The sequence below is a fragment of the Loxodonta africana genome, chromosome 9, assembly GCF_030014295.1.
Source record: "Loxodonta africana isolate mLoxAfr1 chromosome 9, mLoxAfr1.hap2, whole genome shotgun sequence".
NCBI classification, from domain to species: domain Eukaryota; kingdom Metazoa; phylum Chordata; class Mammalia; order Proboscidea; family Elephantidae; genus Loxodonta; species Loxodonta africana.
The window spans coordinates 77,971,570-78,464,988 of NC_087350.1; the positions used below are offsets into that span (position 1 = coordinate 77,971,570).

Sequence of the window (493,419 nt, forward strand, 5' to 3'; positions counted from 1 at the left end):
AGCCTACGGAAGTCACTTAATCTCTCTGAACCTCAGTTTTCTGCTCTATAAACTCGGGATAATAAATCTCTCCTCCTGTGGTTGTTGTAAGGATTATGTTTTGAGGATATGTGCCTAGCACATAGTAGGTGCTTTAAAAATCTATGAAGTTTGCAAACATTTCCACTTCCCCTTTCCTACTGAAGCTGCTGAGGAAAGGTATATGTGGTAAATCCCACTTTCCAAGCAAGGGTGAACTACAGCTCAAAGAGGTGGGGTGACTTGTTAAAGATCACAGATCATCTGTATGTTAGACTAGGGTCTGACATCAGAGTCCAAGGCTCTTTCTGTCTCTCTGCAACCAGGAGATGTGTCACTTTCTGAATCCTTTAAAGAAATTATGGGAATTAAAAATGAACTATATTCTCTTGAGATATGACAAGGAGAGGAAAGTGAGAACTGAGAAATGCTAACTTTCAACTATTTACTCCTGCTCTTGCAGGTTTTTTTGAGAAGGACTGGTTTAGAAACCAGTTTTGTTACATTCATCTTTCCTTCATGTTCTACCTTGCTATTTCCAACTGTGATATTGTTTGTGGTTACAATGTCTAGTATGTTCTCTGGGAAGTTAACACCCCAGAAAAGAAATCCTTCCCATGATGAATACTCAGCCTGGAAATCAGAGGCAGAGAACATCTACCCCCTCAGACAATAGCCTGAAATTGAACCATGTAGGTAATCTGGAGAAAAGACCAAGGTTCTTTCTCCCTCTCTACAGTTACAAGCTTAGAGAATTGCAATACAGGAAACCTACGGGATGTGACCCCCCCAAGATCAAAGAACTGGTAAATAGGGACAGATTTATTAAACAAGATTCAGAAAGTGCAAAGTCCTGAGGTGAAAAATTGATAGGTTTGATTACATAGAAATTAAAGATGTCTTTTTTAATGAAGGCCACAAAGTTAATGGATAAGGAGAAGATATTTGCAATATCTAAACTTGACAAGGGATTTATAAGGAATTAATAGCTAGATTACACAAGAAATATTTGCAGACCAGGAAGACATAGTTCATAGAAGAAGAAACTTGAATGGTTGACAAGCATGTGAAGAGATGCTCAACCTCAGCCAGTTCAGAGAAATGCAAATTACAGTCATGTTACTCCATTCTCTACCCATCAGAATCTCATAAATTAGAAGGGTGGATCATGCTAAGTGTTGGCAAGGTTGTGGGTCATTCTAACTGGCACAGCCATTCTGGAAAGCCATTCAACAGATGTTTGTGAAATATACCTGCTGAAGTGCCAGCCCCTGGCTTGTGTGCCTTCAGATCTGTTTCTAGTCATTCTAGTCTACTCTGTATGACAGGAGTCTGGCCCCTGCAGGCCCCATTGCCTAGGCTTCTTGTCAGCTGACTTCTAGCTGGGTTCAACCACTGAGAGGCACTGGCAGGAGGTGGGAGGGCAGAGGAAGGGATAAGCCAGAGTGTTTCTCACCCTTTCTCTGAGCCTAAGGTGGCATCTCCAAGCACCAGCTACATGTCCTTCAGGGGGCCAGCTCTTGCTGGACAAACCAACCATGATTCCAGCTTCTACCACGTAGCCTTCCTCCCTCCGCCCCTCCAGACTAGGGATGGTCGCTGTTTCCTGCTGCTGCTAATTTCTGGACTGCCTCATTGTCCCCATGTTGCTTCTCAACTCTTTCACCCCCTTAGTAACTGATTCTCTGCATTCAAATCCCTCCATTTCAAGTACTCAAGGAGTTTCTGTTTTCTGGTTAGACTGATGGATACGCCTGTGATCCAGAAGTCCCAGTCCTAGGCATATACCTTAGAAAAGCCTTCCCTGCAAGTCCCTAAGGAAAGCTGTACAAGGGCGTTGTTGTTTGTGAAAGTGGAGAGTTGGAGGTAGCACAGGTACCCAGTGCTAGAGGGATAGATGAACACAGGGCATGTGTCCCCACATTGGAGGAGTCACCATATTGGGGGCAGGTGGACCAGTGGAAATGGGAATTGGGAATGAAGGGGAAAACAAAATGAGAGAAGGGCCTTGCACAGAATGGATGATTAGATTGGCAATACACTAGGATATACCTTAGGCAGGGGAATTGGGGGAGGACGGTCATGCCCCTGAGGTTGTGTGTATGCACCTGCATCTGCAAAGGAGATCTGTAGCTTCCCCCAGATCCTCTAAAGGGCCCTTAAAAAAAAAAAAAAAAAAAAAAAACCATTGCCATTGAGTCATGTGTTACAGAGTAGAACTGCTCCGTGGAGTTTTCTTGGCTGTAATCTTTACAGAAGCAGATCACCAGGCCTTTCTTCGGTGGTACCACTAGGTGTGTTCGAACCACCAACCTTTCAGTATGTAGTCAAGTGTGAGCCGTTTGCGCCACACAGGGACCTCAAAGGGCCCCTAGTCCCCCCAAAAAGTGTAGAGACACTGACAAAAGGATTTTTATTTCATTTCTATTATAAGGTTAAATCTAATATTTAAAAAAATCAGAGCAGTAATGAAGAAAAGTGAAATGGGAAAAGCAGCAGTAAACAGTAGAAACCAAATGTAGTATTTTTTGTTTATTTGGTTTTTAATCATTTCACTGTGTCGCTGCTGTTGTTTTTGGAGTTTTGTTTTAATGAACAGAGCCATCCTCTAGCCAAACTTGCCAAAAGGAAAACATAAGCGGAGAAAAATAGAACCCAAAGCAATAACAAAACACAGCTGAGTGATAAACAAGAAAAAAAAAATTATTATTATTATTTTTTTTAAATAAAAGGGATACATGCTTATGGTAAAAATTCAAACAGTACAGAAGGGTATAGGTGAAAAACAAAATCTGTTTCACCCCTCCAATTGTCCCTCACCTCTGGCCCTACTAGCCAGAGGTAACTGCTCTTAACAGCAGGAAACTCTATTTGTTGCTTTAACATTTCAAGCGATTGTGTCCATTTGTTGAAGGCGAGAATAGAATTTAGAAAATTCCCAGAGGCATCTAATTTACTAAAAGATAATGATGGTAAAGAATTGAGTGCTTTCCTAGATCCTGACCAGATAAAGATATCAATCAAAGAATCTCCCCAAAGGAAGTCCAGATGGCCGCGCAATTGAACTTTATCAGGCTCATCGGCCTGGCCACCCTCATGCCCTTAAAATACCCGGGAAAGCCATCCAATAGAAAGCAACACCTGATGTTATTGTTCTGTACCTTCAAGACAACGCCGACTCAGAGCGACTGTACAGGACAGAGCAGAACTACCCCGTAGGGTTTCCTAGGCTGTAATCATTCCAGGAACAGATCGCCAGGTCTTTTCTCCTGCAGAACAGCTGATGAGTTGGAGCCCACTAACTTTTTGGTTAGCAGTCGAGTGCTTAACCACTGCACCACTGGGGCTCCTTCAACATCTGATACATGCAGTGATTTCTTTATAAAATCCACCTAAAACTGGAGAAAACCCTGTAAAATTGTCACTTTGTTCAGTATACCTAATGAACACAGGAGCAAACATCCTTCCAAGCCAATCCTTTAAACAAAGCCACCTGAATTCAACAGGTCTTATGCCCACTGTCCCTGGGTAGTGCAGACAGTTAAAGTGCTTGGCTGCTGATCAAAAGATTGGAGGTTTAAGTCCACCCAGAGGTGCCTCAGAAGAAAGGCCTGGAGATGTACTTCCGAAAAATCTGCCATTGAAAACCCTAGGGAGCACAGTTCTGCTTTGGCACGTGTGGGGCACCGTAAGTCAGAGCTGACTTAACAAGAATTGACTTTTTACACCCGTCGTGCAGGTAGTCCAGTATCAGGGACAGAGGAAGTAAAATTAATTACATAAAGAGTAAGAAAAAAAATCAACCCTTAAAGTGGACCATCCCAAAGCATTTGACAGTGTACACTGTACATTCAAATTTTAGGAGCAGGTGAGAAACAATGTAACATTCTGGATTTTATTAAAATCATCTATGAAATTTGAATGGCTAGAATATTAAGAAATGGGCAAAGAGTAACTGAAATATCACTAAGTTCAGAAGCCAGCCTCACTCTATCCTTTGTTATTTAATACAATGTAAAGCCAGGGGTGGGGAGAATAACTAATTTCATTAGGAAAAAGCAAATTAAAAGACTCACTGTGGGTATTCAAAGAGGGAGGCATGGAACAAGATTGGCACGATAGGACGCAACTGCTTCCTGTCACAGTGTGTTCCTAAAAACAGGCCATAAATCAGATCCTTGAAAAGCAAATCATATTTACCCAATAGGAAGGATGTTATAATTGAAGGTTGCTCTGCTGATGAAGGACTCAGCATTAAATTAATCCTATGGAACTGTTAATCCCCCGAGCCATGCCAGCCACAGGGAATGAAGACTGTGGCTGACTCCAGACCCCTCCACTGACACCTTGCCTTCAGCACCCCATGTTGTTATTGTTCTTAGTTGCTGACGAGCTGGCTCTGACTCATGGGAACCCCATGTGCAATAGAACAAAACATTACCCAGTCCTGCGTCATCTTCACGATCATTGGTATGCCCAGATTCATTATTTCAGCCATGGTGTATTTTGAGTGCCTTCCAACCTAGAAGGTTCATCTTCCAGTTCTATACTGGACAGTCTTCTGTTGCGATCCATAGGATCTTCACTGACTAATTTTCAGAACAGGCTTTTCTTCCTAGTCTTAGTCTGGAAGCTCTGCTGAAACCTGTCCACCAAACCTGCCCACCTGCTGGTATTTGAAATACCAATGGCATAGCTTCCAGCTTCACAGCAACATGCAAGCCACAGCAACATGCAGTGTAATAGACAGGTAGTGGCAGCGCCCAAGGAGGGAAGGGTAATTTTCTCCCCCTAGTGAGGAACCTCATGAAGAACCACATTCAGGGGGCTGCCCTGCTGCCCCCCACCCCACTGTAGAAACATGTATAGAAGGTGTCCAGGCAGTAATGCATACCCCTTCTTTTGACAAACGTGTGTGTGCTTTGTGTGTGACTATCTATGGCTCACACATGGAGAGGGACCCAGAGATGTTAATGACTAGGTTTTGCCGGTGGGAGTAAGAGTGGGAAGAGCGTTCCAGGTTGGACGAATAGCATAAGCATAGGTATGGAGGCAGAAAGGAACCCCTGGTGGCGTAGTGGTTAAAAGCCACAGCTGCTAACAAAAAGGTTGGCAGTTCGAATCCACCAGGCGCTCCTTGGAAACCCTATGGAGCAGTTCTACTCTGACCTATAGGGTTACTATGAGTTGGAATTGACTCAATGGCAATGGGTTTGGTCTTTTTGGTTTTGGAGGCAGGAAAGGGAGGAGTGTGTTTATGGATCAGCTAATAGTGGGAAGTTGTTAAATGGCATAGAGGGCGTGGGGAGGGAAGGCTGGTTGCTAAACCTGGAAATATTGATGCCAGATTGTAAATAGTCTATAATACCGGGCTTGGGAGTTTATACCCTATAGATAATAGGGAGCCAAAGAATGTTTTGAGCTGGGGAGTGGCATGAATGAAGCTAAGCTTGGGAAGGTAAATGAAGAATAGGTTGGAGAAGAGTAAGAATGGACGCAGGGATACAAGTTAGACCGTTGCACTCAGGTTAGGGCCGATGGAGCGAAAGCAAAGGGGCCGCACACAGATCTTAACTTTACAGTCAGATTTTAATTGTACAGCTACAAGAATGAAAATCTACGACCACGTACAACAGCATGAATGCATCTCACAAACATAATGTTGTGTGAAAGAAGCCAGACCCAAAAGAGAACACACAGTGAGTTCATTTATATCAAGCCCCCCAAAAGGCAAAAGCCAACTCATCACATTAGCAGTCAAGATGGTGGTGACCCTTGGGGGTGGGGGGGGTGATCAGTAGGGCCATCTGGGCGCTGGCAACATTCTGGTTCTTGATCTGGGCTCTGGTTACGTGACTGTGTCCATTTTGTGAAAATTCGTTGAGCTGTCCACTTATGATTTGAGCACTTTTTTCTATATTTCAATAAACTTGACAAAAAACAAACAAAAGAAAAAAAAAAAAAAACCCAGGGCCATGTAGAGACAGGGTCCAGATTGCAGGGGCATCAGGAATCTGCTGTGACTTGCTGACACTCAATTTCAGAATAAGCTGAGGCTTTGAGAGAATGTCACGGGACCACCAAAGGGGCTCCAGATGGTGCCTTTGGAGCCGGCATGGGTGGCTGACGAAGAGAATGAAGAACATTCTCATTTCTAGACTTCTGACAGACACAGCAGACGTTCTAACAGGAAGTGATGGACTGAGTATGATTGAGGAACTTGAGAGATGAAGAGAATCTCAGAGGCCGCTTAGGTGCTTTCAGTGAGTCCGGAGTCCAGAGGAAGTACATGTCAGGACAGGCAGGCAATTGTGGATGGAATCCAGAGAAAGCATCCAGGGATCCTTGGGAGAGGAGGCAAAGGAAGGGCTTGGTGGTAGGGGGAGACAGCAGGGTTCTTCGGTTTTTCTGAGAGACTAAAAGGCTGAATTCCGCAACAGGAGATTTTGGTGTTGACCCTCGGCAGTGTTCTAAAGAAGAACTGATTATATAAATGCTGCATGATCACACAGAGATGAGAAGGGTGGTTCCTAGGAGCAGGTTCACCAAAAACCAGCCAAGCTGCAGTCACCTTTATTTGTGGAGTCATTGGTCTGGCAGGTCAGAGACGCTGGGGGGATGGTGTGTCTCAGGGTTTCAGGTAGGGGTTTAGCAAGAGTCCTCATCTGATTCTGGAGTGCAAGATGGAGAAACGCAGGCTGCATCATGCAGAAGTTGGGGAAATTTTCAGGGAATTTAATCACGGGAGCAGAGGAGGCAGATGACCACAGAGTGGGCAGTGACAGGGCTGTGTCCCCAACACTGTCCAATTTGACATTTTGACCAATGCTTTAGGTTAAGGAGGAAAACCAGATTTTCAAAACACAATGACACCACCAGAAAGATGGTACATATGAGAGATGAGAGATCCGAGATGCAGAATGCCCTTGATAGGCTGGAATGTCAGGACACAATCACAGATGAAATGTTTCAGTCCTGTTCACCCAGTTGCCGTTGAGTCGTCGACTCTGACTCATGGTGACCCCACGCGTGTCAGAGTAGAACTGTGCTCCATACGGTTTTCAATGACTGATTTTTGGAAAATAGATCACCAAGGCTTTCTTCCACAGCACTGTTGAATGGACTTGAACCACCAACTTTTCAGATAGTAGCCAAGCGCTTAACTGTTTGTGCCCCCGAGGGACTATCCTGTTCATAACCCCCCACATTAAATTGCTGATGAATAGGATCAAGGAGACCTGGCTTGCTGTTCATTTGAAACAACCACCAGCAACAACCCCAGAAAACAAACCTATGAACCAAGGAGTTGATGTGGCTGCTAGCAAAATGCAGGCAACTCTGGGCTGCAAGGGCCGCAGGGGCCGGAGTCCAGGAGCCTGAGTACAGAGGCACAGCCCCGTTATTCTACATGCTTATTGGCGTACATGGGTGGTTTTCTGGTCAGTTTTGTGGTCACCCTTGAAGAGAGCCTTGTACAGACTCTAGATTGGTGGCCAGGGAAGGCTGAGGGATCTGGGACATCTCTTCTGAGTAAGAAAAAGCTTGGCTAGGCGAGGACGGAAGGGGTGCCTGTGAGCTGTCTTTGGTGAAGGGCCACCATGAGTGGAGAGGAGCAGATGATGTGTGGACCCCTGCAGCACATGAGGACCCAGGGTGAACGCTGGGAAGGCTGACTTTGGTGGATCCTAAAAAAAAATGTATGAAAACCCCATCAACCAAATAATGCAGTGGGAAGCCTCAGGGAGGCACTGATCTTGCCAATGAAAACAATCATTATTATTATTATTTCTATTTTATTATTATTTATTGCATATGTAATAGGTGCCTGTGTTAAGCCCAGGTGGTGCAAACAGTTAATGTGCTCGGCTACTAACTAAAAGGTTGGAGGTTCAAGTCCACCCAGAAATGCCTTTGAAGAAAGGCCTGGTAATCTACTTCCAAAAAATCAGCCATTGAAAACCCTGTGGAGTACAGTTCTACTCTGACACAATGGGGTTGCCATGAGTTGGAATTTACTCAACAGCAACTGGTAAGTTCTAACTGTGATTAAGTAGTTTACATGTATTATATTACTGAACAAGGGAGTTAATTACATGTAAAGTGCTTGAAACAGTGCCTGTCACATGTGCTCAACACATAATTGATATTATTGTTATTATTATTTAATCTTCATAATAGCCTTATAAAAGAGGAACCATTATTACACCCATTTTACAGATAAGGAAACTGAAGTTCAGGGAGGTTAAGTGATTTACCCAAAGTTGCACCACGAATATGTAGCAAGTCAGAATTTGAACCCAGTACCACCTGACTCCAAAACTCATCATTGCCCCTAAAGGCCAAAAGAGGATCTCATATGTTGGGTAGGTGTTTGGAACACAGACGTCATAGGCCTCGTCACCATCTAAAGTTCTGTTCCACGGCTATGCCTGTTGTCCATCTATGATCCCCGTTTTCAGAGATCACACTGTTTTGGAAACCTCTAACAGAGAGGGGCTTTCAGCCCCTTTGCCAGTCGGTGTCCTTCTGGAGACTACCCAGTGGTGAGCTGAATTTGCCCCCTATGTCCACTCTGGACCTGTCCAGCAGGCGTGGAGTGAGGTGATTCCCCCAACCTCCCACGGTTCTCAAACCAGACAGAAAGTAACAGTGGAAGGAGGCGCTTCAGGCCCTTCTGACCTGCCCCAGGCTTGGCGTTGACTCTCGGCCAGATGCTCTCCTCCCCAGCAACCCTGAAGGAGACCCAGCTTCATCTCTAATTCAGCGGGGACCCTGGCCAAGGCATTTTACCTCTTTTTGGTGCTGACCTTCAGCAGTGTTCTTTGTCTCCTTAAGACTATTTCCTCATCAGTCACGAGAGGACTTCTTCAAGGAGAGGCACGTGAATGCAGGAGTTTGGGGTCAGACAGGTTGGGTTTGTACCCGTCACTGTCTCTGCCTGGTTACCTGTCATTAAGGACATCACGTAATGAATCTGGACCTCAGTCTCCTAATTTGCAAAACTGGGAGGCTAGCACCTATTTTCAGGCAGCCGTGAAGATTCAGATGATGCATACCAAGGTGTCTGGCACAGAGTAGGTAGGTGTTTAATAAATGGTAGCTATTATCATTACCCAAACTGTGTCACCAGACCACATTTGATGCCTGAAACCCAATTCTACGGTTTAAAAAACATGCCTTGTGAAAAGAGAAAAGCAACTGAGATTCATTCAGTTAGTCTTTTTTGGAGCCATCATTCATAACTTTTCCATTAAAAAAAAAACAGTAAAACTAACAATGTACTTAAAAAAAAAAGCCGAACTACTTGGTTGAAAGAAACATTTTAATGTAAACATGAATAAGAAATACATAGAAAGTATTTGCAAGATGGCCCTTTTTTTAAGAAAAAAAGTAAAAGAAGACCTCCCTGATGTTGGGAGTTAGAGTCGAGGCAGGCATGGTTGACAAGTTAAACTGGTAAACTGAACCAGGTTTCTGGGAGGAGGCAGCTGCAGGAGGGCAGATCGGAGCAGTCAGCACAGGGAAAGGGATGTCCGGCCCAATATGGAAGGAGGGCAGGTATCGGGGGAGGTCTGGAAAACGCCCCAGTGTCAGGATCCTGCTCAAAAGAACTGGGTGTCCTAGCAGGCAGTCAGATGGACCATGGAGCCTCAAAATCCCAAGAAGGAAGCGGGCATCATCTCTCAACACAGCCCCAACCTCTGAGTTTGGAGATTGGCTTCTGGTTCTCGGCCCATGGAGAGGGCATGGAGAAAAGGATTGCCTAAAGAGATGGGGCTATGGAGAGAAGGCAAGAATTTAAACCACACGGTTCTGGGTAGACATTCATGTTTTATTGTGTTCTAGGGGGACAGCCCTGAGCAGTTGCTTTTTAAGTCTCCACTATGTCTCTTGTAAGGTAGGTAAGCTCTTGGGAATCAAGTGTTTACCACAGTCCTGGGACTTGGTATCTGCCAATACACTGTATTTCCATTAATAAGAAGACAGATTATTAATCTAGCCCATTCTCACCATCTCCACTGCTTACGCCTTGGTTCTTCCCACCATCCGTGGCTGATTATAATAGCCTCCTAACTGGTCTCCTGCTCCTGCCCTTTCGTCCTACCAACGGTTCTCCACCCAGTGATCCTGTTAAAAAATATCAGATCGTGTCATGGCTCTGCTCGTAACCCTCCAATCATTCCCCATTTTGTGGCATACAATCCAAAGACCTCCCAGTGCTGAGGCCCTATATGATTGGGTCCGCCTTTGACCTGGGGTCCTACTACTTTTCCCCTGAACAACTCAAACATAACACAATCATGAAGATGGCGCAGGACCAGGCAACATTTCTTTCTGTTACACACGAGGTCGCCATGAGTTGGAGCCAACTAGACAGCAACTACCAGCCACAATTCTTCCCCTTGCTCACTCTGCTTCAGCCACACCAGCTTCCTGATGGTTCCTTGAACACACCAGGCACACTCCGGTCTCTGCCCTTGCTGTTCCTCTGCAGGGGACACTGCATGTCTAGCGTACTGACTTCCGTTAGGGTTTTGTTCAAAAGCCACCTCAGTGTGTCCTTCCCTGACCTCCCTATTGCAAAACGCAGCCCCACCCTGCCAGCCTCTAAATTCTTCCCTGGTTTATTGTTCACCCAGCACTTTTCCTAAACTGACAAACTAAAAATTTTACTTATTATTCTTTTTATTTATTGTTTCTCTTCTCCCACTGGAATGTCAGTTCTACCAGGGCAAGGATGTGGGTCTGGTTTGTTCACTCCTGTGCCCCAACTCTGAGAACAGTGCTCAGCACGTAGGAGGCCCTTGAAAACATCAGTTGGAGGAATGATTATTAGAAAGCATGAAGCTGGACTCAAGCTCTAGAGGAGCAGGGATTCTAGGCCGATGACAGAGGCAAGAACTCAGACCTAGGGAGCACACCAGGAACTCAGTTACCAACACTGGAATGCAAGGTAGGATCCTGGAACCAGAGGGATGCCTGGGCACCAGAAGTGGGGTGTGAGATCAGAGGTTGGCCTGGAGACAGATGGATGGAGATGAGGCATGCTTCAGGTCAGGGCTGGTCCAGGCCACATGGCTCGGGGTCGGGACAACCCATGATGGGACAGAGGGGCTGAAGCTATCAGGCAGAGCCCTCGGCCTCTTTGTAAATGTTAGGCAAAGTTATCCCAACTTTCAATTCATTCCCAGACATAGGCATCAGTGGATACTCCATATTGGCACAGCCTATAAGGAAAACACAAATGATTAAGGGAAAAAAAGAAGAAGAAAAAAAAAAAGTGAAAATGCTCACTCAGTAACCTGAGCCGAGGAGTTAAGGAATGGCACTTGCCAGGAGCATATGACTAGGGGATAGCTGTGATGGCAAGTGAGACACCAGGTGAGCGTCTGGGGATTACACTGTCCTTTGGATGGTTTTTTTGACAGAAATGCTTAGGTGAGTTCTGCTCAAGCAATCCCTCCAGCTTGGGGGCTAGGAAGTGCTAAGTGCAGCCTGCGAGGTGGTATCTGCAGAAACCCAAAGAGCGGAGCTGGGAGAATTTGGCCTGGTTTTCCAGGCACTGTCCAAGGTACTCTCCAGGAGTTGGGCTCAGCCTCTGCTGCTTTTACACTTTCTGATAACTCAGCCTGCGATTCAGGGCTGCCCCTGTCCCACCCCAGGTCTGCCTTGGGTTCTCCCCAGGGGCGAGCCACATGACAGGAAGGTTACAGCAGAGATTCTGTGTTGGGGGGATGGGGAAATAGCCTGCTCAGGTCCTTGAGAAGGGATGCATGCATACCTAGGCTGCAAGCCTGGCTTCCCCACTTGACCTATGTGTCCTTGGGCAATCACATAGCTTCCCTGAGTCTCAATATTCTCATCTGTAAAGTGGGCATAATATTACCTTCTGCATAGGAATGATGTCAAGATTAAGTGAAATTAGGTGAGTAAATGTGTGTATAGCATCTGGCACAATGTCTGGCTTTCAGTGGACCCTAAAAAAAAAAAAAAAAAGACTAGCCGTTGTTATTATTTTTTAAAATCAGTAATTACAGTCACTAAAACATTTAACAGTAACAATTCCACAAAGGAGCTCAAAATAGGTTTACAGATAAAGAATGGCAATTCCCCTTGTCTCTGATTAATAAACATTTATAATTACAAAAATATATATTACATAATAATAATTTAGAATTACTTCCTACTTCCCAAAATGGGGGTGCTAAAACAGATATGTGCTCAAAACCCCACTGCAAGTTACCAGGGGAAGTAGAGAGACACATGGGCAGCTCCTCCTGTCTTCCTGAAAGTGAAGCCTCCTCCTTCAGTAATCTACTAAAGCAATGAAGGTAAAGACCTGATTAAATGTGCTCATTAACACTCCAGTGAGCCATGGTGGTGCAATGGTTAAGCGCATAGCTGGTAACCAAAAGGTTGGCTGTTCGAACTCACCCAGCAGCTCTGAGGGGGAAAGACCTGGTGATCTGCTCATGTAAAGACTACAGCCTAGAAAACCCTATGCGGCAGTTGTACTCTGTCACTATGAGTTGGCAGCTAACAACAACACTTCAGTAAAGAAAAGAATAAATGAACGTTATTTGGAAATGCTTGAGTAGTACTGGTAGGACTCATACCATCTTTGTTTTTATTATACACCAAAGGTGTGTTTGGAGGTGCTGTGTCCTTGAGTAAGTGAGGGCTGTTCTAGAATCAGAGTCAGAATTGCCGTTCCTCCCATTTTATGGATGGGAAAGTTGAGGCCCAAAGTAGCCAAGCTTGGATTTGAGCTCATGTTATCTGCCTCAAGTGAGAAGTTCTTTCTACTGTATGTAGGTTGCCTCTTGGGCGCCTATGCTCAAAAGATTTCCCCAAAGAGAAGGAACTGCCCTTATGAGTAAGTATGATCCTCACCCCATCCATACCTTCTCTCTCCAAAACTGGCTTCGTCAGGACTGCAAAAGAGCAGAGGTGAGTGAGTCTGTGGACACCATCTGGTCCAACTCCCTCACCACATATCGGAGGGAATGAAGGTGCAGAGCAATGGAGAGTCAAGGCAGTGCCCCTCATCAGGGGAAACTCCATGCACCCCATTGGGGCTCACACTGCACTCTGTATGGTGCAGCTGCTGGCTCTGGGTCCAGTCCTCCCTCAGTAGCTCTGTGTACTTTGGCAAGTTAAGACGCCTCTCTGAGCTTCACTTTATTCGCCTGTAAACTAAGGGTGATAAACGCAGTGCTTACTTCACAGGGTGGCTGTGAGGACTACATTAGGAGGCCAGTAAAGCACTAAAACCAGTGTTGGCATACAGTAAGTGCTCAGTGAAGGTTAAATTCTTACCATTACAAGGTCACGGATATGGCCCACAATGCTTGCCTCAGGCTCCAGGATGTTTTCTGATTTAATGTCCTCGTGTGTCCCCCTCAATAATCATCCCTTGGGATTTTATATTTTAATGACCACGACTGCCATTCTCCAAGTACTGAAAGGCACAAAGACACACATCTGGTCAGGATTGCTCTGACTACAGTTAGCCAGGGCATTCAGTGTGACCTGGCAGAAAGAGTGCCAAGGCCGGGGGCTCTCGGACCCCGCTCTAGCCTGAGGACAATGCTTCCACCCGAGGGAGAATTCTAGGGCGGGGTTCTGTGAGAGTGGGTACCAGGGAAGGTCATATGCCTGGAGGGGGCGGTAGCGCACACAGGTGCGGACCTCCGCCTCGCCCGGGTTGGCAGAGAGAGGCTGCTCTGTCCAGTGGGGGTCCCAGCCAGGCCCCAAAGGCCCGCCAGCCTAGCGCTGTGCGGCGTTCGAACGCTGGCGGCGGTCTTCGGCGGCCGTTCATATGAGCTCAGTCCGGGCGCCCTTGCAGGGAAGGAGAGCGTAGGTTGCAGGTATTTCTAGGACGCCTCCGTGGCGCACTCTCCAGCCCAGACCTTTCCGGCTAGACCTCTGAGAACCAGCCCCAAACCACCTTGCAGGTGCCACAGGAAGAGCTCGGTGAAGCGGTGGCAGCCACTGCGTGTGCCACAGCGCGGTTCTCGTCCCGGCTCTCCGTCCCCGGGCACTCAGGTTCCTGGCGGTCGGTGGGCAGCGGCAGCCAGCGCAGCTGAGGGCCGGGGCGCTAGTGTGCGTGTGCGGGGAAGGCGGCCCTCCCCGCGGTCGCCGCAGAGCCAGCGCCGGCGCCTCCCCCTCCCCTGGCGCGCACGGCCCATCCCTGTCCCCCGAGGCGGCCCGAGCCGCCGCTGAGCAGCCGCGCCTTCGCCTCCCGCGTTTCCTGCCGCTCGCCCTCCCCCGGCCGGGCTCCAGGGGCGGCCGCCGAGCAGCTCCGGGCGGGAGAGCAGCGCAGAGCGCGCACGGGGGCGGGCGGAGGCGGCCCGGTGCGGGGCGGCCGCGCCGGAGAGAGGCGCGCGGAGACGCCGGCCCCCCTTTCCGCGTTTGCTCGTTCGCTCCCCGCCTCCCGCACTCCGCTCGCTCCCACCCCTTCCCGGCGTGATTGATCCGTCACCGGCGCTGCTGCCGCCGCCGCCGCCGCCGCTGCCGCGGCCGTTCTGAGCCGAGCGGGAGCCCGAGCCAGAGCCCGGGCCGGGCCGGCGCCATTGCGCGGGCGCCGCGGGGAGAGCTTGGCGCGGGGCGGCGGGCCAGGGCAGGCCATGCGGGCCGAGTGAGCTGGCGTCCGCAGCCCGCGGCGCGGCATGGCTTCTCCGAGGAGCTCCGGGCAGCCCGGGCCGCCGCCGTCGCCGCCACCGCCGCCCGCACGCCTCCTGCTGCTCCTGCTGTTGCCCTTGCTGCTGCCTCTGGCACCTGGGGCCTGGGGCTGGGCGCGGGGCGCCCCCCGGCCGCCGCCCAGCAGCCCGCCGCTCTCCATCATGGGCCTCATGCCGCTCACCAAGGAGGTGGCCAAGGGCAGCATCGGGCGCGGCGTGCTCCCTGCCGTGGAACTGGCCATCGAGCAGATCCGCAATGAGTCGCTCCTGCGCCCCTACTTTCTCGACCTGCGTCTCTACGACACGGAGGTGAGTGTCCGGCCGTCCGCGCCGTCGGGGATCCGGAGGACAGTGGAATGGGGTGTGGGGTGGGGACAGAGTCAGGCGCCCGGCCCTTGACCAAAGCCCGGATTGACCCGCGGCTGCTGAGGACACGACGGGCTGGTGCTCAGTGCTCATCCCGCCGGGGTCCTCCTGGGCCAGGTACCCCTTGGCACAGCTGGTACCAAAGCTTGCCCAATATTCTCCTCAGGGATCGTGTGTGTATGTGTGTGGGGTTGTTGAATAAAAGACTAGAGTCTCCTTTACCACAGAAGAAGGAGTGGAGTAGGCTGGGGCTGGACCCCCAAAGGCCTGCATTGGTTGCCCCTGCCCAAGTTCCATTCGCTCGTGGGGCTTTGGGGTGGCGGGTGGGAAGAATAGGTGGGTGCACTGACTGCAAACTGGGCCACCCCGGGCTGGAGGGGCCGCGAGCTTGCCCGCGGGCGATTGTGAGAGCCGAGCTGCGCTAAGAGGTCTGGAGAGCTCCCGCACTCCAGGGGCCCGAGCGCGCAGCAGGGCTGGGAGCGTGGTGCGCGCCAGCAGCTCGGAGCCCTTACAGCGCCGGCAGGTGAGGGGCCGCCGGCTCTGCAGTGCTACCCCCTGGATGTGCCCGGCTGCCTGTAGGCCGAGCGGTTTTATGAAGAGACGCCCCCTTGGGTTAGTTGGTCAGGGAGTGTCCCAAGCAGGTCTCGCCCGGAGGCGCGAGGTGTCCCGCCGCGCCGCTGCTGTTGGTCCGGCGGCTGAAGGCGCAGTTTCTCCGGGCGCAGACTTGTGCAGCGTCCTACTAGCTAGAGCACGGACTTGGAGCGCAGCAGTGGCTTCCTCTCCCGGCCTCCTTTTCTAAGCCGAGCTGGAGAGCCGAGAACTTCCCATCCCAAGCCCTCTCCTTACGCCCTTGGCTTGGGTTCCGCCGCAGCCCCAGCGCGGACCTTTACCGCTAGCCAGGGGAATGGGATGCGCTGAGGGGGCTGTGAGGAGCGGTCGCCGGCCGCGCGAGGTCGGGTTTGCGAGTTTTTCCGGACAGGGGGAGCCCCTATGCTTCCAGTACGGGGTCTGAGACGCGGCCTGAAGGGGGCAGTGATTTCCTGTGCAGTACGTTTGGTTGGCGCCTCTTCCACCGCGCCAAGCCGGGCCAAGGCGCTGGGCTTGACCCCAGCTTCCCAGGGCTCTCCGGGCATTAATGCTCAAGCTAAGGGGCAGACCCTTTTGAGGAGGAGGGTCGTGTTACCGCGCTGATCGCGCAGCCCTCCTCTTTTTATGTCTCCGGAGAAAGAGCAGAAATCTGAATTGCATCTTATTCCCCCTCCTCCCCCCTCCACTGATGAACCAGCCTGCTCTGCGCTGTAAATAAAAGGTGAAGGAATGGGTGGCATTTGGTGGCGGGCGTGCAGGCTGCTGCAGGCAGAGAGGTGTCCTCTGCCCTGGGAGAATGCAGGCTGGGTGCTGTGCAGGGCATACCCGGGTGTGGAATCATTTGAGTGACATGCATATTGTCCTCATCTCTACCCAACGTTTCATGTTCTCTGGTGTGCTTGTCCTGCAGACGTAAGTGGAGTGAGCAGTGCAGACACAGGGAGGCATGTCTTCTGGGTACTGTTTCTCTGTTGCTTCCACTTGTATTCTTCTGAAAGGGACACTGAAGAGCCAGTTCTTGGGAGACAAAAACATGTAGACGGGGCAGCCCCGCTGGCATCATCACCACATACTGTCAACTGCATACTGTTTTCATCATCAGTTTATTGGGTGTTAGAAAGCTTCCCTGAGAGAGATTTCATATTATGCATCCTGTTTGTGTTAGCAAGGAGATGTATGGTTGGTTTCAGGGTGTGGGTGGAAGCTTTTACGTTTTATTTTTCAAGTGTGTCTGGATGACTTTCTGAGTGAGAGGGCCTCAAATCAAGAGGATGAGGCACTCAGAAGGCGCTTCATTCCATCGGGATATGTAAGAAACAGTAGGAAGGAGTGCAGAGGATAATCTCAGCTCCGTGCAAACAGAAAAACGCCTCTAGTCTTCTGAAGGCCAGGAAGGGTCACAGAGCTTGGGCTTTGGCATAGGTGGTACCTGGGTTCTAGTCAGGAACTGGCTACTTTCCCAGTGGGCGACACTGGGCTAGGTGTTTAATCTCCCTAAGCCTATATTTCCGCAGCTGAAAAAATGGGACTATTACATGTACTCTGCCGAGTAGCAACGGGAGGCTTAAGGGAGATAACGGGGGAGAATGGAGAATGGGTTGTGTTGCCAAGCTCAGCAGCCGGTGCCCTGTCTGGCATGCAGTAAGCACTAAATAAATGTGTCCTGCCTCCCTTCCTTCATTTTCTTCTGGCATGGATTCACAAGTAAGACATTGTAGTTTAAGATGTGATAAAATGGTCAAGCCAAAACACGAGGACTATTTATTTGTTTTTCCAGCCTTTGAAATCTTACGAAGTCAGTGAAGTTATCAGAAAAAAAGTGAATTCTTTTACAATTAAGTATGTTGTCTTCTGTCAGGAGGTGTCACATTTAGGAGAATGTCCAGGTGATATAATTATTTAATTTTTTCCCAAGTGGCTTCGCCTTTACGGGAGAGACGCACTCTCTGAGCCGGAAGGAGAGAAGGAGCAGCCTGGGATATTTGCAGCAAGATCCACAGCAATCCAAGGAGTGCTGGGGGCCTGTTTTTTGTTTGTTTTTCAGATCAGGTATCTTTGTGGATGGTGTGTACCACCTAACGACTTGCTGGCTGTGTCACTTGTCCATAGACTTGAACACAGGATGGATGTGGTGAGCAGGTTTTGGCTGGCTTTGCTGACATTTGCTGCCAGTCAATGACCAGTGACTGTTGACAGCCAGAATGGACCTTTGTCCACACAGCCTGCAAGGAGATGGTGATTTAGCAAGGAATGAATTAATCTTTTCACTGGGGACACTCTGCCTCAATAAAGGAGCTTCCTCCATGCATTTATTTATCCAGGTCAATCCTCTACTGTAATTAGAATAGCTCTAGAACTTTCAAAGGCTCACTTAGTACCATGTGCTTGTAAAAATGAAAACACCCCAACAGAACACCTGCCAATCAGAACCTCTGCTTCTTTGGTATACCTTTAAATTACTTCAGCAAAAACTTGTTTGTGTATCCCAACCGAAAAACTAAACCTGTTGCCATGGAATTGATTCCAGCTCATAGTGTATCCCATGGAGGATCTGAATATATAAAAACACAAGCAAGACAAGTGAAAATACAAATAAAAGGAGGTATCAGAAACCATATAGAAGAAGCATGCAAGTTACTCTGCCAAGACCTTGGACTAAGATGGTTATTGCATTTTGAGCATTAAATTTAGCTCTGAGCTTCCTGGCAGTCAGGGTAAAAAGGTAAACATGGTGGATTATATTACTTACATGTTTTATTTAAAGAATCTGAAGGGCAGCATATTTTAAAATAGTTTCGATGAAGAAATTTTCATTGTATGGTTGTTTCTCATCCTTTGGTAGCCAAATTCATAAAATTAAATAATGACCAAGCAAATAATGTCAGGTTTTTTTTATTTGATCCGAATAATGTTGTAGGAAAGTTGAAAATTACAGAGAAGCATGAAGAAAAATAATTTCCCATATCCATCTACATAAAATAATTACTATTATTAATTAGCATTGTTCCCTTTTGGTTGCCAGTGTTTATTATTTTATGTATGAGCTCTTACTATATGTGCTATTATATTTTATTTAGTTAATATTATATCATAAATATTTTCCCATGTCTTCAAATATTTTTTTGTAACGAAGACTTTTAGTGACTGCCTACTATTCTACCCTGTAGATGTACCGTAAGTATTTAATCATGCATCTATTGTTGGATTTATATGTTTTCCCACTCGTTACTATTATAAATCTTTCTGTAATAAACTTAGGGAAAGTTCAGGGAGCCAGGAGCACAATCCAGGTATGTAGCTCTCAGAAGTCCACCCTGATGCTGGGATCCAGCTTTGAAATCCCAGAGGAGTGACTAGCAAGCATGTGCTTTTCTTTTCTTTTTTATTTATTGCACTTTAAGTGAGAGTTTATAAATCAAGTCAGTGTCTCATACAAAAATTTATATACACCTTGCTATGTACTCCTAGCTGCTCCCCCCCCTAATAAGACAGCACACTCCTTCTCTCCACCCTGTATTCCCACTGTCCATTCAGCCAGCTTCTGTCCATCTCTGCCTTCTCATCTGGCCTCCAGACAGGAGCAGCCCACATAGTCTCATATGTCTACTTGAGCCAAGAAGCTCACTCCTCACCAGTATCATTTTCTGTCTTATAGTCCAGTCCAATCCCTGTCTGAAAAGCTGGCCTCGGGAATGATTCCATTTTGGGCTAACAGAGGGTCCAGGGACCATGACCTCTGGGGTCCCTCCAGTCTCATTCATCCAGTTAAGTCTGGTCTTTTTACAAGAATTTGAGGTCTGCATCCAACTGTTCTCCTGCTCCATCAGGGTTTCACTGTTATGTTCCCTTTCAGGGGCATGCCCTTTTCTTGAGTGGCTTTGCCAAATATCTGACCTCTCCTTTGTCCAGCTTCAGAAACGACCCAAACAACTGTTAGATTGAGGTCTTACTTCCTCAGAAGGTTGTCAGTACAGCTCAGCAGACGTTTATTGAGCTTCTACTGGAGTTGCTGGTGCTACAAAATGGAATAAAACAGCCCTGAGCTTGAGAGAGGGAAGCAATGAACAGGAGAGATCAAGACAAGAACATTTGTGATTTCCTGTTTAAAAATTTTATTTTATTGTGGTTGAGAATATATACAGCAAGACATACACCAGTCCAACCATTTCTACACATACAATTCAGTGGCATGGATTACATTCTTTGAGTTGTGCAACCATTCTCACCCTCCTTTTCTGAGTTGTTCCTCCCCCATTAACATACGTTCACTGCCCCCTAAAGTTCCTATCTAATCTTTTGAGTTGCTGTTGTCAATTTGATCCCATATAGATAGATCTTAAAAGAGCACAGGGCTCAAGGCAGACATTTTTTACTAGTTAAGCTAGACTATTGTTTGGTTTTAAGAAGACTTCAGGGGTTATTTTTGATTTAAGGTTTAAAGATGATCTCAGGGCAGTAGTTTCAGGGGTTCATCCACCCTTCATGACTCCAGAAAATCTGAATCCCATGAGAATTTGAAATTCTGGTGGGCATTTTCTCCCTTTTGACAGGATTCTTCTATAGAATCTTTGATTAAAATGTTCAGTAATTGTAGCTGGGCACCATACAGTTTTTCTGGTCTCATGGCCTTTGTTCATGGAGGGAACACTTGCGATTTTCAGTATAAGATAGAACATGATAGTGGTGACGGTTGCACAGTTCTGTGGATATGCTAAAAACCACAGAATTGTACATTTAAAAAGTTGAGATATCTCTCAAGAAAACTGTTATAAAAAAAAAGATAGAAAATGAAGTCTTTTAGGATCAGACTCATGTCTTCTTTCTGGGTATAGCCCCATATCCCAGCATAGTACCTAGTTCTCAGTAGGTATATTGCTTAGGACCCTTGTTGCAGGTGATAGAAATGCAACTTTGAGTGGTTTAAACAAAAGAAGGGCTATATTGCTTCATGTGACTGAAAAAACGTGGGGTATGCTATATTCAGGCATGGCTGGATCCAGAGGCTCACGTGATATCTTTAAAACTCTCTCTCTCTCTGATTACCTTTGTGCTGGTTTCACTCTTGGCAAGCTCTTCCCACGTGGTGGTACAGATGGCCCCTAACAGCTGCAGGCTTCCACACTCTAGTTTAGAAACACCACTAGGAAGAGTGTCTCTTTCCCAACTGTTCCAGCGAAAGCCTCAAGCTCAGCTCTTATTGGCTTGAATCGGGTCTTGTGTCCATCCCTGAACCAGTCACATGACTCTGGTGAACCAGGCCTGGGACATCTGCCTGCCTTTAACGGTGGGAAGGGGAGGTGAGGTCAGGCCCACACCATGTAAGTACAGGGTGGAGAAGAGGTGATTCCTCAAAGGAAATTCAGGGGTGTTAAAGGTGTAGGTGCCAGGTGGATCGATCACGGGTATCTACTGAGACAGGCATGTGGGAAATGCTAAATTGAAGAAAGAAACCACAGATGCCAGGGACATTCAGAGAGGAGGATCATATCTAGGTCAAGAGAGGTCCCTGGAGGAGGGAAAGTCAAGATGGGCCTTGATGGGTGATGGAATGTTGACAGAGAGGCAGGGGCTCTGGGAAATGGGGATTGGGCCCCGAAGGGTCCTCAGGATCAAAGGATGGAGCCAACAAAGTGTGAGGTGTGTTTGGGGAGCACCTACTTGTTCTGTTTTCACCTGGGCACAGGATTTGTGGAGGGAAAGGCAGGCTGGTGTGGAATGTGGAAGACCCGGAATGTTGGACTTTGTTCTGGAGCTGTGAGGAGCCAGGGGAGGTTTTTGAGCATGAGTGGTGACCTGCTCGGGGCTGGTAGGAATTCAGAGGTTGGATTGTAGACCAAATGAGCCTGGAGAATGGGAAGCCAGGAAACGATTGCGGTAGTTTAAGGGAGAGAGGATGAGGCTTACACCGGGATGGAGAGATGGTGAGGGGGCGGGGCTGTGGGGGAAAATGAGCTGCCCTGGGCCTGGCAGGGCAGGAAGAACAGCAGAGAGGAATCCTGAAGGGGAATCTGGCAGGCAGGGCAGTCCCTGGAGTTGGGGCACTGCGGGGGAACAAGGAAGAAGTGTCCCTGCTGGAATGAGGCTTCAAACTCTCTCAAGACCCTTCAGCCTTTCTCTCTTCAAACACATACTCACCTAGCACCTGCCGATGAGCCCTGGGCTCAGGATCAGGAGACCTGGTTTGTATCCCCGTTTGGGTACCACTTACCTGCTTGGTGACCTTGGGGAAGTCACTTCGCTTCAGCTTCTTCATCTGTAAAATGGGATTAACATACTAACCGCCTTAGAGGGTGTGTGAGGAACAAATGAGACGATCCAGGGAAAGTCTTCAGATCAATACTTGCCGTATTGTGAGTGCTCAGTAAATACTCACTGCTCTGTTGTACCATTGTTATTATTCCTGTGCAATAGGAGGCTAATTATGCTGACATCATAATTAGGAATAAATAATGGATGTAAAACCTCACAATATGATGTAAACGTAAAGAAGAATTCTCTGTGAAATTGTTTTCCGGATGCCACGTTGCTGAGAAGGGGTGTTGGAGAACAAGCATGCCAGCACTGAGGTCTTTATCAATGTGTACCTCCCAGCACATCTTTCATTCTGCTGTGTAGTCATACTGGGTTTGTATCTTTCTCCCCCTCTGGACTGTAGCTCTGTGAGGCCAGGACCATGACTAATTCCTCTCTGGATTTCCCGGTGTCTTACAGGGCCTGACACGCAGCGGGAACCAGTCAGTGTTTGTTAACTGAATTATAAGTAGATATATTAGAGTGAGTCTCTGGGTAGTGCAAACGGTCAAGTGCGAGGCAACTGACTGATAGATTGGCAGTTGGAGCCTACCCAGAGGCATCTTGGAAGAAAGACTTGGTGATCTGCTTCTAAAAGGTCACAGCCATGAAGAACCTCTAGAGCACAGTTTTACTCTGAAGCACATAGGGTTGCCCTTGGTCTGAATTGACTCAGTGGGCATTGGAACTGGAAACTAGAGGATGGTTTCTGAGCTTGCATCCTGTAGAATGGTTTATCTGGATCACTCCCTTAGGGTCTTCATTTTCCTTAACATAGCGCTTAGGTGACCCCACATGTCAAGATTTAGTTGACTGCCAAGTTGCAGCTGCCTTGTGCATATTGTCCAGCCAACACCAACCTTTGAACTTCCTCAATATGAGGGCAATGTCCGTGGCCATTCCAGCTTCCCACCAATTACTCAGACCTAGCCAGGCACCCACGGGCACGCCTTCTCTGTTCCCAAACTCCTTTAAAAAGGGATGAGTGGGAGGGAGTGGAACAAATTCAATAAGCGTTTGTTTAATGTTTGGTTTTGGGCTGAGTGTTTTACCATGCTAGCATTATCTTTAAAGGGACCTTCTTCATGTGTTTGGTCTACCCTCCTTGTGAACACGTAGTAACATCAACTTCTTCATACAGAGATCTAAGATCTCAGAAGGGATATTAGCAACCTGGAAGTGCAAGATAGTGGTTCAAACAGAGGTGTTAAAGAAACACATGTATAGGATATATGTCTTTCATTAGTGAAGGTGGATTGGGCTATGCTGCACTAATGAATAAATCCTGAACTCTTAATTGCTTAACAGAGTGAAATTTATATATCACTCACACAAAGTCCAGTGTATGCTGGAGGTCCTCCTGTATGATTTTCCTCCAAGCAGTAACACAAGGATCTGGGCTGCTTTAGTCTTGTGACTCCCCCACCTTATGTCTTCAAGAAGATGGAGTTGGAAAGGAATCTATGGATTCTTAACCACCTCAACTTGGAAGTGACACATATAGGTGCTGCATGGATTGAATTATGTCCCCCCAAAAATGTGTGTATCAATTTGGCTGGGCCATGATTCCCCGTATTGTATAATTTTCCTATAGGATGTAAATACTGCCTTTATGATGTTAATGAGGGAGGATGGGTGGCAGTTGTGTTAGTGACGCAGGACTCAATCTACAAGATTGGATTGTGTCTTGAGGCAATCTCTTGAGATATATAAGAGGGAAGCGAGCAGAGAGACGGAAACCTCACATCACCAAGAAAGAAGCACTGGGAGCAGAGCGTGTCCTTTGGACCTGGGGTTCCTGTGCAGAGAAGCTCCTAGTCCAGGGGAAGACTGCCAGAGGAACCTTTCTCTAGAGCTGACAGAGAGAGAAAGCCTTCCTCTGGAGCTGACTCCCTGAATTTGGACTTCCAGGTTACTAGACTGTGAGAAAATAAGTTTCTTTTTGTTAAAGCCATACACTTGTGGTATTTCTGTCATAGCAACACTAGATAACCAAGACAGATGCCATGGACACTTTCATTTTTGGTTCTTCAGGAAGTGGATGCCAAGACAGAGTTAGAGTGCAAGAGATCCTGAGAGTAATACCTGTGAAAGATAAAGGAGAAAGTAGCAAAACCCTCAGATCACAATGCAGGCCTAACACTTGTGAAAGGAGAGGGGAAAGGAAGGAGGGTTGGGTAGGAAGAGTTTCAGACGGAGGTGCAGATCTCAGAAAGTCTTGGACAGCCTAATGGGGAACTCTAGAACAAAGATTGCCCATTAGTGGAATTTTATGTTGAACCAAAATACCAGGCTCTAGAATGGCGCAAACAGTTAACAGGCTGGACTACTAACTAAAAAGTTGGTGGTTTGAATCCACCCAGAGGTGCCTTAGAAGAAAGGCCTGACGATCTACTTCTAAAAGATCATAGCCATTGAAAACCCTGTGGAGTGCATGGGGTCGCCATGAGTCAGAATCAACTCAACAGCAACTGGTTTGAGTTTTTTTGTTTTGTTAAGAACCCCCACCAGCCCAGTCACTGGCTGAGGGCTGGCCAGGGAGATTGTGTCTTCAACTTGGATGCTGTGGCAGACCTGAAGATGCTGTAGCTGGAGGCTGACTGTACTTCTCCTGGCAGGTTGCCTCTTAGAAGATCTGAGTGACCCACCTCAATGGCTCTGCAGACATTTCTCTCATAGTGCCCTAATACTGCAAGCATTCATTGAGAGAACTTTCTGCCAGGCCCTCTTCTAGGCTGTGGGATACAGAGATGGGTGAGACGCAGACCCTGCTCTTGAAGAGCTCACTGTCTCACAGGTGGCTGACACACACAGAAACAATTATACAGAGTGGGATCCAACTGTGATACTGTAAAACCTATGAAACCCAAAACCTGTGTAAGGCAGAAACCTGTCAGAGAAGGAAAGCCCAAATATTTTCCAGTAATAGAGAGCAATAGAAAAGTGGTAAAACTGCACCCTGACAAAGGCAGAAAACTTGTGAGACCTGGAAAAACAAGGGAGTGCCGTTGAGTTCCAGCTGTCACGGGTTTCACTGTATTTTGGTTCTGAGGAGGTGAGAAAATGAAATGGCATCATTTGCCCAATGAGCATCTGTGTTCATCTGCAACTTTATTATTATCCTATGTGGTTATGTAACAATGTGCAGTGATGTTGATGAAATGCCTTCCTCTCTATATGTGGCTTTCCAAGAACAAGCAGGTGTACCAGGCTGAAACCTTGGGAGTGCAAGCCCAGATGGGGTCGGCGCTCTGGATGCTGGGGCCAGTTTGGTCGTTAGGGCCGTGGGCAAGTCTTTGCTTCTCTTTGCAAATGGTGGCCTGGATAAAGGATGTCTGCCTGGTTGTAAGCACTAGGAGGGCAGGCATTGGGCATGTCTGGCTCACCTGTGGCATCCCCAGGCACTATCTCAGGGCCAATAAATATTGAGCAGGAGCTCAATAAATATTTACTGAACTAACGAATAGATCTAAAAGCCTGGACTCCAGCTCTTCAGTTCTAGGATTAATGGGCATAGTTTTAACAAACTGAGGAAGTGCTGTGTATGCCAAGCCGTGTGGGGAGAGCTTCCTGCTTGCCCTTTATCCATTCTTTGGGGTTCTTGTTATTCAGTGCTTCCTGGGTCCCTATAGTTGTGGAGTGCAAAGGGGAAAGGGTACTTGTTGGATGTGCCAATAGAACATTATGTACAAAGCTGATGTCAGTCTCCTCTTCCTTGACAAACACAAGGAACATCCTCCAGGGGCTGGGAAATCTTACGGCTGTAAAAGGTCAGTTTATTGGAACTATACTCTGACCAGTATAGGAAGCAGGGGTGCATAGGAACCAGGTTCTGAAACCCTGCTCCTATCCCCAGGGAGTGTGGGAGCCGACAAAGGCTGGACTGGGCTCTGGTCCTAGTAGAAATTGTAAGAATGAAGCCCAGGCATTAGCCCTGGTGAGCCAAGGGGTCTAGTGGCAGACTTGGGTGTAATGAGTAAAGAGGTACCCTGAATTCCCTGAACGCTCTTGCCTATAGCTGCAAAACTTATCCTAGGCTCCCTGCTCCTGGCCTGGAATCTTTTGCTCTTTGTCCTTCCAGGGTCAAGAATGACTCAGAAACTGGGTAAGCCAAGCCTATAGGTGACCATCTCCCTGATGGTGACAGAAGAGGTCTAGACCCCAAGCCAGATAATCACATTTGTTAAAATCATGTGTAAAGTAAGAGTAAATTGCTTATGAGCTAGAGCCTGAGGGTCTAAGAATTTTTGCCTGAGTAAAGGGCAAGAACATTGTGACACCTCTTTGGGCTGATTGGGGTGTTCTATTTTTTTTTTTTATTGTGCTTTAAGTGCAAGTTTACAAATCAAGTCAATCTCTCACACAAAAGCCCATATACACCTTGCTGCACACTCCCAGTTACTCTCCCCCTAATGAGACAGCCCGCTGTCTGCCTCCACTCTCTCTTTTCGTGTCTATTTCGCCAGCTTCTAACCCCTTCTACCCTCTTATCTCCCCTCTGGGCAGGAGATGGCAACATAGTCTCAAGTGTCCACCTGATCTAAGAAGCTCACTCCTCACCAGCATCCCCCTCCAACCCATTGTCCAGTCCAATCCATGTTTGAAGAAGTTGGCTTCGGGAATGGTTCCTGTCCTGGAGCAACAGAAGGTCTGGGGGCCATGACCACCAGGGTCCTTCTAGTCTCAGCCAGACCATTAAGTCTGGTCTTTTTATGAGAATTTGGGGTCTGCATCCCACTGCTCTCCCCTTCCCTCAGGGCTTCTCTGTTGTGTTCCCTGTCAGGGCAGTAATTGGTTGTAGCCAGGCACCATCTAGTTCTTCTGGTCTCAGGCTGATGTAGTCTCTGGTTCATGTGGCCCTTTCTGTCTCTTGGGCTCGTAATCGCCTTTGTCCTTGGTGTTCTTCATTCTCCTTTGATCGAGGTGGGTTGAGACCAATTGATGCATCTTAGATGGCTGCTTGCTAGCGTTTAAGACCCCAGATGCCACTCTTCAAAGTGGGATGCAGAATGTTTTCTTAATAGATTTTATTATGCCAATTGACTTAGATGTTCTGATTGGGACGTTCTTTGCCAGTTTTCTATTTTTCCCAGTCTTTTTTGAACAGTCTACTTGGCTGGAAGGATGAAGTGTCATTGTCATCTAGAAAATTAGTGGTAGTTTCAAAGTATTGAGTAAATGGACCCATCTGTCTTCATCAGGCCCACGTTCCACAGCTGCTAGCTGAAGCAGACCCCTTCTCCTGCCATTTGGCAAGGACATCATCAGTCACCACTCAGATAAAATCTAGCCAAAGGAGGACTCTGTGGAGTGATGCATTATTGCAGCTCTCATGGTGCAGGGTCATGAGGTGGCAGAGAGAAAATGATATTTTCACACTCTGCCCATGATCCACTTGACTTTGTTCAGAGGGAACTGATTTTGAAAGCAGTAGTCATCCTTATAATAATCATCACTATATTATCCAAAGCAGTTCGTGTCTAGAACTACCCATTCGCTGAAGCTTTCCGGAAAATGCCCAGAATTGTTTCAGGGGTATTACTGGCAGGCAGGGACCCGGATGCCCTCCCTGGGGCTCGCTATCAGAGCTCATGTGATTGGCCCCACCCAGCCTGAATCACACAATGCTTTGATTTTGATGGAAGGGAGAATTGGCTGACCCATCAGCCCACAAGCATCTTCTGGGGTCTGACTGACCCTTCCCTACTCCTTGCTGGACCCTGGGGTTCTAGAAACTTTGGGGAAAGCCTTGGGGAGCTTCTAATCTTGTCATAAAGGAAAAGCGGATGGAAACAGTTAGTTGCAAGTGTATAGATGAAGGAAAAGAGAATATAATAATAGTACAGTAGGACATTAGTAGTAATAATAAGGAGTCGTGGGATGGTGCAAACAGTTAAGCACTTGGCTACTAACTGAAAGGTTGGCGGTTCAAATCCACCCAGAGTGTCCCCACAAGAAATCCCAGGTGATCTACTTCCGAAAGATCACAGCCATTGAGAACTCTATGGAGGAGTTCTACTCTGTCACACATGGGGTCGCTATGAGTTGGAATAGACTCCGTGGCAACTGGTTTGTTTTATGGTTTAGTAATAACAATAATGACAACTACTAATCTTTATCCAGTGCTTGTCATGTGTCATTTAATCCTCAGAACAGTCCGCTGAGGTAGGTACTTTTATCGTTTGCATTTTACAGATGAGGCTTAGAGAGGTTAAGTGCCTTAATGTCACAGCCAACCACATAGTGGGGCTTGGATTTGGATCTGGGTGATCTGACCCTGATCCCTGTGTTTACTTGCCAAGTGAAAGGGCACCTTTATGTACCTATTTAGTTACTCTTCTCCCAGAAAGGTGAGTGGCAAGTTTGTTAGTAGCTGAAGCTTTTCTTTTTTTTTTTTTTCCTGCTAATTTCACCCAACTGCCTCCTCTCCCTCTATTGTGGTCCCATTCTCTCCCATTTCCGTGCCCTCCCACTCAGTCACCTACAGATGGCTCTGTACTGTACTCACTTGAAGGGTGTCTGTCTGCACACCTGGCAGGCACAGCCACCCTCCGTTCCCCTTGCACCTGGCAGGCCTGGCTCCTGCAGAACTTGTCCTCTCCTGTAGTGCTTACTCAGGTGTCAGTGTTTGTGTCTGTGTGTCTCTCCCTTAGACTCTCAAGGGCAGCAATGGGGCTTCCTTGGTACATTTATCCAGTGTTTGTGATGCATCTGCTCTGTGCTTATGGGACATACGGCACACACCACCTGTAGGGAGGTGACCGGGGATCATGACTGTGCAACATGAGAAGCCTGAATATGTGGGTGGGCCTGGGGTGGGTACAGGGGCTGTCCGTAGCTGTCCTCCACACCCCTGGAACCCTGAAGGGACTCGCCATTGTTCTGATGGTGGGAACAAAACTCCCCAGAGCCTTCAAGGCCCTGTGGCTTCTGCCATGCCCACTCTCCAGCTTCGTCCTGAGCAATCTTCCCTCCCCCTCTGGGCTCAGCATCATGGTCCTTTCAGTCTCTTGAGTGAGCCATGCCCTCTCGATGCACAGGGCCTTTGCACAAGCTGTTTCTGCTGCCTAGGACCCTTTTATCACCTCTCTTCATCCTTTAGATACCAGCTTAAGTGTGCTTTCTCTGTCCTCCTTGATTAGGAAATAGCCTGTGTTACATTCTAAGAACCATGAGCCTTTCCTTCCTAGCATTTGTCAGAGCTGCAATTTTACATTTGTTTGCTTATTTGATCAATATTGGTCTTCTCCAGTTCTCCCAGGGGACTGTGAGCCCTGTGAGAGCAGGAACAGGTCTCTTTTGGCTTACTCTGATGTCCAGCACCACAGTTTCTAGCACATGGTAGGTGTTGAATAAATATTTGTAGAATGAATGTTGAATGATTTGTGTGGCCGATCTGGATGTTTTTGACTTGCTAGTGTGTTTTCCAGTGGCTGGGACCAGGGGAGACAGTTGGGACCTATAGAAAGACCAGCACATTTGGAGTCAGACCACCTGTGTGTGCATGCCGGCACTGCACACTCCCTGAGCCTCAGCGTCCTCATCTGTGAAATGGGGACAATACCTCTCTCAGAGGGTTATCTTGAGGGTTGACATAGAACATACATGTAAAGCGTTGAGCACAAAGGCTGCTTTGAGTGGGCACCCTCTAAAGTTTACTGTTATTTTATTACGTTGGTGTTGGGCATCATCGAGTTGATTTTGACCAATAGTGACTCCATGTGATAGAGTAAAACTGCCTCATAGGGTTTTCTAGGCTTTAATCTTTACAGGAGCAGGTTGCTGGGTCTTTCTCCTGTGGACCGCTGGGTGGGTCCAAACGGACAACCTTTCAGTTAGCAGCCCTGTGTGCTTAACTGTTGTGCCACCAGGGCTCCTTTGCACGTGAAAATGTAAAATGCTATTTTGTTGCATAAAAACTGGTTGTTATTTCAGCAGAAGTTTGGGGACTGTGTGTTTCAGCTAGTGAAGAAGTGTGTCATCTGTGTCTGCTTTTCATTGAGTGGGTTTTCTAAGTTAAATGGCTGTTTTTAAGTCCCATCTCTTTCTGGAAGGATTTGAGGTGCAGCAAGAGCTCAGGGGTAAACCTCTCCTGGCCCTTGCGGCTGGGCTTGTTGTCCCTAATGAAGTCCTTAGAGCTCTGTATTGTCACTGCCTGGGTGTTGTCTGCCACCTCCCCTGGCTGTGAGCTGGGCCAGCCACCGAGGACAGGCACATCATCTGTTTTACACCTGCTGTGTCCCCAATGCCCAGGACAGTGTCTGCAGGTACTCGGTCATAGTTGCTGAGTGAATGAGTGCCTCTGTGTCCAGAGCACCTAGCACGGGCCCTGGTACAGTGCAAGGGCTTAGCAAACACTTCTTGGATCAGTGGCGCTAAACACAATGCAAAATGTACCAATTTTGGATAAAGTCAGAATGAGCCTCTAAATGGAGCAGAGGGAGTAGATGCTATCAGGCATCTGTGATGAGCAGACTGCTCCAATTCAGCACTGAATTTGAAGGCAGTAGAGAAATGTTCTGGTGTGAAGAGAGCACTTTTCCCTTTAGGCTTCAGAGACAGGTCTTTTAGCTTAGAGGGCAGGGTGGTTCAGTGGAAAGACCTCTGGATTTGACACTAGTCAAGGTAGTCATTCAACTTCTCTGTGCCTCAGTGTTTTTATCTATATGATAAGACTAATAATGCCTGTACTACTTTTTATGGAGTTGTTGTGAAGATTGAGAAAAAGAGATTAATATGAAAGGGCTTTAAAAAGCTGTAAAGAGGCACAAATATAAGGCATGCCTGAAACTAAACACAAAGTGTAATTAATTCTGGGTCGTCTTCTCAGGGGTGTTGGGTATTTCCAATAACAGCTTTATAAAAGACACAGAGATGCCATTCATGTGGGTGACTCATTCAACCTCCTGCTAAAAAATGAGGGCTCAGTGTTAGATTATAACATTATGAAAGCAATTCTGCAGGGTCTGAGGTTATGTGACCCTGGCAGGCTGTCTCACTGAAGCATCTAGAACAGGAGGCAGCTAACATATCTTCCTCTCAACTGTCAGATGCCATCGTTTTGGGCAGGAGTAAGGCCCAAGACCATCCACAGCCAAACTAGTGAACAAGTGTCCAAGGGCAGAAACTCGAGGGTGTGGGAGTTAGTGAGACCTGTCTGCTGTAAGCAGAGATTTGGGGGCCCGGCCAACAGTGGGGATCCAGCCCTCAAATTATGGGAGGCTGCTGGGTTTGGTAGCTGGAACAAAGCCTGATACACCAGCTTGGAATATGAGATGTCCAGACCAGACCAGCCCACTGCAGCACAGGAGTGGGTGTCTGGGCTGCCTGTGTGCTGAGCTAATAGTTTTTATTTTCTCCAGAAAGAGCTTTGGCACTCCCCAAGCAGATGTACAAGTATTTGGTTGAGACCTCAGAGTTCTGGGCCAGGCAGCATCGAAATGACAAGCGTGGCTTGAGAGGTTTGGGGGCACAGTTGCCATCTGGCTACCGCATCCCCGGAAGAATTTCAGCTGGGCTCCTGGGGAATGCTGGGCTTTAAGCCCATCAGATTGGATTTACCTTGGCTGCTCAGATTCTGTGATCTGTGGCAGTGGCAGGCCCCAATTCCATCTTTGTGGCTGCACAGTCAGGTCCCCGAGTGGTACAAATGGTTAACGTGCTTGGGTCCTAACCCAAAGACTGGAGGTTTGAGGCACCTGAGAAGAAAGACCTGGCGATCTGCTTCTGAAAGAGCAGCCATCAGAAGTCCTATGGAGCACCTCTGGGTAGAATAGAATTTCCAGCCTTTCCATTAGCAGTCTAACACATTAAGTGTTTGCACCACCAAGATCTCCTAACTTTATTTAGTAGATATTAATTCAACAGTTAAACCGCAAGAATTACAACTTCTTGTGCAGTGCCAGCGTTTACTTTTTCTTCCAAATGTGTCACTCAGGAACAGCCAGATAAGAGAGGAATTCTTGCTGTTAGCGTCGTTTACAGAGGGAGAAACTGAGGCTCAGCGTTGTGAGCCCAGGGGAGGCAGGAAGCCGAGACTTAGTAAGTTGACCTGACTCTATGCCCAGTGCCCTTTGCACTACGCACAGCTGCCAGTCACGCTCTGGTGTAGGCAGGTAGAGTCTGGGGTCCTGCCTTCCTGGGTTCACAGGGATCTGCCTTGAGCCCTGGGAGCCATCTGTCATGCCTGTTCCCGAAGGCCCTTCGGCCAAGCTCCGAAACAGGGTTGAGTGTTATAAATGGCCAGGTGTGTGTCTAGGTGGTGTCTTTACCTCACTCCGGAACAGGGTGGAGTGTTGCAAATGGCCAGGTGTGTGTCTCGGTGGTGTCTTTACCTCACTCCGGAACGGGATGGAATGTTATAAATGGCCAGGTGTGTGTCTAGGTGGTGTCTTTACCTCACTCCGGAACAGGGTGGAGTGTTATAAATGGCCAGGTGTGTGTCTAGGTGGTGTCTTTACCTCACTCCGGAACAGGGTGGAGTGTTATAAATGGCCAGGTGTGTGTCTAGGTGGTGTCTTTACCTCAGGATGAATATCGGCTTCATGGACGATAAAGCGCTTCCTGTTTCATCCTTCTAAGCACCTCAGGAAGGACCGCCAAGGCAGATGTCCATAGGAGGGAAGCAGGTGTTCAGGCAGCCAGAAGTTTGGTGGGCCAGTATCTGTCCTGATGGCAACTGTTGGGATACACTGGGAGGTGACCTCATGCTGGCCTTAGAGCTCCATTCAGGAACAAGCCGTCACACCTGCCCCGTAGTGGGCACTGGGAATCTGAACATGACCTGGACATGACCCCTGTCCTTAGGGAGTTCACAGGACAATGTGGGCAGCCTGCTTGTGAGCAAGCGACCTTTGCGGACTGTTTAAGAGCGTGGGCTGTAGAGCGGGACTGCCTGGGTATGAGTCCTGCTGCCACCACTTACTGGCTGTGCTGATTTGGGGCAGCCCACTTCACCTCCCTGGCTCCAGTATTCTCGTCTGTAGAATAAGTTGATAATACCACATCCAAAACCAAACCCGTTGCCCTTGAGTCAATTCCAACTCGTAGCGACCCTATAAAGGTGATAATAATACTCCTTAATGCATAGCATAGCTATACAAATTAAATCAGTTAGTGTTTGCTGAAGACTTAGACCACTGCCTGATACGTAAGTGCTAAGTAAGTGCTTATCAGATAAAGTGCATGATACAGTGCAGGTTGAAATAGACTCTAAGCAGAGACACAAGGAGGAGCCCTGGTGGCATCGTGCTTAAGTGCTCGGCTACTAAGTGAAAGGTTAGTGGTTGAAACCCACCAGCCGCTCCCCGGGAGAAAGATGTGGCAGTCTGCTTCCGTAAAGATTTACAGCCTTGGAAACCCTGTGGGGGAGCTCTGCTCTGTCCCATAGGGTTGCTATGGGTTGAAATTGACCTTAAGGCAACAAGTTTGGTTTTGATTTTAGAGGCACAAGCAAGGGCTGTAGGAGCACAAAGGGGGAGGTGATCAGCTGCCACTGGGGGAACCTGGGAAGGCTTCCCAGAGCAGGTGGCCTTTGCATTGGCCTTGAAGGACAGAAGATGTGGGAGGAGCCAGGGAGGAGCAAAGGTGGGAGTGGGAGTGGCTAATATTGAGCATTTCAGATGTGGCTGGCACGGAGGGAACCACAGAGATATTGTGGAGAGACAGCTGAAAGCAGCTGGGGAAAGAACCGTCTTCCAGGCTGCAGTGTCTGAAGGCACATTAGTTTTTTAATTTAATTTTTTAAACTTTATTATGTTTTAGGTGACAGTTTACAGCGCAAATTAGTTTATTATTCAAAAAATTTATGCACAAATTGTTTTGTGACATTGGTTGCAATCCCCGCAAGGTGTCAGCATTTTCCCCCTTTCCCTTTACACCACCGGTTCCCCATGTCCATTCGTCTAGGTTTCCTGTCCCTTCCTGACTTCTTGTCTTTGCTTTTGGGCAGGTGTTGCCCATTTGGTCTCATATACTTGATTGAACTAAGAAGCATTTTCCTCACGTATGTTATTGTTTGTTTTGTAGACCTGTCTAATCTTTAGCTGAGTTAGCAGCGTGTCCAGGGACTGTATTCTCAGGGGGTTCCTCCAGTCACTTGTCAGACCAGTAAGTCTGGTCTTTGTTTGTGAATTTGAATTTTGTTCTACATTTTTCTTCTGCTCTGTCCGGGACCCTCTATTGTGACGATGTGGTCCATTAGTTCTTTGGATTAATATTTTCTTGTGTCTTTCGTTTTCTTCACTGTCTTTTGCTCTGAATGTGATGGGACCAGTAGATGAATTTTAGATGGCTGCACCCAAACATTTGAGACCCCAAATGCTACTCACTAAAGTGGGATGGAGAACATTTTCCTTAAGAACTGTTATGCCAACTGACCTAGATGTCCCCTGAGACCATGGTACCCAGCACTCAGCCCCAGTAACTCAGTCCCTCAAGGTGTTTGAATGTGTTTAGGAAGCTTCTATGACTTTGCCTTGTTTAAGTAATGCTGACTTCCCTTGTATTGTGCGTTGTCTTTCCCTTCACCAAAGGAAACGCTTGTCTGCTTCTAATTAGTGATTTTCCCTCCCCACTTCTCCCCTTCCTTGTAACCATTACAGATTGTTTTTTTTTTTTCCTGTGTGTAGACCTTTTCTTGGGTGTTTATAGTAACGGTTTCATGCAATATTTGTCCTTTGGTGACTGACTTATTTCACTCAGCATAATGTCCTCCAGATTCATCCGTGTTGTGAGATGTTTGGCTGATTCATCATTGTTCTTTATCATTGCACAGAATTCCATTGTGTGTATCATAATTTGTTTATCCATGCATCTGTTGATGGACACTTAGCTTGTTTCCATCTTTTTGCTATTGTGAATAGTGGTGTAGTGAACATGGGCATGCGTATGTATATTTGTGAAAAGGCCCTTATTTCTCTAGGGTATATTCCTAGGAGTGGGATTGCTGGATCATATGGTTTTTCTGTTTCTAGCTTTTTAAGGAGATGCCATATTGTTTTCCAAAATGGTTGTACCATTTTACATTCCCACCAGCAGTTCATAAGAGTTCCAGTCTCTCCGCAACCTCTCCAGCATTTGTTATTTTTTGTTTTTTTGATTCGTGCCAGTAACGTTGGGGTGAGATGGTATCTCATTGTAGTTTTAATGTGCATTTCTCTAGTGGCTAATGATGGCAAGCATTTCCTCACGTGTCTGTTAGCTGCCTGAATGTCTTCTTTGGTGAAGTCTCTTTTCATATCTTTTTGCCCATTTTTTAATTGGATTATTTGTCTTTTTGTAATTGAGGTGTTGAAGTATTCAATAAATTTTAAAGATTAGACCCTTGTCAGATATGTCATAGCCCAAATGTTTTTGCCAGCCTGTAGGTTCTCTTTTTACTCTTTTGGTGAAGTCTGTTGATGAGTTTAAGTGTTTAATTTTTAGGAGCTCCCAGTTATCTAGTTTCTCTTCTGGTGTATATGCATTGTTAGTTATGGTTTGTGTTATATTTGTGCCATGTATTAGGGCTCCTAGTATTGTCCCTATGAGTTGGAATCGACTCAGTGGCAATGGGTATGGGTAGTGTTGTACCTATTTTTTATTCGATGGTCTTTATCATTTTAGGTTTTTGATCCATTTTGAGTTAGTTTTTGTGTATGGCGTGAGGTATGGGTCCTGTTTCATTTTTTTTTACAGATGGCCATCCAGTTTTGCCAGCACAATTTGTTAAAAAGACTGTCCTTTCCCCATTTAATGGTCATTACTCCATTGTCAAAGATCAGCTGACCATAGGTGGATGGATTTACATATGGGTTCTCAATTCTGTACTGGTGGTCTATGTGTTTGTCTTGTACTAGTACCAGGCTGTTTTGACTGTTGTGGCTGTATAGTGGGTTCTGAGATCAGGTAGTGTGAGGCCTCCTACTGTGTTCTTTTTCTTCGACAATGCTTTGCTTATCTGGGGCCTCTTTCCTTTCCATATAAAGTTGATGATTAGTTTTTTCATCTTATTAAAGAATGCTGTTGGTATTTGGATCAAGATTGCGTTATATTGGGGCCCTGATGGCACAGTGGTTAAGAGCTAGGCTGCCAACCAAAAGATGTCAGTTGGAATCCACCAGCCGCTCCTTGGAAACTCTATGGGACAGTTCTACTCTGTCCTGTAGGGTTTCTATGAGTCGGAATCGACTCGACAGCAACAGGTTTGATTTGGTTTGCGCTGTATCTGTAGATCACTTTGGGTAGAATGAACATTTTCACAATATTGAGTCTTCCTATGCATGAACATGGTATGTTGTTCCATTTATGTAGGTCTCTTAGTTTTGTGCAACAGTGTTTTGTAGTTTTCTTTGTGTATGTCTTTTATGTCCCTGGTTAGATTCATTCCTAAGTATTTTATCTTTTTAGGAGCTGTTATAAATGGTATTGTTTTCCTTTTTAAAGTTTTTTTTGTTGGTGCATAGGTATCCAGGAAACCCTGGTGGCGTAGTGGTTAAGTGCTACAGCTGCTAACCAAAAGGTCAGCAGTTCGAATCCGCCAGGTGCTCCTTGGAAACTCTATGGGACAGTTCTACTCTGTCCTATAGGGTTGCTAGGAGTCGGAATCGACTCGTCGGCAGTGGGTTTATAGGTATCCAATTGATTTTTGCATGTTGATCTCGTATCCTGCAACTCTGCTGAATCTTTCTGTTAGTTCCGGTAGTTTTCTTGTGGAATCTTTGGGGTTTTCTATGTAAAGGATCATATCTGTGAGTAGGGGTAGCTTTACTTCTTCCTTCCAATCTGGATGCCATTCATTTCTTTTTCTTGCTTTATTGCTTTAGCTATGACTTCCATCACAATGTTAAATAGGAGTGGTGATAAAGGATATCCTTATCTAGTTTCCATTATCAGGGGTAATGTTTTCAGCCTCTGTCCATTGAGAATGATGTTGGCTGTTGGTTTTGTATCAATACCCTTTATTATGTGGAAGAATTTCCCTTGCATTCCTATTTTCCTGAAATTTTTTATTAGGAATGGATATTGGACTTTGTCAAATGCCTTTTCTGCATCGATTGAGATGATAATGTGATTCTTTTGTTTTATTTAAGTGGTAGATTACGTCAATTTATTTTCTAGTGTTGAACCATCCTTGTATACCTGGTCATGGTGTATTATTGTTTTGATATGATGTTGAATCTATTGGTTAGAATTTTGTTAAGAATTTTTGTGTCTATGTCCATGAGACATTGATCTGTAGCTTTCTTTTTTTTGTGGTGTCTTTGCCTGGCTTTGGTATCAAGGTTATGCTGGCTTCATAGAATGAATTTGGGAGTATTCCTTCCTTTTCTATGCTCTGAAATATTTTGAAAAGGACTGGTATGAACTCTTCTCCAAAGGTTTGGTGGAGTTCTCTAGCGAAGCTGTCTGGGCCAAGTCTTTTTTGTTGTTGTTGGAGTTTTTTTTTGTTTTTGTTTTTCTTCAGTGTCTTCTCTTGTTATGGGTCTGTCAGATCACCTATCTCAGCGTGTGTTAGTTTAGCTAGGTGGCGTGTTTCTAGAAATTTGTTCATTTCCCCTAGATTCTCAAATTTGTTGGGGTATAATTTTTCATAGTATTCTGTTATGATCCTTTTTATTTCAGTTGGGTATGTTGTAATGTCCCCCATCTCATTTCTTACTTGGGCTATTTGCTTCCTCTCGTGTTTTTCTTTTGTCAGTTTGGCCGTTTGTTTGCCAGTTTTGTTGATCTTTTCAAAAATCAACTTGTGGTCTTGTTGATTCTTTCTATTGTTTTTCTGTTCTCTATTTCGTTTATTTCTGTTCTAAGTTTTTATATTTCCTGAAAGCACATTTTTTAATCAGTAAGTGCTCACCCAAAGCCTGCCACAAGGTCCTGGTCTCTAGGGCTTGCTGTCAGCAAAGATGCTCCTGTTGCCAAAACTTTGGACACACCCCCAAGTCACCTCAGAGCTGGGCAGGGTCACTTGCAGGGATACCACAAAGACTAGGACACAGAGAAAAGAAAGGGAATTAGGATTTGGAGTTAAATCCTGCTTTTGTCACTCTTAGGAATATGGCCTAGGCAAGAACCATAACCTGGTTTTCCATCTGCAGAGAGGGCTGTGGGTTTTTCTGCCTTGCAGCTGGCCCTGAGCATATGCTGAGAATAAGTACCCGAAGTACCCCTGCTGGGGCCAGGCGCACTAGGGATGCCTGAAAACGTTGACTTGGAATAGGACCCAGCCTCCTTTGGTGCCACTGGAATTCAGGAGTGACTCTGCCCTGAGGCTATTCTAATTTTAACAATTGCAAAATGACTCAGGGTCTGAAGAAGGCCTGAGAGTGATTTTAAAGCTTACTCCATTTGGTCTGTAGGTGGACAGAATAGACGCAGTCAGCTTTGCATTTCTCTTAATGGCTTTGTTGATGAAGGGAAGCAGAGTCAGGGTGATCTGTGGTGGAGGAACTGTCTTAGAACCTCGCTAGTTAGAAGGCAGCTTGGTAGGCCCAGCAGTGTGGTCGAGGGCAGAAGGCTGGCGCTGCCTCCCCAGGCCTGTCTGTCAGGCTGATAGGCTGCCTGTCTGGCTCAAGTGGTTTCCCTTTTTGACTTGGGGTGAGCCACACACTGTGCTGTTGCCGGAGGACCTGTCTCTGCTTGAATGTGGCAGGATATCTGGCAAGGATCGGGTTCCCTCGCCCCCGCCGCAACCCCAAGAGGGAAGGTTCTGGGTTTGGAGGCAGGAAAGTTCCTGCGGGCCGCTGTCATTTTGGATCCTAGTGATCGATCAGGCTATCTTGCGAGGATCAAGTTCTTGGCTCCCAGCTGGGATGTTGAATGGCTTTCTTTTCCAGACCTGCCAGGTTTCAGCCCTTTGCAGCCTGCCACAGATCACTTCTCTCAGAGGTAACGGGCCATTCCTAAAATGCATTTGGATGGAAGAGATTCTCAACAGAGCAACACAGTGGTTTTCTCACAACCCCTGATAAAGAAGTTGATGTATAAAGACTAAACTGGATTTTTACTGAAAGACTTAGGGCTGGGTGTTTAGAGAAAGAGGGTTGTAATAGCTTTGGGGAAGCTGGAGGGAAGGAAAATGAAGGATGTGTTTGGAATACAGGTTTGGATCGTGGAAGACCCTGGTCTTTCCATGGGAATTTGAGCTCTCTGAGCCTTGGTTTTTGAGCCTTGGTTTCTTTACCTGTAAAATTGGAAGAGGCATCTGCTCTGAGGATCCTCCCAGGACAATTTTGTGCTTAAGCCAGATAATGGCACTGAAAAGCCCTTGACAAGAGTCAAGATAGGAACGTATGGGATGGTTAAGTATTTCTGTGAGGGAGGTCTGTGGTGGCAGCTGTCTGAGCTTGTCAAAAAGGAAATCATGAAAGTCACAGAAGAAACTGTGCTATGAAAGTAATGGGCACTGAAGTAAATCTCGTTTAGGCTTTAGGAAGAAACAAAGCAGTGGATGTAAGGTTTTTAAGTCAGAATTTACTTTTCAGGGAAGAAAATGGACAGATAGATCCTCTCATCCTGTATAAGTTAGAAGCCAGAGTGTCAGAGGAGATTTAAGATCCACTGGGGCAAACGAAAAAATATGTCCTGAAAAGATTTTCTTTCGTGGTTGGGTGTACGTAAGAAGCCAGTTTAAAAGCCTTTAGATCTTTGCATGATTTATAATTGTGATTGACATAATAACGTTAGGAAGATCACAATGGCATCTCCCATTTTGACTCCCTTGGAGAAAAGTCCGACTATAGGAGACATCTGGAATATAGAGTTGCTTTCCCCCAGTCCAGCTCTTTTCATTAGGAGCTGTCCAAAGATACTCCAGAAACCTGGTGTGATGGTTAAGGTTGTGTGTCAACTTGGCTGGCACGTGATTCTCAGTGGTTTGGCAATTATATAATGATGTAATTTGGCAGTTATGTAATGATGCAGTCATCCTCTATGATGTGATCTGATGTGATCAGCCAATCAGTTGTAAGGGTAGTTTCATCCAGGGTGTGCCCTGCATCCTATGTGCATGTGTGTGTATATATATATATATAAACACACATACACGTCTGGCAAAGCTCGCTTGCTTGCTGTGAATCCATATGTGTGTGTATGTGTATATATATATGTGTGTACACACACACACATCTGGCAAAGCTCGCTTGCTGTAGATCCTGCGTTGGATTCATCATCACATGATCTCCAGTTCTTGGGACTTGAGCCAGCGGCCTGCCGTATTGCCTACTGATTTTAGAATTTGTCAGCCTCCACAGCCTGTGAGCCAGCAGCCTGCTGTCATACCTGCTGATTTTGGATTCATTAGCTTCTGTAGCTCACAAGCCCATGGCCTCCCTTCTGACCCGCCAACCTTGGGTGTGTCAGCCCCTGCAGCTACGTACCCTGGTGGCATAGGGGTTAAGTGCTACAGCTGCTAACCAAAAGTTTGGCAGTTTGAATCCACCATCTGCTCCTTGGAAACCCTATGGGGCAGTTGTACTCTGTCCTTAGAGTGTCACTATGAGTCGGAATCAACTCGTCGGCAGTGGGTTTGGGTTTGGTTTTTTGGCAGCTGCGTGAGTGAGGAAAAGCCTCTAGCCTGACACCTGACTCACGGACTTGGGACTTGTCAGCCTCTATAGCTGCGTGAGCCATTTGCTTGCGATAAGTCTTCCTCTCTCTCTGTATAAATACACTTCACTGGTTTTGCTTCTCTAGAAAACCCAGCCTAAGATGCCTGGGATGTGGGGGTCCTGGTTTATTGTCTTCATGCCCTGGGAGCAGACATGAGCTCACCTGAGTGAAATCACAGCATTATTCCATCGTCAGCACCACCAGTGTGGTCAGAGTGAACACATTGTGAGGTACTACAGTATACATGTAGTACATCATTTAATTCTCACCAACACCCTATGAGGGAAGTATTTTATGTCCCCATTTTTCACATGAGAAAACTAAGGCATGGAGAGGTTAAATAACCTGCCTAAAGTCACAAGGCTTGTAAGTGATGAAGCTGGGATTCAAACCCAGGCTTTCTGATTCCAGGGCCACATTGCTAACCATTATGTGTCATTGCTTCTGCTGGCTTTCAGAGGAACCTCAAGAGATCAACTGATCCAGCTGTTAGCCGTTCCACAGGTAGTCTTATATTTCTCCCCATTTTACGTATGAGAAAACCAAGGCCCAGAAATGGAGGATGACTTGCTAAAGCCACACGATGGGATTGCGGGAGAGCTGGGACTAGAACTCAGGCTTTTATTACAACAGTGACCTCCTCCAGAAGTTTGTGGCTTTTGTCTGTCTGTCCTGAACCTGCTTTCCCTTTCTGAGAGAGTGAGGGCTGCATCAGCCTCTGGCCCAAATCGGGTTCTTCCTTCTCATCCCAGTCACACTCTGCACTCTCACCTAGAACAGGCAGGTGCTTCTCCTGTTACCTGGCCACCTCCTCTGATGTGCCCCTCGCAGCCTCCACAGAGTGCTGCACAGGTGTTACTTTTAGTTGGACAGTTGTGAGTGCTCAGAGGTGGTTTGAGCAGTGAGAAAAAAAGATGGTGATCCCTGGGGGTTCACCAAGAGCACGTCATACCTGACTAGCCTCTCCTTGCTTGGACTGGACTGGTTAGATCAGGGGAGCTAGGAACCTAGAAAATGTGAATTCTTTGAAGGTCTTTGACATCTCTTGTAACTTTTCAGCCAGGTAGAGAAGGTGGTCCATTTAAGTACATCTGAATCTCACACCCCAAAGATGTGCATCAGCAAGTAGTCTACAGTGGTGATCCACAGGACTCTGCTCTCTTCCTGAGCCTTAAAAATATATATATATATTTACTGAATATCTGAATATAGATATATACACATACACACTCCTCACTTATCAACATGGCTATGTTCTAAAGACCAGGTCGTAATACGAAAATTAGCATTATGCAAAAAAGGGGGATTTTTTTTTTCTGTTTTCAGACCATGCATTTGTCTGATATTTTTTATCCAGAAAATATGATTATAGAAATAATAACAGCTAAGATTTACTGATGTGCTCATCACTGTGATGAGTCTAGTCTAGTTATGGATTATTCCTCTGCAGAGAAGGAGGCTTGGAGGATATAGCTGGGTTTTGTGACTGGAGGGCCCACGGCTTAACCACTTCACCTTCCTCCTGTGCTGGCCCAGAGCTTCCCTCGTGGAGCCGCCTCCAGGGTTCCACTCCCACCCATGTAAGTCCTGTGTTCATGATCCCGGAGCCTGCTCTGCCCTCACAGCCTGGTGAGTCACCGAGGCTCGGGGCTTCCTGCAAGGGCCTGGGTGCCTGGCCACATACCTGGCTCCACTGAGGCAGAGGCTTTAGGCCTAGTTCGTCTCACTTAGGGATGTCGTTAACCTCACATGTGTTTCTTCCAAACACCCTCTCCAATGCCTTGTTCTTTTCTCCCTTCCCACCAATTTTCAGCTGCAGGGCTGAAACCCAGAACAGGTGCCCGCTGGCTCAGTGGTACCTGCGTGTCCTTCCAGAGGCCATGCCACAGAGGAGGCTGGCTTTGCACAGCAGCTAGATGTGGAGCTCCTGCCAGCAGGAAGGAGTGGAGGGCGCAGGGCAGCTTGGCCCAGCTTCCCGGAGGCTGCCTGGAGACTCTCCTCGGGGGGGGGGGGGGATGCTCCACAGCCATTGCCATCATACCCACTGCCTCGTTAATGCACGAAATAGTAGGATAGTAAGTTTTTTACTGTAGCCATAAATGCGAAATGTCGCATAATGAGATAGTCCATAAGTGAGGAGTAGATGTGTATATATATCTTTAAAAGAATATACATATCCTTTCTTTAATCAGGGGTTTGAATAAGGTCATAGAAGTCATAATGGTGAAATGTTGCGGATGATGTCAAGTAGGAGGATTAGCAAATACTTCAGATGACAGAACCAGGAAATTTCTCTTGTTACATTCGTCCCATTGCTCCAGAATTCTAGGATCCTTTTACCAGGATTCCCTGTCTCATCCTGCACTTAGGAAACGAACTGCTTAAGGACAGGACAAAGTCAATGAGGCTTAAAGGGAGCAGGTGTGAAAAAAGTCTGAGGCTCTTGTTGACCATGACTTATGCTCTCTGGGTTGGTGTGTGTTGACGTAAATTCAGGTCACCCAGGTAGGCTGGAGTCCTGTGGGTCTGCTGAGAATAGGGCCTCCTTCAGGGCATGTGCTAGCATGGTGATCCCAGTGAGACCATCGAAGACAGGCACGGACTTGGAGAAAACGGTTCCGTCTGTGACTTTGGATTCATCAGGTTATCCTCTCCCTCTCCTCCTTCTACAAATGCTTATTAAGGGACCACTGTGTGCCAGGCTCTGCTGTGGGCATTGGTAGGCTGTACCAAACATGATCCCTTCCTTAAAGAGCTTACAAACATTGTTTTTCTGCAGCATGTGTGCAGTTGGTGCTAGGGACCTATGGGATGGTGTGATCAGACTGGACGGAAGAGAATGTCCAGTCATCTTGGGGTAGGCAGCCATGGGGTCGGGAGCTGGAGAACACACAGGTGAGACCCAGTGGGGGTCCAGAAATGGTGGCAGAGGGCCACAGAGTAGACTCTGTAGTGAGCATGGTGAGAGCCAGTCCCTGGACCTCAGCGGGGGAGGAGTGAGAGGATGAGGACATCTTTGAGTTGAGGCAGGAGAGGAAATCATATTAAAACATAGGGAGAGGATGAGTTTAGGTGTGGTGCAGCAAGATCTTTCTCTTATTATTTGGAGGCAGTGGTCCAGATGAGGGAAGGTGGGCCTGAACTTGCTGGACACAGAGGAGTGGGGAGAGGCAATGGCTTTGAGACCTGCTGTAGAAGCACCAGAGTTTGGGTGATGAGTTGTAAGAGTGAGGGAGACAGAGAAGCCAAGGAGCCAGAGCTCTTGGGTGGCCAGTGGACCCTTAATTGAGCTGGGAGCCTTGGAGGAGGGGCGGGTTTATTGGGACAGATCCAAGAATCCCAGACTGCAGAAGAATGGTCCCTGCCCTCAAGGAATTCATATTCTAGTGGAGGAGACAGACACATAAAAGAAATTATTATAATTCAGGTTGGAAGATAAGCACCAAGGGCTTGAAGCATCATTTATCCCTTTATTCATTCAACAAATATTTGCCAAGTGACTACTCTGGGTCAGGAACTACCATTCTGTGGAATATTTCATTCTGCCACCCATGAGGCAGTTAGGGGAGGGAGTGGTGATACAGAGCTGGCCTCGAGGACAGCACGGACTTTCATCCTAAGGGCAGAGCATTCAGCAGTGGCCACCGTAGGGACAACGTATAGGTTTGTAACGCGAGATGCTTTAAATAGGGGCAAGGTTCACCTCTGCCATAGACATTGCTTCACTGCGATTTTAGAAATGTTGTTGTAGATATCACAAAAATATTTAGTTTTGTTCTTTTGAGATAACTACTTTACCTTGGAATCACAGGCCTCTTTTTTCAGAATGAGGGCCAGTGTTCTGAGGAATTGGGTGATATTATTGAGTTCCATGAGCAGTTTCTGTCTGGGGACTTTTGTCAATATCATGTGATGGAGTCAGTCTCCACTGTTGGATCTTTCCCAGGTGAGAAGGGAGATGCATACTTAGAAGATCATTTGCCTCTTGGGAAAAGCCATCCTAATAACAAAACTGGATTTTCACAATTGGAGTGTTTGTATTAAAAAAAGATGATAACTTTTGTAGTATTTTCATCTTATAATTTATGTTTATTGTAGGAAATTTGGAAAATGCAGATGAACAAAAAGAGAAAAACTAAAATCACTAATAACCCCATTAAAAGGAGCCCTGGTGGTGCAATGGTTAGGCACTTGGCTGCTAACCGTAAGGTTAGTTGGTGGTTCCGTGGACCACCACAGTGGCTCTGTGGGAGAAGGACCTGGCAATCTGTTCCTATAAAGATTACAGCCTAGAAAACCCTGTGGGGCAGCTCTACTCTGTCACGTGGGGTCGATACGAGTCGGAATTGACTTGATGGCACCTAACAGCAACAACAACCTCATTATTGAACACAGTCACTGTTGATATCATGGAGTGTATCATCATGCTTTTTTTAAAGAACAAAATTGTGATTATCTATCCGCTCTATTTTCTTTAACTCTGTATCATGCAGAGTTTTTCAGGCCCTTTCGGAATGTCTACTACATATTTTAAATGGTTTCCCAGTATTCCACTAGGCCATAGTTATTTGGATAATCTGTGTTAAACACACGGATTGTCTCCAGTTTTATGTGGTTCTAAACAAATGCCGCAGCATACAACCTTGACACAAGATGTGTGTACTTCTCCACGATTAGTTTCATAGAATCTAGCATTGGGAGGGTCAGGTATACAATACTCAAGTACTTTAATACTTAGATAAATATATTTGTCATGGGCCAGGCCTCTGGGTGGCACGAACGGTTTGATCTTGATTACTAATCTAAAGGTTGGTGGTTCAAACCCACCCAGTGGTGCCGTAGAAGAAAGGCCTGGCGATCTGCTTCCATAAAGGTTACAGCCAAGAAGGCCTTATGGAGCCAGTTCTACCCTGTAACACGTGGGGTCACCATGAGTTGGAATCGACTCGATGGCAATGGGTTTGTTTGTTTTTTGGTACCATGGTCCAGTCATTTTTTTTTATATGCATCGCCTTGATTAATTTCCCTAACAACTCCGTGAGGTAGACACTGTTATTGTTCCTCTTTCAAGACAGAACATCTGAAGTTTTTAGTAACCTGCCCCAGGCCATAAAGCCAGGGAGTAGCATAGAGGGGAGTGAACCCCTGGCAGCCTGCCTGACCCACGCTGGGCAGCTGTACAGCACACACTGCCGACTTGTCCTCAGACAGCAGGGTATGGGTGGGCCCATTCCTGGAGCACGCAGGGAAGTTATCTCTAAATAAAAAACAAAGCAAAAAATGCTGCCAACTGGCAGTTGGTAAGCTTTTATTTTGCGTTTTTTGTTTATCTGAAAGGTTGAGTGTACTTCAGTGTTTACTGAGCTCTCCGTTTGAATTAACTTGTCATATTGCCTGTTTTTACTAATCTGGGTAGCTCTTTCCTACTGAATTGTAAAACTGCTTTATATATGAAGGGTGGTAAAATTCTTTCCCCCATGATTGTGGTAAATATTTTTTCCCCGCTTGCTGTTTAATTTTATGTTCTTTCTTAGTAATGTAGGAAGTTTCTAATTTCACCTAACTAGGTTTACATCTTTATGGTTTTTGCTTTTGCTGTAATGCTTAGGAAGTCCTTCAACACTCCATGGCCAGATAAATAACCCACTTAGATTGTCTTTTGGTTATACTAATGGTTTTATTTTTTAATATTTAACTCTTTAATACATTTAGTATTTATTTTTCATCAAGCGAACCTCTACTGGTATTTTTTTCCCCCAAAATAGTTAATGCATTGTCCCAATACCATTTTTTGAATAACCCATTTCTCCACTTACTTAAAATGACACCTTACATATAGTTGGTTGGTCTGTTTCTGAACTTTCTGTCCTGTTCCATTGGTATGTCTGACATTTTCTGGGGCAGTGCCTCACTATTTAAATCATGGTAGCCTTATGTTACACTTTAATATCTAATTAGGCAAGTCTTCTCCCCACTCCAAAAAAAAAAAAAACTTGCCGTCTAGTTGATTCCAACTCACAGTGACCCTACAGGACAGAGTAGAACTGCTCCACAGGGTTTCCAAGGCTGTAAATCTTTATAGAAGCAGATTGCCACATCTTTCTCCTGCGGAACAGTTTGAACCACGGACTTTGGTTAGCAGCCGAGCACTTTAACCACTATGCCACCAGGGCCCTTCCTCCCCTCCACAGTATTCCTTTTTTCAAAGATTTTCTTAGCTATCCTCACCTGTTTATTTTTACACTAGAACCTGAGAATCATTTTGTTGAGTTTTAAAAAAGAACAGTCATAATAAAACTGATAATTTTGGTTGGAATTCGATTGTTTGGGAACAATCAATACTTTCACAGTCTTGAGTCTCCACATTCAGGAACAGAGTACAATTTTTCCTTTATTCTCATCTCTTTTATGTCTCTCTGGGAAAATGTGTAGTTATTCATTCATTCGACAGACACTGTAGCCCTTCTCATATAAATCCCACTCATTTCATCAAAGTAATTACTCAGTGTTTTATATTTTATATCTTTGTTTCTATGGTGAATGACATCCTTTTACCATTATAGTGGCTTCCCCTTCACCGTTTTTTCTATTTCTGATATGTAAAAAACGATTGATTTATGAATATTACTTTTGTAACCAGCTACCCAACTGAGCATTCTTATTGGTCCTAGTAGTTTTCTGTGGGTTTTCCAGGTAGACAGTCATAGTATTTGCAAACACTGGCAGTTCTGTTCCTCTTCTCCAGGATTTTTGTCTCACGGTTTGCTTTGTTGCCAGGTTTGAGAACAGGTCGAGCTTCAGCTTTCTCATCTGCCTCCTGAGCTCGATGGGTGTGACTGCCGTTTCACCGTCACCGTTGTTTGTGACAGATTTTGCTGTGTCCTGGAGGTATTCTCTTTCTCCTGTACTAAGAGAGTTTTGTTTTATAAAATCAGGAATGAGTGCTGAATTTTATAAAATGATTTTTCAGCATCTCCCATATGACTGTGTACCTTTCAGAAAGGGTTACTTTGGCAGGTGGATTTCATATCTTCGGCTAGATTGAAAACACCTTGAAGGCGGGGACTGTCTTCAAGATCACTCCTGTCATTCATTCCCAAAAGTATCACTTATTGTTGTTATTAGTGGCCGTGGTGTCCGTTCCAACTCATGGAGACCTCATGCGTGCAGAGTAGAACTGCCCCGTAGGGTTTTCAAGGGTATCATCTTTCAGAGGCAGGTCACCAGGCCTGTTTTCTGAGGGACCTCTGAGTGGGTTTGGGCCATCAACCTTTTGGCTAGTAGTTGAGTGCTTAACTGTCTGTGCCACTCAGGGACTCCTACCATATCTCCAGCCCCTAGAAAAATAACAACCAGAAACTGTCCTAGGGGTTCACCTGGAGTAGATGCTCACTCAGCAGGTGTCTGAGTCAACAGATGCCCAGGAAATCATTGGCATGAATTTTATTGTTGTTGTTGCTAGTTGTCTTCGAGTTGGCTCTGACTCATGGCTACCTTACGTTTAACAGAATGAAACATTGCCTGATCCTGTGCCATCTTCTTGATCATTGGTATGTTTGAGCCCATTGTTGATATTTCAAATACCAGCAGGTCACCCATGGTGGACAGGTTTAAATGGAGCTTCTACACTAAGACAGACTAGGAAGAAAGGCCTGGAGGTCTAGTTCTGAAAATTAGCTAAGGAAAATGCCAGGAGCTCTGCTTCTGAAAATTAGCTGAGGAAAATGCTATGGATCCCAACAGAATATTTTCTGATATAGTACTGGCATGAATTTTAAGAGGATGTGAACTAAAGAGAAAAAAATAAATAAATAAAATAAAGAGAAAGCACTATCAAAATTTGGAGGTGGGGTGGTGGTGGGGGGGTGGGCTTCACCTCCCCACGTGCACTCATTAGCAAACCACAAGTGAGAGGAGGCATTTCATATTTTGCAGATGAGTTTAGTACCTCGTTTGCCTCATCAAGAAACTGAATTACAATGCCATAGACATTTAAATTGCGGGCCATAAAGTGCTTGTCAAGTGCAAATTGCAGCCTTCTAAGTTCACTATTACCAACCTCATGATTATGCCAGCTGCCAGAATGGCAGGCTCAGTCTTCCTAGCAAGGCCCCTCGCGGTAAAGGTGCGGCTGTGATTGGGATGAATTTTATTCGTTTTGGGAATTAGACCTGCTTTCTTAATAAATAAGCAGTTACGGTGTCAGGTGACGAGCTAGGCAGTGGTTGGAAGCGCCCATAGGATGGTACCGGTTAATTTGTCTGAAAACAAGTTGTTCTAAAACAATTTGATTGAACACAATATGATCAAGGTGAAAATTAGGTTCAACATGATGAGCTGGCAATCACAAGTGATCCCAGTTACTTGATTTTCTCATAATTTGGGTACACTATCTATTTAGCCAACAAATATCAACCATCTACCGTGTGCCAGGTACTTTTGTAGCCAGTGGGGGTATAGTAGTGAACAAATATTCTTTTCCCAGAGAGCATTCTGTTGGGGAGGACAGACACACAGTGCATAAACCAACACTGCATCTAGCTAGCTATAAAACATACCAGGTAGTGATACATGCTATAAAAGAAAAATAAAGCAGTGTGAGGGAATGAGTGGTAATGATTTAGGGGGTGGACGAGTTCTATTTGAAACTGGTGTCCTGAGAAGGCGTTTGTGCAGAGATTAATGGGGTGAGAGAGCCCCTGTGAAGGTTAAGGCCAATGGGACAGCACCAGCGGGGGCCCTGAGGCTAGCTTGCTTGGGCCTCTGAGAACTGCAGCAGAAACTATTGGGGCAGAAGCAGTGATGGAAGGGAGAGTGGTGCGGGATCCACTTGGTGAAGGGGAGGGACTCTGTCCCATGAGACTTTATGGCCCTGGGACAGTCGAGGATTTTGAATAGGGAAAGAGTGTGACTTGACTTGAGTTTTAGGGCTGTTTTCCAAATCTGTGTCTTTAGGTATTTTTGGTTCATTTCTCAAAAAAAATTTCCTTGGCAAAGCAGGCATAATTGGCAGAAAATGGAAGAGATAACAAATAGAAAAAGTAGCCAACGACAACCACAAAACCCAGGAAAAATTCTGAAAAACTGGCAAAAATACTTGAACACCTACTGAGATATTGTAAACCTGTCTCAGGTGCCCCCGAATTATTAATATGTGAAAAGGCAGTGCCAGGACTCTTCAGTTTTGACCAGACTGTTGCTTGGATCAAGCCTTCAGCTGTCCCAGGGTGAGGTCAGGAGCCAGGGTTTGGAGGCGTACAAGTAGCTCAGACCACCTTCCTGTGGTTGAAATAACCACCACAGATGGCAAGACCTGGGCAGTGGAAGCACAAACGGGCTTCAAAACGTGCATTATTCCTCCAGACCTCTTGAAAAGACCATTTCATCTTTAGTGCTCCCCTTGTTTTATAGGTTAAGAGCCGTGGCTACTAACCAAAAAGTCAGCAGTTTGAATCCACCAGCTGTTCCTTGGAAACCCTGTGGGGCAGTTCTGCTCTGTCCCGTAGGGTCACTATGAGTTGGAATTGACTTGACGGCAACAGGTTTTTTTTTTTTTGGTAAGCAAGGGAAGGAGTCCTGGTTGCACAGTGGTTAGAGTACTCAGCTGCTAACCAAAAGGCCAACAGTTTGAACCCACCAGCTGCTCTGTGGGAGAAAGATGTGGCAGTCTGCTTTTGTAAAGATTTACAGCCTTGGAAACCCTATGAGGTTGCTATGATTTGTAATCAAATCAAGGGCAGTGGGTTTGGTTTGGTGGGTAAGGCAGGGGAGGTTGGGACTGAGAGCATTTGTTGAGTGAATGACCATCTGAGGCCCTGGGTCCCAATCTGGTAATCTTTCTTTTGCACTATGGGGAACTTCTGTGTTCCCAGGGCACTGTGTGCACCTCTGTATCAGAGCATCCATCATGTAATAGTGTAAAGATCAAAGTGATTAGGTTTAGGACCCACCCTACTCTGGTATGACCTTACTAACGTAACGGAAGAAACCCCTGATTCCAAACAGGAACCTATTTACAGGTACAGAGATTAGGTCTTCCACTATCTTTTTGGGGAGGACACAATTCACAATCCCCTAACAAGTACCCAGCCCTTAGTGCCCCTAGACAAGGAGCAAGCACTGAGTAACAGAAAATGTAAATGAAGGAAGTTGAAGCATTATATGATACTCCCCAAAAGTAAATGTGGCTTTCATGCTTGAGTGTGCTCTTTCCTCTTAGAAGAATGTCAAGGAAATCACCATGATTTAGTATCTACTGCGTTGACAGGGTTAAGCAAATTTGTAGGAACAGGAGACTTAACTGAACCTGGGCTTAGGAATGCCTGTGGTGAGTTGGCTCTACATTCTACTCACTAGCAATTTATTAGGCCCCTTTTGTGTCCTGGACACATCTGGGGTGCTGGAGGGGAGAACTGTTAAGCCAAGTTTATAAAGCCTCCCTGTTCCCTCCCCGGAGTCCCTGGGTGGCACACACAGTTAACATGCTCTGCTGCTAACTGAAAGGTTAGAGGGTTAAGTCCACCCAGAGGCACCTCTGAAGAAAGCCTGGCAATCTCCTTCTGGAACACAGTTCTACTCTGACACACGTGGGGTCACCACGAGTCGGAATCTATTTGATGGCAACTGGTTTGGTTGGTTCCCTCCCTAGAGGAATGATAGAGACAGAAATGACCAAACAGCTTGAAACGTGCAAGGCCCAAGACCGAGCCCCGCTATGCCCAGGGAAGGAGGGTCTGACTGTTAAGTTTAGAAGCCTTTACTCCTTCTCTGGAGGATTGGTGAGGGGTATATAGATGGGATCTGCAGTGACTGATGGGCCCCAAACCCCAAGAGAGGCTGCATCCTTACACAAGCCATTACCATTTATCTCCTCCTCAGCAGGGCTCCTCGTGACCTTCAGAGATAGCGGCTGAAGTATTAGCAGAGTGTAGGTCAGACAAGGGCTTGTTCGTTGAGCAGTGCTTTATAGCAAAACCAAAGTGATATTGGCGATTACACAAGGTTTTCCATGTTCAGTTATGCCTCGTTTAGTCTGGATCTTCAGGGCACAAATTGAACTAAGGCACTTGTTTTCAGGGAATGAAGGTTTCCACATCTGAACACCAAAAACGGTTTTCTTTTTTAAATATTGTCCCTTTTGCATTTCTTTCTAAAATATTTTTTATTCCTTGGTTTTTAACTTGAAAAAAATTTTTTATTTATATGTTCATTGCAGAAAAAACGACCAAAGACAATACATAAAAGCCATAATAACTTTCTCCCTTAACCTGCTCCTCTCAGAAGTAAGCGCTGTTAACATCCCACCTTTTAAGATATGGTGTTCTTAATCTTTTATTGATGGTTCAAGATCTTCACCTCAGTCTTCATTAGTTGTCCTGTACTTTACTCTTGGGAATTATGTGAGGCATGTAAGATTATTTGCCTCTGTATTAGTAGCCTACTAGTTTATGATTTTTTTCTTTTTTTTTAGTGTATGATTTTGGGGTATATTTTTAAAAAAATGCCGTTTGTGGTCATTATCTATTTTTTGTTTGTTTTCATTTTCACAGTGCCTGCTGGCACTTGCTGCTGCTGCAAGTAAACCTTTTCTATATTCCTTCTTGGAACTCCTGCGTGGTGCAAATGGTGAAGCACTCGGCTACTAACTGAAAGGTTGGTGGTTCAAATCCACCCAGAGGTGCCCTGGGAAGAAAGACCTGGTGATCTACTTCTAAAACCCTATGGAGCACAGTTCCGCTCTGACACACACGGAGTACTCTGACACACATGGGGTCACCACTAGTTAGAATTGACTCAACAGCAACTGGTTTGGTTTTTTATTTTCCTTCTCGCCTCACTACATGAACTGTGTTTTCTTGATTCTAAGATGTAGACCGTCCCTCTACATTTTATTGTTTCCAAAACTGGGATGTGTCTTGTTAGCAAAGGAGTGAGTTCTGGTGGAGATTATCACCATTTGTGTGTAGATAAGGTTTCGTCCATTTTCCATCTCGGTTGCTTTGGTCACTTATTTTGTTGGAGATCTTAAAACTGAATTGGGTTTTAGCTTAAATTTGGATTCCCAAACTATTGCTTATTATGTATTCTAAAAGGTGACACTATAATGAAGTAATAAAAATTATTGCGAGTGCAGAATTGCACATCACGTGCCAGGCAAGACGGTTAAAGGCAGTAGATATCGACACGTCTCTCAGAATAGATCACAGAATTTTCACAGTCAGGGAGGTAGACATGACTCACTTCTGTGTAATGAAGGAGTATCCGGTGTCCAAAATTATTACAAGCTTTGGGCTGACTTTCAAGAGAAAAAGTTTAGTTTCCATCAATATATAATTCAATTAAAGAAAAATGAAACCGCAAATAACCAAACAGGAAATTCAGTTTTCCCTAGAATTTCAATTCTTCATTTGCACTAGCCACATTTCAGTGGTCAGTAGCCACATGTGGCTAAAACCCCACTGCCGTCGAGTTGATTCCAACTCATAGTGACCCTATTAGACAGAGTGGAAGTGCCCCATAGGGTTTCCAAGGAGCGCCTGGTAGATTTGAACTGCCGACCTTCTGGTTAGCAGCCATGGCTCTTAACCACTATGCCACCAGGGTTTCCACATGTGGCTAGTCGCTACTATATTGGACAGTGCAGGAATAGAACATTTCCATTATCACTGTAAATTCTGTTGGGACAGAAATGCTCTAGATCCACAATTTGTACCTAAAGTCATCAGTATGGGGAGCATACATTGTCCAAATGGGTCACTAGGACTGATGCAGAGTGGGACCATTCTACTTCTAGCCCTTGGTTTCCAGACCTATGTGTTCTACCTGTTGGGGACATAGCATCATAAAATGGTAGTTCATTTAGGTTCATTAGGTTCCATCCTGGGGCTCCCCACCTGAGAGTTCAAAAGAACATCCCATTGCTCTGTCAGGCGGGTAGCTTCTGGCTGGTTCAGTAAGCGATAGGACCAGGGGATGCCCTAGTCACGTGGCCACTGCCACATAATGCAAGTGCCTTGGTCCGAGGCGATATTATGTAGGATGGCATGCCAGTGAATCAAATACTCTGTAGGCCTGCGGATAGTGGGGCTGGCCATGGCTCTGAGGCAGGAAAGGTAAACCCATAACCAGAATGTATTGATTCCAATTAAGATGTATTGCTCCACCTTCCAGGGTTGAAAATGTTCAGTGTAACCAGCTTGTCTCCAAGTGGCTAGTTGGACTCCTCAGGGGTTGGTGCCATGTGGGGACTCAGCCTGGGTCTCTGTTGCTGGCATGTTGGACAATGTGAGAAGCTAGATCAGTTTTGGTGAGTGGGAGCACACACTGTCTCCACCAGGGCCCAGTAGCATACCAAGGGCTGCTTTTGTATGACTTTTTAGTTCTCTGCTGCAGATGGTACGACCTTGCTCCAGAACCTTAGGGCCTATGTTGTGATTATCCTATTTCGGCTTCCCACAAACTCCACATGGTGCTTTTTTTTACCCTCACCAGATGCCTGCAGTACTATAGGGTGTGCTGGTTCATACAATGAGGTGTCAGAACTACTTATGCTATAGTCCAGACGTGCTGCAGAGACCTTTTCTGCCCTGGGATCTGCTCAAAGCTAGCAGCATTCTCTGTCAGTCAGTAAATGGGTCAGATCAGTAATATGCTGCTTCTAGAACCCAAAGTGGCCCTCTTAGTGTTGGAAGGTACAAGATGCAATAATTAGTTCTTTAAAAAAAAAAAAAAATTTTTTTTTTTTTTTTTTACTCTGGAGGAAATGTCTGAGCATGTATCAGACCACTGGATCCCTAAAAACTTCACTGATATGGGGGGTCCCTGAACCTTTGGAGGGTTTGCCCTCTGGAGTACACGTATCTTACCAAGGCTTCCAGTGTACTAGTCACTTCTTGCTCTACTGACTCAATTAGCATGATGTCATTGAGATAAAAGACCAGTGTGTTCCAAACTCCCTGAGGGACTGAATTACCGGGCTCAGGGCCATGGGACCATGGTCTCGGGGAACATCTAGCTCAATTGGCATAACATAGTTTATAAAGAAAGTGTTCTACATCCTACTTGGGTTAGTAGCATCTGGGGTCTTAAAAGCTTGTGAGCAGCCATCTAAGATACTCCACCGGTCTCACCCTCTCTGGAGCAAGGGAGAATGAAGAAAACCAAAGACACAAGGGAAAGATGAGTCCAAAGAACTAATGGACCACAAGTACCACAGCCCCCACCAGGCTGAGTCCAGCACAACTAGATGGTGCCCGGCCACCACTACTAACTGCTCTGACATGGGTCACAATAGAGGGTCCCTGACAGAGCTGGAGAAAAATGTAGAACAAAATTCTAACTCATGGAAAAAAAAAAAAAAGAGACCATACTTATTGGTCTGACAGAGGCTAGAGAAACCCCGAGAGTATAGCCCCTGGACGCCCTTATAGCTCAGTAATGAAGTCACTCCTGAGGTTCATCCTTCAACCAAAGATTAGACAGGCCCATAAAACAAAACGAAACTAAAGGGGCACACCAGGCCAGGGCCAAGGATGAGAAGACAGGTGGGGACCGGAAAGCTGGTAATGGGGAACTCAAGAACAAGAAGGGAAGAGTGTTGACATGTCGTGGGGTTGGCAACCAGTGTCACAAAACAATGTGTGTATTAATTGTTTAATGAGAAACTAATTTGATCTGTAAACCTTCGTCTAAAGTACAATTAAAAAAAGAAAATCACCAATGTGATATTCTGCACAAAGTCCCAGATAATCCCTTCAGACTGTAAGAGAAGGTAGGAGAATTAACATAGCCCTGGGTAGAAACCGTAAATGTATATGGTATACATTCTATGTGAATGCAAGCAGCTTCTGAACCTCCTACATCATGGGGATGGAAAAGAATGCATTTGCCAGCTTGGTGGCCACATACCATGTACCTGAGGCTGTGTTAATCTGCTTTAGCGGAGGTAGCACTTTGGCATAGTATGCAGTTGGGACCCTACTTGGATGAGTTTGCAGGAGTTCACTGTGATCTGCCAGGATCCACCTGGTTTTTGTAGGGGCCAGACTGATGAATTAAATGGGAATATGATAAGGGTCACTACCTTTTTATCCTTTGGGTCTTTAAGGGTGGCACTAATTTCTGCCATTCTCTCCCCTCCCCCCCAGCGGGGTGCCATCTTGTTTTTGATTTACTATCTTGACTAGGGACATGGAGGGAGCAGTTTCAGAGGCTTCCACTTGGCCCTCCTCACTAGGATAACTCTTATCCCATAGACCAAGGACCAGTGTGGGGGTTCTGCCAACTGCCAGGTGTGGCCTTTCGTATTACACATTTGAAACCCTGGGACATAGCCACCAAATGAGTCCGTGGACCCAGAAGACTCGTTATGACCTGGGCCTGGGCCAGGACACCCTTTATTAACTATCCTCTATATATTTCCATTCTACTGGAGGGGGGAGGGGTGGTAGGCCATGGCATGACGATGCTTTGCATCCCTGGTATCAGTATCACCTCAGACCCTGTGTTTAACAATACTCAAAATGTCTGGATCTTTCCCTCCCCCAAGTGTCATGGATTGAATTATGTCCCCCCAAAAATGTGTATATCAACTTGGTTAGGCCATGGTTCCCAGTATTGTGTGGTTGTCCTCCATTTTGTGATTGTAATTTTATGTCAAGAGGATTAGGGTGGGATTGTAACACCACCCTAAATCAGGTCACCTCCCTGATCCAAGGTAAAGGGAGTTTCCCTGGGGGGTGGCCCTGCACCACCTTTTATCTCTCAAGAGATTAAAGGAATGGGAAGCAAGCAGAGAGCTGAGGACCTCATACCACCAAGAAAGCAGCACCAGGAGCAGAGCACATTCTTTGGAACTGGGGTCCCTGCCTAAGAAGCTCCTGACCATGGGAAGCTTGAGGACAAAGACCTTCTTCCAGAGCTAACAGAGAGAGAAAGCCTTCCCCTGGAGCTGAGGCCTTGAATTTGGACTTTTAGCCTACTTTACTTGAGGAAATAAATTTCTCTTTGTTAAAGCCATCTACTTGTGGTATTTCTGTTATAGCAGCACTAGATGACTAAGACACCAAGTTTATGGTTAACCTGAATAAATTCTGTAGGTCCCTCTGGGGAAAGACTGAGGGAATCATTATTATATAAACTTGCTGTGGTGTTACAGGGTCCCTCATCGTGGGAACTCAGCCTCTCTTTCATGCAGAGATTTTCAGGTCTGTAAAATGTCTCAGGTTGACAAACTAGGTAAGAGATCATGATTTTTTTTTTTTTTATTGATGCAGCTGCCTTCAGCCTCTTGATTATCCATTCTTGATTTTTTATTTTTTGATTATATAAGTTAAGTAATACTCGTGTTGGCTGCCCATCCATTTTCATAGACGAGCAGGAACACTGTGTTCTGTTAACCATCTTCATAGGTCTCTATGGATTAGGCCCCTCTGACCAGCCCTCTGACCTCACCACTCATTATAATGGTACCCGACTTTCTTCTGACAGTTAAGTGCTGTTGCCTGACCTCTTATTACTTTGGGTTCCTGTTGTTCCCATTGCTGTAACAGCGTCTTCTGCCATCAGGTCTGGCCCACAGAGGAGAGCCACCACTGAGCTTCTCACTGGTCTGTTACCCCTCCTCCAGGGACCCCCTCCTCACACACACAGAGCAAAGTCTCCTCGTGGGTGTCCTAGCCTTGGTAGTATATCCATCCTGTTCTCACTTCCCTGAGCTTTTTGTTTCTTTCCTCCACTGTCTTTATGACAGTTCTGTCATTTTGACTTCACTTAGCGTGAGCCAGTCTTCTAAGAGCCATCATGTTAACACCCTGTCTCAGAGTACTTGCCCTGATATTAAATCTTGTATTGTTGGAGAGTCCTCCCATATCAATAAACCAATTAATGTTCCACTCCGCTTGATCTGCCACCCTCAGAGTCCAGTCTGATATCTAACCTCCTGGATCCTGTGGAACATGTTGGCTGGTGTATATGACCTGTTTGTCCTTAGCAAGCCCAGTCCTTCCCTGCCTGGGCTGTGTTGTCATTTGACTCTAGTTTTCGGTGTGGTACCAGGAGGGGGTTAAGGGGATAAGTCCTAAGGAGATACAGGTAATGCTGTCTTTGCATCATCTTTTTTTTTTTTTTTTGGCTTAAAACAACCGTTTTATTATTTTGCACATCGCCATAGATCAAGGATTTGGGCAAGACACAGCAGAGATGGCTTATCTCATGTCTGTTTCACATGTCATCGGTGGGACTAGAACGTCGAAAGTGGCTTCCTCACTCAGATGTCTTCTGCCTTAGCTAGGATAGTACAAAGAGCTGGAGCGGGCTGGAGCAGCTTAACTTGGGTCATGTCTGCAAAGTAAGTGCCAGTTGTCAGCAGACTACTTGGTTTTCTTCCACGCAGTCTTTTTTTTTTTGTGCTTTAAGTGAAAGTTTACAAATCAAGTCAGTCTCTCACACAAAAACTTACATATACCTTGCTACATATTCCCAATTGTTCTCCCCCTAATGAGACAGTGCACTACCTCCCTCCACTCTCTTTTCGTGTCCATTTCGCCAGCTTCTAACCCCCTCTACTCTCTCACCTCCCCTCCAGGGAGGAGATGCCAACATAGTCTCAAGTGTCCACCTGATCCAAGAAGCTCACCCCTCAACAGCATCCCTCTCCAACCGATTGTCCTGTCCAATCCCTGTCTGAAGAGTTGGCTTTGGGAATGGTTCCTATCCTGGAGCAACAGAAGGTCTGGGGGCCATGACTGCTGGGGTCCTTCTAGCCTCAGTCAGACCATTAAGTCTGGTCTTTCTATGAGAATTTGGGGTCTGCATCCCACTGCTCTCCTGCTCCCTCGGTTTCTCTGTTGCGTTCCCTGTCAGGGCAGTCATCGGTTGTAGCCAGGCACCATCTAGTTCTTCTGGTCTCAGGGTGATGTAGTCTCTGGTTTATGTGGCCCTTTCTGTCTCTTGGGTTCGTAATCACCTTGTGTCCTTGGTGTTCTTCATTCTCCTTTATTCCAGGTGGGTTGAGACCAATTGATGCATCTTAGATGGCCGCTTGCTAGTGTTTGAGACCCCAGGTGCCTCTCTCCAAGGGGGGATCTGCATCATCTTTAAGTGAGGGGATACCACAAGTTTATACTAGAGAGGTGTGGGCCACTACTGCAGGCCCAGAGGGCTCAGGAAAACCTGGGGATTCAAAACTTGTGAATACATAAACCTGACGTCTCCATTCCTAGTCCTGTGGTCCCATTCCCCAATCAGACTTAGGCACAGCGGCTTTGTCAGGGTCGAGAATTCAGCCTTCTCTGGACCGCTACTCCATTTTAAATAAGCCTTGGGTCTGATGCTCAACTCTTTCTGCCCTTCACCTATGGGAGATGCAGGTCTCTTTATATAATCCAAGGAGGTTCTTGGACTTCCACGCTTCGTCTAAATTGGTGATTAATTACCCTCAGCCTCTCTTTGTCTTTCTCCAGCACATCGATAGCTCCCAGCAACAGCCATCTGATTCAAAGTTCCTTATAATTACTGCTTCCCTCGAACCTCTCAAGTGCCTCAGATAGCGCCCCTGCCAATATCCCATTCCAGCTCATGTTGGTGAAAGTGTTAAAAAAAAATCACTGCTTCAGCGTGCCAGGGGCTCTGAGAACACTCCACCTACCACAGCGCCAGCTCCAAAACCTCATATTAGATTCTGCTGCTAGGACTACTTCTGATGCCACCTTCTTAGGTTGGGTTCCCTGGGAAATGAGACTCTAAGATTTGTGTGCAGGAATTTTGGCGGGGGGAAGTCCTCTCAGGAACAACACCTATAAGAGAGTGAGGATAGCAGGATTGGGCAGAGGGACAAGTTGAATTGCAATGCAACTTCAGTCAAGGCCTCAACTTAGTTCCATGGCCACCAGACCAACACTCCTAGTAGCTTGGAGAATAAGTGCCTTTTTTTTTTCTTTAAATTTTTTAGGTAATATATGGACTTCTTTATTAGTACATCAAATAATATCTACCGTGATTCAAAGTAGTAATGCATGTGAAGAACATTGCAAGATACCAGCAACAATTGTAATGTAACATAAAAAATAAATGATTTGTATTGGTAAGAAAGTTACAGGTATCGCTTTTACTATTGTGATTTATTGCCAGTATTAATTGTGAGTGAAATGAAATTTCAGTTACATTAATGAAAATAAAGATGTAGTATTTCCCTCATCAAGTTCATGGATACCCTTCACTTTTCTCCAGGTTAAGAACTTCTGCTTTGGGGGTAAATTCTGGGCATAATTAGGACACCCCTGGAAAGCTTTACCTAGAAAAGAGGCAAGACCTCACTCTAGAATTCCCAGTGCAGTATAGACAGACATTCTGCAATGTCTCTTTTGTTGTTTATGTGTTTGTTGCAGATTCTGCTCAGGGCTTGCATGTTCAGGCCCTTAATGTCTTAAAGTGAACAATTCACATCACTATCTCCCAACTCAGAGGCCAGCAGGGTTGGAGTGGTGGGATGGCCAGGGGTTGGAGGCAGCACATCCACTGTGCTGATGGGGTCTCCTGGGGTGAATCTCCTTGGCCAGATGCCCCATCTTCTTCAGTGTGTAGGCTGTTGGTATGATGGACAGATGGGGGCTGTGTGGGAAGAGTGTAATTGTGCTCAGAGCCTGGGTACCTGTGGTCAGAATCATGGGCACTCAGGACTCCACAAGTCACAAACAGCTCAAGGATGCCAGTGGGCCATCCAGCTGGTTGAAATCTGGGTGGTAAGAGCGGTCCAGCAGGTGTTTGGTCAGGTCTGGTTCGAAGCTCTCAGAAGGGCCATAACCCTGATGAACAGCAACAGCCTCAATGCTGGAGCTTCATCTGCTTCTGGGCTTGGCACACACCACATTGGAGAAGACGACAGGCGACTGGCTGTAGATTAGCATCACATCATGGCCTCAGAATATCTTGGCCATAAAGCAGCCCACTGGTTTCAAAACGAGTGGCAATGTTCAGAGCAGCTAGGAGGGGCTGGGCCTGCATGCACTCACCCACTTCATGAAGGCCAGTTACATCGGAGCCCATCACACACCACTAGGTCTGCAGGGCAGTGCTCAAAGTGCTGAATGATCTCCTTGGCAGTGGATAGCTAGGTGATGTCCCCCTGGATCTGTAACACACCTGGCAGCCAGAGCCATAGCCGGTAGGTCCATGGGCACCACATGTCCACCCCCAATCTTCTGACTCAGCATCTGGCTTCAGCTGCCCACGGCTGTGCATAGGTCAGCAGCTCACATCACGCCTTGGAAGAGTTGGAATCCCTTATCGAGTTGTAGTAACTTGAAAGCACTGCGGGCATGCCAGCCATTCTCCTTGGCCAGGCGATAGTAGACATCCTGCTTGTCTTTTGATGTCCATTCCATCTCATGCAGTCTGTTTGCCCAGGGATCTGCCAACAGTAAACTAGAGTCTGGAGCCCACCCAGTGCCAACTGCCAGGACTTGCTGCCGCCAATGCCCAGGTCTGACCTCGTTCCTTCCTCCGCTGGCAGGACAGCACGGGCACGCCCCCACAGAGCCTAGGCCTGGATCCACAGCCTCAGTGCCCAAGGGCCTACCTTAGCTTTCAGAGTGGAGGGAAGGAGGCTCCCATGAGAAGCCAGAGTCTTGTCAAGCGTGCAAAAGGGAGAGAAATCCCTAGAGCTTCAGTTTGTGCCCTTAGCTGACCCAAATCCTGCTGTGCAATGCAGCCCAGTTGGCAGGTTGTTCCAGGAGGCTCCGGTGTGGCCTGCACCTGCCGCGAACCTACGACGTGACTTTCATCATCTTGTGTTCTAAGTGTCTTGGCTTTGAGGGGATATCTGGGCAGTACACTATAACATCCACTACAATATAATAAACCTATCTTTAATGTACAAAAGGAAAAATAAAGAAAGAGATGAGCACTCTTAGGAACAATGGCCAAAGGGCCTGCTGTGGTAGACAGAATAACGGCCCTCCAAAGATGTCTATACCCTAACCCCTGGAGTTTGTGCATGTTACCTTATATGGCAGAACGGGCTTTGCAGATGTGATTAAGTTAAGGGTCTTTTTTTTTTTTTTTAATTGTGCTTTAGGTGAAAGTTTACAGCTCAAGTTAATTTCTTATACAAAAATTTATACACACAATGTTATGTGACCCTAGTTGCAATCCCTATAATGTGACAGCACATTCCCCTTTCCACCTTGGGTTTCCTGTGTCCGTTCAGCCAGCTCCTGTGGCTTTCCGACTTTTCATCCCGCCTCCAGACAGGAGCTGCCCATTTAGTCTGTGTATGCACTTGAACTAAGGAGGACAGTCTTCACAAGTATTATTTTATGTTTTACAGTCCAGTCTAATCTTTGTCAGAAGAGCTGGCTTTGGGGATGGTTTTAGTTTTGAGTTAACAGAGAGTCCGGGAGCCATGTCTTCTGGGGTTCCTCTTGTCTCAGTCAGAGCATTGACTCTGGTCTTTTTACGTGAATTTGAGTTGTGCACCCCACTATTCTCCTAATCCTTCAGGGACTCTCTGTTGTGTTTCCCGTCAGGGTGGTCATTGGTGGTAGCCAGGTACCATCTAGTTCTTCTGGTCTCAGGCTGATGGAGTCCTGGTTTATGTGGTTCTTTTGTCTCTTGGGGTAACATTTTCCTTGTATCTTTGGTGTTCTTCATTCTCCTTTGCTCCAGGTGGGTTGGGACCAGTGGACGCATCTTAGATGACCATTCGCAAGCTTTTAAGACCCCAGATTCCGCTCACAAAAGTGGGATGCAGAATATTTTCTTAATAAACTTTGTTATGCCAGTTGACCTAGATGTCCCCCGAAACCATGTCCCCAGACCTCCGCCCCTGCTACTCTGTCCCTTGGAGGATTTGGTTGTGTTCGGGAAACTTCTTAGCTTTTGGTTTAGTCCAGTTGTGCTGACTTCCCTAATTCTTGTCTACTATCTAGTTTTTTTTATCTAGTTAGTGAATTCCCCATCCTCTCCCTCCCCACACTCGTAACTATCAAAGAATGTTTTCTTCTGTGTTTAAACCTTTTCTTGAGTTCTTATAATAGTGGTCTCATACAATATTTTGTCCTTTTGTGACTGTCTAATTTCACTCAGCATAATGCCTTCCAGATTCATCCATGTCATGAGATGTTTTGCTGATTCATCATTGTTCTTTATCGTTGTGTAGTATTCCATTGTATGTATATACCATAATTTGTTTATCCATTTGTCTGTTGCTGGGCACCTAGGTTGTTTCCATCTTTTTGTGATTGTGAACAGTGCTGCCATGAACATGGATGTACATATATCTGTGTGACGGCTCTTATTTCTCTAGGATATATTCCAAGGAGTGGGATTCCTGGACCGTATGGTACTTCTGTTTCTAGCTTTTTAAGGAAGCACCAAATTGATTTCCAAAGTGGTTGTACCATTTTACATTCCCACTGGCAGTGTGTAAGTGTTCTAGCCTCTCCACAACCTCTCTAACATTTATTATTTTGTGTTTTTTGGATTAATGAGAGTTTTTACCATGAATGAGTGCTGGACTTTGTCAAATGCTTTTCTGTATCAATTGGTAAGATCATGTGGTTCTTATCTTTTGTTTTATTTATGTAGTGGATTACATTGATTGTTTTTCTAATATTGAACCATCCCTGCATATCTCGTATGAATCCTACTTGGTCATGATGAATTACATTTTGATATGTTGTTGACTTCTATTGGCTAGAATTTTGTTGAGGATTTTTGCATCTATGTTCATGAGGGCTATTGGTCTATAATTTTCTTTTTTGTGGTGTCTTTGCCTGATTTTGGTATCAAGATTATGCCGGCTTCATAGAATGAGTTTGGGAGCATTCCGTCTTTTTCTGTGCTCTGAAATACCTTTAGTAGTATTGGTGTTAATGCTTCTCTGAAAGTTTGGTAGAATTCTCCAGTGAATCTGTCAGGGCCAGGGTTTTTTTTGGGGGGGGGGTAGTTTCTAAATTACCTCTCCAATCTCTTCTTTTGTTGTAGGTTTATTTAGTTGTTCTACCTCTGTTTGTATTAGTTTAGGTAGGTAGTGTGTTTCTAGAAATTTGTCTATTTTCTCTAGGTTTTCAAATTTGTTAGAGTGTAATTTTTTGTAGTATTATGTTATGATTCTTTTAATTTCAGTTGGGTCTGTTGTGATATCCCCCAACTCACTTCTTGTTGGGGTTATTTGCTTCCTCTCCTGTTTCTCTTTTGTCAGTTTGGTCAATGGTTTATTGATTTTGTTGATCTTTTCAAAGAACCAGCTTTTGGTCTTGTTAACACTTTTAGTTGTTTTTCTATTTCATTTATTTCTCCTCTTACTTTTATTCCTTTCTTCTGGTGCCTGAGGGCTTCTTTTGCTGTTCTCTATTTGTTCGAGATGTAGGGTTAATGTTTTGATTTTAGCTCTTTCGTCCTTTTGGATGTGTGCATTTATTGCTATATTCTGACCTCTGAGCACTGCTTTTGCTGTGTCCCAAAAGTTCTGATAGGTTGTGTTTCCATTCTCATTTGATTTCTGTGAATTTCTTTATATTATTCTTGATTTCTTCTATAACCCAGTAGTTTTTGAGCAAGGTGTTGTTCAGTTTCCATGTATTTGATTTTTTTCCTTGGTTTTTCTGTTATTGTTTTCTACTTTTATAACTTTATGGTCAGAAAAGATGCTTTGTAATATTTCAATGTTTTTGGATTCTGTTAAGGCTTGTTTTGTGGCCTAATATGTGTTCTATTCTGGAGAATGTTACATGTGCATCGGAAAAGAAAGTATACTTGGCTGCTTTTGGGTGGAGTGTTCTGTATGTGTGTATGAGGTCAAGTTGGTTGTTTGTGGCATATAGATCTTCCATGTCTTTATTGGTCTTCTTTCTGGTTGTTCTGTCCTTCACCAAAAGTGGTGTGCTGAAGTCTCTTACTATTATTGTGGAGCTTTCTTTCTTTTCAGTGCTGTTAGAGTTTATGTATTTTGGAGCCCTGTCATTGGGTGCGTAAATATTTATTATGGTTATGTCCTCCTTTAATCATTATATAGTGTTCTTCCTTATCCTTTGTGGTGGATTTTGCTTTAAAGTCTATTTTGTCAGAGATTAATATTGCCGCTCCTGCTCAGTTTTGATTGCTGTTTGTTTGATATATTTTTTCCATCCTTTGAGTTTAGTTTGTTTGTGTCTTTAAGTCTAAGGTGTGTCTTTGTAGGCAGCATATAGACGGATCATGTTTTTTAATCCATTCTGCCTCTCTCTGTGTCTTTATTGATGTGTTTAGTCCATTTACATTCAGCATAATTATTGATAGGTATTAGTTTAGTGCTGTCGTTTTGAGGTATTTTTTTTGTGTGTGTGTTGTTGACAGTTTCTTTGCTCTACTTAATCTTTGTACTGTCATTTTTCTTTATATATTATCTTTTCCTCTTTTTCATTGTTGTTGCTTGTGTATTTGCTGAGTCCATGTTTTACTTCTGTTTTATTTTGACGTGTAGGATTGTTAGTTTTCTTTGTGGTTACCTTAATATCTGTCTCTATTTTTCAATGTTTAAACCAATCTTTTATTTCTTAATATCGTCTTGACTTCCTTTCCATATGAAAGATCTATGACTACATTATTTAGTCCCTCTTTTTTGTTTTAATGTTTTCATCTTTTGCATGTTGATGTCTCTGTTTTCCTAGTTTCAGTGTTTTAGCTTTTATTTATTTTTGTGACTTCCCTATCTTGGTTGATACTTGGTTGTTCTGTCCTATTCACTAGTCTTGGGTTGTTATCTGACTCCCTTTAGTATTTCTTGTAATTTTTATTTCATTTTTACAAATTCCCTTAACTTCTGTTTATTTGGAAATACCCTAATTTCACTGTCATATTTGAGAGACAGTTTTCTTGGATATATAATTCCTGGCTGACAATTTTTTTTTTTCCCTTCAAAGCTTTATATATGTCTTCCCATTACCTTCTTGCCTACATGGTTTCTGCTGAGTAGTCAGAGTTTAGTCTTATTGACTCTCATTTGTAGATGACTTTTTGTTTATCCCTGGCTCCTCTCTAAAAATTCTCTCTTTATCTTTGGTTTTGGGAAGTTTAATTGTAATATGTCTTGGTGATTTTCTTTTGTTATCTACCTTGTGTGGCTTCAATGAGCTTTTTGGATAGATATTTTCTCATCTTTCATGATATCAGAGAAGTTTTATGCCAGCAACTCTTCAACAATTCTCTCTGTATTTTCCGTTATCCACCCCCCCCCCCCATTCTGGTACTCCAATCACTTGCAGGTTATTCCTCTTGATGGAGTCCCACATAATTCTTAAGATTTATTCATTTTTTAAAATTCTTTTATCTGATTTTTCCTCAAATAAGTTGGTGTCAAGTGCTTTGTCTTCAGCCTCACTAATTCTGACTTCCATTGCCTCAATTCTGCTCCTGTAACTTTCTATTGAGTTGTCTAATTCTGAAACCTGATTGTTAATCTTTTAGATTTCTGTTTGTGGTCTCTTTATGGATTCTTGCAGCCTGTTAAATTTGTCATTATGCTCTTGTATAACCTTCTTTTTTTCTCTTTTGCTTTGTCTGTGTGTTCCTTGGCTTGGTTTGCATTTTGCCTGATCTCCTTCCTGATCTCTTGAAGAGCTCAGTATGTTAGTATTTTGAATTCTACCTCCAAGATTTTATCTTCCTCCAGGAGGTTTCTTGGTTCTTTGTTTTGGTCTCTTACTGAAGCCATCATGATCTGCCTCTTTATGTGATTTGATATTGACTGTTGTCTCTGAGCCATCAATAAGTTATTGTATTTATTTACTTTATGTTTGCTTACTGTATCCTAGCCTCTTGTTTTGATATGCCAAAATAGGGTGGTCCTGGGAGCTACTTTGATTATTGGCATTTTTGAAGCCCTCACCAGGTAGTTAGAGCTATTACTAGGTATGTGAGCCCAGGAGTCATTTGTTTTTCTTGTGTGAATTCAGCTCAGGTGTTTAGGTTGCCAGTCACCGAGTGTGTGGTGCGGGCTCTCACCTACAGTCCTAGGTGGGCAGGGCTACGTAGGGGTGATTGGAGTAGGCACACGTATCTGGATACAGTTAGGGGTTTTGTGCTGAGCAAGGTAGAAAGTTACGGGTCTTGAGATGAAGAGAGTAGCGGAGATTATCCAAAAAAAAAAAAAGAGCCAAACTCACTGCCATCAAGTCAATTGCAACTCATAATGACCCTATAGGACAGAGTAGAACTATCCCATAGGGTTTCGAAGAAGCAGCTGGTAGATTTGAACTGCTGACCGTTTGGCTAGCAGCCATTGCTCTTAATCATTCTGCCACCAGGTGAATCCAATATAATCATAAGGGTCCTTACAAGAGGGAGGCAGGAGTCAGAGTAAGTAGTAGGAGATGTGATGACGGAGTCAAAAAATTTGCGTGATGCAAGGAAATGGCCAGCAGCCAAGAAACGCAGGTGGCCTCAATAAGCGGAAAAAGATAGGAAAAGAGATTCTCATTTCAGAGCCTCCAGCAGGAACCAGACCTACCAACACCTTGACTTTAGCCCCATAAGATTCACGTTGGACGTCTGACCTCCTGAACTTATGATAATAAATTTGTGTTGTTTTAAGTCACTAACTTTATGGTTATTTGGTACAGCAACAATAGGAAACTAATACATACCCAAGCAGGATATTAACAACAAAACAAAAAAGGATAAATACAATTGGTAAATAAATGCAGTTAAAAAAATATAACCTGGTTATAAATATAAAAATATAGATACTCATTATTAAAGAAATTCAAATTAAAGCATTAAGATGACATTTTTACCTATCAGATTGCTGAAGATAAAAAAAGGTGATACCTATTTTTGGTGATTAGAGAAATGTATGTTCTCATACTGCTTGTGGGAGCGTTGTATAAACTGGTATAACTTTTCTGGAGAGCGATCTAAGAATATTTATCAAACAAGTTTAAAATATGTATATCTTTCATCTAAAAATTAATTTCTAGAATTTATCTTAAGGTAAAATTGGAGTGTGGGTCGCTATGAGTCAGAATTGACTCGACAGCACTGGGTTCTAGGAGCTATAATAGTGAAAAATGGAAACAAGCTAAGTGTTCAAGGAGAGGGGGATTGGTTGAATAAATTTTGTTAGATCTATGCAATATCTATACAATATTTCTGTATCCAGTTTTGACATAGAAAGATATTAATGATTTATTGTTAAATGAAAAAGTAGGTTACAAAATAGTATGTGTAATATAATCCAGATTTCATCAAAACAAGCATGTAAAAATGTCTTAAAGGATATATGCCATAATTTTAGTGGTATTATTTTGAGTAAATTACAGTATAATTAAAAAATATATATCTATAGCAGGAGTCAGCAAACTATACCACCTGTTTTTTTATGAGCTGCAAACTGGGAGTGGTTTTTACATTTTTGAAGTGTTTTAAAAAAAACCCAAATGAAGAATATGTGAGAGATATATGGCCGCAAAGCCTAAAATATTTACTATCTGGGCCTTTACAAAAAAAGTTTGCTGACCTCTGATCTAAATCTTGTCATTTTCTTCAGTGAATAAGACAGTGTTACAAATATAAACCAAACAAACAAATAAATAAATAAAAAGAAAAACATAATTAAAAATTTTTCCATAATGTAGTGGTTTAAAATAAATAGATCAATTGAAGAATTAAGAAAAAAAGATGCTAAAACAAGAATTGTAAAATGAAGAGAGGAATTTAGGGTAAAAGTGAATTAGAAACTTGGCCCTGAGCTTCCTAGTGGCCAAAGCAAGAAGGTATACATGATCCATTACATGATTCACAGTATCTAAAACACCCCAACTGCTTTAGAGAAGTGTGGTAGTTTTTTTGGTCTGAGATAACACCAGCTCTTCAGCTTCATAAAGTGAATCTTCCATGTGATCAGACTTATGAGTATTTTGCCCAAGAGAGAATAAATCAGCTTTAGCTATGTGGAAGAACAGCTGTTGTGAAGGAAAGCTTTTAATTTCAGGGTATGATCTGCCTGTGGCTTTCCAGGGCGCTTGTCTGCTTCCTTTCTGTTTTTTGTTGCTTTCAGATCAGGGTCTTTTGGGTATGTGAGTTGGGGGTCCCATAACATGTACATATGTAGCTGTGATCACTATAAGCCGCAACTGTTAGCATATGACATTAGTAAGGTCACATGTTACCCTCCAAAGCCAGGGCTTTCTCCCTTCTGCGTTACCTGAACAAAGTGCCCTGCACCTATAGCTGTAGGAAGAAAGTCCACTCCTGAAGGATACTGTCACTGGTTCCTTGGAAGAGCCATTTTTTTAGATGCCACATTGAGGAAGGAAATGACTCTTGATGGGACAGATGCTGTTTTTGCCTTTGGAGGGTTGACAGAGTGATGGATTGGAGCAGACAACTGTCTGCACTGTGGGATGACTGCTGAAAGGCAGGTCCTGGTGGCACTATCTAATGGGAAAAGTTACCCAGTTTTACTTGTGTTAGCAAGTACATTCCAGCATTCATTCATTGAACAACGAGGTGTAATGCAGTAGTTCTCCATTGAGGCTGTGCATATGGAGCACCCAAGGAGCTCTTTCAAAAATAGAGATGACCAGACTCCCTCCAGACTTGCTGAATCAGAATCTTCTGAAGGAGAAACCCCAGGCGTATGTATTTCTAAACATCCCCCTTGGTGATTCAGATGTGCATACCTAGTGGAAGACTCATTGGTGGTAGACTTTTGGTGTTTGAATTCTGACTTTCCTGTTTATTAGTCACATGACCTTGGGTGAATAGCTTAACTTTTCTGAGCCTCAGATTTCTCATCTGTAAAATAGGTTAGAAGAGTATACATAAAGTACCTAGCATAGTGCTTAGCACACAGTTGGTGCTTAGTAAAGGCTGTCGTCATCAAAATCAACTGAATTGTCCTCTACCCTGGATCCTGGTTCTAATGAGTGAACGCTGGTCTTTTTTATGGCCCTATCTTTTTCTAACCCTTTTCCCCTGTGCCTGGGTCCCTTTATATCTGAGTCCCTGACCTGGGAATCTGCAATGCTGTAGCGCGCCTGAGAGGTTGCAAACTCAAGTGCGTACGTGGGCCAAGAGAGGCTGGGCGGATAATGTAAACGAACAAAGACAGCAGGGGTAAGGACAGTGGACAGGGACACACTTTGCATATTCAACCTGTAGAAATAGTCTTTAATTCCTTTGAGAACTCTCTCTCCAGTTTTCTTGCAAACACAGTCCTCATGGTTTATATTTTGTTTTCCCACTTTTAATAGAGCCATGGGTAAAGATAAATATTTCCTCGCCATAAGAAAAACAACTTTGCAAGTGCAAGGATGTATCTCAGCTGACGTTGCTGGGTAACGATGGGGTGTCAAGGAGCCCGTGGAGGGCGGGGGCGCCCTATCCATCTAAGGGCCGGTGGCTCTTTGGCTTCAGCTGGGAAGGTGGCCCAGTTTGGCCCGATCTTATGATTTTTTAAGAGAAGCCAGAAATTTGGATTTTTTAAGCGTTGGCTCTGTTTTTAAAAATAACACCTTGTGGGTCAAGCAAAACATATATTAAGGTTGAATGTGGCCCAAGAGCCCCAGTTTACAACCTTTGATCCAGAATCGAGGAGCTACTTTGTGCTTGCCAGTAACTCCTACTGAAGCCCAGCTGCCTGTTAACAGACCCCCGACTGTCGACCTCTTCTTCTCTGGATCTCCCCATTTTTTATGTTTCAGTAAGCCTTCACACTGCTTTGTCGTCTTGCTGGGACACCCTCGTTCCTAAATGCGCTCTTGGGAACGTTTCGCCTCTGATAGGTTTTCTTAAGAAGCGAAATGAGTTAAGGTATAACTGGTAATTGGCTCACTGTTCTTTGGCAATGGAAAAATCTTCCCTGCCAATAATTTATCTCAACATTTTTCAGGCAAAGCAACATGCAGGATGATTATTTTTAGATCAGAAATAATTTGGGCGTTATAATGTCAGTGTACGTAAACCTGGTAAGATTATATAGGAAGGTTTAAAATCAAGTTTTGAAACTAGTGACATATAAATTAAATGTTGAAATACTTGCCCACTTATTACACAAAATATCAGCTCAACTGTTGTTTTCTCTTGGTAATAAGACAGCAACACAGGGCTGGGCTTACCCCAGGGAGGAAGCTTCTCGGATGTGCTGACACCTGCTCTGCTCATTGGTCCTGCATTTCCTTCAGGGTCTCCTCTCCTGTATACGGCTGAACTCTCCATCCATTTCTGCAGGCCAGAGGCCTAGGGGTCACCCTTGACACCTCTTCTTCCTCTTTACCACTGTTGTTGTTGTTAGTTGCTGTCAAATTGGCTCTGATTCCTGGTAACCCCACGTACGACAGAACAAACCATGTGGTTCTGTGCCATCTTCGTGATCGTTGGTATGCTTGAGTTCATTGTTGTGGTCATGGTGTATTTTGAGTGCCTTCCAACCTAGGGGACTCCTTTTCCAGCAATATATCAGATAATCTTCTACTGGGACCGTAAGGTTTTCACTGGCTAATTTTTAGAAGTAGGTCATCAGGCCTTTTTTCCTGGTCTGTCTTATTCTGGAATCTCTGCTGAATCCTGTCTACCACGAGTGACCCTGTTGGCTGTCTACCATGAGTGACCCTGTTGGTATTTGAAATATTGGTGGCATAACTTTCAGCCTCATAGAAACATGTAAGCCATCACAGTATAGCAAACTGACAGATAGGTGGTGGCCTCTTCACCATACCCATCCTAAATAGCTCCTGGATCCATTGACTTCTCATTTCTGCCATGGTCTTAGTCTAGGCCACCATCTCCTGGCTCTCTGACAACTGCAGTGGCCTTCTAACTGTTGCCCCGTATCCATTTTGACCCCTTTTCAGTTCATTCCCTACACTGCAGCCAGGTAAGCTTTTCAAAACTGAACCTTCATCTCACTCCCTTGCTTAGGACTCCCAGTGGCTTCTCATTGTCCTTAACATAACTTTTAAGGTCGTGCAGAGACTGACCCCCACCTACATCACCACTCTCACCTCTCATGTTGGCACCCCATGATCTCAGGGCTCCAGCCTCTGCCCTTTCTTCATTTCTTCATTAAAACAAACAAAAAAACCATTACGATTGAGTCGATTCTGACTCGTAGTGACCCTATAGGACGGAGTAGAACTGCCTGTAGGGTTTCCAAGGCTGTAAATCTTTATGGAAGCAGACTGCGACATCTCTCTCCCATGGAGCCGCTGGTGGGTTCAAACTGCTGACCTTTCAGTTAGCAGCCGAACGTTCTAACTACTGCACCAACACACTATGTATTTCTCTCTTCATGGACTACTCCCCATGTCCTGCCACCATTTCTCTAGTTAACCCCAACACGCCCTTCAGAGCTCAGCTCTGATGTCCCTTTCTCAAGGATACGTCCATAGCCTCTCAGATCAGGTCCTTTTCCTTTATTATATGTCCTCTAACCCCTGTGCTTTGCCATAGCACTCATCAGCTTGTAATTACAGGTATAGCTGGGAAACTGACTAGTATTCTTTTTTACCACTAGTCTGTAACTCCATATTAGAACACTATGAAATCCCTACTGTCTGCATAGAAAGCACTCGATAAACATATGTTGAGAGGGTGAATGATGATGAAGAAAATACTTATTCTTTCTCCCCATCATGGGACCACAAAGGAGCTTGCACTGTGGCGCTTGGGTATAAGACAGATGTTTAAACAGACTACCAGAATGGAGGTGAGAAGGACGTGATGGAACCGTGCACCAGGTGCACCAGAACGAGGGCTCAGCTCCACTGCCCCAGGGTCCACCCTGGTGCCTGGCACAAAGTGGGCACCAATAATCACTTGTTGGTATTAGGAGTCCCCTTACGAGTGTGCGGCAGGTCTGCATTTCCCAGAGTATAGAGCTCTCTGTCTGTACCTGTTTTATCTGGGCATGTGAGAGAGATTGTTAGGGCGATAAGATGGAAAGACCATTGAATTGAGAGCCTGAAAACCAGAATTTAAATCCCAGGACAGTCACTGATGAGCTTTGTGACCTTGAGAAAGTCACTTAAATGCTCCGAGCCTTGGTTTCCTCATGGGTGAAAGGGGAATAAAGATATTGACTCACTGTGTTGTTGGAAGGCGGGGCAGTAAAGCCTGTAAAGTGCTTAGGCAGGCTCTGGCTTACCACGTGCATTCAGTAAGTGTCAAATCCCAGTGTCTGCAGTCTGCATCCGCTAAAGGACATCTTTGTGTGCAGATTCCCCTCCCTCTTGATTATGAAAAAAAATCATTTTAGCTATTTTATGATTCTAAAGACTTATGTTTTCCGTGGCCTCAGCCAAGGTATTGAGAAGAGCAAGTAGAGCTTTGGGGGGTGCTGTGTGTGTGTGTGTGTGTGTGTGTGTGTGTGTGTGTGTGTGAGAGAGAGAGAGAGAGAGAGAGAGAGAGAGAATCTTTGGGGAGTGCCTTTAGGCACGAAAGGGAGAGGCTGTGCTAACATCTACCAGGGGCAGAGGGAGGCTATCATATCCTGGTGACTTTTGAATTCATCTCCAGAAAGAGAAGACTTGAGAAGTCTCATTTTAGATTTGGGTGAGAAAAAGGAGGAAACAGTTGAGGATACTTTATTCTATCAAAGAACCTTGGGGGTGGCATTTCTGTAAATCTTGCTCTGATTTACCCTGTCTTTTCAAACAATATCTATTCTGTATTCTATCTGTGTGTGATGTTTGTGACAGTGTTAGTTTCCTTGGAGCTGTTTATTTAAAAGAAGAGTTACGTTTTGTAGGTAAAGGAGGCTAACTTAGAGACAAGGGTCCTGTTGTCTGTGAGGCAGTGGTTTGAAATCCTGGCTGTATTGTACTTCAGAAATAGCTCAGGAGCTTAAAAAACAAAAATAAAAACAAAAAACCATGGATATTTGGGGCCACCCCTGACCAATCAGATCGGTATCTCTGGAGGTGGGGCCCTGACACTATATTATGAATTTAATTTTGTCCCCCCCAAATATGTGTTCTAAATCCTAACTGCTGTGCTTGTGGTTATAATCCATTTGGGAATGGGTTGTCTTTGTTATGCTAATGAGACAGATTAGTGTAGGGTGTGTTTTGAGTCAAACCCAGTGCCGTGGAGTTGATTCCGACTCATAGCGACCCTATAGCACAGAGTAGAACTGCCCCCATAGAGTTTCCAAGGAGCGCCTGGTGGATTCGAACTGCCGACCCTTTGGTTTTGAGTCAGTTTCTTACAAAATATAAAAGGGAGAGATTAAGGAAGCAGAGATGGGAAAAAGAGATGCCAAGTCACCTGAAGACTGCCCAGGAGCAGAAGCTCAAAGAGACAAGAATCTTCCTCCAGAGCAGACAGAAAGAGGAAGCCTTCCCTTAGAGCTGGCGCCCTGATTTTGGGCTTCTAGCCTCCTAAACAGTAAAAAAAATAAATTTCTCTTTGTTAAAGCCACCCATTTATGGTATTTTTTGTTACAACAACACTAGATAACCAAGACACAATAATTTGGTACTGGGAGTAGGGTGCTGCTCTAACAGATACCTAAAATGTGTAAGTTTTTTGGATTTGGGCAATGGGTAGAGACTGGAAGAGTTTTAAGGTGCCTAATAGTAAAAGCCTAGATTGCCTTGAAGAGACTGTTAGTAGAATTATGGACGTCAAAGGCAATTCTGGTGAGGGTCAGAAGGAAGTAAGGAGAGCTATAGAGAAAGCCTGTCATCCTAGAGAATAGATATGGAACCAGCAGCAGAATGTTGCCCGAAATGTGCATGTTAAATGTGCTTCTGGTGAGGCTTTAAAAGAAAATGATAAACATGGGATTGGACAATTGAGGAAGGGTGATGCTTTTTATGCAGTGGCAAAGAACTTGTCTGAATTACGTTCTAATGTTGGTGGAAAGGAGGACTTGTAAGTGATGAACTTGGGTATCTGGCTGATAGTATTTCTGAGCAAGATCTTAAAGAGGCCACGAGGTTTCTCCTTGCCACTTACAGTGAAATGCAAGGGGAAAGAGTTGGACTTAAAAATGAACTGTGCAATGTATTTCTTTCTCCTTTTTAAAAACCTCCTTGCAATTTATTTGTTTATGAAACTGGGTCATTTGTCCTGTAGTGTTCCCACAGTCTGGGATTTTGCTGATGACCTCATTAACTTTTGAGTTGGCAAAGGTATTTTAAAAATTTATCAATTATATTGTACTTATTCTGTGCCAGGCGCAGTTCTAACCACTTAAAACTAAGTTAACCCTATGAGGTAGGTACTATTCTTTTAACCCTATTTTAAAGAGAGGGAAACTGAGGTTAAGTAACATAGTTGTCATCGAGTCAACTCCAAATCATGGCACGTCCATGTGTGTCAGAGTTGAACTATGCTCCATAGAGTTTTCAAGGGCTGATTTTTTTGAAAGTAGATTGCCAGGCCTTTCTTTCAAGGCACCTCTGGGTGGTCTTGAGCCTCCAACCTTTCGGTTAGCAGTTGAGCGCATTAACCATTTTCACCAACTAGGGACTCTGAGGTTAAGCAGAGGATAAATGCCTGACCCTTGGTCCCCCAGCCAACAAGTGGCAGAACCAGGATCCAGTCCTAGGTAGTCTGGCTCCATTATGCTGTACTGCTACTCAAGCTAGGGGGTTAGTCAGTGAAAAGGAGATCATGATTTTGATTCCTGGGGAGACAGGACCTAAATGTGGGAAAAATAAATAAATAAATAACAGAGATGGGAAACAAGTCAATAGAAGAAATGTTACAAGACCACACCTGGTTATCTTCCAAATGAGTAACCAATACAGTGAATGTCAGGGGCAAGTCACTGGAGGAGAAACCTCTTCATGGCTCTCACTGAAGCCAGTATAAATCCAGACACATGATTCACCTCAGGGTATTTTTGTTAACATACCTTTGAGTATTTATTGTTGGGGAAAATATCCAAAATAGATGGTCGTGTTTTTTAGAGGGAATAAAGCAAGGAAAACGGCTACCTCTGTCTTCCTGATAGCTGCCCCAGCCCCATGGCCCTTTCCAAGAGCTTCATACATTTTTGTGGTTGTAAAGTTTATGCTTATTTTTGAAACAAACACAGTGCTCTTTTGGAAAGTGGAGAAGAAAAACATTAATCTCGCCACTCCATCATGTTTATTTTTCTCAGTCAGTTTTTCCTGAAGCATGAATATATACAATTTTTTAGTTGTTGCAGTGTTTTAAAACCAAGAGTCTTTTTTCTAAGTGACTACAGCCTTTTTTTTTCTACAGCCTTAGTCTCCGGGTGTGTGAATTGAGGAGGAGGGCATTTTCCTTCTTTTGCCACTGTAAGGAATCAGTTGCAATCGGTTATCAGTTCACCTCTAATTCAACTATGGTACTTAATTTCTCTGATCCAAACCACCAGAGCTAGGTCGGGTCTCAAGTTCAAGGGCACAGTTTTCCAGACTTTCAGCTCTGCCTAAGGTTTTAGACACCAGCTGCCAGCTTGGGGGTCCCCATGACACCCTCACTTCTGTTAAAACAAAAATTATATTAAGCCAATAATAGAAATTGATTGAAGTTTATTTTATATACTATTTGCAAATTGGAGTAACATTTCAGCTAGGGAGTCGGAAATGTTCTGAAGATGAGAAAACTTCCCAAAATCCTTATACCCCATCTTGTTGACATTGCTATGGAAAAGGGCAGGAACAAAACTGATAAAACAGTTTGTGGTCAGGAAGGATTTCAGATAACATTGTCTTGGAAAATAATTGACACAATTACTGATTTACCCTAAAACAGCTCTAGTTGGACTTTTGGAGCCTCTGTTTCTCAGAACAGACTGAACCTGGATAATTCTTCAAGAACGCTTCATGCTTTTACTAATTTATCTAGACCATTGTTTGACTCCAAGGGGACTTTTAGAAAGCAGCTTTCTCAAGGCTCAAATTTCTAAAAGAGATCTCAGGGCAGTGGCCTGGCTGGATCACCCCAACTCTATGGACCCCAGAAATCTAGATTCCAGGAGAATTAAAACTGTTTCTTACTTCTGACCTACTGCCTACAAATTTGGAGTTTTCCCACTACCCACTCAGGGTGCCAGCCCAAGGCCCCCCACAGTTCTGACTGCTGGCCACTACTCCCTTTTGTTTGGTAATTCACTAAAGTGGCTCACAGAAACTCAGGAAAACAATACTTATGATCATAGTTTTATTATAGCAAAAGGGATACAAATGAAGAGACACATAGGGCGAGGTCTGGGAGGATCCCAATGTGGTGCTCCCATGTTCCAAAAAAGGGACATGCTGCCCTCCCACGTGCATCTATGTCTATGGCCAACCTGGAAACCCATGGAGCTTCCATGTCCAGAGCCTTTATTGGGGTCTCATTACGTAGGCATGATTGACTGGATCAGTAGTCCTCCTCCCTCCCCTTCCACCTCCCCTGAAGTTAGCTAATATCACTTGTTGGTTGGGTCTTTCTGGCCTGGCCAGCCCCTACCTGAGTTACCTCGTTAGCATAAACCCTCAGGTTTGGTCCAGAGGCCTCGTCAAAGACACTTCAACCACTGGAGAAATTCTAAGGTTTTAGAAGTTATCACTCAGTAACCAAGGGCAAAGACTGAATTCTTTGGGTAAAGTTAAATTCTTTACCCCACAGCCACTGTTTATATTCCACTGCTCCAGTTTTGGGTAAAAGGAAAACCAAGTCATTGTTGAGGGTTCGTTTGTAGCCATGGGGTTCCTGGGAAGGACTGTGAATCAGTCAGGAGGCTGTGGGGTGTGGTGTACTGCCCTGCCACAAACTCTCTGTGCATCCTTGGAAGGTCGGAAGGTCACTACTTCTTTGGGGCCTCAGGGATCAAACTGGATGACCACTAAGAACATTCCAGCTTTGACATTCTAGGATACTTGGATTTTAATGAAACCACTATTTTTTAACAAAGAGGAAAGTTACATTTGTCTCTGAGCTGTAAAGAGGTTTTAAGGTTACATTTCTGAAAAAGGAACCTATCTTTTGTGGGAGAAAAATTGACGAAATTGAGTGCTCCTGACTGGGGAGCTAAATCAGGTAGGTTTAAATCAAACCCACCCAGCCCTGCCCTGTCGTCACCGAGAGATGAATCAGGAGAAATCTACCTTTGAAACTGACCTGGATTCTGAGACATCCATCTTTTTTTAATGGACCTTTAGGATGTGGACTTCCCTTTGGACTCTGTGTTTTCTGTTGGTGCCTGTGAATGAACAAAAATGATAGCCAGCATGACCCATTTAAAAAGAGACATATTTAAGAACACAGAAAATAGCCCAGATGCCTAGAAAGTGGGCAATGATTAAAATTATCACTGCGTGTTAGTTCTCTGGGATCATCCAAAAGGTGGGATATCAACTCTGGAAGGAACTTAAAGAGTCTAGTCTAGCTGTCCTGTGGCCAGATGCTGGACTGGCTGCATCTGAGTCCCCTGGGAGCTTAATAAAAACTCAGACTCCCAGGCCTCGCTCTCCAGAGGTTCATTCTATGGGTTGGGGTGAGACCTGGGAATCTGGATAGTCAAAAGCTCCCCTAAGTGATTATGATGCTAACGGAGCTTGGTCCCTATTCTAGCCCTAACCCATGACATTGCAGAAGAGGCAACTGAGATGCAGGGGGGGCAGGGGAGGAGTTACCAAGTGGCAGAATGGGACTGAAGAGGTGCTCTCGAGCACTGGCCGTGTCACACTTCTTGTACTGGGTTAAATAATTGTTATTGTTAGGTGATATTGAGTTGATTCTGACTCATAGTGACCCCAGGTGATCGAGTAGAACTGCTCCATAGGGTTTTCTAGGCTGTAATCTTTTCAGAAGCAAATCCCCAGGACTTTTCTCTCACAGAGCAGCTGAGTGGGTTCGAACCACCAATTTTTCACTCAGTAGCCAAGCGCTTAACCTGTTGTGCTACTAGGGCTCCTTGGAGTGAATAGAGTCCCCCTCCCCCAAACTGATGTCCGCCTGGAACCTGTGAATATGACCTTATTTGGAAATAGGGTCTTTGCAGATGTAATCAAGTTAAAGATAAGGTTATACTAGATTAGAACCGAAAACTAAACCCATTATTGTCGAGTCAGTTCTGACTCATAGCAGCCCTACAGGACAGAGTAAACTGCTCCATAGGATTTCCGAGGAGTGGCTGGTGGATTAGAACTGCCAGCCTTTTTGATCAGCAGCCAAACTCTTAACCACTCTGCCACCAGGGCTCCATACTAGATTAGGGTGGGCCCTAAATCCAATGACTGGTGTTCTTGTAAGGAGAGAGAGATGTGGAGACACAGAGACACAGAGACGTACAGGGAGGAAGGCCCTGTGAGGACAGAGGCAGAGAGTGGAGCTCTGGCGCCACAAGCCAAGGAATGCCAAGGATTACAGCAGGAGCTAGGCAGAAGTAAGGATGAGCTCTTCCCTAGAGCCTTTGGAGGGAGCAAGACTTGGCCAACACCTTGATTTTGAACTTCTAGCTGCCAGAACTGTTAGAGAATAAATATTTGTTGTTTTAAACCACCTAGTTTGTGGTAATTTGTTCCAGCAGTCCTCTCTCCCCCTTAAAAGTAGCAAATATTAAGATGATATAGAAACATGCACTACATTTTAAAAATGCTCTTAAGTCATAGCAGTATACCCTCCATGCTTATAAACCTGTAAATAAGTATACTTCATGGTAGAGTGGGGAAGGAGACCTAGAGAAATAATCCTTGGCCTGGGCACCACACCTGGTAGTTTTTGTCCATGGTCTTATGCAGTTAACAAACATTTAAAATATCATTCTTTTCCATTGCCAATGTAAGAATGATATTAACTCTTACATAAAAGCAGTCACACTTGACTATCTAAGGTCTCCTTGTAAGTGACTAACCCCATACCTCTGCCAGCACTCCGGGTAATGAGGCCAAATATTCTGACATCATCTGGGTAAGAACTTTACATTTATTTAACTTGTGAACAAAAGATGTGATTGGAGACCTTATTACCCTCTTGTATTTCTTCTCAGTGTAATTAACCTAATTCTCCCTCCTGTTGGTGGAGTGAAGAAGGGAAACTAGGTGGCCTATTCATAAAACTGGCACATCCAGCACTCTGGCACCGCGTGGGGTAGGGCACAACTTTTATTGAGCTCCAGCCGAGTAACAGGCCCCGTGCCAGGTGCACATCTCATGCCATCTCTCAGGCCTCTGTTATTCACAGATGAGGAAGCTGAGGGTCAGAGGGCTACAGGACTTGCCAGAATCCCAGGGCTAGGGCAGTGTCGGGCTGAGATCACACATGGGGCCATGTCTTTCCAAAGCCCACTTCATCCTCTCTGCTGGCCTCCTGCTAAAATCTTGGGCTGGGCTTTCTCTGGACAATGGTTGAGCAGAGAGGAAGAGCTGGAAAAAGAATATTACAGGCCTTGGATGATTCTCTTCTACCATTATCAGGAAAACATGGAATTAATGAATCCCAGTGTTAGATCCTAGAAGGCAGGAATCCCCAGCAGGCAGTCACCCAGCTCTACTTGTATATTCCTAGTGATGGGGAGCTCAGTCCCTTAAAGAAAGCCTGTTTCTTGGAGGCACAATGGTGAAGTGCTCAGCTGGTAATTGAAAGGTTGGCAATTCGAACTCACCCAGTGGCTCCATGGGAGAAAGACCTGGTGGTGGGGTTCTATAAAAAGTACAGCCAAGAAACCCCTATGGGACAGCTCTGCTGTGTCACATGGGGTCACTATTAGTTGGAAACAACCTGACAGCACCTAACAACAACCTGAATGTTGAGTCCCTAGGACAGGGGTTGGGTCTGATTCTTCTAGTATCCCCAGAATAGTACCTGTGTTTGTTCATTTAATTTGGGAGCATTCCTGATTATAGGAAGGCTATTATTCCTTAGATTGCAACAGAAGTGCCCTTCCTGCCACTTCTACTCATTGTGCCTGTCACTGCCTTCTGGGACAGATGATGGGTGATCCCTGGACAGGAAGTCAAGAGACCTAGCTTCTAGTCCTTGAGGTTGTCACGCACCATTCTCAGGCCTCAGCTTCCCTGAAAGTAGAACAACATTTCTGGTATTACTGATCCCTGAGGGCCGAGCTCTGGCTCCAGGAGGCTGGGGTGACTGTGGGAGGTCTATCTTGAAGACAGTCCACTGAGAATCCTGCCAACTGCGGGACCCTGTGCCAGCCCAGTGCTGGAGCAGCTCACTTTGCAATACCAGGGAAACAGTCTTATTTAATATGTAGGGGACTGGGGAGAATGCCATCCAAGACCAGCTGAGCCAAGACTTTCTATGACTTTTCTTTTGGCTTTTGAGGAGGTGTCGTGGGTCTCCAAGGCCACCCCCAGGTTCGATGATCCACTAGGGGTACTCACAGAACTCAGCCTGTAGTCATATTCATGGCTAAGATTTATTACAAGGAATGGATGGATACAAAGCACAGTCGGCAAAGGGGAAAAAGGTGCATGGGGCAAGGTCTGGAGGAAACTAGGTGCAAGCTTCCAAGAGTCCTCTCCCAGTGGAGTTGCAGAGGATACATTTAATTCTTCCAGCAATGAGTTGTGAAAATACCTGTGAAATGTTGTCCACAATGGAAGCTCATTAGAAACTCAGTGCCCAGGGTTTTACTGGGGGCTGGTCATGTAGACACCTTTTGCCTGTTGTTCGCTGTTGAGTTGATTGACTCATAGCAACCCTATAGGGCAGAGTAAAACTTCCCCACAGGGTTTACTAGGCTGCGAGCAGATCGCAAGGCCTTTTCTCCCACGGAAGTACTGGTGGGTTTGAACCACAGACCTTTCGGCTAGCAGCCAAGCTCTTGACCATTGTGCCATCAGGGTTCCTTACCCTTTGCCTACCATCTTCCAAAATTTCAGACTCTGAGAAGGAAAGGAAGTATTTAGCATAAACCACATGTTTGCATAGACAATTTAGGCATAGTGAGCCACTCTCATCAGGGAATGGTGAGGACCCTCCAGAAATCCAAGTTCCCAGATGCCAGCCAAGGGCCGACCTTGCAAGCTGGCTTTTCTAAGGAGGACAGCTTCAGGCTGCTTCGTTAACTCTTCTCTGCCCACAGCACGTATTCCATAGTGGACCTGGGAACCCTATACCTGAGTTCACATCCTGGCCTGCTATTTGCTAGACAGGTAATCTCGGGCATGTGATTTAACTTTTCTGTGCCTCCATCTCCTGTCTGTAAAATGTGGACAATAATAGTACCCGTCTCATAGAGTTGGTATGAGGATTGAAGGAGCTAGTCTGTGTAAAGCACTTCAGCAGCACCTAGCACATAGGAAGTGCTGAGTATCGCCAGCTTAGCTGCTTTTACTATTATTGTCGTGGCTATTGTTGTTATTTAAGGTGCTTGTTTGCAGTAAAGGAAATGTACTCACGTGAACTGAAAATGTCCTGCCCACAGGTCCAAGGCAGGCACTGGGAACATGGCTTTTACGTGCAGTGGGGGCATTTAGAACCTGGAGCTGGACTGGGGACTCAGTTACTGATGGACTGCTGAGCATCGGAGAATTCACACGGGAAAAATCCTGATGAGCGTAGTTGAGGGAGGCGGAAAGGCTCAAGATGCCAGACAACAGTAACAGAATGAACTAGACCACCTTCTTTTAGCCTCTTCCTTGTTCAGTGGGAACAGGGCCCAGCTTCTAGTTGCAGTGCTGGTACCAGCTTGCTGAGTGACCTTGGGCCAACCCCTGTCGCTTACTACGGCCTCAGCTGGACAGATGTCCCTAAGTCTTCCAGCTTTGACACACTGTGCTTCTAGGAGTCTCTCTGGAGCTGAATCTGGGTTAATATATGGTCAATTTCCAAGGTCCCAGTGTTAGTCCAGGGTTCCTTTTATATTGACCTAGGTTCCTGCTACACTCACCTAGCAAACCCAGATACTCAATTCGTGGCCTCCTTTTCTATAGCCTTCTCCTTTCTGCCCTTTCCTGCCCAGGCTCTGTAACAGTCACTACATCTGCTTTGGACGTCATAGGTGTGATGGGGGCGGTGGCCAGGAGCTGCAGCGGCCTGGGAAATGTGTTTGGCTGGCATTCCCCATTCCTATTTTCTCTCTCTAAGTAAATTTTTTTTTTCTTATTTTAACAAATCATATGGGATATTTGATGAAATTCTTCAATTTTTTTTATAGTAGCTTTATTAAGATATAATTCACATACCATATAATTCATTCGTTTATAGCACACAGTTCCATGTTTTTTTTTTTTTTTTTTGGTGGTAAAATATATGAATTTGACATTTTAACCACTTTTAAGCATATAATTCAGTGAGGTTAATTACATTCACCATGTTACTCAACATCACCACTATTTATTTCCAAATCTTTTTTGTCACCCCTTAAGCAATAGCTCCCCACTTTCTTTCCCAGCCTCTGGTAACCGTCAATCTCCTTATGTCTCTATGCATTTGCCTATTCTCACTATCTCTTTCCCTCTTGTTTTTCCTTCTGAGTTCCAGGCAATGTAGAGGAGGCACAGATGAGTCATGCAGGCTGTCCACCAGGTGACAGTGCAGCGGGGGCGATAAGGCAGGCTGTATTGGTTGGGAGTCTTGGTTGCAAGTGACAGAAACTCCTTTCAAGCTGACGTCAGGGTTAAAAAAAGAATCAGTGAGGTCATTCAGAGGAGTTAGGCGAAGCTGGCTCCAGAGGCATAAGCAAGGTCCCAGGACTTGGTTCCCCTCTTCTCCGTTCCTTTCCTCTGTGTTGACTATATTCTCTTGCAGGTTTTCTCCCCTTGGTGGCAAGATAGCAACCAGCAGCTAACAGAGCAAACAGAAGTCCCAGATGGAGCCTCACTGGACCAACTTGGGTCAGTGCCCATCTCTGCCACCACCACTGTGGCCACAGGGGATATAGTTGGCTCACAGGGACTGAGAGTTGGAGGAAGGATTGCTCCCCAAGGAAAATATGGGTTCTGTTGCCAGGAAGAAGCGGGTGTGGATATTGAGCTGGAAAAAACAGCAGATGTCCACTACACAAGTAGAACTGTGACTCCAATGTGTGGGATGTGTGTGTGTGTGTTAAGGATAGGCAGGTTTCATGTAAGAAATTTGTCCAGAGCCTGCATAGCAGCCTCTGCCTGTGTCCCACTCATATCCCTTGGGCTCTCACTATTCCTGTACATGCTATTTTGACAACTTCCATCTGCCAGGACCTTGCAACCACTGACAGGAGTTGGTGAGTGACTATCCCATCTCCTCACCTTTGGGCAGGATAACTGAGGTGAGTTCTACACTGTCTCCTAGAGTTCCCCAGTGAGGCTGAGCTCCAGTTGCCTACAACAGGGACTGTTGATTGACTCCGTTTCCTTTTCTGTTTTACTTCCCCATTTCCTTGCCAGTGCTATTTCAGATCACCTCCCGAATAAAGATCCTTGTTTCAGGTTCTGCTTCTAGGGAAAACCAGTATAAGACAGCCTGGAAGAATGGCTAAGATTTGGGTGAATGGAGCTGGCTAGGATAGAGAGGAGACAGAAGAAAAAGTGGCTGGACAAAGGAAGCATGTGAGGAAAAGCCTGGAGATGGAACAGTGAGCACAGAACATAGGAGAGAAACAGTGAATTCAGTTTGGTCAGAAAATGGCTGTTCAAATCTTGTTGACTAAGAGCCATAGCAAGATGTACATTTTACAGAGTGTCACAGTACACTCACACCTATAAACACACACACACACACACACACACACATCTGAAGCAAAGTTTTGATGAAGTGGAAATTTCCCATGTTTGATGCACCCTGGTATTTCATATTCTATTCTATTTCATTAAAAATTTCTGGCCAGGATCCACTAAATGGATTTGGTGATTTACTGATAGGGCAGCACTTACAGTTCCAAACCACTGGGCTGGAGGGAAGTATGTGGGAGTCAGAGTAGTGGGAGAGGAGGGAGAAAATGCGGTTAGACCAGACCTCAGAGGGGCATGAATGCCAGGCTGAAATATTGGTACTGTATTCTGGGGCCGTGGGGAGCCATTGCAGGCTTCAGAGTCAGGGCATGATAAGCTCCTGGAGGATTAGTATGACAAGTGTGGGTATGGAATGGAAGAGGCAAGGACGCCAGGGAGGAGGCTGCTACCCTGGACCAGCTGAGCAACTTGTTATTAGGTGCCATCGAGTTCATTTCAACTCATAGTGACCCATGTGCAGAGTAGAACTGCTCTATAGGGTTTCCTAGGCTGTAATCTTTACAGCGGAGCCCTAGGGGTGCAGTGGTTAAGAGCTTGGCTGCTAACCAAAAGATTGGCAGTTCAAATCCACCAGCTGCTCCTCGGAAACCCTGTGGGGCAGTTCTACTTTGTCCTGTAGGGTCGCTATGAACTGGAATCGACTCGACAGCAGCGGGTTGGTTTATAATCTTTGCAAAAGCAGATCACCAGGCTTTTTTCTCCTGCAGAGCCGCTAGGTGGGTTTGAACCGCCAACCTTTTGGTTAGCAGCTGAGCTCTTAACTGTTGTACCACCAGGATTTCTTTTACAGGGTATGAATTAGGGCAAGGGAGGTGGATGCAGAGGCTGGAACACCCGGTAGAAACCGTAGGCCTTGGTGGCTAATTGACATGAAAACTGAAGGAAGCAAGAAAGAGGCATTGGGCTTTCAGGCTAGCTGACTTAGGGGAAGGTGGGGCCATCCACCTTTTTTTGGTTCCTGATGAACTATTTATCAGGGCATGAAACTTTCATTAATATTATCTCGGTCTGAGAGTCTGAAATGTCATAAAGAACTTGTTGAGTGGTCAAGCCGCTTGTCCTTAATGCACCTAAAAAGCAAAACTGTTCCCAGGGCTGCCGTAAGTGGGAGGCATCCGTGCTGGACGAGGCTTGCTTCTTGATGGATTTCATTCTTACGACTCCCCACAGTGTCCTGTTCTCCCCTTGGGTGAGGCCATCGGTGTCCCGCCAGCCCATCGACCTACTTACTGCATGATTAACACTGAGCCAGGTCGCAGGGCTGTGGAGTGCTGCTGCCTTCTTCACTGATTCACAAAACACTTACCTGGCAGGGGACTCCCCGGGTACCAAGGATGCCAGTTCCCTCCCCTTAAGAAGCTCACGATCTTGGGTGAAGCAGGCATATAAATAGACATATAGACATATAAAAGTGGCTCCAACTAAAATCAAGGCAGAATGGATTCGCTGCTGTATTAAAATCTGGGCAATTAGTTTCAGAAACAGAGAGAGGACAGAAGAGGAAATAACTTGTTGAGCACCAACTGTGTGTCAAGTGCCTTGCTGGTTGCTTTTTGTACACTGAATAGTTTAAGCCTTACAATAATACAGCTGGAGTTTCAGAGCTCTCTGCTCCACCCCACAATCAGAATGAACTGTGTGTGGGCAGTGTGCGTGCATGTTAAAACCAGATTCCTGTACCTGGTCCCAGACCTACTGAATCAGACTCTGTATGTGTTTGTGTGGGGTCTGGATGGGTTGGGTAGCCCAGTGAATCTGTGCTGAAGTATGAGAATCATTGAGGAGGTAGACCTTCTTATTCCCATTTTACAGATGAGGAAACTGAAGCTCCAAAAGTTTTAGGAACTCGGGCAAGTTCAGTCTGGTAATATCTTACTCCAAATCCCATGCTCACACCTACTGAACTGCTAGTGGTTCCCTGGGGCACCCTACTCTCTCTCAGAACCACTGCACCTCATCAGTGTAGCTCCTTCGACCTTGCATAGCCTGTATATCTCCCAGTCTGCTCAGATGCAGTCTCCTCCAAGAAGTCTTCCAGGATGCCTTGCCTACACCCCCTCCTCCAGCGGGTTACATTTCTCTCTGCTCTGGCTCCCAAAAAACAGCTTGTCTAAAGCTTAGGATGATCATGGTCTGTTTGTGGCCCTTCTTTCCCCCAAGAGAGTCTCTTATATGCCCTTAATCTCCGGCATCTGGGTCATGGTAGAAGTGTTCTGCCTGTGGTACCTCAGCATCGCTCCAGGAGTGATGGGTTCTGATCTGCAGTCAGGTGTCAGCAGGGCTGTTTCATGGAGGAGGGGCATGAGCTGCGGCTGACGTGGATGAGAGGAGGAGAGAACGTGGTAACCTGCCCCTCTGTGCTGCCAGCAGGTTTCACCCTATCTGCGGTAGTCAGCAGCTAAGTGCAGAGAGCAGGGTGAGATTCATTGTGCTCATGATTAGCAGCGCTTGGGATTCTGGCCCTATGCTCAGAAGAGGGTGGGGGGTTAAATGCAGCTCAGCATGCATTCATTGAGCACCTGCTGGGTGCCAGAGGCACAGCACATCCAGAGATGGACAAGGCTCTGCACCTGCCCTTAGCAAAGGCACTTGTAGCTGTTTTGAAGAAATTACTATAAAATTCAAATGCATGTACTTGGTTGTATTTTCAAAGGTTCAAAACTTTAAGAATTATTCAAGTAAAATGTTGAAATTAGTGGAATTTAGCTACAAATCCCTTTTAAATGCAAATGACATGATCACAAGGGAGAGAGGTAATAAGTAAGAGTCAGAGTCCATTCATTCCAGGTGAGCCCTCCCATGGAAGGAGGCTTGTCCTGGCTGCAGCCCCATCCTGCGAGGGCCTCCAGACACCAGTTGCCTTTGACTCTGACTCATGGCAACCTATGTGTATCAGGGTAGAAGTGTGCTCCATAGGGTTTTCAATGGCTGATTTTTCTGAAGTAGATCGCCAGACCTTTCTTCCGAGGTGCCTGTAAAAACATCATGGGAGTGGAGCATGACCTCCTCTAACTTCACAAGGGGGAAGGAGAACCAAGATCAACAGTGCAAGGCTTACTCCCATGAGGCAGAGGCCAGACAAGCCTCCTTTCTGTACCGTCTTTACTAATTCTGACACAAGCTGTCCCTCGCACAGCACTGTCTACTTCTTTGCTGGGTTTGATAATTCCTTGCAATGGCCACACAGAACTCACAGACAATACTCATGATTATGGGGTTTATTAGGGAAGTAACAGTTACAATTCAGGCTCAGGAACACTCAGGATACATTTCTTCCATCAGGATAGCCTCTTCCCAGCCGTGCTCCTGCTCACAGGCCTCTACCCAAAGACGCTCAGTTTTCTCTCTCCATAGGCTGAGAAGCCCACCACGCCATCTCCTACTGCTGGGTGTCTGCTATTGGGTCTCTCCTGCCACCACTTCTCACCATCTTCAAGGCTACAGCTCTCTTTCTCTCTCTGTCTCCTGCTTCCAGGAGCTTCTCTGTGCAGGGATCCCGGGACCAAAGAACACACTCTCTGCTCCTGGCTATTCTTCCTTGGTGGTGGTAGGATCCTCCTCTCTGCTCTGGAATTGGCTCTCTTTTAAGGCAAAACTGATCGATCCCCTTGGTGGGTCACAATTATTCTATCACTCAATCACCTGGGTGGGAATTACAAGACCATGGCTAGAAAGGTCACACAAAACTAATCAACCGCACCGAAATGCCTCTGAAAGAACTTGAACCTCCAACCTTTGTGTAAGCAGCCAAGCATGTTACCTGTTTGCAGCACCCAAGGCAAGGCTCCGGGGGACTCTTCTTCTGGCTAAACAAACAAACAAACAAAAAGCCCAAACCTGTGCTGTCAAGTTGATTCCAACTCATAGAAACCCTATAGGACAGAGTAGAACTGCCCCATAGTTTCCAAGGAGTGGCTGGTGGATTTGAATTCCTGACCTTTTGGTTAGCAGCCAAACTCTTAACCACTATGCCACCTGGGCTCTAATTGTGTGGCTGGAAGAGCCTTGTATTTTTCCAGGCGGAGCAAGGCAGGTCCTGGAATCAGCAGACCACCTTCCAGGCAAGGCTGTTCTTGAAGCACCACCAAGTTGGCAGCTGGATCTCTGGGACAGGCTCCTCGGGGGCACAATTGTGTGGTTCTCTCCAGAGCAGAGGGTGGGAAACCAGGATTTTCTGGCACCATCATAAGTGGGTCTTACATTTGAAAAAAATTTGCTCTCTGTATGCATGTATGTGTGAGAAGAAGGGCTGATGATTAGATATGGGGCTGAAATTGATGCCAGGTTAATTAAGGTGTATTTGTAGGAAAAGTGTGTCGTTCCAAGGTGTGCTGTTTCTCCTCTCCCCGTAGAGGGGTGGGGCATGAAGCTCGGGACCCTGAAGTCCATTTCCAGGGCAGGGCCAGTCCCCTGGTGGCTGCCATCTTTGTGACTGTGATATGGCAGGTTAGCCCAACACGTAGGGTGGTGATGGGCATCAGCACTCACAATGGATGATTTGGTTGAATCCGGCCTCTTTCTGCTGAGATTGCTGGACTGTGTAGGAGCAAGAGTCCCTGGTGGTGAGGACACTGTTTTGAGACTTTATGGACACAGGGTCCCAGCGATCCCCATTGCCGTGCCCTGGACCCACTCAGCTCAGCTACCCGTGGGCCATCATGAACTCTTCTGGAAGGAGGCAAGGAAGAGCAGGGTCGGGGGTAGTTTCTGATAAATTCTTAGCCTTTCGTTTTCACCACCAGTACCTTTGCCGTGTAATGTGACCTTCACAGGTTCTGGGGACACAGATGTAGACATCTTTGCGGGGCCATTATTCTGCCTACCTCAGTAAACGGTTAATAAGCTTTTATTAAAATCACTACTGTCTCCTTTCCCTTAGGAAACAGGAGTGAGGGAACACAAGAAAGGTGGCGGGGGGGCGGGGGTCAAGGTTCTCAAATGACATCTTTCCTTTTCAACATTCAGTCTGTGCAGAGCCAGTAGGTAATTGCTGTGGGCAGATTGCGTTTTCCTACCAGGCTGCCTGCAGCAGGAGGATTTGATTTAGTCTGAGTCAGTGAAGAGGCTGGCAGCTTGGAGCATTGGGCATAGGAGGAGATGTCTGGTTCAGTGTCAGATGGAAGTTTTTAAGGGTTATGGCTCTTCAAAGTTGGAATGAGTCTCCCGTGAAGGAAGGAGCTCCCTGTCCTTGGGGGTATGTAAGCAGAGGCTAGCGGAGCTAGATCACCGTTTTCAAACTCCCCAGGCCCCACCCCAGAACCACAGAAGTAGAGTCTCTGTGGGGTGCCTGAGACTCTGTATTCATGGGTAACTCAGAGCTGTGTATCTCAAGGAGACATTTTAGCATCAGATGGAGGATTGGGCCAATGCACTGTCCACCTTTCAGGTGTTTTGCTCCAGAAATTATTTTTTGCTTTGCAAAACTAAAATGAAATGTCTTTTTAAACCTCTGTAGTTCTGTTGTGCACTTCAACTTTGTGCGAGATCTTGGGGTGGAAGCCTGTGGTCATCCTGAAATGCCCCGAAGCAAAGTATAGGTGGGCTCCAAGGCTAGTTCAAAGTATAGGTAGCTCTGAGGAGGCTGGACAGCCCCAGAAATCATTGCTCTGCCCACAGAGGTAATTTCTGATAAATTCTCAGCCTTTCGTTTTCACCACCAGTACCTTGATGGAGAATCGAAATTGGTTTTCTTTCCCCAGTGCATCTTTTCATATGAACCTAAATTGTCAGTATTAGTTAGGAACCTAACGGGTTGTCATGCCACCCACATTGTTTTTCATAATGAAGAAAGGTGAGAAGCACAGGACTGCTTCTTAAGTGTGGACTGTGACCACCTGCCTCAGAGCTGGTGGCGGGAGTGTGTTTATGATGAAGAGACCAGGCTCCACTTAGGCACAGGGAATACAAATGGAAATGTGGTGGGGTGTGAGAGGGAGTTGGGGTGCCAGGGACACAGGGTGAAAAGGCAGGTCTGCCGGTTAGGCTCACTCTACAGGTGATTTCTAATGCACAGTACAGTCTGAGAACCACCATAAATATTCACTTTCATGGGGAGGGTGGAGTGGGAACAACAAACCATCTTTTGTTGTTGTTATTAAGAATTAAACATATATCAAATTTTTTGTTGAACTTACTAATTAGTGAGGGAACTAATAATATGTTAAGGCTGGTTCAAGATGCATTTTTAGGAACAGAGGAAAGACATAAGTAAGTTTGCTCAGTTAGAAACAAAACTGGTAAATGACCTACAGGACAACAACCATTTTGAGGGGTTTATTTTCAAGTGTTTTTTCCCTCTTCATTTGCACGTCTATCCTCTGTTTATCTCCATTCAGCAGAGGGGTAACTGAGGTTCAGAGGTTAAATACCTGGTCCAAAGTCAGGTAGTGGTGCTGAAATCCAAACCCAGTGTGAACAGCTCCAGTGTCCAACTTCAGCCACCGCCTTTGCAGGGGAAAAAATGTACGATGCTAAGAGAAAGCTACACACAGACACATAGACACACACACACACACACACAGATTTCAGGAAAAGTAGGTATCTGTCAGTCAAGGTTCTTAAGTACAAATAACAATTTCTCTCAGAAAATTACCCTTCTTGTAGAATCATAGCATATCAGACCAGCATATGAGAAACACCTCCTAGTTCACCTCTGACCCTTCTCCCTTCCACTCGCAAATACACACGTGCCCACTTACTGCATCTCCTCTAGACTCCTCCTCATTCCCTGAACATGCCCTGAGAGTTCACACCTCCTTGCCTTTGCTCAGGCAGTTCCTTCTGCCTGCTCTGTCCCTTTTCTGACTGTCTTGTCGGGTGGTGTTGAGTTGATTTTTGACTGATAGCGACCCCATGTGACAGAGTAGAACTGCCGCATGGGATTTTCTAGTGTGCGATCTTTATGGGAGCAGATTGCCAGGTCTTTGTCCCACAAAACTCCTGGTTCGGTTCGAACCACCAACCTTTTGGTTAGCAGCTGAGTGCTTAATCATTGTGTCACCAGGGCTCCTTTTTGACTGTCATATCTGACTCAAGGAGCCCTTGTGGCACGGTGGTTAAGACCTCGGCTGCTAACCAAAAGGTGAGCAGTTTGAGTCTACCAGCTGCTCCTTGGGAACCCTATGGGGCAGTTGTACTCTGCCCTATAGGATCCCTATGAGTCTGAAGCGACTCAATGGCAACAGATTTTTCAACAGGGTTTGACTTAAAGATCCAACCTACAGATGCTTCCTTCTGGAAGCCTGCCTTGATTTCACCTAAGGAGGCACTCACACCTCTTCCCTCTGTTGCTTCATTCCCTTTGTTTAAGCTAGGGTATGACAGTTAATTGAGTTATATGGAGAATTCTAGGTGTTTCTGGCTCTGTCTCTCTCACTGTGCTTGGAGGAACTTGAGGGCAGTTACTCCCATTCTTTCTCTACAGCTCTGGCCTTAGCCCAGTAACTGGCCAAGACTCTGGCACAAAGAGGTTAGTCTCCAGATGCCTGTGCAGTGAAGGGACCATTCTATGGTTCTCACACTGTAAGCTGTGCAATGAAGACCACTCTTCCCGTTCTGACCTCCTTAGCTTGGACCTGGTGTGCCTGCCCAGCCTCAATGGTGTGTCCCAAAATGCCCTGTGGTTGCTAGAAACTCTGCCTATGCCAGCTTTGTGAATCCCTGATGAAAATAGAGACAGAAAAGTACGCTAATCAGGGAAAGATTGTCCTTATAGAGTACAGCTGATAAGATAATTTGCATATTCTGGTTCATTGTTGTATTTCGAGTAAGTTACGTTATATCTTAAAGGCATTGGGGCCACTGAGCTGCAGGAATGAGGTTTAGCAGTAGATGTATTGTCAAGAGTAGGCTGGACCACAGAGATCAGAGCTAGCCCTGAAGCTAGGAGATCACAGGCAGGCAGATATTTCAGGTCAGAGTAAGGAAAAGGCCCCAGGAATTGGAATTGACTTGACAGCAACTGGCTTGTTTTTTTGTTTTTGGTTTTATAAGGAAAAGAAAACGTTGAATGTTGGAGCTGGTAGGAACGGAAGGCGCTTCTCCTGTAGGTGGTGAGTTTCCCTTCACCGGAGGTGTGCAAGTAGAAGCCTGCAGGTGTGATACAGGGGAAAGGTGTGGCTCTCATGCACCCCAATTCCAAGACCCACTTGTTCTCCTCCCCCCAACGCTGTGGTGCCTGTACTATTGATGGGCACAGAATAGGTGCAGAAAATTCCACGGGGGCAGAGTGCTCCTATTCTCCTGCTCTGCCCCAGCAATTGCTGCATTCTTGTTGGTCAGGCCTGAAGACTGTTTCTATCCAGAGCCAAAGCAGGGGCCCACTTGGAAGGTGAGCAGATGTCCACCCCAGACCCTCTGAGATCACCTAAAGTCTCATGTGTGCTAACGGGGCCACTGCGAACCCTACCGCACTTCTCTGGATCTCTGCCTTGGGTCCCTTGTGGCAGCCAGGAAGATGAGCCTGTGTGATCTCTCAGGAGTGGTGAGCGTAATTGGCCACTGCCTTAGCTGCTGCATTCTGAAATCCGTCACCGCTTTTGTGCCAAGGCGACGTCTTCTGAGAATGTCTCCCAGCTGGGCAGATTACCCAGTAAGCCAGGTAAGCACGGGCTTACTTGTGTTTATTTACTAATCTGTAGTGAACAATTTCACATGGGTTTCACCATGTCTGTGAAATTGCTCACTATAGCTTAGTAAGAAATCACAAGTAAGCCCGTGCTTACCTTGCTTACTAGGTAATCAGTCTGTCCTTGTCAGGGATTGTACATTTGAAAAGAGGCTTTGATTCTGTAGGAAGGTGCTGTGAGGTTGGGAGAGAGACATGCCAGCCATACCTGGAAGCAGAATCTTTGATGCAGTAAAAATTGTGAAGTTGTTCACCACAGATGATCTTACCTTGCCTTTTGGATAATCCGCCCATGGCCCCTATCCTACTGAGCTGAGCGGGGACACTGAGGCAGGCCCATTCCTGGAAGACACAAGACTCTTCTGACCGGTGACTTTGGCTCGAGGACTCCTCCTTGGGAGTTGCCAAATGCTCCCAGAATTTCACTGAAGCTAAGACTTTTCCACCTACCTATCCTTCCCGCCTGCTCGCACTCTGGCACTCGGGGTCAGACCTTCACTGCAGTCAGATCCTCTCCCAGCCTCTCCCGGCACCCTGCCTTTTCCATATTGAACCACTTGCGATGTAATCTGGTCCTGGCACCTGCTTCTCTGAGGAACCAGACTAATATGGAGGTAAATGCCTTAGCCATCCATCCTCTTGAGGGGCAGTTCCGAGAAGCATTCCAGATAGTCCTCACTGCCCACAGTAGTAACCACTTCAACAACACACACTTCATTCACTTTTTCTTCTTCCCTCACTCTCCCTGCTCCACACTGCCGCTCCCTGGATCACCTACCTGCCTTCAAGTTCTTATTTCAAGCTCTGTTTTTAGGGGAACCCAAATGAACACGGAAAGCTACATATTTGTTGGGCCCCTGGTTTTCCTTGTAAGTTATGCTGTATTTAAAATATGGAATCACAGAAGTTTAGCCTCAGAGGTTACATCACATAGCCCCCTTTTACAGATGGGGTAGCATCAGCCCTGAGTAGACTCAGGCACTGTTTCCTGGCATTTTTTCTTTTGAGAAGAACTGAGGTGAGAGGTTGTGTGCCCTTCAATTTTTCAATTATCTTTCATCTTGCAGAATTCTAGATTTCCCCTTTTCTTATCTCCTTTACCGTGTGGTTTCCAAAGGGTATCTCTCCCTTCATTTTAACCTTTTCTTCTCACCTCAAGCATTCTTTTACTAAGACTGCCTTCCTGCAACCCTTAAACCAGTTGCCATAGAGTTGACTCCAACTCATGATCACCCCGTGTGTGTCAGAGTAGAACTTAGCTCCACAGGTCTTCAGTAGCTGATTTTTCAGAAGTAGATTGCCAGGCCTTTCTTCTGAGGCACCTCTGGGTGGACTGAAACCTCCAACCTATGAGTTAGCACCTGAGCTTGTTAACTGTTTGTACCACTTAAGGATTCCACTGTGGAGTCATAAGGATGGAATTGGGGCCTGCCAGTGCCGCAGCTCACAGAGAGTTTGAGCAGCCAGGGCAAATCCAATCTGATGGACTTAAACCCCAGCACCCCCCAGGAGCCCAGCTAATGTTCTTCTGAGGACGCAGTAGCCAGATGGCAACTGTGCCCCCAAACCTCTCAAGCCACTCCTTGAGGTTGTCCAATGCTCACTGTATTACCTTGCACATAGAAGGCCCCAGAGAATGTTGAGTGAATGAATGGTACCTACCAAGTGTTCTAGTTACCTATGGCTGTGTAACAAACATCCCAAGCTTAGTGGAGAAAAACAACCATTATTTTATTATGTTCTGGGATTCTGTGGAGTGGGAATTCAGACCGACCATGGCAGGAATGCCTTGTCCTACTCCGCAATAACTGGGGCCTCAGCTGGGAAGCCATGAAAGACTGGATGTCTCAAATGGCTGGGGACTGGAATCATCTAGAAGCTTCTTTACTCGCATGTCTGGCTCCTGGGCTAGGTTGCCTCAAAGGCTCAGCTAAGACTGTTTACCTGAAAGACATATGCCTAGCCTCTCCATATGGTCTTGGCTTCTCAAGACATGGAAGCTGGGTTCTGAGAGGGAGTGTCCCATCCTGAGAGTGCATCTTCCAAGAGAGCTGGGTAGAAGCTGCATAACCATATGACTTAGTCTTAGAGGTCCATAGATTGCTCCCACCATACTGTATAAATCAAAACAGTCACAAGCCTGCTCCCATCCAAGGGGAGGGGGCATGGACTCCAGCTCTCAGTGGGAGCAGTGTCTAAGAGTTTTGGTGCCATGTTTTAAAACAGCCACAGAGTAGAACAGGGAGCCACCATTTACTGAGCACCAGCTATGTGCCAGATGCTTTACATACGCTTTCTCTATTTCCTCACAAGTACCTTAAAGGTATTGTTATTATTTCCATTTTGCAGATGAGAAAACTGATGTTCAGAGAGGACACCCAACCGTAGGTCATTGGGACTCTTCAAATATATGTGACTCTCCCAGTAGGACTTACTTCATTCATTTATGGAGGATGCTGTGACCTTTGTTAGACTTCAGGAGACAAAGAAATATAAGACCCAGCCTTGCTTCTGAGAACACAAAACAAACTCAGCCTGATATTTGTGCAGCTCTGGGGCATCTTAGCGTCCAGCCAACCGGGGCTAAGTGTGAGTAGTCACTTCAGGGTTCCTAAAAGTCAGCCAAGGCCATTTGGGCTAAAAGTGCTGAGTAATTGCTCCTGTCTAGGCTCATTCAGCTTCCTAACCTCAAGGCTGGAGTCACTAGTGTGGAGTACTTTTAAATTCGCTGTAAAATTTCAGTCCAATTGCTAAACTGCCTAAATTATCAAGTTTGCTCATTGCTAGTTGAATGCATGCATAATTAATTCTTTCTAAAGTCTGGACTAAAAGCTGCTGAAATCAGATCTTTTTCTTGAATTAGATTCAAATGTCACAGGGAAGTCTTTGGTTTTATGATGTAACCCAAAGCAGTGCACAAGTTTAAAGACTTCTTAGTTGACATCTGTGTTGCAGGGGAGGGCCCAATTGCATTGAAATTAAACTTGCATTTTTACTAATTGAGAGATGGACCCAGTCTCTATTAATGACAAATATGAATCATAGTATTGCTATGACTATTAATATTTATTATCAGGATTGCTAGCCAACATTTGTTAAAACCTTTACGTGTATAAAGTGTTTTAGAATGGAAGCTCCATGAAGGCAGGGCTATCTATCTGTTTCATTAGCTGTTTTATCCTCAATAAGTAAAATAAATAGTTCCTGGCATGGCAGATTCCCACATATTAGTTGAATTAACTTGTTAGCTAATTTGATCATAATTTGGTTGTATAGGATAGGAACTTTTATTATTCCCATTTTATAGACAAGGAAACTGAAGCCTAGAGAGGTTAGTGGACTTTTCTAGGACCATACAGTCAGAAGTGTGGGAGTCAAGGCTCAAATTCATATTTGTAGACTCCTTGTCCTGTGTGTCTTCTTTTCTTAAGTGTGCAGGCACACCACAGAGGTTCATGAGGTATTTCTGAATTGAGATTTCACTCTTTCTGCTTTTAAAAGGTGTCACTGATAGGTAATTTTTATGTTAAAAAAAAAACCAAACCAAACCCAGTGCCGTCGAGTCGATTCTGAGTCATAGCGACCCTATGATGAATTTTTATGTTAGTATAGCATTTTATGCTGTTCTGTTTACTCCAGAGTAGGGGTGGTACAATGCTTAAGCTCTTAGATGCTAACCAAAAGGCTGACAGTTCGAACCTACCCATTACTCCACAGGAGAAAGACTGGCAATCTGCTTCTGAAAAGATTACAGTTAAGAAAATGGCTTTGCCACATGGAATCACTATGAGTCAGTATTGACTTGACAGCACACAACAGCAGCAGCAGCAACAGTGCTGTACAATAGAACTTTCTGTGATAATGGAACTGTTCTGTATCTACACTGTCTGAAAGGTTAGCCACTAATGATAGGTCACTAGTAAGCACTTGAAATGGGACTAGGGCAACTGAAGAACTTTAATTTAATTTGAATTAATTTAAATTTAAATAATAGCCACATGTGGCTAATGGCTACCACAACACAGCTCTATAGTTTAAAAGTATTAGTGGATTGGTGGAATCCCTGTGAGGTGCAGTGGTTAATGTGCTCAGCTGTGAACCAAAAGGTTGGAAGGTTGAGTCCACCTAGAGGCATCTCAAAAGAAAGGCCTTGTGATGTACTTCTGAAAAATGAGCCATTGTAACCCACTGGAGCACAGTTCTGCTCTCACATACTTGGGGTTGCCTTGAGTCAGAATCGACTGTCTGGCAACTGGGATGGGGTGGATGGATGGGTCCTTAAAGTCATCTTACTCAATTCTTTTTTGTTTGTTTTACAGACTCAGATCTGAAACCCCAAGAGGAACAGACTTCCCAGGGGCTCAATGTGAATTAATAGTAGAGATGGGCCAGGACCCCAGGTCCTTACTCCCACACTGGCTGTTTTCCTTTTATTGTGTGGTCATTGGTGGCTGAAAATTCAGTTTCCCAATTCCCAATAGTCTTCCAATTTCCCAAACAAATTCTTTTTATTTCCCTTTCTCCTTTGGCTATCTGTGTTTTGATCATGTCACTGACACCCTTGCTGCTGAATCAAAGAAATAAAATACACAAGGAAATGAAAATTAACTCTGTCCTGCCTTGTTGGGTCTTTGGGCCACTACTCAAGCTCCTGCAGCTCCACAATGCCTTGTACCTGCTACCTGTTGCCAGGCACCTGAAGCCAAACCTCAGCTGTGACAAAGTTGGGGTTGTTATAGTAAGTACTGCCGTGGGGTGATTTCCAACTCCATCCCAGCAGCATCCCTCAGTGAGTGCCCTTGTCTATTAGGTGCTTTTATCCCCATTGGTGTTGTTGTTAGGTATTGTCAGGCTGGTTCCAACTCATAGTGACCCTGTGTGCAACAAAATGCAGCAATGCTTGGTCCTGCCCATCCTCAAAATCTTCGTTGTGCTTGAGCCCATTGTTGCAGTGACTATGTCAATCCATCTTGTTGAGGATCTTCTTCCTCTTTTTCACTGACCCTCTACTTTACCAAGGATGATGTTCTTCTCCATGGACTGGTCCCTCATAATAACATGTCCAAAGTATGTGAGATGAAGTCTCACCATCCAAGCCTCTGAGGAGCGTTCTGGCTGCACTTCTTCCAAGACAGATTTGTTTGTTCTTTTGGCAGTCCATGGTATATCCAATATTCTTTGCCAACACCATAATTCAAAATTATCAACACTTCTTTGGCCTTTCTTATTCATTGTCCAGCTTTTGCATGTGCATATGAAGCAATTGAACATACCATCGCTTGGTCAGGCACACCTTAGTCCTCAAGGTGACATCTTTGCTTTTTTTTTTTTTTTATTGTGCTTTAGATGAAGGTTTATGGAGCAAATTAGTTTCTCATTAAACAATTAATACACATATTGTTTTGTGACATTGGTTGCCAACCCCATGACATGTCAATGCTCTCTCCTTCTCGACCTTGGGTTCTCCATTACCAGCTTTCCTGTCTCTCCTGCCTTCTCGTCCTTACCTGTGGGCTGGTATGCCCATTTAGTCTCATTTTGTTTTCTGAGCTTATCTAATCCTTGGCTAAAGGTTGAACCCCAAGAGTGACTTCAGTACTGAGTTAAAAGGGTGTGCAGGGGCTATATTCTTCAGGTTTCTCCAGTCTCTGTCAGACCAGTAAGTCTGGTCTTTTTGTGTGTGTGTGAGTTAGAATTTTGTTCTACATTTTCTCCAGCTCTATCCAGGACCCTCTATTGTGATCACTATGAGAGCAGTTGATGGTGGTAGCCGGGCACCAACTAGCTGTGTTGGACTCAGTCTAGTAGAGGCTGTGGTAGTTGTGGTCCGTTAGTCCTTTGGACGAATCTTTCCCTTGTGTCTTTGGTTTTCTTCATTCTTCCTTGCTCCAGATGGATGGGCCCAATGGAGTAGCTTAGATGGCTCCTAACAAGCTTTTAAGATCCCAGACACTACTCACCAAAGTAGGATGTAGAACATTTTCTTTATAAACTACTTTATGCCCATTGACCTAGATGTCCCCTGAGAGACATCTTTGGTTTTTAACACTTTAAAGAGGTCTTTTGCAGTACACTTGCCCAGTGCAATATGTCATTTGATTTGTTGACTGCTGCTTCCATGAGCGTTGATTGTGGATCCAGGTAAAATGAAATCCTTGGCAACTTCAAATCCTTGACAATGTTTCTTCCATTTATTATGATGTTGCTTATTGGTTCAGTTTTGAGGATTTTTGTTTTCTTTATGTTGAGGTGTAATCCATACCGAAAACTATAGTCTTTGATCTTCATCAGTAAGTGCTTCAAGTTTTCTTTGCTTTCAGCAAGCAAAGTTGTGTCATCTTTGTATCTCAGGTTGTAATGAGTTTTCCTCCAATCCTGATGCCACATTCTTCTTTATATAGTCCAGCTTCTCCGATTATTTGATCAGCATACATATTGAATAAGTATGGTGAAAGGATACAATCTTGACACACACCTTTCCTGACTTTAAACCATGTAGTATCCCCTTGTTCTTTTTGAATGACTGCCTCTTGGGCTATGTACAGGTTCACGTGTGAAAACTGAGACCCAGTAAGGTTAGTATTATGGGGAATTAAACCAAAGTTTGACTGAGTTCAGATCTGAGCTCATCTACCTTCTCTGGATGCTTTGTCCCCAGTGATCCTTCATGTCAGTTGTTCTGGGGTATCTGCATACTCTTGACTGCAAGTAATTGAATAGCCACTCAGAATGGAAATTTATGGGCTTACAGTGGAAAGTGCAGAGGTAGGGTGGGATTCAGGGTCAACTCAGTCCTGTAATACCCAACTTATCCAGGAGGCACAGTAAGCACTGTACCTAAGGCCCACCATATGTTTAGAAGCCCACAAAAATGTGTAAATTTATTTTAAAAGAAGAAGGAAAAAAGAAATTTTAAGTCAAAGAAAATGTTTTAGTACATAATAATATATATTTATATATATAAATATATATTTATACCAATGTAGTCTTAAAATATGTTTACTTATTTTTTTTTAAAGGAGGAAGAGGCCAAGAAGGCAAGAGTACTTAGGCCCTTAAAAATTATAGTGTGGCCCTGTCCAGTAACTTCAGTGAACTTTTCTTCATAGCTCATTGGCCCAAATTTTCCAAGTACACTCCTTCAGGGAGTGTATTCTAATTGGCTTACTCCTGAACCTGTCATGATCAAGGAGAATGGACTTAACTGTGATTGGCTTAGATGAATCCCTCAGTATTGCATGTGGCAAGGCTGCTATACAGTGGGGAGGGCTGAGCCCAAAGGAAAATCAGGGCTCTACCAGGGGGAGAGGAGTGTCTGAGTGGTGCAAACGGTTCATGTGCTCAGCTGCTAACTGAAAGGTTGGAGGTTTGAGTCCACCCAGAGGCACTTCCAAAGAAAAGTCCAGCAACCTACTTCTGGAAAATCAGTCACTGAAAACCCTATGGAGCACAGTTCTACTCTGAAACACATGGGGCCGCCATGAGTTGGAGTCAACTGAATGGCAACTGGTTTATCAGGGGTAGAGGAAGATGAATGCTGGGTAGAAGGCCACCAATGTCCACTATATACAGGTTAAAAAAAAAAAAAAACTGTTGGGCAGAGGATGTTGAAGCTCTTTAGGGTATAAGCAAAAGAGTGGTCAGCTCTTCTAAGTTTGGTTTTGTAATCTAAACTTAAGGAAAAGAAAATTGCCTGGTATTCAACGAGCTCACAGCAGTGAATGTGCTTGCTTGGGCTAAATGATTAGAATTGATCTAGGGATGAATAACAAAGAGTAGGAAGAATTTAGGCTCATAACCTTGTCACTTGTGTTTTTTTACTGTGAAAATTCAAGTTTAACTCTTTATTAAAAATAATAGTATAAACATGAATAATGTCTATTTTCTGTCTATAAATAACCACCACCAGTTGCCCTTGAGTTGACCCTGACTCATGGTGACCCCATGTGTGTCAGAGTAGCATTGTGCTCCATAGGGTTTTCAATGGCTGATTTTTTGGAAGTAGATTGCCAGGCCTTTTTTCCAAAGTACCTCCAGGGGGAACTTGAACCTCCAGTCTTTCAGTTAGCAATGAACCTGTTAACCATTTGCACCACCCCAGGACTCCATTTATAAATAAAGGAGTACATAATTTGAAAATATATAAATATTAAGTACAAGTGAGTTGCCTTGCTCATTAAACCTCAACTCTAAAAGCACTGTTTAGAAGAACTCTAGTGTTTAGCACCAGGGGTGCATAGGAATTATCCATTTCCTTACCCAGAATGATTGCTTGGCGTCTGAAGCCTTAGGGATTTTACCCTTGGTATGACTCAGACTCAGTTTCAAATTTGGCAGCAAATTTCAGATTGATTTGAGAGGCGCTGACCCAGCTCTTACAAGAGCAGGCCTATAAGCACACGGTTAGGGGTAAAAGCAAAGAGGTTGGGGAGCTACAACAGCTGCAGATATTAGTGTGTGTGTGTGTTTGTGTGTGTGTGTGTGTCCACTCATGTGTGTTGTTCAGAGTTGCACAGGAGGAAGCTAGGCAACCTGCAGGTAAGAGAAGTTGGCAGGTGGGGGACCCACACTTCTGTCAAGCAGCAAACCCTTGTCTTTTCCTCTAAGGAAAAACTGTCTGCGGAATTAACTGGCAGGAGGTGGTGAGGCCAGCAGTGAGTGAAGAGCAAGAGGAAAGTTCCATTTTCAGGTGTGACTTAGATCACATACAGAGCAGAGCGCGAGGTGAGATCGCTTGGAGGAAAAGTCAAGTACAGCAACGTAGCTAATAGAAAAGCTTGGAAAAAGTGATAAGTGTACTTTTTATATAAAGGAGAAAGAAATAAAGGTGTTGCCACCTAAAGTGGGCAATTTCATACCAAGCCCAAGTGTCTTGCAGCCAAGTGGTGTCCGGGAACTGGTGAACCCCAGGAAGTGATGATCATAGGAAGTGACATTCAGAGGTTAGATAGTTAGATGCTCTTCCTTTTTAAATATATTTATGTATTTACTTATAATGTGGCTTTACGACACCTGGGGGAGTCGTAAAAGCCCTGATTCAGGGTCAGGCCAGGGTTCTAGTTTTGCCTCTTGCCTTTTCTGTTTTCTTGTCTTCTCTTATGCCTCCCTTCCCTTCTCCTTCCCTTCCCTTCCCTCCTCTGGGAGCTTCCTTGGTCTTCATCCTTCTCATCTGTAAAATAGGACCAAAATTAAAACAGTTTATTGTTGGGGCCAAGTGGAATGATTTTAAACACATGTAAGTAATTATTGTTGTACTTTATGTCTTAGAACTTTTCAGAGTCTATTCTGATTGATAGCTGTAATGGTGCTTAGTGGAAAGCTACATTTTTCTAAAATTCTCTGTGTTCGAGGACCATCTTTATTTTTGATTGAAAGTTATTTGGCTACAATTCATGGAAACAAAAATCTGGAAACATTTTATTCAGCTGAAAGTCTGGCTGTAAATGTCCAACTTCAGGCCCAATTGAACACATCAGTCCAAGACTCCAGGCTCTGCCCTAAATAGCCCCGTGACCTTGGGCAAGTTGCTTAACTTCTCATTTATAAAATAACTTTTTCCTTGGTAAAACAGAGGGGCTGGACTAAATGGTCTCTGAGGTTCTTTCTAGCTCATTCACTTTGTGATTTTCGTAGTTGACTGAGCTTTGGGTTGGAGGGTGGGTACTGCGGAGAGTCCCAGAAACCAAGGAGAGTGGCTGTAGGACTTCACACATCATCAGCGGGCGCGTAAATCCCCTTCAGAGCACGCCTGACAATGTTCATCTGTCACTTACCCTGGGTGGACACTTCCTCACGACAAGGAAGTCACTACTTCATGAAACAGCCTTTCCCTTTTCAGCTGCTCCCACTGTTGATTCATTATAAGCACAACAGACCTGCAGGTGGGTACAGCTTACAAAGCCCTATGGAATGCAGTATTTCACATGATTTTTCCAGATGATTCCTCAGTTGGCCAGAAGAGTAAGAGGTTGGGGAATAGCTAATCCCAGCGCTCTCTATCTCATTCATAGAACCCAAACCCTTGAAGTGATGGCCTGTTTCTTGGGTTGCATCATGACTCTCACCCCCAGTTCCCCACCCTGGCTCCCCAAGGCAGAGTTCTCATGGTCCAAGCATCCTTCATTGGCGGGGAAATGGCTATTGAGGGAGATGATGTGAGCGGACCACAGCTGTTCAACTGCTTGGCCTCCAATCTCAGTAGCTTATTCAAGGAGGAAGCTCAGGAGTCAAGATCAGCTCAGAGCACCACATGAGCATCTGAAATTGGGGTCACCCATTCAAACTGGCCTGTCAGTAACTGAGGCTAATTTACCTGAAGCTGGCTTCAATGTCCTTTTGGTTTGGCTACCTTGTCTTGTGTAGTGAAGCAAAACTCAGAGACCATGAAACAAAGGAAGCATGTGATAAGGGTTCAGGGTTCTCCTCACAGTCTCCACTCAAAAAAAGGGAATTTCAAACCTAGACATTTTAAAGTTCTCACATTCTCCTTATTTCCAAGGCAAGATGATCTCAGTAGTATCTTAGGATTCATTTCTTTATAATTTCTCTTCTGGTTCAGCTCTCCAGAGGATTCCAGAAGAGAAGTTCAAGGCAGAGGCAATACTGAATGCTTGTTGACTGACAGAATGGATCTTTCTCCAAGGGGGAAACATTTTAGGCTACTTTAGGATGGAGCAAAGTATGCAACTTCATACAAACAGCATGCAAACTGGACTCAAGACCCTCATGCTTGGTGTTTCTTCACATAATAAAAATAATAGTAGGTACCTGTAGAGAAAGAATAACAGAAAGATGTTTACCTGTGTTTTATTGACTGTACAAAGGCATTCAACTGTGTGGATCATAACAAGTTATGGATAACATTGGGAAGAATGGGAATTCCAGAACACTTAATTGTTCTCATGAGGAACCTGTACATAGACCAAGAGGCAGTCTATCGAACTCATTAACAACCTGTGATAATGCAGATGATACAACCTTGCTTACTGAAAGCAAAGAGGACTTGAAGCACTTACTGATGAAGATCAAAGAATAGAGCCTTCAGTATGGATGGCACCTCAACATAAAGAAAACAAAAATCCTCACAACTGGACCAATAAGCATCACGATAAATGGAAAAAATACTAAAGTTGTCAAGGATTTCATTTTACTTGGATCCACAATCAATGCTCATGGAAGCAGCAGTAAAGAAATCAAACGATGTATTGCATTGGGCAAGTGTACTGCAAAAGACCTCCTTAAAGTGTTGAAAAACAAAGAGGTCGCCTTGAGGACTAAGGTGAGCCTGAATCAAGCAGTGGTATTTTCATTTGCCTCATATTCATGTGAAAGCTGGACAATGAATAAGGAAAACCAAAGAAAAATTGATGCCTTTGAACTACAGTGTTGGCAAAGATTATTGAATATACCATGGACTTTCAGAAGAATGAACAAATCTGACTTGGAAGAAGTACATTCTAAGAATGCTTCTTAGAAGGGAGGATGGCAAGACTTTGTCTTACGTACTATGGACATGATATCAGGAGGGACCAGTCCCTGGAGAAGGACATCATGCTGCGTAAAGTAGAGAGTCAGCAAAAAACAAGACGACCCTGGGTGAGATGGATTGACACAGTGGCTGCAACAGTGGGCTCAAACATAGCAACAATTGTGAGGATGGCGCAGGACTAGGCAATGTTTTGTTCTGTTGTACACAGGGTTGCTCTGAGTCAGAATCGACTTGACAGCACCTAACAATAACCTAACAACTTGTAGAGAACTTAAAATGAACCAGTCTTTTTTAAGTACAGGTATTTGCATATTTTAACTGAAACCTCATAATCCTAAAACATGAGTGTTATCATCCCCACTGTACATATAGGGAAATAGGTATAGAGAGATTAAGTAATTTGACCAAGGTCACACAGATAACAAGTGAAAGACCCAGTGATCTGTTTCTGTAAAGATTATAGCCAAGAAAACCCGGTAGACTCTACTCTGTACCACATGGGGTGGCTATGAGTTGAAATGGACTCGATGGCACCCAGCAACCACCACAACAAGGCATGATCTAAACCCAGGCTCTCAACCACCTCTCTGAGTGGTGAGGCAGATCTTTCTCGAGCCGGTGTTCTTTCTTTCCTACTATCTCCAGCACAGTGGGGATGGGGGTGGGGCACACTGGGTCTGAGGACAGGGAGTGTTTGGCAGAAAGAAGAGTATCCACGGAGTTCAGTGTGGGAAGTGGGGTCTCTGGGCAGTCTTGGCTGGGAGCTAGGATTGACGGTCTAGTTCCCTTGCCCTGAGTACCTGAGTGGGGATACATGTGGGGGTGGCACGGGGGAGGAGGCGAGATGGAGAGGGCACAGGCATCTGTTTGGGCCAGCATGCAGCATGGTAGCTGGGGGGCGGCTAGATCCCAGCCCTGTCTTCTGGGGGCCTTTGTATGGTGCCCAGCAGTATGTGCTGGCCTGGTCCCAGGTGCTCAGAGCATGTCCTGGATTGACACAAGGCATTGCTTCCTGGGTACAGGCAATAAGTGAAGTCTCAAGAGGCTGGGAGAAGAGCGTACTGGGTGTTGTGCCAAGCCAGTGATGAAGGAGAGGCTCAGTGTTACAGAACACCGGGGCTGGAGGCCCTGCCAGAGCATCAGGCCGACCCCTCTTCTTTCTTTCCCAACAATACACATGGGGAAACTGAGGCCCAGAGAGAGGGAGGCCCTTGCTCAAGTTCCCCAGTAAATCAGTAAGGCCTGCCTTCCTGTTTGCTCTTGGTTTGGGGCCCCTTACCTGGCCTACCATTCAGCCTTGGCATTCTGGGGCTTCTACCTGTGTCTGCTGCTGCCCAGAGACTCCTCACGGCCTCCTCTTCCTCCCACTCCCCTGCCACACTCTTCCTCGATACCCTGCCTCCTATCCCCAACTCTCGAAGTCTTTGTTACACCCACCCACCTGCCCACCTTTTGTGTAATGTTTCATCTCTTGCCTACTAGAAAACAGTAGTATTTGAACGATTAGGATAACTGAAATTTGTCTCACCCGTAATTCTGGCCAAAATATATCAACTTGTCCTGAAATTGAGGTGGGTCGCCAGTGTTCCTGTTGGGACCAAGTTCTGTAGGTTGGCCCAAGGTGAGAGCACAGGCTGTGAGGGTCAAAGGTCTTTACTTCTCTTGCTCTGCACATGCTCTATGGGTGAGCCTACGCCCCTGTATCTGTGGATACCTAGCCTTGCACTGCCTTTACACACTGCCTGGAATATTTGAAAGTGAGGCAGCCCCCCCCTTGCCCTTAGGCTCTTGGGTCTCCTGCCAGATGGAGCAACTCGTAGCCCTGCCCGCCTGCCATGCTGTCTCTCAGGGAGAGGAAGGCTTGGCCTCTGCAGTCTGACTGTGCATTTGAATCTGGCTCAGCCATTTTCCTGCTTTAAGGCCTGGAACATCACAGAGCTGCCCCTTCTGTGCCTTGGATACTTCCTCTTCACTATGGATAAGAAGAGGACTGTGGTGGCAGAGCAGCAGCCCCCAGAGATGTCCACATCCTAATCTCTGGAACCTCTGGGTATGATTTGTTACATGACAAAAGGGACTTTGCAGATGTGATTAAGTTAGTAGTTTTGAGATGGGAGATTTTCCTGGATTATCTGGGTGGGCCTGGCAGAATCACAAAGGTCCTGTAGGGAAAGAAGGAGGCAGGCGAGTGACACTCAGAGAAGGAGATGTGATGATGGAAGCAAGGATCAGAGTCAGAGATTTGAAGATGCTACACTGCTGACTTTGAAGATGGAGGAAGGGGCCATGGGCCAAGGAGTGCAGGTAGCCACTAGAAGCTGGAAAAGACAAAGAACAGATTCTCCCCTAGAGCCTTCACAATTCAATAACAGGAGGTAATATCAGGCCGTTCCTAACCAGGGGCTAGATTGCATGAGGCTTTAGGAGCCGCTGTAAGGACTTTGGCCTTGACTCCTGGTGAGACGGAGCACGTGGAGGATTTTGAGCCGAGAAATGCCGTGGTCTAACATATGATCTAATTCTGAGCCTCCTGAGGACAGGGGTTGGTCTTAGTTATCTTCAGTTCTGTAGCAGCTTGCCCAGACCCTAGCATGTAGCTGCATCCAGCAAACATTTATTGCTGTCTTTCCTCCCCATTAGGGCCAGGGATTCTGGTTTGGTGGTTATAAAATAGGCGAGTTGTAGATGTGGTAAAGGAAAAGTGGTCAGCTTCTTGGAATATGGAGAATGTGCTGATAATTATAATATTTGGGTCATTAAAAAAGACATTTTCTACTTGGAGTGTCTGCAGACTTTTTTTGTGTGGCAAGACAGTTTTTGTCTTAAAACCTTATAGTCAGTTGTTTTATATTCTGATTTTTAAAAAGTGTACATTTTTAATGCATGTCCATACAGTATTGATTTTCAGATTCCTGATGTGGTTGATATATAGCATAGATAAGCACCATTCCTTCTCCGTGAGGCTTTCAGCCCCGGATATCTGTAGCACGTTATTATGGGGAAGCATTGATTTTTGCCTGGTACAGTATGCCTTCTCTTTGAGGAAATGAAAATCATCACAAATGAAAAGTCATTTTTCAAAGTGACTTTGATTCTTGCAGTTTATGATTCCAAAATAAGGCCTGGGAAAAGCACAGTTCTCCTGAAGGAGCCCTTAGTAGGCCCATAGAGTCTGATGAGAACGAGGGTTGCTTTCATCCTGCAAAAAGCACTTGGCAGTTCATAAGGTGCTTCTCTGCTTCTCGGAAGCCTGTTGATGGGGAGGGTCCACTTTCCATTGCTCAGCCTAGGGATAGAGGCTCAGAGAAGCAGTGTCTCCTTCCTGTAGTCACACAGTAGGATGCAAAGTCTGTCCAGATTTGATCGTACCCTCGATTGGCTGAAATAAGACCAGTGCTCTTAAGGCAGAAATGGGTGGAGGACCACACAATTCCTTGGTAGTCAAACCAGAACTCAGAACTGGGGGAAGGACGGGGGTGGGAGCCCTCTGAGTTGTGATTCCCTCTGTAACCAGCTGGGTAACCTCATCCAGCCAGCTCAACCTCTCTGAGCCTCAGGTCCCCTCTCTAAAGTGGGAATAATTGTTCCCATGCTGCCCACTTCTCTGGATTGTTGTGAGTTCCACAGGAGATAATGGAGGAGAAAGTGCTTAATAAATTGTGAAGGGCTCTTCATAAGTCAAGGGTAATTGCTAAACAGATCAGAGCTTTGATTGTAGAGTCCATAATTTCTGGAACGATAATAACCATGATAGCTTCCTCCCCACCCCCCCCCCCCCCCCCACTGAGCTGTTACTGTATGCTACCCACTGTGCCTAGTGGTTTGCATGGATTGTCACATTTAATTCTAATTAACAGCCCTTTCACAAGGCACTAATGTTAGCACACTCATTTTTCAGATGAGGAAACTGGGCCTCAGAGATGTAAAGTAATTTGCTGAGGGTCACACAGCTAGTGAAGTGGAATTCAAAGGAGGCTCTGCATGACTTTCTAAAGCCTATGAGTCTCCATGCCCTCCATTAGAGTGATAGTGTGTCCCCAGACAGGATAGTGCAAGCCCTGGTTTTACTAATGAAAGGATGTAGGGAGGTGGGAAGTATCAGGCTTAAGGCCACCCAGAACTAGCAGCCCAGAAGGATTCAAACTCAATTCTGAGGGTTCTCTCTCACCTCTTCTGATATCAAATTATCATCTGTTCTTGCTCCCCTCAAGAATATCTTTCTTTTTTTCCCCATGTGATTTAAAAATCAAGTGGTTGGCAAAGAGACATTGACAACCAAATGAAAAATGCATTTGAAAAATTCTGAGATTAAAAACCCATAAACAACAATTTTGGGACAATTGGGAAACTTTAAACATGGATTTTATTTTAAATAATATTATTTTAGTAGCTTTACTTTTTAAAAATTTTTGTGCTTTAAGTGAAAATTTACAAACCAAGTCAGTCTCTCATACAAAAACTTCTATACGCCTTGCTATATACTCCTAGTTGCTCTCCTTCTAATGAGACAGCACACTGCTTCCCTCCACTCTCTCTTTTTGTGTCCATTTGGCCAGCTTCTGCCTCGCCTCTGCCCTCTCATCTCTTCTCCAAACAGGAGCTGCCCACATAGTCTTATGTGTCTACTTGATCCAAGGAGCTCGCTCTTCAACAGTATCATTTTCTCTCCCATAGTCCAGTCCAATCCCTGTCTGAAGAGTTGGCTTTGGGAATGGTTCCTGTCTTAGCCTAAAAGAAGGTCTGGGGACCATGACCTCTGGGGTCCTTCTAGTCTCAGCCAGACCATTAAGTCTGGTCTTTTTATGAGAATTTGGGGTCTGCATCCCACTGCTGTCCTGCTCCCTCAGGGGTTCTCTGTTGTGTTCCCTGTCAGGGCAGTCATTGGTTGTAGCCAGGCACCATGTAGTTCTTCTGGTCTCAGGCTGATGTAATCTCTGGTTTATGTGGCCCTTTCTGTCTCCTGGGCTTGTAACTACCTTGTGTCTTTGGTGTTCTTCATTCTTCTTTGCTCCAGGTGAGTTGAGACCAATTGATGCATCTTAGATGGCCACTTGCTAGCATTTAAGAGCCCAGATGCCACTCTCCAAAGTGGGATATAGAATGTTTTCTTAAAAGATTTTATTATGCCAGTTGACTTAGATGTCTTCTGAAACCATGATCCCCAAACCCCACCCCAGTAGCATTACTTTTTAAAGAAATGTGTAGTAGGGATGTTGTTGTTTAGGAAAGTGTCCTTCATCTTAGGAGATGCAACCCAAAGTATTAGGGCAGAAGTGGTCTTATGTCAAAAAATTACACTCAAGTAATTCGGGGGAAAAAAAAACAGAAATAAAGATATAAATTAGGAAAATATTATTAAGCGGTAAATACATAAAGTGTATATGGGCATTATTGAACAGTATTATTAATATCACACACAAGTAAATTTTAATTAAGATCACTCGAAAGCAGTTGCAGCAATACATCAACAGGAACTGCCAGAAATTCAAGCCAGTTTCAGAAGAGGACATGGAACAAGGAATATCGTTGCCGATGTCAGATGGATCTTGGCTGAAAGCAGAGAATACCTGAAAGATGTTTTCCTGTGTTTTATTGACTATGCAAAGGCATTCAACCATGTGAATCATAACAGCTTATGGATAACCTTGAGAAGACTGGGTATTCCAGAACTCTTAATTGTGCTTGTGAGGATCTTGTGCATAGACCAAGAAGCAGTTGTTCAAACAGAACAGGGAATTCTGCATGGTTTAAAATCAGGAAAGGTATGTGTCAGGGTTTTGTCCTTTCACCATACTTATTCAATCTGTATGCTGGGCAAGTAATCCAAGAAGCTGGACTATATGAAGAAGAACACGGCATCAGGATTGGAGGAAGACTCATTAACAATCTGAGATACACAGATGACACAACCTTGGTTACCAAAAGTAAAGAGGACTTGAAGGACTTACTGATGAAGATGAAAGACTACAGCCTTCAGTATGGATTGCACCTCAACATAAAGAAAACAAAAATCCTCACAACTGGACCAATAAGCAACATCATGATAAACAGAGAAAATATTGAAGTAGTCAAGGATTTCATTTTACTTGGATCCGTAGTCAACACCCATGGAAGCAGCAGTCTAGAAATGAAATGACGTGTTGGGCAGATCTGCTGCAAAGGACCTCTTTAAAGTGTTAAAAAGCAAAGATGTCACTTTGAGGGCTAAGGTGTGCCTGACCCAAGCCATGATGTTTTCAGGTGCTTCCTGTGCATATGAAAGCTGGACAGTGAAAAAGGAAGACCAAAGAAAAATTGATGCCATTGAATCATGGTGTTACAAAGAATCTTGAGTATACAATGAACTACCAGAAGGATGGAGCCCTGGTGGTACAGTGGTTAAGAGCTATGGCTGCTAACCAGAAGGTCAGCAGTTCGAATCCACCAGCAGCTCCTTGGAAACTTTATGGGGCAGTTCTACTCTGTCCTATAGGGTTGCTATGAGTTGGAATCTGGTCAATGGCAATGGGTTTGTTTTTTTTTTTTGCACCAGAAGAATGAACACATCTGTTTTGGAAGAAGTACAGCTAGAATGCTCCTTGGAAGCAAGGGTGGTTAGACTTTGTCTCACATACTTTGGACATGTTATCAGAAGGGACCAATTCTTAGAGAAGGACATCATGCTTGGCAAGGTAGATGGTCAGCAAAAAAGAGGAAGACCCTGTATGAGATGGATTGACACAGTGGCTGCAACGATGGGCTCAAACACAGCAGTAATTGTGAAGATGGGGCAGGACTGGGCAGTGTTTCATTCTGTTGTACATAGGGTTGCTCTGAGTCAGAACTGACTCGATAGCACATAACAACAATATGGGCTATAGCTGTTCTCTCAATTTTTCTGTAGATTTGAAATTTCAAAATATAAGTAGCAATGGAGGGAAAAATAATTAAGGGTTTTGGGGAGGACTGTCATTTTCTGAACCGCTTCCATGGCAGGCCCTGTGCCAGGCACTTACTATGCTATCAGGTTTGTTTCTCACAGCCTATCTCTATAAGGTAGGTTTTAGTTGTCCCTGTTTTGCAAACGACCTAAGGAAGCACAGAGAGAAGTGACCTGCATAAGGTCACACAGCAGGTGAGTGGAAAAGCTGGGGCAGGCCCTTCATGAAGCTTTCAGCTAGACCACAAATACACCGGGGCTTCGAACCTGTTTGCTCTGGTCAACTCCCTGCCGAGAATTTGGATTTCCACCCTACATACACTGAATCAGAATCTACATTTTAACAAGATCCCCAGGTGATTCTTGTGTTTATGTAGGAATCACTTGGGAATATGTAAGAATCACCTGGGAACCTTGTTAAAATATAGACTCTGATTCAGTATATTTCAGATGGAAATATAAAGTCTCAGTAGAGGGTTGGTCAAATCCCTGAAATAAACCCTCCTTCCTCCACTTCCTTTAACCCTTTGCCTCTTGGCTTTTTCATGATGGCAGTGCATACAGAAATTACTTTTTTTTTTTTTTTTTAACATCCTAACAGGAACCCTAAAGGCTGAGTAAAAAACACTCAACACTGTTAATCAGAGGCAGGAAAAACAGGAACTCTATCAAACAAGAGCTTCCTTCACTGACCAGAGTTCCCATAGGAAGGAGAATTCTGGAAAAATAAATGTTGACACTTGACACCATACAAGCACCAATTTAAAAAAGCACTTTAAACCAAAATTGACTCCACAAAAATCAATATTGAAAAATCAGACTTGGATTCTGATGAAATATCAGCCTCTTGATGTTTATTGACTTGGGTAAATGTTGGCATTTTACAGCACAGAATTAAAATAATAGAATTTTAGAGCTAGACAAGACCTCCGAGATCATCTTGTTACCTGCTAATATCTCTTTCTGGGCTCCACTTAGCTAGACATTGTTTTTATTATGTTTAATTATCCCATCTTAAACTGTGTTTAATTTTATAAATCTCCCTCAAATCTCAATCCCATGGGCACAAGGCCTAATAAATATTTTATTTTTAAAAAGAAGAGCCAGGCTAGGCTTAAACCTATGCTGTAATTTTATAGAGGAGGAAACTGCCAGAAAGAGGGGAGTGACTTGCCCAGATCACAAGGTTGGGGGCCAAGTTGTCTGGAAGCCTGGGGTGCTCCCCACTTCATCACACTTCCTCCTCCGTCCTTTCCTTTCTGGAGGTCATCAGTGACGTTTGTGTCTAGGAGACCCTGGTGGTACAAATGGTTAACACACTGCTGCTAACAGAAAGGCTGGAGATTCAAGTCTACCCAGGGGTGCCTCGGAAGAAAGGCCTGGCAGTCTACTTCCAGAAAGTCAGTCATTGAAAACTCCACGGAGCACAGTTCTACTCTGACACACACGGGGTCACTATGAGTCAGAGTCAATTTCACAGCAACTGGTTGGTTGGTTGGTTTTGCGTCTAAAGGAACAAGGAGTGGTTACTGATAGCTTGTTCACCAGAAGGTGGTGGTGAGAGGTGTGAGAGGTAGGCATCACGTGGAGTCGATGTCAACAGAGATTCTTTTGAGTAGCCTTGAGAGAAGGGGAGGGGGTAGGTAGTCTCAGTCATCTAGTGCTGCTATGACAGAAATACCACAGGTGGATGGCTTGAACAAAGAGAAGTTTATTCTCTCACAGTCTAGGAGGCTAGAAGTCTGAATTCAGGTCATCGGCTTCAGGGGAAGGCTTTCTCTCTCTGCTGGCTCTGGAGGAAAGTCCTTGTCCTCAGTCTTCCCGTGGTCTGGGAGCACCTCAGCGCAGGAACCTCAGGTCCAAAGGACGTGCTCTGCTCCTGGCCCTGATTTCTTGGTGGTGTGAGGTCCCCATGTCTCTCTGCTCACTTCTCTCTTTTATGTCTCAAAAGAGATTGACTTAAGACACTACCTGTTCTTGTAGACCTCATCAATATAATTGCTACTAATCCATGTTATTACATCATAGTGATAGGATTTACAACATTTAGGAAACTCACATCAGAAGATAAAATGGTAGACAATCATACAAGGGATTCGTGACCTATGCAAATTGACATATTTTGGGGGGAAACAGTTCAAGCCATGACAGAGAGGCACAACAGACATTTTTTGCCTTTGGAAGGAAGCATCTTTCGTCATGGTTTTAGGGTAAGATGCAGAGCACACCATTAAATTAGAGATACTATTGTTTCATTCTAACATGCTTTCATCTGCCTAATTAAATACTGCACACAAACCCCCAACTATTGTGATCAAACAATCCCTGCAAAGTCAAGATTACAAAAAGGGCCCAAGACTAGTAATTATGCCGAGTCTGGCTCCCCTTCCAAGGGCCTCTATTATTAAGCCGTTTAGCAGAATCTTGTGGAATACAGGTGGATGCCCTTCCTGAGGACTGAAACTGGAGAACCAGGGGTTGCAGGATCAGTTAGCCTTGCCTGACTGCCGGGAGGATGTGCACGAGTCACATTTCTTAATGATGGCAAGGAGAAGGATAAGAACAGCTGCTCTGTTTTGAGCACTTCCTATGTACCGGGTGCTGGGCTACATTTTCTGTGTATGTTTTCGCTTTTAGTTCTCATGACAACCTAGTAGGGGGGATGTCATCCTCATTTTACAGGAAACTGAGGCTCAGACAGGTAAGAGGGCTTGCTCAAGGTCACACAGCAGCAGGTAGTGGAGCCAAGACTGGACCCAGGTCTCTATGGCTGTAAGTCCAGGTCTAGGATAGCACTCAAGCCTTTTGGGAGGTGGTCCCAATGCCTCTCTGGCTGCACCGCCCTTCCCTTGTTGGCTTGCTGTTTGCCAAGTGTGTTCAGCCCTTCCCTGCCTTCCTGCCTGTAACACCTTTACCAGGTCACATCCTTGATCTAATGTAAAGGGAGTTTCCCTGGGGTGTGGCCTGCACCACTTTTTATCTCTTAAGAGATGAAAGGAAAGGGAAGCAAGCAGAGAGTTAGGGACCTCATACCACTAAGAAAGCAGCTCCAGGAGCAGAGAGCATCCTTTGGGCCCAGAGTCCCTGCGCCTGAGAAGCTCTTCAACTATGGGAAAATTGAAGACAGGGACCTTCTTCCAGAGCTGACAGAGAGAGAAAGCCTTCACCTGGAGCTGACACCTTGAATTTGGACTTTTAGCCTACTTTACTGTGAGGAAATAAATTTCTCTTTGTTAAAGCCATCCGCTTGTGGTATTTCTGTTATGGCAGCACTGGATGACCAAGACATTGCCCTTCCTGAGCCTGTTCCTTCAGCCTGGAATCCAAAGCAACCCCTCACCTCAGCAGCCCACTCAAGATTGAGGCAGGACTCAGATCCTGTCGATATGATACTGAGCCTGACTCCTGCTGTGACTTTCAGTTCACTGCAGCTTTTTTGAGTAACAAACAGCCCAGGTCTTCCATAGTCACCGGAGGAGAGGTGAGGATTTCAATGATATTGGCTCGAGATGATCTAATCAGGGAATCAAAGCCAAAGAAATTCATTTAGGAATCTGAGTTATCTGATTGTGCAAATCAACCAGAAAATTCCATCTCCCTTGTAGCTCCCTGCACTGAATCTTGGTATTTTTGTATGAGCCACAGCAGTGTGCCTAATGCACATGTTTCATTATGATTTCAACAACCATGAGAATGTAGCCATGAGACAAAAATCAGAACACATTGAGGTTCTTGGGGTCTTAAATAAAACAGCCTCAGCTCTCCCCAAGCCGTTTGTACCCCTTCTCCGAATGCGCTTAACTCCTTTATGACTCTCTCATGGAACGTCTCACGTTTTCCTTATGTTTCTCTGTGTCCTGATTCTCTTCCCTCTCTGCACCCCTCACCTCCTTCAGGTGCAGCCTGAGTCTCCCTTACCTTGGTCCCCCAAGGTCCCAGCCCAGAGCTATCACCTGTACATGTTTGGCTTGCTGCCTAGTTTAGCATTCAGACACACTCGCGACTGACAGACTTGTGATCATCCATCATAAGGAGGATTTATTGTGGTGAGTTGGGAAGCTGTTGAAATGCAGCCTGGCACCTCACGATGATGGTTTAGGTCTCGTTTGAACCTTCGGGATGTGCGTCGAGAGGCTCTGCTGACGTGGCAGTACCTGGGGAAGGCTGAACTGTGACTGTGTAAAGGGAAACAGGCTGTCACGGCAACTGTGACAGACGGCGGTTCTGCGTTTTGAGTGCAAGGAAATTAAAAATGCCTAAAAAATGTGACTTTCATTTAAAAATTTGGAAAATAGATTCAGACAGTGATATTTCGCTCATCCAGAGGGTATGGACCCAGCTGCCTCATCTTTCCAGAACCCAGCCTGGAATCTGTGGGTCTCTGAACAGCTGAAATAGAAGACTTGTATTCAGAGTCATTGAATTTATATGTAGATGTTCTGCTTAGGGCTTCACTCAGTGCCTAGTTGTACTTGTTTTATACATTATTCTAACCAGCAGAGCAAATCAACCAATTATGAGCAGGTGTATGGTAGATATGAGTCCCTGGGTGGCGCAAATGGTTAAGCACTCGGCTACTTAGCTGAAAGGTGGATGGTTTGAATTCACCCAGAGGTGCCTTAGAATAAAGGCCTGGTGATCTACTTCTGAAAGATTGTAGCCATTGAAAACCCTATAGAGTGCAGTTCTACTCTGAAACGCATGGGATTACCATGAGTTGGAACTGACTCAATAGCAACAGGTTTTCGTTTTTGTTTTTTGGTAGGGTTGATGGAGGCAGGTAGCTAGCTAGCAGAAAGAAGTGACAACTTACCACCCAACCCAGAGAGTGAGAAAGAAAAAACCTGTCAAACAAAGACCCAAAGACTTCAAACAGCCTTTTGGGAGATAAGGATGTAAGACAGAATAGCACCCTACCACCTTGTACCTTTCAGAGGGCTTCATGTGTTCCGGCAGGTACATGGCTTGGTTTTCATTATCATCTGCTGGGTTTGGTGAAGCACTTAACCTACCTGAGCCTCAGTTTCCTTATCTATAAAATGGAAATTATTGAGTTTCTATGTGTCAGGCACTGTTCTTAGCTCTTTACATGTGCTGATTTAATTCTCACAATTTACTATGAAAAAAGCAAAAAACCAAACCCATTGCCATTGAGTCAATTCCAACTCATAGCGACCCTATGGGACAGAGTAGTACTGCCCCATAGGGTATCCAAGGGGCAGCTGATGAATTAGAACTGCTGAACTTTTGGTTAGCAACGGTAGAACATAACCACTGTGCCACCAGGTGCTATTTATTAGCCCATTTTGCATATGAAGAAACTGAGGCACGGAACAGCTGCAAACCTGCCACAGCCCACATAGCTCATAGATGGCAGAACGGGGATTCAAAGCCAAGCAGCCAGGTAGGCTCCTGAGTCCCATTCCTGACCCGGGCTGTTATTCAGCAAGTATTGAGCATCCCTTCCAAACAGGGCTGCTTAGAAGGTTTAATTAAATACGCGTGAAGGCGCCAGCACAGTTGCTGGCACACACCGAGTGTCTTTAAATGTCTAAATGAAAAGACTTGGGTTGTGTGTAGTGTCATTTGTTTAGGAAAGCAGGGAGTTGACAGTGAATATTCCTGGAGGGTAAGATTGGGAGGGAGGCAAGGGGAAAGAGGAATTTTCGCTCCCTACTTTATATGTAACTGCAGCGTTAGAATTGCCTACAAGTATGTGTTGTTTTAGCAATTTAAAAAATGTTCTTTGGGGGAAAGAAAGAATTGTAAACAATAAAAAGCAATAAAAACCTGTAGGCAGGTCTAGATGTGTATTACATTTTAAAAACGAATCTTTCAAAAAACACTTGAAAGGAAAATTTGGAAATTTTAAGATAAAAACTATAATCCAGGAATTCACTTCCGCGGAACAGTGGATGCGGTTCGCCGGTTCTGCTGTGGATGTTGCCTGTGACTGTGCTGAGATGGGCTTGCAGCCTCTTCTCGTTTTCTCTAATTCTCACTCCCACACCGGAGGACTCTCTGTGACCTCTGAGGTCCATCAGAGGTCCGGTTTGTCTCCATGGACGTTAACGGTGTACTTCTGGTTGGCCCACAGCCTGCTAGGCATTGTTGGCCCAGAACCGCCCTCAAGGAGGGAGACAGGGGTGGATGAGCTACCCTAGGGCTGAACTGAGGGACAAGCCTAGGGCAGCTGTGGATTCTAATGGAGGCATCAGGGAAGTGGTGCTGCAGGGCCTAGAAGGAAGAGAAGGGCTTTGATAGAAAAGGCTGCAGGGTAGGGAGACTGTTCTAGGCTGATGGAACAACATACTCCAAGGCAGATGGAGAAGGTTTATTTATCCTGAAAGTCTGCTTTTGACCAGTGAAACTACTGAGACCTGTATTAAAAAGAGCCAGCCCCTGGGTGAATTGGTCTCAATTCCTAACCAAGTTCTGTTGGGCTGTTATTTCCCTTCCCTCCCCTCTCCTCCTCTCCCTCCCCTCTCCTCCTCTCCCTCCCCTCCCCTTCCCTCCCCTCCCTCCCCTTCCCTCCTGTCCCCCTCCCCCTGCTGAAAAAAAACCTGCATAAACAAACTCCCTTATAATGACAACTTAGATTTGAAAAATATGAACATCTTTCCTCCAGATCTAATTTTTAAAGAACTAACAACACATTGCAGATGCAGCCCAAACCACCTTTTCACCCATTCTCAATCCCATTTCCCTCCCTCCTTCCCTCCACAGAGACAAACACTGTCTGGAGGAGCTGGTGGATTTGAACTGCTGACCTTTTCTTTAGCAGCCCAGCTCTTAACCACTGCGCCGCCATCATAGATGCAGGAAGGGGTGAATAATTAGGGCCATGTTTGCAATCAGTCTATCATGCTGTTTTACCTCCTCTTGCCACTCTGAGCATTCAACTTTGTGGGGGCTGCTGTGCCAGACAACAGCTGGTAGAACTTTGTTCCAGCCTTTTCTTTTTGGTAAATGAGGCTGTTCTCTACCTGCTCTGCTCCAGCTTCTGGCTTCAAATAGTGAGCCTGGCTCTACTCCCCCCTTGCACTGAATGTGGCTCTGGCCCCCTTCCTTTCCTGGGGCCACTATGAGTCTTTGTTACCCTCCAGATTCTCACTCCCAGGTGCCTTTGGCTGTTCTGCACCCTGAGCCTATCTGGCCCACAGCTTCGTCTCCACTTAACGTGTTGTGGGTTTTTTCCCCACTAGCACTTTCTCTTATTTTTGCATAATGTTATGTCTTTAAATTTTCTGCTTTTGTATTTCAGCTATCATTGCTATGTGTTTGGTATGATGAGCGGGAGGGGGCCTCAAAATGTGAATTTAATTTGCAGTACCACCCTGGCTGGGATTCCAGTGTTTACCTTCTACGTAAAACTGTCTGCTTGTCACATTCTCCAGGAAGCAGATGAGGTCATGACAGCCACATTAGAGTATATGCACTTGTGATAGTAAGAACAAAAGCTCAACTCTCAAGGTTAGAAGGGGCCTTCCAGTACTTGAGCCCCTCCAGCACCTGTGCCACAGGTAGGCATCCAACCCCTGCCTCAACACCTGCAAGGATGGCTGGCCCACCAGCTCTCCATCCTGTCTCTGAACCTGGTTTCTAAAAAGTTCTTCTTCGGTTGAAATCTGCCTCCCTATAGCTTCTCTGCCTCAGTGCTTCCATCCTAGTTCTGGTTCGTTCCCTTGGAACTAGACAGATGAATCTGTGCTCTCACGTACTGTGGACATGTTATCAGGAGGGACCAGTCCCTGGAGAAGGACATCGTGCTTGGTAGAGAGTCATCAAAAGAGAGGAAGACCCTCAGTGAGATGGACTGACACTGGCTGCAACAGTAGGTTCAAACAGCAATGATTGTGAAGATGGTACAGGACCAGGCAGTGTTTCATTCTGTTGTACGTGGAGTCACTATAAGTCGGACTCAATGGCACCTAACAACAACAATAACAAAGGGAAGGGCATTCCAGCTGCAATAAATTTATTTGGTGAAGGCACAGGAGTAGGAAAATATGTGTTATGTTGGAAAATGAAAGCTGCAAGATGACTGTGCTGCCGGTGACTAAAGGGGATGCCGGACAGGCTGGAAGGGGACATGGGAGCCACATTCCAGGGGGTATTATGGGATGCCAGTCTGGAAGGGACAGAACAATGATTTTGTAAGAAGCAATTCTGTTTCAACAGCAGAGATTCTCTGTGATGCATGTTGTTTGTACTTTTTTTTTTTTCATAAGAAAAGTGGCAATAAGAAAAACAATGATAGCAGGTGTATGATGCTTACAATATGCTGGGCATTGCTCTGAGCAGCTTGTATGTGTTTACTCATTTGCCCCTTGAATCAGTTCTTGGAGGATAAGTCCCATTATCCCCACTTTACAGGTGAAGAAACGGAGCATTGGGAGGTTAAGTTCCCCCCACCCCAAGTCTCTTGGCTAGTAGACTAACGTCACATTGTTTGAAGCCTAACTTAAAAGGAAGACGTGATAGTGGCGGCGCATCCTAGAGACACTCCTCACCATAGTCCCACATGGCAGCAGAAATCTTTTTCTGACCCCTAGAAGATAAGGAGCCCTGGTGGTGCAGTGGTTAAATGCTTGGCTGCTATCCAAGAGCTTGGTGGCTCAAATCCACCCAGCATCTCCTGGTCTCCTTGGGAGAAAGACCAGCGATCTGCTCTCATAAAGATTGTTGTTGTTGTTGTTAGGTGCCATCAAGTCGGTTCCAATTTATAGTGACTCTGTGTACAACAGAACAACACCCTGCCTGGGCTTGTGCCATCCTGTTAATCATTATGTTTGAGCCCATTGTTGCAGCCACTGTGTCAATCTATCTCTTCAAGAGTCTTCCTCTTTTTCGCTGACCCTCTAGCTTACCAAGCATGATGTCCTTCCTCAGGGATTGGTCCCTCCTGATAACATGTCCAAAGTATGTGAGGCAAAGTCCGGCAATCCTCACTTCCAAGGAGCACTCTGCGTGTATTTCTTCTAAGACAGACTTGTTCATTCTTCTGGCAGTTCACGGTATATTCAATATTCTTCACCAACGCCATAATTCGAAGGCATCAATTCTTCTTTGGTCTTCCATTTTCATTGTCCAGCTTTCGCATACATATGATGTGATTAAAAATATCATGTTTTGGGTCAGGTGCGCCTTAGTCTTCAAAGTGACATCTTTGCTTTTCAACACTTTAAAGAGGTCTTTTACAGCAGATTTGCCCAATGCAATATGTTGATTGACTTCATGACTGTTGCTTCCATGGGTGTTGATTGTGGATCCAGGCAAAATGAAATCCCTGGCACTTCAATATTTTCGCTGTATATTATGATGTTGCTTATTGGTCCAGTTGTGAGGATTTTTGTTTTCTTTAGGTTGAGGTGTAATCTATACTGTAGGCTGTATGTAGTCTTTAATTTTCATCAGTAAGTGCTTCAAATCCTTTTCACTTTCCACAAGCAAGGTTCTGTCATCTGCCTAGTGCAGGCTCTTAATGAGTCTACCACCAATCCTGATGCTGCGTTCTTCTTCATATACTCTGGTTTCTTGGATTATTTGCTCAGCATACAAATTGAATAAGTATGGTGGAGGAATACAGCCCTGATACACCTTTCCTGATTTAAACCATGCAGAATCCCCTTGTTCTAACAATTGCCTCTTGGTCCACGTACAGATTACACATGAGCACAATTAAGTGTTCTGGAATTCCCATTCTTCCCAATGTTACCCACAGTTTCTCATGATCTACACAGTCAAATGCCTTTAATAATCAATAAAACATAGGTAAACATCTTTCTGGTAGTGTCTGCTTTCAGCCAAGATCCATCTGACATCAGCAATGACATTCCTCCTTCCACATCCTCTTCTGAATCTGGCTTGAATTTCCGGCAATTCCTTGTCGATGAACTGCTGCAACTGCTTTTGAGTGGTCTTCAGCAAAATTTTACTTGCATGTGATATTAATGATATTATTCAATAATCTCCACTTTCCATTGGATCACCTTTCTTTGGAGTGGGCACAAATATGGATGTCCTCTACTTGGTTGGGCAGGTAGCTGTCTTCCAAATTTCTTGGCATAGACAAGGAGCATCTCCAATGCTGCATCCGTTTGTTGAAACATCTCAGTTGGTAGTCCGTCAATTCCTGGAGCCTTGTTTTTCGCCAGTGCTTTCAGCGCAACTTGAACTCCTTCCTTCAGTACCATTGGTCTCTTGATCATATGCTGCCTCCTGGAATGAGTGAACATCGACCATTTCTTTTTGGTACAGTGACTGTGTATTCCTTTCATCTTCTTTTGGCGCTTCCTGCGTCGTTTAGTATTTTGCCCATAGAATCCTTCAATATTGCAACTCAAGGCTTGAATTTTCTCTTCAGTTCTTTCAACTTGAGAAATGCCAAGTGTGTTCTTGCCTTTTGGTCTTCTGACTCCAGGTTTGCACACTTAATTATAATACTTTACTTTTTTCTTCTTGAGCCATCCTTTGAAATCTTCTGTTCAGCCCTTTTACTTCATTCATTTCTTCCATTTGTTTTAGTGACTCTGCATTCAAGGGCATGTTCCAGAGTCTCTTCTGACATCCATTTTGTTTTTTTCTTTCTTTCCTGTCTTTTTAATGACCTTTTGCTCTCTTCATATGTGATGTCCTTGATGTCATTCCACAACTCATCTCATCGTACAACCACGAAAACCCTATGGAGAAATTCGACCGTGTCACATGGGATTGCTCTGAATCAAAATCAACTCAACCAGCACCTGACAATAACAACAGAAGATAAATGAAGAAAAGTAGACCACAACTTAGATATCACAGCGATTGCTGACCCTCAGGCAGTGTTGCGAGTTCACTGGTCATGTTCGTGTTGGCACCAGAACCTTTTTGTAAGGCGTTTGTAATGCTGAGACACAGACGGAAGCTGAGGCTCAGAGTAGTGACTGGCCTCTGGAGATCTGCCCTGGACAGGGCAGCTTGCACCAGGACCTCCTTGCTCCATGTCCCAGCCCCTTCTAGAAAATCCCTCTGTTCACTCTCAGAGCTGGGCTCCCCCTTCTCGGCCTCAAGGCCACTGAGGCCGGCAGGGTGTGTGCAATTAGATGCCTGGCCTGGGCACGGTGGTTTGGTCACTGCATTACATCGAATATCCCCGCACAGGCTCTGGACAGGAGGAGAGGATGCTGTTTTGTCTTGTCAGCACCCCTTCCTCCTTCTCTTGTTCCTTGTCACCTTCCCGTGTACTTGTCTCTTCAGCTGCATCATAAGCATGTTGACAATTGCTCCTTTGTTGTTCAGGACAATGAGTGTCGGAGCCCAGGAGGGCAGAGACCTTGTCTGTCTCGGCCCTTCCATCCCCAGTGCCAGTGTGGCGAATGGCACGAAGTAGGTGCCTGATCATTATCTATTGGATCAATGAACGATTGGAGCAGTAGCTGCGCAACCAACTACCTGTAGGTCCTCAGGGAAGTCACTTAACCTCTCTGAGGCACAGTTTCCCCATTCGCAAAGTAGATGTGATAATGTCTGTTCCGTTAGTGTTATAGGTGATTGTGCCAGTCAAAGGGAGGATGAAACCTGAAAGGGCTCTAAGGAATCTTTATCGCCAGCATTGTTGTTATAATTGTTGTTGTTAGTACCAGCATCCAGTTAGCATCCAATAAATGCACATTTAAGGGACCAGTCTTCCAGCGGGTGATTCCAACCCATGAGGGGGTTACCAGGGGTTGCTCAATCAATAAGCAATTTGTGAAGATCCGCCAGGCACTCCTCGGAAGCTCTGTTGGGCAGTTCTACTCTGTCCTATAGGGTCGCTATGAGTCAGAATGGACTTGACGGCCCTGGGTTTTTTTACCCTGTGCCCCAGGACGTTGGTGGTTCAGTGGCAGGTTCTCACCTTTCGTGCGGGTGACCCGGGCTTGATTCTTGGCCAGTGCATCTCACGTGCAGCAGCCACCCATCTGTCAGTGGGGGCTTGTGTGTTGCTGTGATGCTGAACAGTTTTCAGTGAAGCTTCCAGACTGACTAAGAAGAAAGGCCTGGTGATCTGCTTCCAAAAATTAGCCAATGAAAACCTTGTGTATCACAACTGTTCAATTCTCAATTGGTCGTGGGGATGGTGCAGGACTGGGCAGCATTTCATTCTGTTATGCATGGGATCGCCATGAGTTGGGGGCCAACTCAGAGCAGCTAACAGCAACACCCTACGCCCAGCCCTTTTCACATTGTGGGTGAAGGAGGGAAGCTTGGAAAACACCATCGTTAGGAACCTAAAGGGTGGGTAGTGGCCATTGCAGCAAGGGTGAGGGGAATGTTGGGCACAGACCAAGACCCTGAGAACTTTGCAGAGCCTGCCATCTTTGGGATCCCATAGAGCCCCACTGGTGTCCTGTTCTGCAGAACCCAATTTCTCAGTAAAGTCCGTGGAATAAATGTGTGTGTGTCATGGGAAGTAGGGAGAGGGGGGATTGAGCAAAGCTTCTTGGCAGAAAAAGGAGTTGGTGTGTCAGTCCTTTAATGTACACTGGGAGCACCTGGGGTGCTTATTAAAAATGGACCAGCCCTAGAGATTCTGATTTGGTAGGTCTGGAAGGGGTTTGGGGAAGCTGCATTTTAACAAGCTGCCCAGGTGGTTCTGACGCATTGTCCACAGATGTCTTAGAAAAACACCACCCTGTGCCTGGGGCGGGAGTCCATGCCCCAGCTTCCTGTTCTCAAAACCCAACCAAACAGTGTCTTCAGAATGCAGAGGACACAATGGGAGAGCACACATCTAAATTCTGGCCGATATTTTCAAACAGAACAGGGCGTTATTTTTGTACACGTTGGTAGGAAGGTTCTTGGGGTTTAGTGAACCAGAGTTGAGTCTATTGCTCCACGCTGCTCTAATTACGGTCCCTGAAGCTCTCAGTGGGAAACAAAACCCAGAATATTCTTTCTGAAGATCTTGTGTGCTGCCCTGGAAGGTCTGTTTTGCAAAATTAATCAGCTTTGGGCCAGTTTCTTATCCTGAACCGTTCGGGATTTCTGAGCTGCAGCAAGAGAATGCATACGTGGGGAAAATAATTTCTTCTCATTTCTGTTCCCAGTGCACTGGCTCAGCACCTCTGGTGTGTCAAGCACAGACAGAAAAATCAGAGACTGCTCTTTGCCCTTGAAGGAGGACCCTCACCCCCAAAATCCCAAATCACGAAAGCATGTACAGCTATGGTAGGAAGAAGAGTAAAATGTTTTTGGAAGCAGAGCTTTGAACCGATTTGTTCCCCTAGGAACCCCTGCTGAGAATTTGCATTTCCACCTCAGATATACTGAATCAGAATCTACATTTCAGTAAGATCTCCAGGGGATTCTTATGTATAATAACATTTGAGAACCACTGTTCTGCTAGTGGTTCTCAGCATTGGTCCCTAACCAGCAGCATTAGCATCGCCTGGGAACTTGTTAGAAATGCAAAGTTTCAACAGGGGTTCGAAACGGAACAAACCTGTTCGAAACCCTGATTGGAAGTCTCAGTGATGATCTATAGAGAATTATATCAACCATGGGGAAACTGGATGCAAAATAAATTACAAAATTTCCAGGAATAAGCTGCTCCCTAAAAAGTAAGTAGAAATATTAATTTCCTCCTCTCTCCATCGCGAATGAATGTTGAGTATTGAGGAAACAGTGTGGAAAAGTTGTTCCAGACTAAATCCTTAGCCTGAGAACGTCCATCCAGATCTTACATGCAGCAGCCAATGAAGAAGTTGCTGGAAGAATTATTTGCAGTATTTGGGGGATCTTGTTTATTTCTCCCAAACAAGAAGTGCCTTGGCAAGTGAAATGAGGTGCTGTGCATGAGTCAGAGCAGATAGAGTGGGACACACCTCTTCCTTACTTATTGACCTATCTTGTTATCTGACATTTCACATTTATGACAATAGTCAAAAAAACTCCTGTCCAACTATTTTGCACATTAATGATGTACATCTGGCAGTAATGAACACTGAGGTATGAGGTGAGAGAGTAATGCTGCTTTGATCATTAAGGTTATGTGTCAACTTGGCTAGGCCATGACTCAGTGGTTTGGTGGTTATGTAATGATGTAATTTGGCAGTTATGTAATGATGTAGTCATCCTCCATTTTGTGATCTGATGTGGTCATCCTCCATTTTCACATAATACTGGTTTTCATATAACGACATTGTCTTTGGAACCTAACCATGTTGCTAAGTGGGGAGTGGGTATATTTATTTACATCTAACTCATTTCTTTCTTAGTTCAAACTTGCTGAGCTTCCAGTATTATTAGCAAAACGATAGTGATAATACTGGCACGTTTCCTTGTGTTTGCTTAGTACTCACGGTTCCAGAGCCTGTGTTGCCTGTATCTTTGTTTTCCCTCCATATAGCTCTGTAAGGTAGGTAGAAAAGGAATCACTTCCCTTTATAGATGAGGATGCTGGGGTGCAGCGAAGCAAGATAACTTCCTCAAGGCTGCCCAGCTGCACCCAGGGCTGTACCTGTTCCTGACTCTAGCAGACTAGACCCTCCACTACAGACTGTGGGCACCGTGTTGGAATCCAGGTGGATGTCTGGGGGAGTTTAAGGAAGGTAGAAGAGCACTGCAAATACAATGGTTAAGCACTCAGCTGCTAACCAAAAGGTTGGTGGTTCAAACCCACCAATGGCTCTGCAGCAGAAAGACTTAGCAGTCTGCTCCCATAAAGATTACAGCCTAGGAAACCTTACGGGGCAGTTTTACTCTGTTGCACGGGGTTGCTATGAGTCAGAATAGACTTGATGGCACCCAACAACAACAAGAAGGAAGGTAGAAATTATGAAGGTCTTAGTCACCTAGTGCTGCTATAACAGAAATAACACCAGTGAATGGCTTTAACAAAGAGAAGTTTATTTTCTCACAGTAAAGTAGGCTAAAAGTCCAAATTCAGGGTGTCAGTTCCAGGGGAAGGCTTTCTCTCTCTGTCAGCCTTCTCATCAATATTTCCCCAGATTAGGATCTTTTCCACGCAGGGACCCTGGGTCCAAAGGACCCTCTGCTCCCAGCACTGCTTGGTGGTATGAGAACCCCAACTCTCTGCTTGCTTCCCTTTCCTTTTATCTCTTGTAAGATAAAAGGTGGTGCAGGCCACACCCCAGGGAAACTCCCTTTACACTAGATCAGGGATGTGACCTTATTAAGGGTGTTACAATCCCGCCCTAATCCTCTTTAACATAAAATTACAATCACAAAACGGAGGACAACCACACAGTACTGGGAATCATGGTCAGCCAAATCGATACACACATTCTTGGGGGGACATAATTCAATCCATGGCATCCCACACTTTGGCCCCCAAAAAATCACATCCTTGCAACATGCAAAACATATTCATCCCATCATATCATAGCAAAAGTCTTAAATCAACTCCAAGTCCAAAATCCAAAAATTCCTCTTCATCTGTGAAATCCAGAATACAAGTTATCTGCTTCCAAAGGTACAGTGGCAGAACAAGCACAAGCTGGTCATTTCCATTACAAATGGGAGAAATTAGAGGGAAAGAAGGTATAACAGGCACCAGGCAAGTCAGCAGAACACATTACATTAGCCCTCAAGCATAAAAATACTCCTCTGTTCTCTGAGACAATTTACATAATGGGCCTGCCCTGCAGACTGTAGGTTTGGCCACACTCTCCGGTTCTGAGTGGAGGCCCCTTGGCCCTGAACTTCAGCTCTACCTTCCAGGCCCACTGGGACGGCAACTCTGTTCCCTTGGCTTTAGGCACAGCATTCTCCTAGGCCATCTGAGTGGCTACTCCGCCCTTGGACACAGCAGAGGCCGTGGCTCCACTCTTTGAAACCTCTGAGGTCATGGCACCTAGGCTTCTTGTGTTTCTTGTCTCTTCAGTTTCTGCTTCCTAGTTTCTTGGCCTCTCGGCTCTTCAGGCCTCATGTCCATATCTGCCCTGCTGGGGCAAGTGTTCCAAAGCTCAGTAGCTCCACGGATAAGTGCCTGGAAGCACCCAACTCTGCCAGGAAGCCTCCTGTGCACAGGCACTCAGCTCTCTTACTCCATGTGTCGGCAAGCGTAGCTCTACTAATAAGTGCCCAGAGGTACCCTACTCCACCAGGAAGCCTCCTGTGTACAGGCACTCAGATCTCTTGCTCCATGGGTCAGCTCCAGCGTTGTCTGGCGCTGGTCTCCTGGTTCTGCTGCTGCCAGTCCTCTGCTGCTGTTTCTTACCATCTGTACCTTCTCCAGTGTTCAGTTCTCCTCACTTCCTTCTGAGCCTTCTATCCATTCACGGTTCCAAAACCGCTTCCAGATTTTAGATATCCGTTAGAGCAGCACCCTACTCTCTCGATAACAAATTTCTGTCTTAGTCATCTAGTGCTGCTATAACAGAAATACCACAAGTAGATGGCTTTAACAAAGAAAAGTTTATTTTCTCACAGTAAAGTGGGCTAAAAGTCCAAATTCAGGGCATCAGCTCCAGGAGAAGGCTTTCTCTCTCTGTCGGCCTTCTCACCAGTATTTCCCCGGACTAGGAGCTTCTCTGCGCAGGGACCCCAGGTCCAAAGGACGCGCTCTGCTCCGAGCACTGCTTTCTTGGTGGTATGAGGTCCTCAAACCTCTGCCTACTTCCCTTTCCTTTTATCTCTTGTAAGATAAAAGGTGGTGCACCCCAGGAAAACTCCCTTTACACTGACTGGATCAGGAATGTGACCTTAGTAAGAGTGTTATAACCCCACCCTAATCCCCTTTAACGCAAAATTACAATCACAAAATGGAGGATAACTACACGATACTGGGAATCATGGCCCAGCCAAACTGATGCACACATTTCTGGGGGGACATAATTCAATCCATGACAGAAGGTAAAATGTACTTTGCTAAATAAAGAAACCGAGCATCTCCGTGAGTGGTTTAGCTCCCTTTCCCCCAGTTTTTTCCTCTCCCACTGAATTAATTAACAATGTGAATTGTTCCCTAGTGGCTGGGCAGGTTTGGTAATTATTATTATTATTGTTAGTGTAGGAAGAGTTTACTTGTGGGATGATTAGAAAGAGCAGTTAGTTGTTCAAATAGAATCTTTCTAAAATCAGCTCAGCAGCCCAGCCAAGTGCCTTTCCTGTAGTTGAATTTTACGATAGTAAAAACCAGTTGCCATCAAGCTGAATCTGACTCACGGTGACCCTCTGTGTGTCAGAGTACAACTGTGCTCCGTATCTGTAGAGTTTTCAGTGGCTGGGTTTTTGGATGTAGATTTGCAGGTCTCTCTTCCAAGGTGCCTCTGGGTAAACTTGAACCGCCGACCTTTAGGTAGCTGCTGAGCGTGTTAAGCAGTTGTTACCACCCTCTTGTGTTATTGGAAATCACATTCCTGAGCAGCTGGCATGAGGGGAAGCAGATGACTCCCACTGCCCCGGGCAGCCACGTGGGCGTGATCATCTGTGAGCCCCAATGAGCGCCCCCAGCTCAGCCCGTAGGCATGGCAGTGCTCACCCTCAGGGAACTCATAGTCTCCCATGGGAGACAGGGACATCCTGGGAAACATCCACAACGACCAGCCCTTGGCCCACGCTGTCCTTGACAATGCTTTGCAAACCATGGCAACATGAGAAAAACAATGAGTTTTTCATAGGGCTAAATTTGTTATTTTAAAGAACATTCTTCATTTTGAGACACTCCCTTCCATTTCTTCTCTTTCTCCTCTTCTTCTTTGTTATTATAGTATCCCTTTAAAAAATAAATAAATTTCAATGATAGAAGATGCTAATGTTTATTTTGTTGTTTTGTTTTTTAATGTGCTTCCTTGAAACAATAAAATGTGGCAACCATTTATTGATGATGATATATGTTGTTGTTAGGTGCCCTCGAGTCAATTTTGACTCATATCGACCCCACATGACAGAGTAGACCACCCCATAGGGTTTCTTAGGCTGTAATGTATATGGGCGCAGATTGCCAGGTTTTTTTCTCCCAAGGAGCCACTGGGTGGGTTCAAACCACCAACCTTTTGGTTAGCAGCTCAGTGCTTGCTTAATCATTGCACCACCAGGGCTCCTTGATATTGAGATATGTATTATAAAACCAAAACCAAACCCATCGCCATCAGGTCCATTCAGATTCATAGCAGCCCTGTAGGACAGACTAGAACTTCTCCATAGAGTTTCCAAGTCTGTAGTCTTTACAAGAAAGGAACCCAGGTGGTGCAGTGGTTGGTTATGTGCTCAGCTGCTAACCAAAAGGCCGTCAGTTCGAACTCACCAGCCGTTCCACTGGGGAAAGATGTGGCAGTCTGCTTCTGTAAAGTTTAAACCAAAAAACCAAACCCGTTGCTGTCAAGTCCAACTCATAGTGACCCTATAAGACAGAGTAGAACTGCCCCACAGGGTTTCTAAGGAGCACCTGGTGAATTAGAAATGCCGACCTTTTGGTTAGCAGCTGAGCTCTTAACCACTGCGCCACCGACCAGGGTTTCCTCCATAAAGATTACAGCCTTGGAAATGCTATTGGGCAGTTCTACTCTGTCCTTTAGGGTTGCTATAAGTCTGAATCAAATTGACGGCAATGAGTTTGGTCAATGGAGATCTTTACGTATATATATATATATAATTGTTTTTTTTGAAATTGTGTTTTATCACATCCAGGAGTCTGGGACTATTGTTAGGGGTGATGCCGTAGAAGTGTGTGTGAGGTCAGAGGGGCACAGGGAGGGCATAGTCAGTCCTGTTGACTGCGGTCTCGGCGAGGTATTAGAGGAGGAAGTGACCTCATATCAGGTAGGGAGGGTGGGTTGCTTGGCTGGAACACTGCCTGTGAGCCAGAGGAAGAGTTCAGGCAATGAGGAGTGAGACGAGTTTAGGGGCCAAACTGGGAGGCCCTTGCGGAGCAGGCAAAGGAGCTTGAACCCTGGAGAGCCATGAAAGCTTTTGAGTGGGAGTGACATGATCAGCTCTTCATTTTAGGAGATCACTCTGGAGGAAAGGTGGGCAGCAGAGGGGAGGTAGCAGGCCTGGAGGCAGAGGGACCTGTCCTCTGTCTAGATGAGAGGTGATGAAGTCAGACAGGCATGTGGCTGTGAGGGTGTTAGGCTGACATGGTTATGTATACGCTAAGTAAGCAGAACCTTGGGATTTGAGACCTGCTGGGTGCAAGGAAGCCCTGGTGGCGTCGTGGTTAAGTGCTACAGCTGCTAAGCAAAGGGTTGGCAGTTTGAATCCACCAGGTGCTCCTTGGAAACTCTATGGGGCAGTTCTACTCTGTCCTATAGGGTTGCTAAGAGTTGGAATCGACTCGACGGCATTGGCTTTGGTTTTGGTTTGGGTGCAAGGGATCATACAAAGCTCCCGAACTTCTGCCTTGGGCGACCTGCTGAGGAAAACACTAATACTAATCATAACAATAATGATAATCGTGACAGCTGACATTTACTGAGCTCTTACCATTTGTACTGAGCACTTGCTGAGCATCTTACCTGTGTGGAAGGTATTGCTAAGGACCATCCTTGTTCTACAGAGGACACTGAAGCTCACAGAGAGAAAGCAGTTGACCAGGGTCTGACTCTGTAGCCCCTCTCTCAGCCTGTCACATGCATATTCTGCCTTCTGGGACATTGAGCAGGCTTTAGGGAAAGGTGCAAGTCTAGGTTTGGACCAGTGGGGCTGGAGGTGCCTGTGGGTGACCCAGGTGGAGATGTATAGTCTGGAGCTGAGAGGAGACAGCAGGGACAGAGGTTGAAGTTCGGGGTCATCAGCTGGTAGGTGGTGGTTGATGCTGTAGGAGGGGTGAGATTGCCCAGATATACTGCTGGGAAAAAGTGCTTTGCAGCAGAGAGAGATGAGCTGTCCTTGTTCCATCCCTCCAAGCCTCTCTTCCCAGCTCTGATTTGGGCCTTTGGTTGTGTATTTCCTGCAGGAGTCTCAGGAATAACTGAAATGAGGAAAGGGGAAATTATGGGGTCCACCTGGCCTTTTCTTTTTGCTTTCACTTTTTATGATGGATGACTTTAAATACATACCGCAGTAGAGAGAGGGGAATAAGCCAGCTCCATGAACCCATCGCCCAGCTTCAGCAATTATCCAGCATGTGCCTGTCTCCTTCTTCATCGACCTCCTAAAGTTCAAAGCCCCCACGTCCAAGCATTTTCTACTTTGGGGACCCATCTCTGGCCATTTCTCCTACTATCTGCTTCAACAGTTTCTACATGTGCAATTCAGTGACATGCTTTCAACATGCCTCACGCTCACCTCGTCTCTTGCCTCATCTAACCCTTCTTCTTCCCTTGGGAAAATCTTCCTGGTGCTACTTGGGATGGGGTCACAAGGTCTAGTTGGTGTCCTGGGTTTACACTTGAGCGTCCTTGGCCCTGTCATGGTATGTCTGTGTACCCTGTGCAGAATTGGTCAGCGCTCACTGTGTACTGTGGGCTAGGGGCCTGTGGGCTCTTGCACCATGGAACAGAGGTGGAAATTTCAGCCTGGCGTTTAAGGCTATTTGTAATTCAACCCCAGTCAGGTCAAGAGAGAATACTGGCCCCCTCACCTTGTGTTGAAACTCCAGGATTATACTTGTTTCCTGGGAGATTTTGTTCTGTTTTTTTCTATTGTCACTTTTGCCAACCTAACTGGACCTCTTTTAGGACAGAGCTTTTCTGTCACCAATGCCTAGCGCATCAGTTACGGGTTCTGGATTGAGAAAACTCAAGCTGATGGAGAGAGGCACCTTTGCCTGCTGTGGCCAGACTACCATGCTCCAGAATTAGTCTTCAGTGTGGGCTGCCCTAGTCTCCTGGCTTCCACTCTTCCAGTTAGCTCTCTTTTCAAACAAAATTTTCTAGGAGCCCGATGTATACACTCAGCAGAAGGGATCTCTTCTGGTTAAATGGAGATGGACACCCAGAGTACCACCCACTAGGGGCACGCCATGCTGGTCTTCCTTTGAGGGGTCTCCTGAGGAACCAACTTTGAAATCCCCAGGTGGGAGTCCTCTCCCTCAAGGCCACCAAAGACCTAACCCAGGAGCAAGATCCTCTACATCTCTCACCAGTGATCCAGCAGCTGAGGGTGCCTTGCCTGTCTTATGTTCAGTTTGGTAAAATGGCACAGAGCCCTAGTTCAGGGCCAGGCCCAAAAGAGGCAGCTCAGGCATGGTTCTTGCCCTTAGGCACTCCCGCTTGGGGTGGGAGTGGGGATGAAGAGAAGCCATTCACATCAACAATGCAGTCCTTAACAGAAGATCACATAGAAGCCCATGTAGAGGACACAGGTGATGTGCTGTGATGGAACCAAGAAAGTCCTGTTCCATCCCACCTGAGGGACTTGGGGAAGGTCTCACGGAGGGCGTGGCATGTGGGTGGTCTCTGAAGGTTAAGGAGGAATGTGACACTGTCCCATGGGTTAACTGCAGTTAGGATCACTGAGTTTTCAGATCCATGCATCAGCCCGCCATGGGGAAATACATTCAAGAGGCCCTTGATGAATATCTGCTATGTCCATGCACCTGGCTGGACCCTGACATGACAGTGGTAAACGAAGTTCCACCCCATCTGCCCTGAGTTAGATCTATTAGAGACTGATTCTGTACAAGTTTGGGTATTATTTTTTTCTTCTTTCTCATGTGAAGTTCTAGTTTTTCAGTAAACAATAATTAAAACTAACATACACAAAGAGGCAACAATGTCCCATTTTAATTTCTTCATTTTAGCTGACTGCATCAGCCAGCCTCCTAGTGAAGTTCCTTTGTTTTCTTGTGTTATACACCATGTTAACAATATATCTCTCTGTGTGGTCTTAGGTTCATTATCTTTGTAGAGAATGCGGAGAATTTAGTGTGGGTGTCATATCAGGGCTTTGTACCTATAAAGTAGGTGATGCGTTTTCTCAGCTTTGGAAAATTAAGAGTCTTCTCTTCCTTCCAACTCAAGGAGCCTTTGCTGGCCTCCTCAGTCCTACTCACTGACCCCTTCTGAGAAACCCTGAAGCAAGATGGACGGTGTAATCGAAAGGGCTTTCCTGGTTCAGTGTATGCCCCTTAGCACTACTTTTTTCTTTCAATTGTGGTAAAAATATAAAGAAGAAAACATTTGCCAATTCAACAAATTTTATATGTACAACTCAGTAGCGTTGATTATGTGCAACCGTCACCACTCCTGTTTTCCAAATCATTCCACCACCAGTAATAGAAACCCGGCGCCCCCTAAGGAACGTCTTAGCACTAAATTAAACATTGATTCTGTTTCCTGCTTTCCCCCAATTGTGTGCCCTCCCCACCTCGGGTGGTTTCAGCGTCACTTCTCTGAGCACTTGCTGCCTCATGTTTCTGGAAGTTTCCTTTGTCTGTGCCATCACCTCGGTGGCTTTGGGGATTCCAGGGAGGGCAGGGATAGATACTTGCTGCCACTTCATCCTTGATCCCCCGCCAGAAGCCTTATGAGGTCATGGGCAAATGCACAGACAGCCTGGCTCCAAGCGTCACTCCTCTTTTGCTGTCTGTGTGTCCTTGAGCTAGTTATGCAAATTCTCTGAGCTCCCCTTTCCAAATCTATAAAATGGGAGGTGCTGTGGACATTCAGTGGCATGAGATGATGATGTTTGTAAAGCGTCTTAGCATTTTGTCTAGCGCACAGCAAGCCTCATGGATTGAGAGCTATTATGGTTATTTATTGTTATTGTCACTGTTGCAGACACTCAGTACATATGTGTTGTCCCTCGTGCGATTATGATTGCAAAGTTGCCATTATAAAAAAAAAGAAAAAACTCTGTGTGCTCCGTTGTTAGGCAGAAGTATCCAGCACATTCATTAGCATCTATTTCAGAGCAGCACAGGTGGACCTTGGGGGAGTAGCCAGTCCTGGGCTGGCAGGTGTGGGCTTCTGTGTGAGCTCAGACAAGCTGCCCAGCTTGAGTTCTCCAACAGTACCAGGCGACCTCTGTGACCTCTTCCTGACCTGACATCTCCTAAAATATGAGCTCATGGAAGCTGACCACAGCGTGCTGGCAGACCCTCGTCAGTTCTTTGCTGGGGTTTGGTGGAAGGCCTCGAGATGGGGATCTTGCCTCCGTCTGTGCCTGCGTAGGCCCCGCTATCAGGCTTTGGGGAGCACAGCTGCCTGCTCCCATGCATGTCACAACCAGGAACACCTGGCGTGACGTCCCTGTCAGCTGTTTGCTCTGCTTGTTAAGGGGAGGGGGCCTTGACAGACTCTTGACAGTGCCTTACCGCCGTGGAGGAGGCTGGTCGAGGATGCGCCTCACAGAACACAGCGCGAGGATGAGATACTGGGCTGCAGGGTCAGGACAGCCTGGTTGCCATGTCAACAGATTGGCCCAAAATAGTGAGGGGCAGGTCCCCATATGGTGTCTGTCGTGACCACTTCACCCCTCCTATTGTGTCAGGGCTGAGACTGGACCAGCTTTTATAGGAATAAAAGTGGTGAAGTAGGAGGGGGGGACTTGTGAGGATATACCCCTCACATTTCCTCATTAGAGACCGGACAGTGTGGACACTGCCCTGGGGTCTCACTGCTGTATAAACATGAAGCCTGAGAAGGGAACTCGTAAGCAGTACCCACCACCCACCACCACCCAGGCTTTGCTGCAACTCCTTTCATTGCCCCATTGGGCTTATCCTGCAAACATTTCCTGAGCTCCTAGCTCTACGTGCCAGGTGCAGTGGGGTTCTGAGGACAGTGAACAGAATAGCTAACATTTATCAAGCATTTACTAGGTGCCAGTTACTCTTCCTAGTGGTTTGAGTGAATTCACTCACTCAACCCTCGAAACTGTATGAGGTAGACACTATTATTGTTACATCTATGGGGGAGGAAAGGAGCCCTGGTGGTACAATGGTTAAGTGCTCAACTGCTATCCGAAAAGTTGATGGTTCAAATCCAGCCGGCAGCTCCATAGGAGAAAGACCTGACCACCTGCTCCCATAAAGATTACAGCCTAGAAAACCCATGAGGCAGTTCTGCTCTGCCACATGGCGTTACTATGAGTCGAAATTGACTTGACGGCACCTAGCAACAACAACATGGGGGAGGAAACCATTAAAGTGCCCAGCTGCTAGCTAAAACGTTGGAGGTTTCAGTCTACTCAGAGGTGCCTTGGAAGACAGCCCTGGCAATCTGCTTCTGAAAAATCAGCCATTGAAAACCCTGTGGAGCACAGTGCTACTCTGATGCACATGGGTCACCATGAGTCGGAGTCAACTTGACAGCAGCTGGTTTAGTTTGGATGGGGAGGAAACGGAGGCACAGAGGCTAACGACTCTGCCCAAGGTCATTCGGCCAGTAAGAGGGAGATCTGAACCCAGATTTCTGGCTCTAGAGTGGACCCTTGACCACGATGCTCCAGAGATAGCGGAAATAGCCCCGCACTTGACAAGCTTACCCTGGCAGGTAACCAGAGTGGTCCATCCCAGTGTGGGCAGTTAGCAGAGTGTGCTGGGTTGGCCCACAGAAAGGGCATCTCGCTCAGTGGAAGGAGGAAGCTGGTTACTGTAAGGTGTGCTGGACTTGGCCAGGCAAAGAGGGTGGGGACCACGGTTGTCATGGCAGAAGCTCTGTGTGGTGTGAGGAGTTTGGGGATCCACCTGCTGCTGGATGAGGCGAGCATGGGGTCTGTTGGAGTCAGGAGACACAATCTTCCCTGTTTGCTCACTACAGTGCTGTTTGCCCTGGGCACTCCCTTCTCTTCTCTCGACTCCAGTTTTCCCAGGAATAAATAGAGGGCAGAGGGGAGCTGCACATGGAGGCTCCAGCCTCTTACCTGCCCAGGAATCTGCCCTCCGGATATAAAGCCGATCTTGTGCTTCCATGTATTCATCATTTAGTTCCATTTTGATTTCTCTTTAGTTTCTTTGTAAAGTGTCATTTGAAAAATGCCTTCTTGACCCGTCAGATAGTAAAGGTATTGGCTCTGTCTCCACACCCAGGCTCAAGGAGTTGGGGGAATTTCTCCCCCATTTTACAGATTAGGAAACTGAGGCCCAGGGAGGCCATGAGACCTGTCCTGGGGAAGGTATTATTACTTTCCTGCTTGTCTTTTTTAATTTATTTTTATTTTTTTAATGTGCTTTAGGTGAAAGCTTATAGCTCAAGTTAATTTCTCATACACAGATTTGTACACATATTGATATGTGATCCTAGTTGCAATCCCTATAATATGACAACACACTCTCCCTTTCTACCCTTCAATTCCTGTGTCCATTCAACCAGCTCCTATTCCTTTCTGCCTTCTCATCCTGCCTCCAGACAGGAGCTGCCCATTTAGTCTCGTGTATCTACTTGAGCTAAGAAGCACACTCTTCACAAGTAGTATTTTATGGTTTTATAGTCCAGTCTAATCTTTGTCTGAAGAGTTGGCTCTGGGAATGGTTCTAGTTCTGGGTTAACAGAGAGTCCGGGGGCCATGTTTTCTGGGGTTCCTCTAGTCTCAGTCAGACCATTAAGTCTGGTCTTTTACATGAATTTGAGTTGTGCACCCCACTTTCCTCTTGCATCATCAGGGACTGTCTGTTGTGTTCCCATTAGGGTGGTCATTGGTGTTAGCTGGGCACCATCTAGTTCTTCTGGTCTCAGGCTGATGGAGTTTCTGGTTTATGTGGCCCTTTTGTCTCTTGGGCTAACATTTTCCCTCTATCTTTGGTGTTCTTCATTCTCCCTTGCTCCAGGTGGGTTGGGGCCGATAGATGCATCTTAGATGGCTACCTGCTTGTTTTTTTAAATTGTGAGAAAAACTGTGTTCGAATAAATTTTCAAGGCTCAGGAAGGATCTGTTAAACAGAAAACAAAGTAACAATTTCACAGCAAGGTTGCTGCTCCAGGAAAAAAATGGTTCTATTTTCTTCTACATGAAAACGAATAACTCTGGGAAAATCCTCCCATCCTGTTTGCAGGATTTATGGTGGTGATGTTTTCTTCGTCCTCAGACATGGAGCAGAGGCCTGGGGAGGTGCCACATGTAGCAAACCTCCTGGAATCCTTGGAGCGCCAGGAGTCTGGAGGCTGTCCCAAGATAAGAGTCCTGAGGCCAGAGATGGAAGGGACCCGCCCAGGTCACTCAGCAAATGGTAAAGAAATGGAGCTGGGTCATGCGGCTCCAGGGTGGACTCTGCCCTTAGGTCTGTGTGTCAGTAGCACGAAGGTCCCTCAGTGGGTCCATCAAATGTGCAGTCCTGTCTCTCCTGATCTGCTGCCTGTCCTGTGAGGAAGGAGGGCCATTAGATCTATTTTACAAGAGACATAGGGGCCACCAGCTAGGAGTTGGCCAAACTTCTGGTCTAGGCAGAGGTGCTGTTTCTGGTTCCCTGGGCCTGGAGCTCAAAGACCCCTTCCACCAGCTCAGCAGCCCACCCACCTGAGCTCACGTGGCCACCTGTGCTGCTCTGCACCTTTCAGGTCACCTCAGCATGGGATAAGGCCATCTAAGGGTTAGCAGCTCCCCCAGGTTCTGTGGTTCTGAGTGGCTGTTTTCATTGGCAAGACTTGTATGCTCCCGGAGGTGGAAGGGAGTTTTCCCCAAAACCTTACGGTTCTTAGTTGTTTGACCTACAGTGGACTATTAGGAGCAATAACAGTAGTAGTGGTTTAATGATAATTGTGATTACTAGTACCCATTCCCCATGCTGCCCTCGGGGGTCTGCCCTCCATGATCTCCTTCCCCGTGGCTGCCCTCGCATGTATCCCCTCACACTCCTGTCCTGCATACCCTCCTGCCGTTCTCATACTCTGTGCTCTCTCCTGAGTGTCAGTCAAAGCTGACAGGGAATTTAGAGCATCTGCTTCAACCCCTAAGGAGCCCTGGTGGTGCAACAGTTAAGCTCTTGGCTGCTGACTGAACGGAACCCACCCACTGGCTCTGTGGGAGAAAGACCTGGTGATCTGCCCCCGTACAGATTACAGCCAAGAAAATCCTGTGGGGCAGTTCTACTCTGTCACATGGGATTGCTGTGAGTCGGAATCAGCCTGACAGCACCTAACAACAAGGCCTAATAACAACAACAGATCAACCCCCCCCATAACCTGGCCCCCCACTTTATTTTTCCTGCTACCACTCATCAGCATTACTTATTACTCTACTAATGTTTACTAACATTTTACTTAACCTACTTATTTATTCTCACTCCCCAACTGGAGTGGAAGCTCCCCTGGGGTGGAGATAATTGTTCACTGCCTTGTCCCTGGCACCTAGTAGGTGCTCAGTAAATTCTTGTAGGATGAGTGAATGGATGGATGGATGCTTTTCTCACTGTTGGGCCACCCTCTTCCACCCTCTCCATCTGGCTGACTTGTCTTTATGCATCAAGGCTCGATATAAGTGCCTCTTCCTATTTTTTTTTTTCCTACATGAAGCCTCTCCTGATTCCTGGTGTTGGGTCAGGAGGCCTCCTCTGGGCCCAGTCACTTGCTGCCCCTTGAATGGCATGCTTCCCTGTCCTGTGCTGGGTTCACTTGTTGCCCTGTGAGCTCATTGAGGATGGGGGTGACCTGTTTCTTCCTGTTTCTCTGGCACCTGGCAGAGAGCTCAGCTCCCAGGAGATGCTTAGTAAATGCCTGACACAGGGTTAGGGCTTCCCAGCTCATGTCCCTGTTTTATAGAGAACAGAGGCCCAGGAACATGAGTTCCCCTCCTTTGGGGGTAGGCTGCCCTCTGAGGGTCTGGGCCTTCTCCTGGCTTCCAGGGGCTGCAGTTCTTGGAGCTTTGCCGGCGACCTGATCAAGCGGTCCTGAAAAGGGGCTTCCAGGAGCAGGTCACACTCCTGAATGCTCTCACTTGTCCCAAACTGCTGCCTCAGGAAGGACCACTTGAGGCCTTCCCTGGTCCCTCCACTAAAATGAACTCCTCTTACTTGAGGCCCCTCACCGGCACTTGGTGTGGGGTCTGTCTATCCCCACATTCTTCAGAGAGTCCACAGGGCCAGCCCCAAGTGCCACAGTCTGGGCAGGCAGTGCCATGGTGGACTTGGGGAGCACCTAGCAGGATCTCAGCCACGGAGTAGGGGTTGGGCCAAAATTGGGTCCTGAGGATAGGGGTCTGGGGAGATGCATTAGGATGTCAGACTTGAAGAACTGGGGTATGGGGAGGAAGGCATTGACGTGGGAACCCAGCTACCAGAAACCAGTCGCTGTTGAGTCGATTCTGACTTAGGGTGACTCCATGTGTGTCAGAGTAGAACTATGCTCCATAGAGTTTTTAGTGACTGATTTTTGTGAAGAGATCACCAGGCCTTTCTCCTGAGCACCCCTGGGTGGACTTAAATCTCCAACCTTTTGGTTAGCACCACCCAGGGACTCCCAGGACCCCTAAACCCCTTAAAATCCCCAAGTGAAGTCAGCATTATGCCTGTGGGGTCAGGTGATGGCAGCTGGGGGCCCGAGAGCTATGGAAGCAGGCCCAGGGTGTTGGGGAAATAGCCTCCTGGAAGGGCCTCTGAAAACAGGTGCCTGCAGCAGCTCCTGCTGTAGAAGAGGAAAGGGTTTGTGATAGGAGTGAGGAACTGGAAGGTCCCTCGAGGAGAGTCCCCTGGTCGTGGTGATGTGTGACATCAGCCCAGCCCACATCCATCAGGCGGGAGAGTGACCGCCGTGTCCCCAGCTGATGGACAAGAGAGGCACATAATTAACTCCAGCTGAGACGCTGCTGACGGAGGGTGGGCCGGCTGAGTAATGAGTGTGGCTGCGGCCCAGTAGGGGTGATGATTCGCCTGCAATTACCACTAGTCTCCAAGCAGGAGCTGGGTGAGTGTTCAGTGCAGGCAGGATCTGTGTCAGCGGCAGACCTCGGGGTGAGTGATGGGTCCAGCGCTGGCCTGCATCCCAGGAGGGACTGTCAGGGACTTGGAGATGTGGCTCCCCCGGGACAGTCACTGGAATGGGCAGCCTGCCAGTGCCTCACCTGCCTGGCACCCAGTGCTGGACTCAGCAGTGTCCCCAGGGCCCAGCATACCCTTGTGGCTACTCCATCTCAGTTCTTGGTGGCCCAGGACTCACAGGGCCCATGGAAGAAGCTAGGTTGGCCCTCCTTCTCTGACCACTGCCCTTTGCTCCTCTCTACTGCCCTGCTCCTGTGATGGCTCCTACCACCCGCCGCCTGGACCTCTGCACTAGTCCCATATGTGATCTCCTTGCCTGCTCTCTCTTCTGTCCAATAATGCCCTTCAAGTGGCTGCCAGAGCTGTGTTCCCAACCCTCAACTCTGGTGATGTCACAGTCAGGTTTCGGCACTTCTGAGAACTCTCCAGGGCCTTCAGAACAGGTGCAAACCCCTTCTACTGACACTAAGGCTGCCCTGACCTCCCTTGCCAATCACGTCTCTCGTCTCTCCCATCTAGTGCTTCAGCCAAGTGAGCCACTTGCTGTTCCCAAGACTTAGCCCACTCTTCCTGTCTCCTTGCCTCTCCTCACGGAATTTCAGGATGGAGTCTCTCCCTTTACTCAGTGAAATAATCGTTTCTACAACATCCTACTGTAGGCTTCTGCTGACCCCCTCCAGTGACGGGGGCTCACTGCTTTACTAGGTGCCTTGCCCCATCTCTGGACAGCTCTCACTGAAAGATACGGAACGATTCCTAAGCGCATAAGGCTTGGAGTGTGATGGCCTATGTTTGAGCCTGAACTCCTTACTTATTAGTTGTGTGACCCTGGGCTTGTCAGTTAATCTCTCTGAACCTCTGCTTCCTTCTCTGTAAAGTGAGGGATAATAACAGTACTCACCTCACAGAGTCATTGTGGATATTCAATGAGACGCATTACGAAGAGTAAATGAGATAACACATGTAAAGTGCCTGGCATGTAGGTCAGCACTAAGTAAATGAGAGTTAGACATGTATAAGTTGAACCAAAGTCTGGCCTTGAGCACGAATAGAAACACAGACTTAGGGCAGGAAGGGCACTGAGATATCAGTGGTGGCAGTCATTAGATGTTATGGATTGAATTGTGTCCCTCCAAAATATGTGTTGCAGTCCTAACCCCTGTACCACTGAAGGTGATCCCAGTTGGGAATAGGTTTTCTTTGTTGTGTTAATGGGGTCATATTGGTGTAGGGTGTATCCTAAATCTAATCGCTTCTAAACTATAAAAAGAGGAGATGAGACACAGAAGTAAGCACATACTGGGGAAGACAGATGCCGTGTGAGGATCTCCAAGGAACCAAAGAACCAAGAAGTGCCTGGGCTACTGACAAGGAAAAGATCAACACAACCGAGACTCTGATTTAGACTTTTAGCTTCCAGAACCGTGAGAAAATAAAATTCTGTTATTTAAAACTACCTGCTTAGGGTATTTCTGTTACAGCAACACCAGCTAACTAAGGCGGTAGGTTTGCTGTCACCTAATTCTCCTCTTCGCTGAGCACATAGTACCTTGTACTTTGTGTTCCCCTTGTACTTGGATGCAACCCTGTGACTAGTCTGTCCAGTCAGTTCCAGAATTTCCTTCTTCCTTCTCCTTTGGCCACTGGCAGTATTCAGAATGGTGATTGTTCGTCAGCTTGGGTCCATGAGTCACTATGATTCATCAAGCCCTCCTTGCTGAGAGAGAAATACACTTTTTCTGAGGTGATCCATTGATATTTGGGGATTGTATTTGTTACCACTGCCTAGCCTCATCTCTCCTGACTGACTAATTTGTTAATTCAGCCTTCTCATTCTTTAAGGGAAGTCCAGATGCAGGGGAGGCCACAGAGCATAGCAGTGACAGGGGTGGGGCCCATGTCCAGGCCCACATCCTCTGACATGATGAGTTTACTCTCTGGTCTCTTTCCTCATTGGTCCTCTCCATCACTTACCTCCCATTAAGGAGGCTCCTTAAGATGACCCATTTGAATGGGCCCCATTGATGTTATGATCTGTCAGACCCAAGCCTCAGAGCCTCTCAGTTAATGGGCCATGAGAGACGAGTTTCATTGTGGACATATGTCCTTCCCAGGGGTGTGGTCCAGTGAGCTCATCAAGCATTATGGCACCTCACACTGGACCATTGCACCCATCTCCCAGCGGGCCTCCTTTTTGCCCATCGGGGACTCCTCCTGTACACTAGCTTCCAGAGGCATCTGTCCAAATGGCCCATCTTGATACTCCCTGATTCAAGTTGCACAGCGACTCCTCTCTAAGAGAATGAAACAATACCCACCTGGTACTCAAGGTTCCCAGGTGCCGGCTTAAGCAGCTTGACGCCACATCCCTTCTCTACTCCCTACTCCTGCCACAGTAGCGTGCACTCCATGTCCCCTGTCTGCCCTGCACTTCCCCATCTCCCAGACTTTGCCTGTGCTGAGGTCTCAGGCTGGCAAGCTGTCCCACCACCTCGCTCTCTGTCTCATCTTTCCCGGCTCAGCTCGAGTGCCACCTCTGCCAAGAAGTCTCTACAGAATATCTCAGCTTATCTTCCTTTAGCGTGACTTGTGTCTCAACCTTAGTCCCGCTTTTATCCTGGTTTGTGTTATGGACTTTTTTTTTTAATTGTGGAAATATACACATGACATAAAATTCACCGTTTTAACTCTTTTAAAATGGACAGTTCAGGGTTAGTACATTCACAACATTGTGCAACCATCACCAGTACTGTATGGTTCCCAAACTTCTATCGCCCCGAAAGGAAAGCCTATGGCCAATAAGCAGTCACTCCCCATTCCCTGCTCTCTGCAGCCCCTGCCACCCACTAATCTGCTTTCTGTCTTTATGGATTTGCCTGTTCTGGATATTTCCATAGTGGAATCATAAAACATGTGATCTTTGTGTCTGACTTCTTTCACTTAGCCTAGTGTTTCCAAGCATAAGTCAGCACTTCATTCCTGTTTTTATGGCTTAGTAATAGTCCCTCGTATGGATATAACCCAAACCAGACCTGTTGTCATCGAGCTGATTCCAACTCATAGGACCCTCCAGGACAGAGTAGAACTGCCCCATAGAGTTTCCAAGGAGCACCTGGTAGATTCGAACTGCCTACCCTTTGCTTAGCAGCCGTGGCACTTACCCGTTACACCACCAGGGTTTCCTGTATGGATACACCACATTGTATTTATCCGTTCATCAGTTGATGGACATTCAGGTTATATGTTATAGCTTTTTGTTTGACTCTTCTCTCTACCACTGGACTGAGAGTTCTCTGATGACTGAGACCCTGTGCAACCTTTTCTGTGTCCTCAGCACCTGCCACAGGATCTGGCTCTTATTCATTATTATGGAATGAATGAATGTTCTGTAGTTCCTGATTCAACCCTTCATTACACCATGTATCAGGTTTTATTAAATTATTTCTCTCTTTCATCCCCTCTAGCCTAGGAGTCCTCTGAGGGCAGGGACCATGTCTTACCTATCCCATAGCCCCTGAGCCTCGTCCAGACCCTTTTGTTGTTTAGCGCAGACTGAATGAATGTGCCACTCAGAAGAGCAAACGTGGAGTGGAGAGGAGTGGAGCCAGCTCGGTTGAGGCACAGAGCTGGCGCGGTTCCTCTTCAGCAGGTGACCCAAGCCCGCATCCTCAGAGAAAGCGCCGACACCTTGTGATATTTGTGCAAACCTGTGGAAAGGAACCCCCCCCCAGCCGACAGGCAGACTGCATATGCTTTGCATTTGTGACCCTGACTTTTAAAAATGTCACATCTGCAAACGTAGGGAGGCTTATTGACAGCTAATTAGGAAACGCAGTTTGTATCTACCAGTCTTTGAAAAACATTTTGTAAATTGGGTAATTGGCTTTAACAGTGCAGAGGAGAGCTGTGTGCGATGGCTCTATCATCCTCAGACAACACCGCCTGCAGCCGCCCAAGAATTCAGAGTGACAGCTTCAGGGAGAACACAGAAATGCCAGTTTTCCTCAGCACTCAGGATGGACAGCCTGGCTCTCGGGAGACTTTTAGAAGCAGATGGTCTGTCCATCACCCCAGGGAAGGGATATGGAAAACTCAAGACGGCTGCAGTTAATAAACTATTTGGGACAGCACACTACAGCTATGGCTACTTTTTTTTTTCCCTAAATTTTATTGCTATGACTACTTTTATTTCAGGTTGCATCCACTAGCAGGTATTGGATCCTCTGTGCAGCAGTAATTGAGTACATCCAACATATATTAAGTCTTTTTGGGGCCAGGCCCTTTGCTCAAGACAGGGCCAGGGGGAATAAAACCCTCGTCCAGTGCAACAAACCTTAGGTATATCAAATTATGTCCCTTAAATTCTGGGGTGATGCCAGCATGCTGAACGGCAGGAGGGAAAACGTAAAAATGTAAGATATACTGTCTTTCTATCCTTTTTCCATAATGATCTTTCCATCTTTCTTTAAACTGCTTTTACCCTTCTCTAGTAGCTTCCTTCCCCATGCATCTGTCAGTTTGTCGTCCTGTGGGTGCTTGTGTGTTGCTATGATGCTAGAAGCTAAGCCACTGGTATTCAAATACCAGCAGGGTCACCCATGGTGGACAGGTTTCAGCAGAGCTTCTAGACTAAGACAGACTAGGAAGAAGGATCTGGCAGTTTTCTTCTGAAAAAAATTAGCCAGTGAAAACCTTATGAATAGCAGCAGTACATTGTCTGATGTAGTGCAGGAAGATGAGCCCCTAGAATTGGAAGGCACTCAAAATATGACTTGGGAAGAGCTTCCTCCTCAAAGGAGAGTTGACCTTAATGAGGTAGATGGAGTCAAGCTTTTAGGACTTTCCTTAGCTGATGTGACACGACTCAAAATGAGAAGAAACAGCTGAAAACATCCATTAGTCATAGGAACGTGAAATGCACAAAGTAAGACTCTAGGAAAACTGGAAATAGTAAAAAATGAAATAGAATGCATAAACATTGATATCCTAGGCATTAGTGAGCTGAAATGGACTGGTATTGGCCATTTTGAATCAGAAAATCATATGGTCTACTGTGCCAGGAATGACAAACTGAAGAGGAATGGTTTTGCATTTATCATCAAAAAGAACATTTTAAGATCTTTCCTGGAGTACAACGCTATCAGTGATAGGATAACATCCATATGCCTACAAGTAAGACCAGTTAATATGACTATTATTCAAATTTATCCAATAACCACTAATGCCAAAGATGAGGAAATAGAAGGTTTTTTACCAACTTCTGCAGTCTGAAATTGATCAAGCATACAATCAAGGTGCATTGATAATTACTGGTGGTTGAAATGCAAAAGTTGAAAACAAAGAAGGATTGATAGTTGGAAAATATGGCCTTGGTGATAGAAAGGACACCAGAGATCACATGATAGAATTTTGCAAGACCAACGACTTCTTCATTGAAAATACCTTTTTTCAGCAACATAAATGGCAACTGTACAAGTGGGCCTTGCCAGATGGAGTACACAGGAATCAAATTGCTTACATCTGTGGAAAGAGTTGATGAAAAAGCTCAATATCACCAGTCAGAACAAGGCCTGGGGCCGACTGTGGAACAGACTATCAGTTGCTCCTATGCAAGGTCAAGTTGAAGCTGAAGAAAATTAGAACAATATGAGAGCCAAAGTACAACCTTGACTATACTGAAAAAAAAAAAACCAAACCCAGTGCTGTTGAGTCGATTCCGACTCATAGCGACCCTGTAGGGGCCACTATATATACCTTGAGTATATCCTGCCTGAATTTAGAGACCATCTCAAGAATAGATTTGACACATTGAACACTAATGACCGAAGACCAGACGAGTTGTGGAATGACATCAAGAACATCATACACGAAGAAAGCAAGAGGTCATTAAAAAGACAGGAAAGAAAGAAAAGACAAAAATGGGTGTCAGAAGAGACTCTGAAACTTGCCCTTGAACATAGAGTAGCTAAAGTGAGAGGAAGAAATAATGAAGTGAAAGAGCTAAACAGAAGTTTTCAAAGGACGGCTGGAGAAGGCAGTAAAGTATTATAATGACATGTGCAAAGATGTGGAGTTAGAAAACCAAAAGGGAAGAGCATGCTCGGCATTTCTCAAGCTTAAAGAACTGAAGAAAAAATTCAAGCCTCAAGTTGCAACAGTGAAGGATTCTGTGGGCAAAATACTGAGTGACGCAGAAAATATTGAAAGAAGATGGAAGGAATAAACAGAGTCACTGTACCAAAAAGAATTGGTTGACATTCAGTCATTTCAGGAGGCAGCATATGATCAAGAACCAATGGTACTGAAGGAAGAAGTCCAAGCTGCACTGAAGACACTGGCGAAAAGCAAGACTCCAGGAATTGGCAGCATACCAACTGAGATGTTTCAACAAACGGATGTAGCACTGGAGATGCTCAATCCTCTATGACAAGAAATTTGGAAGACAGCTACATGGGCCACCAATTGGAAGAGATCCATATTTACGCCTATTCCAAAGAAAGGTGATCCAACAGAATGTGGAAATTATTGAGCGATATCATTAATATCAAACACAATTAAAATTTTGCCAAAGAACATTCAAAAGTGATTGCAGCAGTATATCCACAGGGAACTGCCAGAAATTCAAGCCGGATTCAGAAGAGGATGTAGAACCAGGGATACCATTGCTGATGTCAGATGGATCCTGGCTGAAAGCAGAGAATACTAGAAAGATGTTTACCTGTGTTTTATTGACTATGCAAAGGCATTCGACTGTGTGGATCATAACAAATTATGGATAACGCTGAGAAAACTGGGAATTCCAGAACACTTAATTGTGGTCGTGAGGAACCTGTACATAGACCAAGAGGCAGTTGTTCCAACAGAACAAGGGGATTCTGCGTAAAGTCAGGAAAGGTGTGCATCAGGGTTGTATCCTTTTACCATACCTTTCGATCTGTATGCTGAGCAAATAATCTGAAAAGCTGGGCTATATGAAGAAGAATGGGGCGTAGGGTTTAGAGGAAGACTCATTAACAACCTGTGTTATGCAGATAACACAACCTTGCTTGCTGGAAGTGAGGAGGACTTAAAGCACTTAATGAGGAAGATCAAGGATTACAGCCTTCAGTATGAATTGCACCTCAACATAAAGAAAACAAAAATCCTCACAACTGGACCAATAAATGGCATCATGATAAACAGGGAAAAGATTGAAGTTGTCAAGGATTTCGTTTTGCTTGGATCTGTAGTCAACACCCATGGAAGCAATAGTCAGGAAATCAAATGACATATTGCATTGGGAAAATCTACTGAAAAAAACCTTTTTAAAGTGTTAAAAATAAAGATGTCACTTTAAGGACCAAGGTGCACCTGACCCAAGCCATGGTGTTTTCATTGGCTTCATATGCATGCAAAAGCTGGACAATGAATGAGGAAGACGGAAGAAGAATTAATGCCTTTGAATTATGGTGTTGGAGAAGAATATTGAATATACCATGGACTGCCAAAAGAACAAACAATTCTGCCTTGGAAGAAGTACAACCAGAATGCTCCTTGAAAGCAGGGAGACTTGGTCTTACATACTTCGATCGTGTTATTAGGAGGGACCAGTCACTGGAAAAGGACATCATGCTTGGTAAACCAGAAGGTCAGTGAAAGAGAGCAAAATCTTCAACCAGAAGGATTGACACAGTGGCTGCAACAGTGGGTTCAAACATAACAACGATTGTGAGGATGGCACAGGTCTGGACAGTGTTTCATTCTGTTGTACATAGGATCACTGTGAGTCGGAATCGACTCAGCAGCACCCAACAACAACAGTAGGTTACTAAATGTGTTGTGTCATGGGTTGAATTGAATTGTGTCCCTCAAAAATATCTGTCAACTTGGGTAGGCTGTGATTCCCGATATTGTGTGATTGTCCATGATTTTCCCATGTGTTGTAAATCCTACCTCTGTGAGTCAGAATCAACTCAACAGCAATGAGTTTGGTGTTTTGGTATGACGGTAATGAAGCAAGATTAGAGGCAGTTATGTTAATGAGGCAGGACTCAATCTTTAAGATTGGTTTGTGTCTTGTCAATCTCTTTTGAGATATAAGAAAGAGAAATGAGCAGAGAGACATGGGACCTCATACCACCAAGAAAGTAGTGCCAGGAGAAAAGTGTGTCCTTTGGACCCAGGGGCTCTGCGCTGAGAATCTCCTCAATCAGAGAAGATTGAAGACAAGACCTTCCCTCAGAGTCAACAGAGAGAGAAAGCTTCCACTGGAGCCACCTAGTCAATTCCAACTTATAGTGACCCCATAGGACAGAGTGGAACTGCCCCATAGGGTTTCTAAGGAGCAGCTTATGGATTCGAGCTGCCACCCTTTTGGTTAGCAGCCTAGGTTTTAACTACTGTGTCACCAGGGCTCCTTGGTTTTGTATAGATGTCCTTTATTATATTGTGGAATTTCCCCTCTCTTCCAATTTATTGAGAGTTTTTATCAGAAATGGGTGTTGGACTTTATCAAATGCCTTTCTTTGTCTATCGAGACGATCGTGATTCTTTTCTTTTACTCTGTTTATGTGGTGGATTATGTAGATTGATTTTCTAATGTTAAACCATCTTTGCATACCTGGTAAGAATTCCACTTGGTCGTGGTGTATTATTTTTTGATATGATGATGAATTATATTGCTCCACAGAATTTTCAATGTCTGTGACCTCTCAGAGGAGATTTCCAGGCTTTTCTCCTTAGATACCTCTGGGTAGATTTAAACTGCCAACCTTTCAGATGGTAGCCAGGTGTGTAACCGTTTGCACCCCTAAATTCCAGTGAGTTCATATATAAAGGCTTCTTACTCCCGTCATAGTCAAGTGCAGGTCAGAGGGATGTGTTGCTTGGATCCTCTGGGAAAGAGATGCCCAGACAGAGTTGTTATAGGTGCAAGAGATGTATTGGAAAAAATGCCTATGAAAAAAAAAAAGGAGAGAAGAAGCAGAGATAAGCAGAGAAAGCTTTTTTTTCCTGACACTGTGAAAGGAGAAGGGGCAGGAAGGAGGATTGAGCAGGAAAAGCCTCAGGTAGCAGTGCAGCTCTGATGAAGTCTCAGCCAACCCAGTGGAAGCTCAAGTTTAAAGACTGTCCAATGGGGAGTCTCATGGCCAAATATGGTGAGCCATTGTCCTGTCACCATGCTCAGTCTATGGTTGGGATTGCCTGGGAGGACTGTGGCTTCATCTCAAAGGCGCCGAGGCAGATCCTAAAGGTGCCTGAGCCTGGAGGTTATCAGTAAGCTGTCTGTTAAGATTGAGTTGTATCCCCCAAAAGATACCTTTGGTACCTGTGAACATGACCGTGTTTGGAAATAGGGTCTTTGAAGATGTTATCAGTTAACATGAGTCATACTGGAGTAGGGTGGGTCCTAATCCGATCTGAGTGGTGTCCTTATATAGGAGGAGAAGAAACACAGAGACAGAGGGAAGCGGCCATGTGATGCGTTATGCTGCAGCTGTAAGCCAAGGAATGTCTGGGGCTATCAGAAGCTGGGAGATGCAAAAGAGGATCTTCCCTTAGAGACTTTATCGAGAACATGCCCTGCTCACACATTGATTTGGACTTAAAGCCTCCAAAACGGTGAGAAAACACGATTCTGTTGTTTAAAGCCACCTACTTCATGGCTTTGTTATGGCAGCCTAGGAAGCTAAGACACTGGCCTCCTTGAAGTGCTGAGGTACCTCTGTGACTGGCAGAGGAGCTTGAGGGCTCCATCATCTTCTAATCCTTGGTGTACTCCCCACTCAGACTATGGATGGAAGAGAAAGCCCAGAGCACCAATGGAATGGTTTCATGGGACAATGCTGGATATGGCGTACATCACTTTTGCTCATATTCCATTGCCCAAAACTCAGTGGCCACACCTAGCGGCAAGGAGGCTGGAAAATGTGATCTGGTCATGTGCCCAGGGAGAAGAAGAGAACAGAATATTGGGAGGCATGAACTCTGGAACCTGAGTACCAGAGTTCCAGCTGTTTCTTATTCACTGTGTAAAACTGGGCAAATTACTCACCTCTGTGAGCCTTAATTTCATCAGCCATTAAAATATGAATGATAGATAGATAATAGATAGCTGCTGTCGAGTCAGTTTTGTACCCTAAGTACAATAGAACAAATGTTGCCTGGTCCTGCTTCATCCTCATGATTGCTAGCTTGTTTGAGTCCATCGTTGCAGCTACCGTGCCAGTCCATCTCACCGAGGGTATAAAAGTGACGTGGTGGCATCAGACCTCTTCATTTGACACCAGAAGGAGAAAGAAGAATCGAGATCATCACCAGGCCAAAACTGATCCCTATGAGGTGGAGATCATACGTACCTCCACCCTCCAATCTTTTTACTGTTTTTTACACCATCCATCCCTCCCACAGCACTCTCTACTTCTCTGCTGGGTTCAATAATTTGTCACAATGGCCACACAGAACTCACATACAATACTCATGATTATGGTGTTTATTAGGGAAGTAACAGGTTACCACTGAGGATCAGGATCAGGAAGCATATAGACAAAGTCTCCCTTCTTCAGTGGAGGACAGCTCTCTCAGCTCCTCTAGGCCATGCAGGGCTCCTTTCGGCCCCTTGAGGACAGGCTCTTCTCGGCCCCCTCAGGATAGGCTTCTCTCTTGGCCCTTGGCCTGGCTTCTGCTCTGCACGGGCAAGTGTTACAAAGCTCTTTTAGCCCTACTGATAAATGCCTGGAGGCACCTTACTCCACCAGCAAGTTTCCTGCCGGGAGGTGCTCAGCTCTCTCCCTCTGTGGGTCCGTGAGCCTCGCTCCACCAAGTGCCTGGAGGCACCCCACTCCACAAGGAAGCCTCTTGCCTGAAAGTGCTCAGCTCTCTTGTTCCATGGCTCAGCACAGTCGCTGTAGCCGCTTTGCTATGTAGGCTAGGAAGCCCGCTGCGCCATCTTGCGCTGGTCTCCTGGCTCTGCTGCTGCCTTTTCTCTGCTGCTGCCTCTCACAGTTTCCAGTATTACACCTCTCTCTGTCTTCTGGGATCTAGGAGGCTCTCAGTGCAGGGACCCTGGGTCCAAAGGACACTCTTCACTCCTGGTTCTTCTTTCTTGGTGGTAGCGAGATCCCCTCTTCCTGCCTCTGGAATGCTCATTTTAAGCCTAGCAGGATGGCAGAACTGACCAGTCCCTTGTTAGGGTTCCATGTACCTTATTTGCATGATCCTGCTGTTGAAAGTGTTCCATGCATCTTATCTGCATTATGAGCAGGCTGTCCAATCCCCTTGGTGGGCCACAAGCATCTTATTTGCATAGTTCCATTCAATCATTTTGTAGGAGTTACAAGACCGCATGGCTAAAAAGGCCATATTAAGTAATTCACTGCACCACAGAGGGTCTCCCTTGCCTTTGCTGGCCTTCTGCTTCATCCAATATGATGCCCTTCTCCAGCAATTGATACTTCTTGATGACATGTCCAAACCAGTTAGGCAGTGTTCTGTTGTGATCTATAAGGTTTTCATAGAATTTTCAGAAGGATCCCTGGGTGGCAGTGGCTAGGCACTTGGCTGCTTACTGAAAGAAGGGTCAGCAGTTCAAACCCATCAAGCTGCTCCATGGGAGAAAGGTGTGGCAGCCTGCTTCCTTAAAGATTACAGCCTTGGAAACCCTATGGGGCAGTTCTACCCTGTCCTATAGGGCTGCTAGGAGTTGGAATCATCTCATCAGCGACAGGTTAAATTTTCAGAAGTAGATCGCCAAGCCTTTATTTCTAGTCTGTCTTAGTCTGGAAGCTCTGCTGAGACCTGTGTACCATGAGTAGCCTGCTGATATTTGAAATACTGGTGGCATAGCTTCCAGGATTATAGCAACATGCAAGCCACCATAGTATGACAAACTGACAGATGGGTGGTGGTGGATAGTAATAACCAAAAAAAAAAAAAACTTGTTGTCTTCGAACCAATTCCGACCCAATAGGACAGAGTAGAACTGCTCCATGGGGTTTCTGAGGTTGTAAATCTTTATGGAAGCAGGCTGCCACATCTTTCTGCTGCAGAGTGGCTGTTGGGTTCAAACTGTCGACCTTTTGGTTAGCAGCCAAGCACTTTAACCACTGTGCCACCAGGGCCTGTGTGTATTACAACGGGACCTGTTTTATAGGCTTGTCAGGGGGATTAAGTGAGTTAACATACATAAAGCTATTGGAATGGTGCCTGGAACACATAAATTCTAGATGGAGGTTTGCTGTTACTGCTCATTATTGCCAAATTTAACGTCTCCATCAGTGTTTCTTGACTACCTACTTTGATCAAGAAGTTTTTGTAGGTCACATGGATTTATTGTTTCTTGGATAGCTCCCGGTACTTAGTGAATGTTCAGAAAATGTTGGGGTGAATTAATCGCAATGGAAAAACAATATACTATATGTTTAATTCTGCTGCAAAAGTCCTCTTTAAAGTGTTAAAAACAAAGATGTCACCTTGAAGACTAAGGTGCACCTGACCCAAGCCATGGTCTTTTCAATCCCCTCATACGCATGCGAAAGCTAGACAATGAATAAGGAACCTGAAGAAAAATTGGTGCCTTTGAATTATGGTGTTGGCGAAGAATATTGAATATGAACTGCCAGAAGAAGGAACAAGTCTGTCTTGGAAGAAGTAAAGCCAGAACTCTCCTTAGAAGCAAGGATGGCAAGATTTCGTCTCACATACTTTGAATGTTATCAGGAGAGATCAGTCCCTGGAGAAGGGCATCGTGCTTGGTAAAGTAGAGGGTCAGCAAAAAAAAGGAAGACCCTCAATGAGATGGATTGACACAGTGGTTGCAACAACGGGCTCAAGCATAACAAAGTTTGTGAGGATGGCGCAGGACAGGGCAGTGTTTCGTTCTGTTGTACACAGGATCGCTATGAGTTGGAACTGACTCAACGGCACCTAACAACGAAACAACAACAACAACACGTTTAATTCAGTTAGGAACCCTGGTGGTGCAGTGGTTAAGTGCTCAGTTGCTTATTGAAAGGTTGGCGGTTTGAACCTACCAGCTCCTCCGTAGGATAAAGATGTGGTAGTCTGCTTCCGTAAAGATTATAGCCTTGAAAACCCTATGGGGTAGGTCTACTCTGTCCTACAGGACTGCTAGGAGTTGGAATTGACACTATGGCAGTGGGTTTGGTTTGGTTTGGTTTTAACTCAGCTGGGCATGGTGCTGAGTTGATTTTAACATGGCGCTGGATTGATTTTAACATGATTTAACAACAATAGTCTAAGGTCTTGTTCTTGAGCTCAGAAAATCACAGAAGAACAGAAAGAGGGAAAGTTAAATGGTTGAGAAAGCATCCTAGTGTGAAAAGCTTGCTGGTTTAAAAATGACTTTTTGTCTTTATAAAAGTAATATGTGTTTACTTATCTTTTTTTTATTCAAGTAAAACAAAAAAGATACAAACAACAGGGTAAAAAAAAATCACGGAGACTCTCACCATCTTTAACATTAGATAACTCTCATTCCAGACATCTCTCTATGCATATAAATATAGAAGTGGGCAGAACTAATTTTATAAAATGAGATCATTATTATGTATTATTTAAAATTAATGTTTAATTTATGTGACTGTAACAAGAAAATAAGGCAACATAAAATAGAAGAAATTGCTCAATGTTAAACAGTTTTGCCTTCACTACAGAAAATATTTGTTTCTAAAATATCTCTCTCAGAGTAATAAAAAATTATCAAAAGCAGTGAGGTTAGAGTCTTGGCTTTTAAACTCCAGTTTTCAATTTTAGATGATATCGATTAAAGCCCTTCTGTGGAAGAGGAGGAAATTAGCAATCTTAGAATTCCTTTTCCCTCCTCCACTTTCTAAATTTTATGTTACATTATTATCTTCACACTGCAAATTGTTTCATGTTAAATGGGTCCGGGTCTCACAATCACTCTTTTTTATCACAAGCACTTATTCCTGAGATCTATATTTTGATTCATTTTTTGATTGGCTGAATTTTATCATCAAGTACTGCAGTAGTCAGGGTTCTCTAGAGGAACAGAACCAACAAGAGTGTGCATATATGTATATGGAAACCCTGGTGGCGTAGTGGTTAAGAGCTACGGCTGCTAACCAAAAGGTCAGCAGTTCCGATCCACTAGACGCTCCTTGGAAACTCCATGGGGCAGTTCTACTCTGTCCTGTAGGGTCGCTATGAGTCAGAATTGAACTGCCAATATTTTGGTTAGCAGCCTTAGCCCTTAACCACTTCGTCACCAGGGCTCCAATATATATCTACATATGTATACCCAAACCCACTGCTGTTGAGTCAATTCTGACTTATACGACTTATACCGACCCTATAGGACAGAGTAGAACTGCCCCGCAGGGTTTCCAAGGAGCGCCTGGTGGATTTGAACTGCTGACCTTTTGGTTGGCAGCCATAGCTCTTAACCACTACACCACCAGGGTTACTTGATATATACATATAACCAAACCCATTGCCTTTGAGTCAGTTCTGACTCAGCAACCCTATAGGACAGAGTAGAACTCCCCCATAGCGTTTCCAAGGAGTGTCTGGTGGATCCAAACTACTGATCTTTTGGTAAGCAGTTATAGCACTTAACCACTATGCCACCAGGGTTCCCATATATACATGTACATATACATATACAGGAACCCTGGTGGCACAGCGGTTAAGTGCTTGGCTGCTAACCAAAAGGTCAGCGATTTGAATCCACCAGCTGCTCCCTGGAAGAAAGATGTGGCAGTCTGCTTTTGTAAAGATTACAGCCTTGGAAACCCTATGGGGGCAGCTCTCCTCTGTCCTATAGGGTTGCTATGAGTTGGAATCGACTTGATGGCAATGAGTTTGGTTTATACACACGCACATGCTTATACACACACACCTCTGTCCCTATCTACCTATCTATCTATCTGAGAGATTGATTTATTTTAATGAATTAGCTCATGAGATACTGTGGGGACTGGTAAGTCAGGTGATAAGCTGGAAACAACGGCAGTCTTGTGTTTTAAATTGGTAGGTCAGGAGTGGGATGGAAACTCTGGCAGGATATCTAAGTTACAGTCTGGAGGTAGAATTCCTTCTCTTCTTGGAAACCTCAGTTTTGCTCTTAAGGTCTTCAACTGATTCGACGAGGCCTATCCACCTTATTGAGGGCAATCTCCTTTACTTAGACTCAACAGTTTGTAAATACTAACCACATCAACAAAATACCTTCACAGTAACACCTAAATTAGTGTTCGACCAAACAACTGGGCACCATAATCTAACCAAATTGACATACAAAATCAACCATCACCTGTGGGTTTTTGTTGGTTTGTTTGTTTTCCCCAAGAAAGGCTCATAGGTGTTTCGTTAGTAAAATCATGCATGCTGGTTTAGTAGTTTTACCGACAGTAAGCTCTGTACGACGTAGTTGCCTAATAGAGGGACTACATTGTGCAGCTGCATGAACAGAAGTCTGGACTCAGAATGAAGGAGGTGATCATTTCATCCGGTCTGGTATTCTGTCTAGGAGTGCTCTGAACAAATCAATACGAAAAAGACAAACAGCCTAATAGAAAAATGGACAAAGTCTCCATTCTAAAAAAGGAGGTCCAAATGGCCTGTAAACATATGAAAAGATGGGTTAGCCTCTTGAGTAATCAGGAACATAGAAATTGAAACGAGAACTCAAATATCCACAAGACTCACAAAAATTAAAGTTGGCAAAGGTGTGGAACACTGGAATCTGTCCAGCACTGCCGATGGGAGTGTAAATGGATAAAACCACGTCGAGAAAACATGGCAAGTCTTGTGACTCAGCAGTATCGTTTCCTGGTTATACCCTGGAGAAACTGCACGTATGTGCCAAGGGGCACATGCAGAAATGTCTAGCAGTCTTGCTTACAACAGCAACCAAACAAAACACTGGGAACAACCCACGTGTCCATCGGCAGGGGAATGAGTGCATAAACCATGGTATGTTCGTACAATGGAATACTGCACAGCTATGAAAATGAATGAACTACAGCTACATTCAACAACAACAGTCTCACAAACATAATGTTGACCCATAAAGACAAGTTTCAGGAGAAAGATACAGTATGATTCCACTTATATATATTCAAAAACAAGTAAAATTAAGTGATATAGTGTTTAGTAAACATATGCCTGTGATGATACTATAAAGAAAAACAAACAGGGATGAACACAAAGTTTAGAATAGGGGTAACCCCCAGTTAAGGAGGGGTATATGCCACAGTGGGCATGCAGGGGCTTCAGCAATGTTCTGAAGTTGGGTGTTGGGTATATTATATGTTCAGTTTACTATTTTTCATATTTTAGTAGTTTTGTATATAGGTGTATCCTTTCCCAGGATTGCAGTATTTCATAACAAATCCTTATTTAAAATAAGACAGTGCTCTGAAGTTATACTGCCCGGGATTGAATTCATACCATTTATGTGACCTTGGGTTAGTTTTTTAACATCTCTGAGCTTCAAGTTCCTTTACCCATAAAATGGAAATAATAAAAGTACTTCTAGTCCAGTGCCTAGTAAATAGTGCACAGTGTATGGTAGCCCGTGTTACTTTTCTATGCAGGGCAGATGGAAGTACTTGGGGGTCCATGCTAGCTAGGTGCTGCATCCTAAAAAAAAAATCTATCCTCTCAAGCCTTTCTAGAGAATGGTCCACAGACAAGAAGGGCATGAAAACATACCATATGGGGATGATTAGAGATGGAAAACATCTCTAGGAGTCACTGTGGCTGAATTTAGATATCTGAAGGGCTCTCATGGGGAGTGGGGTATACTTGTTCTATGAGGCTTTAGAGCAGGATTGGCAAACGATGCCCATGTGCCAAATCCGACTGCCACTTGTTTTTGTGAATAAAGTTTTATTGGAACACAGCTATGCTCATTCATTTACGTACTATCTGCGGCTGCTTTTGGAGCCCTGGTGGTGCAGTGGTTAAGGCGTTAGCTCCCTGGTGAGGGAGTGAAAACTCTGTCAGTGGATGTATGTGAGCACATGCCGACTGCTCCATGTGCAGCATGCTTAGAGGGGGGCATTGTATGGGAGCACGTTGGACACGTTAGCTTTTCAATTCCACTTCATTCTGAAATTCTCTATGGAATAATTCCCAGATTCAAATGAGTTGTTATTAACTGACATTTTCTTGGCATTTTTACATTTTAACTCTCAGCAACATTTTTTTAAAATTTTAAAGTCAAAACAGTATTTTAATTCTTTAAAAATGAGATTTAAATGAAAATGGGTTTTATTCTAAAGTCCCGGTTTTTCATTAAAGAATCGATTTTCATGACTTTTGGATCTATTCCCATTTATAGGTGCTAGATTTTAAAAGTGTATGTTTGCCAACTATGATTTCTCTATGACAAGTCTATCCTTACTGTGAAGGAGAAGCCACTAGAAATGAAACAGTGGAAGGGAACTTGGAGGTAGTGACCGTAAGCTACAGTACGTGTGGAGTCAAAGAAAGGCAGTGGGAAGAAAGGAAGGAGGGAAAGCTACACTTACTGAGGGCCTACTGTGTGCCAGGGGGCAGTGATGGTTCAGTGGTAGAATTCATGCCTTCCATGCAGGAGACCCGGGTTCGATTTCCAGCTCATGGACCTCATTTGCAGCCACTACCCATCCGACAGTAGAGGCTTGCATGATGTCTGTCTTAGTCATCTAGTGCTGCTGTAACAAAAATGCAACAAGTGGATGGCTTCAACAAAAAAAAAATTTATTCTTTCCCAGTCTAGGAAGCTAGAAGTCTAAATTCAGGGTGCCAGCTCCAGGGGAAGGCTTTCTCTCTCTGTCACCTCTGAGGGAAGGTCCTTGTCACCTATCTTCTCCTGGTCTAGGGGGCACTCAGCACAGGGACCCATGTCCAAAGCACACACTCTGCTCCTGGCTTTTCTTGCTTGGTGGCATGAGGTCCCTTTCTTTCTGCTTGCTTCTTTCTCCTTTTATCACTTGTAAGATAAAAGGTGATGCAGACCATACCCAAGAGAAACTTCCCTTACGTTGGATGTGGGCTGTGACCTGAGTAAGGGTGTTGCACCCCACCCTAATCCTCTTTAACATAATCTAATCTTGCCTCCACCCACGTGTTTGTCAGTTTGTCATACTGCGGGGGTTTGTGTGTTGCTGTGATGCTGGAAGCTGTGCCACTGGTATTCAAATACCAGCAGGGTATTTGACAGGTTTCAGCTGCACTCCCAGGCGAAGACTAGGAAGAAAGATCTGACAGTCTGCTTCTGGAAAGAATTAGCCAATGAAAACCTTATGAATAGCAGCAGGACATTGTCTGGTGTAGTGCTGGAAGATGAGCCCCCAGGTTGGAAGGCACTCAAAAGACAACTGGGGAAGAGCTGCCTCCTCAAAGTAGAGTCAACCTTAATGACATGGATGAAGTCAAGCTTTTGGGACCTTCATTTGCTGTTGTGGCACGACTCAAAATGAGAAGAAACAGCTGAAAACATCCATTAATAATTGAAACATGAAATGTATGAAGTATGAACCTAGGAAAATTGGATACTGTCAAAAATGAAATGGAATGCATAAACATCAATATCCTAGGCATTGGTGAGCTGAAATGGACTGGTATTGGCCATTTTGAATCAGACAATCGTGTGGTCTACTACGCCAGGAACGACAGCTTGAAGAGGAATAGCATGCATGCATCATCAAAAAAGAACATTTCAAGATCTATCCTGAAGTACAACGCTGTCAGTGATAGGATAATATCCATATGCCTACAAGGAATATGACTAGTTACTATGACTGTTATTCAGATTTATGCACCAACCACTAAGGCCAAAGATGAAGAAATTGAAGATTTTTACCAACTTCTGCTGTCTGAAATTGATCAAACATGCAATCGAGATGCATTGATAATTACTGGAGATTGGAATCTGAAAGTTGGAAACAAAGAAGAAGGATTGGTAGTTGGAAAATATGGCCTTGGTGATAGAAACAATGCCAGAGATCCCATGATAGAATTTTGCAAGACCAAGAACTTCATTGCAAATACCTTTTTCACCAACATAAACGGCAGCTGTACACGTGGACCTCCCGAGATGGAATACGCAGGAATCAAATCGACTACATCTGTGGGAAGAGACAATGGAAAAGCTCAATATCATCGGTCAAAACAAGGCTGGGGCCAACTGTGGAACAGACCATCATTGCTCATATGCAAGTTCAAGTTGAAACCGAAGAAAATTAGAACAAGTCGATGAGAGCCAAAGTATGACCTTGAGCATATCCCACCTGAATTTAGAGACCATCTCAAGAATAGATTTGACGCACTGAACACTAATGACTGAAAACCAGATGAGTTGTGGAATGACATCAAGGACATCATACATGAAGAAAGCAAGAAGTCATTAAAAAGACAGGAAAGAAAGAAAAGTCCAAAATGGGTGTCAGAAGAGACTCTGAAACTTGCTCTTGAACATAGAGTAGCTGAAGCGAAGGGAAGAAACGATGAAGTAAAGGAGTTGAACAGAAGATTCAAAGGGCGGCTCAAGAAGACAAAGTATTATAGTGACATGTGCAAAAACCTGGAAATGGAAAACCAAAAAGGAAGAACACGCTCGGCATTTCTCAAACTGAAAGAACTGAAGAAAAAATTCAAACTCAAGTTGCAATAGTGAAGGACTCTGGGGGGAAAATATTAAACAACTTAGGAGGCTTCAAAAGAAGTTGGAAGGAATACACAGAGTCATTATACCAAAAAGAACTGCTCAATGTTCAACCTTTTCAGAAGGTACCATATGATCAGGAATCCTTGGTACTGAAGGAAGAAGTCCAGGCTGCACCGAAGGCATTAGCGAAAAACAAGCCTCCAGGAATTGAAGATGTCAACTGAGATGTTTCAACAAATGATGCAGTGCTGGAAGTACTCACTTATCTATGCCAAGAAATTTGGAAGACAGCTACCTGGCCAACCAGCTGGAAGACATCCATATTTATGCCAATTCTCAAGAAAGGTGATCCAACCAAATGTAAAAATTATCAAAAAATATCATTAATCTCACATGCAAGTAAAATTTTGTTGAAGATCATTCAAAAGTGGCTGCAGCAGTGTATCAACAGGGAACTGCCAGAAATTCAGGCCGGATTCAGAAGAGGATGTGGAACCAGGGATATCATTGCTGATGTCAGATGGATCCTGGCTGAAAGCAGAGAATACCAGAAAGATGTTTACCTGTGTTTTATTGACTATGCAAAGGCGTTTCACTGTGTGGATCATAACAAATTATGGATAACTTTGCAAAGAATGGGAATTCCAAAACACTTAATTGTGCTCATGAGGAACCTACACATGGATCAAGAGGCAGTCGTTCAAACAGAACGAGGGGATACTGTGTGGTTTAAAGTCAGGAAAGCTGTGCGTCTGTGTTGTATCCTTTCACCATACCTATTCAATCTGTATGCTGAGCAAATAAACTGAGAAGCTGGACTATATGAAGAAGAATGGGGCATCAGGATTAGAGGAAGACTCATTAACAAACTGCGTTATGCAGATGACACAACCTTGCTTGCTGAAAGTGGAGAAGACTTGAAGCACTTACTGATGAAGATCGAAGACCACACCCTTCCGTATGGATTACCCTTCAACATAAAGAAAACATATCCTCACAACTGGACCAATAAACAACATCATGATAAACAGGGAAAAGATCGAAGTTGTCGAGGATTTCATTTTGCTTGGATCCATAGTCAACATCTATGAACATCTCAAGAAATCAAAAGACGCATTGCATTGGTCAAACCACCTTCAAAAGACCTCTTTAAAGTGTTGAAAAGCAAAGATGTTACCTTGAAGAATAAGGTGTGCCTGATCCAAGCCATGGTGTTTTCAGTCGCCTCCTATGCATCGGAAGGCTGGAAGATGAATAAAGAAGAATTGATGCCTTTGAATTGTGGTGTTGGAGAAGAATATTGAAAATACCATGGACTGTCAAAAGAACAGACAAATCTGTCTTGGAAGATGTACAGGCAGAACGCTCCTTAGAAGCAAGGATGGCGAGACTTATGTCTAACATACTTTGGTCAGGAGGGATTAGTTCCTGGAGAAGGACATCACGCTTGGTAGATTAGAAGATCATCAGAAATGAGGGAGACACAGTGGCTGCAACAATGGGCTTAAGCATAACAATTGTGAGGATGGCGCAGGACCGGGCAGTGTTTCATTCTGTTATACACAGGGTCACTATGAGTCAGTTTCAACTCGATGGCACCTAACAGTAATCTGGCCTCATTAACCACAGGCAGAGACTAGGATTTATAACACATAGGAAAATCACATCAGATCACAAAATGGTGGACAACTCCACAATATTGAGAATCATGGCCTAGCCAAGTTGATACACGTTTTTCGGGAGGACACAATTTAGTCCACAATAATACTGTAGGTGGAACAGTTTCGGTGGGAGCTTCCAGACTAACACAGACTGGGAAGAAAGGCTTGACAATCTACTTCTGAAAAAAAAAAAAATAAGCCAGTGAAAACCCCGTGGATCACAATGATCCAATCCATAATCGATAATGGGGATGAAGCAGGACTGGGCAGTGTTTTGTTCCATTGTACGTGGGCTAACTATGAGTTGGGGGCCGCTAACAACAACCATGTGCCAGAGCCAGTGTCCGTGTGGCAAGACTGCAGCTGAGAAGCTGTGGCCAGTCATTAAACTTTGAGCTGTTGCATGAGAATATGAATTGTAGTGGAACTACTCGTTCCTGTCTGCTGGTTGAGTTTTGGCCACATCAACCCTCTAGAAGTGAGTAGGAACAGTTTCTAGAGTCAGGGGGAGACCATCATTGAACCTACCACTTTCTTCTGGGACATAGAGCCCCTGTTAGGGGGCTCCGAGGGCAAGCTGTCAGAAGCCAAATCGCTGAAAAACAGCTTCCCATAAGTAATTTTTCAGAATGATCCTTTGCCCAATGGCCAGCTCACTAAAAGCCACGAGACAGACACCTTAAGTGGGTATAGAAAACCTCCCGGCATTTCCCTGGCTTCTGCAGGGGTGGGGCTGACTGACGTCCGCCAGAAAGGGATGATAATCAACGGCCTTTAGGGCAGCATCTCCAAGAGCAGCATTTAGGAGGGATTGAAACATGAAGTACATGTGAAATTGACTTTCACCTGAGCAGGAAGGACAAATCTTATGAAACGGCCTTGAAGAATGTCTGCCAGGAATCCCTCAGGAGACTAAAACTTAAAAATTGCCCAGTGATTATGTACATCAATCAGGAGGCAAACCGGTTTGCAGTGAGTTGAGTTTGAGTGAGTAGCCTATAGTGTGTGTGTCCCAGGGCTGGCTTCGCTGAGCCTGGCCTGTGGGACACTCACTTATCAGCCCTTCCCGAGGCCAAAGGCAAAAGTCACATACTGGCAAAGACCTCAGGGGGCATCTCCTTCAGGGGGTTTCAAATATTTTTCGTTTTTAACAGTGAGATCCCCTTTTCCAATAAAGTAATATGTGGAACACTGATGCTGTATAGGAACCCTGGGTGGTGCAAATGGTGAGCATACTCAACTGCTGACTGAAAGGTTGGAGGTTTGAGTCTACCCAGAGGTACTTTGGAAGAAAGGCCTGTGATCTAATTCTGAAAGGTCAGCCATTGAAAACCCTATGAAGTTCTGCTCTGGTATTCTGACACTTATGGGGTCACCATGAGTCTGAATCAACTCCATGGCAACTGTTCTTTTTTTTTTTTTTTTTTGATGTTGTATAAACCAGATACGAGGGGAGTTCCTGGTTGAAGTGAAGGTGAGGAGCTTGGAGCTCCACTTGCTGGCTCCGAAACCTCTCTGCCAGTCCCTAGGCCCCTGAGGGACAAAGACTCAGCTTTGGTCAGCAGAAAAGGCCATTTATTTGGGACACTGATCATGTCAGGTGAGAAGAGAGAGTATTAGACATGCGGATGAGGGAGAGTAGCATCTAAAATATTCCCATGTGATTTTTAGTTTGTTATTCATTACAAAGCTGCTCCCTTTAGGTGCTGCAATTGGCTGCTAACCAAAAGCTTGGCAGTTTAAACCCACCCAGCAGCTGTATGGGAGAAAGGCCTAGTAATTTGCTGCCTTAAGATTACAGCCAAGAAAACCCTATGAAGCAGTTCCACTCTGTAACACATAGAGTTGCCATGAGTTGGAATCAACTTGATGGCAGCATATTTGGTTTTTGGTTTAGGTGCCCAGTAGGTTGTTTCTCCTGCTGTAGGCCAAATGTATTGATCAAGAGGAAGCTAGGGCCCACAGCATTTTCCTGGGGGAAATGGTCCTTTCTAGAATGTTACTAGCTTTAGCCTTCCTTTTGCCTGAAGAGCAGAGCTCTCTAGATTATTGAGAAAGTGATAAATGGGAATCCAGAAACCTCTGCCCTAATCCTGGGAGGACAATGGGAAAGTTCCTTCCCCTCTCATCCTCATTCTCTAATCTGGAAAATGAGGGTGTAGGGTTACGTCAGCAATGCCCAGATGTTCAGATTTCGTACACCAGAAGAGGTAGGGTGGGTACATGGAAATTTATGTATTTTTCTATTTTGTCATGTCAGGACATTAAAAACAAAAATATCCTATAATTTTACAAAAGAAACAGCATTCCAACACCATGTTGTTGTTGTCGTTAGCTGTCGTCGAGTTGGCCCCCGACTCATGGCAAACCCATGCCCAACAAAATGAGTTGCTGCTCACTATTGCATCATGGGTGTGGATTGGACGGTTGTCATCCATAATGTTTCCATTGGCTTATATTTTTGAAAGTAGATCACCAGGCCTTTCTTTCTAGTCCATCTAAGTCTAGAAGCTCCCCCTGAAACCTGCTCAGCATCACAGCAACATGCAAGCCTACCCTGACAGATGGGTGGTAGCGCAATGGCTGTACGTGAGGTGTACTGGATAGTTCTTTCAAATGAATACGTTTAACTGTAAGGAAAACCTCACTGTATTATCCTTATTGTTTTCATTTTACCCCAGTGGGGTTTTTTTTTTTTTTTTTGCTTTTTGCTTTCCTTTGCTGTCATAACAGATTACCAGAAATTCATTGTTGTTGTTAGGTGTGGTCAGGTCGGTTCAAATTCATAATGACCCTATGTACAACAGAATGAAACACTGCCGAGTCCTGCACCATCCTCGCAATTGTTGTTATACCTAAGCCCATTGTTGCAGCCACTGTGTCAGTACATCTCATCCAGGGTCTTCCTCTTTTCTGCTGACTCTCTGCTTTACCAAGCATGATGTCCTTCTCCAGAGACTGGTCTCTCCTAATAACATGTCCAAAGTAAGTAAGACAAAGCCTCACTATCCTTGCTACTAAGGAGCATTCTGGCTGTATTTCTTCCAACACAGATTTGTTCGTTCTTTTGTCAGTCCATGGTATATTCAATATTCTTCACCAACACCATAATTTAAAGACATCATTTCTTCCTCAGTCTTCCTGATTCATTGTCTAGCTTTTGCATGCATGTAAGGTGATTGAAATTTAGTGGCTTAAAACAACACCCATTTATCATCTCACAGACCTGTGAGTCAGAAGTCTGGGCACAGTGGGACTCAGCTGGGTGCTCTGCTCAAGGCCTCACAAGGCTGAAATCAAGATGTCGGCTGGGCTGGGCTCTTACCTGGAAGCTCTGGGGAAGATTCCAATTCCAAATTCATTCAGGAGATTGGAAAAATTCAGTTCCTTTCTGTTGTAGGACTGGAGTTCCCATTGTCTTGACACATGACCCCCTTCATCTTGAAGCCAGCAAAGGCACATCCAATCTTTCTCATGCTCCACATTTCTGACTTCCCCTTCTGCTACCAGCTGAAGAAAGATCTCTGCTTTTAGGGGCTTTCGCTATTACTTTGGGGCTGCTGGGATAGCGCAGGATTAACTCCATATTTGGAGGTCAGGTGATTAGTAACCTTAATTACACTGCAAAGTCTGTTTTGCCATGTATCATAACATATTCTTGGGGGCCAAAATTCTGCCTACCACACCCAGCCTGTTGAAAACTAAGTCAGATAAACATTTGGGAATATTAGAATGGCTGATTTCCAAGATTCCTCCAGCTCAAATATTGGGTGTCAAATATTCACATTTCTGAGTTGATATATTCAAAAATTCTACTTTTGTAAGAAGCCAAGCCGTCATTACTAATACAGAATCTTGCACATCCTAGAGACTTGAGACATGTTGGGTGAGCAAACAGGCATTAGGAAGTTCATTGTTGTTAAAATTATTTTAATGAAACTTTGCTTCTAAATCTTGTGATACTGTATTATCGTTGTCATTAGCTCCACATTAGAAAACAAGGTAACGTCATTATAGAAATGTATTAAGACAGGAAATGATTCAGTAAGTCATGGTAGAAACAATTAAAACATGAACTGTTCTGTTATATCTGCTCTGCTCCACTGAGGGTAGGAAGTATTGCTTTCTATCAAGGCACAGGAATAATTAATAGTGTCCCAGGAAGCAATAAGAACTTAACCTTTCCTGCCCTCTCCTCCCTTCCCTTCCATTTTCTTTCTTTCCTTCCTTCCTTCCCTCCCTCCCTCCTTTCCTTTCTTTACTCCTTCCTTCACTCCTTCCTTCTTCCTTCCTCCCTCCCTCCTTTTCTCCTTCCTTCCTTCCTTCCTTCCTTCCTTCCTTCCTTCCTTCCTTCCTTCCTTCCTTCCTTCCTTCCTTCCTTCCTTCCTTCCTTCCCTCCCTCCCTCCCTCCCTCCCTCCCTCCTTCCCTTCTTCCTTCCCCCTCCCTCTCTTCCTACTTCTCTCCCTTCCTCCCTCCCTCCCTTCCTTCTGTGGCAAAAAATAAACTTAGCCAATTTCTAAATTTAGTTAAAAACTTAAATTATTTCCCAAACATCTACAAGCTACAACACAAACTCCTTGGCCTGGTGTTTGAAGCCCCCCTTGACCTTAGCCCAGGCCACCTTGCCCTCATCCCTCACTGGTGGTATGAGCTGAGCGGTTTCTGTTGCCCTCCCACTTTCCCACCCATTTGCCTTAATTCATGCTGTTCCTCCACCAGCAATCCCCGCCTCAGATGCCCCACGCTGGAGACCTCCCCGGCTCTCCCTCTGGGTGCCCCACAGCCTGAATCTACCTCTTTCCTGCAGCTCTGAACACTGCCCTCCATGTAGTGGGGCCACCCGTGTTCACACACCATTGCCTCTATCAGACGGTGAGTTCACTGAGGCCTGGAACTGCCTCGCACTCATTTTTCTATCCCTGTCAGCACCCTCCCACCATGGGCCGCAGCCCAAAGAAGCTTCTCAAATAAACAAGGAAAGAGCAACAAATACTGATCAACTGTGATCCACATTATGGTCACTTAGGGAACAGGTGGCAAGGAGCTGAAAGAAAGAAGATAAACAGGATGGAGAGACTAAATAAGGAGAGAGACATGGAAGTAGAGGAGAGAAAGCAGTGAAGGAAGTGCTTCAGAAGGCTCCTTCAGGTGCTCAGCAGACAGTTCTCACTGAGGCCCTGGGCTAGGCTCTGGGGAGACAGCCAGGAAAAAACTAACACAAATCGTTGCCCTCATGGAGCTTGCATTCGAGTTAAAGAAGTCAGTCAATGTTCAGGCAAATAAAAAATAGACAAGATGATTTCAGGTGATTTTAGAAACTGTGTTAAGACATTAAGCAGGCTGACATGTTTCAGAGTGACTGGAGTGGGAACCATTTTGGTTAGAGGGTCAGTGAAGTCTGAGTGGTGAGAAGAAGTGAGCCATGCCAAGAACAAAGGGGAAAGAAAACAGCAAGTGCAAAGGTCCAGAAGAACAGAGAGGAGGCTGGTGATGCCGTGCTCGGTGAGCAAGGAGAGAGTAGAGGGAATTGGGTCAGAGTGGTAGGCAGGGGCTGGACCGTGTGGCATCTTACATCCATCATGATAAGGACTGTTAAGAAAATTAGCCCATGCTTGTAAATAATAGAAAGCAATGATTACGTGACCATTTAGCCCAACACTTAGAGCATTTACCTGACTCTAGGGGAATGGAACATTGAACGATTAAGTACCAGACATTTTGCAATTCTGTAAAGCTAATAAGATGTGATGATTTTCAGTGATTTTCTTTTCTATCCTTAAAGGTTATGGTTCTATTGCCCTGTAGAACATTAACCAGTCCAAATAATTCAGCAATCCTGTCTTATTTTTTTCATTCACAGTAAAAACCTGTTTCTCAAATTCTTTTTTGAATCCACTTTGTCGTGCTACAGATCCCTTTAGTAGTGAGTTAAATAAAACTTTGACATGTGCTCACTATCTATTTTTATTGTGTTTTTAACCTTTTGAGAATTATACTGTGATAGAAGTTTGGATTATATATAAGTGCATGGAAAGCAGGAGAGTGAGAAGAACTAATTTCTGTTTTACGAAGGACTCAGACTGCTGGGTGGCGCCCAAGTAGGAGCCCGTGTCACTGTCCAGGGGAGAGATGACCAGGTGGCTTGAATGAGAGAGGTAGACTGGAGAGGCGGGAAGTGAGCTATAGCTGATTCCCAACATGCCAAGGGCGTTTGTTCTCTTTCCATTTTCATGCCAGATGGTCATGATCTGTCTTGGTCAGTTTTCTTCCCTAAAATGTGAGCTCCTTGACAGGGACTTTGTCCTCCTCTTGTGTCTCCTCAGCATCTAGCCCTGGGCACAGAGCAGTGCTGGACGAGTGTTCGCCGAATGAATTCTTCCCTTTGGATTCATTATATTTTAAAATAGAAATGCCTATGGAGACCCCAGGATGAGATATTTTGGGGCCTGTTTCTCCGTGTGCTTTGGAGGGAGATAGCTGGGGAGCTGGAAGTTCTACATTTGGAGGGCGCTTTGAGGGAGGATGGAGTTTCTGGGTGGCGCAACAGTAAAGCACCCAGAGGCACCTTGGAAGAAAGGCCTGGAGATCTGCTTCTGAAAGGTCACAGCCTTGAAAATCCTATGGAACAGTTCTACTGTGTACACATGGGGTCACCATGAGTCAGAATTGACTGGATGGCAACTGGTTTGTCTTCTGTTTTGTTTTGTTTTGTTTTTTTGGCATTAGAGGGAGGAGAGTGGGATGGGGTGCCAAGGCCACACTTCACTGAATTCAGAGCATGGAGCCCCACCATGGGAGAAGTGAAACCCAGAAGGTTTCCCATGAGGAAAGATTTGTTTGTGTAAATCCACTGCTGGGCTTTTGCCCCTGGAGAAAGCTGTTTCTAATTTGGGCTTCTCTTTCTGTTGTTGCTCCACAGTGTGATAATGCAAAAGGGCTGAAAGCCTTCTACGATGCGATAAAATATGGGCCAAACCACTTGATGGTGTTTGGAGGCGTCTGTCCTTCCGTCACGTCCATCATCGCAGAGTCCCTCCAAGGCTGGAATCTGGTGCAGGTAAGGTCTGACCACTTTCCGATTGGGGACCGCCTCTGATTGGCCACAAGTCTTTTGCAGGAGTGGTTCTCCAGCATGGTTCCTGAGTTGATGGCTCAGGCCTCTTGGGTTCTTCCTGGATGATTGCACAGACTTCTGCTGCCCCCGCCTCCAGGGCTGCCCCTTCTGGCCTGACCTTGCCTGGCCACCAGGGTGAGTTTCTGAAGGGCAGCCGTGATTCCACCCTGTGTCTGAAAACCTTCAGTGGCCCACCACAGACTCCCTAACCTGACTTTCAGGGCCTTCAATGTCTGGCCAGCCTGCCTGCCCAGTGTCATCTCTTGCCTATGCCTTTCACACCACACCATGACCCCTCCAGGCAACCTACATCTCCCCAAATGAACCCTGGGCCTTCGGGCCTCAGAGCCCTGCTCTTGCTGTTCGCTTAGCCAGATAACCCTTTATCCACTCCCTGCTGAACCCCTCTGCCACATTGAAATTCCTTTCGGTCCACTAAGACTATCTCAAGGCCTTTCTTTGTAGTTAAGCCTTTCCTGGCACTCCTGGACAATTATTTACCCTTGAATGTCCTGCTCATAAGTGTGTGGTCTGGTATAGGTGGAACTCACCAGCGTCAGCTGTAAATCAAAGTCAGAGAGAGAAGAATGTAGAAAGATATGACTGCTGGACTGAGTGGTGTTATTTCTTTGCTTTATCTATCCATGCATCTATCCATCTGTTCATCCATTCATACAACAAATATTTATTGACAACCTACTATGTGCCTGGAATATTGGTAGGCACTGGGGATAGAGTGCTGAATAATTCAGACTTGGTCCTTACCCTTTAGGACCTTCCATTCTAATGGAGGGAGATGAGCAGTAAGTAAGTAAACAAGTAACAATAATACTAAGAACTAATACTTGTATAATACTCATGTAGGGCTTACTAGCAGCAAATGGTTAATGCACTCAACTGCTGACTGAAAGGTTGATGGTTTGAGTCCACCCAGAGGTACCTTGGAAGAAAGGCCTGTTGATCTACTTAAAAGAAATGGAAAACTCTGTGGAGCACAGTTCTACTCTGCCACACATGGGGTCACCACGAGTAGAAATCAACTTGATGTCAACTGGCTAGGGCTTACTATGTACCAGAGCTGTTCTGAACGCTTCTATGCCTTAACTCATTTAATCCTTTCACCTTCTCTATGCAGTAGGCACTTTTATCATTTCCATTTATAGATAAGAAAACTGAGGCACAGAAAGAACCCACAGCTAATAAGTAATAGAGCAAGGTTCAAACTCAGGCAGCCTGACTCTTAAGATAAGACTGTGATAAGGGCTATGTTAGAAATAAACAGTGCAATGGGATACATAGTGGAATACAGGGAGGGCCCCTTTGAAGAGGTAACACTTGTGCTGAGACTTGAAGGATGAGAAGGGACTGGCTGGGTGGAGAGCTTCCACATTGGTGGATGGATAGCAGATACAAACAGCCTGTGATGGGAAAGAACCTGGTGTATTCATGGAACAGAAAAGGGGCAGTGGAGCTGGAACACGGTGGATGATGAGTCGGGATGATGAGAGTAAGACTGAAGAGGCAGACAGGGGCCAGACCATGCAGGGGCATCTGTTTTCACTTGTGAGAAGGTCAACTGAGGACCTTCTCTGAGTCAGGCTCTGCATGCATTGGGTGCTGGGGAGAAAGGCCCACGCTCATCGCCTAGAGGGTTGGTAGAAGCAAGCCTTGGAGGAGGTGTGGTGAGGGAGGGGAGAGGCCCAGCTTAGCCCGGGGCCCAGGAAGGCTTCTCAGCGGAGGTGATGTTGAACTGCTGACGGAGGAGAGGGCGTTGGACAGCTGGAGTTGTGGAGAAGACTGGGTGTACAAGAGCGGGAGGTGAGAAAGTGTGTGGGCTTGGGGAGCAATGAGTCATTCATTGTGGCCAGAGCAGGCCATGCTGAATGTGGGCAGATGCAACAGGAGATGAGGCCAGGAAAGCAGCTCAACGTGCTACGGTGCAAACCTAGCAGTGTAGCTGGGAGCTGCATGGCTCAGTGTGCAAGGAGCCTGGCCTCAAGCCCTCAAGGTGCCCACAGATGGTGGTGAGGCCCAGGTCAGGTAACTGACCTTCTCTGACTTGAGCTTCCTTTTCTGGGTACTGAGAAGCACACCCTTCTCCGTCAGAGCCCTGTGCTGCCACTGGGCAGGTTACCTGCCTCTCTGAGACTCAGTCCCCTCATCTGTGAAATCGAGGTAACAATAATACCAATTTCATAGGGTTTTATATGGATTAGGAGTCCCTCTGGTGAAAACAGTTAAGGATTCAGCTGCTACAGAAAGATTGGAGGTTTTAGCCCACCCAGAGGCACTTTAGACAAAAGGCCTGGCAACCTCTGTCTGAAAAATCAGCCATTGAAAACCCCATGGAGTACAGTGCTACTCTGACACACAGGGGATCGCCATGAGTCAGAGTTGACCTGATGGCAACTGGTTGTTTTTTGTGTGTGTGTATGGATTAAATGATTTACAAGTGACTAGAATGGGGCCGGACACATAGTAAGCACTATGGATGACTTGTTTTGCTAAGTATTACTTGCATTGTTGTCATTATTGTTCTTCCCTCCCGCCCCTCCCCTTGTGTACCCCAACTACTTAGCATTCCTGCTCTTTGCCGTGTTACTGCCATTGCCTGCACCGTAGCCGCCACCTGAAACACCCCTCTTCCCTATCTCTAGCATATCAAGGCCTACCCATTCTTAGACACTCAGCTGAAATGCTGCCTCCCCAGAAAGCCTTTCCTGATTGCACTGTGTCAAGTAGACCCCTCCAGAAATCTCTTCATGACATCACCGTGTTTATTTCTAGCAGAGAATGTATACAGCCCAAGACCCCACGCCCACCTGCCTGTCCCTCTCTTAGGGTTTTGCAAGTGTGATGGCATGTTCACAAGTGTTTATCTTCCCAGCTGAGTGATGAGCAACTCAAGGACAGAACCTGGGCTTGAGTTTCTCCTGTTTTTTCCTGGTGTCTAATACTCCACAGACTTTATTAGATTTTGCTGAATAATCAGAGGGTAGAAGGGAGGGATGGAGGGGTGGAAAGATCTGTGAATGGAAATTTTGCCCAAACATGAGAGACCAAGCTCCCTCGGAACTCTTCTACCCAGAGAGCAGTCCAGGGGGCTTCCTGACCCTCTGTTGGCCTCAGTTGGAACTGACTGCCCTCCAGAATTCTCTGAGGAGCTAGCTGCAGGACTAAGCACACCCTTGGAAACTCCTGGCTTGCCAACCAGAGCTACCTGGCCTCAGCATGAGCAAGACAGGTCTCCAGCCTGTGGTCTAAAATGCTAGGTATTGACAAGGCAGGGAACTGGTCTGTGAGATGAGCGCTGTATTAGTTACCTAGTGCTGTGTAACAAATCATCCCAACACTTAGTGGGTTATAACAACAATTGTTCCTATTTCATTATTTCCATGGGTCAGGAATTCAGACAGGGCACAGTGGGAATGGCTTGTATCTGCTCCATGATGTCTGGAGCAGCTGGAAGATTTGAAGGCTGGGGGCTGGAGTCATCTGAAGGTTTGACTGAGGCTGGAAGACCTGCTTCCAGGGTGGCTCACTTGACTGGCAAGTTGGTGTGGACAAGTTGGTTCCTCTCCTTGTAGGCCTTACCATAGGGCTGCTGAGTGTCCTCATGATTTGGCCACTGGCTTGCCCCAAAGTAAGTGACCCAAAAGACCAAGGTAGAGGTGGCAATGTCTTTTAGGAATTGGCCTTGGGAGTCATATACCATCTTCTGTATCGTATTCTATTGGTCACACAAATTAGCTCTTATTTAGGGGAGAGGACTACACAAGGGCACAACAGGAGGTAAATGTCACTGGGGGCTGCCATCTTGCAGGCTGGCTACCACAGTGTGACTAATGTCTGTGAGGAAGATAGGAGCTAAAGCACCTGGCAAAGGAGACTTGATGCTGGGCCCATCCGTTTCCTGTTTTGCAGAACTCCTGCTCATCCTTCAAAACCCTGATTAGGTACTACTTTCTCCGTGAAGCCTTCTCTGATCACTCCCTTCAAACCCTTCCTTCTGAGCACCCTAATCTCTAGACCAAAAAGTAAATGAATTGTTCCTTCTTTTATATCATGCATTCTCAATGAGGGTGATATCTCCCCCAAGGGGGTTGTCTTACTTATCTAGTGCTGCTATAACAGAAATACTGCAAGTGGATGGCTTTAACAAAGAGAAATTTATTCTCTCACAGTTTAGGAGGGTAGAAGACCAAATTTGGGGTGCTGGCTCTAGGGGAAGGCTTTCTCTCTCTGTCAGTTCTAGGGGAAGATCATTGTCATCAATCTTCCCCTGGTCTAGGAGCTTCTCAGTGCAGGAACCTTGGGTCTAAATGATGCACTCTGCTCCTGGTGTTGCTTTCTTGGTGGTATGAGGTCCCCCTGTCTCTCTGCTTGATTCTCTTTTCTATGTCTCAAGAGATTGACTCAAGATACCTAATCTTGTAGATTGAAGCCTGCCTCATTAAAGTAACTGCCTCTAATCCTGCCTCATTAACATCATAGAGGTAGGATTTACAAGACACAGGTAAATTACATCAGATGACAAAATGGTGGACAGTCACACAATACTGGGAATCATGGCCTAGCCAACTTGTTACATTTTAGGGGGACATAATTCAACCTATAATAGGTATGAAAATTGGTTCTTCACTAAGATGGGGGAGGGACTATTACTCTTTTATGTATAAAGCACAGATATATATACTGTATATGAACAGATATATAGTATATCTGTGGCTTAAAATTTCATAGGGGAGAAAATTAGGGAAAAAGGGCTAAAGAGGTTTCTTAAGCAAAAACTCGTTACTGTTGAGTGGATTTCGACTCACAGCGACCCTACAGGACAGAGTAGAACTGCCCCATAGGGTTTACAAGGGGCCCCTGGTGGATTCAAACTGCCGACCTTTTGGTTAGCAGCTGTAGTTCTTAACCACTACACCACCAGGGTTTCCAGAGGCTTCTTAAAAAAAAAAAAAAAAATTTTTTTTCCAGGGTTTCCAGAGGCTTCTTAGGAGCACAATAATGAAAAAAAATTGAGTAACACTGTTCTACGTCACATTGATATTGCATAAAAAATCTGTTGCTGTAGAGACGACTGACTCATGGGACCTCAAGTGTGTCAGAGTAGAACCGTGCCCCATAGGGTTTTCCACGATGACTATTTCAGAAGTAGATCACCAGGCCTTTCTTACAAGGCCCCTCTGGGTGGACTTGAACTACCAACCTTTTGGTTAGCAGCCAAGTGTGTTAACTGTTTGTACCACCCAGGGACTCCTTGATAATGGCATACCATGTTCTATTATTAAATGAATTGTATTTTGTGGAAAATAGTTTGTTCTGCGTATGTTACATACATGTTCTATATGTAGTCTTTTCCACTAGACTGAAAGCTTCTTGAAAGCCGGGCCATTTTCTTCAGCTCCCCTTCCCAGTGCCCAGGACAGCGCCCGGCACACAGTATGTCCTCACTCTGTGCCAGCCTGAATTGAACTCAGTGGAGAGCGTAGGCTGGGGAGTGTAAAACCCTCCACAGCAGTCTCTCAACTGTGAACTTGGCCGTGGAGAGAGAGGGGAGAGGGCTGTGGGAAAGGCAGATTCTTGGCCTCCAGCATCTTGGCTACCAGCATTGCTCTGCATGGTAATAGGTGAGTCTTATGCACAGAAACCAGGGTTTAGAACCTGACTCATTCAGGTTCGAACCCCTCCTGAGAATTTCCATTTCTAACAAGTTCCCAGGCGATGCTAATGCTGTTGGTTAGGGACCAATTCTGAGAGCCACCAGTAGAGCCAACCAAAAAGACCAAACCATTGCCGTGGAGTCGATTCCAACTCCTAGTGACGCTATAGGGCAGCGTAGAACTTCCCTATAGGGTTTCCAAGGAACGACTGGTGGATTGAAACTGCCAACCTTTTGGTTAGCAGCCGAGTTCTTAACCACCATGCCACCAGAGCTCCACTAGTAGAGCAGTGGTTTTCAAAATTGTTTATACAGAAGAATCACCTGGGAATCAAAAACGTAGATTCTGATTCAGTATAATTCAGGTAAAAATGCAAATTCTCAGCTAGGGTTCAAACCAGAATGAACCAATTAGAAGCTCTGACAAATCGTGCCCTGGGCATTTGCTACTGGACACTGGGGCCAGATCAAAGGGCTCAGCTGTGTGTGGATGGGGGCACTGAGTGGCTGAGAACTGGCCGGAGAATTCCAAGAGCCTGGAGGACAAAGTTGTGGGGTGAACCTGAGCGAATAGACCCCTCCCCACTTATGGAGCTGGGCAGGGAGAAGGAGGGACAAAAACCTGCATCCTATGGGGAGGTAGCTCTGGGGGCCTGGATTTCTCCCCTACCCCTCTCAGGGAACACAGTCCCTTCCTTATGGACCAGACGCTGAGGACCTCCCACCCCACTCCCCAACTCTGGGAGGCAGAGCTTGCTTCTAGAGATGGTGGAGTGTTGCTGAGTGGTCTGCAGTAACTCTAAAGATTTGATGACTAACTTATTCAGAGCCCTGGTGGTGCAGTGCTTAAGAGCTCGGCTGCTAACCAAAAGCCTGGCAGTTTAAATCTACCAGCTGCTCCTTGAAAACCGTATGGGGTAGTTCCACTCTGTCCTATAGTGTCCCTATAGGGTTGCTATGAGTTGGAATCTACTTCATGGCAATGGCTTTTTTTTTTTTTTTTTTTTAAGTTATTCAAAACTGGGCTCCGAGACTGCATTTTGCAAGTGGGGAAATTATGTGATTCGTATAATTGAAAAGACACTTTGCCTGCCCTTTGGGGTTGCAGCGCTGGCTGGACAGAGAGGGCCTGGAATGTGTATTCAGTTGTTCCTGTCTCCCGGTGCCACAAAAATAGGATGTGCACGCCCGAGGGGTGAAGACTCGCCTGGGTGCTGAGGCGGTTAAATTTAACTTTTGCCTTTTGTTGGGCTTCTTTTTTTGTGGTTGCTGCATAGAGAAGCTAATATTGTTTAAGTTGTGATGCAAGTCATTTAGCTCCTGGGAGCCTCAGTTCTACCACTGAGCTGCAAGGACCTTCATAGAGCCCAGGTCTGATTGGCAAGCAGTGGGGCTCTGCCCCTCTCTGACCTGGTCAGACCTGCAGGGCTCAGGTCTGGACCTTGCTCTGTGTGGGGGACCGGGGCATGGTCTAAGAAGGCATTTGGGAGAGGTTGGGGCCCCAACCTTGGAGAACTAAGCATGTTCAGGCCGGAGAGGATGTAGGGGCTGGGGAGCAGGGAGGAGTGTTGGCCTCTAGAGCTGCATGGCTGTCTCTGAGAGGTGTCGCTGGCTCCCTTGATGTCAGTGGAGAGAAGCAGGAGCAAGGGCTGAGGCTACAGGGGAGCAGGGTTTCAGCTGCTTCTGAGCAGATATATAGTATGGACACATGCTTATGTTAACAGCACAGATTCCCAGGCTCCCCTCGGAGCAGGTCTAGGTGAAGGGACTCACTAGATCCCTTAAGGACTGCAGACCCCACTCATCCCCCTCCCCTATTTCAGCACCGGCAGGTCAGGAGATTTGGATGCAACATTCCTGGAGACTGGCTGGGCAAGGTGATCACTAAGGCCCCATTCATGTCCCAGATGCCCGGATTCTCTCAGAGCTCCTGGTCCACAGAACAGAATTCCATTCACGGTGCCTGTGTGAGACAGAGGACATGGGGGAGATGGCAGGTATCCCAGGGTCACACAGTTTTTTGTTTTTTTTTTTAATTTTTATTGTGCTTTAAGTGAAAGTTTACAAACCAAGTCAGCCTCTCATACAAAAATTTATATACACCTTGCTATATACTCCTAGTTGCTCTCCCTCTAATGACACAGCACACTCCTTCCCTCCACTCTCTATTTTCATGCCCATTGGCCAGCTTCTGACCCCCTCTGCCCTCTCATCTCCTCTCCAGACAGGAGCTGCCCACACAGTGTCATGTGTCTACTTGACTCAAGAAGCTCACTCTTCAACAGTATCATTTTCTATCCCTTAGTCCAGTCCAATTCCTGTCTGAAGAGTTGGCTTTGGGAATGGTTCCTGTCTTGGCCTAAAAGAAGGTCTGGGGACCATGACCTATAGGGTCCCTCTAGTCTCAGTCAGACCATTAAGTCTGGTCTTTTTATGAGAATTTGAGGTCTGCATCCCACTGCTTTCCTGCTCCCTGAGCAATTCTCTGTCGTGTTCCCTGTCAGGGCAGTCATCGGTTGTAGCCAGGCACCATCTAGTTCTTCTGGTCTCAAGCTGATGTAATCTCTGGTTTATGTGGCCCTTTCTATCTCTTGGGCTTATAATTACCTTGTGTCTTTGGTATTCTTCATTCTCCTTTGGTCCAGGTGGGTTGAGACCAGGTGATGCATCTTAAATGGCCGCTTGCTAACGTTTAAGACCCCAGATGCCACTCTCCAAAGTGGGATGCAGAATGTTTTCTTAATAGTTTTATTATGCTAGTTGACTTAGGTGTCCCCTGAAACCATGGTCCCCAAACCCCCGCCCCTGCTACGCTGGACTTTGAAGCATTCAGTTTACTCAGGAAACTTCTTTGCTTTTGGTTTAGTCCAGTTGTGCAGACCTCTCCTGTATTGTGTTGTCTTTCCCTTCACCTAAAGTAGTTCTTATCTACTATCTAATTACTGAAAACCCCTCACGCTCCCTCCCTCCCTGCTCTTGTAACCATAAAAGAATATTTTCTTCTCTGTTTAAACTACTTCTGGAGTTCTTACAATAGTGGTCTCATACAATATTTGTCCTTTTGCAACTGACTAATTTCACTCAGCATAATGCCTTCCAGATTCCTCCATGTTATGAAATGTTTTACGGATTCATCATTGTTTTTTATCCATGCTTAAAATTCCATCATGTGAATATACCATAATTTATCCATTCATCCGTTGATGGGCACTTTGGTTGTTTCCATCTTTTTGCTATTGTAAACAGTGCTGCAGCGAACATGGATGTGCATATATCTGTTCGTGTAAAGGCTCTTATTTCTCTAGGATATATTCCCAGGGATGGGATTGCTGTATCCTATGGTAGTTCTATTCCTAGCTTTTTACGGAAGCTCCAAATCGATTTCCAAAGTAGTTGTACCATTTTACATTCCCACCAGCAGTATATAAGTGTTCCAGTCTCTCCACAGCCTCTGTAACACTTATTATTTTGGATTAATGCCAGCCTTGTCGGACTGAGATGAAATCTCATTGTAGTTTTGATTTGCATTTCTCCAGTGGCTAATGATCGTGAGCATTTCCTCATGTATCTGTTAGCTACCTGAGTGTCTTCTTTAGTGGAGTGTCTGTTCGTATCTTTTGCCCATCTTTTAATTGGGTTATTTGTCTTTTTGTAGTTGAGTTTTTGCAGTATGATGTAGGTTTTAGAGATCAGGCACTGATTGGAAATTCATAGCTAAAAATGTTTTCCCAGTCTGTAGGTAATCCTTTTACCCTTTTGGTGAAGTCTTTGGATGAGTGTGTTTGATTTTTAGGAGCTCCCAGTTATCTAGTTTTTCTTCTGCATTGTTAGTAATGTTTTGTATACTGTTTACACCATGTATTAGGGCTCCTAACATTGTCCCTATTTTTTCTTCCATGATCTTTATTGTTTTAGGTTTTATATTTAGGTGTTTGATCCATTTTAAGTTCGTTTTTGTGCATGGTGTGAGGTGTGGGTCTTGTTTCATTTTTTTGCAGATGGATATCCAGTTATGCCAGCACCATTTGTTAAAAAGACTGTCTTTTCCCCATTTAACTGATTTGGGGCCTTTGTCAAATATCAGCTGTTCATATGTGGATGGATTTATGTCTGGATTCTCAATTCTATTCCATTGATCTATGTATCTGTTGTTGTACCAGTACCACGATGTTTTGACTACTGTTTGACAGTATAATAGGTTCTAAAATAAGGTAGAGTGAGCCCTCCCACTTTGTTCTTCTTTTTCAGTTATGCTTTACTTATCCAGGGCCTCTTTACCTTCCATATGAAGTTGGTGATTTATTTCTCCATCTCATTAAAAAATGTCGTTGGAATTTGGATCAGAATTGGTTGTCTCTGTAAATGGCTTTTGGTAGAATAGACATTTTTACAATGTTAAGTCTTCTATCTATGAGCAAGGTATGTTTTTCCACTTATGTAGGTGTCTTTTGGTTTCTTGCAAAAGTGTTTTGTAGTTTTCTTTGTAAAAGCCTTTTACATCTCTGGTAATATTTATTCCTAAGTATTTTATCTTCTTGAGGGCTACTGTAAATGGCATTGATTTGGTGATTTCCTCTTCAATGTTCTTTTTGTTGGTGTAGAGGAATCCGACTGATTTTTGTACACTTATCTTGTATCCTGATACTCTGCTGAACTCTTGTATTACTTTCAGTAGTTTTCTGGAGGATTTCTTAGGGTTTTCTGTGTATAAGGTCTGCAAATACTTCTTCCTTGCCAATCTGGATGCCCTTTATTTCTTTTCCTAGCCTAATTACTCTGGCTAGGACCGCCAGCACACTGTTGAATAAGAGTGGTGATAAAGGGCATCCTTGTGTGGTTCCCAGTCTCATGGGGAATGCCTTCAGGCTCTCTCCATTTTGGATGATGTTGGCTGTTGGCTTTGTATAAATGCCCTTTATTATGCTGACGAATTTTCCTTTTATTCCTATTTTGCTGAGGGCTTTTATCATGAATAGGTGTTGAACTTTGTCAAATGCCTTTTCTGCATCAATTGATAAAATCATGTGATTCTTCCCTTTTGTTTTATTTATATGGTGGGTTACATCAATTGTTTTTCTAATGTTGAGCCATCCCTGCATACCTGGTATGAATCCCACTTAGTCATGGTGAATTATTTTTTTGGTATGTTGTTGAATTCTATTGGCTAGAATTTTGTTGAGGATTTTTGCATCTGAGTTCATGAGGGATATAGGTCTGTAATTTTCTTTTTTTTGTGTGGTGTCTTCACCTGGTTTTGCTATGATAGATATGCTGGCTTCATAGAATGAGTTTGGGGGTATTCCATCCTTTTCTGTGCTCTGAAATACCTTTAGTAGTAGTGGTGTTAACTCTTCTCTGAAAGTGTGGTAGAACTCTGCAGTGAAGCCCTCCGGCCAGGGCATTTTTTTTGGTGGGAGTTTTTTTGATTACCTTTTGAATCTCTTCTTTTGTTATGGGTCTATTTAGTTGGTCTACCTCTGTGTTAGTTTAGGTCGTTAGTGTGTTTCTAGGAATTCAACCATTTCTTCTAGGTTTTCAAATTCGTTTGAGTACAATTTTTCATAGTAATCTTATATGGTTCTTTTAATTTCAGTTAGGTCTGTTGTAATATTGCCCATCTCATTTCTTATTCGAGTTATTTGCTTCCTTTCCTGTTTTTCTTTTGTCACTTTGGCCAATGGTAAATCAATTTTGTTGATTTTTTGAAGAAACAGGTTTTGGTCTTGTTAATTCTTTCATTTGTTTTTCTGTTTTCTATTTCATTTGGATCTGCTCTTATTTTTATTATTTGTTTCCTTCTGGTGCCTGAGGGTTTCTTTGTTGCTCTCTTTCTATTTGTTCCAGTTGTAGGGATAGTTCTTAGATTTTGGCCCTTTCTTCTTTTTGGATGTGTCCATTTATTGATATAAATTGACCGCTGAGCACTGCTTTCGCTGTGTCCAAATGTTCTGATAGGAAATGCTTTCAATCTCATGGGATTCTGTGAATTTCTTTATTCCATCCTTAATGTCTTCTATAATTCAGTCTTTTTTGAGCACGGTATTGTTCAGTTTCCAAGAATTTCGTTTCTTTTCCCTGCTTTTTCTGTTATTGATTTCTACTTTTATGGCCTTATGGTCACAGAAGATGCTTTGTTATATTTCAGTGCTTTGGATTCTGCTAAGACTTGCCTTGTGACCTAATATGTGGTCTATTTTAGAGAATGTTGCATGTGCGGTAGAAAAGAAAGTATACTTGGCTGCTGTTGGTTGGAGTGTTCTGTATATGTCTATGAGGTGAAGTTGGTTGATTGTGGCATTTAGATCTTTCGTGTCTTTATTGAGCTTCTTTCTGAATGTCCTGTCCTTAACCGAAAGTGGTGTGTTGAAGTCTCGACTATTATTGTGGAGCTGTCTATCTCACCTTTCAATGTTGATAGAGTTTGTTTTATGTATCTTGCAGCCCTGTCATTGGGTGCATAAATATTTAATATTTATATCTTCTTGGTGTATTGTCTCTTTAATCATTATATAGTGTCCTTCCTTATCCTTTATGATGCATTTAACTTTAAAGTCTATTTTGTCAGAAGTTAATATTCTCACTCCTGCTCTTTTTTGATTGTTGTTTGCTTGATATATTTTTTTCCATCCTTTGAGTTTTAGTTTGTTTGTGACTCTAAGTCTAAGGTGTGTCTCTTGTAGGCAGCATATGGGTGGATCGTGTATTTTAATCCATTCTGCCACTCTCTGTCTCTTTATTGATGCATTTAGTCCATTTACATTCAGCATAATTATGGCTAGGTATGAATTTAGTGCTATCATTTTGGTGTCTTTTTTTGTGTGTTGTTGACAGTTTCTTTTTCCCACTTAAGTTTTTTGTGCTGAGTAGATTACCTTTATATATTGTCCTTTCCTCATATTTTTTGTTGCTGATTTTGTTTCTGCTGAGTCTGTATTTTTTTCTTTTATTTTATTTTGATGTGTAGGATAGTTTGTCTCCTTTGTGGTGACCTTATTATTTACCCCTATTTTTCTAAATTTAAACGTAACTTTTATTTCTTTGTATTGCATTGTCTTTCTCACCATATGAAAGATCTATGACTGCATTTCTTAGTCCTCTTTATTGTTTTTTCATGTTGTCTTTTTTTACATAATAACATCGCTGTTTCCCTGTTTTGAGCGTTTTTTTTTAGCTTGATTTATTTTTGTGATTTCCTTGTCTGGGTTGACATCTGATTGCTCTGCCCAGTGTTCTAGTCTTGGGCTGATACCTGATAATACTGATTTTCTAACCAAAGAACTCCCTTTAGTATTTCTTGTACTTTTGGTTTGGTTTTTACAAATTCCCTAAACTTCTGTTTATCTGGAAATGTCCTAATTTCACCTTCATATTTGAGGGACAGTTTTGCTGGTTATATGATTCTTGGCCGGCAATTTCTTTCCTTCAATTTTTTATGTAAGTCATCCCATTGCCTTCTTGCCTGCATGGTTTCTGCTGAGTAGTCCGAGCCTATTCTTTTTTTTTTTTTTTTTTAATAATTTTTATTGTGCTTTAAGTTTACAAATCAAGTCAGTCTGTCACATATAAACTTATATACACCTTACTACATACTCCCACTTACTCTCCCCCTAATAAGTCAGCCCACTCCCTCCTTCCAGTCTCTCCTTTCGTGACTGTTTTGCCAGTTTCTAACCCCCTCTACTCTCCCATCTCCCCTCCAGACAGGAGATGCCAACATAGGCTCAGGTGTCCACCTAATGCAAGTAGCTCACTCCTCATCAGCATCTCTCTCCAACCCATCGCCCAGTCCAATCCAATGTCTGCTGAGTTTCCGAGCCTATTCTTATTGACTCTACTTTGTAGGTTACTTTTCATTTATTATTTTTGTTATTTATTATTATTATTTATTTATTATTTTAAGCTGCTCTTAAAATTCTCTCTTTATCTCTGGTTTTGGCAACTTTGATTATAATATGTCTTGGTGACTTTCTTTTAAGATCTACCTTATGTGGAGTTCGATGAGCATCTTGGATAGATATCTTCTCATCTTTCACGATGTCAGGGAAGTTTTCTGCCAACAAATCTTCAACAATTCTCTCTGTATTTTCTGTTATCCCTCCCTGTTCTGGTACTCTAATAACTTGTAGGTTATTTCTCTTGATAGAGTCCCACATGATTCTTAAGTTTTCTTCATTTTTTAAATTCTTTTATCTGATTTTTCTTCAAAGATATTGGTGCCAAGTGCTTTATCTTCAGTCTCACCAGTTCTGCCTTCCACTTGCTCAGTTCTGCTCCTCTGACTTTCTGTTGAGTTGTGTAATTCTGTAATTTCATTGTTAATCTTCTGAATTTCTGATTGCTGTCTCTCTACGGGTTTTTGTAGCTTATTAAATTTTTCATTATGTTCTTGAATAGCCTTTTTAATTTCTTCAACTGCTTTATCTGTGTTTTCCTGGCTTGTTCTGTGTATTGCCTTAACTTTTTCCTGCCTTATGCCTTTGCTGATCTTGTTCCTGATGTCTTGAAGAGTTCTGTAAATTAATCTTTTGTATTGTGCATCCTGTGATTCCAGGAAGGCACCTACATCCAGAAGATCCCTCGATTCTTTGTTTTGAGAGCTTGTTGAAGCGATCCTGTTCTGCTTCGTTATATGGTTTTATATTGACTGTTGTCTCTGAGCCATCTATAAGTTATTGTATTTATTTTATGTTTGCTTACTGTACTTAGCTTCTTGCTTTGTTTCACTTTGATATACCCAAATAGGTTGCTTGAGTAAGCTAGCTTGATTATTTTTGCCTTTGAAGCTCTAACTTCCTGTTACCAGATGGCTAGAGATGTTATCAGGTATATGAGCCTAGGAGTCCATTCATTTTTCTTGTAGGTATTCAGCTCAGGTGTCAGGTAGTTGGTCATCAAGTATATGATACACGCTCTATCCTACAGTCTTAGAGAGGCAGAGGTGATTGGTGTAGGTACTGGTACCTGGTTGCAGCAGGGAGTCACGCTCTGAACAAGGCAGGGGGCTGAACGCATCCACTATCTGTGAGGAAAGCACGTCCCTGTTCCCTAGAGCACACAGGGGGTGTGTTCTGCAGATGAACCATGGGCACCCAATGCTTTTGGTTGTAACGACTGGGAGGTACCAGTTATCCTTGGACCCCTGTCGCAGGTGTCTGGGTGAACTGAGTGAAGCCACCAGTCCTTTGGCCCCTGATGTGGGTAGGTGAGGACCCTGTTTAATAGGCAAAGTGGTGTCAAACATCAAATACCCTCCTCTGCACTGCACAGCTGAAACAGTTTAGTCTGCCAACAAGGGTTTATTCTCCTGAAATAGGCCCACACAGGCCCATGGGGCGGGGGGAAGTATGTAAAGCCCACGGACCATTTATGCTCGGACAGGAGCCACTTCTGTCCTGAGCTCCCCTGGTTAGTGGAACTGGCAAATTATCTTTTCCCCCAATTGCAAATTTATTCCTTCTCCAGGAATGTTACATAAATAAATAAACAGCCACTGAAGCCGGCTTGGGGGTTGGGGACATGGTAAAATATACGCGAGTACTTAGCTTTTGCCAAGAGCGCTGTTCTTCTCTGGTTCCGGAGGTGTTAGTAGGCTGTGTGGCTGGCTGCTTGTCCCTGAGGAAACTGCAGCCGAAGGCTAGTACCAGCCCACTGCAGCCATTCCCGGGAATGGTGCCTGAAGGCTCCTGGTGATTCAGGTCCAGCAACTCCTCTCTGCTTCTGAACTGTCTCTCCCTCCCCCTGCTGCTCAGTCTGTTTTCTAACTTTGCCTTCGATGTTCAGGGTTCCTAGCTTGTCATAAATACAATTGTTTCACTTGATTTTTCGGGTCCTTGTTGTAAGAGGGTTCACCAGAAGCGTCCGACTACTCTGCCATCTTGGTCCTACCTCCCAGGGTCACACAATTCTTGGTGTGGTGACAACATGCTCTGTCACCTTGTCATGCCCTTCGTGTGCCCTCAAGGTCATGCTACCTGGCCGGCTATGCTCATCCTTCAGGGTTCAGTTTGGATGCCCCTTCTCCTGTGAAACTCCTTCCCAGTGCTCTCTTACTTGCATACCCCTCCCCACAGGCTGGCCCCCCCTTGTCCGTGCCCACACGCTCTGCCCTCTCTGAGGGCAGGGCCTTGTCTTGTCCACCTCTGCACCCCAGCTGAGTGCAGGCTGGATGTAAGTGCTGAGCAGTGCGTGGGGAGTGTGTGCTGACTGAGAACAGATGCCTGCCTTCCAGGCGTGGTCTTCCCCTAAGATATGAAGGCAGATCATTAGAGCCAGCCACCTGTGGGAGGTACCAAGGACAGATCCCAGTGCAGCCCCTTGTTAAAGGAAAGCGAAGGGAGACCTGAAGTGGCCTTTTTGGTTCAGCCTCAGCCCATCCTTGGACCCATTGTTTTTTGTTTTTATTTCCTTAATTTATAAAAATTTTATTGTGGTGAAATATTATATGTAAGAAGACATTTCAACCACTTTTGTGTACAATTCAGTGACATTAATGACATTCACCGTAGTGTGCAACTATCACCACTCTCTGTTTCCAAATTTTTTCCTCACCCTTAATAAAAACTGTGTACCGCTTAAACACTGCCCCCATTGCCCCCTCCACCCACTCTGGGTCATGAACTCTGATCTCTATGCATTTGCCTATTCTGGGTAGTTCATAGAAATGTGGACCCAATTTTTTAAAACTAATATGCTCCCTTTGACATTTTCCTCAGACCCCCTCCAGGTCTTATTCCCAGCAATCTGATGGCGGCTTGCGTCTGACCCCTACCCTGCACTCTTTGAGCACTTCTGCAGATCCCCCAGCAGCCTCATCTGTCCTTCTGAAAGCGTGGGGCCTGGGGAATAAGCAGGAGAACATAGAGCTGGATGAGGAAGACCGACCCAGGGCGACTCCAACAGAAGATGGAGGCAGACTCAGTGAAAGTGCAAGAGATACTGGCCAGAGGGAGTTGGGCATTCGCAGAGACCCAGAAAAAACTCCTTCTTTCTCGGGAATGAGATGATAGCTGCCCCAGCCTGCAGACAGAAATAGTCTAGCTGATGAAAATAAGGTCAGACTCCTGAAGGGATAAAGAGCTGCTCGTAGGAGAACACAAACACTGTTTCGTCAAGAACTCTGTCCCGCAGAGCCTGTCCTTTAGAAGGCAGCCACAGCAGATTATTAAATTGTAGGCGCGTTTCTCCTGGTGCCATCCCAGCCCTCCCCGCGGCGGCGCACTCTGTCTTCCGGCCTGCCTTGGTGCTTCCCCAGGACCTTTCTGGGAAGGTAACATTTCACGCTGTGGAATGGGGCTGTCTCTTTGGAAAAGCTCAGTGAGGGAGCAGCAGTAAGGACAGGGAGGTTGACGCTGCGTTTGTACACGCGTTCGCAGCTGAGTCCCAGTCCGTGTGGGACTTGCCTTCTGAAAACTCTAGATCGTGTTTGGCCTTGGCATTTCAAAAGACAGAAAAGTGAAAGAAAAAAAAAAAAACCAAATCAGGCATACTAAATTGCAGCATAGAATGAGGAATTCGGTTTGCTTCATAGGGTTGGAACTTTTGAGATCCAGCTTGGTTTTCCCAAATGGTGATCTTATGAAAGCTGTAGATTGTCTGAGGAATCTAAAGAATGTTTCTTACTTAGCTGCAGGTTGTGGAATTTGCGGCAGATTCATAGAATGGCAGAGCTGGTAGGGTCTTAGCAATCATGGGACCCAGTCACCCCCTTGTACAGAATGGAAAACTGAGGCTCACGAGAGGTAGGACCTTGCCTAAGTTCTGTCTCACGGCAGCAGTGCCCGTGGGTTCCTTGACTCATAATCCTGTGCTTTGTAATACAGACCATGGTCTTGCTTTATCGCTCTTAGCCTCACTTTTTTTGTATGTAAAATGGGCATAGAAAACCTTATGTGTTTCGTGTGGTTGTGAGAATCACTGAAGACTTATGTTTTTTAAGTGAAAATACTTTATAAACTATAAAGCAGCAGCTGCTGTTATGCTGATTCAGACTCTTCTGCGAGGACAGACCTCTGACTACGGGGGGCTTAAATATCACCTTCTCTTTGCATTGATGACAAGGGTTGTCTACTCAGGCAGTGCAGACTCTGAAACTAAGGTGTCAGAGGCGGAATGAGGGGTCTTCAGCAAGACACTCAAAGTGCATTTGATGTCTGTGTGTCAGCCCCCATTAGTTAGACTGTGCCATGCCAGAATCCTGTCCCAGCCCAGAACACGTGGCTGCCACGCCCTTGCCTCGGAGTGGGAAATGGAGCCTGTGGACTTGATTGGAAACCATTTAGGAGCGGCAGTGCGATTAGGCACACTTGGAAACCTTGCTGCTGCTCTCTAAGAATGAAAATGGAGGGCAGGTTGGAGCCATCTCTTGGCGCTGGTCTCCAGAGGATCCATTTAGCACATTAATAATCTATGAGATGCCTCTACCTTCTGGATTCATTAAAATAAAAAAAATAAAAAAAGGAGAAGAAGAAGTGATATTAAGGGAATACACTATGGGCCAAGGGGAGGGGATGGGAGAGACCCCATGGCCCCGGAGACCTTGGAGGGCTTTCCTGCTGTGTCATTGGATTGATTGCCTGGTGCAGGAAAGCTGGGTTATGAGAGCAGGAGGCATGTTATGATGAGATAAGGAAAAGGTTGGGAACTTTTTATTTGGATATGAATGGGTAGGAGGAAGTACAAGTCCTCAGAGGGTCTGAGAGTTGGCTTGAGGCGGACCAGTGGTGGCCATGGCAACAGAGGTGGTTGCAGAAGTTGGTTCTGAGTCCATGCGACACATGGCAGGCCAGATGCAGAGGGCAGAAGGGATGGAGAGAGATGCTTGTGGAAGGCTCCATGGTGAAATGCAACAGCCACCCAGGATTCCTGGGGCTGCTAAGGTGCTCCTTTGAGCCTCCAACCTTTGCCCAGACTGTTCTCTGGGCCTGGCAGGACCTGACCTCTCCTCTTCACCTTAGAAGCAAAGCCCAGCCCTTAAGAGCTGGCCTCGGGCATCATTCCTTCTGTGGAGCCATTCCTGATTTCTGCAAGTTAGCTGGTGAGTGAGCTGCTGACTGCTCTGAACTCCTAGGCATGTTACCCCTCTTATAGCCCCTTCCACAGCAGACACCATTAATTATCTCTATTTCTGCCTCCCCATTAGACTGTGGCACCCTGAGGACAGTGGCCATGTCTAATTTGCCTCTGCAGCCTGGTCCCATCTCAGGGCCTGACACAGGACAGGGACCTAGTAATATGTGCTTATTGCACAGGGAGCGAATTCACTCCACAGCTCCGAATCAGCCTGCGGGATCCCCACCCTTCATGGTCTGAGGCCTCTATTCCTCCAGAGGAAGTGGCGGACGCCTGGAGTCCCACATCCAACCTGACTTCCATAACTCCTGGCAGTACCCATTGACTTTGGGGGGTGGGGAAGAGAGGAGTTCTGTTCTCATTCATTCATTCAGAGACCCATGATCATAATCATTCATTCAGTCATCCAGTTATCCACTCACTCACTTATTAACTCATTTAGTCAGTGTTTTACTTAAACATTCATTCCCTCACTCAACCTGCTGCACACCAGGCTCTCCCAGACCGGCGCAGTTCCCACCACCCAGCACTGCCACAAACTGCTTTCGTCACCCAGGCTCTTTAGTAGCCAGAACCAAAACCCATTGCCATCAAGTTGATTCCGACTCACAATGACCCTATAGGACAGAGTAGAACTGCCCCATAGGGTTTCTAAGGCTGTAAATGTTTATGAATGCAGACTGCCACCTCTTCCTCCTTCAGAGTGGCTGGTGGATTCAAACCCCCAACCTTCCAGTTAGCAGCCTATCACAGACTGCTTTTGCCACCCAGACTCCGTAGTCGCCAGAACAGAGGACTAGAATTCAGAGGCTCTGGGCAATTGCCCCTCCTGTGTCTCTTACTGACAGAGTGGACATGGGCAAATCAGCAACCCCTTAGAGCTTCATGAACTCATCTGTGAAATGAAGCTAATCATGTCTGCGTTGGGGCCATTGAGAGGGCCAGATGGGACAGGGAAGGTGGAGCAGGTGGGAGCACTTGGCAGACTATAAGAGCCCCTACCAGTGTGCAGTGGCAACATTATCATTATTGATACTTTTATGATCTGAGAGCCAGTCAGGTCCTGGACAGGGAATCCCTTGAAGATTTATAGGTCGCCGTTTGTCTCCAGATTCAAAGTTGTGTGTATGAAATTAACTGTCGCAGACCATGAAGATGATTCAGAACAGTAAAATTAAGACAGAGAACCTGCAGGAGAGGTGGAGTAGGCCCAAGGCTTTGTAAGAGGGCACATTTGCTATTTTTCTGGTTGAGGTTTCACCGAAGCCAAGGCAGGCTAAAGAAGGGCAGGATGCTCTCAAGTGCGTGGCTGTTCCCGATCTATATCTGCCAAGGACCCAACCTATCTCTTTACTGTCGCTCTGGTAAAAGATTCAATCCAAGGTTCTGACCCCCATTTTTAATTCAAGACCATGGTATCTAAAGTAATATCAGTTCCCAGCGTGTAACTCCAGTGGCCTCATTGTTTATGCCTGTCTCATCATCCGCCACCTCAGCCCTTTCTGCAAGTACATGGGGGTGTAAATAATTCATTCTAAGTAAATCAATCACTCGCGCTACTTACGGTACAGCTGATGCCGCTAGTAAGTGGTACAGCTGCAGACGCTTCCAAGTTGAGTCTGGAAATGACTGGAGAAGGGGACTAGGACACTGACTCCCTCCAGCCAGGACAGATGTAAAATGGGGATGATAATACTAACCTGTTGCGAGGGATAGAACCAACCTGATACCCACCTGTTGTGAGGGATAGAAATAATAAATGTGGAACGTGCTGCCAGGCACCCAGCAGGCATTCAATGTTACTTTTAAACAGTTATTATTCCTCTAAGACATGAGGAAGGGTTACAAACTTCTTAAGGAAAGTTGTGTGAATTGGACTTCCTTTAGAGCGGTGGTTCTCAAACTTTGGTGGATATCAGAATCACCTGGTACCTTGAAGAACTAGCTAATTCCAGGTATGAGTTAAGGAGTGTAGGTGAGCCTGGAACCTCTTGCCCCAGAAACTACGATGGTGTTCAAAAATGAATGAAGACGTGTCAGAAGAACACAGAGGCTAGCTTGAGGAAGCTTCCACTGGATAAATTTGGGACAACTTATAAGTTAAAAAGTATAATGGCTATAATTGATTAAAACACATTGAATATTTAAAAAAAGTAAATAACCTGTTGCATTTTACCAAGTTCCCAGGTTATTTCTTGCCTGGGACTGCAGGTTTCCTGGGACATAGCGTTTCCAGTTTTAAAACCAGAGGATTCTCCAGCAAACCAGGACTAGCTGGTCACCCTAACCAGGCCCTATCTGACTCCTAAGAGCCTGGGTCTCTGTGTGCTTTACTAGGATTCTAGGTGATTTCTGATGCACGCCAGCACATGGGAACCACTGCTTTAGTGAGGAGCCACCCTCAGATGGAGACTGGGGGCTCATAGTGGGGATGCTAAGGAGGGGGTGGGACTAGGCCCTGTTCCCCAAATGTATCTGACAGTAGGAATCATCTGGATGTGGTAGAGGGGGAGGTACTAGTTTCCTAGTTAAAAGTCAGACTCTTAGGTCCACTGACCAGCCTGTCCAGGGAAGGGGCTGGGAGGCTGATTTTTAACAAGCGCTCTGGATGGTTCTTGTCATCAGGGCAGTTTGGAAAGCACTGTTCTGGAGGTCCCCTAAAGCATCAATCCAAGGTGCCCCTGCATGAAGGTACCTGGATTACCTGGGGTCTCCAAAGGGAGGCCAGGTGTGGCAGTTGAGGGAGAAGGGTTTTGAGGGCTGGTGTTCAGACTCTGGCCTTGGGTCAAGGGAAATACTTACTGATTCAGCCTCAAGGACCACTTTATTTTTTATTTTTTTAATAATTTTATTGTGCTTTAAGTGAAAGTTTACAAATCAAGTCAGTCTGTCACATACAAGCTTATATATACCTTACTCCATACTCCCACTTACTCTCCCCCTAATGAGTCAGCCCACTCCCTCCTTCCAGTCTCTCCTTTCGTGCTGGTTTTGCCAGTTTCTAACCCTCTCTACCCTCCTATCTCCCCTCCAGACAGGAGATGCCAACACAGTCTCAAGTGTCCACCTGATACAAGTAGCTCACTCTTCATCAGCATCTCTCTCCAACCCATTGTCCAGTCCCTTCCATGTCTGATGAGTTGTCTTCGGGAATGGTTCCTGTCCTGGGCCAACAGAAGGTTTGGGGACCATGACCGCCGGGATTCCTCTAGTCTCAGTCAGACCATTAAGTCTGGTCTTTTTATGAGAATTTGGGGTCTGTATCCCACTGATCTCCTGCTCCCTCAGGGGTTCTCTCTTGTGCTCCCTGTCAGGGCAGTCACCGGTTGTGGCCTGTCACCATCTAGTTCTTCTGGTCTCAGGATGAAGTAAGTCTCTGGTTCATGTGGCCCTTTCTGTCTCTTGGGCTCATAGTTATCGTGTAACCTTGGTGATCTTCATTCTCCTTTGATCCAGGTGGGTTGAGACCAATTGATGCATCTTAGATGGCCACTTGTTAGCATTTAAGACCCCAGACGCCACACTTCAAAGTGGGGTGCAGAATGATTTCATAATAGAATTATTTTGCCAATTGACTTAGAAGTCAAGGACCACTTTTGAAATGTCAGAATGAAGCTGCAGGTGCGGTGTTGTCACTGCCTGCAGACCTCCAGCATCATGGACCACAAGGACTCTTATAAACTGCAGTATGTGGACTTCGTCCTGCTCTAGCCTTGGTCTGACTTACTGACAGACCAGCCAGACCTTGGACCAGACCGCATGTTGGCCAAGAACACACAGAGGGGACCTGTGGCTTCCAATATGGAAACAAAGGAAAGAGTGAGGAGACCTGGCTTCTGCTTCTGATTCTGTCATTTGCTGGCTGGGTGACCTTACACAAACCACTTACCTTGGCTGGCGCCCAAGCGATTTCCCTTAGAGCTTGAGTGAGGTAACCCCTGCCTGGCCTCCCTCCCAGGACTATTGTGAGGCTGCCGTGAGGTAGGGCCCACGAAGATGCTTGCTGATTTGATAAAGTGGTTGCCTTGGTTTCTTAGTGCAGCTGTTACAGAAGTACCACAAGTAGGTGGCTTTAGAGAAGAAGAATTTATTTTCTCACAGTTCAAGAGAGTAGATGTTCAAATTCAGGCTGCCGGCTCTTTGGGAAGGCTCTCTCTGTTGGCTTCTGTTGGAATATCCCTGTCTCTTTCAACATCTGTGTCCCCAGTGTTTTTCGGTTTCTTGGAGATCGTCACGTAACGTCTCATCTGTCTTCCCTGATGGTGCTTGCTTCTGTGTCTAACCCGCTCTTTTTATAACTCAGTAGTGATCAGGTTTAAAACATACCCTACACTGATACGGACTCATTAACATAACAAAGAAAACCGTATTCCCAAATGGGATTACACCCATAGGTATAGGAATTAGAATTCCAACACGTATTCTGGGGGGACACAATTTAATCCCTAACAATGGTGTTGTGTCCATTTGTAAAGGTGAGGGAACAGAGGCCCAGAGAGGCCAGTGTGCTTGGTCAACTTGTAATATCCGTAATACTGGATGCATTGGCTTGGACTTGGAGTTCACTTTCAGATTCTGGTACTTGTTAACTGGTGACCATGGACAGGTGACTAAACCTCTCTGAGTCTGGTCTGTGAGATTCAGTGACCTTGTACTGACCCCCAGGCTGGTTATGAGGATGACCCAAGATGAAGCCCCAGACTTCTGCAGAGTTCCCTGAACTGTGCATGCCACTCCTGTTCCTTCCTGCGGGCTCTCATTCACAGACTGAAGAACTCAGGTGGCCTGATGGTCTACCTCCCCAGGGAGAGGTGGGCTCCTGGGATCTGGGATCAGTTCTGTGAGATTAGCTGTGTGGCTTCTGGCATACCTCTTGCCCTGAGTCTCAGCTCCTATGATAAAGGGTGAGGTCTGGGCCAGTTGTTGGGCCTCGATAACTTGATAATGTTGTGCCATTATCCCCTGAGGGTCAGAGCCATCAGTGCCTACTTCAAACCTGTCATCTTCCTTCATGGGTACCTGTGTGTAATTTCACCTGGTTTGGAGTCAGGGCTCGTGGGTGCCTGGTTCTCCTTCCATTCCTATGCTGTATGTTAGACATGAGAGAGGAAGACAGGAACTAAGCAGGTAGCCAAGGCCACTTACATATACTCTGTATGCAATTGTGGTAACAGTCTTGCACCTATGCCAGGTCCTCAGCTTTGATGTCTCCCTTACTCCCCACACCAGTTCTCCAATGTCAGGAATGTCTCCATTCTACCAGTGAGGAAACTGAGGCCCAGAAAGGTTAAGCCGTCTACTTAAGGTCAACAGCAAGTAGTGGCAGAGCTAAAGGCCAGCATTTCTGTTAGGCCCCCCTCTAGGCCTTTGCCATTGTGCTGTCTGCAGCTCTGGAACCTTTAGCTACGCTGTTCCCACTGCTGGAATGTTTTCTCTGCTACCTCTCCCCATCTGGCTGCGTCTTCTGTATTTTCTGGTATTTACCACAAGTGTTATCTCCTCTAGGAAGCCTCCCTAATTTTCCCCAATCTTGCTGTCCACCTAAATGAGGTACCCACTGCCTCCCTATGCATTTTCTTTACTTCCTTCATCTTTGCGCTTTCTTCATTTTATTACAACTCTCTGATAGGGTTTTGATCTTAACCACCAAACTATGGTCCTTCAGGACAAGGACTGCATGAGCAGTGGCTGGAGCCCCAGGTCCTAGCATGGGACCTGGCACTGAGCAGGTGCTCAGAAACTGTGAATGGTCAAAGTGGATTCCTCACACCTGGGTGGCTTGTTACAAAACCAATTTATAACACTATTGGCTTACATTTCTGCGGCCCTTGCTGAGTGTCAGGCACAGTTGTAATCACTGTGCATGACCATCCCGGTGACACGTAAGCATTGTCATTATTCTCATTTTACAGATGAAGAAGCTGAGGCACAGAGAGGTTGAGTATCTTGCAAAGGGATTGCCAGTACCAAGTGACTCCAGAGTCCATGTGCACAGCCACTAGGTGACTCTGCCTCTCACATGATCTCATTTAATCTCACAGCAACACCATGCAGAAGGAAAAGCAGACATCATCTTCATTATGCCCATTTTCAGGATTGAGAAACTAAGGTTCAAAGAGAGCTGGGACTTGCCCAGCTTCTTGCTGTGAGCAGAATGCAGGGCGAGGTCATTCGAAGGCCTCTGGGAGCGGGATCTTTCAGGGAGATGGAGGCTCCAGAACCCAGTCTCTCCCATTCCTCCCGATTCCACCTAAGCAAGCACTTCCTATCTGTCTGCAGAGGCCAACCCTTGCTGCCACCCGCCTCTCAACAAGGGTATGTTCTCCCTGTAAATCATTCAAGACCCGCACACCAACACTACTTTTAAAGTTCTTACTCATCCAATAACTTGTTGTGTATACAAAATAGATGGCTACTTTGAACTCTGAAAATGGAGGGACTGGTTGTTGGTGAAAATCAATAACCTGCTAAGTAATTCAAGCACATAGTACTTAGAGTTCTACTCTGGGTGATTTTATAATGAATGAGTTGATTTTTTTTTTTTTTTTAATAGAGCATAGGCTACTTTAGTTTTGAATTATACAGAAGACTTCTGCTTGGAATCCGTTTACTAAAAAGATTAAATAATTTACTATTTCCATGATGCAGAGATTGAGCCTTGTACAGTAGGAAGGCCTGTACTTGAGAAAAATGCTCCTCGGTTAGACAACTATTTAGACATTATGCCCAAATGCCAGTATAAGCATAATTTTCTTAGTTTTCCCCAAATGCCCATCAAAAACTATTACATAGCACTGTCCTGGTTACTTCTAAGATGGCATGTTGGCTTCGCATGGATCAGGAGGTGGGCTCCTTCTGTCCTGGGTGTCTTCGGAAACTCTGGGTCCATTCCTAGAATCCTGGTACATGGCCCTTCAGCACAGCAAAGCATCTCGGTCCAACCTGCCAGCTCACACTAATAAAGAGATTTTTACCCAATTCTCAGCTTAAACACACTTCTTCTGAAACGCCTTTCCAGACCACGCCCAGCCAGATTGCTGCCTCCAGTAGGCACATCCAGGTCACCTGGCTGCCCCCTCCTCACAACATCGTCGCATCTTAATTCTTTGTTCACTGTGCATCTTGCCTGCTGCTCATTGGCTCTGTCCACAAGGGTATGGACAGCATCTGCCTCATTTGCCTGGTGAACCCTAAGCCCAGTGTGGCCTGGAATCTAGGACACCTCCAGGAATCTTCATTTTGTTTGGGGTTCTTTCTCTCAATCTCTCCTTTTTATGCAAGTATGTTATGAATTCATGGATTTTTTTTTTTTTTTTTTGCATCTCTGGGTGGGCATGAACCATGAATTCATGGATTTTTAAGATATGTTAAATGTAGTGTGTTTCAGTCAGTTGCAGATGTTATTTTAAAGGCAAACAGTATTTTTGTGGCTCTCTTTATGTTTCTGCCTTTCCACCAGTTTTTCCTCCAACTTTTTATTCTGAAAAATTTCAAACCTGCAAAAAGATTAAAGGAAAGTCCAACAAAAATCATAGACCCTTCACCGAGATTCAGCAATTATTTACCTCTTGCCATGTTTGCTTTCTCTCTTCCCCTCCGCTCCTGCGTTCTCTCTCTCTCTCTCACATGCAATTTGGTTCAACCACTTGGCGTAGTTTGCAGCCGTGATGACACATCACCTCTAAATACTTTAGCATGAATTTCCTGACGACAACAATATTCACTTACATAATTATAATTATCATGTCTAAAATTTTTTACATTGACACAATATGTTCCATATTCAGATTTCTTTAGTTGCCCCCAAAACATCTTAAACCAAAAAACCAAACCTGTTGCCATCGAGTTGATCCGACTGTTTGCTGTTTATTTGAGGGGAGGAGTCAAGGACCCAATAAAGGAGTGTACATAGCATTTGGGGTCATGTCTTCTGTCTCCTTTAATCTAGAACAGTTCTCCAACTTTTTTTTGGCTTTCGTGACATTGGTTTTTTTTTTTAAGTCCAAGCCAGTTGTTTTATAAAATGTGCCACAATCTGTACTTGTTTTATTCTTTCTTTGTGATTAGATTCAGATTAAACCATTAGGGCAAGAATGCTACATGTTTTATATTGTGTTCTTCTCAATACATCCTGTCAGGAGGCCCACGATGCCAGTTTAGACCGTTATGGTTGTTGCTAACTTTGATCACTTGGTTAAGGCGGCATCTGCTGGATTTATGGCAAAGATTTTTTTTTTCTTTTGTAATCAATAAGCAGTCTCTGAGTGTGATTTGAGATCAGTTGAATATCCTGTTCCCTCACAACCTTTTACCCAATGGCTTTGGCAGCCACTGATGATCCTTGCCTGAATCAGGTATATATTACATAAGGGTTGCAAAATGGCCATTTTTTAGTTTTACTCTTCCTTGTGCATTTAATCTGGCTTTCCTTTTTTTGGCCCTTTCTTTCCCTCCTTCTCTCCTCTACTCTTCCTCTCGCCCACCTCATCCCATTAGTTTGAGCACTTCATATTTTACCCACCCTCGACTTGGAATCAATCATCTCTTCAAGGAGTCCTGGTTCTTTCTGGTAGGGGATCATATTTAGACACTAAGATCTGCTCATTGCTACTAGGGTATCATTGGGCTTTTTCAGTGAACAGAGCTAGAAAATATAATTTTTTTTTTTTTTACTTTAAATAAAAATGCTTAAACATTAATCTGACCGTGAGGAGACAACCAGACATATATGGGCCATTTTTCTACAAGTCACCTGGCCTGGATTCTTCAACGAAGTCAGTGTCCTGAACAGCAAACAGTAAAAAGCCAGGGGATTATTCTAGATTAAGAGCCTGAAATAATATAACAGTCAAACACAAGGCATAAATGCTAATTGGATTCTGAATTTTAAAAATGTAAAGAATGTTTTGGGGAAATTGAAGAAATTTTTGAAGATGGACTATATAACAGATGATATTGAATTATTGTTCATGTTTATAAGCATAATAATGACATTGTGATGATACAGGAGAATGTCCTTATTCTTAGGAGATGTATCCTGAACTATCTAGGAGTGTCATGGTATCTTTAAGTTAATTTCAAATGGTTCAAAAGCAAAAAAGCGTGTGTGTACATGTGCATGTGTGTGTAGATGTGTGTGTATAACTATGCATATCCAGAGAGAGAGAGAGACAAAGAAAAGCAGATGTGGAAAATGGTGAATATAAGTGGAAGGTATATGGTGTTCTTTGTAGTTTCTTTCAAGTTTGCTATACACATTGCTGTCAAGTCCATTCTGACTCATAGCCGCCCTATAGGACAGAGTAGAAGTGCCCCATACAGTTTCCAAGGAGTGCCTAGTAGATTCGAACTAATGACCTTTTGGTTAGCAGCTATAGCACTTAACCACTGTGCCACCAGGGTTTCCATGTAGGCTTAAATATTTTCACGATAAAAATCTGTGAACGTGTGTGTGTGAGTATGTGTTATATACCTCCTTAGGTGGACACTAAAGATGTGTCCAAAAATCCCTTAACAGTTTTTCTCCATATGATGATATTGGCAACTAGGTGTATTCATAGGTTCTTTTGTTTTAGTTTGTTTTCAATTTTTAGGGATTGATTTTTTTTTTTTTCCTTTCGTACTTTAGATGAAGGTTTATAGAGCAAAGTGGTTTCCCATTAAACATTTAATACACATATTGTTTTGTGACATTGGTTGCCAACCCTATAACATGGCACCACTCTCCCTTCTCTACCTTGGGTTCCCCATTTCCAGCTTTCCTGTCCCCTCCTGCCTTCTTTTCCTTGCCCCTGGGCTGGTGTGCCCATTTAGTTTCATTTTGTTTTATGGGCCAGTCTAATCTTTGGCTGAAGGGTGAACCCCAGGAGTGACTTTATTACTGAGCTGTAAGAGTGTCCAGGGGCCATGCTTTCGAAGTTTCTCCAGTCTCTGTCAGGTCAGTAAGTCTGTCTTTTTTCGATATTTTGTGAGTTAGAATTTTGTTGTACATTTTTCTCCGGCTCTGTCTGGGACCCTCTATTGGGATCCCTGTCAGAGCAGTTGGTGGTGGTGGCCAGGCACCATCTAGTTGTACTGGACTTAGTCTGGTGGATGCTGTGGTAGTTGTGGTCCATTAGTCCTCTGGACTTACCTTTCCCTTGTGTCTTTGATTTTCTTCATCCTCCCTTGCTCCAGACAGGGTAAGACCAGTAGAGCATCTTAGATGGCCACTCACAAGCTTGTAAGACTTCAGATACTGCTCACCAAAGTAGAAGTAGAATATTTTCTTTATAAACTATGTTATGCCAATTGAGCTAGATGTCCCCTGAGACCATGGTCCCCCCAGTCCTCAGCCCAGTAATTTGGTCCCTCAGGGAGTTTGGATATGTCTGTCTATGGAGCCTCCATGACCTTACCTTGGCCAAATTGTACTGGCTTCCCCAGTATTGTGTACTGTCTTATCCTTCACCAGAGTCACAACTTACCTGTTGTCTAGTTAGAGTTTTTTCCTCCCACCCCTTCCCTCCCCCTGTAACCATAAAAGATTGTTTCTTTTTGCGAAATAACCTTTTCATGAGTTTTTGTAATAGTGGTCTCATACAATATTAGTCCTTTTTGTGATTGACTTATTTCACTCAGCATAATGCCTTCTAAATTCATCCATGTGACATGCTTAGCAGATTGATCGTTATTCTTTATCATTTCACAGTATTCCATTGTGTGTACGTACCACAACAAGCTAGGTTGTTTCCATCTTTTTGCTATGTGAACAACACTGCGGTGAACATAAGTGTGCATATGTCTATTCATGTGATGGCTCTTATTTTTCTAGGATATATTCCTAGGAGTGGGATTGCTGGATCATATGGCATTTCTATTTCTAGCTTTTTAAGGAAGCGCTGTATCATTTTCCAAAATGGTTATACCATTTTACATTCCCACCAGCAGTGCATAAAAGTTCCAATCTCCCTGCAACCTCTCCAACATTTGTTATTTTCTGTTTTTTTTGATTTGTGCCAGTAATGTTGGAGTGAGATGGTATCTCATTGTAGTTTTGATTTGCATTTCTCTAATGGCTAGTGATGGCGAGAATTTCCTCATGTACCAGTTAGCCACTTGAATGTCTTCTTTGTTGAAGTGTCTGTTCATATCCTTTGCTCGTTTTTTAGTTGAATTATTTGTCTTTTTGTTGTAGAGGTATTGGATTTTCCTGTAGATTTTAGAGATTAGGACTTGTTATAGCCCCAATTTTTTTCCAGTCTGTAGTCATAGCCCAAAATTTTCTCCCAGTCTGTAGGCTCACTTTTTACTCTTGTGGTGAAGTCTTTGGATGAGCATAAGTGTTTAATTTTTAGAAGATCACAGTTTTCTAGTTTATCTTCTGGTATTTGTATATTGTTAGTTATGGTTTGTATCCCGTTAATGCTGTGTATTAGGTCCTCTAGAGTTGAACCTATTTTTTCTTCTGTAACATTTATAGGAATTTTGGTTTTATATTTTGGTCTTTGATCCATTTAGAATTACTTTTTATGGGATTTTTTTCTTATTGATTAGTTTTTATCTTTAAATATATGCAACTTTATATGATTTCATAGTTAAAACTATACGACAAAGGTAGAGTCAAGAATTCATGGGTCCAGTTCACCAGGGTCCCACCATCCTGTTCCATGCTACCCCCATATGTAACCATTTTTATTAATTTTTTTGATCCTTCCAGTGTTTCTTATCACAAGATGAGCAAATGTGTGTGGGTGTATTCCTCCTCTTCCTTCTTACACCAAAGGGAACATACTACGTATACTGTTCTGTGTCTTGCTTGTTTCACTTAGCTTTCCTGGCACTCACTTATTCTCTTATTCTCTTCATAGCTGCCTAGCATTTCACTGTGAGGCCATGCCGTTGTTTGGACAGCCAGTGCCCTACTGATGGGCATTTGGGCTGTTCCCAATTTTTTGGAACAACCTTGGCCACGTGCCATATTTGTGCCAGTATGGATGGAGAATGAATTCCTAGAAGTGGGATTTCTGGGTCAAAGGGTAAATGCATCTGTAATTTTTCTAGAAAATAAATCTTTGTTGAATGAATGAGAAAATTAATGAATGAACTTGATTAAGAAGAGCAGAAAGTAAAAGGCTAATATCTAAATGGAGACATAAAACAATTACACTGAACAAATCTCTTCGTGGAGGAGGCTGGTTTAAAACCCTCTGGCATTGTTGTCTTTAGTCTAGAGCAATTTTCATTGCCTTGCCTTAAGAGAGAAGAGTTTCTCCTTAGTTTGTAAATTAGACGTAAAATTACAAAATCATAAAATTTTAGAGTTGCAATAAAAACCCACCTAGTGCAGGCTCCTTATTTTACCCATGAGGGACCCAGGCCCAGAGAGAGGAGGGTAACAGCATAAAGATTAAGGAAAAGACCAAATTCAGTTCAATCCCATCCAATTTAATAAGCAGTAAGTGAAATATCTGCTTTGCAATAAAGCGTGATACTTATTTTTAGTTTCTACCAAGAGCCAAATGTAAAATTGTAGTACCAAGATCCCCAAAGATATTACGTAAACAGTGCTTTGCTGTGACAGTGACATCTCCTTCAACAAAGCGTTCTTAGTATAAATGGATTTTGTTTCATATCTTTTGTGTTATTCTAGGGCATTCAAAGGTAGTCATGATGATAAACTGGATCAGGTAGAGGGTTTGACTTGCTGTGTGCGTTCTGGCTGATGATATGGGCGGTCATGTTTGCTGAGGATAGTCGGAAATTACATAATAAATGACGTTGGTAGGGTTCTCTTTTGATTCCGAGCAGGCAGCATGGAGCAGCAAATGGGTTTAGTCCCAGACTGGCTGTGGACTTGGAATAGGAACCTGGACAAGTCCCTTCTCTTCCCAGCTTGTAAAATAAGAAGTTAGACTAGCTCAGGATGTCAGATAAATGAGTGGCGTTGGTGCCATTACTCCCCTCCTCCTGTGCTAATTGCAGACATAACTAATTGATCACCACATGCTCTTCACATACTTCTCTTGGCAGCCCCTGGCACCCCATTGGTGATGCTGCTTAGGTTTAAGGCTATTAAAGCTATTTACCATCCCTGGCTTCGATGGCTACTTAGTGTTACCAGATAAAATATAGGACACTCAGTTAAATTTGAATTTCAGATGAATAATCATTTACTAGGTCATAGAGGGGATTCCCAAACCGACAGAGAGTTTATATTAGTCAGTGTCGTGTTTTCTGGGTACCTCTGGTGGTACCCCCAATGATTTTAGGTGAACCCCCAGATTAATATTTAGTAACTTAATAGGTACGCTTTCCTTTCATTTACTTTTACATTATTTTCTTTTCTAAGCAAATGATACTAATTTTCCATTCATAGTATTCAAATAAAAGAATAAGTCAATTTAAAGAAAAATACTAAATAAATTAATAACACAAGTGGTATATGGATTTGACAAAATCAGGACAGTGATGAGCCACATATGAGGAACCTGAGTTGCAGGTTCATTAACGAATTTTACAAGAATATATGCTCCTCACAAATCAGAATCTCCATCACTTTCAATTAAATTAAGTCCTAATATGGATTTAAACGGCACAGAATGAGGTACACTGTTGTCTGGGCACCAGAGAGCGGGCACTATCAGAAGTACAAAAAAGAGAGGCTTGGTCTCTTTAAAAAAAGAAAGAAACTACATAGTAAAAAAAAGAGAATGAACTCTGGCAGCGGAAGCAGCCTAAGCGATAGGGTTGCCAGGTTTAATAATACTTGGGACATACTCGTACTAAAAAATATTCTATTCCATGGTGTCATGGATTGAATTGTGTCCCTCCAAACATATGTTATCAACTCGGTTAGGCCATGATTCCCAGTATTGTGTGGTTGTCCTCCATTTGGTGATTGCAACTTTATGCTAAAGAGGATTAGGGTGGGATTGTAACACGCTTTCGTGGTCACCTCCCTGATCCAATGTTAAGGGAGTTTCCCTGGGGCGTGGCCTGCACCACCTTTAATCTCTAAAGAGATAAAAGGAAAAGGAAGCAAGCAGAGAGTTGGGGACCTCATACCACCAAGAAAGCAGCACCAGGAGCAGAGCGCATCCTTTGGACACGGGGTCCCTGCGCCTGAGAAGCTCCTCAGCCAGGCGAAGTTTGAGGACAAGGACCTTCCTCCAGAGCCAACAGAGAAAGAAATCCTTCCCCTGGAGCCGACGCCCTGAATTCACACTTCTAGCTTCCTAAACCATGAGAAAATAAATTTCTCTTTGTTAAAGCCATCCCCTTGTGGTATTTGTTATGGCAGCACTAGATAACTAAGACACATGCCATGAGTCTGCTTCCCAGAACTTGGCCTAGACTCTCTGTAGATGCTTCAAGGGGATTGTTGTTGTTGTTAGATGCTGTCAAGTCACCTCTGACTCATGGAGACTTTATTTATAACAGAAAAAACATGGCCCAGTCATGTGCCATCTTCACCATCATTGGTACGTTTGAATCCATTGTTGTGGCTATTACGTCAGTCCATCTCATTGAGGGCTTCCCTGGTTTTCACTGACCCTCTCCTTTACCAAGCATGATGTCCTTTTCTAGTGATTGGTCTTACCTGATGATGTGTCCAAAGTAAGCAAGCCAAAGTCGTTCCATCCTTGCTTCTAAGGAGCGTTCTGGCTGTATTTCATCATATGGAATGGGTTCGGCTAAAACCCTGTCTTCCTCAACCAGAAAAACCAAAAGTTACCTTTTTTCCCAGCCCAGTTCTTTGTGAGAACTGCAGTGACTTCTTGTGTGGAGGACAAAGCCATGGAGGCATTTTATGGCCCTGCTGTCCCCCTTCCCCACTACTCCCTCTTATCCTATGGCTACAGAGATGGCTTGGAGATAATGCTTACAGAGCTCACGGTCAGTCAGTGAAATGGGCCTGGCCACCAGTCACATCTCAGTGCCCCACAGCAAGAGAAGAAACAGTGCTGGGAGAACTGGGGGAGGGCAGGGAAGGCTCCCTGGAGGAGGTGGCCATGAGCGGGACTGGACAGATGAGTAGGAGCTGGACCTGCAGAGATGGGAGGAGACATGTTCCCAGCAGGTGGAAATGCTGCATCCTCTCACCCTGCAAGGATGGAGCCCGGCCCCAGTGCACCTTTTCCACCCATAGATGTTATTTCCACATATTGACTAATTAGAGGTGCTAAATTGACATGAGGAGACATGATTTTTGCAGTGTGGTAATTAAAAGGCAGTTGGCTTCACAGCTGTGATCGCACAAGGATGCTTCTTACCTCTAAAGACATAAGCTAAAAGCAATGTGCAAAGGAGCTGAGGAAACCAAAGAGGCTTCTAATGTAATTCTTGAATTTACTGCATTTGCCACCTGCACAGCTGTGAGGGGCAAGTGGAACATTTTACCAGGAGTTTAAAGACATATATCCCAATCGTAAACAATTACACAAGCAATATAATCACTATTATTTTTATAAATTAACAAGCCATTTTAAAATCACTAGATGAGGATTTATAAGGCCTGACTTAAAATGACATCTCTGTCCGGTGGCAGCACCATCACTAGGAGCAAACCCTTTCACTCACTAAGGCTGAAGCTTCTCATCTGTAAAATGGACGTACTACTCATGCTGCCTTTCTCGGAGTTGAGGTAATATTGAGGGAAAGGGCTTTATAAATCAAAAGGCCTTTTAAAATTGTAAGACATACCATCTAATTCTAGTAATTTCTAGTAACTTCTAATAGCTAGAAGTTGTGATCTCACGTTAGTAATCGTGAGTTGGGTGCCTGTACTATTTCGATCCTCACAACAGCCCTTAGTTGTAGGTTGTGTCACCCTGGTTCATGGAGGAGGAGACTGAGATTCCAAAAGATGAAGTAATTTCCCCAAAGTGAGTGGTGGAGCTGGCGTTCAGACCCAGCCTGTGCAAACTGAAAGCCAGAGTTCTTACCATTAGGCACCACGCTGCTTTCTCAGCTTCGACTTGGTTTCGCTGTTTCTCTACTTTACCCCATTTTTTAAAGCACATTTTTTACTTAAATTTTTTAAAAGCTGTGAAGAAGTAATATTTGTTTTCCAATAGTCTTTACAGAAAATAATGGTGGAAATGCTGATGAAAGGAATGAAGAAAGAAACAAAAATAAATATCAGATAATGCCACATACCAAAATATTGTATCCTAAGGAGCAAAAAATTTAATGAGTCTACAATTTAATATTTACAACTAAAGCTATTTCTTAAATTGGGTGATGAGTAGTTGGATGTTGGTTTTATTATTATTCTTTAAACTGAACATATATATTTTACACACTTATGGATGTAGGTTGTATTTTATAATAAAAGTTTAAAAATGTTTGCAAAGATGAATTTTCCTTAAAATAAAAAAAATTTAATATAATTTTTGTTTAGTAAAACTCAATTGGACCATCTTAGGGAATCAAAAGCGTAAGGCTCAATGCAGTATTATTGTTTTGTCTTTTAAACAAATATCTTATTTTTTCTTCTCCCGTCTTTTAAATTGCTCCTGTTGCTTTCTTGTCTTGCACTAGGTTGCCTCCCTAAGAAGCAGCCTAGTATACTGGAGAGAAAACTGCATTCTACGGACAAAAGTTCCAAGCTGAAGTCCTAGCCTTGGTACTTACTCATATGTGACTTGGAGCAAGCCACTTAACCTCTCTGAACCTCAGCTTCCTAACCTGTAAAATGAGGGTAATAAAGTTACCCTACCTATGGTCACAGAGTTTTTGTGAAAATTAAAATTAGACTAAATAGGTAAACATGTTTTGGAAATTGTTAAATCACAGCAAAGAAGCATAGCAGGGTGTGTGGGATGAGTGTGGACTTGTGAAGTTAGTCTCTGGTTTCTTGCTGTGTGACCATGTGCAAATTACTTAACCTCTCTGAGCTTCTGTCTCATCTGAAAAATGCAGATACCTAACAGGGTTGTTTTGTGCATTAACAACAAAGAGATTGCAAAGCCCTTCCTGCAGTGCTTGCGCCAGGGTAGATGATCATTATGTGATAACTTCAAGGAGTCAAAATGTCTGAGTTCGAATCCCAGCTTTGCCTCTTACTAGCTGCAGGGCCCCAGGCAAGTCACTGTACCTCCCTGAGCCTCAGTTTCTCCTCCTCTACCTGCCTCCTGTAGTTCCTGGGTGGTGTGCAGATGGTTAATGTGCTCGGCTGCTAACCTAAATGTTGGAGGTGGAGTCCACCGAGAGGCACCTCTGAAGAAAGTCCTGGGAATCTGCTTCCAAAAAAGCAGTCATTGAAAACCCTATGGAGCACAGTTCTACTCTGACACATATGGGGTCGCCGTGAGCAGAAGGTAACGAGCTCCCAGGAGCAATCTCTAAATTGTACCTCCCCCTCACCCATTTCAAGATCAATAGACATTCATAGCAGTGACATGTCAGCAGAAACACCTTCCCCCTCTCGTCTGACTGCCTCAGTCAGGCACCTTTTGTATTTGTGGCTCCTCGTCAGGTGCCCCCTTGGACTTGTGCCCCAGGGCAAGTTCCCCTGTCTGTCCTCCCCGGCCCCGCCGCCCCCCACCGCACACCTCTGGCCATGAGTCAGAATCCGCTCGGCGGCAAGTGGTAACCTGCCCCCCAAATTGTTACAACTTCCCACTAAGAATATGGCTGTGGAGGTGGGTGGTAAGAGCTGAAATGCTGAGCACCTTCGAGAGATTAAAACCTAAAACTCGTCAACAGGAAGGAGAAAGAATTGTTCCCCACGTGGTTCCAGGCTGGGCTCTCTCTGGCTAAAGAGGTTTCTAATCCTCCAGCAAGTCTATGCACGGTGCCCCAGAAGGCCTTTTGTTGAAGTGGGGCTTTGAGAAGGACTCACCCGAACATCAGGCATTCATTTCCCCTCGTTAACTGGGGAAATGCTTTGCAGCCGCAACCCCTCACAATAATCTCACGGGCATCTATGTGTCCAAACAGTTTTTGGCTGGGCTTTGGCGCAGCGGTGACCTGGCGCAAACCTGAAGGGGACCCGGATTCCCAACGCACACAGTCTGGAGCCTTTGTATACATTTTGGCACTGGCCACAAACAGTGTTTTGTCAGAAGCTTCCTGAGAAAGTTGCGTTCTATTCATCTCAGTTGAAAGGGACCCTAGATGACAAATACCTCCCTCATTTAATTACAGAAACAGTCAGCAAACCCATGGAAAAAGATTAAATCTAGCAGAGAAAAGAGCAAGCCTCAATCATTTCTTTACCCGCTCGCATCTGGCCTGAGTTTCTTACCGAGGATTTAGCAACGATGCCTCTCTTCCCCTTGTGATACTTTCCACCTGAAAAATGGTCTATTTCTGCAGAGAATTTAAACTCGGATGCCCAAAACCAGTTAGAGAATGAATTGCATTTAGGCAAGAATTCATCAGTGGCTTGGAATTTAATAAAGATCCTGAAGCTGGGAGGTGTGTTTACATTTTTCATCTAGGTTTATATCTGCAAAGAGAACCGAAACACAACGGCAATTATCTGAATAAATCAAATCAAATCAAACACACACCCACACAAAACTAACAAACCCCTTAATCTTTTTCCTCAATTGTTGGTGAGAGAAGCAGAGAATTTTGTAGTTGCAAGGAACCTTTGAAATCTTTGGACCGGTCTCTCATTTTTAGAGATGGGAAAAACAGATGCATAAAAGGGGAAATGATTTGCTCTTGCTCTCTCAGCTAATTGGTCGCAAAGATAGGGTTTAGCCCTGGTTTCCTGGCTCCCTAAAGTGGCCTTGTAGTTGCTGTAGCTCTCCACATCTCTCTGCATGTCCGTGCTTAATGCTAAATCAACTCAAAGTTCAATATGCAGACCCTAAATCTCCTAAGTCTGAGCCTGGAAGCTCTGCTGAAACCTGTCCACATAGGTGATCCTACTGGTATGTGAAATACTAATGGCATAGCTTCCAGCATCACAGCAACATGCAAGCCACCACAGTACAACAAACTGACATTTGGGTGGTGGTTTCAGTGGAGATTCCAGACTAAGACAGACTAGAAAGAAAGGCCTGGTGATCTACTTCTGCAAATTAGCCAATGGAAACCCTATGGATTACCACAGAATATTGCCAGATATACTGCTGGAAGATGAGTGCCCTAGTTTGAAGGCACTAAAAATACACAGTGCCCTTAACAGTGGACTCAAGCATGCCAAAGATCGTGAAGATGGCAGAAGACTGGGCAGTGTTTCATTTTGTTGTATATGGGGTTGCCATGAGTTGGAATCAACTCAACAGCAACTAACAACAGGTCTCACAAAACATGTCGTGGCACGGGGAGCTTCCCACTTGGAAAGAAATACTGATGGCTCTCTTACCATCCTACTCTGGTGGCTATCTCCCAGAATCGCCCAGGACCAACCATGCCCATCATGGGGACACTTGCTATGTTTAAGAGCCCCTAGAAGTCCTGAAATAAGCCATCTCCTCCCTGTTCTACTCACTGAAGCAGGAGTGAGCTCTGGATTGTTGCCTCACCTCACCTGGGGCTAACAGCACAGAGCTGGGTTGAAAGGAAAACCACTGGATATGAAGTCAAAAGACCAGTTCCACACTCCCTTACTGACCTTGAGCAGCTTATGCCCCTTTCCTGGGCCATGGTTTCTTTAGCTGTAAAATGGATGGTGATACCTACCCGACATAACCTCTTAGAGAACATGTATCACCAAGCCAGACATGTGTTCAGGATAACTCTCTTTTGGATGGTTCATACTGTGGTTGGCCTATTGGTGGTTGGTTCGTCTCTCCATTCATCCATCAGTCCATCCATTGTCAAACAGAATTTGCACTTAGGCATATTAGAGGATGGACTCACCTGAGTGAGTGTAAGGTGAGGCACTTAAAAAAAAAATTGACCTCAGAAAGATTGCAGAGGATCCCCAGCATAAACACACTCCACGAAAACAGCATCTATTAATGACTCTCTGGCAAGCATAATAATAGTGAGTCTAATGAACATTTTTCATAAGGTTTTCACTGGCTAATTCTTTTCAGAATTAGACTGCTGGGTCCATCTTCCTAGTCTTAGTCTGGAAGCTCAGCTGAAACCTGTCTACCATGGGTGACCCTACTGGTATCTGAATACCCGTGGCATAGCTTCCAGCATCACAGCAACACTCAAGCCCCCACAGTATGACAAACCTTATGAATAGCAGTGGAACATTGTCTGATATAGTGCCCCCAGGTTGGAAAGCAGTCAAAAGACAACTGGGGAAGAGCTGCCTCCTCAAAGTAAAGTCATCCTTAATGACATGGATGGAGTCAAGCTTTTGGGACCTTCATTTGCTGATGTGGCATGACTCAAAAGGAGAAGAAACAAGGGCAAACATCCATTAATAATCAGAACATGGAAAGTATGAACTAGGAAAATTAGAAATTGTCAAAAATGAAATGTCATAAACATCGATATCCTAGGCATTAGTGAGCTGAAATGGACTAGTATTGGCCATTTTGAATCAGACAGTCATATGGTCTACTATGCCAGGAGTGACAGCTTGAAGAGGAATGGCATTGCATTCATTGTCAAAAAGAACATTTCAAGATCTATCTTGAAGTACAACGCTGTCAGTGATAGGATAATATCCATACACGTACAAGAAGACCAATTAATACAACTATTATTCAAATTTATGTGCCAACCACTAAGGCTAAAGATGAAGAAATTGAAGATTTTTGCCAATTTCTGCAGTCTGAAATTGATCAAACGTGCAAACAGGATGCATTGTGATAATTACTGGCAATTGGAATGTGAAAGTTGAAAACAAAGAAGACGGATCAATATTTGGAAAACATGGCCTTGCTGGTAGAAGCAATGCCAGAAATTCCATGATAGAATTTTGCAAGACCAATGACTTCTTCATTGCAAATAACTTTTTCACCAACATAAATGGCAACTGTACACGTGGGCCTCACCAGATAGAATACACAGAAATTAAATCGACTACGTTTGTGGAAAGAGACAATGGAAAAGCTCAATATCGTCAGTCAGAACAAGGCCATGGGCCGAATGCGGAACAGACCATCAATTGCTCATATGCAAGTTCAAGTTGAAACCAAAGAATATTAGAACAAGCCTTCGAGAGCAAAAGTATAACTTTGAGTATGTTCCACCTGAATTTAGAGACTGTCTCAAGAATAGATTTGATGAGTTGAGCACTAATGACTGAAGACCGGATGAGTTGTGGAATGTCATCAAGGACATCATACGTGAAGAAAGCAAGAGGTCATTAAAAAGGCAGGAAAGAAAGAAAAGGCCAAAATGGATGTCAGAAGAAAGTCTGAAACTTGGTCTTGAACATTGAGTAGCTAAAGCAAAAGGAAGAAATGATGAAGTAAAAGAAGTGAACAGAAGATTTCAAAGGGTAGCTCAAGAAGACAAATTATTATAATGACACGTGCAAAGAGTTGGAGATAGAAAACCAAAAGGGAAGAACACGCTCGGCATTTCTCAAGCTGAAAGAGCTGGAGAAAAAATTCAGGCCCCAAGTTGCAATAATGAAGAATTCTATGGGGAAAATATTAAATGACGCAGGAAGAATCAAAAGAAGATGGAAGGAATACACACGGTCATTATACCAAAAAGAATTGGTCGATGTCCAGCCATTTCAAGAGGTAGCATATAGTCTAAGCTGCACTGAAGGCATTGGCGAAAAACAAGTCTCCAGAAAATGACAGAATATCAACTGAGATGTTTCAACAAACAGATGCAGCGCTGGAAGTTCTCAGTTGTCTATGCCAAGAAATTTGGAAGACAGCTATCTGGCCAACTGACTGGAAGAGATCCATATTTATGCCTATTCCCAAGAAAGGTGATCTAGCCGAATGCAGAAATTATTGAACAATATCATTAATATCACACAAAATTAAATTTTGCTGAAGATCATTCAAAAGCAGCTGCAGCAGTATATCAACAGGGAGCTGCCAGAAATTCAGGCCGGATTCAGAAGAGGGTGTGGAATCAGAGGTATCATTGCTGATGTCAGATGGATCTTGGCTGAAGGCAGAGAATACTGGAAAGATGTTTACCTGTGTTTAATTCACTGTGCAAAGGCATTCACCCGTGCGGATCATAACAAATTATGGATAACATTGCGAAGAATGGGAATTTCAGAACACTTCATTGTGCTCGGAAACTCTGGTGGCGTAGTTGTTAAGTGCTATGGCTGCTAACCAAAGGGTCGGCAGTTCGAATCCGCTAGGTGCTCCTTGAAAACTCTATGGGGCAGTTCTACTCTGTCCTGTAGGGTCGCTGTGAGTCAGAATCGACTCGACAGCACTGGTTTTGGTTTGGTTACTGTGCTCATGAGGAACCCATACACAGATCAAGAGGCAGTTGTTCGGACAGAACAAGGGGGTACTGATTGATTTAAAGTCAGGAAAGGTGTGCGTCAGGGTTGTATCCTTTCACCATACCTACTCAATCCGTATGCTGAGCAAATAATCCGAGAAGCTGGACTATATGAAGAAGAATAGGGGCACCAGGATTGGTGGAAGACTCATTAACAACCTGCGTTATGCAGATGACACAGCCTTGCTTGCTGAAAGTGAAGATGACTTGAAGCACTTACTGATGAAGATCAAAGACAACAGCCTTCAGTATGGATTGCGCCTCAACATAAAGAAAATGTAAATCCTCACAATTGGACCAATAAGCGACATCATGATAAACGGAGGAAAAATTGAAGCTGTCAAGGATTTCGTTTTAGTTGAATCCACAATCAACACCCATGGAAGCAGCAGCCAAGAAATCAAAAGATGCATTGCACTGGGCAAATCTGCTGCAAAGGACCTCTTTAAAGTGGAAAAGCAAAGATGTCACCTTGAAGACTAAGGTATGCCTGACTCAAGCCATGGTATTTTCAATCACATAATATGCATGTGAAAGCTGGACAATGAATAAGGAAGACAGAAGAAGAATTGATGCCTTTGAATTGTGGTGTTGGAGAAGAATATTGAATATACCATGGACTGCCAAAAGAGCAAGCAAACCTGTCTTGGAAGAAGTACAGCCAGAATGCTTCTTAGAAGCAAGGAGGGAGAGACTACACCTTACATACTTTGGACACATTGTCAGGGCAGATCAGTCCCTGGAGAAGGACATCATGCTGGTAAAATACAGGGTCAACGGAAAAGAGGAAGACCCTTAATGAGATGGATTGACACAGTGGCTGCAGTAATGGGCTCAACCATAACAATGATTGTGGGTGTGGTGCAGGACCAGGCAGTGTTTCATTCTGTTGTACATAAGGTCCCTATGAGTCAGAACCGACTTGACGGCACCTAACAACAACAATGAACCTTTTGTATTTGTACAGCTTTGTAGTCCATAAAATTTTTTCACATCCTGACACCACCCCTCCATGGCAGGCAGAACCGAGATTATGAGCTTAACTTTACAGATGAGAAGAAGTTTAGTGACTTCTCCAAGGTCACACAGCTAGCAAGCTGCAGAGCTGGGGTTCAAACTCAAACTCTTCAAGAGTCCGGGAATCTGAATTGCTCTCAAACTCTGCTTATCTTTGCCAGGGAAATCTCTTGTGTTCAGGTTGAAGGTTTTTTTTGTTTTGTTTTGTTTTTCCATTTCTGAGGACCTGTGGTTGTTGAGTGTGGCTTAAAGGTATGAGCTCTGCTGTATTTAGAGGTATGACCACGGGCAAATTTTTTTTTTCTTTGTCAATTGCAGTAAAATTCACAGAGCATAAAATTCACCATTTAAGCCATTTTCAAGTGTACAATTCCACAGCATTTATATACATTGGAAACATTTAACATTTAGCCTTTGAAAAAGTACTACAAGAACAATCAAAGAATCACAATACCCAGAAGAGGCCATCTCTGAAAATGATATACTGTAGGATAAAGAAGAAAACTTTAGAAAGATGTTTGGCATCCTTAATCGTGTGCTAGGAAACATAGTCTCCGTGAAACAAGTAAAGGACAGTCTGAGATAAGAGGTGGGGTAAAAAGGAATACAATCATAAAAAATTACTACAAAACTGAGTAAAAATATGTTAGAGACTATAAAGTTTAAAACTGAGGCTGTTGAAAAGCAAATGGACAATTCACAGAATAAATAACCTGAATGGCTAACGTGTATATGTAGAGCTACTCAACTACATTATACCTAAAGAGCTGCAAAGCTAAATAATAATGAAGTGCCGCTTTATCCCCCAAAGACTACTGGAAATTAGTGAAACTTAGTGTGTACATACCCTAGACTAAAGTAAGATGCTCTTCCAGAATGCAGAGGACAAGGATCAAGAAATGAAATCATGAAAGAAAATGTGACAGATGGATTTATGGAGTATAAGGAATGAAGAGATAATATATAGATACTCAGATGTTCCAAAGGAGAGACAAGAACAAATAAATAAATGTATCTATCAGGTCAAATTTTTTTAATTCTAAGAACAAAGAAAAAAATCCTTCAAGCATCCAGGTAGAGAAAACTGGATACCTACAAATGAGCAACAATCAAAAACTTGCCCCAGATTTCTCCTTTTTTTTTTATTACTTTGTTAAAAAAGGAAAAAAAAAAAAAAACTTGGAGAACTATAGAGTTTCAGAGGGAAAAAGTGGTAGTCCAAGAATTTTATACTCAGCCAAGTTCTGCAATAGAGGGGCATCCTCAGCATGTTTTCAACTCCTTGTCCTGCTTCAAACATGAACCAAGATCAATAAATCTAGAACAGAAGAGTGGATACATAGTCTGAGTACCAAAGGGAACTAAAAGAAACAAAAGGAAGCATAGGAAAAGAGTAAGACAGCCAATGAGATGATAAATGCAGGACTAAGTATTTATTATAGCAATAAGCATATATATTTTAAAATCCTTCCACATGCTCTTTTCAAGAAATACACTTAAAACAATCTTAATAGAATATACATAAAATGATGATCAAAGATAGGAAAATGCAAACAGTGATAGAGGCTGGAATATTAATAACAAACAAGATATAATTTAAAACAAAAAGCAATAAAAGGACGAAGAGGTCTATTTTACCTTGATAAATATTCCAGTCTTTATTCAGTGAATATCTATTGTGTGCCTGCTGTTTGCGGTAGACAAGGGTATACATTGCTGAAAAATAAAGATATGATTGTGATGGGCGTTTATGCTCAACTCAACACAAAATCAAAGCATATAAAGCAAAAGCAGAAACACATGGGGAAATTGTCAGAGAAAATTTTAAAAACCTCTTAGTGTTTGATAGATTAAATAAACAAAAACACAAAGCGTGTGGTGGTAATAATGCTGTGGGACCATAATACATTCCAAGTACATGTTATATACTTAGTCATGCTAGGTGCATGTGATGAATATATTCAATAAGCACAAGAAGTCTAATGAGGAATTCTGTAGCTTACAACCAAAGACTACATGCTGTTTTCCAGTCACCATGGAATTAGTATAAAAACTGATCGTACAATAAGCCACAAAGAAAATTTCAGTAGATCCCAAAAGCAGACACTGTATGTGACAAATTCACAAAACAATGCAAAAGAATTAGAAATCATAGCAATATATGAATTAAATTTTAAAATACTCTGAAATAAATCCTTGGTTAGGGATGAACTTGAAGCATCAGTCATAGTCTGTTTAGAAATGAACTTGATTGTGTGAAATAAGGCAGGAGAGCCCAAAGTTAGATCTTCAATTTAGGATTGTAATGCTGGAAGCCCTGGTGTTCCCAGATGTTGGGTAACTGTTCTGGGGGAGGAAGGCCTGGTGAGAACATAGGAGGCAGCTGGGCAGCCGTCAAGGGGGAGAAAGAACACTGGTAGTAGAGTCTTTAGACCTGGAGTTGAGTCCTGCTTCTACTTCTTATTAGCTATGGTGGATATCTCCCCATTTCTGGGCCTCAGTCTGCTTATTCAAACCAGAGCTGTTGAGTTGTGTCAGTGGTTCTCAAGCCTCGCTGGGTATCATAATTGCCTGGGAAGTTTTTAAATAATACTGATGCCTGGGCCCTGTGCCCAGACATTCTGACTCAGTTGGTTTACAGTGGGACCAAATCAACAGGGTTTTTTTTTTTTAAATCTCCCCAGGTGGTTCCAATGCACAGCCAGGGTAGAGAACCCCAGAGCTAGATGATTTCTCAGTTTCTGAGGTTCAGCAGGGCTACTAGGTAGCTGTACCTTTGCCTATGGAGGAAAGTTTTAGGACGCTAAAGCCAGAGGAACAGTGATGCAAAGCAATCTAATCAAAGTGTGCATTATCTCAAATGGTGCAGAAAACGTCAGTGCCAGTTAATATTTTGCACCCAAAATGATTTAGACCCAGGGCGTACGTTGTACTTCAAGCCCATTGTAAACACAATGGGCCATTTATTCACTGAACAGTAACCACTGTAATTACCTACAGGGCAAACATATGAGAGTGTTCAAGCAACAATTAATTGTGGACCTGGAACTAATGGGACAATAACGGTGAAGTATCAACCAGAGTGCGATTCAGAAATCACATCCGAAAACCAATATTTTCCAAATTGTATTAGATAAGCATTTTTTTTGGACATGATGGTGCAAATAACATCCCTGGTCCTGAAATAGTTGCTCCCTGATTTTTCTAATAGCTCCTTCCTACCCTCGTGTGCAGAGGAGGCTGCAGTGTTGTTTTAATCTTGAGAGAAGAAAGAATCATGGATACTAGGTTTGAGGGGACAGTCCATGACCACTACCAGTCGCTGTCGAATCCGACTCATGGTGACCCCATAAGTGTCACAGTAGAACTGTGCTACATAGAATTTTCAGTGGCTGATTTTTTCAGAAGTAGGTCTCCAGGCCTTTCTTCTGAGGTGGATTTGAACCTCCAACCTGTAGGTTAGCAGCCAAGCTCGTTAACTTTTTGCACCACCCAGAGACTCCACTGGGGATAGTACGGAGCTTCTATTTCTCACACTCACTGTGGGACCTAAGTAGCACCTGCAGACTGGGGTGCTGGCCTTGTTTGCATTGTAGGATCCTCCTTGCGAATCAGATGGAAGCCGTGGATACTCTTTTCAGAAAAATGTGTGTGTCTGTGTACACATACACGTATGCACAAACTTTCTCATACAGTTTTCAGGAGGTTCACAGGCACTTTGAAGCCCCTCACATGTGTCCATGGAGTCAGGTTAAGATCCTCTGAATGGGAGGATCTTCCCTAAAGGGTCCAGCTGAAATTTGCCTCTCTGTGGATTCTTCCCATTGGCCCTTATTCTACCCAGAATCTTTTTCACAGTGATTCTACCTTTGACCCTTATCGGTCTTGGGGTATCCGGTCTCTATGGCGATCTTAGAAATTGGTACTTATAGGTGCCTCTAGCTTCCAGGTAACAGCCGTTGTGTGGTCAGCTCCAGCTGATAGGATCTGTTGAGGCTGCTGAGTGGACACAGGAGATCAGAGGGTCTTAGGCAGTGACTCCACCTTCTGAGCCAGACCAGAAAAAGGGACAGGATTCCTACTGCCCCACTTCATGAAGCCTTGGGGGAAAAAGGAATGGTTTCTTAGGTGACAGGAGAGACAGCAAGGCATCTTTAGCTAGGGCCTGAGGGGGCCCGGGTGTCGTTTCCCCAGATGCTGGGATTGACCTCTGGTATGTATCAGATCTAGAGCTGCTGCTGAGACAACCAAGAGTTTGGGGAGAAAGCTGGTGACAGTAAAGTTTGAGTTTGCCTCAGCCTTACCACTTCTAGATCAAGGACTTAAATGCAACAAAAGAAGGAAGGAAAGAAGGAAGGGCGCACTAAGTTAAATCATGGAAGAATTATAACCTCAGAGAGGAAAGGCCTGCCTGAATATGACTGAAAACATTGATAAAATTCAGCCACATTAAAAACATAAAATAAAAATTTCTGCATGGCAAAAGCCAGGGGAAGAGAGGGAATTAGCAACTTATATCACAAAGGGATAATTTCCTCAATATAAAAAATTGCTTCTACAAACTGGTAAGAAAAAGACCAAGTGTCAAATTGGTAAACGGGCAAAGGATGTGAACAGCTTTCAGAAAGGAACTACAGAAAAGCCTAGGAAGAGATGCTCAGCCTCACTTGTGAATAAGATAAATGCAAGTTAGAACTGGAACAAGATCCGGTTTTTCCCCACAAACACGCTGCAAAGATCAAAAAGTTTGATAAGCACCTTTACGCTTGAGGCTGAGGGAAAGGAGGCCGAGACTAGAGGGAATGGTATGGAGGAGGTGACATTTAAGCCGGGCCTTCTAGGGCAGATACTTGCAATCCAGTTTAACAACTTACTGGCTCTTAAAAGAAAAGGAAGAAATCATAAAGGCAAAGACGGACAGATTTGACTACTGAGTGTAAATTAAAATGCACACAGAAAATTTAAAGGCAAACGAATTGGAATATTTGCAGCAACTCTCATAGCCTGAGTTTGAATACTCTGTGTATTGAAAGTCTTCATTAGACTCAATGTGAAAAACAATTGAATCCCACTCAGGAAATAAACAAAGGACATGAAAAAGCAATTCCTAACATAGGACATACTATTAGTTAAAATAGTCACATGGAAAAAAGGTTCAACCTATGCATAATTGATAAATGCAATATGATTCTACTTTTTTTAGTGGTAAATCATTATAAATTACATAGAAAAATGTTTTCTTTCCCTCTGTTGACAAGAATGTGGTAAGATTTGCCCTTTAATTTTATACTTGGCTAGAGGGTATGCGGAGCCCTGGTGGCACAGTGGTAGAAATGTTGAAGAAAGGAATGAAGAAGGAAATAATATCAGATAATACCACATAGCAAAATATTGTATCTTAAGGAGCAAAAATTTCAAAAAGTTAAATGACTCTACAATTTAATATTTACAACTAAAGCTATTTCTTAAATTGGGTGATGAATAGTAGGATGTTGGTTTTATTATTATTCTTTGAACTGAACATAAATATTTTATACACTTATGTATATAGGTTGTATTTCACAATAAAAGCTTAAAATGTTTGCAAAGATTAATTTCCCTTAAAATAAAAAAAAATTAATACACATATGATTTTTGTTTAATAAAACTGAATTGGACTGTCTTAGGGAATCAAAAGCATAAGCATCGATGCACTATTATTGTTCTGTCTTTTAAGCAAATATTTTTCTTCTCTCGTCTTTTAAAGTGTTCCCGTTGCTTTCTTGTCTTGTACCAGGGTGCGTCCCTAAGAAGCAGCCTGGTATATTGGAGAGAGAACTGCATTGCAAGAACGAAAGTTCCAAGTTCAAGTCCTAGCCTTGGCACTTGCTCATATGTGACTTGGGGCAAGCCACTTAACCTCTCCAAGCCTCGGTTTTCTCATCTGTAAAATGAGGGTAATAACATTACCCGACCTGTGTCACGGTGGTGCAGTGGTTAAGAGCTATGGCTGCTAACCAAAAGGTCGGCAGTTTGAATGTACCAGCTGCTCCTTGGAAACCCTATGGGACAGTTCTACTCTGTACTGCGGGGTTGCTGTGAGTTGAAATTGACTCGATGGCAATGATTTTGTAGAGGGTATGCAGATTGATACAATCCTTTTGGGGAATAAACGTTAAATCTTTGGAGTCCCTGGGTGACGCAAATGGTTAAGTGCTGTACTCCTAAATGAAAGGTTGATGGTTCAAACCCACCCAAAGGTGCCTTCTAAGAAAGGCCTGGTGATCTGCTTCTGAAGGGTCACAGCCTTGAAAACCCTATGGAGCACAGTTCCATTCTGCATGCATGGGGGTCACCAGGAGTCAGAATCGACTCAACAGCAACTGGTTTGGGTTTTTTGTTTTGTTTTGTTTTGTTTTATCAAATCTTCAAAAGCTCATGTCCTTTACCTGGGAAATTTTATATCACAGGCTGTGTCCTGAGGAAATAGCCTGAAATATGGGGCAGGGTAGGGGGAAAGACACTGTGCGCAAAGATGCTTGTAAAATATTATGCCAACAAGGACAAATTGGGGTCCCTGGGTGTCACAGATGGTTAAGCGCTGGACTACTAATAGAAAGATTGGCAGTTCAAACCCACCCAGAGTTGCCTGAGAAGACAGGCCTGGCAATCTGCTTCCGAAGGGTCACAGCTTTGAAAGCCCTGTGGAGCAGTTCTGCTCTGCACACGTGGAGTCACATGAGCTGGAATTGACTCAAGGGCAACTAACAAAAACAACAATGACAAATTAGAAACAAATGCCTCCAATTTGGGGACGAGTCAGGAAATTGTGGAATAGTCACATGTAGGAATATTATGCAATTATTAAAATGTTTACAAAGAATTTTCAACAGGATGGTTAAATGCTTGTAGGGTAATGTAAAAAAAAATGTTAAGCGAAGAAAAATAAGGGGCAGCTCAATTGTGTATGTAAAATGTTATCTCAGGAAGCTTTAAAAAAAATCTCTGCCTAGAAAAAGGGCTGGAAGGAAATAGACTACAACATTCACCGATGGGTAGATTGTTGGTTGTTTTCCTCCTTTCTGCCTCTATTTTTGTGTATGTGTGTGTGATTTTTACTTCTCTTCGATTAGTATGCATTATTTTCACAATACAAAGGCTTTGCAAATATCTTGCTCCATTTATTTGCATCCCATATCAGAACTAAGGTCTCAGTCTCCTTTGGAAAGGTCCTGGGCTCACCAGTAAAAAGTGTTGTCTCTTTTGTGTCTTTCAGCTTTCCTTTGCTGCGACCACACCTGTCCTAGCTGATAAGAAAAAATACCCTTACTTCTTTCGGACTGTCCCATCAGATAACGCAGTGAACCCAGCCATCCTGAAGTTACTGAAGTACTTCCAGTGGAAGCGCGTGGGCACGCTGACACAGGACGTGCAGAGGTTCTCCGAGGTATGCTTTGCTCGACCGCCCATAAATCGACCCCGGTCTCACCCCTTAAGTGCTGTCATCATCTAGCAAGGGACAATATGGCTTAATCAGAGACGGGTAATAATCTTGAGGCTTTTAAGAATGCTCATTTTAGCAGGATCAAAGCTCTTTTTCCTTTGACAAAATAGAGCCAGTAGCTGTGCTCAGTGCTGGTGAAAACCTCCCACCACAATCACTCAGGAGTGAAATCTTCCCTTTCATTGTTCATGTCTAGCTAAATCGTGTGATTATTCCCTCAATGAGTTACCCTTGTTACTAATGCTGTGTTTTTGTTGAGTGCTATTGAGTTGATCCCAACTCATAACAACCCCGTGTGACACAGTAAAACTGCCCCAGGGATTTTCTAGGCTGTAATACTTACAGGAGCAGATTGCCAGGTCTTTTCTCCCGGAGAGTCACTGGGTGGGCTCAAACCATCAACCTTTTGGTGAGCAGCTGAGTGCTTAACCATTGGGCCACCAGGGCTCCTACTAATGTTGTAGTGACCATTTAAGATTACAATATGAAGTTAAGAGGTTTTCTCCTGTGAGGAGAGTTTTTGGGAGGAACTGGTTTAGAACCAAGATTCCAGTATCACCATGGATTAAGTGATTGGTTTTGTTCTGTTTTTTCACATCTTACAAACATACATTGATACGTGGTTTGTTTGTTTGCAAAAAATTTAAACAACACCAAAAACATATATGTAAGAAGTAAATGTTGCTTCACCCCACCTCCTCTACATCCCACTCTCTCCTAAACTAACCCCTGCTCTCAGTTTGATATTCATCTGCCCAGAACTTTATTAATACAGCTTTTTAAATCCATATGAGTTCATACTGTATATTTGGTTTTTTTTTCTCTTTACAGTAGATCTTGGAGATCTTGATTGGCCTTATTCTTACTAATGACAGCATGGTGTTTTGTCGAGTAGATATGTCAGAATTTATTCAACCTATGGATGAATATCGTAGTTTTTTTTTATTATTATTATATGGATGGACAAGTTGTTTCCAGCTTTTTAGTATCACAACCAATACCACAGCATGCTTGCAAACGCACACCTTCATACCTACGTGTGAGTCTTGGTAAAAGATTTCTAGAAGTGGAATTACTGGGTCATTTCGAATTTTGAGAGGAAGTGACCTCCAAAAAGGCTGTTCCAAATTCTGTTCCCACTCGCAGCGTTTCAAAGTCCCATTTTCACACATCCTCACCAATAGGAGATATGAGCAAATCTTTTGAAAAAAAAAAAATCTCTATTCAGATGAGTGCAAAATTGTCACTTGTCTTTTTTGCCATTTGCTTTATATACCTGATTTTCCTGTCTGTTCCCAAGTATGCTCTTGATACTTGGGAACCTCCTGAAAGACAAGATATTCCAGGTGTGCTCAGCAGCCCAAGAGGAGAAGAAAAAAACTGTTCATATGTGAGTGTATTTGTTTTCTAGGACTGCTGTAACAAATTAAAACAAACTGGGTGGCTTAAAACCAAACCAAAAATCAAACCCACTGCTGTTGAGTTAATTCTGACTCAGAACGCAACCCCAGTGCCGTCGAGTCGATTTCGGACTCATAGCGGCCCCGAAAGACAGAGTAGAACTGCCCCATAGGGTTTCCAAGGCTGTAAATCTCTGTGGAAGCAGACTGCCAAACCTTTCTCCTGCAGAGGCTGGTGGGTTCAAACTGCCGATATTTTAATTAGCAGCTGAACACTTTAACCATTGAACCACCAGGACCCCTTTGGGTGGCTTAAAACAATGGAAATTTATTCTCTTGCAGTTATGGAGACTAGAAGTCTGAAATCAAGGTGTTGGCAAGGCCATGCTCCCTCTGCGGTTCTAGGGAAGAATTCCTCCTTGCTGTTTCCTAGCTTCTGGTGACTCCTGAAGATCCTTGGCATTCCATGGGCTGTAGCTGCATCTCTCCAATTTCTGCCTGGACACCAGTTATTGAGTGTAGGGCCCACCCTAATCTAGTATGACTTCATCCTAACGATTACATCTGCAGACCCTACTTCTAAATAAGGTCACATTTGAGGTTCTGAGTAGACAGTTTTTTTGGGGGGACACTGTTTGAGTGCAGTGTGTTGAGAGGTTTGTGAGTACAGGTGTTCAGGCAAACCTCGGGAGGGTAGGAAGGATGGGCACCTTTCTGCTGGCCCAGAAAGGCTGCTTCTGCCAGCACAATGCCAGTGGGGGAGTGGAGGCCTGGGAACAGGGAGAGGGCTGAGGGGAAGAGCAGTGCTGGGAATCACCAGCCGAGGTTTCCACTCACTTCCACGTTTCACCTTTCCAAGGCTCTTGTTCCCGTCTCTCCAAAAGAGAAGCCACTGATGCCTTGGCTGTGTGACCTTGGGAAAGTCACCTCATTTCTCTGACCTAGAGTTTTTTCCCCTGTAAAATGGGGACAATGATCCTTCTCATGCCTTCCCTGCAAGATTCTTGCCAAAACCAAATGAGTCATGGATTTGAAGGGGCTTTGTACACCGCAAAGCCCGTGCACACAGAGGGACGCTTTCCAAAGTGCTGCAAAGCAGAAGTGTTTGGCCTCATTGTGGTTGTCCAAACAAGGCAAGTTTTCCCAGGCGGGACTGGTCCTCATTTTTCTACCTTTCTGCTTTTCAGTGTCTAGGAAGAAGGCACAAAAGGAACTTGACCTCCAGTGGGAGTGACTCATTGCCAAACACCAAAGAGGCTATTGCTGGAGGGCTGCCCTTTGTATAGCAGGGACAGATGCTCTAAAATGAGTGTGAAGCAGGTTAATGGTGAGGGGAGGAGTGGGAAGAACAACAGTCCCACGGCCCCATTAACACCAGATCCTGCGGTAATTTGGCAGGACTTGCTTTTTTCTAGCAGCATCTTTGGTTGTCAGAGCCTGAAGTGCTCTTAGAGACATCTCCCCCAACCTCCTTATTGTCTAGAAGGGGAAACCGAGGCCCAGAGGGGGAAGAGACAATGTTCAAGGTTTCACAGCACCCCTGAAGTCATGAAAGATTATCCACAGAAAGTCAGAGCTGAATCCTGGAGTCCCAACTCCCATTCCAACCTTCCTGTCGCCCCTTCTTTCCATCCATAACTTCCCGTAGTCATATGGGAACTACCTGCATATAACCACAAAGGTATGAAACACCTGTAAGCCTAGGTCTAAAGAGGATAAAATCAGCCCTGATGTTAGTTGAGTGCTTGATACATTCCTGACCACTCTCACCTCCAGTCACCATGTCAAGAGAGTTATGGTTCCCATTTTACAGGTAAGGAAACTGAGGCTTAGAGAGGGTAGGAGGCTTCTTGCCCAAGGGCAGCCACTGGTAAAGAGCCCAGCCAGGGCTGGAAGCTTGACCCCTTCCCTCCCCAACAGTTGGCTCAATGTTTTCTCCACCCTCACTGGGACCAGGTGTGGACAGTTGGGTGCCACCAGGGACAGATTACCCAAGAAGCAATGTACACGTGGGCTTACGTGTACTTACTAATCTGTAGCGTGCAATTTCACCTGTTTATCCCCAAGTCAAAGATGTGAAACCCGTATGAAACTGTGCACTATAGGTTAGTAAGTAAACGCAATTATGCCCACGTGTACCTTGCTTACTGGTTAACCCACCCCAGTGTGCCACCTTTCTATCTCTGCATAGCTGTGACAGGGCCTTCAGCCAGAGTTTCATGGCATCTCAATGGGAAGCCTCCTTCCCAAGGTCAGGATGCTGCTTGGTGGTATTGCTGGCAAGGACTCCTCTTGATTTAAATCTCTCAGCCCAGCTGACTCCTCTCTGGGCCCAAGGGCTTTGGCATCTTTTCCCCGATGTCTGGGTTGCATCGCTGGAGTACAGGCCCTGGAAACTCGCCAGGGGCTAACAGCTTTTTGTGAGTGCAAAGGAAACGGGATTCCTTTTATGAAAGTGGTCGATCAACAGCATCAAGCACTTCTGTTCCGGACTGGTGAGCTGGAAGGAATGTCAAGTGAAAGCAATCTTGAAGTTGGAGGGGGCTTGGGTAGAAACCTTAACCCCACAGAGCTTATGACCATGGCAATGGGACAGTGGAAGGGTAGAGGCCTGAGGGCTATGCCACTGCAAGACCAGCTGCCCCTGAGAGTCCCCAGTCCCTGAGATTCAAAGCCAGTTGTGGTGACCTAGAGGGACTTCTTGGACTTGGATCAAATGGGCTGGTCTCTAGGCCCAGCTTTGCTGTGTGAAGCCAAGTGATTCACTTTACCTCTCTGACTCCAGGATGTATCAGGTCTAGAATTGCTGCTGTGACAACCAAGGGTCCACAGAGAAGGCTGGTGGCTGAAAAGATTGAACTTGCCTCAGCCATGCCTTCTCTTGATCAAAGATTTAAATGAAATGAAAAAAGAAGGAAGGGCTTGCTAACAGATGGGCTGATCTTTAGGCCCAGCTTTGCCAAGCAATGGCCGTGTAATCCAAGGCAATTTGCTTCCCCTCACTGAGATTCCATTTTCTCATGTGTAAAATGGGGACAGTCATTCCTACCTTATAGGCGCTGGGAGGTGAGAGGGTTAGAGGAGAAAGCATAAATGCCAGACCTCTTCATAGTAAGAGTCATGTTTGGTACGAACTGTAGAAAGGCATGTTCATTCACTCAAAAAGTAATCATATGGCTCCCATGTGGCAAGGTCTGTGATGGACCCTGTGCTGTGGAGGACCAGAGATGAATGGACGTGGCCTCAGGATTAATAGGTGTCGCGTCCTGCATTCAGTTCCCAATCCTGGCTGCTCATTAGAAACTCCTGGGGTGGGAGAGTTACCACAAAATAATATTTAAATTCCCTAAGTTGGATTTTTTTTCTTTATCTTTTTGTTCCAAACTTTTAACAGCTTTATTGAGATATAATTGACATACCATATACTGTAAGTGTACAGTTCAGTTATCTGTAGTAAATTTACACAGTTGTGCCTCCCTCACCACAATCCAGTTTGAGAACTCTTCTGTCAACTGCAGAAGTTCTCCTGTGCCCGTTTGCAGGCAGTCCCCTCTCCCACCTCCAGCCCCAGGTCGCCAGGTGCTTTCTGAATCTATAGTTTTGCCTTGTCTGGAAATTTCATATAAATGAATTATACAGGGCATAGTCTTTTGTGTCTAGCTGCTTTCATTTAGCTTAATGTGTCTGAGGTTCATCCAAGCTGTGGCAGGTATCAGTAGTTTGTTTCTTTATGCTGCTGAGAAGTATCCTCTTGTATGGATGGAGAACATTTTGTAATAATCAAGGAGCTGTAAAAATCCTGATACCCAGGCCACCCCAGACCAATTAAATTAGATGACCCAGGTATTAGCATTTTTTCAGCCTCTTCAGGTGATTTTAACGTGTGATAAGGTTATGAATCAAGGCTCTGTGCCTGTGGCTGATAATTAGGAATTCAGGGTGGCGATAACCCCTTCATATGGTGGGAGCCCTTGTGCTCAGAGCAGCCCCAATCCGCATCTTGGCGACTGCCCTCAGCAGGCCTGGCAACTGAGCAGGATGGAGAAGGTGGAGAGGGGCCTCGATCCAGCATTGGGGCTCCTTGTGGTGTGTGCGACAGGAGGACAGAGGTGGAGGCAGTGATGAAGAGTTGAGGGTACCACTGAGACGGTGGTCCATGGGGTCCAGGATGGAGAGGGATGGGCAGGCAGGAGGCTTGGAGGAAGCGGAGCTCTGGAGGTCTCTGTGAAGGGGGAGTACCTTGAGGGTGTGGGGTGAGGGAGCTGGAGGGCTGGGAGGCTGTGGTCAGAGCTATCGAGTGATGCAGAGATGAGGGGCCTGGCTCTGGCTGTGTGTGAATAGTGAAGTGGAGTAGAGGTGAAGGTCCTTGGAGCTAGGGACTGAAACAAGAGACCTGAGTGCTGAGTGGCATCCACATGGGCACTGCAGGGATGGAGGCAGGACTTGGACTGGAGATGAAGGCTTTGAGCAGGGAGTGCCTGGGAGGACCTGCAGAGGCCAACAGGGGCATTTGGGCCTCTGTCCCAGTTCCAGACCCTGTTGTTGTTAGGTGCCATCTATCTGGCTCTGACTCATAATGACCTTGTGTACAACAGAACAAAACTCTGCCCACTCCTGAGCCATCTCACAATCATTGCTATGTTTAAGCCAATTGTTATAACCTTTGTGTCAATCCATCTCATTGATGATCTTCTACTTTTCCACTGACCCTCTACTTTACCAAGCGTGATGTCCTTCTCCAAGGACTGGTCTCTCCTAACAACATGACCAAAGTACATGAGATGAAGTCTCACCATCTTCACTTCTAAGGAGCATTCTGGATGTACTTCTTCCAAGACAGATTTGTTCATTCTTCTGTCTGGCAGTCCATGGTATATTCAATATTCTTTGCCAACACCATAATTCAAAGGCATCATTTCTTCTTCAGTCTTCCTTGTTTATTGTTCCAGGTTCTATTAGCTGCTAAACCATCCTCACCAAGATATTGTTTTGATTCCCAGTTCTATGATGCAACTACCCAGCTAAGTACCCTTGGACAAATCATTCCCCCCTGCTAGGCCTCAATTTCCCCTCTGTAAGATAAGGGAGTTGGGCTAGTTGACCTCTGAGATCCCTCCTAGCTCTAGGACAAGGGCCTAGGGAGATACAGCCATCAACCGTGACCTGGTCACTCCCAGGAGTATGTGGCTGTGAGAATTACTTCATCTCTTTGTGCCTCAGTTTTTTCATCTTGAAAATGGGGATAATAATAGTACCTACCTTCTAGGGTTGTTGTGAAGTTTAAATGTGTTAGAACATACAAAGTGCTAAGAAAAGTGCCTGGCTTATAATAAGCACATGCAAGCGGTAATTTTATTGTCATCTGGGACCGGGTTCCTTGGCCTGTGGCCAGCCCCCATTCAAAAGGAGCCCCGCCAGGAGCAACCTTCCTCTCCCAAAACAGGCTCTGAGGCTCCCCGCCTGAGTCGCTGGTCCCCAGAGATTGACAGGCTTCTGGGGCTGACCTTTCCATATCAGAGGCTTCACTCAAGTGGCAGGACCCACCGAGGCCCTAGATCTGCCCACAACCAAAAGGTCACCATCTGCAGAGCTTCCTCTTCAAAGCAGCAGTCCTTCCAGGCCCTCCAGGGCCCTGCCTGGCCCTTTGAAACCGTCCCCACTTACCAAGTTGCCATCTGCTCCACCAAGATGGTCTCTGGTCAACTCCTCTAAAGTTACCATTTACCGTTATTGAGCCTGAAAGACACTCCTGCCATGGGAAGGAGGTAACTTCATGCTTGTCTGATCTGGGAACCACCATATTAGAATCGTTACCCTGCTGCTCTGACCAGGAATGAGCTCCTCAGCATGGCTCAAGAGGCTCTTCACGTCCTCCTGAGGCTTCCTTCTCTGTCTCACTTCCAGTCACGTCCCCTCCACCCCTTTGGTCCGGCCACACCACACTACTGGCTTTTCTCTGCCTTGCGCTCGCCCAGCTCCAACTTCCAGGCTGGATCAGGTGCACCTCCTCTGTGCAGCTTTCCTCTTGGGCTTCTCCTGACCAGCTCTTTGCACAAGGCAGCATAATATACCATCTGCTTCCGTGTCTATTGCCACTACTACTACCCTGGAGAGCCCTGTGGCTGCACTGTGTCTCCTCACCCTGGCCAGCGCCTGTTTAATAGGATTTCAGTAAATGAATCTCCATCCATCAGCTCATATTCTAGGGCAGAAGTGATTCTTTCTCCCTCTGTTGTCCCAAGGCAGCCTGCACCTGGGTTGGTGAGACTGGGGATGGGAAGGGTGCAGAGAATCCCTGCCTGTCTTCTGGGTTCTGTTGACCCATCCCCTACCCTGACCACCTCATGCCGGAGTCTCTGGGGCCACCAGGAAGGCAGGAGGGGCTGGCAGAGTCAGCTGGTCAGACCCCACAGAACCAGTGCAGGGCATTCAGTTGTTTCTTCATTTTAAGTCTTTTTTGGATGTGACATTGTTTGTTGGTGGGAATTTTTCTATCTATCCCAGTGGAAAGCTCTGGGCCAGCCACCAGCACCAGCACCAGCAGTGACCAGCAACCTGCATGTGGCATGATGTCAGTGCCAGGAATGAATGCACACATTTTAGTTTGTGTCTGAGTTATCTTTCTTGGCTTTGTGGTCCTGGAAGATTTATTCTGAGTAATCAACACTTCAGACTCCTTCTAGGATCAGGTAATCCTTCAAGATTACAAAGTGTGGTCCCTGGAGCAGCAGCACCAGCGTCACCTGGGGATTAAATGCAGATTATCAGGCCCCACCCAGGACTCACTGAATCAGGCACTCAGGGATAGGGCCCGATAACCTGTGTTTTAATCAACTTTCCTTGTGATTCTGATGCACACTAGAGTTTAAGAACGTGGAGTTTCTGGGTGGCACAGACAGTTAAATGCTTGATTACTAACTGAAAGACTTTTGTTCAGACCCGCCCAGAGGCACCTCAGAAGAAAGACCTGGCAATCTGCTTCTGAAAGGTCACAGCATTGAAAACCCTGTGGGGCACAGCTCTACTCTGACACACATAGGGTCACCATGAGCCAAAATTGAGTTGACAGCACCCTTTTTTTTGGTGTTGGAGAACAGGCAGCCTTCAGGTAAGACCACCCTGCCCTTAAGCATAAGCTCACTCCACCTGAGAAAGGCCAGGCACACCACAAGGGCTGACCTGCTTTGGTCTCTGTCCCTGGCTTTGCTCCCAGCTGCAGGATCACCTGGGCTGCCAGCATATCTGCGGATCAGATTCTTAGGAGGCAGGAAGGGACTCCCTCGGATCAGATTCTAGTCCTAATGGTATTAGGGCCCCACCTCTCCCTCCAGCTCTTGTCTGAAGAACTCCCTAATGCTCTTAGGTAACTTGGCTGCTGCCCCTAGGCAAGCAAGCATCCCTCCTTCTCTGTGGTCTTACCTCCAGCTCTGGGAGGGACCAGGCCTCACCCAGCCAGCGACAAAAGCTCCATATCCATTCTGCCTACAGCAAGGTGGCTATTTACGGCAGCTTCTTTGGCATTTCTGGGAGAGAGGTTGGAAACCCTGGTCGCGTAGTGGTTAGGTGCTATGACTGCTAACCAAGAGGTTGGCAGTTCAAATCCACCAGGCGCTCCTTGGAAACTCTATGGGGCAATTCTACTCCGTCCTATAGGGTTGCTATGAGTCAGGATTGACTCGACGGCACTGGATTTGGTTTGGTTTTGGTTTGGTGTGTGTATAGGTTCCCGGGTGGCACAGTTTGTGCTCGACTACTAACCTGGGAAGGTTGGCGATTTGAACCCACCCAGTGGTGCCACAAAAGAAAAGCCTGGCAATCTGCTTCCGTAAAGATTACAGCCAAGATAACCCTCAGGAGCAGTTCTACTCTGTAACACATGGGGTTTGCCATTAGTTAGAATCGACTCAATGCAACGAGTTTGGTTTTTGTGTGTGTGTGACGTGAATTTTTGTACAATTTTAATGGTTGTGTATTTGTTACTCTGTATTAGAAGAAAACCTGTTACTAGCCCATCAAAACTGCACTTCATGGATGTTGTTACTTAGGACAGAACCCCATTTAAAAGTGAGGCAGTTTAAAGTATTGTTGACTAAGTTAGCAGTCACATAGGTGGTGTGCAGACATGGTGAGATCGCCTCGAAGAGGCTGCAGGGGTGACTGAAGTTTGGAACCTCCGCGATGAATAAAGCGCTGTCAGGCTGTTTAGCATGTTCCTTTATCTGACAGGGGCAGACAAACAGCGTTAGTGCTGCCCTGATCCAACCAGATACTCCAGGGGAGGGACTCTGAGGGACTCTGAGGTTCCTTTGGGTCAGGTTCAGGATTGGCACCTCAGGCCTCACCCCTTTGAGGCCAGGCTCCATGGGGAGAGGCTCTGGGGCTCGAGCAACACCTGTTCATTTAGGTAGCTGGAGGCAAGTGTCAGCGCAGCCAGTAGGTTTTTTGCCTGCCAACCTGCCAGAGTGCAGAGACCCCACAGGATGAGCACCTTCCCCTCAGAGTCTTGGGCCTGCCATGCTCCTCTGAGCCTGGTGCCAGTTGTCCACATCTGGGAGTCCCGAGTTATGAATAGTGGTGGTTGCGGTGGCCAAGCCTGCTGAAGACAAGGTCAACCTTCAGCTGGGTGTCTCGGTCTCGCTCAGAGCTTCTGCCCTTGGGACAGAGGGCCCACTCTACTCCTCCTCCCTCCACTCCAGAACAGGGGAAATTGGCACCCCAATAGTGGTGCAGAAGGAAGACCCTGGGGGCTTGAGGATGCTTCCTCCTCAACACTCCACACCAGGTCCTCAGAGAAGAACACCCCCACATAAACACCCAGTAATACCATTGCTGTCGAGTCCTTCCCTACTCATGGTGACCCCATGTGTGTCAGGGTAGAACTATGCTCCATAGGGTTTTCAGTGGCTCATTTTTTGGAATTACATTGTCAGGCCTTTTTCCTAGTCTTAGTCTGGAAGCTCCACTGAAACCTTCAGCATCATAGCAACACTCAAGCCTCCACTGACAGATAGGTGGGGTAATGGCTATGTGTAAGGTGCATTGGCTGGGTATACCACGTGGAAGGCAGGAATCATACCACTGAGCCACCTCTGCCCCCGCATTCAGTCTTAAATCCTCACAACTCCCAGCATGGTATCATCTCCATTTTATACAGCAGGCTCACTCAGAGAAGATTAAGTACTTTTGCCATGGTCACACAGCTAAGAGGTGGCAGGTGTGAACGTGTACCCAGGTTGGTGCCTGCCCCCATGGAGAGAAGGAGGTAGCAAGTGTAGGGCTAGCATCCCCACCCCCACTCCCCCATCCCCACTGCAGAGCAAGGAGGTGTATACATACACAGACAAGCCATGTCCTGGGGAATTGAAATGTCTCCAGGGAACCTTCTCACAGTCCCCTGGAGTTTTTGCCACAGGGTCTGCACTTAATTTTTATGGTTATTCCAGGTCCGCATTCTCAGAACCAAGCCCTGCCTCTCCACACCTGCTCCTACCACATGCACTTCCCCGGATTCTTTGTTTCAGCTGGGCCTTTTGGCTAATGTGGCACAGTGCATCTTAGGATGTGTGGGTTCCCCAGAGCTATTCTGGAACATTCTGACTGGTTTTTCCCCCAACGCCCATCTGCCAGACTTGGGTAGTGCCAGAGCAGCATGAAGAAAGGAGTGAAGCTGGGGAGGTGGACTGAGCCTTCGGAACTGGCGCAGAGCCTGCTGGGTGTAGGATGAGAAGTGAGAATGGGCTGGGAGGAAAGCAGGAGGTGAGGGCCCCTGTGTCCCTTCGTGTTTGGACTTTACCCATCAGCAGTAGGGAGCCACCGAAGATTTCTAAATAGGGGGTTGAGGTGGTAGCAGTCTTGAGGGGAGATTGGAATGGAGAAGATCGGAGACAGGGAAAAACAGCTGGGACTTACTGCAGTCATTCAAAAGAAAAAGAAGATTGTAGTTCCTTTCTTACATATGAACTTTAAGTTCTCTTTGTTTTTATTTTTGCTTTTTAATTTTAAAATATTATTTTTTCTAGCCACACTATTAATATTTACTTAATGCAGAAAACTTGGAAAATAGAGAAGAGCAAAAAAGAAAATTAAAGCTCTGCCATAATCCTATCCACTGAAAGGTCATTGTTAACATTTAAGCATATGTCTTTATGGTTTTTTTTTCAATGCATATAAATGAACATGTATAAACAAATACAAGCTCTTACTGTAGAAATGGCTTCTTAGCAATGAGTGGGAATGTCAGCATGACCCAAAATGGCAGCTGAGGACTTGTTGGCTGTGGGCCTGGTGACCCACCTCCCCCTATGAACTGCCCCCACCTGTGCCACAGACTTCCTGGGTATGTTTGCTCTATGTTTTACTCCATGTTATTTATCTTACAATCTGTTCGCCTCCTTCCTAGATTCCAATATTTCTGCTAATAGTCTGTCCACTGATGGCCTTCTTAGTTGTGTTCCAGAATTACAAGAAATATTTTCTTTTAAAAAATATTTGCCATTTGAAGAAATTTGAGACAGAACAGTATATTAGTTTCCTAAGGACTGCCAGAACAAAGTACCAAAAAGTGAATGGCTTAAAATGAGAGACATTTATTGTCTCATAATTTTGGAAGCTAGAGGTCAAAATTCAGTGTGTTGGCAGGGCTGTGCTGTCTCTGAAGTCTCTAGGAACATCCTTTCTTGTCTGTCCAGGCTTCTAGTGGCCCCAGCTGTTCCTTGGCTCGTGGCAAAATCACTCCAACGTCTGCCTCCATTGTCATGTGGCCAGCTTCCCTTTGTGTTTCTCTGTGTCTCTTCCCTTTCATAAGGACACCATTTATATAGGATTAGGACACACCTTACTGTATGACCTCATGTTAACTGATAACATCTTCAGAGACTCTATTTCCAAACAAGATCACACTCACAGGTACAGGGATTAAGGCTTCAATGTATCTTTTGGGGGGACACAATTCAGTCCATAACAGACGAGAAGTAGATGTGTATTCTCTGTTGCTGTCTTTATCCAATCTGTTCCAAAAAATCAACTCCATGGATATGCCATAATTTACTTAAGAAGGCCTCGATTATTGAACATAGATGTTGTTGCCAATTTTTCCTGATTATGAACAATGGTGCTATAAACTCTTGTGTCTTTAAGTGAAAATCTCTGATTATTTTCCAAGGATAAATTCCTAGAAACAGTGTGTGAACATTTTTGAACCTTTTGGTACATGTTGCCAAATTGCCCTCCTGAAAGATATACTAATTTAGAGCTTCATAGCAGTGTGTGAGAATGCATGTTGCCAACGTTGTGTATTTTTCTTTTTTTGATCTTTGGCAATTGCTATTTTAATTTACATTTCCTTGATTAGCACTGAGATTGAATTTATTTTTTTACTTAGAGTATTTCTCATCTTTGTTCCTCCTTTTGTAAATTGGCTGTTCATGTTGTTGGCACATTTTTCTGTTGGAGTGTTCTTTTTCTTACTGATTTCTAAGAGTTCTTTATAAAGTACAGATAGCAACTCTTGGTCACATTTGTTACAGATATTCTTCCTGTGTTTCATGTAACATTTAATTTTGTTTATGATGTTACTTGATGTATTGAAAAATGTTAATTTTTATGTAGTCAAATTTATCAAGATCTTTTTTTTTTTTGCTTTCAATGCTATACTTAGAAAATCCTTATCCATCCCAAGAATTTTTTGAGTATTCGCTTACATTTTCTTCTAGTACTTTTATTACTTAATTTTTTGATTTATCTATAATTTCAGCATATGGACTGAAGCATCAAAACTTTCTTTCTCCTGATCCATAGTCAATCAACATTTAATTAATATATCTTTCTTCCACTCATTTAAAATGCCTATGCCAAATTTTGTCCTTAGAAAATAATATACTATCTTTTTTATGTTTAATTTAGACCCATGCTGTGCCATAGAAATATAATACAAGGCACATATATGATTTTAAATTTTCTAGTAGCCACATTTTAAAAAGAAACAAGTAAAATTAATTTTAATAATATATTTAACACAATAATCCAAAATATTATCATGTCAACGTGTGGTGCTGGTCACATTTTGAGTGTTCAATAACCACCTGTGGCTGGTGGCCATCATATTGGACAATGTAACTGTAGACTGTTTCTGAGATTTAATTTTGTCCCGTTGATCTATCTATTCTGAAAAGAGTATCCCTCCCAGTGTTTTAAATGTTGTTACTTTATGATATAGTCTAAGGTGCAAGTCCTCCCTTCCTTTTTTCACAATTATCTTTATTTCGTCAATTCAATTTTTGCAAGGTACTAAAAAATGCACTTGGTGTTTTTATTTGAATTTCAGTGACCCTATTAATTTGAGGAGATTTGACAGCCATGTAATACTGAGTCTAGGAGCTCTGGTGGCACAGTGGTTAACGTGCTCAGCTGCTCATTGAAAGTTCGGCAGTTTGAACCAACCGGCCGCTCCAAGGGAGAAAGATGTGGCAGCCTGCTTCCATAAAAATTTACAACCTTGGAAACTCAGTTGGGGCAGTTCTGTTCTTTCCTATAGGGTCACTATGAGTCAGAATCGACTCAATGGCAGTGGGGTATAATACTGAGTCTACCCATTCATGAACATGGGACATCTCACCATTCAAAATGTCGTGTTGGGTCCTCAGTAAAGTCTTGTCATTTTCTTCATATAGGTCCTTTCCATTTCCGGTTAGGTTTATTTTCAGGTGTTCTATATTTATTATTACTTTTAGGAATGGTATCTATTTTCCTTGACATTTTCAAGTGGCTGCTGATAGAATATAGGAAAGCTGTTGGTCTGTGTATATTCATCTTCTGACTGCCCATATTGAGACCTTATTACTTCTAGTAATTTTCCCTTGGGTTTTCTAGGTAGACAACAGTGATATCTGGAACAAGAAATAAATTTGCTTTCTGTTTTCCAGTGCTTCACATCCTGCCTCTTTACAATATTTTTTTGGGAGTGTACTGCACACTGTTTAAGAGCAGACGTCTATGTTCTAATCCTAGCTCAGTTACTTACCAGCTGGGTGACCTTGGGCAAGTTGTTTAACTTTTCTGTGATAACCCATCTATGATAATGGGGATATAATTATATTACCTTAGGTGCTGTGAAGATTAAATTAGTTAATGCATGTATAGCACTCAGGGCTTAGAACAGGGCCCGAGGAAGCACTCAATATATATTAGCTATTATTATTATCGCCTCAGTCACTAAAAATTCTAGAATTATATTTTAAAATAGTGATGATAAAAACCCGTTGCTGTTGAGTCAATTCCGACTCATAGTGATGGTAGCAGGTGTTTTTATTTTGTTCTCTTTGACTTTAATGAGAATACTGTTAGTGTTTGGCTGAAAGGTATCTCTGTCGGAAAAACAGACATTCCTCGTCATGTTAAGGGCGGCTCTCTTTTTAGTTGACTCGGTGTGTATACCAGATATGCATGTTGGAAGTCCAGATTCCTTTTTAGAACCTGTACCGTTAGCTATGTGTTTTTCCACTGATCTATTAGTATGACAAATTACAGTCATTGATTTCCTCGTGTTCGTTTCCCCGTATGTACTGGAGCCCTGTTGGTACAGTGGTTAAGAGCTTGGCTGCTAACCAAAAGGTCAGCAGTTCAAATCCACCACCCACTCCTTGGAAACCCTATGGGGCTGTTCTACTCTGTCCTGTAGGGTCGCTACAAGTCAGAATAGACTCGATGCCAGTAGCTTAGCATGTGATTAAGCACTCTTCTGGGTGCTGCGGACGCATCAGTGAGTGAAACAAAGTCTCTGCCCTCAAACAGCCTGCATTCTAGTCAGGGGAGACAGATGATAAAATAAATAAATAAATATATGTCAGGTGGTGATAAATGCTATGGATGAAAATAAGCTAGGGTAAGCAGAGCAGGGCATGCCATGTGGAGTCTGGCAGGGTCAAGGGGAGCTTCAAAGGTAAGGTGGAAGTTGAAGAGACACCTGAAGTAAGTGGGGCAAGCCGTGTGGCTATCTGGGAGAAGAGAGTTCCAGATACAGGGAAGAGCACCTGCAGCCGGTGACCTGGTGGTACTGGAGCAACAGCCGGGAGGCCATTAGGGCTGGGATAGAGTGAGTAAGGGGAGAGGAGGGCATGACAACAGAGTGGCTGGTGGGGGGCAATGTTAGGGCTTTACAGGATGTTTGTGAAGACTTTGGCTTTTACTCTGAGTCAAGCTTGAAGTTACTGGGCAGGTTGGTTTGTTGGTTTTTAAGGTGAAATTCACCATTTTTACCATTTTAAAGTGTACAATTCATTGGTTTTTAGTATGTTCACAGTGTTGTGCAACAATAACCACGATCCGATTCCAGGACATTTTCATCACTCCAAAAATAAATCCCATACCCGTCAAGCAGTTACTCCCAAGTCCTGCCTCCTCCCAGCCTCTGGCGATCACTAATCTAATTTCTGTTTCTGTGGATTTGGTCATTCTGGACATGTCATATAAATGGGATCATACAATATGTGGTCTTTTGTGTCTGACTTCTTCCACTTAGCAAAACGGTTTTAAGGTTCATCCATGTTGTAGCGTGTATCAGTACTTCATTCCTTTTTATGGGTGAATAATATTCTATTGTATGGATATACCACATTTTGTTTATCCTTTTGTCAGTTGGTGGACATTTGTTTTGTTTCCACTTTTTGGCTATTATGAATAATGCTGCTGTGAACATTAGTGTAAAAATTTTTATGTGAACATAAATTTTCCATTCTTTTGAATATATACCTAGGAGTGGAATTGCAGGGCCGTATGGTAGCTCTCTGTTCCTCTTTTTGAGGAACTTCCAAACCATTTCCACAGTGGCAGCACCATTTTACATTCCCCTTAGCAATGTATAAGGTTCCAATTTCTCTATATCCTCACTAACACTGGTTATTGTCTTTTTGATCATGTCCGTCCTAGTGGATGTGAAGTGGTACCTCATTGTGGTTTTGATTTCCATTTTCATAATGGCGAAGTTGAGCATGTTTTCATGTACGTATTAGCAATTTGTTTACTTTCTTTAGGAAAGTTTCTATTTAAATCCTTTCCCCATTTTTAATCGTATTCTCTTTTTCTTATCGAGTTGTAAGAGTTCTTTATATATTCTAGATACAAGTACTTTATCAGATATATGATTTGCAAATATTTTCTCCCATTCTGTAGGTTTTTGTTTAACTTTCTTGACAGGTTCCTTTGTATAAAAGTTTTTTTCTTAATTTTAATGAAGTCCAATTTATTTGTTTTTAATTTGTTGCTTATGTTTTTGATGTTATATCTAAGAAACTTTTGCTTAATCCAAGGTTGTGGAGAGTTATACTTACAGTTCCTTCTAAGAGCTTTGTAGTTTTAGCTGTTACATTTAGACCTTTGATCCATTTTGAATTAATTTTTGTATATGGTGTGAGGTAGGGGTCCAGATTCATTCTTTTGCATGTGGATGTCCACTTGTCCCAGCATTATTTGTTGAAAAGACTTTTCTTTTCTCCATTAGTAGTCTTAGCACCCTTGGTAAAAATGAATTGACAATCAATATATGAGCTTTTTTCTGAACTGGAGAGTTTTTACAAAGAAGAGGGATTTGATCTGACTTAAGTTTTAAGAGGCTCGCTTTGATTGCTGAGTGAAAGGTGGGAGACCAGTTAGGAGGCTCTTGAAATAATCCAGGGGAGAGAGGATGTGATCAGATTCTGGATATATTTTGACAGTAATGCTGACAAGATTTTGTGATGGAAGAGATGTGTGATGTGAGGAAAAATGAGCCACCAGGGATGGCGCCAAAGTTTTTGATCTGAGCAATTGAAAGAATTGAGTTACCATTTATTAACTTGAGGAAGACTATAGAGGGACATGTTTTAGAGCAGGAAATTGACCGTTAGTTTAGATGTGCTTATTGGACATCCTGAAATAAGCCTTTCTTTGTTATGTTGCATTATTCATTAATTTAATTAAATTATCTAGTATGTTATTATTTTTTTTCTATCAATACATGTGAAATTGGCTTGTCTTGCTTTGATTGTGCCATCTTTATCAGGTTTAGTTGTCAGGGTTATTCTAGTTTTGCAACATGAATTGGGAAGCTTTCCATCTTTTTAGGTGCTCTGGAATAGTTTATAAACCAAAACCAAACCCAGTGCCGTCGAGTCGATTCCGACTCATAGCGACCCTATAGGACAGAGTAGAACTGCCCCATAGAGTTTCCAAGGAGCGCCTGGAGGATCGGACTGCTGACCATTTGGTTAGCAGCCATAGCACTTAACCATTATGCCACCAGGGTTTCTGGAATAGTTTATAGACCATATAAATTGGCTGTTCTTTGACAATCAAAAGATGAGTCTATGAGTTTATTTTGCCACCTCCCTCCCTGTTATTTTACAGGTTCTTCGGCAGCTTTTGTGGCTTCTTCTATGCTTATCGATCGCTTTAAGTTTATATTTCTTGTGTGAATTTTAGCATGTTTTCCAGAAAATTCTCTCTTTCCTTGAGTTTTTCAAATTTCTTAGTATATAGCTGAGTATAGTTTTAAAAACCTCTTCTGAATCTTTTCTTATATGGTCTTTCTCATTACAAGTATTGTGCTTTCCTACTTTTTTCCTTGATTAGACTAAGCTAGTTTACTTCTCTTATTGATATAACTGGTTTCCCAGACCCCATTTGCTGTTGAGTTGGTACTGACTCATGGTGACCCCACGTGCGTCAGAGTAGAACTGTGCTCCATAGGCTGATTCTTCAGAAGTAGATTGCTAGGTCTTCAGTAACACGTTAAATTCAGGGTACAAAAATGACCACGTTTCTTATTTTTCTGAATTAAATTAAACCTAGATCGAGCACTCCATCTGCAAGATTCACTAAGGTCAGTATCTCCCTATTGAAGGGCCACCCTTCTCTAAAATGGCTGAACACCTTGGTGATGTTTCCAACACAAAGGTGGGAGGGCTTGGGTTCTGCAGCCCTTGCTTCCTGCTGCCACTTGGTGGAGCTGTTGACACTGTTCTGACGGGTTACTGCTGTAGCGTCATGACCCTGGGCATACTTCCAGGCATCTTCAAGCCCCTCCAAGAATGCCATTCTTACTAGGTTCCCAGGTTGCAACTTTTAGCGAACAACTTTCTCACTTCTGTAGGTGGCTGCTCCCAGGATGCAGGAACACTTTGTCAGGAGTGATTTGGTTATTTTCCTCCCATGGATCCAGAACCTCTGTTCGGTTTTCCTTCTCAAATAACCACATCTCCCAGGGGTGGAGAGAGTTTCCTTTAGAACCCTACCCCTTAAAGTTTTATTATTCCGTTTTGCTACGTAGTAGAGTTATCTGCTCTTCTTCCTTAAAGCAGCTACCTTGATTGCTTCTGAAAGTCTACATGCTGCCCCCTGAAAGCCGACTCCCCTGCCCATGGAGGGGCAAGTTTTCTAGACACTTCTTTTTGCTAGGGCGCAGGAAAAAAAAAAAAACACAAGTTAAATCTTTAGTAAATAATTCTGTTAACCTTGTTTTTTTAAAAATCAAAGAACCAGCTCTTAGAATTTTATTGGCTCTGTTTCTACTTTACTTTCTGATTTATTTGCTTCTGCTTTTATGTTGGAGCCCTGGTGGCACAGTGGTTAAGAGTTTGGCTGCTAACCAAAAGGCCAGCAGTTCAAATCCACCAGCTGCTCCTTGGAAACCCTGTGGGGCTGCTCTACTCTGTCCTATGAGGTCACTACCAGTCGGAATTGACTTGAAGGCAGTGGGTTTAGTTTTTTGGTTTGGTTTTTACCTTTATTAAACCTTCCTTCTTTATGTATGTTTTACCACTTTTTCTAACTTCTTGATTTGCATACCTATTATTTATTTATGTTCTATCTTTGGTTGCTATTAAATGCACTTAACCCTATAAATTTTTCTTTGATTATGACTTTGGTCAAGTCCTATACATTTAGCTAAATGATATCTCATTATAATAAAAATGTTTTAAAATTGTATTTTAAGGTTAAAATATTAGGCTTCTGCTTCTCTAAGTACCAACATAAAATGCAACAGTATCTATTATAAGCTACAGAAGTTACCACACTTATTTCCTCCCCATCCCTCATGCACTCTTGTTTTGTATCATTATAATTTGAGATTCTGGTTTCATTTTATTCTTTACATTATGGATATTCCTTTTCAATTGTTATTGGAGGTATTGATTTTATTTTGAGACTATTATAATAACTATGATTTTAGGATTCAGATCCATATTTATATTGCTTCAATATCTAGTGATATATCTTTCATGGATTGTTTCTTTTGATTTGTCTCTCTGTGGCATGAGTATGCCCTTGAGTAATGTTTTTCAGGAAGGGTGTATGGGTTTTATATCTACCATGCCCTTGCATAGATCATAGTTTCTCTCCGTTGCTTCTCCTGTGAATGACAGTTATCTTAGTATAGATTTCTATGATCTTAGTATTCTTCCTGAAACCTCCGTAGACATTACATCAATGTTATAATGAAGTCCGATGCAATCTGATTTGGGTCCTTTGTAGATAAGCCTTTTTTTTTTTTTTTTTTAACTGTGCTAGATGCTTGTAGGATTCTTTATGCTTGAAATTAAGACACAAAAAATAGCACTCTGATATTTGTTTTGTCTAAAATATAGTTAATATTTTTATTTGAAGACTCAGATCTTTCTTTAGATCACAAAACTTTTCTTCTGTTATATCTTTGATGATTACTCTTTTGACCTGGTATCTTTTTTAGAAATACCACTAATCCACAGGTGAATCTCTGTTTTATTCTCCATACTATTACTTTGTCTCTGGTAATTTTTATCCTAGTCCTTGTTCTCTACATTCTCAGAGAATCTCCACGTTGTCCTCCACAACATCCATCCATTTTTCTACAATCAAATTCTATTCTCTACAGATTCTAATGCTTCCTAAAATTCTCATAACATTATTTGGTTTTGGTCATTATTATCTTTGTTCTGCTAGCTTTTATTTTAATTTCATTCTCTTTTATTGCATATTCCATTTCTTATATCTTAGAGACCAGTTTTTCTTTAATCTCCTTGAAATACAAAACAAACACCACAGTTTACTTCTGGTTCCTATAGCAAATCTTTTTAGAGACTAAGCTCTTCCTCTGATTGTATTCCTTATTTGCTTCCTTTATGTTTCAGAAAGTTTTCTGGTTCCACGTGGTTTTGGTTGACCTGGTAGTACGATATATTCTCCCCGGACACCCTCATTGTTTTATCTAGACTCTGTCAGTCTCTTTGCCTCATATATTAATCTGGAAGATTGTTTGAAGAAATTTCATATTACCAGTCCAGGGACCAGCAGTCTGAGGGAGCTGGGGAGCAATTTTCTGCCGTAGGCATTCCTTCTCTGGGTTCTTTTTTCTCTGAGCTAGTTGGCACAGCTGCTCCAGATGTTTATTCCTGGCCTCTTTTCTTGTTCTTCTGCCTGCTGTGTCTGAGAGATGCCCAGGCCTGTCATGGGGAGACTGGGCTTGGATAGGCCATGCTTGTTCTTGGATCTAATGACCCAGTAACTCCTGAAGGCTGTTGGGCCACACAGTGGGAGGCAGACTTCTCATAGAGGGCTCTGCACCCCTCGGGGTACCCCTTCTCCTCCAGCACTCACTCACCCATCAAAGGCTGTGAGTTCAGCTCTGCCTTCCCCCAGGCACCACACTACTTTCTCAGGAAGGAGAACTGTGAGTCAGCCTTCAATCTGGTTCCCTTGGCACTGTACCTAGCAGAAATTCCTCAAAGTTGGTGGCATGTTGATGGCACTCTTTCCTATTTTCCATTGCTGAAGCAGATTCCCCTCTATTTTTATACTCTTCTCTGTCCTTTCTGTCACTTTCAGAAGGAGGTAGCTTAGGTGGGAGGTGGACATCTGTGCTCAGCTTTCTCATCTTTCCCAAAAGTTTCATAGTTAACATTGTTACCCATACTTTGTACTTTGGTATGGAGATATCTGAGAATTCCTGAGCATGTCCTTCTCTGAGGTCCCCTTTTAAAAATTCCTCATCTTTATTGGCTTTCATCAGGTCTGGTTTTATAGTTGTTTCCTGGGTACTTTTTCTCTCTCTCAAATCTCAGTTTCATGTCCTCTTGATCAGATGGGTAATTCTCCCACCAAACATGGTGTTGCCAGTCTTCAGATAATGAGTGCCGTCCCTTGCCAGGGGCTCATCATCTGGCATCCTGAGCCACCTCCTGTCCTTCAGCAATATTGATGGAGTTTTCCCACATCCTCCTTTCTCTGCCAGAGTTATGACCTTCAATTGGAAAAAGAAGAAACGGTCTCCCTGACCCCAAGTCCCCAGTCCCCTAAGTCTTGAGTTTTACAAGAGAGCCATTTCAGACTCCTGGTGTACCCAGGCCCGCCTGCGTGAGTCAGCAGACATAGGTGCGGGCGGGCAGGGGCTGCAGAGGCTCCCCTGTCACTGCTTGGCCAACTGCCCTGGGAAGACAGCACTTCACACAGTTTGCCGTATCAAGTCTGTGAACAGCTGCCTCCCTCCCTTCCATGGGGCGTCACCAAGTGCCACACATCTGCTCCTTCCTGGGATGGTGAAACAATTCCTCCCACCTCAGTGCCTGTGAGTGCCCTTCAGGGTTTCATGGGGTGTGGAATAATGTTTTCATGCAGAAAGTCCATACCCAGCCTTCATGAGAAGACTCACCTGTCCTGGCTTAGGTCGGGCCACACCACCGCCATTTCCCTCCTTCCCCCATGTCCCACATCTTGTTTTCCCTTCCTCCCCCTCTTAATTGTGCTGTGTCTAGTAATAAGCACAGCCATTTACTGACCCTCAACTACAGGCCCTTAGCATCTACTAGTTTGCTTTAACCTTTCCAACAACCCTAAGCAAGGGTTTTGGTCATGCTCTTTTTACAGATTTAAGAGAAGGGCTCAGAGAGCCTTTTGCTTGCCCAAGTTTGCTTTGGTGGTGGTGGCATTGTCAGCACACAAATATGGAGCCTCCAGACTCTAGACCACAACGTCCCTAGCGGGGAAAACAGAACCGCAGGCTGTTTGCCGTGGGCTTAGAGCAAGGGTCCACAAACCATGGGCCCATGGGCCAAATCAGCCCCTCTGTTTTTATAAAGCTTTATTAGAACACAGCCATACTGACTGATTTACACATTGTCTATTACTGCTCTTGCAATATAACAACTGAGTTGAATAGTTGCAACAGACTCTGGTTTGCAAAACCTAAAGTATTTGCTGCCTGGCCCTTTACAGAACAGGTTCGTTGAGCCCTGGTTTAGAGTGTGGGCTCTGGAAAGAGAGAGACCTGACCTTAAATCCCAGGCCCACTACTCCTCACTGTGTGACCTAGGGCAGCTGACTCAACATCTTTGAACCTCATTTTACTTATCCATAAAATGGTCATAATTATGACTTTTGGGTTTATACTGGTGATGAATAAATGAGATCACATGTGTGAAGGACTTTTTGTGGGGCAGGCGTTCAGTAAACGTGAGTCGTCATTGTTGGTCCCACCTTTCCTGCCTACTGCAAACATGCAGCCTTCACTTTTTCCCTGTGACTTTCCTTCTGGAATGTTCTGGCATTTCTGCCTAAGAACCCTTCATCTTCTCTGATACCCTGGAGCACAGACACTCCCCAAGCCAGCCCTCCTCCTTAGAACGCTAGGCGGCAGGTGCAAGCAATGTTCACCTCGGGCAGGTGAGTGGGGGGTCCTGTCAGTCACATGCATTCAGTCACCCAGTACCAACTGAGCCAGCCCATTTTGCTAACAGGGACTCAGACAGGGCTTCTTGGACCTCTAGGAGCTCACAGCCCAGGGGCAGATTAACAGTCACAAAAATAACTGTAACCTTGGTGTCTCTAGGTTTTGGTTCCCTTTGGAAAATTCCACTTAGACTCTGCAGAGTAAATACCTGTTCCCCAGAGTTGCTGGGTACTGCTCCTAGGAAGATGCATTATAAAAACTGCTTAGCTGAGCACAGCTTCAAAGCTCGCTCCCCAGGCTGTCTGCCTGCTCAGCACTTTGGTGCAGTGTCTACCCTGGGATGCGGTCGGCTCACCTGGCCCACCAGCTCCTCCCAGGACACATACTCAGCACCTCTAAGGTCTGGGGCTGGCTCCGTGGGTTCTGGGCCAGGGGAAGGACAGACCATCTCTCCTGTCCTTGGTGGAGCTCCTGAGAGCTTAGCTCTTCTCCTTCTGTGAGCAACACTGACATTCTCCCCTAGACACCCATCACGGTGGGGCAAGAGGACGTTGTGCTGTAGACCGCAGCAAATTCTTGGGGTGTGGATGAGCCAAGTAGCTTCCCAGTTACTCCCAAACAGGACCAAGAAAGCTCGGGCCTGGAAGGAGGAGCAGAGAATGCAAGTGTCCCAGGGGGATGCACACAGCCAGTGGAGGTTCTCGAAGGACTTCATGAAGGACGCTGCTTGGGATGGGGCTTAAAGGATGAGTAGGACTTGGACGAGGAGAGCAGAGGTTGGAAAATTAAAGTGACTACTGCGTGTGTAGTTAGTGGTGAAAATGAGTTATAAAGATAGATGATATATTGTTGTTGTTGTTGTTGTTAGGTGCCGTTGAGTTGGTTCTGACTCATAGTGACCCTGTGTACCACAGAACGAAACACTGCCTGGTCCTGTACCATCCTCACAATCATTGTTATGCTTGAGCCCATTGGTGAAGCCACTGTGTCAGTCCATCTAATTGAGGGTCTTCCTCTTTTCCACTGACCCTCTGCTTTACCAAGCATGATGTCCTTCTCCAGGGACTGATCCCTCCTGACGACATGTCCAAAGTATGTAAGATGCAGTCTCGCCATTCTTGCTTCCAAGGGGCATTCTGATTGTACTTCCTCCAAGACAGATTTGTTCGTCCTCTTGGCAGTCCATGGTATGTATATTCAATATTCTTCGCCAACACCACAATTCAAAGGAGTCAGTTCTTCTTTGGTCTCCCCCACATGTCTGCCAGTTTGTCATACTGTAAGGGCTTGTGTGTTGCTATGATGCTGGAAGCTATGCCACTGGTATTCAGAAACCAGCAGGGTCACCCATGGTGGACAGGTTTCAGCTGAGCTTCCAGACTAAGACAGACTAGGAAGAAGGACCCGGCAGTCTACTTCTGAAAAGAATTAGCCAGTGAAAACCTTATGAAATATTAGGTGAAAAAAATCAGGATCTAAAATTGCGTATACCTTAATGACATCTGCTTAAAAGATTTGTATTTGTTGTATCAGTTAAGGTCCTAGAAGCGAACATGGCATATTCAGAGGATTGAAGTGAAGAAAATTTACTTTTGAGGAAGTCTTTCAGAAGTATGGAAAAGGTGAAGGGAAAGATGGACTGGCAGCAGTGGGAGTCAGGACCACCCATATGCCTGGAGGACCGAGGAGGGAGCAGTGTTACTGGCAATGGGACTAGGGAGGAGGGAGGAGAAATACCCTGAACTCTTTCTCCTCCTGCCCTCTGACACCTGCTGGGGCTTCCCATTGGTCACGCCTAAAGGGAAGCAGAGGACAAAAGAACTCAATGAAGCTGCCCAGAAAAGTCAAACCCCAGGCACAGAGCAGTGCAGGTCAGTGCAGTGCAGGGTGGAGGCTGTGGGTGTCCCCTCAGGGCCTGGAGTCAGCAAGAGAGGGGAAGGAAGGGAGGCGGGAGGCGGGCTCTGGAGGGCAGTTGGCACTTACATTTTTGCTTTTTGTGCTGAGGGGAATCCCATGCCTTCTGTTCCTCCCCTCACCCCCACCCCAAATCTGGAGCCCTGATGGAAGAAGGGGGTCAGGTGAAGCAAAGAAGGGATTCAAATGTTAGGGCTGTAGGATGTCAGGGCAGAACATCAGAGTTGGGCATGAAGAATGCACTTTGGAGTATAGAAAGGGAAGAAAGCAGCATGCACAAAATGCAGGGACTCCCTGGATTCCAGGGAAGAAGAGGGGATGTAGATACTTGCCTCCAACCACGCGTCAAGCTGTGGAGCTGCCCAGAGATGTCCTCTTTCTGAAGGGGTGAGAACATGTACCACCCGGGCTTCCCTAAGCGTCTGCCTCATACCTGGGGTACAGGCTTGGGAATGCAAGACCCCCCTCAGAGATCCAGCAGTTCAGTCTACCCCTCTGTCTGGTGCCTGAACCCCTTCTACCAAAACCCCACTTCTACTTACACACCTACAGTGGCGGGAAACTCACTCCCACCTGAAGAAGACCGTCTGTCCTTGCATCGTCCTCTTGTTAAAATTTCTGTCTCTGAGGAATTGGAAACCTACTTCTGGTGGCTTCCCTCACTGGCCCTGGCCCTTCCCCTGTGACACATTAGTCCCCTCTCCTTGGTGACAGCTCCTTGGGGATGCAGAGCAGGGCCCATGTCTCACAGGCCTGGACTTCTCCACATGGCCCTGTCTTGTTCCTGAGTGACAAGGAGCAGGGGTGGAGAGAGCCAGGAGCTGTTTTTTATATCTGCTTCCTTTAGTGCTCTCAGGTGTGATTTCCTTAATATCCCCCCTCTATTTTGCTGTCAGGCACGTACTTCGCATAGCACTGATTTCCTACAGAGGTTGGTGTTCATCATCTTAACTGGATAATATCCCCATTTTATTAATATCCAAATATTTTTGTAAATATTGATTTGATCCCATGAGTCTGCTGCAATTAAAGCAATTGGCACTTTGCCACAAGGAAACCAACAAGGTACTAATAGCTAATTTTGTTCCCCGACAGCCCGGTGCCTCGGTGCAGCCTGACTTCACTGATGGCTGATGGAGTGGCGAGCTCTCAGAAAATGAAAGGCAAAGGGAAACCCGCTGACTGGGGAGTCCAGGGGTGGGCTTTTATGCATTATTCAAGAAAGGGGCCTGGGCCTGGTCCCGAGTCTTGGAGGCAGCCCCGGTGCTGGGCTTGTAGGGATCCCAGGTGGAAGGTGTGAGGATTCTCAGGGTATTAGCCAGGGAGAGCGGCCAGGAGAGGCTGGGTGGGATCCTCAAAGTCAAAGCTTGATCTGTGAGTTTCCTATTGCTGCTGTAACAGATTACCACAAATTTAGTGGCTTAAAAGAACACAAGCTTATTGCCTCACAGTTCAGAAGCCCAAAATCAGTCTTGCTGGCCCAGAGTCAGGGTAACAGGGGATGGTTCCTTCTGAAGGTTCTAGGGCAGAATTTGTTCCCTTGGCTTTTCCAGCTTTTAGAGGCCACCTACGTTCCTTAGCTCATGGTCATTTCCTTCATCTTCAAAGCCAGCAGCTTAGCGTCTTCAAATCTCTCTCTCTCTTGCTCTGTTCCTCTCTGTCCCCCTCCCTTCCTCCTCCTTCTCCGCCTGATTCCCACCCATCATCACGTCTCCTTGTATGACTCTGTCCTTCCTGCTTCCTGTTATAAGGACCCTTGTGATTACACTGAGCCCACCTGAATAATCCAGGATAATCTCACCATCTCAAGATCCCAGACTTAATCACACCTGCAAAGACCCCTTTGCCATGTAGGGTAACATATTTCAGAAATTAGGATGTGGACATCTTTGGAAGACCATTATCCTGTCACCACACTTGTGATTCATTGGGATTTCTAAAACTGTGAAAGACTGGCTGGTGGAAAAAGGGATTTGAGGGCCGGGGAGGCCCAGTTCCCTAGAGTCATCTATCCTACCCTATGAAGTTGGATCCTTGGTGTGTGCCTGCCCTAGAGCGGGTGGTTCTGGGAGCCATGGAGGAGCAAGCAGTGGGCTGGGAAGAAGAGACTGTGGTGTGTGGGCTCTCTGCCCCCCAGTGAAGGGCTAACATAATGGGTGATGGTAGTGAGGGCTGCAAAGGCAGAGGGAGACATCTTGGGTAGGTCAGGGTGTAGGGGGCTGTCCACTCAGGCCAGCTCTGCCTGTTGGGGCCCTGTTCCCTGCTGCCATGTGGACTGGCCATCATCCTCCAGCAGGTGGAATCTGTAATGAGAGCTGGAGGACTCATGGTCCACAGCTTTCCATGTCCCAACAGCCAGGCACAGCTCAGGTCACAGGTCCCCACCACCCTCTGCCATGAAGTGAGGCAGGAACTGTCTCCAAAGAACTCCAGCTGCCAGCCATCCCATGGGTCCCCACAGGGGTCCCCACAGAGTGCCATGGCTCTCCCCAACTTCCTTCCCTCATTGGGGCCATTCAAAGGTTAGAGTTTCAGCCAGACTGTCCCTGGGGCCAGTCTGCATCAGTGGGCTTGCAGGCTTGCCCCTCAGAAGTCACTCATCCCTGCAAGACAGCCTCAAGACTCAGCACGAACTCGTCCAGACTCAGAATGTTTACCCCTCTACAAACGAGCCTGGATGGACACAGGCATCCTTGGTGCACATTTATTCCTTCTCCCCATTACAGAGTTGCGAGCACCTGCTGTGTTCCAGGCTCCAAGCCAGATGCTGGGAATGAAACAAACCAGCCCTGCCCTCTCAGAGCTGATGCCTTAGTGGGAGAGAAGGTTACAGACTCAACACTCTCGGCTCCCTGAGCCCTCTGCTGGGGTCCCATGAGGCCAGCTGCCTCCCAATCTCCACAGCTCCACAACCCTGCAGCTCATAGTCCCCCCACTTGGTATTCTGCTCGTAGACCTAAATATGTGTTCACATAGGTTCTTGCCCCCTAAAAATTTTTTTCACTCATATTTAATTCTGGCTATAGATTATTAAGAGCTAATTTATTTGTTGTTGTTAGGTGCCATCGAGTCAACCCTATAGGACTGAGTAGAACTGCCCCATAGGGTTCCCAGGGAGCGGCTGGTGGATTTGAACTCTGGACCTTTTGGTTAGCAGCCAAGCTCTTAACCACTGTGCCACCAGGGTTTCCAACTTATTTATAGGAATCTGAAAACTAGGGGGCTCCATTTTTAGGAACACTTTTTTCAGTGAATGATCATCAGATTTGGAAAGGTGAAAATAAATGCAACCACACAGACATTTCCACTGGAATTTAAAGTGCATGCCCCAAATCTTTGAAAAACCTCAGAACTGCACAGTGTTGCCTCAGCAACTCTTAAATTCAAGAAGGCAAAGTGTGAGGGCAGGTGGAATTGCTTGCTTTCCTGGAACCACAGGCATTTGTGGTGAAAGAGGAATCTCCTCTCCAGCATCCCAACCAGCTTGTGTTTGCACATGTCTGATGACAGGGAGCTCACTACCTACCAAGACAGCCTTTTCCATCATTACAAAGTTATTTTTGGCTTTGGCCCAAAATCTGCCTTCCTGAACCGTCTACCTGTTGGTACCTCTTCTGCCAAGGGAGTGCCCAGCACCAGGCTGCAGTCTCTTCCGCATGACAGCCCTTTAGTGTTTGAAGTCAGCCATCACTTCCTGCCTCAGTCTACGCTTCTCCGGGCTAATTTTTTAATTAGCTTAAATTAATGGCAGTTCCTGGGGAGCTCCAGCCCCAGTAAAAGTGACCTGAATTATTCAAAGATTTGAGTGTTTCAAATGCCTGTTTATCCTAATTAGCATCTTCGCTGCAGCGATGCCCTCTGCCTCTAAGGAGCCATATTTTTACATGTTCCGTATTTTAATGGATTTTACTTGAATGAACTGTTTAATCGAGTGAAGACACATTTCATGAATGAATAGAAGTAAATCTATAATTATAGGCATTAGTCAGGTAAGAGGAGTGACATTTCGGCACAATCCAGGGCTATATATAGCGAGTGCATTTGAATGACAAAGTAGGTTACCTCGGCTTCCATAAGAGGGCTGGGAATTCGCTTTGCTCTCAAGTTCGTTTCGTAACCTAATTAGGATTTTCAGAGTTGTAAAGTGCATGTGGTGCAGGTCTGGTTCGCCCCATCTTCACCTGGGTCTCTGCCTTCCTGGATGATGCCTCAGCTGGTGCAGTGTCCTTGTTAGGGATGGCGTCCTGGGAACTACAGGCCATCATAGCCAGTGTCCTATGGTCTCAAATAATCCCAGGGCCTCCAGTCAGGGCTAGATTAAGGCGTGTGAGGGCCCTAAGCACTAATAATCTGTGGTACCCCCACCTCTGCTTATTCAGGCATTCAGACGGGTTATGTGTGCTATATATATATATATATATATATATATATATATATATATACATGTATATATATGTGTATGTGTCTCTTAGCTATCCGTGATGTGGCTTCTTTTTAAATGAAACAACTAAGTTCACTGACTCATTTTCTTTGTTGTAGAATAGGTGGAATATTCTTTTTGCAGAAAACGTGATATATAATAAAAATCCTAGCACCCCACATCCACTTAAAATTTTCCAATCCACTTCACCTCATTCTGCTAAAATGGCATATGCCACTTTTGCATTCAATCACTGATATTATAAAACCAAAAAAAAAAAAAAAAAGAGAAACCCATTGCCATCGAGTTGATTCCAACTTATAAGGTCACTATGCATTGGAATTGACTGGATGGCAACAACAGGATTTTTTCCTTTTTTTTGGTTTTATAATACTGGTGATGGAATGCGAAAGTGGCATATGTCACTTTAGCTGGATGAGAGGGACTGGATTAATGAAATTTTTGGTGAATGTGGAGTACTAAGATTTTTACTATATGCCACATTTTCTACAAAAAGAATATTCCACGCATTCTACAACAAAGAAAATGAGTCAGTGAACTTAGTTGTTTCAATAATCAATGTAAAATTCTGTTGTTCTCCCACATTGAAAAATTGTAGCAAGAGTTAGATTCAATAGGCCCCTCCCACCTTATATTATTAGAAAGAAATAGTATACTCCCAAGAGACCCGCAGAGATAAGGAGTTTCAGTTACATGGGAGGGGACCATAGAAGACAGATGTCAACGAAGGTGTTGAAGTAGTAGGGGTCTCACAGCTTAAACAACCTTGTGCGTGGGCGCCCTCATGACCCCGTTTGAACTTATATCTAGCCAGCACATTCACATGCTCTAGACCTGGTATCAGTTTCATTGAGCGACCTGCTGGTCCCCTTCTACTGTGGTGCTTGCTTTTCCTTGTGTCCTGTCTGCTTGGCATCTATGGGAATTTACCCCTGTTTTGTTGATGCCTTGCATCAACCTTGCATATTGGGTAATCCATCCCTGCCTCCAGTCATGGGCTGTAAAGTCCACTGCTCAGTCAGAGCCTCCCCTGCCTGGTCATGTGTTCAGAACGTGGTGACTCGTCGTTGTCATAATGGTCTGCTTCCGACTTTGTCCTTATCCTGTACTTCTTTCCTTCGGTCCATTCAAAGTCAGGGTCTGCTCATGGTGCTAGGGGGCAGGAGTGGGAGGGTCTGGAGATTAAAGATGTATTCAGTGTATTTATTGTACGGAGCAGGGGTCGGGAAGGGAGGCGTCGCAGCTGGAAAGAAAAATAGTACCCTGAATCCGGAGCCCTGGTGGCACACTGGTTAAGAGTTGGCTGCTAACCAAAAGGTTAGTGGTTCAAATGCAGCAGCCGGTCCTTAGGAACCCTATGGGGCCGTTCTACTCTGCCCTATGTGGTTGCGATGAGTCAGAGTCAACTTGGCAGCAACTGGTTTGGTTTTTGGCTTTTTGGATCTGGAGAAAGTGGGATAGGTGGCCTGGGGGCGGGGCGGGGAGTGTTCAGGCAGGCAGGCCAGCAGCCGGCTCTGAGTGGCAGTTCTGTTGCTTTTACCCCTTAGTGGTAGTTCAGTGGTAGGATTCCCTCCTTCCATGTGGGAGACCTGGGTTCAGTTCCTGGCCACTGCACCTCATGTGCACCCACTACCTGTCCCTCACTGGAGGCTTACATGTTTCCACAGCGCGGAACTGATTTCAGCAGAACTTCCAGACTAAGATGGACAAGGAAAAAGTGCCTGGCAATCTACTTCTGACTTCTGAAAATCAGCCGGTGAATACTCTATGTTTCACAGTGATCTGGTCTGCAGCCGGTCATGGGGATGGTGCAGGACCAAGAGTGTTTAGCATCATTGTGCATGGGGTCACCATGAGCTGGGACAGTGGCAGCTAACAACAACCTTACCTGAACATTGGAACCACCTGGAGAGCTCTGAAAATACTGATGCCTGGGTCCTGTCCCCAGAGATTCTGATTTCAGTGGCTTAGGATGCAGCCAGGGCATCAGATCAATTTTAAAGCTCCCAGGTAATTCTGATGTGCACTCCTCACCAACATTTTGACCACAACTTCCTGAGAGACCCTGCATCAGGACCACCCACCTAAGCCAGATCCCTGATGCTCCAAAATTATGTCAAATGATAAATGCTTGTTGCTTTAAGCTGCTACATCTTGGAATAATTTTGTTACACACCGTATATGGCTAATACAGATTATTAGTTGGCTGAAATGTGCCCCAAGTCAGTCACTTCTTGCCACCTCCACCACCATCTTCAGAATCTTTTTGCCTGGAGCATTGCTGCAGCCCACTCACTGGCTTACTTATGCCTGTAAACAAGTTATCCTGAGCGAGAGAATTCCTCTGGTAGCCTGTTTACCATTACTTCTTTTCCAATTACACTTGCTTCCCCACTTTTCCTCTGTTCTTCTTTTCCTCCTCCAAACTGCCTGCTTCTCCACCTACATCTGGCAGGCATGGAAAAAGACCAGCGGTTGCTCCCACGCCTAGTGCATGGATGAGGCTGTGAGCCTGGTCAGTTGGAGGAATGAGGCCTCTGTGATGGCTTCATTGGAATGACAAGTCCCTGTCGCCTTCTTCCCCCTGTGGCCCTGGGGATAAGCAGACCCACTGACCTCTGTGTTCAGACAGCTCATCTAACCTGCTGGTGTTTCTCTCTGCCCAGCCTGAGCAGAACCATCCCCTCACTCCTGCCTTTCCTCCAAAGCCACTGATTTTTCCTGAGTCTTAACTTATTTCAAGATGTTGGACTTCCTTAGAGCTGGAAGTCTGAGTTCAGATGTTAAAAAATTCTTAGATTTGGATCTGTGATTCCCAAGACTTCATGGGCACCCCGAGGAGTCACTGGTCTCACCCCTTGTCACTTTTACACTCCCAGCCCCTGTGTCAGTGGCCCCCTAAAAGGGTCCTTGGTCCCTGTCTGCTCTGAGCATGAACTATTGGCCACTATCCCTGATAAAGGACAACTAGAACCGAGCCCAACACTCCAGGCATGTTCTAAGGTGGGCAACCAAAGGGGAACTGTCCCTGTCTTCATTCTAGATGTGATACCTTGTTAGATGTAGCTCCTAGTTCTACTCACCCTCTTAAAAATTGCCTTACTCAGTTAACACATTCTGGTTTCCTAATCAAGGGGGAAAAAAATATCCAAATCATTTAAAAATATTTTCATACCTCTGTCGATGGCTCACTTAAAACTTATTCTGCTTCCTTTAGGACCAAAAGGAAAAAAAAAAAAAACCCATTGCAGTGGAGTCAATTCTCACTCATAGCCACCCTATAGGACAGAGTAGAACTGCTCCATAAGGTTTCCAAGGAGCGGTTGGTGGATTTGAACTGCCGACCTTTAGGTTAGCAGCCTGAGCTCTTAACCACTGTGCCACCAGGCCTGTCCTTTAGGACAGTGGTTCTCAAACTTTACTGTACATTAGAATCACCTGAAGGGTGATGAGAACACAGACTGCTGGGGCTCACCCAGAGTTTCTGATTCAGGAGGCCTGGAGTGGAGGCCAAGATTTTGCATTCCTTTAACAAGCTCCCAGGTGACGCTGATGTTAGTGGTCCAGGGACCACGCTTTGAGAATCACTGCTTTAGGTGCTTCCTGGTTTGAGCTTGCGTCTACAGTCCATAAGCGATCTTTAAAAAATAAAGTAAACAGCTTTTGCCCCAAGCCTCCTATTCCAGATTATTTATCCCTGGGGCTTGGACCTACCCATTCCTCTGCTGGTACCAAGTGACTTTGCCTCCTTGTGGATTTGTTCTTGTGTCCAGCACCTATATTCCCTGCTCTAAAGACAGGGAGAGGTTTTCTCTTAGGCATCTCAGTCCTGTAAGCTGGCTGCAGTGGCCCTGGCCTTACAGGAACCCAACCCTTCCTCGTTTCCCTTCCAACAGCACTGGGTGCCCGGGTTAAGGCCTTTCTCTCTGCCCTTATGAGTCCAGGTCTCCTGCCCTCCTGGCTGTCACTTCCAAGTAGTGAGGCAGGTTCTTCTGCATTCCCCACCCCTACCCGTCAGCACCCATTTCTCCCCATCCCTCTCAGGACGTCAAGGGCCTTTCAGCAAATCGAACTCCTCCTAGTGGCTGCCCACTAGGCCAATATGCAGTTTCAGAGAGGAGAATACACACACACACACACACACACACCAATAAACCGGTTACCATTAAGTTGATTCCAACTCATGGCGACCCCATGTGTGTCAGAAAAATCATAGGGTTTATAATGGCTGATTTTTCTGAAGTAGATCATCAGGCCTTTCTTCCAAGGCACATCTGGGTGGACTTGAACTTCCAACCTTTTGGTTAGTAGCCAAACACGTTAACCATGTGAGCCACCCAGGGACTCCTACGTTGTGTGTGTGTGTGTGTGTGTGTGTGCATAAAATTTTCTTGGGGAGTAAGGGCTACTCCTTTCCCAGAAAAACATATTTCTACATTTATAATGGAGGTGAACAGAAAAATACTATTCATTTTACAGAAATGCAGTTTATAGCATACTGCAGAAAGACATTTGTTCCATTAAATAGGAAATACATACACTTCCAGAAGGCAGAACAGGTGTTTACAAATGTTTCCGGTTCACTTGGTCAATCTATGACCAATGCCCTCAATGATCCTCCTAGCCATAGTAAGGATGTGGGTTTTTTTCCTTCTGAGAGAGATCAGTCCCACTCTTTCTTCGCCATGCTTTGGTTATTTTAAAATGCCATTCATTACTGATTTCCTCCATTTGCTTTCCCTAAAAAGTCCATTAGAATAAATACTCGTGTTGAGCTGAGACCCTTGGTCCTGAAATTATAGGCACTGAGTGGCTGATTGCACCAACCATCTGTGCTGACCCAGCCTGGCTCATCGGGCCTGGGGGAACTGTCCGCTTCTGGCAGAATCCAGATTCTCCTGGAAAAGCCGGCACAGGAACGTGCGGAGAGCATGGACTGGGAGTCACATCTCAGGGTCCTCGTCTGTTAAATTAGGGGCGGGGTGAGATGACTATGGGGTATTTTGTTTTTGTTTAGTTCTGACTGCCTATATTTTGTTCTGCCATAATTATATACAGCTTTCATGTACACACGGATATACACACATATATATCCCAAGCCATTGACCACTTGATGCTTTGCCTGAGGCCTGCAGTGTCCAGAGCTTTAGAGTTTTCAGAGCCATTCCATATCTTCAATGTTTTTGCTAGACCTTGACTACCCTGTGAGTTACATGCTGTATTGCCCCCATTTTACAGATGAAAAGACTGAGATTTAAGAGAGGTTGAGCGGTTTCCCTTAAGTTGAGTAATGTGCAAACGGAGAGCCAGGGCTTCACTCGGCATGGCCAGTAGTTTGTGCATTGAGCTATGTGGCCTTCCAGCAGGGGCAGGACCTGTTTGCACATCTCCCATGTTTGATAATTGCCGTTGCCCCACAACATGGCACACAAAACTGATTATGGGACCCCACCAGCATCTAAAAAGGACTTGAGGTGGCAGAAATAAATGGTAATGGCAAAATCAGCTTTTTTCTATCAGCTAGTTCCCAATCTTTCATCAGAATAGCAGCAAAAACTACAATGGACAAGAATCACCAAGTGTGGCAGTTTCTTTCTTTTTAAAAAACATTTATCATTAAGTATTTTAAGCGTTCCGAAAAGTAGAGATGAAAATAGCAAACACCCGTGAACTCACCATTCAGACTTAATTAATGTTCATATTTTGCTCCGCGTGCTTCAGATTTCTTTTAAGGAAATAAAATACAGCAGTTGCCATTGAAATTCCCTTTGTTCCCAGAGACCATCCTGGTTGTGTGCTAACCGAAAGGTTGGTGGTCCGAGCCCTTTCTTCCAAGACACCTCTGGGTGGACTCGAAACTAGCACCCTTTCTGTTAGCAGCAAGTGCATTAAACATTTGCGCCACCCAGGAACTCCTGGCAACCTTAGGCAAGGCCTTTCCTTCTCTGGCCTCCTTGTGCCTGAGTATCAAACGCAGGGGTGAGGGGTGGGGAAGAGACTGAGTGATCTCTAAGGTTCCACAGGGCATTCTGTGCTATAATGAAAAAAAAGCTCAACAACCCTTTCTGTTTGTGAGAGAAGTAGAGAAAACTGGTAAGTGAGTCATCTGGCTCATTCAGGCTGGTTCCCCAGAATGTGATGGATCCTGATAGACTGGCCTTCCCATGGCCGCCTGCACACCTACCTTCTGCTTTCTCTTTGCTGGCAGGTGAGGAACGACCTGACTGGGGTTCTGTACGGTGAGGACATCGAGATTTCGGACACGGAGAGCTTCTCCAACGATCCCTGCACCAGTGTCAAAAAGCTTAAGGTGCGTGCAGTGGGCTGCGGCCTGAGTGACAGAGGGGTGGGGTTGCAAACACTCCCGGGGCTCCCCAAATGCCATGATTATGAGAGAGCCTGAAGTCAGATCTGTTTTACTTCATCCTTGGCATCTCTGGCTTAGGGAGATACTCCCACAAGCTTTTCCCTGGCTTTTCCCTGATTTCTTGTCCAGCACTGGCCAAAGGCCTAATTGCCAGGTACACAGCAATTTAGACCTGACACGGCAACTTTCTCTCTCCCAGCCCAGCCTGAGCGGCAAGAGGGCACTAGTTATTATCATCTCTGCTTTGAAAAGGCTCAGAGAGAGGAACCATCTTGCCCAAAGCCCACAGGATTATTGCTGGAACTGAAGCCCCTGGGTCCTGACCCCCATCTGGTGACCATCACTTGAGGGACAGAAAGGGTCATCCAGAAGTTTTGCCAGTTGTATATAGGTCTCTAACTTTCATTTGTCCACTCATTCAGTAAATGTTTGCAACCATCTTTTATGTGCTAGACCTTCTGGGCTCACAGACACCACTGGTCCTACCCTAGTTCTGAGGCTGCCCACAGGAAGACAGAAACCTCTCAGGGGACACAAGAACAAAGGGGAGGAAGTGATTCATCCCACCTGGGCAGAGGGAGAGGGGTTCAGACAAGGCTCCAAAGAAGCGACAACATTTGATTGGGGCCCTGGAGGGCAGGCAGGATGTGGACCTGCAGGAGGCCCACAGGGAAGGAGGGATGAAGATCAGAGGGCAGGCTGGCCTGCTCATGGTGTGCTTGGGAATCAGCAGGGATCTCTCAGAGGCTGACGTATCTGGGAGGGATGCTGAGGCTGGAGACAGAGTTTGGAGCCAGTTTCCACAGCCTTGAGTGCCAGGCTGAATGTGGCCTTTGATCCTGAGGGTGGTGGGGGTGCTATTGGAGCTCTGTAAGCAGACAGGGACACAGGCAGAGCTGTGGTCTTCCTCTTTCAAACCTCACTTCCATCCCCTTAGGTCTGCATTTAAAGTCATTGCCCTGGAGACCCCAGATGCCAACTACTGTTATATTTCTTCTGTTTCAGATAGACTGAGACACATATTATGCCAGTAAGAACAGGTGGCCATTTAGACTCTTGCCTTCCAAGTCCCCAGTTCACAGATGGGGAGACTGAGGCCCAGAGATGGGGGAGGCAAGGGAAGCAATGCGCCATTTGTTTAACACCTGCTGGGGACCAGACACTGCCTGCATATCACGCTTCATCCTCACTGCAGCCCTAGGAACTTTGGCAGATGAGAGAATGAGGCAGGAGAGAGGGGAGGACCAGCCACAGCCCACCAGGCTGGAGCAAGATCTGCCAAGCTCTTCTACCTGCGATGCTGCTTCCTCGGATTGTGTGGTCTGAGGGATGAATGAGAAGGCTGTGTGGGGCCTGGAGGATTCAGGAAGGTTGGGGTGCCAACCCCACAGGGAGCACGTGCGGGTGCAGATGGGTGAGGGATGGGCCTGGTGCTGTAATGACACTCTACTGCCACATGTGACATCTCCCCAGGGAGGGCACTTGAAACAGCTTCCTGTACCTTAGAGGCCTCATGGAGTTCTGTGGGCTTTCAAGTTTAAAGAGCCTTTGTGTGTGGCCCAGAGGCACTAGTTGAAAGTCAGCGAGAAATCAGAGTGGAACTGGGCACTCTGCTCATCAGCCTGCCTTTAGTTGTAATGACAACAGACGTAGGAGTAATATTAATGATGATAAAAATAGCGGCTGCCTTTCCAGTGCACCGACCGAGGGCCAGGCCCCATGTACAGCCTCGACCTTCACCAGTTCACTGAGTCCTCCCCAGAGCCCTCAGAAGGAGGGGATTCTTGTATCCCCATTTTACAGATGGGGAACCTGAGGCTCAGATTGGTTAAGGAAGTAACCCCATATCACCCAGCTGGAAGGTGGTGAGGTTGGAATTTATGGCCGAGGCTTCTCCACTGCCCCACATGCCCTGTGGTTCTGAAGAAAGATTTCAACATCACATAAACCAGAGAGCAGGGCTGAGGACAGAATGCTCAGTGTGCTGGAAGTGATTTCCTCTGCCTGGAATGTTCTTCCCCCAGATACCTGCACGGGTCCTTCTCTGTGTTCTTCAAATCTTTCCTCCATTGTCCCCTTCCACAGGGACGTTCCATGTACCCCTTACTTAAAATTGAAATCCCTGCCGCTGTGCCCCATCTTCCCTTCTTATGCTTCATCTTCTCTCTTGTACTGATGGACATCTGATATACTATTCATTTTACCTAATCAGTTTGTTTATCATCTGTCTCTTCCCACCAGAATGTAAGCTCCAGGAGGCAGAGGTTGCTGTCTCTCTTGGTCAGTTTTGTTCCCCAGCAGTTTTGTTCCTCACCTGCCGGTCCGCTCAACAGTTTGTTGAGTGTGTATGAATGATATACCAATCTGGACAGACAACCCCAATACAGGATACATGTTCAAAGTACTCAAAAACAAAGAAAAGGCAGTGACTTCTGGAAAGTTAAAAGAAAAGCAAGGCTCAGATATACTGTGGGATAAGATGGAGAGGGAAGTGCAGAGGACAAGGAAGAAACTGAATATTAAATGGCCAGATTAAAATCTGCTTTGGAGGTAGTGGAGAACAAAATTAATGCCAAGGAAAATAACTATTAATAATGTGCAGGACAAACTTGAGATGCTTTCCCAGAATTCAGAGGAAAAGGTCAAAGAGATCAATCCATTCAGGGAAAAGATAACAGTTACAGAGGCTGGAGAAAGGTAATCCTAAGGGAAAACAAGAACAAATTAAACAGAACCAAAATAAAAAACAAAATAGGTATCCCAGTAGCAACGAGCACACCTAGCACCCAGATCTTGGTTTCTAATACCATTAAAAGGAACCAGGGCTCCTTGGAGAAATGGGTGACTCTAAGGCTAGGACAGGAAGCATATAAGATGAGCTTGGAGCATTTTGTACTGCCTGAAATCAAGGAAGTGCTCAAAGAAAACCACAATGATGGGGCTATGTCAAAGGGACACAGGAGCCAACCGAAAGAGCTCCCAGTGGCCAACAATGGAACAATTTAAGCTGTAAAATAAATAAAGTAGTATTGGATTATAACCTAAAATCGGAAATATATATCCTCAGTCCATACTGATATAAATAAATTTGAATAAATAAATGGGAGATATAGACAAATTTCCCATGCAGAATTCCACGTAATTTATGTAGATATTTCACCCTTAAGGAAGTGAAGTATGACTCCCCAGTCCTTAAGTGTGGGCTGTACATAGTGTCTTCCTTCCAAAGAGTGTAATGTGGAAAGGAGGAAAAAGGAGTTACTTTACAGTGGAGAAATCTGACAAACACATCATCGGTGTTAAGTCATGTTAATGGCATGCACCCTTGATGTGATAAAAATGGTGCTTTACCTCTGTGGTCTTCCTTCCAAAAACATATATCTCCAATATAATAATAAGAAAGACATCGGACAAATCCCAACTGAGGGACATTGTACAACATACCTGACCACTACTCCTCAAAACTGTCAAGGTCATCGAAAATAAGGAAAGTCTGAGAAAGTACCACAGCCAAGAGGAGCCTAACGAGATCTGATGACTAAATGGAATGTGGCAGTCTGGATGGGATCCTGGCACAGAAAAAGGACATTTGGAGAAAAAAATGAGAAAATCTGGTTAAAGTATGGATTTTAGATAATAATGATGTATCGATATTGGTTTATTAATTGTAACAAATGTACCATACTAATTAAGATGCTAATAATAGGGAATCTGGGTGTGGGGCAATTGGGAACTCTCTGTACTATCTTTGTAACTTCTCTATAAATCTAAAACTATTCCCAAATAAAAAATTTATTAAAGAAACAAAATAGAAGACAAATGTAAGTGGGCTCAAGAGAGATCTATTAGATTGAACCATACAAAATTGCCAATGTTCAACCATTTTTGAACTACAAAATCAACAATTTCATATGGTTCGACCTAATATATGTGAAAACTGGCCAGGCTTTTTATGTTCTAGCAAAATCAGTGAAAAGAGAGCCATACTTAGACACATTTTGGCAAAAGTTTTGAAATACAAACATAAAGGGGGAAAATCTTATAAATATCTTGTTGTTGGGTGTCGTTGAGTTGATTCCGACCCATAGCAACGCTGTGTACAACAGAACGAAATGTACCATCCACACAATCATTATGCTTGACCCCATTGTTGCAACCATTGTGTGAATCCATCGCATCGAGGGTCTTCCTCTTTTTCACTGACCCTGTACCAAGAATAATGTCCTTTTCCAGGACTGGTCCCTCCTGACATGTCCACAGTATGTGAGATGAAGTCTGGCCATCCTTGCTTCCAAGGAGCATTCTAGCTGTACTTCTTCCAAGTCAGACAGGCTTGTTCATTCTTCTGGCAGTCTATTGGTATATTCAATTTTCTTTGCGAACACCATAATTCAAAGGCATCGATTCTTCTTAGGTCTTCTTTACTCATTGTCCAGTTTTCACATTCATATGAGGCCAGAAGAAAACAAACAAATTTCCCACAAAGGCACAAAAACTGGGCCATCCTCTTAACTCCTTTGCAGTGTTAAATTCCAGAGACAGTGGAACAACCAGGAGACATTCTTCCATCTGTGAGACTTAAGTGCTTCTCTAGCCACATGCTTTTCTTGAAGTTAATCCTTGAAGTCGTAAGTCAGCCATCTGAGAGCAATAGCAAGCTTAAGAGTTGAGGTCATGATAGAAACGGGTCAGGCACCCCCAGAACCTGTAGAAAGAGACCTAAGTCTAAATAATTGTTTTAAAAGTGTATACAGTTGCAAAAATCATTTTAGAAATCAAATATGTAATACAAAATAGATATTGTAATAATAATGAGATATAAAAATCCAAATTAAATTAACAGTTTTTAAGAAATGGCGGGAGCCCTGATAGCACAGTAGTTATGCACTATGGCTGCTAACTAAAAGTTCAGCCATTTGAATCCACCAGCAGCTCCTTGGAAACCCTGTGGAGCATGTCTTAGTCATCTAGTGCTGCTGTAACAGAAATACCACAAGTGGATGGCTTTAACAAATAGAAGTTCATTGTCTCGCAGTCTAGTAGGTTAGAAGTCCAAATTCAGGGTTTCAGCTCCAGGGCAAGACTTTCTCTCTTTGTTGGCTCTGGAAGAAGATCCTTGTCATTATCTTCCCCTGGTCGAGGAGCTTCTCAGTGCAGGGACTCCAGGTCCAAAGGACGAGTTCTGCTCCTGGCGCTGCTTTCTTGATGTTATGAGGTCCCCCTGTCTCTCTGCTCATTTCTCTCTTTTATAGCTCAAAACAGATTGGCTTAAGACACTATCTAATCTTATAGATCTCATCAGTATAACTGCCAGTAATCCATCTTGTTAACATCATTGTGATAGTGTTTACAACACATAGGGAAGTCGCATCAGATGACAAAATGGTAGACAGTCATACACTACTGGGAATCATGACCTAGTCAAGTTGATAGATATTTTGGGGGGACACAATTCAATTCATGACAGAGCAGTTCTACACTGTCCTGTAGGGTCACTATGAGTCGAAATCAACTCAATGGCAACGGTTTTTTGGGTTTTGGTTTGACATATTTGAATTTATGGTCAGATTGTTCCATTTGGTGGGCAATCATCTTTTTTATGCTTTCCATTTATTTTGTTGTTGTTTTTGATGCAGACTAGGTTTTCTTTGTTTTTATCTTATTCCATGTTTCAAAACCTTCAGATTTTGTTTTCATGATAGTATATTTACCATTACAGCTTTGGAAGCCCTATGAGGCATTCTACTCTGTCCTATAGGGTTGCCGTCAGTCAGAATTAACTCGATGGCAATGGGGGAAGAAACGGAAGAATAGAAAAAATGGGTGTTAAACTCCTGATCTTAAAAAGGCAAGTGACTCGAAAGAGACCATTTTGCTCGTAAGTTTTATAATTCGAGAAATACAAACTAAAGAATGCCTTGCAAAATTTAATGAAAATATTCTATAATGAAAACAGAATCTGAAGCTTCTGAAACATGGAAGAAGATAAAAACCAAGAAAATCTAGTCCACATCAAAAACAAAAAACAGAAAGCATTAAAAAGATGATTGCTCACCAAGTAGAGTATTCTGACCATAAATTCGAATATGTCAACCCAAAAAATTGTTGCCATTGAGTGGATGGAATCAGACTGCCACATCTTTCTCCCGCAGACTGGCTGATGGGTTCAAACCACTGGCCTTTCAGTTAGCAGCCGAGTGCTTGACCACTATCACCAGAGCTCCTTCGAATAGGCCAAACCTACTATTAAAAGACAAAGACTTTCAGATTGTGTTTTAAAAACTCATGATGATTATTTATAATAAGACAAAGTGACCCAGAAAGGGTAAAGGTAAAAGGTTGGGCAAATGTATGTCAAGCAAATGAAGCAGTCACTCTAGTATTACATCAGACCACAGAGTATCCAAGGTAAAGGTGTTAAACAGGATTAAGGAGAGTCATTTTTATAGATACGGGTACAATTCACCCAGCAAATAACACACTCATAGGATATTGCTCTAAATTACATTTCACTGAAATATAGAAAGGAAAGCCTGTTAAAAACACAAAGGAGAATTGACAGAAACACAATAGTATTGGGAGACATGACATCTCTCTCTCAGTTTGGACGAATCACCCAGATAAACAATAAGCAAGAACAGAGAGAAATTTAATAATGAAATTAATAAAGCTGATTTAACAGATATGTATCAACATTCATATAAAGGAAGTCAAGAAATAAAACCATCTCTGTGTGCTGAAGACCTGAGGGCTTTCAAACTCACTTCAGGCCTATTCCAAACAGAGGTACCACCATTGGGGTATTTCCACAGTGCTACTGTGCTGAAGCACTGGGGCCTAGGGGCGAGAGCTCCAGGCTTCAGACGCCTTTCTCTGCTCACTTCAGTGGAGTCATCTGCCTTCCCTAGAGCAGCCCCAACCCCCTTATTCATTTATATATGTATTTTGTTTGTTTGTTTGTTTGTTTTCCTTTGGCAATGTTCAACTATGGGGCATCCACAGAGCCTTACTTCTGGAACTGAGATGTGAGGGGCGGTGGCCTCAATTCAGTCCAGATGCTGTGGAAGCAAACACTTTGGTGGAAAGACCAAGGGCTTTTTATTCCGGTGGACCCAGGGTTCACCTCCTGTCCCTGCTTCAGCATCCTCCTTAACAGAAAGGAGGAAGCGACAGTCACCAGGCAGGGTTGTGTGATGATCATTATATGCTGAGCGCTGGGCTCATTAGAGGTTGAATAATCAGTAGTTACTCTTATGTCGGAAGCACTGGAGTAGACAAAACACTAAATGATAAAATTGTGGAATTTAAGGAGAAACAAAATGCCCTGTCTTTTCGTCGATGTCTTAAAATAATAACAAAGTGCCTTATAAAATCCAAGCTTTGGGACATGAAGTGAAGCCAGGAGATTGTGAACAATTCACTGTGTGCCTCAGTTTCCCACAGAGTGCCCATTTCGCAGGTGGGTTTACCGGAAGGGGTAGGAGCCTCACCTGCGTTAATGCTGTGAAAGTGTGGTGTGACTTCCACATTCTCTCTTTTGGACCAGTTGTCTCTCTTTCTGTCATCCCAAAGTTGCTTCTTCTACCTTCACCCCAGGCTTCTGCCTCAGTGCCAGTGGGTGACACTCTTCAGCACTCACTTTGTACCCACAGATTCATTAGCGCATTTGTGCCTCACAACCCCCTTACGATAAACCAAAAAGGAAAAAACAAACCCATTATCATCGAGCCAGTTCTGACTCTTGGCAACCCCATATGTTACAGAGTAGAACTGCTCCATAGGGTTTTCTTGACTGTAATCTTTGTGGAAGCAGTTCACCAGGCCTGTCTTCCTCAGAGCCATTGAGTGGGTTTGAACTGCCAACCTTTAGGTTAGCAGTTGAGTACAAACCATTTGTGCTACCCAGGCTCTTTAACTCAAACCATGACCTGTGGGCCAAATCTGGCTTCTCAGCTGTTTTTATAAGTAAAGTTATACTGAAGCACAGCAGAGCCCGTTTGTTTAATATATTGTTTTTGGCTGCTTTTGTGCTACAACAGCAGAATTGAGTAGTTGCAACAGGGATTTGTATGGCTTGTGAACCTAAACAATTTACTATTTGACCCTTTACAGAAAAAAATTTACAGCACCTTGTTCTACATGGTAGGTACTATTATAATCCCCATTTTACAGATGGAGAAACTGAAGCTTAAGGAAGTTTAATAACGTATTCCAGGCCACGTGACTGATAAGTTGCTGAGCTGAGATTCCAACCCAGTGCCTAGCTCCAGAGACTGGCTCTTAAACACCCGTGCCTCTCAGCTTCATGCCCACCCACATCTTCAGTGGGCAGGAGGGTTACTTCATGGCCTCTGGACATTGCCCTGGTTACCCATATACCAAAAACTAGAGAATGACCTTCTCTCCTGAACCTTCTTGGGAATGAAACGGGAACGAAGGAGCTTTGCAACTTGTATACTGACTGTACATGGCCAGGGGGGCGGGGGGTGTATTAGTTTCCTAGGGCTGCCCTAACAAAGTACCACAAAGTGGGTGGCTTATTAGGACCGAAATTTATCATCTCACACTTCTGGACGCTAGTAGGGTCAGGGTATCAGCAGGGCCATGGTCTTGATGAAGGCCCTAGAAAAAGATCTTTTCTTGTCTTTCTCAGCTCCAGGCATTCCTTGGTGGTGTAACTTCGTGGTCACATAACCATCCCTCTGTCTGTCCTTCTGTGTCTCTTATAGGACAGCACGCATATTAGATTAGGACCTACCCTACTTCTGTATGACCTCACGTTAACTGATAATATCTTCATAGACCCTATTTCCAAACAAGTCCCCATTCACAGGTACCAGGGATTAGGACTTCAGCATATCTTTTTGGAGGACACAATTCAATCCTTAACAGGTGGTGAAGAGAGAAGGAAATGGCCATCATAATATTCAAGGCTAAACAAGAAGGCTGTCATATTCGTGTTTTATACCTGTGCAATGTTTGAGCTCAGAGGAGGCGTCATAAAGACCCTCTGCATTAAGCCACCCTTTCTAATCTAAAAAAGAAGAAAATATGCCCCTGCCAGTCATAAGGATGTTTAGCTTTCTTTTTGAGTGATTCACAAAATAGCCCAATTCTCCACCAATACTAACATTCATTCTTATGCCTCATGTATCCCATTGAGGTGACAGCTTTGACCAGAAAAGCCACCTAGGTGGTTATCAACCACAGAGAGGGTCCTGGAACCCAAGCAGAAAGAGGAGGGCAGCAGAATTATTCTAGGGTCGGGGCCTGCCAGGGAGGGAAGTGCATATGTTTCCTATTGCTGCTGTAACAAGTTACCACAAACGGAGTGGCTTAAAGCAACACAGATGTATTCTCTTACACTTCTGGAGGTCCGAAGTCTCAAATGGGTCTCAGTGGCCCAAAGTCAAGGTGTTGGCAGGATTGCATTCTTTCTGGAGGCTCCAGGAGAGAATTTTTTCTTCTTCTTCTTCTTTTTTTTTTTTTTTTGCCTTTTCTGGTTCTAGAGCTCTTCTGCCTCCCTCTTTTACTTCTAAGGACCCTTGTGATTACATTGGGCCCAACTGGATAATCTGGGATACTCTCCCTGTTTTAAGGTCAGTTAATTATCAACCTCAATTCCACCTGCAATCTTAATCTCCCCTTGCTGTGTAACCTAACATACCCATAGGCTCCAGGGACTAGGATGAGGACATCTTTTGAGGAACCATTATTATGCCTAGCACAGGAAGACTACAAAGATGGCATTGAGGACTGTTCTCTCCTTCATTCCATAAGAGAGCCCCCCACAAACACACAGGGAGGCCAAGACCCCAACCTGACTGCCTGAAACTGGAGTTCACACAAGCACCCCAAGGGAACACAAAGCTATGGAATAGACATAGTACGTTTTCCCAGGGGGCCAGTTTTTGTTCAGAGTTGGGGAAGAAAAAACATCATTTTTATCTTAAGACAAACAGTTATATTATTGGAATGCTAAATATACATGAATTTTAAGATGAAATAAAAACCTTTAAAGAAATGTCATGCTTTGCCAGTGGGCTGCTATGGGTTCTTCCCACTTCTCGTCCCCTCCTTCCTTAAGGGTACATGTTTCCAGCTTCTCTGCCTTTAGGCATATTTCTGGTAGGAGAAAGACAGTCTAAGAAGGACTAATTTTAGCTAAATAAAAGAGAGTACTCATTCTGGGTGTGGAATCCATCCGTCAGAGCTGGGAGGGACTTTGGAGAACATCCTAGCTAACCCTCCTGGGCTTACCCCCCAGTCTCATGGCCAGACAGTGGAGTCAGGAGTGTGCTGGCCCCTGATGCCTTCACCCAGTACCCATGGCCCCAGGTGAGACTGCCCCAGGTGAGGCTGCCTCCCAGACAGCTTCATGGCCAGCCTCTAGTAATTCAGCCACCTTAGGGCCTGCAGCCTCTCTCACCCTTTTCTACAATATGGCACAAGGTTTAACTTGATTCTTCAGCACCCCAGTGGGGTAGGTTCAGATCTGTGGTTCTAGCTACCCGAGAAACTGAGAGGTAGTGGAAAGTGGGCTGAGACAGATGATTGGGCCCAGAAGACTCCAGATAACCCAGAGGTTAGTGCCGGGGTCCACCATGATCTTCCTAGCAGGACCCCACTCTCTGCTACAGGACCCCACCCCTTGTAGGACCCTGCCCCCCTGTTGCAGGACCCCACCCCCCTGCATGATACCACCTCACTGCTGCAGGATCCCACTCACTACTGTAGGATCCACCCCCCCAGGTGCAGGATCTTATCTCCCAGCTCCAGGATGCCCCCCCAACCCCATCCGTCGCAGGACACCACCTTCAGCTGTAGGACCCACCCTTCTGCTTCAGGGAAGGTGGATCGTGGCCCTTGACCTTCCCAGCCTTCTGTTTTCCTGCTCCTCTAAAGGAACACCAGCTTTTTAATGACTCTGGGTGGCATCTGCTGGTCAAGTTCTTTGACTTCAAAACCTGCATGGCGTTTTTGCCTGAGTTGCTGCAGACTGGAGGCTGAGCTCCAGCCACTCACACCTGGTGGGGCTTGCTTTCTCTGCCTGGGAGGCAATATATATATGTGATGGTCTTGGTAGAGACTGGTGCGGTCGCTTCCTACCTGTGTCACCTGGTGTCTTAGGCTAGGTCCCGCAAAAGCAGAGCATGAGATTTTTTATGAAAGTGATGTAATGAGGGGGTACTCTCAGGAGAAAGGGAGAGAAACAGGAGGAGGCAGGAAGAGTTAGACAGGATGCCTTCTTGACTGGATACTCGCCAGAATCTCTGGAGCACCACTTGGTCCCACCTGCCTGCAAGGGAGGAGAGTTTTCCACCCCTGCATTATTGGTTGTTGGCTGATGTTTGTGGCGTGGGGGAAGGCACAGCCTCCTGGGATGAAAAGGCTCCTATCAGTAGAAGACAATTCTCCAGAGAAGGGTGAGCTGTGAGCAGCCAACGCTCCCTGCAACAGGAACGGGTGCACCAGGCCCGAGGAGGAGAGACAGGCAGGGCAGAGGTGTCTGCTATACCTGGGAAAGTTTCTTAATTTTCTGGGCCCCGGTTTACTCATCCCTTTCCAAAGTGGACGTGTGGGGCTGATGGACCACACAAGAGCTAGAAAGGTCTCAAGAATTGTTTTTTTACTGTGTTTAGATCCCTTGCAAACTGGGGATTACACAGTAGTTATTGGAAGTGAGTCATCCTTCTAAAGTGTCCCTTTTGTATTTTCATCTTTTTATTTGATTGTTACTGTGTGTGTGTGTATATATAGAGAGAGAGAGAGTGTGTGTGTGTGTGTGTGTGTGTGTGTGTGTGTGTGTGTGTGTGTGACTTATCCCCCTTTAGAGTCACAGAGACCAAAGAGTTCCAGAAAACAGATATGAAGAGTGAGCTAAGAAAGAGGAAGGGACACCTACTCAGATTTGAGCACCCTCTGGCTCTTCTCCAGAGAGGGTTTAGTGGGTCTTCTGCCTCACAAATCCTGCCTCTACTCTGTGGAGTCTGGGTTTGGACTGAGCACCCTCCCCTCATGGCTGTTTACTTCCATTTTTGCACATCCCTGTGGGGGTGGCCTCCTGAGAGTGTGAACATAAATCTTGTGTAGTCTATAGACATTCTTCTCCTGGAACCTAGGAATAACTTGTCATTTGCCCACCTCAGGCCATCTACTTTCATTCCAGGCTGCCCCCCTCCACCCTCTCCCAAGCTCTTCCACAGAGTCTATAGAAGGGCTTGGAGTTTGCCACCATCCTTGTCCTCTGGGGCATCTGGCTTTGTTCTGTCACTCTCATCCTCAGACACTTCTATGGCTCTACCTCCTGCCTCCCCTACCCCTAGCACTCCTTAAACTGCTCGCAAGCCCTCCAACCACAGAGGACAGCACATGCATACCTCTGGCAAGGAGTTGGGGGCTTGGCCAGAAGTAGAGATTACTGCTAACACAGAATTTCTCTTTCTACTTTCGGGACTTCCATGAAATGATACGAGTTATGCAGCATGGAAAGTGTGACTTGGATCTTTTATGAGTGCATGCATACGATAAAAACTTTTAAGATTCACCAAATCCAAACGCTTCCCATCCACTCCTGAATCTTGCAATAAATTGCATCTCCAGAAAGAACCAGGTCTATACCCATGCTTTTCATATCCGAGGAATACCTCCTCATGCCCTGGGGATGTACGTACTCCAATTTGAGAAGCACCAAAAACTCTTTACACTGTTCACAAGGTGCCCGCATAAAGACCCCAGTCCAGCCTCATCTCCCTTTGCCCTCTCCCGCATCCCTGATCCCAGGCTCCAGCTCCACTGGGTGCTGACTGTTTCTCTTCCCTCCCTGACTTTGCACCTTCTTGTCCCCTTTTACTCACTGCCTGAAATCAGAGGGGGTGTGAACAGCTCCCCTGCATCAAGCATAGCCTGGCTTTGGATGGGGTGTTTCTCCATACACCTCTGATGGTGGGGGAGGCCCCAAGGCAAGAACTCTGGTTCTGGGGTGCTATGCAGCCTTGGGGAGAGCCTTTTGCCTCTATGGGAAGGGGTTAACTAGATCAGTGATCCCTTGGGCCTCCTCCAACCCGATCAGTCTGGGAGCACAGAACCAAGTGATCCATGCAACTTGATTGTCATGGCAACTATGACACTAAATGGTCCACAAGTGGCAAAGCTGGTTATTTGTCTGTCAGCAGGCGGCCAGGCTGTCAGCCATGAAATGTGGGTTCCTTGGCTCACTTCAAGAAACGGGCATGATAAGCCCAATCAGTGCCTAGGCCCTAGGGCCAGCAGAGTATTAGTGTAGCCATGGTAATGGCTACCAGCTACTGAATACTCACTGTGGGCCAGGCATTGTGCTTGGTGTTTTACACAGCATTCAGTTAGTTATTCATCCATTCAACAAATATTTATTGATATACACGTCATGCCCTGCACCTGGACCTGGGGACCCAGACGTGAGCCAAACATAGTTCCTGCCCTCATGTTACACACGGCTAGAGAAGAAGACAGAGGAGGAAATGGACTAGTGCTATGACTGAGAGAAGCATAGAGTACTCTGGACCCACAGAGGAAGACATGGCTGCCAAGCCTTTATAGGACAGAGAAGGCTTCTAGACAGGGGAATTCCTGAGCTAGGATGTGAAAGGTATGAGTAGCAGTTATCCAGGGGTTGGGGACAGGCATTCTGGACAGAGGATGAGCTCAAAGAAAGATGGAGGGGAGCTAGTAAGAAAATGGATGGTTGGTTGGATGGATGGATGGATTTTTGGATGGGTGGGCAGATGGATGGATGGGTGGGTGGGTGGATGGGTGGATGGGTGGATGGTTGGATGGGTGGAGGGGTGAATGGGTGGATGGTTGGATGGGTGGATGGGTGGATGGTTGGATGGGTGGATGGGTGGGTGGGTGGGTGGGTGGATGAGTGGATGGATGGCAGGCAGGCAAACTTGTTTTAGTGAACTGCACGTAGTTCATTCTGACTGCCGTGGAGGGGTGGTGAGAAATGTGATTAGAGACGTGAGTAAGGAGTCAGTTGGTAAAGAATTTTGAAAGTTCTACTAAGGAGCTCAGAGTTTGATCTGAAACCATAGGGAGCCATGAAGGGTTTTACACGATCAGATTTGAATCTTAGAATGAGCGCACCACCTGCTCTGCGGAAAGTGGAGTGAATTGGGCAGGACTAAAGGCAGGGATTCTAGTTGGGAGACTGTTACAGTTCACAGAGTAGGGAATGATTGAAGTGGGATGGAGAGGTGGGGATGATTCGGGAGCTAGTGAGTGAACAACCATCAGGCCCTGGCTATTGCTTGGATGTCAGAGGTGAAGGTGAGGAGTGAATCTAAGATAGCTCCCAAGTTTCCAACCTGGGTGAGTGGGATGTTGGTGATACATTCTCAGAAATAGAACACACAGGAGGAGGAATGGGCTTCTGGGAAAGATGGTGAGTTCAGCTTGGGACATGCTGACCTTGAGGTACCGGGGAGCTGTCCAAGTGAAGGTGTTCAGTGGGCAGGTGAGAAAAGGTCTGGGCTAGGTAGAGAGATTAAGAAGCCCACAGTACACAGAGGGGAGTTGTGCCTGGGGACAGGAATGAGTTTGTCCAGGGAGAATGATGAGAGCAAAGAGCCAAGGGCAGAGCACTGTGGAACACCAGGATTTAGGGAGGAGTAGAAAGATAGGGCCCCCACATGTCTGTCAGTTTGTCATACTGTGGGGGCTTGTGTGTTGCTGTGATGCTGGAAGCTTTGCCACTGGTATGCAGATACCAGCAGAGTCACCCATGGAGGACAGGTTTCAGCTGAGCTTCCAGACTAAGACAGACTAGGAAGAAGGACCCAGCAGTCTACTTCTGAAAAGCATTAGCCAGTGAAAACCTTATGAATAGCAGTGGAACATTGTCCGATATAGTGCTGGAAGATGAGCCCCCCAGGTCGGAAGGCACTCAGAAGATGACTGGGGAAGAGCTGCCTCCTCAAAGTAGAGTCGACCTTAATGACGTGGATGGAGTAAAGCTTTGGGGACCTTTATTTGCTGATGTGGCATGACTCAAAATGAGAAGAAACAGCTGCAAACATCCATTAATAATTGGAACCTGGGATGTACAAAGTATGAATCTAGGATAATTAGAAATCATCAAAAATGAAATGGAATGGATAAACATCAACATCCTAGGCATTAGTGAGCTGAAATGGACTGGTATTGGCCATTTTGAATCGGACAATCATATAGTCTACTATGCTGGGAATGACAACTGGAAGAGGAATGGTGTTGCATTCATCATCAAAAAGAACATTTCAAGATCTATCCTGAAGTACAACGCTGTCAGTGATAGGATAATATCCATATGCCTACAAGGAAGACCAGTTAATACAACTATTATTCAAATTTATGCACCAACCACCAGGGCCAAAGATGAAGAAATAGAAGATTTTTATCAGCTGCTGCAGTCTGAAATTGATCGAACATGCAATCAAGATGCATTGATAATTACTGGTGATTGGAACACGAAAGTTGGAAACAAAGAAGAAGGATAAGTAGTTGGAAAATATGGCCTTGGGGATAGAAACAATGCCAGAGATCGAATGACAGAATTTTGCGAAACCAATGACTTCTTCATTGCAAATACCTTCTTTCACCAACATAAACGGCAACTATACACATGGACCTCGCCAGATGGAACACACAGAAATCAAACTGACTACATCTATAGAAAGAGACGATGGAAAAGTTCAATATCATCAGTCAGAACAAGTCCAGGGGCTGACTGTGGAACAGACCATCAATTGCTCATATGCGAGTTCAAGCTAAAACTGAAGAAAATCAGAGTAAGTCCATGAGAGCCAAAATATGACCTTGAGTATAAAACCCAGTGCCATCGAGTCGATTTCGACTCATAGCGACCCTATAGGACAGAGTAGAACTGCCCCATAGAGTTTCCAAGCAGTGCCTGGAGGATTTGAACTGCCTACCCTTTGGTTCGCAGCCATAGCACTTAACCACTAAACCACCAGGGTTTCCTAACCTTCAGTATATCCCACCGGAATTTAGAGGCCATCTGAAGAACAGATTTGATGCATTGAACACTAGTGACCAAAGACCAGACGAGTTGTGGAATGACATCAAGGACATCATCCACAAAGAAAGCAAAAGATCACTGAAAAGCAAAAGACAGGAAAGAAAAGACCAAGATGGATGTCAGGGGAGACTCCGAAACTTGCTCTTGATCATCAAGCAGCTAAGGCAAAAGGAAGAATTGATGAAGTAAAAGAACTGAACAGAAGATTTCAAAGGGTAGCTCAAGAAGACAAAGTAAAGTATCATAATGACATGTGCAAAGAGCTAGAGATGGAAAACCAAAAGGGAAGAACACGCTTGGCATTTCTCAAGCCGAAAGAACTGAAAAAAAAATTCAAGGCTCGAGTTGCAACAGTGAAGGACTCCATGGGGAAAATATTAAATGACGCAGGAGGCATCAAAGAAGATAGAAGGAAAACACAGAGTCATTATACCAAAAAGAATTAGTCGATATTCAACCACTTCAAGAGGTGGCATATGATCAGGAACCGATGGTACTGAAGGAGGAAGTCCAAGCTGCTCTGAAGGCATTGGCGAAAAACAAGGCTCCAGGAATTGATGGAATATCAGTTGAGATGTTTCAACAAACAGATGCAGCACTGGAGGTGCTCACTCGTTTATGCCAAGAAATATGGAAGACAGCTTCCTGGCCCACTGATTGGAAGAGATCCATATTTATGCCTATTCCCAAGAAAGATGATCCAACCGAATGTGGAAATTATAGAACAATATCGTTAATATCACACGCAAGCAAAATTTTGCTAAAGATCATCCAAAAACGGCTGCAGCAGTATATTGACAGGGAACTGCCAGAAATTCAGGCCGGTTTCAGAAGAGGATGTGGAACAAGGGATATCATTGCTGATGTCAGATGGATCCTGGCTGAAAGCAGAGAATACCAGAAGGCTGTTTACCTGTGTTTTATTGACTATGCAAAGGCATTCGACTGTGTGGATCATAACAAACTATGGATAACACTGCGAAGAATAGGAATTCCAGAACACTTAATTGTGCTCATGAGGAACCTTTACATAGATCAAGAGGCAGTTGTTCGGACAGAACAAGGGGATACTGATTGGTTTACAGTCAGGAAAGGTGTGCATCAGGGTTGTATTCTTTCACCATACCCATTTAATCTGTATGCTGAACAAATAATCCGAGAAGCTGGACTATATGAAGAAGAACGGGGCATCAGGATTGGAGGAAGACTCTTTAACAACCTGCATTATGCAGATGACACAACCTTGCCTGCTGAAAGTGAAGAGGACCTGAAGCACTTACTAATGAAGATCAAAGACCATAGCCTTCAGTATGGATTATACCTCAACATAAAGAAAACAAAAATCCTCACAACTGGACCAATGAGCAACATCATGATAAACGGAGAAAAGATTGAAGTTGTCAAGGATTTCATTTTACTTGGATCCATCATCAATAGCCACAGAAGCAGCAGTCAAGAAATCAATTGACACATTGCATTGGGTAAATCTGCTGCAAAGGACCTCTTCAAAGTGTTGAAGAGCAAAGATGTCACCCTGAAGACTAAGGTGCGCCTGATCCAAGCCATGGTATTTTCAATCACATCATATGCATGTGAAAGCTGGACAATGAATAAGGAAGACCGAAGAAGAGTTGACGCTTTTGAATTGTGGTGTTGGCAAAGAATATTGACTATACCATGGACTGCCAAAAGAAGGAACAAATCTGTCTCGGAAGAAGTGCGGCCAGAATTCTCCTTAGAGTCAAGGATGGTGAAACTGCACCTTACATACTTTGGACATGTTGTCAGGAGGGATCAGTCCCTGGAGGAGGACATCATGCTTGGCAGAGTGGTAGATTGACACAGTGGCTGCAACAATGAGCTCAAGCATAACAATGATTGTAAGGATGGCGCAGGACCGGGCAGTGTTTCGTTCTGTTGTGCATAGGGTCGCTGTGAGTCAAAACCAACTCGACAGCACCTAACAACAACAACACAGAAAGATAGGGAGCTGATGCGGAATCTGAGCAGGGAAGTAGGAGGGCAGTCAGGAGAGAGGCCTCATGGGAGCCAAGGAGTACGTCTAATGACCAGGAATCCTACAATCACCAGGCACAGGAGGTAGGATTATTCCTGTTTCAGAGATGAAGAAATTAAGGCTCAAGGAGAGTTAAGACCCAAGGTCATACAGCTACTCAGTGGTAAAGCCAGAATTTGAATATACGTTTCTCTGATTCCAAAATCCAGTGAATTGTTTCTGCTACACCATGTTCAACAACAAAGAGCTTGACAAAAAGGAGATGTTCAATAAATATTGGATGGACGGACGGATGGACGGTCAGACAGATGGATGGATACATGGATGAGTGGGTAGAAGAGCGGAAGGAAGAAAGAAAGGAAGGACAATGGCAATGGGGGGTGGCGGGTGGATGACTACTGTTAGCAGCAAGAAATGCTGAAAGAAAAATCCTGGAGTGTGCCTGGGAGCATGTCCACAGAACGGAAACAGCTTAGAACTTTTTATAGCATTGCAGACGTGGTGATGACAAAGGCTTGTCTTCCTCCAACTGCTCTGTTAACGATCTTTTAAAGTCCTTTCAGAGCAAGTCCTCCCCCCACCCCATTCTTGCTTGGAAACGAGGGTTGATTTTAGCATCTAGGCCTTTTTTATTTTGCTAAGTACATGATGAATAAAATGGCCTCCCAGTCAGCACTTTCCAATTTTGAAAGATGCTAAAAACTGATCTTTAAAGACATGTTTCTCTTTCATGCATCAAATGGCCTTGAGGCCCACCGGAGAGGATGAGATGACCAGAGGGAAAAGAGCACCACCTGAAAGGCCTGGCCTTGCTGTGGAGGCAGGAAGGGATCGGAGTGGGCGGGGAGCAGAATCGTGGCCTGGCTAAGCGGGTCTCCTGGTGGCCACCAAGCACCTTCTCCTTCAACCAGTCCTGTATGGGCCAGAGCCCAGCCTAGATCCCTGCCCGTCCGAAAGCAACTAAAAGCCTCTAGCCCTGACCGAGGAGAGAAGCGCAGGCAGACACTCAGTAAATGTGTGTTGAATGAATAAATGAGAGAACCAGAGCCGTTGTACCATATATACCTATTAACCAGGTTTAGATAATGACTGTAATCCCATTTATAGCACTTTCAAACACAGATTTTTCTCTGGAATAAAAATGGGCCAGGGCAAACATATAGAGACCTAAGTTTATTAGCAGTTACCAGGGGCGGGAGGGAAGAAGAGGGAGTCATGGCTTAGGAAGCATTGAGTTTCTGTTTATGGTGATGGGAAATCTGGCAACTGATGATGGCGATGGTTGCACAACATGAGTAATGTAATTGATGTCACTAATTTGCACACATGAAGAATGTTAAATTGCCATGTTATATATATTATTACAGCAATTTTTTAAAAATAGGCCTGGGGAAGATTATAAAATAATAATACTAGCTAGCACTTACTGAGCACTTTTTATGTGTACTGTTTTAAGCACTTTATAAGGATTATCTCATTTAGTCCTTCCAGCAACTCTGTAAGGTAGATACTATTATTCCCATTTTGCAGATGAGGAAATTGAGGCTGAAACAGGGAAAGGAGCTGCCTAAGGCCACCTGAGGCTTGTTGATGGAGCTGAAACTTGAACAAAGTTCTCTCTGACTCTGAAATCCGGACCCTTAATGGGAAGCTCTAGGGGACCTCGGAAGCTTCTTTCCCCTCCTCTGGCCTCAGTTTCCCTATATGTAAAGTGAGGAAGAACATTAGATGTCATCTCAGCACCCTGAAGTGTGTGTCTGCCCTCGTTCCAGGAGAGCAGGAGCAATTCCCAGGCCCCTCAGAGCTGTCAGCTTTAGCCTCCATACTGTGCAGAGCTGCCCCAGGGATAGCTGAGGGAAAGCTGTCTCTGGACAGGGCCAGAGAATCCAAGCTGGGCTGGACTGGGCTGGGGGTGGGCAGGGTTCTGCCCTGCCCTGCCCCCTGCCCCTGTGCTCTGGACAGAGCTCTTGGCTGAGGAGCCTGGGACACATGAGCATCCTCTGCCCATGGCCTTGAACCCTCTAGGTGTGCCAGTTGTTCACTTGCCTTCACACATGTGTCCTTCTGTCCACAGGGGAATGACGTGCGGATCATTCTTGGCCAGTTTGACCAGTATATGGCAGCAAAAGTATTCTGTTGTGTAAGTAAAACAGTCATCTCATTGGGTCTTTGGGGAGGGTCACGAAGCTTTTCCTTGGTCTCATTGCTTGGTCTGTGGGCGGGATCATAGTGGCTGGAAGTCTGGTGGTTAGAAGTGTAACACTCACTGCTGTTTCATCTTTTCAGGGAGCTAAAACCCCAGAGTTCAAACAGTACAGTTGTAGGGGAACCAGGGACCTCAATTTGCCAAACCCACCTAAGCCCTATTGGCTAATTCTAAGTCCGTGCAACTCAGGTCATGCTTAATGGAATCTACAGTGTGCAGTGCGCAGACGAAGAAGCCAAATATCAGGATGAGAGTTGACTCAGACCTCTCCCTGCCCTTCCAGGGCTCAGAGTCTGAGGCTTAGAAAAACCTATCAACTATCTGGTATCTACCCCTGAATCCTTTATAATTTTCTGTTGTGTGATAGTTTACAAAGTACTTTCTTGCATCTTGTCTCTTTTAATCTTTTCAATAACCATGTGAAGCAAGTATCATTATCCCATCTTACAGATGAGGAAATAGAGGCCCAGGGAGATGAAGGTACTTGTCCAGGGGCCCTCAACCAGTTTGAGACAGAGCCAAGGTTCAATCCCTTGTTTACCTGACTCCTGATCCAATCTTTTCTCCATAAGATGTCCTAACTTAAGTATACATAACGGTTCTAGTGCAGGAAAAAACCCTGTTTCCGTTCTGATGTCCCAGCCCCCCTCCTCTGTCCTGGATCAGGAGAAAAGTCAGCAGAATGAGAGCCCAGTGAGTTGAGTCATTTCTATCCAAGGAGACCTCCTCCTCTTGACCAGGGTTATTCTAGGTGTAGTCCCTAGTGACAGGCCACAGGCCTTTGTTCTCTTGGACCTTTCTGTCAGTAACTTGAGCAAGGTTATAAAAAGCAGGCTTGTAGAAATTTTAGAAATCATGAAATACGTTGGATGACAGAGCTTGCGTGCAAAGAACCTTAACAGGCTGGAATGTTTGGTGAAATCTAAGAAGATTAAGTCTAATAGCCTAGTGTAAGGTTGTATTAGAACAAATCAAGCTGCCCAAGTCCAAGGCGGCACAGCTGAGGAGTACCACGTGTACAGAACAAGGAGTCTGGGGCCACCATTGGGATGGCCAGTTTCTAACTCACAGATTTTACAAGATTTGATAGAGCATTCTGTGTATCAGTTCAGGGTAACTAGGTCTTCCCGTATAGAAATCTAAAGAGGAACATGAAAAAAATGGAAAAGATGGAGCAAATACATTTTAACATTTAAATACTTCATACCCCATAAAACCCTGTACCTTACTATCTAGGGTCCAGGAATAGTCCATTTAAAAAAAGAAAATAACACCCCAAACTGGAGAATGTGAGCCTTTTAGGAAGAAAGGGGGGTTCCCCCTCTGTCTCTCCAGGGCCTTAAAAGGAGCTGGCATATATGTGTGATCAAATGAGGAAAACAAATCATTTCTGAAAAAACTGAATTAATAAAAATGGCCCTTGAGATGCTACACCAGGCACTGGCCACCAACCACCTCCACTTTGTTAAGAAATGCAGATAAACCTCATGCTCTGATCTGAGCCAAACCAAAGCCAGGGCATGCCTGCCATTTCACTCTGAGCCCATGCCCTGGGATTGTTTCCAGTGGCTTCTCCAGCCTTCTTCTGTCTTAGTCATCTAGTGCTGCTATAACAGAAATACCACAAGTGGATGGCTTTAACAGTAAAGTAGGCTGAAAATTCAAATTCAGGGCATCAGCTTCAGGGAAAGGCTTTCTCTCTCTGTTGGCCTTCTCATCAATGTTCCACTGGACTAGGAACTCCTTTATGCAGGTACCCCGAGTCCAAAGGATGCACTCTGCTCCCGGTGCTTCTTTCTTGGTAGTATGAGGTCCCCAGCTCTCTGCTTGTTCCCCTTTCCTTTTATCTCTTGAGGGAGAAAAGATGGTGCAGGCCACACCCCAGGGAAACTCCCTTTACTTTGGATCAGGGAGGTGACCTGAGTAAGGGTGGTGTTACAATCCCACCCTAATTCTCTTTAGCATAAAATTACAATCACAAAGTGGAGGAAAACCACACAATACTGGGAATCGTGGCCTAACCAAGTAGACACATATTTTTGGGGGGGACACAATTCAATCCATGACACCTTCCTTTGACCCAAAGCCCTGGGCTGCCCGCCTTCACACAGCATGGGCTCACCATCCACCTTGTCACCCCACTTTTCTCATAGCTCTTGTTACGCTTATAAGGCTTTGAGATGGAGTTTCCCCGAGAGTCTTCATCCACTGCCTTTTTCGTTGGGGAGCTGCTCTGAGGTTTCTGGTTACATGTTTATTCCACGTGTCCGGCTTCAGAGTCCCTGCCTCTGGACCTACAGTCTGGTCTGTTAGGAAGGAATTCTTCTGGCACAGTGGAGGGGCCGCCCAGCATCTTCACCCTGGGCCTGAGATGGAGGAGGGACTGCTCAGGGCAGAGACCCACCAAGAGGGCCTTCCTGTCCCTGTCAGGGAGAGGAGCACAGAGCAGATGGCAACAACTAAGTCTTTGCCTTCCAAATGCCGCAGTGCAAAGTTTGCAGTGCGTGGCTGCGTTCTTGAGATGGGGACTGCCGCCCAATGGGAGCACAGTCTTCAGCAAATGCAAGGCCTATTTATAGCCCTGTGGCAAAATGTTCACTTGGCTTGCACACAGCAAGAGCATGGCTTGGCACTTTTGTTTTCCCCTTCATCCTCCGCGGTCCACTCTAAATCTTCAAGCACTCTGCCCTGGGTTCTGGTTTTAGCTCTGCCAGCTGTGTGACCTCAGGTGGGTCACTTTAGATCTCTGGTCCCGGATGCCCCACGTGTAAAGTGGAAGTCATGATCTCTACCCCATCTGCCTCACAGAGGTTTAAATAAGGCCACTGAAGTGAAAGCATCATCCCAACTATAAAGTGCTTTCCTGATGTGAGCGTTTCTTATTAGTACTGTTGTGAACCTTAATATGAGAACGAAATAGCCTTTTTTCAGGGGGAGGGGAGGTGGCAAAAGGAAAACAGGAAATTGGATGTTTTTTAAATTCACATCATGGTTACCTGTGTGCAGATAATAAAAACCAAGACAGCTTATGGGGCTGGAAAATATGCACTCAGGAGCTGCCATCATCACGTGACAGGGTCCCACTTGGTGGCCACAGGTCCTGAGACCACATTCCTACCAGAGACAGAGAAAATGAAAGCTGAGGTGACCAGGTTAGCTCAGCCACTCCACCCCCATCTGGTAGGTGCCCTCTGTACGCTAGGCACCGTGCGAGGCACTGGAGGTCTAGGAGAGAGTCAGACAGGCTATCTCAAATGTCTAGGGAGGTTTAGAGGAGCCAATTCCCTGGGTGTGTGTGGGGGGGGGGTGGGGCAGGTAGGAAAAGTGTCCCTCCAATTCTGAGACTTGACAGTAACTTTTCTTTAACATACAGAGCTATTAGAGGAGCTGGCCAACTCTTCTTGGGCAGACCCTCGCCTAGCATCTGGCGCCTAAGGTGGGGAGGGCACACTCAGAACCTTCCCAAAGTCCAAAGCAATCCCTCAGTCTGCTCTCTCCATGTCCTCCTGGCCCCTCACACTCTCCTGTTCTAGGCCAAGAAGCACGAAGGGCTGTGACATTAATTACTTCCCAACATGTCCTTCTAATGTAGGTGGCTCCCCAGGAACAGGGTGAAGGACTGTGTAAGGTCCACGTTTTCATGTGTGTACAGTTGACAATGCACAGAAAGCATTTGCATCCACCACTGCTCTCTGTGTTCGCTTCTTGGCATTTTGATTACTGATGGGAACATGACCTCTATTTAGAAACCACATTCTGGACCCTATTTTTGATGGAACACAACATTCCTACAAAGTGGGATTTTCTGGGTGAATCTAAGCTCTCAGAAAGCATGCTTTTCCTAACTTAAAATAATTGCAATGAAAATTAAAGCCAAGTAGAGATGCGTTAGAACATTCTGGTGACTTTTTTGTTTAAACAGGAAGGCAGGGTGCCATTGTGGGCTTAGGGTCGGCAGACCCAGGTTCCAGGTCTGACTTTTCTCTCTGGCTGTGTGACCTTGAAAAAGTTACTTTTCCTCTCTGATTTACAGTTTCCTCATCTCTAAAATGACAATAATAAACCCTGTCCCAACTACCTCACAGAGTGAATGCGAATGACGATCAAGTAAGATGTCTATAAAGCGTACAAATGTAAGGGAGTTTTTTTAAGATCTGGAATTTATGTGCACCATGCTTTGGGTAAAGATCAAGAGAGAATGCTTGGTTTGCCATGTGACATCTTACATAAACTGTATACTTAGGCTGCATTGTCTTGGCCCCTTGCAAAACTGCTCTCCCTGAGTTGTGTTTTGAGGTTTTGACCTCAGCGTTCAGTAAAGCTCTGTGGGAGAACAGCCTTATGAAATCTCCTTGTTGCAGGGATGCAGTTGATACCCTGCTGGCTAATTTGATAGTGTGCCCCATATACAACTCCCTGTGACACATTTTATTTTTAGGGCTGAAAAAAACACTTTGTTTCCCCTGAGAATCTGAAATGGTTTCTCCTTATTGATAATGAGAGCTTGTTGCCCTTGTCTCTTGGGCTACCAGGAAGTTCATGGTGAAATATACAGCTTAATTATGTACAGTGCTGGAACCTTTGGCCTATATTCTGTTTCTTTGCCTCGTCTCTGAAATGCATTAATATATGTTGTCCAGTTTATTTAGTGTTTATATTGTTTTATTGTACGAATTGCCCATAAACCACCTTGGATCCTTTGAGAGGTAACAAGAAGGAAACCAAGAAAGTAATAGAAAAATTAATAAATCCTCTGGTAGAGGAAGCCTGACTCCCCACCACCTCTCTCACAGGGCACGAAGCCTTGGACAAATGTTTGACTTATGATGCCTTCATGATCAACCCATCTGTTGCAGGCATATGAGGAGAACATGTACGGTAGCAAATACCAGTGGATCATCCCAGGCTGGTACGAGCCTTCCTGGTGGGACCAGGTGCACACAGAAGCCAATTCATCCCGCTGCCACCGTAAGAACCTGCTTGCTGCCATGGAGGGCTACATCGGCGTGGACTTTGAGCCTCTGAGTTCCAAGCAGATCAAGACCATCTCAGGAAAGGTCAGTGCCGTCACCTGCCCATTGCAGCCCCAGGCCCTTCTCTTTTGATCATTTTGTCTGACGATGCTGGCAAAAAGTGCATGGACCTCATCCTGGCCCTTGCTGTGTGACTTTGAGAAAATCACTTGACCTCTCTGAGCCTCTCTCGCCTGTGAAATGGGAATAGCCAGCCCTCCATTGCCTGCCCCTCTAAAGCATTGTGGAAGTCAGATGAGGTAAGGGTGCTGTGTAGGCACATAGTGCTGTGTATGTATAAGGGGTGGAGTTGTGCCCCCTGCAGCACCAACTACAGTCATTGCCCTTCAGACACTCCAGGGCTTTTTTCTGTGCTCCTCTGACCTGGAACGTCACTTCTCAGTCTTGTTGATGCCCCTGACAGCCTGGAGGAAAGAAAGACCCCAAAATGTATCTTGGGAAACGTGCTGTAGGCCAGACTGGTTTGAACCCCAGTTTTGCCACTTACTAGCTGTGTGGCCTTGAGCTTGAGCTCTCTGTTTCCTCATCTGTATGTTGTTGTTTTCATTAGCTACCATCAAGTAGGCCCCCAACTCATGGCGACCCCATGCAAACCAGAAGGAAACACTTCCAGGTCATGCATCATCTGCATGATTGGTTGTGGATTGGACCAGTGTGACCCATAGAGTTTTATTGGCTGATTTTGGGAAGTAGATTGCCAGGCCCTTCCTCCTAGTCTGTCTTAGTCGGGAAGCTTCCCTGAACCCTGTTCAGCATCATAACAACACGCAAGCCTCCATTGACAGACAAAGGGGTGGCTGCTCATGAGGTGCATTGGCCAGGAATCGAATCAAGATCTCCCACATGGAAGTTAAGACTTCTACTGAACCACCAGCATCACCCCTCATCTGTATATTGGTGTGGTAAAAATATACCCCTCTGGGGTTATCGGGGAGCCCTGGTGGCGCACTGGTTAAGAGCTAGGCTGCTAACCAAAAGGTGGGCAGTTTGAGTCCATTTGCTGCTCCTTGGAAACCCTATGGGGCAGTTCTACTCTGTCCTGTAGGATCACTATGAGTTAGAATTGACTCCATGGCAACAGGTTTGGTTGGTTTGGGGTTATCAGGAGGGTTGATGACAGGTTGTGCGATGGGCCTAGCGTGGTACCTGGCGCCTTGGTACTCAGTATGAACTAGCTGCTGTCATTACTGGGAGATGAATGTTACAGTCTTCACCAGGCTGTCTTCATCCTGAATCTTGATAATACCTACGCTGATAGAGAATGGTGTACTTTTGAAATACTTTTACAAGTACCACAGTACCTGGTCCTCAGATCAGCCCTATGTGAAAAGCAGCAGGCGTTGGTAACCCCTACTAGGAGCATGTAGAGGCCTTGAGAACTTACGACAGCCCTGGTGAAGATTGTAACATTCATCTCTCAATTTAACCCACCAGCCAAAATCCTGGCACAGCAGTGCACGTAATTCTTTTCTGTCTTCTCTGAGTTCATGAGGATTGTTAAATTCTCTACCCTATTCCGGGGTTCCTACAGACTCAACTTCATTTAAAGAATAAGCTTCATAATAAAGTAAAAAATATATATTTTTTTATATCTTATGGATATTAAAAAAAATGGATATAAGATATATATAATTCTTTAAACATATATACCTTTAATATAAATGTATGTATAATAAAGATTATGTATATGTATATATATAACTTTTATTCATTATTTAATCTCAGCTAGAGCAAACTACACAAATTATTTATTGATTTGTCAAAAAAATGACAAATCACTAGGACATATTTTGTAAACAACACTTTAGATCATGTTGGCATCTGAAAGATCCTGGAAAAACTCTGGTTAGAAAATGTTGAAAGAAATATTTTCATACCAAAATCAATGATTATATATTTTAAGAAATATTGAGATGTTGAATGATGAGGAGAAACAACTGACTTTATTTCAGTAAATGTTATTTTTAAAGGTTATTTTTTTAATTTATTAAATGATACTAGGGTCAGGATACCTGCCATTTTAATCGAAAAATAATATAAAGTATGAGGAAAACATAAAATATAAAAAAGTCCATGAAAACAGACAGTATAATGATTAAACTGAGAGACTTAAGGAAGACTAAACCCCCCAAAAAAACCAAAGCCATTGCTGCCAAGTCGATTCCAACTCAGTGATCCTATAGGACAGAGTAGAACTGCCCTGTAGGGTTTCCAAGGAGTGGCTGGTGGATTCGAACTGCTGACCTTTTGGTTAGCAGTTAAGCTCTTAACCACTACGCCACCATGGCTCCAAGGAAGACTAAAGACTTACATTATTACACATGAGATTGAAAAAGCTAAGTGAGGTGAGGTCCACAAGACACCATGAGAGGGGCATCCAGTGCTGCTCTCAGGAGCCTGGATTTTGCCCAGGGCACTGGGGAGGCATGCAAGGATGCGAAGCGGTGCACAGGAATCATTTATTTGGTACTTTTTTTTTGTTGTTGGAGGAAATATTTTGACATTTGTAACAACATCCAACAGATCACTAACTTTCCATTTTCTTTTTTTTAATTTGGGGCCAGTGAGGAGAAGTTGGAAACCCTGGTGGCGTAGTGGTTAAGTGCTACGGCTGCTAACCAAAGGGTCGGGAGGAGAAGTCGACCTTGCCGCATATTGCTGTGCACATGAATTGGACACCTCAGAGCTGTTTTTGGGCTGTTTGCTTAACCCCAGAGCTGTGGGCAGCCCACTCATGGGCCTCCCAGGACGGGGGCAGACCAGTGGAGTAGCCAGGCTCCCAACGCAGGGTGGCTTCACCAGGTCCCTGTTCCCGTGGTCTTTTAGGCAGGAAGCAGCACCTCTTACACGGTCCTGCAGATACAAGATGATTGAGGTTACATGGAGCAATCTGCAGCCCCTTTGCCTCTTGGAGTCAGTAGGTCTTAGGGCTGCCCTAGAGATCATATTGTTCAGCCTCCTGTCAGATTCTCAGATCCTTCCAGTAACAGGGAGCTCCCTACTTCTCCCTTAATTCCCACACTGATCCCTCTGGGCCACACAGGTCCTGCTGGTCCCTTTGCTCCATGTAGCCCTTCATAGATTTGGGGGCGGTGACCACATCCCCAGAGGTGTTCCTTCTCCAAACCAAGCACTCCTAATCCCTCCAGTTTAACACACAGACAAGGGGCAGAATCTAAGGGGATGCCAAAAACCTCAGGAATGAAGATAAACCATATTTTAAAACATTATTAAATCTAAATTAATACAAAAAATCTATGATGACCAAAATTTTAAATAAAATAGGATACCACTCTGCACTTGCATGAGTTCCCTCACTTGCCTCACCCTAATCCTGCCCCTTTGGATCCTGACTTCACTTAAAAATGTGAAATTTTGTTCACCATAAATTTTTTTACATTAATTTTGACTTTTAAAAATGTTGCATCGAAATATTATTTATCTTGATGGCTCAGTTTTTTTGGCTCCCCCTTCAGTTCTGTACCTGAAGCTTGTGCCTCACTTGCCTCACCCTAGGCCTGGCCCTCCCCATGCTCGGCCTGACCTCTGCACTTGCTTTGTGGAACACCCTCGAGAGCATGGGGCCCAGAGCTGAATAAAGCATTTCTCGTTGCGGTCTGACCACAAGCCAACTCCTCCACCACCAACACCAGCTTTCAGAAATCTGTGGCCAATGGAAGTACTAGAGAGTCAAGACATGCTTTCTGAATTTGAGTTTGTGTTTACGTGGCCATTCAGGGCTATGGTCAGCGTGGCACTGGCTGCTGGATTGATGCTTGTATTTTGGTGTCTGTCTGTGTCCATGAAGACAAGCAAACACTTGTCCAATATTAGCAAGTAAGCAGGCTCTCGCCAACCTCACCATTTTACAGATGGAGAAACTGAGGAGAGAAAGAAGGGACACACTTCAAGTCTCCCAGCAGGTCAAGAGCAGCTCCAGGAAGCCAGGAGTCCTGCTTCCTACCAGTGCCCCATCCCCTCTCCCTTGCTATTCCTCTGGACTCGAACATGCTCTCCGTGGGGGGCCTGTGTGATAAGCAGCTTCTGATGACAGGGCGAAAAGTAAGATGGCAAAAACAAGTCATTTTGACTCCCAGGGACATTTTGCCTCCCAAAACATTCTGTCCCTGTTTGTTCTTTATTGGGGCAATCGAGTGTGTCCATAAAGTGATGGGAGGTGTAGGTGCCCCTTTTTGGTCAACCCAGACCAGTGTCTGGTAATCAGGACAGCTATGTGCTAATCCTGGCATTCATACCCATTGGTCTGCAGCTTCAGCAAGTCATTCTCCCTCCCTCAACTGAAAGTAAGCAATTTGGATCAGATAATTTCTAGGATCCTTTGAAAGTGAAGTTCTCTGACTCTGTAATTGTGGTATTGAGATATTACAGCAAGTGGTGTGACGTGGTTATAATGTTCAACTGTGGAATCCCCTAGAATAAAAATGACTCCGTTAAGAGAGGGTCATAGAATCAGTTGGAATAGTGGCCCCTCCTGGATGTGTTCTCCAAGGTTCCCTTCGGCATCAAGCTGTCCCCACCTTGCTCATTGGCACCAAGAAAAATTCTGGTGGGAGAAGTAACAAGGTCGAAGTCTCTCTTCAGAAGCACGTACATCAGTCCTTCTGCCGGAGTTTTCAATGTTGGATTCCCTGAGAACATTCAGAGTTCAGTCTTCCTGAAGCTCACTTGCTTGGTCTTGCTTGCTGTGGTCTCTAAAGGCAGGCTGCTTTCTCCTCGTTGAGGTTGCCCATCACCACCCCACTCCCCCAAAGTGACTCTGTCGGCATTGGTGATTTCAAGTCTCAACTTGCATTTTTTCAAAGTCTCTCTAGGTTTTTTCCATTGTGAACATTTACTGTCCAGCCTTGATTACTCAGGTAATATTTCAGCCTCTCTGATAAGGACATCCCTCCCTTATTGCTGCTCTCTGCTGAGACGGACCTGGGGCCAGGGCAGCAGATGGAGATACTCACAGAACACTGAAATCAGTGGAGACCTCAGAGATGGCCCCAAGCCTTCACGTAAGGCACAGGCTTATTATCTGGAAAAGTCTTGCAATGTTTCCTGGTAAGAAGCTCCTGCAACCACTTGCTACTGTTTATTCAACATGGCAGAACTGGAAGGAACATCCGTCTAGAGCCCTCAATTTGCAGGGAATGACCCCTGAAAAGCTGCACCCACCTCATTGAGAGTACCATGGGTGCTCTGTGACAGAGGACTTGCAGTTTTAGGGAGCTGTGGGCTGTATAGTGGAGGAAGGGGAGGTGCTATGGAAAAGTAGGAGCACTTCGGGGACTGAGGCAGGCTGAGCTTCTTTTACTGTTTAGTTGAATTATTTATACTTTACAGTATGTAACATTTGTACATTGCTCTCCCCAAGACCCACATCCCCACTTTGTCTGAGCCTTAAGTATACATTTGTATGTTTGAGAATGCGCTTGTGCTGAAGTTCTTCCTCATCATCATTGGTCCATGAAACTTAACCTCTAAGAAATGCCTCAGGAAGCCCTGGTGGGTGCAGAATTCACTTAGTTCTTGTGTGTTGAAAACTTTTTCTGTGGCCTTGAGATTTGAAGGACAGGTTGGCTAGATATAAATTCCTTTGTTCACACTTTAGTTTTTTGTTTTTTAATGCTGCCCCATGGTTGCCTTGCTTTGTATCTATGTTTTGAAAAGTCTTCTGCTAGTCTAATTCTTTTCCTTTGTAAGCAGTTTGAAGCCTTGTGGATTATATCTTTACCTTTGAATTATCTAATATTATTGGGTAGGTCTTGGAACTGATTGTTCTAGGTTAAGTTTCCCAGGTACCTGGTAAGTCCTTTCAATGTGTAGATTCAGGTCTTTTTCTAATTCTGGGAAGTTTTCTAGAATAATAGTTTTAACTATTATCTCTGCTCCATTGTTTGGGTTTAATTCTTCAAAAACAACAATTTCTTTTTCTGGTACTTCAATTACACGAGCGTTATTCCTCTTCATCTGTCTTCCATTACCACTACTATCTCTCTGGCTCTTTTTATTTCTTTCTTTGTCATTTTTATTTTCTTGTTTGTTTTTCCTGCCTTTACTCAATGCCTTTTATTAAATTTTCCTTTGAATCTATTCTCCTTTGGGTTATACGTAATTTATTTTTCTTTTCTGAGATAGTTTTTTTTTTTAATTCTTCCTGTTTTTATCCACTTCTGTTTTAAGTTTTTGAATTTCTGATTTGAGATGGTTTTTCATATTCTCAAATGCTTATCTAAGTATATTTAGTTCTGTTTAGGGTGCACACTTAGGGTTTTTCTGCTTCATGGTTGTTTGGGAGGAAGGATTTTCCTCAGTTGATAAGTTTGAAATCACTTCCTGATTTTCAGCAACAGTTCTCCAAGGACTTTCCTTTTGTTCGTTTTTATGATATTGGGATATTTTTACAAGATTCCTAGTTTAACAGTATCTGTTCTGTCCACTTAGCACAGTACAAACACATTAGCAGATGTTTGTTTTAGTGGTTGAGGAGTGGTTGTGAATTCTCTGATTTCGTGCCTTTCTTTTATGGGGAAGGACACTAAATTTTCTGCTTTTTCTTCTTTCCCCCTTCAGCATCTGATTGCCAAAGGCTGCTTCTTCCCCTTTGTTTTCTTTTTTTTTTCCCTTCCCCAGAAGCTACATGCTTGAGAGACTATCCCTTTAAATTTAGTCCGTGTCTTTAAATTGGGTGTCTGGCCTTTTATACTTTCTCTCTCTTTAATTGTGGGCCTGGGCCTGTTGATGGTATCTGATCCTTTAAGTCATGTACTTTGAAATCCCTTTCCTCTAGTAAGTGTTCTGACCCGCCCAGTTGTTTTCTTAGTCTTTCTGGTAGTCATTCAAAAAAAAAAAAAAATCCTTAAATCACTCCCACCGTCTGTCTTTCCCATCATCCTCTCAGTTTGCCTTTGCCCACAAAACCTTGCACCAGGGCATCATGGGAAAAGCATAGGGATTGTCATGCTGGACTTTGTTCATTTTCCTCTTTTACTCACAGTTGTGCTGCTGTTTTGATAGTCTCTGTCTTCAGTTATTGGTGAGAGTGTGGTTTTGTGTAGAATTTTTGTAGCTATGAAGCTATTTTGTATAGTTTGGGAAGGAGATTTTGGGAGGATAATTACTACACAGCCTCCATAGCCTTCAGCTACCTGGCTGTCCTCTAAATGCTGTTTTTTAATGAAGTGATATTGTTCCTGTCTTGTCTTCTAGAAGCTTTGCTGTTTTACCTGTCACATTTACATCTACAATAAACCTAAAATTGACTTCTGTGTATGGTGTGAAGTAAGAATCAAGATTCCTTCTCTTTTTTTATCTGGATATCTAATTGATCCAGCATCATTTTCTGAAAAGTCCACCTCTTTCCACTCTGTGCAGCCGTATCACCTTTATCATAAATCAAATGACTGTAGATATTTGGTTTTATTTCTAGAATTTCTTTTCTCTTCCATTGGCTTATTTGTCTATTCTTGCACCAAAACACCTCTGCCTTAATTATTGTAGCTTTGTTAATAAGTCTTGATAACTAATAAAAAAAGAAAAGCACAAACTCACTGCTATCGAGTTGATTCTGACTCATAGAGACTCTATAAGACAGAGCAGAATGGCCCCATAGGGTTTCCAAGCTGTAATCTTTACGGAAGCAGACTGCCACATCTTTCTCCTGCAGATTAGCTGATAGTTTTGAACTACGAACCTTTTGGTTAGCAGCTGACCACTTTAACCACTGCGCCACCAAGACTCCTTACTAGTGATATAGGTCCTCCATTTTAGTTCTTCAAGATTGTCTTGGTTATTCTTGACTCTCTGCATGTCTGTATGTATTTTTTAATCAGGTGGTTAATTTCCACACACACACTGATACGTACACAAGCTTGCTGTGGTTTTTATTGATAATTTTACTGAATCTATAGACCAGCTATGGAAACGCTGGTGGCGTAGTGGTTAAGTGCTATGGCTGTGAACCAAAGGGTCAGCAGTTCGAATCCGCCAGGTGCTCCTTGGAAACTATGGGGCAGTTCTACCCTGTCTTATAGGGTTGCTATGAGTCGGAATCGACTCGACAGCACTGGGTTGGGTTCTGGGTTATAGATCAACTTCAGGAGAACTGACATCTTTATAATATTGAATCTCCAATCCATGAATTTTGGATATCTTCGCATTTATTTAGGTCTCCTTTAATCCCTCTCAGAAATGTTTTTTAATTTTCTTTGTAGAATTCTTGCACATCTTTTGTCTGATTTATTTCCAGGCATGTCTTTTGGTGAATATATGTGCACGTCACTGTTGGGTACGTACTTAGGAGTGGAATTTCTGAGTCATAAGGTATGCATATTTTCAGCTTTAGTGGACACTGCCAAATGGATTTCTAAAGTGATTGTTCCGACTTTCACACACACCAGTGGTGACTGAGGGTTCCAGCTGATTCACACACACCAACATTTTGTATTGTCAGCTTTTGTGTGTAGTAGTTTCTATTTTAATTTTAATGTGCATTTCCCTGATGACTAATGAAGTTGAGCATCTTTTCATATTTTTATTAGTCATTTTGATATCCTCTTGTGAATTGCCTACTCAAGTCTTTTGACCATTTTCCTATTGGATTTTCTGTTTTTCATTGATGTGTAGAAGTTCTTTTTATATTCTGGATATTAGTCCTTTGTCAGTTTTATATATTACTTCTGTCTTGCATTCTGTGGCTTGCCTCTTCTCTCTCTTAATGATATATTTTGATTAACAGGACTTTTTCATTTTATTGTAGTCCAATTTATCAGTCTTTTTCTTTATAATTAGTATATTTGTGTCCTGCTTAAGACACATTTGCCCACCCCAAGGTTATGAAGATATTTTTCCATTTTGCCTTTTAGGAGTTTTGTTTTACCTTTCACACTTAGATATAGAATCCACATGGAATTGATTTTATTAATCATCTGAGGAAGGATGAAGATTCATCTTTTTCCACATGAATAACTGATAACTCAGGAACATTTATTGTGAAGTCCACCATCCCCCACCCCCACCCCATGCTACGTTGTCACCTTTATTAAAAATCAGATGACTCTGTATAGTGTGTGTCTGTTTCTGGACTTTTTATTCTCTTCCATAATTCTATTTGCTTATCCTCCCATCAATACCACGGTATCTTAATTACTGAAACTTTATTATAAGACCTGATAACTCATAATGCAAGTCCTTTACCTTTGTCCTTCTTTAAGATTTTCTTGGATGTTCTTGGCTCTAATGTAATTTTTCATTTACGTGTGCTCATATATTTACACTTTTCATTACTGTTCATTTCTAACAGCATTTCTGTGTTTCTATTTATGACCATTTTCTTGATGTCTGAAGAAGTTCTTTTGCTTTCTTTTAGTAGGAATCTGCTGGAGACAAATTATGTCAGTTTCTGTTTATCTGAAATTTTCTGTATTCCACTTTCAATTTTGAGGGATATATTAACAGAGAATAGAAGTTTAGGTTGTCTGTTATTTTATTTCACTACTTTAAGATGTCATCTCATTGTCTTCCAGCTTCCATTATTTCTATTAAGTCAGCTGTCAGACTTATTGTTGCTCTTTGAAGGTAATTTATCTTTGTTTCTACAACTGCATTTAGGATGTTTGCTTTTCTTTGGTCTTCAGCAGTTTTACTGTGCAGTGCTGAAGTGAGGTTTTATCCTAATAGAAGTTCACAGACCTTCATAGAATTTCGTGAATCTGTGGATTGATGTTTGGGAAAATCCTAAGTTAGTAACCCTTTAAATGTTGTTGCTGCCCATTCTAGGCCACCAATTATACATATGTTATTCCTTTTTACCACCATGCATCTGTCAGTTTGTCATAATGTGGTTGCTTGCATGTTGCCGTGATGCTGAAAGCTATGGCACCAGTATTTCAAATACCAACAGGGTCACCCATGGTAGACAGGTTTCAGCAGAATTCCAGGCTAAAACAGACTGGGAGAAGGACCTGGTGGTCTACTTCTGAAAAAAATTGGCCAGTGAAAACCTCATAAATGACAGTAGAACAATTGTCTGATACAGTGCTGGAAGACAAACCCCTCAGGTTGAAAGGCACTCAAAATATGACTGGGGAAGAGCTGTCTCCTCAAAGTAGAGTAGATCTTAATGACATGGATGGAGAAAAGCTTTCAGGACCTTCATTTGCTGATATGGCATAATTCAAAATGAGAAGAAATAACTGCAAACATCCATTAATAGCCAGAACATGGCATGTACAAAGTGTGAATCTAGGAAAATTGGAAGTTGTCAAAAATGAAATGGAACACATAAAGATCTATATCCTAGGCATTAGTGAGCTGAAATGGACTAGTATTGGCCATTTTGAGTCAAACAGTCATATGGTCTACTATGCCAGGAGTGACAAAATGAAGAGGAATGACATCACATTCATCATCAAAAAGAACATTTCAAGATCTGTCCTGAAGTACAACACTGTCAGTGATAGAATCATATCCATACACCTACAAGGAAGAACGGTTAATACGACTTTATTCAAATTTATGCATCAACCACTAATGCCAAAGAGGAGTAAAGTGAAGATTTTAACAAATTCTGCAGTCTGCAATTGATCAAACGTGCAATTAAGATGCATTGATAATTACTGGAAATTGGAATGCAAAAGATGGAAACAAAGAAGAAGGATCAGTAGTTAGAAAATATGGCCTCGGTGATAGAAATGATGCTGGAGATCACATGATAGAATTTTACAAGACCAAGGACTTTTTCATTACAAATACCTTTTTTCAGGAACATAACCAGTGACTCTGCGTGTGGACCTTACTGGTTGGAAAGCAAAGGAATCAAACTGACTGTGTCTGTGGAAAGAGACAGTGGAAAAGCTCAATATCCTCAGTCAAAACAAGGCCAGGGGCCGACTGCAGAATGAACCGTCAATTGCTCATATGCAATTTCAACTTGAAACTGGAGATAATTAAAACAAGTCCGTGAGAGACAAAATATGACCTTGAGTATATCCCACCTGAATTCGGAGACCATCTCAAGAATAGATTTGATGCATTGAACACTAATGACCCAAGACCAGGCGAGTCGTGGGATGACATCAAGGATGTTAAACATGAAGGAAACAAAAGGTCATTAAAAAGACAGAAAGAAAGAAAAGACTAAAATGGATGTCAGAAGAGACTCTAAAACTTGCTCTTGAATGTAGATAGCTAAAGCGAATGGAAGAAATGAGAAAGTAAAAGAGCTGAACAGAAGATTTCAAAGGGCAGCTTGAGAAGACAAAGTATTACAATGAAATGTGCCAAGACCTGGAGTTAGAAAACCAAAAGGGAAGAACACGCTCAGCATTTTTCAAGCTAAAAGAGCTGAAGAAAAAATTCAAACTTCGAGTTGCAATATTCAAGGATTCTATGAGCAAAATATTCAATAATGTAGGAAGCATTAAAAGAAGATGGAAAAAATACACAGAATCACTGTACCAAAAAGAATTGGTCAGCGTTCAACCATTTCAGCAGGTAGCATATAATCAACAACCAATGGTATTGAAGGAAGAAGTCAAGCTGCACTGAAGGCAATGGCGAAAAACAAAGCTCCAGGAACTGACGGAATACCAGTTGAGATGTTTCACCAAACCGGTGCAGCGCTGGAAGTGCTCACTCATCTATACCAACAAATTTGGAAGAGAGTTCCATGGCCAACACACTGGAAGAGATCCATATTTGTGCTCATCCCAAAGAAAAGTGATCCAACAGAATGTGGAAATTATCAAACAATGTCATTAGTATCACACGCAAGTAAAATTTTGCTGAAGATAATTCAAAAGTGGTTGCAGCAGCACATTGACAGGAAAATGCCAGAAATTCAAGCTGGATTCAGAAGCGGATATGGAACGAGGGATATCATTGCTGATATCAGATGGATATTGGCTGAAAGCAGAAAATACCATAAAGATGTTTACCTGTGTTTTATTGACTATGCAAAGGCATTTGACTGCGTGGATCATAACAAATTATGGATACATTGTGAAGGATGGGAATTCCAGGACAGTTAATTGTGCCATGAGCAATTTGTACATAGACCAAGAGGCAGTTGTTCAGACAAAACAAGGGGATACTGCATGGTTTAAAATCAGGAAAGATGTGTATCAGGGTTGTATCCTTTCACCATGCTTATTCAATCTGTATACTGGGCTTATAACCCCAGAAGCTGGACTATATGAAGAAGAACACAGCATCAGGATTGGTGGAAGACTCATTAACAACCTGCGTTATGCATATGACACAACTTTGCTTGCTGAAAGTGAAGAGGACTTGAAGCACTTACTGATGAAGATCGAAGACTACAGCCTTCAGTATGGATTACAGCTCAACATAAAGAAAACAAAAATCCTCACAACTGGACCAATAAGCAACATCATGATAAATGGAGAAAGACTGAAGTTGTCAAGGATTTCATTTTTCTTGGATCCACAATCAGTGCCCCTGGAAGCAGCAGTCAAGAAATCAAACACGTATTGCATTGTGAAAATCTGCTTCAAAAGACCTCTTTAAAGTGTCAAAAACAAAGATGTCAGCTTGAGGACTAAGTTGTGCCTGACCCAAGCCATGCTGTGTTCGTTTGTCTTATATGCATGTGAAAACTGGACAATGAATAAGGATGGCTGAAGAAGAATTAATGCCTTTGAATTATGGTGATGGACAAGAGTACTGAATATACCATGGACTGCCAGAAGAACAAACAAGTCTGTCCTGGAAGAAGTACAGCCAGAGTACTCCTTGGAAGTGAGGATGGCCATACTTCGTCTCACATACCTTGGGCATGTTATCTGGAGGGACCAGTCTCTTGAGAAGGCCATCATGCTTGGAAAGGTCAGCAAAAAAGTGGAAGACCCTCAGCAAATAGATTGATACAGTGGCTACAACAATGGGCTTAAACATAGCGACCATCCTGAGGAAGGCTCTTGACTGTGCAGTGTTTTCTTCTTTTGTTCATATGGTTGCTGTGAGTTGGAACCAACTCGATGGCACCTAACAATAACAACAGTATTTCTTTTCAACCAAACCAAAAACCAAACCCACTGCCGTCGAGTCGATTCCGACTCATAGCGACCCTATAGGACAGAGTAGAACTGCCCCATAGAGTTTCCAAGGAGCACCTGGTAGATTCGAACTACCAACCTCTTGGTTAGCAGCCATAGTAGCACTTAACCACTATGCCATCAGGGTTTCCAACATACTCCGTATATTTGTTATGTTTATTTCTTGTATTCTGTTCTTTTTTCCTCCCTTTGCTTAAATCAGAGTATACACTGCTAACCTGTGTTCCAGTTCACTGACCTACCCTCTGCTTTGTTTAATATGTTCCTTAACCCACCTATTGAATTCTTAAGTCTTAGTGTGTCAGTGATTCTGACACAGATCATCTACGTACTGGGGTATAGGAACAGGTAGACTACATGTCCTCTAGGGTGCCTTCCAAATGAGACTCTCTGATTCCAACATCCCGTAAGGGATGCTAGAGAGAAACTCTGCTACTGTTGCCTCTGTGGTGGGCAGTTGGAGATGTGGAAGGGGGTGTATCTTTATCCTTCTCCTCCTCTCTTCTGTCCATGAGGCTCCTGTATTAGTTTACTAGGGCTGCTGTAACAAAGTATAGCAAAGTACCACAAGCTTGGTGACTTAAAACAACAGAAATTCATTCTCTTACAGCTTTAGAGGATAGAGGTTTGAAATCAAAGTGGCAGCAAATCCATATTGCCTCTGAAGGTTCTGAGAAAAGATCCTTCCTTGCCCTTTCCCAGCTTCTGGTGTTGCTGGCACTCCTTGGCGTTCCTTGGCTTGTAGACACATCACTCCAGTCTCTGCCTCTGTTGTCACAGGGCCTTCTTTCTGTGTGTCTCTTCTACTCTTCTTGTAAGGACCCCAGTGATTGGACTTAGCTTATCTTTTAGCTTAGCAATTCAACTCATAACAGCTCTACCCTCCCAGAAAGCAGGACTCAGCTTGATTCTGTCGGAATGACAGACCTATAACATTCAGTCACGTTGTGGGTTAGCAAACTTGTGTGGGCTAGCCTGGGAACCTAACCACTATTTATAACGTGGTTTCTGTGGGGAAACGTGTTCCAACTTCTGACAGCTGCCTTTCAAAAATGTGCTGTAGCACAACCTATGAGGAATTGGGGACTATCTAGGTAAAGTTATTTTCTCAGAAACTTTTAAGTATCACACGATAAACTTGACCTCAGAGGATAAGTAATTAATCACCTTTTAGTGTCAGCTTTATAGTGGAAGCAATTCCTCTGCCATGAATAATTGGAGGCCTGCTTTCAGAACAACTATTACTTTTTCTCAGACAACTGTGAGAGTGTTTCTTCCTGCTGTCATTGTTTTGCCCAAGGGAGATTGGTGCTGGCTTCACCTGGGAACAGTGATGAATGGCCTGGGATGTAATGAGGTAGCAATGACTTCTTCAACACGGTCCTCACAAAGACAGTAGGAATAAGGTCACCTTTCAGGGCTTAGCTACACCTGTGCTCCATTCCAAGGACTTTACCAACAGAAGTGAGGTAAACAGCCGTATTTCCAGTGTTCTTCCCTTCTCTCCTCTCTCGCCTCTCTACCCTCAGAATGACGAACAATTTTATGAGATAGAAAAAGATATGGACTTACAAGTGGTACATTAAATATATATATGTATTTTTATATATAATATAAATTTTATCCATTATTTAATCTCAACCAGAACCAACTCCACACAAATTATTTATTGATTTGTGGAAAAAAAAAGGGGGGGGGGAATAATTAGGACACATTTTATAAACAGAGCTTTAGGTCATGCTGGCACCTGGAAGATCCTGGAAAAACTCTGGTTAGAAAGTGTGGAAAGAAATGTTTTCAGATTAAAATCAATGGAGATATATATATATATAACATTGAGTTGAATAATGAGAAGAAGAACTGGTTTTATTTCAGTCAATCTAATTTTTAACTTATTAAAAGATACTAGGGTCCTGGGACAGCCCGTATTTTAATCTAAAAAAGTAAAGTAGGAGGGAAAACACAAAAAGTAAAAAAAAAAAAAAAAAAAAATCCATCAAACAGATGGTATAATGACTAAACTGAGAGACTTAAGGAAGACCCAGCACTTAAATTATTACACATGAGATCTGAGAAGCTAAGTGGGGTAAATCTGTGCATGAGTAACGCTTGGAGTCTGCTCTCTGCAGCACCAACTTTTTGTGTTTTCCTCATACTTAGAGATAGAGGAAACCCTGGTGGCCTAGTGGTTAATTGCTATGGCTGCTAACCAGAAGGTCGGCAGTTCAAATCTACCAGCTGTTCCTCAGAAACTCTGTGGGGCAGTTCTACTGTGCCCTATAGGGTCACTATGAATTGGAATTGACTCAACAGCAATGGGTGGGGGGCGGCAGTTTAGAGAGAGAGAGTAAGCAATATGGATGAACCTTGAAAACATTATGTTGAGTGAAATAAGTCAGCCGCAAGAGGATAAATACTGTATGATGCCACATATATGAAACAGGCAAATGTATGGAGGCCAAGGCTTATTGGTGGCTATGAGGTTGGAAGGGAGGGAGAAATGGGGAGTCCTTGCTTAGAGGGCACTGAGTTTCTCTCACTGGTGGTAGAAGGATTTGGAAAAGGATAGTGGTGATGGTTGTACACAGGATGAATGCAGTCAGTATCACTGAATTATACATGTAAAAATTGTTGAATTGGCAAATAATGTGTTATATATATTTTTATCACAATAAAAAGAAGAAAAAAGACATAGAAGGTTTTGTTGGGCCCAAGGTCAAATTGAATGAATAAGATGATCTTGGCCCCTCTAGTATCCCCACAAAAAAAACCAAAAAAAACTATTCTCAGGGAAGTTAAAAAGTCCCACTCAGTTACCTGCTGGTGAGACCACACTAGGAATGTTCCCATCAGGTCTGGAGCCCCTACTCTAAGAACATCGTAGAAGCCTTGAAGATGCCCCAGGGGTATAATCTGGAAGGGGAGGAGGTCTGGAAATGCCATCTGAAGGTCCCCACTGGGTTGAACAGGTGGGACTCCGAGGCCCTTGGAGTGACTTTGTGAGCATCAGAAAAAGTTCATGAGAGCATAATCCCACAGGAGATAAGTCAAAGGGGCCGTGTTCCTTTTATGCTTAAAGCAACTAATCAGAGAGATATACATTCAAATAATTTTTAAAAGCTTAAAAATAGCCAATATTAACTGGGTATGATGAACCATGCTGCTGAACTGACAACTAGAAATATCTTCAAATCACATTAAAAAAAAAAATATATATATATATATAGCCAAATAGTAAATAATGGCAGATAACAAAACCAAAAACCAAACCCAGTGCCATCAAGTCGATTCCAACTCTTAGCGACCCTAGAGGACAGGGTAGAACTGCCCCATAGAGTTTTCAAGGAGCGCCTGGCAGATTTGAACTGCCGACCCTTTGGTTAGCAGCCATAGCACTTAACCACTGTGCCACCAGGGTTGGCAGATAACAAGGATGCATTAAAAACAAAGCATTCAAAGATGTAAATATCACAATAGCCATATGGTATAAAGAGGAAATCCATCTAAGAAATGAAAATGTCTAGTCAGTATTTGAAAGAAGCTCACTCTAATCATTAATCAGATAGATGCAAATTAAAATTAAAAAAAGATACCCTTTTTTTTTTTAACCTAACAAACTGGAGATGATTTAAAAAAAAATACTATTGTTGGCAAGGCTGCAGGTAAATAGGTACTTTTGTACACACTGGGATTATAACATTTTATATTTTTGTGGAATAATTTGGCCCTACATATATGTGAATAGTGTATTTTTTTTTTGTACTTCGCCTCAGTAATTACACTTATGGGAATTTATTCTATTTATATTCAGAAAGTGTGTTCCTAGGTGGTGCAAATGGCTAAGTACTTGGCTGCTAACTGAAAGGTTGGCAGTTTGAACCCACCCAGAGGTGCCTCAGAAGAAAGACCTGGCAATCTACTTCCAAAAGGTCACTGCCATGAAAACCCTATGGAGTGCAGTTCTACTCTGAAACACATGGGGTCGCCATGATTTGGAATTGACTGAACAGCAACTGGTTTGGTTTTTGTTTTTAGTTCACAAAATGTAGCTACCAGGATGCTTCTTGCACTCCTAACAAAAAACGAACAAACCCGTTGCCGTCCAGTCGATTCTGACTCATAACGGCCCTATACATGGGAAAAATTAGAAGCAGCTTAAATGTTCAATAAGTGGAAATTAGTTAAGGAAGGAAAGATAGGGTGTCCATGTCCTGTAGAGGCCCTGCTTCAGCACGGCCCCCAGGCCACCCTGGGCCAGCAGCTGTGCTGAGTGGCCAAGCTTGACCAACCAGCATTCCTGTCTTGGACTGTTACTATTAATAACACCCCTGTTGCTGGCATTTGTGGAGCATCTACCATGCCTGAACACGGGGCAGGGCACTCTTGGTGCCTCATCTCACTGAGCTTTCTCAGCTGCCTGCTAGTGGAAGATGCTGGGACGTGAGAACCAAGGAACCTGCACAATCACACAGTAACCATCATCGGGACTGGAGGGCAGGTCTGCCTATCTCTACAGTCTTGTGACCTTGTCACGTGTCAGGTTCCTTCTCTTACTGCTGAGAGGAAACGTCTGGATTACCTGGTCGTTTTACAGATGGGGAAACCGAACCCCAGAGTCTTGCAGGTATTGTTTGGGTTCTATCTTGGCCCCAGTGATCACAACAGATAATCTTCATGGAGTTTAGTTCTAGTTGGGTGGGGAGGGAGGGGTTGAACAACAAACAATAAACGAAGAAACGCATAATAGGAAAATCGCAGGATGTGATAAGTGCAATAAAGAAAATAAAACCAGTAGATATAGAATGCCTGGGGTGAGGGGCTTTTAGAAAGGGGAGTGAGGGAAGCCTGCCTTGAGAAGGGACCAACCATAAAAACCAAACCTGTTGCTCTCAATTCCAACTCATAGCAACCCTATACGACAAAGTAGAACCATAGGGTTTCCAAGGAGTGCCCGGTGGATTCGAACTGCCAACCTTTTGGTTAGCAACCGTAGCTCTTAACCACTACACCACCAGGGTTTCCTGAGAAGAGACAGGTGTTGAAATATAAATGGTGGCATTATCATGCAAAGAGCAGGAGGAGCTTTCCAGAAGAGAAAACTCCAGTGAAAAGCCTTGAGGTGCGAGGTAATTGAAGGACCCAAAAGGTTTAGGGAAGAGAGAGCCTCGTAATGGGCCATTTCGTGCTCCACAGCATAAGTGCAAATAGCCAAGGATGATTGCAGCGCAGTGGAAGCCAGCCAGAACGGGAAGGTGGGTGGGTGGCTGGAGGATTAACTGAGGGAGTGATTAACTGAGAACTGGTCATGAGGATCTTTGCCAAACTGGGCAGGAGATGCTGCTGGTCTCCTTGAATAACACTTGAATCTGAAGAGAGTTTCTGCTGTGTGCTACGAGTGAAGATGACTGGATGTGATGCATTTCTGAGGGAAATTGCAAATGGATAAAATTTGAGCCTTCCAATATGGCCCCAAAACAAACAAACAAAAAAAGGAGGTAGATTCATTGCTCCAACACCGTTCACATATGGCCAGGCACAACCCATCACCTGCAGGGTCCACAGCTGGAGGGATTTGTCACCTCCCAGGCACACGTGAGCAAACCTCACTCCGCGAAAGCCTTGAACCAAGAGCGAGAGAATCGCCTCCTTGGCCACGGCCACAGCGACTGCAGCCATGGAACCACCTGCATTTCATGGCCTAATTTCACCTCCATTTTGGGCATTAGACCTGGGCCCAACAACTTGTGGTGGCTTTCAAAAAGCAGTTATGAGGCGGATGGGGAAAGGGGGAGTCATTGCTTAGGGGACGTTGAGCTTCTGTTAAGGGTGATGGAAAATTTTGGAAAATGGATGGTAATGATGTTTGAACAACATGATAATATAATGGCACTGAACTGTACACATAAAAAATGTTGAAATGCCAAATGTTTTGTTGCGTATATATTGAGCACAATTTAAAAAAAAAAAGCCAAAGATGAGCTAAATAGCAGAGGTGGAACAGGAAGTGTGTCTGGCTGCACACGTGCACAGACACACACACACAGAGAGCGCCATTGCTCTTGGGCAGGTCTCTGGACCACTCTGCGTCAGGCTTCAAATGGAAGAGGGGGTGTGACCATCTTTAAGGGCATTTATTGGCATAAAGTGGTAAGAGACCATGAGTTGATGGCTTCCAGGTGTGATTTGCCCCCTAGGAGGATTTTTCCCAATACTAAGCTGTGGCTCTGATGACCCTTCTGGAGCAGGTGTTCAGGAGTGATCTGAGAAAGGGCCAACGGATGCATGAAGGTAATGGCTCCCCCAGGGCGGCGTTCCTGTGGGTGTATAAGCTCCAGGGCTGGAGTAAAAAGGCAGTTTCATTACTTCGTAGCCACGGTCAGAATGTTAATATCACTGATGAAATTCTTTTATGAAATTCAGGCCATTGTGAGAAAAGAAATTTTTTGGTGCTGAGCTGTTCACAGACACTGCTATATAATGGAAGATGTGAAAGGAAAGAATAAGGAGATGGATGTTGGGGTCAGAACTGCCCTAAGACCTGGGCCACCGGGGTCTGCTCTCGGCCCCATGCCTTATGAGGGCCTCGCTCAGTCCCACAGGGCTCAGAACCCATGAGGCCACAGGGACGCTTTCACCCAGAACCTGCGCCCCTCACTTCTAGACCAAAGAGCTGGAGCTGCTTCCTGGGCCTGGGGATTCTCTTTACTAGCCTGCGCTCTTGAGGTTGGGCCGCACCTCTGGGAGCCCAAGCGACTGCTGATGCTGGCGTAGGAGGTGTGGATGGAACTTGACTGGGCTACAGGATGGTGTGAGTGGAAAAGGAAGGGAACAGAGTGGGCCGCAGAGGAAGGCTAGCTCCCCCAACAGCTGTGGCCCACTTTAAGTTCTGAGGAGCCCATGCATTCTGAATTCAAACCTAGCCTTCCAGATCACTTGTTTTTGTTGCATGCCGTTGAGTCAGTTCCAACTCACAGTGGCCCCATGTGGGTTTGAACCACCAGCCTTTTGGATAGCAGTCCAGTGCTTAACCCATTGCACCAGCAGGGCCCCCAGGAAGATATATTTGTCATGGTGGGAGGATAGAACATATTTTATTGAATAGTTTGTTAGCTTGATCCGTAACTTAAATATTTACACATACGGTATTTGGACCATCATCTGTCCTGTAGCCCCAGTCATTTGTGGAGCTGCCCCTCCACCATACCAAGTGCAAGCGTAGGTCCAGCCCAGTTCCTGGTAACAGGGGCAGGCCTGGTGTATTATTCCTTCTCCCCTCATCTCATGGACTCTGGAGTCAGACAGCCAAGGTTCAAATCTCGGCCCTACCTCTTGCTAGCCGTGTGACCCTAGATAAGTCAGCATTTCCCAGTCAATTTTTTCATCTGTAAAATGGGAATAGTAATAGTGCCCGCCTTACGAGGTTGTTGTGAGGATTACATGAGATAATGCCCACAAGGGCCTAGCACAGTAGACACTGGAGAGTGTCAGCTCTGCTCAGCATTGTATGCCTGTAAATTGATGTTCTCTGACACTCTTGTCTTTCCAGACTCCACAGCAGTATGAGAGAGAGTACAACAACAAGCGGTCGGGCGTGGGGCCCAGCAAGTTCCACGGGTACGCCTACGACGGCATCTGGGTCATCGCTAAGACGCTGCAGAGGGCCATGGAGACACTGCACGCCAGCAGCCGGCACCAGCGGATCCAGGACTTCAACTACACAGACCACACACTGGGCAGAATCATCCTCAATGCCATGAATGAGACCAACTTCTTTGGCGTCACGGTCAGTGGGCTCTGATTTCCTTCATGCTGGTTGGCGACATCCCAGGCAAGAGGGTCTGTGGTACACAGCCTCTGATACGTGGCCTGTCTTCTTGGATTGTTGAAACAACCTCTTGTGAGTTGTAGGGTTTATGGCTGGTGTTTCAGGGGTCAGTGCAGTGTGTGTGCTCTGACACACTGGAAAAATGCTTCTCTGTACCTCATGAGTAAGAAAGAGCATTGCGAATTGACTGTGTGGCACACAGGGCAGGTGGAATTTACTAGGTGGTGTGTGCCTGAGCAAACGGGAGCTCTGGATCCGAAGTTCAGTTCAAATCCCAGGCCTTCTACGTACAAGTTAAAGTTACCTTCTTTGAGCCACCATTTTTTCATTCACAAAATAGGGATCCCTACCTACCTTGCAAAATAATTGTAAAGATTAGCCATTACAGAATAAAAATTGCTAATATTTGTTGAGCAAGGTATTTGCTTTGAATCTCAAGTTTCTCATGTAGGAAATTGGGATGATAATGTATGTCTTATAGGAAAGTAGGGAAAATTGGCAATAATAATAATAGCTAATACTTCCTAATACTTCCTGTGCTAGACATTGGGCTAAGTCCCTTATATAGATTAGACTCAATAATGTATGCCCAGTACCAGGTACATAGTAGGCACTCAATAAATGCTATCTGTTGTTATTGTTAACAGCCATCTCATTGCATCCTGATGCCATCTGCAGGAAGTAGGAGCTGCTCTTATCCCCACCAAAAGTGGGGAGACTAGAGCTTGGAGAATTTAAGTACTGTAGCAGATCAGAAGTAGGCTGGACTTTGAACCTGGGTCCATCTGTCTCCAGAGCCCAAGCTCTTATCTGCTGCATTACATTGCCTTTGGTAACGGAGCTAAGTAGTAGTCATTGTTTTTATGTCTCATGATGACTCTGCTCCCCTGGGAATAGGTTGGATGGGCTAACATGCTGCCCTGTGTTCTATTTTAAAGAGCCATGCATAGTGTCATTCTGTCTTGGAGGTACTAAGAGGAGTAGAGAAGATGAGCTGATTGGCACATTTCCTAAATGGTCATATTTGTACGTGCATGTGCTCAGCCTTGCATTGTTGGTCTGGTGGGCAGGAGCTGAGGATGTGGACAGTGGGATGGACACTGTAGTGAGTAAGATGGACTCGGTGCCCTGGAGCTCAGGGTTCAGATGCAAGGGTGAGACGTGGAGACAAATTATGACAAGAGGCTAAAAGTCCGCAGCACCACGTTCATTGCAGCATTATTCACAACAGCCCAAAACTGGAAACAACCCAAGTGGCCATCAACAGGTGAGTGGATAAACAAAAGGTAATATAGCCATGCAGTAGAATATATTATTCGGCCACAAAGAGAAGTGAAGCTCTGATGCATGCTGCAACACGATGAACCTTGGAAACATGCTGAGTGAAATAAGTCAGACACAAAAGGACAAATATTGTATGATCCCACTGATGAAATATCTAGAATAGGCAAATGCGTAGAGACCAAAGTAGATTAGAGGTTTCTAGGGTTGGGGGGGAGAGAGAAATGGGGATTTACTGTTCAACAAGTACAGAGTTTAGTTAGTGTGATTAATGTCACTGAATTGTACACTTAAAATGGTTAAAATGGCAAATATTTCTGTTACGTATATTTTACCATAATTTATAAAAAAAAAAAAAAAGTGCTCAGTGCTATGGGAGAAACCGAGACTTTGGTGAGGAAGTTAGAGAAGGCTTTTTGGAAGAGCTTGAAGGTTGGGTGGGAGTTAGCCATGCAGAGAGGGGGCTGGCAGCCTGGTCAGAGGGGGCGTGGTAAGCAGGGCATGTTGCCCGAACCACATGCGTGTGAGTGGGGACTGCCAGTTTGGCTGGAAAACAGGAAAGGTGGATGATGAGTCTGAGAAGGTAAGCCAGGGCCAGATTCTGGAGGGGCAAGCTAAGGAGACTAGCCTGTATCTCATAAGCACGCAGTTCTCAAGCATGCTTCCCTGACCAGCAACATCGGTATCACCTGGGAGCTTCTTAAAAAAACTGAAACCAAACCCACTGCTGTTGAGTCAATTCCGACTCATAGTGACCCTATAGGACAGTGTATAACTGCCCGATAGAGTTTCCAAGGAGCATCTGGTGGATTCGAACTGCCGACCTCTTGGTTAGCAGCCGTAGAACTTAACCACTAGGCTACCAGGGACCTTCTTAGAAATGCAAATTTTCAGGCCCTGCCCCAGACCTACTGAATCCAAACTCTAGGTGCTAGGCCCAGCCATCAGCAGCTGTAACAAGCCCTCAAGGTAATTCTAATAGACACTGGACTTGAGAGCTACCGAGGTTTGCAATGCATCCTTGGCTGGTGCGAATGATTAACAAGGTCGGCTGCTAACCGAAAGGCTGGAGGTTTGAGGCCACTCTGAAGCACCTCAGAAGAAAGGCCTGGCAATCTGCCTCTGAAACATCAGCCATTGAAAACCCTAGGAGCCTAGTTCTGCTCTGACACACATGGGGTCGCCACAAGTCGGAATCGACTCCACAACGGTTGGTTGTTTGGTTGGCTGGTCAGTTGGTCCGTCGGTCGGTCGAGGTTTGCTAACTAAGAATTAAATATTTGAAAGCCCTGTGTGGCGCCACTCTGGACCTGAAGACTCGGGTAATCTACTCCCACAATTCAGAAATAAAGAGTACGTAGTTATCTGCAAAGTTCGTTTTTAGATCACAGCCTAGATTCAGACTGGAAACTAACAGCTTTCCTCGGACCAGTGTTTTTAAATATATGTATATGTATGTATATAGATATATATGTGTATGTTGTTGTTTGTTGGGTGCCACAGAGTCGATTCCGACTCATAACAACCCTATTTGACAGAGTAGAACTGCACATAGGGTGTTCTTGGCTATATTCTTTATGGAAGCAGATCGTCAGGTCTGTCTCCCACGAAGCAACTAGGTGGGTTTGAACAGCCAACCTTTCGGTAAGCAGCTGAATGCTTAACTGTTTGTAGCACTAGGGCTCCTTTGTATATAAATATGTATATAATATACGATATTTTATATATATATATATATGTATTTTATAATATCCTCAGAAACCTTTGTTATAGGATCTCACATGGAGCCCAGTATAGAAAACAGATTAAAGAGAATCTTCTTTGGTTGAACTGGGTAAGAGCCCAGAGCCCTGCCTGTTTAGCCAACTCTTCCCACAGCCCCCTCTCCACCCCAGCGGAGAAGCCCCTGAGATCCCTTCCTTAGAAAGGTTTGCAAGCATCCATCAAAATACCTCTCAAATCCTTTCTCCTCGTTGTACAAGCTCAGGAATTCAGAGAGAGAGGTGGGATTCACCCAGCACCCCGTGGGTAGGCTTGTGGCAGAGCTGTTTCAAAACATGGGTACACCACTCAGGCCATCTTTTCACGCCTTAACTGCTTCTTCTTTAATAGGACGATTTTATAGTATCCAAAATTGAAATGCCTGGGTAGAGAGCTACAGAATCTAGGAAGCATTTTGTCATCTCTCATAATCCTGGAAGCTGGCATTTTGCCTAGATGTCTGACCCATCTTAGATGGAGATCATTTATAAACACTTCTAAATGCTCCCTTTTATCTAAGCCAAATAATACATAATCCCTACTTGATGAACAATTAGATAAAACTTCCCAAAATGCTTTACATGATTTAAAGATGAGTTTCTTTTTAATGGGAAATTCCTTGACGCATATTTATGCCTGCTCATTTGTGACTCATAATTCAGCAGGTGTCAGAAGTGGAAATGTCTTAAAGATCTTCAAATTCAAACCCCTCATGTTGTACACAGGAGTCTCTGGGTGGCACAAAGGGTCAAGCACTCAGCTGCTAACCAAAAGGTTGGAGGTTTGAGTTCACCCAGAGGTGCCTCTGAAGAAAGGCCTGGCAATCTGCTTCTGAAACGTCAGCCCTTGAAAACCCTTTGGAGCACAGGGATTGTCGTGAGTCAGAGTCAGCTCAATGGCAGCTGGTTGGTTTGTTTTGTCTTTTTCGTGTTGTGGATGAGTATCTGAGGCCCAGAGAGGAAAAAGGACTTCTTCAGAGTCACACCATCAGATATTTCCAGCAGAGCCAGAGTGGCAACTGGGACTAGCCCTGCCCCCACCACGCTCAACACCATCTCGCGTCTCTTTGTGCAAGCCCCTCTTCAGTTAAAAAAGAGATGCCAGTAGAGAAGCCATTCTGTGCTTTTCTACCCCCCTCTTTATCCCCTTTGTCACATATTAATATGTACTTGTCACTGGGTTGCAGTCAGGTTTCATTAAAATTTTTTTTCAATCAAAGACAAAAAGGACATATTCTGACAAAATAAAAATGTCTTTGTGGCTCAAGAAGACTGCAGAAGGCCAAGTTCAACCACAAGTAAAGAGTGAGAAAGGAAAGGAACAAATGAGGTGGAAATGAATTGAAGCACCTTCCACTTGCTGAAGGGTTTGCATTGTACAGCTAACACAGTATCCATTTTTCCACTCTCAGACAGACGCTTTATTCTGGGTCACCCTCATTCAGCATGTTTACTGTACGGAAAAGTGTTTCAACACATTAAATTCATTATGTCCGTGACTCGATTTCAATTGATTCAGTATGCACCCTCTGCTGGGAGCCGGGCCTGTGGTTCCTGGTTGCCGTGCTGAAGAGGGAATTCCCCTGTGCATCCCAGGTTGGGAGTCCGGCTTAGTTTGAGGCCCAGCTCTGTTTCAGCATCCTGGGAGCTCCCCTCCCAGCTGTCCTTCTCAGGGAACACGCTGAAATGCTGTTAGGGGGCCCCACCTGCACATCAACGGCCTGGGGGTCCTGCTCACCTCTGACTCCCTTAGTGCAGGATTCTAACCTCTCCATGGTCTGGAAACCTCAGAAAATTCAGATTGCTTCCCTACCCGGAGCCTCCTCTTCTGTCAAACTCCTGAGGAGGAAACTCAGGTTCAACTGGTTATTTAAATTTCAAAAGCCCAGAGCATTCTGAGAACCCCTTTTTCTGAAAGTGATTAAGTACTTGAAGCCCAGCTCACCAGAGTTCACCTAGGGCCTGATTCCTAAACTTCAGTATGCCAGAGAATCTCCCAGGGAGCTTGGTTAAAAATTCAGATTCCTTGGCCTTGCCCCAGAGATTCTGCATTAATGGCTTTGTGGTAGGACCTGGGAAGTCACGTAATTAACAAACAGTCCAGATGATTCTCAAATAGCAACCTGGAGAATTGCTTGGGGCTCCAGTGGGTGCGCATATGCACGCACACGTGCGTGCGCGCGCGCACACACACACGCATGCATGTGCACACTGTTTTTAAACCTGTCCAAAATGTATTTGTTTCTACATGCATTCACTCCTTAAGCAGACTCTACTGAGTGCCCACTGTGTGCCCCATTGGTGCTGGGTGCTGGACTATAGCAAAGGATGACGTATGGTCCCTGCCCTCAAGAGCTCCCTGCTCAGGAGGGAAGATGGACATGTGGATGAATAATTGCTGGGCAGTGCTCAAGGTCTGCCCGAGGCCCCTGGAAAGAGGAGTCTGTTCTGCTTAGAGGAGTAAAGACCAGGGACATCTCCTCAATTTTCCCACAGTCTAGTATGTAAAACTCGATGTCTCCATAATTGCAAGGTGTCCACCCTGTGGGTGCTCATCCTGTGCCATATGCTGGGAACAAGGGTGTAATTCCAGGCTCTCCCATTCTCAACACTCGTGCCTATAACACTGTGGCTTAACAGAGACCTCTAATTAGGCTTACATGACAAAGATGCACTCAATTCGTTGACAGAAGGGTATAACCCTTCAAAACACACCTGGCAAATAGATCAATAGATGAAGATCAACAGGTGAAAATCAAAGCCATCATTTTCTTTCTGCAATCATTTTTTAATTCTCCTCAGTGTCCAGTCTCTTAAAACAAGGGTGATATCTCAGATTTCAAAGTAGACAAACCCCTTGGGAACGTCATGCCTGAGATACCAAAAACAAAAAACCCCGTTGCTGTTGAGTCGATTCCGACTCATAGCGACCCTATAAGACAAAGTAGAATTGCCCCATAGAGTTTCTGAGGAGTGCCTGCTGGATTCGAACTGCTGACCTTTTGGTTAGCAGCCGCAGCTCTTAACCACTAGGCCACCAGGGTTTCCAGACCTGAGTTAAGATGGCTGTAACCCTTTTTTTTTTTTTTTTTTAACCCCTGGGGTACCTGCTTTGGCAAATGTTTTCTCCAAATTGCCTTTTAAATGGAAATCACATTTAGTTTGTGGTGCCTATGATAGAGGTACCACATTAATAGAATCCCATTTTACCCTATTATGAAATTGTAAGATTAACCATAAGGAACCCTGGTGGTACAAGGCTAGAGGTTCGAACCCAAGGTGTGCACAACACGTTGGGTGGGGCTGTGAGGCTTCCAAGAGCATCTGGTCATAGAGACATTGGAAGCAGCTCCTGGGGCACATCCTTTGATTATGAGAAGAGGACTCCACTCTTGCTCAGTTATTTCCTGTGATTTCCTCCTCCTTCCCTGTGGGTGAACCCAAGGCAGAAGTGATCACAGTTGCACAGACGGTGACCCGAAAGTTCCCCCAAATAATAGCTCCATTCTTCATCCTCTCATAGCCTCTCTCAGCCAGGGCAGGCCTGGACATCTCAATTTAACATCTGTCAAGAGAGACAGGCAGCAGTAGGTCCAGGCATTTCACTTCCGATGGCTTTTATCTTCTAATTGATCTCACCAAGAAGGTGATGAAGGACTGCAGACCTCGATTTGCAGCTTATTGATCTATTTGCTTTTGCTGCTGGTGGACAGGAACACATCCCTAACCAGTGTGTCCCTTAAACCTAAAGTTTTGATGCAGGATTTAAAAATAATTATGTCTACTAGGACTCAAACACTGCTCCAAACCAACCTTTTTTCTGAAAAGAAGACACCGTTGCATGAACTCGGCCTAGTTGAATTCCAGGTAAATGTAGTTTTCCAAGTAAAGTTAAACCATGTAGCTAGAGGGGGCTGGGTGCCCCCTCGCCCTAGGGAAAATTGAGCTGTTGACTGAAGCCCCCATTTACTTCACGTCCACTGTTGCCTACTCCTACTAGCTATCCTGAAGTTGTGCAGTGGACTTTTTTAGCCCAACAGAAAACTTTACACAAGTGTGCGCACACACACGTGCACACACACACACAATTAAACATCATATTCTTAAGATTTAGCCCATCTCTCCTGCCTGTCGCCATCTTTTGGGTCCTGGTTTTACTCTCCAGTACAAAATCTAACCTTCAGGCTTGCCACCAGGTACACAGTTGTGTCTTCTATTTGATATCATCATTTAGCTCATCGATTCTTCTAGGTTGACTTTGAGTGAGACGAGAAACAGAGCACTAGGAACTCCATCTGAAAAATCCTACCAATCCAGTACACCTTTTGGGTCTGACCATTCTGCCAGTCATGACTCTATCCCTGAACAATCATGAGTCACCTGATTCTCAATTTTGTACGTGAGGCTGTCACTGGAGGACTTTGCAGCAGTCCAAATGTAATGTCTACGTGTCACCCAGAAAGTGAGGCTTGTCCCAGCGACCCCCCGCTAGCTCCCCATGCCCACTCACTGCACCTTATTCTGAGGGCTCACACGTCCCCCTTTCATAAACTTTTCCCAGCTGTCACCTAGGATCAACCCTTCTAGAACTTTCTCTGCACCCCACTTGTCCCCACTCCTGTCCCCAGTAGTTTCAGTGGGGTTGCATCATATACAAACTTAACATGGGAGCTGATTTAGCCCTCTCATCTCTACCCCTCTATTCCAGCTAAGCAGCCCTCTCCTAAACTCAGATAAAATGCACCGTTCTCCAGGCCATGGCAGTGATGGAATATAACAGGAAATGCAGATCTGAAAAGCCAGGCAGAAGGATGCCAGCAGTCCACCACTTAGAGCTGTGTGACCCCTGGAAGTTATGTAACCTCTCTGTACCTCAGTTTCCTCATCTGTAGAGTGGGGGAAAACATAAGCAACTTTATAGGGTTGTTGTGAGCAGTAACAGCAGTGCCTGGCACCCACTAGCGGCATCATCACCATCATCATCATCACTGCTACAGTGAAACCCATGAGAGCCGGAACTCAATGGCACTGCCTTGTTTTTCCAGGTCTGACAAGTTTTCTGCCTTTGACAGGGTACAGCTTACCACTTTTCTATGGCTTATTTAAGTGGAAAATATTTTAGTTTTCCTTCTCTGACAGGCTTCTGCCTTATGCAGGTTTTGGTTTTTGCAGGTTTTACTGTATTACTATAATGACTTTTCAAAGAACAGGGTTTATGTCCAATCAAGCAATATTTAGAATCAGATCCAGCAAACAATCATTGTATACCTGCTATGCACCAGTCTGTTTCACATATCTCATTTAATTCTCCCAACAGTAACAGATCTATTAACTTGTATTAAAGCTGTTTGATATTAAAATGGACCTGATAAACCCTGCCCTCAAGCAGGAACACAGAGTTCTCTGCTTGCCGCCGTTCACTGCAGGGACTGGATAGAGATCCCAAAGCTGGAAGGTGTGACTGCCCAGGTGTCTGCACACAGACCCCTCTGCTGTTCCTTCCCTTAGTCCAGCTCAGTGCCACTCAGACTCCACTGGCCCTAAGAATTACCACTCAGCATTTTACACAAAAACTCACTGTAGGAAATGCTGCTGGTGCCCGATGCCAGTCCCCCTGGTGCTTGGGGTTTTGTTGGGTGTCTTAGTCATCTAGTCCTGCTGTAACAGAAATACCACAAGTGGATAGCTTTAACAAAGAGAAGTTTATTCTCTCACAGTCCAGTAGGCTACAAGTCCGAATTCAGGGCACCGGCTCCAGGGGAAGGTTTTGTCTCTCTGTCAGCTCTAGAAGAAGGTCCTCGTCGTTCGTCATCAGTCTTCCCTTGGTCTGGGAGCATCTCAGTGCAGAAACCTCAGGTCCAAAGGATACACTCTGCTCCCAGCGCTGCTTTCTTGGTGGTAGGTGGACCCCATGTCTCTCTGCTCACTTCTCTCTTTTATATCTCAAAAGATATTGGCCTAAGACGCTACCTAATCTTGTAGACCTCACCAGTATAATTGCTGCTAATCCATCTTGTTACATCATAAAACCTACTGCCGTCGATTCCGACTCATAGCGACCCTAGGGGATAGGGTAGAACTGCCCCGTAGAGTTTCCAAGGAGTGCCTGGTGGATTTGAACTACTGAATTTTTGGTTAGCAGCCGTAGCACTTAACCGCTATGCCACCAGGGTTTCCATTACATCATAGTGATAGGATTTACAACATATAGGGAAATCACATCAGAAGATAAAACGGTAGACAGTCATACAAGGGAATCATGACCTAGCCAAGTTGACAGATATTCTGGGGGGACACAGTTCAATCCATGACATTGGGGTTTGGTTAGGTTTGCCCATCCCCCAGCTGCAACAGCACATCTGCCGATGGCTCACACCTGCAGCCTTCACTGAAGGATGATGGCCTTGGGTCACTGGCACCTCCTGGTCCAGTAGTGCTTAGGAGCTACATCCCACCCCAGCAGCCTGCAGCAGTTGGCTGACTGGTGCGGTGCTGCAGAACTGGGAACAGTTTTCACTCCGGGGATCCCCATGGGGCCACCTGAACCCAGGTTCAGCTTGGCCTCTTCCTCTTACCTCACTCCATTAGCAGGTTTCTCCTGATATCACACCCTTAGTGTACCATCAGCATGGGATTCCCATCCTAGGCTCTGCTTCCAGAGACCCAATTTAAGACACCCATGTGTCTTTCTGGGAAGTTAGGGGATTTTCAGGAGGGGATTTTTATAGTAATTCAGTTGTTACCTGTGTGTTTGGTAACTTTAGAACCAACCCTCCATCATTGCCCACCTCCCCCAGTGAGGTAAGGTGGTTCTGGGCTCCTCTCCCTCCTCCTCTCTTGCGTTTTGTTTGTGCCTCCTATCCTTGTGGGAGACTGGACGTGTCTCTTCCAGAGAATCAGTAGCTAGCTCCCAGAGATGCAGGACCACACAGCCTTTCATCTCTCTGGTCCCCGTAGTACTTCACCTAGTGCTTTGCAACTGGTGGAAACTCTGTAATCACCCCCCACCACCACCTTCAGTTAACGTGTGTTGGATTGAATTCACACATGATTGAGAAATTCAGGGACATTCTCCTACTCTGCTCCCTCCCAGACTTCTGTTAACTAAAGACTTGTTTCAACCCGAGAAACAATCAGACAGACAACTAAAGGATTAACAGGACCTATGGTTCTTGAATCTGCTAATAGGGGTTTCGAAATTCTTGCTGTTTGTAGGGTAATGCCATTCAGCTATATGCACCCCCTCCTGATGGAGTCAGCTTTGCTCTCCTCCAAAGCATGATCAGGATGAAGGCAGAATGAACTCGGGCTAAGGTACAAGGCTGGGAGTGGTGTGACTAGGCTGGTGGCCAAGGCCGAGGAACACCTTATCAATAAGAAAAACATCTGGGCCTGGACATGTACTCCCTGAGAGCACTGGTCCCCAAGGACTTGGGAGGAGAACAAATGAGCCTGAGGCCCGCTGAAACTGTATATAAGCCTGTGTCCCTTGCCAGGTGGTTGCAGAGCACTAAACTAGTCCAGCCGGTGCCCTGGGCCATATTTCCTGATCGCTGGTCCTGGAGTCTTTCTTTGGTCTCTTGGAGACGCGACCAACCTTGGATCCAGATGCCACTGGGTTGTTTACTTAACACTGTGATAACCTGGTGTGTCACTAATTCACACAAGTTGCAGAATTCTCTGTGGTGTGGTGTGTGTGTGTGTGTGTGTATGTTTGTGTTTGGATTGGGGTTCTCTTGCTGACTTCTTCCTGAAACAGTAGAGAAACCCATCTTTTACTCCCTCCTCTGTCTCTCCCATTAGCATCCCAGGGCCTGAGAGGGGGTGGAATTGCTGATGGTCCCCTCCATGGCTTCATACATTCAGAAGATTTTCCTAGAAGTAATTGCTAGTAATAAACAACTATAAAAATAATCCTTGAGGCCTGACTGCCCTGTTTATGGAGTGCATTTATATTCTGTTCCTCCTTCATTCCTTAACACAATTACTTTTATTAATGTAATGCTAATAATAGCTATCACTTATCAGCCTCCTACTGTATCCCAGGCAGCATCCTAAGCATTTTACACACATTGAATGTCATGCTCAAAACAGCTGCTCAGTAAGGGACTCATAATCCCAAGTGTCTGGAATGGCCCTCCCCAGTGAGCCTCTCTCTCACCTGTGTCATGGCGCTGCCCAAATGTCACCCTCTCAGGTGAGGCCTTCCCTGACACCCTGTTTAAAATTGCAACTCACTCCCTATCCCCTTCTTTTTTCTCCACCATAGTTACCACCATCTGATACACTATATCTTTTACTTATTTGTCTGTTTTGTTTTCTGTTCTATCCCGAGGGCTTAGAACTGGGTACCTGGGACATAGTAAACCCATCACTGTGGAGTAAATTTTGACTCATAGTGACCCTATAGGACAGAGTAGAACTGCCACATATGGTTTCCAAGGAGTGGCTGGTGGATTCAAACTGCCAACTTTTTGGTTAGCAGTCAGGCTCTTAACCACTTCACCACCAAGGCTCCAGGTGCCTGATAAATATTTGTTTAATGAATGAAGGATTTAAATAAATAGTGGCCATGTAGATTAAAGAAAACAGGCTCAGCAAGGATAAATGATTTACCCATAATTCTACAGGGAGTAAGTGACAGAGTTTTATTCTAGGCTGCCATATCTGGCTGACTCTAAGCCCATGTTCTTAACATAGTAATTCAACCAACATGCCCGGCACCTCCTGTAAGCCAGTCCTGGGCCAGGCACAGGAGCAGCAAGACGTGGTCTTGCCCCAAGGAACTTACCATCCAAACAAGAATGGGAGGAGTATAGGAGGGAGAGCAGGTAACATTAAACCAGTTGACATCCAGTCGATTCCTATTCATGACTTCCCCATGTGTGGCAAGGCAGGACTGTATTCTGTGGGGTTTTCATGGCTGTGACAGTTCAGAAGTAGATCACTAGACCTTTCTTCCCGGGAGCCTCTGGGTGCACTCGAGCATCCAGCCTTTCTGTTAGCACCGGAGCATTTTAACTGTTTGCACCACCCAGGGACTATCCCCATGTTAATATGGAGGGTGCGGTGGTTCCCCCTCTACGCTGGGTTACCTGTATGTCTGTCTGCCTCCTCCCACTGGACGGTGAGCCTGTAAACCCCTTGATAGTAAACCAAAACCAAACCCGTTGCCATCCCGTTGATTCCAACTCCTAGTGACCCGATAGGACAGAGTGAAATTGTCCCATAGGACTTCCAGGGAGCGGCTGGTGGATTCCAACTGCCAGCCTTTTGGTTAGCAACCAAATTCTTAACCACTGAGCCATCAGGGCTTCTTGATAGTGGTGCCCATAGTTTCCTCTGTACCCCTGCTGCCTTATATCAAACCTGGCTCTTAGCATATGAAATACATGTTGTTGATTGAATGAATCAGAAAATTGTAGCTCAGAGAGACAAAGTAGCTATACTGGGGTCCCACAATGCATCCCTGGGGAAGCTGGTTAGGGCTAAATCCCAGGTCTTCCGATTGTAAATCTCAGTGTCTCAAAACCTTGTGTTCTAAGGCGTGTCTTGGCTGCTCTTCTCCCATTTATTTAAACACAATTACAAATCCCAGCATACAATGTACAGCTCAGGAAAGAAACCTACTCCTGCTGCTGTCAGATAAATTTGAAAGATCAAAATAATGTGGCTTAGCAATTTGTTTGAATTGATGCCTAGCCTTCCAGAGCTTGCAAGTCAGGGAAAAAAAAAAAAAAATAGCTGTTTCCTTATGAAAAGCAGTGTCAGGGAGTGTATCATCTTATGAGAGCTTCAGCAGAAGTCCCGTGTACACACTGTGTCCCAGTCCCTGAGAGAAACAGGCAGAGAGGGCGTGGCTGGCAACAACAATTACTTTCATGACAAATGTAACCATAATAGGTATGGTTGATGGTTTTGAGTACTCTTCATGTGCTGGAAACTATGCTAAGCTAATATGGCCCTGGGTGATGCAAATAGATAACATTCTTGGCTGCTAACCAAAAGCCTGGAGGTTCAAGTCCACCCAGAGGTGCCTTGGAAGAAAATCCTGGCGATCCACTTCCAAAACATCAGCCATAGAAAATCCCACGGAACACAGTTCTACTCTGATACACATGGGGTCACCATGAGTTGGAATTGTCTCGACGGTGACTGGTTACCTGGTTAAATGCTAAGCTCTTAAATGTATTATCTCATTTAATCCTCATAATAACCCCTTTTGCAGGTAAGAAAACTAAGAGGTTAAATAATTTACCCAAGGTCACAAAGCTAGTGAGTGGAGGAGCTGGGATTTGAACCCAGGCAGTCTAAGTTTTATCCCTTGCTTTTTAACCATTTTCCTACACTGAGAAAAAACACTCCTTTACTGGGACAAGAGAATCCCAGCTAGAGAAGAACAAAGCTGAAGTGGACCAGTGAGATCATCACACCCCACAACTCCACTTCCCAGGTGGGGAATTTGAGGTCCTTGAGAACATGGCAAGTGAGAGGCAAAGCTGAAGTCAGGACCCTGGCCCCTCACTACCATATGTGTGAACGGTCTCCATCTCTCAGTTTGGCTAGCCAGTCCTAAAAGCAGCTCCTTTCCTGTTTCTCCTCTTCCCTGCCTAGGGAGAAAAACCCCTATTGCCATGGAGTTGATTCTGACTCATATCAATCCTATAGAACAGAGTAGAAGTGCCCCATAAGATTTCCAAGGCTATAAATCGTTACAGAAGCAGACTGCCACCTCTTTCTGCTGTGCAGTGGCTGATGGGTTCAAATTGCTGACTTTCAGTTAGCAGCCGAGCACTTTAACCACTGTACCACGAGGGCTTGTGTTGGCTGGGGAGAGGGGGGTAATTTTACAACCTCAGGTTACATGTTCTTATTTATTCATGTATTTTAACATAACATATATTTCTTATTCTGATTACCAAAATAATATGTTTACTGTAGAATATTCAGAAATTACAGAAAGGCACCAAACAGGATATCAGAGTCACCCATAACCTCATCATTCAGAAAGGCCCATGGGGCATTTAAAGCAGGGCTTTGGACTGGTTCATTCTGGTCTGAACCCCTGCTGAGAATTTGCATTTCTAGATGCTAATGGTTGCTGGTTAGGGACCAATTCTGAGGACCACTAGTAAAGCAGTGGTTCTCAAAATTTATTATGCATAAGACTCACCTGGGGATCTTGTTAAAATGTAGATTCTGATTCAGTATATTTGGGGTGGAAATGCAAATTCTCAGCAGTTGTTCAAACCAGACAGAACCGGTTCAAAGCCCTGACTTAAAGAGCTACACTCAGGCGTGATCACTTTTAAAACTGTCATTTACGATGGGAAAGATGATTTTATTCAGCTGTGTATTTATTTTCAAAAATATTTTTAAAAGATATCGTTTAAGTAGTTTGCTCACTAATTTCAAAGGAAATGTATGATATTTGCAAGCTACCTCTAACCATAATGATGTTGTTTTAGGATGTCAAGTCGATTGTGAATCATAGTGACTCTATGGGTAGCAGGCAAGCATTTAAGCATTGCACCACCAGGGCTCCTCTAACCATAATACCCATTGCCATCAAGTCAATTTTGACTCATAGTGACCCTATAGGACAGAGTATTCACATAGGGTTTCCAAAGAGCCGCTGGTGGATTTGAACTGCCGACCTTTTGGTTAGCAGCCTGAGCTCTTAACCACTGAGCCACCAGGACTGGAATTGTGAATGTAATCGATGCCACAGGATTATATACTTGCCAGTAGTTAAAATGGCAAATTTTATGTTATGTTGGTTTCGGGTATATTTTACCACAATAAAGAATATATATTTTTTTAAAAGTTTGATGGGAAAAATGAGGATCTTTCCATACAAAAGCCTAAGAATGTACATTTCAAAAATGTTGAAAATATAAATAGTGAGTGTTGTGGATTGAATGCATCCCCCAAAAATGTGTGTTGTAAATCCTAACCCCTGGGAATAGGATTTTCTTTGTTATGTTAATGAGACCAGATCAGTGTAGGGTGTGTTAAGCCTATTACTTTTGTGATATAAAAGGGGCAGATTAGTCACAAAAATAAGCATAAACAGAGAGGAAAATACACAGCACATGAAGGTTGCCAAGGAACCTAAGAAGAAAAGCTAAAAAGAGACAAGAACCTTCTGTCTTGTCTCAGAGAAAGAGTCTTCCCCAAGCAAGACTCAAAAACCCACTGCCATCGTGTGGATTCTGACTCACAGCAACCCTATAGGACAGAGTAGAGCTGCCCCATAGGGTTTCCCAGGAGTGGCTGGTGGATTCAAACTGCCAGCCTATTGGTTAGCAGGTATAGCTCTTAACCACTGTGCTACCAGGGCTCCTCCCCTAGACTAGTTCCTGAATTTGGACTTCTACCTTCCTAAACTTTGAGAAAATAAATTTCTGTTCATTGAAGCCACCTATTTGTGGTATTTTTGTTATAGCAGCACTAAGAAACTAAGACAGTGAGCAAAAGCAAACATTTTCAAGTAAATAGTACAGTTAGACATTTAGTGATAGTGCCACTTTTAAGGATGTACCCAGGATAGGTATACCCAGATCCTATGTTAAAAACATATCTGAAAGGCTCTGAGATTCATCACACGCATTTGCCTTTGTGTGAAGCCACAACACCCCCTCATTGTGTGTCAAGGTATGTGAGCCTGTAAGCTTGCTAAGCAGGAAGGACATCTTCTGAGATGAGGGGAAGACAGCTGACATAAATTTCAGCTGACATGATGCTCAACTTTGAGTGCTGATAGACACCAGCCCCACCTGCTCCCACGGATGGTGTTCTCACACACTTGGCGTGGCTCCTCTGTGTGGGGGTGGCCAGGCAGTGTGAAGGACTGAAGGGGATGTTTGGGAAACCTCATATGCTCATGGAATTGTAATCTTCTCTTTCTTCCTTCTTTCCCAGTGGAATTCTGGTGTCCCTGAATTCTTGCTTAAACCGGTAATTTGGGGGCTATGTGGAGGCATGCCCACCTTTGTCTTCCTAAGAGATAGTACTAGTACTGTGAAATGGCTAAGAGCATGGACTCTGGAAACAGGCTTCCTAGGTTCACATCTTGGCTCTACTTACTAGTTGGGTAAACTTAGGTGAGAATTTAATCTCTCTGGGTCTCAGTTTCCTCATCTGTAAAATAGGATAATGCTTTAGATTGGGCTCACTATACACAGGCAGGAGACAGAGTTGCACACAGAAGGTTTGTCTGAAAGCGCACTGAGGAAATATGCCTGTAAAAGGAAGCAAGGGTGGCAGGACTGGGCAGATCAAAAGCTGTCCTGTGATTGTAGCTGAGCCAAGGCGGGGGCTCTGGCACTGGGATAGCCGTTGAAGTTGTCCACATTGAGGCACCAGGCTGAGCAGTTGTGTCCAGTCACTGGCCATGGGCTGGGCCCTGAGAAGGGGTGCATCTTTGGGCAAGACGGTTTCCCATAGTGGAGGGTAATTCCCAGTCAGAGACCCGGCTGGGAGCCCTCAGTAGCTCAATATTCCCAGGAGCTGGAGGATAGTGCCTCGGCTTTGAAGAGGGGATGTCCACAGTATCCCCCACAGATAACAACAGGCCCCAAAAGGGTTGTGAGGATTAAAGGGGTTATAGGGTCTCTATGAGTCGGAATCGACTCGAGGGCACTGGGTTGGTTGGGGTTATATATGTAAAGTACCTGGGACATAGTAAGTGCTCAATTCATGTGATAAAGATGGTGAAGGATGCATTTGGATACCAGCTGCACGTAGTCCTCTAGAACCTCACACATCTATAATTAATTTTCCAGGAGATGCTGGGGCTGGTGCATCCTCATGTCACTGCTTCAGTCACATTTTTGCACCTCTTGCCATCCTTGGCGATTCACATTCACCATTCACATGCACACAAGCAGGCATACCCATATACACTCACTCAAGTCACACGTGCGCACACACACACACACACCCCTAAATATATGATTTTGGGTACTCATTGTGTAGATGGAAACGCTGGTGGCATAGTGGTTAAGTGCTACCGCTGCTAACCAAAAGGTCAGCAGTTCGAATCCGCCAGGTGGATTTTGTTTGTTTGCTTTTTATCACATAGTAGCTATTTATCAATCTACTGTAGTGGTTGGCTGAATGGATGGGGGAATACATGGGTGGATATGTAGGTAGGTGGATGGATATAGATGGGTGGATAGATAGCTGGGTGGGTAGATTGGTGGATGACTGGATGAGTAGGTGAGCCAATAGATGTGTGTGTAGGCGAATGGATGAACTGATAGATGGGTAGATGGTGGATGGGTGGGTGGGCAGAGATGGTGGATAGAAAAAGATGAACGGGTGGATGAGTTGGTGGGTGGATGGGTGGGTAAAAAAGAGTGAATAAATGAACAGTAGACCTAGGAGAGGTAATCGCAATTCACACGTTTTCTCTGGGAGTATCTTCAGCAGTGATTGCCCTGATGCCTTGACACCTTTTCCAGGGCAAGTCCTGACCTCTGGAAAGTGCTGCATTTTCTGAAGCGAGGCCCGTCTTGTTATCTGACTCATGGAAATACATGTTTCATCTCATGCTTTTATTCTTCACTCATACTTCACCCTTCCACAGATTTGGGCCTCATTAAAATCTATCCTCTACCCAGTTCCTCTTTGAGGAAGTTCCTAGTTAGGGCATTTCTGCTCTGAGATGTATCACACCATTCCATGTGAGTGCCAACCTGAATGCTAAAGACTGTTATTAGCAGATTTAGCCTAGAGATGTTTCAGAGTTGTCAGTTCTGATGTTCATAGGATAATATTTTCAAACATCATCACACATCCTCTATGACAGACTTGATTACTGTGATGAACTAGTTTTCTTCCTTTGAGAGATGTTCCAGTTGCAAAAATGATTCTGAAAGCATTTAAGCAAAATTCTGAGCAAAACCGAAGTGACACTATTTCATTTGGGTGGCTTGTTTGGGTTGCTGGGAGAGGCACCTTGGTGTGGCAGAAAGAGCACTGGACGTGGAGTCCACAGACCTAGTTTTGCATGCCGGACCCCACATCTGAACAGTTGGTGACTTCTAAGAAGTATCTGATCTTTGTGTTCTCTTCTGCAAAGTGAGGCCAATGACGAGGGGCCCTTTGTTGTCCTGCAGATGCAATAAAGAAGGCACATTGCAAACTGTAAAATGCTGTGGACAAATGAGGGGTCCATGCTGGAAAAAGAAAGAAAGCCATACCTCATATACATGATTTTCTTTCTTTTTTGGCTTAAGGAACAGGAGAAATCGGGTATTTATATTGGAAAAAATGGCTATGTCCCAGAACCAATAAAACACTCTTTCTGGGCCATGGAATTTTTATTATCAGTGATGGGACCACACATGATCACAGAGAAGTGGCTGTTTCCCTTTGCTCAGTCGTTCATTTCTACGTTTGCTACTACCTACAATGTGAGAGGCATTGGTAGGGAAGATGCTGGGGATACAGCATTCAACGTGGCAGATGTGGTTCCTGTGCCCAGGAGGAAACAGACAACAAATGGATAATCACCTGAATACCTATTTAAATATAAATTGTGGAAAGTGTTCTGAAAGAAAGCTACAAGGTATACTGAGACTCTATAGCATGGATCAGAAAAGTCTTCCCTAAATAGGCAGAGGGGTGGAAGGGCATTCCTGACAAAGGGAAGAGCAAGTGCAAAGGTCTGGGGTAAGAGGAAGTGTGGGGGTCTTTGAGAAAGCAAATTAAAGCCAGTATCGCCAAAAAAAAATTTTTTTTTTATGGCTATAGCAGAGAGGGGGTGGGATATGCCTGGGGGCATTGGTGGAGGCCAGATCATGCCTCACCTATCATCCTAAGACCAGTGGGACCCCATGGAAAGATGTCAAGCCAAGGAGCAAACTGATGACTGTACGTTAAGAAGCTTCCCCTGGCCGCAGGGATAAGAACAGATTAGAGGTAAGTAAGAGCAGCTGCAGTAATGCTGGTACCAACCATGACAGTGAAGGGTAAGCTCAAGGCGCATTTCAGGAGAAAAAATGATAATATTTGGTGTTTCACCAGTTGTGATAGGTAGAAGAGAGGGGATGGTTAAGGATGTACTTCTAATGCTGTTACTTCTCCTTTTGAGAACGAGTGATACTGTGAACATTACGGCAGTAAATGAAAAAAAAAAAACAACCTGTATACTTTACAGCATTTTGCATAGTTTAAGCATCTGGATAGGAGTCTCTGGGTGATGCGAACAGTTAACGCGCTTGGCTGCTAACTGAAAGGTAGGAGATTTGAGTCCACCCAGAGCTGCCTGGGAAGAAAGATCCAGCAGTTTACTTCTAAAAAATCAACCACTGAAAACTCTGTGGAGCCAGTTCTAATCCGACACACGTGGAGTCATCAGGACGCAGAATCGACTTGATGGCTATTGGCTTTTTTAGGCATCTGGGTCGTCTGATAACCACCTGGTCATCATCTGACCACCACTCTTCTATTATTTTGCCGTACTGTGGTGGCTTGCGTGTTGTTGTGATGCAGGAAACTATGCCACCAGTATTTCAAATACTAGCAAGGTCACCCATGGTAGACAGGTTTCAGCAGAGCTTCTAGACTAAAACAGACTGGGAAAAAGGATGATCTACTTCTGAAAAAAAATAACCGGTGAAAACCACATGGATAGCAGCAGAATATTATCTGATATAGTGCCAGAAGATGAGCCTCTCAGGTTGGAAGGCACTCAAAATACGACTGCGGAAAGGATGCCTCCCCAAAGTAGAGTCAACTTCAATGACGTGAACGGAGTAAAGCTTTCAGGACCTTCATTTGCTGATGTTGCACGACTCAAAATGAGAAAAAATTAATGCAAACATCCATTAATAACCGGAAAGTGGAATGTACAAAGTACAAATCTAGGAAAACTGAAAGTTGTAAAAAATGAAATGGAATGCATAAAAATTGATAGCCTAGGCATTAGTGATCAGAAATGGACTGGTATTGGCCATATTGAATTGAATAATCGTATGATCTACTATGCCAGGAATGAGAAATTGGAGAAAAACTGAGTCCTATTCATTGTCTGAAGGAATAATTCAAGATCTCTCCTGAAATACAGCACAGTCAGTGATATGATAATATCCACACACCTACAAGGAAGATCAGTCAATATTTCTATTATTCAAATTTACACACCAACCACTAAAGCCAAAGATGAGGAAACTGAAGATTTTAATAATTTATGCAGTTTGAAATTGCTCAAACATGCAATCAAGATGCATTGAAAATTACTGGTAATTGGAATGCAAAAACTGGAAACAAAGAAGAAGAACCAATAGCCAGAAAATATGGCCTTGATTGATAGAAATGACATTGGAGATCACATAGAATTTTGTGAGACAAACAACTTATTCATTGCAAATACCTTATTTCAACAACGTAAACGGCAACTATACACATAGACCTTACCAAAAGGAATGCACAGAATCAAATCAACTACATCTGTGGAAAGAGACAATGGAGAAGCTCAATATCATCAGTTCAAACAAGGTGAGGGGCCGACTATGGAGCAGACCATCAATTGCTCATACGGAAGTTCAAGTTGAAACTGAAGAAAATTAAAACAAGTCCACAAAAGCCAAATTACAACCTTGAGTATATCCCACCTGAATTTAGAGACCATCTCAAAAATAGATTTGACACACTGAACACTAATGACCAAAGGCCAGATGAGTTGTGGTATGACATCAAGGGCATCATATATGAAGAAAGCAAAGGTCCTTAAAAAGACAGAAAAGAAAAAAAAGACCTAAATGGATGTCAAAAGAGACTCTGAAAATTGCTCTTTAACGCAGATTAGCTAAAGCGAATGGAAGAAATGAGAAAGTAAAAGAGCTGAACAGAAGATTTCAAAGGGTGGCTAGAGAAGAAAAAGTAAAGTATCACAATGAAATGTGCAAAGATCTGGAGTTGGAAAACCAAAAGGGAGGAACACACTCGGCATTTCTCAAATTGAACGAGCTGAAGAAAAATTTCAAGCCTCGAGTTGGAATGTTCAAGGACTCTATGGGCAAAAAAATTGAACGACACAGGAAACATCAAAAGAAGATGGAAGGAATACACAGTCATTATACCAAAAAGTATTGGTTGACATTCAACCATTTCAGGAAGTAGCATATGATCAAGAACCAATGGTTCTGAAGGAAGAAGTCCAAGTTGCACTGAAGGCATTCGTGAAAAACAAGCCTCCAGGAATTGACGGCAAACCAATTGAGACGTTTCAGCAAACGCATGCGGTACTGGAAGTGCTCACTCATCTATGCCAACAAGTTTGGAAGGCAGCTACATGGTCAATAGACTGGGAGAGTGCCATATTTGTTCCCAATCCAAACAAAGATGATCCAACAGAATATGGAAATTATTGAACAATATCATTAATATCACATGAAAGTAAAATTTTGCTGAATATCATTCAAAAGCGGTTGCAGCAGTACATCGACAGGGAAATGCCAGAAATTCAAGCCTGACTCAGAAGAGGATGTGGAACAAGGGATATCATTGCTGATGTCAGATGGATCTTGACTGAAAGCAGAGACTACAAGAAGGATGCTTACTGTATTTTATTGAGTATGCAAAGGCATTCGATTGTGTGGATCATAACTATGGATAACATTGTGAAGAATGGGAATTCCAGAACACTTAATTGTTTTCATGTAGAACCTGTACATAGACTAAGAGGCAGTCTTTCGAACAGGACAAGGGGATTCTGCGTAGTTTAAAATTAGAAGAAGGTATGCGTTGGAGTTGTATCCTTTCAGTTTAATCTGTATGCCTAGCAAATAATCCGAGAAGTTGGACTATATAAAGAAGTACATGGCATCAGGATTGGAGGATGGCTCGTTAACAACCTGAAATCTGAAGATGACACAACCTTGTTTGCTGAAAATGAAGAGGAATTGAAGCACTTACTGATGAAGATCTAAGACTACAGTCTTCAGTTTGGATTACACTTCAACATAAAGAAAACAAAAATCCTTGCAACTGGACCAATAAGCAACATCATTTTCCTTGGATCCACAATCAATACCCATGGAAGCATCAGTTAAGAAATCAAAAGTCATATACTGCATAGGTCGAATATGCTGCAAAAGACCTCTTTAAAGTGTTAAAAAGCAAAGATATCACCTTGAGGACTAAGGTGAGCCTGACACAAGCCATGGTATTTTCAGTTGCCTCATATGAATGTGAAAGGTGGACAATGAATAAGGAAAACCTAACAATTGATGCATTTGAATTATATGGTTGGTAAAGAATATTGAATATAGCATGGACTGCCAGAAGAACTGAGACAGGGAAGAGATTGGGCTGGCTGAATTAAATAAAGGCTACGTTTCAAGGGCCTGCATGCTTGACCAGCTATAATTAAATAGTCTCTGAATCTAAACCTAAGTACAGACCACTGTATAACTTTTGCTACTGGCACCCGAAAACTGCTTGTAATTAACAAACTAGATGCTTAAACAAGATAGAGGGCTACATTTCACAGCCCTGTGTGCTTGACCAGCTATAAATTACTGATAATTCTCCTGAGTTGTTTTTCAAGGCTTCACCAGGTGGAATGACCTTCCGCTTGAGACAAACATGAACTAGGACCCCTCGCCAGGGCTTGAACAAAGATCCAGAGGCATCACGCATGCGCAACATCCCCGAATAAGCCCTGTTTGGCCTCCCTGCGGCCTTTGTGACAGACTCCATCTTGGTCCTAGCAACCTCTGCGAGGAAGTCCATCTTGAATTTTAACTGTGCATGCATTTGATTTTCATAATCCCTCCCCTTCTCCTGGAAATCTCCACCCAACTAATGAATAAAGGTAATGCCTTTTTCCCACCTAAAAACTTTAATAAGCCCTGGGGAATCCTTCGTCCCGTGAGAGACTGGAGGCTAGCATAGTTGGAAGCCCCTCTCCCTCTCTCCCTCACAAGCCTTTTACTTTGTCCCTAATAAACCTTTGTTCATGTGGAACCTCTGAGCCTCTCCTGGTCATTCTTGGTCAGAAGAAGGTAAGAACCTAAGCAGGGCTTAGTCCTGAGCTGGGAAGCCCTGCCCTGTAACAGAACTAACAAACCTGTCTTGGAAGAAGTACAGCCAGAATGCTCCTTAGAAGCAAGGATGGCAAGACTTCATCTCACGTACTTTGGACATGTTATCAGGAGGGACCAGTCCCTAGAGAAGGACGTCATGCTTGGTAAAGCAGAGGTCAGGGAAAAAGAGGAACGCCCTCAATGAGATGGATTGACACAGTGGCTGCAACAATGGGCTCAAACATAGCTGTGATTGTGAGTATGACACAGGACCAGACAGTGTTTCGCTCTGTTGTACATAGGGTTGCTCTGAGTCGGAAGTGACTCAACTAAACTTTGACGATTAAGGCTGTGTGTCAACTTGACTGGTCCATGATTCACAGTGATATGGCAGTTATGATGTAGCTTGGCAGCTATGTAATGATGTAACCATCTCCATAGTGAGATCTGATATTATGTAATCACCTCCATGATGAGATCAGTTATGAGCAGACAATCAGTTGAAAGGGATTTTCCTCGGGGATGTGACCCACACCCAATATATGTGGACTTTTTGGCAAAGCTTACTGGCTTTTGATGACTCTGGATCCTGCATCTGACCTCTGGTTCTTAGGACTTGAGCTAGCAGCTTACCTGCCGGTCTTGGGATATACATACACATACACTTCACTGGTTTTGCTTTTCTAGAGACCCCAGCCTAAGGCTAAAACAGGCCAAGGGAAAATTGGATGGTGCAGTCACTCTCCCTAATCCCATAAAAAAATGCCCTGCCCATGCAGAGGCAGAGACCTGGTCCACACAGATGTTTGGCAGATAATCATTAAACAGAGAATACAAAGTGTGCAAGCAGATCCCATCTGGACCTTGCCCTTTAGGTGTTCATGGCCCAGGGGTAGGCAGACATGGGCATAAATGCCAGAACCCACTCCAGCCTATGACTGCAAATAAGGTTACAATGACTCTAAGCAAACCTCCCTCATGTGTTGCACCTACCTACAGAACAGTGAGACCCCCACAAGCTCCCCAGTTTTTCCTCTCTTGTCCCTGGAGGCGTCGCGGTGTCCTCACATATGGTCCTTGTTTGGCCTAGTGCTGCGGCCTGCTTGGTGACCTCCAGTGCCCACAAACCACCCTCTTGCCAGTGACTTCTATTGCTTGATCTTTGTTCCCCAAAATTCGGGGGGGACCACACAGGGCTGGGCTGACCTCAGTCCTCGATGCAGGAATAAGGCCTTTCTGCCCGTTGCTGTGTCACATTTGATCAACAGGCCCAGCATTACATTGGAACTGGTTTGTACCAGCTCATGAAAGCCAGTTATGCACATTTCTTTCCAACTCCCTTGTCTTAGTTATCTAGTGCTGCTGTAACAAAAATACCACAAGTGGATGCCTTTAACAAACATAAATTTATTCTCTCACAGTTTAGGAGGCTAGAAGTCCGAATTCAGGGTGCCAGCTCAAGGGGAAGGCTTTCTCTCTCTGTCGGTTCCAGAGGAAGGTCTTGTCATCAATCTTCCCTAGGTCTAGGAGCTTCTCAGTGCAGGGGCCCCGGGTCCAAAGGACACACTCTGCTCCCGGATCCTTTTTCTTGGTGGTAGGCAGTCCCTATCTCTCTGTTCATTTCTCTCTCCTTATATGTCTTATATGATAAAGGGTAACACAGGCCAAACCCCAGGGAAACTTCCCATACATCGGATCAGGTCTCTGACCTGAGTTAGGGTGTTACATCCCTCCCTAATGCCCTTTAACATAACCTAATCTCCCCTCATTAACCACAGGCAGAGATTAGGATTTATAGCACATAGGACAATTACATCAAATCACGAAATAGAAGACAACTACACAATACTGGGAATCATGGCCTAACCAAATTGACACATATTTTGGGAGGACACTATTCAATCCATGGAGTCCCGGTGGAACAGTGGTTAAGAGTTCGATTGCTAACCAAAGGTCAGCAGTTCAAACCCACCAGCTGCTCCTTGGAAACCCTATGGGGCAGGTCTATGCTGTCTTATAGGGCCATTATGAGTTGGAATCAACTCAATACAACGGGTTTGTTTGTGTTTTGTTTAGTTATTCAATCCATTACATCCCTCTTCAGTGATGTCACGTTGTTGTTAGGTTCCGTAGAGTCAGTTCCAACTCATAGCAACCCTATGTACAACAGAACGGAATACTGCCCAGTTCTGAGCCATCCTCATAGTCATTGTTATGCTTGAGCCCATTGTTGCAGCCACGTTGTCAATCTATCTCATAAAAGGCCTTCCTCTTTTTTGTTGACCCTCTACTTTACCAACATGATGTCCTTATCCTTCCTGATAATATGTCCAAAGTATGTAAGACATAATCTCACCATCCTTGCTTCTAAGGAGCATTCTGGCTGTACTTCTTCCAAGACAGATTTGTTCATTCTTTTGGCAGTCTGTGGTATACTCAATATTCTTTGCCAACGCCACAGTTCAAAGGTGTCAGTTCTTCTTCGGTCTTCCTTACTCACTCTCCAGCTTTCACATGCATATGAGGGAGTTAAAAACGCCATGGCTTGGGTCAGACATACCTTAGTCTTCAAGGTGACATCTTTGCTTTCTAACACCTTTAAGAGATCTTTTGCAGCAGATTTGCCCGATGCAATGCGTTGTTTGATTTCTTGACTGCTGCTTCATGGGTGTTGATTGTGGCTCCAAGTAAAATGAAATCCTTGACAACTTCAATCTTTTCACCATTTATCCTGATGTTACTTATTGGTACAGTCGTGAGGATTTTTGTTTTCTTTATGTTGAGGTGTAATCCATACTGAAGGTTGTGGTCTTTGATCTTCATCAGTAAGTTTTTCAAGTCCTATTCACTTTCGGCAAGCAAGGTCATTAGTAGTTGGAAATTGACCGTGATGAGGGTATTTACACCATGACATCCACAAATGCTAAAAATCAACTCCCACCCCACCCCCAAGAGCCAGTTATTTTGTATTTAACAACAAGTCACTAATGGCCCAGAGTTCAGCTTCTTGTGCCCAGAGCCTCACAAGTTTCCCTGAGAACACAGCCCGTTTAGCTTCCACTTAGTCCTTCTCTCCATAGGGGTCAGTCCTAATCCCTGAGGTCAGGCTTGGAGACAGTCACCACACAGTCCTTTCAGCCCCCATCCCCCACATAAACACACCCAGGTACTGTGTGGGAATCAAATCCCACTTCTCACACCAGACTGTAAGGATCAATTAAATCAATTCAGTTCTATTCTATTCTGTTCCCAATTGTACATAGAGTCATAAAGTACTTCTTCTGACCCTTACCGCCCAGAGCTAGGTCAGAACTTAAAAGTTAAAGGACACAGACCTCCAGACTGCCAAGTCAGGTCCCCCTCACTTCTGACCTACCAGCTACAAATTTGGGTCTTCCCTCTACCTTCATAAGGTGCCAGCCTTAAGCTCAGGGGTCCCCAGGGCTCCCTCTGATTTCTGACCTGCTGGCTCCCACTCCCCCCTCGGGTTTGATAATTCTCTAGAACAACTCTCAGAACTCAGGGAAAGCACTATACTTACGATTACAGTTTTGTTGTAGCAAAAAGGATACAAATGAAAAGACACGTAGGGAGAGGTCTGAGATGGTTCCCAGTATGGAGCTTCCATGTCCCAAAAAGGGACACGCTGTTCTCCACATGCGCACCAGTGTCTGTCACCAACCAGAATCCCCATGGAGCTTCAATGCTCAGAGCCTTTACTGTTGCCTCATTAGGTAGGCATGATTGATTGAATCAACCCCCCTATGCCAGGTTGGCTGACAGCTCTCGGTGGGTGGGAGTTTCTGGCCTGACCAGCCCCAACCTGAGTCACCTCATTAGCATAAACCCTTAGGTGCCGCCTGAAGGCCTCATCAAAGACACTGCAATCACTGGAGAAATTCCATGGCTCTAGAGCTTGTCCTCCAGGAACTAAGGACAAAGACCAAATTCTTTGGGTACTGTGAATCATAAACCCCACAGGTACCAACACATAAAACACCCTCATTGTCTGGGGCCGTGGGCATATCAGTCTTCTGGCAGGGTCAGACTCTGAGTCCTGCTTTAGGTTCAGCTGGGATCCCTGTTGTTAGAAAGCAGTGAGTTCCATGTTGTTGTTATTAGGTGCCATTGAGTCCATTCCAGATCATAGCAAACCTATGTGAGAGAGTAGAACTGCCCCCCATAGGATTTCATGGGCTGTAATCTTTACGGAAACAGCCAGGTCTTTTCTCCTGTGGAGCAGCTGGTGGGTTCAAATCACCAGCCTTTTGGTTAACAACCAAGCCCTTAACCATTGTGCCACCAGGGCTTCTTTAGGACTGGGTACACTTTTAAGAGACATTGAGAAGGAACATTTCAAGGTTCTGGGGGGGTCACAGCAGAAAGAATTGCTTCCTGCTAGAGAATAATAGGAGACCATCAGAAGGAGAGGGTGTTCATTCTTTCAGTGATTGACTCACTCATGCCAGGGCCTATGTTCATACTGAGAATATAAAAAGGGAGTAAGACACATTCTATACCTACACTGTCCAGTTCAGTAGCCCTCCACCACTTCAAGAGCGCTTGAAATGTGGCTGGTCCGTAAGCATGAAATAAGTATGAAGGACATTTTGAAGACTCAGTACCAAAAAAAAAAAAAATTGTAAAGCATCTCATGAATAATTTTTATATTGATTACACTTAAAATGATATTATTTTGGACACATTGGGTTAAATAAAATTCATTATTAAAATCAAATTCACTGCTCTCTGGGACTAAGTTTGCTAGTGGCCATCTAAGATGCAAGTACTTGTCTGAAGCAAAAGAAAAAAAAGGAAACCAAAGACTCAAAGAAGATACTACTGGTCTACAGGACATATAGTCTACATGAATCATGGCCTCCTCTACCCTGAGACCAGAAGAACTAGACAGTGCCTGGCTACCACTACTGACCGTTCCAGTCAGCCCCACGATAGATGAACCCTGATAGAATGGGAGAAAAATGTGGAACAGAACCTCAAATTCCTAAAAAAAAAAAAAAAAAAAAACAGACTTACTGGACTGGTTGATTCTGGAGGACTCCCTGAGATAGTTTTCAAACCGTGAACCGAAACTAACGCTTGAGGTCACCTTGTAGCTAAATAACAGATTGACTCACAAAACAATGACTATCACCCGTAAGTACTGTGCTCCTTCAAAAAATCACCTATATGAGACCAAACTGTCGAGAATTACTTTAAAACAAATATGAGGATGTAAGGTGGCAGGGAAACTAGATTAATGGAAATGGAACAATCAGAATGGAAAAAATGAAAATATTCACACATTGTGAAGAATGTAACCAATGTCACTGAACAATTTTTGTAGAAATTGTTGAATGTGAACCTAAACTGCTGTGTAAACTTTTACCGAAAACACTATAAAATATTATTTTTTTTAAAAAATTAATTTAATACTTTTTTACGTTTCTTTATGTGGCTGCTGGACAATTTTAAATGACATATGTGGCTGACATTATATTTCTATTGGATGACACTGCCTAAGCTTTTAAGAAGCTTCCCGGCCAGTGGCATAAACTTCCAGTTTAGACAATTGGGCTAAATGTCAAAGGACAGGTACGGTTTGGAAAATCAGAGGTGGGTGGGGCAGGGAAAGAATGTTTTCTAGAAAAAAGGATTCATACTTGCCCATTGTCCTATAATACATCTCCTGTGATCTAACAAGACGTCCTTCAAGAAAGTTTTCCTCAGTAAACAATTGTGATATGGGTAAAGATATGGCTAGTTGGAGTGTTTGTGACAAGGTGGTTTATAATGGTGGGGGCAGAAGAAAAACTGGAAATAATCTAAATGCCCAATGGCTGGGCTTCATCAAATAAATTTTGATGTATCGTCACAGTGAAATTATTTACAGCTATTAAAAGTGATTGTTATAGAACCAAGTTTGATGGCATAGGATATTATCCACAATATATTATTTAGTGGAAAAAAAAAGACAGGTTTATATGGTAGTGTCTTAGTTATCTAGTCTTAGTTATCTAGTGCTGCCGTAAAGGAAATACCACAAGTGGATGGCCTCAACAAACAGTTTATTCTCTCACGGTCTAGTAGGCTAGAAGTCCAAATTCAGGACATCAGCTCCAGGGAAAGGCTTCCTTTCTCTGTTGGCTCTGGAGGAATGTCCTTGTCATCAATCTTCATTGATCAAGGAGCTTCTCAGGCACAGGGACCCCAGTCCACAGGAAGCGCTCTACCCCAATGCTCCTTTTTCAGTGGTATGAGGTCCCTCTGTCTCTCTGCTCTCTTCTCTCTTTTGCACCTCAAAAGAGATTGGCTTAAATTGTAGATTTAATGTTGTTGATGGAATCTACATAACTGCCGCTAATCCCATCTCATTAACATCATAGAAATAGAATTTACAACACAGAGGAAAATCACTTCAGATGACAAAATGGTGGACAATCACATAATACTGGGAATCACAATCTAGCCAAGTTGACAGATATTTTGGGGGAATACAATTCAATCCATGAGATTAAGTCCCCACTTTTGATAAAAAAATTAAAAATACATAGACTAAAAGAATGTTCTCTAAAATGTTAACAGCGGTTGTCTCTGGAAAGAATCACTTCCTGATATCAAGTGGTGATATCTTTGCTTATCTATGCTTTCCAGATTTTCTGTGGTAAATATATATCACTTTAGGTCTTGGTTAAAAAAATTTTAAAAGATGATTTTTTTTTTTTAATTTTTATTTCAAAGGACCTGGATTTTAATCCAGTGTCAGCCGTTAGTTAGTAAGCCCTTGGTCTCAATTTTCTCATTTGTACAATAGGAATATTAATAATTGCTGCATAGGGCTGTCAAGAGGGTTAACCAAGACATCTCCTATCTGACACAGTTCCTGGGACATGTGGGCTCTCAGCTGATGTTAATGCCCTTTCCCTGTCTCCCCATTTGATCTTAGATGGACCCTGATTCTCACTGAGAAATGAAAAGGGCAGGAAAGAGGGAAACGGTTGAAGTAGATGTGAGAGTGTGCCTTGCCCCCATGTGGGACTCTGTTTTCTGAGCTGGAGGGACTGATGCTTCAGTCTCTGTTCTCAATGCCAAAACTCTACTCTAGGTGACTGCCCACTGGTTGGAGTCTAGTTAACTGAGGATATAGTTAGTAATTTAGTCTTGAATACGTAGAAGAAAGCCACATCTCACCGACAGGGGACGTTGTCTCACATAGCATATAAGCCAGCTTGAAAAAGCCTTCAGATTTGAGGCCTTAAAAAATACAGTTGCCATCTAGGTGACTCCAATTCATAGCAACCTCTTGTACGTCAGTGTAGAACTGTGCTCCGTAGGGTTTTCAGTGGCTGATTTTTTGGAAATAGATCACCAGGACTTTCACGTCTGGGTGGCTCCGGAGCCTCCTCCAGTCTCTCAGTTAGCAACTGAGCGCATTAACCATTTGCACCACTGAGGGCCTTGGGGTGTGAAAAATTCATTACTGTTGTGACTGAACAGCTCTAGGCTGTGACTCCAGTACACTCTACACATAAGTGTATGGAGAATGTAGGAACTGTGTGCATGTAAATGCGTGTACATACATACATACATAACCTGTGTATTTACAGGCCTGTGGTAAGTGATAAAACAGTGACCTAGATTCTCTCTCAAGCACACAGGATCTTCAGTAAGCCATATGTAGTGGTAGTTAATCCACATAACCACTGTCAATTCTCCTTCAGTCATTTGGCAGGGCCCCTGCAGCGTGTGCGGGCTCAGAAATGCTTTCTGCAGTATACGAAAAAAATTCCCTGTTCATCCTCAAATAGCTTATGAAGAGCTGCCTCAGTAATCCTTAGCCCCTGGACAGCTGTCTTGGGAATTAAAGTCTCTTGTAAACAGAGTATTCCAAGGTTCTGAAAATCTAGTGTAATGCAAACATGTCCTATCTCACCCACCCCTCACAGGAATGGGATCTGGAGCAGAGGTCCAGCCTGGGGCCCTCTCCTAGTGCTCAAACTTCCCACCCCAACCTTTATGAGTAGCAGCAACCATAACAGACAGTGGGGTTTATCAGATGTCTAACTGCGGGACAGTCAGTAAAGCTTAGCTGGGACTGAGCCCTTTGCCTCAAGACCTAGGAATATTCCTCATTGCTCTTGACTCTGCCTTCTGGGCTCCTGGTTCCACCTTCTGAGTCATTCTTCCTTTTCCTTGAAAGATGGCCTGACTTTATAGTTATATACTTTTTTCAGCCTGCTTCCTACCCTAAGAAGTTGGGGGTCCAAAGGCCTCTTTTCTCTTTGTATTCGTTCTGTCCCTTTGGGTCCAAGCTGATGATAATATTGTCAATACAATTCTCTTAAAACTTTGTGGGGGTCTCCTGTGAATCATATTGCCTTTATTCTATTAAATAAAAATCTCACTTAAAAATATCTTCCAAATAAATCTTTGTCTACCTTGGGCTTCTGCTGAGACCACCGAGGACCCCTTCCTTAAAGTTTCTTGATAGTTCTATTGCTTAACAGAACAGTTCTCTGAGGAACTTCCTTAGAACTTCCCGATAATACACAGTTTTACAATCACACTCTCAGTTTCATCTCTAGGCCATGTTTCGCTGACAGTGCACTGGGTTCAATCTTTGCCTGGGAGCCATTTCTTAATTTTAGCATTGCTTGCCATCTGGAGAGACTGGGTGTTTTCCATCGCCTCATATGCATGCAAAAGCTGGACAATGAAAAGGAAGACTGTAGAAGAATTGATGCCTTTGAATTATGGTGTTGGTGGAGAATAGTGAATATACAGTGGACTGCCAGAAGAAGGAACAAATCTGACTTGGAAGAAGTACAACCAGAATGCTCCTTAGAAGCAAGGATGGCGAGGCTTCGTCTCGCATACTTAGACATGTTGTCAGGAGGGATCAGTCCCTGGAGAAGGACATCATGCTTGGTAAAGTCTATTACATATTTGGAAGATATTTTTAACATCATACATGAAGAAAGCAAGAAGTCATTAAAACATTCTAGAGCAAGTTTCAGAGTCTCTTCTGACATCAATTTTGGTCTTTTCTTTCTTTCAAGAGCAAGTTTCAGAGTCTCTCCTGACATCCATTTTGGCATTTTGTTTCTTTCCTGTCTTTTTAATGACTTCTTGCTTTCTTCATGTATGATGTTATTGATATCATTCCACAGCTCATCTGATCTTCGGTCATTAATGTTCAATGCGTCAAATCTATTCTTGAGATGGTCTCTAAATTCAGGTGGGGTATACTCAAGGTCGGACTTTGGCTCTTGTGGACTTGTTCTCATTTTCTTCAGCTTCGACTTGAACTTGCATATGAACGATTTACGGTCTGTTCCGCAGCTGGCCGATGATATTGAGCTTTTCCATCATCTCTTTCCAAAGATGTAGTTGATTTGATTCCTGTGTATTACATCCAGTGAGGTCCACGTGTGTAGTCACTGTTTATGTTGTTGAAAAAAGATATTTGCAATGAAGTCATTGATCTTGCAAACTTTTGTCAGGCGATCTCCAGCATCATTTCTATTTCCAACCACTGTTCCCTCTTCTTTGCTTCCAACTTTTGCATTTTGGGTTCAAAAATATTCTCCTCTATTAAATTTACTTTTCACACTGAGGCCTTTAATTGGTCTAGAGTCCACTTTCGTATGTGGAGTTAGGTAGGGATGGAGTTTTATCTTCCTTCGTATAGTGGGAAAGTGTTCCCAGTATCATCTGTTTAAAAATACTCCATTGATTTGTGGTGTCACTTTTTTTTTGTAAATTAAATTCCTTTTCATATATGGTTCTATCTCTTAATTCTTTATTCCCAAGGTTTCCAAACTTTCTCAGTTCATGGCACCTTTAATTTCTCAGTAATTTTTTCATGGTACTCCTAGGCCAAAAGAAGTGCTACAGTTTTGCTTACTAAGTAGTTAGGCCCAAATAATTAAATACATATTTAAGTCCTAACAACTTAGTAGTCATTTGAAAAAATAATACCATTTGAATAAAATTGAAAAAAAAAATAAAGTTTTTATTTTGTTGTTAAATTTATACAGTTCCTTACTAATGTAGTGTATGATCTTGTTGGAAAAATGGACTTCTCAAACCCTGGAATCAGATTGGACACTGCCACCCTTTTTTTGTGTTCTACATTGATTTTCACACATACTTGCTTTTTATCACAGCAACCACCAAAAACCCAGTTTCAAAAAGATATGATGTCACTGGAAGGAATATAGCGCAATCTAATGTAGCACCTATGAACTTTTCAAGCTGGTAGTTCACGTGGTGTCTAACAGATGTTGAATATTGCTATACTTCCCTTGAAATTTTAAAATATGCCACAGCTCCCCTGTGAGCTCACGTGCTACCCTGGGGCACCTCGGAACCCAATTTGGGAACCATAGCTCTATTCTGTTTTGCTAGTTTCTTTGCCAAAACTGTCCGTTTCTATTAGTATGGCTTTCTGTTGTTGTTGTTAGGTACCATCAAGTCAGTTCTGACCCATTGCAAACCTGTGTATAACAGAACGAAGCATTGCCTGGTCCTGCACCATGCCCACAATTGTTGTTATGCTTGAGCCCATTGTTGCAGCCACTCATTGAGGGTCTTCCTCTTTTTTGCTGACCCTCTACTTTACCAAGCATGATGTCCTTCTCCAGGGACTGATCTCTCCTGACAACACGTCCAAAGTATGTAAGACGTAGTCTCACCATTCTCACTTTTAAGAAGCATTCTGATTGTACTTCTTCCCAGACAGATTTGTTCTTCTTTTGGTAATCCATGGTATATTCACTATTCTTCACGTGGCGTTCTAGCATGTCTTAATATCTGATAAAGCAAGGCTCTTCTTTTTATTTCTTTTTGGTATGATTTTGGTCCAGGACTTTCTTGACCTGATTTCTGCTTACCTCTCTCTAGCTTCATTTCTCCTCACTTTCTCTCATCTGTGATTCCCCAACCTCCTAAAACTATTTCTGCTTCCTGCAGTATGCCACACTTTCTCACCTCCAGGCCTTTGCATATGCTGTTCCTTCTTCCCAATAAATTCTCACCATCCCCACCCTTCCTTTTTGCCTGGCTAACTCTTACTAGTCCTCTGGTCTCAATTTGGACAGCCTTTCTCCAGGAAGCCTTCCCTGAGCCCGGGCTGGAATAGATGTCTCTGCACCCCAGGCATCCTGCCAGCCAGAACATTTATACCATGGCCATGGTTACCTGCCTATGAATCTCTCTAATTCACCAGACTGAGCTTCTTGAGGGCAGGGAACTGGCTTTGGGGATTGTTTTATCTCTAGCACCTGGCCTAGCACCTGACTTACAACATGTGCTCAACAAGCCTGTGTTACACACTCCTTGCTTGAACCTAGCACTTGCCTCTTCTAAAACATGTCCACCTTCCTTTGCTCCTCCCATCAGCCTGAGAAGCGGGGATTATTACAGCCATTGGAGCTCGTGCTGGGAGGGCCAGGCAAGGAGGTGAGGGCTGGCATTCTGCGTAGGGCGGGCTTTAGACAGGTGCAGGGTGTCACTAGACCAGGTCTGGGTGAGCAGAAGGGGCTTTAGTGTTGGCATCAAGCTCACAAAAGATTCTCATATTCAGAGGGGCAGGGAAGCCAGGACAGGAGAGGGGAGAACAGAGGCATCCATGTAGCAGCTGTTTGGCTTCCCCTCCTCCCATGAAAAGAGCTCAAAAGCTTTTTGCCCTTCTCTTTCCTTCACCACCCGTGCCCATCCCCCCAACCCCCCCCCCCCCCGCCGCCGGCCAGTCCCAAACAAGGGATCTTCTCCAAGACCTGGAGCCTCTTGTCCAAACCCAGCATCTTATATGTAACCTGATGTCAGCCATTGAGGGCTTGGAAAGGTTCCATCCCTCAGTGCAGGGTTACCCACCACCTACCTCAAGATTTTTTCACGTTCTCTAGAGGGGAGAACATGGTCCTACTTCTGCTGAATTCATTCAGAATTTGGACCATTCCACGATCCCTCATCTTTTTCCTCAGCTCTGGGTCACATTGATCCAGATAGAAAACAGCCACTTCCTCAGTTTCTACATCCTCACACACACAAAATCCTCCCATTTTACAAGGACTTGTGAGGGGCTTTCAGAGAAGGGGGCTTATAGAGGGGCTTACAGAGGGGGGCATTAAGCCACAAGAATGCAATGACTGCAAGTTGAACATTAGTTGCCCCTGATCTTGTACATCCTTAGCCACCCCACCATTTTAGAAACCATTCTCTTCAGGTGGTCTCTCCATACGCCCTATTCCTCTCAGGAGAAAAAATTACTCCATCCTGTCTTCTCTTTCAGAGCGACCTGGTCCTCCTCTGACTGCCTGGGCTCCTGTCTGAGATCTTACCTTCCACCCAGAGGGCTAATCAAGGTCCTTCCTGCACAAAGATCATTCTCTCTTTAAGAGGAGTTCTGGGCCCAGCTTACAGATAATATAAACTTTATCCCTTTACACATTCTTGGAGAGACAGCCACCAGGATGACTATGGGGTCCCAGATCAGAACCCAGGCATCCTGCCTCCCAGTACCCTTTTTGAGTCACTCGCCTCATGAATCACCAAGTCCTGCCCATTTTTCGTTCAATACTTCTCTCATCAGTGCCTTTGTCTCTCTCTGCCTCAGCACCTCCTGCAGTCCAACCCCTCTCATCTCAAGCCTGGACTGCTATTTCACTAGCTGCCCAATGTGAACTCTGCCCCTAGCCCCCAAGCCAACTGCAGCCCACCCCAGCTTACAGACAGATTCCAACAGATTGCAAAGTGCATGTCTCAGACTTTCAGGGCAACTGGTCAGCAGTTTGGTTTTCCTGGTGGAGACTAATCTATTTAACAAAAATAGAACATACAGTAAAGCAAAAATTAAATACTTCTAATCATGGGGATGCTTACATCTGCAAATGACCAGGAAAGTGGGGGAGGTGAAAAGCCTGGGAGGAGGTTTTATAGCTACAAGGCTTGGCCTCCCACCCAGGAATCAGGGCAAAGACCCCATTCCCTGGCCCAGCCAGCTTCCTTCTGCCAGCTGAGCAGATGAGGGGCATCACCACCATCCAGCCATCTGCGCAAACCAGAAAGATGGGAGCCGTTCTCTCCTTTGACCTTCTTTACTGCTCATATCTGGGCGGTTTCTAAGCCCTGCCAATCCCACCTCCTTTACGCCTTTTGAACCATCAACTTTCCTCCATCCATGTCACACTCATCTCTCCGCTGATCTCCACAACAGCTTCCAAATGGCTTCCTGCCCTCCAGTCTTGCCCTCATGGCAATCCGTTTTACAGATGGTACCAAAGTAGCTTTTTAAAGAGCACATTTGACATGTCATCTCCAAGCCTTGGCTGGTATGACTCCTGCCTTCCTTGCCTCTCACCATCTTCCCCTACCCCCCATTGCATGCCACCCACCAGCAGCATTGCCCTTCTATCTGATCCTCTGAAGAACCATGCTCCCTTTGCATATGCTGTTCCCTCTGCCTAAACATCTCCTTTCCCATCCTCTTTGTTTGACTGACGCATACTCATCCTTCCCTGAGCCCCTCTCCCTCCCCCCTCCCCCCCCACACACACCACCCCAGAGGATTGGGGTTAGTGCCCCTCCTCTCTGCTCTCACAGCCACCTGTACCTGCCCTCTGCTAGCAGCTATCAAACTGCCTTGTAGTTGTCTTTCTTTTTTTTTTTTCTTTTTGCCTGTCACATCCATTAAACTGAGAGCTTCTAGAAGACAAGGACTGTATGTAGGTTCTTGTGACTCCCTAGGGCCTAGCATAGGCATGCTGTGTCTGCCAGTAAGCGCTCACAAGCACTCAACACACAGTATGTGATCAATTGCATGCTGCTTTTATCAGTGAGGAAACTGAAGTCCAGAGAGGGGAAGGAACATAATTATGGGCACATAGGGAGCTGGGGACAGAACTGAGACCGAACAAACGCCTTCCATAAAACTGTTCTCATTCTGATTTGAAGCCCCCTCCCCTATTTCTGAGAAAAGATTCTCACCCACTCCTTGAGCAGATAAAAACTAGGCATTTTGTATAACTCTTCACTTTCTTCTGTGGAAGCCAGAGAGCTCATGTTCTGATCAATTATTGCCCTCCAAACAGGAGGCCTGTGGTAGAGAGTGTGAGCTTGAAGTCAAACTTGTCTGGGTTGAGCCCCAATTGTGCATTCACCATCCTTCCGTCAGTGGAGGCTTGCGTGTTGCTATGATGCTGAACGGGTTTCATTGACGCTTCCAGACTAAGATAAACTATGAAGAAAGGCCTGGCTTCTGAAAATCAGCCAGTGAAAACCCTATGGATCACAATGGCCCTAACTGCAGCCAATCATGGGGATGGCACAGGACCAGGCAGTATTTCTTTTTGTTGTGCATGGTGTCATCATGAGTCAGGGGCCTCCATGAGTCAAGACTGACTCAGTGGCAGCCAACAACAATGAGCTGTGTGAGCCTAGCCAAGTTTCTTTCCCCCTCAGCACCTGGTGCCTCATCTGTAAAATGGAGACAATAATAATACCTACCTCATCTCTCACTGACGTTGTGAGAATTTGTTAATAGAGGAGAACCCCCAGAAAAAAAATCATATTAAACATACACAAATGCTTCTGCAGAGCTAAAAGTAACTTGAAGAATGTTAGCTCCGTGTGTTTTGCAGAGGGCAGCCTGAGAACTGAGATGAGAGGAGGCTTGCCCCAGGTTTTCCTCTGAGAAAATGGCGGAGCTAAGGCCTGGCTCTTTCCATTATTCTAAGTTGAGGGGGAAACATGCTTATGTTTGCACAGATCTCTGGCTCTGATTCAGGAAAACTCTAAGCTGTCAGTAAAAATTAATCTATTCCAAGAGGGAGTATTATTTTGTCGGTGATGATGTTGCTATTTTTGCCTGTAAAAAATGTGCCTTCTTATAACATCTTTTCAAAAAAAGTTTTCAATAAAGTTTTCCTGTGATTAAAATAATAATGCTCGTTATAGAAAACTGGAAAGTATTGAAAAGTAAAAAGAAGGAAAAAACAACCATACAACCCAGGACCAGCCAGTGTTAACATTTTACTTGTGGGGAATAGTTTTTACATAGTTGTGAACATACTATATATGTAACTTCTATCCTGCCTTTTTTTACTTACATTATTGTATTAGTTAGAATAAATAACACTAGCTTCTATAACAAAGATATCTCGGAGTCTTAGTGGATTCACACAATAAAAATGTATTACTATCTTATGCAAAATTCAAGGTGGATGCTTCTGGTTGGTGGGCAACCTTTCCACATGATCTGTCTCATACCTCACTGTTTGTAGGCCCTCAGAGTTCTCAGATAGATGCTGGGCACCCTGTCAGCAGATGGGGAAGGAAGGGAGCATGAAGGACCTTGTGGGGAATTTTCATGTGCCAGACTTGGAATCAGGGACGGATGAACCACTAAGCACGGTGTGCACCGGCTTGCAATGAGCAAAGTAGGCTTGGACGTAATTATATTTACCTGCTAATCTGTGGCAAGCAATTTCACATGAGTTTCACTACATCGTTGACGTGGTAGGGGACAGGTGAAATTGTGAACTGCAGATGGGTGAGAAGGCACAATTGGGTCCGTGTGTACCTTGCTTATTGGGTAATCTGGCCCTGCCTGGAATACCATACATCACTTCCACCCTCATTCTATTGGCCAGAACTCACATGGCCACAAGTACTATAAGGGAGGCTGGAAAATGCCATCTAGCCATGTGCTCAGGAGGAAAGGGAAATGGATTTTTGCATTGTCTGGAACAATAAAAATAGCTGATTTTTCTATTCTTTGATAACTTTTATGATATAGCATTCAAGTTTTATGTAATTTAGATCAAGTCCCTCCCTGCTTAAGACCCTTCAGTGGCTCCCACTGTTTCAGAATTAAGCCCAGCATCTTTGGCACGGCCTATGAGGTTCTGCATGACCTTACACCTGTCCAACTTACCATTCACATTCCATGTTCATCTCCTCAATTATCACTTTTGGCTTCACTGGTATTATTTCAGCTCCTCCAGTTTCCCAATCTCTTTCCTGCCTCCCAGCCTTTGTACTTGCAGTTCGCTCTTCCAAGGATGTGCTGTCTCTCACTCTTAGTGTCTTAGTGCAAATGCCACCCTTGCAAAAAAGCCTTCCTGAACTCTGAGTCTAAATTACAGTCTTCTGTAATTCCCTCTCATAGCACCCTGTTCTTGTCCTTCATAGCATTTACCTTAGCTTATAATCATATATACTGATTTGTGTGTTTATTGTTTAATGTCTGTATCTCCCACTAGACTGTAAGCCCCATGAGGTCTAGGGCCATGTCGCTTTTGCTCGTTCTGTATCTAGTGCCTAACCCATGCCTGGCACATCGTAGGTGCTCAACAGTATTTGTCGATTGAATGCGTGTATCATAATACTCTGTCATGAGTCTGTATTTTAATTTACTCTACTATTCGCCTACTTCCTGTACATTTTATTCATTTCTGACATTTTGCTGTTCTAAATAAGCCTAATTCTTGTAATATAACTGGAAGGAGAGAGGAGGGGGAGTTGGTTCTGCCTCTCCTAGGCCATCCACACAGCAGACCTCCTCTTGGTGTTCACTCCTCTCCACATGCCCAGCCCTGCCTTAGGCCACCACTCCTTTTGTGGCTGGTCCCTGGGACTGGGCCCCTGGACTGTATGGATCCTGCTCCCTCCTTACTGTACATGTGCAGAAGAGTGGCAGCAGGGCTTCCCATCCCACCCTTTTCTCGGTTCCCTGCAAGCCCACTGCTCAAGGCTCTTTGGGTACATGAAACTTTCCTGCTGGCTTGGGCCTATTGAAAGAATTTACGGTTTAAGAGAAAGTATTTTAAATAGTATGCAAAATATGACATCTTCCATAGCCTAAGGGGAGCCCTGTTGGTGCAGTGGTTAAGGGCTTGGCTGCTAACCCAAAAGTTGGCAGTTTGAATCCACTAGCTGCTCCTTAGAAACCCTATGGGGCAGTTCTACTCTGTCCTATAGGATCGCTATGAGTCGGAATCGACTTGACGGCAGTGGCTTTGGTTTTATAGCCTAAGGGGACATGCAGAAAAAAAAGAATATTCTTCATATCTGCAGAGCGTTTGGATGGATGTATCCAATTCTTTGGTTTTTCTCTTTCCTAAGTTCTGTCACCCCTTTGGAAACAGAAGGTGTCACCTTCTTCAAGCCTACATGATGCGAATCTCTATCCTTTATGGAAAACTGGACCAGGGATCTAACTCCAATGTACTTTTCTCAAAGTCTGAAGCCAACACTGTCCTAAGTGGAGGGCCAGCAGCTGAATGGTCCAAGATGGCCTTGGGTCATCCACATAGATAGTGATGTGCTTCTTGGGCCAGCAGATGGACCAGAGTTACTCATGACCCTCAACTGCTATCCCTTTAGAGATCTCCCTGCCTGTGTGACTTGTCAGGGCAGATCTTTTCCTCCAGAGTATATTTAAATCAAACACTCAGAGCTGAGCATACATGCTTACACATGTGTGCATTCATACACACAGACACACCTCCCAAAGACATACACAACCACCCAGAGACAGGAGCGCAGTCTAAAGCCATATTAAGGAAGAAAAGTCTTCCCTAACTGCACCGTGATCTACAGAGACTATGCCTCTCAGTGGGCCCGAGGTTTGGTGCAATTAGGCTGAACCAAGCAAGTCTTCGCTCTGCTGAGTTTCCAGCTCCAGGCAAGGGTTACTGGTAGACTTCGCAGAAACTCCAAAGCTTTAATCTTCCTGCTTCTCAGACCCTCCACTAGATCATGATACTGCTATGAAAATGAAAGATAGGCAACAAGAACAACAGAAAAGGCCCCAACATACGGCTTGACTCATAAATGATTTGGGGAGTGAATTTTACTCATGCTTAGTAGAGAAACTAGTAGAATTGATGCCTTTAGATTGTGGTGTTGGCGAAGAATATTGACTATACCACGGACTGTTAGAATAATGAACAAATCTGTCTTGAAAGAAGTACAGCCAGAGTGCTCCTTGGAAGTGAGGATGGTGAGACTTGTAAGGAAGAGGGTCAGTGAAAAAGAGGAAGACTCTCAATGAGATGGATTGACACAGTGGCTGCAACAATGGTCACAAACGTAACAACAAATGTGAGGATGGCACAGGACTGGGCAGTGTTTCATTCTGTTGTGCATGAGGTCACTATGAGTTGGAACTGATTCGATAGCACCCTAACAACAATAACAACACAGTAGAGAAACATTAAAGATGAACAATGGAAACAGAATTAATTTTTGTAAGAGGAGGTCATTGAATCCTACTGGCTGCTGGAATCCTTAGTCTACATGTTAATAATCCCCACTGACTTTTTCTGAGAATTCTAAACTGACATCAGGTGAAGTTTTGCTAATTCAGGTTAACTAGAGAAATTATGATAAGCTGTTTTCATTAGTTGCCTTCAAGTTGGTCAGCTCCAACTCGTGGTGACCTTATATACAACAGAACGAAATGTTGCTTGGTCCTAAGCCATCTTCCTGATTGTTGGTATGTTTGACTCCATTCTTGTGGCTACAGTGTCAATCTATCTCAGTGATAATTTCCTTCGTTTTTGCTGACCCTCCACTTTACCAAACATGATGTCCTTTTCTTAGCAAATGGTCTTTCCTCATGACATTTCCAAAGTAATTGAGCCAAAGTCCCACCACCCTTTCTTCTAAGGAGCATTCTGGTTGTATTTCTTTTAGGACTGATTTACCCTTTACTGTGCACCAAGTCTGGGCTAAGGTTCTTTTATATATTGTCTTCTTTAATCCTCACAAATCGACCTTCAGAGATAGGTACTGTTCTTACTGCGGTATTTTTCACAGTAATGTACCCAAATTAAATAATGCGCCCACATGTATAACATGCATAGCACCCCTAGGAAAATAAGGCATGAAGGAATTGCATGATTGGCAAAAAGCATATAATGTGTGCATTACTTGTGTAAAAATACAGCATTTATCAAATAGGAGAATTGATGCTTAGAAACACTCAGTGACTGTCCGAGCTTGTGTTGATGGCAATATTTGCTCTTGTCTGCAAATGCTAAAACTTGAGTTTTTCCCACATGTTGTCCTGAAGATTTCTCTGAAGAAAAAAAAAAAAGGAAAAGCAGCTGTCTTGCTCCCAATTAGACCTGAGCTGTTGTTTGGATTAACTTTCATGAGACAGATCATTTTATCTGATGTTAGCAACACCACTTTCAGGAAAAAAAAAAAACTCTATAAATTATCCATTATCCACTTGGGGTTTTAGCTTCATTATATTATTTGTATTCTAAATTTGCTCTGTGATCCTTCTTATAAACTTCTCAGAAGTTAAACTTCATTATCATTCAGCCTCCAGTCCATAAAATAGAAACCACTTCAGGCATTTCAGAGGGAGATTTAACACAGGGAATCGGTTACAACTTTGTTGGAAGGGATAGAGGAGCAAACCAAGTAGGTGCTGTTACCGGAGATAAGTATTTGCAGAAAATCGCGAAGCCCCTTGGGCAAGAATCACAGAAGAGGAAAACTGTGTTACTGAGCGCTCCCAGCACACTCACCATTGAGGCTGCTGCTGCTGGGGTTTCTGCCACTTGCCACTGAACAGGTCGCCAGGAGCCCACATACATGACAGTGCAGGACCCAGGAGGTTGTATATTTGTTTGGGAGGTGTGTGTGTGTGTGTGTGTGTGTGTATATGCACACACACACGTGAGCATGCATGTTCCTCTCTGTGCTGCAACCAAAGTGAAAACAAAACAAAAAAATAGCTTTCCCCTATTCACACTTTCTAATCTCCCATGAATGCCTCTCATTAGCAGAACCTAAATGGAAACCAGTTGGCAGGGGATTCTGGGAAGTGTGGTTTCCAGGCTTCAGGCCCTTACAACACAGTGGAGAATATGGAAGAGTGAGTGTGGAATGTGAGCCAACAGACAGATAAAAGTTACCAAACTCTACTGCTTTGAAATTTAATTCATCACGTGGACTCTGAGGCAAAGGTTGGCATATGGGAAGTTTGTCATGGAGTGCTCTCAGAGGGAAAACCTGGAAGGGCATGAGGGAAGCTAGATTGGGCAGAGGGACAAGTTGGAATGTGATGTGGTTGCAATAATGGCCTCAGCTGATCCCACAAGGACCTCTGAGCTGAAATAGTTTGTCAGAGTTGTCCTGAATTGAGGCAAGGAGGCAGGAGCTATTGACCCTTACATCGACCATTAGATATAGGCTGCCCGCAGGGACAAGACATAATTTTAGTTAACATAGCTCTGTTCAGGTGGAGAGAGTCCTTGGGTGGCACAAACGGTTAAGCACTCAACTACTAGCCAAAAGGCTGGCAGTTCAAACCCACCCAGAGGTGCTTTGGAAAACAGACCTGGCAGTCTGCTTCTGAAAAATCACAGCCTTGGAAACCCTGTGGAGAAGTTCTACTCTGTACATGTTGGGTGGCCATGAATCAGAATCAACTCCATGGCAACAACCACAGCCAAGATGCTCAGCAGCTTGGCTAACGAGTGCCTCCATCCTCCATCTGGACAGCACACCACAGCATCCACCACACAGGATACCAGGAGTAGATGAAAGTCCAGTACTGCCCTGGCCACCGTGCATAGCCATATTTGCAGTGCACCCTGAACTAGAGAGAATCTGACCCCAGATAAGCCTAAGCCACTGACACCTCACACCTGGATCACTGGCTGCCAGGGCCTCCAAACAGGGTATTCTGCCTCCATGTTTGCCTAACTACCATACATTCTCTATCCAACAGCCAGATGATCAGATCGTAGTACTGCTTTGCTTGATCTCCCCACCCATCCTGGCTCTTTGTTGCACTTACACTTAGCTCCAAACCCTTCATTGTGGCTTACAAGGTCAAATGTGATCTCCCTCTGCTCCCTTCTGTGCTCTGGCCACAGTGGCCCTCTCCTGTTTCCTGAACACTCCAAGCTCTTTCCCACCTTAGACCTTTGCCTGGCTTTCCCCTTTGACCAGAATAGCTCCTTCTTGCCTTTCAGGTCTCAGCACTTATATTAGCTCTCAGTGAGGTCTTTCCTGTCAACCCAGGGAATTCACTCCCCTCACCCACTCATCACCGCATTTGTCACTAACTGAAATTATCTTAGTCATTTATTAGTATACAGGTAGTTTCCAACTTACGACGAATTCCATTCTGACAACTCTGTTCTAAGTTGGTTTTGATGTAAGTCAAATACCTCCTCTTTCTAAAAGTTTTCATTATTATTGCCTTTTATTATCAATAAAAGGGGCAACCGGCTCCAGGATGGCTGGGAAGGCTGGTGGGAAAGGTGGCTTGAGGTGGCCCCCTGTCCCGCACGTGCCTCTTGGGGGTCATGTGGGTGGAGGACCCTTTACCCCCACCCAGTGTAATAGCACCCCCTCCCCCACAGCAATACTCACAGAATCCCAGGGCCAAGGGAGAGGAAACCCTGGTGGCCTAGTGGTTAAGTGCTGCAGCTGCTAACCAAATGTCGACAGTTGGAGTCCACCAGGCACTCTATGGAAACTCTATGGGGCAGTTCTACTCTGTCTCACTATGAGTCAGAATCGACTTGATGGCAACAGGTTTGGGTTTTTTAATTATTATTATTATCATTATCTTTATAAGTCTGATCTTTGAACACCTGCAAGTGATAACATCAGCAAATGAGGTCCTGCAACATTGTATGTAGTACAGATTACTACCGATAAAGCCTACAAAAAAAAGACAGACGGTCGTAAGTGCGGTTCACTGTAACTGGAACATGTGGTAAGTTGAGGCCTCCCTGTACTTGGTTGTCTGTCCCTCCTAATCAAATATAAACTCTCCAAGAGCAGGAACCAGCACTGAGAAAAGTACTGGCACATGTTGCTGTTGTTGTTAGGTACCATCAAGTCGATTCTGACTCATAGTGGCTGCATGTGACAGAGTAGAACTGACCCATGGAGTTTTCTTGGCTGGAATCTTTATGGAAGCAGATTGCCAGTTCTTTCTTCTGCAGAGCTGCTGGGGGGGTTCGAACCATTAACCTTTTGGTTAGCAGTCGAGCACTTAACCATTTGTGCCACCTGGCACATGGAGTAGGTAAATATTTTTGGAATGTTGAATGAGTTGACCACCTTCTAATTTGAAGGATATCTGTTGGACAGAATTTTTCAAAAATCACCTGATTGGTGTTTGGCTTTCCTCATATCCAAACTTGCCAAGGTTGTCTTTGGCTAGGGCAGTGGTCTAGGGTCCAGTTAGCATGGTCAGGGTAGCAGGATTGGCTTCATCAGTCATACCCCATGGATGCTGTGGTAACTCCTTCAGGAAAGAATCATGTGACCCATTTTCCTCAAAAGCGAGCTTTGTGGAGCTTCCTGGCTTCTTCTCTGATGTAGTCCCTCAGTATAGACCATTAGCCATCTGTGTTTCCACCAGTCACAGTAGCCTCAGATTTCTCCAACTGGTAGACAGACCACACAGTGACTGGTGTGGTTGGGGAATTCAGTCACTTTCGAGCTGAGGTGTCTGAGAGGGTGAGGACACCTTGGATAAGGGCCCAACAGTCTATCCCTTTGCCAGCTGAAATCATGTGATAGCTGAAACTCTCTTCCCAGGGGTTGGAACGTTTCCTGGTGCTTAAAATCTTTTTATTTCAGCCTGCTGCTATTAAAAGTGTTTAAATAAAAATTACTACTGCCATTTACTGAGTGCCTGTTCTATACCAGGAGCTGTGCTAGGTCCATAACTCAGGGATGTTCAAGAACTTCCGGGGGCAGGGGAGGGAGGTTCTGAACCCAGGTTTTTTATATTCAAACCTGGCCTTCCTTGCACTTACTACCTAAGAATTTAAGGAGATAGGAGGAGTTATTGTTGTAAAAATAGATATTGTTAGGAAAATAAAATATGATAGGTCCCTGGGCAGCATGAATGGTTTGATCTCAGCTACTAACTGAAAGATTGGTGGTTTAAACCCACCCAGCAGCACCATGGAAGAAAAGCCAAGCAATCAGCTTTCATAGCGATTACAGCCCAGAAAACCCAGTGGAGCTCAGTTCTACTCTGAAACATGTGGGGTCACCATGAGTGGGAATCAAGGCAACAGCAACAGGTACTTCAAAGATGGACTAATCAGTTTTCTTTAAAAAGTATAGAGAAAAAACAAAGTAAAGGAAGATTCTTTTTCTTACCCCCATCCCATACCCTACTCCAATGTCATTCCATCCAAGCTTTGAAGATCATTCCACACTTTTTTTTAATTTAACTAATAAATAAAGATCCTACAGAATTTATCCATGTTTTAAATCTAGAAGTCTCTGAAATCTTCAAAGCAGGGCAGGAGATTGGTGAATTAGTTAGATCTCCACCTTTGTCAAACAAAAACATTTCCTCTTGGACAGTGTTTGCATCTGTGCCACCCACCAAAGTGAGCTATTTGCACACAAGGGATCGTTTTGGAAGGCTTTCTGCATTTTTCAATCATCCCTAGAAACAAAATCACAGCTCCTGTCTCACCTCACCTTGAAGCTTTTCACACTCCAGGGAACTGCTTACAGTCACCTGAATATAGAATTTGGTGGGCGTTAGTTTCCAAAGTGATACTACTCACAGCTGTCTTTAGGATTTCAAAAAGGTGTCAAAGTGGTCTTAGAAGGTGTTTCTTGTACCTGAGAACAGGTTGAGTGGTTCTCTTTGTTCTAAGAGTCACAGGGCCTCAGACTTGGGGTTTCCACCCAAGAAAAGGTTTTCCTGGGCTTTCTCCAGAGAATTGAGTGGGATCCAGGGTAAGATCTGCATTGTTGTCTGATGACACAAGAGCATAACTATGAGAGAAAAGCAGTGTACCTTAAGACAGCTTCTTTTCCTGATTTCACATTAATGGAAATAAGGAAAAGTAATTATTTCTGGATCAGAAGAAACATGCTATAGTGAAGTAGCGGGGGCTTTAAAATCAAACTCAGATTTGAATCCCAGCAGCCCCATTCACTAGCTGGATGACTTTATACAAAGCCCATAACCTCCCTCAGTCTCAATTTCTTGGTCTGTAAAATGGCTATCATCTCCTTTACCTCTTAGGCTTCTTATGAAAATTCACTGATACAATACCTGTTAATTTCCTTGCATGGTTGCAGAATTTTAGGTGGGCCATAAATTGGCAAGAAGAGACCAAAACCAAACCAAACCAGTTGCCGTCGAGTCACTGCTGACTCGTGGCACCTGGTTTGGTTTGGTTTTGTGTGTCAGGACAGAACTATGCTCTATAGGGTTTTCAGAAGCTGATCACCAGGCCTTTCTTTTCAGGTGCCTCTGGGTAGATTTGAACCTCCAACCTTTTGGTTAGCAGCTGAGCATTCTAACTCTTTGCACAACCCAGGGACTAAGAAAAGACCACGCCTCCTCTTTAAATTCCAATTTATTTAGCTAAGCATATGGGAGTCTGGTATCAGCCAGCACGGCAGATGCAGAAAATGAAGCTGTATTTAGCCCCTGGGGTCCCTAATGAGGGGCACTCAGCTGCCTGTGACACTAGTCAGGTCTCGCTGGCTCAAGAAGCTTAATTTTGTGCTGCGCCATAGCCCAGTTATAATTGGGGCTGACGTCACCACTCAGGAAGAACTTAGAAAAACATTCTCTTCCCTTAATAGGAAATAATAACAGACCTCCAACACCCTTCTGGTCCTCACACCAAACTCAGTCTCAGCAAAGTCACACATCTTTATGGGTGGGGTACGGGGAGCAGAGTCAGGGCCAGAGTCCTCAGACAGCATTTCTGCTCCATTTTTCCAGCACCCTGGAAGACCTTGTCCCCCAGATAACACAGGCCACGTGGGTGTTTAATAAATTGTCGTGATGATAATGATGATGTCTGTCTGGGCTTTAATTCATATGTTTCAGTTCCATTATTGATTTTGTGCTCCTCAAATTAACCAGATAAAGTCACAACCAATTTAAAAACAATTAGTTTGATTTTGCGTCTGTGGTCCAGAGGGAGTTTCTTTTTCTCCAATATTAATAAATCACATTGTACAATTAATGAATTTCCATCTTGATCAGTAGTGTTTGGGCTGATATAGCATTTCTCATTGTTTTTGTTTGTGTGTTCTGTTTTGTTTTTTAGGGTCAAGTTGTGTTCCGGAATGGTGAGCGAATGGGAACCATTAAATTTACTCAATTTCAAGGTAGGCTTTTGTGATATTTATTCTTTCCAGTTGATGAAATCTATATATGTTTACACAATAAAATACACAAAAGAAATGAAAGTATGGTGTTTCAAATAAGAGAAAGCAGTGTCAAGCGAAAGCACTTCTCTGTACAAACATTAGTTTTAACTCATTGAAGATATTTTTCTCAATTGCATTTCTTCTTAGGCCAATCCCACCTCCCACGTGATCCTGAAAGGCTGATCAAAGTAGAGGGAGTGGAAGGGGGTTAATCCAGTTCCAACATTCTGAGAAGCCTTGCATTGTTTTTATTTTTTATTAGAGAAATTTTCAAACAGAGAGGGAATAGCATAATGAACCCCCATGGACCTCACCCCAGCTTCAACTATTACCAACATTTTGCCAATCTTGTTTTATCTTTACTTACTGCTCCCCACTCCCGCAACTTTTTTTTTTTTTTTGCTGTAGAATTCTAAAGCAGATTCCAGACGTTATCTCATTTCAATCTATAAATACTTCAGTATGCATTTCTACTAGATAAGGACTTTTAAAAATATAACCACAATACTATTATCGCACCTAAAATATTTAACAATTCTTAATATCCTCTAATTCCTGGTCTATGTTGACTCCCCTGATCATCTCAGAAATGTCTTTACAGTTGGTTTGCTTGAGAAGAATTCACATAGGATCCACCCTTTGCGTTTGGTTGGTACGTCTGCCATTATCTCTTTTAAGCTATAATGAGCCCATGCACATGTTTTTATATGCCATTCATTTGTGGAAGAAAGCAGGTCATTTGTTGGGCTTTTCTGCTGTCAGAGTTGGAAGGGGCCTCAGAGACCATCCAGAGCAAGTTCCCCATGTCATGAGGAGGAATGGAGGCCCAGAGAGGGCAAGGATTTGTCAAAGCCCACAGGGTATTACCAAGGAGCAGGCCTGAGCATTCCTCAAGGTGGGCATCTCAGTTCATTCAGCCCAGTATGGTCATTAGTGCATCGTTAACAAAACCACTAAGACAGACCTTTTATCCGTGCAGTGTTTTTCAGCATCTGGATGTTTCTGGAAAATCCAGAAACATGAGCAGTGCTTGCGGTGTCACTCTGAGCAGATCTCAGAGTCATCCAGGGGAAAGCAAGAAATTAACTTGAGTTATTCAGATTTGTTCAGAAAAATCCCAACAGGCTTCAGATCAGTCAGGAAAGGTGTTCTTCAACACTATCGCTCTGTAATGCAGTCTTGGAGATTTACCCATTCGTCTTCCTGTGACAGGTAATTGAAACACATGTCAGCTCTCCTGCATGCACAAAAGATGTACTTTTAGGCAAATGTAATTATTTTCCCATTTGTTAAGTCTTACTTCTTCATTGGTTGAGCAAAGTAAGCATCTTGGCAAAGATACTTCCTTTTTTTTTTTTTTTTTTGAGTGATTGCAACTAAATTCTCTTGTCACATTTCCAGTTCTCAAATTACATCTTCTAGGAGAAAATTTTGTCAAATATTGATTGGCCAATCACAGCTACAAGTGTGTGCCAATTTTATTGCCTTTTTTTTTTTCATGTGTTAGGATTAGGTGCCAACTCCAGTGACTATGGCTTTAGGCATATCAGGACGTATGCCTAATATGCATATGAGGAAGGCAGGCTAGCAAACAGGAGCTCAGGGCCTGCACCTTGCAGTCTGACCCATCTGCGCTCAAGTCACTCGCTTGCTATAGAACATCGGGCAAGAGTCTTCGCCTCCCTGACCCTCAATGTCCTCATCTGTAAGATACGAGTATAGTACCACCTACCTTCTACGGACGTGGGAAGAACTAAATGAGATAACAAATATAAATAACATAGCACACTGCCTGACACACACACACGTATATGTATATGTATGTTTTTTGCTCAATGAGTGGTGGCAATTGTGATTAGCACTTTGTAAAAAATTTTGACTCTTTTCTGGGACAAATCGAGATTTCCCTGGTGCATCAAAACCCTCTCCCCACCCCCTGTGCCTTTTTGTCTGCCAGCCACCCCAGAGCTGCTCCCCACACGTACACGTGTAGGAGGTCAGACTGGACAGAGATGATCTTGTCCTACCACTGCACGGTATAAATGGGGAAACTGAGGCCCAGGGAAGGGAGGTATCCTCCCCAAGAACACACAACTGGTTGGTGGTGGAGCTGCCCTGGGCCAGCACACTCCCCTCCATATGCCAGCCTGAGCAATCTCCCTGTGCCTGAGCAATCTCCCATCCCTGCATTTGTGTACAACTTTTATTGACTGTCAGAGGGAGGCCTTCACAAGCTCCTGTTTCCATGTCTTTAAAACAGCCGTGGATGTTATTTGGGGACTGAAATGAGCTACTGGGATGCAAGGGCTTGTTCAAATTGTCACAATTTGTTCTCCAGATTAAAAGAGTTTGAGAGGTACCTTGTCTACTAGGATGAAGGATCACTGAATTATTGAAAAGCCGTCCAAGCTGGAAGGGCTCTTGATTTTCATCTCATTTCACAGACGGGAAACTGAGGCCCAGACAGGAAAAGGGACTTGCCTCACTGTGGAACCGTGAGCTCATGTTCCATCCAGACACTCTCTTCTGGGGCCTTCCAGGGATTTACCCACAGGGTGGGCCTGCCCCCTCCCCTGGGCTTGTTGTTGTTTTTGTATTCTGACTAATAGCAACCCTATAGAGCAGAGTAGAACTGCCCCATAGGGTTTTCTAGGCTGTAATCTTTATGGGAGCAGATCACCAGGCCTTTCTGCTGTGGAGGAGCTGGGTAGGTTTGAACTGCCAACCTTTTGGTTAGCAACCAAGCACTTAACCATTACACCACCATGCCTTCTAAATTCCCTCATCCCATTGAGCTTGCAAAAAGGCCTCTGAGTAGGGTTAACATGTTGCTTTCTCCCTTACTGTTCACACCCCCCTCTCCCTGTTTCTCGCTTGATGGCTCTTGTCCTCTTTTCTTATTTAGAGGGGACAGTGGAACAGCAGGTCTCAGACAGAGCTGACTCACAGCCAGCCACATAGCTGGCCCCAGACAGTGGAGGCTCCCCTTCCAGGGTCTGCTCCCAGGCTGATACCCAGGCTGTCTCAAGTGCTCGCTGAAGGGATCTTGGAAATTGGCCCATGCTACCATCCCTCTGAGGACCTCATGAGACGCTTTTTCAGCTTCTCATTTGCACACAGTCCCTGATGGCTTCTAAACCCTTTATGTACAGAAGAAAAAGTGGTTTGTAGGAGGCTCTGCCGACTCCTTTGCAAAACTAAAATGCAAATTAGTTGGAAATGGGAGTCAGCCTCGGGAAGAAGACAAACAGGAAAACCAGGAAGCCATGGTCCCTCTATACTTTTTGATTCCAGAGGCATGGGATTGTTATGCCCAGTGCCTGGCTCATAGTAGAATTAATTTAGAGGCAAAGACTTGGATTCATGTCCTTGCTCTGAAACTCCCCAGCAGTATGACCCTGAGCAAGTCACATCATCTCCGGAGTCTCCATTTCCTCCTTCATTGGGTAATGAGATGACAGCAGTGCCAGCCCCGCCTGCCACAGGGCTGTTGTAAGGGGAGAATGGATTGTATTCCATAAACTCTTAGGCACTGGGAAGCTGGAGTTATATTACTGCTTGCGGCCTGGCTCGTGGCTGACTCTTGGTAAATGTCCACCAAATGGGTTAGTGAAAGTGTGCGCTGGGCCGGAATCCCTAGGCTGTGGAGATTTAAGAACACGTTCATTCACGTGTGGTTTTCAGTGACTCGATTCAAGACAGAATGTCTGGCTAGGAGCAGTTAACCTTGACAACAGAAATATGAACTAATTCATGATCATGACCGTTGTTCCAAACTGGAAAACTTTTATCTTTTTTACAAACAGGAGTGTTAGACCGACAGGGTGATCTAAGACAACATGCCAGGACTAGCACCTCGGTCCCTCTTGGGGCTAGCCATTTTGAGTTTAGGCAGGGTTTCTAATGGTTTGGTTTTCCTTATGCCCAGCTCCCCCTACATCTACTCAGTTTTTAGAGCTCCCAAAGCCATTACCTCCCATCAGGACTGTCCTAGAGGGCAGGTGGGCAGATGCCATCAGTGGCCCACTCGTATCCCCTGAGCATCCACTATTCCAGAACAAGCCAAATAGCATGTTACTAAACCAAACCGGTTGCCACTGAGTCAATTCAGACTCATAGCAACCTTATAGGATAGGGGAGAACAGCCCCCATAGGGTTTCCAAGGAGCAGCTGGTGGATTCAAGCTGCTGACCTTTTGGTTAGCAGCCTTAGCTCTTAACCACTGCACTACCAGGGCTCCATGCTACTCAAAGCAGCTGCAATTCTCGACCTGTGCAAGGAGTAGGCCAGATGTCCAGGGAGTTAACGTCTCTAGGAATAGCCCTCAGCCAGGGATGAATGAGAGGCGGAGGATAAATAATACCCCAGCTTCCTTTCCACTTCGGTGGGACAACTCCACAGTATGGTCTACTCTGTCTCCCAGATGTCACCAGTGGATTGAGCCTCAGCTGCCCACACAGAAACCTGCTCATTAATGCACCTTCCTTCCATTCCTTCCCTGTCCTATCCCCTCAAACCCTTCTCGGTGTTTCCTGGGACCACCTTCCAAAAAAAATTATGTGCATTCTTACCTTGTCTCAGGGCTACTCCAGGGGACCCACCCTACAATGGTAGGTAAAGCAGGTATTAGGATACCTTGGAGACACACGCCTTGAACCCTTTCAAGTCCCAAGTTCAGTGCTCATCCCCCATGCCACCACTGACTTCCACTAAGACTCGTGCAGATGAGGAGCAATACTTTTTTTTTCCCATAAGAGAAAAAAGAATCCACGTTACTGCCAAATTCTAAACGTGGCTCAGAATTTGCAGCAGGAAATTGAGTGAAGCCATGATTAGAGCCTTGTTTATGCTGTTCATCATGGAATCTCAGCATCTGCCGCTCCAACTCACCGTTCCTGCCTTCATTAGGCCTGTTTGTAAGAATCTCGGTGAATGGCAACGTGCTTGAATTTCACACTGCTTCTGTGCAACATAAAGGACTCAGACTTGGGAGTTGGGTATTTCAGCACCTGATTTGAAGGGATGGGGTCTTCCATTGCTCTAACAGCCTAATTGTCATTCAGAACGTACCTAGTGAAATGTAGGCTTGTCCTTCCCATTTGCAGACATTTAATTACCGGTTGGTCTTTGGGGTAACAGATATGGTTCTATTCAGTGTGCATTTCCTGAGCATCTGCCAGGCGCTTTACCAAGTCCTCTGGGGGAAGCTAAGTTGCATAAGATACAGTCCCTGCCCCCCAGGGGCTTTATAATCTCTCTGGCCGAATGCCAGTGCCTGTAAAAGCAGGAAGATAATTTCCCAGAACCTACTAGAAAACTTTTGGAATGTGTTTGACCCTAGTTTGAGACTCTCAGGGATGATTTTTAATATCCTTCTTCTTCTGTCGAGGCACATATTGTAACTCCCTTCACCAAGACACGCACCTGGAAAGACTAGTTAGTCATATCTCCACTCAGCTTACATAATTAAGACTGGAAACACCTTCCACTAAACGGCAGGATACACTGGCCGTGCTGTGGACCAGCAGGAATAGAAGGATACACATGAATGTGGGCTTTTTCAGGTTGGGTGCTGGTCCCCAGTCTTATCACCTCCCAGCCCTCACGATCCAGGGCTTATCTTTCCAGAAGCTTAAGACCTGGAAGACAGGTATTTAGCAGACGTTTGTCACTGAACCATAAACTCTCAGTGTTGAAGGGTGCCCTGAGTCTCCTTTACAGCATTACCTTTTCTTGAATACTTCCAGTGATGGAGAACTCATTTTCTCTCGTGTAGAAAGTGTATGGACCTTGAAGCAGACTTGCCTGATCATTGCTAGCCAGATGATATCACTCAGTCTCTCTAAGCCTTCATTTCAGCATTTGTCTAAAAATAGTAAAATAAAAGGTGATCCCTTTCCTTACCTTGAGAGTGATGGTGAGAAGTCAATGACATGAGGCTGGCCCAATGACTGGCACAGAGGAGGGCCATGGCAACTGTTGGCTTCCTTCTCTTCTCCTGGGCGCTTTGGTCAATGACCCTAGATTAATCCCCTGCAGAATTCCGTGAGAAAAGTGCAGTCTTGCTTCCTTGGGACACACTTCAGTTGTTGGTGATTTCTTCCCCAGTCCTCCCACCTCCACCCCACATAACACTGGTTTCCCCTCCCACCTTGTCCAGCAGCTCAGATTAAGACATGATATCCAGACCCTCTCTGTCCTCATCACTCTCTGTCCTTCAGCAGCCTTTTGTTTTATTTCAGGCACAAGGAGTTAAGGTCATCACGCTCCTCGTTTCATGGGACAGTTTTGTCACTGGTCCATGAAAACCTCTTTTTTGTTCATGTATCCCCTTTTTCCCTCATTTATTCCTGTACCCAACTCCTATCTTTCCCCAGTGAGAGGCAAACACTCTAAGTGTTTAATGCAGATGTTGTTTATATGTATCCTTGCAAAATGCACAGTGCTGTCTTCTGTGTGTATATTGTAAATTTAAATCAGTGGACCTAGATTCTGTATCTTCTTCCGTTGTTTCTTTGTCTTCTACTCGGTACTATGTATTTTTAAGATGTCTCCATCCTAAAAATACATGTCTGTTTAAGCTGTGGCTTCTCATCTAGTGATAGACACCCAGGTCACCTTCAACTCCCTGCCTCCACAAATGATGAGTATCCTTATAAACGTCCCTTTATGGACCCAACTGGGAATTCTTTTAGGACAATGCCTTGGAGCAGAATTGTTGGGTCAGAATGTATGTGCACATGAATATGCCTAAAATCTGCCAGCTTGCCCCTCAGAGTGCCCATACCCACCTACGCTGCCACTGGCTAAGGACTCCTCGGTCCCTACTCCCACCCACGTTTGGCGTTTTTCAGCTCTCTCACATTCTCCAATCTAAAGGTATGAAGTAACTTCTCACTGTTGTTTTAAAAATGATTTCTCTGGTTACTAATGAGTTTGGGCATTTCTTCCTGTGCTTATTAGCCATTTGTTAATTACCTATTCTGACTCTTTGACCGTTTTTATTTTAAGGTTGCTGTCTTTTTCTTGTTGAGTGGCAAGAATTCCTTACATAATCTAGATATCAATCCTTTGTTGGTTTTGGGCTTAGCAAATGTCCTCTTCCATTCTGTCACTTGTCTATAGACTTAGAGTCCTTGTTTAACAGGAGTTCTTAATTTTGATGTGAACAGTTTCTCAGTGTTTGGTCCTCTGGTTTCTGTCTTGAAGTTTCTCAACAATCACTTCATAGCACTTCCTAGGTGCTAGGTCCTGGCAAGGCACAGGGGATGATGAGATGGGTAAGATGCAATCCCTGCCCTCAGGGATTTCCCAGGCAAGTGGGGAGTAGACCCAGGACCCTAACAAGGTGCAATACATGACAAGAGATGGCACAGGCAGCGTAGTCATCCAGAGGAGGGGCACTTAGCTCTACCTGGCAGATTCTAGGAAGGCTGCTTAGGAGGTAAATTCTAAAGGACCAGTGGGAGTTAACAAGGAAGAGGAGGAAAAAAACAGGTGTGCATAACCTGTTGCATGTTCTACATCCACTGGGTACTTAGCTCTTGACCTTCGGCCAGTTTTCCTAAGTCATTGGACAAATCTATCCCTGGTAGGGTTATTATACCTCCAGGGCATCTTGCCAGTGACCACCTGGCCTGTAAAAAGTCTCAAAACAAAAGCTTATTTAAAATATGACAGTGGCATCATTGTGAAGACAGAGAGGAGCATCTGTGTGCAGGGCCCCAGCCAGGGAAGAACTCGCCCCTTTCTGCTCTGTGCTGCTGAGCTGTGGTGCTCAGATCTGCTCCACTCCCCCCATGAGAGGGAGAGTCACCTTGAGGGCTCATCCACAGCCAGTGACCAGGTCTCAGGTAGAGTGGGAATGGAAAATCCCTTCTTGAGGAATATGCTGTTAAGCCTGGAGAAGAGCAGAATTGGGGGCTTATGGTCACCATCTCCATCTCTGAAGGACCCTTAGGAGCAGGAATCCATGTAATACGGGTCTCTCAAAGCAGAGCCAGGCCCTGGGAGGGGAAGTCACAGGGAGAGGTTTCCACTTGGAATGAGGAAGGCCCTTCAGAGTGGTTGAACGAGAGCTGGAGGCCACAGAGACCTCCCTGTCCAGCCCCTATTTTTAGCAAGACCCAGACAAGGGATGACACTTCTCCATGGCTATTCACTGAGGTGGTGGCAGAGCCAAGACTAGCTCCAAGGGTCCCATTTCTCAGCCCAGAGGTCTTTCCTGTGCTTGAATTTGGGATTTTGTTGGGGGTCCTAAAATTGAGTCATCTTACAGAATCTTAGATTTTTGTTGATCCTAGATCAAATCTTTGTTTTACAGTCTAGAATTATACATTGAGTTTGTGTGTGTGTGTTAAACAACAGTTCAACTTTAAAGGTCACATATACCGCCCCTAATTCAGAGCCAGAGCCAGCTGAGGAAGAATAGACATTCGGGCGTGGGGTGTAGAGTTGAGGTAGCAGGGTTTGGGATCCAGCTAAAGCAGCACCTAGTTCTCCTGCATTGGGGCATGTGGTCCAGGAAGGAGACAGAATCACTCCATAATTAAAGCTGGTCTATTTCCCAGTATCGTGGAGATTCCTAGACCCACTAAAACCCATTGTTGTAGAGTCGATTGCGACTCATAGTGATCCTATAGACAGAGTAGAACAGCCCCATAGGGTTTCCTAGGCTATAATCTTTACAGAAGTAGACTGCCACATTTTTCTGCCAAAGAGTGACTGGTGGGTTCGAACCACCAACCTTTTGATTAGCAACTGAGCACTTAACCACCACACTACCAGTCCTTCCTAGGCCCACAGCGAGTGACTATTTCCAGACTGGACTTTTTTCAGCAGCCTGATTTTCACCAGTGGGACTGGTTTTCTTTACATATCATCCAAATCAACAACTTGAAATAAAGGATGCACCTTTTAAAGAGAACACTTCATTATGCACCACAAGAGGGGACCAGTATTATTCTGCAGGAAAAGGGCTCTTTGTTTCACAATATACTTAGCCTCTTAGTACCAGAACATGTCATCACCAAAGAGCCCTCAGTATGACCCAGCGCTTCTCAGCCCTGGCTGCACATCAGAATTACCCCCAGGAGCTTTTACAAATACAGCTGCCCAGGAGCCACTCCAGTCCCGCAGGGATTCTGAGATAATGGGTCCATGTGGGACCTGGGCATCTGTATTTTCTGGAAGGACCCAGATGATTCTAATGCTCGGCTAGGGCTGAGAACCACTGGAACCCCTGCAGTGCAATTTACAGGTGGAGAAACTGAGGCCAGCAGAAAGGGAATGGTTCATCCAGGATCACACAGTGAGTCGGTAGCAATGTGCAGCAGAGCCCTGGCGGGCAGGGAGGCCTGCTTGTGGCCAACCCCACGCCACAGCCCCTCTCTCTCTGCTCAGAATCCCCCACATGAATCTTCTTCCCAGTCTGTCTGCAAATCCCCTGGTCCACAGTCCCTGGTCTGCAAGGCCAGGTTCATATCCAAATAAGTGGTTGGCACTGTTTGCACAATGGAGTTAACAAAGAGCCCAAAAGTTGAAAGTTCTGGGTTCCTGTTACAGGCATCACCCATCTGGGCCCAGAGAGAATGGAAGAACACAGGGGGCATAATTCTTCCACCTGAAAATGCTGGGGGACCCCTGGCCAGAGGGCGGGGGATGACCTTATGCTGCTGAGACATCAGAAGCAAGACCTCAGGTTCCACTCAGGAGCTGACCATCTGGCAGGAATCAGAAGGCCTGGACACACCTAGGGCATCGCTCCAGCACAAGCAATGTTGTCACCCAGTGCCCTGAACCCACTGGGGTGCTCAAATGGAAGAGGGGCCATTTGAACCAGACTTCAAAGATGGGTGGGGTTTAGGCATATTGATTTGGTAGAGGGAAGGGAAAGCCACCTTCCAAGTGGAGGACCTGTGTCATGGGAAAGTGAAAACATACACCCACCCAAAACCTGTACACAAATGTTCATGTTGTTGTTGTTAGGTGCCATCAAGTCGGTTCTGACTCATAGCGACCCTATGCACAACAGAACGGAATGTTCATAGCACTGGCGTTATTCATAATAGCCAAAAAGTGGAAACAATCCGAATGTCCATCAACTGAGGAATGGATAAACAAACTGTGGTCTATCCATACAATGGAACATTATTCAGCCATAAAAAGAACTGAGGGACTGATACATGATACATCAGGAATGAACCTTGAAGACATTACGCTGAGTGAAAGAAACCAGCCATCACAAAGGATCACATATTATATGATTCCATTTATATGGAAGGTCTTGGACAGGCAAATCTATAGACAGAAAAGTAGATTAGGGTTGCCTAGGACTGAGGGGGGAGGTTAAGGGCTGGAGAGGGACTGCTAATGGGTACGGGGTTTCTTTTGGGAACAAAAATGTTCTAAAATTAGTTTGTGGTGATGGTCGCACAACCCTGTGCATATTTAACTAAAAAAAGTTGTACACTTGAAATGGGTGAATTGCATGGCATATTAACTATATCTCAATAAAGCTGTTTGAGAAAAATGCAATGAGCCAGGTCAGGCTGAGCCCCCACCTTCCCAGGCTCAGCACTGAGTGCTATGGGACCCATCTGGATACAGCACACACATACGGCACAGAGAACCCCGAGCAGAACCCCAAGTGGTTTGAAGAAGGTCAGGGAAGGAGGAGTGCTCCTGCCTGGAGCAGTGGGAAGTCGGACCTCCAAACTGGGAGAGTCAGATGAGGGAGCGCATCCCTGGTGCTGGAACGGCAGGAACAGAAGTCCTGGGTCTGCTTAGTCGTGAGGGAAGAGCGTGGCTAGAGTCCAGTGGACATGGGTTTGAAAGCTTCCTTCCAGCCAAGTGGTCCTGGGCAGATCATGTAACCTTTCTGCAGAAAGGGAAGCTGTACACAGGAATGATTTTACTTACCTGGTGGGGTTTTCTGGGTACCTGGTGGCGAAACAGTTAAGTGCTCAGCTGCCAACTGAAAGGTTGGAGGTTTGAACCCACCCAGTGGCTCTGCCGGAGAAAATACCTGGTGATCTGCCCCCATAAAGATTACAGCGTAGAAAACCTATGGGGCAGCTTTACTGTGTCACATGGGGCTACTATGAATCAAAATTGACTCCACAGCGTCTAACAACAAGAAGGTAGGGCTATGATGAGGCTAAATTCACCAAACTACAAACTCTTCAAGTCAGAGATAGTGATTTGTCTTTTAATCTTGGTGTCTCCAGCCCCCAGCACACACCCTGGCATAGAATAGGTGGTCAATGAATGTTTGTTGAATAAAGTATTGAACTAGGGGATTTATCATAAGCAGCTCTTCGGTATCCTGGATATTCAAGGTCACTGTGGTCAGTAATGTGGAAAAAGCCAGAAATACCTCAGCTGGGCCTGGTATGCAGTAGGAACTCAATAATTGTGGGCTGAACAACCAGCCCCCTGGCTCAGCACAGGTGGTAACTGTGCTCTGAATTCAGAGCTAGGGGCCCCGGGTTCAGGCTCACCTGGTCAATGCCCAGCATCCTGCTGAGAGCCATCACAGAACCTCTGTGAGGTTCCACCCTCATTACAGAGTGGGGCAAATTATGCCCAGTTCAGGGTTTGCCTTGAGCCTTAGATGCAGTACCGTGTGAAGCAAGTTGAGCCTCCAAGCACTCCCCTGGGGGAGGAAAAAAAAAAAAAATTTTTTTTTTTTTTTTTTTTTATGGTCGGGTTGGGAGGTTGGTATCATTTTGGTGCCATGGGACAGTGTAGTGGGGCTGGGTGAGTCAGAAGGGCGGGTTCTGTGACTGGGGGCAGCGTGGGGTGCCAGTCAAGCTACTTCCCGGCTCCTGGTGGTTTATTCCTATCCGCCTGCATATTTCATGTGCTGCCTCCCCACGCCAAATAAATAAATCAGGGCCTCCTCCTCTGAGCCGCAGGAGCTGACTGAGGCCTCTGAAGGGCTAAGGCCTTCAAAAGGCCCGTGTGGGGATATGGGAACCCCCAGCCACTGCTGCTGCTGCCAGAGTCTGCTAATGTGACATTTAGGGGTCCCGTGGCCCTTGCAAGTGACAGCCACCTGTGCAGCATGATGCCCCCCAAGTGGCGAATCCTGGTGGGAAGAAGAAAGTGACTTTCACAGTCCCTGTTTTCCATCCCACAGTCAAAGGAATGCAGGCAGAAGTGTGGGCACCAGGGTTCCCTGCTCTGTTTCCTGAATGTATGTAAGGGACCAGCAGCACACCTGCATTTCTGCACACACACTCACCTGGAGCCACCGCCCCAGGAGGCAGGTCCTCCTATGCGCACACCTGGACCCCCTACTGCTGCATCACTTAGTGACCTCTGGGCATTTTGCTGACCACATCTGTGTCCGCAGCTCTGGGGACCCACTTGCACAGGCCTGTGTCTGAGGGCAGATAGCCACACCTCTCTGCAGTTACTACATTCTGGAGGCACAGGTGGCCCACGGGGCTGTCACTTCTCAGGTTCCCATCTCTGACTAGATTGTGGCTGGAGTGCATGATCAGTCCTTCGGTCTGCGCTCTATCAGAGAGACAGTGACATTGTGGGTGTGGCCCAGGGAGGGGCCCAGATGAGGGAGAAGCAGAAAGGATACTCCGTAAGAAGTGGCTGGAGGGGTTGGGGGCTGGTGCCGGGGGAATAATCTCTCTTTGTCTTCAAGTCTCTGGAGTCGTCCTGGGACAGGAGGGAGCAGAGGTTTCTGTGTGGTCCTAGAGGGGAGAGCCAGAAGAACAGGGAAAAGTTACAGGGAGACAGAGTCCAGCTCAAATACCAAGAAGGTCATGGTAATGGGCAGAGGGCCAGGCTATGAGCTGGGGGAGGTGCTCCTGTTACCCAGAGGGGTGCAGCAAAGGATGAGTGATTGATGAGACTGGTGGGTGAGGGCGCTGCAGACCAGATCAAGGTTGGAGGTTGTGTGACTCTAACTGGAGGGCACAGGCGAGAAGCAAAACTCTGCAAGAGTATAGATAGCTAAGGCCTGTGAAGGGAATGAGACGCGGTACAGGAACACCCAGACAGAAATACAGGACCCTAATCTAACCGCCACTGTCTCTTACTCCCCGCAGACAGCAGGGAAGTGAAGGTGGGAGAGTACAACGCTGTGGCTGACACGCTGGAGATCATCAACGACACCATCAGGTTCCAAGGTAAGGAGCGTGGGCTTCTCGGAAGAGGGGGCCTAGATGTTGTCTGAGGGTGGAAGACAAGCTCAGAGTCCTTTTCTTCACGGACAAGAAGGAACATCCTTTCCCTTCAACACATACACTCACTCACTGGGCACAGGATACCCATCACTTACATGAGTTCCATCTTCTGGGATGGGTTGCTGAATTTTGCATCGAGTGTTGGTTATCACCAAGCCATCTGTGTTTAAACCATTGTGTGGTCAGTAGTAATTCTTTTAAAATGCTGCCTACCTAGATTTAGCTCTATCTCCTCTGGAAAACAGAGTTTGTTGGGGTCTATTTTTTTTATGATAAGACCTCTCCACCTGCTGCTCTGCCTGGAAGGCCACCCCCTCTCTTCTGCTAGAGAACTCCTCCTCAGCTTCTAAAACCAGGCCAATGGTCACCTCCTTCAGGCAGCCTTCCCTGACTGCCCCTCAGCTGAACTAACAGCTCCCTTTGCTTCCACGCTTCTCCCATGGCTACTGTCACTTTGCACTGAAATTACTGGGTTATTGGACCATGGACTCCCTGACTGGATCCTGTTTGACTTTAAATTCCTGACACTAACCAGGCTCTGCAAAATACCAGAGACTTGGTAATATTTGATGAAAAGATGAATATATGAATCCTAGAGTTTCAGAAACTAATCGAACGAGCACTTTACCATGTATAATCCAACAATCTATTGAATTTTTTCATTGTTTGCATGTATTGTTTTAAACCATTAAATGGTTTTTCCAGACTAAACTTCTAATTATTTTATTGAACACCATACTGAATAATAATTTTCTAGCATAGATATCTTAATTGATTTTCTATTCCCAGATCATTTTACATTTGTAGATTTTTTAACTATTTTGCCATCTGTTGACCCATTATAAATCAAATAAATTATTAATAAAGTATATACCAAAAAAATCGTCAAGTCGATTCCAGCTCCTGGCGACCCTATAGAGTGAAATGGAACTGTCCCATGGGGGTCCAAGAAGTGGGTGGCTGGTGGATTTGAACTGCTGACCTTTTGGATAGCAGCCAAGCTGTTAACCACGTGCAACCAGGGCTCCTAATAAAGTACATAACAAGTGGCAAATATGATAGTTAACAAAACATCATTATTCTGTACTGTAGCTAACAAATAACTGTTTCTAAACTCAGTGGTTTATTTCCTTTCATGTCAATTTAAAATATTTATTCTCCACATTAAAGGGGAAATATAAGTAAAAACATCAGGAGAAAAAAAATGTGCCAAACAATTTCATTTACGAATTATAACTAGATAACCAAAATGTAAGAAAAATACATTGACATTAATGGGTTTGTTATTGCATTATTTGCTACTATCTTCCTGGAGTTCAGAATTTTGATACTAAATTCCAAACTAAGAATTAGAAACATTTTAAAGTTAGAGTAATATTGTGCAAACTGAAGGCTATAATTTGTCCAGTTATCCAGGAAAAGGCTATTTAATACTATTATGTGATATTAAGCTTGAAAAAAAATGAATGTATGATTGAACAAGTGAATGGATGAGTGGTTGAGTGCATAAATAAATGAATGAGTGAGTGCATGGGTCAGTGAGAGAGCGGGTGGGGGTGGGTAGATGGATAGATGGGTGGATGTAGGAATAGATGGATAGATGGGTGGGTGGGTGGGTAGGTGGGTGGATGGGTGAGTCAGTGGATGGGTAGATAGGTGGATATGTGGATAGATGGATAGGTAGGTGGGTTGGTAGATGGATGGATGGGTGGGTAGGTGGATGGATGGATGGGAAAGTGGGTGGGTGGGTGGATGAACAGGTACAGCCCAGTCAGTGGGTAGCAATGGAGGAAGCTGCCGCACCAATAGCACCTGGGTGCTATTACTCTGATACCACTGGGGTAGCAAATGCTGGGACCAGTGAGTACCAGGTGCCTTTCTGTGCTTAGAATTCCTTCTTAAAAGCAGGTCCCCACAAGAGAAGTTCTTTTATGGGTTCTTTGATTAGATTTTGTCATGTCCCTGCATATCCATTGGATCCAAAAGATTAAGCTTTGAGAACATTACAAAGCAAAGCCTCAAGGTGGGGAGAGGTGGTCTCTGTGCCCCAGTGGGCCTCCCCTCTCCACCTGAGGGAGCAGTCACGAAGCATGTAGTCATATATCACCTCACGGAGCCACAGAAAAACTCTGAAAGGTGGGTATACAAGCCCTGTTATCAGAAAGGGTAACTCCTCAAATTCACACAGCCTATGAGAGGCAGAGCCTGTTCTAACTGCAAGACTTGATCCCCAAGATAGGCCTGTCTGCTTCCAGACTCCAGAGATCTAGGTTTACTGAAAAGGATTCTGGGTTTACAAATTGAAGAAAAGACTCAAACACAAAATAAACAAAAGACACAACATAACTGCGAAGAAAAACACAAATTAACAAAATAATAATAATTACGCATCCAGGACGGTGGTTAAATAATAGTCGAGGAGCACCTGGCTCATCACTGATTGAAACTCTGCCATCCAGGTCTCCTGCTGTGCCTCCAGGCCGGGATAACTCAGGAAGCAGCTGCTCCAGGCCCATCTCCTGCTTCTCAGACCTTCCTGCGGGCCCAGAAAGTAATAACCCGTCTCGTTACCCAGAGCCCAGCTGTCCCACTCACACCCCTGCCTGGGCTTAGCCCTCAGCCCTCTCACGAACCCCTGCACCAGCCCCGACAGGTCTTCCCACCCCCCGTCTTAACCCCCCTCAAGTCCATTCTGCCCTCGGCAGCCAAAGTACCCAGGTCCCCATGCCATGCTGAAGGTGCCCCCTTCTGCTCAGAGCCCTGCACAGTACCACATGGTTCACAATGAGGGTCTCCCTCCTTGGTGTGGCCCCAAGGCCTCCATGGGAGGGACCCCCTCCCCACTTCTCTGGCTGTACTCTCAGGATAACCCCAAGCAGACTGCTTACAGTTCCTCAAGCATGCCAAGGCACGCCATGCCTTTGCTTCTCCATTGCCTCTGCTTAGAATGCCCTTCCACCTTGTCCTCCTGGTGATCAGCCAACAGCTCTCCTCCTCTTCTTCCAAGGCTCAGCTCCTACGTCAACTTTCCGTAGCCTTTCCCAATTCCATCAGGTGGACCTGCCCTCTGCTTCCTGCTTTGTGCTCAGTGCTTCCTGTGTCTGATGTTTTCACAGGCCTGAATCTCCTTTTTGGAGGCTGTTTATCTTAGTGGTTAGAGCTCAGGTTTTGGAGTTAGGCAGATCTGGGTTCAAGTCCTGCCAGCTCTCCCACTGACTAGCTATAAAACCTTAAGCTATAAAAGCCACTTAACACCTAGAAAACTGTAAATTGGGAATAATCTTATCTACCTGTGAGGCTCAGACCATGGTAAGCCTCCAGTGAACGTGATGCTTAGTATTCCTTTTTTTTTTAAAACATGTCTAGTGTGTAAGTTCCTTGAGGGTAGGGACTGTGCCTTGCTCATCCTTGAATCACTGGTGCCCAGCTCCAAGCCTGACAGACGAAGATGATGAATGAATGGGGATGAATGGATGAATAATGAATTCATAGAGTGGGTGAGAGGCAAGACAGAAACCTCAAGTCTGCTGCTATTATAACGCTTCTAATAAGCCATTACCATTTGGCTTCTGTTATGTTTTAGTTAAGATGCACCATGTGGAGGCACCATTTTGGGGGAAGAAAGGGGGCATAAAGAGGAAGAGATGTTCTCAATTTTCTGAAATTGTTTCTACTCAGTGAACCCCAAACTCACTAGTGGCTACAGTCATAGCCTTTGATCCAAACCTCAGCCCCCTTTCTCAGTGCCTGGAAGAACAGAGAAGGGCTGGTTTCCAGCCAAGAATGTATGATCACCACCAGGACTGCTCTTGTGTTTGGGAGCCCGAGAGCACCCTGGGTGGCCTGATGCAACCCAAGGTGTTCAGGCAGGGGCGGAAGGAGGAGGGGAGGAGAAGGTTCCAGTTGCTGAGCTTTCACTGCTGGAAATGATGTCACCTCTACCACCTTGTGTCTATTTTAGCCCTGACGTCCAGCCCTTGAAGCCACTCTTCCTAGAAATGTTACTTTGTGTGGAATTGCTTACAATGTTATGTTAACCACGCCAGAAGGTGGCTAGCTGTTTTCGAACCTGGCAACTTCCCTAGACTTTTTAGATGGGTCAAACTCTTCCCCACCCCCCGCCCCCCACTACGTGTTTCTAAACATATTTGAACTAGCTAGAAGAGTTTTTTAAACAGATGTTCGGGAGAGTTCTTGTTTGTCCATCACCTGCTGGTCGCCTGGGAATGGAGACAAACATGAGGCTGGTGTCCAGCCAGGCCCATTGCCATGGCACAGCCAGGAGGCCATCCTGAGCCCTGGGAGTCGCTCTAGGGCTCTCAGGCTTGGCCACTCCCCTGTGGCTTATTCCACACGTCAGCACTAGAGGTAAAAGCCCCAAAGTTTCTACAGTTTCACAGTAGAAACCTGACCTGAAACCTTAGCTCACAAAGAGGGGATTGGCAAAAACTGGGAGGAGCAGGGGCGGATTATCCAATAGGCCAGGTAAGCACAGTGCTTACCTTGCTTACCAGATCATCATAGTGAACAGTTTCACATTTTTTCACCACATCAAAGATTCTGCTTCTAGGTGTGGCTGGCATCTCTCTATCCCAACCCCACAGTACCTTCCTACAGAATCAAAGCCGCATTTCAAATTTATAGTCCCTGACGGGGCAGATGACCCAATAAGGAAGGTAAGCACGGGCTTACTTGTGTTTACTTATTAATCTGTAGTAAACAGTTTCACTACAGATGATCTGGTAAGCACGGTAAGCACTGTGCTTACCTTGCCTGTAGGATAATCTGCCCCTGGGGAAAAGTCACTGCGTCCCTCATCCCAAACAGCCTGTACCTGGTGAAACTAAAACAGGACATTTTTCCATCGTACATAAAGATGAGCTTGCCCTGAGGCCCTCAGGGCTTCCCCTGGTTGTGGGTGTCCTTGCTCCATGAGCAGAGGCATCTTTGCAGTCACACAGAGAATCCCACGTTCCTGTCCAGTCCTGGCACAGCAGGGAGGGGAAGCATGCTGGGAGCCTCTGCCTCCCACGGTCAAAGAATCAAGAAAATGGAAAACCGGAAAGAGTTTTTACAACATAATGACCTTGGGGCAGAAAATCCATAGCCAGAGCACATAGATGTCACCAGGGAACTGACAGATACCGTGTCCACACTGTCAAGGGGCCATTGTTACCATGCATTGGAGCGGAGTCCTTGAGGACCAAAGCCAGGATCCTTGCATCCAGTGGTACCCACTCCCAGCACCCAGCACCCAGCTCTGAGCCTTCCAAGCCTTTGGGGATAAATGGTGATGGGTTTTCAACAGCACTATTAGGCCAAATCAAATTCTAGTGTTCTAATGGCTATTAAATGCATCACAAATCCCTCATTGATTCTATTTAGAGAAAGAAATAAGTCCTGGCTAAGGTTCCCTACTGGCAGACTGGCCAGCCACCAGGTCCAGCTCACCCCATAGATGTGCCTTGGACAGGGGCCTGGCGAATGTCAGAGACATCCAGGCAGAGATGTTCTTGGGAAATCCCTGTGCACTGGGCTCAGCCAATATCCTTTCTTGGCCTTCTAGGATCCGAACCGCCAAAAGACAAGACCATCATACTGGAGCAGCTCCGTAAGATCTCCCTACCTCTCTACAGCATCCTCTCTGCCCTCACCATTCTTGGCATGATCATGGCCAGCGCTTTTCTCTTCTTCAACATCAAGAATCGGAATCAGAAGTAAGCTGCTCACACCCTCCTCCAGGACAAAGTGTAGGAGCCTGACCTGACAGCAGATTCTCCAGGGGCACAGAGCAGTCCTAGGGGAGAGTTTCCTAAAGTGTGTTATCAATCACGGGAATGTTATTAGGTGTTTCATTCACACACACACACACACACACGTGTGCGCATGCACAGGACTGCTGGTTGCACAATTCTGTTGTTGTTAACTGCTGTTATGTCAACGCCCAACTCGTGGTGACTCCATGCACAATGGAATGAAACACTGCCAGGCCCTGCGCCATCCCCATGATTGGTTGCAGATAGGACCATTGTGATTCATAGGATTTTCATTGGCTGATTTTCAAAAGTAGATCATCCTAGTCAGTGTTAGTCTGGAAGCTCCACTGAAGTCTGTTCAGCATCATAGTAACACGCAAGCCTCCAGTGACAGATGGGTGGTGGCTGCACATCTGGTGTACTGGCTGGGAACCCAACCCAGTCTCCCGTGTGGGAGGCGAGAATTCTACCACTGAACTATCAGTGCCTCACTGCACGATTCTAGATGGTTTCATTTGCATTGTAGCTCCTGTGGGGGCACCATTTATACAGTCTACAGTGTGGGGTGGCCTCTGGGGCTGCAGAACTCAGGAGGCATGCATGGAAGTCACTGAATTTGGGGAAGGTCAGAGCAGCTTGGGAAGGTTGGGTTAAATAAAACTGAGTGGTACAGGTCTTCACAGAGCTTCCAATAAGCTTGTGCACTTTGTGGTGCTCTGGCAGGAGAGCTAAAGACAGAATTCCCTGAATTCCTTTGCCCCCCTCCAGCATCCTTGGGAAGCACTGCTGGAGGGGGTCACTATTGGTTTGGTGCCATTGGTGGCATCAGTACAGCATGTTACAGTAGGGAAGCCTCTCCCTTTCCTCATCTCACTTGACCCTCCTGACAACCTTGTGTCACAGATGAGAGCGACACGGGTACCGTCCCCGCCCACACTGCTGCGTCCTTTTGGCGTCTGTCCTGATTTCTTTCTCCCAACACCCTATTGATCACAACTGATCATGGGGATGGCACAGAGAAGCTCCCTGAGTTATAAGTCTGAGTTATTCTGGTCAGTCGTGGGTAGAGCAGGCCACCCTTCCAGGTGGTAGTGTTTACTGAGCACAGCTAGCTTCTTTGGTTTCCATAGCAAATCTCAAAACCCAGCTCCCTGCCTTGTGGGAGAGGCTGAACAGGGGCTCAGAGCGTGGGCTGTCGCAGGGCACAGCCTCAGTGCCACCCACACGGTGTTGCAGCTCTGCCATCATGCCCAGAAGCCACACTGTGTGACCTCACGGGCTGCCAGGGACAAGCCTGATTCCAAGGGTAACAGGTTTTTGGGGTTTTTTTCCCTGCTTACAAAGAACTTGGAGGCTCCAGATACATGTATATATATGTATATTTTTTTTTTTTGGTAGTAATTTCTTAGATCAAATCTGTTTCTTGAAGAACAGAAAAGAAGTTTTATTCACCTGTTGTTTGTTATATTTATCACAAATAATGCGTATACTGCCACACCAAAAAAAAAAAAATTGAAGCGACTTTTGTCTATTCTGTGCAAACCTTAATTGATAATCATACATGTAAGCATCTGGCACGTAGTGGGCTCTCAATTAGATTCCCTTCCTACAAGCCTCAAGGATTCCCATTATGACAGCAAGTTGCCCCAATTTTAAGACTAAATGCCTTTAACTCCTTAACCGTATCCCCTCTTGTCTTCCTGGCAGAAAGTTCTCCTTCCTCTTTGCAATAGGCTGGCACTCAGGTTAATTTTTTGACTGGCTTGATTAGTAAAAATCCTGCAAAGAGGGAGGAAATAAATGTCATTGTGGTTCCAAACCCCCCCTCACTTCTGTCTCCCTAAATGCTACCCATGCTTTAAGGACCATCTCCTCCAGGAAGCCTGTCCCAACTCCTGGCCTCTCCCCTCACCAGCCTCCTATGATACCAAGATGAAGTTGCCTTAGCACACTGCCTGTTTTCTGAAAGGACCTCCAGGGACCCAGTTGCATGTCAGTGTCACGCGTGCCCTAGGCACAGCGATCAGTATTCCTATTTTACAGGTAAAGAAACTGAGCCTCAGGAGGTTAAATGACTTGCCCAAGGGTGCACCACTATAGGGTGGCAGGGACTAAGCGCTGGACCCAGTGCTCCCTACTGGAAAGCCCATGTGCAGTCCACAGTTTACATCAGACTTTTTATCTCTCTACTGCTTTGATGCATTACATTTCTTTTAAATGTGGAAGGATTACTATAACTACAGAATGAGAAGGGAAGTGTTAAAGGAACAATTGACCGTAATTACAGTATGCAAAAGAGTGCCTGAATCTTGGGGTGCCGGCAAATCTAAGAAGCTGTGAGCTGATTGTGCTGGTGGAGCCAGGCACCTCTGTGGTAGATTCCAGCCTGCTGGTGCCTTAACCCAGCTTGTCTCGCTTGTGCTGGGCAGCAGGATCCCTGAGGAAGTGAAGGAGACACATGTAGAGTTTGGAAGTATGTAGAATGCCCCCAACCACAGCCTGGTGAGGGCAAGTGTGGGAGTAGGATGGGGACTCCGTTGTCCACCTCCGTCACCAATGACTGGGAGAGGTCGCTGCCCACTCTGTGTGGCACGGGACAGTGTGAGTGACTCCTGCAGCTGAAGTGATGCTCACTTGCCACCTGGTGACTGCAGTTCCTGAGCAACCCTGAATTCTCACCTGTATACCTCCCAGACCTGGTCCACTCAATGTAGGAGAGTGACATAGGAATCTCCCTCCTCACAGTTGAAGATTCCCGAACTTAAATGTAGAATGCTCGGGATTTGGCCTGTCTTCCCAGCTCCAGCCAGAAGCACCTGTTGACTTAAAGCTTTTGTGTAAACTGAAAATTGATGACTGAATAAGCTGATGCTACAAAGATGGCCCTGGAGAGGTGGCAGATGAACTTGACAGAGGAGACAGGAAAATCAACAACTAGAAATATGTATGTAGCTGTCTGGGTCACTTAGAGAAGGGCAAAGAACCCCTAGTAGATGGCATAGCCTGGGGAGGGGATAGTGGAGGAAACCAGGGCTTGCATTCTCCCTCTGCCCTTTAGACTAGACTTGACAACAGTGTATGCCTGGTACACAGTGACAACAAGCATTCAGAAAATACACTTTGAAGGAATAATGAAATTAACAGTCTATTGAATAGATTCTCTCTTTCTTTTGTCAGGTTGATAAAAATGTCTAGTCCATATATGAACAACCTTATTATCCTTGGAGGAATGCTCTCCTATGCATCTATATTTCTCTTTGGCCTTGATGGATCCTTTGTCTCTGAAAAGACCTTTGAAACACTTTGCACTGTAAGTAATTTTGCATATTCTAGTGGCATATGGTGTAAAGTTTTCTTGATGACCTCAGTCATAAGAAACATAGGCACAAACACAGAGATACAGGGTAAGTTTCATGAACAGGCAGAAAACTACCCATTCAGCAATTCACGCAACTCAGCGGGGAAATACGGTGTTACTTTCAGACCAGAATGTACTGAGTTATTGCCTGCAAAATTAAGATAATGGATCTTACAGGCCACTGCTAGAAGAGAAATGACTGGATAACAGAAAAGGAAAGGGAGAAAAATTACCAATCAGAAAAGCAGGGTCGGGTCACTTAGCGAAGGAGCAAATTCTCCCGTTTACTCAACACCATCGCAGAATGGAGTGAGAGATGTTTGGATGGATGACTCTGAGTCGTAAAAAAAAGATTGGAATCATTTTCTATCTAAGCAGTGTTTCTCAACCATTTTTTTTTTTTAATCATTGCTCCTCTAAGGAGCCTTTTAAAACATTTTTCCCTAATTATCTCCCCACCCCCAGGAAATATTAATACCATAGATATACTGTATACCTATTTATATATAGAGTTGCTATGAATCAGAATCTACTCAATGGCAACAGGTCTGGGTGTTTTGGTTTTTACTGTTATGATCTGTCTATTAAAAAATTCAAAACATGTTACCGTGGAGCCGATCCCAACTCGTTGCAACCCCACGCGTGTCAGAGTAGAGCTGTCTCCACAGGGCTCTCAGTGGCTGGTCTTTCAGAAGTACATCACCAGGCCTTTCTTTCCAGGTGCCTCTGGGTGGACTCAAACCTCCAACCTTTGGGTTAGCAGAAGAGCACATTAGCCGTTTGCACCACCTAAAGGCTCATGTATATCTACAGTTTATCCATAAAAAGAGAAATATTTTTTCACCTCCCAAGAACCAATTTTTTTGCTGCCTTGGGGGCTATATGGCCCCCGTTAAGAATGCATATATTTACGAAAACTGTAATGTATTTATCTATTTTTAGAAAAATTATTTTGAAAATTAATCATTTTTCAAGTTTTGATACCTAAAGGAATGCCCTCCAGCTATTATCTTTTTTAAAATAGGTTATGCATTAGCAATCAGCAATTGTGTAGAACTAACTCTCCGCTAAAAGAATCATCAGCTTATGTTTTAAGATGAGGGCAACCAGGTAGGATTTATTTCTGGACTTTGACCTCTGTTGTAGCTCAAAACTGGGTTAGCCATTTGGGTCTCTGTTGTCCCAAATGTTGTCCAGTTTCCTGCCTGGAGGGCCAGTGCCAGAGGGAATGGTTAAAAGATCAGTGTTGACAATTCTTTTGTCATTGCTGTTTTCTTTTAAGGTATTGAGAATAACGTCAATGCTTTTGTTCAAAGCTGTCCCTTTAGGTTGTATTTGCTGCTCTAAAGTTTCAGTGTTGCCCATTACTGGAAGAGGATAGGCTGAAAAGTTGGCAGTGAGGGATCAACAAGTGGAGGACCCCTAAAAAGTGCTGCAGGTTACCATCCACGTATTAGACCTTCAGGACTGCATTGGGTCCCTGTGCTTGAGGACAGCATGTAGGAAGAGAGAAGCCCCTGGGATCTTGTAGGTGATGATGCCCTCCTGATTCCTACAATGCTTTGATAGGACTACACACAGCTTCAAGAAAGTGGTAATGTTACCAGTGGCTTCAGTGTGACTGGCAAGTGAGATGCTCACAAATGTGCTCACTTTGTCCTAAAGGTTCTGGTTGAGAAGTGTATGGTTGAGTCCCCACTAACCCAGAGGGGTTGTGAGGTCACTGGAGTGCTCAGGGACCCCTTCTCAGCTGGGGTGAGTCAAGCCCCAAGTGTCCCAGGGCTCCCTTTGTTCCCAATTCCTACTCAGAGATTTTTATTCCAAGCTTAGCACTGCCACCCACCTCGTGCTTAGTCTGCCCTTCGAGGGGTTAAGGAGGTGAATCCATCCAAGAGATGCAAGTTTCCCATGTACCTGGTGTCAGGGTGCATGGAGTCAGCTTTGAAGAAACTGAGCTGCTCCAAGGTCCTTGTGGGTGAGGTTTAGCAGGGTCCAGTCCCAAAAGCGTGTGAGCCTGTGGCACTAGGATGATGATGGCTGCAGCGTGTGGAAGTCTTGTTTGTTTTACGGACAGTGTGACGCCCCATGGAAGTCCCCAACATTTCTGCTTCTGCATAACTTTTGTGCCCCTGCAATGCCCTACAAGTTCATGGACACCATGTTTTTCTATGGTCAGCTTTCCCGGGTGGTAGTGAGGCCTGAGTCCAGGGGGGACTTCCATCTTCCCTCCGTGCTTCAAAATGCTAGCACCCCTTCCCCAAGTTTGAGGAGACCATGATAATGACAATAATGAAAAGGATACCAGAGGCTAGTTTGGCAACCTCAAATTTACACAGACAAAAGAGCCCTGGTGGCACAGTGGCTAAAGTGTGGTTGGCAGTTCTAATCCACCAGCTGCTTCAGGGGAGAAAGATGTAGCAGGCTGCTTCTGTAAAGGTTTACAGCCCTGGAAACCCTATGGAGCAGCTCTATTCTGTCCTATAGGGTCACTGTGAGTTGGAATCAACTAGACAGTAACGAGTAATTTACACAGTGCTCTGACACCTTATTGGCTCCTTGAGAAGTGGGACTTGGGGGTAGCGAGAGGCCTGCCATGGTCTCCTGCTGAGAATCAGGACGGATCTCTACCCTGGTTCCACCATGGCCCCAGTCCCCCCAAGGGTCCTCTGCCCGGCTCCTACGTGCTATCTTGGTCTGCATGGAATTAGCCTGAGTTACAATGCCCAGTGCAGCAGATTGAGGCAGACGTTTAGAGCAGCCCAGCCCTGGGAGAATCTCTTCCTCCCAGACGCCTCTGCCATCTTGACGTGTTCAGGAGCCAAAGGCTGTCGAAGCACAGGTGCTTTCTCCCATTTGACCTGAATTCTACAAACGCTGGGTGACGCAGGCTAGGGAGCAAAAAAAGGGACGTCCCCCACACTAGGTTTTTTCTTTTAATGAAGCCTGACATTCTATTCTGGGTGTCACGCTCGTTTGTGCGAGGGGAAGCTTGTCCTGGGGAGCTTGGGGAGGCAGCATGAATAAATCATGAAGCACTTTACAAAACAGCATTAGCTCCGAACATGAGGGCTTGGGAAGATGTTAGGGCCCGGTTTTCACCACCCCTGAGAATTAATTTATTTGCAGTCAGGGCTGTTTCAGAGGCTCTGCAAAGGGGAGCCCACATTCATGACTGTGGGGGAAAGCACAGATTAACTGTCCTGGATTGAACTGGGTTAGCACAAATTTGTACATGGGTTAGGATGGGGGTCATTTATCGGGGAGGAGGAACTTAGAGCCTAAATACCTGTCCCCAGTGAGTACGGTTTGGGTTGTACTCCCCCCTGCTATCCAAGGGCGTTTGGCCGCTTTATTTCACTTGGTGCCTTGGATTCTGCTCTCTTTGCGCCTAGAGGGTTGCTCTCAGTAAACTCTAACCCAGCAGGGAGAAGGCGTAGCCTGGCACTGTGAGCACAGATCTTAAACAACGGCCTGGGTGTGGCTCCCACCTCCAACGCTTACTAGCTCTTACCTCTGGCAGGTGACTTAGCCTCTCTGAGCCTTGGTTTTACCATCTGTAAAATGAACATAACAATATTCCCCATGTAGGATTGTGATGTGGGTTAAACAGGACGATTCCGGCAAGCCACCTAGTACGTAGGGTGAGTATGTGGGGCAAGGGGAGGGAGGCACCCAGTTTGCTATCTTCCCTTGCATCACAGTGTAATCCTGGTGTCCCCCACGGTGTCCTGTAAGAAATCTTGTAGGACAGGGAACCAGGTGGACCACGAAGTCAGCATCAGACACGATACAATGAAAGTCACAGCTCAGTCTGCTCTGTTGCCATATAAATGCCACTTTTCTTCCTTTTAGCTTTCAATATAGAGACTAAACCATCCACACCACCTCAGGGAGAAGCCTATGACAATCACACCAGATCATGTCCCTCTGGGGGCACTGCCTCTGCTCACAAGGGCCATGTAACTTGAACAGGGGAGTGGGTTTACATGTGAGTGCGTGTGCCCGCGCTCTCTCTCTCTCTCACACACTTACACACACACACACACAGTGCTGCTGCTAGGAGGAAAGCAGTTACACCTAGCTGCCATCCCCTCTCCCTCTGACCCTTTCCAGAATCTTCACAGCCTGTCAGTGCTGGTTTCAGCAAGTCTTGCAAACAGCTCCAGCTACACCAAGCTGTTTCCCTGGACACTGAGTGGGTAGTGGAATCACCATAGCAACGTGGCCCCTGTGGGCACAGAGCTGCCTGTGAGGACAGCGCTGGGGGTGGGACAGAGCCCCTGTGCCAGGAAGTGGGAGGAGGGTCGCACTGACCTGGTTCGGGAATCCCAGACATCAGCCTGGAGGGAGAGCCAGGCAAGTGGAGAGGGGAAAACGTGGCACTTGCTTGCCTTCCTTGTGGGGTCTTAGCAGAAACCCAGCATGATTGTAGGAGGGGTAAGAAGGGACTCTGTAACATGGGCATGGATGCCCCAGGAAGTTCTTAGATCCCAGGGCCAGTCACACGTAGCTGCAACTGCTTCCTGGGCTCTCCAGCCACATCCCTGGGGGTGGAGATGATCAGCAGGCTTATGTTGTTTACCCCCCACGGTGGGGCCAGTGCCTCAATGAAATTCACTGGGTATAAGTCCCTGGGTGGTACACACAGTTAGTGTGCTTGGCTACTAACCACAAGGTTGGAGGTTTGAACCCACCCGGAGGTGCCTAGGAAGAAAGACCTGGCAATTTGCTTCCAAAAACTCAGCCATTGAAAACCCTATGGAGCACAATCCTACTCTGACACACATGGGGTCACCATGAGTCGGAATCAACTTGATGGAAATTGGTGATGGTGATTATCTGTCAGGTGTGATTTTACCAAGAGCAAGCTTTCTGCCAGGTGCAGCCCTTCCTTCAAATCCCTACAACCACTTGACAAGGTGAAGTTCACTGTCCCTGCTTTGTAGGAGAGAAAACTGAAACTCCATGAGATCATGTCATATTTTGGTAGATGGCAGAGCTGAAGTTTAAAACTAGCTCTGTCAGACTACAAAGATGCCTAATACGTTTCATTCATCATTTTTTTAAGAAACATTTTGACTTTTTGTCAGCTGGTTTATGCCAGGAGAATGTTGTTGTTGCTAGTTGACATCAAGTCGATTCCAACTCACAGCGACCCGTGCGTGCAGAGCAGAGCTATGCTCCATAGGTGTTTTCAAGGCTATAATCTTTCAGAAGTAGATCGCCAGGCCCGTCCTTTGAGGCACCTCTGGGTGGGTTCGAACCACCAACCTTTTGGCTAGTAGTGGAGCACTTAACCACTTGTGCCACTCAGGGACTCCTATGCCAGGAGAATAGGTCAACAAAACTGAAATTCTTGGGGATCCAGTAAACATTGATCCCAACCAAAATTTTTGTCCATTCAGATTTTTTTTTAATTGAGGTATGTCACATACCATAAAATTCTCCCTTTTAAAGTGTATGATTTAGTGGTTTTTAGTTTTTTTTTTAATTATTTATTCATTCATCTTTGCTGCATCCCCAAAGTATATCAGAGTGCTTGGTACATAAGAGGAGCCCTCGTGGCACAGTGGTTAAGAGCCTGGCTGCTGACCAAAAGGTCAGCAGTTCAAATCCACCATTTGCTCCTTGGAAACCCCGTGGGGGAGTTCCACTCTGTCCTGTGGTGTCATTACGAGTCGGAATTGACCTGACGGCAATGGGTTTGGTTTTTTTGGTACTTAAGAGAGCAGCTCTGCAGTTGGACATGTGTTTAAATCTCAGCCATGCTACTTTCTTACTGTGTGACTTAAAGTTTAATATCTCTGACCCTAGTTTACCCTTCTGTAACAGGGTGACAATAATAGAGTTGTGAGGATTAAATGTGATAATGTACGTAACACAGTGCCTGCCATGTAGTAAGATTCAATAAATGTTAGCCATTATCATTATGAATACATGAATGAATGATGGGGCTGTGTCTGGATAATTGTGTTCTCCTCTGGACGCTACTAAGAGACATTGATAAACCAGAGTAGACTGGGATGAAGAAGAGGCTGGAAAAAATCGGGGTTGGTGCTAGCCAATTTGGTATACATTTATCCATGGTGACATCTAGCCTTGCTCTGCTAGAGCTGGGTCAGGAACACACTTGGGGCCTGCCTAAGCCAAAGGCAAGCTGAAAGGGACCTCGGGGCAGGCTGCGAGGGAGCTAAGGATGACGCAGCTGGGACCTCGGAGGATGCCCAACATGAGTCCCCAGTCGTTGGAATGTGGCGTGAGAGCTAGGAGAAGCCAGTTCAGCTCAGGGCTGCAGGAGTCAGAGGCGAGGCAAGGCTCTAGACCTCCCAGCCACCTCTGTTGCTGACAGTGGCAACTCCAGCATCCAGATCAAGAAGCAGCACATTACCAGCATCCCAGAAGCCCTTCCTATCCCCTTGCATATGCTGTCCATACCGCCCCTGAAAAAGTATCATGATCCTGACTTCTAACTACTCAGACGGTGCCACTCAGTGTGCAGGTGAGTCACCTGGGGACCTGGTGAAAATGTAGATTCTGCTTCAGCAGGTCTGGGGTGCAGCCAGAGATACTGCATTTCTAACACATTCCCGGATGCTGCATCCATAGCTCACACTTTTTTATTTAACACATTCCCGGATGCTGCATCCATAGCTCACACTTAGAGTAGCCAGGCCAAGAGTGGTAGCCAGTGCTTTCTTAGTGTGTGTGTCTCTTGGAGTCTGGTCCTGGAAGCGCCAGAAGCCTTGTCCCTGAGGACCAGCTGGGGGAGGGAAGGGGCTCCTGGGCTGGAAGGTGCTGCTGTGACCTCCCCCCGGAGCCTCAGGAAGTAGGCCAGTCGTGGCGTCGCAGAGCCAGGGCTGGGTTCTTACCTTCCACACTTGTGCTGGCGTTTCTGAGAAGATTCCACATGCTCTCAGCCCTCCACCCAGCTCACAGGAGGGGTGTGGGTTCAGGATGGGCAGAAATGTGGTAGTGGGGTCCCCGGCACTGGGCTGGGGTGCATAGCACTCTCTTCCAACCCTCCCAGAGATGCTAGGACTTTCTAACTCTTAACTCAAAAGGTAAAGACCGGGAACACCCACCTAGCCACCCAGTAAATTCATGCCCAGTAAGAATTAGTGATACGTTTTTATTTAAAAGTCTATAAGGGTCTGTGATATATTTTTGCTTGAGGATTTCTTTTTGAGGCAGTTGAGAGATAACCCCATGCAATCATGTGGTTTGGGGGCTGTTTTTTAAGCATGCAGTCCCACGCTTATATGGATGGTCATGGTCATGTGCTTAAGAAGGGGGGGTCTTCCAAAAAGGGCCCAGAGGGGGTGCCTCTCAGTAATCCCTCCTCCCAGAAGGGGTGCCTTTCTCTAACGTGCACCACAGCTCCTAAGACGCCCTATTGGCCCTGACTTGGGTCCCAAAGTACCCCTATTTGTGCCTGGAGTCCCTGTGGCCCCCTGAATTGTAAGGCTGTGCCTTACTCTAAACTCCAGAGGGAAATGGTCCATGTGGGTCTTTAGTTATAGAACACTGAACAAAACAGGGTCCTCCAGAGCTGTTTCTAGAGGGTGCTTTTGACAGGGTTATTACTTCAGGGCACACACCAGATCGCCTCCACCACCTGCCAGCCCGGGAAGACACAGCAGGCCCTGGACACCCAGACTGAAGTCAGGCCTCTCACCTCTGGGTTACAGCCCCACTACCCGCCTCCACACACACTTTGTACATAATGGTGGTCTGGGGTTTGCTTTTGGTGGGTATGGATTTTCTTTCCCTGCCTCCTCACTATTGATTGCCTGGGGTGAGGAGTCAGAATGAAACAAAAGGGCTTTTCAGAACCCTTTCGGACAGTGGGAAAGCAGCTTGCTCCCCAGCGTGGAGCTGACCACTGGGAGCTCCCTCCTCTGCTGTCTGACTGCCCAGCCCAGGGCACATGCATCTGTGATGATGTGGTGCCCCACAACGCAGCAGCCGCAGCCATCTATCAGAACACACCTGCAAGCAGAGGCTGTGTGTCCATTTTCCTGCTGAGCCCCCAAAGAGCAGTGAAGGCCCTTTGCCCTGCCAGGCTTGCCTTCATCAAATCAATGGAACAAGCAGCTGAGCAGAATGGTTCGGGATGTAGATTTTTCTTTCCATGTGGAGATTTGCTCTGATTCTTTTTTTTTTTTATATAGCTAAGACAGAGATGGGCATTCTCTGCCTTAAGTTCTTCTCCCCCCATGGACATATATGTTCAAGGTAGATTGCAGAGGGGGCTGAGTACTTTATGGCTGAGGGGAGAGAAGAAAAGATGTCAACATCAGAAGAATACATTTAAGACTTTGGGAGAAGTAGCTGCTTGTCTCGTGCTGATGAATCAGTATAGACATGTATTAGAGGCAGCATACTGGAAAACGGAATCATTAAAGCCCCTCAGAATCTTCTAGATCATAGAGCTACACAGAAGTGAGGTACCTGGTGAGGGGGGTCATCAAATAAAATCTCCTCACTGCAGGAAGTGCCCCTAGAGCATCCTGACATGGGTCCTCCAGGCTCTGCTTGGATATATGGTGTGACAAAGCGTTCACTACCTCCAAGACAGTCTATTTTATTTGGGTGGAAGGGACTGCTGAGGCCATGAATTCAACCTCTTTTGCCATCAAATGTTCCAGCTCCCTCAGTGGTGTTCCTTTCATGTACTTGCCCATTTGACCGTCACATTCTGGTGACGAAGAACTCATTACCTCCTAAGCTGGCCCATCCAATCTGATCATCCACTCCATGCTGAGCACCCAGGATTCAAAGATGGGCAGGTCAGGCCTGCCTTTAGCCCCATCTCCCAGGAGAGCCAGACAGCTAATCAGATAGATGACATCAGTGTACCCCCACAGCAGCAATATGGGTGAAGGCAGAGGTCACCAGGACGTGGAAGCTATGACCTCTCCCCACAAGGTCTGGGAAGTCTTCTCAGAGGAGGTGGCCCTTGAGTTTGGATTTGGGAGGACAAGTAAGAATTTGTCAGGGAGACAGAGCAAGGAATGGCATTCTGAGAGAGGAAATAGCTCCTGCAGCATGAAACAACACGGTGAGTAGGGAACATTTAAGCAGTGTGGTGGTGGTATTGTTGTTAGGTGCTGTCAAGTTGATTTTGACTCATAATGACCAACTGTGACAGGGTAGAATTGCCCCATAGGGTTTTCTAAGCTGTAATCTTTACAGGAGCAAATGGACAGGTCTTTCAACCACGGAACTGCCTGGTGGGTTTGAACCATTGTGCCACCAGGGCTCCTTAGTGTGGTATTGCTTGGGCACAAAGCATGAGGTGATGAGTGTCAGGACAGGTATGGGGTGGGGGTGAAGACCACACCCTGCTAAGAACTTAGAGTTTAACCTGAAGGCTCTGTGGAGCAGTGAAGTGCTAAGCCAGGGAAATGAGATTAGATTTGTACAGTTTAGGCACAGTGAGCCACTCTTATCAGGAATTGGTGGGAACCCTCCAGAAATCCAAGTTCCCAGACGCTAGCCAAGGGCCAACCATGCAAGCAGAACTTCCTAAGGAGAGCAGTCCCCGGCTGCTACATTAACCCTTCTCTCCACAGACATCCTGAGCCGTTCTTTGCTTTCAGTTTACGGCAACATATTGCCGTTTCCAGATGCCAGGTTAAATTTGTATTATCGAGTTTTAACGAATTTATTTTATTGAGTCTTAACAAATTTAGCCCTAGCAAAATAGACAAGTGACTTGGAAATGATCAAAGAAAACATAAGTCAAAGCACATATTAAAGCAGATTGGAATGACACGTCTACTCGAAAAAAGAGATCTTTGTCAATTACATGGTGAGGTAAAAATACTGAGATTTTACCTTTTTCCACCTTTTTTGTAGATCTCCATAATCTTTATATATTCATGTTTAAACTTGTTTTTCTGGCGGGAGAATGTGATCAAAAAAGCTTGGAGACCATTGGTGTTAAGAGTCATGTCAACTATTAGCTTTAAAAGCGTGTTGAGATTACCCAGGGTAATGTCCTCAGGCTGATGAATGACTCCCCCTGGGTGCACCCTTTCCTTCTGACAGTGACTCCTGGGATTGGACGAGCCTAATTTGGATTGAGGAGACTCTACTAAAGAGGAGGCAGCCTGAGGTGGTAGAGAGGGGGCTGGACGGGAACGAAGCATTGAGTTCAGGCCCAGCTCCAGAGATGCGTCACGGTGGAGTTGAGAGAAATATCTAAAATGGGCTTCAGATTCCTCATCTGTAAAGTGATTTCCTCACTCAACTAATAGCTCCAAAATTTACGCTGGCTTTTGTTTTCTTGCTTTGTTTGTTTTTATGATTAATATATATGCTTAGCCTCTAGCCTAATAATACTTGTTGAATGAACAGATGAACAAATGGATTAAATGACTGAATGAATGAATGACATCTGTAAGGTCCTGATACTACTCTGATGTATGGTGCAACCTGGAGATATGCCAGTCTCTGGGTACTAGGAGAGTGTCCAGTCTAGCAAGGAAGGCTGGGGTCAGAGAGCTGGGGCATGGCAGTGATGGCAGTGCAGGTGGACAGCTGGCATCAAGAGGCCCCCAGACATAAGGTATGATGGCAGCCTGTCCCAGCCTAGAGGGACCCAGGTGAGCAGGCTGCAGGCCCTAGTTAGAGCTAGCAGTTCACATCAGCCACCAGCCCAGGGCTAGGCATCTGGGTACACCTTTGTCCTGGAGAACAGGTAAGAGCCAGGCAGGGCCTCACTTCTGAGCAGGGAACCAGGGTCCAAGAGTGGGCTCAGCAGCCAGGTTGGCCTGGTGCTAGATAACCAGACCCTGAGGTCATATTGCACAGATTCTCTGTGGTAGGACCCAAGGGCCCTGAACCATGAAGGGAGGAGAGCTAAGCATCAGGAGCCAGGCAACATCTTCCCCTCTCTTTTCCAAAGGCCAATCATAGCCTTTCTCCCCCTAACTGAGCTGCCCCATGTTAGGGCCTGCATCTGGCCAGGCTGCAGCTGCCCATGAGGTGCCCCCAGGGCCAGCTCTGGGCTGAGGGCTGCACTGCTCCTCCAGAGCTGACGGTTGGCACCAAGCACTGAGAAGGGCCACTGCAGGCTCCTTCACCTGCCTAGTCTCAGCCCTGAAGCTCTGTGCCCTCCCCACCCCTGCCCACAACCCAGGATCTGGGTATCCAGTAGAAGAGGGGCCACCATGGCCCCCTGCAGGCCCAACTGAGGAGACAAGGTCAGTGATCAGGTTTACCTTCAGCTCTGTCTCCCCCACATAGGAGGCACTCAAGGGAGGGAGGCAGACACCGAGGGAGGGCAGGCCATGGGCTGATCCCTCACCCCTTAGTAATTCCTCAGTGGCCCTGGGGTCTTTGTGCCTCTGTCTGTGTCTGGCCTCTCTGAGCTGGGATCCAGTGAAGGCAGGCTTTGTACCTCACATCCCTCTGTGATTAGTCCCCTAGGTCTAGCAAGTGGTCTATAGCATTGAATGTCCACTGAATTGAAATTCAATTGGAAGACTATTGTTAGATGCCACTGAGTCGATTCCAAGAGTAGAACTGCCCCATAGCGTTTTCTAGGCTGTAATATTTGTGGGAACAGATTGTCAGGTCTTTGCTCCTGAGGAATGGCTGATGGGTTCAAACCACCAATCTTTTGGTTAAAAACCGAGTAGGGTATTTATTCCTGTCATCTAGGTTCCCCCTGCCTCACAAACGCGAGGTACATCCACCTAGATGTTAATGCCTACGTTTTCTCGTGGCCTCTAGGTCAGGACCTGGATTCTTACCGTGGGCTATACCACTGCCTTCGGGGCGATGTTTGCAAAGACGTGGAGGGTTCACGCCATCTTCAAAAATGTGAAAATGAAGAAGAAGGTAATCATTCTGCTTGTCTTGGGTGTTTTCAACGTTCACTTAGCATTTGTTTAGCAAATATTTATTGTTGTTTGTTTGTTCTTAGTTCCCAGAGAGGGCTCTGACTCATGGCGACCCCACGTATAACAGAATGAAACGTTGCCTGGTCTTGCGCCATCTTTTTGATCTTTGATAAGTTTGAGCCCATTGTCGGGGCTATTGTGTCAGTCTATATTTTGAGTACCTTCCAGCCTGAGGGGCTCATCTTCCAGCACTATATCAAACAATGTTCTATTGTGATCCGTAAGGTTTTCATTGTCTAATTTTCAGAAGTAGATTGCCAGGCCTTTCTTTCAAGTTTTAGTCTTTAGCCTCGCTCTTGATTTGAGGTCAAGGAGGAAGTACCCCCCAACCTCTCACCTGGGGAGCGTTCTCATAGCATCGTGAGGCTTCTTTCCAAAAATCCCCCTCCACCATAAGCCCCGCTCCAGACACAAACACTTTCTACCCCAACCCCTCACCCCCATGTGGGTGTACCCTATTTATAGACACCTCCTTTGCAAATCCTGCATTGTAGCCTCACAGCCCACTTTGCAATGTGCAGCTGTCATTCCGGTACTTCACCCAAATCTAGGTTTTGCTGAGCCCCTACGCCTATGGCAGACAGCAGGTGAGCCAGAGGCAGTGGGTCCAGCAGGCAAAGCTGGCCACCCGATCTTTCTCAGCCCTGGCTGCACATTGCAGTCACATGGGAGCACCTGATAAGTACAAAATATAACCCGGCCCAGGCCAGTTGAAACCACATCTCTGGGGTTGGAGCTCAGTGTCAGTAGTTTACGGCTTGGCCAGGTGAACATCTCTGGTTTAGAGCAGGCCTACTCAGAGTGAGGCCTGGACCAGCAGCATCCTGGGAATGAGTTAGAAATGCTGATTCTCTGGTTCCACTACCCAAGTCCTACTGAATCGCAGTGCCTGGAGTGGAGCCCCGGAAGCTGTGTTTTAACAAGCCCTGCAGGTGAGGCGGGTGTAAACCAAAGTGTGAGAAGCACAGGTCTAAGTGACTTCTGGGGCCCCTCCTACTCCTGGACATTGCCACTTTTGACACTACCATCCTGGTTTTAAGAATCACAGTGTTGATGCCTTTGTGTCAATATGTGATTCATGCATATGGTTTTCTGCAATAAAGAACCAGCCTTTATGTTCCCTTACCATGCGAGTGCAGCGTGGGAACCCACACCTTGTCTGGCAACAATTGACAAAACACGTCAGGAAAAACTTCAGTTCCGTTGTCTGGAAGCTCAGCGTGAGGCGACAGTGTGACGTGGCTTCCGGCAACCTTGAGCTTAACTCACTTCCTCCTGATTTCTCCGGAGAGGATAGGGGGACTCACTCCACCCCTGAGAATCTGGGAAACTCAGAGAGCTCAGGCCCAGGCGTTTACAGAAGGGGCTTGTCAAAGGCTTTGAAGACAAGATTTGGTCACCAGCTTTGTTAGTTGTGAAAATGATTAAGGCCAAGTGAACACACCATTCTGGTGTGAGAAACTCTTTGGGGCTGCTCTTGGCTTTCTAGTTACTCCAGGAGCAGTTTTGTGGTACTGCAGCCAAGTATCATTTATCAGCCAAATTAGAGGAGGCATAGAAGCAAAATTCATACCTTACATGAATCAAAAACTCAAGTCAGAATAAATCAGACACAAAGCATAAATCTTACATGATCCCACTTACGTGAAATATCCAGAAGAGGCAAATGCATAGAGACCCGGTGGTTCCCAGGGCGGGGAGGGAGTTGGGGAGGGAGAGGTATTGCTTAAGGGGCGCTGAGTTTCTGTTAAGGGTGATGAAAAAATATGGGAACAGTTCGTGGTGATGGCTACACACCGTGGTCAATGTAATTAACGTCACTTGTACACATAAAAAAGGTTGAGATGGCCAATGTTTCATTATATATATTTTTACCACAATAAAAAAAAAAAAAAGATTTAAATCAGGGAACAACTTTGTCTTCAAAGGGTTGTGGCAGTTGTTCAAACCTGGAGTCTTTTCCATAATTCCAGCTTTTTATATAGCCAATATTGTTTTTATTCTCATTTTGTTTTATTGGATTTTTTTAAAGAAGTTTCGACTTTTTTTGTGGCCCCCCTCCTTTTTTTTTTAACTGATACATATATTCGATTTGCATAAAGCCATAAATGCACATACACTTTTTTCATAGTCTTTTTATCCTTTTCTTCTTTCTTTGGCTCCCATCTTCTCTCCACCCGCAGTGGCGTGCCCTGCCCTCCCCCCACCCCCACCCCCCCACGCACATACAAACTTCACCCATCTCGCCACAGCTTTTAAGACATTAAAGAAAAAGAAGACTTTTAAAAGAAGTCTTGACACATGGTAACTTAATGCTTCCAAATTTGGTATTTTTACAGCGTGTTACAGTTTTTTTTTTCTGAAAACCAATCATAAAATTTTAAATTGAGAAGCCTTATTACAGTCTTTATTCTGCCTCTTACTAGTACTGAATTGAAATGTTGAGATGAAAGCAGTAACTCAGAGATGAGACCTTCTGTTCTGGGGGCAGATGTTTTTCAAGGACAAGGAAAGTTCGCTACAAATACGACTTGGTGCTGTTGCCAACAGGAGCCCTGGTTGCGCAGTGGTTAAAGCACTCGGCTGCTAACCGAAAGGTTGGCTGTTCGAACCCACCAGCCACTCCACAGGAGGAAGATGTGGCAGTCTGCTTCCATAAAGATTTACAGCCTTGGAAGCCCTATGGGGCAGTTCTGCTCTATTCTATAGGGTTACTGTGAGTTGGAATTGACTCAACAGCAGTGGTACTGTTGCCAACAATAACAAGCACAACAAAAGCAGCAGAGGCCATCCCCTCAGACCTTCATCTGGGCTCAGCTTAAGGAAAACGCAAAAAGAGGCTTTTAACAACTACACCAAAGCATCAGTCATTTAAGTGCTGGGAGAAAGGCAGGGTCATTGCTTTGCACAACTCCAGGGGGCACCATTCTACTGTATTCCTACTGAATGGTGTTCCCTGGAGCTGGGCAATGAGTTGGCCCTGGTAGAAGGCCAGCCTGAATCAGTTTAAATCTGAAAATATTAAGTATTTTGAAGAAGTAAAGGAATTCCCTTTTCTCTAAACCTGCTAGCAATCTTCTGTGTTAGCAGACTTCTGTAAAGGACCAGGTAGTAAATATTTTAGGCGTTGAGGGTCATACAGTCTCTGTCACAACGATTCAACTCTGCTGATATAGTGTAAAAGTGGTCGTTTATAAATAGGTAAATGAATAAGCATGACTGTGTTCCAAGAAAAATTTATTTACAAAAAGAGGCAGTAGGCCAAATCTGTAGTTGCCAGTCTCTGCTCTGAGCAGCAGTGGGGAATGACGTTTGATAATAGCAATAGCTAACATCTGTTGAACATTTACTTTAGGCCAGGCTCTGGTAATCAGATGGAGTTTGTGGTTATTGCCCCCATTTTACAGATGAAGAAATTGACTCAGAGTGCTTAGGTAACGTACCCAGGATCACACTAGTAGTTAGTAGGATGCAAATTCAGGTCTTGTCCCAGAACCCGGTGTTTAATCATTACTGAGTACCTTCACTTCCATCTCTCACTCAGTTAGAATGCACCACTAGTAACCGCCTAGCCTCAGAGAGAGAACCAACTGTGATGGCATCAGTATGCACTGATGTAACTCAGAGAGATATTTAGACTGCTTTTGAGGAGAAACATGAAAAAGAAGGAAGAGAGGTCAGAGAAGCCTAGGTAAGAATAGGGAAATGGCCTTGCCTAATGCAAGGGGTCTCTGGTGCTCAGACTTTGTATGGTGAGGTCAGTGCTGTTGTTTTCTTTCCTTCCCTTAGTTTTCATTAAACCAAAAAAAAAAAAAAAAAAAAAACCCATTGCCGTTGAGTCAATTCCGACTCATAGCGATCCTATAGGACAGAGTAGAACTGCCCTATAGGGTTTCCAAGGAGCACGTGGTGGATCTGAGCTGCCAGCCTTTTGGTTAGCAGCCGTAGTTCTTAACTACTACGCCACCAGGGTTTCCTAGTTTTCATTATTTAAGATTATTTTAAATCATCTCTATTTGATGTTGTATTGTGTATGCGCATGGGTATATTTGTTTAATTAGTCACTGTTAGTTTCTCCCGCTAACCTGCATGCTCCTTCAGGACAAGACATTTATCTGTCTTGCTCACTGCTGTATCCCCAGTGCCTAGAACAGATCCTGACTCAGAGGAGCCACTCAATAGATATGTCTGCAAGTAATGAAGGAAATGTGATTTCTAACTACATAATCTAACTCCATTCGGTCACAAACACTGGTCAAGTGCCAAGTTTTGGGAATGGCATCGATACAAAAGTAGACGTGACCTCTCCTCTTATTCTCCGAATCTTCATGCCATGGACCTATCTATGATTATTCTTACGTCTCGTAGAGTTGAGGTGCAGTATCATACTTTGCCCCTAGATGTCACTGTCCTACTCATAAACACAGAATCACTAATTGTCAAAATCCAAGTAATGATTATAATAATGTTATCATTTATTAAGAATCTTCTATATGCCAGGCATTGTACTAGGTGCTTTCCATACATCATGTCATTTTATTCTTATAACAACTCTGGAAGCTAAAAATCACTGTCTCCACGTTATAGATGAGGAAACTAAGGCATGGTAAAGTTAAGCAATTTGCCAAGGTCACATTTGGCAAAAGTCGGGATTAGAACAAGATCTTTCCTTGTTCTTTCCTTTGCACCATACTTAGAGAATAACAGACCAGCCTGGTACTGAGTGAGTGCTCAGGACATGATTTCTTAGGGCATGTCGTCCGTTCAACCAATGCTTATTGAACGTTTGTTTCTATCCCAGGCCTCATGCTGGGCACTAAGAACACAGCAATGAGCGGAAAACAAGCCACGTGGAGCTCACAATCCAGTGGGGAAGACAGACATTAATCAAGTTATCACATATAAATGTAAAGTTACAATTGTCGTAGGGCTCCAGAGGAGGTGGATGTGGCCTAAACTCCAATGAAATGTCCTCTGGCCTTGTAGGGGAGATGAAGGTGTGTGCCCTGAAGGTCTTGATGGCTGTCCAGTGGAGAGGGATAAGAACTTGCCCAGGTGGTACCTCATGGAAAGCAGAACCTGAGCTCTGGGCAGGAGGCAGTGACCTTGAACTTGCTCAATAGCGCCACTTTCTCCTGGCCCTTTCCTGAGAGCTTATTGCTTCATTCCCCACACATTCCCCAAGAAAGTCTGAGTACAAGGTGTCAGGGTACAGAGGAGAGGTAGAGTGGTCTCTGCCTCCATTCTCCAAACACGGTTACAGTGGATGCCCCTTTTGGGGCACACACAGGTTCCCAGAGAGTAGCAGCTTGAGCTCAGTCTTGAAATGAGAATAGTAGTGTGTCTGCAGAAAGGTAGAGGAAGGACTTCCCAGGGGGCAGGCACAGCATGGGGCAAATGCCTGGAGGCTAGAATAGCCCTGTGTGCAGCAGAAGCAGAGAGGCTCCCTCCAGCCTGCCCTGGGGGCAGTGCAGGTCCCAGGCCTAAACTCCTGGCATGGCTCCCTTTCACCCCAGTTTCTCAAGACTGGCAGGGAATTCCTGGTTCCCCAGAGGGCAAGGGTCAAGCTGAGCTTCTACAAACCATCAGCAGTTTATTGAATGTTTCTGGAAAATCTCCAAAGAGAGGCTTTGCCAGCACCCCACCCTAGGTAAAAAGGTTTTGGTGGATTTGATCTTTTTGGCAGGAACTCAGCAACACATTCTTCTTGTTCTTTTCACTTTTGGCCACAAAGAGGCCTCTTGTGTTTCTAGTTCTCCTTTAAAAATGTCTTTAATCGTTAAAAGCTGGATTTGGTGATATTTCTTAGGCCTCTGCCTCAGTTTTGTTTATTTTTTTCCGGAATTGCTTCATCGTGTTAGTTTTATTGGGGGGAGGGGGGATATAAATGAGTGAAATACAGGCTAGCTTTGGTGCTGACAGTATCTGTCCCTATCAAACAGACAGAAGGCGGGTAGGAATCTCACAGCACAATAAAGATATCCCAGGCTACAAACAGGGACGGGAGTTACATTTCTCCTTTTTGTATCTTTCATCTCAATCCCATCCGTCAAAGTTTTAAGTACCTACTACTACATGTCAGGCCCTGCTAGAAGCTGAGGGTACACAAAGAAATAAATCAGTCCTCTCTTCTGTCAGGGGCTCCCCAGGCTACTGAGAAAGGCAATTATGTAGCCAACTTAATATAGTGTGTGGTCAATGCTGAAAATGGTAAAGGGTGTGGACTCTTTCACATGGGGTGGCTCTTAGTTGGAATCAACTCGACAGCAGCTAACAACAACAGGGGAGTAATTAGTTCTGTTGTGGGAAGTTAGGGCTTCGTGGAGGAGGTGGCAATCGATCTGGGTCTTTAAGGATTGTTAGGAGCTTACCAGACAGAAAGCATAGGATGTTTCAGACAAAAGAACCAGTACTCACAAAGGCATGGAGGATGAAAATCACAGCACGCTAGAGACTGGGGAGTGGTCAGGCTTCAACAAAGTGCATCTGTGAGTTTGGGGAGTGGTTAGGCCCAGCTCAGGAAAGGCCTTGACTGCCAAGTGAAGGAGTTTGACTGGAATTGCCCTGTGAGTGATGAGGAGTCACAGAGACTCTCAAGCTGGGGTGACCTGATGAGGTCACTGCTCTGACCCAGCCCTCGGCTGCTGTCTGGGAAGCTTTCTCTCACATCCAGCCTCTCTGCTATTGCCCTCTCTGCAGATCATCAAGGACCAGAAGCTACTTGTGATCGTGGGGGGCATGCTGCTGATCGACCTGTGCATCCTGATTTGCTGGCAGGCGGTGGACCCCCTGAGGAGGACGGTGGAGAGGTACAGCATGGAGGTGAGCCCCGGGGCCAGCAGGGGGCGCCTGCAGGGATGCGGCTCCCAGATGTGTGGGGACAGCCGGGAGCACGTCCCCCGGACAGCCCAAGGTACACTTCCGGGCAAGAGCTGCTCTCCCAGCGTCTTAGAAGCCCTCCCCTCACCTATATAAGAGAAATGCCATGGCATTTTTATCTCTCCTTTAAGGTAAGTCCCCTAAGGAGTGGAGAATAAACATTCTGACAACCCCTTCTAGTTATGATTTTCGAAGTGCTGAACAATGTATCTCTTTTTACACATTTGATAGCAGATATTCTGTTGTTAAAATAATCTTACATTAAAAAAAGTAAATACTGTTAAATATGTTTTTTAATATTTTGGAATTTGGCCTTGCCCTTAACTCCCAGCGGTCTTCCCAGGATGTCCAGATTAGGGAAGTTTGGTTCCCTTTGGAAGTGGTGGTTTTGTTGACCTGCTGTCAGTTCGTTTAAACATGCCTTTGTTGGATGGAGCTGGGCAAGGCTGGGTAAGGTGCTGTAAGTTAACGTATTCAATACAGTACACAAGATTTAGTTGAGAAAACTGGGGTATCCCCATTTCTGTCCTTGCATCATGAGGGCCATCTTTTTTGTGGAATTCAGCATGAATTCTTAAACCAGACTGGCAATGGTCATTCTGTGTTTTGGAGATGGAGATTTTCTCCAGCTGGATAGGAAATTTTTCTAGCATATGAGATGGCCTGCCTTATTTGTCTCGAAACAGACAAGTGGTTACTCAACCCAGCGAGAGGCTATGCAGTTGGAACGGTGGCATTTCCTGACAGCGTGGATTTAGGAGTGAGATTTAGGACAACGTGGCTCCATCTCCCGCCTCAGTATCCACCCCCAAGAGGAACCACGACTCCAGACAGGCACAGCTGGAGCTGGCAGAGTGTGGAGCCAACACTGTCTGTGCCCATGGGCCAAGGGGAAGGACTCAACTGTTTAGGTGACATCTGGGCACCATTCATTTGGCAGTGGAGCAGACCTGTCCCTGCCCCAGGGAGACCCCCACACCACTGCAGCCAGCACTTAAAAATCCAGGCAGGATGTCAACACTAGGAGAGCTGTCATTGGCTAGCTGGGCCTCCAGGCTAGGGAGAGCCTGGATGATGATCATGACAATAGCATCATAACATAGCAAAAATGAAAATGATGATAATAATAATGATAGTTAACATCGAGTGTTAACTAATTAACTCTCACAGCAATTCCATGGAGTAAGTGCTATTGTTAACCGCTTTTGCTGATAAGGAAACGGAAGCCCAGAGCTGTTATATAACTTACTCGAGGTTATCCAGCAGGTTAGTGGCAATGCCACTAACTCCCCTCTCACCCACCTGTCCTACCTTTCAGCACACGGATACCACTTTGCAGTTTTTTGCAGGCTATCATAGACCTGCAGTCACTGGCCACAGACCTGTGGCACGGATGGGGCAGGAAAATGTTTCCCCTTCTGCAGATGAGTACTAAAGATATAGTAAGCAGACCGAGGGCCAGGCTCTCAGGAAGGGGAGGGGAGATGAGGCAGGCCTAGAACCCTGAGCAGGTAGGGAGAGTCCATACCAGAGGGCTTGATGCTGAGCCCATGGGTGGGCTGGGGAGGCTGACGGCCTGCTGCCTCTACTCAAGGTTAAGGTGGGTGCTGAGTATGGACAAGGGATCCCCGAGGCTTGGGCCATGGTGGGCAGAGGTCTGCAGGGCTAGGAGTCAGAGTCAGTAGACTCCAGAAATGAATCCAGGAAGCCTGTCACCCTGGACACTTAACTCAGTGAACCTGTGCCGTCGGTGGTCTGCATAATTCAAGGTGTGCTATCACCCATCATCTTTCTTGCTTCTGTTCTATAAGTACTGCTGCTCTCAGTGACTCTGTGCATACAACTCTAGAACATTCCAGAGCTTTCAGGGCACTGGGTCTCAAACCAAGGAGCTGTGGGGTGCCATGTAAGTGCCTTCTGTGTAGACACGGAAACTAAGGTTGGGAGGAAAAGTCCTGACCAGGGCCACCCAGCTTGTCCAAGGCAGAGCCTAGATGAGACCCAGGCCCCTGGCTCCCAGCCCGACTTGCTGTCTGTGTGCTCCCCTCCCACTATCTGCTGAGGTTTCTCTCTGAACCTTTCTGGCCAGCTTCTCATCTCCTCGCATTTTAGGGTTGCCCTGTTACTCTGTTGCCATGGTAACAGAACCCTTTGATTTGTCGACCCACAGTCCTGTGTGTTTATTGTCATTTTTCCACCAAATGGCACCAAGCTGTCAGTTACTTTCTCTCAGACCCTACTCTGTCAGACACAGAACAATGTGCTCAGGGACACAGTACATAGAATTCTCCTTCCAGGGGTGTTTTTTCCAGGACCCCTACCCAGCACCTGTAGAGGGAGAACTATAGCAAGCAAAGAAGTCTAAGCTTGGGGGGAGGCATTGAAAGACTTCCATGGTCTGTCCGCTCCCCGCCTCACCCACCCTGGATGCCCAAGGCTGCTCTGGACACTGAATGCCTCAGTTCCAATCATAGGCCTCACTCCATGCTACACGTCCGAGCCCTTGCCCACACTGTTCTCGTTCTTGTTCCTTCCCCACTACTCTGCCAAGTAAACAACTTGAACATCAGTTCCAGCCTTGTGCAGTCCAGTTTGAATAACTGACAGTGTGCCATCACCCATCTCACCTTTCTTTCTGTTCTGCAGTAAGTACTGCTGCTCTCAGTGGCTGTGTGCATAGAAATCCTAGGACATTCCAGAGCTTCCATAGCAATGGTTCTCCAACAGAGCTCCTGTGTTACCTTCTATGGGAATATGGCCCTGAGCTCACTGACTCTGCCAGAGTTCAGCACCTGCTCTTTTGTGCCCCCTCCCCAGCATCTTGAAACCAATAAAAACCAAGCCTATTGCCGTCAAGTTGATCCTGACTCACAGCAACCCTTATAGGACAGAGCCAAACTACCCACAGGGTTTCCAGGCTGTAAATCTTTCTGTTTTTCCCCCAACATTTTATCATAAACATTTTCAAACATACAACAAAGTTAAAAGAATTTTGCAGTGAATGCCAATAAGCATCACCTAAATTCTACCATTAACATGTTGTTACACTTCTTCATTGCAAGTACCTTTTTTTGACAACATAAACGGTGACTATACACGTGGACCGCGCCAGATGGAATACACAGGAATCAAATCGATTACATCTGTGGAAAGAGACGATGGAAAAGCTCAATATCATCAGTCAGAACAAGGCCAGGGGCCAGCTGCAGAACAGACCCATCAATTGCTCATATGCGAGTTCAAATAGAAGCTGAAGAAAATTAGAACAAGTCCATGTGAGCCAAAGTATGACCTTGAGTATATGCCACCTAAATTTAGAGACTATCTCAAGAATAGCTTTAATGTGTTGAACACTAGTGACTGAAGACCAGATGAGTTGTGGAATGACATCAAGGACGTCACGTCATACATGAAGAAAGCAAGACGTCATTGAAAATACAGGAAAGAAAGAAAAGACCAAAATGGATGTCAAAAGAGACTATGAAATTTACTCATGAACATTGAGTAGCTAAAGAAAATGAAAGAAATGATGAAGTAAAATAGCTGAGCAGAAGATTTCAAAGGGCTGCTGAAGAAGACAAAGTAAAATAATGACATGTGCAAAGACCTGGAGTTAGAAAACCAAAAGGAAGAACATGTCCAGCATTTCTCAAGCTGAAAGAACTGAAAAAAAAATTCAAGCCTCAGGTTGCAGTGTTGAAGAATTCTACAGAGAAAATATTAAACAACACAGGAAGCATCAAAAGAAGATGGAAGAGTCATTATACCAAAAAAAATTTGTCTACGTTCAGCCATGTCAGGAGGTAGCATATGATTAGGAACCAATGGTACTGAAGGAAGAGGTCCAAGCTGCACTGAAGACATTGGCAAAAAACAAGCATCCAGGAACTGACAGAATACCAAGTGAGATGTTTCAACAAATGGATACAATGCTCAAAGAATTCACTTGTTTATGCCAAGAAATTTGAAAGGCAGCTACCTGGCCAAATGACTGGAAAAGATCCATATTTATGCCTATTCCCCAAAGAAAGGTAATCCAAACAAATGTGGAAATTATCAAGCAATATCATTAATATCACACAAAAGTAAAATTTTGCTGAAGGCCCTTCAAAAGCACCTGCAACAGTACATCAACAGGGAACTGCCAGAAATTTACACCAGATTCAGAAGAGGACTTGGAACAAGGGATATCATTGCTGATGTCAGAGGGGTCCTGGCTGAAAGTGGAGAATACCAGAAAGATGTTTACCTGTGTTTTATTGACTGTGCAAAGGCATTGAACTGTGTGGATCATAATAAATTATGGATAACATTGCAAAGAATTGGAATTCCAGAACACTTAATTTTGCTCATGAGGAACCTAAACGTAGATCAAGAGATAGTTGTTTGAACAGAACAAGGGGATACTGAGTGGTTTAAAGTCAGGAAAGGTATGCATCAGGGTTGTATCCTTTCATCATAGTTATTCAATCTATGCTGAGAAAATAATCCAAGAAACTGGACTATATGAAGAAGAATGAGGCATCAGGATTGAAGGAAGACTCCTTAACAACCTGCATTATGCAGATGACACAACCTTGCCTGCTGAAAGTAAGGATGACTTGAAGCACTTACTGGTGAAGATCAAAGACCACAGCCTTCAATAAGGATTGTGCCTCAACATAAAGAGGACAAAAATCCTCACAACTGGACCAACAAGCAACATCATGATAAATGGAGAAAAGATTGACGTTGTCAAGGATTTCATTGGATCCACAATCAACGCCCATGGAAGCAGTAGTCAAGAAATCAAACAACACATTGCATTGGGCAAATCTGTGGCAAAAGACCTCTTTAAAGTGTTAAAAAAAAAAAAAAAAAAAAAAGATGTCACCTTGAAGACTAAGGTGGGCCGGACCCAGGCCCTAGTGTTTTCAATCCTTCATATGCCTGTGAAAGCTGGACAATGAATAAGGAAGACTTAAGAAGAATTGACGCCTTTGATTTGTGTTGTTGGCAAAGAACACTGAATATACCATGGACTGCCAAAAGAACAAACAAACCTGTCTTGGAAGAAGTATAGCCAGAAAGCTCCTTAGAAGCAAGGATGGCAAGACTACATCGCACATACTTTGAGCATGTTATCAGCAGGAATCAGTCCCTGGAGAAGGATATCATGTTTGATGTCATGGATAAATTGTGTCCCCCCAAAATATGTGTCAATTTGGTTAGGCCATGATTCCCAGTATTGTGTGGTTGTCCTCCATTTTGTGATTTTCCTATGTGTTGTAAATCATAATCCTTGCCTCAGGTTAAAGAGGATTAGGGTGGGATATAACACCCTTGCTGAGGTCACATCTTCGATCTAATGTAAAGAGAGTTTCCCTGCGGTGTGGCCTGCACCACATTTGATCTTACAAGAGATAAAAGGAAGAAGAAGCAAGCAGAGAGTTGGGACCCCATACCACCAAGAAAGCAGTTTTGGGAGCAGAGCACGTCCTTTGGACCTGGGGTTCCGGCACGAAGAAACTCCCAGTCTAGGGGAAGGTTCATGACAAGGACCTTCCTCCAGAACTGACAGAAAAGGAAAGTCTTCCCCTGGAACCGAAACCCTGATTTTGGACTTCTAGCCTACTAGACTGTAAGGAAATAAATTTCTCTTTGTTAAAGTCACCCACTTGTGGTATTTCTGTTATAGCAGCACTAGATGACTAAGACACTTTGTAAGGTAAAGGATCAGCAAAAAAGAGGAAGACCCCCAACAAGATGGATTGACACAGTGGCTACAACAATGGGCTCAAGCATTACAATGGTTGTAAGGATGGTGTAGGACTGGGCAGTGTTTCGTTCTGTTGTGCATAGGGTCCTTGTGAATCAGAACCGACTCAACGGCACCTAAACAACAACATACATTATCATGTAATTCTCTTCTTTAAACTCTTTATATTTGCTTTTAATTAAAAGTTTTAAATTGTTTTCCACCAGCTCTCAAGTCATAGGAGCCCTGGTGGTTCGGTGGTTAAGAGCTCAGCTGCTAACCAAAAGGTTAGCTGGTTAAATCTACCAGCCGCTCTTTGGAAACCCTATGGGGCAGTTCTACTCCTCTATCAGGACCTTTCTAGGCTGTCTTTGTCTCTGCCATGCATCCCTGCCCCATCCCTGCCACACCCCGAGTTTCTTCAGGGCAGGGCCCACCCTCACCCACACCCACAAACATCTCCTCCTGGGGACACAGGCAGAGCACAGCAGCATGGTCCCTGCTCTTGGGGAACCTCCAGGCTAGTGGGGGAGCAGTCAACACACCAACAAATAAATCAGTGCCGTTGCTTTAGGATGCATAGATTCTGGTAGCCGTTAGGAGGAAGTAAAGGGGCTAAAGGGCTCAGAATAACAAGGAGGACCCTGGAAGAGATTCTCCCAGTGAGAATGCGTACAAGTGTCTGGGGAATGAAAATCTGATTCTGAATCTTACTGGAGGCATCCCAACTCACTTACTCATTTTTATTTGATAAATATTTATGTAGCACTTGTCATGTGCCAGGTACTGTTGTAAATGCTTTACAAGGATTAACTCATTTATTTTAATCTTCACGACGACCCCATGAGGGAAGAGCTATAATTTTCTCCGTTTATAGATGAGGAGACCGAGGCAGAGAGAGGTTCAGTGACTTGCCCACTAAGTCACACAGCCAGTAAGTGACAGAGCCTGGATTCTAACACAGGTGGTCTGTATTAACCACACTGCCATCCTGCCTGCATACATGGATGGGATCAGTCCCCAGGAAGGGGGAGGGAGGTCCTGAATTGTTGTTTCACCCCCTGCGCCCCCATTCAGGGGCTGTACACACACTCCTCAGAGCAGGCCGTGGCCCTGGAGCCTGAACACGTGACCTCCATGCAGTGGCTGAGCCTCAACTCTGGCTCATCACCCTCCACCTTCCCATGTGTGCCTGACTGTTTGCAGCCTCACTCTCATTTATTCAACAACATTTAACAAGTGTGCTATGTGCAGTGCACCTACTACACAGCAGGCCCTGTGCTGGGCTCCAGAGAGGCCACAGTGAATGAGATGTGGCCCTGCCTTCAGAGACCCCTCCACGCATAGGGGAGACAGATAAGTCAGTGGGTAACGCCTGCTCCACGGAGAGTGTGCTGGGCAGGGACAGGGTGCTGTGAGAGCTCGAGGCCTTGTGGTGTCAGGCCAGGCTTCTCAGCTGAGAGCCGAGTGGGTGTGAGGAAGCAGAGAGGTGGAGCGGATGCTCCAGGCAGAGGCAGCTGCATTTAGAGAGAAAGCAGCTCATAGATTAACTGAGTGCTGGGAGGATGGGGGCAATGGGAACGCTACACAGAGCGTGTGGGTCGGTACGTTAGCACATGCACTTTGGAAAACAATTTGATGTCAGTAAAGTTGGAGGTGCACACGCCCCACAGCCCAGCAATCCCACTAGGGCACTTCCCTAGAGACACTCTCACTCGTGAGCCCAAGAAAGCATGAGCAAAAGTGTTCATAGCAGCATTGTCCATAGTAGCCAGAAACTGGGCCCATCCCAAATGTCCCCCAGCAGTAAATGGATATATGGATTATGGTAATTTTCAAACAAAGGAGTGCTATACAGCTGTAAAGGTGAATAACTCGCAACTAAACACATCTTTTTTTATATATATATACACATCGGCTTGAATAAATCTCAAAAACACAACATTGAGCAAAAAACACAAGTTACAAATGAATACCGAAAATATTTTTTCATTTATTCAAAGTTTGAAAACTGGAGACGCTAAGCAAATTACTGTTTAAAGATACATACATAGGAAGTAAAAGTATTAAAAAAAAAAAGCAATTGTGAACACAGAATTCAGGATGATGGTGAACTCTTGTTGGGTGAGGTGGGAAGATGATATTGGGAAGGGCCTGTAAGGCTCTGACCGGATTTTCTCCCAACTCTACATATACATTATATCTACTCTTTGGAAAGTACTATCTATATATTTTTTTTTCTTCTTAAAAAGTTTAAAATGCTATGAAATAGTTCTGCTCGCTAGAACAAAGGGTACCTTTGGGGAAGTGGCACAAGAGATGGATGATGACGCAGGCAGAGCTTGGATCCCTGGGGGCCTCATGTGCTCAGCAGAGGAACTTAAACTTCAAAAGTAAAGATAGCTGATCAGGGTAGTGACTTAATCAGATTTGCCCAGCTGCAGGGTAAGAACAAGGAGCCCTGATGGTGCAACAATTAAGTACTCAGCAGCTAACTGAAAGGTTGTCACTTCGAACCTAGCCAGTGACTTGGCAGGAGAAAGGTCTGGCGATCTGCTCCCGTAAAGACCACAGCCTAGAGAACCCTATAGGGCAGTTCTACTCTGTCACAGGGAGTCCCTATGAGGTGGAATCTACTCAGTGACACCTAACAGGATGAGAGCAGTTGAAGAGGCAAAGCTGTAGGCCCAGAGACTGGCTAGGTGATTTGGCAGTAATCCAGGCAAGAGCCAGCAATGACCCAAACCCAGGCAGTGGGAGTGGACAGAAGTGGACGGATTCGAGAGACTGAAGGACTTGGTGATGGATTGACTGTAGGGTGAGGGAGGAGGCAGCAAGGTGATGCCTAGATTTCTGGCTGGGTGATGGAGCGCAGTGCCCTTCTCTGAGGCACCTTCACTGAGGCAGGGCTGCTGGATGAGGAGCAGGCTTGAGAGGGCTCGTAGAGGCGTTCGTTACTGACCATAAATTTGAGGTCCCTGAGGGCCTTCTTGGCAGAGGGGCTGGGAGTGGTTTCACAGAAGGGAAGTTTGTCCTGGAGGTGGAGATGGGGGGGGGAGGGGCGGTTAATGGGTTTAGGATGGGAGTCAGGGTATGGGTGTGGTCACAGAGCAGGGGGTACAGTGGGGAATGAAGATCTCCTGGCTGGAGTCCTGGCAGCCACTGAGGAATGAGGGCACTGGAGGAGCAGGAGCCCAGGAGAAGTGAAATGGTCAGATAGGTAGGAGGGGAGCCAGGAGAAAGAGCTGCCCACAGGTGGAGGGAAGGGAGAGAGAGTTGCCCACAGGTGGCGGGACAGGACAGGCTGGTGTCCCCTGGCTTGGCCCATGCTCAGCAGCTCCTCTGCTTTACAGACTCTGATGGAAGATTGGCCATTTCCTCTGAATTCTGCATTTCAGATACAGCAGGTGTGGGTAAATTTGCCACATATGTTAAGTAGTCTTTTAAACTATGATTTGTATTCTTGGAAAGAGGGGGAAAAACTCGTTTTGAGCATCTACTCTGCTAATGGCTATGGTGAGTAGGTGTTGGACATACGGGGCTGGAGTTCAGGGAGAGGTGTAGGCTGAGGTGGAAACTTGAAGCTGTCAACACACAGATGACATTTAAAGCCCTGCATGAGCTCACCAGAGGGAAGCCTTGCAGAAAGAGAATGGGACCAACCACTGAGCTCTGAATCTCTTGAGTGGAGGGAGTGTTTGGAGGTTGGGGAGGAAGGAGGAGGCAGCAAAGGAGACCTAGGAGAAGCCACAGAGACAGGGGAAAAAAAGAGAGGAGTTTGTTGTTGTTAGTTACTGTCAAATCAGCTCTGACTCGTGGTGACCCCACACATAACAGAACAAAATGTTGCCTGGTCCATCTCTACCGTTGTTGGTATGCTTAAGACCACTGTTTCAGCCACTGTGTATTTTGAGTGCCTTCCAACCTAGGGGACTCATCTTTCAGCACTATATCAAACAATATTTTGTTTTCATTAACTAATTTCTGGAAGTAGATTGCTAGGCCTTTCTTCCTAGTCTGTCTTAGTCTGGAAGCTCCACTGAAACCTCTCCACCATGGGTGACCCTGCTGATATTTGCAATACCAGTTGTATAGCTTTCAGTGTCATGGCAACACACAGGCCACCACAGTACAGCAAACTGACATATGGGTGGCGGCAGATGAGTTTGGTGTCCTGAAAACCAAATGGAGAGGTGTTGCAAGGAGGAAGCTTTGATGACCTGTGTCAAGTGCTGCTTTTAGATCAAGTAAGATGAAGACTAAGAATTAGCAGGCTGTTTTTTTTTATGTGTGTGTAAAAGGAGCCCTGGTGGCGCAGTGGCTAAGCACTTGGCTGCTAACCGAAATGTCGGCAGCTAGAACCCACCAGCCACTCCGTGGGAGAAAGCGATGGCAGTCTGCTTCTGTAAAGATTACAGCCTTGGAAGCCCAATGGGGCAGTTTTGCTCTGTCCTATACGGTCACTGTGAGTCAGAATTCGACTCAACAGCAATGAAGTTATATGTGTGTGTCTTAGTTATTTAGTGCTGCTGTAACAAAAGTCCACAAGTAGGGGGCTTTAACAAACAAATTTATTTTCCCACTGTTTAGGAGGCTAAAAGTCTGAATTCAGGGTACCAGCTCTAGGGGAAGGCTTTCTCTCTGTCTTCTCTGGAGGAAGGTCCTTGTTTCTTTGAGCTTCTGCTCCTGGGCGATCTTCGTAAGGCTTGGCATCTCTCTTCCCCGATCTCTGCTTACTTGCTTATTCTAATCTGCTCTTTTTGTATTTTGTAAGAGATTGACTCGAGACATACCCTACACTAATCCTGTCTCCTAACAAAGGAAAACCATTCCCAAATGAGATTATAACCACAGGCATAGAGGTTAGGATTTGCAATACATATTTTTGGGGAACACAATTCAATCCATAACAGTGTGTATAAGCACACTCATACGGGAGTTTTTTCTTTTAAGGAAAATAATTGGAAATCATTTCCCCAAAAAAGAAAACACAATGCATGCTGATGGAATGAAGACAGCCTGTGATGATCCTAGGTGGAAGGGTGTTTATTTTTTCCCAAGCCTTCTGTTATGGATTGAATTGTGTCCCCCAAAAATATATGTTGGTTGGACCACAACCCCGAGACCAGAAGAACTAGATGGTACCCAGCTACCAGTACCTGCCACTCTGACTGGGATCACAACAGAGGTTCCCAGACAGAATGGGAGAAAATTGTAGAATAAAAAATCAAATTCACAAATAAGATCAGACTTACTGGTCTGACTGAGACTGGAGGAACCCCCGGGACCATGGCCCTAAGACACCCTTCTGACCTGAAACTTAAGCCATTCCTGGAGATCACCTTCTAGCCAAACAATAGACAAGCCCATAAAGTAAACTGCAACACCCGAGAGAGAGAAATGTGCTCCTTAGAACAATCAATTATATGAAATCAAAAGGGCACTATTTGTCCAAAAGCAAAGATGAGAAGGCAGGAAGGGGTAGAAAATCAGGATGAAAGGAAACAGGGAAACCAGGGCGGAAATAAAAAGAGTGATAACACATTGTAGAGAATGGAGCCAAGGCCATGAAACACTCTATGTACAAACCATTGAAAGGGAATCTAGTTTGCTTTATAAACTTTCACCTAATGCACAATTAAAAAACAAAAAGAATTTGAAAAAAATGTTCATGTATAGATATACGTATGTGTGTGTTGGAGTCCTTTCCCCTATAGCTGTGATGTAATCCTGTTTGCACATACGGTTTTGTTATGTTAATGAAGCCGTATTGGTGTAGGGGGTGTCCTATACTAATCACTTCTGAATTATAAAAGGAGCAGATTAGACACAGAGACAAGCGAGCACAAACTTGAGGAAGACAGATGCCACATGAAAATGACCAAGAAACCAAGGAATGCGCTGGGGCTACAGATGCTGAGACAAGGATCTTCCCCCCCAGAACTGACAGAGAGAGAGCCTTCCCTTACAGCCCTTGCCCTGAATTCAGACTTCTAGCCTCCTAAACTGTGAGAAAAGCAATTTCTGTTCTTTAAAGCCACCCACTGGTGGTATTTTTGTTACAGCAGCACATAGAAGCTAAAACACCTTCCTTCTATACCAGACCACCATCTCTGCCTCCACCTACCGTTCTGAGCCAGTTTTGAAGTGGAGTGAGCATGGCAGCCAGCACTAAAGACGTCTGGGCATTGACTGCACAGGGGAGCCACAGGGCAGCCCCCTGGCAGCATCCTGCATGCCCTGAAGCCTTCCACGTCTGCTTCCCAGGCAGGCTACAAACGAGAGATGGAGCCGTGTGCAGTTCAGTCACCCATAGGACCCTTGTGTGTGACATTCACTCACAGAAATGGCAGAAGGCTGGTCCCACCGGCTGCCAAGCAAGCTGCATCCAGAACTCCCTGCGCTCTGGCTGCCTGGCTTTGTGGCCATTAGAGCAGTAACCAAGTTAAGGGCCATTTGGGACAGAGGGCTATTACAAACTTGCCTCCACATTCCGTTGTTTTCTCATCCTTTTTGTGGAAGCAAAAGGAGTTTTGGAAGGCATGGACTACACTTGGCTCTGAAACTGGTGGCTTGTACCAGTTAGGTTTCTATGGTAACAGATATTGGAAGAGGCAAACACAAAGAGTTTTAGATAATTTTAACTCTTAGCTTCTACCTCCCTCTACAGTCACTGGGGAGGAGGGGGTGGGGGGGAGTCAATCCTAAAGCAGATACTTACCGGAAACATCTGGTGTCTTCATAAAGCTTGTCCAAACTCCGCCCCACACACTATTCATTTTGAAATGCAGAGATATCAGAATGGCTGGGGGTGGAATGCTAGGAATCAGGGTCTGCTCTGCTCTGTGGGCTGCTCATGAACGGCCTCGTGGCCCAAGACTTGTGATGCTAAGGGTCGAACTCCAAGTGACAAGTCATCACTGCTGAAGGTGCCAACCCTGGACCATTGGTCAGGTCATTGTCATCTACAGTCATCCATGGTGGGCCTGGATGGCCAGGTTGGGGCCCCACCAGATGTAAACTCCGGCCCAGGCAGGTCAGTAGGACCCGGTGAGGGCCTCTGATTGGTCCATTAGCTGACTGGCTAACTCCTCCCCACAGAGGCCTGTACCATCTGGAGTTCTGGCCATGTCATTCTCCTGCTGAAAACACTCCTCATCAGCCACAGGATGAAGTCATACTCTTTAGCACAGTTGATGAGGCCCTTGATGACTTGGCTCCCATGGTCTCCCCATCCTCATCTCTCACAATCTTCTCACACCTGATGCTTACGTACCCTGAACTATTGGCGCTTCTCCAAAGAATCGCTATCTTAGTTATCTAGTGCTACTGTAACAGAAACACTACAAGTGGGTCACTTTAACAGCTAGACAGAAATTTATTTTATCACAGTTTAGGAGGCCAGAAGACCAAATTTAGGGCTCCAGCTCTAGGGGAAAGCTCTCTCTTTGTACACTGTGGGGGAAAATCTTTAACTCAGCTTCTCTCCCGTTCTTCTTGGTGTTCCTTGGAGATCTCCACATGGCATCTGTCTTTCCCTGTTTCTGCTCACTTGCTTGTGTGCCTAATCTTCTCCTTTTATATCTCAAAGGTGATTGGCTGAAGACACACCCTACACTGATACAGGGTAGCAAACCCTATTCCCAGATGAGATTACATCCCCAGGTATAAAACCAAACCAAACCAAACCTGTTGCCTGTTGAGTCCATTCAGACTCATAGCGACCCTACAGGACAGACTAAAACTGCCCCGTAGGGTTTCCAAGGAGCAGCTGGTGGATTCAAACTGCTGACCTTTCAGTTAACAGCTGAGCTCTTAACCACTGCACCACCAGGGCTCCATGTATAGGGTTAGGATTTACCACATGTATTTTTAGAGGGCACAATTCAATCCACTCTCTCTCTCCCTCCATGCTTTGTGTATTCTGTCCTCTCCACCCCAGTGTGCCATCTTCATATGAAAAATTCCTACTTGACTTTGAAGGGGCAGTTCAGAAACATCTTCTCCAGGAGCCTTTGGGACAGGAAGGCTGCCTTGATGCCTCTGCCCTGTGCTCCCGCCTCACCCTGTATGCCCATCTATCAGGCCACATCACCGGTGATTGTCTGGGCACCTGCCTCCCCCTAGTCTGTGACCTCCTTAGAGGCCAAGGCCATCTGTATGTCCCCAGCACCCACTGACAGGGCCTGGCTCAGAGTGAGAGCTTGGTAAATATTTATTGGATCAATTGTTCCCTCCACCTGGAACTCTCTCCCCATGCCTCCGTATGTCCACATCGAACCCATCTGTCTGGGCCCATTAAGCCGGCTTCTCAAAGAAGTGTCTCTGCCGAGTTGCAATTTAATTTCATATTACACCCTCACTTTTTATCAAGGGCCCACTTCTGAGGTTGAAGCTGCCAATTGGAAAATGATTCAGCATCTTCTATAAAGGACTGTTGTTCTGTATGTGACTTAGTGCCCCGAGATAAAGATCCACAGGATAGATTCACAGGATAGATTCCTCGTGGAATTTAGTGCCAGGAAATGGGCTGTGCTGTCTCTGTGAACTTGTATCCACTTCCTTCCTTCGATCAGGCAATCATAACGGAATAAGCCACTCTGTTTTCTTTTTAACCTTGGCTGCCAGAAAGTGGGAGCCAAATTCAACACTCAGCCGCAATAACCGTCTTATCTCAGGCTCCTGGAGGATTATCTGGCCTTCTGATCATTTGTCTTTATTTTTAACTGTCTGGTTGTGTGTGTGCTTTTATTGTGTGCTGCCTCAGGCTCTCTGGGAGAGGAGACAAGGTGTAAGTTCCAGATTAAGTTATTAAAATGAGAACGCTAGGCGAGATTTAATTGGAATGATATGCCAGGGAGACATTTTAAGGGTGTCCACAGATATTTGCCTGCTGGCACAGGTCCTGGTTCAGCCCCAGCTGCAGTCAGCATTGTGGGCACAGATGTGTCGGGCCCAGTGTATGCACGGAAGGACTGTGCCAGCCACAGCGCATTTCTGGAACATCTCGGGTCAGAAGACATCTTAGATATGTGAGAGATTGCAGTTTATTTCATTGTCCTTGTTGTCTTCCCTTCCTACCTTCAGGAGGCACTGGGGCTCTGGAGGCTTCTCAGGAAGACACAGAGCCACAGCCCCAGGGGACAGCTCTGAGGCTGGAATCCTCCTGTCTCTACTTGTCTCAGGCTCTCGAGGGGATGGGCTGTTTACTAGAAGTGCCCTAACACAGACAGCTAAAAAATTGCCCAAACTACTAACATCTTGTGACCACTATGTTTGTCTTGTTAAAGCCATTTTACTTCTTCTTGAGCAAAGAAAGCCTTTAAATTTTGGTTATTTTTTCCAGCCCACACAACCAAGCTGGCAGAAATGGGCAGTGGCCACCCACCCACCCATGAAGACCTTCCCTCTTGTTGGTGGAGATATTCCATCCAACATACAGCTTTGTAAATGGTTTGTCATTAGAGCACTCATTCAGCATTTATGAGATGCCTGTTGTGTGCCCTCCCCCCCCATTAGGCTCCCTTAAGGAATGCATAGTCCGATGGACAACATTAGACATGCCCTTAAGGGATCCAGCTCCCAGCTTGCTGCCGATAGGTCTGTGGTCTGTTCTACTTGAGAAGCACACACAGGGATGGTTGGAAACAAAGGCATCCTCTTGATGACACACCTGACTCCAATTATTTCTTTTCCTTGTTGATTTGTAAGAGTTATTTATATATTCTAGATACTAGAACCTTATTAGATATGTGCTTTGCAAATATTTTCTCCCATTTCGTGGGTTGTCTATTCACTGCGATCCAACCGAATGTGGAAATTATCGAACAATATCATTAATATCACATGCAAGCAAAATTTTGCTGAAGGTCATTCAAAAGCGGCTGCAGCAGTAAATTGACAGGGAACTGCCAGAAATTCAGGCCAGATTCAGAAGAGGACATGGAACCAGGGATATCATTGCTGATGTCAGATGGATTCTGGCTGAAGAGAGAGAATACCAGAAGGATGTTTACCTGTGTTTTATTGACTATGCAAAGGCATTCGACTTTGTGGATCATAACAAATTATGGATAACATTGCAAAGAATGGGAATTCCAGAACACTCAGCTGTCCTCGTGAAGAACTATACATAGATCAAGAGGCAGTTATTCAGATAGAACAAGGGTATACTGCATGTTTAAAGTCAGGAAAGGTGTGCGCCAGGGTTGTATTCTTTCGTCATACCTATTCAATCTGTATGCTGAGCAAATAATCCAAGAAGCTGGACTATATGAAGAAGAACGGGGCATCAGGATTGGAGGAAAACTCATTAACAATCTGCATTATGTCGATGATACAACCTTGCTTGCTGAAAATGAAGAGGACTTGAATCACTTACTGATGAAGATTAAAGACCACAGCCTTCAGTATGGATTATACCTCAACATAAAGAGAACAGAAATCCTCACAATTGGACCAATGAGCAACATCATGAGAAACGGAGAAAAGATTGAAGTTGTCAAGGATTTCATTTTACTTGGACCCACGACAGCCATGGAAGCAGCAGTCAAGTCAAGAATCAAAAGACAAATTGCATTGGACAAATCTGCTGCAAAAGACCTCTTTAAAGTGTTGAAAAGCAAAGATGTCACTTTGAAGACTGAGGTGTACCTGACCCAAGCCATGATATTTTCAACCGCATCATATGCATGCAAAAGCTGGACAATGAATAAGGAAGACTGAAGAAGAATTGACGCCTTTGAATTGTGGTTTTGGCGAAGAATATTGAATATACCACGGACTGCCAAAAAAATGAACAAATCCGTCTTGGAAGAAGTACAACCAGAATACTCCTTAGAAGCAAGGATGGCGAGACTACATCTTACATACTTTGGACATGTTTTCAGGAGGGATCAGTCCCTGGAGAAGGATATCATGCTTGGTAAAGTACAGGACCTACAGAAAAGAAGAAGACCCTTAATGAGATGGATTGACACAGTGCCTGCAACAATGGGTCCAAGCATAACAACAATCGTGAGCACAGCGCAGGACCAGGCAGTGTTTCATTCTGTGGCATATAGGGTTTCTATGAGTCAGAATGGACTCGACAGCACCTAACAACAACAAATATTCACTGTCTTGTTAGTATCCTTTGATGCACAAAATGTTTTAATTTAGACGAAGTCCGATTTGTCTGTCTTATCTTTGGTTGCTTATGCTTTGTGTGTCCTATCTAAGAAACAGTTGCCTAATCTAAGATTTATACCTATGTTTTCTTCTTGTAAGAGTTTTATAGTTTTAGCTCTTACATCTAGGTCTGCGAGCCACTTTTAATTAAAGTTTGCATATGATGTGAGGTAGGGGTCCAACTTCATTCTTTTGCCCGTGGATATCCAGTGGTCTCAGCACTGTTTGTTGAAGAGAATCTTCTTTCCCCATTGAATGGTCTTCGCACTATTGTTGAAAATCAGTTGACCATAGATGTTTGGGTTTATTTCTGCTGGATTCCCAATTCTATCCCATCAATCTATATAGTTGTCCTTACAACGGCACCACACTGCCTTAATTACTCTTGCTTTGTGCTAAATTTCGAAATTGAAAAGTTTGAGTCCTCTGACTTTGTTTTTCTTTTTCAAGATTATTTTGGCTATTCTAGGTCTTTGCATTTCCATATGAATTTTAGGATCATTGCATCAATGTCTGAAAAAAATGTTACAGTTTTGATACGGGTTGCATTGAATTTGTAGATTAATTTGGAGAGTATTGCCAACTTAACAATATCAGGTGTTGCAATCCATGAACACAGTGTGTCTTTCCATTTAGTTAGATCTTTCTTAATTTCATTCAACGTTTTTTTTTTTAGTTTGCAGCGTACAAGTCGTACACTTCTTTGGTTATTTCTAAGTCTTTTATTCTCTTTGATGCTATTGTGAATGAAATTATTTTCTTACTTTCATTTTTTGATTGTTCATTGCTTGTGTATAGAAATACAACTGATTTTTGTGTATTAATCTTGTATCCTGCAACCTTGGTGAATTTGTCAGCTCTATTTTTTTTTTTAATAACTCTTTTGTGGATTATTTAGGATTTCCTATATATAAAGACTATGACAGCTGTAAATGAAGATAGTTTTACTTCTTCCTGTCTGATCTTGATGCCATTTATTTAATTTCCTGACTAATTGCTATGGCTAGGACCTTTAGTACAATGTTGAATAAACAAACAAAAAAATCCATTACGGTAGAGTCAATTCCAACTCCTGACGACCCCATGTTTTACAGAGTAGAACTGCTCCATAGGATTTTCTTGGCTCTAATCCAAAGCAGATCGCCATGCTGCTGGGTGGGTTTGAATCACCAACTGATCACAAACCACTTGCGCCACCCAGGGACTTTTGATACATAAATTGCCCTCTGAACACTACTTTTGCAGTATCCCATAAGTTTTAGTATGCTGTGTTTTCATTTTCATTCATCTCAAAATATGTTTCTAATTTCCTTATATTTGTATATTTTCTAAATTTCCTTTTGCTATCAATTTCTAGTTTCAGTTCATTGCGATCAGAGAACATTCTTTGTTTGATATCAGTCCTTTCAAATTTATCGAGACTTGTTTTATGGTCTAACATATGGCTTATCCTGAATAATGTTTCATGTGCACTTCATGGAAACCCTGGTGGCATAGTGGTTAAGTGCTACAGCTGCTAACCAAAAGGTTGGCAGTTCAAATCCATCAGGTGCTCCTTGGAAACTCTATGGGGCAATTCTCCTGTGTCCTATAGGGTCACTATGAGTTGGAATCGACTCAATGGCACCGGGTTTGGGTTTTTTTTTTTTGGTGCACTTCATAAGAATTTGTGTTCTGCTGTTGTTGGGGGGAGTACTTTTTAGATATCTGTTAGGTCTAGTTGGTTTATAGTGTTTTCGAGTCTTCTCTTTTCTTGCTGATCGTCTTTTTAGTTGTTCTGTTTACTATTGAAACTGGAGTATTGAAGTCTCCAAATGTTGTTGTTTGAATTGTCTATTTCTCCCTTTGATTCTGTCAGTTCTTGCATCGTATATTTTGGTGCTCTGTTGTTAGGTGCACATATGTTTATAATTATTATAACTTCTTACTGGAATGACCTTTTATTATTATAAAATGACCTTTATCTCTAGTAACAATTTTTGTTCTAAAGTTTACTTTGATAATAATATAGCCACTTTAGCTCTCTTTTGGTTATTGCTTGTATGGCATATCTTTTTCCATTCTTTTACTTTCAACCTATTTATATATTTGAAACTAAAGTGTGTCTCTTGTAGACAACATTTAGTTGGCTCATGTTTTTTAAATCCATTCTGCCAATCTCTTCAATTTAATTAGAGAGTTTAATCCATTTATATTTAATGTAATTACTGATAAGGAAGATTTATTCCTGTCCCTCTGAGAGGTATCTTTTTAAATTGAAAACATCTTACTGTCCTTCACTTAAAATTTTCCAGTTTAGAATAAAATCCAAACTTTTTACCTTGCTACAAGTCCCTACACAATTCAGCCCTGCCTATGTCTCTGACATCATTTCATACCCTTCCCTTCTGCTCACCTTGCTCTAGCAACATAAACTTTCTCTCTGTGGCTCTAACACTCCAGCTTTGCTCTCAACTTTAGACCTTTGCACTTACTGCTTTCTCTGCCTGGAATACTCTTCCCTCAGATCTTCTCATGGTTGACTTTTTCTTGCGTCATTCAGTTCTCAGCTTAAATGCCATCTCTCTGACCACCAATCTTTAAATGGCCCCCAACAGTTTGTTTCACTTCACCTTCTTTTACCATCATTTCATTTATCTCCCATTTCTTCATCTGCTTTCTGTCTTCCTCCACTAGAATGTGAGTGGCATCCCTTTCCCATCTAACTCAGCACTCTATCCTCAGTGTCTTGCAAGGGGCCTGGCAGGCACATAGTAAATGCTCAATACATGTGGGTTAAATAAAGGAGTGAATAAATGAGCAAATGAATGAATAAATGGACATACCTCTTTGGCATGACTCTTCTCAGCATTGACGACTTTTAACAACTTGTCACCAAGGTGATCAGTTGATCACTCACTGGCTTAAATTATTAAGTGAATATGTTGATACCAAAAAGAAAAATAAGTAATGTTTTTAAAGACGAAGAGGAAAATTTGAAAAGTATTTTAAAAAGGGGTTAGACCAGTGATTCTCAATCTTGACTACACCATCCAGATCTTTTTTAAAATACTGGTGTTTTTTTTTTTTTTCAGGTTGCATGCCCAGAAATTCTGACTTAATTGTTTTGGAAAGGGAACCTAGGTGTCAGGATTTGTAAAAAGCTGCCATAGGTTCTGTTGTGCATCAGGGTTGAGAACTGCTAGTCCAGACCGTCACTGATTTCTAGTAAGGGACCATGGCTGTGTTTTGCATGTGAAAGGTATAAATAGAACAATAAATTTAAGACTAGATGGTAAGAAAAGAAAGTCCTGAATCCAAAAAACTTGAAGCCCAAATGATTCCCTATTCACCTCCTTCCCGCCCCAGCTAGAGAACATGCTAGTGACAAGGGGAATGCAGAGGAGAGGGAAGAGAGCCTCTGTGGAAGGAGCAAGTATGGAACCCCACAGAACCTTGTGGGCCCTGCATCTCACACTCCATTCTCACATTTTCCTGAAAATGCTCAAGTCATCATTTGAACAATTGTTAATTCCAGGTGAGGAGAGAAAGCGAGGAAGAGGAAAGAAGGGAATGTATGAAATTTCTACAGTGTTTTTCACTGCAGTTTCAGACCAAGTTCCAAACCAGAATGTTAGGTGGGTTAAAAAAAAAAAAGAGTACCTGTAACTGCAAGAAGCCACCAACCACAGAAACCAACAGGAAAGCAAGGGCGCAAGGGAATCACAGCCTCCAAGCACCTCGGTACCCACAGTGGCTCTGAAATGGAACCATCCGCCCTTTGGTGGGACAGTCATTATTTTCTACCATTGTCTGGCTTGGAGTTTTCCCCTCATGTGATTCAACTTCAGATACTGAGTCCTTTCAACTCTAGCATAGGATCGGACACTTAATGTGCCCCAGAGATGCACAGTTTCAGTCAGAGGAGGCTGAGATGACCCATGGGCCAAGAGCTTGGGGATAGCGGGCAGAGGAAGCAGTCATCTCTGCTCCTGCCCAATCCTCAGTGCCGAGCCTATTCACACCCCTTCTCTGGACTACAGCCTCAGCTCCAAGTCTTTCCCACTTGGGACATATACCACTGGGTATAGGCACTCAACAGTTGGCAAACCTATACTGTAATGATAACAGTGTCTCACATATCTACAGTATGGCTCACTTCACAAAGCACCTCAACATCCCCATTTTTATTGTTGTTAGGTGCCATCGAGTCGATTTTGACTCATAGTGACCCCATGTGACAGAGTAGAACTGCCCCATAGAGTTTTCTAGGCTGTAATCTTTATGAGAGCAGATCACCAGGTCTTTTTCCCAGGGATCCGCTGGGTGGGTTTGAACCACCAACCTTTCGATTAGCAGCTGAGCACTTAGCCATTGCACTACCAGGGCTCCTTATCCCCATTTTAGAGATGAGGAAGCTGAGGCTGGAGAGGTGATCTGACTGGCCTGAGATGACCTTGCTTGCTATGAGTCAGAGCTGGGAACCCATCCCAAGCCTAGTGATCTTGGATGACCCAGTATCTCTTCCCCTGGGACTGGTTCTTTCACGTATTCCAACTTCCTGCTGCTTTTTGCATCAGTTCTGGGATTTATTTTGTTTTGTTTAAAAAAAATTATTGAAGCTTTCAAAATTATTAGCATCCAACTGTGCATTTTGTTCTCTTACAAATGGTTATATCTCTTTTATATCTGTTGATGTTTCATAAGAGTAAAGTACTTGTGAGTAGATATTTAAATCCAGCAAATTTAGATTTGAAAGCGTCTTCTCATGGCCCAACCTCATCCTTAGGAATAGATCTGCTCAGAACTTCATCCAGGATTTCAACTAAGCTATATTATCTTGGTCATAACCAGTTTAAAAAAAAAAAAAAAAACAGTTGCCATCAAGTTGGTTCTGACTCATGGTGACCCCTTGTGTGTCAGAGTAGAACTGTGCTCCATAGGGTTTTCAGTAGCCAATTTTTCAAAAGTAGGTCAATCACTAGGTCTTTCTTCCAAGTTGCCTCTGGGTGGACTTGAACCTCCAGCCTTTTGGTTGCAGCCAAGCATGTTAACCATTTCTACCACCCAGGGAGTCCTTGGTAATAACAATAGCAAAAATAATAATAACAGCAGCTTTTCTTGACTGCTTACTATGTGACGGGCACTGTTCTTACTGCTTTACCTTAATCAAGTCAACTTAATCCTCACAACAACCCTATATGATCAAGACCAAAACCAGTGCCGTCGAGTCAATTCCGACTCATAGCAACCGTCTAGGACAGAATAGAACTGCCCCATAGTTTCCAAGGAGCCCCTGGTGGATTCCAACTGCCGACCCTTTGGTTAGCAGCCGTAGCGCTTAACCACTACGCCACCACAGTTTCCAAAAAAAAAAAATCTATGGTAGTGACCGTTATTTCCCCCAATCTGCAGATGAGGAAATTGAGGCACAGAGGGTTAAATAACTTGCCCATAGTCACACAGGTAAGTGTGCAGCATGTAGCCCCTAGTGGTGAAGCAAGTGGACCCTAGAGTCAGGTTTCACTTCAAATCCCAGCTCACCCACTTACTCATTGCGTGATGTTAGGTGAGTGTAGGGGATTGAATGACAGTCCACGAAAAGATATGTCCATGTTCTAACCCCCAGAACCTGTGAGCACGACATATCTGGAAAAAAGGGTTACTGCAGGTGTCATTAAGTTAAGGATCTCAAGACAAAATCATCCTGAATTACCGGGGTGGGCCCTAAATCAAATGACAAGTGTCCTTACAAGGGACAGAAGAGGAGAAAGACACAGACATGGAGGAGGAGGCCATGTGAAAATGAAGGCAGAGTTTGGAGTGATGCAGCCACGAGCCAAGAAACACCTGGAGCCACCAGAATCTGGAAAAGACAAAGAAGGATTCTCCCTCACTAGAGTCTTTGGAAAGCACACAACCTTGATTTGTTTTCAGTCACCAAGTTTGTGGTAATTTGTTACAGCAGCTCTGGAAAACTAACACAGTGAATGGCTTAAGTTCCAAGGCCACAGTTTCTTCGTCTGTAAAATGGGTCTAGATAGTGTGTCAAGAGTGCTTGATGAAGGTTAGCAGTTATAAAAGGAGCATTATTTATTGGCTGGTCCTTGGCTTCCCTGCCCCTGAGCCTCTCAGAGCCCACCAAAGCCAGGCCCTCAGGTTGCTGCTCTCCTGTGTCTGACTCACTGTCCTGGCTCAGGGAATCTCAGAAGAGTGAAATCTGACTCCAGGACCCAGGCCGCAGACCCCACTCCTCCCAACCAGCATGAGCCAGAGCTGCCAGAGCAAATTATGAACATCCTGGTGTATCATTTTCATATTTCTCCCAATGAGTCATTTTCTTACATGAGTCAGACACAGAAGGCTGGGAGAATTAAAGCAAGAAAGGTAACTCAGGGCTGGGCAATTTTTGCCAACAGGTGTAAAGGATTTTTCTGTGTCCGCTCAGGCTGTTTTTTTCTTATCTGCATCTTACAGCAGACAGGAAGCCAGCTGACGAGAGATTGCATGTTCATACCAAGTATTAAAAATATATAGCAGGCTTCTGGAAATGCACTCACATGCCAAGGAAATGGAATGTGCTCACCATCCCAGGCGCCTGCACTGTGGGCTTTGAAGAAATGGTGGGCGCCTTAAGAACAGTGATCCAAGGGTCAGGAGACCTGGACTTTGGGCCTGATTCTGCCACTTCCTAGCTGTGTGACCTTGGGTATGTCACTTACCCTCTCTGAGCCCCAGTGCTCATAAGAAGTCATTCCTCCTTTACAGATTTTCCAAGAGCATGAACTGGAATAATATCTTCAAGCACCTAGCACTGAGCCTGGCACATAGAAAACTCAATAATGTCACTCATTCCCATTCCCTAACTCAGAATCTCCTGCCTCTCTAAGGAAATTAACATTAACTATCTGCTGGCCTCCCAGGAAGGTCCTGAAGAGCAATAGCATCAACAGCAAACATGTGGGGGCAGATTTATACCTTCAAATGCCCTTCCACTGATGGTCGATCATTTAATCCTCACCATTTAAACACCCTGCTACAGAGAGTGTTCTGTACCCATTTTGCAGGAGAGCACCTGGAGGTGCACAGAGTCAAACAACAGGCTCTGGACCACTCAGGTAGCAAAGGGAGCTCAGAGGCAAGAAGCCCGACCTGCTGCTCCCCAAATCTGGGTTCCCTCCATGCTCCATGCTGACTCTCAAATGAGATAATGGGTGGGAAATTACTTCGTAAGCAGCCCAGCTCTACCACAGTATAAGGCCTATAACTGTTGTTATCTCCAGCACCTGTCTGGGATCAGACCTCCTACCTGCCTTTTTGTCCAAGTGTATTATCCTCACTTCCCCTTCTGGCATGAGCCGGTGGATTCAGTCTCATTTGGCTCATGCCAAGGCAGTCTCTGAACTTAAGGATGTGAGGTTGAAGTACATCCATGCATGCAAACTCCCACTCACACCTCCCATGGGCTTCTCACTTATCCATACCTCTGCCTCACCTACACACTCGCTTACACATCCCAGAGGCTCTCAGCACAGCCTGTCCCCCGTTAGAAAGAAACCATCATTAAGCTCAGCTATACCATCAGGCCGCTAGAGAGACACATGTCATTTACTCGTTTGCCAGACCAACTTTTGCTGGACATCACTATGTGCCAGTTGCCAGGGGCCACAGCAATGGGTCAGGCACAGCCCTTGCTCTCAGGACTCTGCCAGCCCAGAGGGGACAGACAGGTTAAATGATTACATCAATGTACAGGTTGGTTATGCTGGAATAGCTCAGCACTGAGCTCTATGAGAGCACAGAGTAGGGGGCTAGTCATCCTGCCTTGAGAGGTCAGGAAATATTTCATAAAAGAAGGGTGAAGGACATTTTCTTCAAGTCTTGAAATAACAATTATGATTTAGATAAAGAAACCATACGAGAACATTCCAGGTGAAGAAACAGTCAAAGCAAAGGTAGGGAGATGGGAAAGTGTTCTTGGGGAACAGTAAGTATTGAATGTAGCTGGAGCATATAGCACTATGTTTTTCTGCTGTTGCTTCATCACTTTAGAAGGATAAATTTTTGTGAGGCCTACATCTTACAGTATCCATTAGGATGCTTTTGGTTGCAAGTAACTCAAACTGGCTTAAACAATGGAAGGAATGGATTGGTTTCCTAAATAGGGCCAAAGGTAAGGTGGACCTCAGGCACAGTTCGATCAGGGATCAGCTCCATTTCTCTATAATTCTTTTATCTCTTCCCTCCTCCATGTCTGAAATTTATCACACTAGCTTCCCACATGTTAAAGGGATATGAGAAGAAAGATACATTTCAAATAGAAAGACCTTAGAAGGTTTCTTGGATAACATAGAATTTTATCTGGGCTTTAAATGATGGACAAAACCTCAAGGGGTAGATATTCGAGGGAATGACATTCCAGGTAGATGAGATACCTTGAGCAAGAAAGTTTAGGGTATGTTTGGGGAAGAGTTCAAGAATCAGATCCAGGAAACCAAAGACCAAAAAAGAAACTAGTCTACCACAGCCTCATCCACCCTGAGACCAAATAGCTAGATGGTGCCCAGCTACCACTATTGGCCATTCTAATCAGGCCCACAGTAGATGAACCCTGATAGAATGGGAGAAAAATGTGGAACAGAACCTCAAATTCCTAAAAAAAAAAAAAAAAAAAAACTTAAAAAAACAGACCTACTGGACTGGTTGAGATTGGAGGACTCCTCAGGTCTACTGCCTCAAAAAATAATGGATGTCACCCGTAAGTACTGTGTGCCTTTAAAAAAATCACCTATAGGAGACTAAACCATCAACAGATACTTTAAAACAAAGATGAGAATGTAAGGGGGCAGGGAAACTAGATTAATAAAAACAGAACAACCAGAACAGAATAATGAGAATGTCTACGCATTGTAAAGAATGTAACCAATGTCATTGAACTACTTGTGTAGAAATTGTTGAATGGGAACCTAACTGCTGTGTAAAGCTTCACCGAAAACACAATAAAATATTGTTTTAAAAAAAGAATCAGATCTTGTTGCTTATAGGTAGGGAGTCCTGGTGGCACAGTGGTAAAAAGCTCGGCTGCTAACCAAAAAGTCTGCAGTTCAAATCGACCAGCCGCTCCTTGGAAACCCTATGGGGCAGTTCTACTCTGTCCTACTGGGTCGCTATGAGTCAAAATCGACTCAATGGCAACAAGTTCGGTTTTTGGTGTTGCTTATGGGTAGGAACTAAGTGCAGAGTTGAAGGGAGTTTGGACTTTAACCTGGAGGGAGTGGAGAGCCATTAAAGGAAGTTAAGCTCTTTATGAAGTTCACTCGGGTTATCAGATAATGTGTAATGACTGTTACTTTTCTTAGGTATGATAATATTGTGGCTAGACAACGTCCTTATTCTTAGGAGATGCATGATGCTAAAGTGTCATGGGGTCTCCAGTTTACTTTCAAATGGTTTGTGTGTGTGTTTTTTTGGTGTGTGCGCGCGCGCGTGTGTGTGTGGAGAGAGCTGGTATAGCAAAACGTTACCAATCGCTGACTCTTGGAGGAGGGTGTGCAAGTATTCATTGTACTATTCATCTTTTCTGTGTGTTTGAAAATATTTTAATTAAAATTTAGGAAAAGGTAAAAACGGAAAAAAAATAATTTTTCTGAGGGTGGAGGAGAGCCTGGAGAACGGGCACAGTGAGGGGTCGAGAGAGAATGAGCACCAAGGGGCTGGAAGCAAGGGCCCAGCTGGGGAGATGTGATGGAGGCCTGATTGACAGGGCTGGGGTGGGTGGATGTGGAGATGAGGGAGGTACAGTAGCCCCCTGCCACTCTAGAGCCTCCAGCTCGAGGGCCCAGGAGGACCCCGGCACCAGGAATAGAGCCTGAAGGCAGCAAAGTAGAAGGAGGAGGAGGAAGAGAAGGAACTCCCGAGGAGTCCATTTTTGCCCTGTTCACAATCAATGCTTATCCCTGTGACTAGTGCCCTCTTAGAATTTCAGAGCTTGAAATGTCCTATCACCCAAACAGCCCGCATTCCCCTGATGGGGAAACTGAGGCACAGTGCGGCAACTCACCCTAAGTTCCAGAGCCAAATAGGTGATGCAGATAAGCTGTGGTTTAAACCATCCCTGGAATGCCAGTTTCCGCCTTCCTGCTTTTCCTCCAAACACCCTGATAACCTATCACAAGAGAAATCAGGAGCGGGTAGGGGGCACCGGTTTAGTCTGTTTTTCTTAATGAATCATTTGAAGCATTTTCTGGACTTGAGTGTCAACAGGGAGCTGTTTCTCTAGTAGATTACCACATGGGGATCATAATAGTAACGGCTGACACTGACCAAGCCCTTCGTGGGAGGCCAGGCACTGGTCTAGGGGCTAGCCCATTTAATCCTCAACCCTATGAGGCAGGTACTATGTTTAGGCTCATTTTACAGATGGGAACAATGAGGTTCAATGGCTGCTGCAAGGTCACACCATTGGTAAGTGGCAGAGTTGGGACTAGAGCTCAGGCAGTCTGACCCCAGGGCTGGCGTCTTTAACCACCTTGCCATCGACCATACCACCAGGTGCGGGTCTCCTGTCTGCTAGTCTAATGCGCTTCCCCCATATTCTCAGTGACAGACTGACTGATTGATTGATGTGTTTATTTTGCCAGGGAAAGGGTCAACAGCGGATTGTGGCCCCAGCCCCATTGGTATTTTTGCAGTGAGTTGAGGCCTATTTATTACTTATAGAGTATTTGGGGGATCCATGATAAAAAAGAAATGCAAAACTTCATTTCGCTTCCCTGCTACGCTGCTCATTCTTTTTTAATAACCCTCTCTTATCAGCCTCCTGGCAGCTTTTGCATTTCCTGTGCATGTTAATTACTTTATTAATTACGTTGATATCTTTGGTTCTGCCCAGTGTATCTCGGTGCTTTTTGTTTCCGATGTGCACCCATTTTGCTTTGTTCGTTGGCATGCTCGGCCCCCCGTTCCCATTTCTAAAAGGGATTCTTTGAGCCTCGGTAAACACATGGCTTTCAATTAGTCACAAAATCATCATTCCCGTTTTCCTCTCAGCCACGTCACTAACAGAGTGTTTTTAACATTGTCCCGAATGGAAGCTGCATTGTTAAGTTTCTGACATTGTTCCTCAACCCTTGTTTTCTCTCCAGGTCACAGCTCAGAGCTCTCCAGAACCTAGCCCTGAGTGATGTGACAAAGAGTAAGAATCTGGGGGGAGAAGGGAGAGGATTGGACCCTGGGGCAGACGGAGAGAGGGGTTGTGAGATGAGGCTAGAAAACAACATTCAAGATCCTCAGAGGCCTTGAATGTTAAACTGAGTTCAGACTTTATTTTAAAAGCCAACTTCCTCCCGAAGTGTATGGCATAGAATACTAATCCCACAAAGTACCCAAAGTAAAAGGGAATGGAAGAATTTCATGGCCCAAAAGTTTGAGAAATCCTAGAAGCTATATAGATATCTGCTTCTTGGACATGTGCAACGTGCTTTACCATGTTAAATGCTCTGAAAAGTCCTGCAGTTAAAAAAAAACTTTAAAAATTTTTAACTCAGCGTTTCCAAAACTCCTTTGGGCATGAAATCCTTTTATCTTATAGCTTCTCCATGTTCTGAGGAATGGAATTTAGGAAATAACTGCTGGAGGAGATGAGGCGCCTTTGTGGGTTCTTAGTAACATAGGGCGTACTTAGGCTCTGTTTTGGGAAGGTGTCCCTGGCCACAACTGGAACAGGAGAATAGAGGCACAGGGCGAAAATGAGGAGGCCTCTGAACAATTCCAGCAAGACAGAATGAGGATCCAAACCCAAGGTTTCAAATGTTTCCATGTTTTCTTTCCATTTTGTTTCAAGCTGCATTGTTGTCTTAAAATTGGAAAATCAGTGTTGCTATAATAAATCTTAGCACAAGGGTTTTACTCAGGCTTAAAATCTGAATGAGAAAAGCAGTCTGTGCAGCCTTCCATCTTCAAAAGGAGCGTTTAGCCCAACAGGGTGTTGGAACACAATAGCCATCTGTTTCTGCAAATCACCAGTGGTGGAGGCTTTCAAATCAGATAGACTCAGATTCCAGGTCCACACGATAGTGACTCTGTGACCCTGGGCAAGTGGCTTCACTTCTCAGTTGTCTTCTATAGTAAATAGGGGTAATAATGCTTTCCTCACAGGCCTAGAAGAGGTGACGTGTGCAGAGTCCTTAGCACAGTGCCTGACACGTGCTAACATAAAGCAAACGTGATTGCCCTTCTATGTTAGTCAGGAAAGGCTAGGATAAAACAAAAAAAAAACAAACCCTTGCCATCAAGTCACTTCCGACTCATAGCTACCCTACAGGACAGAGTAGAACTGCCCCCACAGGGTTTCCGTGGCTGTAAATCTTTAAGGAAGCAGGCTGCCACATCTTTGTCCCACAGAGTGGTTGGTGGGTTCAAACCACCGACCTTTCAATTAGCAGCCAAGCACTTAACCACTGTGCCACCAGGGCTGTTTAGGCTAGGATAGGCTGTGGTAATAAAGACTTCAGTAATAAAAACAAAAACCAAACCCGTTGCCATTGCGTCGATTCCAACTTATAGTGACCCTACAGCAACCCTATAGGACTGAGTAGAACTGCCCCATACGGTTTCCAAGGAACGCCTGGTGGATTCCAACTGCCAACCTTATGGTTAGCAGCCGTAGCTCTTAACCACTATGCCACCAGGGTTTCCTTCAGCCATAAAGAACCCCCAAATCTCAGCAGCTAGATCCCACAAAAGTCTATTTGTGACTCATACAAAGGCCAACTATGAATACAGGTGATTCCCCAGGGCAGCCATCTTCCATGAGCCAACTCAGTGATTTGGGCCGCAACATGAGGCAGCTTCTAAGCTTCATCCCAGAGGGCCAAATGCCACTTCTATCCACAGCCCATTGGCCAGAATTAGTCATGTTACCCCCACCTAACTGTAAAAAAAAAAAAACTGTAAAGGGGCTGAAAATAGTGGGCGAGCAGATGGAGTTTTGGGTAAGTCCCAACCTCTGCCCCTCCTTCCATTCCCTTTGGTCAGTCCATTTAACCCTTCTCAGGCTCAGTTTCCTCATCTATAAATTAGAGCTAACACTTCCTGTTCTACTTTGCATGGGATTGTTATAGGGACACATGAGATAACATGTGAAAATGCTAAATTAAATGTTAACCAACCAACCAGTTGCCATGGAGTCAACTTCAACTCATGGAGACCCCGTGTGCGTTAGCGTAGATCTGTGCTCCATAGGGTTTTCAGTGGCTGGTTTTTCACATGTTGCCAGACCTTTCTTCTGAGGTGTCTCTGGGTGGACTTGAACTTCCAACCTTTGAGCCAAGCACATTAACTGTTTGCACCACCCAGGGACTCAAGTTCAATATTAGAGGCTGCTTTATGCTTACTTTTGTGCTATGCCAAAGCCATGTCACATGCTTTGGTTCATGAGAAAAAGTGTACAACTTCTACCCTCCTTACATGTGCCTTCTCACTCCTGCTCCCCCTGCCCCAACTTTCCTCTGGATTTCCCACCCATTCCTCTCACTTGGGCCATTTTAAGTATTTGTGGTGAGATCACCAGTAGGCCTGTGGTGGCCGTGTTTCGAAGTGCCCACGAAGGCAGCACGTCCTGCCTGGATGAGGAGATGCTAAAGTGTCGTGAGGATGCATTTCTCGTGGACAGCAAAGTCTCGGGGGTTCTGAATCACAGAATATATGGTCCTTTAGGTTCCCAAGGGACACTGGAGCTGGGGGTGTATGTGTGTGATAGTTCCAGGCACCAGAGAGGCCTTGACAATGTGGGATGCTCAGCATGACGGTGTGGTTTGGCTGCCAAACAGCTGACAGAAGCTCAGGGGGCAGCACCAGGAGAACAGGGCTCCAGCACGGCGAAGGGACAACAGTCCTGCCGTACTCAGTGCCCTTGGAGACTTGTGTGCTTACCTGGGCAGGCCCTAGGTGACAGAGACAAGAGCAGGGGTAGCCAAGATGGGGAAAGAATAAGAAACTGTATCATGGAGCAATGGTTGATGTCAACCCAGAGAAGGGAAGGCTTAGAGAGGCTGTCCTGGAGCCAAGGGAGAAGCTACAGCCAGCAGGAAGCCAGCAGGCAGAGCCAGGGCCAGTGGGGCAAGTTCCAGGGATACAAATTTCAGCTTAGGATAAGGCAGATTGTTCACTTTTTGTTATTATTCTTAGATTTAACTATCCTTGCATTCCTGAGATAAATCTACTTGGATGACATATAATTCTTTTAATATACTGCCAGATTTGGTTTGATGGTGTTTGTTTTTGTTGTTGATTTTTTTTATAATTTATTTTTTTGTTGTTGAGAATATAAACAGCAGAACATAAACAATTCAACCATCTCTACACGTGTAATTCAGTGACATTGATTACATTCTTGAGTTGTGCAACCATTCTCACCCTTCTTTTCCAAACTGTTCCTCCTCCATTAACATAAACTCACTGCCCCCTAAGTTTCCTGTCTAATCTTTTGAGTTGCTGTTGTCAGTTGGATCCCGTATAGATAGTTCTTAAAAGAGCACAAAGCTCAAGGCAGACATTCTTCGCTAATTACACCAAACTATTGTTTGGCTTAAAGAAGACTTCAGGGTGGATATGTTTGACCTAAGGTTTAAAAATTACCTCAAGGCAATAGTTTCAGGGGTTCCTCCAACCTCAGTGGCTCCAGAAGTCTGGATTCCATGAGGATTTGAAATTCTGTTCTGCATTTTCCCCTTTTTCATCAGGATTCTTCTGTAGACTCTTTGGTCAAAACAGAACATTCACTTTTAATTAAGTCTAACCCATCCACAAGTGAACTGGATAAGAGGAGATGAGTGCCTCATCCCCAGAGGTGTGCAAAGAAAGGTTGGATGGGCCGTTGGCAGGGACTGCACTTTAGGAAGGGAAGTGAGAGAAGACCCTTAGGTCTTTTCAAGCTCAAAAGTTGTATGATACAATGAACTAGAAAAAAACGTGACCTCAGAAGATTGCCAATGGGTGTGTGTGAAATGAGTTGAGGACAACAGCTTTATAGTTATAATGAAATTGGAGCATCATGTTCACTGCTGGTAACTCTGTAATTGGTGCAGAAGAGAAATTACTGGCAGGGCAGACAGAAACTGGCCCCCAAAATGAGCCCAGCTGCAGAGTAAAAGGCGGTGCGCACTCTCCCAGGGCTGCTGCTGCCCAGGGATCCCTGCACACGACCAGTGGTGGCAGCAGCAGCCACGACAATATCCCATTTTGAAGCAGTCTTTGCAACATTGCACTTTTGTGGCTCCCAATGCACATGCCTCCCTGAATGACAACAGGAAAATGAAATGGATGTATTGTTCTCTCATGCATTATCATGGGGCGTGTGTGTACAGCTTTGTAGGCTTTTGTCTTAACACGCTCTTGCTTAACACTCTGAACAACCCTCAAAGCAGGTGATGCCAGCATTTCTCAGAGGAGAACCAGGGGCTCAGAGTAAGCATGTGACAGACCTGGGGCCAGAACCTGTGTTCATATGCAAGGCCAATGGCCATCCCTGACACCATGTACCACTATGCCCACATTGCCTTTTAGCCAAGGACAAAATGCAAAATCAGAGAAGCAGCTGGGAGCAGGACAGGGGACACTTGAGGTGCATCTAGGCAGCAATCTTCCCTCCTCCTTGGTGAGCTGGGCCTCCCAGAATGAGTTGGGGTTCCAGGGAAGAGCATGAACAATGGCAAGGGCCCTGGGATAGGGGTTGGGATACCCAGGCTCAAGTAACAGCTCTGCTGACATCTTGCTGTGTGACCTTGGGCAAGTTACAGCCCATTTCTGGACTCAGTGTTCTTCTCTGTAAAATGGGTAAATGGGGCTGATGGCTCTACTAAACTCCTCTGGTTGTTAGGCAGATCTAATGATATTGCAAGCCATAAACTGAGTGCACCTGCAGAGCAGCGATAGCATATGATGGCTCTGTCCTCTGGCTTTCTGGTTTAGAGCATCTTGGTACCCTAGTTCTGTCACCTCCATATTCACACCAAGCTGGATTTGGACTTGACAGCAGGGAGTCCCTGAACAACCGGCTAGGTTGTTACCAGCAGACCCTGAGAGAGAGTGTTGAGACAGATGGCATCTGCACAGCCAGGTCAGCGCTGGGCAGGGCCAGCTAAGCTGCCCCGGGGTCAGGCTGGGAAGTCCAAAGGCTGAGCAGGGGAGATGGTGTCCCGACCCAGGGTCCCAGGACCAGGGCCAGCAATTCAGACTGGTACTTCTGGGAGCTCCACTCATAGATCTCACCCCTGGCCCCAGGGCAATTCTGCTCACAGAGAGCCCCTTTGGCCCCAAGGAGTGCGGGCTGAGAGGCAGGATGGGGGGCAGGAGTGCTGCTGCTCCTGCAGACATTCCCAAGCCAGGCTGGGAAGCGCAGGGCATTGGGATGCCCTTGGCCAGCTCAGAGCCAGGATCAAGTCGAGCTTAGGACAGGGCTTCGCATCCATTTTCACATCATGACGCACGTGGGAAACAATACTAGTGCACCAGAGTGACCACAGAGGCTGCTCGTGGTGGAGGTCCCGGCCCTAGGCCCTGTCCCCGTGTGCACCCCAGGAAACGCCATCCTATTGATTTCCACCTGGCCAAGCTGGGGCATGCGGGGTCCGGCATCCTGGTCCTGCTGAGGCGGGTACAAGCCAGACTCTTGCTGCCACAGAATCCCTGATGCGGATGAACGTTGCCCAAGGTCAGCCAGAAGACCTTTCCACTCAGTAGTGCTGCTTCAACAAGTCAAGTGACCATGTCAGTAGTGAAGAGATATTTCTACATATCCCAGTGTTAGCTGGGGCCTCCCAGGCCTTGAGGTCCCAGAAGGATTGCCTCAAATGCCCAAGGCCAAGGCCTGTGAGGTCCTGAGCCTACTTGGGATTTCTGCCCTTTCTGAGAACTTGGCTTAAGGTCCAGTTCCAGGTTCACAGATACTGTCTCTCCTCAGCTCACACCACCCCAGGGCTAAGGCTAAGGCCCTTTTGCCTAGTTCACAAACGTTTGCTTCATACCCCTCAAGTATTTCCTGAATTTTAGTAGCAGTTCCTGAAGGTGAGGAGTCCTGGTGGTGCAGTGGTTAAGAGCTTGGCTGCTAACCACAAGGTCGGCAGTTCAAATCCACCAGCCACTCCTTAGAAGCCTTATGGAGCAGTTCTACTCTATCCAACAGGGTCACCATGAGTCAGAATCGACTTGACGGCAATGGGTTTGGGTTTTTTGTTTGTTTGTTTTCCTGAAGGTGAAGAAGCCCCTGGGTGGCTCAAACGGTTAAGTGCTTAGCTACTATAAACCCACCCAAAGTTACCTCAGAATACAGGCCTCACAATGGTTTTTGTTTGGTTGTTTTTTACTTTTTTCCTGAAGGTGTGGAAATCTGTGGGGAAGGGACTCATAGCCCAGCTTCCCTCCTTCTCCTTGCCCCCTCCTCTCTCTCCTGTCTCCTCTGACCTTCTTCTCCCTCCCCCCTCAGCAGCAAGCGATTCCCCCTCCCTGGCTCCTGCAGTGGCCTTGCCCCCCTCTGAACAGTGCTCCTTTGGCCTTCATTTCCCTCAGCTCACAGGCACTTACCTTCCCAGAGCTGGCACTTTCCACCACAGGTGTGGCTGTCACTGAAGGGAGTTCTCACCCGGCTACTAAAGCATTAGAATTGTCTCCAGCACTGATACAACCTGGTACCTTCCTCGCTCAAGTCAGCTGTTTTCAGTCATTGTGTAATGTCTCCCCAGTTCTTATACCAACATAAGAAACAACAGTTGCCATACTCACTTTGAAAATTTTCTTAGAGTTAAAAGCTCTTCCAAGCATTTATGTTGACTCCAGAACAAGGGCTAGAAACTCAAATGCCCATGAAGGCCACACAGGCAGGGTACTGGGCAGGGGGACCCGGAGTGGGGAGAGCGGCCTGCCTGGCTCAAGAAATGGTGCTGCGCACAAAGGCAGGCCTAGTGCAGCCAAGTGGCTCACGTCCCAAAAGAAGCCAGAAATCTGGATTTTTATATGAAACTCCTGTATTTTAAATGTTGTTGTGTGCCATGGAGTTGATTCCGACTCATAGCGATCCCATTTTGCAGAATATAACTGCCCCACAGGGTTTTCTAGGCTAGAACCTTTAAGGGAGCACCTCGCCGGGTGTTTTCTTCTGCAGAGCCACTGGGTGGGTTAAACCAGCTACCTTTCAGTCAGCAGCCAAGTACTTAACCGTTGTGCCACCAGGGCTCCTTGTATTTTAAACACTAGTTATGAATTCTAAAAATTGTGGGTACTGTGTACCAGTTGTCGTCAAGTAGACTCCAATTCTTGGCGAACCAGCGTGTGTCAGAGTAGATCTGGGCTCCACAGGGTTTTCAATGGCTGATTTTTTGGAAGGATCGCCAGGTCTTTCTTCCAAGGTGTTTCTGTGTAGACCAAGTAAAACACCTCTGTGGGCCACACCCTGAGGGAGTGCTGCCAGTTTACACTCTTTGCTGTAGAGGGAAGGTGAGATTTTCACCTCCGGGTGCCCAGTCGTCCTCCGGAGTTCTCTGTGGATAGCTCATCTCCCTTTTCCCTGGTGGCTGGGGAAGTGCAAGTTTGGGCACTGGTGTCTCATGACCCCACACATTCAGACTCATTAAAAGTCTCCTTGCATGATGTCGTTGCAGCCGTCAACAGGGCTCTGCAGCAGTGGTGCCATCTGCAGGGTTGCAGCAGTCACAGCGTACCTGAGAGCCATGGCAATACCTGTGAGCTCTTCCTGCCTCGAGGCTTGCCCTAGAGACTCAAACCAGGGAGGATAGGAGGGCCCCCAGCCACTGAGGACCCTATCTCACAGTGCAATGCCTGGGTATTCTGGCCTAACATATTTAGCAATTAACATAAATGCAGGCTCAGCCTGCAGGGGATGAAAAAAGACATGGAGCTGCCCCACTCGCATTACAGGAAAGAGATCTGGCCCCAGCTTTCTCTGACTTGCCATGTCACCTTAAGCAAATCTCTTCTCTGCACTGAGCCTCAGTTTCCTCGCTTGTAATATGGGTATAAGGTTCCTGGCTCCTTCATCAGACTGCCCTGAGGCCAAAATCAAAGAGAAATCACAGCGATGAATGCATGTATGGGCTGCCAACGGCTATAAGTGTTAGGACCTCTTACTATGCTTCTCAGTCCTTAACTTTCCCAGGACAGCCATCACCCCAGCTCTGACCCTTAAACAGCCACGGCATTCCCTGCTGGATTCCAGGCTGAAACTCAGAACATCCCAGTGCTGAATCCAGGGCTCCCTGCCCTCCTTAGCTGGTCGCAGCCCCTCCCCTGCTTCACCGCTGCTCCTCCCGCTCTGCTTCCTAAATACGTCCCAGGTGTCCCAGCCTCTGTGCCTTTGCCCCTGCTGTTCCCTCTGCCGGGACATGCCCTTCCCCCTGATTACCTATCAGAACCTTCCATGTCCTCTCGGCTCAGCTCCAACTCTCCTCTTTCAGCCGCTTTCCCTTATCCCCACTGGGGGCGATGTTGCCTTTCTCTGAGCTCCTGGAGTGTCTGCTCTGTTCTCTGCCCACCTTGAGTTGGAGTCATTTGAGCTCATGCCTGCACCATTAGGCTGTGGCCTCCTGCTGTGTGCTCTGTGAGGGCAGGACCACACCCCACAGGCTCCCCAGCCCCAGCAGGAACCCCATGAGGGTGTGACCAGCAGGCACAGGCAGCTCTGAGCCCCCTGCCTGCTGCTCTGGCAGCTGCCAGCAGGTGCACCTGTGTTGTGTGAGGGCTCATAGCCCCAGCAGATTGGCCCAGTCCAAAAGCTAGAGGTGGGCCCTCAGGCCAGCCTCCAGGGGACTGACTGGCAGTGCCCAGCATCCGTGGATGATGTTGGAAGCTGCCATCAGGTAGACTGCTATGAGTGGTAAGTCCCAGTAAAGGGCGGCTAGTGAGCAGCCCAGGAGGCCGGCTCCTCCTGTGCCAGCCTGCAGCATGACCCAGTGCACAGGGCACAGGATGGGGGCAGGACGTCTGGGTCTGAGCCACCCGCTTGCCCTGGCTCTTTGGGATGATTGTTGTCCTTTGCTGGGCCTCAGTTTCCCCATCCGTACAAAGCGGAATCCACCTAGTGTTTGGCAGTGAGGGTCGGGAAGGGAGGTTGTAGTTGTCTCAGTGACTAAAGGCATTCCTGGCATTTAGTGCCCTGGGGTCGGGGAACTTAGGACAGTCCCAGATAGCAAAGAATTGCATCCCTCCCAAGGAAAAAAAAACGCCCAAAGTGCCTCCATGAGAACCCCCGTGGATGATCTCACGGGTCCCTTCCAGATCTGTGATTCTGAAAAAAATCACCCCAACTCATACTCAAACGTTCTCAACTGAAATTTTTACCTTGAAATGACAGCTTATAGCCTTGCTGCCTCTGCGATGGGGCTGCTGCTGTTGAGATAAGCAGTCAGCCCTGAGGGATCCGGAAGGTTCCTCCCAGCTCCAGCACTCTGTAACTCTCTGCAACTGGAGATAATAGTAATGGTTTTACACACAACGACCAGGAGGCTTTCCATTCTGAAGCCTGCGAGACACACCACACGGGTTACCTCCTTTGATCCTCTTACCAGCCCTGGGAGGGTGCAGATGAGGAAATCATGGCTCGGAAAGGGTGAGAGATGTGTTCAAAGTCACACAGCCAGAAATTGATGGGCTTGGGATCTGAACCCAGTGCCGTTTCCCCTCCTCTGGGCTTCCTTCATGGGCCCCCATTCCTGCCTCTCCCAAAGAGGCAGCCAACTCGCTTGCCTTTCCAGGAAAAAAGAAACATGTCAAGACTCTGAAATGCAGCCCAGAAAGGTCAGATGGCCATTTCCCTCCATCTCCTCTCTCCCCTCCCCTCCTTCCTCCTCTCCCCTCCCCTCCTTCCTCCTCTCCCCTCCCCTCCCCTCCTCTCCTCTCCCCTCCCCTCCTCTCCTCTCATCTTCCCTCCCCTCACCTTCTCTCCTCTCCTCTTCCCTCCCCTCCCCTCTCCTTCCCTCCCCTCCTCTCCTCTCATCTTCCCTCCCCTCACCTTCTCTCCTCTCCTCTTCCCTCCCCTCCCCTCTCCTTCCCTCCCCTCCCCTCTCCTCCCCTCCCCTTCCCTCCTCTCCCTTTCCTCCCCTCCTCTTCCCCCCCTCCCCTCCTCTGTTTTCCCTTCCTTTCCTCCCCGCTCCTTTTCTCTTTCTCTCTTTCTCTGTCACACAAAAACTCAGATTTATACACGCACACTGATCCATAGTAGAAGTACTTACCAATTTTACCATGTATTTCAAATATCAACTTTGAAATTAACACACACACAAAAAAAAAAAGGAGTCAGATTGGCCCAGGGAGAAAGTTCTGAGAAGCCAGCTTCTGGAGCTGGTCAGGAGTTAGAAGGCCTTTGGCCCTGGCACCCCCTCTTTTAAAGAAGCACTGGCTGGGCCACACCTGGGAATCTGAGCCACCCTCATGGTAGCAGGAGAAAAGGTGCGAAGGACCGGAGCCAGGAGCCCTGTGGTCAGAGGGGAAGTGTGTGGCACCCCCGTGCACACCCTCCCCACTCCCCACCCTCCCTGTCCTGACCTGAATCCCAGCCCAGCCTGAACCGCCCTGGCCAGCCCCGTGCAGGACACACAGAAGCCACCACTGTCGGTGCTCTGGTCCAAGATCCAGAAGCATAGAGAAGCCCATCAACTCCATCACCCACTCTGTGTCAGAGGTGTGCCCTGCTGGAATGTTCTTTTCCCAACGGGTGACAAAGGGAATCCGTTTTCTTAACCAAAAAGCTTTTGAGCAAAGGACCAAGTGTCACTCCCTTGTTAAAAACCCTTGAAGACCTTGCTGCCCAAAGGGTGGTCCTGGACCAGCAGCATCATCCCCTGGGAGCGTGTTGGAAATGCAGCCACCCCACCCCCAGACTTCCAGACCCTGAATCTGCAGCAACAGACTACCCAGGTGAGGTGTGCATGTCACCATGTGAGAGGCAGTGCTGGCCCTCGTTAGTACACCCCAGCCACACTGGACCCTCTGGGTTTCTAAAACATGCCAAAGTCTTGGCCATTTCAGGGCCTTCCCACATGCTGCTCCCTCTACCAGGAATGCTCTTCCCTAGGCTTTCACATAGTGGGGTCCTTCTCATCCTTCAGGTCTCAGACTAAATGTTACCACTTCAGGAAAGCCTTCCCAGACCATCTGTAGGTCCCCCTGTTAGTGCTTCTCAAACCACCTACTCATTCTCTTCCAAAACCAAACCCACTACTGTTGAGTAGATTCCAGCTCATAGCAACCCCAGAGGGTTTCTAAGGCTGTAAATCCCTACGGAAGCAGACTGCCACATCTTTCTCTCTCAGAGCCACTGGTGTTTTGAACCACTGACCTTTTGGTTAGCAGTCATTCTCTTTAGTAACTCTTATCACTGTTTGTATTCATAGCTGCACCAGTGCAGTGTTTCCAACATCTGTGTCCTCCGCTAGAATGTATGTTCCTAGAAGGCAGGCATCACATTGGTCTCATACACCCTGCACCCCTATATCTGCCACAGTGCCTGGCACATAGTACCTGTACAAAAAAAACCATTGCCATAGAGTTGATTCTGACTCATAGGAACCCTATAGCACAGAGTAGAACTGCCCCATAGGGTTTCCAGGAAGCAGCTGGTGAATTTGAACTGCCAACCTTTTGGTTAGCAGCCAAACTCTTAACCACTGCACCACCTGGGCTGGCACGTAGAAGGCACATGATAAATACTGATTGAGTCCATTCTGAGTGAATGAATGCAGGACAAGTAGTTATGAAATGTGGGACAAATGTATTTATTCAACTCCGTTATTTAAGTTCAGAGTAACTAGTCTAGAAATTAACCTACGGGCTCACTTCGCAAATGGGCCTAGAGAAGGGCAGGGACTTGTCCAAAGTCACCCAGCAAGTCTAGCAGACCAAAGCCTCTGACCTTTCAGGTCTCATCGTCTCACCCCGTGACTGGACCCTGTGCCTGTCCGTTTGCACGGCCTGACAAAGCAGGATGCTTGCAGGGGCCACTGACCTACATTGTGAATAATTGCATTGTGCAGAGGGACTCTTGAGCCAGCTGCTTTCCTTTCCATACACAGATGGGGGAGGCTTTCCTGGGCAGCTTCGGGATGCCGCCCGCTGAGCGATGGCGGATCAGGAGTCAAGAGTGAGCAAGTCCCTCCTCCAGCTATCACAAACTGTCCTGGCCATTCTGCTGGGCACAGAGCCCTGTCAGGCAGGAAGGAGAATTGTCTCAGCTTGAGTTCAGCCTGCAGCACCAAGCACAGCGTTCACGGAGCTCTAGGGGCTTTAGGGGAGGAGGCCTCTGTCGAACATTTAGCAATTGAGATACTCCTCCCAGGAGCACAGCACCTCACAGTTTATAGAACATGTTTATGTCCACTATCTCTCTGGGATTTGACATGATATTTGTAAAGGGCAGGGCAGAAAGGGGTGAGGGAAGAAGGAGGACTGGTTTGGGAGGCACATAGGCCTGGGTTTTAATCTCAGCTCTGATACTTCCTAGCTGGAGATTTGGGGCGAATCACTTAACCTATCTGTGCCTCAGTTCCCTTGTCTGTTCAATGGGTGTAACATTGTGTTGGATTCTTAAGAGGCTTAAACAAGATAATGTGTGTAGAGCTCTCAACTTGGCAACTAGCCCATAGTTGTTACTGATGACAAGGCAGCTCTTGGTGTCATCATGGCCGCCGGTATTGGTTGAGGGCAACCCACCCTTCTTCTGAGGCCACCTCTCATGGGAACCATCCTAATCTTACCAGAATGGAAGCTCCATGAGAACAGGGCTCTTGTCTGTCCTGTTTATTGCAGCATCCCCCTTGCCTAAAACAATACCTGGCAAATGATAGTGCTTAATGGTTATTTATTGATTGAATGAATGGATAAATGATTACTTAGCTAATTGCCATTGTGAGCAACGAGTAAGAAAGAAAAATTGAAAGTCCTTGTAAACCAGTCATCCAGAGCCAGAGAAACAATTATAGGGCAGTAGGTTGATGTGATTTACAGTTGTACAGGAGAGAAAACCAAAAAACCAAACCCACTGCCACTGAGTCGATTCCGACTCATAGTCACCCTATAGGACGTAGTAGAACTGCCCCATAGGGTTCCCAAGGAGTGGCTGGTGGATTTGAACTGCCAACCTTTTGGTTAACAGCCATGCTCTTAACCACTGTGCCACCAGGGCTCCTGTACAGGAGAGAAATGGGCCTGAAATCGCAGCCCAATCCCTGACCTGAAATCCCAGCACTGCGTTTGCAGGAATCAGTGCTCTGTGCTCTAGCCTAGGGCCATATGGCCCCCACACACTGGGATCAGGCCAAGGGCAGTGGCCAGCTACAGCCTGAGCCATCCAGGCCCTCAGTGCCCCACAGGTGGGGATCCTCCGTGGTGTTTGGGAATTTGGCCTCGTTTAAGGCCAGTGGGCACCTTCCAGAGAAGCAGAGGATTCTTCTGGTGGCTTTGCCACTTCCAAACCTCCTGAACCACAGCAGTTCTTCATCCCAGCATAGAGTAACCCACGGCCCCTAGGCTGGACCGTCTGCACGGTTCTTTGGAGCCCTCTAGAGGTGCTTTGGTGCATGGCAATAGTGCCAAGTAAGCACTAATCTGTTGGCCCCGCCCCTGTTACATTACTTGATTGTGACTACTCAGACCATGGGGACTCCAATCCCAGGCAGGATCTGGACAATCAGACAAGAATGAGCATGGCTCCTTCTCTTTGCTTTGGAATTCAGTATAGGAGTCACTTGACTGTAATCACAGACTTCTCATCTCTCAGACTCATGAATACACGAATCTCGTCAGAACCTCACCGTTCCTAAAACCACCCCAACCCTTGCCAATCTGATCTGTGTGCAGTGTGCCCAGAGATGGGGCTTTGGAAGGGCAGTGTTAGTGGCCAGAGGATATTTATGTTTTATTTCTGTACTGGGGCCTGCGTACTGGGGAGATGGGGGGAGAAGCAGCTCTGACCACCCTCAGGACCATGGGCTTCTCTGAACTCTCAGTGGCTCCTTCGTTGTTTGCTACCCCTCCCATCTCTGCAGCTGAGGCTGTGCTTAAGTTTATGAGATGAGTGGGAGGACGGAAAAATCAGGTTTTTGAATTAGGATTTCAGGATTCAGAGAGGTTGGGGCAGATGGGGATGAGAGGGTGGGGGAGGAGGGAGCTACTAACAAGGTAACCAAGCTGAACTATAAGCTACAGAAGCAGGAAGACAGATCTAGCAGCAGTTCTGTGAAAAATACCGGATGAGGTCTTGTTGATAGTATTGGGTGCCGTCAAGTAGTTTTTCACTCACAGTGACCCAATGTGACAGAGTACAACTGGTCTGTAAGGTTTTCTTGGTTGTAATCTTTATGGAAGCAAATCGCCAGGTATTTCTCCTGCAGAGTCACTAGGTAGGTCCAAACTGCCAACCTTTCAGTTAGCAGCTGAGCACATAACAATTGGGCCACCAGGGCTCCTTGATAGGATTTTGTCAACCTTAAGGAACGTGACTCACCAGTGGAAGACAGTTACGAAGAAAGCCAAGGCAATCTGGAGCAAAGGGAACAGGCACACTTGCTCAGCTTTACGTGATGGGCTCAGTTCTAGGCCTGTGGATTATGATGAACTCAAGCAGGTGGAAGGACTGGGGCCAGCATGTGGGGGAAAGGCACAAGGTGGTGCATCACTTCTCTGCACATCTCCCCTCCTGACGAAGAGTATACACACTCAAAAAGGAGAGTTAGGTCTTATCCTGGGTGGAGGTACAGGAGGAGAAGGTTCTGGTTCAGTAAAAGAACTGTTCATCCATCTAACCAAGGGTGGGAGGGAGGGGGCTCCCTGGCACTGGAGTTATATAAGCCAGATAACCGTTGTTAGATTCCCATAAATAGTTTTCATTACATTGAACAATGGTGTATGACAGGACCTCTGAAGTCCTCTCTAACGCTGAGAATCTAAGATTCCATCATAATTTACTGCCTTTCATTGTGAAACAACAGACAGAATCATCATTAATGAGTTTGCTATTCATCCATGATGGTAATGGACCTGCGCTTCTGGATTCCGATGTCTGCTTGCCTGTCAGACGTTGCAGAAACCCAGCTTCTGCCACTCACTCACTGCTGACCTTGAGCCAAGTCCGAAGACCACCATCTTCCATAGTAAAATCCAGGCCAGTTCCTGGGTGGGTGGCAATGGAGGGGAAATCTCTAGAACTGGCCACTCTAACTTCGGTTCCTGGAGACCACCTTCTTCTGGGCTGACTCTCATTAGTACTCACTTCAGGGGGCTCTGCTACCCCTTAGCACTCTGGCCCAAGTGTAGACTCAATGGCTGTGGGGCCAAAGAGAATGAGACAAGCTTTCTGTGGCTGACACTTTCTCATCTCATCAAGTCTGAGAGAGATGCTTTTGGAGAGTGTGGTTACAAAATGGCCTGAGCCTGCAAGCCCCATCCTCCTAGTTCTTCCTGCTTCCATATGGGGAGCACCATCTTTCCTCAACTCGCAGGACCCCAAGCCATCGCCTGATTCAAAGGCCAGGCCTAGAGACCAGGGCCAAAAGAAATAGGATGTTCATCCCTAACCTGCGTAAGGCCTGCCTTTCACACCTCGGCATCCTACCAAAGTGCCATTTCTTCCTAGTGATTGACCCTAGAGATGCCCACCCCTTGCCCTCAGAGGTATGACTTTACTCTAGCCTCAGCGGGACAAGCCCATCAGAACACAAAATCCTGAACATAGTTCTTTGATGATATACACTCAGCGGGATCAATTCTAAAGGCAAACAGATTTGCAAAAACATCTTCACCTTTACTTAGTAAATTTGTTGTTGATAGTATATGGATATAGCAATTCTGAAACTATATTGTGCCTATTGTAATATCAAGCAAATGAGTAAATATTTTGATGTTGTTGGAAACCAGGGGAGATACAAATATGGACTGGGGGAGGCAAGCAAGAACCCTGTGGTTTTAGATTTTATCTCTACCTGTATCTATCTCTGCACACATGAGATTGCCTTGAGTCGGAGCCCTGGTGACACAGTGGTTAAGAACTTGGCTGCCAACCAAAAGGTCAGATTTCGAATCTACCAGCTGCTCCTTGGAAACCCTATGGAGCAGTTCTACTCTGTCCTTCAGGGTCACTATGAGTCGGAATTGACTCGACAGCAATGGGTTTTTTGTTTTACCCTCCACTAAAAAAGAACCAAGATTCTTTGGAAAATGTCTGATTCCAAGGTTAAGGCAAGGAAAGTACAAGAAGAGCCTAAAACATCTCGTCCTAGGAAGTAAGAAAGTGCTCAAAAAAAATTGTGAGGACGTGTTGAAAAAACACAAGAGGCAGCACGAAGGGGTTCTCCACTGGCTAAATCTTGAAAAACATTGCTCATCAAAATGAGTGACGATAATAATGAATCATAAGACAGTGAATAAAAAAGGAACTCATACGTCCATACTGATGTAAATCAGAAAATCGAAGGAAGGGCAAACTCGTGTTGACAGTAGAATGCCAGGTCTTTAAATGGAATGATAGAGTTAGAAAAACACCAATTCGCAACCACCAAAGTAATGAGCAATTCAAGTGAGAAGCATCAGTGAATGCTGAAACCACGGAGTTGATGCTTGTGGGGGAACATGATACTCACATGGTCTCAAAGTCAGCCCCACAGGTTATTAATTACAAAGGGGAAATGGTGCCATTCAAGTGGAGGAATCTGGCAGCCATCACCTTAACCAAGTATCACAGGTAACGTCAGCAACAATGGAACAAAGTGCCTTCACATGGGAAGGGGGGCCAGACCATCACTTATATAGGATTCCTGCCAAGAATGGATAAAAGAATGGATAGCCCGAATGAAATCAGAAAAAGACAGTTAGACAAACCCAAATTGAGGGACGTTCTACAAAATGACTTGGACACATCAAAATAACATGCAAAACAAAAGTACACTGAGTAATTATTTGAGATTGTTGTTATCGTTAGGTGCCGTCAACTCGGTTCAAACTCATAGCAACCTTATGTACAACAGAATAAAACACTGCCCCTGGGTCCTGTGCCATCCTCACAATCATTGCTGTATTGGAGCCCATCATTGCAGCCACTGTGTCCATCCATCTCACTGAGGGTCGTCCCCTCTTTTCCTGACCCTTTACTTTACCAAGCTCCCATGATGTCCTTTTCCAGGGACTGGTCCCTCCCGATAACATATCTGAGGTAAGTGAGACAAATTCTCACTACTGTCGCTTCTAAGGAGCATTCTGGTTGTACTTCTTCCAAGACAGATTTGTTTGTTCTTCTGGCAGTAAATGGTGTATTCAGTATTCTTCACCAACAACATAATTCAAAGGCATCAATTCTTCCTCAGTCTTCCTTATTCTTGTCCAGCTTTCGCATGCATATGAGGTGATTGAAAACACCATGGCTTGGATCAGGCACACCTTAGTCCTCAAGGTGACATCTTTGCTTTTTAACACTTTAAAGAGGTCTTTTGCAGCAGATTTGCGCAATGCAAATGTTTTAGGTTAAAGGAGACTGAAGAGGTATAGCAAGTAAATGCAATATAAAGTCCTGGATTGGGTCCTGCTATGGGGGGGGAAATTGCTTTAAAGGACATTATTGGGCCAGTTTGTGGAATTTGAAAATTGATAGGATATTAAATAATAGTACTGTATCAGTGTCTGTCAGTTCGTCATACTATGGGGGCTTGCATGTTGCTGTGATGCTGGAAGCTATGCCACCGGTATTCAGATACCAGCAGGGTCACCCATGAAGGACAGATTGCAGCTGAGCTGAGCTTCCAGACTAAGACAGACTAGAAGAAGGACCCGGCAGTCTACTTCTGAAAAGCATTAGCCAGTGAAAACCTTATGAATAGCAGTGGAACATTGTCTGATATAGTCCCGAAAGATGAGCCCCCCAGGTTGGAAGGCACTCAAAAGACGACTCGGGAAGAGCTGCCTCCTCAAAGTAGAGTTGACCTTAACGACGTGGATGGAGTAAAGCTTTTGGGACCTTCATTTGCTGATGTGGCACAACTCAAAATGAGAAGAAACAGCTGCAAACATCCATTAATAATTGGAACCTGGAATGTATGAAGTATGAATCTAGGAAAATTGGAAATCATCAAAAATGAAGTGGAACACATAAACATCAATATCCTAGACATTAGTGAGCTGAAATAGCCATCTTGAATCGGACAATCATATGGTGTGCTATGCTGGGAATGACACCTTGAAGAGGAATGTTGTTGCATTCATTGTCAAAAAGAACATTTCAAGATCTATCCTGAAGTACAGCGTTGTCAGTGATAGGATAATATCCATACGCCTACAAGGAAGACCAGTTAATACGACTATTATTCAAATTTATGCACCAACCACCAAGGCCAAAGATGAATAAATTGAAGATTTTTATCAGCTTCTGCAGTCTGAAATTGATCAAACATGTAGTCAGGATGCATTGATAATTACTGATGATTGGAATGCAAAAGTTGGAAACAAAGAAGAAGGATTGTTAGTTGGAAAATATGGCCTTGGTGATAGAAACAATGCCAGAGATCAAATGATAGAATTTTGGAAGACCAATGACTTCTTCATTGAAAATACCTTCTTTCACCAGCGTAAACAGTGACTATACACATAGACCTTGCCAGATGGAATACACAGGAACCAAATTGACTACATCTGTGGAAAGAGACAATAGAAAAGCTCAATATCATCAGTCAGAACAAGGCCAGGGGCTGACTGTGGAACAGACCGCCAATTGCTCATATGCAAGTTCAAGCTGAAACTGAAGAAAATTAGAGCAAGACCACAAGAGCCAAGATATGGCCTTGAGTATATCCCACCTGAATTTAGAGACCATCTCAAGAATAGATTTGACGCGTTGAACACTAGTGACCAAAGACCAGATGAGTTGTAGAATGACATCAAGAACATCATACATGAAGAAAGCAAAAGGTCGTTGAAAAGACAGGAAAGAAAGAAAAGACTAAGATGAATGTCAGAGGAGACTCTGAAATTTGCTCTCGAATGTCAAACAGCTAAAGCAAAAGGAAGAATTGATGAAGTAAAAGAACTGAACAAGATTTCAAAGGGCGTCTCAAGAAGACAAAGTAAAGTATTATAATGACATGTGCCAAGAGCTGGAGATGGAAAACCAAAAAGGAAGAACACACTTGGCATTTCTCAAGCCGAAAGAACTGAAGAAAAAATTCAAGCCTCAAGTTGCAATAGTGAAGGATTCTATGGGAAAGATATTAAACGATGCAGGAAGCATCAAAAGAAGGTGGAAGGAATACACAGAGTCATTATACCAAAAAGAACTAGCTGATATTCAACCATTTCAAGAGAGCATATGATCAGGAACCGATGGTACTGAAGGAAGAAGTCCAAGCTGCTCTGAAGGCATTGGCGAAAAACAAGGCTCCAGGAATTGACAGAATATCAATTGAGATGTTTCAACAAACGGATACAGCATTGGAGGTGCTCACTTGTCTATGCCAAGAAATATGGAAGACAGCTTCCTGGCAACTGGCTGGAAAAGATCCGTATTTATGCCTATTCCCAGGAAAGGTGATCCAACCAAATGCGGAAATTATAAAACAATATCACACGCAAGCAAAATTTTGCTGAAGGTCATTCAAAAATGGCTGCAGCAGTATATTGACAGGGAACTGCCAGAAATTCAGGCCGGTTTCAGAAGAGGACGTGGAACAAGGGATATCATCGCTGATGTCAGATGGATCCTGGCTGAAAGCAGAGAATACCAGAAGGATGTTTACCTGTGTTTTATTGACTATGCAAAGGCATTCAACTGTGTGGATCATAACAAATTATGGATAACATTGTGAAGAATGGGAATTCCAGAACACTTAATTGTGCTCGTGAGGAACCTTTACGTAGATCAAGAGGCAGTTGTTTGGACAGAACAAGGGGATACTGAATGGTTTAAAGTCAGGAAAGGTGTGCATCAGGGTTGTGTCCTTTCACCATACCTAGTCAATCTGTATGCTGAGCAAATAATCTGAGAAGCTGGACCATATGAAGAAGAATGGGGCATCAGGATTGGAGGAAGACTCATTAACAACCTGCATTATGCAGATGACACAACCTCGCCTGCTCAAAGTGAAAACGACTTGAAGGACTTACTAATGAAGATCAAAGACCACAGCCTTTAGTATGGCTTGCACATCAACATAAAGAAAACAAAAATCCTCACAACTGGACCAATGAGCAACATCATGATAAACGGAGAAAAGATTGAAGTTGTCAAGGATTTCATTTTACTTGGATCCATCATCAATAGCCATGGAAGCAGCAGTCAAGAAATCAATCGACACGTTGCATTGGATAAATCTGCTGCAAAGGACCTCTTTAAAGTATTGAAAAGCAGGGAAAGTCACCTTGAAGACTAAGGTGTGCCTGACCCAAGCCGTGCTATATCCAATCGTATCATATGCATGTGAAAGCTGGACAATGAAAAAGGAAGACTGAAGAAGAGTTGACGCCTTTGAATTGTGTTGTTGGCGAAGATTATTGAGTATACCATGGACTGCCAAAAGAACGAACAAATCTGTCTTAGACGAAGTACAACCAGAATGCTCCTTAGAAGCAAGGATGGTGAGACTGCATCTTACATACCTTGGACATGGTGTCAGGAGGGATCAGTCCCTGGAGAAGGACATCATGCTTGGCAAAGTACAGAGTCAGCAGAAGGGAGGAAGACTGTCGACGAGGTAGATTGATACAGTGGCTGCAACAATGAGCTCAAGCATAGCAATGATTGTAAGGATGGCTCAGGACTGGGCGGTGTTTCGTCCTGTTGTGCATAGGGTCACTACGAGTTGGAACCAACTGGACGGCAGCTAACAACAACATCAGTGTTAAATTTCCAAAATTCAGTAGCTGGATGTGTTTATGTAAGAGAATCTCATTGTTCTTAGGAAATACATGCTGAGATATTCAGGAGTGAGGGTCAGGAAGTATGCAACTTACTCTCAACTGGTTCAGAAAAAAAAATGGATTTTTTCATTCCCTGGGGTCTTTTTCTCCTCTTGCCATTATCTGGCTGATTTTCTCCTAGGGTTTCCAGTTCAAATTCCTGAGAGAGAGGCAGTGCTTGGGCAGGATTCTCTCCATAATTCCGCTTTGGGCAGAGCCATTTGCACTAGGAAACCTCACAGGTCTCTGACCAGCCTGTGGATGGGCTACATAGGGTCAGGTGCCCACCCCTTGTCCAATCAGGTTTGGCCCAGAATGGGTCATGTGGTACATAACTTGGCTGCCTCCACTGATCTGTCAATGGGCAAAGTGGGCAAGAGGTTCTCCCTTAGAAGGGCTTGGCAGACCTTGTGTTTGGCCAGGTAAGTATATTCTGTCTCAAGGGCCTCCTGTTCTAACTTCATGCTTCATTTTTGCTCGCATTCTTTCAACAAACATTACAGATGCTTGCTCTAGGCCAGGTCTTATGCTGGGCGATAGGGGCACAGAAGGGACCCAAACCCTACCCTCAGGACCTCTGATTCAAGTTGGAGAGACAATGATAACACAGAAAACTGGAATGCAGGGCTGAATTGATATCAACAAACAGAAAGCTATCAATGCTGCTTGAGGCCTGAGCCCCACACTGTGGGAACACAGAGGCAGGGCCGAAAGGGCCTGCTGGGTGGTAGCACTGACTATGTCTCATGGGAGGGCAAAGAGCGCTCCATCAGGACCATCTCCATCCTAAACTATGCTTCTCACTGGTTTGTACAAGTGCCGTCTTCTTGATGTGCAGAAACAACTTCTGCAATAGTAGCAAAATTGAGGGCTGTGCCACCAAAGAGACTCTTAAAATGTACGTACGTCATTCTGACACTGGAGAGCGGTTCCCAGTCAGGTCACAGTGTAAGAGGAACAGAGCTTTCTTCTTTTTACCCTCTTTGCTGTGCTAATAAAATTAGAGTATCAAATTAGTTGTCACTGTGGATTCTGAGAACGTTCATTCCTTTAGACAACTGACAACAGAAGTCTCAATGCACGTGAGGAAAGCATGAGGCTGGGCAGCTGGAGTCCTAGTTGGGTTGTGAGGGGTAGTGAGGGTACCTGACTGTGGTAGAGCGGAAAAGAACGAAGGGTTCCAAAATGCAACCAGCTATCCTGAAGATGTCCTCTGAGCCATGTATTCTGATCAAGGTTTGACAAATAAAAAATTGAAAAAAAAAAAAAAAAGAGCCTTCCCTCGGATAGGGACCCAGCTTCTGGAAGGGTGCCCAGTGCCATCTCTGGGTTTTCTTTTTCCTCTGTGCACAGCCGGACCCTGCAGGCCGAGACATCTCCATCCGCCCTCTCCTGGAACACTGTGAGAACACCCACATGACCATCTGGCTCGGAATCGTCTATGCCTACAAGGGGCTTCTCATGGTAGGTGCAGAGCAGGAAGCAGTGCGGGGCGGGACACTTGTCTGTCAGGGCCCTCTCCCCCAGGGGCCTCCGTCAGCATAAAAATTAACAGAGCACCCCTGACTAAGCACTTATCCTATGCCCGGCCCAGTGCCAGCCACATGCTACCTGAATTCCTGCCACAACTCTATGCAATAGATACAAATTATATCCCCATTTCACCGATGAAGACCCTGAGGCTTGGTGTCTTGCCCAAGGCCACTCAGCTGGTAAGTGGCAGAGTCAAGAGCTTAACCAGAGAATACCCTAAAACCTATGAGCATCCCTCACAACTGCCACTGTGCTACTCCCGGGAACAGGGGTCTGTTGACATTCAGCACATGTTTACATCCAGCATTTCACTGGATTCTTTCTAAATCCATGGGAGGTGAGTGGAGTCATCCCTATTTCATAGATAAGGAAAGTAAGGTTCAGGGAAGTTGAACAGTTTGCCAGAGGCTACCTGGTAACCCCCAGTCGCCAGACCCAGTACTCTTTTCACTCTATTGTTGTTAGCTGCTGTCAAGTCAGCCCCCGACTCATGGCAACCCCGTGCACAAGGGAACAAAATGCTGCCTGGTCCTGCACCTTCCCCATAATCAGTTGTGAATCAGACCATTGTGATGCATAGGGTTTTCATTGCCCGATTTTTTGGAAGTAGATCACCAGGCCTTTCTGGAAGCTCCACTGAAACCTGTTCAGCATTGTAACGAGACCCAAGCCTCCACCGACAGATAGGTGGGGGCTGCACATGAGGTTCGTTGGCTGGGAATCAAACCCAGACCTTCTGCATGGAAGGCGAGAATCGTACCACTAAACCGCCAGTGCCTCATCTTCCCATTCTACCCATCTATTAACATCAGAGATCACAAGCCCAGTCCACCTAACACAATTGTGGAATTTCAGAGTTAGGAAGGTCTTGAAAGGTCAGCCTCACCCTTCCTTATCCAGAGTTGCTCCTTCAATCTTCTCTCCCACATGCCGGACAAGTGATTCCTCCACTTAAATCCCTCCAGTGACAGGAAGCTTGCCACTACACCCTCTTTAGATTTTTCCATAGGAAAGTTAAACCACCATCTGCCTCTGTGTGGCCTCCACTTAGAGGCCAAGAATGAACTCTTATCCAAAAGCCAAATAAACCAGAATTTATTGTGCTGCTAAAATGTGTTCTTACCTACTGCTGCTAGATGCCATGTCCTTCAAGGAGTCACCCCAGAATAGCCATCAGGGCCCCAAGAGGTAATGACCTTGGAGGTGTCCGCAGGAGGTATCCCCAGTGGAAATGGGACCTTCAGGACTGGTCAGAGGTTCTGGGCTTGGAGAAGGACAGACTCAGGGGACATGGTCACCAGAAACATGAAAGAGCAGTCAAAGACAGGTGGAACTGACCTGAGGGCAAAACTATGACCACAGGCAAGGTGTGGAAAGGCAGACCTCAACTCCATGTAAAGAAGGATTTGCGTAACAGCAGTGTCCACACATGGACTGGAGCACCCTGGGAAGGAACGAGCTCCCTATCGCGGGAAGTGTGCCACGTCGATGACCTGCGTTTCAGTGTCCCAGCCCTTGTTGAGTACTCCAGAGAGTGAAACTAGATACTCTCCAAGATCCCTTCCAGCCATGATGTTCCTTGATTCTGAGAGTCTGTGAAATTAGATTATGGTGAATCATATTGGCATCTTGAAACTTACGTCTTATCTGTAATGTTTTGATTATTCATTATTTTCGCCAGCCTCCTACTTCCAAAAGTGGTTGGAGATGACTGTGTCTCTCCCGGTGAAGTGAAAACCTTCAGCCAGATCATGTCAATAAAAGCTGTATTTGACAGCACAGGTGCTCTGCCATTTGTAGTGTACACAAGAAGCTGTTCACAGGCACGTAGGGCTTCTTGGTGTGGACTGGTTGAATTCAGCCTCCTCTGAGACTGAAATCCCATCCCACAGTCCTTTCTGCTCTGGAACCATAGACTCACAGGGCTGGAAAAGGCCCACCTCTGTCACATGTTTCAGTCCCCCACCCCACCCTGAGCATCTGCAACAAGTGGCCATCCACTAACTGCTTCCATACCTCCAGAGACGGGCACTCCCCACTGTACAGCAGCCTATGCCATTCATAATTGGTGTGGTCATTTCCTGTGGTGCTATAATAAATTACCACAAAGCAGGTGGCTTGAAACAACAGAAATGTATTCTCTCGTCATTCTGGAGGCCTGAAGTCCAAAATCAAGGTGTTCACAGGGCCACTCTCCTATTGAAGGCTCTAGGAAAGACTCCTTCCTGGCCTCTTCCAGCTTCTGGTGGCTCCAGGCGTTCCTTGACTTGTGGCTGCATTGCTCCAGTCTCTGCTTCTGTCTTCACATGGCTCTCTGTGTCTGTCTCCTCCTCTCTCATAAGGCCACTTCGTAACTGGATTTAGAGCCCATTTGGATGATCCAGGATGATCGTATCTACAGATCATTAACTTCATTACATTCTGCAAAGACTCTTTCCAAATAAGGTCATGTTCAGACGTACAATAGATTAGGATGTGGCCATATCTTTTTGGGGGCCACCATTCAATCCACTACAGACGAGTTGCCTTTTTACAAGGTTCTACCTTATCTTCATCTGCAAATTGCTCAAAGTAAATTGTGCCTCTTAACCTTCATTCTAGTCATAGTCCACTTTGGCCACCATATTGCAGTGTGGCCTTGGGCAAGCCCCTTTCTCCTCTCTGGGCCAGTGAGGGGAGGTGGTCTCGATCACGTCTGAAGTTTCTTCCCACTCTGGCCTCGTGTGGGTCTATGGGTGAACCACTTGTGAGGGTGAAGGAAATCCAGACAGCTGTAGCATACCCCATCTGTACTTCCTCCATGGAGACAGATGGTGACATCCAGAAGACCCCGCAGACAGCAAAGCCCCCGCCTCCCGCACCCCGAGCCCCCTCTTCCTGAGTACCCGTCAGTTGGGCAGCTTCTCAGAGCAGGGAGCATGTGCCGCCTCTTGGTAATGACCATCTCCCTTTTCTGTTCACCGTTTCAGTTGTTCGGTTGTTTCTTAGCTTGGGAGACCCGCAACGTCAGCATCCCCGCGCTCAACGACAGCAAGTACATCGGGATGAGTGTCTACAACGTGGGCATCATGTGCATCATCGGGGCCGCCGTCTCCTTCCTGACCCGGGACCAGCCCAACGTGCAGTTCTGCATCGTGGCCCTGGTCATCATTTTCTGCAGCACCATCACCCTCTGCCTGGTGTTTGTGCCAAAGGTACCCTCGCCACCCTGGCCTCTGAGTCCCTCATAAGCGGATTGCTGGGTTTTCTTCGCTTTTTTTTCCCTCATAATGAAAACAGTTCATATTATGCAAGGTTTGGGAAATGTAGAAAGATAGAAACCAGATTTTTCAGTAAACTTTCAGGGGTTTCCATAGTCCCACCACCTCAAAATAATCACTGTAAATATTTTTTATGTGTTTCCTTCCTGTCTTTTTTTTTTTTTCCTTAAATGGCTAATAGATGATACGTTTTAAGATAAAACTGGAATTATAGCACACATAGCATTTTGTATTTTTCTTCTTTCACTTTTTTTTCCCCTTGGTGTTGTCCCACAGTCATAACCATCACTGAGGGATAGTGCCATCATTTACTCGACCCTTGATCCCTTACTGGTGAGCATTAGAGTTGTTTCCAATTTAATATTATCAATGAACTTTTTTTTCTGCATAACACATTTTCGTTATTTTCAGTTATTCCCTTAGGCCAGAGTCCCAGAAATAGTATTGCTAGGTCAAAAGGAATAACCATTTTTAACAGCCACTTCCATTTTCCATTCATGTGAAGGGCTGACCTTCAGGACCACCCTGGAGAGATTTTTCAGACATTCTCCTGCCCAGCATTGGGAAAGTGAGCCAGCCAGAGGCCTTGTCCTCTTTGGAGCCCCCTGCTGGTCTGTGTAGAGAGAAGTTCGACTTGGGTAGAGCTCAAAAGTAAAAAAAGGTTAGAGCCTGAAACAGACAAAAAAAAAAAAAGAAGGAAAACCTGGTGTGACCCAAGTGTAGTCTGAATTAGCTAGTATTGTACCAATGTCAGTATCTTGGTTTTGTTAACTGTACCATGGTTGTGTAGATTCTATCACTATGTAAGATCTTCCCGTTAGGGGAAGCTGGATGAAGGGAACTCTCTGTACTATCTTTACAAGTTTTCCATAAATCTAAAATTATTCCAAAATAAAGTTTTTGTTTGATTTTTAAGGAAAAAAAATTAAAGGAGCGAGGAGCTGAGAGGGAGTCAGGAAGGAGTTATTGACCCAAGAAGGGGAGTGTCTTTCTGGAAGAAGGGGGCAAAGAGAGATCAGTCAGGGTTCATCGTCCCCTAACAGGCTGCCCATGGTGCCTTCATCCTCCTGGGCACCTAGTCAGTCCCTAGGCTGCCAGCTCTGTCTTCAGAATACCTGTGGTGTGTACTCCTTCCTTCTCCCTCTAGCTGTCACCCCTGCCCAGACTCTGTGTTCACCTTGACCTCCTCTCCAGCCTGTCTAAGATGCTGGAGAACGCTCTTAAACCCAGCTCCCATCACATCACTCCTCAGCTCTGTCATCTCAGCACTCCTGCCTCCAGCATCGAATCCCCTGATGTCAAGCTTTGAAGACCCTTGGGTTTCCCCAGTCTCCCCAGAAAGCCGTGTACACCAGCCAACATCCCTTTTCCATAAGTGTCCTGAGGTCCAGGCCTCTTCCCCCTGGAGTTCTCTTCACCTATCCAAAGTCTCCCCATCTTTCCAGACCTTCCACAGACCCCACCCAGGTCCACAGCACCATGCTTGCAGCTCTCTTCAGGCACTGGGCACTGGTTGCCTCTGGCCTGGTGAAGATCTGAGTCCTCCCTTCAACCCCACTGCACTTCTCCATACCATGAGGTCCTCTTGGGCAGGGACCATGGCTCATTCAGCCCCTCTCTCCAATACTAAGCCCAAAGGCTGTCGTGAACCCAGATGTGTTCCTTAAATAAATGGGTAAGATCAGGATCAAGTAATAGCCTTTTCTCTTATATAAAAAATAGCTGTGTCAGTTGTGTCAGTGAAGAGTCCTGGTGGTACAGTGGTTGAGAGCTCAGCTGCTAAACGAAAGGTTGGCAGTTCAGATCCACCAGCCACTCCTTGGAAACCTTATAGGACAGTTCTACTCTCCTATAGGTCAGAACTGACTCAACAGCAATAGATTTTTGGATTTTGTGTGTCAGTGACAGAACTAGTTATCATCCTGTCCCCAAAACTTATCAATGGTCCTCCTGAGCAGAGGCCTTAACAACTGTCACCCTCAGGGTTAATTTTCCACGTGGAGCAAGGCGTAAGGCAAAGCAAGGCTCAGCTGGAACTAGACCTAAGGAGCCCTGGGTGGTCTCTGCAGGATGGTTGGGATGCTGATGGAAGCAGGGTCAGAAGACCAGATTTATAAAAACAGGTGAAGAAACAGGTTCAGTAGGGGCAAGGGGCCACCGACCTAAGGTCATACACAGTGAATGGCAGAGCCAGGCATAGCCCAGGGCTCCTGACTGCCAGCCTGTGTCCTTCCTGGGGCCCCATGTTGTCTCCAGTGCAGGACCTGCTGGTCGGGACTGCAGTGGGGGTGGGAGGAAAAAACCCTGAGTTCTCTTTTCAGCCCCACCTCTGTCCCTTCAGCTCATCACTCTGAGAACAAACCCAGATGCAGCAACTCAGAACAGGCGATTCCAGTTCACTCAGAATCAGAAGAAAGAAGATTCTAAAACGTCCACGTCGGTCACCAGCGTGAACCAAGCAAGCACATCCCGACTGGAGGGCCTGCAATCAGAAAACCATCGGCTGCGAATGAAGATCACAGAGGTACCTCCCACAGCATCTGACGGCCAGGCGCTGCCTTCTCCCACTTGAGTCCGTTTGGTCCATGCAGGGACTCTCAGAGCTGCCCTACGCAGCTCCCCTCTACAACATCCTGCATCAGGGCTGTAGAGTCCCATCTGTGTCACTGTGGCTGCAAGAACCAGGGCTCACAAAGAGATAGAGGCAGAATGGCAGAATCTGAGGAGAGTTTATCGCCCACCTGGCGCAGGCTCTTGAAGTTCAGCAACGCCTCAATTCATGCATCTTTAGAAAGGCATTCACAGAGATTTATGAGCTCCCAAATTACAGTAGCTTCCTAAACTGTATTTTCTCTCTCTCTTTCTCAAGATCTCTCAGCCTCTCTCTCAAGCTCTTTGTCTCAACCTCTCAACCTCTTTCTCTCAATATCTCTCAACCTCTCTCTCAATCTCTCGACCTCTATCTTTCTCTCAACCCCTCCCTATCTCAGTATCTCCCTCTCTCTTCTCCCACCCCCTACTCTTTCACTCTCCCAACACAACCCAGTAACCACCCACATCTGTATAATGTAAAGGAAAGAGAAGAAGGTGAATAGGGACTTTTCAGGAGGGAGATTTTGGTGCAGTAGCCCTCACCTATGCCATGAGGGTTCTTATCAGGTTCTTGAATATTCCAGAGAGGCTATAACCAGATTCCTTTGTGCCTGAACTAAATCTCAAATTCTGGACTTTCTGTACCAGGGAGTGGAAACCAAATTACCTTCCCCTTCTCTACCCCTCCCTTTGGGCTCAGGGGGTATGACTGGACCCAAAGTCTGCAGGCTGTGTGTTTAATAAAGGATTCTGATTCCATGAGTAAGACTAGAAAGGATCAGAGGCATCTGTTGTTCAGGATACTGGCTAAGTGGCTGTAACACAGAGGCCCCAAAATACAGTGGCCCAAAGAAAATAGATGTTTATTTTTCTCTCATGTATCAGTTGTGAGGAAAGAAGCCTCCAGGCAAAGATCTCAGCCCTGTCAGCCACTTCTCTGCTCAGGAGGCCTAACTTCTGGAGCTGGGGGCTGGGCCAGGGACTCTGACTCAGTTGGAGCCTTTGTCTTCCAGCTTGATAAAGACTTGGAAGAGGTCACCATGCAGCTGCAGGACACTCCAGAAAAGACCACATACATTAAACAGAACCACTACCAAGAGCTCAATGACATCCTCAATCTCGGGAACTTCACCGAGAGCACAGGTGAGAGGCAGTGGGGTCCCTGGAATGTGGGGAGCTAGGTTTCAGACACCAGCCGTCCGTCTTCCATTTTACAGATGAAGAAGCTGAGGCTCAGAGAGGGGAAGGGACTGGTGAGAAGTCACACAAACAGAGCTGGAATGTGTAGAAACCATGTCTTCTGACCCATGGGTCAATGTCCATTTGGAGCTCCACCCTGCCAAGACTCAGGGCTTTGGTTTCTCGGCCCCTGGGCTTCCGGTTTCTCATGTACACAGCGTGTCCAGCATTCCTAATGTGCCGACTGGTGTTACATTTCATGTTGCCTTTTGCAGATAGTTCACCTTTACTTCCCTTAACATTTCACAGTTCAAGCATGCCTCATCAGTGTACAGAAAAAAATGGTCAGTAAGATATGACATGGCCTTGAGTCTCACCAGCCGCGTCAGAAATGAAAACCAAAGAAACGCAGACCATTTTTTGCCTAGATTTTGACATAACTTTAAAAGATCACCAGTGTTGCTAAGAGCACATAGAAATGAGGTCACTCTCCTGCGTTTCTGGAAGTCAGGCCGACACTCTCCAAAAGTTAAATTATAACTCTTGATCTGGCACCTCCACTCCCAGGAACATGGGCAGAGATGTGTGCACACGGCTGGTCAGCACAGCATCATTTGTAGGTGAAAGAAACTGAGATTAACTTAAATGTTCATCGTTTGGGGTGGTTTCATTATGATACAGCTAAACATGGCACGTTATACGCTATTGACGTGAGGTGCACATTTTTGTGCTGACATGGAAGGCTCTCCCAGTGAAAAAAACAAGCTGAAGACCAGCATTATGATACACACAAATACATACACATATACGTGTGTACGTGTAAATGGGGAGCCTTGGCACAGTGGTTAAGCACTCAACTTCTCACCGAAAGGTTCACGATTGGAACCCACCAGTCACTCCACGGGAGAAAGATGTGGCAGTCTGCTTCCATAAAGATTTACAGCCACTGGAAACCCTAGAGGGCAGTTCTACCCTGTGATATAGGGCTGCTATGAGTCAGGATCAACTCAACGGCAATGGGTGTGTTTTTTGGGGGGGTTTACATGTAAATGCATTTTTTATTCTTTAAAATATACACAGCAAAACATACACCCATTCAACAATTTCTACATGTACAATTCAGTGACACTGATTACATTCTTCAAGTTGTGCAACCATCTTCACCCTCCTTTTCCAAATTGTTCCTCCCCCATTTATATAAATTCGCTGTCCCCCAAGCTTCCTATCTAACCTTTCCAGTTGCTATTGTCAGTTTTATCCAATACAGGTAGTTCTTTAAAAGAGTACAGCACTCAAGGCAGACGTAAATGCATTTTTTTTAAAGTTTGAAGAACTAACACCAGATCGTTCATAGTATCCATCATTGTGAAAGGGCACAGTCTGAGTGGGAAGGGATCCGTCTACATTTCGTTTTATGTACTTCTGTATTTTTTGAATTTTGTCATACATTTCTATACACCAGTGAAAAAGCCTTAATGCTAGAACATCTCATTCCTAAGTTATGTTGCCTATTGGGAGACTTAGTTTCCCCCATTTTGTCCTCAGAAGAGAGGGCGCAGAACATGGCGGATGCATTCCCAGATGCACCGCTTCCATCCCTAGGCAGAGTCCCAGAGAGCCCTGTAGAGACCACAGCAGGTAGAATGGACAGGGACGACAGGTTTGCTCCTGTTCTCTCTCATTGGGCAGCACTGTCGATTTTAAAAAGTTAAGTGAACAGAATGTGTTCTAATATTGTTGCTTTGTATTCAGATGGTGGAAAGGCCATTTTAAAAAATCACCTCGATCAAAACCCCCAGCTCCAATGGAACACAACAGAGCCCTCTCGAACATGCAAAGATCCTATAGAGGATATCAACTCCCCAGAACAGTAAGTACCTTCTCCTAACAGTCATTGCCCAAGAGTATGTTACTGCTGTCCTGCAGTTTACAATTTGCACCACGTTTCCACGTGCATTATTTTACTTGAACTTCACAGAAGTCCCATGATATAGATCGGATTTCGCTGTTCATTTTACCAATATGAAAATTAATATTCAAAAAGGAAGGTGAGTTGTCAAAGATCTCTAGTCGCTAAATGCAGGAGATAGAATTTAAATTTGGGTCTGTCCGACATCAGATCCCATGTTTCCTCCACTGTAGCACACAGCCTTTATTATAAGCAAAGTTTAACCTTCTAAATGCATTTCAGGAGACCTGATGGTGTAGTGGTTAAGCACTGTTTCTTAACCAAAAGGTTGGTTCAAACCCACCAGCAGCTCCGTGGGCTAAAAGACCTGGCAATCTGCCTGGGTAAAGACTATAGCCTTGGAAACCCTATGGGTTAGTTCTACTCTGTCCTATAGGGTCACTGTGAGTCAGAATCGGCTCCATGACAACAGGTTTGGGTTTGTTTTGGTATTTAAACATTTTGGATGTTTATTTAACAACAGTTTACTGAAACCAACTGTTAGGGATTGAATTATGTTCCCCAAAAATATATTTTGTAAATTCTGATGTTTACGCCTGTAGTTATAGTCCCATTTGAGAATGGGTTGTCTTTATGTTAATGAGGCAGGATTAGAGTAAGGTATGTCTTGAGTCACTCTCTTTTGAGATATAAAAGAGATCAAACAAGCAAGTGAGCAAGCAGAGACAGGGAAGAGATGCCAAGCCACATGAAGGTCACCCAGGAGCAGAAGTTCAGAGACAAGGACCTTCCTTCAGACCCAAGAGAGACAGAAAGCTTTCCCCCAGAGCCAGCACCCTGAATTCAGACTTCTAGTCTCCTAAACTGTGAGGAAATAAATTTCTGTTTGTTAAAGCCACCCACTTGTGGTATTTTGGTTATAGCAGCGCTAGATAACTCAGGTACCTACTGTGTGTCAGAAAGACACAGCAGTGAAGAAAACAGACAAAAATCCCTCCCTTCATGGAACTTACATTCCATCTGGCAAGACAATCACTTAATAGAAAAACAAAATGTATAGTATGTTAAATGATAATTGCTTTGGAGACAAAGCAGGAAAGGGTTTAGGTAAAAATGGTGGTCAGAGAAGACTCAATGAGAGGGTGGCATCTAAGCAAAGACCTGAGCATCTCAGTCAGCTTTGTTCCCACCGGCACTGCTTAGTTCTTTATAGCAGTTTGGAAACAGAGGTTGGAAACATAAGCTCGGAGACAGGGTGTCGGGGAAGTGACAACGAGCTGTGAGGAACCAACAGAGGCAGCAGAATCACCAGCTGCAGCATCACGTGTGGCCATTTAGTGTTAGAGGTGATCGCCTATCCACCCAGTTAGCTCCCAGGCCCCGCCGACTTACAGTCCAGAACAGTAGCTGATGGTTGCATGGCTTTCGTCAGCAGCTTCCTCATCAGTTCCTCCGCTAGACTATAAGCATCTGGAGGTTAAGGCCTGAGTCCTTTGTGGTCCCTGGACTGAACACAGGTTCCAGCACTGAGTGGGTGTTTGTTGAATGAATGAAAAGGTAAGCAGGATCCTAACAGACAGCAGAATACTGTAGCTCTGACAACCGCAGGCGGATACTCACCTTACCCTAGGGGCGCCCTTTTCCCAGGTCAGAGTTTATTTTTCCACTCCCCTTTTCCCTGGGCGCCCTGCCAACATGATCTGGCCCAAAGGAATAGATCATAGCTGATCTTACGCAGGTTCAACTTTTATTTTAAAATGAGATCTCCAACACAAGAGTCTCGTGAACACCTGTGAGGTGTCACTTGGAAGAAGCCCTTCTGGTCAGCAGGTCCTCAGGACTGGGGGCAGCACCTCATCTGTCCCCTTCTATCTCAGAATCCCATCAATGCCCTTGAACCCCAGGGGCACACCTCTTGGGCCGGGGCAGCCCTATGCATTGATTTGCCCTCACCACGGGCAATGTGGTTTAAGAGAAGAAGCGAGAGTTCCAACTTCCCCAGTTTTGGTTTTATTTCCATTTACAGTTACATAAATTCTGCGCCCTCTGCTTGTCTTTATAATGAGGATAGCAATACTTCTCTTACCTGTTGGGCTTCCGTGGGGATCTGGTTTTCCCACCTGAGTGGTCAGACACTGGGACTATCAGGAGGAGTAAGGATACAGTAAAGGAGCCCTGGTAGCACAGTGGCTAAAGAGTTGGTTGCTAACTGAAAGGTTGACAGTTTGAACCCACCAGCCAATGTGTGGGAGAAAGATGTGGCAGTCTGTTTCCATAAAGATTACAGCCTTGGAAACCCTATGGGGCAGTTCTACTCTGTCATATAGGGTTACTAGGAGTCGGAATCCACTTGACGGCAAGGAGAATACGGTCCCTTCCCTCAGCTGCAGTAACCCGGAGGCGCCGAAGGAGAACCACACAGAAGGGCAGCCAAGCAGAGGAGCCAAGCAGGGCAGCAGCTGTCTGAGCTCCCCAGAAGCAATCCTTTCAACAATTAGGGTGACTTACTGATAGGACAAAAAAAAAAAAAAATTTTTTTTTATTGATAGGACGGTTGTTACCACTATGATGAGAAGGCTTGAGCAGAATGAGTGTGGCAGGGAGAAGGGAGTCAGAATGGCTCCTTTTAACTTGCTACTCCTTTTGTGTGTTGTGTGTGTGGTAAAAATATTTATAACAAAACGTGCCCATTCAGCATTTGTTACGTGTGCAATTCGGTGACCTTGATCACGTTCATCACATTGTGCAACCATCACCACTATCCTTTTCCAAAATTCTCTACCTCCCATAAGAGAAACTCAGTGCCCCCTAAGCAATGATGGACATTAAAGTTGTTCCCACCTTTTGGCCACTGAGAGCAGTGCTGCCACGAACATCGTGTACAAGCTTGCTGCTCCTTTACCAGTCCACATGTAGCCCACCCCCCGGCTCAGCCCCACCTCCAGTTTTTTCTTGCTTCGTCTCTGGATATTTACCCAGGGTCCTGGAGACTTAGAGGAGAAAGGGCTCAGTCTCTGAAGGAGTCAGCACAAAGCAGATGACATTTAAACTGAATCTTAAAGGAAAAGCAGTTCATTATATCAGGAAATAGAGAGCAAGTATTCCAGGCAGGGAAACAGCATGTGCAAAGGTGTGTAAAAGTGCCCATGGGCACTGCTTCAGGGGAAACTAGCCATAATAGGGAGCCCCTGAATGGAGTAAACAGTTAAGCCCTCAACTACTAGCTGAAAGGTTGGCAGTTCAAACCTACTCAGAGGCACCTTGGAAGACAGGCAATATGTTTCCAAAAGGTCACAGTCCTGAAAACGCTATGGCGCAGTGCTACTCTGCACACATGGCTTGCCAAGAGTCAGAATTGATTCGACGGCAACCACCTACCACAACAAGCCACCATAGGGTAGGGCTCTGGTGGGGGAGGGGTAGTGAGGCAGGGAGGCAGTGGACGGTGGAAATAGAAGATTCACTTGAAAGTTTGGCAAAGACAGACCTTAGAGAGCCCTGAATGTCATGTCAGGAAGTTTCCCTTTTCCTAAAGATAGATGATAAGAAGCCACAGAAGGGGCGTCCCAGTGTTGAAAAGAAGCCAAAAGACCAGGAAGGAGGCTGTTGGAATTGATCAGTCAAGAAGGAATCAGGTCTGGAAGCCAGGTGGTAGCAGAGGGGTCAATGAGGAAGGACCAAGTAGCTAAGACGCCTTTCAGAGCGGAACTGAAAGCCAAGTTGATTTAGAGGCTTGAAGGAGAAGAGTGAGAAATGCATTTGTTTGTAGCAAAGACCTTGTTCTTAGTTACACTGTCATGACAATTATAACAGTCACCTCCAAATCCTGGAGCTGAAGTTCAAGAAGACTGCGTCTTTCTTGTTTGTTGTCTCTCTGGTGATTCCTAGGCTCCTGGCCGGCACATGTAGGTCCTCATTAGATGCCTGCAAGATGGCCAAATGTTTAGATGATTGTATGGGCAGGTCTGGGATTCAGGAAAAGTGCGTACCCCCCATCAGGTCTTTGACCAGAGCGAGTGCACAGAATTTTCTGGTAAGCAGCCAGATAGCCTGGGCTAACACTTCTCTCTCTCTCTCTCTCTCTCCATCACAGCATCCAACGCCGGCTGTCTCTCCAGCTCCCCATCCTCCACCACGCCTACCTCCCGTCCATCGGAGGCGTGGACGCCAGCTGTGTCAGCCCCTGTGTCAGCCCCACTGGCAGCCCCCGCCACAGACATGTGCCACCCTCCTTCCGAGTCATGGTCTCGGGCCTGTAAGGGTGGGGAGCCTGAGGCCAGGGCCTCCCCCGTGACAGAACCACACCGGGCAGAGGCATCCACTGCAGGAACCCTGTCAGCTCTGGCTGTGGAGAAGCTGGGCGCATGGGTGGCCTGGCGGGACTGCTCGGAGGCCACTCAGCTGGACAGGACAGGGGGGACTTGGCACCTGACCTCGAGCCTTATATGTGAAGTTTTTATTCTTTCACAAAGAAGAGGAGTGGAAATGACTTCTTCCTTAATGTCTGCAAACAAGGAGGAGCGGGGATATTTGCAACTCGCAAAAACAAAATATTCTAGACAATGAGGGAGGCATTAGGACTCCAGCTAGAAGTCACAGAGTAGAGGGGCCCATGCAGCCCTGGAAGAAGTGAGGGGCTTCTGGAGAAACCACCTCTGCGCTCTGCACACACATACATACAGGGCTGTGGACCCCCAGGCCATCCCTTCCCCATCTGGGAGAGGAGGCAGGCCGAGCAGCAGGCTCCCAGCGGCCAGCCCAGCCAACCCCAGCCTTCCTGGAACAGGGAGTCTGCTGGACCCGCAGACAGGCACAGCCCGAGGCGGGCGGGCGGCTGAGGGCTGGGCTACTGGAGCAGGGTGGCCCACAGGCCTCCTGGTGGGACCTCCATCTGAACAAGATGTTTGTTACTGTCTGATAAATGCCACCCATTAACACAATAACACCCAATACTGGGACCATGGGGATTTAGGGCACGTCACTCTGCGGACATGCTCTGCAGCGTTCACCAACAGTCCATCATGCACCCGCCATGTTGGCCATGTCCTGTGTTCATAGCAGGTGTTCCCAGTAACGAGGGGGACCACCTGGGCTAGTCATGGAATGTCTGTTCCCAACAAGCTCTATAAAGAAAGATTGTGCACTTTAACCTCTCTCATCAGGGCCCAAGGGCTGGCTGGCATTTTTTTTTTCCACTGACTTTGTTTCTGACCAAAGTAAATCGGGGGTATCCTGCAAAAAGACACCCCTATAGTCATAGGGGAGAGAGCTGCTGGCTGGGGGCTTCCTGTGGCTTCCAGAAGGTGGCTTTCCATCCATTCAGGCCAGTGAGCTCTCACCTTGGGATCCTGGGAGTCACCAGTCAGCACACTGATTCTCATTCAGACAGCGCTTCCCTTTTAACTGAACCCCAAAGAGCACTGGCCTGGGAGTCGGACAGACCTAGGTTCAAGCCCTCGCTCCACTGCTGACTCCCTGTGTGACCTTGGGCAAGTCACTCATGTGTCTCTGAGCCTCAGTTTCCCCTTTAGCGAAATGGGGTTGAAATAACACCCATCCTGCCTACCTCACAGGGTCACTCTGAGGATCAAAACTTGATCTCATCCAGGAAAGCTTTTCACCAAACAGTGATGCGGCCCTGACCCATGAGGTATTCTATGACCATGACCTTCAGCCCTCACCACAGGCAGGGTGTGGCCAGAGAGAGACAGTCCCAGCACAGCCCTCTACCCAGACCACCCCCTCCCTGGAGCGTGGCTCCTACCGGCTTTCCTGACATTCCTAGACAAGTTCATTCTTTGCTCAAGAAAGGCCTGAATGACAACGTCCAGGATATCTGCACAACTGAGCAGTTGGCTCACCCCCTAAAGAAACCTAACGGCAGCTTCAACAGGCAGGCAATAATCTCCCAGAACCACTGCAGTCAGGAATATACTGTTGTCACCAGGCTTTGACAAAAGGGCCCACCGGAATCTTACCATCGCCAACATTTCACAGCACCCTATTTCACGTAGGATAGCTTTCCCCTCCCCCACCCCCACCCCCACCCCACCCCCCCGCCCAAAGAGAGGTTATGGAGGTACTGTAGCTTTTAGGGGGAAAAAATGTTAACACATCACAGATCAAGTTGAAGTCCTTCTCTGTTTTTAGGCACTAAAAATCGGTGTTGTTGGTCACTGTGTATTACCAGTATTTACTTGCTTTCTTGATTTCACTTAAACCAGATTTAATTTCAAGGACCACATTAATTTTTCAAAGAGAAAGAGACAATTAATTGTACATAATGTATACACACAGAAAAAAAAACCTGTAGAAATATTATTCCAGCATAGCAGGAAAAAAAAAATCAAAAATATTGGACTGTCGGAGGTGAGTGTGTGCGTGTGTAACCCTTTGTGACTCCTGAACGTGCACAGTCTTCTAGGTTAACCCACCAAGTACATCCTCTGTCTTAATGATACTGTAGGTCCACCCGTTTTTTTGTTTTTTGTTTTTGTTTTTTTCATTTCCCCACAAATAACACTACCCACAGAAGTGATTCTAGCTATTTAATGGTTTTGTTCTTTTATATGCAGCAAACACACACCGTACATTTCTGAAGAGGCTCTGGCCTGAAGGCATTTTCCAATGACGTTAGTGCACAAATGCTTTAAATTAGACTGGAACTGCCAGAATCAAATGTAAATGAGGAGGTTCTCTACCCCTACTGCATGATATCAATTTTTAATAAATTGTTGCAAATTTGTTTTTATGAATAAAGGGAAAAGCTGTCATCTTTAATGCCTACTCTTCCCACAGTGCAGGTCAGGACAGACCATATTACTCTGCTCAGAAACTTGGGACATCTCTGGGTTGCCTGTTGAGCACTCCTTCTTCCAGAAACTTCCCTCCCCTGACTTCTGCTGACAACAACAGAACAGCCCTGTTGCCCTGTGACCTCAGCCTCTGGCCACAGGTGGTTGTGCAAGGGTGGGAACCTGAGCCCAGCTGGACCAATAAATCCCTTCCCCTGGATGGAGAGAAGTCTAGTCTGCCAGAAAGAGAAAACTGAAGCCAAGACAGAAAAATCAGGTCAGGAGGTGGGTCCTGGTACTGTCAGAGCCCCTGATTCCCTGCTCTGAACGGACAGCATCACCCTCGGCGTTTCCAGCCTGGGTTTCTCAGGCCTCCCAGGATTCTCTGGACACTCCTCTAGTCTTCCAATAAATTGCTCTTTTTACCTAAGCTAGTTCAAATTGGGAAGAAGGACCTGGTGATCTACTGCCAAAAACCAGCCAATGAAAACCCTGTGGATCACAATGGTCCAATTGCAACCTATCATGGAGATATCACAGGACCACACAGCATTTCGTTCCATTGTGTGTGGGGCCCTCTTGAGTGGGGTCTCACTCAGAAGCAGCTAACAACAAAAGTTCAAGTTGGTTTCCCATCACTTGCAACCAAAAGGTTCCTGACTAATATAGAAGCCTTATTGCTTTCCCAGCCCTGCCTCCTCTTGAAGCAATCACGGCCTGTCCAGATTTGCCCCGGTGCTCCCTTTCCAGCCTCAACACCTGCCTCCCCCTTGGACCTGTGGCACCACCCTGCACAACCATTTGTACTTCCTCCATCATGCTAGACCCTGCAGCTCCATCTCAGTCCTTCCCATACTTCATGGTGCCCATCCAAGACATCTTCCTAACTCCCCTGCCAAAAAACCCTCTCTGCTTTCTGTGCTGTGGGCACCGTCCCTCTCTCATGGCATTGGGTGCATGCCTACCCTGTCCCCACTTCACTGCCCCAGACTGTAAGCTCCCTGACAATGGGAGTCACGTCTGCTCTCTTGATGTTCCACAGGGCATTAGGCCCTCCATGTGGCTCAGAACAGGCCTCCACAAGGCTTTGCAGGATTGAACATTTTGGCTGAGGCGTGTCCAGATTGGTCACTGGGTCTGGAAGACAGAACAGGGGTGGGTGTCCAGATTGGGGAAGCCTGAGGCCATGTCATTGGTGTGGGGCCCCAGAAGTAAGGGAATGGGATTCAGAGATTTCAGTGGAAGGCTGTTCCTAGGCGGAGTTTTCTAGGGCACGGGCTCCTCAGTGGTGGAGTCACTGAGGAGTGACCTTCTGAACCCCAGCCCAGAGAGAGCCTACTCCATGGCCACTGCTCCACGCCACCTTGTATACAGCACAGCCTAAAAGGGAGACCGGTACTCAAGGAAGAAATCAATAGAATATAATATGCACTTGTGCACCTTGCTCAGAATGGGGAATCAGGAGGTGCTTCCTGGAGGAGGTAGCCTTTATAAGGGGCCAGAGTCATGGGCATACAACCTGTGCAGTCATTTAAATGGGGCCCTATGCTTGGCTTAATGCTCCACTGTCTTGAAATTCTTAATAACTTTTGAACAAGGGGTCCCACATTTTTATTTTGCACCAGGCTCCACAAATTATGTAGCCATTCCTATACCTAGAGCTGAAGAGGAGTAGGAGATAGCCAAGCAAAAGGGGGGAGACAGAGGAAGACATAGGGAAAGAGCTGGACGTCCGGCTGCTGTGGAATGCAGGTATCTGCTGGGCTGCTATGGCTGCGCCTGAAGCCAACCGGTTGTCATGTGTTAATCACTCACTGCCCACTACCAGAACCCACATGGCCTCAGATCCCTGCAAGATCAGACAGCACAGTCTCTATGTGCGATGCCGTGGGTCATAGCTCAATATCGTCAGTCCTGAGTGCAGATTGCTACTCCCCCACTTATTTGACGGTGGCTTTTTTTTTTTTTTTTTAGACAAGTCACTCAACCTCTCTGAGCTTCAGGTCCCACATCTGTAAAATGGACGTGATGCCTCATCCAGGGCTGCTCTGAGGGCCATGGGGACTCACGTAGGGAAGGTGTTTTGTCAGCACTATGCTAATATTTGTTCTACTCACAGACAAGAAGAATGCAAAGTGAACAGCTTCAATTAGCACAGTAGGGCAGCCAACAATCGATTAATCTCCTGGCAACAGAATGCATTTTAGGAAGGAAACTGCTGGGGAAAATACTTTTACATACCATGTGAGGGAAATGCTGAGATTCTGAAGATGAGGCTAAAAAAGAGACAATGGGACATTTCTGTTAGAAAGGATTAGAAATCTGATCGTACAAGGAAGGAGAAAGGAGAGGAGGGAGGCTATGGCTGAGTAACACAGCAGTGTGGCTGAAGGACTTTAAGAACAGAAACATCCAACATTTGTCTCTTTTATGTGGCTGTGAAGTGGATCCTCTCCTTCCCTTCACCTCACCCCCTTATTAGTGAAAGTTTACACAGCAAATTAGGTTCCCATTTGACAATTTTTACACAATTTGTTCAGCAACATTGGTTACATTTTTTGCAATGTGTCAACATTCTCTTTAATTACATGCCGGTTGTTCCAGTTCCAGTACTCAGGTTTCCCCGGCCCCTTATCTTCTCATCTTTGCTTTAGAGTAATTGTTGTCATTTTGGTCTCATGTAGATGGTTTTTTAGGCCATGTAGATTTTGGCAGAAATGAAGGAAAGGGGCAGATCTATGTTTGGGTGGAGGCCAGGAATAAAAGAACATGTGGCCACAAGATGCAGAAGGGAAAACACACTCTCTGCACAGCAGGAATTCAGAGCAAGAAATGACCATGAGCACATACTACCACCAGGTGCTATCAGGTCGATGCCAACCCACTGGGACCCACGTGTGTCAGAGTAGAACTACGCTCCTAGGGTTTTCAATGGCTGACTTTTCGGAAGTAGATCGCAGGCCTTTCTTCCAGAGCACCTCTGGGTGGGCTTAAACCTCCAACCTTTTGTTCAGCAGCTGAGTGCATTAACTGTTTGCTCCACCCAGAGATTCCCGTGAGCATATGAAAAAAAAAAAAAAATGAGCCCCCCAGAAATTCCCAGAGATGTTGGAAAGGCACTGGACTTTTCCAGAGCCAAGTAGGGGAGGAGTGGGAAGCTTGAATTAATCACATTCTAGATCTCAGCAGGCATAGTCGTAACAGGAAACATTTTATCCCATAAAGCCACCAATCCCAAAGATTCTGAATGCAAAGGTAGAAATACTAGAAAGCAAAGCTAATAACACCGTGGTCAACTAGATTACAGAATGAACTCCACACTCAGAGCTTTAGAAGTAGGGTGAAATTGGAGAAACTGCCAGTCTGGAGGCTCTCGTGATGTTTAAGGGCTGTTAACTTGCCAGCCTTGTTCTCTGAGCTTGTGGCTATTCTGGACTGCTCTAGGCCACCAAGTCTGTAACCAGAGAGTTCTAGCACCAATGGTGAGCTGAGTTTCTATGAGAAGAGAGGGTACACCTGATTTCCCTCTATCCAAATTCCAATGGAAAAGATCCAGGGCCGTGCTTCTCGGATTTGGAAAGCATATGAACACCGTTTCAAACACAATGTTGACTTAAATTACGTTCATAAAGAAAGTTAACCAAATACATCCAAACTAAATATAAATTCATGTTCATAGCTCTCATATAAAAGCCAAACAAATTTATAAATTAAATACAAGCAAAATGACAATACCAATTAAATATATATATATGTCTTAATTATGTAGTGCTGCTATCACAGAAAAACCACAAACAGGTGGCTTTAACAAACAAATTTATTTTATCACACTTTAGGAGGCTAGAAGTCCAAATTCAGGGTGCTGGCTTCAGGGGAAGGCTTTCTGTCTCTGTCGGCTCTGGAGGAAGGTCCTTATCTCATTGAGCTTCTGCTCCTGGGTGATCTTCATGTGGCTTGGCATCTCTCTTCCCCCACTTCTACTTGCTAGCTTGTGTTTAATCTCTTTCATATCTCAGAAGAGTTTGACGCAAGATACACCCTACACTAATCCTGCCACATTAACAGAACAAAGACAATCCATTCCCAAATGGGATTATAACCACAAGTATAGGGGTTAGGATTTACAGCTTATTTTGGGGGGACACAACTCAATCCATAATACCATACAACAACACTGACTTAATGAGATAGATGAAATTTTGCTGAAAACAAATTGTAGCTCACAACAGGAACCTAGCACTGTCCACTCCCAGCCATGTCCCTTTGAGTTCAGCCTGTCTATTGTGATGACTCAATTATCACACTGCTTTTCTTTGTTTAAACTACTGGGAGAACTTCATTTATTCAGCACACCGTGGTATCGTGTGGCCTCCGCTTGGCTCTAACACATCGTTTCCCTGTTATGTCCCTCTTTGGTTTTTTTCTCATGAGCCGTTGACAGTCAAGGGGTCACCCAGGTAATTCACACATATTGAATCGAGATTGAGTGCCGATGCACATTAAGCGCTAGGCTAAGTGCTTTGCAGGCATAATCTCATTCAGATCTCACGGGAACCCCAGAGCAGGAGCCATTATTACCACCCTTTGGCAGCTAAAGGCACTCGGGCACAGAGGGGTGAGCATTGTCCCCGGCACACAGCTGGGGGGGGCTGGAATGTGAACACCCTGACACCAGAGCATCCCTTTTCTACCACTTCTTTAAACTGTCTCATCAGAACTAGCTGGACTCTGATGACCCAGAAAATGCTTATTTAATTTTTTTTAGATTATCATGAAATGAAAACACAAACTTTTTAAAATTTTATACGTTTGCAGACTCCCAGGAATTCATCTGTGGCACCCTCTGAGATTCAAGGTCCCAGTTTGAGAGCCTTTGACCCAGGGAATGTGGACACAGGGACACCTATGCTGCATGGAAACCTAGGAGAGCCAGCAGCCCAGAGCAAGGCCTGTCAGCCATACTGCAGACCTCCCTGGGCTCCTCAAGCCTATTCACCACCAGGTCCTGGGAGATCCTGGGCCTTCGGGATACCTAGTTTTGAGGACAGGGTAGGCTAGGAGAGCAGAGACTGGTCCATGCTAGGCATGGGGGCAGTAGTGAGAGCAAGAACAGATAACTTCCATGGCAGTGGTGGCCACAGCTCTGAAGGCAGCCAGCTCCTTGATGGAGGGTTGGGGGTAGTTGGTCAAAACTGGCTGAAGAGGCAGGGCCATCTCCACATCAGGAAGGAGGTCTGTCCACTCACCTCTGGAAGCTGGAACCTTGCCAGCAACGGAGAAGAAGCTATGTAGAGACAGAACTCTCTGCTCAAGTTATCCATTGCCCAGATCCCTACCCCTTCCCCCGAAGCTGAATCCCGAGTACTTAGGACCTCCAAGATCTAGTAGAAGAACTCTGCCAGCATTCCAGGGTAGGGGAGGCAGGATAGAAAATGCTCACCCCACCTAAGGAGAAATGTCAGCCCTGGATGTTCACTGCTTAGAAATGACTGGGAAGGCAAAAACTGGAAAATATTCCAACGCTTTTAACAGTAGAACAGAAAAATACGGTATATTCAGAGTGGAATACTATATAATGATGAGAATGGAAAAAAACTACATGTGACAATATGGATGAATCTCAAAAACATAATGTTGAGTGAAAGAAGGCAGACATAAATGAGGGCATACTGTAAGATTCCATTGATATAAAGTTTAAAAACAAAAAAAACTAATCTACTGGTGTTCAACATCAGGGTAGTGGGGAAGACAATATGAGGAAAAGCTTCTGGGTGCTGGCAATGTTCTGGATCTTGATCTGAGCATGATTACATGGCTGTGTTCACTTCATGAAAATTCATGGCACTGTCCGTTTATGATGTGTGTGCTTTTCTATAGATATATTATACCTCAATAAATTTTTTAAATGACTGGGCAGGAAAAAAAACCAATATGGAGTCTATGAAGTTTCTGCAGCATAAAGACAAATAGCATGCAACAGGCAGAGGCTGAACAAACTTTGGGAAAAGACTTCCTATGGCAAATAGAGGTAAATGTCAAATCTCATGTACTCTACAGCCTTAAGAAAGACCAGTAAAACCTGGTTTCTATTAAACAAGAGATTAGAGATAAATTGATGAGACAATGGACTGAAAAGAAACATGTTATGGATTGAATTGTGTACCCCCAAAAGGTATGTTGAAGTCCTAACCCCTGCACTGGTGAATGTGACTTTGGAGAACTAGGGTTTTTCATTGCAGATGTTATCAGTTAAATTAATGAAGTCATACGGGAGTAGGGTGGCTCCTGATCCTAATCTGTTCTACGTGGTGTTTGATAGATAAGGACTTGCACAGGGAGAATACAACATGTGAGTGTCCTACAAATCAAGGAACACCAAGAAAAGCCCGAGGCCACAAAAGCTGTAAGAGACAAGGAAGGAGCTTCCCCTAGAGCTGACAGAGAGAGGATGTAGCTCTGCCAACACCCTAAATTCAGACTTCTAAAGAGATGGATTGACACAGTGGCTGCAACAATGGGCTAAAACATAGCAATGATTGTGAGGATGGCACAGGACCAGGCATGTTTCATTCTGTTGCACATATGTTGCTGTGAGTCGGAACCAACTCAACAGTACCTAACAACAGCAACAAGCCTTTAAAGCCATCCACTTTGTGGTATTTTTGTTATGGCAGCCCTAGGAATCTAAGTTGTTGTTGTTGTTAGTCCCCTTAAGGTACTGAAAGAAAGAAGGAGAGAGGGAGTAAAGGAAGGAAGGAGAGTTCCAGAATCAAGATAGTGTCAGAAGCCCGTGCCTTTAACTTCTTACCTCTCCTAATTTCTTGCTTCAATGGCCCAACCAATCAGGGAAAAACCCATATCACCTTCCATGAAGGTAATTCTATGTAAACATTACTGGAAACTGGAGGAAATGCCCCCATGCACATTCCTAAAACCTTAACAAGTTTCTGAAATGTGGATAAGAGTGGAGTGAGGGGAAGCGACTACAGGCCACCTTCCTCCCACTGTGTATGAAGAAGTCCACCTGGGAGGCAGGACCAAGATGGCGAAGTAATCAGACACTTCCAGTGATCCCTCTTACAATAAAGACCCAAGAAAACAAGTGAAACGGTTGTATATATGACAAGCTAGGAGCTCTGAACATCAAAGGCAACGTTAGGAAATCAGACTGAGCGGCAGGGGAAGGGAGAGATGGTTCAGAAGTGGTGAGGAGCTGCTGGGCCTGACTTGGCGGAAACCAGCGCCCCTCAGGCACAATCCCCTGGAGCGACTGCAGCAGGGCTGGTGTTAGCATTTAGGATGTGGTTTCCTCAGGGAGAGACAGCGAGCTGCACAGTCCACTCACACCTCCGGAATCAGAAAAGAACAGCGCTCTCAGCAAAAGCTAAGTACTTGCGATTATTTTACCACGCCCCCAGCTCCCAAACCAGCCTCAGTGGCTGTCAGTTTCCCTGGGCCTGAGATAGGTCTGGCTGCACCCCTGAGCCATTCTCCCCACCTTGGAGAAGGAATAAGTTAACAATTGAGGGAAAAGATAATCTGCCAGCTCCACCAAGCTGGAGAGCTCAAGACAGAAGCAGCTCCTGTCCAGGCACAAATGGTCCATGGACTTTGAATACCTTTCACCCCTGCATGGACCTGTGTGGTCCCATTTCAGGAGATTAGGCTGTTGTTGGCAGGCTGCAACTGGTGTATATGCTTGAGATCTGACTTCAGCTGTTTCAGCTGTGTGGTGGAGAGGTGGGTTTTTGATATTTGACACTGCTTTACCTATTAAACAGGGTCCTCACCTACCCACATCAGGGGCATTAGGACTGGTAGCCCCACCCATGTCACCTAGCCACCCACGACAGGAGTCCAAGGATATGAGGTTCCTCCCAGTCCTAATAACCAAAAGCACTGGGTGTCTATGGTCCGGCTGCAGAAACCACCCACCCATGCCCTCTAGGGAACGGGGACGTGCTTTCCTCACAGACACTCAGGAGATGGCTGTCAACCCCCACCTTTTCAGAGCGTGACTCCCTGCTGCAACCAGATACCTGTACCTACACCAATCACCCCTGCCCCTCTAAGACTGTAGGACAGAGCCTGTACCACACACTTGATGACCAACTACGTGGACACCTGAGCTGAATCCGTACAAGAAAAGTGAATGGACTCCTAGGCTCATATACCTAATAACAGCTCTAGCCATCTGGTAACAGGGTGTTAGAGCTTCAAAGGCACAAATGATCAAGCTAGCTCATTGAAGCAGCCTATTTGGGAATATCAAAACAAAACAAAACGAGCTAGGATACAGTAAGCAAACATAAAATAAATTAATACAATAACTTATAGATGGCTCAGAGAAAAATTCAATATCAAATCACATAAAGAAACAGACTATGATCGTTCAACAAGCTCTGAAAACAAAGAATCAAGGAATCTTCCAGATGAAGATGTATTCTTGGAATTACCAGATGTAGAACACAAAAGGTTAATATACAGAATTCTTCAAGAGATCAGGAAGGAGATTAGGCAAAACACAGAACAAGCCAAGGAGTACACAGATAAAGCAGTTGAAGAAATTAAGAAGTCCACCTACCAGTAAATTCTAATAGTAGTGTGAAGGCTGAGTGGAGTGTTTTCAGTGTTCCTCCATTTGAGTCAGAATCAACTCCACGGTAATGGGTTTTGTTTTTGTTTTTCCCTTTTGGTTTTAGAGCCATTTTGAGCCAAAGAACCAGTAGATATGAGGGCCACATCTCCATGCAGGACCTGCTGGGAGTCATGATTTCTCATAATTTCAGAAGCACAGATGCTACAACACTCACCTTCCCTCATCACTCACTCATTCTGTACCACATCCTGATATAAAAGAGAGATAAAGAGGAAGGAGGTGAAAGAATGTAAAATTCATGAAGCAGCACCATCCCCTCCATCCTCTGGGGTGTGGGGTGGGCATTGGGTAAGTTCCCCTCTCCCTATAAAGTTAGGGGGATCTGAATTATTCCTCAGCACCCTCCCCTTCCCAAGTCAGGGACTGGCAAAAAACTTAAGAATCACTGCATCAGCAGACTGCTCAATGCCCAGGCCTGATGCTGCTGGGGTATGGAGAAAGGGGCAGAAGAAAGAGGCAGGGATGAGGAGAGAAGGAAAACCCCCAGGGAAGGAGGGAGGTAGTAGCATTTCCATAGTGTGGAGTGGCACGGAGATGTGGGTTTCCCGAGGGCTGAGTGACCACTGAGGAAGGCTGTGGGGGGTTTAGTCATCTTGACAGAGGCTGAGAGGTTGACCACCTCTGGGGCAGGCTAAGGAAGAAGAAGAAGACTGAGCCAGTCACAGCTTGCTTGCCAGGAGACCATGCCAGAAGGACCTATGGGGTCTTCTAAAGATAGTTAAAAAAAAAAAAAAAATACAGCCCCATTGGAGAGCCAGCACATAGACTCTGCCTCACAGAGGGAATGGACAGCCAGTTAGGCAGAAAAGAAGTGACAGCCAACAGTAAGAACACTGCGCCTCACCCAGGGAATATCTTCATCCGTCTCCTGTGTACTCTCCATGATATCTCAGAGAAGGAAAGAGAGTTGTGGGAACAAACCACATTATCTCCCATCCCCACCCCAAAGCCACAGAAGCCTCAAATCTGGTCTGCTCAGGGAGGGTATTTAAATGTCTACAGGCTTTTTTTTTTTTTAACTTATTTATTGAGATAAAATTCACACACCATACAATTCACCCTTTTAAAATGTACAACTCAATGATTTTTAAACCATATTTCTTCCTAGTCTGCCTTAGTCTGGAAGCTCCTCTGAAACCTGTTCAGCATCATACCAACCAAAAAAACTCAAACCCAATGCCATCGAGTAGAACAACCCCATAGGGTTTCCATTCAGCATCATAGCAACCTGTAATCTTCTGCCAACAGACAGTGGTGAATCAAACCCGGGGCTTCCGCATGGAAGGCAAGAATCTGCCATTGAACCACCACTGCCCTCTACACTATCACTGGAAGGGCTCAAGTAGGGAGGCTGGAGAAAGAAACCTTGCAATGGGTCTGAGGTTGGAATGCATTACCCCCAAAGAACCATGTTTCAGAGGTCGCAAACTGATGCTATGCATGTCATATGGGACAAACGAATGTGTTTTCTTTTGCTGGCACAGCATTTGCTTAAAAAATGTTTTGTTACTGTTACTGTTATTATAATCATGCAGATAAAATCTGCATTTCTAGCTTCTCTCGAAAAGCAATATCTGGTAACTCTAGGCCCATGTTCTCATATGCCAACAACCCATTAGAACTTAGTAGAGGTGGCTCCTTTCAATAGGTCACATAGTCTTCAGTTTACCCCAGCCTCCACCATTCTTTTTTAAATACCAAACAGTGAGGCCAAGTGTCCATTGACATTTACCTTTGTGCTTGCACTGTGGGTTTTTTTCCTTACACTCAGCGTACTGAACTCATGTGTCATTACCTGCCTTCTCTCCATAGGCATTTTTGAGTGAGTGACGTTTGCTGTATTCTATAGCTCTCAACCTTAATTTGAAACAGTCATATTGAGCTGTGTTCATCTCAATTCTCCTTCTCTCCCTGTGCCTTCTGTCATTATGAGCTGCCCTGAGAATTTTCTGCACATGTGAACAGCACAGGGAATCACCGAATGGCACACTGTGCACAGCCTGGAGAAAGGCTCTGTTATGGATTGAATTGTGTCCCCAAAAATAAGTATTGTAAATCCTAACCTCTGTGTCTGTGGCGTCAAAAAGCAAAGACTTCACTTTAAGGACTCTCCAAACCATGATGTTTTCAATTGCCTTATGTCTTAGTTATCTAATGCTGCTATTATAACAGAAATACCACAAGTGGAAGGCTTTAACAAACAGAAATGTAGTCTCTCACAGTCTAGGAGGCTAGAAGCCTGAATTCAGGACACCAGCACCCGGGGAAGGCTTTCTCTCTGTGTTGGTTCTAGGGGAAAGTCCTTGTCATCCATCTTCCCCTGATCTAGGAGCTACTCATTGCAAGGAACCTGGGTCCTTTCTTCTTTCCAGTCCTTCTTCCCAGTCCTTCTTTCTTGGTGGTATGAGGTCCCCCTCCTTTCTGCTTGCTTCTCTCTTTTGTATCTCAAAAGAGATTGACTCAAGATACAATCTAATCCTGTAATTGAGTCCCGCCTCATTAACATAATTGCCTCTAGAGGCGGAGCCAACATGGCACCATAGGCAGAAGCACCATGCTGTCCCTCTGCAGCAAAGACCTGAAAAACTAAGTAAAACAGATACAAATGTCAATCCTGCAACCCTAAGCATCAAATATAGAGATGAAGAACTCAATCAAGCACTGAATGGAATAAGAAACTGATAGAGAACAGAGAAGGAGGAGAGCTACAGGCTGGAGGCCCCCTACCAACTATCACAGCGTGGATTCGCCATTTTGGACTACAGACACCAAGGAACGAAGACAGAGAGTACGAGAAAGTGACTTCACAGGGCTCTTAATAGGAGACAGAGCACCTGGTAACCAGGGATACACGCTTCTCCCCCCACCCTTCCCTGATTTCCAATGGGCCATGGTCGCTGGGTTGGAGAGATCCAGCTCACTGCCACTCAGATCCACCTCGCCCCCACCAGCCAGCTCCTTTAGCACCATTTTTGGGCTTTTTTTTTTTCTTTTCTCTCTCTCCCTTCCTTCCATTCCTTTCCCCAGCCCAGCTTGCCCTGTGTGCCATCCCCTTCCCTTCTTGATGGGCTGTGCCACACCACTTGGCTAGAGAGCCACCGGCACATGCCTCCCCAGATCTGCGCTGCCCCTACCAGCAGGCTCGCTCCCTTGGTGACTTTTTTTTTTGGTCTCTTCTCTCTTTCCTTTCTTTCCTTTCCTTTCTCCCACCCACCTAGCCTCGTGAGCTACCCCCACCACTTCTCGATGGGCAGTGTTGTACTGCTTGGCTAGAGATTCACTGGCACATGGCCTCCCCAGGCCAATGCCATCCCCACCAGCTGGCTCCTTCAGCACCATACTTTTTGTTTTTTGTTTTTCTCTCTATTCCTTCCTTCCTTTCCTTTCTCCCGTCCACCTAGCCCCATGTGCCATGCCCATTCCTTCTTGAAGGGCCTTACCACACCACTCAGCTAGAAAGCCACCAGCACATGGTCTCACCAGGTATGTGCCACCTCCACTGGAGGGCTCCCTCAGCACCATATTTTTGTTTTGTTTGCTTGTTTCTTCTCTCTCTTCCCCTTCCTTCCTTTCCTGCCTCCTGCCACTTAGCCCTGTGCACCACCCACAACCCTTCTCAACAAGCTGAGCCACATCACTCAGCTAGAAAGACACTGGCACATGGCCTTGCCAGGTCTGCCCCACCCCCACCCACCAAATCCTACCATGCTGTCATTTTATTTACCTTTTTCCTTCATTTTTTTCTTTTTTGCCCCCCTTTTTTTGCTTCTATTTCTCTCTCTTCTTTCTCTCACCCAGTAAGCTCTACACCTCACATCCCTTCCTTTCCCTCCTGCCTGTCTGCACCATGTGCTGAGCACTGCACACCCAGCCAGCACTAGCGCAGACCTCTGGCCCCACCTCGTTGGTCCCAGTTCATGCCACAAATGATCCATTCCTGCCCCTCCCTCCCCTGACATGCCCTACTGTACCACTGCTGTGCAACCAGCCCTGCCCACCTGGAAAAGATGGTGAGAAGTATCGTCCCCACAGATGAGCAAGCAACAAACCACGCCCAATCCACCTGCTCAGACATAATCAAAAAAAAAAAAAAAGCAGGACAAAACAAACAAATCTACAATCAATAAACCAAGAAAATAATTCCTGAATATCCCAAAGACAGCAGACAATATCAAAGCGTACTAAAAAAAAATAAAACAGGACAGAATGGCTCCAGAAAGCAACCAAAATAAAATACCAGATGACCTTCTGGTAGAAGAAAAGGCACTGGAACCTCCTGATGGGGAATTCAAAACTCTAATATCAGGGCTCTCCACGACCTGAAGGAAAAAATAGACAAAATCATAGAAAATACAGACAAAATCAAGAAAAACACAGACAAAGCAATGGAAGAATTCAGGAAAATAAAACAGGAACAAAGTGTCAAAATAAATAATCAACTAGAAATCATTAAAAAAAAATCAACATAATTGTCTCTAAGCCTGCCTCATTAACATCATAGTGGTTAGAATTTACAACACATGGGATAATCATACCATATTACAAAATGGTGGACAACCACACAAGACTGGAAATCATGGCCTAGCCTAGATGACATAAATTTTTGGGAGACACAAGTCAATCCATATCACCACATATGCATGCAAAAGCTGGACAATGAATAAGGAACAACGAAAAAGAATTAATGCATTTAAATTATGGTGTTACAGAAAACCCTAAGGAATCCTCCAGAAAACTACTGAAACTAATAGAAGAGTTTGGCAGAGTCTCAGGTTATAAGATAAACACACAAAAATCACTTGGATTCCTCTACATCAACAAAAAAAACATCGAAGAGGAAATCACCAAATCAATACCATTCACAGTAGCCCCCAAGAAGATAAAATACTTAGGAATAAATCTTACCAAAGATGTAAAAGACCTATACAAAGAAAACCACAAAGTACTACTGCAAAAAACTAAAAAGGACCTACTTAAGTGGAAAAACATACCTTGCTCATGGATAGGAAGACTTAACATAGTAAAAATGTCTATTCTACCCAAAGCCATCTATACATACAATGCACTTCGATCCAAATTCCAATGACATTTTTTAATGTGATGGAGAAACAAATCACCAACTTCATATGGAAGGGAAAGAAGCCTCGGATAAGCAAAGCATTACTGAAAAAGAAGAAGAAAGTGGGAGGCCTCACTCTACCTGATTTTGGAACATATTATACAGTCATAGTAGTCAAAACAGCCTTGTACTGGTACAACAACAGGCACATAGACCCATGGAACAGAATTGAGAACCCAGATATAAATCCATCCGCATATGAGCAGCTGATATTTGACAAAGGCCCAGTGTCAGTTAATTGGGGAAAAGATAGTCATTTTAACAAATGGTGCTGGCATAACTGGATATCCATTTGCAAAAAAATGAAACAGGACCCATACCTCACACCATACACAAAAACTAATTCCAAGTGGATCAAAGACCTAAACATAAAGACTAAAACGATAAAGATCATGGAAGAAAAAATAGGGACAATGTTAGGAGCCCTAATTCAAGGCATAAACAGAATATAAAATATTACCAAAAATGATGAAGAGAAACCAGATAACTGGGAGCTCCTAAAAATCAAACACCTATGCTCATCTAAAGACTTCACCAAAAGAGTAAAAAGACCACCTACAGATTGGGAAAGAATTTTCAGCTATGACATCTCTGACCAGTGCCTGATCTCTAAAATCTATATGATTCTGTTAAAACTCAACCACAAAAAGACAAAGAACCCAATCAAGAAGTGGGCAAAGGATATGAACACACACTTCTCTGAAGAAGATATTCAGGCAGCTAACAGATACATGAGAAAATGCTCTCGATCATTAGCCATTAGAGAAACGCAAATTAAAACTACGATGAGATTCCATCTCACTCCAACAAGGCTGGCATTAATCCAAAAAACACGAAATAATAAATGTTGGAGAGGCTGCGGAGAGATTGGAACTCTTATACACTGCTGGTGGGAATGTAAAATGGTACAACCACTTTGGAAATCTATCTGACATTTTCTTAAAAAGTTAGAAATAGAACTACCATACAACCCAGAAATCCCACTCCTCGGAATATACCCTAGAGAAATAAGAGCCTTTACACGAACAGATAGATGCACACCCATGTTTACTGCAGCACTGTTTACAATAGCAAAAAGCTGGAAGCAACCAAGGTGTCCATCAACAGATGAATGGTTAAATAAATTATGGTATATTCACACAATGGAATACTACGCATCGATAAAGAACAGTGACGAATCTGTAAAACATTTCATAACATGGAGGAACCTGGAAGGCATTATGCTGACTGAAATTAGTCAGAGGCAAAAGGACAAATATTGTATAAGACCACTATTATAAGATCTTGAGAAATAGTATAAACTGAGAAGAACACATACTTTTGCGGTTACGAGGGGGGAGGGAGGGAGGGTGGGAGAGGGTTATTTACTGATTAGTTAGTAGATAAGAACTACTTCAGGTGAAGGGAAGGACAATACTCAATACAGGGAAGGTCAGCTCAACTGGACCGGACCAAAAGCAAAGAAGTTTCAGGGATAAACTGAATGCTTCGAAGGTCAGCGGAGCAAGGGTTGGGGTTTGGGGACTATGTCTTAAGGGGACTTCTAAGTCAATTGGCATAATAAATTCTATTATGAAAACATTCTGCATCCCACTTTGAAGTGTGGCGTCTGGGGTCTTAAATGCTAACAAGCGGCCATCTAAGATGCATCAATTGGTCTCAACCCACCTGGAGCAAAGGAGAATGAAGAACACCAAGGTCACACGACAACTATGAGCCCAAGAGACAGAAATGGCCACATGAACCAGAGACTTACTTCATCCTGAGACCAGAAGAACTAGATGGTGCCCGACCACAACTGATGACTGCCCTGACAGGAAGCACAACAGAGAATCCCTGAGGGAGCAGGAGATCAGTGAGATGCAGACCCCAAATTCTCATAAAAAGACCAGACTTAATGGTCTGACTGAGACTAGAGTAATCCCAGCAGTCATGGTCCCCAAACCTTCTGTTGGCCCAGGACAGGAACCATTCCCGAAGACAACTCATCAGACATGGAAGGGACTGGACAATGGGTTGGAGAGAGATGTTGATGAAGAGTGAGCTACTTGTATCAGGTGGACACTTGAGACTGTGTTGGCATCTCCTGTCTGGAGGGGAGATAGGAGGGTAGAGAGGGTTAGAAACTGGCAAAATTGTCACGAAAGGAGAGACCAGAAGGGCTGATTCATTAGGGGGAGAGTAAGTGGAAGTATGGAGTAAGGTGTATATAAGCTTATATGTGACAGACTTGATTTGTAAACATTCACTTAAAGCTCAATAAAAATTATTTAAAAAATAAATTATGGCATTGGTGAAGAATATTGAATACACCACAGACTGCCAAAGAACAAACAAATCTGTCTTGGAAGAAGTACAGCCAGAATGCTCCTTAGAGGCAAAGATGCCAAGACTTCATCTTACATCTTTTGGACATGTTATCAAGAAAGATCAGTCCCTGAAGAAGGACATCATGCTTGGTAAAGGAGACGGTCATCAAAAAACAGGAAGGCCCCCAAAGAGATGGACTGACACTGTGGCTGCAACAATGGGCTAAAGCATAACAATAATGGTAAGGATGGCACAGGACCGGGTAATGTTTCGTTCTGTTGCACATAGGGTTGCTATGAGTTGAACTGACTCTACGGCACCTAACAACAACAACATGCCTGCGGTTACAATCCCATTTGAGAATGGGTTGTCTCTGTTATGTTAATGAGACAGGATTAGTGTAGTATGTGTCTTAAATCAATCTCTTTTGAGATATAAAGGAGGTTAAACCAGCAAGCTTAAGAAGCCAGGGAAGAGAGCTGCTAAGCCACATGAAGATGGCCCAGGAGCAGAAGCTCAAACAGACAGGGTTCCTCCAAAGCCGACAGAGAGAGAAAGCCTTCCCTGGAAATGGCACCCTGAATTTGGCCTTTTAGCCTCCTAAAGTGTGAGAAAATAAGTTTGTTTGTTGAAGACACCCATTTGTGGAATTTCTTTTATAGCAGCACCAGATAACTAAGACAGGTTCCCAGCAACCCAACAGAAAGAGAAAGGCACTCCTGGGATACATGGTGACCGGCTGATGGGGCAACATGGACCCAGGGAGGCCCTACGCCGGTGGCTGTCTAGCCGAGTGATGTGGCACAGCCCATCAAGGCCAGCGCACAGCATTTTCGAGACAATGCCCACTTACATTTTTAAAAGAATATTATTCCTCATTGAGGGAATATTATGCCTCATTATTTTCTGGTTGGCTCCTATTTAGGAGGGCTCAGGGCCTCCTGTTACTTAATGAAACCAGCAACAAACAGAAAAGTTATCATGTATGCTTGCCTGGAATAAAAATTAGAAAGCTTGGACAATGACCTGAATCAGATGAATTTAGGGAGTTCCCTACTAGCTCAAAGAAACTATGATTCCCAGAACTCATAATAATATTAGTAGCTAACATGCCTTCTATGGGTCAAACACTGTGCTAAGCACTTTTCATTTTATTCCACATAACAACACAACAGGGTGGGTATTATAATTATCTTTACACAGTTGATGGGAAACCCTGGTGGCCTAGTGGTTAAGTGCTATGGCTGGTAACCAAAGGGTCGGCAGTTCAAACCCGCCAGACTCTCCTTGGAAACTCTATGGGGCAGTTCTACTCTGTCCTATAGGGTCACTATTAGTCGGAATCGACTCAACCGCACTGGGTTTGGTTTTGTTTTTTTTTTTTTTTGGTATACAGACGAAGAAACTGAGGAACAGAGAGGTGAAGTAACTTGTCCAAGGTCATACATCTAGTGATTGATGGAGCCAGAATTCAAATCCAGACAGTCCAGCTCCAGAGACACTGGAAAATTGACAAAGATACCGCCAAGATTTGATACCTAATTTCCCATAGGAATTTCCTCCCCCAACCAATAAGGAGCCCTGGTGACGCAGCGGTTAAGCATTAGGCTTTTAACCAGAAGGTCAACATTTTGAACCCACCAGCCACGCAAGGGGAGAAACTTCCAAAAAGATTTACAGCCTTGGCAACCCTATGGGGCAGTCCTCTGAACTGACTCAATGGCAATAGGTTTGGTTTAGTTTTTACCCATTAAATGTTGCTACATTGCTTGCCAAGAGTACCAGAAACAAAAAACTCAAAAGTCTATTTTTTCATTTCTATGGCTTATAAATTTGTGACAATTAAACTAAATAAATTCCCTTGTGTTATTTAATTCTTTAAAATATCAAGTAATTTAAAAAGCACACTTCCCTGGAACTGAAGTTCTTTTTGCAGAATCTAGTTCACATTCAGAATTTGACGTGGAATGTAAAACACAACAATGTTCAATGTCTGAGATGTCACGTAATGTCGTTCAAGATTCTACACCTAAAAGCAGTCTGGGCTGTAAAACGTGTGCTTGACATGTGGAACTGAATTTCCATTATGTTCAGTCAAGCAAGATGTGACTGATAGAGTGAACAATGGCTACACCAAGTAGCATGGGGAGCCTATTTTAGCCTCTGAGATCAAGTTATATTATGAAATATGCATGCAAAACCAAGCATTGTTTCTCTGTCCTCCAGTTTCCAACAATCTCTATGTGCCTAATTCAATATTTTATAGAAAAACTGCCAATGGGGAATCCCATATGCAAACAACTTGTGAGTTTAAATGAACCTAATTCCCTTAAAACATATGTATTTGAAAATCATGTGTGCGGAATAAACATGATTTCTTTGGGCTTATTACCAAACGAAAATTATATTGTTAAAAAATAGATATATTAGAAAGCATATGATGTTTTGCTGACCAGAAAACCTAAAATTTGAAAAACTTATTTTCAATGAATCTCTATAATCACAGACATGTGATATTACCACTCCTGAACTAAAATTATCCCATAGTAAACAAAGTAAAAAATATCGACATGGAGAACAAGTCCAAATAACTTAAAGTATAATGTTTCCTCAGTGGATGTATTAAACCCTTATACTGAACACAAAGAAAGGCATAACTTTGGTAGAAAACCTGTTTCTCATGCCTTCACTAGATAAATGGGTTAAAGGAATACTTAAAATATATTGGTCTTGTGATTGTCATATTATTAACCTGCCTGTTCTGGGTGTGTTGTAGGGATAAGTATTGCTTGTTGCCTCTCAAAAAAAAAATACAAAGACACTTGCCAGCCAGTCAATTCCAACTCATGTTGACCCCAAAACTGTTACCAAATATTCTTGTGCCCTGCAAAAAATATAGTGGAGAGCAGTACACCACAAAGGCCACAAGGTGTCGCTTTCTGCCAATCTCTTGCTTTCTGGTAAGTAGAGGGCTTTGAACCTGAAGTTTTTAAGGGAACTGAAAACCAAAAAAAACTCGAAATTTTCTTCCCTTTTTTTTTTTTTTTTATTATTGTGACTTAGGGGAAAGTTTACAGAGCAAATTAGTTTCTCGTTAAACAACTAATACACAAACTGTTTTGTAACAATGGTTGCCAACCCTGCAATTGTCAACACTCCCTATCCCAGGCTCCCCATTTCCATTCATCCAGTTTTCCTGTCCCTTCCTGCCTTCTCCTCTTTGCTTTTGGGCTGGTGTGCCTATTAGTCTCCTACACATGATTCAGCAATGAAGCATGTCCCTCGCCTGTGTCATTGTTGGCCCTGTAAATCCGTCTAATCTTTGGCTGAAGGGTAAACCTCAGGAGTGACTTCAGTACTGAGGTAAAAGAGTGTCTGGGGGCCGTACTCTCAGAGTTTCTTCAGTTTCTGTCAGATCAGCAAGCCTGGTTTTTGTTTTTTCTGCGAATTTGAATTTTGTTCTACATTTTTCTCCAACTTTGTCTGGGACCTTGTGTTGTGATTCTTGCCACCACAGTCTGTAGTGGTAATCAGGCACTGTTTAGTTGTTCTGGGCTCAGTTTGGTGGAGGTTGTGGTAGCTGTGGTCCATTAGTCCTTTGGACTAATCTTTTCCTTGTGTCTTTGGTCTTCTTCATTCTCCTTTGCTCCAACAGGGATGGGACCACTAGATGTATCTTAGACGGCCGCTTATAGGCTTCTAAGACCCCAGTCATACTCACCACAGTCACATGTAGAATGTTTTCTTTACAGACTATGTTATGCCAATTGATCTAGATGTCGCCGGAGACCATGGTCCTCAGCCCTCAGCCCAGTATCTCTCTGTCTCAAGGCATTTGGATGTGCCTGTGAAGCTTCTATGACTTTGCCCCGGTCGGGTTGTGCTGACTTCCCCCGATATTGTGTACTATCTTACCTACCCTTCACTCAAGTTACCACTTATCTACTATCTAGATAAGTAGCCATCCCTCCCGTCCTTTGTAGCCATCAAAGATTGTTTCTTTCTGTGTGGAAACATGTTCATGTGTTCTTACAATAGTGGTCTCATACAGTATTTGTCCTTTTATGATTGGCTTATTCCACTCAGCATAACGCCCTCCAGGTTCATCCATGTTGTAAGATGTTTCGCAGATTCATCATTCTTCTTTATTGTTGCATAGCGTTCCATTGTGTGTGTGTACCACAATTCGCTTATCCATTCATCTGTTGATGGACACTCAGGTTGTTCCCATCTTTTTGCTATTGTGAACAATGCTGCAGTGAACATAGGTGTGCCTATGTCTATTTGTGTGACAGCTCTTGTTTCTCTAGAATATATTCCCAGGAGTGGGATTGCTGGACCATATCGTATTTCTATTTCTAGCTTTTGAAGGCAGCACCATAATGTTTACCAAAATGGTTGCACCATTTTACATTCCCACCAGGAGTGCATAAGAGTTCCCATCTCCCCTCAACCTCTCCAACATTTGATATTTTATGCTTTCTTGATTCGTGACGGTAATGACAGGGTGAGATGGTATCTCATCATAGTTTTGATTTGCATTTCTCTAATGGCTAACGATCTGGAACATTTCTTCACATGTCTGTTAGCCGCCTGAATGTCTTCTTTGGTGAAGTGTCTTTTCACATCCTTTGCCAATCTTTTAATTGGATTATTTGTCTTTTTATGGTAGAGGTGTTGGATTTTCCGACAGATTTTAGAGGTTAGAACATTGTTGAATATGTCACAGCCAAAAAATTTTTTCCCAGTCTGTATGTTCTTTTTTCTCTTTTGCTAAAGTCTTTTGATAAGCATAAGTGTTTAATTTTTAGGAGATCTCATTTGTCTAGCTTATCTTCTGATGTTTGTGTATTGTTAATTATGGTTTGTATGGTGTTTGCGCCATATATTAGGGCTCCTAGTTTTGACCCTATTTTTTCTTCCATGATCTTTACAGTTTTTGAATTAGTTTTGGTGTATACTGTGAGGTATGGATCCTGTTTCATTTTTTTACAGATGGACATCCAGTTTTGCCAGCACCATTTGTTAAAAAGGCTGTCTTTTCCCCATTTAATGGGCTTTGGGCCTTTTGTCAAAGATCAGGCGGCCGTAGGTAGATGGATTTACATCTGCGTTCTCAATTCCGTTCCCTTGGTCTGCGTGTCTGTTGCTGTACCAACACCAGGCTGTTTCGACTATCATAATGGTATAGTAGGTGCTGAGTTCAGGTACCGCAAGGCCTCCTACTTTGTTCCTTTTCTTCAATAATGCTTTACTTAATCAGGGCCTCTTTTTTTTCTATATAAAGTTAATGATTACTTCTTCCATCTCCTTGAAGAATGCTGTTGGTATTTGGATCGGGATTGCATTATATTTGTAGATTGCTTTGGGTTTTGGGTAGAATTGACTTTTTTTTTTTTTTAATTTTTATCATGCTGTAAGTGAAAGTTTACAAATCAAGTCAGACTCTCATACAAAAATTTATATGCACCTTGCTATGTACTCCTAGTTGCTCTCACCCTAATGAGACAGGACACTCCTTCCTTCCACTCTCTATTTTCATGTCCATTTGGCCAGCTTCTGACCCCTCTGCCCTCTCATCTCCCCTCCAGACAGGAGCTGCCCACAGTCTCATATGTCTACTTGATTCAAGAAGCTCACTCTTCACCAGTATCATCTTCTATCCATAGTCCAGTCCACTGTCTGAAGAGTTGGCTTTGGGAATGGTTCTTGTCTTGGGCTAACAGAAGGTCTGGGGGCCATGACCCCCGGAGGTCCTTCCAGTCTCAGTCAGACCAATAAGTCTGGTCTTTTTACGAGAATTTGAGGTCTGCATCCCACTGCTCTCCTGCTCTCTCAGGGGTTCTCTTTTGTGTTCCCTGCCAGGGAGTCATCGGGTTGTAGCCAGGCACCATCTAGTTCTTCTGGTCTCAGGCTGAGGTAGTCTCTGGTTTATGTGGCTCTTTCTGTCTCTTGGGCTCATGATTACCTTGTGTCTTTGGTGTTCTTTATTTTCCTTTGCTCCAGGTGCGTTGAGGCTAATTGATGCATCTTAGATGGCCGCTTGCTAGCGTTTAAGACCCTAGACGCCACTCTTCAAAGTGGGATGCAGAATGTTCTCTTAATAGATTTCATTATGCCAATTGACTTAGATGTCCCCTGAAACCATGGTCCCCAAACCCCCACCCCTGCTACGCTGGCCTTTGAAACGTTCAGTTTATTCAAGAAACTTCTTTGCTTTTGGTTTAGTCCAGTTGTGCTGACCTCTCCTGTATTATGTGTTGTCTTTCTCTTCACCTAAAATAGTTCTTATCTACTATATAATTAGTGAATACTCCTCTCCCTCCCTCCCTGTCCACTCTCATAACCACCAAAGAATATTCTCTTCTCTGGTTAAACTATTTCTCGAGTTCTTATAATAATAGTGGTCTTATACAATATTTGTCCTTCAGCAACTAATTTCACTCAGCACAATGCCTTTCAGATTCCTCCATGTTATGAAATGTTTCACAGATTCATCACTGTTCTTTATCGATGCATAGTATTCCACTGTATACCAGAATTTATTTATCCATTCATCCGTTGATGGGCACCTTGGTTGCTTCTACCTGTTTGCTATTGTAAACAGTGCTGCACTGAACATGGGTGTGCATATACCTATTCGTGTAAAGGCTCTTATTTCTCTAGGATATATTCCAAGGAGTGGAATTGCTGGATCGTATGGTACTTCTATTTCTAGTTTTTTAAGGAAGTGCCAAATCGATTGCCAAAGTGATTGTACCATTTGACATTCCCACCAGCAGTGTATAAGCGTTCCAGTCTCTCAACGACCTCTCCAACATTTATTATTTTGTGTTTTTTGGATTAATGCCAGCCTTGTTGGAGTGAGATGAACTCTCATTGTAGTTTTGATCTGCATTTCTCTAATGGCTAATGATCATGAACGTTTCCTCATATATCTGTTAGCTACCTGAATGTCTTCTTTAGTGAAGTGTCTATTCATATCTTTTGCTCATTTTTTAATAGGGTTATTTGTCTTTTTGTAGTTGAGTTTTTGCAGTATCACGTAGATTTTAGAGATCAGGGGCTGATCGGAAGTGTCATAGCTAAAAACTTTTTCCCAGTCTGTAGGTAATCTTTTTACTCTTTTGGTGAACTCTTTGGATGAGCATAGGTGTTTGATTTTTAGGAACTCCCAGTTATCTAGTTTTTCTTCTGCATTGTTAGTAATGTTTTGTATACTGTTTACGCCATGTATTAGGGCTCCTAACTTTGTCCCTATTTTTTCTTCCATGATCTTTATCGTTTTAGGTTTTATATTTAGGTCTTTGATCCATTTTGAGTTAGTTTTTGTGCATGCAGTGAGGTATGGGTCTTGTTTCATTTTTTTTTCAAATGGATGTCCAGTTATGCCAGCACCATTTGTTAAAAAGACTGTCTTTTCCCCATTTAACTGATTTGGGGCCTTTGTCAAATATCAGCTGTTCATATGTGGATGGATTTATGTCTGGATTCTCAATTCTGTTCCATTGGTCTATGCAGCTGTTGTACCAGCACCAGGCTGTTTCCACTACTGTGGCAGTGTAATAGGCTCTAAAATCAGGTAGAGTGAGGCCTTGCACTTTGTTCTTCTTTTTCAGTAATGATTTACTTAGCCAGGGCCTCTTTCCCTTCCATGTGAAGTTGGTGATTTGTTTCTCCATTTCATTAAAAAATGTCTTTGGAATTTGGATTGGAATTGCATTGTATCTATAGATTGCTTTTGGAAGAATAGACATTTTTACAATGTTAAGTATTCCTATCCATGAGCAAGGTATGTTTTTGCACTTACATAGGTCTCTTTTGGTTTCTTGCAGTAGTGTCTTATAGTTTTCTTTGTATAGGTCTTTTACATCTCTGAATAGATTTATTCCTAAGTATTTTATCTTTTTTTTTTTTTTAAAGTATTTTATCTTTTTTAGGGGCTACTATAAATTTTTTTTTTTTTTATAAATGGTATTGATTTGGCAATTTCCTCTTTGATGTTCTTTTTGTTGGTGTAGGGGAATCCAAGTGATTTTTGTATGTTTATCTTGTATCCTGATACTCTGCTGAACTCTTCTATTAGTTTCAGTAGTTTTCTTGAGGATTCTTCAGGGTTTTCTGTGTATAAGATCATGTTACCTGCCAATAGGGTTACTTTTACTTCTTAGCAATCTGGATGCCGTTTATTTCTTTATCTGGCCTAATTGCTCTGGTTAAGACCTCCAGCACAATGTTGAATAAGAGTGCTGGTAAAGGGCATCCTCGTCTGGTTCCCAATCTCAAGGGGAATGCTTTTAGGCTGTCTCTATTTAGGATGATGTTGGCTCTTGGCTTTGTATAAATGCCCTTTATTATGTTGATGAATTTTCCTTCTATTCCTATTTTGCTGAGAGTTTTTATCATGATGGGTGTTGAACTTTGTCATATGCCTTCTCTGCATCAATTGATAAGATCATGTGGTCTTTTGTTTTATTTCTACGATGGATTACATTAATTGTTTTTCTGATGTTGAACCATCCCTGCATACCTGGTATGAATCCCACTTGGTCATGGTGAATCATTTTTTTGACATGTTATTGAATTCTATTGGCTAGAATTTTGTTGAAGATTTTTGCCTCTAAGTTCATGAGGGATATAGGTCTGTAATTTTCTTTTTTTGTGGTGTCTTTACCTGGTTTTGGTATCAGGGATATGCTGGCTTCATAGAATGAGTTTGGGACCATTCCATCCTTTTCTATGCTCTGAAATACCTTTAGTAGTAGTGGTGTTAACTCTTCTCTGAAAGTTTGGTAGAACTGTGTGGTGAAGCCCTCCGAGCCAGGGCTTTTTTTTTGGGGGGGGGGGGAGTTTTTTAATTACCTTTTCAGTCTCTTCTTTCATTATAGGTTTATTTAGTTGTTTTACTTATGTTTGTGTTAGTTTAGGTAGGTAGTGTGTTTCTAGAAGTTCATCAATTTCTTCTAGGTTTTCAAATTTGTTAGAGTACAATTTTTCATAGTAATCTGATATGATTCTTTTAATTTCAGTAGGGTTTGTTGTAATATCACCCATCTCATTTCTTATTCGTGTTATTTGCTTTCTCTCCTGTTTTTCTTTTGTCAGTTTGGCCAATGGTTTATCAATTTCATTAAGTTTTTCAAAGAACCAGACTTTGGTCTTGCTAATTCTTCTGTTTCTTTTCTCTATTTCATTTAAATCTGCTCTAGTTTTTATTATTTGCTTTCTTCTTGTGCCTGAGGGTTTCTTTTGTTGCTCTCTTTCTATTTGTTCAAGTTGTAGGGATAATTCTTTGATTTTGACCCTTTCTTCTTTTTGGATGTGTGCATTTATTGATATAAAGTGACCTCTGGGCACTGCTTTCACTGTGTCCCAAAGGTTCTGATAGGAAGTATTTTTATTTTCATTGGATTCTATGAATTTCTTTATTCCATCCTTAATGTGTTCTATAACCCAGTTGTTTTTAAGCAGGGTGTTGTTCAGTTTCCAAGTGTTTGATTTCTTTTCCCTGCTTTCTTTCTTATTGATTTCCACTTTTATGGCCTTATGGTCAGAGAAGATGCTTTGTAATATTTCGATGTTTTGGATTCTGCTAAGGCTTGCTTTATGACCTAATATGTGGTCTATTCTAGAGAATGTTCCATGTGCACTAGAAAAGAAAGCATACTTGGCTGCTGTTGGGTGGAGTGTTCTGTATGAGGTCAAGTTGGTTTATTGTGGCATTTAGATCTTCCATGTCTTTATTGAGCTTCTTTCTGGATATTCTGTCCTTCACCGAAAGTGGTATGTTGAAGTCTCCTACTGTAATTGTGGAGCTGTCTATCTCACTTTTCAGTGCTGATAGTTTGTTTTATGTACCTTGTAGCCCTGTCATTGGATGCATAAATATTTAATATGGTTATATCCTCCTAGTGTATTGTCCCTTTAATCATTATATAGTGTCCTTCCTTATCCTTTGTAGTGGATTTAACTTTAAAGTCTATTTTGTCAGAAATTAATATTGCCACTCCTCCTCTTTTTGATTGTCATTTGCTTGATATATTTTTTTCCATCCTTCGAATTTTAGTTTGTTTGTGTCTCTAAGTCTAAAGTGTGTCTCTTGTAGGCAGCATGTAGACAGACAGTGTTTTTTTTTATCCATTCTGCTGCTCTCTGTCTCTTTATTGGTGCATTTAGTCCATTTGCATTCAGCATAATTATGGATAAGTATGAGTTTAATGCTGTCATTCTGATACCTTTTTTTGTGTGTTGTTGACAGTTTCTTTTTCCCACTTAATTTTTTGTGCTAAGTAGTTTATACATTGTCTTTTCCTCTTATTCCTTGTTGTTCATTTTGTTTCTAACAAGTCTCTATTTTTTTCTTGCATTTTATTTTGATGAGTAGGATAGTTAGTCTCCTTTGTAGTTACCTCAATATTTACACCTATTTTTCTAAGTTTAACTCTAGCTTTTTATTGTTTTATATTGTCTTGTCTTCCTCTCCATACGAAAGATCTATGACTACACTTCTTAGTGCCTCTTTAATGTTGTCTTACATAATGACATCGCTGTTTCTCTGTTTTGAGCATTTTTATCTTGATTTATTTTTGTGATTTCCCTATCTGGGTTGATATCTGATTGCTCTGTCCAGTTTTCTAGTCTTGGATTGAAATCTGATATTATTGATTTGCTAACCAGAGAACTCCCTTTAGTATTCCTTATAGTTTTGGTTTGGTTTTTACAAATTCCCTAAACTTCTGTTTATCTGGAAATGTCCTAATTTTGCCTTCATATTTGAGAGACAGTTTTGCTGGATATATGATTCTTAGTTGGCAATTTTTTTCCTACACTGCCTTAAATAAGTCATCCCCTTGCCTTCTTGCCTGCATGGTTTCTGCCAAGTAATCTGAGCTTATTCTTATTGACTCTGCTTTGTAGGTGACTTTTCGTTTATCCCTAGCTGCTCTTAAAATTCTCTCTTTATCTTTGGTTTTGGCAAGTTTGATTTTAATTTGTCTTGGTGAATTTCTTTTAACATCTATCTTATGTGGAGTTCAATGAGCATCTTGGATAGATATCTTCTCGTCTTTCACGATATCAGGGAAGTTTTCTGCCAACAGATCTTCAACAATTCTCTCTGTATTTTCTGTTATCCATCCCTGTTCTGGTACTCCAATCACCCATAGGTTATTTCTCTAGATAGAGTCCCACATGATTCTTAAGTTTTCTTCATTTTTTTAAAATTCTTTTATCTGATTTTCTTCAAATATATTGATGCTAAGTGCTTTATCTTCAGTCTCCCCAATTCTGCCTTCCACTTGCTCAATTCTGCTCCTCTGACTTTCTATTGAGTTGTATAATTCTGTAATTTTATTGTTAATCTTCTGAATTTCTGATTGCTATCTCTCTATGGATTCTTGCAGCTTGTTTAATTTTTCATTATATTCTTGAATAACCTTTTCGATTTCTTCAACTGCTTTATCTGTGTTCCTTGGCTTGTCCTGTATATTGTCTGATCTCCTTCCTGACGTCTTGAAGAGTTCTGTATATTAATCTTTTGTATTCTGCATCCAGTAATTCCAGAAATGCACCTTCATCAGGAAGATCATTGATTATTTGTTTTGAGAACTTGTTGAAGTGATCATGGTCTGCTTCTTTATTTGATTTGATATTGACTGTTGTCTCCGAGCCATCTATACATTCTTGTGTTAGTTTATTTTATGTTTGCTTGCTGTATCCTAGCTTCTTGTTTTGTTTTGTTTTGATATGCCCAAATAGGTTGCTTGACTGAGCTAGCTTCATTATTTTTGCCTTTGGAGCTCTAAAGTCCTCTCACCAGATGGCTAGAGCTGTTATCAGAAATATCAGCCTAGGAGTCCAATCACGTTTCTTGTATAGATTCAGCTCAGGTGTCCAGGTAATTGGTCATCAAGTGTGTGGTACAGGCTCTGTCCTACAGTCTTAGAGGGGCAGGGGTGATTGGTGTAGGTACCGGTATCTGGTTGCAGCAGAAGGTCAAGCTGTGAACATGGCAGGGGGCTGACAACTGTCCCCCGAGTGTCTGTGAAAAAAGCGTTTCCCTGTTCCCTAGAGCACTCATGTGGGTGGGTTCTGCAGACTGACCATGGCCACCAATGCTTTTGGCTGTAAGGACTGAGAGGTACCAGTTATCCTTGGACCCCTTTCGTGGGTGGTTGGGTGACCTGAGTGGAGCCACCAGTCCTTAGGCCCCTGATGTGGGTAGATGAGGACCGTGTTTAATAGGCAAAGTGGTGTCAAACATCAAAAACCCACCTCTCCACTGCACAGCTGAAACAGTTGCAATCTGCCAATAAGAGCCTATTCTCCTGAAATAGGCCCACACAGATCCATGCGGAGGGGAAAGGTATTCAAAGTCCACAGACCGTTTATGCCTGAACAGGAGCCGCTTCTGTCCTGAGGTCCCCAGGTTAGTGGAGCTGGCAGATTATCTTTTCTCCTGATTGTGAATTTATTCCTTCTCCAAGGCCAGGACAATGGCTCAGGTCACTCAGCAGGGCCTATCTCAGGCCCATGGAAATCAACAGCCACTGAAGCTGGCTTGGGGGTTGGGGGATTGGTAAAATATATGCAAGTACTTAGCTTTTGCCAAAACCACCGTTCTTCTCTGATTCCAGAGGTGAGTAGGCTGTGCAGCTGGCTGTTTCTCCCTGAGGAAACTGCAGCCAAATGCTATCATGAGCCCGCTGCAGTCGTTCTCAGGAATGGCGCCCGAGGGATCCCAGCAATTCCGGTCTGGCAACTCCTATCTGCTTCTGAACCGTCTCTCCCTCCCCCTGCAACTCAGTCTGTTTTCTAACTTTGCCTTTGGTGTTTAGGGCTTCTAGCTTGTCATAAATATAATCTTTTCACTTGTTTTCTCAGGTCTTTGTTGTAAAAGGGATCACTAGAAGCATCTGACTACTGCGCCATCTTGGCCCTGCCCTAGAATTTACATTTCCACAATGTTCGGTCTACCTATCCACGAACATGGTATGTTTTTCCATTTATGGAGATCTCTTTTGGTTTCTTGCAATAGTGTCTTGTAGTTTTCTTTGTATAGGTCTTTTATGTCCCTGGTTAGATTTATTCCTAAGTATATTATTCTTTCTTTAGGGGTGATTATAAATAGTATTTCTTTCCTAATTTCCTTTTCATAGTTCTCTTTATTGATGTATAGGAATCCAACTGATTTTTTGTATGTTTATCTTGTATTCTGCTACTCTACTGAATCTATTAGTTCCAGAAGTTTTCTCGTGGAGTCTTTTGGGTCTGTATCTATTTAAAAAAATGTATAGTATCATATTATCTGTGAACAGGGATAGTTTTACTTCTTCCTTACCATTTTGGATGCCCTTTATTTCTTTTTCTTGCCTTATTGCTTTAGCTAGGACTTCCAGTACAATTTTAAATAGCAATGGTGATATAAGGAATGCTTACCTTGTTCCTATTCTAAAGGGGAATGAAAAATCCAGAATTTTCATGACACAGAAATCCGAATCAGAAAAAAATGTTTTTGTGAACCCAAACTGAAATAAAAAACTGGTTTTTTCACTGCAAAATTTTCAGTTCAACAATAATTTTTATGTTTTAAGCAAGCCCATGTATATTTGATTTGCATCTGGCACCCAGGTATGCTGAATGCTTCTCTGGCACATGACTGGTAACAGCATAGGTGATTACTTCAGTAAGAGATGTTGCACAGCCATAGCTATAGGTCATGACTGCTGTTTCTCAAGACGATTCACAGGCCAGTCAGTGTTTGTTATTTCCGCTCCATGCCTGGCCTCTCTCACAGTAACACAAGCTGTGCCTACCAAAGATATGAGAAATGCTTAGCAATTGAGAACACTTGTAGTCAGAAATCTGAAAGAGCTCGTTAGCTGCATTGAGTTCTGAACAAAGTTTCATGTGAACAGAAATTTTAAATGTACATTGTTCACATTTTTAAGTGTGATATTTAAATTCAATAAATAGAAAATAGCATATAATTTTTGATGATCCCATGCTTATATTCAATCTTGATTTAAATGTACTATCATACAATGTATGTTCTTATACAGAGCCCTGGTGGTGCAGTGGCTAAGCATTTGGCTGCTAACCAAAAAGGTTGGCAGTTTGAATCCACCAGCCACTCCTTGGAAACCCTATGGGACTGTTCTACTCTCTCCTATAGGGCCACTATGAGTCAGAATCAACTCAATAGCAAGAGGTTTGGCTTAGTTTTTTTTTTTTAATCACATATTGTTTGTACTTATATGTTTAAATTTTATATTTATCACACAAATTGAAGTGCTAACAAACATCAGCAACTAGCAGGAAGAAAATTAATGTTTCAATTGCAATATACCATTATTTCACTGAAAACAATTTGATGGCATCACTGTGATGTGAGATTTTTCTTCATAAGGTGCCAGATAAATGTAGGAGAATATTGTAAAGTGAAACTTCAAGTGGAAGAAATTGGCAAACACTGCAAATGTAAAATCAAAGTTATTCTGGTTTTTCTAATATACTGACAATACATGGATAGAAGTATTTTTAATATGTACTGGCTCTAATTCATTTCTATGAATCTATTTATGCATTCTATTCTCTTTATGTTAGCAAAACCTGAGATTTGTTTTTACTGTAATGTAAGATTGTGACTATAAATTATGCCCTAATGTTAGTATTACTTCTTATCCCTTGAATTCTGGTATGGAATGAACCAGAGAAAATCTACTTCTAGAATTTTTCAAGTATAAAAAGATTGAAAGTAAAAGTCAGTGTAAAATTTGTAATGCAGATATGGTTGGAGACCATGCAGCAAATTTAGAAAGGCACCTGTAGCATCACCATACAGATGAATACAATGCAGTACAAAGCAAGACAAAGAAGATTGAAGAAAGTGTCAGAAGTGTTCATAATAAGCAACAAAAAACATTAGATGACTTTGCTGTTCCAAAATGCCTTAAAATGAAGTTAGATAAACAAACAATTGTTGATGCATGAGTTCAATTAGTTACTCTTAACGTTGTTCATTTGAGTTAATTGAATGTTCAGGATTCTGCAAAATTTTAAGCCTCACTATGCTTCAATTGGTCAACATTTTTCAATCAACTCAGAGAATATTAGAGAAATGATACCTCACTTGTCCTTAATACTTAGATTTAAAATTAGTAGTAATCTAGAAAAACAAATATTCTCCTTGAAAGTGGATGTTACCAATGGGTTGAGTCAAGCAATTCTAAGATTTAATGCTCAGTTCATGCAAGATGGTAAGATACATCTGCTGACACTGAGAATGAAAGAATTAAAAGAAAGACGTGCAGCTCTGTACATAAAAAATACTGTGTATCAAATTTTAGAGAAGTACAACATTGACTTACAACAGATTTATTGGTGGATTCCAATTGCCAACATTTTGGTTAGCAGTCATGCTCTTCAACCACTGGAATCCACCATCTGCTCCTTGGAAACCCTAAGGGGCAGTTCTATTCTGTCCTATAGGGTCACTATGAGTTGGAGTTGACTTGATGGCAACAGGTATTAAGTGTCAGTAGTGAAAGGTTGCCCGCATCAAAATTGTTTGTTTTCAGTGTATTTTATAGTATTAAGTTGAGAATTTCCTACTGAAAAAGTATTCCGACTAATCAAAAAAACAGAAAATAACAAATGTTGGAGAGGTTGCCGGGAGATTAGAACTCTTATGCGCTGCTGGTAGGAATATAAAATGGTACGACGATACGATGCCACCTTAAAAAGCTAGAAATAGAAATACCATACGATTCAGCAATCCCACTCCTAGGAATATATCCTTGAGAAACAACAGCCGTCACACAAGTAGACACATGCACACCCAAGTTCATTGCAGCATTATTCAAAATAACAAAAAGATGGCGTTGTGGATTGAATTGTGTCCCCAAAAAATACCTGTTAACTTGGCTACATCATGATTCCCAGTATGGTGTGATTGTCTACCATTTCGTCACCTGATATGATTTCCCTATGTGTTGTAAATACTCTCACTATGATGTAATAAGATGGATTAGTGGCAGTTATATTAACGAGATCTACAAGATTAGATAGTGTCTTAAGCCAGTCTTTTTCTAAATATAAAAGAGAGACATGCAGACGTCATACCACCAAGAAGCAGCGCCAGGAGCAGAGCACATCCTTTGGACCCGGGGTTCCTGCATGGAGAAGCTCCCAGACCAAGGGAAGACTGATGACAAGGACCTTCCTCTAGAGCCAACAGAGAGAGAGAGCCTTCCCCTGAAGCTGACACACTGACTTTGGGCTTGTAGCCTACCAGACTGTGGGAGAATAAATTTCTCTTTGTTAAAGCCATCCACTTGTGGTATTTCTGTTACAGCAGCACTAGATGACTAAGACAGATGGAAACAACCTAAGTGTCCATTGACAGATGAATGAATAAACAAATTATGGTACGTACACAGAATGGAATACCTCGCAATGATAACAAGAATGATGAATCTGCAAAACATCTCACAACATGTATGAATCTGGGGGCATTATGCTCAGTGAAATAATTCAATCAAAAAAGGACAGATATTATATGCGACCGCTATTACAAAAGCCCCCAAAAAGAACAATATTTGATGATTATAAGGGAGAGAGGGTTGGGGAGCGGAAATCACTAACTAGATAGTGTCGTTGTTGTTGTTAGGTGCACAACAGAATGAACATTGCACAGTCCCATACCATCCTCACAATTGTTATGCTTGAGCCCATTGTTGCAGCCACTATGTCAATTCATCTCATTGAGGGTTTTCCTCTTTTTCGCTGACCCTCAACTTTACCAAGCATGACATCCTTCTCCAGGGACTGATCCCTTCTAACAACATGTCCAAAGTATGTGAGAGGCAGACTTGCCATCCTTGCTTCCAAGAAGCATTCTGGTTGTACTTCTTCCAAGACAGATTTATGCATTCTTTTGGCAGTCCATGGTATATTTGATATTCTTTGTCAACACAATTCAAAGGTGTCGATCCTTCAATCTTCCTTATTCATTGTCCAGCTTTAACATGCATATCAGGTGGTTGCAAACACTGTGGCTTGGGTCAGAGGAGCCTTGTCCTCAGGGTGACATCTTTGCTTTTTAACATTTTAAAGAGATCTCTTGCAGCTGATTTGCCCAATGCAATGCTTCTTTTGATTTCTTGACTGCTGCTTCCATGAGTGTTGATTGTGGATCTGAGTAAAATGAAACCCTTCACAACTCCAATCTTTCTCCATTTATCATGATGTTGTTTATTGGTCCAGTTCTGAGGATTTCTGTTTCATGCTGAGGTGTAATTCATACTGAAGGCTGTGGTCTTTGACATTCATCAGCAAGTGCTTCAAGTCCTCTTCATTTTCAGCAAGCAAGGTTGTGTCATCTGCATAAGGCAGATTGTAAATGAGTCTTCCTCCAATCCTGATGCACCTTCTTCTTCATATAGTCTAGCTTCTCAGATTATTTGGTCAGCATACAGACTGAATAGGTATGGTGAAAAGATACAACCTGGCGCACTCCTGTCCTGACTTTAAACCACACTGTATCCCCTCGTTCTGTTGGAACAACTGCCTCTTGATCCGTGTACAGATTCCTTATGAGCACAATTGAGTGTTCTGGAATTTCCATTCTCCTCAGTATTATCCATAATTTGTTATGATGCACATAGTCAAATGCCTTAGCAGAGTCAATAAAACACAGGTAAACATCGTTCTGATATTCTCTGCTTTCAACCAGGATCCATCTGACATCAGCAATGATATCCCTGGTTCCACATCCTCTCCTAAACCTGGCTTGAATTTCTGGCAGTTCTCTGTCCATATACTGCTGCAGCCGCTTTTGAATGATCTACTTCCATGTGATATTAATGATATTGTTCAATAATTTCTGCGTTCTGTTGGATCACCTTTCTTGGGATAGGCGTAAATATGGATCTCTTCCTGTCGACTGGCCAGGTAGCTGTCTTCCAAATTTCTTGCCATAGACGAGTAAGCACTTCCAGAGCTGCATCCATTTGTTGAAACATCTCAACAGATATTCTGTCAATTCCTGGAGACTTGTTTTTCACCAGAGCCTTCAGTGCAGCTTGGACTTCTTCCTTCAGTACTATCGGTTTCTGATCGTATGCTACCTCTCGAAATGGTTGTCAACCAATTCTTTTTGGTATAATGACTCCACGTATTCCTTCCATCTTCTTTTGATGCTTCTTGCATCACTTAATATTTTCCTCATAGAATCCTTCACTATTGCAACTTGAGGCTTGAGTTTTTTTCTTTAGTTCTTTCAGCTTGAGAAATGTCAAGCGTGTTCTTCCCTTTCAGTTTTCTATTTCCAGGTCTTTGCACGTGTCGTTATAACATTTTACTTTGTCTTTTCCAGCTGCCCTTTGAAATCTTCTGTTCAGCTCTTTAATTTCATCATTTCTTCCTTTTGCTTTAGCTACTTGACGTTGAAGAGCAAGTTTCAGAGTGTCTTCAGACATTCCTTTTTAGCTTTTTCTCTCTTTCCTGTTTTTTTTAATGATCTCTTGCTTTCTTTGTGTATGATGTCCTACAGATCGTCTAGTCTTTGGTCATAAGTGTGCAAATCTATTCTTGAGGTGGTCTCTAAATTCAAGTGGGATATACTCAAGGTCATACTTTGGCTCTTGTGGACCTGTTCTAATTTTCTTCAGTTTCAACTCGAACTTGCTTATAAGGCATTGATGGTCTGTTCCACAGTTGAACCCTGGCCTTGTTTTGACTGATGATATTGAGCTTTCCATCGTCTCCTTCCACAGATGTAGTCGATTTTTTTCCTGCTTATTCCATGCGGTGAGGTCCACTTGTGTAATCACCATTTATGTTGGTGAAAGAGGTATTTGCAATGAAAAAGTCATTGGTCTTACAAAATTCTATCACATGATCTCCAGGATTGTTTCTATCACCAAGGCCATATTTTCCAAATACTGATCTGTCCTAGTTATCTAGTGCTGCTATAACAGAAATACCACAAGTGGAATGGCTTTAACAAAGAGAAGTTTATTCTTTCACCGTCCAGTAGGCTACAAGTCTGAATTCAGGGCTCCAGCTCCAGGGAAAGGCTTTCTCTCTCTGTTGGCTCTGGAGGAAGGTCCTTGTCATCAGCCTTCTCTTGGTCTGGGAGCATCTCAGCACAGGAACCTCAGGTCCAAATGACATGCTCTGCTCCCAGTGCTGCTGTTTGGTGGTATGAGGTCCCCAACTCTCTGCTTGCCTCCGTTTCCTTCTATCTCTTGTAAGATAAAAGATGGTGCAGGCAACACCCCAGGGAAACTCCCTTTGCATTGGTTACATCCCACCCTAATTCTCCTTAAGCACAGGCAGAGATTATGATTCAAAACACATGGGAAAATCACAAAATATAAGAAAACCACTCAATACTGGGAATCATGGCCTAACCAAGTTGACACATATTTCAGGGGGGACACAGTTCAATCCATGACAGGATCCTTCTTTGTTTCCAGCTTTCGTATTCCAATCACCAGTAATTATCAATGCATCCTGATTGCATGTTCGATCAATTTCAGACTGCAGAAGTTGATAAAAAAAAATCTTCTAAATTTCTTAATCTTTGGCCTTAGTGGTTGGTGCATAAATCTGAATAATAGTCGTATTAACTGGTCTTCCTTGTAGGTGTATGGATATTATCCTATCACTGACAGTGTTGTACTTCTTGAAATGTCCGTTTTGATAACAAATATGCTGCCATTTCTCTTCAAGTTCTCGTTCCCGGCATAGTACACCATATGATTGTCTAATTCAAAATGACCAATACTCGTCCATTTCAGCTCACTAATGCCAAGGATATCGATGTTCATGCATTCCACTTCATTTTTGACAACTTTCAATTTTCCTAGATTCATACTTTGTGCGTTCCATGTTCTGATTATTAATGGGTGTTTGAAGCTGGTTTTTTTTCATTTTGAGTCATGCCACATCAGCAAACGAGGGTCCCAAAAAGTTGACTCTGTCATCATTAAATTCTACTCCACTTTGAGGAGGCAGTTCTTCCCCACTCATATTTTGAGTGCCTTCCAACCTGAGGGGCTCATCTTCTGGCACTGTATCAGACAATGTTCTGCTGTTATTCATAAGGTTTTCACTGGCTAACTCTTTTCAAAAGTAGGCTGTCGGACCTTTCTAGTCTGTCTTAATCTGGAAGCTCAGCTGAAACCTGTCCACTATGGGTGACTCTGCTGGTATTTGAATACTGGTGGCATAGCTCCCAACATCACAGCAACACGAAAGCCCCCCCAGTCTGACAAACTGACAGATATGTGGGGGCTTTTAGGTATAGTATATAATTATTTACAAATGCTGGAATCAATTTACTAATATTTTATTTAGAATTTTGGTATCACCATTTAATAGTGTAGGAATTACCTGTTGCTAGAAGGTAAAGACTTATCCGTAAAAATATCTGGGGCCAGGACCTTTATTGAGGTAGTTCCTTGAAAACTTCTTTATTTTATGGTCACTGTTTTGTATGTACAGGCTTTATAAAACAAACAAAAAAAACCATATACAGGTATTATTTTGAAGACAATATTGATAATTTATATTTTCCTAACAAGTTGCCTGATATTTTCAAACTCATCAGCAAAGAGCTGGAATGGTATTCACCAATAGTTCCCTTCATAATGGTCTTATTCTCATCCTGATGTTGTATATGCATGTTCTTTCTCACTTTTTTTTTCCCCCTGCCTATATTTGCCAGTTCATGTATGGATCTTTCCAAAGTATCAGCTCTTGATTTATAAATTTTATGAATTTTCTATTATCAAATTCATTTTTTCCAACTTTATTAATTCCTTCCTCCTGCTTTTCTTGAGGCCCCCCCCCAATTTTGCGTTGAATGCTTATTTTCTTATCAGATAATACAAGCACTTAAAGATATTAAATTTCCCCTAAGTACAACCTTGGCTACATCCCATAATACTGAACATATTTACTAATTGCTATGTGGCAGGTACTATGATAAGTGCCTAACAAGCATTATTTAATCTTCACTTCCAGTCTGAGGCAGGATTATTATTAACACCATTTTACAGGTGAGAAAGCTGAAGTGCAGACAAGTGAAATCATTTACCCAAGGTTTCACAATTAATAGTCACTAGCACTAGAATTCAAATACTGGAGACTGATTCTGGTGACTGAGCACCCAATGCTGAATTGTGATACGTAGTTTTTGTTGTCTTCCAGCATCCCCCACCAAATAGTTGATAACAGCAGCTTCTATTTGCCTTTTAACCCAATAGTCACTTAGGAAAATTTCTCGTTTTCATTTCCAAAAGATTAGATTATATGGTTATTGTTAACTTTTTGGTATTATTTTCCAAAAATTCATGCATTGTGGTCAGAGTACTTGGTTGCACGAATTTTTGGAAACCCGAAATTTTTTTTTGACACGAAGCATAATATAAAGACTGTGTATTCTCTACTCAATCCAGCCTTACTATTGTATTCTGATTTCTACTTATTTATATTTGCTTACTTAGCACATCTTACAAAGACCAAAAATTGTGTGTTAAGATCTCCCATTGCAACTGCTGTATTTCTGAGTTTTCAGTGGTGTGAACCCTATAATATAATCTACCACCTTCTTTGTGGCTTATGGCTTTTTTCCTTGAGATCTACTTTATTGGGCTTTAACTACAATTAACATTTATTGAGCACTTTTTTTCTGTGTCCCAGGAGCCCTGGTGGTGCAGTGGTTAAGAGTTTGGCTGCTAACCAAAAAGTCGTTAGTTTGAATCTACCAGCCGCTCCTTGGAAACCCTATGGGGGAGTTCTTCTCTGTCCTATAGGGTCACTATAAGTCAGAATCAACTCCATAGCAACGGTTTTTTGTTTTTTTATACTGTATGCTAACAGCTTCACACGTATTACTTAATTTCGT

At 44.8% G+C, this 493,419-nt stretch overlaps 1 protein-coding gene and 1 pseudogene across 1 annotated transcript; one reads left to right on the forward strand and one right to left on the reverse strand.

Annotated features, from left to right (window-relative positions):
• The first annotated feature begins 14,690 nt into the window (after positions 1-14,690).
• Positions 14,691-453,010, forward strand: GABBR2 (gamma-aminobutyric acid type B receptor subunit 2). Its single transcript, XM_064291676.1, has 19 exons — positions 14,691-15,011; positions 168,164-168,301; positions 217,702-217,872; positions 253,566-253,667; positions 273,873-273,938; positions 278,861-279,061; positions 299,666-299,902; positions 348,113-348,173; positions 361,286-361,366; positions 366,990-367,140; positions 370,357-370,489; positions 382,280-382,387; positions 389,149-389,271; positions 439,502-439,612; positions 442,651-442,875; positions 445,283-445,465; positions 446,547-446,676; positions 448,465-448,582; positions 452,715-453,010. Exons 1-19 carry the CDS (start codon positions 14,691-14,693, stop codon positions 452,878-452,880), a joined length of 2,826 nt encoding a protein of 941 aa, XP_064147746.1. The 3' UTR covers positions 452,881-453,010.
• LOC100657425 (tRNA (cytidine(32)/guanosine(34)-2'-O)-methyltransferase-like) lies at positions 59,959-60,916 on the reverse strand (annotated as a pseudogene).
• Positions 453,011-493,419: the final 40,409 nt, after the last annotated feature.

Bases quoted from the DNA above. Each gene is read 5' to 3' on its own strand.
- GABBR2 (XM_064291676.1), top strand. From the start codon at position 14,691: ATGGCTTCTCCGAGGAGCTCCGGGCAGCCCGGGCCGCCGCCGTCGCCG. The intron at 382,388-389,148 runs GTAATCATTCTG...CCCTCTCTGCAG, and splicing joins ATGTGAAAATGAAGAAGAAG to ATCATCAAGGACCAGAAGCT. The intron at 445,466-446,546 runs GTACCTCCCACA...TTTGTCTTCCAG, and splicing joins TGCGAATGAAGATCACAGAG to CTTGATAAAGACTTGGAAGA.